At 41.1% G+C, this 576716-nt stretch overlaps 3 protein-coding genes across 8 annotated transcripts in view; 1 reads left to right on the top strand and 2 right to left on the bottom strand.

Annotated features, from left to right (window-relative positions):
* LOC140187344 (uncharacterized) overlaps nucleotides 1-48179 on the bottom strand; it is a 184558-nt gene extending 136379 nt beyond the window's left edge. For 2 of the 4 annotated variants that reach the window (XM_072242551.1, XM_072242550.1), the window contains exons 1-4: nucleotides 47436-48176; nucleotides 41433-45088; nucleotides 6057-6150; nucleotides 3888-3937 (exon numbers count right to left, since the gene is read on the bottom strand). In XM_072242551.1, coding sequence (XP_072098652.1) covers nucleotides 3888-3937; nucleotides 6057-6150; nucleotides 41433-45065 — 3777 coding nt within the window. In that variant the 5' untranslated portion in view covers nucleotides 45066-45088; nucleotides 47436-48176. Of the gene's footprint in view, nucleotides 1-3887; nucleotides 3938-6056; nucleotides 6151-41432; nucleotides 45089-47435 lie in introns of all 4 variants that reach the window. The other 2 variants (XM_072242548.1, XM_072242547.1) reach the window with 2 other exon arrangements.
* A 33184-nt stretch (nucleotides 48180-81363) lies between these two features.
* fdxr (ferredoxin reductase) lies at nucleotides 81364-126551 on the top strand. Of its 2 annotated transcripts, XM_072242724.1 has the most exons (12): nucleotides 81364-81503; nucleotides 84381-84478; nucleotides 86554-86649; nucleotides 88672-88794; nucleotides 89058-89171; nucleotides 91039-91140; nucleotides 91847-91954; nucleotides 96151-96235; nucleotides 102336-102535; nucleotides 109218-109389; nucleotides 117748-117921; nucleotides 125193-126551. In XM_072242724.1, the coding sequence occupies exons 1-12, from the start codon at nucleotides 81437-81439 to the stop codon at nucleotides 125321-125323; spliced, it is 1470 nt and encodes a 489-aa protein (XP_072098825.1). In that variant the 5' UTR covers nucleotides 81364-81436; the 3' UTR covers nucleotides 125324-126551. The 2 variants fall into 2 exon arrangements, with proteins under 2 accessions (XP_072098825.1, XP_072098826.1); XM_072242725.1 differs by lacking the exons at nucleotides 81364-81503; nucleotides 84381-84478 and adding an exon at nucleotides 86109-86166.
* A 52511-nt stretch (nucleotides 126552-179062) lies between these two features.
* On the bottom strand, nucleotides 179063-539263 carry cacna1g (calcium channel, voltage-dependent, T type, alpha 1G subunit). 2 transcript variants are annotated; one of them, XM_072242528.1, is made up of 37 exons: nucleotides 539144-539263; nucleotides 527861-527994; nucleotides 483946-484043; nucleotides 470111-470270; nucleotides 462303-462609; nucleotides 452185-452277; nucleotides 445511-446342; nucleotides 438494-438864; nucleotides 402333-402484; nucleotides 392546-392731; nucleotides 391463-391577; nucleotides 384575-384730; nucleotides 372008-372076; nucleotides 361814-361907; nucleotides 360101-360288; nucleotides 355827-356273; nucleotides 353651-353751; nucleotides 343925-344048; nucleotides 312500-312568; nucleotides 306789-306973; nucleotides 303923-304049; nucleotides 302141-302266; nucleotides 299377-299466; nucleotides 294706-294919; nucleotides 278062-278091; nucleotides 270532-270683; nucleotides 251148-251257; nucleotides 249972-250105; nucleotides 248523-248593; nucleotides 241833-241911; nucleotides 239454-239575; nucleotides 238005-238346; nucleotides 229904-230044; nucleotides 213857-213991; nucleotides 207290-207473; nucleotides 205448-205617; nucleotides 179063-185158 (listed from the first exon to the last, which is right to left on the bottom strand). In XM_072242528.1, exons 1-37 carry the CDS (start codon nucleotides 539234-539236, stop codon nucleotides 184313-184315), a joined length of 7047 nt encoding a protein of 2348 aa, XP_072098629.1. In that variant the 5' UTR covers nucleotides 539237-539263; the 3' UTR covers nucleotides 179063-184312. The 2 variants fall into 2 exon arrangements, with proteins under 2 accessions (XP_072098629.1, XP_072098630.1); XM_072242529.1 differs by lacking the exon at nucleotides 278062-278091 and having other exon boundaries at nucleotides 294727-294919.
* Nucleotides 539264-576716: the final 37453 nt, after the last annotated feature.

The following is a 576716-nucleotide window of genomic DNA, read 5'->3' as shown; positions in this document are numbered from 1 at the left end:
GGAAATCTCTTTATGCCAGGGTCTTTCCCCTGAACATTGGGGACCTGGGGTGGAAGGTGTTGCATAGGACAGTACCGTGCAACAGATTTTTAAGCAGCTTCACTGACACTCCGTCCACCTGTCCATTCTGTAGCCAGGAGCAGTCAGTGTACCACACTTATATGGAGTGTGAGAGGTTGCAGCCCCTGTAGCAGAAGGGGCTGCTGCTCATGTTCTGGTTGCACTTGAGCCCCATGCTCCTTATATACAGGCACCCAGTGTGGAAGTGGGTGCGTCTAGAGCAGAATCTAGTGGTGGGCTTGCTCCAGGGGCTGGCCAAGATGGCTATTCATGGGTCTGGGCCACGAAAAGTCGAGGGCTCTGCCAGGGCTGACTGTCTGCCCTCTTCCGAGGAGATGTTCATGCCCGGCTATCCTTGGACAGGGAGCGTGCGGTCACTATGGGTAGTGGGGGATTTGCGGGAGCAGTGCCCCCCCCCCCCCCGGGGATAGACTGTTTTATAGACAGTAGTAATCATATTTTAATTTGGATTTATTCATTGTCTTGTGAATACTTAATGCTTGTACTTAGTGTATTTGTTGTGTAAATAAACTTATATAGTTTTGCAAAAAAAAGATGTACTTTTGTATCTGTTGTTGCACTAGTTCAGTGCACTAGACTCAGATGATTGTAATTCTTTATCAGAATTATCCGTAGGCCTAGGCCTAGAATCCTCCTCTTCCATCTCACACGTCCTCTTCAAAAATTGTCTTTAGAATGAAAAAAATCCCTCCAATTTTCTACACCACCAGTAGAGTTTGTTCACTCTTGTAAGTCAATCAGGACTTGCTGGGGGAGGTCATTCGGAGGGACAGGCAGAGGTCACAGCCCAAGTTGGGCGAGTCCATTCAATGCTCGGAAAATACACTCCACACTCATCTGCCTACCGTCCTCCCCTCTGTGCTATACTGCCCTCACCAGTTATCAGCCTACCATCTTCCCCACTGTACAATACAGCGCTCATCAATTATCAACGGCCTCCTCTATCTCTTGTGAAAAGCTGAGAATGGAGTCAAGCAAATAAACACAGTCCTACCGTGCACTGCCACACTGAGCTGAGAACCCTCTGACGAGATTGCTACAGGGGTTGCCACTGAGTGCTGGCATCACGTGCTGCGCAAAGTTCAAAAAACTATGTTTTTATTTAATCATGTTCTCTGGCAGAACCCCTAGCAACCTCTCACGGAACCCTGGTTGAGAAACCCTACCCTAGACTATGCTACCTATCCTTAATAAATCCCTGACTTTCCAAATATTTTTTAATCTCATTCCTTAAAATTTTCTGCTGCCAGTGTTGCAAGTCATTAATAGAGACTGAAAATAGCTGAGGGCCAAGCAGCCTCCTCACTAGTCACACTAGCCACCTGAAATGTTTTATTTATCCCTTAATTGTATTCTGCCTGTTAACCAATCCTTTATCTCTACTAATGTGTTTCCCTCAATCCCATAAACCCTTATCTTGGGCAGTAATCTATTAAATTGTATTATATTGAATGCTTATTTGGTATCAATCATTAAGGGTATTAGGGCATTTAGAAAAATCACAGTATGATTCGGCAGAGTTAATATTATTTCCATGAGGGTAATTTATTTGATGATGCAACTAGCAGGGGATAACTAAGGTGGAAGTGATAGATGTAGTATATCCCCATTAAGATACCACACAAGAGATTCTTACATGCATTACATTAAATCTAACATATCAACATAAATAATTGGTTAAAACAGAATGTAGATAGCAGGAATTGATATACCATTTACACATTGACTGTTACTGTAAGGTATCACAGGGGATAGAAGAAGATTGCCAGGCAGATTAAAATTTCTACCACATTGTGACATAATTTTTCCAATGGCAGTTTCTGCAATGCTCTACAATTTCTGCCACGTTCTACCACCAAGCAGATCTTTACTTCTCCTTTGTATTATGTATTTCACAGGGACCAATTCCCTCATGACAACCTGATCACACACTTCCGTTTCAATCTTCCACTCCTCCTTCCCTTGCTACCATTCAGGTACCCAAGCTGTCTTTTCAAATTCACTTCCACTCCTTCCAATCTAGCATGCTACAATGTAGTCTTCTCTACACTGGAAGAATCAAACAGACTGGCTGACCACTTTGCAGAGTCAACAAGATCTGTCTATGGCCTCCTGTACTGTTACACTGGGACCCAATGCAAGCATGAAGAACAGCAACTCAGGTTGCAGCCTTCTGGACTCTATACGGTCAAGCCAAGACCCTTCTTCAGGACTGGAAAGGAAGTGGGGAAGAGGCCAGAATAAAGAGGTGAGGAGAGGATAGCTAGAAGGTGATAGGTGAAGCCAGATCTATAGGAAAGATAAAATGCTGGAAAAGAAAGATCTGATAGGAGAGAAGAGTGAACTATAGGAGAAAGGCAAGAAGCAGGAGACCCAGGGGGAGGTAATAGGCAGCTGAGAAGAGGTAAGAGGACAGAGTGGGGGAACAGAAGAAGAGGAAAGGGGTAGGAAAGTTTTTACCGGAAGGAGAAATCAATATTCAATGCTATCAGGTTGGAGGTTACCCAGACAGAATACAGGATGTTGCTCCTCCATCATCTTGGCACAAGAGGAGGCCATGGCACAAGATGTCGGAACAGGAATAGGAATGGGAATTGGAATTAAAATATTTGGCCACCGGTAAGTTCGGCTTTTGGTGGATTGAATGAAGGTGCTCAACGAAGCAGTCTACCAATTTACAGCGGGCCTCATCAATGTAGAGGAGGCCACATCAGGAGCACCGGACACAATAGATGACCCCAGCAGATTCATAGTTGAGGTGTTGTCTCAACTAGAAGGACTGTTTGGGGCCCTGAATAGAGGTGAGGAGGAGGTGAATGGGAAGGTGCGGCACTTAGGTCGCTTGCAGGGTTAAGTGTCAAAAAGGAGACTAGTGGGGAGGGACAAATGGACAAGGGGATAATGGAGGGAGTGATCCCTGCAGGATGAAGAGGTGGGGTAGTAAGGGTATATTTGGTGGTAGGGTAGCTTATAGCTCATCCTTCTGGTCACCCTAATTTACTCTTTCAGAAACATCCTCACTGCAGCTTTACAAACTTCTCTTGTCTCCTGCCCTGTTCTGACAGAGGGTCTTTGACCTGAAGCATGAACTGTGTTTCTCTTCCCACGAATACAGCCTGACCTGAATATCTTCAGTATTTTCCATTTTTGTTTCTACCGTCTGTAGTTATTTATTTTTCCTTTCAAACTGGTCAGTGTAACACTTTCCCCTATCAGTAATATTTTGGGGAGGGAGGAAGCAGGCAGAGGCACAATATTAATTAGCATACATAAGTTTCAGCTCATGAAATAGCTGATATGTGCACAGTTCAAAAGAAAAGTTATGACCAGCAACAATTAAGCTGCTGATTCCTTAGCAGGATGTATTACATTTTGGCCAGCAAACTAAAAATTTGAATTGTGTCAATCACTCATCAGACGTTCAAATTTCAAAGTAAATTTATTATCAAAGTATGTATATGTATGTTACCATATACATATGAGATTCATTTTCTTGCAGGCATTTACAGGGAAAAATATAGTAGAATTTATGAAAAATAAATGAAGACTGATAAACATTCAATGAACAAAAGACAAATTTGAAATATAAAAAATACTGAGGACATGAGTTGTTAAAAGTCTTTGAACAAATATTAAAAAAATCTTTTGTCACCAGCTAACACAAGAATCATCTTTACCCAACACGGTCTGTCCAGATACATTTGAGAGGAAAAGAAACAAAATATGAGAAGGACTAAGACTTCATTTCCATTAATAAGCAAAATGAATGCATAACATGGTGAGAGAAGTATGAATTCTTGCCATACCTTATGTTTCGCGCATTTCATTGAGAAATTATCTTCATTTAGGGAACATTCTGTAATAGAACAAATGCAGATCAACCAATATCTTTCACATTTGAAGATACACTTAATAGCAGAAATCAAATCAGACACGATTAACAAAAGACTCAAAACACAGACTAATCAGTTTTGGACAAGAATCAATGCCCCATTATTATGTACAATGAAAATTCCAAATGCCTGAACTACAACTACATAATATATATTGTAACTTGTTATTTGCCAGTTTTCCCCACATTAATTAATTAATACTCACAAAAGACCCAAAGCTCTTTCAAAGACCTTCTAAAGACACAACCATCTGAGACATCCTTCTGCACCACAGAAATCTGTGATTCTGATGAAGGGTATTCAACCTGCATATCTTGTTACCTCTCCGTAGATTCTGTCCAATCTGCAGAATATCCCTAGCATTTTATATTTTTATTAACTAACTCTCCAACTTGAATTGACAGAAAAGGATAACTAGCATTGCTTTCAATAACGTTGAGTATTGTGTCAGAATTGCACTTGAAGGAGATGGGAATCCACATAAATTTGAATTGTTTTTTCCAATTTAAATGACCTATCGTTGCTGCTTTTGGTCCTGCCCTTGTTATAGAACATAAAACAGTACAGCACAGTACAGGCCCTTCGGCCCACAATGTTGTGCCAACCCTTAAACCCTGCCTCCCATATAACCCCCCCACCTTAAATTCCTCCATATACCTGCCTAGTAATCTCTTAAATTTCACTAGTGTATCTGCCTCCACCACTGACTTAGGCAGAGCATTCCACGCACCAACCACTCTCTGAGTAAAAAACCTTCCTCTAATCTCCCCCTTGAACTTCCCACACCTTACCTTAAAGCCATGTCCTCTTGTGTTGAGCAGTGGTGCCCTGGGGAAGAGGCGCTGGCTGTCCACTCTATCTATTCCTCTTAATATCTTGTATACCTTATGTGATGCTCATTATGAGAAGCCAATTAAAATACTTTCCTCCATAAAATGCTGGTCATCATCTGCGTCTATCACTCATTATAAAAGATGATTTTAGTGTTTTAATAAGGTATACTGACCTGCTTTGCTTTAGCACCTCTTCTAATGGAATAACAATGGCAAAGGCACCACAGCTTTACTAAACACCGTCAAGGTCAATAGCATGATAATGGATCCATCAATTAATGCATCAAATTCTGTTTTGGCTGACAGCTCCCATTAACTATTCACTGGCCTACTGGGACAAGGTATAGCCTTTTGTAACAGGTCCAAGCTTTCTGACAGTGCTTTAATTACTTTTACCTCTGCCAGAAGAGAATTCCACTCCACACCCTACCTTTGACCTTTGTTTTAATAATAGAAACACCCTCTCAAATAGATTATCTAATTAACCTCATAATTAAAAACATATCTTGTCAGTAATGCGACTCAGATTTTAGCACAGTGCAATGACAGTTTAAAATTTTCATATCTTGCTCACGAAAAAGAGCTGAATAATTGCAAAATCTTGCTCCTCCAAAGCAGGATCGTGACTGGTAAGAAAATTTTGAGCTGTAGAACTCTAGAATGAAGTAATGGCTGTTCGTTACTAAAAGAAACATGAATGGAAGCCAAGGGGTGACGAAGCAGCAGCAGCACTCATTGCAGAGTATAGATTAGTTCAAGTCCAATTTTACCTTTAGGATATTCATTTCAATACGTTAAACAAGACAGCAATGACCTAGTATTCTAACTAATATTGAAGAGCAGAATGGACTTTAGCAAATATTGACTCAGCTAGTGTCACTTTCATGGTTATAAAATTTAAAATTTAACCTGAACATTGTTTAAAATGATGGAATAAATTATACGCTGCCAATTTGTTAATTTAAAATACAGTTTCAATATACATTTAAACTGGATTTCTGGATAATTTAAATTTATGCACAAAAACTTTCAAATTTTCTGAATAATGTCCACTCTAGATTTAATTGGCAATTACTTCTATTGGCACTCATGACTAGTATTCATTATCACTGTCATTTTTACTACAGAACGCATAACCACAGTGATATAACTTATTTGCTGAGAACAAAGTGGTCGTATTCAGATCCTCAAACTTGATTATGCTTCAAAAAAAATCTTTATAATTAAAAATAACTGAAGAGATACTTACTACTATCTACAGCACAGGCATAGTGGTACTTAAGAGGGCAGCCTTTAATGTAGCAGCCTAAAGTGGCACCAGTCTTCTGACACATGGAACAAAACTGCAGAAACCAGATCATAGATCAGAAAAAAAAATACAAAATAGAAACAAAGCAAGTAAATTATTATCCGGCAGCACAAGTAGATGTTACGTTTACAGATGTCTCTCTTTGGGAGAAGTGCAGTAGAGTTTGCATAAATATTTGAATCATTCATTACCAGATCTGATGTTTGTGCCTATTCTCTCAATTATCTTTTTATTTTTAACTATTATTTGAACCGAATGTAAAAGTTTCAGAAAATGATGAGGTGATCAGCGGGCACAACTTTTCCCAAACTGTTCACACATCCCATGACAAAAAGACAGTTATACTGAAACACAGCCAAAAGATAAATAAAATTAAAAGATAATCTCCTTTCCATTTCCCTTAGTTTATCATACACAGATTGGTGTAATTTATGTTTTGCTTGTTTGAGAAGGTTCAGTTCTCCACTTATTAAAGCAGCATGGCTCATGTATTAACATAAATGAATCAAGTTTGCTGTGTGAAAATTATAAGAGGAACCTGTCAAGAATTTAATAACGTATTCTTGAAACAATAGCATCTGCAGTTAAGAATAAAGAAAGCTTCAAGAAGTAAGCAAAAAAGGAACATTCAATAATGTTTGCAGATTTAAAGAAAAATATCCTAATCCCACTCAGTTGCGTATATTGAGCCACCTTTGAAATATTCAGCTCCTTCATCTAAATCATTGATATACATTGGATTGCCTTTTGACAGAATGCTGCTATTAAAGACTACCAAATGTTTTTAAAATGTATCTGATAGTTATATCTTATAAACACTTCAAAAGAGATGGAAATTTTAAAAGGCCATTTAATATACAGGAAATCAGTTAAACATAAATGAAAATAGTGAAAAATGACAAATCTTTCATTTTTTCAATTAATGACTACAACCCCATTCCATATCCATTCCTCAGTGTCACTTTTTGCATGTGCCAAGGAAAACGACACCAGAGCTGGCTGTGTTCCACTTGAATCCTTCATGCTGAATTGGGCGCTGGTCCCCAGAGGAACTTTGTTTCATTCGGCTACATTCATGTGCATGGTTGAATGACAATTAAACTTGAATTTGATAAAGCTGAGCTATAGGTGTACGTTCTCATGCTTTGCTGCTGGATTCATTGGCTGGTTCAGCAGTGGAACTGGAAGACTGGTATCTGAAATCCAGTTTGTCTGTTTGGTGTAATGCGGAAGTGGAAGTCCAATACAATCTGATCCACAAGAATGCGGCTGCTAGCAAGTTTTGAAAGAATCATGAGCAAAAGCCAAATAGATACAAATACATTTAGGTTTTGCTGGAACTGAAAGATTGAGTGTGGAAAAAATAAGCAGTCACTTTCTTTTATTTACTGATGAATGATGACCATTCTGATTTGTTGTACATATAGTTCATTTGGCAAGTTGCTTTAGGGAAAAAAGTCAAGTGGAAAGTTTGTTATCAATGTGAGCCTGTTTTTTCTACTCACATATCTTTTTCATACAGGAAAGGGCAAAAAAAGGAGAGAGACTTCCAATAACACCCCGCCTTCCACTGCTTCAAATAATCCCAAAGCTGTTGACAACAAATGAGAAGTGTGGTCAGTGTTACTAACCACAGTGACCTAGCATCAGTATAATAATAAGATATCTGATTTTATGATATTGACTGAATGGCCAAGATATGGAGTAAATGCCTTAGTTTGAAACTGAATAGATGCCCTGCAGGACTGATTAAGCTGTGGGCACGTCTGCTGTGGCTGAGAACAAAGGGCACCTTGGTTTAATCTGTCACCCAGAAACTGACACCACTGACAGTGCAGCACTCCTTCCCTCCCTCTGGACTGAAATGTCAGTCTAGATACATTGAACTTGTCTCTACAGCACAAAACTCACAACCTTGTGGGAGGCTGACTGACATATAGCCCTTATAATTTACTTTTCACTTCCACTAATCTCTTCAATTTCCTTGTATATTATCCACAAGCCTTTCAGGTCCAGTTTAATCGCAGTGGATAAGCATCCCTTCCAGATACCTAGTGCATTACACGACAGATCTCCCACGGCAATGACATTGTATACTCTGCGGCATTCTAATACAAAAATAGAGCGTAGAACATAGAACAGTACAGCAAAGGGACAGGCCATTCAGCCCACAATATCAGTGTCAAACACCATGCTAAATTAAACTAAATCTCTGCCTGTTCGTTCCATTCCCTGCAAATTAATTTTGTCCAACAACTTGTTACTTACCACTCCTGTGTCTGCAGACTGCAGTTAAGTCCTAAGCAGCTGCAAATACTAAGTGACCACTTTTGGACAGGAGATACCTAGTTTCTTTCCAATGGAACTCAACAAATATTAAACAATAATTTACTTAAACAGTAAAAGAAAATCACAGAATAGCTGGGCCAAAAATTGTGAACTTCACTGAGAAATTCAAGTATTTATATGGGGGATATTGAGAAGAAATGAACAACAAAGTTAAAAAGAAAATCACAGGAAAAAATGAAAAAATATTTAGAGGTGACTAGTGCATTCAATGTCAAGCAACAGTGAAGGCATTGTCAGAGACAAGGCAACATTTATATATTAGACTAATAGTTAGGGCTGGGATATGGATATGGGTTGGAGCCAGTGGGGAAGGAGGAGTCCATGTAACACACACAAAATACCAAAAGAACTCAGCAGGCCAGGCAGCATCTATCAAAAACAGTAAACAGTCAATGTTTCAGCGAGACCCTTCACTAGTCCTGATCAAGGGTCTCAACACGAAATGTCAACTGTTTACTCTTTTCCATAGATGCTACTTGGCCTACTGAGTTCCTCCAGCATTTTGTGTGTGTTGCTTTGGATTACCAGCATCTGCAAAGCTTCTCATGTTTGCAAAGAGTTCACACATTTCCTTTTCTCCAGTGGATGAAAGATATCTTTCACATCCACCCACTGAAGGTTCAAGGTAGAAACGATGAAATATATACTCAAATGAAGTAAGAAATATATATGGACATTCAAAGAATATAGCTACATAGGAACATGGAGAGTCAAGAGATTAAATCAGTGTTCTAATTCATTTCGTTTATCTCAAGCAGATGATTGGCATCCTGAATTAGGATTACTCAAAGAGTGCTGAAAATACACCAAATATATACAGCCATACAGCGCTTAATGGAAATCAAGCACAAAATGACAGATGTTTGACAGATTCCAAGATTAGTGGATAAAATTTATGTCAATCTGAATGGTCCGTGAGTGTCAGGGAGCAGTAGTTAGTGCCACTGCTATTACAAGGGGAAAAGTTCTAGGCAAACTCAAAGTTTGTAAGGTGGATAAATCACCTGGACCAGATGCACTACATCCACAGTCTTCAGAGAGATTACGGCAGAGATAATGGATGCATTGATCATGATCTTTCAAGAATCACTTGATTCTGGGATAGTTCCAGGGGACTGGAAGATTGCAAATGTCACTCCACTCTTCAAGAATGGAGGAAGATAAAAGAAAGGAAATTATAAGTGAGTTAGCCTAACCTCAGTGGTTGGGAAAGTTCTGGGAGTCTATTATTAAGGATGAGATTTCAGGGTACTTGGAGATTAATGATAAGTCAAAGTCAGTATGGTTTCTGTGAAGGGAAATCTTGCCTGACAAATCTGTTATTCGAGGAAGAAACAATCTGGGTGGACAAAGGAGAAGCAGTGCATGTCATTTACTTGGATTTTCAGAAGGCATTTGATAAGGTGCCACACATGAGGATGCTTAACAAGATAAAATACTATGGTGTTACAGGAAAGATACTGGCATGGATAGCAGAATGACTGACAGACAGGAGGTAGCAAGTGGGAATAAAAGGGGCCTTTTCTGGTTGGTTGCCGGTGACTAGTAGCGTTCCTCAGGGGTCACTATGGAATCACTACTTTTCACATTGTTTGTCAATGATTTAGATTATGGAATTGATGGCTTTGTGGCAAAGTTTGCAGATGATACAAAGATAGGTGGAGGGTTAGGTAGTGCTGAAGAAGCAATGCAATTGCAGCAGGACTTACACAAATTGGAAGAACGGGCAAAAAAAAAGTGGCAGATGGAATACAGTGTAGGGAAATATATGATAATGCATTTTGATAATAGGAACAATAGTGCAGACTATTATCTAAATGAGAAGGTTCAAACATCAGAGGTGCAGAGGGACTTGGGAGTTCCTCGTGCAAGACTCCCAGAAGGTTAATTTACAGGATGAGTCTGTGGTAAAAAGGCAAATGCAATGTTGGCATTCGTTTCAAGGGGAATAGAATATAAAAGCAAGGAGATAATACTGAGCCTTTATAAGACACTAGTCAGGCCGCACTTGGAGTATTGTCAACACTTTTGTGCCCCATATCTCAAAAGGATGTGCTGTCCTTGGAGAGAGGCCAGAGGAGGTTCACAAGGATTATTCCAGGAATGAAGGGGTTAACATATGAGGAACATTTGACCTGTACACTCTGGAATTTAGAAGATTATGGGAGGATCTCATTGAAACCTACCGAATGTTGAAAGGACTAGATAAGGTGGACGTGGAGAGGATGTTTCCTCTGGTGGGGGTATCCAGAACTGGAGGGCACAGCCTCAAAATTGACAGGCAACCTTTTAGAACAGAGGTAAGAAGGCATTTTTTTTTTTAAGCCAGAGAGGAGTGAATCTGTGAAATGCTCTGCCTCAGATTGCGGTGGAAGCCTAGTCCATGGGTATATTGAAGGTGGAAGTTGATAATTTCCTGATCAGTCAGGACATCAAAGGATATGGCAAGAAGGCAGTTGTATGGGGTTGAGTGAGATCCAGGATCAGCCATGATGGAATTATGAAGTAGACTCGACGGGCTGAATGGCTTAATTCTGCCCCAGTGTAGCTGAGTACTCGCATACAACCAAGCACTTGGCACGCTTGCTTTTGTTAGTCGAGCGATTGACTTTAAATTATTTTGCAGCTGTGTAAAACTAGTTAAACCACATTTGGAGGTACACATTCAGTTCTGGTGGCTCCTCTACTGGAAGGATGTGGAGGCTTTGGAGACAGTGCAAGACGAGCTTTACCAGAATGCTGCCAAGATTAGAGGAGAGGTTGAACAAATGGTTGTTTTCTTCAGAGAGCAGAGGATAAAAGGAGACTGATAGTTTATAAAATTATAAAAAGCATAGACATCATGTATCCTTTTATCCAAGGTCAAAACGTCTAATACTAGAAAGCATGCATTCAAGGTGAGTGGGGGAAAATTCAAAGAAAATGTGCAGAGCAATTTTATTTAGATAAGGTGGCAAGTCACAAACACAAGAGATTCTGCAGATGCTGGAAACCCAGAGTGACACACACAAAATGCTGGAGTAACTCAGGACGACAGACAGCACCTAGGGAGATGAAGAAACAGTAATCATTTTGGGCTGAGACCTTTCATCATGACTGGAAAGGAAGAGAGAATAAACCAGAAAAAGGCAAAGGGAGGAGTACAAGCTGGCAGGTGATAGGTGAAACCAAGTGAGGGGGAAGTGGGGTTTGGAATAAAAAGCTGGGAGGTGATAGGTGGCAGAGATAAAAGGCTGAAGGAAGAAGAATTGGAGAGTACAGTAGATAATAGGAGAAAGGGAAAGAGGAGTACCGGGGGCATTAAGGGTAAGGTGAGGAAAAGAGAAGGGATTAAGAGTGGAGCCAAAATGGGGAATGGAAGTGAGATGCAGAAAGGGGAAGAAATTACCACAAATTAGAGAGATTGATGCTCATGCTGTTTGATAGGAAGCTAATGGAATAATGATGTGTTGCTCCTCCAAACTGAGTGTGACCTCATACTGGCAGTAGAAGAGACATGTACTGGCATGTCAGAAGGGGAATGGGAAGTAGAATTGAAATGGGTAGCACTGGAAATTCCAGCCTTTTGTGGTGGATAGAGCACTTGATGAATTGCGCCTCCCAACCACCCCCGCCCCCTCAACTCCACAAACTACATCAGGTCTCACTGATTTAGAGGAGGTTACACCAGATACAACTGATGTCCATGAGAGACTTGCAGGTAAAGCGTAGCCTTACCTGGAAGGATTGTTGAGGGAGGAAATGTCGGGGCAGGTGTGGCACTAGTTCTGCTTGCACAGGTAAGTGTCAGATGGGAGATTGGTGGGAAGGGATAAGGAAGTAATGTAGAGAGTGATCTCTGTGAAAAGCAGTGAGTGGGGAGGAGAGGTAAAGACATAGGATACCATTGTAGATGGTGTAAGTTATGGAGAATGATGCGCTGGATGGTAGCAGGTAAGGATAAGGGGAACCTTATTCCTGCTGTGGCAGTTAGAAAATGGGGTGAAGGCAGATTTGTAGGAAATGGAGGAGATGCGGGTGAGGACAGCATCAATTGTAGTGAAAGGGAAACCACATCATTGGAAGGGCATCTCAAATGTTCTGGAATGGAAAGCCTCATCCTGAGAACAGATGTAGTAGAAACAATGGAACCAAGAAAAGGGAATTGTATTTTTACAAGTAACAGGGTAGGAAAAGGTATAGTCAAGATAGCTGTGAGAGTCAGTAGGTCAATAAAAGATATCAGTAGATGGAGGAAGATCAAGCAAGGGAAGAGAGGTATCAGACATGGACTAAGTAAATTTGAGGGCATGGTGGAAATTGGAGGCAAAATTGATAAAATTGACGAGCTCACCATGGGTGCAGGAAGCAGCACCAATGCAATCATCAATGTAGCATAGAAAGAGCTGTGAAGAATCTGTGGATGCTTGGAATGTGCTGTCATGAATCATGCTGGAGGCAAATACAAAAGAGATGTTTTAGTGGCTCTCCACAGCACATGAATATTGAGAGAATGGAGGCATATGGATCATAAGTTTAATTAGGTGATATTTTAGCTTAATTCGTTCAGCACAACTGTTCAGCACAGGCTCTGTTCCTGTGCTGTACAGTTCTATATTCTAAGTTCACATGAACAATCCAGAGAGCAATACCATACTACAATGGTTGGCTTAAGTCCATGTTACTCATACCCTAGTCCTCTTTTCCGTACTCTGCGTTTGTTTGCAGGGCTAGGGAACTGTGGCTTACAAGAGAAGTTAAGAACTGCATAAAAGCTAAGGAAAGGGCATATAAGGTAGCAAAAATCAGTGGGATGTTGGATGATTGGAAAGCTTTTAAAATCCAACATTAACCAACTTTAAAAAGCTATAAAAAAAAAGGAAAAGATGAAATATAACAGCAAACTAGTCAATAGTATAAAGCAGAATACTAGAGGTTTTTTCAGTTATACAACGATTAAAAGCAAGGCAAGAGTTGATATTGGACCACTGGAAAATGATGCTGGTGAGGTTGTAATGGGGAACAAAAGAAGTGGCAGCTGAAAATAATAAGTACTTTAGTTCAATCTTCACTGTGGAAGACCCTAGCCAGAGGTCCGTGAGTGTCACCGAGCAGGAGTAAGTGCCATTGCTACTAGAAAGGAAAAAGTGCTAGGCAAACTCAAAGGTCACCTGGGCCACATGGACTAGATCCCAGAGTCCTAAGACAGGTTGCTGAAGAGATAACTGATGCTTTGTTTTTTTTTTAAATATAATTTTTATTGAGTTTTCAAAGTAATACAAGAGAAAAAAATATCTACCCTCCCCCCAATATATACTACTACCTAAAGAGAAAAGAAAAAAAAAGAAAAAAAAGAACCGACTGAATATTGGAAGGTTTCCACATGCTCCATGGGATTAAAAATAAATTTTATATATATTTGTTACTTTCCCCAAGGAACCAAGATCTTTATCATATCTAGAACATTACTTAGTTTCTCAACTCTCATAGTTCCCTGGGGAATCTCTTTGAACTTCACCATGTTGCTATTTGTTTCCCTCCCAATCATCCAGGCAAAAAGAAAACAAAAGATGAGATACAAAAAAACGAACAAAATACCCCCCCCCCCACTAATGTTGTGAATGAAAAGATACACAACACTATCCCCCCTCCATTGTGCGGGTCGTGGCTATTGCCACGTTGCACACATGAATAAGGTAGCGATTGGTCAGTGTTTCTTCCAGCTTCCCCGTAACAAAAAAATTGTATATATATAAAAAAAATTAATGTCATTATTCCCAACTAGTATTCCTCAAATTTTAACCTTTCTTTCCCTCCCTCATATGATTAATAATATATTTATATATTCATCCGCCAAAAATCCAACAGGCCTATTCCTTGATCCAGTCTTCATCTTCAATCCATCTCGCTCCCCTGGGTTTGTTCTTGTATCTGGTGAATATTCAAAGAATCTCGCACAAACTCCTCCGCTTTCCGGTAATCATCAAAAAATCTTTTTTCTCCAACAGTGAAAAAAATCTTCAAGGTTGTAGGATAACGCAATATAAAATTTCTTCCTTCTCTTCAAAAGTTCATAACTTATGTCAGGGTAGAAAATAATTTTCTCCCCTTCTATCATCAGTGGCCCTTTTCTCTTCTTGGCAGCTTGGACAGCCACCTGTAGAATCCTTTCTTTATCTTCAAATCTTAAGAATTTTATTAAAAGTGATCGTGGATATTGGTCATCTTGTGGTTTTGGTCTTAGGGCTCTATGTATCCGCTCAATTTCAATTGATCGATCTTCCTCTTTCATTTGCAAGGTTTTCGGGATCCACCTTTGAAAAAAATTCTATTGGATTATCTCCCTCTATACCTTCTTTAAGACCAACAATTTTCATGTTATTACGTCTACTAAAATTTTCCAACACGTCCACTTTCTCCAAGAGTCGATTTCTTTCCGTGTTCCAGACGAGCACATCATTTTCCGTTTTTTCGACTATCATTAATATGCTCCATTGTTCTTTCCATCTTCTGAAATTTCTTATCCATTTTATCCTGTCTTTTCATAGCTTTATCATAGCACATCTTCACATCTCTAAGCTCTGTTCTTAATTTTCTTAGTTCAGCCGTTAATTGCAAAAGCCTCTCTTATGTCTCCGTCATCTCCTTTACTTCTGGTTTCTTCCAGTTCTTTCTCCTCCTCTTCATCATCTGTATTCTCTGCAGAACCAATTCTGACTCTGAGTCACTTTCAGCTGCAGTGGCCGTCTGAAAGTCAAAATATACAACACCCACTGCATCCCCTTTATCTATCCTACTTATAATCTCCTCAAAGTATTCCAACAGGCTCATCAGGCAGGATTTTCCATTAAGGAAACCATGGAACACAGTACTATCTTGTCCTGTGTCACCAAGTACTCCAACACCTCATCCTCAACAACCACTGAGGTCAGGCTAACTGGTCTATAATTTCCTTTCTGCTGCCTTCCTCTTTCTTGAAGAGTGGAGTGACACTTGCAATTTTCCAGTCCTCGGCACCATGCCAGAGTCCAATGATTTTTGAAAGATCATTTCTAATGCCACCACAATCTCTAACGCTGCCTCCTTCAGAACCTTAGGGTGTAGTTCCTTTGGGCCAGGTGACTTATGCACCTTTAGGTCTTCCAGCTTTCTTGCAACCTTCTCTCTTGTAACAGTAACTGCACCCACTTTCCTCACACACTACAACATCAGGCATAGAGCTAATGTCTTCCACAGTGAAGACTGACACAAAATACTTATTTAGTTCATCAGCCATCTCCTTGTCCCCCGTTATTTTTTCTCCTGCCTCATTTTCTAGTGGTCCTATATCCGCCCTCATTTCTCTTTTATTTTTAACATACTTGAAAAAACTTTTATTATCCACTTTGATATTATTTGCTACCTTGCCTTTTCCCTTCTAATGATTTTTTTTAGTTGCTCACTGTAGGTTTTTAAAAACTTCCCAATCCTCTGTCTTCCCACTAGTTTTTGCTTTGTTGTATGTCCTTTCTTTTGCTTTTACAATAGTTTTGACATCCCTTGTCAGCCATGGTTGTACTCTTTTACCATTTGAGTATTTCTTAATTTTTGGAATACACATCCTGCAACTTCCTCATTTTTCCCAGAAACGCATGCTATTGCTGCTCTGCTGACATCCCTGCCAGCAGCACCTTCCAATTTACTATGGCCAACTCCTCTCTCATACCACTGTAATTTCCCTTACTACACTGAAATACTGCTACATCAGACTTTACTTTCTCCCTAGCAAATTTCAAGCTGAACACAATCATATTGTGATCACTGGTTCCTAAAAGTTCTTTTACCTTAAGCTCCCTAATCACCTCTGGTTCATTACATAACACCCAATCCAGTAATGCTGATCCCTTAGTAGGCTCAACAACAAAATGCTCTAAAAAGCTATCTCTTAGGCATTCAACAAACTCAACTCTCTTGAGATCCATTACCAGTCTGATTTTCCCAATCAACCTGCAAGGGTGCAGAGGAGATTTACAAGGATATTGCCTGGATTGGAGAGCATGCCTTATGAGAATAGGTTGAGTGAACTCAGCCTTTTCTCCCTGGAGCGACGGAGGATAAGAGGCGATCTGATAGGGGTGTACAAGATAATGAGAGGCATTGGTCGTGTGGATAGTCAGAGGCTTTTCCCCAGGGCTGAAATGGCTAGCACGAGAGGGCATAGTTTTAAGGTGCTTGGAAGTAGGTACACAGGAGATGTCAGGGGTAAGTTGTGTTGTTTTTTTTTAAACACAGAGAGTAGTGAGTGCGTGGAATGGGTTGCCGGCAGCGGTGGTGGAGGCGGAAACAATAAGGTCTTTTAACAGACTCCTGGACAGTTACATGGAGCTTAGAAAAATAGAGGGCTATGGGTAAAGCCTAGGTGGTTCTAAGGTAGGGACAAGTTCGGCACAGCTTTGTGGGCCAAAGGGCCTGTATTGTGCTGTAGGTTTTCTATGTTTCTATGTTAAAATCTCTCATGACTACCATAACGTTACCCTTTTGGATCGCCTTTTCTATTTCCAATTGTAACCTGTGTCCACCTCCCAGCCACGGTAGGGAGGCCTGTATATAATTGCGATCAATGTCCTTTTACCTTTGCAGTTTAACTCAACCCACAAGGATTCAACGTCTTCTGATCCTATGTCACACCTTTCTACTGATTTGATGCCATTCTTTACCAATACAGCCACACCACCTCCTCTGCCTACCTTCCTATCCCTCTGATATAATGTGTAACCCTGGACATTTGGCTCCCAACTACAACCATCCTTCAGCCACGATTCAGTGATGGCAACATCACACCTGGCAATCTGTAATAGTGTAACAAGATCATCCACCTAATCCCTTACACTACACACATTTAGCTATAACACCTTGAGTACTGCATTTGCTATCCTTTCTGATTCTGCATCCCTAATGATTTGATACTCAGCCTGTTGGCTGTAATTAAGCCCTTCCTAACAATCGGACTGCATGCTATCTTTACTTTTTTAACCATCCGTCCTCTCCTGAGCACCTTCACTCTGGTTCCCACCCCCCGCCCCGCCAAGTTAGCTTAAATCCTCCTCAATAGCTCCAACAAACCTGCCCACAAGAATATTGGTTCAGGTGCAATCCGTCACCTTTGAACAGGTCATACCTCCCTCAGAAGAGATCCCAATTATCCAAGAACCTGAAGCCCTGTCCCCTGCACCACCTTCTCAGCCACGCACTTATCTGCCAAATCATCCTGTTTCTACCCTCACTGGCGTGTGGCACAGACAGCAATCCAGAAATTACTACCCAGGAGATCTTGCTTCTCAGCTTTCTACCTAGCTCTCTAAATTCTCTTTTCAGGACCTCATTGCTTTTCCTTCCTATGTCATTGATACCAGTATGTACCAAGACATCTGGCTGCTCCCCCTCCCTCTCCAAAATGTTGTGGACGCGATCTGAGACATCCCTGACCCTGTCCTACTTGGATAGGCAGGAACTAATTAGGGATAGTCAGCTTGACTTTGCGCATGGTAGGTCAATTTTTCAAGTAAGTTACCAGAAAAGTTGATGAAGGCAAGGCAGAGGATATTGTCTGCATGGGCTTTAGCAAAGGTATTTGACAAGGTCCCACATGGGAGGCTGGTCAAGAAGGTTCAATTGTTTGGCATTCAAGATGAAGTAGTAATAGGATTCAACATTGGCTTTTTGGGAGAAGCCAGAGAGTGGTAATAGATGGATGTCTCTCTGACTGGAAGTCCATGACAAGTGGAATGCCACAGGGATCAATGCTAATTCAGTTGTTGTTTGTCATCAGGTGGATAGGGTAGTTAAGAAAGCTTATGGGGTGTTAGCTTTCATAAATCGAGGGATAGAGTTTAAGAGTCGCGATGTAATGATGCAGCTCTATAAAACTCTGGTTAGGCCACACTTGGAGTACTGTGTCCAGTTCTGGTCGCCTCGCTATAGGAAGGATGTGGAAGCATTGGAAAGGGTACAGAGGAGATTTACCAGGATGCTGCCTGGTTTAGAGAGTATGCATTCTGATCAGAGATTAAGGGAGCTAGGGCTTTACTCTTTGGAGAGAAGGAGTGGATAGAGTGGATAGCCAGCTCCTCTTCCCCAGGGCACCACTGCTCAATACAAGATGACATGGCTTTAAGGTAAGGGGTGGAAAGTTCAAGGGGGATATTAGAGGAAGGTTTTTTACTCAGAGAGTGGTTGGTGCGTGGAATGCAATGCCTCAGTCAGTGGTGGAGGCAGATACACTAGTGAAGTTTAAGAGACTACCGGACAGGTATATGGAGGAATTTAAGTTGGGGGCTTATAGGGGAGACAGGGTTTGAGGGTCGGCACAACATTGTGGGCTGAAGGGCCTGTACTGTGCTGTGATAATGTGATTAACTGGAGATTGGGGGTGTAGTAGACAGTGAGGAAGATTATCAGAGCTTGCTGTGGGATCTGAACCAGCTAGAAAAATAGTGTGAAAAATGGCAGAAGGAACTCAATGCAGACAAGTGTGAGGTATTGCACTTTGGTAGGACAGTCCAGGGTAGGTCTTACACAGTGAATAGTAGGGCACTGAGAAGTGTGGTAGAACAAATGAAGCTGGGAATGCAGGCCCATAATTCATCGAAAGTAGTGGCACAGGTAGATCCGATCATAAAGGAAGCTTTTGGCACATTGCCCTTCATAAATCAAAGTACTAAGTACAGGAGATGGATTATTATGTTGAAGTTGTATAAGGCATTGTTAAGGCCTAATTTGGAGTATTGTATGCAGTTTTAGTCATCTACCTACAGGAAAAATGTAAATAAAGTTGAAAGAGTACAGAGAAAACATACAAGATACTGCCAGGTCTAGAGTAGCTGAGTGATAAGGAAAGATTGAATAGGTTAGGACTTTATTGGAACGTAGAAGATAGGAGATTTGATAGAGATAAGCAAATTAAGAGAGGTATAGATGGGATACATGCAAGCAGGCTTGTCTCACTGAGGTTAGGTGGGACTACAACTAGAGGTCATGGGTTAAAGGTGAAATGGTAAAATGAGGGGAAACTTCTTCACTCTGAAGTCTGTGAGAGTGTGGAACCAGCTGCCAGCACAAGTGGTGCATGTCAGCTCAATTTCAGCATTTAAGAGAAGTTTAGACAGATCCATGGATGGTAGCTGTATGGAGGGCTTCAGTCCAGGCGCAGGTCAATGAGACTAAGCAGTTTAAAAGCTGAACATGGACTAGATGGTCAAATGGCCTGTTTCTGTGACGTATTTTTCCATGACTCTTTTAAAAAAAAGCAGAGGGAGTAAGAGTAAGTTAACATAGAAGGGAACCAAAAGACATAAATTAATGATGATTTAGGGAGAAATAGGACTAAATAAATAGATCTATACAGGCAAGTAAAGGTAATAAAATAGGTATCAAAACCAGTAATTTGTACGTCCAAAGAAGAGGACACTACCCAACTCATAGTAAATGATGGTCAGGATACTCTCACAAAAGGCAGGCAGATAGAGACTGATAAATCACAAAATCTAGCTGGAATGAATCTGGCTTAAGGATCAAAACTATTAAGTACTAGGCATAATCATCGACAGAATTGTTGGTGCACAGAACTAATAACTGTGGACAATTATGCCTAGTACTTCCCATTGAAATGACCTTGTTCTGCACTGGGCAGGTGGCTCAGTACTGGAAGATAACAAACTCAACCACAGCACCAGATTAACATTGATGAGGAAGCTACTAGAATATAATCAAGAACAAAATTACCTGCTCATTAGTTAAGTAAGGGAATAAAGAAAAACCAGTACATCTTCTTTAATTAAGAACAATTTGCTTTCAAATAACCTGATGAGTTTTTTTAAATGTAACAGTGGAGACTGATGAGGACAACATGTCCCAGATTTCAAAGGGTTTCTAATAAAGTGCCAGATCGTAAGCCTGTCAGCAAAATTAAAGCTTGTAGATTAAAGAGACAACAGCAACATGGCTGCAAAATTATCTTCAGAAAAGTATAGAGTCATGGTAAATACTTGCTTATTACTTTATTTGACATACATTTGTAACTTGGGATTTATACTCATAAAGAACAACTTTGAAATTTACAGAAGACGAGAAACAATAAATACTGTGAATAGCCTCCAAGAGGATTACAGACAGGCTGATGATTTAAACAGACACACTGCTGATGAAATTTAGAACAATAGAGAGTGGTGTAAATATAATACTACACATCAGCCAGGTAACACCATTCCTACTGTAAAGCACGGTGGAGGTAGCATCATGCTGTAGGGATGCTTTTCAGCAGCAGGGGCTGGAAATCTGGTCAGGATTGATAAAACAAATGAATACTGCTAAATACAGGGAGTTCCCAGAGAAAACCCTCTTAGCCTCTGCCAGAAAGCTTAAAATGTGGAGGAAGTTCATCTTTCAGCAAGACAATGACCCAAAGCACGCTTCAAATGAAGAAAATTGATGTCCTTGAGTAGTCCAAATGATTGACCTTAACCTGATTGAACATCTCCGGCAAGACCTCAAGATTACTGTCCACCATCGCTCCCAAACTAACATGGCACAGCTTGAGCAATTTTGCAAAGAGGAATGGGCAAATTTTGCTCTATCAGGTTTTGCAAAACCAATAGAGACTTATCCAAAAAAACTACTGGTTGTAATAGCTGCGAGAGGAGGTTCAACTAAGTACTGATCAAAAGGGGATGAATACTTTTGAATTACTGACATTTTTACTTTTTATGCTTTACAATTTTTTGGGGCTCTACTGTGAAAAAAGGAGAATGTGGTTCACAAATGAAACTTACCAGTTAAATTGACCAAAATACTGGTGGTAATACTCATTTATGTAAACAAAAGGCTGGGGGCTGAATACTTTTTCAAGGTACTGTATCACATTGTTTTAAGATTCTGCTGTATATAAATTGAATGCAACCATGTCTACACTTCAAAATGTATTTTATTCACTGTAAACCCCTTGGGATGTCTTTAGGTCAAATAAGACATAAATTGCTGAATTTTATTTACACATCATGGGCCTCCCACATGTATAATCAATTATCACATACCAACTCATTTGAGCTACTTTTCTGCAATGGACTCAGTGCATTGAGACCCCATCATGGAACACTGCTGTGTCAAAGACAGAAATTAGAGACAAAATCTTGTGAAAACTATTTGAGTTCCTTTTTTAAAAATTATTTTCAAAAGCCTTATAGTTTTAAAATTAGCACTGTTCAAAATTATTTACATTTACTTTAATGTTTTTGAAATGTTTAAAGTTTTATCACATAACTGACCACCAACAGAGAACATTGTGTCACGGGGCTTCAGAATACACTGCTTAAGACTTATTTGCCACTGAAAACAAATGCAATCCATTGGAGGCTTCAGGTGTAGAGGATCAATTGTCTGGCCATTGACATCCCAAAGAAAATTTACATGAGCTATAAATCTGGCACAATTTAGTGATATAACAGTTATAAGTTCTGATGTTTAGATTAAAATTAAATGAGGGGACATGTGCCATTTGGGAAGTGAGTTGTCTTTACGGCTGCTCAAATTATGACACATATGTCAACTCCAACTCAATATCACCTTCAGTTTCAGCTTACAGAAGAAATTAACTGGATTCCACAGAATAAGACAGATATGAATACATTTGGTACCAACACTGCTAATTTCAGGTAGAACACCATCAACAAGTGATTACCAGTGGAAAACTCAATTCACAAACGATGAGGAATGCGGAGAAAGAGAGCTAATTAAGGGATTTCTAGTCACAGGCTTTAAATGCCTGTAGATATTATATCTATGGAAACCATGGAATACAAGCTCTCTCCTCCTCACAAGAAATTGCCCAAGTAACAAATAGCAGCATCTAATACTCCCAGCACCATCAGATTTTTAAAAAGCTAAACTCCATTTAATAAAAAAATGTGGCCTGGCCATACTGCTCCACTAAATGGATGATTCACATATCTGTTTCAATTAGTATGTGGCTCCTTGCCCATACATTGCAAAACAATGTTAGAATTTGGTTTAATGTGATACTCAAAGCCCTTCGCTGGGGTGCAGGGTTGACGTATGCACTTTAACCCAGAATATTATCCCAGCGCATCTGTAGTTGTGAACTTCCCATGATTCAGAACATTTACAAAGGTGTGAATAAAGGGCCCGAAGGGTCAGTGGGGACTCAAGTCACCCCAACCCCAATTTATTCCAGCTGCTACCACCTGGGAAACAGTACCACAGCATAAAAGCCAGGACCAACAGGCTCCGGTACAGCTTCTTCCACCAGGACATCAGATTGACTAACTCACACTGATGTGAGTGTATTTCTATGTTACATTGACGGTTCTATTTATTATAAGTTATTATAAATTACTATGATTGCATATTTAGACAGAGACGTAATGTAAGGATTTTTACTCATCTATGTGAAGGATGTAAGAAATAAAGTCAATTTATTCATTCATTAAAATGTGCACAATATAAAACAGCCCTACAACAAGAGTTGCTTAATTAAATGTTAAAGAAATAACATCAGTCTCCAGCAAGTGTGAACAATAGACACCATCATATGGAATGTGGTTTGCGTACAACAGCAAATGCCATATTCAGGATAAACATGGCAGGTGAGAAACACAGAAACATAGAAAATAGGTGCAGGAGTAGGCCATTCGGCCCTTCAAGCCTGCACCGCCATTCAGTATGATCATGGCTGATCATCCAACTCAGAACCCTGTACCAGCCTTCCCCCCAATACCCCCGATCCCTTTAGCCACAAGGGCCATATCTAACTCCCTCTTAAATATAGCCAATGAACTGGCCTCAACTGTTTCCTGTGGTAGAAATTCCACAGATTCACCACTCTCTGTGTGAAGAAGTTTTTCCTAATCTCGGTCCTAAAAGGCTTCCCCTTTATCCTCAAACTGTGGCCCCTCGTTCTGGACTTTCCCAACATCGGGAACAATCTTCCTGCATCTAGCCTGTCCAATCTCTTTAGAATTTTATATGTTTCAATAAGATCCCCCCTCAATCTTCTAAATTTCAACGAGTACAAGCCTAGTTCATCCAGTCCTTCATCATATGAAAGTCCTGCCATCCCAGGAATCAATCTGGTGAACCTTCTTTGTACCTCTATGGCAAGGATGTCTTTACTCAGATTAGGGGACCAAAACTGCACACAATACTCCAGGGGTGGTCTCACCAAGGCCTTGTACAACTGCAGTGGAACCTCCCTGCTCCTGTACTCGAATCCTCTTGCTATGAATGCCAGCATACCATTCGCCTTTTTCACCGCCTGCTGTACCTGCATGCCCACTTTCAATGACTGGCGTATAATGACACCCAGGTCTCATTGCACCTCCCCTTTTCCTTAACAGTTTCCTTAAGAGAACTTAAGAGTTCACAAAATAAATGTTCGAACATGGCATGCATGTGTAGAAATGGCAGCATGTCTGATTTAAAAACTCCTGTTCATTAATTTCATTTAGTTCAAAGTAAGACTTATTATCAGAGTACATACACGTCACCACATACTATTCTGAGATTCCTTTTCCTGCGGGATTACTCAGCAAATCTGAAGAACAGTAACTGTAAACAGGATCAATGAACAACAAACCGCGCAAACGCAAATATTTGATGGCTGCAACACACTCAACAAATGTTGGGACAGAGTTAAAATAAGATTGAGAAGTGCACAGAATATTCAAGTAACACCGGTTTGGAAGACACCACATTAAGCAGGCTAATGACTGGGTATAAAAGTAGCATCCATCAAAGGCTCAGTCTTTGCAAGCAAGGATGGGTCGTGGCTCACCCCTTTGTGCCAAAATTCGTGAGAGAATTGTTAGTCAGTTCAAAAGGAACATTTCTCAACACAAGATTGCAGAGAATTTAGGTCTTTCAACATCTATAGTACATAATATTGTGAAAAGATTCAGAGAATTCAGAGACATCTCAGTGCGTAAAGGGCAAGGTCAGAAACCACTGTTGAATGTGCATGATCTTCGAGCCCTCAGGTGGCACTGCCTAAGAAACCGTCATACTACTGTGACAGTTATAGCCACCTGGGCTCGGAAGTACTTCGGAAAACCATTGTCACTCAACACAGTCCGTCGCTGCATCCAGAAATGCAACTTGAAACTGTATTACATAAGGAGGAAGCCATACATCAACTCTATGCAGAAATGCCGGCGAGTTCTCTGGGCCTGAGCCCATCTCAGATGGACCGAAAGACTGTGGAACCCTGTGCTATGGTCAGATAAGTCCATATTTCAGCTAGTTTTCGGAAAAAGCGGGCGTCGAGTTCTCCATGCCAAAGATGAAAATGACCATCCAGATTGTTATCAGCGAAAGGTGCAAAAGCCAGCATCTGTGATGGTATGGGAGTGCAACAGTGCCCACGGCATGGGTGAGTTGCATGTATGTGAAGGTACCGTTGACTCTGAGGCGTATATTAGGATTTTAGAGAGACATATGTTGCCATCAAGGCGACGTCTCTTCCTGGGATGTCCATGCTTATTTCAGCAGGACAACGCCAGACCACATTCTGCACGGGCTACAACAGCATGGCTTTGTAGACACACAGTGCGTGTGCTTGACTGGCCTGCTGCCAGACCAGATCTATTTCCTATTGAAAATGTATGGCGCATCATGAAGAGGAGAATCAGACAACGGAGACCACGGACTGTTGAGCAGCTGAAATCTTGTATCAAGCAAGAATGGACAAAATTTCCAATTGCAAATCTACTACAATTGGTATTCTCAATTCCAAAACGATTAAAAAGTGTTATTAAAAGGAAAGGTGATGTAACACGATGGTAAACATGCCTCTGTCCCAACTTTTGTTGAGTGTGTTGTAGCCATCAAATTCTAAATTTGTGTATGTTTACAAAATACAATTAAGTTGGTCAGTAAAACTATTGAAAATCTTTTCTTTGTACTTTTGTCAGTTAAATAAAGGTTCACGTGAATTAACATATCACAGATTTTTGTTTTTATTGCATTTTGGAAAATATCCCAACTTTTCTGGAAATGGGGTTTGTAAATAAATAGCGATAAATAACGAGTATGAAATAACAAATAAAGAGTCCTTAAAGTGAGACCATAGGTTGTGGGAACACCAGAAACAGAATGAGTGTAGTTACTCCTTCTGCTCAAGAGCCTGATAGTTGAGGAGTAGTAACTGTTCTTGAACCTGGTGGCATGAGTACTGAGGATCTTGCACCTACTACCTGATGGCAGCATGTGAAAACAGCATGACCTGGGTGGTGAGTAGAAACTTTGAAGAGGTAACTAAGCATTTGATGAGGACAGTACAGTTGAAGTTGGACTTCAAGAAGAAAGTCCAAGATAGAAACATAGAAAACCTACAGCACAATACAGGCCCTTCAGCCCACAATGCTGTGCTGAACATGTACTTACTTTAGAAATTACCTAGGGTTACCCATAGCCCTCTATTTTTCTAAGCTCCATGTACCTATCCAGGAGTCTCTTAAAAGACCCCTATCGTATCCGCCTCCACCACCATTGCCGGCAGCCCATTCCATGCACTTACCACTCTCTGCGTAAAAAACTTACTCCTGACATAGAAACATAGAAATATAGAAAATAGGTGCAGGAGTAGGCCATTCGGCCCTCCGAGCCTGCACCACCATTTATTATGATCATGGCTGATCATCCAACTCAGAACCCCGCCCCAGCCTTCCCTCCATACCCCCTGACCCCCGTAGCCAGAAGGGCCATATCTAACTCCCTCTTAAATATAGCCAATGAACTGGCCTCAACTGTTTCCTGTGGCAGAGAATTCCACAGATTCACCACTCTCTGTCTGAAGAAGTTTTTCCTAATCTCAGTCCTAAAAGGCTTCCCCTTTATCCTCAAACTGTGGCCCCTCATTCTGGACTTCCCCAACATCGGGAACAATCTTCCTGCATCTAGCCTGTCCAATCCCTTTAGGATCTTATACGTTTCAATCAGATTCCCCCTCAATCTTCTAAATTCCAACGAGTACAAGCCCAGTTCATCCAGTCTTTCTTCATATGAAAGTCCTGCCATCCCAGGAATCAATCTGGTGAACCTTCTTTGTACTCCCTCTATGGCAAGGATGTCTTTCCTCAGATTAGGGGACCAAAACTGCACACAATACTCCAGGTGTGGTCTCACCAAGGCCTTGTACAACTGCAGTAGTACCTCCCTGCTCCTGTACTCGAATCCTCTCACTATAAATGCCAGCATACCATTCGCCTTTTTCACCGCCTGCTGTACCTGCATGTCCACTTTCAATGACTGGTGTATAATGACACCCAGGTCTCGTTGCACCTCCCCTTTTCCTAATCGGCCACCATTCAGATAATAATCTGTTTTCCTGTTTTTGCCTCCAAAGTGGATAACTTCACATTTATCCACATTAAATTGCATCTGCCATGAATTTGCCCAGTCACCCAACCTATCCAAGTCACCCTGCATCCTCTTAGCATCCTCCTCACAGCTAACACTGCCACCCAGCTTCGTGTCATCCGCAAACTTGGAGATGCTGCATTTAATTCCCTCATCCAAGTCATTAATATATATTGTAAACAACTGGGGTCCCAGCACTGAGCCTTGCGGTACCCCACTAGTCACCGCCTGCCATTCTGAAAAGGTCCCGTTTATTCCCACTCTTTGCTTCCTGTCCACCAATACCTTACCCCCAATACCGTGTGCTTTAAGTTTGCACACTAATCTCCTGTGTGGGACCTTGTCAAAAGCCTTTTGAAAATCCAAATATACCACACCCACTGGTTCTCCCCTATCCACTCTACTAGTTACATCCTCAAAAAATTCTATGAGATTCGTCAGACATGATTTTCCTTTCACAAATCCATGCTGACCTTGTCCGATCGTTTCACCGCTTTCCAAATGTGCTGTTATCACATCCTTGATAACTGACTCCAGCAGTTTCCCCACCACCGACGTTAGGCTAACCGGTCTATAATTCCCCGGTTTCTCTCTCCCTCCTTTTTTAAAAAGTGGAGTTACATTAGCCACCCTCCAATCCTCAGGAACTAGTCCAGAATCTAACGAGTTTTGAAAAATTATCACTAATGCATCCACTATTTCTTGGGCTACTTCCTTAAGCACCCTGGGATGCAGACCATCTGGCCCTGGGGATTTATCTGCCTTCAATCCCTTCAATTTACCTAACACCACTTCCCTACTAACATGTATTTCGCTCAGTTCCTCCATCTCACTGGACCCTCTGTCCCCTACTATTTCTGGAAGATTATTTATGTCCTCCTTAGTGAAGACAGAACCAAAGTAATTATTCAATTGGTCTGCCATGTCCTTGCTCCCCATAATCAATTCACCTGTTTCTGTACATCTCCTCTGTACCTACTTCCAAGCACCTTAAAACTGTGCCCTTTTGTGTTAGTCATTTCAGCCCTGGGAAAAAGCCTCTGACTACCCACACGATCAATGCCTCTCATTATCTTATACACCTCCTTCAGGTCACCTCTCATCCTCCGCCACTCCAAGGAGAAAAGGCTTAGTTCACTCAACCTATTCTTATAAGGCATGCTCCCCAATCCAGCCAACATCCTTGTAAATCTCCTCTGCACCCTTTCTGTGGTTTCCATGTCCTTCCTGTAGTGAAGTGACCAGAACTGAGGACAATACTCCAAGTAGGGTCCGACCAGGGTCCTATATAGCTGTAACATTTCCTTTCGGCTCTTAAACTCCATCCCACGGTTGATGAAGGCCAATGCACTGTCAGTCAACCTGCGCAGCAGCTTTGAGTGCCCTATGGACTCAGACCCCAAGATCCCTCTGATCCTCCACACTGCCAAGAGTCTTACCATTAATGCTATATTCTGCCATCATATTTGACCTACCAAAATGAACCACATCACACTTATCTGGGTAGAACTCCATCTGCCACTTTTCAGCCCAGTTTTGCATCCTACTGATGTCCCGCTGTAACCTCTGAAAGCCTTCCACACTATTCAAAATACCCCCAACCCACTTACTAACCCATCCCTCCACTTTCTCATCCAGGTCATTTATAAAAATCATGAAGAGAAGGGGTCCCAGAACAGATCCCCGAGGCACACCACTGATCACCAACCTCCATGCAGAATATGACTTGTCTACAACAACTCTTTGCCTTCTATAAACAGGCCAATTCTGTACCGACAAAGCAAGGTCCCCTTGGATCTCATGCCTCCTTACTTTCTCAATAAGCCTTGCAAGGGGTACCTTATCAAATGCCTTGCTGAAATCCATATACACTACATCTACTGCTCTTCCTTCATCAACGTGTTTAGTCACATCCTCAAAAAATTCGATCAGGGTCATAAGGCACGATCTGCCTTTGACAAAGCCTTGCTGACTGTTCCTAATCATATTATGCCTCTCCAAATATTCATAAATCCTGCCCGCCTTTCAGGATCTTTTCCATCAACTTACCCACCAACCATGACGGCTAGTGCAAAAGGTTACACATGGGATCCATGCCAAAGGAAAATTAAAATTAGTTTAGTAACAGGAGGCAGATATAGTGGTGGAGGATTATTTTTCTGATTGGAAGACTGACCATTAGTGTACAGAATGGTGCAGCGACTCTTGACGTCGGTGATAAACAATGAATTGGATGGGAACTTATGAAATCTGATTAATAACTCTGTAGGCAACATGAAAAATGGTGGTGCTATGGATTATGAAGAAGGTTCTCTAAAACTACAGCACGGCATACGTCAGTGGAAAGTTAGGCAGAACAGTGGCAAAGGGAAATTATTAATGAAAAACATAAGGTGATGTATTTTGGAAGTGTAAAGATAAAATAGGACACAAAAAGTGCCCGGAACTTAGAACGTGTTGATGAACAGAGAAACTTTTGGGTTCATAAATCCTTGTAATTGGCAGGACAGGTGAAGGGGGTAGTGAAGGAGGCATACTAAATCAGTTGTGGGATGGAACAGAAGAACTCAGATATCATCTTACAACTTTATAAAATTCAAAGCTGAGAGTAAAATTTATCAGAGTACATACATGTCACCACATACAACCCTGAGGTTCTTTTTTTCTTAGAACACTTAGCAAATCTATAGAACATTAATTGTAACAGAATCTGTAAACATCAGGAACTGTAAACTAAGCAAACTGTACAAATGTAGATAATAAATAACAATAAATAGTATGCAGGAAATAACAAGGCAAGTCCTTAAATGAATGTAGCTATCCCCTTTTGTTCAAAAGCCTGATGGTTAAGGGTAGAAACTGTTCTTGAATTGGTGGTATGAGTCCTGAAGCACCTGTGCCTTCTACCTGATGGCAGCAGTGAGAAAAGAGAATGGCCTGGGTGGTGAGGATCTTTGATGACGGATGCTGATTTTCTACAGCAATGTTTCACGTAGGCGTGCTCAATGGTTGGGAGTGTTTTACCCGTGATGCATTGGGCAGAATCTACTACCTTTTGTATGATTTTCTGCTCAAAGGCATTGGTGTTCCCATACAAGGCTGTAATGCAGCCAGTCAGCAAACTTTTCATTATGCAGACACGAGGAAATCTGCAGATGCTGGAAATTCAAGCAACACACACAAAAAATGCTGGTGAACGCAGCAGGCCAGGAAGCATCTATAGGAAGAGGTACAGTCGAGATTTCGGGCCGGGACCCTTCGTCAGGACTAACTGAAAGAAGAGGAAGTAAGAGATTTAAAAGTGGGAGGGGGAGGGGGAGATCTAAAATGATAGGAGAAGACAGGAGGGGAGGGGTGGATCTAAGAGCTGGAAAGTTGATTGGCAAAAGGAATACCAGACTGAAGAAGGGAGAGGATCATGGGACGGGAAACCTGGGGAGAAAGACAAGGGGGGAGGGGAGCCCAGAGGGTGGAGAACAGGCAAGGAGTTATAGTGAGAGGGACAGAGGGAAAAAAAGAGAGAAAAAAAGGGGAAAATTAAAAAATATATTACATAAATAAAAAAGGGATGGGGTATGAAGGGGAAGAGGGGCATTAACAGAAGTTAGAGAAGTCAATATTCATGCCATCAGGTTGGAGGCTTCCCAGACGGAATACAAGGTGTTGTTCCTCCAACTTGAGTGTGGTTTCATCTTGACAGGAGAGGAGGCTGTGGATAGACAGATCAGAATGGCAATGGGACGTGGAATTCAAATGTGTGGCCACTGGGAGATTTTGCTTTCTCTGGTGGACAAAGCGTAGGTGTTCAGCGAAACAGTCTCCCAGCCTGCGTCGGGTCTCGCCAATATATAGAAGGCCGCACCGGGAGCACCGGACGCAGAATATCACCCTAGCCGACTCACAGGTGAAGTGTCGCCTCACTTGGAAGGACTGTCTGAGGCCCTGAATGGTGGTAAGGGAGGAAGTGTAAGGGCATGTGTAGCACTTGTTCCGCTTACAAGGCTAAGTACCGGGAGGAAGATCGGTGGGAAGGGATGGTGGGTGGGGGGAAATGAATGGACAAGGGAGTCGCGTAGGGAGCGATCCCTGCAGAAAGCGGGGGGGGGGGGGGATGTGCTTGGTGGTGGGATCCCATTGGAGGTGGCGGAAGTTACGGAGAATCACATGTTGGACCCAGAGGCTGGTGGGGTGGTAGGTTAGGACAAGGAGAACCCTGTTCCTAGTGGGGTGGTGGGAGGATGGGGTGAGAGAGATGTGTTTGAGAGCAGAGTTGATGGTGGAGGAAGGGAAGCCTCTTTCTTTAAAAAAGGAAGACATCTTCTTCGTCCTGGAATAAAAAGCCTCATCCTGAGAGCAGACGCGGCGGAGAAATTGTGAGAAGGGGATGGCATTTTTGCAAGAGACAGGGTGGCAAGAGGAATAGTCCAGGTAGCTGTGAGAGTCCATAGGCTTATAGTAGACTTCATTACACTTCTATAGAAGTCTGCCAAGGTTTATGATGGCATGCTGAAACTCAGTAGACTCCTGAGGAAGCAGAGGTGCTATCGTACTTTCTTCGCAATTATATTCATATTATGGATCCAGAACAGGTCCTCTGAGATAGTAATACCCAGGAATTTAAAATTACTAACCCACCCCACCCTTGATCCTCCAATGATTAATGATTCATAGACCTCTGGTTTCCCTCCCCTGAAGTCTACTAACTTATTGACATCAAGTGAGAGGTTGCTGTTATTACACCACTCTGCCAAATTTTCAATCTCCCCTCTGTATGCTGATTCATCACCACCTTTGATACAGCCCACAACAGTGGTGTCATTAGCAAACTTGTATGTGTTGTTGGAGTTGTAGCCCTTGCTTTACACCCATGACTGTGTGGCTAAGTACACAACCCTGAAGTGCTCCTAGGCTAATGGAGATTGTGAAGGAGATATTTTTGCCAATCCGAACTGACTGGGGTGTAAAAGATCCAGGATCCAATTGCACATGGGGTTATTGAAGCCTAGGTCATGGAGTTTACTGATTAGTTTAGAAGAGATGATAATGTTAAATGCCAAGCAGTAATTGATTAAAAAAAAACATCCTGATGTATGCATCTTTGCTGTCCAGATGTTCCGGGGTTGTGTGAAGAGCAAATGAGATAGCAACAAGTATACAGTGGATGTTTCAGTCGGCAAATTGGAGCAAATCGAAGTCGTCACTCAGACAGGAGCTGATACGCTTCAATGCCATCCTCTCAAAACACTTCATCTCTGTGAATGTAAGTGCCACTGGGCAATAGCCATTTAGACAGGTTAACACGCTCTCACATCATCTTCAGATGCTGAGACCAAAGGATCATCAGGGAACATGGAGGTATACAGTGGTTCCTCCTTGTTCTGGTGATCACAGCGAGCGTAGAAGGCACTGAGCTCACCTGGAAGCAAAGCTCTGCTGTACCCTACATCACAAGATTTAACTTTGTAGGAGGTTTTGTCATTCAAACCCTGCCACTGCTGTCAAACATCCCTCATTGATTCCAGCTTAGTCTGGAATCTCCACTTCACCCGAGAGATGGCTTTCCGGAGATCATACCTGCACCTCTTATAGCATTCTTGATCTCTGGACTCGAATGCCTCTGATCTGACTCTCAGCAGATTCTGAATTTCATTGTTCAAAGGCTTCTGATTGGGGATAACCCTGAATGATTTTGTGGGGACACACTCATCCACAGCTGTAATAAAATCTCTAACATCCCTAGTGTAGTCATTCAGGTGCTCAGATGAGTTCTTGAACACAGCCTAGTCCACTAACCCAAGGCAATTCTCTGCCTCCCATGACTACCTCTTATAAAAACTTAGTTCGGCTACACTTGAGCTACTGTGTGCTGTTCTTGGAGCCCAAACAAGAGAAAAAGATGCAATTATGCCAGAGAAGGTACAGAGGAGATTCAACAGGATGCTACCTGGATTGCAGCATTACAGTTATAATAAGAGGTTCGATAGACTGGGTTTGTTTCACAAGTGAAGGAAAGTGAGGGCAGTCTGATAAAGATATACAAAATTATGAGTAAATAGTAAGAACCTTTTTTCCATGGTGTTATGTAAAAATAGAAGGGGTAGGGTTAAGATGAGAAGTAGGAGGCTTAGAGGGCATTTGATGATTCCCTCTCACCACATGCACAAACGTGTGCATGCCCACACACATTGTCTGAAAAGTTGGTGGAGGCTGTTACTCTCACTAGTAAGGAAGCATCATGCAAACACTTGAGCATAAAAGAAAAGGAACACAATGTAGATAAATGTGGTTGCTACAGGTGGTGCAACAGTCAGCACGGTTGTGGTGGCCCGAAGGTCCTACTTCTGTGCTATCCAACTTTATGACCCTATAACACTAATTCTGAGTTTTGGTACAGTGCTGTACATTCAGGGAGAGGATAAAGGGGCAGAGGTAAGAGGAGAAACTACATCAGTTTCCACAGAGCTCCACATTAGGCCATATGGCTAAGTAGTTAACTAGATTACTGGTAAAAACCAAGTAATAAAAGAAACAAGAAACACTGAATCTACACCAATATAAAGGTTAAATGTTGACATTGTCTAAAATGCAACATCATGGTTTAGCAAAATTTACAGGAGCAGTTCCAGATCAATGGGCTAGATCAGGGCTCCCCAACCTTTTTTGCACCGTGGACCAGTAGAATATTGACAATATTCTTGCAGACCAGCAGACCGGGGGTGGGGGGGGGGGGGAGAGATGGTGTTCAAGTAGGGATAAACTCACCTCAACATGCCTTCTACAGTTAGGGTTGCCAACTTTCTCACTCCCAAATAAGGGACAAAATTAGCAGTGAAATCCCGGGACACTTCAGTTTACCCCAGGAAAGACTACCATGACCATGAAACCTTGCCCAGGCACCTGTGTGTGCATGTGTGACATGCCCGTACGCGCCGATTTTTTTTTCTACAAATCGGTTTTGGCTTAATCTTCCCGACTATACTGTACCTACATTATTTCTACTTCATACAGGCTTTATACTTTATATTTTATTTTATTCTACTTTATACTTTATATCATTCCTGCTTTTACTATATGTTAGTGTTATTTTCTGTTTTATGTGTTATTTGGTATGATTTGTGAGGTTTTTTTTGGGTCTGGGAATGCTCAAAAATGTTTTCCCATATAAATTAATGGTAATTGCTTCTGCGCTTTATGCCATTTCGGCACAAAGGTTTCATAGGAACGCTCTACCTTAGCGGGGGAAATACGGGACAAGGGCGGTCCATATGGGACAAACCAATTTAGCCCAATATACGGGATGTCCCGGTAAATATGGGACAGTTGGCAACCCTATGTTCAAGTTCAACAGTGTATGACAGGGAATGAGGAAAGGTGCAGCTGACTCATATCGTTTCCTCGGGGCCCGGTAGCACATGCTCTGTGGCCTGCTGGTTGGGGACTCCTGAGCTAGATCATGCTGGATGGACAAAGGTCAAGGCTTCCATGTTATAACCCTTCGATCAGGCAGAGCAGACCACATGTGACAACTGGATCCCAAGCAAGGGAAGCCACACCCTACCCCAGCACCTCTCTGAAGACCTCCCTTAGCCTTATGTGAATCTGGCCTTCTCAAGTTCAGCAACAGAGCTCTGTATTTCCGCACTGCATTGCACAGGCCCCAAAGTGGAATACACGTTGAACAGTGGTTCCCTACAGAACACAATAAAGCACAATCCAGCCCAATATCTTTAAATCAATTGCTTGCTAAATAATTCATGTAGCTTCAGGCTCTGTGTATGTATTATATAAACACACACAATGTTGGGTCGATAAAAGGGAATAATGAAGTGCAGTTACACTGCTGTCAATGCAACTTAATTTTATGTTCAATTCACAATTTTTAAAAAGACTTTCATACAAGTAGCAGTTCAAAAAAACATAGCTTTCATCAAATTTTAAGTAACTGCACCATTTTTCTGCAGCATTCCTCAATGTAAGTACACAACATATTTGTTTTACAACTGTAACTCCAGAAGGTATCAGGAGGCAATAAGTAACTTAAAGCAACACACGCTCAAACTCAGCAGGTCAGGAGGCACCTATGGAAATGAATAAACAGTGGACATTTCGAGCCAACACCCTTCTTCCTTTGTCCTGAAGAAGGGTGCTGGCCTGAAATATCGACTATTTATTCATTTCCATATATGCTGCCTGACCTGCCGAGATCCCCCGGTATTTTATGTGTGTGTGCGCTTTGGGCTTCCAGCATCTGTAGAATTACTCGTGTTTAAGTAGCTAGAAAACTTCAAATATAGGTTGAGTTCACTAACCTAAATACTTGGGGCTGGATTTTAGATTCTTTCAGAGTTTGCAATATATAATAAAATAGCTTGAGATTGCCATAATTTTCGACTCTAAATTAATGCACTACCAGTAGCCAGTCCTGGTCTTACACTTGTGTAGTTAACAGTAAAAATTATTAGATACCATTAATAAAATGAAAGTATGTGTGCAGGGTAACAAAAGCAGCACAGCAGCATCAACAGAATACCTGAATCAGCTATGGAACAACAAACAATGCCAGGCTTTCAGTCTCCATCTATGATGCCGTGTTTTGATTAAAAGGCTGCAGTACACTGTATTTGAATTTTACTTGCTGTTAAGTTTTATGTAAGGTATAAAAAGCAATTAGCATCATAGACTTGTTCTGTTGCTAGATTTTTGTGATCAGTAGACACTTTAAAAATGTAATCCATGCCTTTTCTTAGATTTCTGCAACTAGTCCCCAGAATATTCACAATTACCTTCAATTTTCAGTTCATTATAATAGATCCTTACTTGTTTCACGTTCAGCATACTGCTGTGGCATAAGTTCACTATGACACTGACAATACACCGTTGAGATCTTCATTTTTTGCTTTATGCAGTGTTTTTTTTCTATTTTTCATTACATATATGAGGTTACTTCTCAGAATTATCTGTGATTTGCAGAGACCTGTGCATTTCCTAGGAACCTACCCAGCGTCTTGTGGAATTTTCGATTTGTGACGTCAGGCAAGTGGCACTCAACCTGTATAGTAAGGTTGTTTAGAGCACTGTGTGGAGCAACAATTGTTGGTGGCATATCATCTATATAAAAATTAATTTCATTCTCATTTTCTCTCTCTCTCTCTCTCGTTTTACTGAACAAACCAGGAATTTAATTTTTGTACTCAATATTGTATTAGGTGGAAAGAAAATATTCAGGGACCAAAAATGGATGCGTAAGACAGAAGTCACAAGCAAAATTTAAAATCAAGAATAATTTGTTTCCTCATTGATTCTTGGAATGTAAAAAAGGATCTGTGGATATAGAACCCTAAGATCCCTCTATTCCTCCACTGCTAAGAATCCTGCCATTAACCCTGTACTCTGCCTTCAAATTCAACCTTACAAAGTGAATCTTTTCACACTTTTGCAGAATGAACTACATTTTCCACTTCTCAGCCTAGCTCTGCATCCTATCACTATCCCGTTGTAACCTACAGCAACCTTCTACAGTATCCATTAAACTACAAGCCTTCAGGTCATCTGCAAATTTACTAACCTACCCTTCCCCTTCTTCATCTAAGTCATTTATAAAAATCGCAAACAGCAAGGGTCTCAGAACAGATCCCTGTTGAACACCACTGATCACTAACCTCCAGGCAGAGTTCACTCCATCTACTAACACCTTCTGCCCTCTACGGGCAAGCCAATTGTGAATCCATGCAACCAAGTTTCCCTGGCTCCCATGTCTCCTGACTTTTTAAATTAATCTACCAAGGAGAACCTTGTTGAACTCCTTACTAACATCCATATACACAAAATCCACTGTTCTACCTTCATCAATCTGTTGTGTCACCTTCCTGAAGAATTAAATCAGGCTTGTGAGGCACAAACTGATCCTCACAAAGCCAAGCTGATGATCCCTAATCCGACAATACTTTTCCGAATGCTTGTAAATTCTGTCTCTAAGAATCCTCTCCAATAGCGTGCCTTCCACTAAAGTAAGACACGCTGCTCTATAATTCCCAGGATTATCCCTATTTCCTTTCTTGAACAAAAGAATAACATTTGCTACCCTCCAATCTTCTGGTACTACTCCTCTGACCAGTGAAGGTACAAAGGTCATCAACAAAGGCACAGCAATTTCTTTCCTTGTTGCCCATATTCACCTGGGGTATATCCTGACTGGCCTGGGGGCCTTATCTACCCTATGGTTTTCAAAAGTTCCAGTAAATCCTCTTCCTTAACCTCAACATGTTTCAGCAATATTACCCTGTTCTATGCTGAACTCACATTCGTCAAGGTCCCTCTCACTGATGAATAATGAAGCAAAGTATTCATCAGGGACCGCCCCTACCTCCTCCAACTCCAGGCATGTTTCCTCTTTTATCCCTGACTGGTCCTACTCTCACTCCAGTCATTCTCCTATTCTTCACATAGGTGCCTTACGGTTTCTCTTAATCCTATTTGTCATGTCTCCTGCTGGCTTGCCCAAGTCCCTTTGTAAGCTCCTTCCTGGCTAAATTGTAACTCTCAAGAGCCCTGTCTAATCCTTGCTTCCTAAACCTAAGGTATGTTTCCTTCTTCCTGATTAGGTGCTCCACATCTCTTGTCAACCACGGTTTTTCTACCCTACCATCCTCTCCCTATCTCAATGAGACGAACCTATACAGAACCCTATGTTAGTACTCCCTAAATATTCCCCAAGTACATCTGTTCCCACTTTATGCTCCAAGTTCCTGCTTAGTAGCATAATTCAGCCTCCCCCAATTAAATATTTTTCTATACCCCCCTCCCCATTACTATCCCTGTCCAAGGCTAGGGTAAAAGCCATGGAGTTGTGGTCATTGTCTCCAAAATACTCTAAACCCTCCCCAACAGCTCTAGCAAATCTGCCCACAAGGATATTGTTTCCCTCATGTTCCCCGCACTTTCATACAGATCATACCTTCCCAGAGGAGATTCCAATGATTAACAAATCTGAAACCCTGTCTCCCTGAACCAATTCTTCAGCTATTCTTACCCTACCTCGCACATGGCACAGACGGCAAGCCAGAGATTACCGTAAATTCTGGTGTATAAGCCAAGAATTTGGCTCTAAATTTTGGTCCTAAAATTAGGGGGTCAGCTTATACAGAGGGTGCCAACTTTGGAAAAACGAATACGCGGAAGACAGGTCGTATTTATTGGCTGTTTTCGAGTCAAATTCGTTCCACTGTCGACGCATGAATTCTTTAAATGGTTTGTTTAAACTCACATCCAGTGGCTGGAGCACGGACATCAAACCACCGGGGATAACTGCAATGTCCGTATTTTCAGCTTTGAATGATGCTTTTGTCTCACCTGACAAGTGCACTTTGAATGTGTCCCAAACAAGTAACAACTTTTCTTTCCCGAAACCTTCGGGGCGTCGACGCCACACCTCTTTAACCCACGTCAAGCAATCCGCTTCGTCCATCCAGCAGTGTTTTTGGACATAACCAACACCCTGCGGGAATTTTCTGAGCAATCTTTGTTGTTTGTCTCAACACAAGATCACGTCTATTCATAAATCGGGTGCACCAACTTCGCGTAGGTTTGAAATTTTCGCTGCCCTCACGGTGTTTTTCGTCCCATTTCAACGCTTGAACTCGAATCATTTCTCTGGTAACAATGTATCCAGACGATCGCTGGTGATTCACCACTCTAAAACTTTTTCTTCCAATTCCGGCCACTGGCATGTTTTCCCGCGGTTTGCACATTTCATCTTTGGCATTTCCCTCAGAGTGTCCTCTGTCGTTCTCTACTCTCTCACTTGTTTCTCGTTTACACCAAACTTCTTAGCAGCTGCAGAATTATTCGTTCTTTTAGCAAAATCAACAACCCTCAGCTTGAAGCCAGCGTCATATCACATTCGTTTTAATCTTTTGTACATGGTGGTCGCAAACTCAATACTGAGTACACGTACTAGTCCCGCCACTCTGTGTTATGTTTTAATGAGATTACGATGGGCACTAAATGGTTTCACGGGGGTTACATTTCAGAGGATTCTTTACCATTGGAGACCTAATCCAAAATTTCCCTCCCTGATTTATTTATTAAGAATTTGCTAATAATGCTCTACAATGTGTAGGCCTGTTTTCTTAGCAGGTACTGGTTCACAAAATTTCCAGGTTCCAAATCCAGCAAAGCTGAGTACCGGCATGTGAGATCTTGTGATCTTCTCTGGTTAAATCAAAAACCTCTACAAAAGGTGTCGGCCTATACACAGGTAACATGAAAAAGTCACTTTTTCACCCTTGAAAATGGGGGGGGGGGGGGGGTCAGCTTATACTCTAATACTCTGATCAGTTTATACTCCGGAATATACGGTACTACCCTTGAGGTCCTGCTTTTTAGCTTCCTACCTATCCATTCTTCAGATTCTCATCCCTTTTCCTACCTGTGTTGTTGGTACCAATGTGTACGACAACTTCTGGCTGCTCAACCTCTCCCTTAAGAATGTAGTGGACTCGATTTGAGATGTCCCTGACCTGGCACGTTGGAGACTATATACCACCTGTACATGTCCACAGGATCTCCTGTCTATTCCCCTATCACTACTGCTCTTCTCATCTTTCCCTTTTTTCTTTATTGGGAATATCCCCAGCACGGAATCAAAAGACCCAATCTTAAATCTCTGTTTAAATAGACCCCATGATTGGAGTCTCTGACTCTGAATTATAGTTAAAATCCACCACCAAAATATTTAAACTTCTGCGCTAGTGATTCCCTTTAACTGGTTGGGATTTGGTAGCTCCACAAAATCACTTCCATATACAACCCACTTTATGTGCTGATAGAAGGATACAAGCAGAACAAAAGTTTCTTTATAGTGGACCCTTGCATTTCCAGCTCAAGGTTTTCCATATTTTTCAAAAGAAAAATGTAAAAGCAACTGTACAATGAAAAATAAATACAGGAGCAAATATTGCTGTGTCTCTGGAGAATGAAACAAAGGAATCAAAGACCTTTTAAGAAAGTTAGTTAAAAGCTGGAGGCAAAAATACATTTTGTCACTGGTACAATACTCCAATCAAATGCAACATTTAGGGCATATCCTCTACACTGGACATTACCTTGAGACATCAAACTCAGCTCTCTGCTTGAAACACAAGCCTTCAGAATAATGACTATGAAATTCAGAAATTAAAAAACCAGTATGAATAACATTACTGCTTTTGTTAACTAATCACACTTACTGGAACCTTTATATACAAGTTTGATATTTTAAAATTATCTCTGGACTGATGACAATGGACTTCAATACTGCTATAAATGGAGGCTAATTTGAGCTAGTGGCCTTGTTTCATTACAGTGACATGGACTGAATACAATCAAGTCTCATTACAGCTACCTTGTAGACCAAAGCCTTGTCAACTATCTGATTTATCAGCATGTGACTTCCTGTACTAACTACAATCAAATTTCCACTGGAACCAGAGCAACTGTTTTAACAAATTCTTAGAATAAACTTTAACAGACTTGCATTCTACAAAACTAGCAGTAGCATTGCAAAATTGTACAATACGCTCCAAATCAAGCCTTGTCCAAACATACTGCACCTGCATATGCTGATTGGACATTAATCTGATATTATATCTGTAGTCAATTTGAGTATTTCCAGAATTACAATGCTTTGAGGCTTTCACTAAAATGTTAACTTAAAATGAAAAATTATATAATTCTAACACAATCAGCAGCTGTAAATTGTGACAGGAACTTACAAATTCAGACAATAGTTAAGGATGAGAAAGTGGGAATCATTAAGAAATTCTTCTGGATTCCCTTGTTTCAAGTTATAAATGGGATGGTTGAAAAAATTGGGCACAATTGAATGAGGAGTGGGAAAGGGGAAGAAAAGCAATAGAAGATCATTGCTTAAAAGAGATCATGGAGAAAGGGACAATACAAATGGTCAACATGGGCTTTGACATTTAAAACTAGGAACCACAAGAAAAGGGTTGCTGACCAAACACGCAAAGCTTATCTATCCCTCAACAATGTTCAGAAAAAATCAAGTTTTAAGAAACTGGAAAAAAATAGTTACTGCTCCTTTCATTTCCCCTCTTTAAAAAGCAATAACTTTCTCACACAAAAATTATTTACCTTGAAATAACATTTAAATATCATTGCACTGCGCTACACTGTTATCAAACATGACTAGCCAGTTAAACAAGTGAAACTTTAATCACAACCACAGAATAAGACTTCCTCTTTTTGCCTTTGTAAAGGTTTCAAGCTGGAATTGCAAACCATGCTATGTGCCTCAACGAATTTCTGCTGTAAATTTGCAATGCAAGGTGATTATAAAATCTCACTAAAAGATTCTCTGAACACTTCAACTCAAGTTTAAATTTAAAAACTGATCTCCCTCTACAGAAATGATTCATTACAATGAAAATAAAGGTAGCACAAAAATATTCTTTCTCTGAATATTCTGAATATGATTGTAGAACATTCTACTGTTGATGCAATATCTTTCATTCATTCACAAGGACTTCAGAAACAAAGTGATTAAAATCTGTAGAATACTCCACAATTCATTGCCTTACTTACCGCTTCCTGTGCAACGCTGATAGCTTCCAACAACCCATACAACTTTCCTCTCACAAGAAATACACCAGCACACCAAGTCACACAGTCTTCATGCATCCAATATTCATTAGCATCCATTGGGACCAATGGGGGCTGGTACCACTCTTCCAAAGTTGGCTCATTCTTGCCCTTCTTACTTTCTGAACATTTTGAGCTCTCTTCTGTGCCATCAACACCTCTACGCTTCTGGCCACGAGTTATTGTCCCTTCTCTCGTTCTAGACTCTTGGTTTTGTCCAGTTGTTTTATTTACTACATTCCTAATGGAATTACAGGTAGAGCTGGAGGCAACAGTGCTTGCTTGCTCAGTCTTTACTTCTTTAGATTGGAAAGTCTGATTGTTGGAAGATGTATATCCCCTAGGATAGAAAGGTCCAAAAAGATCACCTTGCTCCATTGCATTTGCAGATAAGCCACAAAGACAGCAGACTAGAAAGTTTTTATGAGTAGCTTCATTTACTACAGGGCCCAGTGTCATGCAAGATGATTTTGGAACTGCACCATGTGACTGCTGCTGGGAATGTTTCTTTTGTTTAAGAATATTATTATCCTCTTCCGAATAGTTCACTACCGTACACACTGAATAACCCTTTGCTTCTACCCTAACATAAGGTGAAAAACTATCATATCTTTCTCGACGATCCTCAGCCTTAAGAGACAAGGCTCTTAGCTTTATCTCAGGCTCTTCAGGAGCAAAGACCATTGAGGGCCGTCCCCGCTGTGACTGCCGCTTTTTACCTGCTGATTTATATACCCTCTTCCTTACTTTGCCCTGCGTTCTTGGCTGGGAAGACTGTGGCCGGGATGACATGCAGGCATTCCTGGAGCTTCCTGAATGCTTTCTCCTGTTCCCATTTACACATTTGAGATCAAGCTTGGCAAACTTATGTTTGCCTCCTGAACTATGACCCTCCCAGTGGGTTTCAGCTGGCTGCTTTGAAGACGAAGATGCATTGCATAAAGATTTGCTGGAAGAAACTGGAGTGCTCAGTTTTGTTGCACGTCCATGGCAAGAACCTGGAATAGAGGTAGATTTATTTCTGTTCAATTTCTCCACAGCTGTTGTACTGGTTTCCTCTTGGTTTGCCTCACATTGTTCTTGCATCTTACATACTGAACTTGTTTTTTGCGAGGAATCCTTGATGCAAGGAAGAGATCCAACATAGCCTTTGGACTTCTGTCCTGCAACGGAACTAGATGACTTATGTCGCGGGGGCTGAAACCTGGTGGGAGTAGGAACTGATCCATCTTTGCTTCTTCTCAGTCTCTCACCAAGGTTATTAGACGTTCTTGCCTTTGGTTGAGTGACAATATTTTGCACAATTTGTTCCAGCCTCATTCCTCTTTGTCTTGGTGGCAGAATTTTTCTTTCAAAATGTTTGGGTTCAGCATTCTGGAGTGGTTGATCTTCAAATGTCTGATTCAAATATTGCTGACATGCCTTTTTCTTCTTATTTTCCCGAACTTGTGGCTGATTCCAGTCCTGTGGTGAATCAGTCTTTGCAACCAAACAATCAACAACTTCATCATCAGAGATGCAAACCAACTCACTGTCCTCATACTTTGTGACAAAGGTCTGTTTTCTCCTGCTTGGGATTTGCTGCTCTGGCTGGACAGACAAGGCTTTGCATATATTATCATGAGTGGGGCTCTGGCCACTTTTACTGTCACAGCTCTCAGCAGATTCTGTCTCCTCTTCACCACTAATACCTTTGCCAGACTTGGATAAAGATAGACTCATAGAAATGCTGCATGACATTGAAGCAACATTATTCCTTTTCAGGTCTAACACATATCCCCGAACATCACACTTCCCCTCAGTTTCAAGAACATTTAGTTTATGCAATTCAAGAGAGCATGGCTTTATCTTAGGATGGTTACTTTCAGAAGCTGGTGACTTCGACAAGGTAGGAAGAATTTGTTTATTGAATGAGGTCGAACTTCTGCTATTCTCACGTACATTGTTATCTATCTGTGACGATTCAGGGATCAAAATTGGTTCAGCCACAAAGAAGTTATCATCTGTATCATTAGCACAAATTTCTTCATTGGATTCCCTACAATTATTTTCATGACTTGGGGTCTGTTCAGTTACTATAATATTTGATGTCTGATCTCCACTGGATGGAGAAGTTGCATTATCTGCTGTGCTGCAAATGGCTTGCAACAAGCTATTATTCTGAGTGGGAGTGGCTACAGCATCCTTTCCAGAACAATGCATTTCTCCATTCTTTAGGTCAAATGATAAAGCTATTTCTTGGTCATGTAAACACTCACCAGCTTTCATACTTTGTTGTGATATATTATCAGTTTGGAGTACTAAACTGTTATCTGAAGTATAGCTGCTACCATTTTCAGAATTCGGCAACATGTCACTGCAGCATTCATTTGGTGCCACTTTGTAACCTGATGATGTGTTGGTCCCAATACTCTCTGTGTCTTCCCAATCATTACTGTCTGCACTTAAACTTTGTGACAAATGTGTGGAAGTGGAAAGTGTTTTACATGGTGAATCACCATGTTCCTCTTCTGTCAAAACATTTGTACATGTTTTGCCAAAGTTATCTCCACTCAGGCTTTCTTCAGAATTAACAGACACTGCTGCCTCTGAAAGTTCATCATTTTCTGTTTTTATTGTCATTGTGGTCTGATCTTTGTAACGTGTGTTTAAGTTGCACATGGACTGAAGGTTCTTCTCTATATGTTGACTGCTGGAAGTTTTAATCCCAGCAAAGACACCAGCACCATTTTGCATTTCAGAGTGGTCCATCCTGCCCAGCAGGTTATTGCTTTCACACTGTTCATTGCTGTTTGGTCTGTTTTCTGACTCAGTCAGTTTCACTGCAAGTGCTTCTGAGTTTTGAACAAGAGTTTCAGCAGAACTGGCAGAGTCACTCCACTTACCTTCCTGACCCATTGCTCTGGAAAACTGACATACAGAGTCCAGTATTTCCACATCAGAAGAACCACTTGATTGTTCATACAAAATGTCCTCTCTCACATTTAATCTCTTTTCAAGTGGACTATTAGATTCACGGACAGTGGTCGCCACTAGAGGTAAATCCAGGTCCAGTGCCTTTAGTCTGTGGGGGTTCACAGTGCTGCAGTCTATTCCATTTTCAAGTCCTCTTCTAATGGATTCCAGATCACCAGGCTGTGCTAAAACAGAGTTCTCAAATGACGAGTCAACAAAATTGGTAGGTGCTGACAACATCTGCTGTGACTGTACACAAACAGATGGAATAAAGAGTGATGGTAATGGTTGCTCATGCAAGGAATGCTGTAGTGTCCGTTGGGAAGAAAACAGGTGGGGCCGATTAACGTAAGAGACAGTAACTGTAGTACTTGAGATTGCATCATCCAGGTGAACCTTGTCAGTCAGAGGTACAGTGTTGGTCTCCAAGTCACCAGGTGTGTTCTTACTACACATGCTGAATTGGGTATCCACGGTCCCACTATCTAAAGGATCATTTGCCTGTAGTCCTTCTCTTTGATTTCTTGTGCAATCGGCAGAATAATCCACAGGGATGCTGAAATTAATTAAGTCATCCTTTCTGCTTTGTAACCTTTCAGCCTGGTCCTGACCTGACTCCATTACAGGAATTTCTCTGCTTCACTCTGTTTTTTTTTTAGGAGAAATAAAATAAAAAAAGGATGTTGTTATTAATTAAAATAATTACAAAAGAACCAATAATACAAATAGATAAAAAAGCTAGAAAATTACACAGTAATCATACAGTAAACAGATGAACCAATAAAACAAATCAGCATTAATGTCACAATGTATCCTGGAAACCCCCTTATACACTTCTTATACACTTATTTACAACTAATCAATTTGGAAAACTAATGACAGCCTTTAAATGCACAGTGAGATCTTCACAGTGATAAGACAAAATGCAATTTATTTTTTATTTTACAGTAAAAATAAAAAGTACAAGAATGCTCCACTCCTTTCAAAAGTTACATCATGGTTCACCATTCATCCAAATTTTGAAACTGCAGAGCTTTTCAAAGACTGAAGAACTTTGACATTGCAGACTGGACTGTCAATTAAATTTGAACACTCAAGTTTTAGAGCAGAGCTATAACTCAGTGCTTTTGTTCAAAGAAAACTGATCCAAGCTATTGTTTTCCTTAAAAGATCTTTTTTTCTATATCTTTGACATCTAGTGTCGAATGTATTGTGAAATGGAGCAGGGCATCTTAAGAAAAGGAAGCAATTTTAAGAGAGCTCTGGATCTAAATGGGGCTGTATTCATTTCTGAAACTGAGTTACATTATTATTGGAAAGCAACTTTTTTTGTTCCCTTCTAATTTCCTTAATATTCACTCCTCTCAAGTCAGATCCACATATTTGAAAGTCAATGGGAATAATTTTAAATTTTGTTTTAAAGACTGAGATCAGTAATTATTAAATGCCCATCATCAACCTCCCTATTCATATATTTTCAGTTACTCCGTCACATTGCCCCTGTATAAATTTCATCAGTTCAATACATACATGAAGAGTGAAATATTCATTGTGGTTCAGATACAGAAGACCCATGAAAATATATTTAATTTATACTGAGACTACTTTGTAATTATGTACGATACAAGAAATTTTAAATTGACTTAATCAATATTATGCAAAATTGCATTTCATCTTGAATTTAACAATTGCTTGGATTCAAATATAATTTAAAACTATGCATAAGAATTGATTCATTTTCACAAATCATGTCCATGTCCAAGTCCAACCAGAAACATCTGCAAAAAGAATACAAGAGGATGAAACATTTCCTACCAAACTCCATGTTCCCAATTAATCCTTACACTAAATTTGATGGAAGCTAACAATCTGTTTTACACATCACATTGTCCACACCAATACTAAAAGCAGAACATAGTAGACAAAGAAGGAACAGACAGTGAGTTGCTCAGTTTGGATTCAGAAGTTTCGCATCCATTTTTGGGAATTATGTGGAGATCACAAACACTTAAACTGGAGGTCTGTGAAACAAAAACACATCGCCAAGGCGTTATCCTTTGTCCTTATGAGCAGCTTCATCAAGACACAAAGCCCATCGCTTCAGTGAGAGCTGCATGCACAGTCTCATTCATTTCTGCTAATTACCATAACACACAGAACAGCCACATCCTAAGTGGATGGAACAAGACAGCACACGTGATCTCATAACAGACACCAAGTGCATGTGCAGTGCTAAGGCAGGAAATGAAAATGCTTCTATAAAGGTTTTGGTTGCAGCGAGGTGCCTGTGAGGTAGAGGGGGATTTCACATGTTTTGATCCGGTGAAATCTTATAAAAAATTGTTTTAATGTAACAAATAATACAGTATCAGATAAAATTATAACTTAATTGCTAATGAAGCAGGAAAATCCTAATGCTTTATCAAAATCTCGCATTTATAAACACATTGATTATTCTGTTACCGTCAGTGAAAGTGAATTTGTTAGTCCGCATCCTAAAGTACATCGTGACAACGGTGAATCAGCAACTTAGTTATAAACTCCGGGGGCCTGAAACCTTCTTGCGCTTATTTTCTTAAATAACGTTTCCACTGGACACTGGGTTTTATTAACATAAGGCAAGATCCTTTAGTCTAACTGAGAAATATCTTCTTCTTATGACTATAGCCATGATTCAGTCAAAGCTAACATGTTTAAAGAGCTGTTTCCGAATTTAAATAGGAAATGTCAGTTACTCAAGAGTTCGGTGAGGAACAAGTAAAATCGCATCGTGAACTAACGGGGGTGGGATTGACACAACCGTAAGATTATGACAAAAGGCACAAGTAGCCACATCTTCACCCACGCACCGTAACTCGTGGCAATTTAGTCCCACATTAGTTTACTAGGAAGTAAACCAGAACAAAGAGTTTGTTATTGCAGTTAGATACAATATTATGTAATGCGTTTGCATACGAATACGGTAACTGCAAAGTGTGATCAAAACATTACCTTCCTCAAGTCTCATCAATGAAGGCTGAAGGGCTAGACTTAGATTAGCAGAGGTTGTCGGTGGGACTGTAACCGACTGCAGAGCGGCCTGAAGCGGAGCAGCGGAGGCTGGCAGAGTTTCACAGAGGATGGGACTCTGCCGGATCCCCTTTGTACGTCTGCCCGGGAGGGTCTGAGATCAACATCACGATAAACGACTTGTCCACATGGGGGGCTGTTCCAAACAAAGGGGAACACCGCCGTCGCCCCTCTCACTCTCTCGCCCCGGGCCTCCTTTCCACCTCAAGCACTGCTCGCCCAACGGCTAACGTAGCCTTCGATTGAAGGACGCCCGACCTGGTTCGCAGAGCTGTTCGGACGCGGGGCTACCCCCCTTCGCCGGTTCGCTGATTCACTCACTCCAGCCCCAGGCTGTGTAGGCCGCTCCCAGGCCTCGCGGTGTTTGGAAACAAAGGACGGGAAGTGAGGAGGCAGAGCCGGCGTCGCCGACGTTTCCTCCCCGTCGTGATTGGAGCGTTTGTTTTCCCTTTACCTGAAACCACTCGCGTTCAGCGCTGGTGCCGGTCCGGCGGTTGAGACTGTCACTCAGCCCACTGTCTCCATGGTGGCAGCGCGGCTGTCCCTCATTCGACGTCTCCACAACAACGCCGGACGGCGGTCACCATAGCAGCGCTCTGCGGCTGTCGCTCAAGCGGCGGTCGCCATGACAGCGGCGCGCTCTGCCTGTTGTGGTTTGAGCTCCCAGGCCTTCCACGCACATGCAGTTAGAAGGCAATGTTGCAAACTTCTAAATAAGCATTCGCACTTGTTTTTGGACTACGGAATCACATCAAAGTATTTGGCGTTCTTTAAGTCAAAACAACTATAAAAATGAGCTCTGAAAAACAAAAAGAGCCTACAATTCTATGATACATAAATCAAAAGTTTCCATAAAGTCGACCACAACACATCACTAAATTTGTAGCAAGGTAGAAGAAAAGCCCGGAGGAAAACAAAAATTAGCATGCATTTATTTGTGTTTTGGCTTACCAATAATTTATCCCACTACATGCTAATGATAAATCCTGAAAATAACTATCTCATATTAAACATATTATATGTTTCTCGGTGACTTGATCAAGTTACCACTGTATTTTAATTTAAAGTGCATATTACATTCAAAGACCAAGGAACACTGCACATCATTGATAATCTGCTAATCTATCTTCACTCTATCATTTAAAAAATGTAGGTGAGGTGTTAAGATCTATGCTGCATTAAGGGGACTGTGGAGCTTCTGTGGCAAACGTATGGAATAAACTTGGAAAAATACAGATAAAATAATTTCCATAAGATTGAAGAGCACCTAACTATGTACCAAGGTCTGAAAATACAGAATTAAGTTTTAATACTTAATAACACAATAATTAAGATCATTAGACAAAGGAGCAGAATTAGGCCATTCAGCCAACATGTCTGCTCCACCACAGCTGATTTATTTTCCCACTCCAACCCATTCTCTTGCCATCTCCCCGTAACCTTTAACATGCTTACCAATCAAGAACACTTCAACCCTCGTTTTAAATATATCCAATAACTTGGCCTCCACAGCTGTTTGTGGCAATGAATTCGGCAGATTCACTTTCCTCTGGTGAAAGGAATTCTTCCTCATCTCTGTTCTAAAGGGAAGTCCTTGTATTCTGAGGCTATTCCTTGACTGTCCTACTATGTCCTCTCCAACATTTGGTAGCCTACCAAATATTTCCTCTAAGCTGCACTGCCGCGCAGCCACTTAAATACTCCCGCACACATAGCCTTTGTTTCTGCTTAGCTGGAATTTTGTTTGAACAACTGTCAACTAAATATAGTTTACCTGAAACTCATTTTTTTTGATACCTACAAATAAGAGATTTCTTACGGTCTCAAATAACCACATTTCCTAAAAGTCCTGATAAGAATCTACTAGATGTAATTTTTAATTTGATACCTTTTTATAGTGGATCTACATCTAATATTTATAATATACTGCTGGGAATGAGGTGTTCCTTTAGATAAAATTAAAAATCTTTGGGAACAAGATTTACAGACTTCAATTTCTGAGGAAACTTGGAATCAAATTTTTAAATTAGTTAACACTTCATCGTTATGTGCCCACCACTCTCCCCTGCAATTTAAAGTGGTCCATAGGGCCCATGTGACCAAGGATAAGTTGTCACGAGGAAATCTACAGATGCTGGAATTTCAAGCAACACACACAAAAAATGCTGGTGAACGCAGCAGGCCAGGCAGCATCTATAGGAAGAGGTACAGTCGACGTTTCTGGCTGAGACCCTTCGTCAGGACTAACTGAAAGATGCAATAGTAAAAGATTTAAAAGTGGGAGGGGAAGGGGGAGATCCAAAATGATAGGAGAAGACAGGAGGGGGAGGGATGAAGCTAAGAGCTGGAAAATTGATTGGCAAAAGGGATACGAGGCTGGAGAAGGGAAAGGATCATGGGACAGGCGGCCTAGGGAGAAAGAAAGGGGGGGGAAACCCAGAGGATGGGCAAGGAGTATAGTGAGAGGGTCAGAGGGAGAGAGAGAGAGAGAGAGAGAGCGCGGGAGAGAAAATAAATAAATAAATAAATAATGCATGGGTTACGAAGAGGAGGTGAGGCATTAACGGAAGTTAGAGAAGTCAATGTTCACGCCATCAGTTTGGAGGCATTAGGATAAGTTGTCTCATTTTTATTCAGATATATCTCCGTATCATGATAAATGTAATAATGGAGAAGCTTCACTCATTCATATGTTTTGGACATGTCCGAGTCTTGGAAAATATTGGAAAGAAGTATTTCAAACTTTCTCGATACTTTTCAAAGTAAACTTTAAGCCGAATCCTTCGACTGCTTTATTTGGTATTGTTGGAGGAAAGGATATTATTTTGGAGTCATCTGACTTGCACATTTTGACTTTTATGTCTCTTATGGCCAGAAGGACGCTCTTGCTTAAATGGAAAGATGCGGCCCCTCCTATTCACGCTCAATGGTTACGTGATGTGATGTGATGTTTAAATTCAGAGAAGATTCGATGTTCAATCTCTGAATCTAGCCAAGACTTTCAAACATTCTGGGGATCTTTTTTGAATTATTTTCAAAACCTTTGATTTGCTGTTAAAGCACAGATGATGACTAATAATTTTTTTCCCCTTTTTTTCTTTACTAATCAGCTTCGGTCTTGGTAGTGGGTTAGATTTTCTTTATATAATAAAATTACTATATTTCAATGTTATGAATTAATCTGTATGAATATAGGGTAAGGAGTCTTTATATACGATTTAGTATAATGTATTGATATTTTTTTCTTGTACTCTGTATTTTTATATGTAAAATTAATAATAAAAATATTGGAAAAGGAGGTTCCTTTTATATCACTTTTTTAAATTTAAGTGCTGTGCAGTTTTCAGGCTGTGTAAAAAAATTCCTGCTCAGAATCAGAATCAGGTATATTATCATGGGCATGTGACATGAGATTTGTTAACTTAGCAGCAGCAGTTCAATGCTATACATAATATAGAAGAGAAAAATAATAATGATGAATAAAATAATAATAATATAAAATAATAATAATAAATAAGTAAATCAATTACAATATACGTATATTGAATAGATTGAAAAAACATGCAAAAAAACAGAAATATTTAAAAAGTGAGGTTGTGTCCAAGAGTTTAGGAATCGGATGGCAGAGGGGAAGAAGCTGTTCCTGAATCAGGCTTCTGTACCTCCTACCTGATGGTAACAGTGAGAAAAGGGGATGCCCTGGGTGTTGGAGGTCCTTAATAATGGATGCTGCGTTTCTGAGACACCACTCCCTGAAGGTATCCTGGGTAATTTGTAGGCTAGTACCTAAGATGGAGCCAACTAGATTTACAACCTTCTGCAGCTTCTTTCAGTCCTGAGCAGTAGCTCTCCCACACCCACCCCCATCCCAGACAGCGATGCAGTCTGTCAGAATGCTCTCCACAGTACAACTATACAAGTTCTGGAGTGTATTTGTTGACATGCCAAATCTCTTCAAACTCCTAATAAAGTATAGCTGCTGTCTTGCCTTCTTTATAACTAAATAGATATGTTCGGGCCAGGTTAGTTCCTCAAAGATCTTGACACCCAGGAACTTGAAGCTGCTCACTCTCTCCATTTCTGGTCCCTCTATGAGGATTGGTATGTGTTCCTTCGTCTTACCCTTCCTGAAGTCCACAATCAGCTCTTGCGTCCTCCTGACATTGAGTGCCAGGTTGTTGCTGCAGCACCACTCCACTAGTTGGTATATCACACTCCTGGACACCCTCTCATCACCACTTGAGATTCTATCAACAGTGGTTGTATCATCAGCAAACTTATAGATGGTATTTGAGCTATGCCTAGCCACACAGTCGTGTGTATATAGAGAGTAGAGCAGTGGGCTAAGCACACACCCCTGAGGTGCGCCAGTGTTGATTGCCAGCGAGAAGGAGATGTTATCACCAATCCACACAGATTGTGGTCTTCCGGTTAGGAAGTTGAGGATCCAATTGCAGAGGGAGGTACAGAGGCCTAGGTTCTGCAAGTTCTCAGTCAGGATTGTGGGAATGATGGTATAAAATGCTGAGCTATAGTCGATAAACAGCATCCTGACATAGGTGTTTGTGTTGTCCAGGTGGCCTAAAGCTGTGTGAAGAGCCATTGAGATTGTGTCTGCTGTTGACCTATTGTGGCAATAGGCAAATTGCAACGGGTCTAGGTCCTTGCTGAGGCAGGAGCTCAGTCTAGTCATGACCTTGATGCACAGAATCTGTATTTCTTGTTTAAGCAGATAGAAGACACTGGTTTATAACAGTGACAACTTGTACTTCATCGTGTTCACAGCAGAATCATTTCCATTTCAAACAAGGTTGTCACATTTGCCTTGTGTTGTGTGAACATAATTGAGTGTAGGCCACTATGTTTGTGTACAAGTTGAAGCCAGGGCATTCCTAAAACATGAGAACTTGCAGATGCTGGAAACTGGAGCAAAAATCAAGCTGTTGGGGGATCCAGTAGATTAAGCAGCACCTGTGGAGGGAAATTCATTTCCAGATGGTTTCTTTTTTGCCCATTACCCCAATGGCAATTAGGGCAGCAATGAAGGTCCTTCACTGTGTCAGAAGCTTCTGCTCGATTTTCACTATTGTTAGTCATTCAAGTTCTGGGTGGAAACTCCGGAATAATGTCGCACTCGGATGTAGGATTCTTCACTGTTGTTTCCGTAACAATTTTTTTTTACCAGTCAGGATTGTTAGTCCTGCGCTGAACCCCCGAACCTGGAGGACCAGTGTATCACTCTTAGTCTGGCCTCTACCCTTTGACCTGTTTGGCATGGGTGGCCCGACCAAAAGCAAAGCATAAGACCCTGACTCCAGCCAACATAGCTTTCCAGGTCATAGAGGCATGCAAGCCTCCAAACCCTGACACTGTTGTGATCCTCCTGGAGGTCCTAGATGTTGCCTTCAGTTAAGTGCTTGTATATGGTGCCGCAGGTCATCCAAATGTCTTGTGAATGTTTATTGATGTTCTTTTGATTTGACTGCAGTCTTCCAGAAAGGTCTGTTGGACTTTGAAAGCTCAGCCGCATCCTTTTGATCCATCCAGCTCTTGCCTTCCTCTTTCAACTTCTTGTAGACCATTTCAGGAAAGAGGAACATGCTAAGTTCACATAACAGCTGCCTTGGCATTCCCACCCTCCCTCCATCCCCATACTGTTTGCTTCAAGTCTCCATTCTCTATTTCTGGACCTCCAACCTGAATACTAATTCTACATGCATCTTAGATCCTAGAGCATGGAAACAGGCTCTTCAGTCCATCCTTGGTGCTGACCAAGCTAGTCCAATTTGCTTGTGCTTGGCCCATATTCCTATAAACTCCTCCTATCCGTGTACTTCTGCAAATGCCTTTTGAGTGTTATTATCATCTTTGCGTCAACCACCTTCTCTGGCAGTGCATTCCATACCTGTGCCATCCTCTTTTGCTCCTCAAGTCTTTTTTAAATCTTTCCCCTTCCACTTCAAATCTATGTCCTTGACCTTTTTAGTTCCCTTTCTGTGTATTTTCACCCTATCTATGTCTCTCATGACTTTACACACCTCTATAAGTTCACAATTCAATGTCCGATGCTCCAAGGAATAAAGACCTCTCCGTTCTTCTTTCCTTTCAGGACCTTCTTTGATACATTTGAAAATAATGAAAGGTGGTGATTAATAATAATAGCTGGTGATTGAACAATGTCAATTATAGCATCGAAAACAGCCTGGGAAAAGGTGATTGGATAAGCATAAGGAGGACTTAGACAAAGCTAAAGATAGTAACACAGAATTTTTTTCCTACCACAATAATCAAAGGAACCACTGAGATTAAAAGACCAAAATAAGACTTGAGACAGAAGAGGAACACAATATAGTAGATATTTTGAACAGCTTTTTCATTCAAATATTCATAATGCAAAATGTGAGTAGACCACAAGACCATAAGATATAGGAGCAGAAGTAGGCCATTCGGCCCATTGAGTCTGCCCCACCATTCAATCATGGGCTGATCCAAATCTTCCAGTCATCCCCTGCTCCCCTGCCTTCTCTCCATACCCTTTGATGCCCTGGCTAATCAAGACCCTTTTAGATTAGATTATGAGGACACTCAGTTCTCATTTATTGTCATTTAGAAATGCATGCATTAAGAAATGATACAATGTTCCTCCAGTATGATATCACAGAAACATAGTACAGACTAAGACTAAAACTGGTGTTCAACTGGTGTTCACAGCCCCAGTAAAAGTATTGTTCGGAGCTGCATTTTATATTTAATCTACAATCCAAATTCCCGTCTGAAGAATGGCTGCTGGTGAAGTTAATATTTACGATGTACCCTCTCTCCAAAATATGCTCTAACAACCCCAACACTGAACTATTCCTACAACCTATGGATTCACTTTCAAGGACTCGTCATTGCATGTTCTCGATATTTATTGTTAATTTTTTCTTTCCTTTTTGTCTTTGCATGGTTTGTAACCTTTTGCACAATGGTTGTTTGTCTATCTTCTGTGTGTTTTTCTCAATGATTCTGTTGTTCTTCTTTGTGCTTACTGTGAGTACCCACAAGAAAATGAATCTCAGTGTTCTATACGGTGACATATAGGTTCTGTACTTCAATAATAAACTTACTTTGAACTTTGGCCCAGAGGTACAATGTTTCCATTTAGCTGTATACATACGTATGGTCAAATGACAATTAAGCTTGAACTTGAGCTCAGCGGGAGGAGAAAATAGCAGTGCGACGCGCACGCGCAGCTCTCTGGTGAAAATGATATCGTATCCATTAAATAGGGGCCGTGGACAATTCTGATTTGATGGAGACCGACATGAAAGCACAGAGGAACATCTGGAGAAATTTCTGAAACGCCGGTTCGCTGCGCTGTTACTGTGCGATCGAGAATCTTCTGGAGGGAAGGCCCCAAAATCCCTGGTTTTGCCTGCTGCTGGTGACCAAGACTGAGGTCGAATTGCTTGGATAGAGATGGTGCTCAGTACTCAGTGTCGGAGTGCTGATCAGAGGCTCAAAGTTTTCGGACGACTCAGAGTCGGACTGTGGTCGGGCATGGCAGGGAGAGTTTCCTTCTTTCTCCCGTCTGCGTGAGACGTGGGACATTCGAGAGACTTTGAACTTTTTTACTGTGCCATGGCCTGTTCTTCATCAAGTTATGGTATTGTTGCACTGTTGTAACTATATGTTATAATTATGTGGTTTTTGTTAGTTTATCAGTCTTGGTCTGTCCTGTGTTTTTGTGATATCACACCGGAGGAATATTGTATCATTTCTTAATGCATGCATTACTAAATGACAATAAAAGAGGACTGCGTGTCCTCATAATCTAAAAAAAAAGTGCTCCCAATTTGTGTATAAACTGTTATCAACAAATTCATACATTACCATTAGTTTTCCAATAATTCTAAGAGTTTACGAATGCACTTAACTTAGTCTCAGCTATGGTAATATTAGAAGCAGATAGTTTGAGGAAATCAATTTGATGTTAGATCCTAAGGGAAGGAATTTGTAGAATGCCTTTGAGATTACTTTTTAGAACGGCTTGTTGTCGAGCCACTAGGGAAAGGACAATTCTGGACTGGGTAATGAACCACACTTGATTAGGGAGCTTAAAGTAAAGGAAAGCTTAGGAAGCAATGATCATAATATAACAGAATTTATCCTGCAGTTTGAGAGAGATAAGCTGTTGTATCATTATTAAAGTGGAGTAAAGGGAATTACAAAGACATGACAGACGAGTTGGTTAAAGTTGATTGGAAGGGGACACTAATAGGGATGATGGTAGAACAGCTATGGCTACAGTTTCTGGGAGCAATTTTGGAAGGCGCAAGGTAGATACAGCATATCCCGAAGATGAAGAAGTACTCTAATGGGAAGATAATCCAAGCGTGGCTCAAAAGGGAAGTCAAAGACAGCATAAAAGCAAAAATAGTGGTAAGTTAGAGGATTGGGATGCTTTTACTAACCAACAGAAGGCAACTAAAAAGGCAGAAGGAGAGAAAAGGTAAAGTATGAAGGTAAGCTATGATGTACAAAGAGTAAAAGAGAGGCGAGAGTGGATATTGGACACTGGAGAGGTAGTAATGAGTGATAAAGAAATGATGGACAAATGTAATAAGTATTTTGCATCAGGCTTCATTCTGGGAGATACTAACGGTATGCCAGAAATTCAAGAGTATTAGGAGGCAGAAGTGAACATAGTTGATATTACTACGAAGAAGCTGCTTTGGGAAGCTGAAAGGCCTAAAGGTAAAGAAGTCACCTGCACCAGATGGACTGCATCCCAGGGTTCTGGTAGAGGTAGCTGAAGAGATTGTGGATGCACTAGTATTGATCTTTCTGGAATCACTGGGTTCTAGAATGATTCCAGAAGAATGGAAATTGCAAATGCCACTCCACTCTTTAAGAAGGGAGGGAGGCAGAAGAAAGCCAGTTAGCCTCACTGCAGTGGTTGGTAAGATATTGGAGTCCATTATTAAGGATGATGTTCTGGGGCACATGATGAAATAGGCCAAAGACAAATGAGGCCAGACTGCTGTTTCTCAACCTCAGTTCAACATTCAACACCATCATATCCCAGAAACTGGTGGAGAAACTGTCCTCATTAGGTCTCAACACCTCCCTCTGCAATTGGATACTGGACTTCTTAACAGTAAGGCCACAGTCAGTCTGTGCGGGCAGCAACATCCCTCGTTCCATTACACTGAGCATTGGTGCTCCCCAAGGCTCTGTGCTCAGCCCAATGCTATTCACACTGTTGATGCCTGACTGTATCGCAGGACCCAGCTCAAACAGTGTCATCAAGTTTGTGGATGACACAACAGTCGTTGGCTTTATCAAGAGTGATGATGAGACGGAGTATAGAGAGGAAGTGGAGTGGCTGGTGGATTGGTGTGAGAAGAACAACCTAAGCCTGAATGTGGACAAGACAAAGGAAATCATTGTGGACTTCAGGAAGATGCAGACAAACCATCCCCCTCTGTAGAGAAGTGCACTAAGTTCCTGGAAGTTCACATCACAGATGACCTCACCTGGTCCCTTAATATCACCCCCTGAACAAGAAGGCACAGCAGCGCCTCCACTTCCTTAGAAGATTGAGGCAAACAAGGTGCCCCCCACCCCACATCTCAACTGCGTTTTACAGGAGTAACACTGAGAGCGTCCTGACAAGTTGCATCTCCATCTGGGATGGGAGCAGTCGAGCATTGGACTAGAAGTCCCTACAAAGGACTGTTAGAACAGCTGAGAGGATCGCAGTGGTCTCCCTACCATCCATCAGGGACATTTATTGGGAATGCTGGATACACAGGGCCCTTGGCATTTCTAAGGATCCCACCCATCCATCCAGCATTCTCTTTGACTTTCTGCCATCAGGCAGGAGGTTACGATGCATAAATACAAGAACAGTCAGGATGGGAAACAGTTTCTTCCCCCAGGTCATTAGGCTTCTGAACTCTCTGCTGCATCATATTTGAAGAGTCACTGGTTAATCTGTTCCATACCTTATAATATTTAATATTAATGCACTTTAGTTTGTTATTTATGTGTGATTCATCTGTAGATTTTATTGTTACCTTTATAAGTTATCATGAGTTGTGTGTGTTTTGAGTGTACCACTGTGCTTTACACCCCGGTTTAAGGAAACATTCTCTCATTTCTATATACATTTTATATATATACACACACACAATCTATATCTATATATATTGTGACGAAAGAGGGTTACAAAAGTACACATAGACTAAGATGTTAACTGTCCTGTGCTAGCACCAGTGGGATCAACAGTTGATCTGCCACCTGTCTTCAGGAGAGAGAGATAAGTAAGACAATGGAGCAGCATTTGGAAATGTTAATGAAGAGACGAGAGAGTTTAACGGAAGGAGACACCGGTCTGAGTATTGTCAAGACCGGCTCCTTTTGAACCCTGAACTGTTTGAAGTGTGATGGACAGGCGATACCCCAGCAGGGGAATAAAAAGGGGCAGGTTCGCTAAGACACCACTCACGACACCACGAGGTAACGAGACCCTGGAAGCGGTGCACCCCCACAGTCAGTGGGAGTTTTGGTGGTCTAGTCGCGGGACCAACCATAGACGCACAGGGTGGAAAGATACGGTCGGCGGGAACCTGGTGTGTGTCCACCCTTGCCTGGGTGCCGGGTTCACCACTGAAGAACGACCGTGTCTGGAACGGAGGGGTCACAGTCGGTGACCTCAGAAGACATTACCAAGGACTCGCCCGAAAGCTAACTGTGAGGAATATCGAAGGTCTGTGTGGAATCCGTTTTGAATATTCATTCGCTTTCTCTCTCTCTCCTTTTCCCCGCCCAACGGCACAAAAGTGATTACTGCGAACTGAACTGAACTCAATTGAACTGAACTTTGCATCACTTGAAACTGGTCATTTACCCCTAGACTGCGATAGAGCTTGATTGATCCTATTAACCTAGTTCTGTGTACATGCGTGTTTATTCATTGCTAGCCTATTGCATTTATATCTTTACTATTAGAGTACTGTGTTGCTTATTTCTTTAATAAAACTTTCTTAGTTCCAGTAATCCAGACTCCAACTGAGTGGTCCACTTCTGCTGGTCTGGCAACCCAGTTACGGGGTACGTAACATAAGTGGGGTTCTCGTCCGCGATTTTGAACGCTAAATTTGGGACGGGGTAAATTGATTGGGTTAAAATTCCCGAAAGAAAGAGAAGGCAAACAGCAGAAATGGAGATTGAGGAATTTCTAAAGGCGCCGACCTTGGAGGCATTAGAGGGTGCCAGGAAAGTGGAATTGGCAACTGTGGCCAAACGGTTGAATCTTGTTAAGGGGAAGTCGACAATGAGGAGAGAGGAGATACACAGAGCTATTGTAGAGCACTATGTATCTAAAGGTGTGTTTCCCCAAGGGGAGTTGGAGGTGATATCTATTGGAAAACCTGGTGGAGACGCAGTACAGGTGCAGCTTGAAAAACTGAGACTCGAGCACGAGTTCCGGGTACGGCAGCTAGAACACGAAGAGAAACAGTTAGAACGGCAAGAGAGAGAGAAACAGAGGGAAAGGGAATTCGAGCTGAAGAGGTTAAAGATGATGGCAGAGCAGGGGCCCATGCCGAACCAAGGTGGAGGGTTCAGGGCGACCCAGGAGGTTAGGCTGGTTCCCCCATTTGACGATACCGATGTGGATCGGTACTTTCTCCATTTCGAAAAAGTTGCTGCAAGTCAGGACTGGCCGAGGGATAAGTAGGCTGTTTTGCTTCAGAGTGTACTTAAAGGAAAAGCCCAACAAGCTTACTCAGCTTTGTCCGCGGAAGATGCCCAGAGGTATGAGGTGGTGAAAGAGGCCATCCTCAGGATTTATGAGTTGGTCCCGGCGGCATACCGGCAGAGGTTCCGGAATACGAGGAACAATGGGACTGCACGTATTTAGAGTTTGCCTGTGAGATGCAGACATATTGTGAGCGTTGGTGCGCCTCGAAGGGGGTAGATGGGGATTATGACAGACCGCTACAGCTGATCCTGATTGAGCAGTTTAAAGGTTGTGTCCCTGATGGTATGAGACCCTACCTAGATGAGAAAGAGGCAGCCACGTTAGCCGCAACTGCTAAGTTAGCGGATGAGTACGCGTTGACGCATAAAATGAAGCTTGCCCCGAGTAAAGGCTACCAGAAGGGTAGTCAGGACGGCGGGGAGAGTCCGCCAGAAAAGTCAGGAAGTAAGCCGGGGACTAGTGAGAAGGATAAGGTAGACCAGGAGTAGTCTGGTAGGAAGTCTCCTGGGGTCGTCTGTTATAATTGTGGGAAAGCCGGACACTTTGCGTCCAGGTACTTTGCCCCAAAGAAGGAGACAGGGAAAGGAAAAACGGCGATTTCAACTGGCTGTATCGAGCTGGTAAACGAACCGCTAGGAGAGGAAACGTCTGCCAAAGTTCAGGAAGGGTGCGAGAGGTTTATCTCGGCCCGATTGGTGTCTGTGAAGGAGGGGTTAAACCCAGTTCCAGTACGGATCTGGAGAGACACGGGAGCGTGTCAGTCATTGATATTAAAGGGTGTGTTAGACTTTAGTTCAGAGACCGAGACTGGGAAAGTCAGGGTCATAAAAGGCATTGGAAAAGGGACTGAGGCAGTCCCTTTGCACCAAATACACCTACAAAGCAACTTGGTCTCTGGACTGGTCACGATCGGGGTGAGGCCCGAATTACCGATGAAAGGCGTGGAAGTCTTGCTCGGTAATGACCTCGCTGGGGGAATTGTGTTCTCAGCAGTGAGATTGACAGGTCAGCCTGCCAGCATTGAGGCCCCGCCCATGGACTCACAGGTTCATCCCGTTTGCGCAGTGACTCGGCGTGTGTCCAGAAAGACTGCCGAAGTAAATTTAGCTGAGACCTTTCTACCAGCCTTGTACCAGGAGGAGGTAGAAAGTGAAAAGAAGGAGTGTAGTGAAACAGGAGGAAGTGAGGGAGCTGAGGCAGACTTAGCATTAGCCAGGAAGAAATTTGTACAGGCGCAGGAGCGAGACGAAGAGCTGATGGTTTCGGCGGAGACAGCTCTCTCTGAAGCAGAATTAAAAAGTGAGCCAGTAGGCTATTGTGTGGAGGAGGGAGTGCTAAGGAAGAAAGGGAGACCAAGTACCGTACTCGCAGATGAGGAATGGGGGATGGTGCCAAAAATTTATGGGGATGAGATTCTTAACCTGGCCCACAAGATACCCCTCGGTGGACATTTTGGGGGGAGGGAAACAGTCGGCGGAATCATGAAAGTGTTTTACTGGCTGCACAGGAGGAAGGATGTTATTGACTATTGCAGATGTGAGTTAACACAGTTAGAGGCTATTAACATGTTAAAAGCCCACCACGATCAGAGAACAGATCCAGCTGGTGATATCATGAAAATTAATGAGGCTAGGGTGCCACCTGATAAGGGGAGGACCCATTTTGAAAAGATAAGTGTGGTGCCGACCAGATGGGAGATGTCTATTGTCTTGACCCGTTTTGCTGATAAGGTCTCTCACCTAACCCCCGAACAAAGCGGGCCATTGATAAAGCTAATTAACTGGCACGCGCACGTAGGTCCAGATGTCCTGAGGCGATGCAAAGAACTGGGACGTTGGGTGCTGTTTGTCACGCTAGGTCAGCCTAGTGAGCAACATCCCTATAGAATGAGTAATTCAGTGACGAAAGGGCTAAGGAACACAGAAGTGTATATTGGCGATGTAATACGGCTGTCTGAAGCCAGCTTGATAGTGAACCTTGAAAAAAATGAGTTCGGCCACGCGAAAGTCACTTATCTAGAAATTGTGGTAACACGGGGCAGCTGGCAGCGATGCAAGCTAAGGTGCGGGCTATCTCTGACATCCCAACCCCGACAGACAAGAGGGCCCTCAGAAGGCTCTTGGAGATGGTGGGGTACTGTAGGAAGTTTTGCAATAACTTTGCGGGTACTACCCCTCCCCCTCCTACTAAGCCCTTGCGAAAGAAAACTAAGTTGAGATGGGACGACCCTTGTTATCGTGGTCCAGGACGAAACCCAATGAGAGGTTACACTGATCACAATTCATCAGTGTTTACGGCCACTATGAAGTTTGCTAAGTTGGAGCCTGGTTTAGAGGATTATTAAAATAACACATATAAAAGGAACGGAAAGTGTGATTGTTGACTGTCTGTCCAGGTGTTGACAACTTAAAATTCTCTGTATTAGCCAAATAGCTGATGAAGATGTATATTTGTGTGTATCTAATAATGTATTCATGCTTATAATTTTTACCCCAGTAAAAATCCTTAAAGGAGAGGGGTGTGACGAAAGAGGGTTACAAAAGTACACATAGACTAAGATGTTAACTGTCCTGTGCTAGCACCAGTGGGATCAACAGTTGATCTGCCACCTGTCTTCAGGAGAGAGAGATAAGTAAGACAATGGAGCAGCATTTGGAAATGTTAATGAAGAGACGAGAGAGTTTAACGGAAGGAGACACCGGTCTGAGTATTGTCAAGACCGGCTCCTTTTGAACCCTGAACTGTTTGAAGTGTGATGGACAGGCGATACCCCAGCAGGGGGATAAAAAGGGGCAGGTTCGCTAAGACAACACACACGACACCACGAGGTAATGAGACCCTGGAAGCGGTGCGCCCCCACAAGTCGGTGGGAGTTTTGGTGGTCTGATCGCGGGACCAGCCATAGACGCACAGGGTGGAAAGATACGGTCGGCGGGAACCTGGTGTGTGTCCGCCCTTGCCTGGGTGCTGGGTTCACCGCTGAAGAACGATCGTGTTTGGAACGGAGGGGTCACAGTCAGTGACCTCAGAAGACATTACCAAGGACTCGCCCGAAAGCTAACTGCGAGAAATATCGAAGGTCTGTGTGGAATCCGTTTTGAATATTCATTCGCTTTCTCCCTCTCTCCTTTTCCCCACCCAACAGCACAATAGTGATCACTGTGAACTGAACTGAACTCAATTGAACTGAACTTTGCGTCACTTGAAACTGGTCATTTACCCCTAGACTGCGATAGAGCTTGATTGATCCTATTAACCTAGTTCTGTGTACATGTGTGTTTATTCATTGCTAGCCTGTTGCAGTTATATCCTTACTATTAGAGTACTGTGTTGCTTATTTCTTTAATAAAACTTTCTTAGTTCCAGTAATCCAGACTCCAACTGAGTGGTCCATTTCTGCTGGTTTGGCAACCCAGTTACGGGGTACGTAACAATATATATGTACGTAGTTAAATGACAGTAAACTTCATTTAACTTGACTTGATGGTTTCCTTAAGGGAAATCTTGCCTGACAAGTCTATTGGAATTCTTTGTGGAAATAAAAAGCAGGATAGACTAAGGAGAGTCACTGGATATTGTATACTTAGATTTTCAGAAGGGCTTTGACAAGGTGCTGCACATGCAGCTGCTTAACAAGATAAGAGCCCATGGTATTACAGGAAAAATACCAGCATGGATAGAATATTGGCTGAATGGTGGGAAGCAAAGCGTGGGAATAAATGATGCTTTTTCTGGTTGTCTGCCAGTGATTTGTGATGTTCCATAGGGATTGATGTTGGGACCATTTCTTTTCACGTTATATATCAATGATTTGGATGATGGAATTGATGGCTTTGTGGCCTAGTTTGTGGATGGTATGAAGGTAGGTGGAGGAGGAGGTCATATTGAGAAAGCAGGGAGTCTGCAGAAGTGTATGGTCACACACTTTGGCAGAAGCAATAAAGGTATAGACTATTTTCTAAACAGGGAGAAAATTCCAAAAGTAGAAGTACAAATAGACTTGAGAGTCTCTGTGCAGCATTCCCTAAAAGTTGTCATGCAAGTTGAGTTGGTGGTAAGGAAGGCAAATACAATGTTAGCATTCATTTCAAGAGGACTAGAATATAAAGCAAGGATGTAATGCTGAGTATTTAGAAAACTTTAGTCTGACAGTACTTAGAGAATTGTGAGCAGTTTTGGGCCCCTTCTCTAAGAAAAGACTGGAAAGGGTCCAGAGAAGGTTCACAAGGATGATTCTGGGAATCAAAGGGTTAATGTATGAGGAGTGTTTGATAGCTCTGGCCTTGTATTCATTGGAATTTAGAAGAGTTAGGAGGGGATCTCATTGAAACTTGTTAAATATTGAAAGGCCTGGATAGAGTGGAGAGAATGATTCCTATAGAAAACATCCATTTAAAATAGAGATTAGGAGTAATTCCATTTGCCAGGGGGTAGTGAATCTGTGGAATTCATTGCCACAGACTGCTGTGCAGGCCAAGTCATTGGGTATACTGTATTTAATGTACAGTTTGTACTTTCTGGATTAGTCCTGGCATCAAAGTTGGTAAAGGTAGGAGAATGGAGTTGAGAGAATAATAAATCAGTCATGACGTATTGGCAGAGCAGACTCAATAACTGAATGACCTAGTTCAGCTCCTGTCCTATTATCTCTTACACCACCACCGTGCCATTCCACACCTACACTTCGATCACCTACTCCCAGCATACAGAGACCGAGGACCACAGCATCGCTATTGCAGACTGCGATGATATGGTCAAGGGAAATGGAAGAGTGCATATGAGACTGCTTTGAATTGGTGGACTATAATGTATTTAGGGAGTCATCTTCAGAGCTAAGGGTCATACTCACTGACTTCATCAAGACCTGTGTGGATGCGTTTTTGCCTTCAAGAACATACCAGAAATAACCAGAAGCTAGATCTGCGGCGTTTAAAGCTGGTATTCCAGAGCCCTACATGAATTCCAGGCATGACCTATGGAAGACCATCGCAAGAATGAAAAGGCAATTCTGTATGAAGTTAGAGACACAGTTGGGTGCACCACAATGTCAGGGTTTGCGGGACATTACTTCCTATGATGTGTAATCTAACAGTATAAATGACTACTGTTTCGCTCCCCGGTGAACTCAATGCCTTCTATGCAGTCTTTGAAAGGGACAATAATAGTGCACGTGTGTGAATCCCCACAGTATCTGGCAACTCTGTGATCTCTGTCTCAGAGGCCGACGTCTGAACATCCTTCAAGAAGGTGAACCCTTGCAAGGCCCCAGTGGTGTACCTGATAGAATACTGAAAACCTGTGCAGGCCAACCTGGCTGGAGTGTTCAACCAACTCTCACTGCTTCAGCTGGAGGTCCTCAACTGCTTCAAAAGGGCATCAATCATAGCAGTGCTTGAGAAGAGCAGGGTAAGCTGTCACAACAAATATCGCCCAGTAGCACGCACATCTACTGTGATGAAGTGTTTTGAGAGGTTGGTCATGGCTAGCCTAACTCTTGCCCAGGCAAGGACCTGATTCTGCTGCATTTTGCCTACCTCCACAATAGTGGACATAATCTCACTAGTTCTCCACTTTGCTTTGGAGCGCGTGGACAACAATAATACATATATCATGTTATGTTTTGTAACTTTAAAACATCAAACTAATTGAAGGAAAAACAAGGAGGCAAGAGATGCGTTTCTTAGCTTCCATTTTACTTTTAGTGAGGAGCGGCACATATGACGTGGTGTGATGATGTATGCCACTTATTTAAATTATGTGAATTATTTAAACAAACAAGAATGCTTAATCAAACACTACCTACAACACCACTCAAGCAGTACTGAAACATCAATTACACAACATTCCTCCGTTTAGCTGTAAACTCCAACTCTATATAGAATACATGATATATAACCTGTCTATAAAAAGTATTCACCTGCCTTGGAAGCTTTCGTGTTTTATTATTTTACAACATTGAATCACAGTGGATATTTAATTTGGCTTTTTTGACACTGATCAACAGAAAAAGGCTCTGTCATGCCAAAGTGACATTTTTCTTTTCCTTTCTCCAAGATGCTCCATCAGCATAGTTGTCTTCTTGAATTTGATCTTGTAATTATGTTCTCCAAGAAACAGAGCCCATATCTGGATTCGTGCTGATACTGTTAGTGAAACACCCTCCTGTGGATTGAAAATGGACATTAGTGTTTGATGATCAGTAATAAGGTAAACTCTCTCCCATACAAGTACTGGTTGAAAAGTTATACACACCAAACCAGACTCAAGGCCTCTCTGTCAATCTGTGTATGATTTTTCTCTGCAGCGATAAGGGAACATGAGATAAAGGCTATGGGACATCTACGTCCATCACTCATAACATGTGACATGACTACAACTATACCATAAGGCAAGGTATCACAGGCAAGTTTCACTGGATGATATAGGTCATAATGTGTGAGTACAGTGTCAGATGTCATCATTTCCTTTACCTTTTTGAAAGCCACATCACATTGCTATTTCTTCCCGATCTGTAGTAATGAGTTCAAGGGGTGTAACATAGTAGCCATGTTTGACAGGAACCTGCGATAGCAATTGACAAATCTTCAAAAGGACTGTAACTGTGACACATCCTTTGGCATTGGAGTATTCATCACTGCTTGAATTTCCTCAGCACACTGTGTAAATCTTGTGCATCAATGGTGTGACTACAGTAAGTGATGCTTGCTTTAAAGAACTCACACTTGTTGCATTGTGCTCTGAGCCCATAATCTTGTAATCTTTTTAACATTGTTCTGAGATTTTGGAAATACTGCTTGTCATCCTTACTGCTAACAATGATGTCTTGCAGGTAACACTGAGTGCCCAGGCAGCCTTGCAGCACCTGGCCCATAGCTTTCTGCCAGAATGCAGGTGCAGATGCTACTCTAAAATAAGCCTATTATGGTGATAAAGCCCTTTGTGAGTGCTTATGGTGAGAAACACTTCGGCTTTTCTTCATCTACTTCTGTAGGTAGACCTCTGCCAAGTCCATTATGCTAAAGTATTTCCCCTCAGAAAGGTTTGCAAAGGTATTCTCTATTCTGGGCAGACAATACTGACCAATTTATTTATTGAGATACAGTATGGAATAGGACCATCCAGCCCTTCAAACCACACCACCCAGTAATCCCCTGATTTAATCCTAGTTTAATCATGGGACTATTTACAATGAGGAATTAACATTCCAATCGGTACACCTTTTGAACTGTGGGAGGAAACTGGAGCACCCAGAGGAAATACACATGGTCACGGGCAGAACATACAAGCTCCTTACGGTCCGGGGCTGGAGATGAAGCCAGGTCACCTGTCCTGTAAAGAGTAATGCTAACCACTACGTTACCATGCCGCTCCAACTTTTAATACCGGGTTGATGCTGACTTTAAAATCACCGCAAATCCTGAAAGACCCATTCTTCTGCGACCACTGGCATTGCCCATGCCCACTGAACCTTAGAAAGAATTCCTTCAACCTCAATGCAACCTACCTCACTGACTACTTTCTCATGGATGGTGAAAGGAACTGAATGGGCTTTGTAAAACTTGGCTGTGGCATTTTCATTAACAGCATGCAAATTGATGTCCATTTTGAAACTGCAACTTGACTTGTTGGCTTTTTTTCTTTCTTTGTAGTCCATTTATTTTTGTTTGCCCAACATGCTCTTTGTATGTGTTCTACTTTTTTTTCTGCAAGTTTCATTTAAATCTGCATTTGTCTGGTGTATGTTAGCCCCTGCCACACAGTAACCCAATTTGTTCGATGGGACTGGTTTCTGTTTAGATGTTGCAATTTTCTTCATGCTCACTTTCACTCCTGACTACAACTTAGTTGTGTCTCTGCTGTTTCCATTGATACAGTAATTTCAACTGCTGTTTTAAATGTAAATTGTGCTTCAGTTAGGAGACATTTTTAGATTAGATTAAGTTAGATTATGAGAACACTCAGTCCTCTTTTAATGTCATTTAGAAATGCATACATACATTAAGAAATGATACGATGTTTCTCCGGAGTGATATCACAGAAAACAGGACAAGCCAAAGGCTAACACTGGCAGAACCACATAATTATAACATATAGTTGCAGCAGTGCAAAGCAATACCATAATTTGATGAAGAACAAACCATGGGCACAGTAAAAATAGTCTCAAAGTCCTCGAGTCCTTGATAGCGGCGGCAAAAGGGAGAAACTCCCTGCCGTAAACCTCCAGGCACCGTCAACTTGCCGATGCCTTGGAATCAGCCGACTACAGCCGACACTGAGTCTGTCCGTCCGAAAACTTCAAGCCTCCGACCAGCCCCTCCGATACAGCCTCCTGAGTACTCTGCCGAGCGCCTTTGACCTAGTCCCGGCTGCTAAATCAAGCAAAGCCAAGGATTCGGGGCCTTCTGCTCTGGAGATTCCGGTTACCAAACAATAGCAGTGGCAGCGAAGCGGGCATTTCAGAAGTTTTCCAGATATTCCTCTGTACTCTCACGTCTGTCTCCATCAAATCAGAATTGTGCACGGTCCCTTACTTGACAGATTACAGATATCAATCACCAGAGAATACTTTCTTGTAAGAGTCTACAAACTGAATGCTCTCTCGCACCATTAACCTCAATACTAAGCTGACAATGCTCAATCATTCAGTCATGTACGCTGAAATGAACTCCCTTTTCTTTTGATTCCACTTATGAAGCCTAAAGCTTTACGCAATCGGCAATGGTTTAGGTTCTATATATTCCTGGATTACTTTTACGATATCAGCAAAGGTCATTTTGGTTGGTTTAGTTGGAGAAGTTAAACTTCTAAAGAAAGTGTATGCCTTAAAACCCAATGTACTCAGCAAAATTGGCACTCACTTCTCATTGCTATTTCATTTGCTTTAAAATACTGCTGAATTTGCTCAGTATACAATATCCAGTTATCCCTTGTGCAATCGAATGCACCTATCTTTCCTATGAGGGGCGATTGATAAGTTCGTGGTCTAAGGTAGAAGGAGTCAGTTTTAGAAAACCTAGCACATTGATTTTTCAACATAGTCCCCTCCTACATTTACACACTTAGACCAGCGGTCATGGAGCACACAGATCTTGGACCTCCAGAAAGTGCCCACAGTAGGGGTGATTGATAAGATTGTGGCCTGAGGTAGAAGGAGATGAGTTATACAGCTCTCATTACATGTACATGCAGTTTAACTCTTTGAGTGATTACGTAGAAAGTTTGAGGTTAATAACTCATCAGTTAATAACTTATCACGGGTGATTGATAAGTTCGTGGCCTAAGGTAGAAGGCGATGAGTTATTAATTTGTATCTATACTCTATTCATCTGAATATCGACTCTGCCTATTTCCCGATTCTGGTTTTTGGATTTCTCTGGATGTTTTGATCTCTGCCTGAACTTTGACACCGACCTTGTTTGCACGTTGGGTTTTGTTACTCAATGAATATCACTGTACTGGGTCTGTGATCGGTTCCCTGCACCCTGACACAGGTATTCACTGTTTATGAACTGGTGAGTTCATCTGTTTTCTGTTTTTTTTAACTTGACCATTTCTGTCCCTTTCTGAAAAATCACATGCCATGCCTCTTTTTTTTCTTGAATGTCTTGGTGCACTTTTTTAACCCGAATGCCTTGCTGTGCTTCAACAGGTAAGTAATCATCTCAGGTTCATTGAAAACGTCCTCACTGTCACTGTTGTGTTTTGCACGGTACTGTATTTGTCAATGTGGAGCAGAAAGAGAGTTTGTAGATCTGATGGGGGTAAAGGATGTTGGGAATAGTGAGGGTGGAGCACAGCAGAAGGGGTATGGGAAAAGGTAGTAGAGAAGGAGTGCAGGGAGTGGGAGGAATGGCACTGGTGCAGACACACCCAGCCCTGAGACATCAGGCAAGGTCATTTGACTCCAAACAATTGGTTTATTGATCATTACAGAATGTCTCTCTGGTGCTTCCTCCTTGCTCCCCTCTACCTTCCCCTCTCCCTGCCCCCTGCCCACTCTCAGTCCACAATAGAGACCCACATCAGAATCAGGCTTATCATCACCCACATATGTCATGAAATTTGTTTTTTCTGTGGCAGCAGTACAGTGCAATACATAAAATTACTGCAGTACTATGCCCTAGTTATGTATATGTGCCTCAGACTTTTGAAAAGTTCTTTAACTCCGAAACATCAAACTACTTGAAAGAAGCTCAAGGAGGTGGGTGATGTGTGTCTTGGTTTCCATTACAATTTTAGCGAGGCGCTTGCATATGCCATGGTGACATGATGATGTATGCCATTCATGTACTTTTACATAACCCATAATGAATTATTTAAACAAACAAGAACACATAATCAAACAATATATTTACAACACCTTTCAAACACTACTGAAACACCAAATACACAACACATCAGGCTTGTTAGGTTGGACTGCATAGTTGTAATTTTCCTTGTGGTTTAACTTCCTTATGCTTATTTGTTTTCTTATAGTTACCTATGTATATGTAAAGTGGTTACAGTTCCTCTGTATCTGTCTGGAAGCTTCTTGGGTTTAGTGGTGGGTATCACATTACTTGAATGGGGACTATCTTATTGGTTGATTCGAGCAGCAGAATTTGAATGGAATTTATTGCTATTTAAAAAATTGATATAAGAAGGTCAGACCACATTGGTTTGGCCTCTTTTCTACCTTCACCTTTTCCTCGTTTTTTCTCTCCTTTCCAAATCCCTTTGTTCTTTCAGCACTAAAAAAATGGCCATAAGCAAAAAAAAAGCTTCATTCTTGACTTCTGGAGAACCTCAGATCAAAAATATCAGAAATCAACAACTGATTGTGAAGATTTAAGGCCTGGGAAGAATCCAAGACAAAGTGTAAACTTATGGTGCACATATTTAAAAAGGAGGTAAGACCTTCCTCCTTATTTTCCAAATAATCTAAAAAATCAATACACCATCTAGTGGAAGTTTAAGACTGAAAAAAAACTGCCATACGATGCTATTCTGGAAAAACCAGATTGGCATTAAAATTAACATTGTACTCAAATTAGACTTGTACTAACTGGTGAAGTACCTATGAAACCTTCCAGTTGTAATCTAATGCTTAAGATTCATTTAGATCGCAAATCACTGAGAAAAGACTTGTTGTTTGAAAACCAATAATATTTCAATCATCATCCTACAATATATTGATTACAATCCTACAAAAATATCAATTGCATTCCTACGAAATTCCATCTTTAAGCCCATAATATTCCAATTGCAATCATAAACTAACTTCTGATTGCAATCCTAAAATGATATTCTGATAATTCTGTTTGCAATCTGACATTATTTTGATTACAATCCAATTATACTTCGACACAACCCAACAATATTCTGATTGCAATCCAAGAGATATAAAAGTAAGTACAAATTAAGTGTTGCACAAAATTGAATTAAGACAGTGGCCAAAGTCATGAAGCTGTATCAGAAAGCCCAACAGAGACCTTACAATGGGTGATCCTGTCCGTAACACTTCTCCTTTGGAAACACCCCCTACATTGGATAGTCTTCTGAGACAGCGCCATTATCTGCACTCCAAGGAATTTTGGCATGGACATGACATGGATTGTCCTGCGACCGCTTGGGACTCAACTGAGGATGACAGTGATGAAAGAATAGGATTGGAAGCTATGTCATGGCTTGTTTCAATAAAGACCAAGAAATGAAGATAAGCAGGACTGAAGATGGAACCTATGGAAGGAGACAGATGGTTTTCCAGCAACCACCTGAATGAAGAATGATCGATAAATAGTACAAAAAATTTCATATCCTAAAAAAAGGAAGTTTAAAGACCTGGGCTGTGCTTCAATGTATTAAGAATATATACAAACTGACCCATATGACGGCATCCAGTTTTTAGCTACTAAGTTGTTTTCTCAGCAAATCAGACAGTGACTTGCAGAGTTTACAATGACATAGGAGATGATAACCAAAATATACAAGGTGGTTAGAATGCTAACTATCTATCTATCATTATTTATTCAGCAATATAACCTGGAGTATACCCTTCTGGCCCTTCAAGCTATGATGTTCCAGCATCTGTACAACCCCATTAACCATAACCTAATCACAGGACAATTTACAATGACCAATTAACCCATGCAGTACATTTTTGGACTGTTTGTTTTACAAAGTAAATAACTTCACTCTCCCCCATCGCTGAACTGTTTTCACAACCTCTGGACTCATCATCAAAGACTCTTCATCTCATGCTCTTGATAATTATTGCTCATTTCTTCTTCTTCTTATTATTATTATTGTTTTCACTTTTTTTGTATATACACAGTTTGTGGTCTTTCATTGATTCTATTGTGTTTCTTGTATTCACTGAGATTGACTACAAGAAAATGAATCTCAGGGTTGTATATGATGACATCTAGGTACTTTGATAATATATGAACTTTGAACTTTAAACTTTATGGGGTGATTGGAAGAACAGGCCCCAATACAGATTGATTGGTATTAAGTGGTTGATTACAACCAAAAGATTTCTGAGGGTGTTTCCTGATATGAGGAACACCTGTAGTTAAGTCACTCAGGAGTTCTCGAAATAAATGAAGATAACATAGAGATAACATACATATGGTCCCTTGAAGTCAGCCTCTGTGGAAGGATTGAAACCAGCTATTCCCAAAATGGTGAAGCTGACAAAACTGAATTGGAGTGATGTTGGTGCTCCACAAAGTGAGCTAGTGCAAGCCACCAAATAATTGGAACGGGCTATTGAAATTCGAATAAGATCATTTCAGGTCGGTCAGTTACCTGTTGAAGACCAAAGACAATAAGTCAACAGTCATTGCTTGTTAGTCAACAGCCAACACCTATTAAACAACAAAGAAAAGTGGGTCTGGAATTCACCGTGTTTACCACAGCAATCACAGTCTGAGCCACACCTCCAAGGCCAATCCCCTAAAGCAAAACCCTTCATCAGGACTGTAGAGGGAAGGGACAGAGGCCCTATAAAGAAGGTGGGGGGAGGGTGGGAAGAAGAAGGCTGGTAGGTTCCAGGTGAAAAACCAGTAAGGGGAAAGATAAAGGGGTGGGGGAGGGGGAAGCAGGGAGGTGATAGGCAGGAAAGGTGAAGAAAGAATAGGGGAAAACACAATGGGTAGTAGAGGGAGGTGATAGGCAGCTGGGGAAGGGGGCAGGTTGGAGGAGCAACACCTCATATACCGTCTAGGTAGTCTCCAGCCCCTTGGTATGAACATAGAATTCTCCATTTCCCGGTAATTCCCTCCCCCTCCCTTCCCCTATTCCTATGTCACCCTGCCCCCTCCCTCAGCTGCCTACCACCTCCCTCTTGGTCCCACCTCCTTCTACTACCCATTGTGTTTTCCCCTATTCCTTCTTCACCTTTCCTGCCTATCACCTCCCTGCCTCCCCTCCCCCACCCCCTTATCTTTCCCCTTACTGGCTTTTCACCTGGAATCTACCAGCCTTCTCCCTCCCACCCTCCCCCCACCTTCTTTATAGGGCCTCTGCCCCTTCCCTCTACAGTCCTGACGAAATTCCGGCCCGAAACCTCGACCGATCTTTTCCACGGATGCTGCCCGACCTGCTGAGTTCCTCCAGAGTGTTGTGAGTGTTGCTTTGACCCCAGCATCTGCAGATTATTTTGTGTTTACCCTAAAGCAAAACATTGGCACAGGAAACAAGGCAGGCAACAGAAAGAAGCTCAACAGCAAGTTCAATCCCCTGCCTCACAAACGTTGGAAGAGTCTAATCTTTAAAACATGGTTTCAACAAACAGTTGCAGATTTTATGGATGTAGTGTTGAATTCAAAAACTAAGCCCTTCAGCACAGATCTTGCTTGCCTTGATAGAGCTAAAACTGGATGACTATATGTTAGTATACTAATTGGAAATGATTGAGCTGAATTTTTATTGGGAGATTACAATGACCATGGGCACCTTCTCTAGGGCAACTAGGGATGAGCAATAAGTGCTGGCTTAGCTGGTGACACCTACATCCGTAAATAAATATTAAAAAAAAAGATTGTGTGAAAATAATAACATGCCATGGAGGTGCAAACTATTACAAGGAAACATCGCTATTGAACCCAAATCTGAATCTGTACACTGATGGATCCACAGTTATTAAGGGAGGAATTGGATGGACCGTTGTTTCTGAAACTTGACTGCTGACATCAGGGAGCATGGATCCTTATACCCTCTGCACAACAAGTAGAACTGAAAACCCTGACTGAAGCCTGTAAGGTGGCAAAAGGAAGATCAGCTAATGTCTACATTGATTCTCGGTGTGCTTTTGGAGTTGTTAATGACTTTGGAAACTTATGGAAGCAAAGGAACTTTCTTACAGCTGTAGGATTTCCAATCAAGAATGGCCAGATGGGACAAGAACTTATGGGTGTTATAAAATCGCCCTTAGAAGAGGCTGTATTAAAATGCAAAAGCCTCTCTGATATGGCTACAATGGTAAGCATTGAAATGCATCTGTGGATGAAATGGCAAAAAATGCAGTATGGGAAAGGGTAATAAAAGAAATAAAGAAAAAGTTTTTAAAAAAGATTATAACAAATTAATAGAAGAACCCAGAACATATGCAGGGAACCCGATGCCTGAAATTATGGAAACAAAGTTGAACTCTTTATCACAGTCAAACATATAAGACACCCGATTAATGCCAGCTCAGTGCTCTAACCAATGAAAAGTTGTTCTGGTTGGAGAATAGCGGGAGATTAAACAGTGATGGAACATGGAGATATGGCATTAGTCATAGACTAATAGGTCTACAATTACATTGCTTTCTGATCTGGCACAGCAGATATACTCTTAGAACACATTGGAGTAGAGAAGATAATTAACAGCATCTCCTATTGGTGGTGGAATCCAAAGTTCAGGGCACAAGTTTGGCAAGCATTTGTTAGATGCATGTCATGCGAGAAAATAATCCTGAAGCAGCGGAAAAGCCACCACAGTTAAGTGCTCCTACCCCACCTGGTCCACTTTTACACTTACAAGTGCACTACTTAACCAAAGTGTCAAGGATACTCAGACATACTGGTAACAGTGGGCAGGTTTTCAAGATGGGTGGAAGCTAATCCAGCAAAGAAAGCCATTGCCACAAGTATAGCAAAAACTCTGATATTTCTAGATGGGATTGCCAAGTCGCATCGACCCTGACCAAGGAACACATTTCACTGGGAGTGTTTGTCAGGAATTACGTTGACTCATGAACATTGAGTGGACTTTTCATTGTTCACATCATCAGGACAAGTTGAACGAATGAATGGAATTACTGAACAATGACTGACTAATGACCCCCGGGATCAATAAAGTATGACTATGACTATGACTAAGACTAAGTATCATGAAGAAGATGTACTATGGCCCACTGTTCTTCTTATGGTCTTATATAGCATCAGAGGAACCCCAAATAAGGAAACTAAACTAAGACCATTCGAGGAACTAACAGAGAGTTCCATGTTACTGTCAGGAGCTCTAAATCTCAGAGAGACATTTTATGGCAGACAGGTTAGTTAACTAATGTGTGAAATTAACCCAACATGCTTCTGTCACTCGGGAGGACAACCCTGATTCCTGGTTTGTGGGTTCTCATTAAGAAGCTGCATAAGGAACCCCATTCTCCCACCACTACAACAGGGACAGAGTTCCCCTTGTCCTCACCTACCACCCCACTAGCCTCCAGATCCAACACATTATCCTCCGCAACTTCCGCCACCTTCAACAGGACCCCACCACTAAGCACTTCTTTCCCTCTCCACCCCTCTCTGCCTTCCGCAGGGATCGGTCCCTCCGCGACTCCCTGGTCCACATGTCCCTCCCCATGGATCTCCCACCTGGCACTTATCCCTGTAAGCGCAAGTGCTACACCTGTCGCTACACCTCCTCTCTTGCCACCATTCAGGGCCCCAAACAGTCCTTCCAAGTGAGGCAACACTTCATTTGTGAATCTGTTGGGGTCATCTATTGCATCCGGTGCTCCCGGTGCGGCCTCCTCTACATCGACGCAGATTGGGGGACCGCTTCGTCGAGCACCTCCGCTCCGTCTGCCAAAACAGACAGGATCTCCCAGTAGCCACCCACTTCAACTCTGCTTCCCATTCCCATTCAGATATGTCCATACATGGCCTCCTCTACTGCCATGATGAGGCTAAACTCGGGTTGGAGGAGCAACACCTCATATACCGTCTGGGTAGTCTCCAGCCCCTTGGTATGAACATAGAATTCTCCATCTTCCGGTAATTCCCTCCCCCTCCTTTCCCCTATCCCTATGTCACCCTGCCCCCTCCCTCAGCTGCCTACCACCTCCCTCTTGGTCCCACCTCCTTCTACTACCCATTGTGTTTTCCCCTATTCCTTCTTCACCTTTCCTGCCTATCACCTCCCTGCTTCCCCTCCCCCACCCCTTTATCTTTCCCCTTACTGGTTTTTCACCTGGAACCTACCAGCCTTCTCCTTCCCACCCTCCCCCCACCTTCCTTATAGGGCCTCTGCCCCTTCCCCCTACAGTCCCGACGAAGGGTTCTGGCCTGAAACGTTGACCAATCTTTTCCACGGATGCGGCCCGACCTGCTGAGTTCCTCCAGCGTGTTGTGAGTGTTACCACTGGGAGTTTGATAGGAAGGTCCTTATCAAGTGCTGTTAATTAGCAACTTGGTAGTGAAAGTGGAAGATAAAAGTAAATAGATACACACCAGCCACTGTAAGCGAATTGAAGTGGTACCTAATGAGGACAAGTCCTGTGGTTAATGTGCTAGTAACCTGACTCATTGATGGGCTACAGTGAGCAACTCATTAACCAGCGAGAAGACTTTCAAAAGAGTTGATAACTATTGGACATCATGAAATTTATTATCATATCATGTGTTATATTTAGGCCAATTTTCTCTCTCATAATGTCCCAAATGAGATGACTCATAATGTGTGCTTGTGAGTATCACATGAATTTGCTGATGTTGTTAATACCCCTAACTGTTGGCTATGCCAATATCTTCCACACACTTCAAAATATTTACCAATACTAGGCATTTCTGCCACTCCAGAAGAAACACGCACCCTCTTCTTTAAGCAAGATTCATTATCATGATGGAACAAGAGCAATATTGACATATGTCCAGGATTCATTATTCTCAGAGACATAAATATGCAATGATTGTGCGTCCCACATACCACCTTGAACTAGAAAATTTTAGTAAATATAATTAGCATGATTCAGGGAAGCATATCGTATCTGACCCTACTCGTATTTTATTCTGAGATACCATGTGTCCACTATAAAAACTACTCAGGTTGGAGGAACAACACCTTAAATTCCGTCTGGGTAACCTCCAACCTGATGGCATGAATATTGACTTCTCTAACTTCCAGTTAATGCCCCACCTCCCCTTCGTACCCCATCCCTTATTTACTTATTATTTTTTTCTCTCTCTTTTTTCTCCCTCTGTCCCTCTTACTATAACTCCTTGCCCATCCTCTGGGTTCCCCTTCCCCTTTCTTTCTCCCTAGGCCTCCTGTCCCATGATCCTCTCATATCCCTTTTGCCAATCAACTGTCCAGCTCTTGGCTCCATCCCTCTCCCTCCTGTCTTCTCCTATCATTTTGGATCTCCCCCTCCCCCTCCCACTTTCAAATCTCTTGCTATCTTTTCTTTCAGTTAGTCCTGACGAAGGGTCTCGGCCTGAAACGTCGACTGTATCTCTTCCTATAGATGCTGCCTGGCCTGCTGCGTTCACCAGCATTTTTTATGTGTGTTGCATAAAAACAACCTTTTGCTTGAGTTCAGAAGGGACCATTCCAGTAGGGCATAGTTTATACAGTTACACTTTACATTGTCCTAAATGGGGTAATGACTCTGGAATTTTCAAAGAGAATATCCGTCAGAAAAATATAGTTCAACAAAGTTCTTGTCAAGCAAAAAAAAAAGGTCTAATTTCATGGAATAATACAAAAGGAGCTTATATATGAAAAGGAGGTTATATCTCCCTGAAATTACTCAATTTTATGAGTCATATTTGTCCTGATTATCATTTACATCTTTTTTACTTTTATAAGGGAGATCATTAATAGAGCATTTCAGAAGCCTGTAAGTATGCTTACTTACAAGGACAACACACCTAACAATGACGTAATCCATATGAATACCCTTTAATATTTCCATAACAGGTGGATTTTTGACTACTTTTATACTTCAGGTAGGTACCACATGCTTTCCTGCCTCTGAATTTTTCTAAATGATTCTAAATATGCGATTTAGAATCAACGGGAGGACTGCTGGATTAGACTGTATAATTGTTACTTTCCTTGTAGTTTAACTTTCTTATGCTTGCTTGTATTTTTATAGGTACTTCTGTATATGTAATTGTTCAGCGTGTATCCTTGTGGTTACAGTTCCTCTCTATCTTTCTGGAAGCTTCTTGGTCTCATTTGCTGGTATCACATTACTTGAATGGGAGCCAACTTATTGGTTGATTCAGTAACGGAACAGAATGGAATTTATTGCTATTTAGCAAATTGGTATAAGAAGGCCAGACCACGTTGAATTGGCCCCTTTTCCTTCTTCGCCGTTTTTTTCACTACTAGGCTCTGCTTTTCACACTCCCTTTTCCTAATTCCTTGAGAACTTAATACAAACAACAGTAAGCAACACTTGCTGACCCAAAGAACCTTGGATCAAAAACATCAGAATCCAACATGCTGCTGTTTATTGATTACAGCTCAGCATTCAACACCATCATCTCATCAGTACCAATCACCAGGCTTCAAAGCCTGGGCCCCTGTATCTCCCTCTGCTACTAGATCCTTGACTTCTTCATTGGCAGATCAGAGTCAGTGTAGATTGGTAATAATCTCTCTTCCTCGCTGACAATTAAAACATGCACATCTGAAAGATACATGCTTGTCTCACTGCTCCACTCTCTACACCACTCATGATTGTGAGGCTAGACACAACTCAAATGCCATCTGTAAATTCACTGATACCACTGTTATTGGCAGAATCTCATTTGGTGGTAAGGAGGCATATTAAAGCAAGATAGATCAGCTGGTTGAGTGGTGTCATAGCAGCTAGTTTCTGCTCAACACCAGCAAGACCAAGGAATTGATTGTGGACCAAGACGGGTAAATTGGGAGAACACACACCAGTCTTCATTGAAGAGTCAGCAAAGGAAATGGTGAGCTGCTTCCACTTCCTGGGCATCAACATCTCAGAGGATCTATCCTTGGCCTAATATATTAATGAAATCATGAAGAAGGCATGTGAGCAGCTACACTTCATTAGGAGTTTGATATTCATTATGTCACCAAAGACTTTTGCAAATGTCTAGATGTATGGTGGAGAGCATTCTGACCGGTTGCATTACAGCCTGGTAAGGAGGCTCCAGCACAGGATCGAAAGAGGCTCCTGAGAGTTGCAGAATCAGCCAGTTCCATCATGGGCACAAGCCTTCCCACCAGTGAGGGCATCTTCAAAAGGTACTGTACTGCCGTAAGGTGGTATCCATCGTTAAGATCTCTCACTACCTGGGACATGTCCACTTCTCAGTTACAGGAGCCTTAAGAGCCACACTCAATATTTAGGAACAGCTTCTTCCCCTTTGCCATCAGATTCCTAAATGGTCCATGAAGGTGTTTTTCATCTTAAATGTGTTTCTGGAACTGTCAGAGCCTGCAGTTTAGAGCTTGGAGATCGTTCGAGTGATCCAGCACTCTTCTGTCTCTGAGAAGATTCCGGGAAGCGAGCACGTACTCGGATGACCTTGATGCAAAGAAAGTTCGAGACAATGTTTGACTCCATTTCACCGATTAAAGCGTCCATTAATCGCTGATTAAAGTGTCGAGGAAGATTGAGACATCCAGGCCAATGCGGAAGGTTCAGCGCCGGCTGACTGCATGCCTTTTGATTGCCGTCAGAGGAGGACTCTGTGAGCGGCCTATCGCTATGGCAGGTGAGTAGACCTCTGCTTTTGTGTGGTGTCTCTCTCGATGATGGAGGAGGATGTTACTGTGGTTCTGCGTTGATAAACTGTGGAGTTCTCCAGACTTGTGTTTTTCGCCGGTTTCTTTCCATTTTGTTGTGCAGGGGAGGGGTTTGGGTGTCAATGTTCTTGTTGTATTCTTAGTTTTTTTGTGTAGGGGAGGAGGGTTTGGGATCAATGCTCTTGTCTCATTTTGTGCAGGGGAGGGTTTTTGGAGTTGATGATCGCTTATCCTTTTTTGTACGGGCGGGGTGGTGGTTTAATATTTCTCTCAGAAATTACTTTTATGTTCTTTGTTTCATGGCTATCTGGAGAAGATGAATCTCTGAGTTGTATATGGATATATTGATAATAAATAATCCTTTGAATCTTTTGAAGACTAGTTTAATAATCCACTTTCTGCACCTTTTATTTACTAATGTAATTATAGTAATGTTTTTGTGTCTTGTACTGTACTGCTGCCAGGAAACTACAAATTTCATGACATTTGTCAGTGATAAGAAATCTGATTCTGATTCTAATCCCTGACACTTCAACTTTAACATCATCTTCTCTCTGTAATCTCTGATCCTAAAATTTGCTTTGCCAGAGTTTCCTGGCCCATTCTCATTGTTGCATTGCTATACAGAGGATCATACAGCAAGAAGGGGCCCTCTCCGCCCACCTCATTATGATGGCTCATTTGTGTGCATTAGGCTGGTTCACCCCTACGCCTTTCCTATCTAAGTATTTCTCCAAATGCCTATTAAATGTTGACTTGTGACTGCCTCAATCATCTCCTCTGACTGTTCATTCCAGCTAAATACCCACCCTCAGATCTAATTTAAATTTCTGCCCGCTCACCTTAAACTGGTGTCCTGTATTTTAGACAATAAACACAAAATGCTGGAGGAACTCTGCAGATCAGGCAGAGTTCATTTCCCTATTGGAGGGAAATGAACATTCAATATTTTGGGCAGAGACCCTTCATCAGGACTCTTTCGATTTCCAGACTTCTTTGTTATTTATGCACCAAATAACTTTATAAACCTCCATAAAATCGGCCACACTTCAGTCTCCAAAGTTTCACTGAGAACACACCCTGCATAATCAGTCTCTCTTTATAACTACAGTTTTTCATTCCAGGCAACATCCTAGTGAATCTCTTCTGTATTTTATATTGTTACCACGTCTTCACTAGTATTGCAAGCAGAACTGTATGCAAGTGCTGTTGAACCAATGTTCTGTACAACTGCAATATAATGTTCAAACTCATTCTGCATGTCTCAGCCTAAGCAGGCAAGCACACTAAGTGCCCTTTTCACTACCTATGCATCTGTGCACCACTTTGAGGAGATGACACATTGCACCCAAGGTCTATCTGTACATTGATGCCCCTAATGTTCCTATCATTTATCTACATGTTCTACAGAATTTGACCTCCGAAAATGCTTTCAAACTTAAAATTCCATCCAGCTCTCCAACTGATCCATATCTTCCAGTATCCTTGGGTAAACAAGAGAAAAATCTGCATATGTTGGAAATCCATTCAACACAGATAAAATGCTGGAGCAACTCGGTATTTTGTGTATCTTTAGACATACTTCTTTGCTATCCACAACTCTAGCTACTTTATGCTGTTGTGAGAGTTTTCAATGTAAACAGCTCGTTTGCCAGATTGATGACTTCACCGATGACTTCGCTTTTTCAGGACAGCAGGGCCCCCCTAAACCGACACTTCCCGGTCAGGAAGACTGAAGTCCACGGCACGGCACAGTGGTCACTGCATTTTTGTGTGCAATTTTTACCCAGCTCAGCTGCAAATCCACGCCTTTTTCCCCACCCGGACGGTTTGCTTTTTTGAGTCTGTAGCAGTGCTGGTGGAAGATAATCAGGTCTCTTCGTAACCGCAACCGAAACCACGCGCCAATACACTACAGAACGTCTCCTTCAGGATGCAACACAAAGGCAACAACTTTGTCAAGCCGGCACCGTCTCCACCAATAGCAGTTCGCCATCCCTTCCCGGTAACCAATAGACGTGAACCATGCGTTGACACGGTCCGGGGGGGCGGATCCGACTCCGAAGCAGCTGATTGTGATTGGGTGGAGACTTCATTTCCCCGGCGACGATGCATTACGCGAGGCTGCCAGGTGAATGAGGCGGAGGAAGAGTAGAGTGCAGGCTGCAGAAGGGGACGTAGAGCCATGTCTGTGGCCGCTCTCCTAACCCGGTCCTGGCGACGGGTGAGCGGCTGCTGGGCCCCTGGAGCCGGTAAGTGGCACAGAGATCGGTGGCGGTGACCGACATCTGACTGTCAGAAGACGGAGCTATATCGGAGTCTCGGCCCGGGTCCTAGTCTTTTAGCCCATGATGTCTGTGGGGTGGCTTTTACTTGCTTACCAAGTTAGTGGTCCTCTTCAGACTCCTGTAAAATATCGTCAGGGCTTTCTTTTCCATCAAACTTTTCAGCATTTATCTCTAGATCCCGATATTGGTTTTGTTTTCATGGTAGTGCCAACCCTTTTAACTAATGAAATTAAATCTATTTCTTAATTTCTTTCCGTTATCACTTTTTGCCCTTCTCAAATGCGGAATCTTGCATTTACTTAGGTTGAATTACATTTGTGCTTATTTAACCAGTCCATTGATATTTTAATGGTGACTAACTGGTAATCTCGCAGCCAGTTTTGATATCATCACATCGTTCTTAAAAGTACTTAAGTTTAGACAATCAGTAACAAGGGATTTGGTATCGGCCACTGTAGAACCCACTGCAGATATCCAACTGATCATCGAAACCCCTCTGGCTAATTATTCCTTATGTTCTCCTCAGTTTTAGTCGCGGATCTCATGGGCTTTTCTATTTCAGGTCTAAGTTTTTTGTGCATGCCACCTTGGCTGAACAGAGGAGCATTTTTAGTAAAAGGCTAGGACAACTGCGCTGCTCCCAAGATTGCTACATGAGGCCATGCTTACCCTCAAATCAGGCTCTATAATGAGTCAACCTGTAACTGGGGAAGTGATGACCCCTCCCTGTTCGACTGTTTGAGGTGATTTTTAAAAAAATTCTTTCTTACTTCTCTTCTAATAGTTGTATATCTGTGCACTGGTAATGCTACTGTGACACTGTAATTTACTTTGGGATCAATAAAGCATTGATATGCAAAATGCAGACAGAGCACATGAAGTCCTGATGAAGGATCTCTGCCCAAAATGTTGACAGTTTGCTATTTTCCACAGCCTACTGAGTTCTCCAGCATTTTGTGTGTGTTGCTTTGGATTTCCAGTATCCACAGATTTTCTCATGTTCGTGACTTACATTACGTGTGTTCAGCTTGTTGATTCTTGATACCTTGTCAGAAAGATTGGGCAGGTGAACTTCCTGAACAAACCCATGCTGTTCCTTTCAAAATGCTGATTTATGCTGTCAGTTATATTTTTTTCAGTAATTTATCTCTCAATAGTGTTGGGTTGATGGGTCTTTAGTTACCTTTTATGAATAATAGTGTCACGTCAACAATCTTTTAGTCTTCCAGTAGAAAGAGCCTGCACGGTTAGCTTTCTTTTTAAGAGCCTTGAAAGTGGTTGTTGTGGCTGTGTAGAGTCTGCTAATTAGATTACCATTGATTGTTTTACAAAGAAGCTTCGTTTTTTTATTTTGGGCAGAAAAAAGCTCCCTGCAGTTTATTCTGACAATTTTACGGGGATAGAATATGTTCATTTAGTTTATGTTTTTTGCCAAGGTCATTAATGCATTTCCAGCATTGTTTTGGATACTGGTGGAACAACTTTCAGTTTTAATCATGATGCTTGATCACTTACAAATTTCACGTCATGTGCTGGTGATAATAAACCTGATTCTGTACGTTAACATATACAAGAAATATTGTTGCTTTTGCCAATGAATCACCAACTCTGAATTGGTTCAGTTATGAAGATGGATGGATGGATAGATAGATAGTTTGGTTGGCAGCTTGTGGGAGAAGAAAAATTCTGATCTGAAACCTTCGCTGCCTTTTGGCTATACGCACTCGTGGAGAAGGCTTCGGGAGTAAACCCTGAGGGGAAAAAATCCAGAGCTGAAGTCCCTACATTCAGTTCGATGCTGACTGGCAACTCCTGCGATGCTGCTGGTACCAAACTGTATCGGTCTCTACCGTTCCTTTGGGTTCATCAGATGCATGGAGAGGGGGACCTTACTATGTGGGCAACAGCTTGCTCTCCCTATCATACTGCCCAGGCTTGTGTATCTAGACAGCTAAGACACAACATCCTTGGTCAGCTCTGACTGACGGAGGCCCTCAGATCGAAACTTTATTGATCCCAAAGTAAATTATGGTGTCACAGTAGAATTATCAGTGCACAGATATACAACTATTAGAAGAGAAGTAAGAAAGAATAAAAAAAAATTACCTCAAACAGGAGAGGTCATCACTTCCCCAGCTATAGGTTGACTCATTATGGAGCCTGATGACTGAGGGTAAGAATGACCTCGTAGCGCTCTTGGGAGCAGCACAGTTGTCGTAGTCTTTTACTAAAAATGCTCCTCTGTTCAGCCAAGGTGGCATGCAGAGGGTGAGAAACATTGCCCAGAATGGCCAGGATTTTCTGTAGGGTGCTATGTTCTACAACAGCTTCCTGTCTGTCCAGTTTGACTCCTATAATGGAGCCAGCCTTTCTAATTAGTTTATTGAGCCTATTGGCATCACTGTTGTTGATGCCATTGCCCCAGCACACCACCGCATAGAAGATTATACTGGTGACAACAAAGTGGTAGAACATGTGTAGGAGAGGCCTGCATACTCCAAAGGACCTCAGTCTTCTCGGTTGTAAGCTTTAATATAATAGGGGTAATGAGTTTGATAAAGTGAAATATTTGTAAATCTTGTGGTGTAAAATTACCTGCCTACTATAATTTTTAGGACTTTACATATACTTCAAATTGATTGCTTTTTGAATAGTTCAGGTTGTGTCATAATTATCACCAGTAAGATTTTGATTCATTTTAACCTGTGGCACAATGCACGGTAGCATAGTGGTTAACACAACGCTTTACAGTGCACACGACCTGGGATCAATTCATGTAGTTGGAGGGCGTACTCTGTGCTGTATCTCAATAAATAAATAATTTTTATCTCTTCTCTTTAGGGATACGAAGACTTTCCTCAATTGCAGATCCAGAGATCAAAGTTTGTGTTCTTGGTAGTGGCCCAGCAGGTTTCTACACTGCACAGCATTTACTGAAGGTAATATAGCAAAGGCAAGTCCATTGTGATAAGTAGATTTGCCACTTTTATGAAAAACATCTTTGCCTGAGGATTTTATACTGCTAACAAGCTTCTTTAATCTCTTGAGCATAATAGTTAAAAGAGAAATTACTACCTTCAAAAACTCCTTGTTTTGCATTTTGCTAATGACTACTATACAACGTATTCACCTTGTGTTATACTAAATACAGAATTGTCCTCTTAACATGTTTCTGAGGCTGGGGATCAGTTGAAAGGTTTTAACCTAATGACTGGATTCTTTTATATTGAAAGAAAAACCTACAGATACTTTATACTTTATTGTCGCCAAACAATTGATACTAGAACGTACAATTGTCATAGCGATATTTGATTCTGCGCTTCCCGCTCCCTGGATTACAAATCGATAGTAAATATTAAAAATTTAAATTATAAATCATAAATAGAAAATAGAAAAATGGAAAGTAAGGTAGTGCAAAGAAAAAACCCAGAGGCAGGTCTGGATATACTGGAAATCTGAAACAAAACCAGAGAACGGTCAAGGAGCATTGGTAAAGGAGGAAATACTTTGATTCAAGTAGCCATCACAACTCAGAAAGAGCAACTGTGGCTTGAGTTTTGTAAGAACGTACATGACAGGTTCAAGCCCAAATTTCATGTTAACAGTAACTTTAAAACTCAACATAAGAGACTAAGGAATAATTAAACAAAGGCACAGCCAAATCCACAGAGGGAGAGAAAGAAATAAAGTTGCTCAAAGTAGTTAAGTTCAGTATTGAAGTCCTGGTAACTGGATACGGGAGATGAGGGGTTGTGGATGAATTTAGGAGGTTGAGAACTTTCATTGGTAACATTTTGTGGGGTAGACACATTATATGAGACTAAAAGACATAGAAGCAGTAGAAGACCATTCAGCCCATCAAATCTGCACTGACATTCAAGCATGGCTGATTCCCCTCAACCTCATTCTCTTGTCTTCTCTCTAACATTTGCCACTCATACTCATCATTAACCTCCATTTAAAATGGTATCAAAATACCTCAGCCTAATGCTCAGGAATACCAGGAAGACTTAGGAATTGACAATCTGGGCAAATTGACATTTAGCACCTTTAAATCTGATAGCGTCTGAAACTTGACTCGTGTTCTGCTTTAATGGTTGAGTGCTGGATGTTTTCTTCTGATGGCCACAGCTAAGCTAAGAGATTTGTTTGTTTTTGATCAAGATGGATATGCAAGCAACTAACACCAGCAACAGGACTACTTTCCTATATGTATATAATGTAGCGTCTCCTTTCAACAATATTTTTAAAAGACCTATGAGGTAACAGTTTGGAGAGATAATTGTGACTTTACATTTAAGCTATTAAAATAATAGCAGGTGAATTATGAATTTAGCTCTCTAACATTGTGTCTAATGATATCAAGGTAGTATCCTAATAACCGCTGGATATGTTTGTGTTACAAATCTGTTCAAAATTCAAGTAATTTATTATCAAAGTACATGTATGTTATCATATACTCCCCAGGGATTCTTTTTCTTGTGGGCATTTACAGAAAAAAATGCAATAACATGTATGACAAACTATACATAAATGGATAAAGACTGATAAACAACCAATCTGCAAAAGAAGACAAACTATACAAATGCAAAAAAAAGAGAATGTGAACTCAAAAGAGTCCTTGAAAGTGAGTCTGAAGGTTTTAGGATCTGTAAACTATTTCATGAAACTTTCAGAGAAGAAATCTTTCTGCTATTTTGAAGTTTTGTTATTTAACAAGGGAGACGGATGGGTGAAAACTGACTCTGAAGTTCAGTGTATTTAAATATTGTACACAATCATTTTGAAATTTCTGTTGCTTTGTTAATTCATGCTGTGGATGTTCTTGAAAGTGAATCCTACATGTTTATTAGAAACATTGTATCAGTGGTAAGATAAACACAATGCCATTTAAAATTACATTAACCCTTCTTTCCTGTTTTCTTTGCAAGTTGTTCTTTCCTACAAACTTAATGTTTGCTGGAGAGGAGCAGAGTATATGTAAATGGTTTCCCCTGTTTTTTTTTCATTCCAGCATCACAAATCCACTGTGGTTGATATCTATGAAAAACTGCCTATTCCATTTGGCCTTGTGAGATTTGGCGTTGCTCCTGACCATCCAGAAGTGAAGGTTAGTTCAGCATTCAGCCGAATCCTTTACTCATCAGTGTGAAGATAGAGGCATTTGTAGAATTTTGCTTGAATTGGTTTGTACTTAAATGTTCCCAACATTTGACAAGGATTCTGCTAAAAGGAGACATTCAAAGGAAAGGTGGACTTCTGAAATGCCTCAAGCATAAATGTTCACGAAATGATGTTTTTCTGCAACTAAACAGAATAAAGTTTGTTCACTGCAATCTTTTTCTCAGCTAAACCTAAAGCAAAATTGTAATTACTGTATAAAGTCCAGATTTTTTTTTCCATATTGACCTTGGTACTGTGGAAATATCCTGATAAAGATATATTTAATATTTCTGAAATGATTCTGCTGTTCTGTTATTGTGTCCTTAACACTCTTGCAAAGAATGCTACCTGCAGTAGATTTTTCAATTTGTCTGTTTTCTCCGTATGTGTGTTTTCCTAGGCACTGATTTTTGGAAATTGTGGAATAAGTTCTTGTGTAAAGTGAAGGCTGTTAAATCACATGCATAATTTTTATTTGGAACTTGTTATACACAATAGTACCAGAGATGTACAATCTAACATATCTTTCATTGACCTTCTGCTGAAAGATTGAAGGTGGTAAAGTAAAGCTGTATGTTGTAATCCACAGACGTCAATATTGACCTATGCTTTGCAAAAGTAATAAATCAAACTTTAATATGAAGGTTTGCAGAATTCACTGTCATACACGGAACAGTTATTTGGCTGTTAATAGACTAGGAAAGAGTGTATGTTTTTTTTTTAAAACAATTTTGATATGGAGACAAACAAAAATTTCTGTATTTGTATAGCCAAAGATGACGTTGCATACATGCAATTGGACCTTGTACTTTCTGACTAACAGACCCCAATCAGTTAAGTTAGACAACCTCTCCTCCTCCACTCTCACCCTGAACACTGGCGTGCTCAAGGCAGCGTGCTGAGCCCTTTTCTGTACTCCCCTTTCATTTATGACTGCGTTCCTGTACATGGTTCTAACTCCATAATCAAGTTCGCAGACGGCACCACGGTGGTTGGCCTGAACAGAGGGGATGACGAGACGTCCTATAGGGATGAGGTCCAGCACCTGGTCACGTGGTGTGCCGACAACAACCTGGCCCTTAAGGCCCAGAAGACCAAGGAAATCATTGTGGACTTCAGGCATGCTAGAAGCCACACTCACATCCCCATCCACATCAATGGAGCTGTAGTGGAGTGTGTATCAAGCTTCAGGTTCCTTGGTGTCCACATTTCTGAGGATCTCACCTGGTCCCTGAACTCCTCCATCCTGATCAAAAAGGCGCAACAGCTCCTTTATTTCCTGCGGAGCATCAAGAAAGCTCACCTCTGTCCCAGGATACTGACAGACTTTTACCACATTGAGAGGATACTCGCCAACTGCATCTCAGTGTGGTATGGCAATTTTGCTGTATCGGACCGCAAAGCACTCCAGCATGTGGTGGCAACTGCCCAGCGGATTATCGGCACCCAATTGCCCACCATTGAGAACATCTACCATAAACGCTGCCTGGGCAGGGCAAAAAGCATTATCAAGATGCATCTCACCCTTACCATGGACTTTTTACTTTCCTCCCATCTGGTAGATGCTACAGGAGCCTCCACTCCTGCACCAGCAGGCACAGGAAGAGCTTCTTCCCTGAGGCTGTGACCCTGCTGAACCTCACATCACAGCGCTAAGCAGTATTGCACCCATATCGTACTGTCTCAGTACTTTTATATTTGTGTGTTGTAGCACTTACTTTTTATTTGCAGTTATTTCGTAAATAACACTATTCTTTGCATTTCTGGTTCGGTGCTAACTGCATTTCATTGGCTTTGTATCTGTACTCGGCACAATGACAATAAAGTCGAATCTAATCTAATGTAGTAGGGAGTCTTTGTGGAAAACAAATTGGCCATCTAACCCAACACCAGCTCTCGATGTATGGAATGTCTTAATCATTATGAAGTCTCTGGATATTATTTTATTCATAATATGTTTGTCCCACAGAATGTTATCAATGTGTTCACCCAGACGGCACACCTTAGTCGCTGCTCATTTTATGGAAATGTTACTGTTGGGAAGGATGTAAGCATTGAGGAACTGAAACAGGCATACCACGTTCTGGTATTGGTAAGAGTCTACTGAAATTGTGAAATGTTTGCTAGTTACTTCATGCTTGAAGTAAAATGTTTTTACTATTCTGATCCTTTACAATCAAGACCATTGAAAGTACTTGATATTTTATTCTCCTACACGTTATGACCCTGTTTTGGTTTGGTTTCTCTAGAAGATTTCATTTATTCTTCACGTTAAGTGTAATGAAATGTTTTTACAATCTGTATTATATAAAATCAGCTTAACTTTATTCTTGTCTTTCAACTTTATAATCTAAGAGCTATGGAGCTGAAACTAATCGGATACTTGGAATTCCTGGAGAGAATCTACCAGGTGTATACTCTGGAAGAGCATTTGTGGGCTGGTATAATGGTTTACCTGAGAACAGAAATGTGAGTTACCTGGCATTCTCTTCCGTATTTGCTTCATGATTTTTGAATGTTTTGAATTTTTTTTCTTTAGTATTAAAAATGGGCGCGTGTACTTGTGGTTAAATGCTCTATTAGCAAAAGTATTGCTTTATCAATTACAGTTATTGATGGAATACTTCATGTGGTTAATCTTAAAAGGTAAGATTGCTCAATGGACTTGATAGATGTTTCCTATAGTTAATATTTACGACAATATTCCATTTGGCTCCTGAAAGTTTATTGTTAGCCAATCAAGGTAGCTGTTTGATTTCACTGGCAAATGAATGTTTAGAAATAAATCATAACAATTTAGTGAATTGCTGAAATTGTAAGCGTTGTATTTTAACTGCTTATCAGAAAAGCAGCAGTTCAACCTGTTTTCATTTGCTTTCTATTGATGATGTCTTCTTTTCATATGTCTTGATGTCTTCTCAGTGTGTGCTCTGATGGAGATAATTGGTAAATCTGATGTCATTTGCTCCTGTTAAGCGGTTAGAATCAATTGTGTGGATATAATTATTATTCAGTAAGTTTACATCAGTTCGTTTTTGGTATTGTGCTAAAAATAAATCATGATTTAATTTTGAATTTTTGAGACCTTTTATAAAATAAAAACCCTGTCCCAGCAGGAATAACCTGGGAATGTATGTTAGAGATACAAAACAAAACTCATAGTTTACCAGGAAGCTGTGACCCCTGCCCTCCTATATGCTCCTGAAACCTTTGCTCCTGCTGAACACCTCCAATACCATCTCTGAGATCCTACAACTGACCGGAAGGCTAAGTGAACCGACATCAGTACACTCTCCCAGGAAAACATGGTGACCCTGCTCTCAGTTGATGAACTGGACAGGCCATGTCATACGTATGCTGAACATTGGTAGTCTGTTTTAAGCTTTCATTGGAAGAGATTACCAGACAGATAGAGAAAAAGGTATAATGTTGTGCTCAAACCATCCTCACTGACTTCTGGAAACTCCTAGGCTGTGACTGTTGAAAGCGGAGAAGGGGAATTTGGAATTGCATTGAGAACCTTGGCCATGTATCAGAATGACGCAGAAGTCCTAAGTAAGCAACGGAAGGACTGTACCACATTGCAAAATACCCATCCATCTATCCTGTTATCTGTGCCCTGCCCCATCTGTGGAGGAATCCTTAATTCCCACACTAACCTCATGAGCCATCTCAGAATCCACAAAATAGAAGCGGGTCAAATTTATCCAAGGTTACTAGGCGACCATATAACAAGCAGAATCAACTGTCATGAGTTGCAAACAAGCAGGGCATTGTTAACTACATATGGGCAAATGTAATGTCCAGGGTTAACAATTATTGCATTCACCCTGTCTTAAAACCCACCTCTCAGTTCAACCCAATTCTTCAATCCATCATTAAGCAAAATATTCTGTGCAAATGCTGATTAAGGAAGCGTTGTTGTTTCTGGTAGCAGAACAAATAATGATCAACTTCCCACAATTATGGAGTCCATCCTCCCTGACCCAATCCCAGTACACCTTTTGACTTGCCGTAAAGTTAGATGTAGATGAGGGTGGATAGTTGTCATCTCTGATTTGAGGGAGGAAATCTTTCAATGTTATGTTGATTGTATTAGTGCATTTAACCAACTTTCCATCAGTTGCTTCCCATATGAGAGGTCATCTGCTGTCTGCTTGAATTCAGAGATTGGGTGGACGTATAAAATTTAAACACATATTTTGATGTAGTTTTCTTTTACCCATATGCATGATATATTCCCATTTGAAGTGTATTTTGAGTGGATATTGTTTAATACTGTAGATACCCTTTTTAACGACATGGGGTTTAAATGTCCTGCTGCTTTCATTTGCAGCTGAACCCAGACTTGAGCAGTGAGACAGCAGTCATTGTGGGACATGGAAACGTGGCGCTTGATTTAGCCAGGATTCTCCTTTCTCCCATTGACCTACTTAAGGTTTGTCTTGAATTTTATCCTGCTTGAGGTAACATTAGGTTCATAATGTCCTTCCCCACTAAATTGTTACTGATCATTGATCTGAATGGTAATATTTAATCTTCATTCCCTAGAATGCACCCTCAAAGATCAGTTTTGTCATGATGCTGTAGATATCAGGACAAAACTAACGTCAGAGTGCAGCTGACAGAGCAGTTGGGAGATAATGAAATTTGTGTAGTTCATTTACATTAAATATGTATGTATGTGAGTGCTAATAATTCTGAATGTGGAAGTAATGATAAGTTGTCTGTTTTCTGCAGACCGACGGAAACATGCTTTCAGTTTCTTTGTGTAGTTTTCCAGTGGGAGAGGGAGATTTATTATTGTTAATAACTTGAGTCTCTTAAAGCTATTCTCCTCTGTTTAACATCAGTGGAGAAAAACTTTCTCACAAGGGTTGTTTAAGCAAATTTGAATTATTTGCAACTTCACTGCCGTGCTGAATGTGACAGTAGAGTTGAAGAAGTTTTGGATGTGACTTCATGCTTGCACACTGAGGAATCCTGAACTTGACAGTCATGCAAGGAATTGCATAATGAACTGTGGTAATTTTCTGATAAAGTATGGGTAGTAGATCATTTGGAAGAAGTTTAAGCATTCACTGATGCTTTCATAAATGAAATACTTGTGGAATGATCTTGTGGTAACTTGGATATATTTGCAGAAAACAGATATCACTGCAAATTCTCTGGAGGCAATAGAAAATAGTAAGGTGAAGCGGGTGATAATTGTTGGGAGAAGAGGACCTCTCCAAGTTGCATTTACCATAAAGGTATGATGATACATAGTTAAAATCGCGCTTTGGCTTTCACTTTGCCCTGTGTTGGTAAACAGCATGTGATGCATGTTTTTTGCATTGCTTCAGTTCACTGGTTGAAGCATCAGAGTATTGCAGTTGAATAGGTTCTTTTTTCTATTGTGTATTATTTGGCATTGAACAATGCTGGTGATAATATCCATTAATGTACGTTAATAAATCAATATGCAACATGGGAGAACATATTTGGCTTTGACGTTGCAAACTCTGCCGTGTAACTTGGGTTTGAAAGCATGGTAAGCAGGTGGGTGAGTGATGCCAGATGAGATTGGCAGGTATTTGTATATGTTCTGTGGTTTGAGTTTCAAAGGTGGCGAAAGTGCTCTATATTGACAAACTGTTCATGTGAAATCTTGATTGTGCTTGATCTAGTATACTGGCTGAAATCTGTGCCTACATTCACCTACTCTTGAGGCAAAGGACTGATCTTGATAACTTTCTGTATCCTGGAGTAATGTGGAAAGATCTTTGTGGACAAGACCTCACACTGGAAGCTGCTGAAACTCCCTGAAACAAAGCTTTGCCTTCTGTCAAAACTATAAAGCTTTTCATCAGTTCTGGTAGTGAGAGACTTAACCTGAATAAAATGTGTATGCATGATTAACTATCTAAGTGTATAATAATCTTATAGAGTGACAGAGCACTGCACACAAAAACAGGCCCTACGGCCCATCTAGTCTATGCCATTCTGCCTGCATCTGGACCATAGGCCTCCATCCCCCTCCCATCCATGTAGGCGGGAGGAGGAGATAGTGGCGTGACGCAGCGCACACAGCTCTCCGGTGAAATGATATCGTATTTGTAAGTAGGATGCCGTGCACAATTCTGATTTGATGGAGATAGACGTGAGAAGCAGAGGAACATCTGGAGAAATTTCTGAAATGCCCGGTTCACTGCCGCTGCTACTGTGCGATTGAGAATCTCTGGAGGGAAGGCCCCAAAATCCCCGGCTTTGCCTGCAGCTGGCGACCGAGGCTGAGGTCGAATTGTTTGGATAGAGATGGTGCTCGGTACTCATTGTCGGAAGGCTGGTCGGAGGCTCGAAGTTTTCGGACAACTCAGAGTTGAACTGTGATCAGGTATGGCAGGGAGAGTTTTCTTCCTTCTCCCGTCTGCGTGAGATGTGGGACTTTCGAGAGGCTTTGAACTTTTTTTTACTGTGCCGTGGCCTGTTCTTCATCAAGTTACGGTATTGTTGCACTGTTGTGACTATATGTTATAATTCTGTTGTTTTTGTTAGTTTTTCAGTCTTGGTCTGTCCTGTGTTTCTGTGATGTCACACCGGAGGAATATTGTATCATTTCTTAATGCATGCATTACTAAATGACAATAAAGGAGGTCAGCGTGTCCTCATAATCTAATCTAAGTTAGGCAAACCTCTCTTAAATGTTGCAATCAAACCAGTCTTTACCATTTCTACAGGTAGCTCATTCCGCCACCATTTGAGTGAAGATGTTCCTCCTCGTGTTCCTCTTAAAAAAATTTTGCCTTTCACCCTTAACCCATGACACTCAGTTTTAGTCGCATGGTGAGCATCAGGTTGATGTTTGTGCATCTTTGATATTGGCTACATCGACGATCAGAATAATTATAAATATGCAGATGAGATAAAAGCTTCTGCAGTGATGACCTTAGAATTATCTTCAAAGAAGATGACTCGTTCAAGGAGCAGTTTGCTTGAAGAAAAATTGAAAATGGACTAAATATATGTGTGGATGACCAACACAATATGACATGCAGCTAAGTCAACTGAAGTCTGCACATCAACAGAGGCTACACAGCTCCCCCACTGCCAGTATCACCAATAATCCAGTTCTGCAGTTTTTTGTATTACCAATGTCCAACAGGGTCTTGCAATCACGACAAAAATGTTTAAGACAAACACCTGCAACATTTGTTAGACCTGGAGAGGCCAATGTGACCAAACGCATGGCTATCTCACTAGAAGGGACAGTGAGACAAACGGTCATTGCCATGGCCTGATATAAACTCAGAAATCACACTTCAATGGAAATTATTTGCCTGTGGATCAGAGAGCAGAGTATAACAGGTTTTGTTATAATTTTCATGCTTTAATATGTTTTTATTTCTATCAGAATAGTAGGAAAGGATAATGGGTTTAGGAAAACTTGGTTTTCAGGGGATAATGATGCCCTGATTAAGAAGAAAGAGATTTCTTCCAGGTTTCTACCAGGTTTAGGGTCCAATATTGACTGGAAAAGAACACTGGCAGAGATGACAACAGAGCAGCAATGGCTAGAATTTCTGGGAGTGATCCGGAAGGTGCAGGTTATATACATCCCAAAGAGGAAGAAATATTCTAAAGGCAGGATGACATAACCATGGCTGACAGGAGAATCAAGGCCAACATAAAAGCCAAAGAGAGGGCACATAACAGAGCAAAAACGAGTGGGAAGTTAAAGGACTGGGACGCTTTTAAAAGCCAACAGAAGACAACTAAAAAAGTCAAAAAGGAAAAAAATGAATAAAAAGGTAAGCTAGCCAATAATATCAAAGAAGATATCAAAAGTTTCCTCAGATGCATAAAGTGTAAAAGAGAGGGGAGCGTATTTATCGGACCGCTGGAAAATGATGCTGGAGAGTTAGTAATGGGGGACAAGGGAATGGCAGATGAACTGAATAAGTATTTTACATCACTGTGGAAAACACTAGCAGTATGGTGTAAGCGTCAGGGCAGAAGTGTGTGAAGATGCCATTGGTTCTTGGGAAACTGTAAGATCTGAAGGTAGATAAGTCACCTGGACCAGATGATGTACAGCCCAGGGTTCTAAAGAGGGGGCTGACGAGATTGTGGAGCATTAATAATGATCTTTCAAGAATCAATTGATTCTGGCATGGTACCAGAGGAATGGAAAATCACAAATATCACTCCACTCTTCAAGAAGGGAGAGGCAGAAGAACCAGTTAGTCTGTGGTTGGAATATGTTGGAGCCAATTATTAAGGATGTGGTTTCGGGGTAATTGGAGGTACATGATAAAACAGGCCATTGTCAACATGGTTTCCTTAACGCAAAATCTTGCCTGACAAATCTGCTGGAATTCTTTGAAGAAATAGCAAGTCGGATAGACAAAGAAAAATTGGTGGATGTTGTGTACTCAGATTTTCAAAAGGCCTTTGACAAGGTGCCACACACAAGGCTGCTTAACAAGTTAAGAGCCCATGATATTACACTCAGACTCCGTTGAACGCTGAGAATGCATTCCTCAGAGGTGGAGTGCGATGTACATCAGTGCGATGTGGGGTCATTATAACGTTACGTAAATGGACATGTGTGCCTGATATAAAAAAAATCAAACCCGAGATATATGATGTATTATCTTATGTACACACAGTAATCCGTGGAGTAACAAACACGCAAATAGGCCTAACCTGTACATCGATGGAGCAGAAACACATCAGAGCAGCAGCAGAGATCGATATTCAGGCCATTGTGCTAATATTATTTTATGACTGCATGTGCTGTCGTAACTATATGTGCTGTGTGTGACTGTAGGTATTGTGTTTTACACCTTGGCCCCAGAGGAATGTTTTTTGTTTAGCTGTATACATGTGTATGGACAATTAAACTTGAATGGAACGAGTTTTCTTGCTGTGCTAGTTGATTCAATAGCTCTAACAAAGTGATTTTTTTTGTTGTTGGCTGGATTGGAGGCTTAATTGGACATGACGGACCAAACTAATTTAATCAGTCTTACTGTTGTTGTAGATCTAGCTGTAATGGATTAGGATTCTTATAGTTTATTGCTAGACATCGTTCAGTAATATTTAGGAACGGGCGAAGGAATGAAAGCTCTCATATATCCGATTAATATGACTCTGTCTTTGTTCTATTAAGGGCACTCTGGCAAAACAATGAGATAGGAAAGGGAAGCATTTTATTGTTCAAAATTCTTGATGTTGAGTACAAGATTACTTAATTCAAAATGAAGATTGCTGAAAATCAGGCAGTAATTAAAGCATATATAAACATTAGACTAGCCTACTGAAAGGGCACAGTTTGTGGAAGATGTTTATATAATGTATTTCTAAAGGTTTCTAATAGAAAAATTGCACGTTATTATTAATAAATATCATTTCTAATATTGAGTGTATACTTTTTTAAACTTCCTAATTTTTTTTCCCCAAATAGGAGCTCCGTGAGATGATTAAGTTGCCAGGTACTCGTTCGTTGCTTGATCCTAATGATTTTGAGGGGCTCAGACATGTTGTTAAAGGTGAGACCAAGTAACATGTTTAGCTGCTTTATTGCAAAACTGAATTTTTAATATGAAAGCCTCTTATTAAATCAATCAGGAGTAAACCCTCAAATAACTGCTCCCCACAGATGTTGTAGTCTGGTGGACTGACCTCTACCTCGCTGAGCCAGACAGCTGCTCTCAGACGTCTCCTCTTACTTACCCCTTGCACAGGACCCCACTAAAGCCACTGTCTCCCATGCAATCATCAACCTCAGCGACTCTGATCTCCCATCCACTGTTCCAAACTCATAGTTCTTGTACCCCACACTGCATGTTTCTGCCTGCTCGTGCCCCACGAAATCATGTCCAACTGCCTCGACTCCATTTTGCCTCCCTTAGTTCGGTCACTTCCTACCTACAGTACATCCATGACACTTCACGTGCTCTCGATCTCTTCAACCACTTTCAGTACCCTGGTCAGAGTTGCCTTATTTTCACCATGAATGTCCAGTCCTGGTACACTTCCATCCCCAATTGGGAAGGCCTTAAAGCTCTCTGCTTCTTTCAATATAACTGACCTACTCAGTTCCCCTCCATCACCTCTCTCTTCCTTCTGGTGGAGATGGTTCAACAGCTCCTCCCACTTTATCTAAACTAAAGGTGTAGCTATGGGCTCCAGTTGTGTCCTTTTTGTGGGCTACATGGTACAGTCCATGTTCCAAGCCTGCACTGAGAATGTTCCCCTCCCCCAAATCTTTCTATGCCACAATAATGACTGCTTTAGTGCTTCTTCCTGTCCTGATGCTCAGTTCATAGATTTCATTAACTTTTCTTCCAAATTCCACCTTGCCCTCAAATTTACTTGTCCATCGCTACCACGCATCTCCCATTTCTCAATCTCACTGTCTTCATTTCTGGAGACAAATCATCTTCTGATATCTTTTGCAAACCTATCGACTCTCTCAGTTACCATGACTGTTTCTTCACACCCTGTCACTAATAAAAATGCTAGCCCCTTCTCGTAGATCCTCTGTCTTTGCCGCATTGGTTCTCAGGGTGAGCTTTCCATTCTAGAGCATCTGAGATGTCCTCTCTTTTTTTGGCAAAATACATGATCTCTCCTCCTTTATCGTTGATGCTGCCCTCACCTCCATTTCCTGCCCATCTACCCTCACTCTTTCCTCCAACCATCATAACAGGATGGGGTTTCCCTTGTCCTTGCCACCTCAAGAGCTTCTGTATCCAGCACATCATTCTCTATAACTTCTGCCATCTCCAAATGGATCCTACCAATAAACACATCATCCCAGCCCCACCACTGCTGTCTGCTTGACTCCCTTGTCCACTCATCCCTCATCACTTATAATCCCTCTGGCAAGTATGATGAGTGCTACACACCTACACCACCTTCTTCACCACCATTCAGAGCCCCAAACAGTGCTTGCAGGTGAGTTGACACTTCACCTGTTCGTCTTTCAGGGTCATCTGTTGTATCCAGAGCTCCCGGTGTGGTCTCCTGTACACCGACTCTGATTGGGGGACCGCTCTTCCCTCTGTCCACTGCAAAATGCAGGATCTCCCAGTGGCTACCAATTCCAATTTGAATTCCCATTCCCATTCTGACATCTTTGTCCATTGCCTCCTCTACTGCCAGGATGAGGCCAAACTCGTACTCCGTCTGGGTAGCTTCCAACCTGATAGCATTAACATCAATTTCTCTAACCTGGTAATTCCCCCCCCCCCCCCCCACTTTTTCCTTTCCCCATTCTGGTTGCCCCCTCACTGCTTCTTTTCTCCTCACCTGCCTGTCACCACTCTCTGGTTCCCCCCCTCCTTCTCTTTCTTCCATGGTCCACTATCCCCTCCTATCATATTCCTTCTTCAGTCCTTTATCTCTTCCAGCCACCCTCCCCCTCACTGGGTCTCGCCTATCACCTTCTAGCTTGTACTGTACTCCTTCCCCTGCCCACCTTCTTATTCTGGTTTCTGCCCCATTCCTTTCCAGTCCTGATGAAGAGTCTCTGTTTGAAATGTCAACTGTTTATTCCCCTCCATAGATGCTGCCTGACCTGCTGAGTTCTTCCTGCCTTTTGTGTGGAGCTCAAGATTTCCAGCATCTGCAGAATTTCTTGTTTACGCAGCTATTTTGGGCTTGTGTCTTTCTTATGTATGAGCTGTTTAATATTAAAACAATGCATGTTGTAACTTCACCAAATTCTCAATTTATCTTAAGAATTGTTACTTTTCTCAATGCTCATTTATAATTTTGACTTAAATATAGGGGGCATGATGAAATTTTCAGATGAAACAAAAATTGGTCATGAAATTGACAGCAAGGAGGAGGGCAATTTAAGGACATTAATCAGCTGGATAAGGTGGGTAGAGTTTTGGCAAGAAGGATTTAATCTAGACGAGTGCAGGGTAGTGCATTTAGCAGATGTAACAAGACAGGTGAATACTGAGATGTGTTGGAAAAGGTTAGGGTTAAAGGACGTAGGACAGGTGGATAAGTTTGCTGAACTGACATATGAGTTACTTTCCTTTATTACTTGAGGCATAGAGTGCAAGAACAAGGAGGCAATGTTAAAGCAGCAGTTTGGCCACAGCTTGAGTAGCTACATGGAGTTGCGTTTGTGGATTTACAAGGTAGATGTGATTAGAACAGGAAGGTTTGCTCCGATGATGTATGAGCATGTGGCCAGAAATGGAAAATTGTAATTGGGGAAGTCTGGATAGGCTCGCCTCTTTTTCAATTAGAGGAGGGTGAGGAGAGGCTTCACCAAGGTTCCACTGGGGCGGCACAGTAGCACAGCGGTTAGTGTAACGCTTTATAGTGCTGGCAACCTGGGTTCAATTCCTGCCGCTTTGTGTGTACTCCTGTGACTGTGTGTTTCCAGTTTTCTCCCACATTGCAAAAGACACAAGGGTAGCAAGTTGTAGGTGTGCTCTATAGGCACTGGAAGCATGGAGACACGAGCTGCCCCAGCACACCCTCAGATACAAATGATATATTTCAATGTTTTGATGTGCACATGACAAATAAAGTTGATCTCTAATCCTTAAAATTACAAAGAGCCTTCATTGGAAGGCTGATTCTGATTTTGGAAGGGTTGTTTCCATTTAGGGGGGTCAAAAATCAAGGGGACAGGGATTTAAAGTAAATTGTAGTATAATTAGAGATGAGTTTAAAAATAACATGTAGGGTACGAAGCTTGCCGAGGCAGAAATTTAAGAAGTACTTGAAGGCCCATGAGCAGCCGAGCTCCAGTTTTGATGTTGGTAGACGATACTAGGCCAAGTAGTTTTGTGGCCAATAACAGAAACAATTGTTTGAATGACAGCCTTCAGTTTTCTGAATGAGTTTGTTGAATAGTGGAACTTGATGGTCCACTATTCAACCATACCGGACCATCAAGCTCCGCTATTCATGGTTCACTATAATTCGGTGGACTGAACCATATTCATGGATTCATCTTCAGATCTGAATGAATATCCCACAGTCATCACCAACTTCACTGAGGCCTGTCTGGATGGGTGTGTACCTTTGAGAACATACTGGACAAATCCAATCCAAAAGCGTAGATGGAAAAGAAGATACTCCATCTGCTCAGGGCTAGATCTGTGTGTTTCAAGACCTGGCTCAACCTATGGAAGCTCATTGTAAGAGCAAAAAAGCAATTCCTTGTGAAGTTGGAGACACAATTGGACAACAGCTGTGACAGGGTTTGCAGGCCAATACTTCCTGTAAGGTGAAACCTAAAAACATTAATAACTGCACTCCCAGATGAGCTCAGTGTCTTCTCTGCATGCTTTGAAAGGGAGAATTAAAGTACACTTGTGCAAATCTCTGCAGCTGCAGGCAGCCCCGTCATCTGTTTCAGAGGTCAATGTCAGAACACACTTCAAGAGGGTGAATCCTCTCAAGGTGTCAGGCCCCAGTGGTGCCCATGGCAGGGTACTGCAAACCTGTGCTAACCAACTGCTTGGAGTGCTCAAGGACATCTTCAACCTCTCAAAAGTTCAAAGTACATCTATTATCAAAGTACTGTACATACACATTATACAACCCTGTGATTAATCTTCCCATAAACAGCCATGAAACAAATAAACATCATGAACTTATTCAAAGGAAACATCAAGCATCCAGCACACAAAAAAAGAACAAATCATGCAAACAGCTGCAGCTGGAGGTTCCCACTTACTTCAAAAGGGCAACAATCATACTAGTACCCAATAAGTGCAGGATGAACTGCCTCAATGAATGTTGCCCGGCAGCTTTCATGCCTACTATGATGAAGTGCTTTGAGAGGTAGTAATCATTAGAATTAACTCCTGCTTTAGCAAGGACCTTTATCTGCTGCAACTTGCCTATCACCATAACAAGTCTACAGAGGATGAAATCTCACCAGCTCTCCATTCGGCCTTGAACTACCTCTACAATAGCAGTACCTATGTCAGGCTGCTGTTTATTGATTACAGCTACGTGTTCAACACCATCATCTTCTCAGTTCTAATCAGTGAGCTTCAAAACTTGGGGTTCTGTGCCCTCGTCTTCAAATGGATCCTTGACTTCCTCATTGGGAGACCACAGACAGTGCAGATCAGTGATAACATCTCCTCCTTGCTGTTGGTCACCACAGGAGCTCCCCAAGGATGCAAGCTTAGCCCACTGCTCCACACATTACAGTGTGGCTAGGTAAATGCCAGGTGTAAATTCTCTGATGACGCCACCGCAGAACCTCAGATGGCAACGAGAAGGCATACGGAAGTGAGATAGATTGGCTTGTTGAGTGGTGTCATAACAACAACCTTGCACTCAACCTCAACAAGAACCAGGAGTTGATTGTGAACTTGAGGAAGAGGAGGCTGGGAGCACACACACCAGTCCTCATTGAGGGGTCAGTAGTGGAAAGTGTAGGCAGTTTCAAATTGCTGTGCTTCAGCATCTCGGAGGATCTTTCCTGAGCCCAAACTACTGATGCAATCACGAAGGTTGCTGCCAGCAGCTATATTTCACTAGGGGTTTGAGGAAATTTGGTATGTCAGCAAAAACTCAAGCTGCTTAATTGGGGCATAAGATTGTTGCTGAACAGTTTCTCACTAGTGTCAGATGTGTGTACTTGTGTGGCTGTTAGACTCTGCACCATGCTTAGAGCGAACAATTTTTAAATAGTATCAGTTGCATGTGCCGATGTTCAAAAACCAGTGATTTTTGTCTCTGATAGTTGGCAAGAAATAAGTAGGAAGACAATTTGGAGCTGTTTGCTCAACACTTGTTTCAAGCATTCAGGCTTGGAGATGCCAGAAACGGCAGGGATTGAAAATGAAATCATTTCACTACTTCAGATTAGGAACTATAGAATTTGAAGGTGTTGACAATCATCTTGAATGTTACATTGAAAATGAAGATTTGGAGGATGCAAGCATTGTATGAAGGCATTTCATTATCTACACTAGATGTCTGCGCTGATTTTTGTTCATTTATAGTTAAACACGATGAATTCCTTTGTCGATAGCCATTAGAAACTAATACAGTTTATAGTTTTGTAGTAGTATTGATTAGTGTTCTAGTTTGTTCTGTATTTCATTTAAATACTTAAGATGTTACTCAGTTAAATGGCATTTTTTTAAAAATCCATTTTTAACTATTTCCATGATGCTTTGGGCAGCTGCTTAATTGGACCAAAATGTACTAGTCCCGATTTTGTCCCAATTTAGCCCAATCCTATTGTACAGTTGCAGAGGAGAACATGTGACTTAGACTTCAGCAATGAACACAATGCAGAGAACTAGATCACTTCTTAAAAAGATCTTTTGGGAGAAGTGGAAGAAACCCTAGAAATTCCTCATGTTTTTCTTTTTATAATGACTGTAGATTTCAGGAATTTTGTATTTGGCATTATGCTCTGAGTAACTGAGTAGTAACCTCTGAGTAAAAATCTCAGTAGTAATTTCTGAGCTGTTCTTCTGTCCAGAAGATTGGAAGTTTAAGGCTCAATTTGTGTAGATCAAAGAGAACTAGTCTGTTACTGACTGCTTTGTTTTGTGGTGAAAGTATTTGTCTTTTTCTTAAAATCATAAAGAAACCATTCAAGCTAAATTTGTTCACAAAGTTGTGCCATCTGTTATATTCCAGACCTGCCAAGGCCAAGGAAACGGCTGATGGAACTGTTGATTAAAACTGCTCTTGAAAGTAATGCTGGGAAAGAAGCTGAGTTCCAAGCAGCAGCTACTAAAGAATGGAGCCTTCGATTCCAGCGAAGCCCCTTGGAGATTATTCCAAGTAATGACGGAGAACGTGTGGGTGGGATTCGGCTGTCTGTCACCAAGCTGAAGGTAGGTGGATTGTTTGGTGCTTTTTAAGGTAGAGTACAAACTCGGAGAGTTGCAAAGTCAGCTAGTGCCAGCATGGGTACTAGCCTTCCCAGCACTGAGGGCATCTTGAAAAGGCAATCCCTCAAAAATGTGGCTTCCTTCATTAAGGACCCCCTCCACCCAGGACATGCTCTCTTCCATAAGAGAAGAGATCCAGGAGCCTGAAGCTGTTCCTGAAATTCAACATTTCAGGAACACCTTCTTCCCCTCTGGCATCAGATTTCTGAATGGACACTGAGCCAATCCATGAACACTGCATGACTATTTTTGCTGTCTTTTTGCATTATTAATTTAATTTAATTTTGTATAATTATTATAGTATGTTTGCAGTGTAATTATCAGAATCAAGTTTAATATCACTGTCATATGTCATGTAATGTGTTGTATTGTGGCAGTAGAATATTGTAATTTATAATTTTTAAAAACTATAAATTGCAATAAGAATAACATAATTAAATGGGGTGGGGGGAATGTCGACTCAGACCATGAGAGGTCTGCGTCAGGCATTTTCATGCCTTACAAGGTGCAGATTGGAAGTCTGTGTGGGGCGCCACTCCTCGCACAGACTAGACCAATGTGTGATTAAGTGCCTTGCTCAAGGGCACAAACACGCTGCCACAACTGAGGCTCGAACTAGCAACCTTGAGGTAACTAGATGAATACCTTATCCACCTGGCCATGTGCCTAACACATAACTAAATAAGCAGTGCAAAAAGGTGAGGAAAAAATAATGAGGTAGTGTACATGAGTCCAATGACCATTCAGAAAGCTGATGGTGGTGGGGAAGAAGCTGCTCCTAAAACATTACGTGTGTTTCTTTAGGATCCTGTACCACCTCCTTAATAGTATCACTGAGAAAGGGGCTCGTCCTGGGAGATGGGAGTCCTTAAAAATGGATGCCACCTTTTTGAAGCATCGTCTTTTGAAGATGGTGCAGACACAAGCACGCATGAAGGAGCTTGCTGAGTTTGCAACTTCCTGCAACTTTTTCTGATCCTGTGCAGTGGCCCTCCATAGCAGACAATAATGCAACTAGTTCAAATGCTTTCCATAGATATTTCAGTCTCTTGTGGCGTACCAAGTCTTCTCAACCTCCTAATAAAATATAGCTGATGTTGTCCCTGCCTTTCTTTGTAATTATATCAATGTGTTGAGCCCAGGATAGACCTTCAGAAGTATTGACACTCAGGAAATTGAAACTCTTCACCCTTTCAGCTGCTGATCTCATGTTGAGGACTAGTCTGTGTCCTCTCAAATTTTCCTTCCTGAAGTCTGCAATCAGTTACTTGGTCTTACTGATATTGAGTGCGAGATTGTTGCTGCAACAGCACTCAAACAACTGATCTGTCTCACTCCTGAACGCTGCTTCATCGCCATCTGAAATTCTGCCGACAATAGTTCTGTCATCAGCAAATTTATAGATGGTGTTTGAGCTGTACCTAGCTGCACAGCGAGAGTAGAGCAATGGGATAACCATACATCCCTGAGGTACACCAATATTGATTGTCAGTGAAGAGAAGATATTATTTCCGATCCGCACTGACTGTGATCTTCTGATGAGGAAGTCGAGGATCCGGTTGCTGAGACATGCACAGAGGCCCAGATTCTGGAACTTGTTTTGTTACTTAGTACTGAGAGTATGAATTTGTTGAATGCTTGTAATCAATAAATGCGGCCTGCCGTAGGTGTTACTATTGTCGAGGTGATCCAGGGCCAAATGGAGAGCTTCTGCAAAACAAAATTCAGGACATACGTCAGTGATTTAAACCTGATCCTGATAACCTTTATGCCGAATTCTAATTGTTGGAGTGATACGGGCATGGACCTCCCACAGATAACAATAAATGTGGGTACCAATGGCCTATAAAGTTCTAAAAAGTACCAAGATGCGTTTATACATTGAAACACTTAAATAGCCAAATGCAAATAGCATTAGCTAACAACTAACTTACACTGAGACTTGGAAGCAGTACAGTTGGCCCTCCTCATCCGCGGGTTCCGCATGCGTGGGTTCAACCAACCGTGGATCGGGAAAACCCAGAAATTCTCTCCAGCACTTGTTGTTCGAGCATGTACAGACATTTTTTTCTTGTCATTATTCCCTGAACAATACAGTATAACAACTATTTACACAGCATTTACATTGTATTAGGTATTATAAGTAATCTAGAGATGATTTAAAGTATACGGGAGAATGTGCGTAGGTTACCGCGGATCGGGATAAAAAAGAATGGAAGTTCTGTTACTAAGTAAGTCGAAACAGGTACATCCGGTATTATTTAGCGTCAGTTAGTCAAACATTTGTGTTAGTATATAGTATATACAGTATAGTACATGTATGCGGGATGGTTTTTTGAACCAACATGTCGAGGAACCAACTTAGAGAGCAGGCTATTCTAGACTGGGTATTGAGCAATGAGGAAGGGTTAATTAGCAATCTTGTCGTGAGAGGCCCCTTGGGTAAGAGTGACCATAATATGGTGGAATTCTTCATTAAGATGGAGAGTGACATAGTTAATTCAGAAACAAAGGTTCTGAACTTAAAGAAGGGTAACTTTGAAGGTATGAGACGTGAATTAACTAAGATAGACTGGTAAATGACACTTAAAGGGTTGACGGTGGATATGCAATGGCAAGCATTTAAAGATCGCACGGATGAACTACAACAATTGTTCATCCCAGTTTGGCAAAAGAATAAATCAAGGAAGGTAGTGCACCCGTGGCTGACAAGGGAAATTAGGGATAGTATCAATTCCAAAGAAGAAGCATACAAATTAGCCAGAAAAAGTGGCTCACCTGAGGACTGGGAGAAATTCAGAGTCCAGCAGAGGAGGACAAAGGGCTTAATTAGGAAAGGGAAAAAAGATTATGAGAGAAAACTGGCAGGGAACATAAAAACTGGCTGTAAAAGCTTTTATAGATATGTGAAAAGAAAAAAGATTGGTTAGGACAAATGTAGGTCCCCTACAGACAGAAACAGGTGAATTGATTATGGGGAGCAAGGACATGGCAGACCAATTGAATAACTACTTTAGGTCTGTCTTCACTAAGGAGGACATAAATAATCTTCCGGAAATAGCAGGGGACAGAGGGTCCAGTGAGATGGAGGAACTGAGGAAAATACATGTTGGTAGGGAAGTGGTGTTAGGTAAATTGAAGGAATTAAAGGCAGATAAATCCCCAGGGCCAGATGGTCTGCATCCCAGAGTGCTTAAGGAAGTAGCCCAAGAAATAGTGGATGCATTAGTGATAATTTTTCAAAACTCGTTAGATTCTGGACTAGTTCCTGAGGATTGGAGTGTGGCTAATGTAACTCCACTTTTTAAAAAAGGAGGGAGAGAGAAACCGGGGAATTATAGACCGTTAGCCTAATATCGGTGGTGGGGAAAATGCTAGAGTCAGTTATCAAAGATGTGATAACAGCACATTTGGAAAGCGGTGAAATCATCGGACAAAGTCAGCATGGATTTGTGAAAGGAAAATCATGTCTGATGAATCTCATAGAATTTTTTGAGGATGTAACTAGTAGAGTGGATAGGGGAGAACCAGTGGATGTGGTATATTTGAATTTTCAGAAGGCTTTTGACGAGGTCCCACACAGGAGATTAGTGTGCAAACTTAAAGCACATGGTATTGGGGGTAAGGTATTGATGTGGATAGAGAATTGGTTGGCAGACAGGAAGCAAAGAGTGGGAATAAATGGGACCTTATCAGAATGGCAGGCGGTGACTAGTGGGGTACTGCAAGGCTCAGTGCTGGGACCCCAGTTGTTTACAATATATATTAATGACTTAGATGAGGGAATTAAATGCAGCATCTCCAAGTTTGCGGATGACACGAAGCTGGGTGGCAGTGTTAGCTGTGAGGAAGATGCTAAGAGGATGCAGGGTGACTTGGATAGGTTAAGTGAGTGGGCAAATTCATGGCAGATGCAATTTAATGTGGATAAATGTGAAGTTATCCACTTTGGAGGCAAAAACAGGAAAACAGATTATTATCTGAATGGTGGCCGATTAGGAAAAGAGGAGGTGCAACGAGACCTGGGTGTCATTATAGACCAGTCATTGAAAGTGGGCATGCAGGTACAGCAGGCGGTGAAAAAGGCGAATGGTATGCTGGCATTCATAGCAAGAGGATTCGAGTACTGGAGCAGGGAGGTACTACTGCAGTTGTACAAGGCCTTGGTGAGACCACACCTGGAGTATTGTGTGCAGTTTTGGTCCCCTGATCTGAGGAAAGACATCCTTGCCATAGAGGGAGTACAAAGAAGGTTCACCAGATTGATTCCTGGGATAGCAGGACTTTCATATGATGAAAGACTGGATCGACTAGGTTTATACTCGTTGGAATTTAGAAGATTGAGGGAGGGATCTTATTGAAATGTATAAAATCCTAAAGGGATTGGACAGGCTAGATGCAGGAAGATTGTTCCCGATGTTGGGGAAGTCCAGAACGAGGGGTCACAGTTTGAGGATAAAGGGGAAGCCTTTTAGGACTGAGATGAGGAAATACTTCTTCACACAGAGAGTGGTGAATCTGTGGAATTCTCTGCCACAGGAAACAGTTGAGGCCAGTTCATTGGCTATATTTAAGAGGGAGTTAGATATGGCCCTTGTGGCTAAAGGGATCGGGGGTATGGAGGGAAGGCTGGTACAGGGTTCTGAGTAGGATGATCAGCCATGATCATACTGAATGGCGGTGCAGGCTTGAAGGGCCAAATGGCCTACTCCTGCACCTATTTTCTGTGATTTCTATGTTTTCTATATCTTTTACCTTTCTATGCATATAAAACACTTTGGAAACGTATGTATTTCTATAATTAAACCACTGCGTTGCTTAGTAACAATTGTAGCATTCATTGGGGCAGGGCCTTTCTCACTTTATCCTTTAAAATTTTTCCGATCGTTGACCGACTGTAGCCTAATGCTTTTCCAATGACAGATGGCATTTCACCTCTTTCCCATCGCTTCATTATTTCTACTTTATTTTCAATCGTGATTATTTTTATGAACAGAAGCACTGGGGATTCAGAGCCCTGCCGGGTCCTAAAGTCCACTGCACTGAGACTGGTTAAATAAGGTCCGGGGATCCGCTGGGTCCTGAAGTCCACCGCAGTGAGACAGGTTTAATAAAGCCCGGGGTCCGCTGGGTCCCAAGGTCCACTGCACTGAGCCAGGTTAAATAAGGGGCTTGAGCATCTGGGTGTTTTGGTGTCCGCGGGGGGTCCGGGAACCAATCCCCCGCAGATAAGGAGGGCCGACTGTGCACACAAAATGCTGGAGGATGTCAGCAGGCCAGGCAGCATCAATGGGGAAAAAAAGCACAGTCGACGTTTCAGGCCGAAACCCTTCAGCAGTTCTGGAGGGAAAAAAAGCTGAGGAGTAGATTTGAAAGGTGGGGGGGTGGAGGGGAGAGAGAAACACCAGGCAACAGGTGAAACTTGGAGGGGAAGGGATGAAGGAAAGAGCTAGAAAGTTGATGGAAGAGACAGAAGGCTATGAAAGAAAGAAAAAGGGGGTGAGCTGGGGGGAGGGAGCACCAGAGGGAGGTGATGGGCGGGCAAGGAGAGTGGGAAAAGGGGATGGGAAATGGGGGTGGGGTTGGGGAGGCCTTACTGGAAGTTTGAGAAGTCGATGCTCATGCTATCAGGTGGGAGGCTACCCAAATGGAATATAAGGTGTTGTTTCGCCAACCTAAATGTGGCCTTATTACAACAGTGGAGGAGGCCATGGATGGACATATCAGAATGGGAATGGGAAGTGGAATTAAAATGGGTGGCCACTGGGAGATACCACTTGTTCTGGCGAACGGAGCGTAGGTACTCGGCGAAACGGTCTCCAAATCTACATTGGGTCTCAACAATATACAGGAGACTACACTGGGAGCACTATACACAGTATATGACCCCAAAAGACTCACAGGTGAAGTGTTGCCTCACCTGGAAGGGCTGTTATGGGATCTGAGTAGTAGTGAGGGAGGAGGTGTAGGGGCAGGTGGTGGGTTTTGAAATTGCAAGGTGTTGCTTGGCAAGCAAAGACCTTTTTTTTATTAGAATGGAGCACAGCAGGAAGACACTTGATAGAAATGGTCTGGAACCTGATCATCCTACTTTTGTAGACAATGATTTAGTTTCTCAGTGTGTATGTGTGAATTTTGAGATAAAAATTGAGATGGGCCTGGGACCAGTCTTGAATTTGTACTCAGTGTATAAGCAGATAACAAGGAATGACTGTTCTAATGTACTCTATATATACAAGCTGCTGCAAAATCAAAACAATTCCTAGTTAATATATCCAGTAACACACACAAAAGTTGCTGGTGAATGCAGCAGGCCAGGCAGCATCTCTAGGAAGAGGTACAGTCGACGGCTAGGCCCGAAACGTCGACTGTACCTCTTCCTAGAGATGCTGCCTGGCCTGCTGCGTTCACCAGCAACTTTTATGTGTGTTGCTTGAAATTCCAGCATCTGCAGATTTCCTCATGTTTGCATTTTTAACATATCCAGTGTTCTTTAAGTGCTGCCTGTTTTGTTGGTAATCAGACAAATGATGTTCCATAGTAAGAGTTGCTTGTATTTCCTTTGTGAATAATGAGATTACAAGTATGTTTAGTTTCACAACTTTTATCTTTTATCTTCCTTGAGGGTTCAGCAGAATCTGCAGTGGCCATTCAGACAGAAGATGTTGAAGATCTGGAGTGTGGATTAGTGCTGAGCAGCATTGGCTACAAAAGCCATCCGATTGACCCCTCTGTTCCATTTGATCAGCAGCAAGGGGTTATCCCAAATAAGTTGGGACGTGTCCTGCATGCACCAGGTTAGTTGGTAGCCAAACTCTTTGAACCAGCGTTGCGTTATATCTGAAAATCGATGCATATCACATACTGTGTGAAGAAGTTCCCCCTCAAGTTTCTATTAAATTATTCCCCTCTTACCTTAAACCAATGACTTCTAGTTTTTGATTTCCCAACCCTGGGGAAAGACTGTGTGCATTCACTGCCTATGCTTCCTATGGTTTTAAACACATTGATAAGGTCTCCAGAGTCTCCTATGCTCCAAGGAATAAAGTCCTAGCTTGTCCAACTTCTCTCTATAACTCGAGGCCTTGGCAGCATTCTTGTAAATCATCTTTGCACTCTTTTTTAATGACATTTTTCCTTAACAGGGTAATCAAAACTACGCTCCAGCTGTGGCCTTGCTAACATCTTGTATAACTTGTATACCTTGTATAATATCATGTCCCAGCTCCTGTTCTTATTGACGTAGCTGATAAAGGCCAAAGGTCATCTTCACTGCGTTGTCTGTGATGCTGTTTTCAGGGAACTGTGTAGTTGTACTCGTAGGGCCCTCTGTTCAGGGACTCTTCAGGGCCCTACCATTCACTGTGCAAGTCCTTCCCTGGTCTGACTTGCCGAAGTGCAACACTTCACTGTAAACTGTTTGGATGTCATTTGCTATTCTTAGCATACTCTCCTACCTGATCAAGATCCCCTTCTAGTTTTGATTACCTCCTTCATTGTATGTGGAGCTGCCTCTCTGCATATTTACTCATTTTCATTTTTCATTTTTAAATCTTTTTTATTAATTATTATTGAAAATCAACAACAAAGAAAAATACATCAAGATAATCAAGACAACATATCCATATGTAAAATAAGAGTTAAACTATCAACCAAACTGAACAATATATCAATAATAATAAAAAAAAATGTTAAGGCTATTTTTTTGGAAAAAAGAAAGAAAAAAGAACCCCTACTAACTAAAACAAAAAAAACCCTGATAACAAGAAAAAAACAGGAAAAAAACACACACTTGGAGCACAAACCCGGAGCTATACGCCATACAAGCTTCCATAAAAAAAGACATTATTCCGCCAATCAATCCATATACCCAAGCAGCAGAAAAGGGCCATCTTAATTTACTCAAATCAAATGATAATAACCGGCAAAAGACCCCCATCTTTTCTCGATGTCAAATCTACGACCAAAAGTTCAACTTCTAATTTTTTCCAAACTAAGACATAATATCACTTGAGAGAACCATTGTATCAAAGTGGGAGCAGAGGCATCTTTCCATTTTAATAAAATAGCCCTTCTAGCCAATAATGTGACAAATACAATTACGTGTTGGTCTGATATAGAAATATCATGAATATATTGAGGAATTATACCAAACAAAACTGTCAATTTATTAGGCTGTAAATTGATTTTTAAAGCTTTAGAAATTGTAGAAAAAATAGATTTCAAAAACTGTTTCAATACAGAACACGACCAAAACATATGTGTCATTGTAGCTATCTCAGTTTTACATCTATCACACTATTTACATTAGGAAATGTTTTAGACAATCTCTCCTTTGTCAAATAATAACGATGTACAATTTTAAATTGAATTAGAGAATGATTGGCACAAATCGAAGCAGAGTTGACCGACTTCAAAATTCACAACCAATCCTCTGTTACCAAGGTCGTATTAAGCTCTCTTTCCCAATCTTGCTTAATCTTAAGTAAAGGATAGTTATCCTGTTGTAATAGTAAATTATAAATTTTCCCAATAAAACCTTTCACTAAAGGATTCATTCTAAAAATAATGTCTTAACAGGTCAGAATCTTGTATATGTGGAAAAATACTTAAATATTCTTGCAGGAAATGTCTGACTTGAAGGTATTGCAAAAAATGTGAATATGAAAGAGAATATTTAGTTACTAATTTCTCAAAGGACATCAATCGACCTTCTTGAAACAAATCCATAAAAGAAAAAATTACTTTATTCCTCCAAAGAGAAAAGATAGGTTCACTAAGTGAAGGTTTAAATAAATAGTTTTGATAAATTAAACTAAACAGGTTAAATTTTTTAAGATTAAAAAACTTACGAAACTGGTACCAGACTCGTAATGACTGCTTAATCATAGGATTTATATTTAAAATAGAAATTTTGGCTAACTGTACAGGTAAAGGAGCTCCTAATAACGAAGTTAAACAAAATTGTTTCACAATTTTCAATTCCAGATTGACCCATGGTGGTTGTTCCTTTTTATCAGTCCAATATAACCAAGAACACGCATAGTGTATATTAACCTCCCATTAATACATTCTTAAATTAGGCAAAGTAAGACCTCCATCCTTTTTTAATTTTTGTAAATGACATTTTCCAATTCTTGGTCTTTTATTATTCCAAACAAAAGATGAAATAATAGAGTCAACCTGATCAAAAAACTTCTTGGTTTAAAAAAAAAAGAATATTTTGAAATACATATAAAAATTTTGGTAAAATCAACATTTTAACTGCATGAATTCGACGAACTAACGAAAGTGTAAGTGGATTCCATCTAGAAGAAAATTGCTTCATAAAATCCACTAAGGGAACTAAATTAGCTCTGGCAACACACATCAAAGTTGCTGGTGAACGCAGCAGGCCAGGCAGCATCTCTAGGAAGAGGTACAGTTGACGTTTCAGGCCAAGACCCTTCGTCAGGACTAACTGAAGGAAGAGTTAGTAAGAGATTGGGGAGGGGGAGATCCAAAATGATAGGAGAAGACAGGAGGGGGAGAACCCAGAGGATGGGCAAGGGGTATAGTCAGAGGGACAGAGGGAGAAAAAGGAGAGTGAGAGAAAGAATGTGTGTATATAAATAAATAACGGAGGGGGTACGAGGGGGAGGTGGGGCATTAGCGGAAGTTAGAGAAGTCGATGTTCATGCCATCAGGTTGGAGGCTACCCAGATGGAATATAAGGTGTTGTTCCTCCAACCTGAGTGTGGCTTCATCTTTACAGTAGAGGAGGCCGTGGATAGACATGTCAGAATGGGAATGGGATGTGGAATTAAAATGTGTGGCCACTGGGAGATCCTGCTTTCTCTGGCGGACAGAGCGTAGGTGTTCAGCAAAGCAGTCTCCCAGTCTGCGTCGGGTCTTGCCAATTTGTAGAAGGCCACATCGGGAGCACCGGACGCAGTATATCACCCCAGCTGACTCACAGGTGAAGTGTTGCCTCACCTGGAAGGACTGTTTGGGGCCCTGAATGGTGGTAAGGGAAGAAGTGTAAGGGCATGTGTAGCACTTGCTCTGCTTACAAGGATAAGTGCCAGGAGGGAGATCAGTAGGGAGGGATGGGGGGGGACGAATGGCTTATCCTTGTAAGCGGAGCAAGTGCTACACGTGCCCTTACACTTCTTTCACTTGCATGCTAGCCTACAACATTTTGTGCTGAAAGACCCCCACCCCCATCTCTATTGTGTTGCAGCCATCTGTAGTTTTTTCCTCAAAAAAACTGTTATTTCCCAAAAAAATAATTTTTTCTCTCACATTATATTCAATTTGCTATCATTTCCACCACTTCTTAAACTATCAAATATTTCAATAAACTGCTTGTATCTTTCTCACAGCTTCCATTTCTACCCACCTTTGTATCTTCTGAAAATTTTGGCAGCAGTGCATCATTTTTTCTGTAGTGTTCTTTTTTCTCAACTGCTAAAGTTTCAGAACTAGTTCCTGTGGCACTCCTCTTGTCACAGGTTGTCAACCCTAAAATGACGCTTGTTTTCCTACTTCCTAATCCTCTGTCCATTGCAATGCATTGCAATCAACACTGTGACTTCTTGTAACCTTACATAAGGCATTTTGTTGTAGGCTTTCTGGAATGCCAAGGATGCCAACTGGTTTCCCTCCATGCACTCTAGTTAAGACTTGCTCTCAAAATAAGTTTGTTGGAGACAGTTCCTCCTTCAGGAAACTATAACTCTGCTTGATTAGATTATAAATTACTAAATATACTGCTCTTGCTTAATTTTTTCAACAATAGATCAACTTTTAGTTTCCCCTGTCTTTGTCTCTCTTCTGCTTTGAATAGGGGTGTGATATTGGCTGTTGTTCCTCTTCTGGTGCTTCTCCGGAAACCAAAGATGTTTGGAATATCAGTACACTCTTTTTGGATACTAGAAAGCAAGTCATTGAGTCGGTGAAGTTTTCAGCTTTTAGCCCATTAATGCCCAAAATGATTCCTGTTGTGATGGCATTGTATGTAGAAAATACTACATACAATTAAGAGGGGTGATTGATAAGTTTGTGGCCTATGGTAGGAGGAGTCAATTATAGAAAACCTAGCACATTTATTTTTCAACATAGTCCCTTCCTACATGTACACACTTAGTCTAGCGGTTGTGGAGCATACGGATCCCTTCTTTGTAGAACTGGTCCACAGCAGGGGTGATTGATAAGTTTGTGGCCTAAGGTAGAACGAGTGGAGTTATTAACTTCAAACTTTCTGCATTATCACTCAAAGAGTTGACCTGCACGTTCATGTAATGAGAGCGTTTTGGACCTCCAGGTGGTCCACAGCAGGGGTGATTGATAAGTTCGTGGCCTTGGGTAGAAGAGGATGACTTATACAGCTCTTGTTACATGGACGTGCAGTTCAACTCTGAGTGAAAATGTAGAAAGTTTGAAATTAATAACTCATTTCCTTCTATCTTAGGCCACGAACTTATCAATCACCCTTGCTCTGGACACTTTCTGGAGGTCCAAGACGCCGACTTCTACAAAGAAGGGATCCGTATGCTCCACGACCGCTGGACTAAGTGTGTAAATGTAGGAAAAATAAATGTGCTAGGTTTTCTAAAATTGACTCCTTCTACGTTAGGCCACGAATTATCAATCACCCCTTGTACATGTCATTGTATGTTCTATTATGAACAGATACTTTGTTTCAGTCTGTAACTACTTTACTGTTCCTTCGTTCCCCATAACATTTTTGTAGCTTTATTTTCTCAAGGTCTTGTGTTTATTTTATTTTTTATTTATTTCTTGAGATACAACTTGGAATAGGTCCTTCCAGGCATTTGAGCTGCGATGCCCGATTTAATCCTAGCCTCTTCATAGAACAGCTTACAATGAACATACTAACCGCTACGTCTTTGCTGTGTGTGAGGAAACTGAAGCACCTGGAGGAAACCCATGTGGTCACAGGGAGAACGTAGAAACACCTTACAGGCAGTGTCGGGAATTGAACCTGGGTTGCTGGTACTGTAAAGCATTGTGCCACCTCTTGGATCGTTCCTTAGTTTTTTATATTTCTTGCTTGTTTGTCCTCGTGGTTTATTTTCCCTCCTTTCTTTGGACTTACTATCTCAATTCTCTTGGTTAATCATGGTTGTTTCATTCCTCCCTTAGAATCAATTGAAACAAATAAAAAAACCATTATGTAATCATTATTTTCTAGAGATTCTGAGACCATTTATTAAACCTATCTTGTAATCTATTACCAGACTCAAGAATGCCTGCTCCCTCATTAGCTCCATTGTGCATTGTTGTATAAAACCATTCCAGATGTACCAACTTTAATCTTATAACTGCCCATTCTAACTTGATTAACTCAATCAGCATGAAGATTAAAATCTCCCATAGTTATTACACTTCTTTCTTGTTTTACTCGCCCCATGGTTTGTAGGTGTATGCCATTTCCTCTACCATAGCTAATGCTTGGAAGTCAAGTTACTCCTGTCAATATTGTCTATTCTTTGGTTTTTTTAAAGCCTCCACACAAATAGATGATATCTTTTGAGCCTACACATTCCTCACTCCTTCTAATTCACTTTTTAATATCAGTGATCCATCTCCACCATTTCCTCGCCCATTCTTTGTAGCGATAAAATATCTCTGAATGTTAAAGTTCCAAGTTTTGATCTCTCCGCAGCCATGTCTCTGGAATGCCTGTCAGATCAAACCTATTCACCTGTTTCTGTGCTGTTAGTTCATGCATGTTAATGCCAGTTTATCATACTCAAAGATACCAAGTTTCTCATCTTGATTTTTTTTTCTCTCTGATTTTGCTCATAACCCTTTTGTACTTTGGCCCAGGTTGCCTGTTTTAATTGATTTCCTTCCCTGCTACTTTTGCTTTCTTCAGTTTTCATTTCTTTATTGTTTTTATTTCTTTTTCATTAGTCACCTTGATTGGGTTTCCATTTGCTTACTGTTCCAGTTTAAACCTTCCCCATAAGCACCAGCAAACACTCTCATGAGGATATGGTCCTAGTGCTGCTTGGATATAAGCCATCCCATCTTCCATAAGCAGTTCTACTCACCCAAGAATCCACAACCCACACTCCTGTACCATCTGTGTCCTGGTTATGAACAGGAGTGTGAACAGAGTGACTACAACACCAACTGGTCTTTTCTCCTGTTTTTATGCTGCCTGGCACATTGTCTTGTAAGCAGAGATTACTTGCATCAAATGTTTCTGTCAAATTTATCTCCTGATTTCATAAATTCATCCTTTTTTTTTTCTTATGTATGCCATTGGTACTGTTAAGTTCAATGACCATTGACTCTTCACACTCCTCTTCAGTATACTGTGTGACATCCTTGACCTCTGACAATATGCCACCTAAGAGTTGCACCTGTCCCTGGAGAAATGCTGTGTCTTCTGTCACCGAAATCCCTTCTCTGAGCCTCCACCACTTTTGCTTCTACTTTGTGCCGAAGAGCCTTCCATGTTACTATGAACCTGGATCTTGCTGCATTCCCCCAACAATATCCAGAACTGTGTATCAGTCGAAGAAGGTGATGCCTTCCTTCCTCCACTCTGCCTGGCCAGCACCCATTCCATTGGGTCCCAATGTGTTCCGATTAACCAGAATCCACCATATTTCCATTTCCATTCCAACTTTCAATTCAGGGAGCACTGAATTAGTAATCTAGAGAAATTTGAGAAACTCAAGTCCCACCAAGGCTGATTTAGGACAACGGTTTAAAAAAAAAAGACATAGTAAAAATGACCAGTGAATTTTAATGGAAAAATCCAACCACCCTATCTAGTTTCAGCAGGAAAGGAAACCATGTTGTTGTTGCCTTATCTGGCTTGCATGTGATCTTGGCCTTTGCTGAATCGCTTTAATTCAACAAGCGGCCTGTGTCAAACAGGTGGTCCAACAGTACCATCACTTTGAAGCAAATATCAATATATTGTGGCATTGACAGTGCTATTTGCATTTTATACAATAAAACTTTGTACAGGTCCAGAATCCCTTATCCGAAATCCTTGGGGCCAGTTGCATTTCGGAATTCAGAATTTTTCGGATTTCAGAAAATTGATAATTATATTAATGATTAAACTGTCTCAGTGAGGGTGGACTTTAGGACCCGGGGGAGCTCTGGATCTATGCACATCCTCCCGTATACTTTAAATCATCTCTAGGTTACTTATAATACCTAATACAATGTAAATACTATGTAAATAGTTGTTATACTGTATTGTTCAGGAAATAATGACAAGAAAAACAAGTCTGTACATGCTCAAACAATGAGTGCTGGAGAGAGAACTTCCTGGTTTTCCCAATCCGCGCTCTTTTACAAATACTGTTACAGTTTATTTATGGAGTAATATACTGATAAATGAAATAGTGGGATAATTATAGACCATAAATACACTAGTACATTTTATTTCCAACAAAAAAATTCAATAAAACATAAAAATACACAGCTTCAAACGAACTGAATCAAACACATGGTAAATGACTTATTGGAATAAATGTAGAACGTAAATACTCTAGGACATATACAGGTTCAAACGAAGCTAAATATGTACAGGTACCTCTCGGTAAGTTGCATTACGTCTGGTAAACAAAGCAAAATACTCTACAGGTACCTGATGAGCCAGGAACAGGATTCTCAAGTTATGAAGCAGCACTATGACAGCTGAGCCACAACTGACGTCTGGCGGCCTCTGCTAGTGCTGCCACGTCACATCTGAGAGATGTCAGCTGTTGGTGCGCCAAACAAGCCTTGTTATGACACGGTCCACACTCCACGAGAAAAACTTCAGTTTTCGGAGCTTTTCGGATTTCAGAATTTCGGATAAGGGATTGTGGACCTGTACTATAGTACATGCTTAAGTATTCGACAAGTGGGTGAGCAGCAAATAATGATGGTTGTACACAGGTCCATGATGGTTCAGTGTCACCAAGTGTACTTAATAGGAGGAGGAAATTAAGAATTCAGTCAAATCCAAGCTTAATGAAGCAGCCAGGCTTTTTTGAGATAGCAGAAAGTCATGGAAATAATATGTGCAATAGAAAATGTGATGACAGGTTTGAAACAATCATCAAAATGGTGGGTATTGCAATGTTTTTCTCTGCATTTCATTAATATCGTGCTTTTTACTTTTCTAATTGTCTCAGGCATGTACTGCAGTGGCTGGGTAAAAAGAGGACCAGCAGGGGTCATCGCAACCACAATGAATGACAGTTTTGAAACAGCCGAATCTGTTCTGGAAGATGTACAATCAGGAATACTGGATGTATCTGCTTTGAAAGGAGGGTATAAAGTAATTGAGGCCTTGCTTAAGCAAAGAGGTGTGTAGTTTAAATCAACTCAGAATCTGGAAATACCAGTGCCAACCTTTAACTCCTACTCCAGCCTGGATTTTGACTGACGGCACATCCAGGCGGAGGCTTTATGCGCTGCTGATAGAACCCCAGTCTCCACCCCGCCCCCCAACACTCTGCAATCCCGGGTCTCTCAGGCCCCACTATCAGCTCTTGGGTCCACAGAACCTCCATCTTCCTCCCACCCCTCCTTCCCTGAACACCACAACCCTTCTGTCTCCTCTAACACCACCAACCCTCTTTCCCCCCCTCTGATCCCAGCTCTCATCTGTGCTGGACTTTACAATTCCCCCGACCCTACCCTCTCTGAGGCAGAATGTTCTGTCGTCAGCAAGGGCCTCACATTTGTTCCCCTGCGCCTACACCTCAGTGTGTTCAACGCACGCCATGACACTGAGTTCTTCCTCTGTTATAGTCATAGTCATACTTTATTGATCCGGGGGGGGGGGGGGGGGATTGGTTTTTGTTACAGTTGCACCATAAATAATAAGTAGTAATAGAACCATAAATAGTTAAATAGTAATATGTAAATTATGCCAGTAAGTTATGAAATAAGTCCAGGACCAGCCTATCGGGTCAGGGTGTCTGACCCTCCAAGGGAGGAGTTGTAAAGTTTGATGGCCACAGGCAGGAATGACTTCCTATGACGCTCAGTGCTGCATCTCAGAGGAATGAGTCTCTGGCTGAATGTACTCCTGTGCCCACCCAGTACATTATGTAGTGGATGGGAGACATTGACCAAGATGGCATGCAACATAGACAGCATCCTCTTTTCAGACACCACTGTGAGAGAGTCCAGTTCCATCCCCACAACATCACTGGCCTTACGAATGAGTTTGTTGATTCTGTTGGTGTCTGCTACCCTCAGCCTGCTGCCCCAGCACACAACAGCAAAATGATAGCACTGGCCACCACAGACTCGTAGAACATCCTCAGCATCGTCTGGCAGATGTTAAAGGACCTCAGTCTCCTCAGGAAATAGAGACGGCTCTGACCCTTCTTGTAGACAGCCTCAGGGTTCTTGACCAGTCCAGTTTATTGTCAATTCGTATCCCCAGGTATTTGTAATCCTCCACCATGTCCGCACTGACCCCCTGGATGGAAACAGGGGTCACCGGTACCTTAGCTCTCCTCAGGTCTACCACCAGCTCCTTAGTCTTTTTCACATTAAGCTGCAGATAATTCTGCTCACACCATGTGACAAAGTTTCCTACCGTAGCCCTGTACTCAACTTCATCTCCCTTGCTGATGCATCCAACTATGGCAGAGTCATCCGAAAACTTCTGAAGATGACAAGACTCTGTGCAGTAGTTGAAGTCCGAGGTGTAAATGGTGAAGAGAAAGGGAGACAAGACAGTCCCCTGTGGAGCCCCAGTGCTGCTGATCACTGTCGGACACACAGTGTTGCAAGCACATGTACTGTGGTCTGCCAGTCAGGTAATCAAGAATCCATAATACCAGGGAAGCATCCACCTGCATCGTTGTCAGCTTCTCTCCCAGCAGAGCAGGGTGGATGGTGTAGAACGCACTGGAGAAGTCAAAAAACATGACCCTCACAGTGCTCGCTGGCTTGTCCAGGTGGGCGTAGACATGGTTCAGCAGGTAGATGATGGCATCCTCAACTCCTAGTCGGGGCTGGTAGGCGAACTGGAGAGGATCTAAGTGTGGCCTGACCATAGGTCGGAGCAGCTCTAGAATAAGTCTCTCCATGGTCTTCATGATGTGGGAGGTCAATGCCACCAGTCTGTGACACAGGGACGAGGCAGGACGTCTTCCACAGTACCGGAACCCTCCGGAGCCTCAGGCTCATGTTGAATACATGGCGAAGTACTCCACATAGCTGAGGGGCACAGGCTTTGAGCACCCTGGTACTGACACCATCCGGTCCTGCAGCCTTGCTTGGGTTGAGATGTTTCAGCTGTCTTCTCACCTGTTCAGCCGTGAAGCCCACCGTGGTGGTTTCGTGTGGGGAAGGGGTATAGTCATGAGAGCAGGGTGGGGGACTGTGAGGAGGGGTAGGAGGGGAGAGTGGAATACGTGTTGGTTGGGGGCCGACAACAGATGACTCATATGGGGGATGGGCAGGGGTCACAATGTCAGATCTGTTAAAGAACAGGTTAAGTTCGTTGGCCCTGTCCACACTGCCTTCAGCTCCTCTGTTGCTAGTTTGCCGAAACCCAGTGATGGACCTCATCCCCCTCCAGACCCCTCTCATGTTGTTCTGCTGGAGTTTCCACTCAAGCTTCCTCCTGTACCTGTCTTTAGCCTCCCTGATCCTGGCTTTCAGGTACCTCTGTATTGCCCTCAGCTCCTCGCTATTTCCATCTCTAAGCACCCTCTTTTTAGCGTTCAGGATGTCCTTAATGTCCTTTGTCACCCATGGCTTGTTATGTCCGTCTCTGAGCCTACTTCTTCATCAAGGACTCTCCAGTCCGCACCAATGACCCCTTCTCCCATCTTTACCCCTCCTCCTCTTCCGGGACACCCCACTCTGGCCTTCTGCCTACTCTGGATCTTTTCATTGCCAACTGCCGACAAGACATCAACCGTCTCGATTTTAATACTTCTCTCTCCAATTCTAACCTCACTTGCTCTGAATGCACTGCTCTCCACTCTCCACACTAAACCTAAATTCATCATCAAACCCACAGATAAGAGGGTTGCTGTTCCTCTACCTTGCTGAGGCCAGGCGATAACTGTCAGACACCACCTCTTGCTTTCCTCTTGAGCAGGGCCCTACTAAGCAGCACCAGGCCATTGTCTCCCACACCATCACTGACCTTATCAACTCTGGGGGTCTCCCATACACTGCCACCAACCTAATAGTTCCCTCACCCTGCACTTCCAGTTTCTACCTCCTACCCAGGATCCTCAAACCTGACTGTCCAGGCAGAGCTTTTGTTTCTGCCTGCTCCTGTCCCACTGAACTTGTGCCTGCATACCTCCACTCTGTTTTATCCCCCTCGCCACCCCTCCCCCAGGTCAGTCCCTTCCTGCCTACATTCGTAACACTTTACATGCTCCTGATCTTTTCAAATACTTCAAGTTCCCTGGCCCTGACTGTTGCATTTTCACTGTGGATGTCCAGTCCCGATACACCTGCATCCCCCATTGGACGGGCCTTAAAAACTCCCTGCTCCTTTCTGGACAACAGATCCAACCAGTTCCCCTACACCAGCACACTCACCTATCTGGCAGAACCAGTCCTCATCCTCAATAATTTCCCCTTCATCTCCTCCCACTTCCTTCAAACTAAAGATGGAGCCATGAGCACTCGCATGTGTCCCAGCCATATCTGCCTTTTCATCAGCTACATAGAACAATCCATGTTCCAAGCCTACACCAGCAACACTCCCCAACTTTTGCTGTACTACATGGATGACTGCATTGGTGCTGCTTCCTGCACCCATGCTGAGCTCATCAACTTCATCAACTTTGCTTCCAACTTCCACCTTACCTTCAAATTTATCTGGTCCATTTCTGATTCCTCTCTACCCTTCCTTGATCTCTGTGTTTCATCTCTGGAGGCAGTCTATCTACTAATATGTTTTATAAATCCACTGACTCTCACAGCTATCTAGACTATACTCTTCCCACTCTGTCATTTGTAAAAAAAAAAAAATTACCATTCCCCTTCCCTCAGTTCCTCCCTCTCCACTGCATCTGCTCTCAGGATGAGGCTTTTCATTCCAGAACAACTGAGATGCCTTCCTTCAAAGAAAGGGCTTCCCTTCCTCCACAATCAATGCTGCCCTCACCGGCATCTCTTCCATTTCACATACATCTGCCTTCACCCCATGTTCCTGCTGCCAGAGCAGGGATAGGGTTCCTCTTGTCCACACCTAGCATCCCACCTGTTTCTGCATTCCGTACATAAAACTTACACCATTTCCAATTGGATCCCACCATCAAGCATATCTTTCCCTTGCTTCCTCCACCCCCCCCCCACTTTCTGCTTTCTGCTGGGATCTCTCCCTTTGTGACTCCCTTATCCATTCATCCCTCCCCACTGATCATCGTAGTACTTACCCTTGCAAGCAGGACAAGCGCCACACCTGCCCCTACCCCTTCACCTCCTCCCTCACTAACATTCGGGGTCCCAAACAGTCCTGCCAGGTGAGGCAACATTCACCTGCGAGTCTGTTGGGGTCATCTACTGCATCTAGAGCTCCTGGTGTGGCCTCCTGTATATAGGTGAGACCTGATGTTGATTGGGATACTGCTTTGCCAAGCACTTTCGCTCCATCTGTCACAAAAAGCAAGATCTCCCGGTGGCCACCCATTTCAATTCTACTTTTCATTCCATCATGTCAGTCCAGGGCCGCCTCTGCTGCCATGATGAGGCCACACTCTGATTGGAGAAGCAACACCTCATATTCCATCTGGGTAGCTTCCAACCTGCTGGTATGAACATCGATTTCTCGAACTTCCAGTAATTGCCACACCCCCCTTCACCATTGCCCATTCTTGTTTCCCTCTCTCACCTTATCACCTTACCTCCCCGTTCCCTTTCTTCCAAGGTCTTCTGTCCTCTCCTATCAGATTCCCCCTTCTCCAGCCCTTTGATCAACTTCCCAGCTCTTTATTTCACTCTCTCCCCCTCTCCCAGTTTCACCTATCACCTTCCTCTTCTCCCCTCACCTTTTTGCTCTGACTTCTCCCCTTCCTTTCCAATCCTGATGAAGGGTCTCGGCTTGAAACATCAACTGTTTACTCTCTTTCCACAGATGCTGCCTCCAGCATTTTGTGTGTGTGGTTGTGGTTTCCAGCATCTGCAGATTTTCTTGAGTTTAAAACAATTCTTCGCTATGAATTGGGTGGTTCCAAAAGACGTTCATAAAACAATACAGCATAAATATAGGCCCTTCGGACCAACGACTCCATGCTGAGACCACCTAGTTCATCCCAATTTCCTTCCTCGGCCTATACCCCTCTGGGTCCCTTCCCTCCATGTGCCCATCCAAATGCTGCTTAGATTGTGTTATTGTACCTGGCTCAACCACTTCCTTCCATATACTCACTACCCACTGCGTTGGAAAAAGGTTCCCCTTTTAAATCCTTCCCTTTTCATCCTAAATCTTTGCCCCCTGGGGAAAAGACATTTATCATTTATGTTCTTTATGCCTCTCATAATTTTACATTTTAAGGTCACCCCTCTTTCATTTGTAGTCCAACGAATAAAGACCTAGCTCGGACAATATCTCCCTATAATCCAGATTCTTGAGTTCCAGCTACATCCTCATGAAGTTCTTCTGCACTCTTTCTAGTTTAGTTATATGTTTTCTACAACAGGGTGACCAAAACTGTACACCGTACTTAAAGTGCAGCCTCACCAATGACTCGTATAGCTGTAGCACAATAGAGTCGTAGATACAGGCCCTTTGGCCCATCTAGTCAGTGCCGAACTGTTATTCTGCTTAGTCCCATCAACTTGCACCTGGGCCATAGTCCTCCATATCTCTCCCATCCACGTACTCATCCAAACTTCAGTTGAAACCATATTCACCACTTATGCTAGCAGCTTGCTCTATATTGTACCACCCTCTGAGTGAAGAAGTTCACCCTCTGGTTCTCCTTAAATATTTCACTTTTCACCCGTAACTTATGACCTATTGTTCTAGTCTCATGGATCCTCAGTTGGGGGTGGGGGGGGGGAACTGCCTGCATTTATCCTATCTAAACTCCTCATAATTTTGTATACTGCTATCATAATTTTGTATTCTCCTGTGTTCCGGCGGTGGGGAGTCTTAACCTATTCAACCTTTCCCTACAATTGTCGTCCTCAAGTATTGGCAACATCCTTGCAAGTTTTCTTTGTACTCTTTCAATATTATTGATATCTTTCCTGTAGGTAGGTGATCAGAGCTGTATACAGTACTCCAAATTTGACCTCACCAAGCTCTTATAAAACCTCAACATAACAGCCAACTCCTCTGATTTATGAAGGCATGTGTGTCAGAGCTCCCTTTGTAATCCTATCTGCCTATCTGTGATGCCATTTTGACAGAATTACTAATCTGTGTAAGAGACTGTTAGATAGGCACGTGGATGAAAGAGAAATGGACGTTGATGTGGGAGGGAAGGGTTAGATTGATGGTAGAGTTGGTTAAAGGGTTGGCATAACATCATGGGCTGAATGGCCTATACTGTTCTATGCATTCCGAGATCCCTTTGTTGTAGCATACTCCTCAGTGCCCACATGTTCACTGTGCAAGTCCTACCCTAGTTTGTCCCAAAGTGCAGCACCTCACTCTTGTCTGCATTAAATTTCATCTGCCATTTTTCAGCCCAATTTTCCAGCTGGGTCAGATCCTTTAATGGTCTTTCTTGCTGTCCACTATGCCCCCAAACTTGGTGTCATCTGAAAATTTGCTGATCCAGTTTACCATATTATCAACCAAATCTTTAATGAACCTGACAAATAACAGACCAATACCCCCCACTATTCACAGACCTCCGGCAACCATCTACTCCTACTCTCTGGCCTCTCCCACTAAAGTTCTAACTCCTGAGTCAACACACTTATTGATGCAGCAAGAAATGTAACAGAGTCCATAGAGGGGAGGCTCATTTCCATATCTACAACTCTTTGCAGTTTCTAGTGGTCACATGCAGAGCCATACCAAGATGTTATGCATCTACGATACCTTCTGTGAGGTAATAATTTAAATATTGGTAAGGAGAAAGCTGTCTGTTGAAGGCACATTTCCCTAGAGTTGATACATCTTGCCTAGTAGAATGGTGTGGTAGAAAGTTGCAGGTATATTCCAGAATTTAGACATTGAAGATGGTATAATGCAGAGTTAAGAATGCTCATTACCTTTTAATGTGAAGTAAGAGCAGGAACTGGCCATAATCATGCCTTGGTCTTGCTGCTCCCCTAGTATGAAGTAAGAGGTGGATTAGATCTTGGCCTTAATTCTTGTGCTTAGTCACCATATAGTCTAAAGTTGAAGGTGAAGTTGAGGTTTCTTGGTTTGCCACTTCAGGGCAATATTGTGCAATATTTTCCCCTCATTAAAGAGCATGTGATCCAAATCTGGTTTACCTGTGTAAGCAACCTGTCCTTTAACATTTATTCTTATTGTTGAGTACTCCATTTTTATGGAGTTTAGGTGTATGAAGCAGTTATTTAGGATTCTGATTGCAGATTTCTCTGGCAATACTCTCATTTTTCAACTGCTTGATAAAGATATATGTGTATTTTATATAAACCACATTTTGATTTTTTTTTTTAGGTATCTGCCCAGTTTCATTTTCTGGATGGGAAAAAATTGACTCTTCTGAAGTGACAAAAGGAGAAAAAGTGGGCAAGCCCAGAGAGAAACTACTAACTGTGAAAGAGATGCTGGAAGTGGCCAATCAGTAACCAAGCTGCCAAATGAAGAGATTCATACTGATATCTACAAAGTACACACTGTCTTGCCTTTGAACACTGTTAGTGGCTGATTTAATGGAGAAATATTTTTTAGTCTTTGTAAAACAGAGACAGGATCATAAGATTCTCTTTTAAAAAAAAGTCTGTGTCTGTGAGAAATGGCTACAAAGGTTTGCTGCTTTGAAATTGAAGTATTATTCCAATTTTTGTTGAGAACATTTTTTCCAGATCTTAAACATTTTCGGCAGAAAGAACATTTGATGATGCTAAACTTGACTTCCTCCAGTGTAGAATAAGACCAGCCTTTTCCTGACTTGAAGGATTGCCCCCTAATTTGCATTTTCTCTTTGCCAATTGACTACTCAGTTTTGAGAGCTGGCATCTTCAATTTTCTTCCTGTGCCAAGGCTACTGATCTATGATATTTCACAAAATAGAAAGCTCTGAGGTGTAGAAATAGCAGCTAATGAAAATTATGTTGATTATTGTTATACTAGAATTTACATTGCCTTAGGACTTACTGTGTTTTATCAAGGAAATATGGACATTGTATGTAAGGTGCATTCTGGTGAAAGTACTTGTTCTGTGCTATTTTTGTTCCATGGTTCTGTGTTCTGTGTTGCTTTAATGTTACGCTACAGTCATTTAAATACTAAACTTATGACTTTGGATCTTTTATGTTAATTATATCTTTTATGAAACAATTGAATAATTTTTTTTGCCTTACTCATTTATCCTTACATATTTTTCCCACTACACTAATTCTTATTGTTCATAGTTATGTAAGTCAGATTTGACTCTTTTACTTTGACCAGTTTTGATTGGCTTGGGGTCCAATTTATTGCCATGAATAAGGAAGTAGGGAGTTACGAAGTTTATTAAGCAAGGTACAAGTCAAAATAGAAATTTAACCTCCTTTAAAATTGTGAACACCTGTTGTGTATGAACTCTAAACAAATAATGAAACATTTACTGCTATCATTTCATTTTATGTTGGGCCAGGTAATGTTGGATCTGGTCAGCCACACCCAGCTTGGCCAATGGTGTCCTGCCGTGAGTAAGTAGTTTTGAAGGCTTATTCCTGATGGACTTTGAAATGGCAAAGCCTCGTGTGAGGTTCTTGTCTTTTGACAGAATTGCCAAGAATTTTAACAGACTTCTAAGATTGAAGTAAGTAATTAAGAACAAACTAATAAAATCATTTGGTGCTTCCTAATGCTTATGCCTGTAATCCCTTTGGATTTTATTGTTGTCTTGGATCATATGTCAAATTTCATGTGCGTTCCATTAAGGAAAGTCTCTGCCATTGAACCAAATTGTGTTCAGTGACAAACCTTAGTTACAACACAAATGCTATGAGGGTTTGAAGGTTTGAAATGGGCTAATTTTAATTCAGTTAAACTATCTCAGACACTGGTTTCTCCTGCAACTCAGTGTTGATTTGAACTTCAGTTGAAATTCAGTGAATTGTCTTTCACTCACCTGAGTGTCCAAGACAATGATGTGGAGTTGTAATATATGCCAACTGGAACTCTTTTAATACTTTGGTCTGTTGAGCACAATCAACCCTACAAACAAAAGCAGTACATATCGGCAGTTCAGAACTGCTGTTTACTTCTACAGAAATGGCTGTATTTCAGTTAACATCTTTACAGAGCAGAAGTACACGTTGCCAGCTGGAAACATCCCTCTCCCAGTGAATTGGACTTCCAGTGATCCTGGAGAGCCATTGAAACTTAGCCCAAACAAATGGTATGGAAGTTACTTTTTACTGCTTAACTGCTGTGTATGGATAGGTGGTTTCATTGTATTTCCAAAAGGTAGAGCCAACTGCACAAGACTGCTCTAAGTTTGTTATTCACACCAGTCTTGCCCAAAACGCCTGATGTGGGAATGAGAAATAACCATGTAATAGCAGATTCCCATAAGATGTAATTACATTATAGTTGGGGGAGTTTTATGAATAATCAACATTTTATCTTGGAACTTTCACAGAGTATGATGGTTGTTTGGAAGTGGTTCATACTGAGCATAATTTATTCACATTACTATCCACTTTTGAAAGTTTTTGACTACAAGCAAATGAATTTCTAAAATGCAAATGTGTGTGCAAGTGGAAAGCCATGCTTCCATACATCTACAAGCAGCTTCTGTTACATTGAAGGTTCGGGGATGGTTGGCTAAGTCTCATCGTGGTTCAGCTTCAGCTAGAGGAACCCTTTATCCTCGAATGGATCAATAAGTTTTATGACATATTGGGAAACCTGAAATTAAATCTGGCATTTTAAGTTAATGGGCTTCTACTGCTGTACATTGATTTGGGCTGGAAGAACTCAGCAGATCCAGCAGCATCTGTGGGAGGCAAGAAATTGTCACTGTTTCTCGTCAAAATCCTGACAGAGCTTTTGACCTGAGACATCACTAATTCCTTTCCTCCTACAGTTGGTTGACCCAGTAAGTTACTACAGCAGATGCTTTGTTGCTCCACATTCCAGCATCTACACCAACTTTGGGTATCCAGTCTAGTTGTGGATTACTGATCTATTTCCTGTAAAGATGAAAACATATTAATATGGGTACCCTGTAAGAAATAATAGGTTAGCACTATTCCCATTTGCACACCCACAGTTGAAGCTGGGGTAAATCCCCTAGTCAATGTGTACAAGAATATTCCCTTCTGTGTTGGCTTGGTTAGTTGGTTCTTAAGATGCAGGTTCAGCAGGCAATTGACAACACTATCTCTGATACTGCAACATATTATTTTTCTGAAAACACTTACATTTTCTGACTTGAAATTTACACTAACATGCAGGTTTGCTTGGTAAGCTCTATTCACACCCAGTTCTTGAAGAAGGGGTCGGGCCTAGAATGAGCTGAGATTTGGAAAACGTGACAGCTTGTAAAACAGAAATTGCTGGAACTGCTCAGCAGCTCAGGCCAGACCTGTGAAGAGAAACGGTCAATGTTTCAGCCTGCAGATGTGTTGTCAGGACTGGGAAGATGACAAAAGAAGCCTGTGAAGTTGCAGGGCGGGTGAAGAAGGGGGGCCGTGACTGTTGGGATAAAACTGAGATGACTATTGAGATAAACTGTAAACAAGGTTATTTTGTTATTGAGTGAATGGGAACCATTAGGGAGTGAGAACAGAGCAGAATATAGGAGCTGTGAAGTGCAGAGCAGGAGGACAAGTGTGGCAGGACAGGCTGGAGAGTTTCTCCACTCCCAGTGTTCCAATGTGGGGGGGAGGGAGAATGAGAAGGGGAATAGAAAGGGAAACTGAACTAATATTACAGAAGGGTGACTGATACAGACCAAGATATCAAGTTACCTGAAGTTGTAAAATTCATTATCATCCAGCAGGCCATAACGTGCCCATATGAAAGATGAGGTGCCGTTCCTAAGCTTGTGTTGCGCCTCATTATATTGGTATGGGAGGCCAGTAGGTCAGTGGGAGTGGGATAAATAATTAAAATGGCGAATGGGTAGCTCTGGACTGAACACAGGTACTCTCAAAGTAAATGCCCAATCTGCATTCAGTACCTCCAGTAAATGCTGAATACAGTACACTAGATTGGAAGAAACGTAAGTGAATCATGGTTGACTTGTAAGAGCTGTTTGGACCACTGGATGGTAGGAAGGGAAGGGGTGAAAATTCAAGTATTGCATTGCCTGTGATTACAGTGGGAGATGCTGCCTCGAAGAAGGGATAGTTAGTGGGAATGGAAGAGTGGACTCGGGAACCACAATGAGAAATGTTCCTGTGAGATGCTGAAAGGGGAGAAAGGATAAGATGTGCCTGGTTGTGGAATTTCTTTGAAGGTGGCGGGAATTATGGAGAAAGATATGTTGAATGCAGAACTAGTGACATGAAAGGTGAGGACCAGGGGAACTCTACTTGTCCTGTCCTGGAGAAGATGGAGTAAGAGCGGAGATGTAGTAAATGGATGAGAAGGAGTCAAGGGCTTTGCTAACAATGGCAGAGGGGAGCCATGGTTTAGAAAGAAACATTTCAGAGGCAACTGTATGGAGAGTCAAAGTCAGAGCAAGTGTGATGGAAGAATGGGGAGAAGGAAAGAGTAGTTGAGGTAGCTTGAAGTCTTGTAACGGACTGTGACTACTTGTTCACCAGTACTTAAAAAGCTGCCAGTCCTGCTGACTGTCCTTTCTAATGCATAAGCAAAATATTGCAAATACTAGAAATCTGACATTAAAAAAAAAATACTGAAAATGTTCAGCAGGTCAGGGGATATTTAGAGAGCAGTATTTAATCTTGATGATCTTTTACCAGGACTCAGTAACGTTTTAGTGCCTTTTTTGGTATACTGTGAGAAACCTACTAACTGAACAATGACAGGTTTTGATCAGACAGGTGATAGTTTCTGCCACATGACAGGTTGGTTCTTGCTAATTCATTTTTGTCCACTTATCCCAATGAAAGTGTGTTCCCGAACCACCTTCCTTCCAGATATTCCAGCAATAAATATGGATAAACTGTAAAGGCAGGAGATTCCGCAGATGCTGGAAATCTTGAGCAACACATGCGAAGTGCTGGAGGAACTCTGCATGTCAGTCAGAAGGGGAATAAACAGTTGATGTTTTGGTCTGAGACTCTTCTTCAGGACTGGAAAGGAAGGAGGAAGAAGCCCGAATAAGAAGGTGGGAAGGAGTACAAGCTGGCAGGTGAGGGGTGAGACCAGATGAGGGGGAAGATGTCTGGATGGGGGAGAAGGTATGAAGTGAGAAGTTGGGAGGTGATCAGGTGGAAGAGGTAAAAGGCTGAAGAAAGAGGAGTCTGATATTGGTCCATGGGAGAAAGGGAAGTGGGGGGATATCAGAGAGGGGATGGTGAGCAGATGAGGTGAAGAGAAGAGGTAGGAGGGTAACCATGAAGGGGAATGGAAACAGGGAGGAGGGGAGAAATTACTGGAGGTTAGAGACCTCTGTCCATGCTATCAGATTGGAGGCTACGCAGAAAGAATATGAGATATTGCTCCTCCAGCTGGAATGTGACCTCGCTGTGGCAGTAGAGGCCATAGATAAACTGGTTATTTTGTTTCTGCTTGTGCGATGAACTTGAAAATGATATCTAATAAAGACTAGCTGGTTCTTCATATAACTTTCAATGTACATTATCAGTAAAATTAAATATTAACATTGTTATTGCTCTTGGCTGCTGATGTTGCAGTACAATTATTGCACTACTCTTACGCAAGTTTGTAAGAGTCTGAAGTTACACAGAGTCTCGTGGGAAGGCCTCAAAGATTAAATGTTACATGTTATTGAGTGGCACGGTAAATTAGCAAATCATAAACACAGGATTCTGCAGATGCTGGAAATTCAGAACAACACACACACAATTCTGGAAGAATTCAACAGGTCAAACAGCATCTATATGGAAATTAATAAATAGTCAATATTTCAGGCTGAGACCCTTCCATCAGGATTGGAAAGGAAGGGGGAAGATGCTAGAATATGAAGGTGGACAAGCTAGGAGGGGCACCGGGGGGAGGTGCCAGGTGAGAAGATGCTGTAAGAGGTCAGAGTGGGGATTTGAAGAAGAGGGCAGGGGGAGTTGATAAAGAAAAATACTGGAAATTGGAGATATCGATGTTCATGCCATCAGGAAGAAGGCTACCTAGATGGAATATGAGTTGTTGCTTCTCCAACCTGAGTGCGGCCTCCTCAAGTGACAAGAGGCTGGGGTCCAACATGCCAGAATGGGAATCAGGATTAAACGGAAATTCTGCTTTTTGTAGATGGAGTGGAGGTGCTCAAAGCATTTCCCCAATTTACATCGGGCCTCACCAATGTAGGAGAGGCCACATATGCAACATCAGATACAATAGACGACTGGAACAGATGTGCAGGTGTTGCCTCACCTGGAAGGACTGTTTGGAGCCCTGCATGGAGGTGAGGCAGGTGTAGCACTTCTGCTGCTTGCCAGGAGGGAGATTGTTGCAGGGGAGGGAATCATGGAGGGAATGATCCCTGTGCGAGGTGGAGAGTATGGGGTGATGGACAGCATAACGTTAGCACATCACTAGTAGTCCAGATTCAATTCCAGTGTTGTCTGCTGTCCGTAAGGAATGTGTACATTCTCCCCACGACTATGTGGGTTTTCTCCAGCTGCTTTGGTTTTGTCCCACAATCCAAAAATGTATGGGTTAGTAGGTTCATTGTTCACCTGAGTGTAATTTAGCAGGGTAGACTCATTGAGATGGAAAGGCATGTTATTATGCTGTATCTCTCAATAAAAAGCTCTGAATTAGTTTCAGAGCGTAGCTAAACATGGTGATGTAAATCAGAGGGGTTCACAACTTTTTTCTGCTCCTAGCCCACTTGTGACTTACATTTATGTCTGTGGCCCCCACCCTCCATAGTCTCCGTTAGCTGCTATTGGATGTTGTAGTGGTAAATAGGGAGGTGTTCTTGCCTCTCTGCAGTTTCGCTGTTTCCGGCAGATGACCGCGCTGCAGTAACTGCAGCCTTCATGTCACATTTTTTTTTAGAAGTATTATAACATGCGGTTAAGCAGAGAGTACTGCAGCACAACTTATCTCATGCCCCATGTTGCACAGACCATCGCATATCATTTGTGAAAGAAGGATCCAAGTCAAGGGTGTACAGCGCAGGCTCACGATCAAGCATACTTTCTTCAGCCAGTGATTGGTGTGTCAAGGCAGACCTGGACGGGAAACACGAGGAATTCTGCAGATGCTGGAAATTCAAGCAACACACATCAAAGTTTCTGGTGAATGCAGCAGGCCAGGCAGCATCTATAGGAAGAGGTACAGTCGACATTTCAGGCCGAGACCCTGCGTCAGGACTGCGGAGGGTCTCAGCCTGAAACGTCGAGACTACCTCTTCCTAGAGATGCTGCCTGGCCTGCTGCATTCACCAGCAACTTTGATGTGTGTTGCCTGGACGGGAAAGGCAGTTTCCCGGAGCAAATAGCTTTCACCACATTGCGTCCAGATATGTATGGTCTGACACCAGTAGAGAAGTGGTTATTGGTGAACTCACAGCCCCTGGGAAGACAACATCGATGAAACCCATGAGCACAAGTTAACCAAATATGCAGAATTAAGATCAGAGTGCAGAGACAGAGGGTGGAAGGTCTCATGCTATCCATTTGAAGTGGGCTGCCGTGGGTTTATTACGTTTACTTTCTAGAAGTGGCTGCGTGACCTTGGCTTCACTAGAAGAGAGATCAAGTCAACCAGCAGGGCTGTAGCTGAGGCAGCAGAGAAAGGATCAGCATGGGTGTGGACCAAGTACGTCCAGAGGGGCAGATAGTCAGACAGTGTACACATATCTTTCAAACCCTTCAGTAGTTGCATAGACACCTGAAGAGCAGACTATCTGTTGGATGGAAGTGACCAACAACTCTGATAGAGGCAGATGCCAAGTTTTTAAACTCACCAGTGGGAGGTGGTGCTTTAGCACTGCTGGCCCACCACCTCAAGGGAGTCTTGATCATAAGCGGGCTGAAACTCCTGAAGACAGGTGGCAGATCAACTGATGATGCCACTGGTGAACATCTTAGTCCACATGTATTTTTAACTCTGTGTGGGTCAGTGGAAGGCAAACAGAACCAGGTTCCTGCTGTGTACTCTCTGACTGGGCTTGCTGTAGGCAGCCCTGCCCAATCTGCAGATTATGATTTGGGGGGTGGGGTGGATGTGGAGCGGGGCACAGCGGGTTGCCCTGCGGGGTGTGAGTGGTGATTTGTGCGTGGTCAAGCAGGGGCGGAGATAATGATTGACATGCCACACTCCCCCACACACATATGCTAAGCTGTTTTGCTACCTCATTTGCATCATCTAACATTCATTTCATTCAGGGTTCCAATTAAATTACATATATTCATTTCTTTGTTACTTATATATTTTAGTAATATTTCATTAAAACAGTAAACTTATCATGGCTGATTGAGAAATCCCTGTGGTCCCCAGTTTCTTGTTTGTCTACTTGTCCCTTTTGAAATTCGCATGGCCCCCACTGAAATCTACATTGTAAAGAAATTCAGTGGCTATTTTCTCTACAGCAAAGTCTCTATAAGCAAAAGATGAGTGAATTACATTATTGATTTTGATCTACTTTCAAATAATGTGTGTACCTTTTTTGTCAGGTATTAGAAACATCAGTAGTGCTGATCTCACGAAACCAATGAGATTGTGCATGTTGATTGGCTCAGGTTCCCTATTCTGTCATACTGGGATGTTTTTTGTTCCGTGTGTAACTCTCACTTCAGTTAATGGCTTAATATTGGGAATGATAACCCCCCCACCCCTGCTCCACTGGCCCAGCCAAGCTTAGGAAACCTGGTTTGGGTGGATGTTGCGTGATGTGTCCCCTGTTACAAATCAGTACCATGAAATAACAAACAGTATACAATATGTGATTAACGATTGATCTTTTTAATTCCTAATTTGACTATATGGTTAGTAAAGAAAATAAAAAAAAGAAAAAGGCTTCAGTCTCATGAAACAGTCTAATGTGCAATGTTGGAGCTCACTGATAAGGCTGTTCGTCCACCATCGACCTCCTCTGACTGTCACTGACCTTCGGACCCTCGCTCCAAGTCCACTCCTTCCAAGGTCTACCAACTCTCTCCAGTTGCGTCTTCTCTCCTCATCTCTCCCTGGCAAAAGACCTGCAAATTCCTGGCTCCCAGATACACAAGAATGAACAACATCCCACTCATTGGGGAGCATACCCCGTTAACTCTAGTCATAATCTAAACATTGCTGCTACAGAGAAACCATTACCTCAGCAGTGGAACATTGCAGAGAAGCCATTACATAGAAAATCATAGTATCTTAGAAAACATACAGCACAATACAGGCCCTTCAGCCCACAAAGCTGTGCCGAACATGTCCCTATCTTAGAACTACCAAGGCTTACCCATAGCCCTCTATTTTGCTAAGCTCCATCTCCCTATCCAGGAGTCTCTTAAAAGACCCTATCATTTCCACCTCCACCACTGCCACCAGCAGCCCATTCCACGCACTCACCACTCTCTGCGTTTAAAAAAAACTTACCCCTGATATCTCCCCTGTACCTACTTCCAAACACCTTAAAACTATGCCATCTCATGCTAGCCAATTTAGTGATCAATGCCTCTCATTATCTTGTACACCTCTGTCAAGTCACCTCTCATCCTCCGTCACTCCATGGAGAAAAGGCCGAGTTCACTCAACCTATTCTCATAAGGCATGCTCCCCAATCCAGGCAACATCCTTGTAAATCTCCTCTGCCCCCTTTCTATGGTTTCCACCGTCCGTCCTATAGTGAGGTGACCAGAACTCCAAGTGGGGTCTGACCAGGGTCCTATATAGCTGCAACGTTATCTCTTGGCTCTTAAACTCAGTCCCACGATTGATGAAAGCCAATTGATGTATGCCTTCAATGGCAGGTGGATGGAGATGGACAGAAAGAAAAAATAATGAGGTAGATGGAGCACAGTGCAGGAGAGGAGTGTGAAGGTTGGAGGCAATTGCTGAAGGCAGATAAGCAGGAACACAGGCCTGCTGGTGTCAGATTGTTAGATAAAAGAGGTGATAAGGGCAGTGGGGGGATGGGAGGGTGAGAGATTGTGTGTGTTGTGGGTGGATGGAAACAGGAAGGGGATGGGTTGAAGATGGGATGGAGAACAAGGGGAGGGGGAGGGTGGTGCTATGGCAAGGGGACACTTAGAGATGATCAGGCTGGTTCCCAGTTGAGGTAGAACATAGAACAGTTACAGCACAGGGTCAAGCAATGTTGTGCTGAATCAACTAAAAAGCAAACCAAAAGATCTCTTAAAAGCCTCTCCCACCATACCACCATATTAAATCTAGGCCTCTTCTGTGCTCTCTGTGGATGTAAAGAAATGAAACAGAAATTGCTGGAAATAATCAGCAGGTCAGGCAGCATTTGTGTGAAGAGACACAGATAATGTTTCAAGTTCCTGGTCAGAACTCAAGCAGATGTGAAAGAGTGGTTTTGACAAACGGTGGTAACATCATAGAATTGTACAGCACTGATAGGCACCTTGCTAACTATGATACCTACCAATGCTAATCTCATTTACCTGCATTAGACCTCTTTACCTATCCTATCCAGGTACCTGGCCAAGCACAGGTAACTGTGCCTGCCTCTACCATCTCTGACAGCTCATTGTCCTGTGGGTTCTTCCTAGCATTTGTGGCTCAAGCATCTGGCTATTTACATTATTCTGGAGGAGCTTTCTGAATCTTTTCTTGTAGGAAACATAGCTATTCTCCATCAGAGCAGATTGATGCCATTCAGTGGGTGGAGTCCATACTAATTCACCATGAGCTCCCAGTGTTCTGCAAATCCTTTCTGATATGGATAAAAATAATCTGAAATCTGCAATTGAACCTACATCTACAGCTGCCCTTGACCCTGACTCTTGCTGTAGGAACGTTGACTTATCTCATATTTTTATTTATGAGCAACACGTCTCACTGACAGCTACAAATAACAAACTTCTCTGCCACAATTTACAATGTGTAAGTTGACTTGCACATTTCAAAGATATCATTTTTAGTTTTTTTTCTCAGTTTCCCACAGAGCCTTCCCATAGAGAGCTTCCACAGAAACCTTCTGGTGCATACAGGGTACCTGGCTAAGTACAAAAGACCTGTGCTCATCAACTGGTTGGAGTGTTCACCGATATCTTTAACCTCTCACTTTGGCAGTCTGAGATTCCCACCTAGTTCAGGCAGAAGACCGTGCTAACCAGCCTCAATGGTGATGAAGTGCTTTGGAGACTGGTGATGAAACATATCAAGTCTTGGCTGAGAAGTGACTTGGATCCACTCCAGTTTGGCTACCATCACAACAGGTTGGCAAAAGATGCCATTTCATTGGCTCTTCATTCAGCCCTGGAACATCTGGACAGTGAAGATGCTTACATCAGGATGCTCTTCATTGAGTACTATTATCCTCTCAAAACTATTCAATTAGCTTCAAGACCTTGGCCACAATACCACCTTGTGCAATTTGGTCCTCGATTTCCTCTCTTGCAGACCCCAGTCAGTTTGGAATGGCAACAACATCTCCTCCACAATCACCATCAGCTCCCTGCTCTGCTTGCTTTGTACTTATGACTATATGGCTAACAACAGCTCCAATGCCGTACTTAAGTTCGCTGACGATACCACTATCGTTGGTCGAATGAAGGGTGGTGACTTATTGCCTGTAGGAGGGAGATTGAAAATCTGGCTGAGTGGTGCCACAACAACTTCTCAGTCAATGTCAGTATTTTCAAGGAGCTGATTATTGTCTTCAAGGTCCATGAGCCAGTCTTCATCAGGGGATTGGAGGTGGAGAGGGTCAACAACTTTAAATTTCTCGAGATCATTTCAGAGAATCTGTCTAGGGCCCAGCATGTAAGTGCCATTATGAAGACAGCATGAAGTTTGTAAAGATCCATCACAGCTAAAGCCCTCCCCACCATTGAGCACATCTACGTGGAGTGCTATTGTAGGAAAGCAACATCCATCATCAGAGACCCCCACCATCTAGCCCTGATGTTCTCTTCTCACTGCTGCTACCAGGAAGGAGGTACAGAAGCCTCAGGTTCCACACCACCAGGTTCAGGAACAGTTATTCACCCTCAACCATCTGGCTTTAGAACCAGAAGAGATACTTCACTTGCCCCATCACTGAACTGTTCCCACAACCTATTGACTCATTTTCAAGGACTCTTCATCTCATGTTCTCTATACATATCGCTTATTTATTTATTATTATTTTATTTTATATTTATTGCATTACAGTACGGAATAGGCCTTTTTGTCCCTTCAAGCTGCACTGCCCAGCAACCCATGTTTTAACCATAGCCTAACAACGGGACAACTTACAACAACCAATTAACCTGATCTGCCTTTGGACTGATTTGCACAGTTGTTGACTTTTGCAAATTTTTTATTTGTCCTGTTGGGTGTGGTCTTTCATTGATTCTAGTGTGTTTCTGTGTTCACTGTGAATGCCCACAAGAAAATGAATCTCAGGTGATCAATAATGGTGACATTGGTTATTTACTTTTCTCCTGCTGCATGTCTTTCAACACGAGGTGGTGCTGTTCACTCACTATTCAGCCAACAGAGGGACTTGGTCCGAATCTGCCAATCATGCTTACTTCTCACAAGTTCCAGTCCTCTCACTTGTGGATCAGGCGGTAACTTGGTTTACAAAGTTAACTTCACCTAGTTGACGCGACTGGCGCTACAGCTCCTATGGGATCACAAAGTTTAAATAGCCTGTCAAGGTTGGTTGTGAATGTCTCTTGTGTGCGTTTAAAAAAATCAATCACACTTATTTTGATTTGTAAGTCCTTGGAGCTTGGTGCTCTGAGTTCCTCGAAGACTCCCAGCACTGGATCTCAGTCAGCAAGGTGCTGCCAAGTAGGACTGAGGAAGCTGGGACCCCTGTGTTTGGATAAGAGTCCCAAAACTTCATTGTTTTACCTGGGACTGTTGACAGGGACATTTGGGCCAATGTGGTTGGAAGAATTTATATTTTTATGTCAAGTGTGCATGATGGGGTATTTATTGCCTGCTGTTAATTGTGGCTTTTGAAGTGGAGGTGAGTTACATCTTTAGAAGCAGAAATGGTGCATGCCCTGGAGGGGAGGATGCTCCCATGCATCTGCTGCATTTATACAGAATGGAGGACAGGAGGCTCTATCAAAGGAAGTTTGGAAAATTATCACAGTTGACCATGTTAATAGTATATACTGCATAATACCAGTGGTCAAAGAAATGGGTGTTAAAAGGAGTGGATGACATCCTGATATACTCGGATTGTTTCTCCTGGAGAGTATTTTTTTGTAACTGCAACCATCTGGGCAAATAAAAATATATAAAAACAAAAACTAAATATATATATAAAGACTACTTAGCACAAAGGGTCAAAGTCAGAGTCACTCATCTGTATCATAGCCAGACTCTGGTTTGCTATTGTAGCTGTGGAGTCAATAGGAACATTGCAGTTAAGCATCTGGTGAGTGGTTACCAGCTGTATTTACTGCAAATTCCTTTAATATCAACAAGAAATGACCAGATTTCACATTCCAAATCAACCAAGGATGTTGCCTGCATGTATGTCTGCACATTATCTGAGGAAACGCAAATGGAATATTAAAATAATGAATCATCTTGTTACTTGGGTGGATCACCAGATATTGATGAAGTCACTGAGAACTTTAAATGAAGATGTTGACCTGACAAAGGTCTTCGGCAGTGGGATTCAAATAATTAGCTGTTAACAAGTGCAGTGGTCCTCTAATATGCCAGATGATTTCAGTCGCAAAGCTTTCTCTCTCATTGACAATGGTTTCAATTTTACCAGGGCTCTTTGAGGTAAACTACACCATTTGAAACATCCTCCTGCACGTGGACCAGATTGATAATGGACCAAGTCTGTGATGTGGTCTTGAATCAGCTGGCTCTGACAGCAAAACTTAGTCTCAGTGGTTGATTCTTAGTAAATGCCATAGTTTAATTTAATAAGTTGTGCAAAGATTGAAATAAAGACCTTTCATTTAAATAATAGTTTTAATATCCTGAGGACACCCCAGAATGAATGTTTCAGTTGATGACCTATAGGCTTTGGTGAAAAAGGGGTATTGGTCATATGGCAAGAACTCCCTGCTTTATTGTCACTTGATGCCCATAAATTTATGCATGGACAGCAAATGTAACGATTTAAATGGCAGCTTTCCTCAAAATGTGACTGGAGTGCTGAACTAGAATGTCAGTCCACTTTCTGCAGCAGGGAAGCAGGAATAGCATCGATACGACAAGCTGAAACTCACGAATAGTACACAGAAAGCCCTCTGTAATGTGCAAAGGAAACAGGAAGTATAGCAGGTTGTTATACATTTTTCCCAAAGTGTCTAGTATGAACACTGGGAGTAACGTACCGAATGACAATTAATTTAAAAATAAAATACCACCCTTTATTCTTTATTCCTATCAAGAATCTGCTTTAAATAGCTTGGTCTTTGTAAGTCAGGTTTTGGCACAGTGTTGTGTGACTAATATTCTAATCATATTGGAGTAATCTTGTACATATAGTTTGATTAAGCATTTTTGTTTGTTTAAATAATTATTTATGGGTTATATGTAAAATCATGTGAATTGCATTCATTGCCACACTACCGCGTGATCTGTCTGCACCATGCTTAAAGTAAACTTGAATTTTGACCCGTATTTTGGACACCCAAGTCTTCCTTTGAATTACTTGAATGTTTTGAAGTTACAAAACATAACACATAGAAGGTACTATACTTTTTTTTTACAGAATCATGATGATAGAGGCACTGACTGAAGGAAGTCTCCAGGTTACAATAAGGTTCTGTTCCTGAGAACTCTTCAAAACCCAGATTGTTGGTACGCAAGTAGGAAATGAAAAGGAATAGTGTGGGAAGAGAATCACAGAAACGGCAGAGCTGGAAGAGCGAGCAGTCCTGGAAAGAGGGGCTGCTGACTCAGTGAGAGAGTCTGTTCGGTACTCTCAGATCAGCTTGTCCACCTAGCCCTTGATTGTGTGGAGAGAAGGCACATGAAAACACTAAAGCCCTTCAGGAGCTCACAAATCCATCCCCAACCACCCCGTCATTCTCCCAAACACTTGTTAGTATGTAAATATGGTGTTCATAACCAAGAGAGGACCAGTATACAGGATTGGAAACTTCTTTCTTAATCCCTTTCAAATGGCTACATATTAAGACATTCGCATTTAAAAATGGGAAGCCTGTTTCTTGGATTAAAATCATAGAACTGTACAGGCCAGAAACAGGCCCTTCAGGCCACCTCGTCCCTGATGACCCATTTACGCTAATTTCACATCGATCTTTTTGTTTGTTCACTCACACTGTCACCAAATCCTGCTTGACTCTATCACTCACCGACACACTTGGGGCAATTGGCAGCCGCCAATTAATCTACCAACATGCACATTTTTGTGACGTAGGAGGAAATTGGGGCACCCGAGGGAAACCCACACTGTCATAAGGGGCGCGTGCAAACTCCACGTAGACAGCAGCTGAGTTCTGAGTTGAACCCTATTGTCCGGAGCTGTGAGGAGGAAGCTGAGTGTGTTGCCGTGCCTCCCATTTAGTGACAATATTCCTGGCTCTCCCATTCCCTCCTTCCATTTTGGAAGATTTGGGATTTGAACCACATCCCCGTTTATCCCTCTGAATAGATTCTGGAGACGCTGCTTTCAATTCTGTGCAGGTTATGTGTATCTGGTTGATGCCCTGCCAGTTTTCATGTAGGACATAGGGTGCTTAAGTGATCCCTCTGTGCTGGGCCAATAACCCAGGCAAATGATATGATATGACCAGGCTGTCAATCAACATGGCACCCTTGCCTCTCAGGTAAAGATCAACACTAGTTTATTTTTTCGTTAAGGACATTTTTGTTGCATCTAGTGTGGATTGTTTTTTTCTCCCTCCATGGTCAGGCCCTGCTCTCACCTAGTTCTAACTACTAATTTAGTCAAAGTGGAGAACTTCTGACAACAGTTTCTTTTGCCTCCCAGACAGGGTAAAACTCTAATATGGCATATTTGGGAAATTGAAGGTCCCACGCTGGCAAACTCTTGAGCTATTGAATAATTTTAACACCCTGGTGACTGAACCCGATGTTTGGACAATGATTTAAATGCTGGGCCAAATTGGAAAGGTCAGGTACAGGCTGAATCGAGGAGGTTGGGTCCAGGCCCCAGAACGTATCGAAGTGACAGAACCCAATGTATAGATGACAATTTAAGTGCTGGGCCAGGTTGAAAGCATCAGGGTGTAGGGGCCCGAGGGGACAGACAGGCTGGTTCTGCTCACAGCTCTGTGATGTTTACTTGGCTCTGCGCTGAATGGGCTCTCTTTGTGGACTACAGTTCTGAACACTATCTGAATTGCTTTTATTGTTTGCATGATTTGTTTTCCCCTACACATTGGGTATTTGGTCTTCTTCTCAATGGGTTCTTTTGGGTTTCTTTGTTTTGTGGCTGCCTGTAAGGAGACGAATGTCAAGGTTCTATAATGTCTATGTACTTCATAGAAACAGAAAAACCTACAGCACAATACAGACCTTTTGGCCCACAATGCTGTGCTGAACATGTACTTACTTTAAAAATTACCTCAGGTTACCTATAGCCCTCTATTTTTCTACGCTCCATGCACCTATCCAAGAATCTCTTAAAAGACCCTATCGTATCCGCCTCTACCACCGTTGCCAGCAGCCCATTCCATGCACCAATCTCAGTGTAAAAAAACTTACCCCTGACATCTCATCTGTACCTACTTCCAAGCTCCTTAAAACCGTGCGCTCTCGTGTTAGCCATTTCAGCCTGGGAAAAAGCCTCTGGCTATCCACACGATCAATGCCTCTCATCATTTTATACACCTCTATCAAGTCACCTCTCATCCTTCGCCGCTTCAAGGAGAAAAGGCCAAGTTCACTCTCATAAGGCATGCTCCCCAATCCAGGAAACATCCTTGTAAAACTCTTTTGCATCTTTTCTATACTTTCCACATCCTTCCTGTAGTGAGTTGACCAGAACTGAGCACAGTACTCCAAGTGGGGTCTGACCAGGGTCCTATATAGCTGCAACATTACCTCACGGCCCTTAAACTCAATCCAATGATTGATGAAGGGCAATGCACCGTATGCCTTCTTAACCACAGAGTCAACCTGCGTAGCAGCTTTGTGTGTCCTATGGACTTGGACCCCAAAATCCCTCTGATCCTCCACACTGCCAAGAGTCTTACCATTAATACTATATTCTACCATCATATTTCACCTAACAAAATGAACCACCTCACACTTATCTGGGTTGAACTCCATCTGCCACTTCTCAGCCCAGTTCTGTATCCTATCGATGTCCTGCTGTAACCTCTGACAGCCCTTCACACTATCCACAACACCCCCAACCTTTGGGTCATCAGCAAATTTTTGAAAATTACTAATATTATGGTAACAGAAACAGAAGGTCTCCTGATATGTGGTGGAGACTTAAATTTACAATTACAACCAAAGTTTCACTCTTCTAATAGAAAAACCTATGAAATAAAATCCTTACATAAGAGAGTTAATACACTTTTTGAGGATGTTGGGTTAATTGATATATGGAGGGACCTTTTCCCCGACAGAAGGGATTACACTCATTATTCTGCCCCCCATTCTGTATATACAAGAATAGACTATTTCATAACATTTGGAAAAGACAAAGACAAAATAAGCACCTGTGGAATTGGGACAATAGATGTAAGTGACCATGCACCTATATATATATATCTGTCGATTTTGACGTACAACCAAAGAATACAATTTGGAAACTAAATTCAAGTCTACTCAATGATCCCTACTTTAAGGAACAAATTAAAAAAGAAATTGGTCTTTACTTAGAATTCAATGATAGTGGAGAGGTTTCACCTCCCATTCTATGGGATACTCTGAAGGCTGTCTTAAAAGGGAAAATTATAGCGATATCTTCATATAAGAAAAAAAAGGAATAAAACATTAGAAGAATTACAAAATAGGCTGAAGGAACTAGAAAAAACACAAATTGAATTTGACACAGCATACATTGGAGGAAATTTTTAAAATTAGGAATGAAATTAATAGCTTGGCTACACAGGAAATCAGGAACAATTTGATGTTTCTGAAATGGAGACATTATGAAAGTGGATCTAAGTCTATGAAAATACTGGTGTGGAAACGGAAGAAAAAGATAGCAAAAAATACAATTGACACACATCAAAGTTGCTGGTGAACGCAGCAGGCCAGGCAGCATCTCTAGGAAGAGGTACAGTCGACGTTTCAGGCCGAGACCCTTTGTCAGGACTAACAAAGAAGAGCTAGTAAGAGATTTGAAAGTGGGAGGGGGAGGGGGAGATCTCTTACTATCTATGCTGCCTGGCCTGCTGCGTTCACCAGCAACTTTTATGTGTGTTGCTTGAAATTCCAGCATCTGCAGATTTCCTCGTGTTTGCAATTCAATTCATAGTATTAGGGATCCAAGAACAAAAATGATAAAAAAAAATAAGCTAAGTGAAATTCAAGAAGCTTTTGAAGTGTTTTACAGAATTCTATATTCCAAAGCTTCAGGGGGAAGCATAATCCAAATTGACACTTTCCTGAATTTAGGCAAAGAACAAAATAGAACGATGACTGCTGACATAACTGAAGTTGAACTAAAAGCTGCAATTAGTAGGCTTAAATTAAACAAGTCACCAGATTCAGATGGGTATACGGCAGAGTGCTACAAAGAATTTAAAAATAAGTTAATTCCTGTCTTACTCCCCACACTGAACTGGGCTCTAAAAAAGGCACAATTGCCACCCAGCTGGAAGGAAGTGATAATCTCAGCTATACCGGAAGAAGGTAAGGATAAAATGGAATGTGGGTCATTTAGACCAATATCTGTTCTTAATGTAGATTATAGATTATTTACCTCCATCATGGCCAAACGATTAGAAGAGTTTCTACCTATACTGATACACAAGGATCAGACAGGTTTTATACAACAACGCCAAACACAAGACAATATACGAAGGACACTTCACATTATGGATCAGATACAAAAAATAAAATTGAAGCAATAGTGATAAGCGTGGACGCTGAAAAGGCATTTGATTTGGTTAATTGGTCTTTTCTTTACAGAGTTTTATATAGATTTGGCTTCCATGACACAATTACTAAAACTATACAGGCGCTATATGACAACCCTACTGCTAGGATTAAAATCAATGGATATTTATCAAATAGATTTACCCTAGAAAGGGGCACGAGACAGGGTTGTGCGTGGTCACCGCTACTCTTCGCATTATATCTGGAACCATTAGCTCAACACATCAGACAAAATGAAGATATCAAGGGAATTACTATTAAAGGGACAGAGCATAAATTGGCCTGTTACGCGGATGACATTTTGATCTATCTAGGGCAACCAACATACTCTATACCTAAATTGATGCAATCCTTTGAACAATATGGTCAATTATCAGGATACAAGATCAACATAGATAAAACCCAAATACTTTCATATAACTATAGCCCACCAAGAGAAATTGAAAGTAGATATCCCTGAGCATAGCAAACAAGAGTCTTTCAAATATTTGGGCATCATTATGCCAAAAGATTTGTCAAATTATCAGAATGCAATTATCAGCCTATATATAAAATAAATAAGGAAGATATAATAAGATGGAACCTAATTCCTTTTTTTAGTCTCAGTTCAAGGATTGGTTCTATTAAAATGAATATATTGCCCAGACTATTATATCTCTTTCAGACTCTACCAATAGAGATTAATCAGAATCAATTCAATGGATGGAATAAAGTGGTATCAAGATATATATAGCAAGGTAAAAGGCCTAGAGTTCGTCTCAAAACTTTGCAATTAGCCAAGGAAAAGGGGGAATGTGGCCTATCTTCTCTTAGAGATTATTATTTTGCAGCACAGTTGAGAGCTGTGATATGTTGGTGCAACCCATCATATGACGCTCAATGGAAAAACATTGAGGAGGGGATACTTCCCATCTCCATACAGGCAATTTTGGCCGATAACAACCTACAAAGGCACATAAATACTATTGATAACCCGTGGGTGAAATGGACTCTTAAAATATGGAAAACTATTATAAAAGAATATAAACTAGAGGGAGATATTGCAATTCTTAAATGGTGTGCATATGACTCGGATTTTATGCCAAATAAACTGGATGCTAGATTTAAGGACTGGGCAGCTAAAGGAATAACAGTTCTTTGCAATATAATGAAAGAAGGAACACTGTTCAGTTTTGAAATGTTTAAAGAGAAACACTTATTAGAAAAACAAGACTTTTATCGGTATCTACAGATGTGACAGTATGATAATAGGAGGGTTAAAAATGTAATCAAGGCAAGTACATGTTTGATAGAGCTACTTAGAAAAGCATATAATTCAGATAATGGCAGTAGAATCATTTCAAGCGTGTATAAGGGTTTGTCAAGTCGAAAAACACATTCGACTTCATACATTAAAACAAATTGGGAGAAGGAAGGAGGGATAATTATATCTGAGGAAGAATGGACAATAATATGGAGGTATCAATGGAAGTGTACCAGTTCACAGAAATGGAAGGAGTTTGGATGGAAAAACTTGATAAGATATTTTATTATACCCTCTCAGAAATCCCATTATGATAGTAACCTCCCTGTTTGCTGGAGAAATTGTGGAAATTAAAATGCAAACCATTATCATATTTTCTGGGATTGCCCCGTTATCAAAGACTATTGGAGTGGGATACACAATGCCCAATAAGACAGTTTTAAATGTGAAATACCCTTAGAGAGTAAGACCATATATTTTGGGTGTGTACCTCAAGAATAATTGAAAAGAGATAAATATTTAATATGTTTGTAAATATACTGCTGGTAAAAAGATTCTTACCAGGAAATGTTTATCACAGGAGAGCCCAACTTTAAATGCATGGATGGAAATTACAATGGACATTTACAAAATGGAGAAGATAACAGCATCTTTAATCATACGCTGGAACAATTTGATTCATACTGGGAAAAATGGTTCAACTACTTAACACCTCACAGGCCTGATTTTATTCTCACAAATCAATGAATATGTTGTAAAAAAAAGATCACTCCCTACTTGTATATAGTTTTCTCCTTTTGCTTGTTCTTTCTTTCCTCTCTTTTCTACAGGTGTATACCTCAGATAAATTTTATGTGGAGATTTGTGGCAAATATGATTATATGATATTTATGTACAATATCTGAAATATACCTTCTGGAAATGTTTGTTTGATGATGAACTTCAATAAAAAATAAATTACAAAAAAAAAATCACAAAGAGAAGGGATCCCAGAACAGATCACTGAGGCACACCACTGGTCACCGACATCCATGCAGAATATGACCCATCTACAATCACTCTTTGCCTTCTGTGGGCAAGCCAATTCTGGATCCACAAAGCAAGGTCCCCATGGATCCCATGCCTCCTTACTTTCTCAATAAGCCTTGCATGGGATACCTTATCAAATGCCTTGCTGAAATCCATATACACTACATCTACTGCTCTACCTTCATCAACGTGTTTAGTCACATCCTCAAAAAATTCTATCAGTTTCCTAAGGCATGACCTGCCTTTGACAAAGCCATGCTGACTATTCCTAATCATATTATGCCTCTCCACATGTTCATAAATCCTGCCTCTCAGGATCTTCTCCATCAACTTGCCAACCTCTGAAGTTAGACTCACTGGTCTGTAATTTCCTGGGCTATCTCTACTTCCTTTCTTGAATAAGGGAACAACATCCGCAACCCTCCAATCCTCCGGAACCTCTCCCATCCCCATTGATGATGTAAAGATCATTGCCAGAAGCTCAGCAATCTCCTCCCTCACCTCCCACAGTAGCCTGGGGTACATCTCATCCGGTCCCGGAGACTTTTCCAACTTGATGCTTTCCAAAAGCTCCGGCACATCCTCTTTCTTAATGTTTATATTCTCAAGCATTTCAATCCGCTGTACATCCCTACAATCACCAAGATCCTTTTCCTAGTGAATACTGAAGCAAAGTATTGATTAAGTACCTCTGCTGTCTTCTTTGGTTTCATACACACTTTTCCACTGGCACACCTGATTGGTCCAGTTCTCACACGTCTTATCCTTTTGCTCTTCACATACTTGTAGAATGCCTTGGGGCTTTTGCTAATCCTGCTCGCCAAGACCTTCTCATGGTCCCTTCTGGCTCTCCTAATTTCATCCTTAAACTCCTTCCTGCTAGCCTTACAATTTTCCAGATCTCTATCATTACCTAGTTTTTTGAACCTTTTTGTAAGCTTTCCTTTTCTTCTTGACTAGATTTTCAACAACCTTTGTACACCACAGTTCCTGTATCCGACCATCCTTTCCCTGTCTCATTGGAACATACCTATGCAGAGCACCACTTAAATATCCCCTGAAGATTTGCCACATTTCTGCCGTACATTTCCCTGAGAACATCTGCTCCCAATTTATGCTTCTAAGTTCCTGCCTCATAGCTTCATATTTCCCCTTACTCCAATTAAACATTTTCCTAACTTGTCTGTTCCTATCCCTCTAAAATGCTATAGTAAAGGAGATAGAATGGTGATCACTATCTCCAAAATGCTCTCCCAGTGAGAGACCTGACACTGACCAGGTTCATTTCCCAAAACCAGATCAAGTACAGCCTCTCCTCTTGTAGGCTTATCTATATATTGTGTCAAGAAACCTTCCTGAACACACCTAACAAACTCCACACCATCTAAACTCCTTGCTCTAGGGAGATGTCTATCAATATTTGGGAAATTAAAATCTCCCACCACGACAACCCTGCTATTATTACAGCTTTCCAGAATCTGTCTCCCTATCTGCTCCTCGATGTCCCTGTTACTATTGGGTGGTCTATAAAAAACACCCAGTAGAGTTATTGACCCCTTCCTGTTTTTAACTTCCACCCACAGAGACTCAGTAGACAATCCCTCCATGACTTCCTCCTTTTCTGCAGCCGTGACACTATCTCTGATCAGTAGTGCCAAGCCCCCACCTCTTTTGCCCCCCTCCCTGTCCTTTCTGAAACATCCAAAGCCTGGCACTTAGTATTCATTCCTGCCTCTGAGCCATCTAAGTCTCTGTAATGGCCACAACATCATAGCTCCAAGTACTGATCCACACTCTAAGCTCATCCACTTTTTTCATGAGGCTTCTGGTGTTAAAATAGACACATCTCAAACCATTGGTCTGAGCGCATCCCTACTCTATCAACTGCCTATCTTCCCTCACACACTGTCTCCAAGCTTTCTCTATTTGTTAGCCAACCGCCCCTTCCTCTGTCTCTTCAGTTCAGTTCCCAACCCCCCACCCCCCCAGCAATTCTAGTTTAAACTCTCCCCAATAACCTTAGCAAACTTCCCTGTCAGGATATTGGTCCCACTCAGATTCAAGTGTAACTCATCCTTTTTGTACAGGTCACACCTGCCCCAAAAGAGGTATCCAATGATCCAGAAATCTGAATCCCTGCCCCCTGCTCCAATCCCTCAGCCACACATTTATCCTCCAGCTCACTCTATTCCTATACTCACTGTCACGCGGCACAGTAATCCTGAGATTACTATCTTTGAGGTCCTGCTTCTCAGTTTCCTTCCTTACTCCCAGTAATCCGTTTTCAGGACCTCCTCCCTTTTCCTACCTATGTTGTTGGTACTAATATGTACCATGACCTCTGGCTGTTCACCTTCCCACTTCAGGATATAGTGGAAGCGATCATAAGGTATTCTGATCTTTGATCATTTTCATTTTTGATGATGTTGCACAGAATTAGAGTCATAGAGGGTAGATCACTACAGCATGGAAAAAGGCCATTCAGCCCATCATCCTTGCCAATTTGATCTTCTGTCTAATCCCATGTACCTGCTCCTGGACTGAATCCCTCCATACCCTTCCCATCTATATACTTATCCAAAGTTTCATCGTTACAGATATTACAAAAACTTCCACTGGCTGTTCATTCTACACTTGCACCAGCTTCTGAGAGAAAAAGTTTCCCTCAAATTTCCCTGAAGCACATAGTATAACGGTTAGTTATAGCCTTATAGTGCCAGCGACCCAAGTTCAGTTCTGCTGTCTGTAAATTTTCTGTGCAGTCTTTCAAGCTAATTTTCTGTGCAGTCTTTCAAGCTGTATGTAGGTAACCAGAACTGCTCACTTTACTCTAAATTTGGCTTCACCAATATTTTGTACAACCTCAGCATAACATCCCAACTCCTGTACCCAGTGCCCTTGCATCTGAAGGCCAAAGTGCCAAAATCTCTCTTTATGACCCTATCTATTTGTAATGACACTTTCAAGGAATAATGCATCTGTATTCCCAGGTCCCTTTGTTCTACCTCACCCTTCAGAGCCATACCGTAAAACTTTACCCTGGTTTGTCCTCCCAAAATGCAACATCTCACACTTATCCCCATTGAATTCCATCTGCTATTCTTAGCTTGTTTTCCAGCTGGTTAAGATCTTGCTGCAAGCTTTGATAGACTCCCTTGCTGTCTACTATACCTTAAAACTTGGCATCATCTGCAAATTTGCTTATCCAGTTTATCATTAATATAGATGATAAATAATAATGGATCCAGCAGTGATCCCTGTAGCATACAACTAGTCACTGGTCTCCAGTTAGAGAGAACCATCTAGGAGCTTTCTCTGGCTTCTCCTTCTAAGCCAGTGTTGGATCCAACTGGTAACTTCATCCTAAATGCCAAATGACTTAACCTTCTGGACCAGCATCCCATGAGGGACTTTGTCAAAGACAAATACTACAATAAGTTTTTTCAAAGTTCAAAATTCAAAGTAAATTTTATAATCAAAGAATTTATTATATCTATTATACAAAGTACATATCTGTCACCATATATAAACGAGAGATTCATTTTCCTGTGGGCAAACTCAGCAAGTCTATAGAATAGTAACTATAACAGGATCAATGAAAGATTATCCAGAGTACAGAAGATGACAAATTGTGCAAAAGCAAATATAAATAATTAAAAGTAAATAATGAGACCATGAGATAAAGTGTCCTTAAAGTGAGAACATTGGTTGTGGGAACATCTCAATGGTTGGCAAGTGAGTCTATTCAAAAGCCTGATGGTTGAGGGGTAGTAACTGTTTTTGAACCTGCTGGTGCGAGTCCTGAGGCTCTTTTAGCTTCTACAAGATGGCAGCAATGAGAAACGAGCATGATCTGGTTGGTGGGGATCTCTGATGATAGATGCTGCTTTCTTTCATGTATGTGCTCAATGGTTGGGAGGGCTTCACCATGATGTACTGGGCTGAATTCACTACCTTTTGTAGGATTTTCCATTCAAAGGCATTGGTGTTTCCATACTTGGCCGAGATGCAGCCAGTCAGTACACTCTCCACTGCACATCTGTAGAAGTTTGTCAAAGTTTTGGAAGTCATGCTGAATCTCCACGGGCCCCTAAGGAAGTAGGGGAACTGTCATGCTTTCTTTGCAGTTACGTTTACTGTATATGATGGGTCCAGGACAGATCCTCTGAAACAGTAACACCCAAGAATTTAAAGTTGCTAACCCTCTCCACTTCTGATTCTCTAATGAAGACTGGCTTATGGACATCTGGTTTCCCTCTCCTGAAATCTACAATCAGTTCCTTGGCAAACAAGAGAAAATCTGCAGATGCTTGAAAACCAAGCAACACACACAATATACTGGAAGAACTCAGCAGGCCAGGCAACATCTAGGGAAAAGGACCCTACTGAAGGGTCTTGGCCCGAAACGTTGACTGTACTCTTTTTTTTTATAGATGCTGCCTGGCCTGCTGAGTTCCTCCAGCACCTTGTATGTGTGTGTGTGTTAATCAGTTCCTTGGTCTTGTTGACATTGACTGAGAGGTTGTTGTTATGACACCAGTCAGACAAATTTTCATTCCGTAACAGTGGTGCCATCAGTAAACTTGAATACAGCATTGGAGCTGTGCTTAGCCACACAGTCATAAGTGTAAAGTGAATAGAGCAGGGGGCTAAGCACACAGCCTTGTGTGATGGAGATCATGGGGGAGATGCTGTTGCCAATCCAAACTGGCTGGGGTCAACAAGTGAGGAAATCCAGGATCCAATTGCACAAGGAGGTACTGAAGCCAAGGTCTTTGAGTTTATTGATTAGTTTTGAGGGGATGATGGTATTGAATGCTGAGCTGTAGTCAATAAGGAACATCCTGATGCATGCATCTTTGCTGTCCAGATGTTCCAGAGTTGAGTGAAAAGCCTGGCATCTACTGTGGACCTGTTGCTCTGCTAGGCAAATTGGAGCTGATCTAAGTCACTTGTCAGACAGGAGCTGATACGTTTCGTCACCAGCCTCTCAAGACACTTCATCACTGTGGATGTAAGTTCAACTGAGCAGTGGTCACTGAGGCAGGTCAGCACACTCTTCTTGGGCACCGATGTAATTGAAGCCTGCTTGAAGCAGGTGTGTACACACTGCCAAAGCAAGAAGTTAAATACCTCAGTGAACCCACAAGCCAGCTGGTCAGCAGAAGGGCTGAGATGACCTGTTTCCGTGCTGTAATTATTATATGGTTATATGGTTACACGCCAGGTACCCTGTCCGGTTTGGATGATTTCCATGGATTCACCCTCCTGAAGGCAGCTGGCATGTCAGCCTCAGATACTGAGATCAAAGGTAAGGGAGCAGAGGAATTGGGGTCTGGTAAATTGAGAGGGAGTATGGGAATCAGGATCCTAGTGAAGTGGAAGGGAGTAAGAGAGCTGGCATCCTGAGGTGTAGAAAGGGAACATTGGAACCTGGGCTCCAGTGAATGGACAGGAAGTACCTAGTATCAGTGTAGTGCCCGGTCAGCCAGCCGCAAATCTGTTTAGCTTTCCAAGTATATGGGCAGTGGATATTGGCATTCTCCTAACAAACTATACTCTTCATCTACATGTTTCCTCTTGGCAATATCAACCAAGGGCTCAGCATCAATTTCCACTTGTTTTTTTCAGGCATTGGCTCAACTGTGGCCTGTGCCGTCACTGCCTACTGATCGTCAGGCTGCTTAGCCATAACTCCCCACAGTTGAGCATAAAGCTTCCCAGTATCACTGGCCCCTACGACAAGCTCTGTTCCCTCACCACTTCCAAGGCTGAAACAAAATGTTCACAAAGCTTGCCTTCTTCCACTTCCAACAATATTGTCTCTGTTCCCGACCTATGTGTTGCTGAGTAGCTTGTCCATGTGGTTTTTTGATCTAGGTGTGACTATACCAGTATTCTGGCAGCCTATATTCCATAGTCAATTAACTAAACAAAAACGCTTCTTCCTGAACTGTAATGTTCTGCCTGATTCACCCACTCACTAACTTACATCAACACTGGGCCAACAAGGCCTTTGTTTCTATTCCTTATGTTAAAGTTCCTCTGTGGCTCTATTTGTTCCAGTGTGTGTTAGCTCTTCCAACTCTGTAATCCTCTGCATCCCTCCAAATGTGTTCCTGGTACTTCTCCAATTTTCCCTGCACCGTCTTTGGTGGCTGAGCTTATAGCTTTCTGAATGTCAAACAGCTCTTTTGTATTCAACTCTTTGACTAAGATTATAGTCACTAACTGTCCTTTGGATAGAGATAATTTCTTTAAATTTGCTTCTTCTCCTATGCGGTGCCTGACAGGGGAAGTTCATGTATGTTAAAAGTATTGTATAGATGCAAGATATTTTTTCCTTTGGTAATATTCAGGTCACTTTGTGGTGTAATCCTCCCTACTCCAATTTATTGCACCTAAAGCTTTCTTCTTAAAATCAAACACAGGGTCATAAATGACTTCTGTCCAAGGTTCAGTGCAACTTAGTCACTCACAGGAAAGTTCCTTTTGAGATAAAGGTCAAGATTCCAATAGACAATTGATCTTCCACCCGTACTCAAATCACAAAAATACCTGATGAACATGGACAGTTGTATCCGCTGTATATCGGAATCATGTTTAATATCACTGGCATATATTGTGAGACTTGGTGACTTTGGGGCAGCAATACAATGCAATACATAATAATAGAGAAAAAATTGTGAATTACAGCAAATGTATAAAAGAGAATTAAATAAGCAGTGCAAAAATAGAAATAAAATAAAAATAGCGAGGTAGTATTCATGGGTTCAATGTCCATTCAGAAATCAGATGGCGTAGGATATGAAGCTATTCCGGAATCGTTGAGTGTGTGCCTTCAGGCGTATGTACCTCCATCCTGATGGTAGCACTGAGAACAATGCATGACCTGGGTGATGGGGGTCCCTTGTGATGGATGTCCCCTTTTTGAGGCTAGCGCCCATGATGGAGCTGACTAAGTTTACAACTCTCTGTAGCTTACTTCAATCTTGTGCAGTAGCTCTCTCCGTACCAGACAGTGAATGCACCCAGGTAGAATGCTCTCCATCGTACATCTGCAGAAATTTTCAAATATTTTGAATTATAGTAATGGTCCCTTATCATTAAGGAATATTCTGGTTTATCTTCCTCTGATAATATATGTGACATCACCCATTGACACATCGCAAAATCTTGCCCACTTAGTCTACTTCTCTACAAAAATTCTGGCTCTCCTTAGAACAACATACTGTGGATTCTGACAGAGGAGGAGAGGCAAAACAAGTTAGTGATTGAGATATGGGCTTTTTATTTGAAAAGGGTTGGATCTACTAGGAACAACATCTCTTTTGGCTACTTGCTTGCTGAATGATCTCCAGCAATTTACCAGCAATTTCTTTCTCATTTCAAAATAACTGTACCAGAAAAGAAAGTCAGAAGGAATGCATAACAAAGAAACATTGACAATATTTACACTTTTCACCCAAACTCTTTTGCATCATGCCCACTAATAATGACAAAGCTACAGGGAGATGGTACGATGTGCAGCCGGACTTGGTTGCTTAGGAATTAGCTTCTTTGCCTTATTCCAGAATGGGTAACCTGCTGTTAAAACTAACACCAGGAGTCAGTAGGACCAAATGCACATGGAATATTGATGGAGTTAATGTAATTAAAAGCAGGACTAACTCTAGAGGGAGCAGAGTCTAAAACTGCAGATGCTGGAAATCTGAATAAACACATTCTACCATCTTGTTTTTATTCTATAATGAGTTATTGATCCAAAGGATCGATTTTTACATTCTGATTGAAAACTATGGTTCATATATATTATGCTTCCTGCAGAAGTTGCTGTAACTTTAAAACTCATTTTGTAAAACTAACTTTCTATCATGCTTGGGTTTCAACATTCAAATAACATATCATTCAATGCCAATTCAGTACCTGGCAGGCTGACTACAGTTCCTTTTGTCCCTATACTATGAATTCATAATATAAAGTAAGATCCCAGGTTATCCTCCATGCTGGATAATCTACTGCCTGGAGCATTAAGATATGCTGGTGACTGTGAGGCAGTACATGGAAAAATATTTGACATAGAATGTGTGAATATGTGGGAGTGTTTACATAAAATTGAATTGAGTATTTATAAAGATTAACGATGCTTAAGTGAAGGTTAACAGTAGGAGGTTCTAGATCTACCTGAATTGTTGTATGGTATTGAGTACAGGAACTGGCATGTAATGTTGAAGTTATTTAAGACGTTGGTAAGGCCAAGTTTAGAGCATTGTGTGCAGCTCTGGTCACCTGCAGGAAAGCTACAGAGTACAGAGAAAAATTACAAGGATGTTGCTGGGACTTGAGGACCTGAGTTATACTGAAAGGTTGACTGGGTTGAGACTTTATTCCCTGGAGTGCAGGTGAAGGAGGAGAGATTTGATAGAGATATACAAAATTATGAGGAGTATAGCAAGCAGGCATTTTCCACTGTGGTTGGGTGAGTCAAGTGTTAAGGGTGAAAGGTGAAATGTTTAAGGGGAACATGAGAGGAACTTCTTCACTCAGAGGGTGATCGGAGTGTGGAATAGGCTGCCAGAAGAAATGATGGTTGTGGGTTTGCTTTCAACATTTAAGAAGAATTTGGGTAACTACATGGATGGGAGGGTATTGACAGTTATAATCAGCGTGTTATGATGAGACTACCAGCAGAATAATAGCTCAGCACAGACTAGATAGGTTGAATGGTCTATATCTGTACTCTAGTGCTCTGTGTGTCCATGATTCTATTCAAATGTCATTTGGAATACAGGTTGAGAAATTCTGTTGTGTAGTACAGTGTTTTACGCACAGCCCAGTGATTCTGATCTCCACCATGGATGGTCCCCAGCCCAGCTGCGAAGGGAGGAGGTTTGGACATGTGGCTAGCAACCTCATCTCATAAAAACTAGGAGCTGCAGAAACGCCATCAGACCACCACCCCGGGAGAGGAAGGATCTTCGCCGAGAAGGAGATGGGCTGCACCTGTGGATAACATGAAGGTTGGCCCAGGACAGAGGACTCTGGCGAGCTGCTGTCAGTGACCTCTGTCCCAGTAGGTGTGAAGGATTTAAACAACAAGCCAATGACTCTTGATTTGAATCCCAGCTGTCACATGTAAATGGGCAGTATGTGTACAAGTAGGGGTACCCCAATAAAGTTTATCCATCTCTCTGCAGATGATGCAACTCACAGAAAACCTGTTAATTGGTTTAGGATGCATGATTGCCATCACTTATTCAATTTTTTTTATTATTGCAGACTTTAGGCAGCAGGAAGGATGACTAGCTTCTAAACTGGATTTGTGGATACTGATGAGGCAATGTGGTGACCACACATGATTGATGATGGGCAGCTTCTAACCAGAGTTAAAGTCTGTCTTGGGTTGATTAAAGTTCTAATCTACCGTGGCAGTTGCAGGGGATTCCAGCAATAAAAGTTTCAGGATGTCAGGCCTGTACAGGTAGACACCTCCAGTTTCCACCCAGCTAATAGGAATCCCCACTATTCGTTTCTAACTCATCACCTGCAGCCTATTTAAACCCAGCTCTCATCCACAACCTTTGTTGACTTATACAAACCAACCAGCCTCAACCAGTTGCTCCTAGCCTTCCACTACCTTGTTGCCTTGTAGTGTTAGGTATCTGTTCTCTCTTGTTTTGTGGCTTCTTGTGGCTTGTTATTTTGCAGTTTATTATTAAAGTTATCATTCTCTGCTAAATCATCGCTGCTGCCCTATACTTGGGTCAAGCTTCCTCTACATTTCCTGACAGGATGAGTGAACCAACAATTGACCCAGCAGAGTTTGCTCACCTGAGGAAATCATCTGTCGACATGAGTACACGGTCAAGAAGTAGCAGGAAACCAATGACCATCTGTTCCCCACTCTCAACCAACTCTCCATCTCGATACAGCAACCCCACACCAATCAACCCTCTTCCTTGGAGCCCTGGGTTTTGGTACTCAAATGTTTTGACAGATCTCCAATCGATGCCAAACTTCCTGTCCCATCACATCTTACATCTTGAGCTTCCGCCATCTCAGTATGTCATGGAACAAGCCAAAATTGCCTTCGTTATTCCTGTCTTGAGCCGGGCTGCCGCTGACTGGGACAATAAAATCCCTGTTTGCAACCAATGTAAAGACTTCATGCATCAGTGCTGAGATGTGCTGGGTTTTGACCATCCTGGAAGCAGAATGGGCCCAGTGGATTGGATACTTTACTGCGCCAAGGCTTCTGCTCAGTGCTGGATTACATCGTGGAAATCAGGAATCAGGACCCTCGTGTTGGTGTGTGGCTGGAATATGGAAGGGCTGCTGGCCCATTCCCATCATGGCCTCTCAGAGTGCTTGAAAGACGAGCTGTCTACCTGGGAGATCTCCACCAACCTTGAAAGACTCATCACTCTAGCTCTCCAAATTGACATGTGTCTTATGGAATGACCCCCTCCCCACCCCCAGATCACAACCCAGGACCCTAGTTCCATTCCCAGAATCATTTCAGGCTGCAGGGCCCTCATCTGCAATGCCTCCAGAACACAGGCAGATAGAGGGTTAACTCCACAATAGTGTGAGCGCTGGTGGAAAAACAACTTGTGTACTTACTGCCAAACTGCAGATCACTCATGCAAAAAGATTCCCACCACGTCTGGGAAAATGGCACCACCAGGTAGCGATGAGGAGCCTTCTATTTTGTAAGCTCCCCTTGGCCCTTTGTTCCAGCACCATTGCCTGACTCACTCTCTCTGATCTCCTCCACACCCCGACAGCTCGAGCACACAGGGGACTCTGGTGGACTCTCACTGAAACCTTTTGAATGTTGAAAGGCCTAAATGTTGTAGATGTGGAACAGATGTTTCCCATGGTGGGTGAGTCTAGGACCAGAGGGCACAACCTCAGGATAGAGGGGCATCCATTTAAAACAGAATATGTAGAGAAATTTCTTCAGCCAGAGGGTGGTGAATTTGTGGAATTTGTTACCATGGGCAGCTGTGGAGGAAAGGTCGTTGGGTGTATTTAAAGTGGAAATTGATAGATTCTTGATTGGCCACAGCTTCAAATGTTACGGGGAGAAAGCAGGGGAGTAGGGCTGAGGAGGGGAAAAAGGATCAGCCTTGATTGAATGGTGGAGCAGACTGGATGGGCCAAATGGCCGAATTCTGCTCCTATGTCTTATGGTCTATGGTTATGGCCTAATGGATTCAGGCGCAGCAGGCAACTTCCTCGACTTGAATGTATGTGTGCAGCTTGAACTCCCTACTGAGTCTATTTTTCACCCCTTCTACATCCCAGCCATTGACAAATGTCCCTTGGGTTTGGAATGGCCAGGGCATGCACAGGGCCTGTGCACATCAGCGTCAGAGAGCACCACAAGTCCATCCAACTTCTCTTTATCAACTCATCCAACACTACTCTCATGGTGGGTTAATCCTGGCTCTCCATTCATGACCCTCACTCTGCCTGGTTATTTGCTTCACCGTTGAGTTTGTGATCCACCTACCTGCAACCCCAGTTGACTCCACCACCATAAACCTGCGGAGATGGAGGAAACCCTCAACCTCACCATTCTCTCACAGGAATACCGCAACAATAGACAATAGACAATAGTTACAGGAGTAGGCCATTTGGCCCTTCGACTCAGCACCGCCATTCACTGTGATCATGGCTGATCATCCACAATCAGTACCCCATTCCTGCCTTCTTTCCATATCCCTTGACTCCATTATCCTTAAGAGCTCTATCTAACTCTTCCTTGAAAGCATCCAGAGAATTGGCCTCCACTGCCTTCTGAGGCAGATCCACAACTCTTTGGGTGAAAAAGTTTTTCCTCAACTCTGTTCTAAATGGCTTACCACTTATTATTAAACTGTGGCCTCTGGTTCTGGACTCCAACATCGGAAACATGTTTCCTGCCTCTAGCATGTCCAATTCCTTAATAATCTTATATGTTTCAATCAGATCCCCTCTCACCCTTCCAAATTCCAGTGTATACAAGCCCAGTCGCTCCAATCTTTCAATATATGACAGTCCTGCCATCTCAGGAATTAACCTCGTGAACCTACGCTGCACTCCCTCAATAGCAAGAATGTCCTTCCTCAAATTTGGAGACCAAAACGGCACACAATACTCCAGGTGTGGTCTCACCAGGGCCCTGTACAACTGCAGAAGGACCTCTTTGCTCCTATACTCAACTCCCCTTGTTATGAAGGCCAACATGCCATTAGCTTTCTTCACTGCCTGCTGTACCTGCATGCTTACTTTCAGTGACTGATGAACAAGGACACTCAGATCTCATTGTACTTTCCCTTTTCCTAACTTGACACCATCCAGATAGTAATCTGCCTTCCTGTTCTTGCCACCAAAGTGGATAACCTCACATTTATCTACATTAAACTGCATCTGCCATGAATCTGCCCACTCATCCAACCTGTCCAAGTCATCCTGCATTCTCATAACATACTCCTCACATTTCACACTGCCACCCAGCTTTGTGTCATCTGCAAATTTGCTAATGTTACTTTTAATCCCTTCATCTAAATCATTAATGTATATTGTACATTTCAAATATTGAAAGGCATGCACAGAGTGGATGTGGCAAAGTTGTTTCCCATGATGGGGGAGTCTAGTACGAGAGGGCATGACTTAAGGATTGAAGGGCGCCCATTCAGAACAGAGATGCGAAGGAATTTTTTTTAGTCAGAGGGTGGTGAATCTATGGAATTTGTTGCCACGGGCAGCAGTGGAGGCCAAGTCATTGGGTATATTTAAGGCAGAGATTAATAGGTATCCGAGTAGCCAGGGCATCAAAGGTTATGGTGAGAAGGCGGGGGAGTAGGACTAAATGAGAGAATGGATCAGCTCATGATAAAATGGTGGAGCAGACTCGATGGGCCGAATGGCCGACTTCTGCTCCTTTATCTTATGGTCTTATGGTAAATAGCTGCGGTCCCAGCACCGAGCCTTGCGGTACTCCATTAGTCGCTGCCTGCCATTCTGAAAAGGACCCATTAATCCTTACTCTTTGTTTCCTGTCTGCCAACCAATTTTCTATCCATGTCAGCACAATACCGTGTGTTCCAATTTTGCCCACTAATCTCCTATGTGGGACCTTATCAAAGGCTTTCTGAAAATCCAGGTACGCTACAACCACTGGCTCTCCCTTGTCCATTTTCATAGTTACATCCTCAAAAAATTCCAGAAGGTTAGTCAAGCATGATTTCCCCTTTGTAAATCCATGCTGACTCGGACCGATCCTGTTACTGCTATCCAAATGTGCCACTATTTCATCCTTTATAATTGACTCCAGCATCTTCCCCACCACTGATGTCAGGCTAACTGGTCTATAATTCCCTGTTTTCTCTCTCCCTCCTTTCTTAAAAAGTGGGATAACATTAGCTACCCTCCAATCCACAGGAACTTATCCTGAATCTATAGAACATTGGAAAATGATTACCAATGTGTCCATGATTTCTAGAGCCACCTCCTTAAGTACCCTGGGATGCAGACCATCAGGCCCTGGGGATTTATCAGCTTTCAGTCCCATCAGTCTATCCAACACCATTTTCTGCCTAATGTGAATTTCCTTCAGTTCCTCTGTTACCCTAGCCATTGCATACAACTTAGCCATTGCTTTCAGTAAATGGAGGCCAGGACCCTGCCACCTCACAGACCAGGTTACTGTGCCATTGACTGCCTCTTGGGCACCACCCCTCCCTGAGGATGCCTGGATCCAGGGACCCAGATCTTCACCAAACTGGATCGATGAAGTGTGTACAACCTGTTCTGCACCTGCCACTGGCCACTACACATACTTGGTATTGCCCTTCAGCCATTCCAATAGTCCAGCTGTTTTCCAAGCCTTCATTCATGAGATCCTCTGATCTACAAAGGTAGATGTTTGCCTAACTTAATAACATCCTCATCTTCTCTATGGATCCCTAAGACCACGTCTGCCACGTCCATTCATTCCTTCAACATCTCTTCAAAAAGCAACTGTATTGTAAGTTTAGAGAAATGCCAGTTCCATACCCCAGTCATTTCTTTGAGTTATATCCTTTCATCTAAAGGCATAACCATAAACCCAGAGAAAGTGCACATTGTCATTAAGTGGCCCTGACTGCACTTCCTCAAACAGCTACAGCACAATTTGGGCTTCTCCGACTTGTAGCACTGTTTCATCAGGAGCTACAGCCAAATTGCTGCTTCTCTCACCTTCCTCACTAAATCACCTACCTCACTGACAACTGGATCTGTTGCTGCAAATTACACTTTTGAGAAGCTCAAGAGATGCTTCACCGTCGTACCAGTTCTCCACCATCTGAACCACGCCAAACCTTTTGAGGTAGAGGAGGATGCATATGATGTCGACCCTGGGTCCATCCCCTCCCAGTGAGGACTGGACGGGAAGACTCACCCTTGTGCTGCCTTCTTGCCAAGTTCAACTCTACACAGTGCCATTATGGAGTAGCAGACAGGGAACTATTAAGTGGGCCCTGGAGGGAGTGGAGACACCAAGCCCTTCCTGATCAGGACTGACCTGCAGCCCCTGCTGGTCCTTCGATGTTCCTGGTCCCACGTCGCCATGGATTTCATCATGGGACTCCCACCTACCAATGGGGCCACGGTAATCCTGACAGTGACGGACTGGTTTTCCAAGGTGGACTGGTTCATTGCTCTCCCCAAGCTTCCACTGAGATAGCTGATCTGGTTCTCCAACATGTAATTCACCTCCACTGCTTCCCTCAGGACAACGTGTTGGACCGGAGCCCACAATTCATCTCCTGCTTCTGGTGAGCATTCTGCTCCCTCCCAGCACTCAGTGAGTTTGTCCTCTGGCTATTGTCCATAGACCAATGGACACTCAGAAAGCACCAGTCAGCAAGTGGAGAAGTTTCTGAAATGCCTTGCTACCTCTAACCCTTCCACATGGAAGAAGTATCTGTTCTGGGCTGAGCCGTCCCACAATCTACACCCATCATGGCCAGCAACCCTTGTTTCCTACAGAGGAGCCAATGGGGAGATACCGTCTGCCAGGACCCCGGTTTTCCGAAGCTGGAATGCTTAGAAGGTGGCACAAAGGGTTACCTTAGCTGCCAGCTGCATCAGGTGCTGTTAGGCTAACCACTATCGGCTCCCAGGCAGATTTCTCTGGCCTGCGGACTGTGTTTGGCTGTCCACCTGAGATCTATATCTGTGCACTGACTCCTGCAAGCTCTCACCTTGGTTTGTCGGTCCCTTTAGGGTTACCCATCACATCAGCACAGTCACTTACCATCTCCAGCTGCCATCAATCCTCAAGATCACAACTATCTTCCGTATGTCCTGCTTCTAGCCCATGGTCAATGGACCAGTCACCCCACCTGAGCCTGCAGGATAGTGGAAGGTGCTCCAGTATACACGGTTTGCTGGTTGACCGATTCATGTCGTCATGGACAGGGTGCGCAGTACCTGGTCGACTCTGAAGCAGTGGTGTGGAGGACAGATATTGCGTACCCTCCAGTTTCATTTTGGATCGAGGAGTTCCACTGGACCCATCCGTATTTTCTGGGCCATCAGGTGCTGGCTTTAGGAAGGGGGAGGGTCCTGTCAGGCTTGCACACTCAGGCATCTCTCTGTCTCCACCCAGCTAAGAAGAATCACCTGCCCCTTGTTTCCAACTCATCACCTGCAACCTATTTAAACCCAGCTCTCATCTACAATCCTTGTTCACTCATACGAACCAGCCAGCCTCAACTAGTTGCTCCTAGCCATCAGTTTCCTTGTTGTCTTGACGTTAAGTGTCCATTCTCTCTTGTTTTGTGGCCCCTTGTTGTTTGTTATTTTGCAGTTTATTATTAAAGTTATCATTCGCCGCTAAATAGTGTCTGCTGCTCTGCTTCTGTATCAAGCCTCCTCTGCAATTCCTGACACTGAGGATAGACATTATGTGAAACTCCTGATAACTTGGTATCAGGATTAGTGGTTCCTCTCTATCCTCCTGTTTCTGCACTACACTCCTACCCCGATTTTACCGATCCCTTGAAGTGCTCACCACACCTTGATCTCTCCCAAATACCGATATTCTCTTCAGATCATTGTCCCAGTGCACCATCTTTAAACTCCATGAACACCTCTCTGGCCTCATAAATTTCTCCCTGCCTCCCAGCCCATTTCCATATCTCTTTATTAAGTCTACCTGCTGGATCTCATATCCACTGATATGGACTCTGATCCCTCACTATTCATCTCCCCTTCCAGAATGTTCTACATCCACTCCTTGTGCTTGTTCCTGGCATTGCTGCTGCTGAGGCCTCCATCGGTCAGAGCTGACCAAGGATGTTGCATATTAGCTGTCTAGATACACAAGCCTGGGCAGTACAATATGGAGAGCAAGTTGTTGCCCACATAGCAAGCTCTCCTTCTCTACACATCTGACAAACCCAAAGGAATGGCAGAGACCGATACAGTTTGGCACCAGCAGCATCGCAGGAGTTCCCAGTCTGCATTGAACTCAATGTAGGACTACCTTAGAGACTCCAGCTCCAGATATTTTCCTTTGAGCTTACTCCTCAGGCTTTCCCCATGAGTGGGTATAACTGCAAGGCAGTAGAGGTTTGAGATCAGAGTTTTCCTTCTCCTACATGAGCTGCCCATTCCAGCTGACGAGCCCTGTCTGCCCGAAGCGACTGGTTTTAAGGCACCAGTAACCCACATTTGCCCCTTCTCCTGTCAGTAGAAACAATTCCACCGGGTTTAGTAGCTACACCGCCTGTGAAGGCCAGGAGCTGGACTTGGTTGTCAGAGGCCCTTTGAAGCGCACGCCATTGGGAACATTTAATAGGTAGTGGGAGCTCGTCCCCATTACCAACCCCAGCTATAACAATCCTGGCACCAGTGAGGCAAATATCATCCTAGATTCACATCTGTGACCCAGAAGTGCTATCCAGGAAACAGCCTCTGGATAGACCTCAGTTGTTCAGATTCTGATCCTGGAAAATACCTCAACTAATAGATTTCTTAATGATTTACTTTAAAAAAAAATTTGATTTATTCAGAGATACAACATGAAACAGGCCCTTCTGCTATGTGACTAACAAATTCCTTCAAAGAGTGGCAGAATGGAACCCCGAAGGCTGGCGCTCTAATAGCGTTATATGAAGCGCTACGCTCCTGTGCCGGCCACTTTTTAAACAAGGCATTTTAAAATTCCCTGGTGCTTTTTAAAAAAGCAGATGCTTGTCTAAGCTCAGGGCTCTTTTTCCTACGCCTCTTTCAAATTTACAAGTGTTTTTTGTCCCTTCATCCTTTTCCCCACCAGAGCTCTGGTTTTCACATTCCATTTCAACTTCAAGAAGTTTAAGTGTGAACAAATCAATGTAAACTAATTCTAAGTGAAGTTATGAAAAGCTTCTCAAACAATCCTGTTTTTGTCAAAGAGCATCTTGTATAACAGCCCATCATCTGACAAGTACTTTCATCATCAGACATCATGTTTTCATTCTGAAATTCATCACAATTAAATGCGTGTAATGTTCAAACTACAGAAAAGATTTATAAACAATTGTGAGTGCTTGTCAAGCAACCTAATTTTTACGAATATTGAACTGGTACGTATTTCTATGGCCAGAATACACTTGCTAGTTCATTCACTCAATCTTGACATTGTAAGCAAGGCCGGTACTTATTGTATGCTGGTTTAGAGGCATCAATAAACAAGGTGGTGCAAAATCCTTTCAATTTACAGAATGAAATGAGATTTTCTTGAGAAAATTGCTCCATTATCACATGGAAAAATGGATGCAAAATTCGTCTTGAAAATTTTTTGATAAATTGATTCATCAAATTAAGGCCATGCTCCTGCCTGGAGTGACTTGGATCTGCTCCAGTTTGCTTACTGTTACATGACAGCAAGAACAGATGTCATTTCATTGACTCTTCACTCAGCTCTGGAACATCTGGACAGGGAAGATGCATGCAGTACATCAGGCTGCTCTTCATTGACTACTATTATCCCCTCAAAACTAATTAATAAGCTCCAAGACCTAGCCCCTACCTCATTGTGCGCTAGATACTCGATTTCCTCACTTGCAGACACCAGGCATTTCGGATTGGCAACAAAATCTCCTCCACAGGCACCATCAGCACAGGTGCCCCACAAGGCTGTGTGCTTAGCCCCCTGCTCTACTCACTTTATACTTATGACTGTGAGACTAAGTATAGCTCCAATGCCTTATTCAGCTTGCTGACAACACCACGACTGCTGACCAAGTCATCTTTGGTGACGAATTGGCATATGAGAGTGAGATTGAAAATTTGGTTCAGTTGCGCCACAACAACAACCTTTCACTCAATGTCAGCAAAAGCAAAGAGATTTTGGGGAGTGAGGCTGAGGAGGGGAGAAAAGGATCAGCCATAACTAAATTGCGGAGCAGACTTGATGGACCAAATGGCCTAATTCTTCCCCTGTCTTATGGTCTTACTGACTCTTGGAGGAAGAAACCAGAGGTCCATGAGCCAGTCCTCATGAGGGGAAATGAGGTGGAGAGGGTCAGTAACTTTGAATTTCTTGGTGTGGTCATTACAGTGGATCTGCCCTGGGACCAGCATGTAAGTGCCATTACAAAGAAGGCACAACAGCACCCTTACTTAGAAGATACGGTATGTCATCTAAAACCATGATAAATTTCTATAGATGCACAGTTGAAAGTATCTTGAGTGGTTGCATCACAGCCTGGTAGGGAAGCACCAATGGCCTTGAATGGAAAATCCTACAGACAGTGGCAGATATGGCCCAGTCTATCACAGGAAAAAGCCCTCCCCACCTTTGAGCACATCTACAAGGAGTTTTGCCACGAGAGAGCAGCATCCATCATCAAGGACCCCATCTTTCAGGTCATGCTATCTTCTCATTGCTGCCATCAGAAAGCAGGTACAGGAGCCTTGGGTCCCACACCACCAGGTTCAAGTACTGTTATTACCCTTCAACAATCAGGCTCCTGAACCAGCGGTGAAAATTTCACTCACCTCAACACCGAACTAATTCCACAACCTATAGACTCACCCTCAAGGTCTCTACAACTCATGCCCTTGGGATTATTTATGTAATTATTTATCTTTCTACTTATTTATTTGTATTTGCAGTTTGTCGTTGTTCGCCATTCTTTGTGTGTAGTTTTTCATTGATTTTGTTATATTCTTTCTACTGTATGAAAATCAATCTCAGGGTAGTATATGTTGACAGATATATACATTGATATTAAATTATTTTGAAATTTGAACTTTGCTTAAGCATTATAACCTAAGTATGTGCATTATCTGGATGTATATTTGATGTTCCCAAATAATGTGTGGTTCAGTATCACCATCAGTGCCATATAATTTTCCTCAGAACTGCTCTATGTTGCCTCACATAAATTGAAAAATAAGAAATGGAAGATGACAGATCATTTATATTCTAATGAACTGAATTAAATATATGATCACATAAAGGGCAAACTATTCTAACTTTACAGTTGTAAGCTGCAGAGTTGTAAATTTAGTCAGCTCCACCATGGGCACTGGCCTCCATAGTATCCGGGACATCTTCAAGGAGCGATGCCTCAAAAAGGTGACGTCCATTATTAAGGACCCCACCACCCAGGTCATGCCCTCTGCTCATTGCTTCCGTCAGGGAGGAGGTACAGACGTGTGAGGGCACACACTCAATGATTCAGGAACAGCTTCTTCCCCTCTGCCATCCAAGTTCTGAATGGACATTGAACCCATGAGCACTATCTCACTACTTTTTTATTTCTATTTTTGATTTACTTATTTTATATATACACACTGTAAATCACAGGTTTTTTTCTATTATTATGTGTTGCATTGAGCTGCTGCCACAAATTTAACAAATTTCATGATGTTTGTCGGTGATATTACACATGATTCTGATTCTTTGATATTACGTATGTAAACCATGTTTCATACTAAAAGTTCACAAGTTCAAAATTAATACTGTATTTTCTCAAAGTATGTGTACCATATACAACCTTGAGATTCATTTTCTGGCATGCAGCCACAAAACAAAGAAACACAAAAACACTGACAGAACAAAGACTGACAAACATCCACTGTGTGGAAATAAAAGTTAAGTAGTGCAAACAGTAAAAAAGTAAATAAATAAAACACAGAAGATGAGCTGCTGAGTCCCTGAAAGAGAAGTTCCTTGTAGGTGAGTCCATAGCCATGGCGAGCTAGTTCAGCACCGAGCCGAGTGAAGCCCATGCAGGAGCGCAATGACTGCAGGGCAGCAACTGCTCCTGAGCCTGGCCATGTGCACTCAACACTCCTGCCCCACTCTCCTGATGGTAGTAGCGAGAAGAGAGTGAGATAGGTCAAACCCAGCTAGATGGGATGGTCTCAGGAGGGGACACAGGCTGACATGGAGAAGTGAGCTGAGCACTGGTTCGCTGTCCACCCTTAGCCTTCACACCTTCATCTTTTTAATTTGGCTTGTTGGTTAAATTGCAAAACTTCCCAGATGCAAACATAGAAGAGTGCAATGAAAGAACAGACCCTTTTGTCCTAACTAACCTCATGATAACTAATCCCTTCTGTCTGCACATGGACATTGTGTGGAACAAAATCTCTACTCTTCTTGTCTGCCAGTCTTATTATCACCTTTTCCTTGAATTACATCCTTCTTCCCCATTCCAGTCCCCAGTTACCTTTCTTGAATCTCACTCTTTCCTCTCCTTGCTGTCATCTCTCTCTCTCTCTCTCTCTCGTCCCTTCCGGAGATTGAAAGCTATGTACATTCACCTTCAGTTCTCTGTGCCTGAGGATTGCTCGGTGCAATGAGGGCAGTTCCCTGACAGGAATACTTCACCGAAGTGATCCAGCTGTTTGGGTTCTCCAAAGCCGCTGAAAGTAAGGGCTGAAGTTGTGCAGTCACTCAGTGTGCTGGTCTTTTCAAGGTAAACACACAATGTCAATAGCCTCAGTTCTCAATAAAACTAAGTGTAGCTGAAACTGCATAATCTAAAATAAGCCAAGTGAGAAGAAGTTCTGAGCTGGTCTTTGGGTTGCCTGTGAGGATTTACAAACTAAAGCACTAAGACCAAAAAATGCAGCATTTGTGGGAGGAAATATTTGGAGGTGAGTTATTTGTCCTCTAGATATCCAAAGTTGCAGCTTGGTTAGGGTAGTCATAGTTTACAGTGTGACGAAAGAGGGTTACAAAAAGTACACATAGACTAAGATGTTAACTGTCCTGTGCTGGCACCAGTGGGATCAACAGTTGATCTGCCACCTGTCTTCAGGAGAAAGAGAGATAAGGAAGACAATGGAGCAGCATTTGGAAATGTTAATGAAGAGACCGGAGAGTTTAACGGAAGGAGACATGGTCTGAGAGCTGTCAAGATCGGCTCCTTTTTGAACCCTGAACTGTTTGAAGTGTGATGGACAGGCGATACCCCAGCAGGGGGATAAAAAGGGACAGGTACGCTAAGGCAGGACACACACATGACACCACGAGGTAACGAGACCCTGGAAGCGGTGCGCCTCCCACAAGTCGGTGGGAGTATTTGAAGGGCTGGTCGCGGGACCAAGCCATAGACACACAGGGTGGAAAGGTACGATCGGCGGGAACCTGGTGTGTGTCCACCCTTGCCTGGGTGCCAGGTTCACTGCAGAGGAACGATCGTATCTGAAACGGAGGGGTCACAGTCGGTGACCTCAGAAGACATTACGAAGGGCTCGCCCGAAAAGCTGACTGCGAGGAATATCGAAGGTCTGTGTGGAAGCTGGTTTGAATATTCATTCGCTTTCTCTCTCTCTCTCTCCCACGGCAGTGATTACTGTGAACTGAACTGAACTTTGCGTCATTTTGAAACTGGTCATTTACCCCTAGACGACGATAGAGCTTGATTGATCCTATTATCCTAGTTCTGTGTACATGTGTGTTTATCATTGCTGAACTGTTGTATTTATTATCCTTTTGATTAGAGTACTGTGTTGCTTATTTCTTTAATAAAACTTTCTTAGTTCCAGTAATCCAGACTCCAACTGAGTGATCCATTTCTGCTGGTTTGGCAACCCAGTTACGGGGTACGTAACAAAAGGAAATGTCAGATTTCAGTAACCCAACTTTTAAATGCTCATAGGGATGTCAGTTTGTTGCCAAGTTTAAGTAAAATACTGGGGAATAATTGAAGAAACTACGTAAAGCACTGATAAAACAGTTGTTACCTGGTGTCTATAGCAGAAACAATCAGAAGCTGGCTTCAGGTTTTAGATCACAGAGCTGTGAAAAAGTGGAGGAGGCTGAATTCATTCCCATTGAGGAGGCAATCTGTTCCAAGTTTCTAAAATGATGGAATCAATAATGTGGGTACTTCTGGCAGAATTAGAAGCAGGATTTAGGGCACTGCAATATTATGATTTATATCTTCAAACATGCAAATGAAGGGGTTTGAGAAAGAAAAGGAAATGCAGGTTTTCGCAAATGGCAGTAAATATGTGGAACAGATTACTGGTATAAGTGATCAAATGAGAAATATAGAAAACCTACGGCCAATACAGACCATTCAGCCCACAATGCTGTGTCAAACATGTACTTACTTTAGAAATTACCTAGGGTTACCCATAGCCCTCTATTTTTCTAAGCTCCATCTCCCTATCCAAGAGTCTCTTAAAAGACCCTATTGTATCTGCCTCCGACACTGTTGCCAGCAGCCTGTTCCACGCACTCACCACCCTCTGTGTAAAAACAATTACCCCTGACATCTCCTCTGTACCTACTTCCAACCAGCTTAAAACTGTGCTGCCTCATGTTAGCGATTTCAGCCCTGGCAAAAAGCCTCTGACTATTCACACGATCAATGCCTCATAAACTCATAATTCCCACACCCCGTACTGCTCGGTTTTACCTCCTCCCCAAGATACACAAGCCTGACTGTCCCGGTAGACCCATAGTTTCTGCCTGCTCCTGTCCCACTGAACTTGTATCTGCCTACCTGGACTCCATTCTGTCACCCATAGGTCAGTCCCTCCCCACCTACATCCGGGATACACCCCATGCCCTCCACCTCTTCAATAACTCCCAGTTCCCCGGTCCCAACTGCTTCATTTTCACTATGGATGTCCAATCCCTTTACACCTCCATTCCCCATCAAGAAGTCCTCAAAGTCCTCCACTACTTTCTGGACAATAGACCTCACCAGTTCCCCACCACCACCACCTTCCTCCGGTTGGCAAAACTGGTTCTCACACTCAATAACTTCTCTTTCAGCTCTTCCTACTTTCTACAGCCTAAGAGTGTAGCTATGGGAACTTGCATGGGTCCTAGCTATGCCTGCCTCTTCGTTGGTTATGTGGAACAGTTTGTGTTCCAAACCTATTCTGGTACTGCTCCCCAACTTTTCCTTTGGTACATTGACGACTACATTGGTGCTGCTTCCTGCACCCATGCTGAGCTCATCAATTTCATCGACTTTACTTCTAACTTCCACCCAACCCTCAAATTCACTTGGTCTATCTCGAACACTTCTCTCCCCTTTCTCGATCTCTCGGTCTCCATCTCTGGAGACAGAATGTCCACTGACATCTTTTACAAGCCCACTGACTCTCATAACTACCTCAACTATACCTCTTCCCACCTCGCCTCATGCAAAAATGCCATTCCCTATTCCCAGTTCCTCCGTCTCCGCCACATCTGCTCCGAGGATGAGGGTTTTCCATTCCAGGACATCGCAAATGTCCTCTTTCTTTAAGGATGGTGGTTTCCCTTCTGCTGTCATTAGTGATGCCCTCACCTGCATCTCCTCCATTTCCCGCACTTTGGCTCTCACCCCATCCTCCCACCACAACAACAGGGATAGAGTTCCCCTTGTCCTCACCTACTACCCCACCAGCCTCCGGATCCAGCACATTATCCTCCGCAACTTCCGCCACCTTCTAAAGGACCCCACCATTAAGCACATCTTTCCCTCTCCAGCCCTCTCCACTTTCCGCAGGGATCGGTCCCTCCGCGACTTCCTGGTCCACATGTCACTCCCCACGGATCTCCCACCTGGCACTTATCACTGTAAGCACAAGTGCTACACCTGTCCCTACACCTCCTCTCTTGCTACCATTCAGGACCCCAAACAGTCCTTCCAAGTGAGGCAACACTTCACTTGTGAGTCTGTTGGAGTCATCTATTGCATCCGGTGCTCCCGGTGCGGCCTCCTCTACATCGGTGAAACCCGACGCAGATTGGGGGACCGCTTTGTCGAGCACCTCCACTCCGTCCGCCAAAACAGACAGGATCTGCCAGTAGCCACCCACTTCAACTCTGCTTCTCACTCCCATTCAGATATGTCCATACATGGCCTCCTCTACTGCCATGATGAGGCTAAACTCAGGTTGGAGGAGCAACACCTCATATACCGTCTAGGTAGTCTCCAGCTCCTTGGTATGAACATAGAATTCTCCAACTTCCGGTAATTCCCTCCCCCTCCCTTCCCCTATCCCTATGTCACTCTGCCCCCTCCCCCAGCTGCCTATCACCTCCCTCATGGTTCCGCCTCCTTCTACTACCCATTGTGTTTTCCCCTATTCTTTCTTCACCTTTCCTGCCTTTCACCTCCCTGCCTCCCCTCCCCCACCCTTTTATCTTTCCCCTTACTGGTTTTTCACCTGGAACTTACCAGCCTTCTCCTTCCCACCCTCCCCCCGCCTTCTTTATAGGGCCTCTGCCCCTTCCCTCTACAGTCCTGACGAAGGGTTCTGGTCCGAAATGTCGACCGATCTTTTCCACGGATGCTGCCCGACCTGCTGAGTTCCTCTAGCGTGTTGTGAGTGTTGATCAATGCCTCTCATTTTCTTAAACACCTCAATCAGGTCACCTCTCATCCTCCGTCGCTCCAAGGAGAAAAGGCCGAGTTCACTCAATCTATTCTCATAAGGCATGCTCCCCAATCCAGGCAACATCCTCGTAAATCTCCTCTGCACCCTTTCTATAGTTTCCACTTCCTTTCTGCAGTGAGGTGACCAGAACTGAGCACAGTACTCCAAGTGGGGTCTGACCAGGGTCCTATATAGCTGCAATATTACCTCTCAGCTCTTAAACTCAATTGCACAGCTGATGAAGGCCAATGCACCGTACGCCTTCTTAACCACAGAGTCAACCTGCACGGCAGCTTTGAGTGTCCTATGGACTCGGACCCCAAGATCCCTCTGATCCTTCACACTGCCAAGAGTCTTACCATTGATACTATATTCTGCCACCATATTTGACCTACTAAAATGAACCACCTCACACTTATCTGGGTTGAACTCCATCTTCCACTTCTCAGTCCAGTTCTGCATCCTATCGATGTCCCGCTGCAACCTCTGACAGCCCTCCACACTATCCACAACACCCCCCAACTTCTGTGTCATCAGCATATTACTAACATATCCCTCCACTTTGCCATCCAGGACATTTATAAAAATTATGAAGAGAAGGGCTCCCAGAACAGATTCCTGAGGCACACCACTGGTCACCGACCTCCATGCAGAATATGACCCATCTACAACCACTCTTTGCCTTCTGTGGACAAGCCAATTCTGGATCCACAAAGCAAAGTCCCCTTGGATCCCATGCCTCCTTACTTTCTCAATAAGCCTTGCATGGGGTACCTTATCAAATGCCTTGCTGTAATCCATGTACACTACATCTACTGCTCTACCTTTATCAATGTGTTTAGTCACATCCTCAAAAAATTCAGTCAGGCTTGTAAGGCACGACCTGGCTTTCACAAAGCCATGCTGGCTATTCCTAATCATATTATGCCTCTCCAGATGTTCATAAGTCCTGCCTCTGAAGATCTTTTCCATCAACTTACCAACCACTGAAGTAAGACTCACCGATCTATAACTTCCTGGGCTATCTCTACTCCCTTTCTTGAACCTCTCCTGTCCCCATTGATGATACAAAGATCATTGCCATAGACTCAGCAATCTGGTCCCTCGCCTCCCACAGTAGCCTGGGGTACATCTCGTCCAGTCCAGGAGACTTATCCAACTTGATGATTTCCAAAAGCTCCAGCACATTCTCTTTCTTAATGTTTATATGCTCAAGCTTTTAATCCGCTGTAAGTCATCCTTACAATTGCCAAGATCCTTTTCCGAAGTGAATACTGAAGCAAAGTATTCATTAAGTACCTCTGCTACCTCCTTTGGTTCCAAACACACTTTTCCACTGTCACACTTGATTGGTCCTATTCTCTCACATCTTATCCTCTTTCTCTTCACATACCTGTAGAATACCTTGGGGTTTTCTTTAGTCCTGCTCGCCAAGGCCTTCTCATGGCCCCTTCTGGTTCTCCTAATTTCATTCTTAAGCTCCTTCTTGCTAGCCTTATAATCTTCTAGATCTCTATCATTACCTAGTTTTTTGAACCTTTCATAAGCTTTTCTTTTCTTTTTGACTAGATTTTCAACAGCCTTTGTACACCACAGCTCCTGCACCCTACCATCCTTTCCCTGTCTCATTGGAATGTACCTATGCAGAACGCCACTAAAATATCCTTTGAATATTTGCTACATTTCTGCCATACATTTCCCTGAGCACATCTGTTCCCAATTTATGCTTCCAAGTTCCTGCCTGATAGCTTCATTACTCCAATTAAACACTTTCCTAACCTGTCTGCTCCTGTCCCTCTCCAATGCTATGGTAAAGGAGATAGAATTGAGATCACTATCTCCAAAATGCTCTCCCACTGAGAGACCTGATACCTGACCAGATTCATTTCCCAATACCAGATCAAGTAGAGCCTCTCCTCTTGTAGAGAAGCTTTACTACATCTTGATGAAAAGGTTCAGCATGAACCATTGGCTGTTTATTCTCTTCCATAGATTCTTCCTTACTTGCTGAGACCCTCCAGCAATTTTTGTGCATTGCTCTGGCTTTCCAGCATCTGCAGAATCTCTTGTCTTTAGACTTTACTATATTTCAAGTTCAAACATGTTTGTTCTTGGAAAAAAGACTTTTATTTATATTGTACATTACATGGCTCCAAGCCACTCAAAGCACTTTACAAGAAATGAAGCCCTTTTCAGAGGGTAGTCAATATGAAAAAAAAATGGTGGCTGAATTGTACACGGCCAGCTTCCACTAACAGTATGTAAATGACGAGCTGAAGGTCTCAGCCCAAAACGTTGGTTGTTAACTCATTTCCATATATGCTACCTCTCCTGCAAAGTTCCTCCAGCATTTTGTGTGTTTCCCTTTGGATTTCCAGCATCTGCAGAATTTCTTATGTGAACTAGATGACGACTACACAGAGCTTTGTTCAGTTGGAGCAATCTACCCACTGGACACATCAGCTGTTAAGCCAATCCCTGTTTGCACACTTAGCTTGATCTAATAGATCCTATTGAACTATTTAAATAAGGGAGAGAATCTCTCCCTGACATTCTTTCCAATATTTATTTCTCAAACAATATAATTAAAAACATTAACTATTTACATGTTGTGGGACCTTTCATGTGCAGATTAGCTTCCTGTTTTCCCTAAATTGCAATGCTGATTAAACCTCAAACCACCTTGTGAGCCATAGTGTGTTTTGAGATATCCTGGACTCCTTAATGGAATTGTTTAAATAAAAGTCTTTGTAACAAGTGGGATTCTCGATAAATTAAGAAGTAAACCAAGAAGTGAACAAGACAGAATAATGATTTTCAGTTGAATGCAGCTATGATGTTGTTGCCTTTACCTGGATGTACACAGAAGAATAGACTGTGACCAAATGTGTTATATTTTGTTATGATGAGGACTAGGGCCGATTGAGTCAATGCTGACTCTCAGAGCATCCCCTTCAATCTTATTCCCACATGTACCTTATTCCTTCCCACATGCCCATCACTTCCATCCCGAATCTCCAACAAACCTTGACTTTGGGGTGACTGACAGTAGCCAGCTACTTTACTAATCAGTGCACCTTTAGGACTAAGAGGAAGCCAGGGCACAAAGTGGAAAGCCACACGATCACAGAGAGAATGTAAAAAAAATCACACAGACTGCGCCAGAAGTCAGAATCCAACTATTCAGGTTGGAGCTGTGAAACTAATTTGAAGTATTAGAAGTGAACTTAGCATTTCGAATTGGTTGAGAGGTTATTCTCTTCTTGTCTTATTCCCAATAAACGTGTGGGTAACAAGAGTTCAGTTTGTTTTATTGTTCTTCTCCATTAACTCACATCCCGGCTTAGAAGTAAACCTGCAACTGGAAGGAGCCTAACTGTGGAGGCATGGTGTCATTGAGTTGTAGCCAGTTGTGATGCCCATCTCTTTGGCCTTTATCCCTCTGTTGCTTTCTGACCCCTTAACCTGTCCAAATGCTTTTAAAACACTTTGATTGTATCTACTTCTACCACTTCTTCTGGCAGTTATTCCATCTACCCATCACCATTTGTGCAGAGAAACCTGCTCCTCAGAATACCTTTAAATATTTTCCCTTTCACTTCAGTTTCCATCTCCCATACCCTTGGACAAATACGGTGACAATACTATGTATGAAACCTCCTGCAGTAAGTGAGGAAAAATCCCAGCCTATCCAGTGTCTTCTTGTAACTAAAACCTTTCATTCTATGCAACAAGCTGGTGAATCTCTTCTGCACTCTTTCAAGCATTTCTACAGAGTGGTGATAAAGAGTGTGCACAATATTCCAAGCATGGCCTAACTAACGGCTTGCACAGCTGCGACATGATGTCCCAATTTCCCTGCCAATGAAGCTAAATGTCTTCTCCACTACCCTACCAACCTTTGTCACCATTTGCAGGGAGCTGTGAACTTGCACTGCATGCTTCAGCTGTTAATTATACAGTGTCTATAAAAAGTATTGAACCCCCCCCCACCCGAAAATTTTTATGTTTTAGTGTTTTATAACATTGAATCACAGTGGATTTAAATTGGTTTTTTTGACACTGATCAACAGAAAAGATTCTTTCATGTCAAAGTGAAAACGATCTATACAAAGTGATCTAAATTAAATACAAATATAAAACACAAGGTAATTGATTGCCTAAGTATCAACCTCCTCCAAGTCAGTATTTAGTAGATATACTGTTGGCAGCAGTTACAGCCTCGAGCCTGTGTGGATAGGTCTCTATCAGCTTTGCACATTTGAACATTGTAATCTTTCCATATTTTTCATTACAAAACTGCTCGAGCTCTGTCAGATTTCATGGGGATCGAGAGTGAACAGCCCTTTTCAAGTCCTACCACAAATTCTCATTTGGGTTGAGGTCTGGACTTTGACTTGGCCACTCCAGGACATTAACTTTGTTATTTTTAAGCCATTCCTGTGTAGCTTTGGCTTTACGGTTGGGTCATTGTCTTGATGGAAGACAAAATCTTCTCTGAAGTCTCCATTCTTTTGCAGACTGCATCAGGTTTACCTTCAGGACTTGCCTGTATTTTAAGCAACGCACATCAAAGTTGCTGGTGAACACAGCAGGCCAGGCAGCATCTCTAGGAAGAGGTGCAGTCGACGTTTCAGGCCGAGACCCTTCGTCAGGACTAACTGAAGGAAGAATGAGGAAGAGATTTGAAAGTTGGAGGGGGAGAGGGAGATCCAAAATGATAGGAGAAGACAGGAGGGGGAAGGATGGAGCCAAGAGCTGGACAGGTGATTGGCAAAAGGGATTTGAGAGGATCATGGGACAGGAGGTCCGGGAAGAAAGACAAGGGCGGGGGGAACCCAGAGGATGGGCAAGGGGTATATTCGGAGGGACAGAGGGAGAAAAAGGATCGCTCCCTATGCGACTCCCTTGTCTATTCGTCTTATATTCCGTCTGGGTAGCCTCCAACCTGATGGCATGAACATCGACTTCTCTAACTTCCGCTAATGCCCCACCTCCCCCTCGTACCCCATCTGTTACTTATTTTTTATACACACATTCTTTCTCTCACTCTCCTTTTTCTCCCTCTGTCCCTCTGAATATACCCCTTGCCCATCCTCTGGGTCCCCCCCCCCCACCGCTTGTCTTTCTTCCCGGACCTCCTGTCCCATGATCCTCTCGTATCCCTTTTGCCAATCACCTGTCCAGCTCTTGGCTCCATCCCTCCCCCTCCTGTCTTCTCCTATCATTTTGGATCTCCCCCTCCCCCTCCAACTTTCAAATCTCTTACTCATTCTTCCTTCAGTTAGTCCTGACGAAGGGTCTCGGCCTGAAACGTCGACTGCACCTCTTCCTAGAGATGCTGCCTGGCCTGCTGCGTTCACCAGCAACTTTGATGTGTGTTGCTTGAATTTCCAGCATCTGCAGAATTCCTGTTATTTGCTTGTATTTTGCTGCATTCATTTTACCCTCTGTCTTCACAAGCCTTCCAAGGCCTGCTGCAGTGAAATATCCCCACAGCATGATGCATCCACCGCCATGCTTCACAGTAGGGGTGGTGTGTTTTTAATGATATGCAGTGTTTGACTTATGCCAAAGATCAGGGTTTGGTCTGATGGCCAAAAAGCTCAATTTTGGTTTCATCAGACCATAGACCCTTCTTCCAGTCGACTTCGGAGTCTCCCACATACCTCCTGGCAAACTCTAGCTGAGATTTCATGTGAGGTTTTTTCAACAGTTTGCCAATCTCCCATAAAGCTGCGACTGATGAAGCATCTGGGCAACAGTTGTTGTATGCACAGTCTCTCCCATCTCAGCCACTGAAACTTGGTGGCGTCCCTCACAAGTCCCCTTCTTGCACGGTCACTCAGTTTTTGAGGGCGGCCTGCTCCAGGCAGATTTACAGCTGTGCCATATTCTTTCCATTTCTTGATGATTGACTTAACTGTGCTCCAAGGGATATTCAGTGACTTGGAAATTTTCTTGTATCCACCTCCTGACTTGTGTTTTTCAATAATCTATTTGTGGAGTTGCTTGGAGCATTCCTTTGTCTTCATGGTATAGTTTTTGCCAGAATATTGACTCACCAGCGGTTGTATCTTCTAGATGCAAGTGTTATTTTTACCACAGACAACTGAAGCACCTTGACTGCACACGGTGATCTCTATTTAACTAATTATGTGACCTCTAAAACGAACTGGCTGCACCAGTGATGGTTTGGTGTGTCATATTAAAGGTGGTGGATACTTATGTAATCAATTATCTTGTGTTTTATATTTGTAATTCATTTAGATCACTTTGTAGAGATTGGTTTTCACTCTGACAAAAAAAGTCTTTTTCTGTTAATCAGTGTCAAAAAAAGCCAAATTAAATCCACAGTGATTCAATGTTGTAAAACAATAAAACAGGAAAATTTCCAAGAAGGGTGAATACTCTTTATAGGCATTGTATTTGCCACCCCCACCCCCCAATTTTAGACGACGCAACATGCATTACTTCACTCATCTCTGGATTTATTCCCATATAACATTTGTTTTGAGGGGACTCGAATATAAAAGGAGGGATGTAATGTTGAGGCTTTATAAAGCACTGGTGAGGCCTCACTTTGAGTATTCTAAGCAGTTTTGGTCCCCTTATTTAAGAAAGAATGTGCTGACATTGGAGAGGGTTCAAAGGAGGTTCATAAAAATGATTCCAGAATTGAAAGGCTTGTCATATAAGGAGCTTTTGATGACTCTGGGCCTCTATTCATTGGAACTCAGAAGAATGAGGGGTGATTTCATTGAAGCCATTCAAATATTGAGAGGCATCAACAGAGCAGACATGGAAAGGATGTTTCCTGTGATGCGAGAGTCTAAGACCAGACGACACAGCCTCAGAATAGAGGGGTGTCCTTTTAGAAAAGAAAGGAGGGGGTATTTCTTTTGCCAGAGAGTGGTGAATTTGTGGAATTCATTACCAGAGGCAGCTTTGGGTATATTTAAGGCAGAGGTTGATCAGGGCATGAAGGGATATGGGGAGAAAGCAGGAGGTGGGTCTGAGAGGGAAAATGGATCAGCCATGATGAAATGGTGGAGCAGACTCAATGGGCCAAATGGCCTAACTCTGCTCCTATATCTTATAGTATTATGGTCTTATACCATGACTCTGCCCAACTTTCCAGCTGATCCATGTCCCTCTACATTCTTAGGCAATGATCCTCACTATTTACAACACTACCAATCTTCTTGTTATTAGCAAACTTAATTAACAGACCACAGACAATCTCATCCAAGCCACTTACCTATGTAAATGACCAACAACAAAGGTCTCAATCCTGATCCCTAATGGTTCACCACTGGTTACAAACTTCCAGTCAAGAAATAAACTTTCCACCATTGCCTTATCTTTCTGGATCAATCTACCTTATGGAACCTTGACAAAACCAGGCTGAAGTCCACGTATATCTACTGCCCTGCCTTAATCAATTTTCTTAGTAACCTCCTTTAAAAACTCAGATTATGTGAGGCACAAAACTGATTGAGTACACAAAACTATGCTAACTCTGGTTAATCAGTCCCTGCCTTTCCGAGTGATTATAAATCTTAACCATTGGAATTTTTTACTTCGGAGTTTCCTTACCACTGATGTAATTCCACAGTTTTACTGGATACCACTATCACCCTTTTTGAATATGGAAATAATATTTGCTACCCTATGGTAATTCACCCTTAGCCAAAGATGGTATTAAAATCTCCGTCAGAGCCCCAGAAATCTCCTCCTGGTTCTCATCACACGCTGGGATAGATTTCATCAGGTTCAGGGGATTTTTCCATCTGACCATTTATGTCTACATACAACAATCAGCATAAACCTCCCTTACTCTCCATCCTCCCCTTCCTTCTCACTGGTGTGTAGTGATGATCAGGTTTACTTCATTATTTATCACAGCAAATGAGGTCAGGAATGACACATTGAGAATCTTCTCTATTTATTTTAAAGCATAATTTTAAATTCAGTTTCAACTACATAAAAGTAGGGCTACTGCATAAACATTTGAGAAAATCAGGACACAGTTTATCTAAAGGAACCAACATTCTGCACAAGGATATGGAGCAAATGTGTTAGTACAAGACATGGTTGCAACTGGATGCACGCACTCTGCTTTGCTTTTTGAGGTTCCCTCGCCTTTTTCAAAACTGCTGTGAAAAACAGTGAAGCCATTGGTTGCCAGTCCATTCGGAGGGAATTTAAACTTTTGCAGACATTATTTTCCAACTGATCTTCAGACACTGAAAAAAGTTGGAGATCTCCCTTGCTTACTGAGCCAGCAGGAACAGGAATATTAGTGCATAATCTTTATACCATTATTCCTTATTGGCTGTCACTCATAAACACCATATCATCTTCTGCATGAATGTGGTCACTGTTTCATGTCAAACATTACACATTGACTTTTTAAGAGGATTCAGTTCATGTTGGTAACAGTAAGGATATAAATATATATTGTTAAATATGTTCAATTTCTCAGTAGGTATTAGACTAAAGAGACATCTATTCCCTCTACCGTAATGGACTTTACATAAGATAAATTCATACAAATTTTAATTGATAAACTTAACCAATTAAAATAATTCCTGTACTTGGGGAGGATGGTGTTAAAACTAAGACGAAGCAGTCTATCATTTACTAAATGATCGTTATCGTTATCAAACTATGAAGAACTCCAGGTAATGTTTGATGAATATAATACTGTCAATTGAAAGACAATACTTCTATTATTGGTTAAAGTTTCACATTTCATTCTTCCCAAAATTAATGGTGACAAGAACATTACTTGGCTTTTCTGCATTGAAAAGATGCTGGATATTCTAAGTCAGACATGTCCCTGCTGGCTAATGAATGAATGCAATTTCATCATGTAGCATTCCTCACTTTTCAGTAAAATAGTATTTTCAGTTGAAACAACAGTACCTACACGACTTGAAATTCCAAGGTCCTAATCAAATTTTTAATAGCTGTTTGGTAATAGATAACTGAAACCAGAATTGTCCCCCTCAATGACATTCTTGTAACCTGTAAGAAATTATCCAATAAATGAAACAACTGTCATGAAGTAACTTTTTCATGTTTTTTTTTTCTTTTTTGTAAAAATAGTCTTTTTGCAATTTTAATAGTCTTACAACAATTTTCAAAAGATTTTTTAAACAGATGTACAAACCTTAAAGTAGAATGTCACCTTCCCCAACATTTAATTCTTTTGCCTGTTCTTTTCTGCACCCCCCAGGTACAAATTAGATGATTAAAAACAAACACCAACACCCTTACTTTCTGTTTTTTTTAAGGTAATGACAAAGAATATTTTTAAAAAGGGACAAATCTGTTTGGAACCGGTTCCCATTTCTGATATGGAACTGTAATAATTTCAAGGGCATGCTTGATTAAAAAAAAAGATAGTGCTTAAAGACATCATTCACACCCTCATTCATAAGTTTGTGATGCAGCTAACAGTACTCCAGCACTAAATGCATTCATATGCAAATCCATCTTTGGAAAATCTATTGATATGTATTTATAAAAAGAATAGTGAGGAGAATCTTCTTACTCCTTAAGTGGGATTCAGTTGAGAATGTAGCATTCTAAAAAACTATTTGCATGAGAATTACACATTATCTGCACCCATTAGTTAGCAATGTTTTAGAAATGAGGAAATAATTTTCTCTTGAATTTTTGACAGGAAATTGTACAAGATTTGTTTTATAATTGTATGAATTTGTTTTTATAATTGTGGAGATATTGAATGGAGCAAATACAGGGACTAGAAATGGAAGGGACACATCTCAATAAGAGTCTTAGTTCTTAAGTGCAAAGCACATTAAAAATGACAACATTGCTTTTAAGATTTCAGAATCATGTTCTATTACTGATGCCACCTGATGCTTTCCAGTAGACAAAAATCTTGGCACGTAAGACAAGGATTATATCTTAAGTTGTTGAATGTCTGGACTGTGTAGACAATACGGCGAACCAAAATGTGGATTGCCATTTACCCCTCTCCGAGTTTCTTAACTTTGATCAGGAACTTGGAAACCAGAGTTAGACACAATGATCCTCGAGACTGCTCAGTCCTACATTTAGGTAGTTTTCTTGTTTCTGTGTAGTTACCCAATTGGCTTCATGTGCATCGATAGCCCTAACAGCAATCTAAAATTTTGAAATTTTTGGTGGAGGAACCTCACAATTCTTTTTGTGAAATAGTGGTACCTACCCTTGAAAACCTAACTTTAAATACAATATTAAATTCACTAGCTCTGGACTAGAGGAAAGTGTTTCTCTCCTGCCCTTTAGCTTAGTTTGTCAAGTGTGTGATGATGTTAGCCTGATGAATCTAATCAAGATTAAAATCCAGCATTCTGTCAGTATATTATTTGAAGTCAATAGACAGAGAATTGTTTCTCAAATCAGTTCTGACAGTGAAAAAGGGACTCTGAGAGTTTGAGCTGAATGACTGTAATGCAATCCTTTCTTTGGAAAACACTTTACAACTATCAATCAATGCATTCAAAAGGATCAATAATGGAATCAACAAAATTGCATAAATCATGATTCAGAGTTTTTGAGGTGATTTCCTAAGTTATTTCATTAGAACCTCTGTCTTAAGAATCTGTTTAGCTTAATTTATTTTCTCATTTTGTTGCCCTGATTGGTTGACCCACTATACGGTCCAAAAATACCTGAATACAGTGTAGAATTTAACAATATTAAATACACAATTTCTCTATAATATATACTACATAAATATTAACATTTCACTCCACTTCACTTGTTTTGATCAGTATTTTCTCTGCAATGTATTCTATATGACAGGAAGAAACAGGTTGCAGCAATGGCCACTATTAGACCTCTTAAGTTTTACAATGTTAATTACTTTTTCCTTGTGCTGGAGTTAATGCTATTCAAGCCCAAGGTACTTGGATTTAAATAAAGATAATTTCTAGCTGGTTAAAGATCGTAATGAAAATGGTCCTATAACATATGTGCAACAGCTGTAGATGCGTAATCTACAGTATACTGACAACTGATTCCACATTTACTCACATACACTCACCCACCTATGCACACATAAACTAGCAATGGTAAAGATCACCGCAATGCTCAGACTGCACACAGTAATCTGCAATGTTAAAGTGCTGGTGTGCTTTGAACTAACTGAATCAATGTGATTGAGCTGTGATGATAAAATGTAAAATGTTCTCAAACAAAGAGCGTGCACACATTTAGCAACGGACACTCCATGGTTGGGCATGTGCCCCAAGAAAATTAGGGATTTAAATACTGTTCCATATATTGGACAACCAAATAATTTATTCTTTGCCATCTGTAGTACCGGAATTCATTAACACTCCTACAAGATGCTTGGTGTCATTTCAATATGGCCTGATGCCTCAGATGGGATGACACAAAACTTAGATCTTGTGTTAAGGGTTTTTGAATGTCCATCATTAGGAAGTTTTGGCTGATATCCACCGGTGACACCACAGTTAAACATTGACCCCCGGATGGCATAAACTGTGGAAAATCGATTTCTTTCAAACACTCAGAGGCCATAAAATGAGTGCTGTATGGCACTCACAGAAAGAATAATAAGTGGTGCTTCTTGAATATGGACAAAAAAAATTGTCATTAAGAAAAGTTTGATACAATTTGCACTATTCATTGCACTCCTACTCCAAATCCAAATTGTGGTGATGAACCATTATTTGATACAAGAATGGTGACGCATCAGGTTCCATCATGAATGGGGACATGTGGACAGAGCTGCTACAAAGGATGTGGTTACCTAGAATCTCAGAAAACTTTACCACACCTAGCAAGTTTTAAAGCAGTGGGTATTTTAAAGGGCAACCAGTCATGATTATTACTAGAAAATGTTAAGTTTTTTGATTCTACCCTGTCCCCTCTTTTATAATGAGTTAGTTTACAATCCTGGACATGGAAAATAGGAAATTGTCATAATGCTTTGGTAAATGGAGATATACAGTATTTTCCATGTGCAGAAAATGCTGGGATAAGTAATTTACTGATTGAGTTGACTAATTAAAATGTTAAAAACATATTTGCATATCAGCATGGATTGTTACATTCTGTAATGCTAAATGAGACAAGGTTTTTTCCAATATATCTAGTACAAGCTCCTCTTATGATTATTCTTTGGCCATTTGATGGCACCATTCCCATACTCCTATTACAAACATATCTGACCGCACAGTAATAACATCTGTATGAACTGAAGTGAACTCTATTCATTTCATAACTGGAGAAACATTAACTCCAGGCACCACTTGCAGATTAATTCCTCAGAACCCAGAGAGTTGCCTGCAGCCAATACTGTTTAAGAAATGACAAGTTCATTTGAATCTTTTAAAATGTAAATGTCATTAATTTAACAAACTAATATGAGTCGTTAAAATTAAACCAATGATGCAAGAAGCCAATCAATTGATAAATAAATAAGTAAAAATGAGAAAAAACTCTGGAAACATAGGACCCCACAACATAAGTATAACCCATAACAACAACTGCATTTTAATATTGTCTCACGGTTATGCCATCTTTCACAAATTTAGATAACCTTAAGAGTCACTGTTACAGTGGAGTGCCATTTTTTGATACCAGCATCCAATAAGTTCACTTAAGCACACAGACAGAGTAAATATTGTTGGTTACTTTATTTATAAATCTCTTTCCTAAATATATTAATGACTGGATCCTTGCTCTGTGCCTTAAAGGGAATAAAGAAAATGTCCTGACCAACTCAACTGGATTTTAAAAAATTAGTTTTAATTAACATTTTAAAACATTCTGGGGATGCTGATGACAGGCCCATTGTTAATTGTCCTGATCTGAGATCCAAAGTAAACTCTGGAATGTACTGATACTTTTTGAGAAAATATTGCCACTTGGCATATTACCTCCAATTTCAAATGAAAATACCATTAGCATCAAACAAAAGTGACGCTCCACTGCACTGGACTACACGTATAGTCACCCATCTGCTTGAATGCAAGGTAAAGCAGCATCGTGAGGGCTCCACACCCTTGGTTACTGTTTGGATAGAGTTAGGGGAGTTGGTGGAGGCTCGACTTCCAGTGCCTGTCAGAATGCAGAGTTCTTGGTTGATGCTAGGAATGGAAAAGAAATAGTCTTTTTGGCAACAAAAACAAATAAACAATCTCATTCAGAGGTCTGCCTCAGTCTGATCCAAGGAAAAGCTGGGAAGAGTCAGCAAATCCCTTGCTGAGGATGGAGAGGTGGGCGTGCTTTCAGGAGGTGCTGGGTCTGCAAGGTCCACAGAATCCTTGTGAGGCGCAGAGTCACAGGATAGAGCACGCCTTCTCAAGCACATGTCACTAGAAGACATTTGTCCGTGCGTACCTTGCAGTGTAGTGTGTCTGCCCTCTGGCGGGTCTATGGAAATGCAGGGAGGGCTCATTTTCTGCTTTTGCCGCACTGCTTGCAGACTACCCAGTTCTGACACTGCTTGGCTGATGGCACAACAGGATGTCGAGGAGAAATGGTGCTGAGGACTTGCTTCGACAGAGGAGCAGATTTCAATTGAATGTCTCCGAGGATCATTTAACCACGATGTGGGCTTGGTCAAGAATCCTTGTGTGTCTACACTGTAGAACTTTTTTATGTCTTTCATCGTGAGGTTTCCTGTACTGCTGCAGACTTTTGTGGGTAGCGGGGGGCACATTGGAGGTTTGGAAGCTCTCTTGTTGCTGCTGTTGATTTGTGAGACTTCCTGGTCTGCAGAATCAGGGCGTTCCCTGAAGGGATTCCGAAAGTGACGTGGTGAAGTCACATAGTTAGTAATGTTGCATTGGTTATGGCTGTGTTGTTGGATGTGGACACTGTGTTTGGTTGGTGTTTTGGGTGAGGCAGGCACTAACACCATAGATGGTTGCACAGCGGACACACAGGGTACAGACACATTTAGGGATGATGGTTCGTTAGACTGTATCTGCAAGTTTTCCTTAGACTCCGTATACAGTGGATCCAGAGAGTCATTTGTTATAGCAACCTAAGTTGGATGTTAAAGTGTAGGGTGTGGGAGGAACAGAACAGGACAATATAGATTAGTATGATTACAACTGTTAAGTTTTTATGGTGCTCTATTAAATAATTTGAATAATAACACGTAAAGTGTTTTGTGCAAATTCTAAAAGGTTTAATGTGCTACATAATTTAATGTGTTTGTCAGTATTGATTAGGACACTAAATGAACCAATTAAATATCAGTACTAAGTGATTCTATAATGGAGTTACTGGATGTAATTAACTGGAAATGAGAAATTTTGAATCTTCTTATATTTGGAAGAAAGAATGGTCTTAAATTGGTACTTATGATGACACAATATATTCCCAAATCCAGAGAGTGTTATGTAAACTTTTGCCTTTTGGAGAACGAATGGTAACCAACATGGTTGTGGGTAAAATGCCAGAGTCGGCAACTATTTCATGTTGTAATTTCCACCATCCTGTTCAAACGGTAGAGTAGTTTTCCTGGCTGTACAGCTCGGTAGGCTTTATCTATAACTGAGTGGGCTTGCCAGAGGTTGAGAGAACAAATACTTTTCCTGCATGAGTGAAACTTCCTCACTACCTTCATCAATGTTGCAAGACCGAGCATAGCAATGCGCTCACACTGGTGGCCTAAAACCTCTTGAGCCCGAGATGATACATCCTACGCAACTGGTAAGGCTGCAAAAGATGCATCAACACTCCCAGCTTCTTTGAGTAGTATTGGGCTTTGGGCATGCCCAGAATGTTCCACTCTCCATTATCCAAGTCTTCTATGTGAATATTTGGTAATTAGACAAAGTTGTAAGAGGGATTGCTGTTCATATTTAGAAGCCTGTAGCTGATATTCAGTAGGTGATAAGGAATCAGCACTTTCAGTGAAGTGTAAAGAAATTAGCCAAATACTTTTGTTATCATTTCAATGTTTCCTGGACACACATTTTTGTGGTATCAATACCTTACAAGACGTCCACTTATAATAATTTTTGCCTTTTACTTGGCAACGCACGTATCTTTACCTTTTTCCAAATACCATGGGTTAACCTGAGGACTTTATGCTCAGATTTGAAATCCAAAAAAAAAAAAGTTGGAAAATGAATTATGGGAGTGTGGTGGAAGTTCTGGTGGCTCTTATGGATGGCTATTCCCGTTCGCCAAACCTGCCTTGGGACACATCTGTCTTGACACTACCAATTTTGATGCAGGATCAAAATTCTGGACTGGTGGGTTCAGGTGCAGGCAAGGAGAGTGGTATCTGGAGGTGCTGAGATGGAAGGGAAGTTCTAAATTCTCTGACTAGTTTCTTATTGTTAAATTCAGATGTTTATAATGTGCCAGTGATGGTATGAGGACTCAACAGATTGCTGGCTTTGGTTTTTTTTTGGTATCAGTTTTCAATTTTATCACTTTTTTTTTCTTTGGTCTCTTCCATAGAAGTGTTCTATGGCTAAGATTCAATTCTTGAGTGACAAGCTGAAGAATTGAATCTTAGCCATAAAACACATCTATGGAAGACTAAAGAAAAAGAGACTGATAAGGATTGAGAAAAGGAGCCAAAACCCCTCAAGTCCATTTCAAAGAAGACACACATTTTATTGTTGGATGAGTAAAGATAGTCAGATGGGGAAAGCAACTCCACTTGATGGCATTCTTTGCACACCTCCCTCATAATATTTGGAGGCAGTGCTGGACTGGAAACATTTCAGGTTACAGGAATGCTGGATGAATGGGACATTACATGATATACAGGACTACGTACTCTATGTACTCCTTTTTCTTATTCAGCTGAAGTTTATTTCTCGAGATACAGCGTGGAATAGGCCCTTCTGGCTCTTTGAGTCACACTGCCCAGAAATCCTCCAGTTTAATCCTAGCCTAATCATGGGACAATTTACAATGACCAATTAATCTACCAACTGGAATGTCTTTGGAATGTGGGAAGAAACCAGAGCAGCCCATGTGGCCATGGGAGAATGAACAAATTCCTTACAGGCAGCTGTGGGAATTGAACCCGGGTTAAAGTACTGTAAAGTGTTATGCTAACCACCACGCGCTGGCTGCTTGACCAGCTCCTTGACTGGCTTTTGGTTGCTCACGATGGAGGCGAGCAGCTCCTGGACATTGATGCATCCTGGAGTTGGAATTTGAGCCTGCACCACACCCATGCTGCCCATGAGGTTGGCCAGCACCAAAGACAGCTTAGAGCTTCCAGAGCCACATAATGCATGTCATGTAATGTCTCATTCATCCAGCCCTCCGGCGACTTAAAATGCAGTCTATGGAAGAGACTAAAGAAAAAGAAAGTGATAAAGACTGAGTATATTCTGTGTAGAGCTGGTGAGGTGAGATTAAATTACAGCCGAATTCATCTTGTTCTCACAGAGTGCCCACACACGGTTTATAGACCATGTCCATAAGACATAGCAGTAGAATTAGACCATTTGTCCCATCGAGTTTGCTCTACCATTCGATCATGACTGATTTATTTTCTCTTTCAACTGCATTCTCCTGCCTTCTCCCATGACCTTTATGTCCTTACTAATCAAGGACCTGGCAACCACCACTTTATATATACCCAATGACTTAGCCTCCACAGCTGTCTGTAGCAATGAATTCCACAGATTTACCACCCTCTAGCTAGAGAAATTCCTCCTCATCTCAGTTCTAGAGGGACTCCTTCTATTCTGAGGCTGTGACTCTGAACTTGGACTCTCCCACTACTGCATTTCAGTATTTGGTAGGTTTCAATGAGATTCCCCTTTTATTCTTCTAAACTCTAGAGAGTACAGAGCCAGAGACATCAAATGCTCCTCACACATTAACCTTTTCATTTCTGGGATCATTCTCGTAAACCTCCTCTGGATCCTTTCCGATTCCAGCACATCCTTAGAAAAGAGGCCCAAAACTGCTCACCAAAGTAAAGATAGCGTGCAGTCAGACTGTCAGGAAGGGCAGGCAGGTTATGGGACTTAGTTGCAGCCAAGAGGCTGAGTATCCAAACCTTAGGGATGCAGAATCAGAAAGGATAGCAAATATGGTACTCAAGGTGTTGTATCTAAATGTGTGTAGTATAAGAAATAAGGTGGATGATCTTGTTGCACTATTACAGATTGCCAGGTATCATGTTGTGGCCATCACTGAATCGTAGGTGAAGGATGGTTGTAGTTCGGAGCTGAATGTCCAAGGTTACATGTTATATTGGAGGGATAGGAAGGTAGGCAGAGGGGATGGTGTGGCTCTACTGGTAATTGAATGGAAAGATGTGACATAGGATGAGAAGATATTGAATCCTTGTGGGTTGAGTTAAGAAACTGCAAGGGTAAAAGGACATTGATGGCAGTTATATATAGGTCACCCAACAGTGTCGGGGAGGTGGACCGCAGATTACAGCAGGAAATAGAAAAGGCAAGTCTGAAGGGCAATGTTATGGTAGTCATGGGAGATTTTAACATGCGGGTCCATTGGGAAAATTACGTTGGTAATGGATCTCAAGACAGTGAGTTTGTTGAATGCCTAAAAGATGGCTTTTTAAAGTAGTTTGTCATTGAGCCTACTAGGGGATCAGCTATACTGGATTGTGTGTTATGCAATGAACCAGTGGCGATTAGGGACCTTAAGGTAAAAGAACCCTTAGGAACCAGTGATCACAATATGATTGAGTTCAATTTGAAATTTGCTAGGGAGAAAGTAAAGTCTGATGTAGCCGTATTTCTGTGGAGTAAGGGAAATTACAGTGGTATGAGATAGGAGTTGGCCAAAGTAAATTGGAAGGAGCTGCTGGCACGGATGTCAGCAGAGCAGCAATGGCATGCGTTTCTGGGAAGAATGAGGAAGGTGCAGGACACATGTATTCCAAAAATCAAGAAATACTCAAATGGTAAAATAGTACAACGGTGGCTGACAAGGGAAGTCAAAGCTATTGTAAAAGCAGAAGAAAGGGCATACAGCAAAGCAAAAATTAATGGGAAGATAGAGGATTGGGATGTTTTAAAAAACTTACAGAGAGCAACTAAAAATATCATTAGAAAGGAAAAGGTGAAATATAAATACAAGCTAGCAAATACTATCAAACTAAAAGTTTTTCAAAGTATGTTAAAATAAAAGAGAAATGAGAGTGGACATAGGATCACTAGAAAATGAGGGGGGAGAAATAATAATGAGAGACCAGGAGAAAGCTGATGAACTAAATGAGTATTTTGCGTCAGTCTTCACTGTGGAGGACACTAGAAGTATGTCGGATGTTGTACTGTGTGACGGAAGAGAAGTGTGTGCTGTTACTGTTACAACAGAGAAGGTGCTCAAAAAGCTAAAAGACCTAAAGGTATATAAATCACCCAGACCAGATGAACTACACAGGACCAGGGTTCTGAAGGAGGCAGCGTTAGAGATTGTGGTGGCATTAGAAATGATCTTTCAAAAATCATTGGACTCTGGCATGGTGCCACAGGACTGGAAAATTGCAAATGTCACTCCACTCTTCAAGAAAGAGGAAGGCAGCAGAAAGGATGTTATAGACTAGTTAGCCTGACCGCCGTGGTTGGTAAGATGTTAGAGTCAGTTGTTAAAGATGAGGTGATGGAGTACTTGGTGACACAGGACAAGATAGTACAAAGTCAGCATGGTTTCCTTCATGGAAAATCCTGCCTGATGAACCTATTGGATTACAAGTAGGATAGATAAAGGGGATGTTGTATAATTGGACTTCCAGAAGGCCTTCGACAAGGTGCCACACATGAGGCTGCTTACCAAGTTAAGAGCCCATGGTATTACAGGAAAGTTACAACACGGTTAGAGCATTGGTTGATTGGAAGAAGGCAGTGAGTGGGAATAAAAGGATCCTTTTCTGGTTGGCTGCCAGTGGTGTTCCGCAGGGGTCGGTGTTGGGACTGATTCTTTTTATGCTGTATATACATGATTTATAAATAGATAGCTTTGTTGCCAAGTTTGCAGATGATGCAAAGGTGGGTGGAGGGGCAGGTAGTGTTGTGGAAAGAGGTAGGATGCAGAAGGACTTAGACAGATTAGGAGAATGGGCAAGAAAGTGGCAAATGCACTTTGGTAGTAGAAATAAATAGAACCATAGAATGTGCAGACTATTTTCTAAACAAGGAGAAAATCCAAAAATCTGAGATGTAATGGGACTTGTGAGTCCTTGTGCAGAACACCCTAAAGGTTAACTTGCAGGTTGACTCGGTGGTGAGGAAGGCAAATGCCATGTTAGTATTTGTTTCAAGAGGTCTAGAATACAAGAGCAAGGATATGATGCTGAGGTTTTATAAGGCACTGGTGAGGCCTCACCTTGAGTACTGTTAACAGTTTTGGGCCCCTCATCTTAGAAAAGATGTGCTGGCACTGGAGAGGCTGCGGAGGAGGTTCACAAGAATGATTCCAGGAGTGAAAGGGTTATCATACGAGGAATGGCAGAAGGGTGAGGGGGGATCTCACTGAAACCTTTCGAATGTTGAAAGACCTAGACAGAGTAGATGTGGAAAGGATATTTCCCTTGGTGGGAGAGTCTAGGACAAGAGGCACAGCCTCAGGATAGAGGGGCACCCTTTCAAAATAGAGATGCGGAGAAATTTCTTTAGCCAAAGGCTGATGAATTTGTGGAATTTGTTGCCACAAGCAGCTGTGGAGGCCAGGTCATTGGGTGTATTTAAGGCAGAGATTGATAGGTTTTTGATTGGACATCAAAGGTTATAGGGAGAAGGCCAGGAACTGGGGTTGATAAGGAGATAAAAAAAAAGGATCAGCTATGATTGAATGGTGGAGTAGACTCGATGGGCCAGATGGCCTAATTCTGCTCCTATGTCTTATGGTCTTAAATGTTGTCTGACTAGAGTATAAAGCAAGCATAACACTCTTGCTCTAATATTATAGTCTTCTTAAAATGACTGTTAGCATAGCATTTGTGTTCCGTACTATTGACTCAATCTGCAAGTTAACCTTGAGGGAATCCTGCATTAGGACTCATAAGTTTTTCTGCATCTTTTTCAATTTTTCAATTAGCTCCCATTTAGAAAATAGTCTACACCTATAATCCTTTTACCAAAGTTTATGACCATACACTTTCCTATTCTGTATTTCATCTGCCACTACTTTGCCCATTCTCCTAATCTGTCCAAGTTCTTCTGCAGGCTCCTTGCTTCCTCAACATCACTTGCCCCCCCCACATAAGTTTGCACAGAAGCAATTATCATGGGCATCTCAAGTAAATTCCTAAACCCAGGAAATTCTGCAGATGCTGGAAACCCAGAACAGATACAAAATGTTTGTGTCTGTTGAGTGAAGAAGTTCCTCCTAAACCTTTGCCCACTCACCCTAAAGCCATGTCCTCTCTCCTAATCTAAGTGGAAAGAGCTTATTCGCTTTTACTCTGTCTATACCCCTCATAATTTTGTAAACCTCTATCAAATCTCCCTTCATTCTTCTACGCTCCAAGGAATGAAATCCTAACCTGTTCAATCTTTCATTGTAACTCAACTCCTGAAGACCCGGCAACATCCTAGTAAATCTTCTCTGCCCTCTTTCAATCTTACTAATATCCTTCCTATAGGTAGGTGACCAGAACTGCACATAATACTCCAAATTTGGCCTCACCAGTGTCTTATACAACCTCACCATAACATCCCAACTCCTATACTCAATACTTTGATTAATGAATGCCAGGATGCCAAAAGCCTTCTTTACAACCCTGTCTACCTGTGATGCCACTTTCAGGGAATTATGTATCTGAACTCCCAGATCCCTTTGTTCCTCCGCGCTCCTCAGTGCCCTACCATTTACTGTGTATGTCCTACCTTGATTTGTCCTTCCAAAATGCAACACCTCACACTTGTCTGCATTAAATTCCATCTGCCACTTTCTGGCCTATTGTTCCAGTTGGTCCAGATCCCTCTGCAAGCTTTGAAAGCCTTCTTCGCAGTCCAAAACGCCTCCAATCTTAGTGTCATCAGCAAACTTGCTGATCCAATTTACCACATTATCATCTAATCATTGATATAGACAACAGACAACAATGGTCCCAGCACAGATCTCTGAGGCACACCACTAGTCACAGGCCTCCAGTCTGATAAGCAATCATCCACTACCACTCTCTGTCTTCTCCCACACAGACAAATTCGAAGCCAGTTTACAACCTCTCCATGGATACCTAGTGTCTGAACCTTCTGAACTAACCTCCCATGTGGGACCCTGTCAAAGCCCTTACTAAAGTACATGTAGACAACATCCACAGCCTTTCTTTCATCTACTTTCTTGGTAACCTCCTCGAAAAACTCTAGAAGGTACATTAAACACGATCTACCACGCACAAAGCCATGCTGACTATCCTTAATCAGCCCTTGGCTGTCCAAATACTTGTATATCCGATCTCTCAGAACACCTTCTAATAATTTACCTACTACTGAAGTCAGGCTCATGGCCTGTAATTACCTGGTTTACTCTTGGAGCCTTTTTTAATCAACGGAACAACATGAGCTACCCTCCAATCCTCCGGCACTGCACCCATGGCTAAGGACATTTTAAATATTTCTGCCAGGACCCCTGCAATTTCTGCACTAGTCTCTCTCAAGGTCTGAGGAAATATCATGTCAGGCCCAGGGGATTTATCTACCTTTATTCACTGTAAGGCAGCAAGCACCTCCTCCTCTTTAATCTCTATATGTTCCATGACACTACTGCTTGTTTCCCTTCCTTTCATATACACTGTGCCAGTTTCCTGAATAAATACTGATGCAAAAAAACTTCTTAAGATCTCCCCCATGCTATATTCTTATTTATGTAGGAGCATGCTTGCCAGCCATATGAGCAATTTTTTGGAGAAACTTTGAAGTAAGGTCCACTGAAGGATACTTGTCACTTTGAACAGTAGTTTAAATGTGCTGATGCATTCACAAGCTCATTATAGATCTGAGGAAGTGAAATTAATGGAAATGAAAATTGAGAAAGAATATATAGTAGCCATGTGAATCAGTCCCACCTTTGTGCGTCACTGCAGAAAGTAAAAGTAATCCTTATTCTTCATATATTTTTAATAGCTCTTCTGTTCTTTAGATTTTGATAGGTGTGTTTCTTTTATTCAGTGGAATTAGTGGACTTACTTGCCAATGTAAGATTTTTTGACAATGATCACACATTTTAAATAAAATTAGTACTATAGCAAACACAAATTTTTGCATGAAATACATGGCATAATAGCCTAAAAAGCTAATAAAAAACTGGTGTTAAGTCTGTCAACTGTCATACCTAGATACATTAATACTGAAGAAATGGAAAGACCCACTGTTAATACAACCTATAGGTAGCACAGCGTGAAAACACAAAGGAGGCAAGCTCTCCATGTTAACAGGGGTGCAGTGGTGGTAGTGACATTGCTATATTAGGGGGAAGGGTAGAAGCTGATATAGATTAGAAATGAGTTAGCAAGAGTTTCGGTGATGGACAGATATATTAGAGAGAGACCCCAGATGGAAAAATGTTGAAGACTGTTGGACACACATAAAAGAAAGAGGAAAGGATGACAGAGAAATGTAGAATGAAATAATAATGCAAATGCAACAAATCATAACACATTTCTTCAAATATACTGAATATTAAAAATGTCTGAAAAGAACAAGTAATCTTTTCTTCCAGATAAAATTAATCCCTAGATCATAAAACAAATCTTCCAGTCTGTTTCTTGTCTGTCATTCTTTATGGCTGAAAACTTAAGTACAGAATGAATAATTGAATTGAAAACTAGTGGAAGTTCACAGCAGATCAGGCAGCAGCTGTGGAGAAAATGTTACATTAATATTTCAGCTCAATGACTTTGTCAGGACCAAGAGGCCATCAATCTGAAACATGCTCTCAGTAAAACATTGGCTTCTGCATCAAATTTCCTTTGTACACTTTAATCAGAAGTGTGAAACCATCCATTAGGCTCCATTCTACTAGTTCCAACTAAGCAATCTAGATTTTTTTTCAATGTCCTTTACCGATAGAATTTGCCAGGATGAAAGGCATTATTTTGGTTCTGCAAAATGAGACCATTTCTACTTTTAGTATTTTGTGTTTTCCTCAATCCCTTGCAGTTTGCCTATCAGGAGCAAACTGGAGTCGGAGATGCAGCCGTCTACCGCTGAACAGAACCTACTCACATTTGGATAAACAGGGCAGCACTGTGATTTCTCATATGCCTTCAATACCATACAGTCCTCATTGCTGGGGGAAAAGCTCCGTTCAGTGCAAGTTGGCACTTCCTTTGTATCCTGGATAATGGACTACCTGATTGGCAGACCCACAGTTTGCGTGGCTTCAGAGCTGTGTGTCAGACATGGCTATAAGCAACACTGGGGCCCCACAGAGAACTGTACTGGCTCCCTTCCCGTTTACCCTGTATACCTCGGACTTTAGATACAACACTGAGTCTTGACATCTGCAAAAATTCCCTGATGACTCAGCAGTAGTTGGGTGTATAAAGGGAGGATGGGAGGATGAACGAAGGGCCCAGGTGCAGGACTTTGTCAAATAGTGCAAGCTGAATCATCTGCAGCTTAACATCAGTAAGACAAAGGAGATGGTGATGGACTTTAGGATGACGAAGCCTGCACTGCTCCCTGTTACTATTGATAGTGAGGATCTACAGGTACCTGGGGGTACACCTGGATGACAGACTTGAGTGCAGCACCAACACAGAGGCTGTGTACAAGAAGGACCAGAGTAGGCTCTACTTCCTGAGGAGACTGAGGTCCTTTGGAGTATGCAGGCCTCTCCTTCACATGTTCTACTAGTCTGTTGTTGCCAGCACAATTTTCTAAGCAGTGGTGTGCTGGGGCAATGGCATCAACATGGGTGATGCCAAGAAGTTCAATAAACTGATAATGAGGCTGGCTCTGTAGACGGAGAAGTGATGACTCTCTCTTGTTAGACTGTTTGTGGTAACTTTTTTTTAGTCTTTCTTACTTCTCTTCCAATATTTGTATATCAGTGCACTTGTAATGCAACTGTGATACTGTAATTTCCTTTGGGATCAATAAAGTATCTATCTATCTATCTATCTATAGGAAAGACATCATTAAGCTGGAAAGACTGCAGAGAAGATTTACAAGGATGCTGCCAGGACTCGAGGGCCCGAGTTTTAGGGAGAGGTTGGACAGGGTAGGAGTTTATTCCTTGGATTGTAGGAGATTGAGAAGCAGCCTCATAGATAGAGGTGTATAAAATTGTGACGGGTATAGGATGAACTCACATAGTCTCTTTTCCAGGGAAGAGGAACTAGAAACCTGATGGTTTAAGATTAGAAGGGCAACTTCTTTATGCATAGTGTGGTGCATCCATGGAATGAGATGCTAGAGAAAGAGGCTGAGGCAGGTACAATAACAACATTTAAAAGACATTTGGATAAGTACGTGAATAGAAAATGTTTAGGGGGATATACACTATAGTAGAGAGATATTGGCAGCACGATGGCATAGTAGTTAGTACAATGCTTTACAGTATCAGTGACCGAGTTTCAACTCCTGCTGCTGTCTGTAAGGAGTTTGTATGTTCTGCCCCTGACCACATGGGTTTTCTCTTGGTGCTCTGGTTTCTTCTCACCATCCAAAGACTTACCGGTTGGTAAATTATCCGGTCATTGTAAATTGCCCAGCGATTAGGCTAGGATTAAATCGGGAGTTGCTGGGGGGGGGGCGCAGCTTGAAGGGGAATATGTGGACAAAAGGGACAAGCTTGGTGGGCACCATGGTTAGCACCGATGAGTCAGGCTGAAAAGCCTGCTTCCCTACTGCAGTACTCAAAGGATCCTATTTAGCTCCCCACATTAGGCAAAGAATCTAAGAAGTCCTACTGCACTGTCCTCGACTGTATCTTAAGTGCAGTAGCACATACTTTTCCTCTATCAATCTCTTTTGTTTTCTACATCTCTTCTCTGAGCAAGGTACCCCTTATGAGCCAAATTATGGACAGCTTGGTATAATCATGGGATATTAAAAGCCTGGCAAATGAGACTTCCCTCTACTTAGATTATAAATACTTAGACTATACAAGAAAATAATACCAATCTTGTGAATAACAATAATACTAAACTAGCTCATGCAGAGATTCTGTTCTTGACCACAAAACAGCCCTCACATGCAAACCATGACAGTGGTTATTTGATCAGTGGGTGAACATAGGAAACAGAAAACTACTGACCATGATGCCAAATGAAACAAGCCACATTTGCCTGCACGTGATCCTTGTCCCTGTATTCCCTTCATCTAAAAGTCTCAGAAACACTACTGCCGTGTCTGCTTCCATTCCTGACAGCTTGTTCCATGCACCTACCACTCTCTGTGTACAAAATGTGCGTCACAAATCTCCCTTAAACTTTCCCCCTTTGAGCTATGCCCTCTAACATTTGACACTTCTCCCCTGGGTAAGAGACTGAATATCTAGCCTCTCTATGTCTCCCATTAATTTTATATATTTCTATCAAGTCACTCTTCAACCTTGGATACTCCAGAGAAAACAGTCAAGTTTGTCCAGCCCTTCCTGATAGCTAATAGTCTCTATCGTGATAACCCTCTTCTGCAATCCCTTCAAAGCCTCCACATCCTTCCTTTAATGGAGCAACCAGAATTGAATGCAATTCTCCAAATGTGGCTAAACTGTGATGGCCTGACCTTGGTCTCAGATGACTTTGACCTTTATAATCTAATGCATTAAATATTTATTAATGTGCAAACTCTAAGTGACTTTAGACACTTTCCCAGCTAAGAGGTACTAAAACCCTCAATGACTTAACTGTTTTCCAATAAGTCGTTGATTCAGTAATGACTCCTGGCATTTTTGTAGGGAAGAAGGATTGAAATTGAGATAGAGATGAAATAGGAATAATATTAGAGTTAACAATTCTTGAAGAGCAGCACTTAGGATTTATAGAACTATGGAGTGGAGATTCAAGTGTGCCTACACCAGATATACTGTAACTCCAACTTCACAAATTTCCATTATCAACCCGAATAAGGATAAGATTAGCTTCATTTGTTACACATACAGTACATAGAGACATACAGTGAAATGCATCATTTTGTGGCAACAACCAACATAGTCTGAGGATTGTGTCACCACACTTCTGATGCCAATATAGCACGCCCACAACTCAATAACGCTAACCGTACATCTTTGGAATGAGGGAGGAAACGGGAACACCTGCAGGAATCCCACATGTTCATGGGGAGAACATACAAATTCTTTACAGACAGTGGCAGGAATTGAACCCTGATCGGTGATTGCTGATGTTGGACTATCATGCCATCCTGGAGAGAATGGAGAGAAAAACACAGGGTGAAATTTTGCACTGAGTTCTCTGCATCTGTGCCTTGAGTAAGGGTAAATTTGATCTTCAATTTTCCTCGAACACTTTAACAATTACTCTTCAACAGTTTGATAGATTTTGAGTTAAAGAGTACTAGTTGCATGATGGGACAGTAACCAGCATATCCTCAGGTAGCGGTGGAGAAGAACTAGAAAAGGAAGGAGACACAAGCGAGTGTAGTGATGGCACCTGGAGCAACAAACAATTTGCTGGAAGAACTCAAAGGGTTGAGTAGGATCTGTGGGAAGAAAGGAACTGTCGATGATTTGGATTGAAACCCTGCACTGGGTTGCAGGGTTTCAACCTGAAATATCAACAATTCCTTTCCTCCCACTACGTCTGCTTGACCCGCAGAGTTCTTGCAGAAGACAGTTAGAAAAGGAAAAAAAGTTGAAACAAAGAAGTAAACTTCAAAAAGCAAAGTAGAAAATGTCAGGTTGCAGTAGCATTTGTAGGAACAATCTGAATATGAATAACTGGATTGTAAGATAAGAAAGTCTGTATCCTATTGATCCATTGGCCAAATAATTGGTAAACTAAGCCTGTCAAGATTGGTGGTGTGAGCAGATGGCTAATAGAAAAAGTATGTAGTGTTAGCATAAAGGCATAAAGCCAATGATTTGTTTCTGGAACAATGGATAGTTATGAGTTTGCTAAACACGTGAGTTTGCTAAATGGATTAGCAGAATCTTTTGGGGTGAACCTTGTGTTTACAGTGAGCCTACAATCAGTCAGGATTTGGGGTGCGGTTAGGATGACTTAGACAAGTTGGCTTGGACTATTTGGCTTAAACAATTCCCTAATGATTTTTTAAGAGGTAGAAGGGCATATCTTTGCTGCATTTGGGTTCTCCCAGGTAGAAAGTGTGCTGACAGAAGAAACAAAAGAGTAAGTTTAGCAACTGTGATATTCTCATGAGCTGGGAGTGGCTATGCTGTAGCATAATACACAAGCATCGAGGCAAGAGAGGAGGATCCATTTTAACAGAGATCTCCATAACTTGTACACCGAACATACATCCTTTGAGCATCAAGACCTAGCAATTAGAATGATTTTTTTTCAGCATTATGCAGTTGAAAATAAATTTTATCATGAGTGAAACATTATAATAACCGTACTCCTATTGTTTCATATCATTCCAGAAAAAATAGACCAGGCAATTCTAGGCAACACTTGCTTGACTCATGTGATTTCCACTGTAAATTTCTGAAACCTACGCTCACTGCAAACATGCCACTGGACCTCTCCCATTCGGCACTGACAGCCAATACTCCACAGCCCATTACCACTCCTCGTTGTGCCTCCCAGCCAGCAAGGACTAGTCACTGGCCTCTTGACTCTCTGGTCCTAATGATTCTGACTCTCCTACCTTCTCAGATTACAGTCAGCTCTCCTACAAACCATCTTCCAGGGACTTCTGACTAGTCCAGGACTTGTCCAATCCAACAAACCCTGAGTTTCCCACCTTCATATAGCAAGGCCTCCAGTCCTCAATCCTCGTTGATTCCCAGAACCGATTGAGACATTGATCCTTCTTGGAAATCTCCCCCTCATCCCTGCAAGCCAGCTGCTTAATATCTTTGGTAAACCAATGCCAGAGCCCAATCTCCTGCACTACATATTTTTCATTACAGAAAAATGCAGTTCTCTTTCAGTGACTAGTGATATTTGTAGCAATAAGGCAGGCACAAGTACCAGCAGCAACACCAACATAGTTCAGTCACTGGGAGCACTAGAGTTTCTGGGCAGGCCCAAATAGTCAATCTAATTTTCTTTTCATCTTTTATAGACAAATGTACAATTTACAATCAGTGCATTCGTCATTGTAAACAAGGCAGCAAATAGTTTCACTGATAAATTATAGGTTGTCACAGCAAAATTTGCTCCATTATGGTGATTGAGCCCACAAGACAAGATAATTGCATGTTGCAGAACAAAAGATGGGATGGATACATGATATCAATACAAATGAAGGGAAAGGCAATGTGAGAACAGGACATGGGATGTGGTCAAATATGTGGGAACTATGCACAAGTTCAAATGTGCACACGATAACACAACACAGAACAGGATGGGATTACACAAAAAGCAATGGACATTTGAAAACTATACACAGGACAGCTAGTACGCAGAACAAGATGAGTACATGACAAAAAACATATACATGATGGAGATTTGATAACAGCATTATGTGTTAGGAAGGGATGTCAGTGGTAAGCTGCGCTGTGCTTACTTGACAGATCAGTAATTACCTACATCTGCCATTGAAAGCTGGTGAAAAACATCCCACCAGCCTTTACATTCGCTATATTATAAGACATAGGAGCAGAAATAGGCCATTCAGTCCTTTGAATCTGCTCCACCTTTCTGATTGACTTATTATCCAACTCAACACATTCTCCTGTTTCTCCCCCTAACCTTTGATGCACAGATTAATTAAAAAGATTATCAATCTCTCCTTTCAATATACTCAATGACCTGGCCTCCACAGCTGTCTGTGGCAATGAATTTCACCCTCTGGTAAAAGAAATTCCTCTGTTCTAAATGGATGTTCCTCTATTCTGAGTCTGTGCCCTCTGGTGCTAGGCTCATCCGCTATAGGAAATATCCTCTCCATATCCACTCTGTCAATATTGCAACTCTGTCACACTGCCAACATTTCAATATTCAATGTTTCAATGAGACCCGCCCTTATTCTTTTAAGCCCCATGGGATATAGGTCCAGAACTATCAAACACTCCTCATATGTTAACCTTTTCAATCCTGGAATCATTCTTGTGAACCTCCTCTGTACCCTCTCCAACGTCAGCACATCCTTTCGTAAATAAGGGCCAAAACTGTTCACAATATGCCAAATGCAGTCTGACCAAGGCCTTATAAAGCCTCAGCATTTCATCCTTGCTCTTATATTCCAGTCCTCTCGAAATGAATGCTAACATTGCATTTGCCTTCCTCATCTCCAATGCAACCTGCATTTGCCTTCCTCACCTCCAATGCAACCTGCATTTGCCTTCCTCACCTCCAATGCAACCTGCAACTTAACCTTCAAGGACTCCCAAGTCCTTCTATACCTCAGATTTCTGAATTTTCTCCCCATTTAGAAAATAGTTTAAGCCTTTATTCTTTTACCAAAGTGCATGACCATATACTTCCCCACACTATATTCCATCTGCCACTTCTTTGCCTATTCTCTTAATTTGTCTAACTCCTTCTGTAGACTTCCTGTTTCCTCAGTCTACCTGCCCCTCCACCTATTTTAGTATCGTCTGCAAACTTGACTACTAAGCCATTAATTCCATCATCCAAGTCATCAACAAATGCATGAAATGAAGCAGTCCTAACACTGAACCCTGTGGAACACCACTGGTCATCAACAGCCAACTAGAATAGGCCCCTTTTATTCCCACTCTTTGCCTCCTGCCAGACAGCCAATCATCTGTCCATGCCGGTATCTTTCCTGTAATACCATGGGCCCTTAGCTTGTTAAGCAGCCTCATGTATAGCACCTTGTCAAAGGCCTTCTGAAAATTCAAGTAAACAACATCCACTGACTCTCCTTTCTCTATGCTGCCTGTTATTTCCTCAAAGAATTCCAACAAATTTGTCAAGTATGTTTTCCCCTTAAGGAAACCAAGCTGACTTTGGCCTATTTTATTGTGTGCCTCCAAATACCCCAAAACATCATCCTTAATAATGGACTCTAATATCCTACTGACCACTGAAGTCAGGCTAACTGGACTATAATTTCCTCTCTTTTGCCTCCCTTCCTTTTTAAAGAGTGGAATGACATTTGCAATTTTCCAGTTTCCCAGAAACATTCCAGAATTTAGTGATTCTTGAAAGATCAATATGAATGACTCCACAATCCCTTCAACTACTTCTTTCAGAACCCTGGGATGTAGTGACCTATCTACCTTCAGATTTTTCAGCATCCTAAGCACCCTCTCCTTAGTAATAGCAACTACAGTTACCTCTGCCCCGTCACTCTCAAATTTCTGGCTTACTACTGGTGTTTTCTACAGTGAGGACTGACGCAAAATACTTATTCAATTCGTCTGCCCTTCCTTTGTCATTCATAACTACCTCGCCAGTCTCATTTTCCGGAGGTCTGATATCCACTCATCTCTCTTTTATATGTCATATATTTGAAAAAAAATCACTTGGTAACCTCTTTTATATTTTTACTGGGTTACCTTCATATTTCATCTTTTCTCACTTTCTGTTGTTTTTTTTAAAGTTCCTAATCTTCTAACTTCCCATTAATTTTTGCTATATTATGTTGTTTTTTTCCAATCTTCCAATCCTCTAATATTTTCACTGTATTATATGCTCTCCCTTTTCCTTTTATGCTGTCTTTGACTTACCTTGTCAGCCACAGTTGCTTCATCCTTCCTTTACAATACTTCTTCATCTTTGGGATGTATCTATCCTGCACCTTCTGAATTGCCTGCAGAAACTCCAGCCATTGCTGTTCTGCCATCATCCCTGTTACTGTCCCCTTTCAATCAACTTAGGCCAGCTCCTCTGTAACACTGATACATCTGACTTTATCTTCTTCCTCCCAAACTGTGGGGTGAATTTTATCATATTATGATCATTGTCTCCTAATGGTTCCTTTACCTTAAGCTCCCTAATCAGATCTGGTTTGATTATTGAGCTTGACAACATGCAATCCAGAATTTCCTTTCCCCTACTGATCTCAACCACAAGCTGCTTTAAAAAGCCATCCAATAGGCATTCTACAAATTCCTTCTCTTGGGACCCAGCACCAACATGATTTCCTCAATTTATCTGCATATTGAAATTCCACATGACTACTGTAACGTTGCCTTTTTTACATACTTTTTCTATCTCCTCTTATAATTTATATCCTACATCCTGGCTACTCTTTGGCAGCCTGTATATAACTCCCATCAGGGTCTTTTTACTCTTACAGTTTCTTAACTCTACCCACAAGGATTCTACATCTTTCGATCCGATATCACTTCTCTCTAAGGATTTTATTTCTCTTTTTATCAAGAGAGCCACATCACCCCCTCTGCCTTCCTGCTGTCTTTTTGATACAATGTGTATCCTTGGATGTTAAGTTTCCAACTATGATCTTCTTTCAGGCATGACTCAATGATGCCTACGACGTCATGCCTGCCAATTTCTAACTTGCTAGAAGATCATCTACTTTATTCTGTATGCTGTGTGCATTGCAGTATAACACCTTCATTCCTGTATTCATCACCCTGTTTGATTTAGCCCCTTGTTACATTTCAATTCATTCCACTGACTGCAATTTTGTCCTATCATCTGCCTATCCTTCCTTATAGTCTCACTACACACTCTATTTACATGTATGCTTACTGTCCCATCCTCAGCCCTATTACTCTGGCTCCCATCTCCATGCCAACTTAGTTTAAGTCCTCCACAAGAGCTCCAGCAAACCTGCACACAAGGATATTGGTCCCCCTCGTGAGCAGGCACTGCCCACTCTTTTTGTACAGGTCATATCTTCCCCAGAAAAGATCCAAGTGATCCAGAATTTAGAAACCATGCCCTCTGCACCAGTTCCTCAGCCACTCATTCATATATACTATCATTCTATCCCTACCCTGACTAGCATGTGGCACTGGAGGTAATCCAGACATTGTTACCTTGGAGGTCCAGCTTTTCAGCCTCTTCTCTAACTCCCTATATTCACTGCGCAGGATCTCTTCCTCCTTTCTACCTCTACCATTTGTGCCAAAATACATCATGACCTCTGGCTGCTCACCTCCCTTCTTGAGAATATTCTGTAGCCATTCTGAGACACCTTGACACTTGGACCTGAGAGACAGCACACCAACCTGGCGTTATACCTGGAAATCTTATAATCATTGAGTCTCCTATCACTATTGTTCTGCCTGACTTTACCCTTCCCTGCTGAGCCTCAGAGGTGGCCACAGTGCCATTAGCCTGGCTGCTGCGGCTGTGCCCTGATAGGTCAGCAGTATCCAAAGGGGATACTGCTGAAGAGAATGGTTACTCGCCTTACTTCTCCTGGTGGTCACCCATCTACTACCTGAAACATTGCTGCACCTATCATCTTCTAGACTTTCCCTTCCTGCCACTTTCTTATTATGGTATCTTCCCCCTTACTTTTCAGTCCTGGTGAAGGGTCTCGCCCTGAAATGTTGACTGTTTATTCATTTCCATAGATGTTGCCTGACATGCTGAGTTCCTCCCGCATTTTGTGTGTTGCCATATGGGCATTAGTTTTACATCTCACTCCTCCCTCCAGCTCTGCTTTGATAACTGTAAACCCTCCCCTCCTCCCCCAGCGCTTCAGTAAAGACATTAAAAGGTTTCTCTTTTGACAGATGCTGCCTGACTGACAGTTCTTCCAATATTTCTGTTTTTTGCTGACTGGGTAAAAAAGGCATCAGGCAAGTCAGTAGGTGAGCAGAGGCAGATATTTAAATAACTTGGTCATAGCGCTCAGCAAGATTTTATCTAATTTAAAAGAGGGGTTCCATGAGAAAGAGGAAACATTTGTGATTAACAAAAGAAGGTCAAGGATAAAGTTAATCTGAAATGTATAAGGTATGGAAATACTAACTGTAGAAAAGAGAATTGGGAATGTTTCAGGAACCAGCAGCAAAATACTTGAAGTTCAATACAAAGGAGAAAATTGAGTTTGAGAGGTATTTTTTCATGCAATATCAAAATGAATAGTGAAAGTTTCTATAGACATACAAGAAGGAATTTCTATGGATATACAAAAAGGAAGATAATCTTCACCATGGAGGACACTGCAAATATTCTGATGATAAGATAGCCTGGATCCAAATAGAATGGAAGAGCTTCATTTTATAAGAATAAGTGGTGATCCTATCAAAATAAATAGTCAAGACAGCATGATAGGGAAGTAGTCAAGATGTGTTCATTAGTTTCAAGATAAAGGGCTGGATATTTAAAATTAAAGTACATAGAAATTTCTTCTACCTGGAATTCTCTAATTCGGAAAATTGGGTAGGATAACTATGTAGAAGTACTTAAAATTTTGGAAGATGTTTTTGAAAGGGATTAAGAGCCATGGATATCTGGCAAATGGAACCAACATGGATCAGCCATTATCACATTGAATAGTGGGACAGCCTAGAGTGGCCAGGTTGCCTACTCTTGCTCCCGTTTTCTTGTGTTCTTGTGCAACCTAATGTCTAGGTGTCTCAAGTCCTTCGTCTCCTTTGAAATTAATATATATGTTGTTTCATCACCAGGTCCAACCAACATAGTTATATTCAGGTGTTTGGAGATAATCACAAATTTCAGATCATATTCAAGAAATTGTCAGTGAAAAGAAGCTATCTCAGCTTTCAGGTCAATATTCATTTTCCAAACTTGTCGGTACTCATGTAGAGAGATGTCAGTAATTCTGCCCTGGTATTTTTCTGCAAGTTCTGATTCAATGAGGCAAGAAGGGCACTCAGTGTACTATGTAATAGAAGGGGTGCATTCTGGCATTGTAGATGACATGACATGGTCGCAACAGACAGCACCAAATAGACACACTGTAATATTATGCAAGAAGGGGACAGCAGGCTGGAATACTAAGGCCTAGTGAGCGCACAACTGCATCCTGGATGGAAACATGGAACAAAATGACAAGAAACAGAATGCATGAATAAAAGTTGTTCAGAAGAGTCCGACGAAGATTCGGGAGATTAACTTTTAACCTCAGGTGGGGATGGAAACCTAGAGTCAAGCATGCCTACTAAGTGTGAGTCCTTCTGTTTTTGTATTAGTCTTGAAAACGAAAGCACTGAAAAATAATTCAAATAAACACAGGTTAAAGGCATCTCCATATTTCCAGCTATACAACACAAGCAGGAAGCAAGTTCTGCAGACAGAAAATATTTCAAATGGAATCAGTCAATTAAAGGATGTGCTGAACTCAGGCTTTCCAACACTGATACCAACCTGTCTATGCAGCATTCTGTGGGCACTCAGAGGTTTCCGAGGGGGAGGAATCTTCGGGATATTTTCAGAATCAAAACTGTTCTGATGGCTGACAGGGAGAAACAACTCCATAGGAACCTGGAGGTAGCCACTGTTACCAATGGGCTGAGATCGAACTGATGTGGTTGAACCTGGGGAAGCAATTTGTAATATAATCATTCACTATGTTTCTAACTAATAGTGTTACGAGATGCACCCAACCTGTCAGCTTTCGGGGCTTAGATGCTCTAGCTCTCCAGAGTATGGATAGCTGGTGTGGTCCCTTTGAAGGTTCAAAAACCGCCCCACTAATTGGCAATCATGTTTTGGAGCCAAGTATTCAACATTTAAAGAGCACCTGAAAGGAACCTGAGTGCTCAATCGCAAACTCAACTAGAGATATCATTTACTGTCTTATTTTGTGCTCAGTTCTCATTCCAGTTTCATATCGTGACTTGATCCTTGCCTCGGATACCCCAACATTTGGGCCTTGACCATCCTTCATCAAGGTCTCTCATCACGAATAGTTCTCAACCAAATTAACTATGTTAGTCAGCTTTCACACCAGGAAACTTATTTCCAAGTCTTTTACCAATGAAAATTTACCAGACTACCCACCGCAAGACAATGTTCAAGCTTTTCCTTCTAAATAAATGTGGGATCCTTGCTACAAATTTCACTGTAAAGAGAAAGATTCCACAATTCGCTGTCTAGTGAATAACCAGTTAATTTTTTTTTTAGTGATGTTGCTATGGAATGAACATTGTTGAATTAGCCAGTAAAACTATTCTTTTCTACTTGGACTGCACTTTCTCTGTAACTCTAAAACTAAATTCTGCATTCTTTTTCTGCTTTTCTTTTGTACTGCCTTGATCTATTTCTATTTTGAAATAATCTGTATAAAAACATGCAAAACAAATTTTTTCACTATATCTTCTTCTATATATAATAATAAACCAATTACCAATATTGTTTGGATACCCACCTGCAAGAATTTAACTCAGTTTAAAAGATTCATTCAAAAAAACAGTATCTACAAGAGAATCTCTGTTCTGCACTGTACTGCAGTGTCTTGTACTGTGTCAGAGCAGCATGCATGCTTGCGCCCATAGGAGGGTCTTACTGATGCAGAGGGAAAGGATTATAGATTGGGTTAATTTAAGACATTTAAAGGATTTGTAAGTAGAATGAGATTAAACTAGAAGTTGAGTTAAATGCTGCAAAATAATTGTAAGATCCAAACAGTTTTTATGTAGGAAAATTCAGCACATGTAAACTATCCAACAGGTTTTTATAGAAAACTGAACCAGGGCAGATTGGAATCTAATCAAATAGTTCAGTTGCCATCACAGTGAGCGCAATATTTATGGTAGGGGCTTAGATGGGCTAAGTTGGCGGCAACTCCCCTGAATTCATTTTTTTTCTCTGACAGATGTTGGGAAACCCTTGGAAGTATTAATATTGTGTTCAGTCAACTATTTCTGTGAGAGGTGCCACAAAGCACGTCAATAGAACCTGTGTTGTAATGCAGAATATTGAGCACTTATTAGCTATGCTGAAATTACAACAGTGAAGATGCCTGAGAAACTATAACTTAGCACACACTATCATTACAGGCTGGAAAACAATGACAAATTTAATATGATTCCCTCCCCTTTCACCAACAGTTGCTATCATAATGGAATTTGACTTTTTGATTGGGTCATATTAACTGGATTAGAATTTTAACTTGGATCCTACTGTGCAGGTTACTATATGAGTTGTCCAAACTACAGTATTGGCTGATCTTTAAAACTTTCATTCAACATCACGGATGAGACATACCTGACTGTGACTTGGGATTGTTCTCTGATCCCTGCAGACCTTCAATTGGAGCAGGGTTGACAGGCTGGAACATGTAGCTATCATTGGGCAGCGAGTGTGTGCGGCCAACAAAAGGTTTCCTCACAGTGAGAAGGTTCTTCTCTTGGATCCCCTTCTTAACCTCATGTTCTTGAACCTGCTCAGCCTGCAGGGGAGAAAAGAAGCTGTCAGATTCATGGGGCACAGGAAACAAAGACATTTGAAGGAAGCTGAGCTGCAGGTAATGTAGAACACAATCATGCATAAGGTCATCAATGCAACAAAACAACCTACAGTAACAGCAACAGAGACACAATGAAAAGACGAAGTTCAAAACATTTGAACAGAAATGTTCAATCATTTAGGCGTAAGACAAATGGATCACACTGAATCGCAACAGACACAGTGTTTTATAATAGTCGGCAATCTGCACAATACACAAACCATGACAATGCCAATTCTATCAGTCATCTGCTTCATGCAACATCACAACTTCTTTGCATATGTCAATATTCCTCATTATGGAATACAACATCTTCAAATAAATCATCAGAAGCCATTTTTCCAGGAATCCATTTAAGTCACTAACAGAAACTAATTAGCTGTTCTACACATTAGGAAATGTAAGCTTGATGTCAAAGGAGAATCAGTTAAAATCACAGATCTAAAAAATATGGGCAAAATTTTATCCTGTTTTTGATACTACACCTAATGTTTAGTTCCACCAAAGCCAAATAAGGTTGCTCTATTATTGTTTAATACTTCCATCCAAGTTGAATCTCTATCCCTGCCTGTGCTGTTTCTTACTTTTTAATTAGGGATATTTTAAGTAAAATCTGAAACTGCACAAGGTAAAGGGGAGATCAAAGACAGAAATAGGCTTAAATCTGGTCTATTAGCTTAGAAGAAATAAAATTTTAACCTCAGTTCAACAACCTCCTACATGTACATAATAGCCCTATCTAGAAATGACTGAGACAGAGTTGGGAGATTCAATAAGTTGGAGGCTCAGAATCATGAGACCAAAGCCATTTTGGAGATGTTCAAGTAAACCATCAGTAGAATGGCTGATTCTGGCATTATCCAGAATGACTGGGTGGGGATAGCTTAAAAACTATTTTTCTATAGATATTCAAAACTTGAAATTCAGCTAGTTAAATTTTTTGTTATTGTTTAGATAATGTTTCCTCATTTGCCTAAAGTATTGGTAGCTGCCAGCTTACCTTATCAGATAAAATAAACTTATTTGCTGTATGTAATAGATATACCGTATTTTTCTATTTGTAAGACCGTAGTACTTTGCTCTCCCTCTCTTTCACCATTATTAAACATTATTATTTCAATCTATGTTTTAGATATCACTACTACCTCTATATTTTGGATATAATCTCTATTCTTTCTTTCTCTCTGTTGGAAAGGTGTATCTTGTGTTAGCGTTAAGGTTCCAAATGACTTCAAAGATGAAGTCACATGCCCTTTCCATGTAGACACTGCTGTCATTAGAGTTACCCATACATCCCCTGGACTGTAAATTTCGGAAGCTGTCCTGCTTCAATCCATAGGAACTTATTCAGGGACATGTTTTGCAACATATTATCTGAATGAACAATTTTGGCATTCTCTGGAGTTAACTCACTTCTGTCCTCAACATAAGCTAAACCTCTGGGGGATAGTTCCACAAACAACATATATTTTTCCCCATTGGATCCACTCAGCTGTCCCTCTTTGAAGGGGGCAGAGATTGGCTACCGGACTGACATCACTCCAGCCTGACCTCATCTTCTACAGACCACTCTAGGTACTCCCTCCCTGTAACAAGACCTCCTGTCACAACACTAAAACTCAGAGAAGAACACACTCGGGAGGATGGCCGAGAATGTCTTAGAGTAAGAGAGAGGGCATTAACCTTGGCAGTCTTTTTAAAAAAATTTTCTTCTCACTTATCAGCCCAGGCTGAGAAGCTCAAACCTCAAATCAAGTCAATAGCAGATATTAAGAACAAAGTGTTCTTTGTCTTGACAACCCAAATTTGGAGTAAACAATGCAAAAATTCTAAATACTTGCAACAATTTCATTGTCCTTTTTGTTGAAATGATCCCACCGTAGTGTATCTGTGCCACAGGATTATCAGGGAGAATTGCATCTACAAATGGGGAATAGTTTTTCATTTTAAACAACCTGTTAGTTCATGAAAATCAGCTTCCGGCATCAACATTGCCCATTAAACACATGCTTTTGCATGAGGCATGATAGGAATAGTATCCATTGTCATTGGTACCAGCTGGAACATAGCACAACTAAATTTCTGTTTCACTCTGCCACAGGAGACAGTCAATGATGAAATGACACCGACAGAAGCACATCCAGCAGGGACAAACAAACGATCCAGAAATGTTGGCTTGAGAAAAAGAATTTATTGCGCAACAGATGAAAGCATTAGTCTACACATTAGCCTGAAAATGTCAAGTGCTTTGGCAAGGAGAGGAGCAGATGGGTTTATATATAAATCAGGGCCAGAAATACTCTTCCTTTGTGCATTTCCCATCAAATGGAATGCATAATATCGCAGAATTCATTTGATATCCACAGATCATTCACTGTGCTGTTTTGACTCCAGTTTGAAAAGTCCAAAGTCAAGTTAAATGTTATAGCATGTAATCCTACCCTCCATTCTGTTCTTGTAGTAATGGAACATTACACAATGTACTTTTGGCACAATTGTATCTATGAGTGCAGGACCTTGCTAGACTGACACGATTTCAGTGTTTGGTACAGGAATCAATTGCTTTAACTTTGTTTATTTTTGTCACCTATCAGATAGACAATTTGGAGCTATAACTTTAGAATATATAAAGATTATTTTTCTAAAATCATATGTTTTTTTTGGAATGAATATTATTTGTCATGTGTAAGGACTTTATCAGCAGGTATTGAACGGCAGGAAAAGAAAATTCTTCACCCAGGACTTGAGTGAGATTAGCTCATCTCAACAAGGGCACTTATGGCTATTGTATCTATACTCTGGCTGCTCAAATACATGGTGTTCAATGAGTATTTCCTGGAGCTTTGAGTGATCATTGAATGAAGATGAGTTGGGCTTGTCATCAGATGTCCTGATGACATCTCCCCAAGACCTGTGGCTGTAGCTCATGCAGTCATTTGAGTGAGTTGAGGAAGAACAAATAGCATGTGAGAGACCAATAAGCACAAAGTCATTGCCTCAACAGAAGAGTAGTATGAAAAACCTGGGATTATTTTTCTTTCATATGGAATCTGAGGCCGTTGTTGGTGGACAATTGTCAGAACAGCTTAAATGTCAGTAAAAGTGTTTTAGAAGAAGTGAGGCCTGACCAGCAACTTCTTGGCAAGAACTGTTCTGTTACACTGTGAAAGAAGAGATGTCTGTCACATCATGTATCTCATACTACCTTACTACATCATGTGTGTAACTATATGCAGTGTGTCCTCAAGGTCTCCTTTCAACCTGTTCACATTTAACCTTTCAGCAACTATACCTGCTCTAACATCACTAAGACTGCTAATAAAATGTTGATTCAAAATGTTCTCAAATCTGATGGGAAAGAGTATCTCTGAGGATTAAAGATATCAATATTTACAATCAGCTTTGAAAAGAAGTCTTCTCATTGTTATGAAACTACTTAAACTGCACAGGCTCCCAAGCAAATCATGGGCCTTATATACCTCTTTATAACCGCTCTATGAATTCCTGTTTGATAAGCCTTCATTTGTTAATTTTTTTTGCACTAAGAATCATTTCTCTTCCTTTTCTACCATTTCCAGAAGAGTGAGCTAATACTTAAGAACAAATCTTTTATTTTTCTCACCCTAGAATCCTTTTACAATCTTTCCAGCACATTAATTCCCCTCCATCCCCTCATGACGGGCAGCTTCTGATTCCCAAATGCAAGATTGTGCAATGACTATCTACAGTAGTTATAGAGAGCAGTCTAAATTTATTTCGAATACTCACTACAAATAGCTTCACTTATTAGTTCTCTACCAATAATGTAGAGACACCTAAGCATTTACTGTTCCCTTCTATTTCTCATTTACATGTTATCATGGTAGTCCCTCTACAAACACATCAGTTTCCACATACACAGAGATGACAACCAGCTGTATTTCACCATGGTCTCTTTTAAAATCTACACTTGGTTAGACCATGAGGTGGCTTAACCAATAGTATTACAGTGCAGAAATTGTCACTAAAATGTCTATTTACTACTGCAACATTCTTTCTTGCAATTACCCGAGCTTGAAACAGTATTTCTATAAAGATGGTCTTAAATGTTACTTGGTGATGACCTTCAGATTATATATAACATTAAGGCCATCTATTTCCATTCCATAACATCACTCAATACAACTCCTACCTCATTTCATCCAATGCTAAATCCAAGATCCATGACTTTATTACCTTGGACACACCTATAACAAAACATTACTGGATAGTTTTCCTTATTTCATTCTTTGTAAACATGAGCTGCATCCATGATTCTGCTACCTGTACCCTAATTTGAAGAGTCCTGTTTCTGCAAAAACATGTGTTGCTTAACATACTAACTATCCTTCCTACTTGCAACCAACTTGAGCCCTACAACTTTCAGAGACATCCCGCCTCTCAAATTCAGTTTTCTTGAGCTGCCAAACTTAAGCTGCCACACTGATTGCAACCTTATTTCAACCTGCAGGACTTACCCTACAGTTTGAGAGGGAGAAGTCACACAGGCATACCAGTATTACAGTGTACATTAAAGGGAATTACAGAAGAATGAAAGAGAAGTTGCCTAAAATTGATTGGAAGGAGACACTAGCTGGGATGATGGCAGAACAGCAATGGTTGGAATTTATGGGGGCAACTTAGTAGGTGCAGAATAGATGCATCCCAAAGATGTAGGTATTAGTAATGATGCTTCAAGAGCCATTAGAATTCAAAATGGTTCCAGAGGAATGGAAAATTTCAGCTGTCACACCATTCTTTAAGAAGGGAGGAAGGCAGAAGAAAGGAAATTATAGGCTAGTTAGCCTGACTTCAGTGGTTGGGAAGATGTTAGAATCCATCATTCAGGCACAGGTTTCAGGGTACTTGGAGGTGCATGATAAAGCAGGGCAAAGTCAGCATGGTTTCCTTAAGGGAAAATCTGGCCTGACAAATCTATTGGAATTCTTTGAAGAAATAACAGGCAAGATAGACAAACGTGAAACAGTGAATGTTGTTGGGATTTTCATGTAACAAGGTACCACATGAGGCTGCTTGCAAGATATGCAAGCCCATGGTATTACAAGATACTAGTATGGAAAGAAGATTGACTGACAGAATAAAGGGTGCCTATTCTGGTTGGCTGACAGTGACTAGAGGCGTTCCACATGGATCAGTATTGGAATCATTTCTTTTTACATTATATATCAACGATCTGGATGACAGAATTGATGGCTTTGTGGCCAATTTTGCAAATGATATAAAGATATGTGGAGGGAAAGGTTGTGTTGAGGAAGCAGGGAGTCTGCAGAAGGACTTAGACAAATTGGGAGAATGGGTAAGGAAGTAGCAGGTGAATACAGTGTTAGGAAATGTGTGGTCTTATGTTTACCAGTGAGTCCTGTAAGGTCTGGAAACCTTTCGCAAAATTGTTATTATTCCTCTCCTTTGAAGTTTCTTAACCTATCTTCAACCAAGTTTTTGATTATCTGTTATCATATCATGACGTGTGTTGGTGGGTGTCAAATTTAATATGTTAACACTTTTATGAGATGTTACACTGTGTTAAAGATCCAAGGTATTGTTGTTCATCCCACATACAGTAAATACTCAGTACAGTTAATCAACCAAATATGAGAGCTCAAATTGTTATACTAGTAGACTGACTTGCACCTGAATATCTAAGCTTGTAGACAGCAGAGATAAAAGATCAGCAATGTCAGCATTCAGGCAGTGCTTGAGGAAGCTCTCAAACTGGCAGGTAAATTAACTAGTGATAATAGATAAACTTTTAACAGTTGCATCTCCATTGCATAACTTAACAGGTGCACTGGATGTCTAGAGTGCTCTATCATGGTCATCTGAAAGCCATTCTAATGAGGAGAGTCTAACAGATAACTATCATCAGAAGTAAGACACCAAAAAAAAATTGAATTGCATTCCTTTCTTGATACAGAGATTGGAGACTGTGTATACTTAGCTTTCTTTGAGCAGTCTTTCCTACTACTAACAGTGATTGCAGAATTTGGAATTAACTTATCAGAACTGCAGCACAATTAGACCTTGATCTGGTGATTTCATGTAGAAATTTACAAAAAAGGTGATGGTGGTTAACCACAAGTTGTGCCCATGTGTTTAAGGAGATGCTTTCAGACCTCCTGGGAATAATGACTCATCACTTCAGTTCCTAGAATCACAAAGAGGTGGAGGCTGTGCAAGTTTTGATGTTGTCCAGTCCTTGGGAATGTTACTTTAACTACACAACATTAATTAAGTGGTAGAGTATTTCGAGCCCTGGTATAAGCAGAATACTGGTGTGGAATATGTACATTGCTTTCCAGTGTATTTAGTAAGAATACGTTTGCATCATCGGGCAAAGAGTCATCTGTCAGTGCTAACGACCACGATTTCTCAGACTGAATATCAGACGTCAGAGAAACAGCCTCCATCTCAGCTAGAGGGATCTAAACAGGGAGAGATGACCAGTTGTGAGAAACTAGGATAACAGTTCACAAATGGACTTTACACCTCAATAGACTGCACACTCACTTACCAGAGGTGAGTACAACCAGCTTGTATGCACTTAGCACTTGCGACCTAAACTGATTTGCTCTCCCTCTTTTATACAGCTCACTACAGCTGCAGTACATTCAGTATCACTTCCCCTCCTCCCAATTTCCTCTCCCTCCACATGCTCTCTTGGGACTGCTGATTCACACTGCAGTAGTTGCACGTATGACAGCAGGTCCAGATTTCTCAGTCTTTATTATTTACTCAGCCCTGTGCAACTCCGTGGGTTCAAGGGCCATTATTACTGATGTGTTCATTAGTACTATCAATGGGACTGTTCTGACTTAGTTGTCTGCAACTCATTTAGGTAATTCATAGGTTTAATTTAATTGTGCGATGAAACCATTTTCTTTTGCTGCTCTCTCAGTGAGGAACTTTACTTTATTTCTCTTTGTTTTCCCGACTTGCAAAATCTAGAGCCAGAGACTTCTACATTTCTTGAGGTGAGTTAGATCACCCCTATCAGTAGGACGACAATAGCCTGGAGTATCATAAACAATTCTCTTGTTATTTGGAAGATAAATGGTTCTGAGGGAGGTTGGTATGGAGGAGGGGTTTGGGAAGGGTTTAGCTGGGGAGAATATAACAGATACAATAGGGAGAAATAAAGGAGCATTTTGGATAACGATAAGGAAAGTGAATTGGTAAAGTCAGAATTTAACAATAGAAGCGATTCAAAAAACAAGGTAAATTCAAGGGGGCGGGGAATGTCGACTCAGACCATGAGAGGCCTGCATCGGGCATTTTCATACCTTACAAGGTGCAGATTGGAAGTCTGTGTGGGGCGCCACTCCTTGCACAGACTAGAGCAATGTGTGATTAAGTGCCTTGCTCAAGGGCACAAACACGCTGCCACAGCTGAGGCTCAAACTAGCAACCTTGAGATAACTAGATGAACACCTTAACCACTTGGCCATGTGCCCAACACTGCAAATTCAAGGAAAAATGGTAAAATGGTAAAAGGGCAAATATATGAGTATTGTGTTTGGAAGTCTGAGACAACTGTAACAAAATAGATTAACTGACAGCTTAAACAACTGATTTTTATGTAATAGCTATTGGAGAGGTTTCTGCCTCCTGACCAAGCTTGTGAATTAAATATTCCAGGGCACGTGATGTTTAGAAAGGGCATACAATATAGAAAAGAAGTAGTTAAACAGCTGTCATCATAAAAGGTGATTGTAGTGGATCCGGAGGAACAGGAAGTGGAATGAATATGTATGGTGATAAGAGATGCCCAAGGGCAAAGAATATTGGTTGGAATAGTTATAAGCCCCCGAAGCAGCAATATAATTGGAAATTGGGCAGAGAATTAATCAAGGAATAAGAAAAGCTTCTTACAAGAGTAATGTAATAATCATGGAGGACTTTAATCTTCATTCAAATTGGGAAAATCAATTTGTAAATAGTAATTTGGAGGAAGGTTATGTAAGATTTATTTTTTTTATAATTCTTTAGAACAATAAGATTTATTTATTACTCAGATAACACAAAACAAGTAATGGAATCAACTAGGGAACACACTAGTAGACCTCATTTGTGACATAAGGCAATGTTAACAAGTTATTTCACAGTAAGAAATCCTCCAAGGAAAATTGACCGCAACATTATCGAATTTTGTCTGCAGTTCAGGAGACACACCATTAGTCAGAAGCTGAAGCTTCAATAAACCAATTATATATATTGTCAAGTTATACTAGTAAATTAAGATTATAAAGTTTGCCACGATAAGCAATTGCAGTTACCGAAATATTTTAAAAATTATCGAAGGTACATTCCATTAAAAAAAATCCAAGAAAGATGTGATTTGTTTGTATCTAACTCAGAGGATAAGAATAGTAATATGATGGAATAGAGGAGCACTTTTAGTAATAGACTAAGACAACCGTGCTGCTCCAAAGCGTGCGATCTGAGGTCATTCTTACCCTCAGCCTAATGGCTCAAAAGTGTATCAATCTATAGCTGGGGAAGTAATGACCCCTCCTGTAAGAATGTTATTGACCTCTGTCTACCAGAGGTCTGTTTACTACACCCTGCTATTGTGGGCACCCTGTGCAATACTACCATCACTTCTTATCTGGATGGTGTGAATGTGCACCCATCATATTATGGTATTTTTACACTACTATCTTATCAGTGTTAACTTGTAAATCTTGTACATCTTATTTTAAAGGTTTTTTTTAATTCTTTCTTACTTCTCTTCTGATGTTTGTATATCTGTGCACTTGTAATGCTACTGTGATACTGTAATTTCCTTTGGGATTAATAAAGTATCTATCTGTCCAATAGTTTAAAGAGACTCATAACATTGCCATAACAGTCAGTGACAGATTAGAGAAAGCTGTAGGAAGCAGCAAAGGAAGATCAAAAATATGTAATCTAAAATATATGAACTTCACAACGATGTAAAAAGGAAGAGAGGAAGAGAGGAAGAGAAATAATTTAGAAAGAGATAAATACACAAATTATGACAAGGAATAAAGAGATGGCTGAAGCCCTTTCCAATAATTTTGTATCAATCTTCACTGCAAAAGAAATAACAAATATAATCACAAGGAAGAATTTTGTGCCCCTTCACTTTTGAGAAATTACTGAAGGGCAGTTAAAAAGCAACAAATGCTCCGGGTCTGATGGGCCTACTTACTTCCATATTACAATACAGAAGTCCTAAGGTTTCATGCTGGCTCCAAATAGAGGAAAGCCATTTCCATTCTCCTTATTTCCCTGTAGGCCTTGAACACATTCTCTCACATTCTAATCAATTCCCCTTTCATTATTTTGCCAATTATCTACACTACTGGGTAGTTTACAGTGGCCAGCAACCTACCAGTACATCTTCAGGCTGTGGGAGGAAATTGGTTCACCCAGAAGAAACCCATGCAGTCACAATGAATCTGCCTCTCAATTCCACAGGAAATGGCCACATAGATGGTATACATCTAATAATGTTGAAAATTTCTCTGATTCTGAGTCATTCACAGAAAATTGTAAAATAGAATATGTAATAATTTGAGGAAGGAGAGGATAGGTTGAAAATCTTTTCTTCAGCATATTCTGGAATGCATCACAAAGGATAAAAGCTACTGTGTGGTAACTGGAATCTCCGGAGCAGAAGGCCCCGAAGTCCTCTGCTTTGCGTGTTTCAGCGGCCGGGGCGAGGTCGAAGGTGCTGGACAGGGGATGGCGCTTGGAAGGCTGTATCGGAGAGGCTGGTCAGAAGCTCGAAGTTTTCGGACGAATGGACTCAGTGTCGGCTGTGGTCGGCTGCTTCCAAGGCATTGGCAAGTTGACGGTGCCTGGAGGTTTATGGCAGGGAGTTTCTCCCTTATGCTGCCTGCTATCGGGGACTTGGGAGTCGATCGACTCGGAGACTTTTGAGACTTTATTTACCGTGCCCACGGTTTGTTCTTCATCAAATTATGGTATTGCTTTGCACTGCTGTAACTATATGTTATAATTATGTGGTTCTGTCAGTGTTAGTCTTTGGTTTGTCCTGTTTCTTGTGATATCACTCCGGAGAAACATTGTATCATTTCTTAATGCATGTATGCATTTCTAAGTGACAATAAAAGAGGACTGAGTGTTCTCATAATCTAATAGAACTGGAAACTCAGAAAAATAGAACATGATAAGGCTGCGTCAACATAGTTCAATGTAGGGAATAGTGTCTGACAAATCTAAACAAAATTTTTGCTGATATAATTGGCAGGGTAAACAAGGAGAGACCAGTGGATGCAATACATCTGGATTTTCAGATGAAATTTGATGAGAAACACATAAGGGCTTACCGGGCAACATATTAGTATGAATAAATCATTAACTAAAGGACAGAAAACGTGGTTACTTTCAGGATAGTAAACTATTATCAATTGGGTGTCAAGGGATCAGTACTGATCCACAACTACTCAGTAATGAAATAGATGAAAAGGAAGAAAACAATATGATGTGAAACAGAGATACAATATATGGAAAGTAGACTGTGAGAATGTGGTGGAGAATATGCAAAATGATAGCAACAGGTTTTGCCAATGGGCAAGAAGGTCATCATATATTTTATAGGATGTGGATGCTACTGGATAGGTGGGCATTCATTATCCATCCCTAATTGTCTGCAACTTGGGAGTCTGATTGGCCATTTCAGAGGACAATCAAGAATCAACCACATCAGTGGCTCTAGAACTATAAATAGATCAGAGTAATTAAGGAGGACAACTTTCCCCTATTGATAGTAACTTTCTATTTCACATTTAATGAGTTACATGTTTGAATTCCTGAAATGCAGAATTTGAACTCATCTACTTTGAACAATGGCTCAAATTTATAGTGGAAATGGGAGAACTATTTCTAAAACTATAGGGTAGAATGAACAGTGAAAGAAATGTGAAGATTCCTGTTGATCTGGTGTTCCCGCCCAAAATTGCTCTCTATGGCCCCTGCTTGCTGAGTTACCCAATTTGGGGCCTGAATTCTCACTGATCCTCCACTAGTGATGTAGCTCGAGGCTTACTGGCCTGAATGGGGAGAATCTGCCTTCAAAGTACCCCGAGGGCTGTCAAAGCTAGGGTCACATTTTGATAGGTATAAGAACAGAGACAGATTTTTAATAGTTCTTTGATGCAATTGATAAAAACTTTTAAAATAAATTAAAATACATGAACAGAAATTGTGAATGAACAAATAAATAAGGGATATACATTAACCTTTGTTGGGGCAGATCTTTTCCTTACAATGCTCAAATGTGGAGCTTACTGTGCTTCAGGCAGCTGAATTTCACCTGTTCCGAATGCAATTGCCTCCAATAGCCAACAAGATCATTTTAAGTGGTGAGAAATTAGTAAATGCTGATGTATATTGGGTTCAATGAGCTTACACTAAGCTGGTGGGGAGATTTGCGAGGGCTACTGAGGTGACTTTAAACTAGAATGGTTGGAGGGTGGGAATCAAATTAAAGAGACCAGGAGAGAGGAGGTTAGTTCACAACGGGGGGATGGGAACAAGTGCAGAGAGACAGAGGGGTGTAAAATGAGGGGAGAAGCAAAAAGTAGTAAGGTGGAAAGTAAAAGTGGCAGGCAGACAAATCCAGGGCAAAAATCAAAAAGGGCCACTTTTCAACATAATTGTATAAGGGCTAAGAGTGTTGCAAAAGCGAGTCTGAAGGCTTTGTGTGTCAATGCAAGGAGCATTCGTACAAGGTGGATGAATTAAAAGTGCAGATTGTTATTAATGAATATGATATAGTTGGGATCACAGAGGCATGGCTCCAGGGTGACCAGGGATGAGAGCTCAACATTCAGGGATATTCAATATTCAGGAGGGATAGACATGAAAGAAAAGGAGGTGGGGTAGCATTGCTGGTTAGAGAGGAGATTAAAGCAATAGAAAGGAAAGATATTAGCCGGGAGGATGTGGAATCGATATGCGTGGAACTGCATAACACTAAGGGGCAGAACACGCTGGTGGGAGTTGTGTACAGGCCACCTAACAGTAGTAGTGAGGTTGGGGATGGTATTAAACAGGAAATTAGAAATGTGTGCAATAAAGGAACAGCAGTTATAATGGGTGACTTCAATCTACATATAGATTGGGTGAACCAAATTGGTAAGGGTGCTGAGGAAGAGGATTTCTTGGAATGTATGCGGGATGGTTTTTTGAACCAACATGTCGAGGAACCAAGTAGACAGCAGGCTATTCTAGACTGGGTATTGAGCAATGAGGAAGGGTTAATTAGCAATCTTGTCATGAGAGGCCCCTTGGGTAAGAGTGACCATAATATGGTGGAATTCTTTATTAAGATGGAGAGTGACACAGTTAATTCAGAAACAAAGGTTCTGAACTTAAAGAAGGGTAACTTTGAAGGTATGAGACGTGAATTAGCTAAGATAGACTGGCAAATGACACTTAAAGGGTTGACGGTGGATATGCATTGGCAAGCATTTAAAGATCATATGGATGAACTACAACAATTGTTCATCCCAGACTGGCAAAGGAATATATCAAGGAAGGTAGTGCATCCATGGCTGACAAGGGAAATGAATTCCAATTGATATCAATTCCAAAGAAGAAGCATACAAATTAGCCAGAAAAAGTGGCTCATCTGAGGACTGGGAGAAATTCAGAATCCAGCAGAGGTGGACAAAGGGTTTAATTAGGAAGGGGAAAAAGGATTATGAGAGAAAACAGGCAGGGAACATAAAAACTGACTGTAAAAGCTTTTATAGATATGTGAAAAGAAAAAGATTGGTTAAGACAAATGTAGGTCCCCTACAGACAGAAACAGGTAAATTGATTATAGGGAGCAAGGACATGGCAGACCAATTGAAAAACTACTTTGGTTCTATCTTCACTAAGGAGGACATAAATAATCGTCTGGAAATAGTAGGGGACAGAGGGTCCAGTGAGATGGAGGAACTGAGGGAAATATGTGTTAGTAGGGAAGTGGTGTTAGGTAAATTGAAGGGATTGAAGGCAGATAAATCCCCAGGGCCAGATGGTCTGCATCCCAGAGTGCTTAAGGAAGTAGCCCAAGAAATAGTGGATGCATTAGTGATAATTTTTCAAAACTCTTTAGATTCTGGACTAGTTCCTGAGGATTGGAGTGTGGCTAATGTAACCCCACTTTTTAAGAAAGGAGGGAGAGAGAAACCGGGGAATTATAGACCGGTTAGCCTGACATCGGTGGTGGGGAAAATGCTAGAGTCAGTTATCAAAGATGTGATAACAGCACATTTGGAAAGCGGTGAAATCATCGGACAAAGTCATCATAGATTTGTGAAAGGAAAATCATGTCTGACGAATCTCATAGAATTTTTTGAGGATGTAACTAGTAGAGTGGATAGGGGAGAACCAGTGGATGTGGTATATTTGGATTTTCAAAAGGCCTTTGACAAGGTCCCACACAGGAGATTAGTGTGCAAACTTAAAGCACACGGTATTGGGGGTAAGGTATTGATGTGGATAGAGAATTGGTTGGCAGACGGGAAGCAAAGAGTGGGAATAAACGGGACCTTTTCAGAATGGCAGGCAGTGACTAGTGGGGTACTGCAAGGCTCAGTGCTGGGACCCCAGTTGTTTACAATATATATTAATGACTTAGATGAGGGAATTAAATGCAGCATCTCCAAGTTTGCGGATGACACGAAGCTGGGCGACAGTGTTAGCTGTGAGGAGGACGCTAAGAGGATGCAGGATGACTTGGATAGGTTAGGTGAGTGGGCAAATTCATGGCAGATGCAATTTAATGTGGATAAATGTGAAGTTATCCACTTTGGTGGCAAAAACAGGAAAACAGATTATTATCTGAATGGTGGCCGATTAGGAAAAGGGGAGGTGCAACGAGACCTGGGTGTCATTATACACCAGTCATTGAAAGTGGGCATGCAGGTACAGCAGGCGGTGAAAAAGGGGAATGGTATGCTGGCATTCATAGCGAGAGGATTCGGGTACAGGAGCAGGGAGGTACTACTGCAGTTGTACAAGGCCTTGGTGAGACCACACCTGGAGTATTGTGTGCAGATTTGTTCCCCTAATCTGAAGAAAGACATCCTTGCCATAGAGGGAGTACAAAGAAGGTTCACCAGATTGATTCTTGGGATGGCAGGACTTTCATATGATGAAAGACTGGATGAACTAGGCTTATACTCGTTGGAATTTAGAAGATTGAGGGGGGATCTTATTGAAACATATAAAATCCTAAAGGGATCGGACAGGCTAGATGCAGGAAAATTATTCCGGATGTTGGGGAAGTCCAGAACGCGGGGTCACAGTTTGAGGATAAAGGGGAAGCCTTTTAGGACCGAGATTAAGAAAAACTTCTTCACACAGGGAGTGGTGAATCTGTGGAATTCTCTGCCACAGGAAACAGTTGAGGCCAGTTCATTGGCTATATTTAAGAGGGAGTTAGATATGGCCCTTGTGGCTATGGGGATCAGGGGGTATGAAGGGAAGGCTGGTGCAGGGCTCTGAGTTGGATGATCAGCCATGATCATAATAAATGGCGGTGCAGGTGTGAAGGGCCGAATGGCCTACTCCTGCACCTATTTTCTATGTTTCACTGGCTGAGGACAGGGATGCTGCAGTCAGAATGAAGAGAGCCAGCACCTGATCTTCTGACTTGGAATATTACATCCTTCTGTGGTCAATGCTGACTGCAAAAATGAAATTTCCAGCATTGTTTGGTTTTGACTTCCAGCAGTCACTGTAAGTTCTTCTAGATCAGGGGTTCTCAACCTTTTTTGGGCAATGACCAATACCATCAAGCAAGGGGTCCATGGACCCCAGGTTGGGAACCCCTGCTCTAGATAGCTCACATATTTGTTGAAGATTTCCTAATGCCACCTTTAGCCTCACAATGTTACATCTGTCATTTAATCCCTCTTGTTTTCCATCCCTTAAGTGTATTGATCTGAGATTTGTTTCTCCAATTAAGCTGCCTAACTTGCTCAGTATTTCCAACATTTTCCACTGTTATTTTGGTTTTATTTCCCTGGGTGAATCTCAATCTACCAACTTGATTGCACTGTCAGGATATTGCATTTTTTTTCCAAAATGGTTGCACTATCCAGAAAATCAATCCTGCAGAGGCTGAAGCCATCTGCAGCATGCTGTGGATTAAAGAGTTGAGGAATGTATTCTAAATCTCTCCTAAATACTTCAGATGTAAGGAGAAATCAGCATTCGGTTGGAACATGGAACCCTGTTAATGCAGGACTGGGGACTAGATTACAGTTCCACTGAGCTTATTGACACCGAAACAAATTTTACGCCATTGATACTGCTTAAAAACAACTGCATTATGCAAAATTAAATGTTCCTTTTAATCAACACCTGTAATTCAAGGTAGAAAATAAAGCAAATGAGATGTATTTCCATTGTGTTTTGTGATGGCTGAAATCAAAGTGGCCAGGATCATTTATCTGTCCCACATTAATGATGGATGTCCCTGCCTGCAGACTTTGGCAATGGTTGAGTAACAGGCAATCCCTTACTTCACTGCCAAAGAGAGAAAGATTTAACCTCCTCCCTCCCTTCCCCAGTGTTTTCATCAAGAACCCATTCTGGAGCAAGCAAGGCTCTTGAAAGTTTTGTAGAACATTGCAAAGGACAAATTTGGATGACATTTAATCCCCATTATCCCAGAAGAGAACACACAAAGCAATGTCCTCAGGTATTAAATAAGACAGTTTTAGCACTAGCACCTCCCATCCATAATCTATAAGCAATTTCTTACCTTTAGTCTTAAAATGTTGGTTTTCATTTAAGTGAAAATTGAACGGTTTATTTCAGAATTATATCTCTTTCGCATTAAAATCAATAACCAGATTAATTTATACACACTATGCACTTTACAAAAGTTGCCCTAAGTTTGTCAGAGATTACTTTGTTTGGACACATCACTTACGTGGTAACATGTCAGTGAAATATCAAACTTAAAGCAGTGTTTCTTACCAGCTGTGGTACTAACAAATTATACCATGTCTACGCCCACCTGGACAAGCCAGCGAGCACTGTGAGGGTCATGTTTTTTGACTTCTCCAGTGCGTTCAACACCATCCACCCTGCTCTGCTGGGGGAGAAGCTGACAGCGATGCAGGTGGATGCTCCCCTGGTGTCATGGATTCTTGATTACCTGACTGGCAGACCACAGTACGTGTGCTTGCAACACTGTGTGTCCGACAGAGTGATCAGCAGCACTGGGGCTCCACAGGGGACTGTCTTGTCTCCCTTTCTCTTCACCATTTACACTTCGGACTTCAACTACTGCACAGAGCCTTGTCATCTTCAGAAGTTTTCTGATGACTCTGCCATAGTTGGATGCATCAGCAAGGGAGATGAGGCTGAGTATAGGGCTATGGTAGGAAACTTTGTCACATGGTGTGAGCAGAATTATCTGCAGCTTAACGTGAAAAAGACTAAGGAGCTGGTGGTAGACCTGAGGAGAGCTAAGGTACCGGTGACCCCTGTTTCCATCCAGGGGGTCAGTGCGGACATGGTGGAGGATTACAAATACCTGGGGATACGAATTGACAATAAACTGGACTGGTCAAGAACCCTGAGGCTGTCTACAAGAAGGGTCAGAGCCGCCTCTATTTCCTGAGGAGACTGAGGTCCTTTAACATCTGCTGGACGATGCTGAGGATGTTCTACGAGTCTGCAGTGGCCAGTGCGATCATGTTTGCTGTTGTGTGCTGGGGCAGCAGGCTGAGGGTAGCAGACACCAACAGAATCAACAAACTCATTCGTAAGGCCAGTGATGTTGTGGGGATGGAACTGGACTCTCTCACGGTGGTGTCTGAAAAGAGGATGCTGTCTAAGTTGCATGACATCTTGGTCAATACCTCCCATCCACTACATAATGTACTGGTTGGGCAGAGGAGTACATTCATCCAGAGACTCATTCCACCGAGATGCAGCACAGAGCGTCATAGGAAGTCATTCCTGCCTGTGGCCATCAAACTTTACAACTCCTCCCTTGGAGGGTCAGACACCCTGAGCCGATAGGCTGATCCTGGACTTATTTCATAATTTACTGGCATAAATTACATATTACTATTTAACTATTTATGGTTCTATTACTATTTATTATTTATGGTGCAACTGTAACGAAAACCAATTTCCGCCTGGGATCAATAAAGTATGACTATGACTATGACTATACCATACGAATCAGATTTGCGATGCAGAGGGAAGAGTAAGTCATTAAAATTGCTGAGCGGAGGATTATGTATATCAGGAACTGTGTACAGGTGTAGAGCCTCATTTCACATAACTGTGATAGTGTCAACTGAAATTAACTGATATCTTTATGTTTATGTATTAAAAGGTTTGGTACTGCATTGCAGTTCAAATGCCATAATTTAGTGGACTAATTTTCACCTTGACTCGGCAGCTGTGCTGTGATTCAGTTTCATAAAATTAGCAGCATTCCATTACCTCAGCTGAGTGATCATTCTTCATATTTGACCCTTTGCTTGTGCTCTTCAGCGGCAGTTTGATTATGGAGGGCATCGTCAATTGTACTTTGATTGGTGATCACACTTTCTGTTGAGCAGATGTCAGTGATCCGATTGGAAAAAAAACAGGCAGATTTTCCACCCTCTAATTTACCACTGCAGGGACCCATTGGACAGTCTCCATAGGAGCAAAAGGTATTGTACAGATTGAAGGTGAAAGCAAAAATCATTCTTGGTACAGCTGTATGGTAGGGGAGCTTGATATACTAAATACCAACTCATTGAACAAAATAGTCAGTGGTACTTGGGTTGCTGAGGCAGTGAATGAACGATCTAAATATTATACACAGTGGAAAAATAAAGCCCAAAGTTGTTATTATCAAAGGCAAGACTGAGCTGGCCATAACAGTTTAGTATGAAACATTGGTTTAAATTAAAATGATGATCAAAGGTCCCATGCAACCTTTAAATAGTTACAATGAGAGAGCAGAACAAGTTATTTCAATCAAATTCTTTTTCATATATAGAAATCAAATTTCTCACTTTAAATAGTAAAGACTGATTTGGGCAGTACCTTATTATGACATTACATTGCTTTGCCCCAATCTCACTTTGTTTCATGCTTGGAAGGTTCATTTTACAGGTCAGATCTTGGACATTACAGTTCTTATTCTTAAATTTCAATGTTACTACTTGGTGAGGGCCATCAATAAATCAAATGCAATGCTTCTTCTTCAGAAAGTGTGATCAAAGTAGAAACACTGGCAACTCTCAGAAGATAACTGGACGTGTGCTAAAAACTAATATAAATTTGTAAGAAAAGGGGGAAACAGCAGGAAAGTAGAACAAACTGAATAATTTTTCAAACAATGAGCCAGAACAACATAGTGGGCTACTGTCACTGTCTGAGTCAATTACATTCCAGGAATTAAATATGTTGTAATGTGAACTAACTGTGGAGGATTCTAATAGATTTAGCATAGTTACTGCAGTAGTACTTAAATCACACAAATCAGGAGGATCTAGACACAGTTGGTGATATTGTTCTTTTGGCTGTGTTACTGGGATACAAGAGTTGGCCTCAGTTAAAGAAAGGAAAACACCAATCCTCACACATAAAAGTTGCTGGTGAACGCAGCAGGCCAGGCAGGATCTATTGGAAGAGGTACGGTTGACGTTTCGGGCCGAGACCCTTCGTCAGGACTAACTGAAAGAAGAGCTAGTAAGAGAACTGGCTCTTCTTTCAGTTAGTCCTGACGCAGGGTCTTGGCCCGAAACGTCAACTGTACCTCTTCCAATAGATGCTGCCTGGCCTGCTGCATTCACCAGCAACTTTTATGTGTGTTGCTTGGAATTCCAGCATCTGCAGATTTCCTTGTGTTTGCGGTTTTAAAATACCAATCCTGATTGGTTTTCAATTTCTATTGAGAGCAGATAGAGGACGCCTACTCCTAATTCACTAATAATCAAACTTCACTGTCTCTCTAAAAAAAAATAGAACCATATTGAAAGCTCTGTGTGCTATTTTAAGTTTCAGATATGGCTTGACGTTCAGGTACTGAAAAACATAATACCCAGCGTTCCTTTTGTCTGTGTTCACTCCAAGGGAATGTTATCAGCAAGGAATGATTGCCAGTGAAGGCATACGGAGAAAGACATGATAGAAGGAGATTGGTCAGAGTATAGTTATAAGGAGACATTTTACTTTCAATACTTTCACTTTTCTTCGACAGAGAACTACTACTTTGCAACTCATTCGAACTGTTGTAGAGGAAACCTGTCAGAGAAGTCTGGAAGCAACCTGGGAGGAAGTTCAATATAGACACTTGGCTACCTTCATTCTGCATACCAGGTAGAATGGGAAGGGTGAGGAGTGAGCATGTGGAAGGGCTGGGTGGGAGCTTAATGTTTCTGCGAGCCCTTAGCACGTTTCCTCCAGGTTAGACTTGGCTGAGAAACAATGATTGTCCAATATTAGTTGTATGATGTGTGAAATACAAAGTATTCAAACTGACCAGGATGCATCATAGCATGGACTCTGAGGATGGAAATATTAAATTAATTGCATTAATTTGCCACAATACATAACCCTGCAAGTGAGCACAGACTCATCCAAAAAGAAAAGGGAATAAAGTTACAACAACACATGATAAAAAAATTGTCCTGTCCAGATCTAGAATCTCAGTCTAACATTGAGACAAGACTTGAAAGGCCTGGAATAAGTAAGGTGCATGAGAGTTTAAAATTGAAATGTGAAATTTATCATCTCTTATAACTTAAAACTAATTGCCTTTCTAACCCAAAATTTTCCTTCGATTATTTCTGCTGTTTATTAATTCCCAAATTAGAAAAGTTAACCATTTCTCTCAATAAAAAAGAGAGGTGACAAAGATATGCCAACATTGAACTAGCCAAAAGTAAAGATATAGATACTGCTGATAATCTTTTAAAATTTTCTGCCTGTCTCTCTCCGGAAGTTGCTGTTATTGTTCAGTTGGTATCTTTATGTGTGAGCCTAACACTGAATGGCAGCTGGGAGTCTTATCATGGGGTAGCAGCAGTACAGTAGAATACAGTCCTATTCTCATTCAACACCTACAACAGTGCAGGATTACCAAACAACAACCAGTGCAGGAATCGTGGGCGAGGTTCCAATTCCCTCACAGACTGAAGCATCTTTATTGATGCCCAGAAAGACCCATTCAGTATGAGGACCAAATCCCAAATCTCAATAATTTGCATATCAGATCAGAGAATGTATCATTCCAACCTTCACTCTTTTCTTTGTGACTATTGAATCAGTAGTAAATGCATGCAACACTCTGAGAATATGAATGGGATGTTATAAATGAGATTTCTTCTTTCATCTCCAGTGGCTCCTAATTAAATTTAGATAAAATACATTTGCAACAAATCTATCTCCTTTATTTCCAGTAGGAATTTTTTGCATAAATATTGCCTCATCTCTCAGAATGAACAAGAGGTGGAAATCCAGAATAGTCTTCAATTCCTCATTTCCAATACCTAATGGGTTAGGAGCTGTCTTAGTGCATTCACAGCACAAGAAGGGAACCTTCCCAGGTATCAACATACAGTAAAATCCAATACATATTAAGAGCCAGCGAGACTCTTGGCTGCCAGTATATATTCAGAAAGTGGGCCTGGAAATCTTCTAATGGCCAGAATTACAAGCTTCCTCGTAATTAGCTTTGAGGGTCATTACACACAATAATATTTCAAGATATCAACCATCTTTCTTGACATTAATTGTTTATGGCTTTAAAATGAGGTGTAACAGTCAAACACCAAACAACAATCGCACAAAATCCCAAAGTTATCCCAGACTTGAATAATGCTCACACAGCTGGGAAGTGGAGTCTGCCCAGGACATGAATATTGCTCATTCATTCTCAAGGGGTCTAATCTATCGCAGCACATAATTTATACACCTGACAAGCTGTCTATGCCCAAGGCTTGACTACTGCTGGTATACTGTATATCAGATACCGTTTTGTACAATTTGATAGCATATACTGTCGGAAGAATTAATACTGGTAAAAGGTAATCCTTCTCTTATTTTCAGCCTCCAGACTTTCTACCTCTGACAAGTGCATGCACCTCTGAACATGTTAGCTATGGTTCCGTGATAGCACTTTTGTCTCTGAGTCAGAAAGTTGAGGAGGGAGGGGTAGTCTAAGAATTACCTGAACCTTAACATTGCACAGTGTAAAATGTCTCAGGGTGTAATGGACCAACAAGTGTGTAATTCACACAAGTATCCTATTTTCCTTTATGTTTGATTCTTCATAGAAACCGAATCACAAAATGGCTGGTGCTAAGCAATTGGATATCTAGGCAAATAGCTGGTTGTTTTTAGATAGTCACTTGTTGTGGTATAACTACACTTCGATTCCTTAAGATTATTATAGTCTGGTGTGGTTGTGGGGATAAGCTCCTACTACCTACTGAAAGCTCCCAATGGCACGCACCTCAAATAGCCTCTGACAACCAAGTCCAGCTTCTGACCTTCACGTGTGACTGAGCTACAAAGCCTGGCAGAACTATTTCTACTAACAGAAGAAGGGACAAAGGTAAGTCTCTTCGGGTAAATGGGCCTCGTCAGCCATCTAGAAGGAAAACTCTGACCTCAAACCTCCACTGCCTTGTGGCTATACCCACTCATGGGGAAGGCTTTGGGAGTAAACCCTGAGGAAGAATCTGGAGATGGAGTCCCTAAAGCAGTCTTATGTTGAGTTCAACACTGACTGGCAACTCCTGTGACACTGCTGGTGCAAAACTCTATCAGTCACTACCATTCCTTTGGATTCATCAACTGCGTGAAGAGAGAGAGCCTCCTACATGAGCAACAGCTTACTCTCCATTTCATACCTGGCCTGGCTTGCTGGGATGTAACATCCATGGTCAACCTCAATTACACTTCAAAAGTACTATGGTTTAGGTGTGTCTAAGGGTTTCCAGCTGTTGTGAGAGCAACAATGTGATTTTCTTTTTACTTTATAAACTATTCTTAAACATGCTGAGTACAAGTCTATATGCTTCTTGGATGGTGCATATTTTCTATTTCCTTTAGAGAGAGAAACACTTACCAAAGAGGTATAAAACTCCATAAATAGAAATAGAAATTAAGTTTCATTGATTTAAGTGCAGTTTACCCTTGTTTGTTCCTTCAGGGAGTGAAAAATAGCCTCTATGCTATACTAGCTAAAATGAGAGTATTGAAAAGTTGCCAGTACATTTCTTGCATTCCTTTGCCTCGGTTAGTCTTGATCTTTTTAGTTAATTCCTAGGTTCTAAATCTGAACGCAGGACTTTGACAAAGAATTTAGAATTATTAACCTGTTTCTCAGTGCAGCATTTGTTTTGCTGTGGGATGGCATAGTTGTGGCAGACAGAACCCGAGAGATTGTCCATGAGGGTTAACTCTCCTTCCAATGAGCCTTGGATCAGCAGGGAGACGTTGTCAAAAAATTGCTTGTCCTGTTTATGCAAAGTAGGCAGGAAGAAACGTTGGAAGGAGAAGGGACGGGGAATAGTGGATAAAGAGGAATTACATGAATGGAGAAAAAGGTGTGGACAGGAGATGGAAAAGAAATGTCATCAAATCCACATCAACAATGAAGGCACTGGTTCCAAAAATTGAAAGGCAAATAGATTAATTTAATTGTATGTTCAAGTTATTCATTGCAACATATTCTTATTTCTCATTTAAGATCCTGATGCAAAATTATTAGATACAGTACATTTTTCCTTTGCATAAAATGTTTCCAGTGTTAAAATATTACATAATTACCTGTCTTACAGCAACCTGTCTGACACAATAAGATTAAAAGTCATTAACCACCCTCATTTCAGTTCTGAAATTTCTCAGTCTATGCATCTATTTTCCTGCATTCAGAAATAACTTATAATCTTCTATATCTCTACAACAGATAAATGAAAGCAAATTGGAAGAAAAGTTATAAAGTTCAATTTCATTCACACACACACTCATTATGGCTTTGGAGAGCTATAAAGTTGACCTAAACATCCCAGGATTGTCCTGCAGTCCTCAGGATTTAAAAAAAATCTCTAACGCATTGTCTTCAATCTTCAGAGAAAAAACACAAGATGTTAATAATGCATGAATGTTTTTAATTTTTTCTAAACACCTTTATTTATTATTTAGCCATATTGGCTTTTTGAAAATAAAGAATCATCTGTTCCAGGGTAGTGCTTGAGAAGATGGATACATAGGTGAGATTGTGAAGTTAGGGCAGTCAAGGTGAGAAACTATTAGGTTTCAGGAATAACTTGAACCAGAGATGGTAATTCTTAACTTGACTGAATGGTATTTGGATAACAAAACAGATGATAGACTGCTGTGGCTGAAACTTCTCATGACTTTTAGCAACACTGAAGGAATGTGGAGAAAAAGCACTGAAATAGGCTAGGATTTGAACATAGTAGGGCTTAGATTTCATGCAGTTTTCCTTTGGCTGTGCAAGGTTTGTCTGCCATCAACCAATAATTATCAGAGACAAAAATAGATGAGGCTACTGTTAGGACCTCTGAATACTGGGAATCACTGGTTTCCTAAATCTTAAATAGACCTTGCTCATTAGTTTGGGGGCTGGAATGCTCACTAAGATAGAAATCTATATGTGTACAAGTGGACTAGATGTAGTCAAGGCATTGAAAAGGCCTGGAGGCCTAAGAATTGTATGTTAGGTAAAAGTTTTGATAAGCCATTTTCAAATCATTGAAATCATAGAAACAGAAATTACTTTCAGCACAGTTTAAGGCTATTTGGCTCATCTTGCTCTTGCTAGTTATAAAAGAGTTTCCCAGCTTAATCCCACCTTCCAGAAATAGCTCTGTAGGCCTGCAGGTTATGGATTTTCAAGTATACATCTAAATTACTTTTTAAATGTAATAGGGATCTGCCCCTACCATCCTTTCAGAAAGAGATCCAGTCCCTTTCTACATTCTAAGTGGAACGCTTATTTCCTCATCCCATCCGGCTTCATTCCCTAAAAATAAATCCTTCATTTGTTCTCATCTGTGCCTGCTAGAAACTGGCTTCAAAAAATGCTTCTTAATGCAATTTATGAATTCTATGCTCTCATACCTTTACTATATTCTACTAAGAATTAGAATGATTGAAATTCCCTGCTAGAACAACTCCAGTTATTTTATACTTGGCACAAGTTTGTAGATTTCCTCTTTTATCTCCTTCAGCCTCTTTAGGGAAACCTTTAGTACATCCCAGTGGTGTGATTGCATCTTTTTTCTTCTTCAGTACAAATCGTATAGCCTAATTTGGTGATCAGCCCAACATATCACCCTTTCCAAGCTGTACTTGTTTTTTTAAACTAATTTGGTCACCCCTTCCTTTCTAATTCTCCTTTAAACTCTGTAACTATGAATGTTAGCCTTCTAGTCTCATCCCTCTTTGAATAATGTTTCAGTAATGCTTCAGTATCAGATCGTTGATAATATTAACTCATGGGGTTGAGCAGCTAGGTGAGTTGTAAGGGTTAACGGGGAACTTCCAGAGATGCTAGAAGTGCCTTGGGTACAGCAATTGAGGCTGGCAGGTGTGACCACACAGTATCTATGTATACCAGTAACCATATGGAAAATACCACATATGTTCTATTGGCATCAGTACTGCAAGCCCAAGTGGATGTGAGCTGGTTGAGTTCCTCCACTATTGATGCTGCCCTCACCCACATCTCATCCATTTCCTAGACATCCATGCTCAACTCATCTACCCGCCACCTTAACAGGGATAGAGTTTCCTTTGTTCTTACCTATCACCACATGAGCCTTCGCATTCAACATATCATACTCCACATCTTCAACAGGATCCTACCACTAAGCACATCTTTACTCCATTTAATTCTTCTCTTTCCACAGCAATCGCTCCCTCTGTGATTCCTTTGTCCATTCTTCCTTCCACACTAATCTCCCTCCTAGCATATATCCCTGCAAGCAACAGAAATGCCCATTCATCTCCTCCCTTACCTCCATTCAGGGTCCCAAACAGTCCTTCCAGGCAAGGTAACACTTCACCTGCAAATCTATTGTATCCGTTACTCCTGATGTGGCCTTCTCTACATTGGTTTACCCGACATAAATTGGGGTACCATTTTGTGAAGCACTTCCACTCCATCTGCCAAAAAGTGGAATTTCCTGGTGGCCAACCATTTTAATTCCTATCTCCATTCCCGTTCTGATCTGTCAGACCTTGGCCCCTCTTTTGCCAGGATGGGGTCACTCTCAGGGTGGAGGAGCAACACCTCCTAACCTCAGGTAGCCTCCAACCTGACAGCATGATTTCTTCTTCCGGTAACTTTTTTCCCTCTGCTTCCCTCTGCTTCTATTCCCCACTCTGTCTTCTTACCCCTTCTCCTCACCTGTCTGTCATCTCCTTCTTCTCTTTTCCCATGGTCCACTCTCCTCTCCTATCAGATTACTTCTCCAGCCCTTTACCTTTCTCACCCACCTGGCTTCACCTATAAACTTCAAGCTGGTCCTCCTTTCCTTCCTCCCACTTTAATATTCTGGTACTTTCCCCCTTCCTTTCCTGGCCTGAAGGACGTTCTGGGCCCGAAACACCAACTATTTATTTATTTATTTCCACAGCTGCTGCCCAGCCTGCTGAGTTCCTCACAATAAGTATGGCCAGCCATAAGCACTGGGACAGCAATACTGGGTCGCTACAACCATCATTTAGTATAAGAGGTTCTAACAAATCTCTACTTTTATTCCTCCAGGATCAGCTGAGGAAACCTGCTTTTGGAGGTTGCTCATCAGAATCCACTGTGGTTCATGGCACTCCAGACATGCTAATCTTTTTTCCTTTCAGCCAATTCAAAACAAGATATTTAATTCTGTAGACAATCATCTTGCCTTATATTGTATATATCAAGATTAATGTTATATTTGCACATCTATCCCTGATATCCCTGAGCTGTTTCCTTATTGAGGTATTTTCACTTATGTACCATTAACCCGATTCACTAAAAGCAATCAAGTACTTGTTCATGCAAAGGGTCATTGAAATTTGGAATTCTCTCCCTTCTGTTGAAGTAGGGAGTCAATTAAAACATTTGGAACGAGACAGATGGATTACTGTTTGACAAGGGTGTTAAACGGCAGTTAGTGTAGCTGCTGTCTTGCAGCCCCAGAGACCCATGTTCAGTCCTGACTGAGGGTGCTGTTAGTAGGGAGCATGATACTGTCTCTGTGACTGCTCTAGTCCCCTCTCACATCCTAAGGACATGCAAGTTGGTAGCTGCTACAAATTGTTTCTAGTCTGGAGGTGAGTTGTAGAATCTGAGAGTTTATGAGTACAGTGTTTGTAATGGAAGAAAAAGATGATAATATTGGACTTCTCAAAATATAGAAGGGTGTCTCCTCAAAGGCAGGACATCAGTATAGCACAGAGGGGTTGAGCAACGTGGTACAGAGGTATATCTGGATACATGCAGAAGCTGATCAGTGAGTGGTATTAGTGAGAAATGTCACAGTGGTGGAGAAATGAAAGTTAGATCTTTGAAGACTCCACAGCTTAAGTGAAGCCACTAGACTGCATTCTTCTGGTTTGCTAAGAATGGGACCAAGAAGAGGCTGGTCCACTGAGATGAAATTTAGTGGAGAGATTGACTTCATTAAAAGCTGTAGGGGATGAAGAAATAAAGAAGACTAGTGGTCCAGGTCACAGTCCATCAGTCACAAAGGACAGAGTTTTCCAAATTATTTTCCAATATGATCCCATCTTGATACCTGAAGCTAAACTGCACAAAACCTACCAGCAATATTACGACATTATAACTCACAGATATTCCACAAAAAACCAGTGTGAGGAATGGCAGATAATTTATAACGGCAATGGTGATAAATAGATAAGAAATAAGCTAGGACACCAAAAGGAAATTGACTATTCCTTAAGTATTGCTTTTGGAATTATTACATTTATCTGAGAGAGGAGAGGAGGCCAGGCCTTGGTGTAAAAATAGCACCTCCAATAATGCAGCACCCCTCGATGCTGGGAGGGAGGGAACGTCGACTCAGACCGTGAGAGGTCTGCATCGGACATTTTCATGCCTTACAAGGCGCAGATTGGAAGTCTATGGGGGGGCACCACTTCTCGCACAGACTAGAGCAATGTGTGATTAAGTGCCTTGCTCAAGAGCACAAACACATTGCCACAGCTGAAGCTCGAACTAGCGACCTTGAGATAAGTAGACGAACACCTTAACCACTTGGCCACATGCCCAACACTAAATGCTGGATTGCAGTTTAAAATGAGATTTTTGTAGTAAAGTCTCTGGAGTGGGATCTGAACCCAGTGTAGTCTGCCTCAAAGTTCAGGTGCAGTCATCAAGGACAATACTCAGCAACATCATAATGTACAAAACTCCACAACTTACTTGGTCAGAGACTCCTAGAGGCTCAAATCAGTCCTAGCAATGGACAAATCAGAAGGGATAGGTAGAGTTTCAGTCCGACATGGACTATTAAGGTCGTGGAAGTTGGAGAGGAGTGGAGGTGGGGTGACAGGTTATCAAAGTTTTTCACTGGGAGGGGATTCTGACATCCAAGGGAAAGTAGCAGGTTGAACGTGGTAACACACACAAGTTGCTGGAGGAATTCAGCAGATCAGGCAGCATCTATGAAAAAGAGTAAACAGTTGACGTTTTGGGCTTTTTGGACATTTGAGATGAAGGGTCGTGGCCTAAAATGTTGACTGTTTACTCTTTTTCCATAGATGCTGCCTGGCCAGCTGAATTCCTCCAGCATTTTGTAGATATTGCTTGGATTTCCAGTATCTGCCTATTTCCTCTTGTTTGAAGGTGAACGTGGTTCTTGGACGCAAACCCATCAGCTGATGCTGTGACCAATTTGGGAACCCTGACAGATAATGTCATCTGTTTGGGCCACTCAGTGCTGTGGCTAAGACAGCTAGCTACAAGGAGACATTTGAGTAGAGTTGACAGAAAGATATGCATAGATTTGTGAGGTGACAACATGCTGAGGTATTTTGTAGAGGATTTATATCATTTATATATTTGTAAAGACAGAGGAACTAATTGAAATATTAAACATTAAGTTATTTTCCATTTGACATAAACCCAAAGTTTACCCAATTGCCTATCATATTTCACTTCTCTTTCTACATATACTTCTTGTGAATTCTTTCTGAATGCCAAGGTAACGCTACCCTTCCTTAAGTGCGACGTTAAAACTGAGCATAATACGCCAATTGTGCTTTATTAGTACTGTGTTAGTACAGCTGTGCTTATACCTCTTCTTGTGAAGGCCATCACACCTCTGCCTTTTTTTAAAATCACCTTCTAACTTTCATGCCTGACCCTCCAAATCAGTCTCAATGATTCTCCACTTAAATTGTAATCCAATCTCTCCTTCTTATATTCAAAGTTTACATCAACTGTACAAATGGCAGATGGGAATATATTGCACTACATCTGTTATCATTCTACCCACACAGTTACGTGTTTGTGTTCAACTATTGTCATATCTAAATCTATCCTCTCTCACTGCACGTAAAATATTTTTTTATTGAAGTTGATACCATCTGAAAGTGTATTTTGTTACATTTTGTCCTGGCACTCATTACAGTTACTTCTCTTCCCTCTGTAAGTCTTGATCTCCTCATTCTACCACTAATTTTTGTCTTCATATAAACTTTTCCATTTTGTTTAATGTTGGTTCTTATCATTCGCATCCAGGGATTAAAAATCTCTTTTCTAGTACATTAATTAACTACTTAAATGAATTTGCTTTGCTTTGTTGACTTAACAATGAATAGATGTTGTGGTTAATCTACTCTCCATTCTGAAAGTTAGCCTTTTTTAAGTTCAAGACTTTAATGCGCCGAACCATGGATCCAATACTTTTATACTTTTCAACAAACTTAATTACCATCTGTTGACTATCTTTGGTTCATTAGTCTCATCAAATAAACTACTGTCTGTTCCAAATTTACTCTGAAGACATAAAAGGATAGTAATTTGTCTTCTGCAACAACACAAAAGCACTGGGGGAACTCAGCGGGTCAGTCAGCATCTATGGAGAGAAACAGACTGTCGATGTTTTGGGTCAAGACCTTTCATCTGGTCTCAACCTGAAATGTCAACTATTTCCCAACTTTGATGTTGCCTGACCTACCAAAATCTTCCAAATGTTTTAGTGTTGCTCCATATTCCAGCATCCACTGCATCCACATTTATTTCCACAGATGCTGCCCAGCCTGCTGAGTTCCTCACAATAAGTATGGCCAACCATAAGCACTGGGACAGCAATATTGGGTTGCTGGAACCATCATTAACTATAAGAGTTTTAGTGTTGCTCCATATTCCAGCATCTGCAGTCTCTTCCCTCTCTTCCTTTCTCTCTCTCTCTGTAACTTGACTTCTGTTCATATGAACTATGTTTCTTAAATGTAGCTCCACTGAAGTCAATGAAGCCGAATTTCAGAAGCAAGTTCATGCACATACATTATTACATTGTTACAGCATTCAAGAGGTATAAGTTGCGACTCAAAGACTTCAGAAGGATTTAGAGGTTTCAGAGAATGATCAGAGAGTAGTGATGTGGGAGGGCACACAGAAGGTGCTGGCTTTTTAGTAAAATCTTAAACTAAAGCCACATCTATTCTCTTAGGTAGATGTGGGTTTTATGGCACCATTGAAGAACATCACAGGAATTCTTTAGGAATTCTTTTATTCTTAAATTATTACCTAAAACAGTTGTCATTTATGGTAACTGGCTATGTCGAAAGAAACAATGATTGCTTTTCACAAACTCTTCAATGCTTTTAAAGCTCTTTCCAAGAAAGCCGTGCAGACATAAAAATATTTAAGTCTTCCTGTTTCCTCCTGCTTAAAATAGAACATTCTTAGAATATCAGTAATAGGAACCAATCCTCTGGAAATAATATAGAGCACAATGACAGAGACTATGGAGAGAACTGACTCACTATAAAAAACCCAGTGGATTGAGTTCTATCTAATATAATATAAAGGCACCTTGAGATATTGGCTACAACTACACCATTCCTCATGTAAAGAGCTCCAACAGCATATGGAGTAAATTAAAAGCAGTCTTCTATTGATCAAGTGTTTTTCTATGCTTGGTACCCATTTCATTTCTTGCATTAGGCTATAATATGTGCGGTTGATATTTATCAACATCAAAGAAAATGAAAATCTACTCATTACATTGCTAATTATGGGAGGTTGCTATGGTCTGCTACACAACAGTGGTTATGTAACAAAATTAGTTTGCTAGTTGTGACGCATTCTGAGATCACTTGAGACCACAAAAGACACTTTAGAAATGCAAGGTCTACCTTTCTGTTTAGAAATAAAATATGGTGTGACGTATTTTCAGTTTGAAATCTATAGATGATCGGTAGTTTTGTTCTTACCAGTGGTGGTTCTAAAGAAAATGGTGAATCCATCTTGATTTGGAGAGACTCAGATGGGCTTCCTGGGCTGTCACCAGCATCTCTGCCTTCACTGCCTCCCCAAGTCATAATGTCCATATTCCCTTGATTGGTATTTAACATTTTTAATTCCAGTTCCAGCTCTGCCTCAAGTTCTGCTTCCTCCTTCGCCTCTTTATTGCTCTCCTCCAAGTGTTTCATCAGTACTGCGATGACCACGTTCACCAGTACAAATTGAGCTGTCAGTACGAACGACACAAAGTAGATTGGGGATACCACTGTGTTGTAACATGTGCCTTCTTGGTTACAGTCTCGTAAAGTATCCTGCCAGTGGGGTAAAAGAAATAGTTGTAAAAGAAGTAAGCCAATTCCAGAATGAATCAAGGCATGACTACAGAATCACAAGGACAAACTAATAAATGCTCCAAGCTTAGATTAATTTTAATGCAATTCTTGTCCTCCCGACAACTGTACCCTACTGTAACAATACATGTTGCTCAATTAAAACATCTACTTCCAGCTTAATATTGAATTTTAAAAATCTTGAAAACTAAAAGTTATTTAGTGCTCCAGTTTAAAATGAATGCACTGGGAACACAGAGCAAGAATTCCACCAAAATAATATTTATAACAATATATTGGCATTATTTCCAGAGGAGAAGATACAGTTTGAGAGATTAATGAAGGATGTTGAAATTATGAAAAGATTTGATTGATTGGATATTGGTACAAAGACTACTAATGGTGAAATGAATTTCTTCCCTTTGTTAATAGTTTTATGCAAATTCTAAATTTAATGAGAGAAGGTTGGTTGGTAATATTACCTAAAATAGTGTTTCAATTTTGGCAAATTAAGAGACTTAAAAGAGAGCACAGGTTACATAGACCTTAGAAAGTATGTTGCAGTGCCCAGTGTCAGAACAATCAGATATTATCAAATGTTAAGGCAGGTGCTTGACAAATAACTGCTAAGTAATTAAGAAATGAACACCAATTAAATAGATAGGAAGGACTTAACAATTGTTCTTCTATGATACAATGACAATGACATGAAATGTTAACTTTGTTTCCCTTTGTAGATTCTGCCTAATCTGAGTGACCCCAACATATTCAAAATAGATGATGTGGATGTCTGTCCCAGCAAGCATTTTTGAGACCGTGATATATACAAACCATTTGCTAGCTTTGCTTAAAATATAACCGTGACTCCACTTGAGCAGCAGTTCATTACTAATAGTTCGGATCCTGGTGACTTTGAAAGTGTCAGATAATTATTATTTTTCTTTTCTTGGTAGATCTTCTAAATAAGAAATCAGCTGCTTATTTGAAGCTTCAATAGTTGAGTTGGACTCTTAAAGTTTCGTTTGGAAACATGTTGGATGACCATTTCCAATGGCAACCGGAATGTTACTAAAAGAGGAAAAACCTTACCTTCATTATTCCATTCCAGTTGTCTCCAGTTGATACACGGAACAAGGTGAGGAAAGCCATCCCAAAGTTTCTGAAAGTGGCATGCCGTCCCAAGCCCTCACAGGGATGATAGACATCACATTCTAAAATTAGGACATCAATAATTATCAATACATTTATATGAAAAACGTTTCTGAGAGAATAGAGGAATTTCTGGATTTTCTGATAGAACTTTTACATATATACTGTGTAGAAGTTCAGGACTCCCTCTTTATTTATTTAGAGATGCAGCGTGGAACAGGCCCTTCTGCCCAATGAGCTACACTGCCCAGCAACCCTAGTCTAATCACAGTGACCAATGAGCCTACTAACTGGTAAATCTTTGCACTGTGGGAGGAAATCCATGCCCTCATGGGAAGGATGTGAAAATTTTCTTTTAGAGAACTCTGGAATTGAACTCTGTACCCAACGCCCCGAGCTGCAATAGCTTCCTGCTAACCACTGTGTTACTGCAGCACTCTCATGTAGCACCAAAGTAGGTCCTTTGGTCCACCAAACCCATAGCAACCATTAAACATCCATTTTTATAGTAATCTTACTCTAACCCATTATAAACGTAAGAAAGTCTGCAGATGCTGGAAATCCAAAGCAACATACACATAATGCTGGAGGAACTCAGCAGGCCAGGCAGCATCTAAGGAAAAGAGAAAACCCTTGACAATTCGGGCCAAAACCTGATTGAATGTTTTGGCCTGAAACCTCGACTGTTTACTCTTTTCTGTAGATGCTGCCTGGCCAGCTGAGTTCCTCTAACCCATTATATCTCCCTCACATTCCCATCAACCCTCCTCAACCTGGATCTTTATGGGACGTGGGAGCAAACTGGAATATCTGGAGAAAACCTGCACAGTTTCAGGGAGAACGGGTGAACTCCACACAGACAGTATCCGAAGTAAGATCAAAGGCATCAGCTCTAATAGGGTACTCTCCTTTAATCACCTTCAGCTTTCAGTTAGTTAACCCTTAAACTATGCTTTAATAAATATACTTAATATTGTATAAATCCAAGGAAAAATGTTTGATTTTGGGCCAGGTTAGGACATTGTAAATGTACTTGAATCCATTTTGATGAGATCATTAAGTCTAGAAGTGTGGATAACAAATATTCTTTGTTAAGAAAGCTTTTACTACCATGTTATTCAAAAATGAAATATGTCACAGTAAATACATATTAATATCATCAAACTTTATATGTATCCTCATGAGCAATTCATCCAAGTGCTGTCTGTTATTGCATCCATATTGCAACTAAGGGGAGGAGGATCACCGGAGTTAGCAACACACCCATAAAATGCTGGAGGAACTTAGCAGGTCAGGCAGCATATATGGAATAAACAGTCAACATTTTGGGCTGAGATCCTTCTTCAGGACTGAGAAGGGGAAAGACGCCAGGATAAAAGGTGGGAGTAGGGGAAGGAGGCTAGCTGGAAGGCGGTAGGTGGGTGGGAAAGGTCAAGGGCTGGAGAAGGAATCTGATAGGAGAGGAGAGTGGACCATAGGATAAAGGGAAGGAGAAGGGAACTCAGAGGGAAGTAATAGGCAGGTAAGAAGAGGTAAAAGGTCAGAGTGGGAAATAAGGAAGGAGAGGTGGGAGGGAGGGAAATTTGTTTACCAGAAGGAGAAATCGATTTTCATGTCATCAGGTTGGAGGGTATCCAGACAGAATATAAGATGTTGCTCCTCCACCTTCTCTTGGCACAAGAGAAGGCTATGACTGACATGCCAGAATGGGAATGGGAATTAAAATGTTTGGCCATCAGGAAGTCCCGCTTGTGGTGAATGGTGCAAAGGTGCTCGAAGAAGCACTGAAGTAAGTGTAAAATTAGTATATGTCTAAGAAATGGCTTATCTTGTTTCATCGCTATACATTTGACAATTGGAGACCTGCTACAAAATGGGCCTACATATAATTAGCTACACACGAAGGCTAATGGGCGTTAGAGACTTCTGTTGTTTGCAGCTATTGGAAACCTTACCTGTTCAAAGAACAACAAAAATTAATATTTTACAGAGTTTGTGATGACTAATCTCCGTCCATGTTATGCATTAGAAGAATAACAGATTGAGATACAGGGTGTGAGTAATTTGAAGCTTTTTACGGCGAATGGTAACATGCAGGGGAGGAATATTCCAAACATCACCACCACTGGGGAATTGCTGTGTTATCTGTTGCTGGCTAACTGATAAAAATGAACTGTCATATTTGGGCAACCATCCATTCTTATGACGTCACATTGCCAAAGGGCAATTAAAATGAAAACAATTGTAGGAACTAGGGATGGCTATCAAACAATGAAACACTTGCTCAAGATAAATATATTTCAGTATGCATTATCTCACCTAGGTCCCCAAAAAGTTCAACTCCAAGAGCTGCAAATATGAAAAACAGCAGCATGAACAAGAGACCAAGATTTCCAACCTGTAAGAAAAGAGAAAGATCATGAAGTATTTCTCCATGGCTGAATGTTTAAGACTTGCACAAAAGATGCCTTAAATAGTTTAACGTCTTTTGTCTAATGAATACTAATCTTGAACCATTCTAAAACTATTCTTTGATTAAATGATACTGGAATATTTTCTGGAAGTTTCTAACCCTTTACCATCCAAATTAATTAATTATAATGGGGATACATGCTGAATATGGTGGATTCAAGGTGAGATAGTGGAATAGAAATTATTGATTGGAATATCAACATACAAATGTTTAAAATGTTAATTTCACATGCACCTTACTTTTAAAGGAGACATTAATAAACTAAGAGTATCCTGTTGATAGTTAATTATTCATAGGCTAATATCCCAATTGCTAACTTCTTGGCTTATACTCATTACAGGATGAAATGTTTTTAACTAAGTGACAAGTAAATGAAAGTGTTAAAAAGCAGATAGCAAACATTAGAACATCACAGAAATAGAAATCACTTGGACCAGAGACAGAAAGATGAACAAAGTTTAGAGATTCCTAGCTCTACTTTCTGGTGGATTTAAAATACCACAAAGCATTATTCAAAGAAGAGCAGGGAAGTTTTCCCCTGTTGATCTGGTCAATATTCATCCATTGATCATTATCATTCAAATAGATTACTTGGTCACCATCTATTGTCATTTTGGAAGCTTGCTGTGCTCTGTTCCCTTCATTAGAGAAGTGTTGATAATACCAATGTACTACAGGGACTGTAAAGTACCTTGGAAAGTCCTAGTGATGAGAGATATTATATCAATACATGATTTTTTTCCATTCTTTCTTAAACACAATACAGAGAACGGACAAAGCCTTTGATCAGAACATTGGAGAAGTAAAGAAATATAGAAGCTGACATAAATCAAAAACTATTACTTAGATTTCAAAAGTCTAATCCTAGAAATTCAATTAAACATTGCAGACTTCTCCAAATTTTCAGACTGGAAGGAAATCATAGCCATTTCTGGGTTATGTTGTGTCACTGTGGAAATTTGAGCATGATCCACCTTGTAATCTTATGGAAATTTCCATGCCAGGGGATCACAGGGAAAAGACATCTCACATCCAAGATGTGCTGCTGGTTCCAATCCTAAATACAGTTCCTACTAATGTCAATTCTCCCCTGATCCCATCCTAGGACACAGCACAAATTCAGTTGAGACAGTGGTCACCAACCTCTTACATATAGGTCTTCCAAAATAATAACACTGAGGAATTTAAAGTTGCTGATGCTCTCCACTTCTGATCCTCTGATGAGATTGGCTCATGGACCTCTGGTTTCCTTCTCCTGAAATCTATAATCAACTCCTTGGTCTTGCTGACATTGAGTAAGAGGTTGTTGTTATGGCACCACTCAGCCAGATTTTCAATCTCCCTCCTACATGCTGATTCATCACCACTTACGATTCAGCCTATGACAGTGGTGTTATCAGCAAACCTGAATATGGCATTAGAGCTGAACAGTCATAAGTATAACCTAAAAGCAGATTTTTGAGTGTTGCACATCTAGAAAGCCAATGACTAAAACCATGGTGGGCGCCTCGCTTAGGATCCCAGAATTCATAGGCTTGTACATTGCAGTCCTGAAGAATCATGAGACAGTGTTTCTGAATGGGAATGGTGCATGAACACTACAAGCAGTTTTGAGGCTGAGGGCAGGGATGACTGGGAGGGCTAGTGATTGGAAGAAAGGCTGAGGCAAAGGAGCAGATGGCTGCAATCACTAATCGAAGGATAAAGTCTGGCTCCATTATCAGTAAGTCAGGGGCATTGATGAATTACCCTGCTACCAAGTAATGAGGAGGGGTTGTGAGTTCGGGACATTGGTGATTTTGAGGAAGAGATTTGATTTAGGCAGTAATCCATGAAGCAGTTGTGAGGAGATAATTAAAGAAGATCCCATGAACCTACCCAACAGGTTTCACATTTTTTGGAAAGGGTTTACTACTCAGAGAGTAGAGCTTTTAAAACTCGGTGAGAGTTGGAGTGACAGGAGTGAATAATTTCTGAAGATATATTGCACAAGGAGTAACAGCACTGTGTGTATGCCTGTGGTGGAAAATACACCCTCCACACAAAAATGATTGCAATTGCAACTGACAAGTCAGATTTTATGTATAGGAAACCCTTTTAGGGGTGGGCCATGTCCATTTTCAGTCACAGTATCGGATAAACACTGTACGGCTGAATTTCTCTCCAGCTAGCAATTCAACTCTGGCAATGAGATTCAGGAGTGAATAAAAAGTACTTCTTTTATAAAGTTCCAGGTTTCACTGTCAGGGCATGAGCTTTGACCCAAGCTCAGACTGAATTAAAGATTTATCGTTCCTTTGACTTTTAAGGGCTTTCAGTAAAATCATGTCAGATCTCAAGCTATCATTCGGTGTACTTGTCATCTGTATGGACATAACAATTTCATGCTCACTAACACTTAAGATGGCTGATTGAGCAATGGCACCATAAAAATTCTCTTCTGAGACAAGAGGATTAAGAATCCAGACAGATTTAGAACGTCTTTACAAGCCAATGACAAGTCTCCTAGGAGTAACTGGCATACATCAGAGAATGGTTTGAAATGTTTCTGTCTTTCAAGGGAAGAGAGATGAAATTTTTCATTGAACCTGAAGCACACATTCTTGTACAGTGGCAAAGGAGCAGATTTTCGTGGGGACAAGAAATATGCAATTGGAAGCAAAAACCTATCTTTTTTCAACTATCACCAATGATTTAAAAATTGCTGATTAGGTCTTGCAAAGATTTTGTTTGCCCAACTCAGTACTTCACATACTACTGGAGGTCCTCTAACTTGCATTGGGCATCAGTTTGTGAATAGAAATGCATTGTAAGGAGTGGAAAGTACTCAATTAATGGCACCCTGCACTCTGAACACAAGTTCTGGTTTGATTGATTTGCTGATCAGCCACTAGTTTCCAATTTCTAAAGTTGTATTTTTCACCTTTAGATACTCTCAGTTGCATCATGTCCTGAGGACACTTAAGCCCTGCATGATGAATTCCCAACCCTTCTCCTTGTCAGTGTGGCAAAGGCTCACCGTGCCTTGATCTTCTGTTGATGGGATCACTCTCTTGCTGGTTTTCTCACCTAGAATGGCTGGTCAACCAATATAATCTAGAAGTAAGCAGGACTTTCATGATCTTGGCATTTTCCAGGATCACCAGCCATCAATAGTCGCCCACTCAACCTCAAATGCAGTCAGCACTCTCCTACATTAAGGGTTCTTATTACTGGACCCTCCTACATTATTGTCAATATCAGTCCACTCGATCTGGAGGTGACAATGACAATGAGTTTTATCATCCAAGAAGCTAAGGTGGGATTGGAGACAGTCACTGCTGTAGCACTGGAAAATAACAGTATGTGTGATGGGGGTTGAAAGGACAAATGTATTTGCAAAAGGATGATGATGAGGTGGGTTCAGCATTTTGCAGATTGAGAACACTGCAGGTTAACACATCATGTTTCCATTGAAGGCTCTCTATTCTCCATCTCCTTTGCAACTGAAACAACTCAAATCATGGACGAAGCAAAGCATGGATCGAGGCAATGTCCCTCTCTGATCTGGTGAACATTAGTGGTGACTTTGGAGTGCCCACTTTGAAGGTTACAGCTTTAACTTGCTTGGTGTTAAACATTAATGGTGGCGCAGAGTGCCGAGGTGATGTATCAGCCTAGAACATCTAAAATGCACACTCGCATTAGGTGTTTGCACTGAAAAAAAATCACTTCAGAAACAGAAACAGGTTTAATATCACTGGCATACGTTATGAAATTTGTTGTGCAGCAACAGTACATTGCAATACATAATAATAAGAACTATAAATTACAATAGGAATTTTATATATAAAGAAAATTAAACTAAATAAGTAGTGCAAAAAGAGATGGAAAAAATAGAGTTCTTGGTTTCACCATCCATTCGGAAATCTGATAGCAGAGGGGAAGAATCTGCTCCTGAAATGTTGAGTGTGTGTCTTCAGACTCCTGTACCTCCTGTTTGACGGTAGCAATGAGAAGAGGACACGTCCTGGCAATAGGGGGGTCCTTAATGATGGATGCTGCCTTTTTGAGACATCGCCTTTTGAAGGTGTCCTGGATGCTGGGAAGGCTATTGCCTATGATGCAAGTAGCTCAGCTTACAACTTTCTGCATCTTTCTCTAATCTAAAACTGGCCCATCCATACCAGACGGTGATGAAACCAGTTAGAATGCTCTTCATTTGTGAGTATCTTTGGTGATATACCAAGTCTCCTTAAACTCACAATGAAATTTAGACAGTATTGTACCTTCTTTGTAATTGTAGCAATATGTTGGGCCCAGGAAATATCCTCAGGGATGTTGATACCCAGGAACTTGAAACTGCTCTCACTGCTGATCGCTCAATGGAGATTGGTGTGTGTTCCCTCACCTTCCCCTTCCTGAAGTCCAATCAATTCCTTGGTCTTACTGACATAGAGTACAAGATTGTTGTTGCAACGCCACTCAACCAGCTGATCTATCTCACTCCAGTACACCTCCTCATCACCATCTGAAATACTGCCAATAATAGTTGTGTCATTGGCAAACTTATAGATGCTGTTTGAGCTGTGCCTACCCACACAACTGTGCGTATAGAGAGAATACATCAGTGGGCTAAGCATACGTCCCTGAGGTGTGCCAGTGTTGATTGTCAGCGAGGAGGAGATGTTATTTCCAATCTGCACAGACTATGATCTGTTGGTGAGAACATCAAGGATCAGCTGCAGGGGGAGGTACAGAGGCCCTAGTTTTGGAGCTTGTTAATTAGAACTGAGGGTATAATTGTGTTGAATGCTGAGCTGTAATCAATAAACAGCAACCTGACATGGATATTACTATTGTCCAGGTCAAGGTTGCTAATGCCCAGTGGAGAGCCAGTGAGATTGCATATGCTGGAGACCCAATGTGGTGGCAGGCAATCTGCAGTGAGTCCAGGTCCTTGCTTAAGTAGGAGTTGATTCTGGTCATGACCAACCTCTCAAAGCACTTCATCACAGTAGATCTGAGTGTCACTGGGTAATAGTCATTGAGGAAGCTCACCCTGCTCTTCTTGACCACTAGCAATACTGTCACCCTTTTGAAGCAGGTAGGAACCTCCAAATGCAGCAGAGAGAGATTTAAGATTTAAGATGTCCTTGAATACTCTTGCCAATTAGCTGGCATAGGTTTTCTGAGCTCTACCACACACACCAATGGGGCCTGGTGCCTTGTGAGGCTTCACCCTCATGAAAGTCAATCTCAGGTTGGGCTCTGAGACAAATCACAGCAGTGACGGACGATGCAGGGATTCATACAGCTATACTTTTATTCTTCTTTTCTAAGCGCGCATAAAAGACGATGATGCTCATCTGGGAGTGAAGCAACACAACTATTCATGGTGTTAGGTTTCACTTTGTAGGAAGTAATAGCCTGTATCCGATTCCGTCTCTACTTCAAACGGAATAGATTTTTTCACTCTTAATGTGCCTTCTGTAGGTTGTACCTGGATTTCTTGAATAGTTTTGGATCACAGCTCTTTAATGCCACAGATCTAGCCCTTGGCAGACTACGAACCTCCTGATTCATCGACGGCTTTTGGTTTGAGTATGTCTGTTACGTTCGTGAAGGCACACACTCACCCACACAGTTCTTGATGAAGTCAGTGAAATATGTGCCGTATTCATTCAGACCCGAAGATGAATCCCTGAACATTCTCTAGTCCACCAACTCAAAACAGTCCTGGAAGTGTTCACCCTCCGCCCTTGACCATATCTTCTTGGTCCTCATCAATGGTGCTGTGGTCTTTAATCTCTGCCAATATGCTGCAAGTAGAAGTACAGCCAGGTGATTAGACTTTCCAAGGTGTGGTCATGAGATAACACGGTAAGTGTTCTTGATGGTGGTATAACTGTTGTCAAGTGTATTGGGTCCTCTGGTTCCACTGGTGATATGTTGGTGGTATTTGTTCAGAGACTTCTTCAAGGTGGTTTGGTTGAAATCTCCTGCAATGATAGCTTTCAAGTTCCAATCTAATTTTCCAAGTTGACATTCATTGTTGATGACCATAGTGCTGAAGTGAGATTTTTTTGTGTCCTTGTTTGTGATCCAACTGACTTAGCAGAACAGGCAAAACATTATTTAAAATCTTTTAGATTTTTACTGCTGACATTGAAGCACTTTGGAAGTATTTATCTAAAGGTCTGACTTCAGCATGTTCCAGATTGCAGTGTGGTGACAGGGAGGCATGGAATTGGAATTGGAATGGATTTATTATTGTCACATGTGCTGAGGTGCAGTGAAAAGCTTGTCTTACATACCTTTCATACAGATCAATCTGGTGCAGCCAAATGTAATGATGGGGTAGGCAGGGATGTTAGATAGCATTGTAAACTACTGTGGAACTGTCTATTTCTTGTGGCAAGAAGACCACAAAACAGAACAGTATCTCCTGATGTAAACATATCGGATTTCAAGACTATAAATAGTTCCAACTTAACATGTCAGGTTCCCTAAGAAGTTCCCTGCTATTTGCAAAAAATTTCAGCAAAGGTGCTCACCTGTGGTAGAGCCTGGATTACTGTGTTTAGCAAGGCTCGCATTCCCACTGCCATCTTCAGGAGCTTGAGGACTTTTTGAGGACATAAGCAAAGATTGTAAATGCCAGTAAAGCCAACACATTTCAGATGTTTTCTGACCACTTGACTTTAGAATGTCTAAGGATGTTCTGTTTTAATAAGTTGATTAATAAGTTTTGTTTGAAAGTGTCAATTTCACTTTTTAAGGTTAATGACATCCTTCTACCTTTTGGTACTTCAAGACTGAATAGTTGCTATTCAGTTCCACTGGAAGTTGGCCTTATAAAGAGAACAAACATCATCTGATCTTTGCTGGGTGTTCATGCAGCTCAGAATTATAAACAGGCGTGTTAAGCCTATAGCTGCACTTTAGAATAGCCATTGAGATTATATGCCATTTTACAAAATGCCATATGGTATTTTGGGACTAAACTGCTCATCAATTAGATCTAAGTTGATCTTTAACTTAATTTCATTTACACAAATCCTTAGCAGCATTACTCAGCAAAAAATATTCCATTTCAGTCTTAAAATCTCCTTTAATTTCTATCTATCTGTGGCCTTTGGGAAAGAGTTCCAGAGCTCTAGGCGAAGACATGCTGCTGAATTTACTCCTCATCCACTCACCTGCCAAGATTAATTTACTCTTTAGGGGAGAAAGCTCAAATTCTAGACAATGTCTCAAAAATCAGCGTAAGTGATTGGCGAGAGATGGGGCTAAGGCATGGGAGGAGAAAGGAGAGGTTTATATTTGGTCTAAATGATCTGGCAGGTTTCTGTTCCTTTTGCTGTCACCAGGAAATTCAAACCCTGGAATTAAGTACTACAAAGGCAACAATTGGTCACTGTGTCAGACTTGCCTCTTTGAGATTCTCCTTGCCCTTTTCTCTGTAGTTCTACTAAATTTATTTATTTATTTATTGAGATAGAGCACAGAATAGGCCCTCCTGCTGCCCAGCAATCCCCTGATTTAATCCTAGCCTAATCACAGAACAATTTACAATGCCCAATTAACCGATCAACCGGTATATCTTTGGACTGTGGGAGGAAACCGGAGCGCCTGAAGGAAACCCACGCAGTCACAGGGAAAATATACAAACGGTGGGAATTGAACTTGTAAAGGGTACTGTAAAGTGTTGTGCTAACCACTATGCTACTGTGCCACCCTTTTCATTCAAAAAATAAATCTAATTCTCTTACAGAAGGTATTATTGAATCCAATTCAATCAAACTTACAGGCATTGCATTCCTGATTGCAACTCACTGTTAAGAAAAACATTCCCCATTTCCCCCTCTGGCTCTCATCTCACCCAATATTAAAAACACATAATTAATTTTAAGGAGCTACTTGAGAGTAACTCTACAAAGGGACATGAATCCACTCTTCAACAGGAATTTTAAAAACACCTTAATGAATAATGTTTTACTGACCTCTAGCAATCCGGAGGACTCTCATGATTCTAATAATAGTGGGATTTATTGGCAAGGAGGCATTCACCTCAATCTCTTCGAGGGTGATTCCCATAATAGATAACAATACAATAGCTAAGTCCAGCTGGTTCCATCTGGAGTTAAATCACAAAAGGGGAATTAAATGCAAAACACAGTAGCAGAGACAAAGTTACATACTGCATGCTCTAAATGCAGAGAAATACACTTAAATAAATGATCACATTGACATACTGCCTTCATTCAACCTTTTTAAATCAGTGAGTCCATACGTTACAGCTCTTTGCTTTTATTTCCGAGTTTGTTGATGCATTATGGTTTTGCATGCCTAGCGATTTAAAAAAATCTTTTTTTACAGGATGCAGATGTCACTGGCAAAGCCAGTACTTTTTGCAAGTAAGAGTCATGGAATTATAGATTTATAAGGCACAGAAACAAGCACTTTATCCTTAAATGTTCATGGTAAATATCAAGATACTTACCCATATTAACCTCATTTAACAAAAGGTGCATAGATTATTAACCATACAACAGTCTTTACATTTTCTTGTACACTGGTACAGAGTATTTGCTTCAATGTATATATTATGACATTTGCTATTCCATATGTTTTGTATGACTTTCATGATTCTAATTTTTCAAGGTGCTGAATAATGACTGGGACTAAGTAAACATAAACAACAATTAATGAGGGAAAGTAGCTGAATTAAGGAGAATAAAATAAGTAAAGTTGACACTAAATGGTGGTTAAAACCAACACCTTTCCATTAGATTCTAGACTTAGTCTGTGCTTTAAATCTTTCTGCATCATGTGCTACATCTAGTATATTAAAGCAGAAATTATTCCTCATAGGAATAATTCCTTGTTTGCCAAATAGGAACATCTGTTTTTGCTAGAAACTCCATGTTTTTCTTGTGAATGCTGCTTTTATGATGCTCTGTACTTGTGATGTAGCTGCAAAATAGTTTCTCATTGCACCTGTGCATGTGTGTACTTGTGCTTATGAGAATAAACGTGAATTTGACGTTGATTTTTGACTTTAAACAAGGCAGGGTAAAGATAAGAAGGACTACCAGCAGAACTTGCGTCTTCTCCATGCTAATAAAGCCAAACAAAATCATGGATGCAATATCATTACTCAGTATCGCAGTGTTTACCTATCCTTGAAGAACCGGCGGAAACCGAAGGCCACTAGTTTGAATACAGATTCCAGGACAAAGATAATCGTGAAAATGTAGTTACAGATCTTAAGCGCCTCGTCAAGGATCTAAGAAATTGCAAACAAAGATTAAAAGAAAGATATTATATCAGAACAATTACAGATTTGTCATTGGGAATATATATATGATACAAAATTATAGCATCATACAGTACAAGAACAATCTTGTGCTAACCTGACTCTGAGAGGGAGATGCATTAGTCTACATCCCTGCTCTTTGTAAATACAAACGTTTGTATTTGAAGGAAAGATATTTATCTTTTTCTCTTCTGAAAATTATTACTGAATCTGTTTCCAACATCCTTTCAAAACTCACTCTGACCAAAAAATAAATTCCTCCAGATGGCTTTAGCTTGTTTCCAAGCACCTTATGTTCATGGATTCTGGCTATTGACCTACTTCCTCCTCCAGCTCCAAAATTATGGATAACCTGCGGACTCCTTGCTCTCAGTCATTGCTCCTCCCCAATTTACAAGGGATGATTGATAACTTTGTGGCCTAAAGTAGAAGGAGTCAATTTTAGAAAACCTAGCACATTTTTTTCAACATAGTCCCCTCCTACATGTACACACTTAGTCCAGCGGTCATGGAGCATACGGATCCCTTCTTTGTAGAAGTGGTCCACAGCTGGGGTGATTGATAAGTTAGTGGCCTATGGTAGAAGGAGATGAGTTATTAACTTCAAACTTTCTGTATTTTCACTCAAGAGTTGCACTGCACGTGCATGTAACGAGAGCGTCTTGGACCTCCAGGTGGTCCACAGCAGGGGTGATTGATAAGTTCGTGGCCTAAGGTAGAAGGAGATGAGTTATACAGCTCTCGTTACATGCACATGCAGTTCAACTTTTTGAGTGAAAATGCAGAAAGCTTGAAGTTAATAACTCATCTCCTTCTACCTTAGGCCACAAACTTATCAATCACTCCTGCTGTGGACACCGACTTCTACAAAGAAGGGATCCGTATGTTCCACGTCGCTGGACTAAGTGTATAAATGTAGGAAAAATAAATGTGCTAGGTTTTCTTTTCTTTATCAATATTTTTGATTTCTTACATAAAGGAATACAGAGTACAGGAGGATATATATTATATACCTCACACTTACAGTCTCATTACCCCATGTGGCCAAGTGGTTAAGGCATTGGACTAGCTACCTGAAGGTCGTGAGTTCGAGCACCAGCCGGGGGAACATGTTGTGTCCTTGAGCGAGGCACTTAATCACACATTGCTCTGCGACGACACTGATGCCAAGCTGTATGGGTCCTAATGCCCTTCCCTTGGACAATATTGGTGTCGTGGAGAGGGGAGACTTGCAGCATGGGCAACTGCTGGTCTTCCATACAACCTTGCTCAGGCCTGCGCCCTGGAGAGTGAAGACTTTCCAGGCGCAGATCCATGGTCTCGCAAGACTAATGGATGCCTTAAAAGTCTCATTACCCCATATTCATGTAAATTAAATTGAATTGTAATATTGAAAAGTACTAATTTTATTATACAAAAAAAATCTGAACCCACTACCAAGAAAAGCTGTTTGGTAAAGAAAGAAAAAAGGAAAAAATCCTTATCATATATAAAACATACTATTAGCCAACATCTGTACATAATAACAAAATAAAAATTTTGAAAATAGTTCATAAATGGTCCCCACAACGTTCGAAAGTCTTGTCTTGATTCAGAAATTGAACAACGAATCTTCTCTAAATTTAAGCATGACATAGCATCGCTTAACCAATGAGCATGAGTAGGCAGAGCAACATCCTTCCACTTAAGCAACAATGCCCTCCTAGCTATAAGAGAAATAAAAGCCAAAATGTGCAAATCAGGTGTCTCCAAGATAATATCTTTTCCTCCAATAATACCGAATAAGGCAGTCAAAGGGTTAGGTTTAAAATTTACTTTGAAAAGTACAGACAGTGTTTGGAATACTTCCTTCCAATATTTTTCAAGACTTGGGCATGACCAGAACATATGAATTAATGAAGCTTCTCCATTGTTACATCTGTCACACTAGGGAGATATATCTGAATAAAAACGAGACAGGTTATCTTTAGTCATGTGGGCACTATGGACCACTTTAAATTGTAGGAGAGAATGATGGGCACATAACGATAAAGTATTAACGAATTTAAAAATTTCATTCCAAGTTTCCTCAGAAACTGAAGTCTGTAAGTCTTGTTCCCAGAGATTTTTAATTTTGTCTAAAGGAGTGTTTCTCATTCCCAACAACGTACCATAAATATCAGATATTGATCCATTATGAAAAGGTTTCAAATTAAAAATTACATCTGATAAACTCTTATTGAGACTTTTAGGAAACGTATGTAATTGAGTCGCAGAAAGTCTCTAATTTGTAAATATCGAAAAAAGTGGGTTTTTAGTAAGCTATATTTAGCTAAAAACTGCTCAAACGTAAAGAGACTTCCTCCAACAAACAAACAAATCCTGGAAGCATTTAATACCGAGTCTATCCCAATCTTTGAAAACTCATAGAAGGTTTAAAAAAAAGTTAGAAAAAATGGGACTTGAAAGAGAAAATCTCAATAAACCAAAATATTTTCTAAATTGTACCCAAATCCTCAAAGTATGTTTAACTATAAAACTATCAATTAGTTTACTTAAAAATAAAGGAATTGAGGATCCGAGAAGAGAGATGATAGAAAATTTATTAATAGAGCTAGCTTCTAAAGAAACCCAAAATGGACAGTCCTCTTGGTTAATGTCAATGGTTGATGTCAATAAAATTGAAAGAGTACAGAGCAGGTTTACCAAAATGTTGCCTGGGTTTCATCTCCTAAGTTACAGAGAAAGGTTGAACAAGTTAGGTCTTTATTCTTTGGAGCGTAGAAGGTTGAGGGGGGACTTGATGGAGGTATTTAAAATTATGAGAAGGATTGATAGAGTTGACACGGATAGGCTTTTTCCATTGAGAATGGGGGAGATTCAAACAAGAGGACATGAGTTGAGAGTTAAAGGGCAAAAGTTTCGGGATAACATAAGGGGGAACTTCTTTACTCAGAGAGTGGTAGCTGTGTGGAATGAGCTTCCAGCGGAAGTGGTTGAGGCAGGTTTGATGTTGTCGTTTAATGTTAAATTGGATAGATATATGGACAGGAAAGGAATGGAGGGTTATGGGCTGAGTGCTGGTCGGTGGGACTAGGTGAGAGTAAGAGTTCGGCACAGACTAGAAGGGCCGAGATGGCCTGTTTCCGTGCTGTAATTGTTATATGGTTAATATGACCAAAACTTGAGGTTCCGTATATTGACTGCCCAATAATGAAACCTAAAATTTGGTAAAGCTAAACCTCCATTCTTTTTAGCTTTTTGAAGATGAACTTTATTTAGTTGAGAAAGTTTATTTTTCCATACATATGAAGATATGATAGAATCAAGAGAATCAAAAAAAGATTTAGGAATAAAAACGGGTAAGGCCTGAAAAAGGTATAAAAATTTAGGCAAGATATTCATTTTAATAGAATTAATTCGGCCAATCAATGATAATGAAAGGGGCGACCATTTTGATAGTGCCCTTTTTACATAATTTAGTAGGGTAAAAAATTTGCTTTAAATAGATATTTATAATTCTTAGTAAATGTTACACCTAAATAAGTAAATTGATTTCTTACAATTTTAAAAGGAAGGTTAGTATTAATTGATACCAAGTTATTCAAAGGAAAAGGTTCACTCTTATGAAAATTTAGTTTATATCCTTAAAACTGACCAAAACAGGAGAGTAAGGAAAGTACACAAGGTAATGAAGTCTCAACATTAGGAAAATAAAGCAATAGGCAATCAGCATAAAGTGACACTTTGTACCTCACCTTAAAATACCAGTGATATCATTAGATTCTTGAAATGCAATAGCCTAGGGTCTAAGGCCAGATCAAAAAGCAAAGCGCTCAAAGAACAACCTTGCCTAGTTCCACGTTGAAGTTTAAATGGTTTGGAATTCTGAGAGTTAGTAAGACCCAGAGCAGAGGGAGATAAATAAAGTAATTTAATCCATTGAATCAAATCGGGCCCAAAATTAAATTTTTCTAAGGTTTTAAATAAATAATTCCATTCAACCTGATCAAAAGCTTTCTCATCATCTAAGGATATCACACATTCCGATATCTCTTTAGAAGGAGAATAAATAACATTTAATAAATGATAAATATTAAAGTGGGAATATCGATTTTTAATAAATCCAGTCTGATCATCAGAAATGATAGATGGTAAAGTATTTTCAATCCTACAAGCCATAACTCTGGATAGGATTTTAGTGTCAACATTAAGTAAGGAGATTGGTCTATATGAAGAGCATCTAGTTGGGTTCTTACTCTTTTTAAGAATAAGTGAAATAGAAGCTTTGTAAAAGATTGTGGCAACCTACCCAACATAAAGGAGTCCAAGAGGACTGAATATAAGTGAGGTATAAGTAATGAGGACAAAGCCTTATAAAATTCTCCAGAAAATCCATCAGGACCCGGAGCCTTCTCCAAGCGCAATGAACATACAGCCTTGGCAATTTCCTCATAAGAAATAGGTTGATCCAACTGTTTTTAGTTATCATCAGAAAGTGTAGGGATATTTAATTGGTCTAAGAAATTATTCATTACAGTATTACCTTTAGGAGTATCAGAACTATAAAGTTTAGAATAAAATTCTCTGAAGGTATCTCTTATTTCTAAATTATCAGTTGTCCTATTGGGAGGGAGGAGAAAATGGCAGCGTGCGCGGCCACTTTGGTGCTGATGTCTGTTATCTGTCAAGTAGGGGACCGTGCACAATTCTGATTTGATGGAGACAGACGTGACAGCACGGAGGAACATCTGGAAAACTTCTGAAATGCCCGCTTCGCTGCCACTGCTACTGTATGGAGCAGAAGGCCCTGAAATCCTCGGCTTCGCGTGTTTCAGCAGCCGGGGCGAGGTCGAAGGCGCTCGGGAGGCTGTATCGGAGAGGCTGGTTGGAAGCTCAAAGGTTTTGGACGGATGGACTCAGTGTCGGCTGTGGTCGGCTACTTCCAAGGCATCGGAAAGTTGATGGTGCCTGGTGGTTTATGGCAGGGAGTTTCTCCCTCTTGCCGCCTGCTATCAGGGACTCGGGAGTTGATCAACTTGGGGACTTTTGTGACTTTAATTACCATGCCCATGGTTTGTTCTTCATCAAGTTATGGTATTGCTTTGGACTGCTGTAACTATATGTTATAATTATGTGGTTCTATCAGTGTTAGTCTTTGGTTTGTCCTGTTTTCTGTGATATCACTCCGGAGAAACATTGTATCATTTCTTAATGCATGTATGCATTTCTAAATGACAATAAAAAGAGGACTGAGTGTTCTCATAATCTAATCTAATCTAATCACCATTAGCTTTACAAATTTCTTTAATTTGCTGTTTAGCTATAAAGATTTTTAATTGGTTAGCCAATAATTTACCTGTTTTGTCTCCACGAATATAAAATTGACTATTATCTTTTAGGAGTTGAGTTTCAATTGGATATGTTAAAAGATCATATTTAGTTTTACTTTCAACATGCCTTTTATATTAAAGCAGATTCTAGAGCCAAGGCATAATTTTGATCTAATTGTTTCAACTGATTAGCTAATTCAATTCTCTCTTTATTAGCATTTTTCTTAACATTTGCAGTATAAGAAATAATTTGTCCTCTAATATAAGCTGAAAAGGCATCCCATATAATAAAATTAGAAATCTCTTCCCGTGTATTCTCTTCAAAAAAAAAGAGTAATTTGTCTCTCCAAAAATTTTTTAAAATCCTCATCTGATAGCAAATATAGATTAAGACACCAAAATCTGTTTATTTGAGGGAGACCAGGGAGATTTAAAGATAAAAACACAGGAGCATGATCTGAGACAGCAAACTCTTTATATTCACAGGATTGAACTAACGGAATCATTTGGCCATCAATAAAAAAAAATCATTCCTGGAATACGTATGATGGACGTGGGGAAAAAACGAGTACTCATTATCTATTGGATGTAAGAAACACCAGACATCAATAATATCACATTTCATTAGAAAGGATTGAATAAACAAGGCTGATTTACTAAGTGTCGCTGGTTTAGAAGATGATCAATCTAAAACTGGGTCTAACCAGCAGTTAAAATCTCCACCCAAGACCAGTGAGTAAAGACTTAAATCTGGCAAAAGTGGGAAAAATAAACACTAAAAAAACCCTGGATCATCTATATTTAGGGCATACGAATGAGCAAATACCATTAATTTATTATCTAATTTTCCCAAAACGCCCGTTGGTATCAGACACTACTTTATGTTGAACAAAAGAAACTGTATTATCTATAAAAATCAAAACTCCCCTGGATTCATACTGAAAAAAGGAATGAAATTGTCGTCCATTCCAATGATTAAAGAGGCGTAAATTGTCACATTTACGAATGTGAGTTTCTTGTTAAAAAAAAATTGGGACCTTAAATTTTTTAATGTAGGTAAATATCTTATTCCGTTTCACGGGGTAGTTTAATCCTTTCATGCTAAAACTAAGTAAATTAATAGTATGATCCATTCTTAATACTACTTAAAAGAAAGGTTAGAATAGTAACCACTGGAATGTATATTAAATCCAAACAGTGAACTTTGAGATAGGTTAACCAGGCGACAAGTGTGGCTAAGAGATCAAAACAGCTTACAAAAAAAGAAAACATCCAATCACCCACCCCCACCCAAAGTCAAAAAGCCGACCAATAGACAGTCGATAGTTAAACCTAATGACATTGCCCTCCGAAAAAGACCTACTGGCCTATCTTCGAATAAATTTCCAAGGTGAACTGCATTCCAACCTAGACAAAACATGAGACCAAGCAAACTAAACCTTATTGAAAGAAAAAAACCTCAAAAAAAATTAAAACATATAACATTAAGAATAACCTATCAAAGTTCAAAACATATTAACATGCAAGGTATTATCTCATTAAAATTTTATTTTCTAAGTAAAGCATTATATTTTTTTAAGTAAAGCATTAAAGAGTTCAAAAAGAGAGTTAGCTGCAAAGGTATACCAAAAGTAAAAGAAGCAATTATTCATGTAGGAAGATATTAAACAGCCAGTCTCCTGATTCTAAAAATTCTTGAGCTTCTTGTGTTGAACGGAGCCATTTCTGAGAACCATTCCTCAAAATAATTCTGAGCCGAGCAGAATAACGGAGAGACAGCTTGAAACCTTTGTTATTCAGTTCCGACATAACCTTTTTAAAACTTGAAGCGCTCATGTATCACCTCAGGTGAAAAATCCACAACAATTCAGATCTTCTGACCGTTGTAATCAATCATACCTCTTCGACGGGATTCACGAGTTAAAAGTTCTTCTGTTCGAAAATCATGTAAACAGGTTATCGGGGTCTCTCTCCCACGGCAGGTTTGGGCACAGGCAATCTATGGGCTTGATCAATCTTAGGCGGAGATTTTAAAATTTTAGGAAATAATTTTGCCAAAAGTTTGCAAAGAATTCCGTAGGGTGATTACCTTCCATTAACTCTTCAAGACCCAGAATTCGTAGATTATTTCTTCTACTTCTGTTTCCTAAGTCGATAATCTTCTATCTTAATTTTTCATTAAACTTTGACTGTTTTTCACAAAGCCGTTGCAGGTCTTCAATTTTTGCATCTAAAATCGCCAGAGTATCTTCATTCTCTTGTAATCATTTATCATGTTCAATTAAGGCTTTTTGAATAGAGATCAATTTTACATCAATTTGTTTAATTTCAGCGCTGAGTTGCTGGAACTTCTGCTGGAACTGCTCAGGAAATTCTTTTTTATGTTTTCGAAGCATCTCCATAATAGATTCCAAAGTTGTAAGAGGGGCCTCTTCTTTTTTACCTTTGGCACCCCTCATAATAAAACAATGTTACGTTTAAAAGTAAAATTTCAAAACAGGTTAGAAACTGCAAAGTAAGTATTATAGGAGCAGCTACAAAAAGCTGTTAGTCCATCAACAACCAGTAGACTTTTAAAGGTTTTCTAAAATTGACTCCTTCTACCTTAGGCCACGATCTTACCAATCACCCCTCGTACAAGTACCCAACTTATGTCCATACGAACAAACATTTGGGAAACCAGTGGAGTGGATTTGCGGCTCCTGTGGAATCACAGACATTTTCTGTCATGTGGGAAATTTGTTCACAGCCATTTCTGCCTTGTGAACTGTTTAGATGAAGACTGCTCTTAGGAACAAAATCCTGCTATAATCTGAGGCGTACTTGTATTTCCTTTTGAAATCTGTTTTTTTTAATAAATTTGTTTGATCATAGAAACATAGAAACATAGAAACGTAGAAAATAGGTGCAGGAGTAGGCCATTCGGCCCTTCGAGCCTGCACTGCCATTTATTATGATCCTTTTTCTCAACTCCCTCTCTAGCTCCCTTTATTCTCCTTTCAGGACCTCTTCCCTTTTCCTACCTATGTCATTGGTACCTATATGTACCACGACCTCTGGCTCCTCACCCTCCCACTTCAGGATACCTTGAACACGATCATAAATATCCTGGACCCTGGCACCAGGGAGGTAAACTACCATCTGGGTCTCTGGACTGCGTCCACAAAATCGCCTATCTGACCCCCTTACTATCGAGTCCCCTATTACAACTGCCCTCCTCTTCCTTTCCCTACCCTTCTGAGCTACAGGGCCGGACTCTGTGCCGGAGGCACGGCCACTGTCACTTCCCGCGGGTAAGCTGTCCCCCCCAACAGTACTCAAACAGGAGTACCTATTGTCAAGGAGCACAGCGACCGGGGTACTCTCTATTACCTGACTCTTCCCCTTCCCCCTCCTAACCGTGACCCACTTGTCTGCCTCCTGTGGCCCTGGTGTGACCACTTGCCTGTAACTCCTCTCTATCAACTCCTCACTCTCCCTGACCAGACGAAGGTCATCGAGCTGCAGCTCCAGTTCCGTAACGTGGTCCCTTAGGAGCTGCATCTCGATGCACTTGGCGCGGATGGAGATGTAGATCATGAAATTTCCTGTTCAGGAATGCACAAATTAAGTAATGTAATCAATATATTAGTGTTAATAATAATATATATTAGTGTTGGTGCGTGGCCAAGTGGTTAAGGCATTCGTCTAGTGATTTGAAGGTCGCTAGTTCGATCCTTGGCTGAGGCAGCATGTGAGTCCTTGAGCAAGGGACTTAACCACACATTGCTCTGCGACAACACCGGTGCCAAGCTGCATGGGTCCTAATGCCCTTCCCTTGGACAACGTCGGTGGCGTGGAGAGGGGAGACTTGCAGCATGGGCAACTGCTAGTCTTCCATACAACCTTGCCCAGGCCTGCGCCCTGGAAACCTTCCAAGGTGCAAATCCATGGTCTCATGAGACTAATGGATGTCCATTAATCAATATATTATAATCATTAATGAGATATATATTAATAATCATGATGTTCCATAGTGCTACGTGTTAAACTGAATGGACTAAAACCGGGAAAATCACCTGGACTTGTTATCCTGAGTCTTAGTAAAACAAAGGCTACAGGGGCAGTGGATAAATTAGTTGTAGACTTCCAAAATATGTTAAATCCTGGAAAGACCACAGCAGATTGGAAAACCCTAAATCTAGATTGCAATTTGAGAAAGAAGGTGAGAAAGAGCAATTAGTTTAACATCAAGAAAATGTTGAGGGCCCTGCTGGCAGCCGATGGAGTAACATCTTTTCTGAACTTGCTCCTATCTTATCTATCTTCTTGTTTCCTACCAGTTTTTTGAAACCTTACTATAAATCTCAAGGTTGCTCTGTTATGTCTATGAAAAAGACTAAAGCCTCTGCAAAAGAAAAAGAAGATTTCTCCAACCACTTTGGAATCAATTGGAGATTTCCTTAAAAAGCGAAGAACAGAACTCTCTGAGGAATTTCAACATCTTAATGTCAAGTTGGACACTATTCAACAAACTCTAATCCAACATGAAAAGTGAATTAAGGAGAATAAAGAAACTTTGTCGATACTGGAAGTGGACTTAGAAGACATGAGTAATCTCTGCAAAAAATTATCATTATCTAATGAAAAATTAACAAAGAAGATTGCCAACCTGGAAAGCAGAAGCAGAAGGAACAATCTATGTATTCTGGGTCTTGAAGAATCAGTTGAAGATGCCCACCCCATGGAGTTCTTTGCAAGCTTTCTGAAGCAGCTATTCCCTGATTTATTGCCATCTGTGCCTAAGTTGGACCGCGCTCACCAGTCGCTGTCCCACAAACCAAAGTCGGGAGAGCGACCTAGGTCGGTTATTTTATGTTTTCATGAATTTCATACTAAGGAGCTTTTAATCCATCATACCCGTCGAGTAGGAATGATCGATTACAATGGGAAGATGATCTGATTCATGGAAGATTATACATCGGAGGTTATGGCTGAACGTGCTAAGTATAAAGGGGTCATGTTGCTGCTTTATAACAAAGGGTTTAAGCCCTCCCTTCGCTCCCCCACACGTTTTAGAGTCGTTCTGAAAAATGGTGTGCAGAAATGGCTAGGATCGGTTGAACATACACAGAAGTTTTTGAAAGCAGAAGATTAATTACATTATATCTCTAACAAGAGCAATTATCTTTTTAACGTTGGAAAGAATAAGGTTTTAATAAACTTACATTTTGACCATTTATATATCTTATTTTTTGATATTTTCTTTGATACTTTTACTACTTTATTTTTTTTGAGGTTTTTCTATATATATGTTTTTTGAAATTGTTAAAATGGATCCTCTTATATTTTGGATTTCTGATCTAAGTTTTTTTTGTCTTTTTGTCTTGGTAGGAACATAATAACCTTGAATGATTGGAGTTTTGCCAGCAGGATTTCTTTGGGAGGGTTGCCTTTGGGGGTTTAGCATGCCGACTGTCCTTTGGCCGGCTTTTTGGCTTTGAGATGGGGAGGGGGTAGGGTCTCTTTTTTCTTTTTTCTCTGGAAACTGGGTTGGGCTGCCATCCAAATTTTCTGTTTGAGTACCTTATTTTATGGTTCGTTCTCTGGTTCTAATATTTTATGGTCAGATCTTTTAACTCTTCTGTTAATTAGTATTTAAAATGGATCAAAATATTAATTTACTTAGTTTTAATGTGAAAGGGTTAAATCATCCTGTGAAATGGAATAAGACTTCTGCTTATATTAAAAAGTTAAAGGCCCCCATTATTTTTCTACAAGAAATGCATGTATATAGATGTGACAACGCACGCCTTTTTAATTGGTGGAGGAGTCTACAATTTCATTCTTCATTCAGAGAAAAATCTCGAGGGGTCACGATTTTTATAGACAATACAATTTATTTTGTTCAACATAAAGTTGTCTCTGACCCTAATGGGTGATTTGTCATAGTGTCAGGGAAACTAGATAATAAATTAATTGTATTTGCTAATGTGGTTGACCCAGGATTTTTTGAGTGTTTCTTTTTATTCCTGCTAGATTTGAGTCTTTACTCTTTGGTGATGGAAGGGGATTTTAATTGTTGTCTAGACCCAGTATTAGATCATTCTTCTCTTAAATCAGCCACACCCAATAAATCAGCTTTATTTATTCAATCCTTTCTAATGAAATGTGATATTGTTGATGTCTGGCGTTTTTTTCACCCAGCAAAAAGGGAATATTCATCCTTCTCTCATGTCCATCATTCCTATACCAGGATTGATTATTTTTTTATTGATAGTCAAATGATTCCATTAGTTCGATCCATTGACTATAAAGAAATAACTGTATCTGACCATTCTTCTGTATTTCTATCTTTAAGTCTTCCTGGTTTCACTCATATGAACAGATCCTGGCATTTTAATTTAACTTTGTTATCTGATAAGGACTTTCTAAAATTTCTGGAGAATCAAATTACTCATTTTTTTTGAAGAAAATGCATTGGAAGAGACTTCTAGTCTTATCATTTGGGACACTTTTAAGGCATATATTAGAGGACAAATTATCTCCTATACTGCATATATTAAGAAAAAGGCAAATAAAGAGAGAACTGATTTAGTTAATCAATTAAAACAATTAGACCAGAAATACGCTTTGGCACCAGACCCTGAACTATACAAAAGATGTATTGAAATTAAAACTAAGTATGATCTTCTTATAACGTATCCAATTGAAAGCCAATTTTTAAAAGATAGAAGCCAATTCTATATACATAGAGAAAAAACTGGTAAACTATTAGCTAATCAATTGAAGACCTTTATAGCTAAACGGCAAATTAAAGAAATTCGCAAAACCAATGGTGATATGACAACTGACCATTTTGAAATAAATAACACTTTTAGATGATTTTATTCTAAACTGTATAGTTCTGATTTTGTTAAAGATAATACTGCAATGAACAATTTTTTAGACCAATTAAACATTCCTGTACTTTCGGTTGATAGGGTAGTTAAGAAAGCTTATGGGGTGTTAGCTTTCATAAGTCGAGAGATAGAGTTTAAGAGTCGTGAGGTAATGATGCAGCTCTATAAAACTCTGGCTAGGCTACACTTGGAGTACTGTGTCCAGTTCTGGTCACCTCACTATAGGAAGGATGTGGAAGCATTGGAAAAGGTGCGGAGGAGATTTACCAGGATGCTGCCTGGTTTAGAGAGTATGCATTATGATCAGAGATTAAGGGAGCTAGGGATTTACTCTTTGGAGAGAAGGAGGATGAGAGAATACATGATAGAGGTATATAAGATATTAAGAGGAATAGATAGAGTGGATAGCCAGCGCCTCTTCCCCAGGGCACCACTGCTCAATACAAGAGGATATGGCTTTAAGGTAAGGGGTGGGAAGTTCAGTGGGGATATTAGAGGAAAGTTTTTTTACTCAGAGAGTGGTTGGTGTGTGGAATGCACTGCCTGAGTTAGTGGTGGAGGCAGATACACTAGTGAAATTTAAGAGACTACTAGACAGGTATATGGAGGAATTTAAGGTGGGGGGTTATATGGGAGGCAGGGTTTGAGGGTTGGCATAACATTGTAGGCTGAAGGGCCTGTACTGTGCTGTACTATTCTATGTTCTATAAACGAAAGCAGTTGGACTAAACTATTTCTCAGGAGGAAATCACTGAGGTTATATGCTCATTGCATTCTGGGAAATCTCCAGGACCTAATGGATTCTCTGGAGAATTTTATAAGGCTTTTTCTTCATTGCTTATACCTTATTTATGTTCCGCCCTTACTGATTCCTTCAAGGTGGGTAGGTTGCCACAGTCTTTTTATGAAGCTTCCATTTTGCTTATTCTTAAAAAGAATAAGAATCCCACTGATTCTCTTCATATAGACCAATCTGTTTACTCAGAGTTGACGCTAAGATCCTATCTAAAGTCTTGGCCCATAGATGCAAAAATATTATACCTTCTATAATATCTGATGATCAGACAGGATTTATTAAAAATCGTTATTCCCATTTTAATATACAATGATTGTTAAATGTTATGTATTCTCCATCCAAGGAAATAGCGGAATGTGTGATTTTTCTGCATGCAGCAAAGGCTTTTGACCGAGTTGAATGGAATTGCCTATTTAAAACATTAGAAAAATTTAATTTACTATTCATAAAGCCTCGCTTTATGCTGATGACCTACTGCTTTTTGTATCTAATGTTACAACTTCTTTACCTTCTATGTTTCTTTTACTAATTTTAGTCAGTTTTCAGGATATAAATTGAATTTACATAAGAGTGAATTGTTTCCTTTAAATAGTTTGATACCAACTGATATTAACCTTCCTTTTAAAATTGTAAGAAAACAATTTACCTATTTGGGTGTAACAATCACTAAGAATTATAAAGATCTATTCAAAGAAAATGTCCAACCTTAATGAATTATGTGAAAAAGACACTTTCTAATTGGTCGCCTCTCTCTTTATTATTGATTGGGTGAATTAATTCTATTAAAATGAGTATTTTACCAAAATTTATATACCTTTTTCAAGCGGTACCTGTTTTTATTCCTAAGTCTTTTTTGATTCTTTAGATTCGATTCTTTCTTCCTATATATGGAAGAACAGAAAACCCCAATTAAATAAAGCCCACCTTCAAAAAATTAAAAAGAATGGAGGCCCTGCTCTACCCAATTTTAGGTTATATTTTTGGGCAATTAACATACAAAATCTTACATTCTGGTTATATTATATTAATCGTGAGGATTGTCCAATATGGGTCTTTTTGGAAGCCAACTCTGTGACGAAATTTTCTATTATTTCTCTTCTTGGATCCTCTCTTCCTTTATCTTTAAATAAATTAACTGACATTTTGGTGCTTAAACACACTTTGAGGATCTGGCTACAGTTTAGAAAAGATTGCGGTTTATTGAGATTTTCCCTTTCTAGTCCTATTTTTTTCTAAATTTTTTTAAAAACATCTACAACCGATCTGTTTTTTAGAGAATGGGATAGATTAGGCGTTAAACGATTTCAGGATCTGTTTGTTGGAGAGAATGTTTCTTCTTTTGAGCAGCTCTCAGTGAAATATAACCTATCAAATACCCACTTTTTTTGATATCTACAGATTAGAGATTTTTTAAGATCTAAACTACATATATTTCCTACCAGCCCAGATAAGAACATAATAGATATAATTTTTAACTTGAAATCTTTTGATATTGGCTCAATATCTTATATTTATGGTCTGTTGTCAGGACTGAAAGTGGCTCCGTTAGACAAAATTATGAAAGATTGGGAAAAGGATTTACAGACCTCATTATCTGATGAGACCTGGAGGGCTATTTTCAAGATGGTTAATTCTTCATCATTATGTGCTCGTCATTCCCTCCTACAATTTAAAGTGGTACCTAGGGCTCATATGTCTAAAGAGAAGCTCTCTCATATATTTGCAGATATATTAGATTAGATTAGATTATGAGGACACTCAGTCCCCGTTTATTGTCATTTAGAAATTTAGGACACTCAGTCCTGGTTTATTGTCATATCTCCTTATTGTGACAGATGTAATAATGGAGAGGCTTCATTAATTCATATGTTTTGGTCATGTTCGAGCCTTGAAAAATATTGGAAAGAAGTATTCCAAACTTTTTCTGTACTTTTTAAAGTTAATTTTAAGCCCAATCCTTTGACAGCCTTATTTGGTATTGTTGATGAAAGAGCTATAATTTTGGAGCCTTCTCATTTGCAGGTATTGGCTTTTATTTCTCTTATGGCTAGGAAGGCGATCTTACTTAAATAGAAGGAGGTTGCCCCCCCCCCCCACATGCTCAATGGTTACGTGATGTTATGTCATGTTTAAATTTAGAGAAGATTCGTTGTTCGATTCCTGATTGTAATCAAAGTTTTCAAATGCTGTGGGGACCCTTTCTGAACTATTTTGAAAATCTTTGAAATGTTACTGTTATTAAAATATAGATCTGGGCTATTATTATAAAACACTATATGGTAAAGCACTCTTTTTTTTCTTTTGTTTTTTTTACCAACCAGCTTTGTCTTGATAGTGGGTGTAGATATTTTTATAGTATAACTAACCATATTATTGTATTTCATAATTCAATTTATTTTATTTGATTGATCATGAATATGGCATACCATGATTGTAACAGTTTGATAGTGCATTTTGTGCTACCTTATTTTGACTTATAATAAGTATCCTTATGAATTCTGTATTTGTGTATATGAAATTTAATAAAAATACTGGAAAAAGAAAGAAAGAAAATGCTAAGAACAATTAAAGACACTAAGAAAATCATGACAAGATTAAGCAGGGGCAATGAGATTTTATGAAAGGGCAATTGTATTTGACAAATATATAGGTTATTTTATAAGATTGTAACTTACTGGGTGAATAGAATGTAAGCAATGAATATATCGCATTTGGATTTCCTGAAGAGTGTTAACAAGATGTTATTAAGTTACCCCACGAGAAATCATTGCTTACAGATCTGAAGGTGATATATTAACATACCGTAGATAGAGAATTTGGTAACTGGGAAGACAATGGCAGGAAAAAATGGGTTATTTTCAGATCAATAAACAGCGACTAGTGGGTTGCCTTAGGGATCTCTACAGTGATCTTAGCTGTTAACAGCTAACATCAATGACTTAGACGAAAGGACTGAGTATAATATATCAACATTAGTGAAGATACAGGTGGGTAAGTTGTGAGGACACAGAGAGTCTGCAAATCGATAGAAACAGGTTTAATGAGAGGAAGAATATGGCAGCAGCAGTATAGTGTACAGAAGTTTAAGGTAATCAACTTCAGTGGTAAGAAAAGAAAGGCAGAATTGATTCAAATGATGTGGGACTATTAAATATTCACAATAGACAATAGACAATAGGTGCAGGAGTAGGCCATTCAGCCCTTCGAGCCAGCACCACCATTCACTGTGATCATGGCTGATCATCCACAATCAGTACCCTTTTCCTGCCTTCTCCCCATATCCCTTCGCTCTGCTATCTTTAAGAGCTCTATCTAACTCTTTTTTTGAAAGAATCCAGAGAATTTGCCTTCACTGCCTTCTCAGGCAGAGCATTCCACAGAACTAGAACCCTCTGTGTGAAAAAGTTTTTCCTCAACTCCGTTCTAAATTGTCTACCCCTTATTCTTAAACTGTGGCCTCTGGTTCTGGACTCCCCCAACATCAGGAACATGTTTCCTGCCTCTAGCATGTCCAATCCCTTAATAATCTTATATGTTTCAATCAGATCCCCTCTCATCCTTCTAAATTCCAGTGTATACAACCCCAGTCGCTCCAATCTTTCAACATATGACAGTCCCGCCATCCCAGGAATTAACCTCATGAACCTACGCTGCACTTCCTCAATAGCTAGAATGTCTTTCCTCAAATTTAGAGACCAAAACTGTACACAATATTCCAGGTGTGGTCTTACCAGGGCCCTTTACAACTGCAGAAGGACCTCTTTGCTCCTATACTCAATTCCCTTGTTATGAAGGCTAGCATGCCATTATCTTTCTTCACTGCCTGCTGTGCCTGCATGCTTACTTTCAGTGACTGATGAACAAGGACACTTAGATCTCGTTGTACTTCCCCTTTTCCTAACTTGACACCATTCAGATAGTAACCCGCCTTCCTGTTCTTGCCACCAAAGTGGATAACCTCACATTTATCCACATTAAACTGCATCTGCCATGCATCTGCCCACTCACCCAACCTGTCCAAGTCACCCTGCATTCTCATAACATCCTCCTCACATTTCACACTGCTACACAGCTTTGTGTCATCTGCAAATTTGCTAATGCTTTTAATCCCTTCATCTAAATCATTAATATATATTGTAAATAGCTGCGGTCCCAGCACCGAGCCTTGCGGTACCCCACTAGTCACTGCCTGCCATTCTGAAAAGGATCCATTAATCCCTACTCTTTCTTTCCTGTCTGCAAACCAATTTTCTATCTATGTCAGTACCCTACCCCCAATACCATTTGCTCTAATTTTGCACACTAACCTCCTATGTGGGACCTTATCAAAGGCTTTCTGAAAGTCCAGGTACACTACAATAGATAGACAGGAGTGGAAGTGAGTCATGTGACTCCCAATAATGCTACCCATTCTATATAATTCTACTCTTTGGTCTCTTTTCAGCTTAATCTCTAGAGCTCTTTATTCCCCATTGCACAAATAATCTACCTCAACATTGAACATATCCAGTGACTCAGCATCCAGCACCCTGCGGTGTACCAAATTCAAAGATTTGCAAGCTTTGGAGTTCAGAACTTTCTCTGAAGTGGCTCATTCTTTATCTTGAGACTATGTCTGTTGGTTCTTGACACTCTTGGCATGGGGGATCTTCACGGCACAATCAGAATCATGTACCTCTTCCTGAGTTCTCCTCTCACTCTTTTATCATTAGCATGGCTCCAGATAGCCTTTTTGATGGATCTCCATTGCTTTAATTGCAATGCAACAACATGAGTCATATCACAGCAAATAAGATTCACCTGAATACAAATAAGCACAATCCACATGTCTGAGCCTCGGGATTAGTAGAAAAAGAGTTAGCATATTTCTCTCTCTTCTCCAATAGGGTAAAATACGTAGGTTGACATCTCCACTAAAACATCTAGTGAGGAATGCTTTAGGAACTGGTTCAGCATCCATCCATACACGAATACCACGAGTATTTCCCTAGTTTTCCAATGCGGAGAGAGATTTTTAATTTTGCTATTGTGCCCAGTGGTGTCAACTCTTGAACTATAAATATATTTTCATCCATTTTGCTTCCCCTTCTATAACCTTTCTTTCACCACCTTGTAAATAACATGGAGGAATGCTGGAGTTACAACGAAGGAGATGTTACAAGACATTGCAATTGTCATTGACAATTATCAGGGGAATTTTTTTCCATTCTGCAATACTGCATTGGGTGAAAAGCATTAATTCAGAAAACAGGAGCTAACGTTCAAGCAGTCCATATCACGTTGGTGGAGAAGTGGAAAAATAGCCAATCATAACCACAAGAAAGTCTGCAGATGCCGAAAATCCAGAGCATCACACACAAAATGCTGGAGTAACTCAGCAGGCCATGCAGCGTCTATGGAGATGAATAGGAAGTCGGCATTTCAGACTGAGACTCTTCTTCAAAATTCATGGTGTTTTCATAGTGCTCTTTCTGTGAGGTGGTACTCCTTCATAGTCTTACTTCTTCAGCAGATTACTAAAGAATATTCATATAGAAAGTGCGTAGATTCCCATGTCAATGGCTGGGAACTGTACTTTTGTTAACTAGTTAACAAGATAGATGCCAGTGTAGATGTTCAACAAAAAAAAAAGCACTCCTCTTTTTTGACTCTCTATTAATGAGCTTTCAACTTTTCAGCATGTTTCTGTAGATGTTAAAGTCTCATATTGGCTATACATACTAATATACTTCCTTATTCTATTTTATTCAGAGATGCAGCATGGTAACAGGCTCTTCTGGACCTATGAGTTTGTACATCCATGTGACCAGTTCATCTACTAACCCATAAACCTTAGGGATGAGGAAGGAAACTGGAGCACCCAGAGGGAACCCACACATTCTTGGGAAGAATGTACAAACTCCTTAAAGGCAGTGGTGTAATTGAACCATTGTTGCTGGTGTGGCAATAGGATTATGCTAACTACTGTGCAAGCATGCTGCCCTTATGTCAGTGGGCAGCTTGCTAGAAGTTATCTTAGCACTGGCACAATCCTATTCTATTGTACTGTTGCATTCCATAAACCTATTTGACAGATTTGGATGGATCATCACAGATGTCTTTAAACATGTAACCATCCATGAGTCTTCAGACCCCTCACTCTGGTTGCATCTGCTGCCAATTCCTACTTTGAAAGAAGTTGTTGTTAAGTGGTTGGATGTGATCAGCTTCAGAACTGTGATATACATCTGATCTGATAAATAAATCAGTTCTTACCTTTGGTTGCTGATAATGTTCCATTGCCATGGTGATAACATTCAGCCCAATCACAACAGTGATGAACAAATCCAAGTAATGACTTGTGCACATTTTGTGGATGAAAAGACGAGCAGGAGAATAGTCAGAGTAATAAGGTTTACACTGTGCTTCTAAATGGAGGCAAGATATTAAAGAAAATATATTTAGGTCAAAGTGACATTTTCTCATGCTGTTATTTTGCCATGCATAATTGAGCTAACATAATGCCAGAGAATTGGTTATTCAGTGTCAAAAGCAACCTGCAAAATCAGAAATAGCACCTGTTCATTGGAAATTCAGATCTGTAGAACACTAGCTTGGCATTACATAAATCCATTAATGCCTATTAATCATTATGTGACAAGAGTTCCATGGAGCTTAGCGCCATGTGGTTGTTAATTGTTATAATTTGCCTAATTCCCTAGCTTCTCCACTTTACATTTCAAAGGCGAGGATCTATTCATAAATTTATGATCTATTATATCAAACAGTTTCTAGCCAACCCACAGCCTTCCTCACTTACTCAAGAAATTCTAGGTCATACTATCAACATTCACGTCACTTGAATATTCTGTGCATTCTTTTTAAATTACAGTCATTAGAGAATGATGCCAGTGACAAATTCTGGTGTGACCAAAGCTTGAAACAGAGTAAAGAACATTATGTTAGTGAATTAAACACTATTAATATTGGGCTGGAAACTGAGTTTTGATATTTTTCTGTTGCTGATACAAAATACGCATTTTAACAAATAAAGCTTCTTGTCAACTTTCTACACACTTTAATTAATTAGCTCCATTCCCACGCTGACTGAAGTATTAAAGTTGGTAGGATTGTTCTTTTGACACTGAATGTCTTAAGTAACAATCATGAGTAACATGCAGATAAAATTAGTCTTCAAAGAGACCCAACTACTACCCAATAATTTTGTGAAGTTCTTAACAATTTAAGCAGCAGTGCTACAATTAAGTTAGCTACATTTTATGTTGGACTGCTCAGCACAATCGCAGGCAAAATGTGCAGAAACAATAATGCAAAACGCAATATCACCATTTAGTCTTCTCTTTTTCTACAACTTCACCTGCAATTCCATTGCATAATTGAGGGTGTGCAATATTTAAATGTAAATTACCTTGTTGTTTTTATTGCTTTTAGTTTTGAACATATACATAAATTAATTCCTTATTTTTTTAAATAACATTGCTTGTGAGCCCAACATCAACACCCAGAATATTCCTTTGAATTAGTCCACTACAGACTTGAATCATTCAAAATCAATTAACAAAATTAGGAAAATAGCCAGATAGATTCATGCATATCTCTTGGAGGTAGAATAACATGAACATGAAAAAGTTTGCAGATGCTGGAATCCAAAGCAACACACACAACATCTGGAGGAACTCAGCAGGTCAGGCAGCGTCTATGGAAATGAATAAACAGTTGGTGTTTCAGGCCAAGACCTTTCAGTCCTGCAGAAGGGTCTCAGCCTGAAACGTTGACTCATTTATTCATTTCTATAGATGCTGCCTGACCTGCTAAGCTCCTCCAGTATTTTGTGTGTGTTGCTTTAGAATACTGTAACACAATCTGAATTATCCTGCGAGACCGTATATTTGCATTAGTAATCACTGCATGTTTACTGTAATACACTTTGCGAAACTAGGGCCTGTAGTCCCTTAATAATCTGTATTTTCACTAAGCTATTGGTTCCAATAAGAAAAAAAAAACATGATATTAAATTATATTGTGAACTTTCCAATTCCACACCTACAACCCTAATCTGTCAAGATGATGAAGAGTGACTGAGACTAAGTAAAGGCAAATAGCAATAAATGCAGGAAACCACCACCTTCCTTTTATATTTTATTATTAGTCTATCCTTTCTGCACAATGTGCATGGATCTAGTGAGCAGCCCGTAATACACCCCCAGTTTTCCAGTCAGCACTTTCAGCAGTTTCTTTTCTGCATAATTCATACAAATTGACTGCTGAACGAGACACAGCCTTGAAATTTCAGTAAACCAATATGATGCCTTGAAGGTCCTACATGCTAATCATGCAGCTGAATACCATCAGCAGTAACTTTTCCTTCAGTCTTTAATGGTAAAAATAATCTGCATGCACTTGGTAAAATTTAGATTATTGTAAAATAATCTTTGATACCCTCTAATAAGGAATCATGGACCGCAACCCAGTTCAGACTAATAGTCTGATCACTTTTCTGAATGCTGTGTGAAAAGAAAACAGTAAGTTTGAGACATTGAAGGAATAAACTTAGAATTGTAATGGTCTTTTTAAACTCTATTTACATTTTCTCTGGAGGTTTATATAAAAAATAAACAGGAATTTGTGCTGTTTTCAGTTTTGCAGAGAATTCTGGGGTCTAATCGTCAGGAAGGATTTTATTACACAAGTTTCCAGGAATAACGTCTACTAGTTATAAAGAGTTTTCACTCTTTCTTTCTGTTCCTGTCCTTCATGTATTTATGTATCCTGGGTTCCTTTAAGTATTCTAGCTTCTTCTCACGGCCCAAGGATATTTGGGTTGGTTACAGTGTGAGTGGTAAAATATGGGGGGAGATTATGGAATATTTGGAAAACAGGAGAAAATGTTTGGGGGTGAGTGAGGGTCAGAGTGAGAGAGAGACAGAGCATGAGAGAGGGAGGGAGAGAGATTGGAGTAAGAGGGAGAAAGAAAGGGAGTGGAGACAAAGCAATGTGCAAGGCGATAAATGGGAGAGAAGGGAGAAAGAGAAAGTGAAGAGGGAAAAAGAAAGAGAAACTAGAGAAGAGAGAGTAGAGAAGTGGTGGGTAAAGAAATCAAGGGGGGTGTGGAGAAGGTGAAGGACATATGAGAGGGAAATGAAGAAATATAAATGGAGGTGCTAGAAAGATGAAAAGAGAATAAGAAGGATAGTGAAAAAATAAAAGAGGGAGCAAAGTTAGACAAAGGAAGAGGTGGATGAGGAGAGGAGGGGGCAAGAGAGAGTTAGAGATGAGAGAGGAGTTGGACAAAGAAAAATGAAAAAAGGGAAGGAAATAGAATGCTATGTGTTTTTAATTCTTTTCTCTTCTCCAACACCCACCATCTCCTCTTCTCACTCTCTTCTCTCCCATTCTCTTTCTCTCTGTCCTTTCATCCATTCTCTCTCCCTAATATTCTTGTTTTCCTTCCTTTCCATACCCAACTCCCTCCTTCTCTTGCTACCTGTTCTCACTCTCTGTTCTTTTTTAACTCGCACCTACATTCTCTCCATCTCGGTCTCTCCATCAGCCCAGTCTTTCCTCCAACCTCTCTACCCCTCCACTATGCTCTTCTGTCATCCTCAACTTTGTCTCTTTATTCCTCTTTCCCTCCTTATCCCCTATATCACTGCCCTGCCCCTGTACCTGCTACCCCTACCTTCTTTTCCATCTACCGGATTCCCCAGGCCTTCTCCTCCATCTTTGTTTCCTCATCATTCCCCTCCCTCTTCCTGACTTTGCCCCATACACTTTTCCCTCTTTCTTTCTCCCTTATCCCCTCTCTCTACTCTATTCTCTCTCCCCTGCTGCCTTTTCCTTTCTTTTTTTCCCCAATCCTGCTCTCCTTTTTGCCCCTTGTCAATATATCGGTTGGTGCTCAGGGTGAGGCCTGACAGTGGGTCAGTGGGTGACAGCTGAGTCAGTGGGTGTTTGGGGTTGGTGGTTCCTGTGTAAGTGGTGCTGGGTGGTGGGGTTGCAACTGTGGTCAGGCAGCTGTGGTTGCTTTAGCTCAGGAAGGGACTGTAGATTTCCATATTTAGCTTTTCATTTAGCTATTAATCAGTTAAGGAATCAGCATGTTAACTTATGATTGTGTTATTTGTGTAACTTCGGGCTGATTAACTGACAACATTACCGAAAATGCTTTTGGGCAGGTATGTGAGAATGAAGATGTTATGTGGAGATATGAGATAAAGCAAGAGATTGTATGATCTCAAAGGTCACATTATCTACTCTGATTTACGTTTCTACTGCATAATGCATACATTGGGGCTCGAAACCAATCTTGCTGGTTCTGGAAAATCTTACAGGTTGTAAAATGCTGACTGGTTTACTGCTACCCCTTAGTTTCATCTATCGTTTTATTAAGTGCCAGTGCCTAACTGCTCTTACTAAGGACCATCTTAGCTTCCCTTCCAACATTCACAGTGAGGGCAATAGCCTGGACATTATAGTGTGCAGTATTGTGATAAGGAAGAAGCATACAATTAAGGTTTGGCAGGTTGCTATACCCCTAAATAGAAGGACACTTCCTCTCATCAATCTATGTTACTTTCAACTGCAGGAAACTCAGTATGCCCAAGCACAGCACCACCTAACCTCAGATTTACTTTGATATTGATTATTTCATTCGGTTTGAAATAGTGAAAACAGGTTTAACAAGACCATTCTCTACTTGCAATCAGCAACATTTTCTCACAGCAATTGAAAATAAAAACTGCAGATGATGAGAATCTGAAATGGAGCAGAAAATATTGGAAGCTCTCAGCAGCAACAATCCATTGTGGAGCCTCAGCGGGTGAAGCAGCATTTTGGGAGGGAGGGAGAAAAACTTAATTCCCACAAAAATGCTGTTTGGCCCACTGAATTCCTCTCATAGATTGCTAGTTGCACAAGATTCCAGCATCTGCAGTCTCGTGTCTCCAAAGCACTCTGCAGGTCAGGCTGTATCTGTGGAAAGAGGAATAGAACCATGAGTCTTCAATCTGTTTCTTTTCCCATAGATTTTGCTGGACCTGCTAAGTGTTTCAAGTATCTTCTGTTTTAACAGTAATTTTTCACAGTGGTCCATGACTCCTTATAATTCATTCAATGATTAAGGGAACAAACTGTTTAGTCTTGGGAAATACAGACAATTCATGTGTTCTTCATCACGCATCAGAATACACACGCTTGCATAACCAACAGAATATATTACAGAGAACAAAGAGTGGCGATCAGATTCTGAGACCACATCCACATCCTCAAATCAATTGGACAGAATCAGACTGACTGAAAACAAACCTAACAGGTAATCAAATGCTAGAGCATGTGGCCTAGTACAACTGGGGAACGAAAAACAAATCAGCAAATGAAAGTCACACAGTTCATCATAACATACAGGTTGGACACAATTAAGCTGTAAACTCAGCCATCAAACAACAAAAATGGGACATTTTGGACATATTCTCAACATAGTTACAAGAAATTTAGCTCAGGATGAATGGTGGAGAGTTCTGTTGCCTGGCCTCCAGAACTATTGGCAAGAGCAGTTGAATTTATAATATAAACAGAAACAAGCTAAAATACTGACATAAACTTCAGGTTAGTTACTGTATCTTACATAGTTAATTGAGAATCAATTACATTGAGAATTTAAAGGATCTTGCCTCCTGAAAGGAGGATGGTGCAGAGACTGAACTCTCTACTATTCTTTTTCCCAATCAAGATCAAATTTCCTCAACATAAAATTTGAACATTTCAACTTTCAAATGTGTTCACATTATTTAATCTGAGCAAGGATTGCCCACTTACTGGCTCATAGTAAGCCACTATCTAGATAGGTTATGAATCAAAAAACAGTATCCTTTAAGATTACGGCTAACTTTACAGCTTTTTACAGCAATACATGAGCAGAATGTCTTTTTCACACAAAAAAATCCTTCAGTAACATTTCATCCTGTGACCTGTCATGATAATGATTCTCACCACAAGAAATCTACCATTCAGCCATGATTTTGAGACTTAGTGATGGATATGTGAGCACTTTGGGAGTTTACTGTGTGAAAAGCACTACATCAATGCAAGTTGAGGTACAGTGAGGGACTTCTTTGCTATATATTTGGAATGGTGCTTATTTGGTTGTAGATCTCTTCCACGAAGGCTGATGATAATCTGAATTCAAAAGTGCTTTGGAATTCAATTCAGGGGAAAAAACTTGTCAAGGAATAATAATTCTAAATATTGGATATTTATTTGTTCTTTTCATCTTACATTGGTTCTCCCAGGTGAAAAAAATCCTTCAAAATAAGATCCAATTTCTTTTCATCACCCCTAACTTGAACATATGACTGCACAAAGTCAAATTGTATCTACAATGTGTGAATATTTTTTACCCCGAGGTGTGAAGGTATAGGAATCATAACATGCAGTATGTACTAAACCTTAACTTGCCAGAATGTAATGCTCTGGAGGATCTGGGGAAAGAGACATTTGCATCAATAAAACATGTTAGTGTCCTTCCTGGCACTCCCTAGTTTCAGAGCTCATTAGTACACATTTGCAAGGGCCACTGAAACACTGCAACACAGTAGACAGTTGCACAAACTATGAAGAGACACTACAAAAACTTATTTCACACAGATAACATTAAATAATAAACAAAATGACAAACACACATGAAGACAAACCACAGCGGTCTTTCTGAGTCTGCCTTTGGGAAGTTCTGCTCATACAGTGTATTTAGTAAGTTTGGGTGAGGGAGGGGAGGGAAGGATGGGATTGAACTTGAATTTGTTTCATACATGGCAGTCCCATTTTGTTTTATTGCCTTTCTGTGAGATGTTTTCCTGCCCAGTTTTACAACCACAAATCTGGTTTAAGTTGACAGCAGACATCCTTTGACATCTATTCCAGATAGCAGCATTTTACTTGGACTCTTTTCAGAATTTTGAACTATTAATTTGGACATTACTGAAGTAATGTTATTTCAAGGTCTGCTCAAATTAAAATTGTGGTTTAAAATTCAGCAGCATTTATAAGAGCTCTCAATAGCTCTACTTGTTCCTTACAGAAAATTTAAAGATACAGCATTAAGTTAAATATGGGTGGGATTAGTTCATTACACTAATTTAAATAAATCATGTTGCATAATTTAGCTTTACCTTGCTGAGTTAGTTATATTAAGTTCAGTGATTCATGGTGAAAGAGGTTAATTATGTTTACTTTAACATCAGTGCTTGGTAATTTGATAGCAACGGGATAATGCTCCATGTATGCTCAATAACACAGGGCTCAGCATTATAGTGTTAGTTAACCTCTTGGTTAAAGAATACAGACAGATTAATAAATTCTTCTCAAATTGCTAGCCGTAAGTGATATCTCCATGGAAATGTCATGAGGTGGGTTCACAATCTTTTACTCCTGAGGAATGAGTTTTGGAATTTCCACTGGAAACTGAATTTCCAGTGGAAATTCCACATCAGCTATCCTGGAAACCTATTTTGTTTGGGCAAAGGAGTAAGGGTGTTGAAGGCCCATGTGTCAATATACCATTACAGAAGGGTGAATACGATGAGATTTGGGTTATCTGCTTATTAATGAGAAAAAGATAGACAAAGAGTTGTTGTGGATTTATAATGTCATTTGGTCTTAAAAAGTTCTAAATTCTCAAGTTATAGTCTAGTGGCTTAGGAGGGGAGAGCACAGAGATGTGATATCACTTTGATAAATATCACCCATAGCAACAGCTCTGTTCTCTTGACATTGAGAATCTGGCTGGCTTACCTGTTGAATGTATTTTGGTTGCATGGGGAGCTGTTGGCAGAAGTACACAATACTTAATATACTGAAGAAAACCCCAAGAATAACATTTCTTTAAAAAAATACTACTTTTGGGCTTGATTGCACCATTACTGCACCTTTTTCAGGTTGAGACTTTTCCAATTAACACTAATTAGCTGAAACAGACAATAATTCAGAAATATTCCAGAGAGAGCTTTCTTGGCTTGAGATGACTATTCTGGAACTGCTCAGTGGTTTTTTGGTGGAGAAAAGCAGGGAGAGACCCATCTGTGAAACTATTACTCCGATTTACAGAAAAATGATCATTTGTTATAGAAGAGATAGTATAAAGCAATAAATGCCCCAGAGCCAAACAGCAGCCATATTAGATTTCTTTGCTGTTTAAAAGTCAGTGCTTACTTAAAAGCTAAAGAGAACTCCTGACTCTACAATTTTATTTTATATGCCTCATAGGTGACTATATCAGATCTTATAGGTCACCTGCACTCTTGATTCACTGAACTTTCAAACGTTTGAAATTGATATTACCCACTTAGTGTCTTGGCTATTTTAGGGATATCTGAAAACATGGTCATGTTATCAAGAGGTAGTGTTTGATAAGGTGCTCTGTATGAAGAAGGACCAACACCTCAGAGCTTGCTACTCTGGGACTGAATACCACTTGACTAAAAGCTCCAATTTGCATTAGAAGAAACATACAGTAGATTAGATTTGAATTTGTTAAGACTCCGTTTTAGAGTGATGTATTTTGCTTGTGTAATGACATTACCCTAAGCATAATCTTAAATATACAAAATCCATTAAGTGTGAGTTGCTTCTTGCTGTTCTAGTATCAACCAAGTAAGCTAATTCATTGACATTGAATTTCAAGGTTGGTTGAGGTTTTTGAGTAGTTTACTATATCATAGTCAATGCAAATAAAGTATTTATTGTATGCTAATGGCCAGGAATAAATCATACAGGAGTGAAAATAAATTATTATTATTGACTTATTCTTAGTCACTTTTGGATATAAAGGATGGAATTATACAAAGTTTCTCACAGAAGACTGAATGGGGAGAGCAAGGTAGAGTGGACTGCAAGCAGACACTGGAATGGAGGCCTCGATGGGACAGATGATCCATTTTAATTTTTTTATGCTCTGAATTGTAAGTTACTCCGTGAAAACTATTTATTAGTATGATCATAGAGAACCTAACTGGAAGAGCAATGGGAGTGAAAACATGTTGTGGTCCTGGTGGCAATGTTTGCATATCCATAGTACAACACCATCCGGTATTGTGGAACACTAGAAGTCTTTTTCTGTAAGGAGCTGAGGCAAATCATCCACAGAATACAACTGGTTTTGGATTGAATAATGAATACTGCATTATTGGATTAATATTCTGTAGATTTTGTTTGATTACCTTGGGGAATTATGAAGAAATATAATTGTCAGGAAGTAAGTAAATTATATGGAGTCTATGACTATGTAAACTGTTGTAAAGAAATTATCTTCTGTTGTTCATCTTTTATAATTTTTTAAATGTTGACATCTGTACTTTAAATCAATTTGCATAGAAGCTGTTTCCTTTCAGTTGGCTAAATTAAAGAGCATTCAAAGATCAATTGAATTATACAACACCAAGAAGCTGAAAAGATACTTAATAAATATTGCATAATGGCTGTCTCATGTCTGACTAGATTTAAAAGGTTGGAAATTCAGATTCAAATCTAGTTCCTCTTATTTCACTGGGCAGGTTCTAATTTTGATAAACTGTGGAATACAATCTAATGGGAGAAACTAAGTGGAGACCAAGACCAAGTGGCAATCGACATCCAAAAGTGACATATTGCATTTTTGGAAATGGGATGTTGGCATTTTTAAGTTGATTTGTTGGGATGACAGTATTGTGGCCAAAGTCAGTCTTTATTACCTGCCTTCTAGCTTGGGCAGGTAATGATGGGCCAAGCTCTCACAAGGGATAAACCACTGCAGATGACGTTTTGATACAATTGAGTTCTGGAATTCAAGAATGCCAGGCTTTTCTGAATAAACTTCATCAATGCAGCATATGATTAATTCACCATTATTGCAATCTGCCCTTAGCATGGGAGGTGCAGATATAAGAGGAGATGAAGGAAAAGAAAATTGTCTTGACTTACTCTATTTATCATTCTAATATGGCAACTGTCTTTTGTCTGTTCAACAGATCTTATAAATTCTTGATAACTAATTACATATTACACCTTTCATTGTGATTTCTTTTGCAGGAAAGGGCAAGTTTTTAACCACTGTGAGAGTTTGTGATCCTGATCCACAGATTTTACAATTGAAGTGATATAAAGTCAGACTTAAGTGGACAAGATTCTTTTCTTCTCTATTTTCTTTAATTTACGTTGAAAGCCCTTTCATAATTTTCATGGTCTGAATTGTCTCATATAGCAGTCCCTGCCCAAGGCCCACCTCACATCTTAACATCCTACCACTCTTGTTGGCATAGAGCTATTCTCAAGCACAAAGGTCTAGATATTCAGAATTCTATCTTTGTTTCTGTTGTTAAGTGTGTTAAGCTTGTCCCCTATGACAGATAATTCCACTCAGATCTCACCTCCAAGTCAGAAGGTTATGTCTCCAACTCCCATACCAAAGACGAACAGAAAATCTAGACTAACAGTCTAATTCAGTAGCGAAAGAATGCGGCACTTGAAAAGGCGCTGTCTCCCAGAAAAGTTGTCAAACTGCTTCCCAGGTAACCAGAATAGATTCCATGGTTTTAGGCTAAAGAAAATTAACCGAGTTTTCTTTGGTATGATTGATATTTGTCCCTCAACAGACAGCACCGAACGAGAGAATTTGTCATGATCATTATGTTTGTGGGGCATTGCTTCAGTGATTCACATTCAAGAAGTTGACAGCTTGCCTACAGTACAGATTAATTTCTCTGTGAAGGGTAGAAATTTGAACTGGAATGTAATCCCAAAGAAATAACCAATAATTGTGTGGGAAATACCCGCAGTTTCTAATCTGTCTATCTCCTGGACATCCAAAACCAAAGCACAAAAATCTTGTTAACTTCTTTTTAATCCAGATTCTGATGTGAGTGCCTCTGGCAAAGAAATTGACTCAATCTTCCAGTGTGCTTAAGAATAGACCAGAACCTTTCTCGTTCAAAGTCATGAATTTACCAGCTCTGGGTAAGTCACAGTTTGAAAGGGCAACATTTTCAAGGAAAAGGAAGATACCAGATCTTACATCCAATTGTAATCCAATAAAGTCCAGCATAAGTCTGACTTTCTTTCCGTAATACCACTTGTCCTGTTAATTCAATAACAAAACACAGAAGAGCTCTCTCTGGAATGTGTTACAAAAGGAAATTTCGGATTGTGATAGGAAAGAAACAGGAGAAGACAGGTTCTGAAAAAGTCACAGGCAACAATAATATAAAGCAATAGAGAAGCAGAGAAGGCTAACTAGAATTAATAAAAGGATTTTAAGCTTTCCTTACATTTTTGAAACTATGATAACCACTGGTTAAATGGTTTCTAAGTATTAGGGTCAATGGCCAATTGTAGTGACTTTGAGCTCCACTGACCAAGAGAACTTAGACTTTGAGATATCCAGCTGTTCAGTCAGTTAAAAACAAATGGAATATTCTATACTGGTGAATGATAACAAATAAAATAATAGGCTGCTCCCAAAATTCATGGCAGAGGGGAGGGGTTGGGGGTTTCACCAAACTTCTACTGAATCGCAAAAGTTTTGCTACTTATTGAGTGCATTACAAAGAAGCCCAGTGGGTCATGAAGGGTAATTAATCAATTGACATGTCGACATTTCAATGACTGTGTTTCTTTAATACTGCAATGAACCTCTGAATAATTAACATATTTAAGGAAGTGTCAAAAAGTAGACATAAAAACTGATAGCTATTCCTCTTAAAAATTTAGTAACCTTAACATTAAGCAGTGATTCAATATGCAGTAGGTGATTTTCCTCTTTTTAAAGCAAGTGTCAACAGTAGAACTTGCAATCTAGGAATGACTTGTCTTCAGCAATTTAACTCAGTTGTCTCCAGCAGTCGATTTATATTTGCGCTGAACAGACAACACTTCAGAATTGCTTAGCAGGTGACAGGATTGAATATGATGATTCACATAAACAAAAATGGAAGAAAAAAGGAAATATGGCCAGACAGTAGACTGGCTGTCATATTTCCATATATGGATTTGGATGATCAAATTCGCCTCCATCTTTAACTCTAGAAGGAACAATCTGGGAAACATTAGTATCCCTTTAGTTAACCTACTGGAGATACAAAGGATGTTAAATGATTCAGAAATAGTGACTATTCCTTTTTATTAGATGTCTTACTTATTTCGCTATTTCAGTAAATGTTTTAATCTTTGTAAATTTAAATCGTGAATTATCACGCTTTCATTTTTCATCTTTAATATTACAGATATTTTCATTAATGAGAAAGAAGTGCTCAAAGACTGCAGATTTCATTTTGAAAGTGAAAGTGTGAAGAAAAGAGAGGAAGATGCAGAAAGTGTGAGAGGATGAAAGAAGACACAGACTGTAGGGAAGCCGAGCTGACACCACTAGAAAGAACTGGCCATAGGTCGATAGGAGGAGGTACATGCAAAGCAAAGTGACAACCTGCAGGCAAATCAAATTACATCACATCCTGCTGAAGCTCTTTGCTCTTTGGAATAGTGAAATAAAGGAACTTGTAAACCCCAGTTCAACAGTGTGAATTATCTTGTGCAAGCATATCTATCTGTAAGATCACAGGGATTTTATAAAACATGGAATATTAATTTAAAAATAATCTCCACATGGTTTGCTGTGCCTGCCTGCAATAAAATTGTAACATAAAATGTCTTTAACTATCAGAAATGTGACAATTTTCATCCTACTTAAATACTCGGAATGTATCTCAAGTTATTACATCTGTAGTATAACCTTTATCTGTATTTCTCAAGGGATATCTGATGGATTTTAATTCTTGGTCCATTGTGTGCTGTTTGAATTATTGGATTTTTGAGTTACAACTTTGACCACGACTGCTTTGGTACTGGAAAGCCAGCTTTGATTCTAAATTCTATAAGCACAGTGCTTTTTTTATGAATAAGAAGAAGAGACAATACAATTTATTTAACTTTTGATCTGTTTGAGGCTGGAGTATAAAGATAGTTAACAATTCAAAATGACATCTTACACAATATCAGCAGGACTATAAGACTGTTGTGTTTGATATTGAGGGAAAGTGCAGAGCAGACATAAGAGCAGAATGAGGCTACATGGTCTATCAAGTCTGCTCCACCATTCTATCATGGCTGATTTTTTTTATCCCTCTTAATCTGAATGAACCTACAGCGAGGCACTGGATAGAATGTGCTGCAGGTACATAATACACATCCATCAATGATGCATATTTTGTTTTTGTGAGGATATAATTAACACTAAACCAGAATGAAACATGATGAGTCAAAATGCCTTGCTGTTACAAAAAGCTTTGGGAGAAAGAAGCGTTGAACTTTTAAACTCACTGTTTAAATGCAGAGATTGTACAAAAAACAATTTAACCTGGAGTAGTGATTATTCATGGGTGAAATTGAATCCATCATGAAAGACCTAATTGAAACCTATCGAATGGTGAAAGGCCTCAATAGAGTGGATGTGGAGAGGATTTTTCTAATGGGGGAATTCGAGGACTAGGGGACTCAAGCTCAGAATAGAGGGGCCTCCTTTTAGAAGGGAGATGAGGAGGAATTTCTTTAGCCAGAGAGTGGTGAATCTGTGGAATTCATTGCTACAGACAGATGTGGAGGTCAAGTCATTATGTATAATTAAGGCCAGAGGTTGATACATTCTTGATTAGTCAGGTCATGAAGGGATATTGGAGAAGGCAGGAGATTAGGGCTGAGAGGGAAATGGATCAGCCATGATGAAATGGTGGAGCAGACTTAATGGGCTAAATAGCCTAATTCTGCTCCTATATTTCATGATCTTATGGTCCAAAGTACAATTTGAAATAAATATATGAACTTTTAATCTGGCTGTTTATATGGACAGATGGTCCAGAAACAAATTTAACCTGGAGTAGAATGCACTGGTGATTATTCACTGGTGAAACTGAATCCATCATGAAAGTGCCTTGCACTGCATATGTTAGACACTAGGCATTTTGCAAGGAACAGACGTATACATAATAACACTATTATTCATGTACCTCTCATTCCTGTCCTTGAAATCAGGGGTGCAACTTATGATCACTCTGGAACATTGGCAGCACAAGTACATTGCTACTGTGTAAATCTAAAACTCTGCAGATGGTGGAAATCAAAACTAAACTGAAAATGTTCGAAACATTCAGTGCCTCATTTATAAAGGAGCACCAGATATAATAGATGACCCTAATAGATTCACAGGTGAAGTGTTGCCTCATCTGGAAGGACTAATTGGGGCCCTGAATGGAGGTGAGGGAGGAAGTGAATTGGCAGGTGTAACATGTCTGTTGTTTGCAGGGATATGCACCAGGAGAGAGGTTAGTGGGGGGAGGGCGCGAGGGAATGAATGGACAAGGGAATCATAGAGGGAGCAATTCTTACAGAAAATGGAGAGTAGGGTGGTGGGGGAGAGGCAGAGATGTGTTTGGTAGTGGGATCCCATTGAAGATAGCAGATGCTGCAGAAAATAATGGGTTCAATGAGGAGGCTCATGGGGTGATAGGTGAGGACACGAGGAACTCTATCCCTGTTAAGGCAGTGGGAAGACGGGGTGAGCATGGATGTCCAGGAAATGTTGGAGATGCGGGTGATGGCTGTATCAACGTTGGAGGAAGGGAAGCCCCATTCTTTGAAGAAGCAGGACATCTCCGATGTCCTAAAAAGAAAAGCCTCATCCTGTGAACAGTTATGGCAGAGAAGAAGGAACCAAGAAAAGGGAATAGCATTTTTACAGGAGACAGGGTGGGAAGAAGTAGAGTCAAGATAACTACGGGAATCCAAAGGTTTATAAAATATGTTAGTAGACAGTTTGTCTCCAGAGATGGAGACAAAGAGATCAAGGGGAGAGAGATGAAATCTGTTAAAGTTCACAGGGAATTGTTTCTTTACAATTTAGCTGTTGAGATAGTCATTCAATACATTCAGTATTGACCATAAGACAATAAGACAAAGGAGCAGAAGTCGTCCATTCGGCCCATCGAGTCTGCTCCGCCATTTTATCATGAGCTGATCCAGTCTTCCATTTAGTCCCACTCCCCCGCCTTCTCACCATAACATAGAAACATAGAAACATAGAAAATAGGTGCAGGAGTAGGCCATTCAGCCCTTCGAGCCTGCACCACCATTTATTATGATCATGGCTGATCATCCAACTCGGAACCCTGCACCAGCCTTCCCTCCATACCCCCTGATCCCCATAGCCACAAGGGCCATATCTAACTCCCTCTTAAATATAGCCAATGAACTGGCCTCAACTGTTTCCTGTGGCAGAGAATTCCACAGATTCACCACTCTCTGTGTGAAGAAGTTTTTCCTAATCTCGGTCCTAAAAGGCTTCCCCTTTATCCTCAAACTGTGACCCCTCGTTCTGGACTTTCCCAACATCGGGAACAATCTTCCTGCATCTAGCCTGTCCAATCCCTTTAGGATTTTATACATTTCAATCAGATCCCCCCTCAATCTTCTAAATTCCAACGAGTACAAGCCCAGTTCATCCAGTCTTTCTTCATATGAAAGTCCTGCCATCCCAGGAATCAATCTGGTGAACTTTCTTTGTACTCCCTCTATGGCAAGGATGTCTTTCCTCAGATTAGGGGACCAAAACTGCACACAATACTCCAGGTGTGGTCTCACCAAGGCCTTGTACAACTGCAGTAGGACCTCCCTGCTCCTGTACTTGAATCCTTTCGCTATAAATGCCAGCATACCATTCGCCTTTTTCACCGCTTGCTGTACCTGCATGCCCACTTTCAATGACTGGTGTATAATGACACCCAGGTCTCGTTGCACCTCCCCTTTTCCTAATCGGCCACCATTCAGATAATAATCTGTTTTCCTATTTTTGCCACCAAAGTGGATAACTTCACATTTATCCACATTAAATTGCATCTGCCATGAATTTGCCCACTCACCCAACCTATCCAAGTCACCCTGCATCCTCTTAGCATCCTCCTCACAGCTAACACTGCCGCCCAGATTCGTGTCATCCACAAACTTAAAGATGCTGCATTTAATTCCCTCATCCAAGTCATTAATATATATTGTAAACAACTGGGGTCCCAGCACTGAGCCTTGCAGTACCCCACTAGTCACTGCCTGCCATTCTGAAAAGGTCCCGTTTATTCCCACTCTTTGCTTCCTGTCTGCTAACCAATTCTCTATCCACATCAATACCTTACCCCCAATACTGTGTGCTTTAAGCTTGCACATTAAACTCTTGTGTGGGACTTTGTCAAAAGCCTTTTGAAAATCCAAATATACCACATCCACTGGTTCTCCCCTATCCACTCTACTAGTTACATCCTCAAAAAATTCTATGAGATTCGTCAGACATGATTTTCCGTTCACAAATCCATGCTGACTTTGTCCGATGATTTCACGATTTTCCAAATGTGCTGTTATCACATCTTTGATAACTGACTCCAGCAGTTTCCCCACCACCGACGTTAGGCTAACCGGTCTATAATTCCCCGGTTTCTCTCTCCCTCCTTTTTTAAAAAGTGGGGTTACATTAGCCACCCTCCAATGCTCAGGAACTAGTCCAGAATCTAACGAGTTTTGAAAAATTATCACTAATGCATCCACTATTTCTTGGGCTACTTCCTTAAGCACTCTGAGATGCAGATCATCTGGCCCTGGGGATTTATCTGCCTTTAATTCCTTCAATTTACCCAACACCACTTCCCTACTAACATGTATTTCGCTCAGTTCCTCCATCTCACTGGACCCTCTGTCCCCTACTATTTCTGGAAGATTATTTATGTCCTCCTTAGTGAAGACAGAACCAAAGTAATTATTCAATTGGTCTGCCATGTCCTTGCTCCCCATAATCAATTCACCTGTTTCTGTCTGTAGGGGACTTACATTTGTCTTTACCAGTCTTTTCCTTTTTACATATCTATAAAAGCTTTTACAGTCAGTTTTTATGTTCCCTGCCAGTTTTCTCTCATAATCTTTTTTCCCCTTCCTAATTAAGCCTTTTGCCCTCCTCCGCTGAACTCTGAATTTCTCCCAGTCCTCAGGTGAGCCACTTTTTCTGACTAATTTGTATGCTTCTTCTTTGGAATTGATACTATCCCTAATTTCTCTTGTCAGCCACGGGGGCACTACCTTCCTTGATTTATTCTTTTGCCAAACTGGGATGAACAATTGTTGTAGTTCATCCATGCAATCCTTAAATGCTTGCCATTGCATATCCACCGTCAATCCTTTAAGTGTCATTTGCCAGTCTATCTTGGCTAATTCACGTCTCATACCTTCAAAGTTACCCCTCTTTAAGTTCAGAACCTTTGTTTCTGAATTAACTATGTCACTCTCCATCTTAATGATGAATTCCACCATATTATGGTCACTCTTACCCAAGGGGCCTCTCACGACAAGATTGCTAATTAACCCTTCCTCATTGCTCAAAACCCAGTCTAGAATAGCCTGCTCTCTAGTTGGTTCCTCGACATGTTGGTTCAAAAAACCATCCCGCATACATTCCAAGAAATCCTCTTCCTCAGCACCTTTATCAATTTAGTTCACCCAATCTACATGTAGATTGAAGTCACCCATTATAACTGCTGTTCCTTTATTGTACACCTTTCTAATTTCCTCTTTAATACCATCCCCAACCTCACTACTACTGTTAGGTGGCCTGTACACAATTCCCACCAGCATTTTCTGCCCCTTAGTGTTACGCAGCTCTACCCATATCGATTCCACATCTTCCCGGCTTATGTTCTTCCTTTCTATTGCGTTAATCTCATCTTTAACCAGCAACACCACCCCACCTCCTTTTCTGTCATGTCTATCCCCCCTGAATATTGAATATCCCTGAACGTTGAGCTCCCATCCTTGGTCACCCTGGAGCCATGTCTCTGTGATCCCAACTATATCATAATCATTAATAACAATCTGCACTTTCAATTCATCCACCTTGTTACAAATGCTCCTTGCATTGACACACAAAGCCTTCAGGCGCTCTTTTACAACTCTCTTAGCCCTTATATAATTATGTTGAAAAGTGGCCCTTTTTGATGCTTGCCCTGGATTTGTCGGCCTGCCACTTTTACTTTTCTCCTTACTACTTTTTGCTTCTACCCTCACTTTACACCCCTCTGTCTCTCTGCACTGGTTCCCATCCCCCTGTAGTGAACTAACCTCCTCACGCCTAGCCTCTTTAATTTGATTCCCACCCCCCAACCATTCTAGTTTAAAGTCACCTCAGTAACCCCCGCTAATCTCCCTGCCAGGATATTGGTCCCCCTAGGATTCAAGTGTAACCCGTCCTTTTTGTACAGGTCACGCCTGTGCCAAAAGAGGTCCCAATGATCCAAAAACTTGAATCCCTGCCCCCTGCTCCAATCCCTCAGCCACACATTTATCCTCCACCTCATCGCATTCCTACTCTCACTGTCATGTGGCACAGGCAGTAATCCCGAGATTACTACCTTTGCTGTCCTTTTTCTCAACTCCCTTCCTAGCTCCCTATATTCTCCTTTCAGGACCTCTTCCCTTTTCCTACCTATGTCATTGGTACCTATATGTACCACGACCTCTGGCTCCTCACCCTCCCACTTCAGGATATCTTGAACACGATCATAAATATCCCGGACACTGGCACCAGGGAGGCAAACTACCATCCGGGTCTCTGGACTGCGTCCACAGAATCGCCTATCTGACCCCCTTACTATCGAGTCTCCTATCACAACTGCCCTCCTCTTCCTTTCCCTATCCTTCTGAGCTACAGGGCCGGACTCTGTGCCGGAGGCACGGCCACTGTCGCTTCCCCCGGGTAAGCTGTCCCTCCCAACAGTACTCAAACAGGAGTACCTATTGTTAAGGGGCACAGCCACCGGGGTACTCTCTATTACCTGACTCTTCCCCTTCCCCCTCCTAACCACTTGTCTGCCTCCCGTGGCCCCGGTGTGACCACCTGCCTATAACTCCTCTCTATCAACTCCTCACTCTCCCTGACCAGACGAAGGTCATCGAGCTGCAGCTCCAGTTCCGTACGCGGTCCTTTAGGAGCTGCATCTCGATGCACTTTGCGCAGATGTAGACGTCCGGGAGGCTTAGAGACTCCAGGGCCTCCCACATCCGACACCGAGAACAACAAACTGCCCTCACACTCATACTGCCCCTCTCCTCAAATAACAACACAAAATGAATACCAAACCTTCCTCGCCTCGCCCGTTTCCGCCTAAGCCTGTTGAGTCGAAGCCCTTGAGCCTTCATTCTGCTCCCGGCTCACTCCGCAGCCCGCAAACTCCGTTGCCCGCTCTATGAGGCTCTGTTCCTTTTAAATCTGCCGCGCTGATGCCTGGCTACTCAGATACCTATCAATCTCTGCCTTAAATACACCCAATGACTTGGCCTCCACTGCTGCCCGTGGCAACAAATTCCATAGATTCACCATCCTCTGACTAAAAAAATTTCTTCGCATTTCTGTTCTGAATGGGCACCCTTCAATCCTTAAGTCATGCCTTCTCGTACTAGACTCTCCCATCATGGGAAACAACTTTGCCACATCCAATCTGTCCATGCCTTTCAACATTGGAAATGTTTCTATGAGGCCTCATTCTTCTAAACTCCAAGGAATACAGTCCAAGAGCGGACAAATGTTCCTCATATGTTAACCCTCTCATTCCCGGAATCATTCCAGTGAATCTTCTCTGTACCCTCTCCAATGTCAGCACATCCTTTCTTAAATAAGGAGACCAAAACTGCCCACAGTACTCCAAGTGAGGTCTCACCAGTGCCTTCTAGAGCCTCAACATCACATCCTTGCTCCTATACTCTATTCCTCTAGAAATGAATGCCAACATTGCATTCACCTTCTTCACCACTGACTCAACCTGGAGGTTAACCTTAAGGGTATCCTCTACAAGGACCCCCAAGTCCCGTTGCATCTCAGAACTTTGAATTCTTTCCCCATTTAAATAATAGTCTGCTGGTTTATTTCTTCTGCCAAAGTGCATAACCATACATTTTCCAACACTGTATTTCATTTGCCACTTCTTTGTCCATTCTTCCAATCTATCCAAGTCTCTCTGCAGACTCCCCGTTTCCTCAGTACTACCGGCCCCTCCACCTATCTTCGTATCGTTAGCAAACTTAGCCACAAAGCCATCTATTTCATAATCCAAATTGTTGATGTACAATGTAAAAAGAAGCGGCCCCAACATGGACCCCTGTGGAACACCACTGGTAACCGGCAGCCATCCAGAATAGGATCCCTTTATTGCCACTCCCTGTTTCCTGCCAATCAGCCAATGCTCTATCCACGTATGTAACTTTCCCATAATTCCATGGGCTCTTATCTTGTTAAGCAGCCTGATGTGTGGCACCTTGTCAAAGGCCTTCTGAAAATCCAAATACACAACATCCACTGCATCTCCCTTGTCTAGCCTACTTGTAATTTTCTCAAAAAATTGTAATAGGTTTGTCAGGCAAAATTTTCCTTTAAGGAATCCATGCTGAGTTCTGCCTATCTTGTCATATGCCTCCAGGTACTCTGTAACCTCATCCTTGACAATCGAATCCAACAACTTCCCAACCAGCGATGTCAAGCTAACAGGTCTATAATTTCCTTTTTGCTTCCTTGTCCCCTTCTTAAATAGTGGAGTGACATTTGCAATCTTCCAGTCCTCCAGAACCATGCCAGAATCTATCGACTTTTGAAAGATCATTGCTAATGCCTCCGCAATCTCCATAGCTACTTCCTTCAGAACAGGAGGGTGCATTCCATCTGGTCCAGGAGATTTATCTACCTTTAGCCTATTCAGCTTCCTGAGTACTTTCTCTGTCGTAATTGTGACTGCGCACACTTCTCTTCCCTGCCACCCTTGAGTGTCCGGTATACTGCTGATGTCTTCCTCAGTGAAGACTGATGCAAAATACTTGTTCAGTTCCTCCGCCATCTCCTTATATCCCATTACAATTTCTCCAGCATCATTTTCTATTGGTCTTATATCTACTCTCACCTGTCTTTTACTCTTTATATACTTGAAAAAACTTTTAGTATCCTCTTTGATATTATTTGCTAGCTTCCTTTCATAGTTAATCTTTTCCCTCTTAATGACCTTCTTAGTTTCCTTTTGTTAACTTTTAAAAACTTCCCAATCCTCAGTCTTCCCACTAATTTTTGCTTCCTTGTATGCCCTCTCCTTTGCTTTAACTTTAGCTTTGACTTCTCTTGTCAACCACGGTTGCATCCTTTTTCCATTCGAAAATTTCTTCTTTTTTGGAATATATCTGTCTTGAACTTTCCTCACTTCTCGTATAATCTCCAGCCACTGCTGCTCTGCCATCCTTCCTGCCAATGTTCCTTTCCAGTCAACTTTGGCCAGTGCCTCTCTCATGCCACTGTAATTTCCTTTACTCCACTGAAATACTGACACATCGGATTTCAGCTTCTCTTTTTCAAATTTCACAGTGAACTCAATCATGTTATGATCACTGCCTCCTAAAGGTTCCTTCACCTCAATCTCTCTAATCACCTCCGGTTCATTACACAATACTCAATCCAGTACAGCCGATCCCCTCGTGGGCTCAACAACAAGCTGTTCTAAAAAGCCATCTCGCAGACATTCTACTAATTCTCTCTCTTGAGATCCATTGCCGACCTGATTTTCCTAATCCACTCGCATGTTAAAATCCCCCACAATTATCATAACACTGCCCTTCTGCCAAGCCTTTTCTATTTCCTGTTGTTATTTGTAGTCCACATCACTGCAGCTGTTTGGAGGCCTATAAGTAACTGCCATCAGGGTCCTTTTACCCCTGCGATTTCTTAGCTCAACCCATAAAGATTCTGCACCTTCTGATCCTATATCACCTCTTTCTAATGATTTAATATCATTTCTTACCAATAAAGCCACGCCTCCCTCTCTGCCTACCTTCCTATCCCTCCGATACACCGCGTATCCTTGGACGTTCAGCTCCCAGAGACGTGTGTCCTTTAGCCATGTCTCAGTGATGGCCACAATATCATTCCTGCCAATCTGTATCTGTAGCTGTACATCATCCATTGAGACTGATAGCAACACTCTATTGGCAACCTTTATGAACGAGGCAGTGAAGGGCTTTCAGTAATAACAGCAGCTGCCACATTGGTGCTACTTATGACAGCTGCGACTTGTCTTTAAAGAGGAGGCACTTGAACAGTTCTGGTGTGTTAAGAATTGTTTGCAATGACAAAAAAATTAAAATAACATAAAATAGATAAATATTAAAGTTGGGCCTAAACTTCAACACTTCCCCTTTCAGGGTCTTATATCTGTCCTAGCATTACAAAACCAGTTTACTTTATGTGACCTTGGTCTGGCTATATGAGTCTCAGATACAAGAAATTCTGCGAGTGCTAGAAATTTTGAGCAATACACACAAAATGCTGCAGGAAGTTAGCAGGCCAAACAGCATCTATGGAGGGAAATGAAGGGTCTCATCTTGAAACGTTGACTGTCTATTTCTCTTCATAGATGCTAACCAACTTACTGTGTTCTTCCAGTTTTTGTGCATGTGTGGCTGCCGGAAGGCTGCTCCCTTTTCTCTTGAGTCTGCAGAATGTCTATGATGACCTACATGAAGCTCATGTCCTAGAATGGTCAGCTTCAGAATGGTCAACTGAAAGAGAAATCTGGGATGGCTGGCTATAGACTATTGCATTATCTAAGGGGCTGTGATAGTTGATGAATTGGTGCCCTCTTGACAAAAGGCCTCAATATCCTGAACCTCTAGACTAGACATCTCTTTGGGGACTGCACGTTCAGTGGTATAACCATCTGCTGGCATTTAGTGTTCCACTACTGCTGCAACCTCCATATGTTGACAGTCCCTAGGGGAGAGATATAAAAAAAAACATCTGCACATGTTGGAAAACTAAACTAAAATTGAGAAGTGTTCATCTGAAGAAGGTTTATCAACCCAAAACATAAATTCTGTTTCCCTCAGCATAGATGCTGCCTGACCTGCTGTTTCCAGCTTTTTCTGCTATCCTTACCGAGTCACAGGGGGCTGGCCCCTCTAGTCTTTGTTCCTCAACTCAGAATTAGCTCTGAGCAACTTGAACATGGACCTGCTCATGCTGAAAAGGGGTGTGAGTACAGGGACATGCCTCTGCTTCGACCACATTTGCCCATTTTGTATCTCAGCTCCTATAGGGAGTGACCAGGTCACAGGTGGCGTCTCTCTGCTCAAGTAGGGCAGCTATCCACATGATCCATCAGCTTATGGATGCCTCCACTCCCTGAGGTAGCTAACAAAATGTGGCATTCCCCTGTTGACCTTTACCAATTTCTATTGATGCACCATAGAAAGCATCCTATCTGGACAAGTAACAAATTGGTATGGCAGCTGCTCTGGCCGTCACCACAGGAAATCGCACAGAGTTGTGGATGGAGCTCAGCACATCGTGAAAGCCAGCCTTCCCTCTGTAGACTCTGTTTATGCTTCTTACTGCCTCAATAAAGCAGCCAGCATAATCAAAAACCCTACCCACCCTGGGCATTCTCTCTCCTCCACTTTCCCATCGGGCAGGAAATTCATAAGTCTGAAAGTACATCACAACTAGAAATAATAGTGAAATGTGATCAACTACAACAGGTTAAATAGACTACTGCTTATCCCTACTTCTTTGTAAAATAACTACCCACTCTTAACTCTCTGATAAATATTCACTTCTAAAATTCTGAGCACAAAAATGCCCACAGTTCACCAAATAAAGTGCAGTGCCTTACGGCTGTCAGTTTTAATCAAGCTATTTTACTGAACATATAGTGAAGGTCAGTTACTTGCAAATACAGCAACTCCATTACCAATGAAATATGTAACACCATTGTTTTCAATAGAAATGTCTTCCTTTCCATTTCTATTTCCCAACAGACTTCAGTTTTAAAAAGACCAGGCTCTGTGCAAAGCACAATTTGAATAATGTACATTATTGCCTGCAGTGAACTTGAGTTCTCAGGCGTATCCTACACTCTACCTTACAGTGAAGGGTTGAAAAGCAGTCTTGGTAAATGTTGCACAACAAAAATCCAATAACACAGACGGTGGGTGCACTAACAGGTCAATAGTGCAAGGTATTGACTCCAATTAGAAGACTATCATGCAAAAGTGATAAGCAACAGATGTAAATTTGAGCCAATAGCTTTGCACTATTGCATGTCACGTTTTCAGGTACTGTATTTGGAATGTTTTGGGTAGAAGAAAGTTTACCCTTTGAAAAGGTTGTTGCCAAAACATGCAAACCAGATATGACATGGCAACTTTTTGCATGAGCTGATGGGACCTTGTTTTTAGCCCAGTTCATTCTACCATGCAGAGGCCTAACTGGCATGCTCTGGGTTATCCCAATTGTCAGGCACTGAGAAGTGGTGTCAAAGGTCAAGCATGACTCAGAAAGATACAAGAAAGACTACCGACCAGCCAGCTGTTTCTCCTTACTCCGTCTCTTTTTCTCCATGCGTCGGAGACGCTTCTCCTCGCGGCGCTTGGCTTCCTCCACCTCCTGGTGCTTCCGGCACTTGTGGAAGTTCTCCACCACCACTCCGACAAACATGTTCAGTACAAAGAAGGCCACGATGAGCAGGAAGGAGATGAAGTAAAGGAGCATCCATGGGTTGTTGTTCATGATCGGCTGAAAACAGGAAAGCAGCAACTTTATAGACATCTGCTCATCAGGTTTTCATTAACTCATTGACAGAGCCATCTTGATCCCATTCAGTTGCACCTTCCCCATGGTGCTTCCACCATGCAGATTATAAAAACCAATGGCATGGTTTGTTTTATGTCAAATCAGGAAATTCCATTGGTGGGAGTTATTATTGCATCATTCTAAATTAGAAGTAGAAAGAATGAAGTCACTCTCCTCACAATACTTCTAATGTATCATGGCAGGAAATTTGAATCACGTTGTCCCCAGGGAATCACCAGTTGCTGGACACAATGGGACAACATGGCTGTGTCAACATGATGTTGGACATGAACTTCCAATAGATGAGACATCTTCTTACCCTTCATCCTTCAAGATACGCTAACCAGCCTACAATGTACCAACCCAATCTCACTTGTGATATCAACCCACAATCGCCTAAGGCCCCAATCTCCAATCTACTGTTCCTGAAGCAGCGGTTACAATCCTACATCTCCAAATAATCCAATGCCATTCACCTCATCCTCAATCTGTCAGCTCTCCTACCCCCTTGTCTAGCTTAAGACATGGGCATCTAGTGCCTAGAGCCCATCTGATTAACCCTAAGCTTCCAGTATCTCCATAGACTTCAACACCATCAGTTACGGTCTGTCACTCTTCCACCAGTGAAAGCACAGGCTCCCAGGTCTTCCTCCTCTGAGTAACCCACCACCCACCACCTACCAACCACATCCCACACTCCACAGTATAGACCTGAATGTATCTCAGGCACTGAACATTCATCAAACCCAGCTTTAAAATCAACAATACATTTTCAAACAATAAAATCTATTTCATTCTTTGAGGGCCAGGTACATGTTACAGGAAATGAGGAAAAATGAATGTTTGGATGCATGCCTCCTTGCAGCATCTGTGAGGAATTGACCCTGGCAGCAGGATTTGGTGGAAGAAGGAAAAACAGAACCGGTCTGATATCAGGTCATGATTGATAGCAAAGGCTATCCTTCATTTTTTTCCCATCTTATACTTTCTGTTACTTATTGTAGTTAATTTCTCCACTAAAGTAGCTGCTTACAAGAACTAGTGGCTATCACTAACATTTTTCTTCCACTTGTTCCTATCACTGTTCTCTAAATTTGGTAAAAAAAAAAGTTATGGCAGCAGTTAGGGAAATTGCTATTGCTTGTCCAACATAGCAAAGTTCTACAGTCTCAGCTTACACATGTTAACATGTGGATAGCAGTAAGGTATGTAATGGTGTAATACACAGAACACTACACTGTAAATGGCACAAGTGACACAAGGACCGTTTTGTTCTCATGTGTGGGAGACATCAGTGCAGACCTGAAGAGTTCTACATTTTGAAGGACGATGAGTTTGAGCATAAGCATTGGCTACCATTGCTGGACAGGATACCTCATATATTTCAGCTGAGCCTACCTGCCAAATTACACTGATAGTCCACAGTAAGTCTGCAAATCAATTAGAAACTCAAGGAAAATGCATAATTCCGCCAACCTGGTTCCAGTTCCTGACAATGAAAAGGATATCAGTATTGACTTCCCCATGTAACCATCTGAAATTACTAGGTGCCGATATAAATTATAAGCAAGTAGGTACATTGCTCAATGTGTAAATGTTGGGCATACTTTCAAACATGGACAGCAGTTTTGATTGTATGCCTAGATTATATCTAAGCATTTTATTTCCTTTACTTTTCAAATCAAATAAACTGACATGGGTTAGTGTAAATGCAGTATCTAAGACATCTTCAAGGAGTGATGCTTCAGAAAAGCCTCGTCCATCATTAAGGACACCCACCACCCAGGACATGCCTTCTTCTCACTGTAACCGTCAGGAAGGAGGAACAGAAGCCTGAAGGCACACACTCAGCTATTCAGAAACAGCTTCTTCCCTTCTGCCATCTGATTTCTAAATGGACATTGAACCCATAAACACTACCTCACTACTTTTTATTTAATTTCTGTTTGTGCACTACTTAACTATTTAATATACATACACATACTTACTGTAAAACTTTTTTCTAAGGTTATCATGTATTTCATTGTACCGCAGCCGCAAATTTAAAAAAATTCATCATATATGCAGATGATATTGAACCTGATTTTGATTCTGTTTTGATACATGACCCTACCACTCTAATATCACTAATTATCCAATCATGATGTTGATTAGTCATTGGCTGGATCACTCCCACTGGAAATATTGGAAACAGATGGTGAAGCCTTTATTGGGAAGTTTAATAGCATGAAAATTATGGATGTATTACATGGAATAGTGATTGCTCAACCATTGTTGAAGACCTCAGCAAATTCCAAAACAGAACAGTACAGCACCCCCCGGTGACCATGCTAGCATCTTTCTCTCAACCAATGTCTAAAATAAATTAGGTATAACCTCATTGTTTGCTGATCATGGCAGCATGCTATATGTTATAAACACACAAGATCCTGAAGTTATGACTGTGAGGCTAAGCTCAGTTCCAATGCCATATTTAAGTTTGCTGTTGTGAGCCGAATCGGCATATAGGAGGGAAATTGAAAGTCTGGTTGAATTATGCCACAACAACAACCTCTCAATGTCAGCAAGACCAAGGAGGTCTTCAGGAGTTCAGGAGAAGGAAACTGGAGGTTCACGACCCGGTCCTCATCAGAGGATCGATCAGAAGTGGGGAGGATCAGCAACTTTAAATTCCTTGGTGTTAACATTTCGGAGAATCTGTCCTGAGCCCAGCATGTTAAGTGCAATTAAAAAGAAAGCAGGCCCTCGACTGCCTTAAAAGTTTATGAACACTTGGCATATCATCTAAAAAACTTTGACAGACTTCTACAGGTGTGCGGTGGAGAATATATTGACTGGTTGTATCACGGCCTGGTATGGTAACACCAGTACCTTTGAATGGAAAATCCTACAAAAAGTAGTGGATATGACCCAGTCCATCAGGGTTAAAGCTCTCCCCACCAAGGAGCACTGTCTCAGAAAAGTAGCATCCATCATCAAAGACCCCCATCAACCAGGCCATGCAGTCTTCTCACTGCTACCATCAGGAAGACAGTACAGGAACCACAGGACCAGCATCACCAGATTCAAGGATGGTTATTAACCCTGAACCATCAGGCTCTTGAACCAGAGGGGATAACTTCACTCAACTTCACTCGCCCCATCACTGAACTGTTCCCGCAAACTATGGACTCACTTTCAAGGACCCTTCACTTCATATTCTTGATATTTATTGTTTATTTACTTATTATTATTATTTTCTTTTGCATTTGCAGTTTGTTGTCTTTTGTACATTGGCTGTTTGTCTGTCACGTAAGGTGTGGTCTTTCATTGATTCTATTATCTTTCTTGGATTTACTAAATATGCCCACAAGGAAATGAATCTCAGGGTTGTATATGGTGACATTTCCGTACTTTGATAATAAATTTACTTTGAACTTTAACAGTTAGTGTTTCAAGCCGAGGCCTTTCATCACAACTGGAAAGGAAGGAGTCAGAAGCCAGAGTAAGAGAGGGGAATAAGTGTGTGTGTGTGTGTGTGTGTGTGTGTGTGTGTGTGTGTGTGTGTGTGTTGCTATATTTTAAATGTCTCTTACATGAGAATGGTGAATGTACTTGAATAGAATAATTTAATTGGCTAATTGTGGTAAGTGTAAATTTTCCTTTCTCTTTTCAGCATTTTGGTGGTCAAGGCTACCAATATTAAATTTATACAGGTTGAAAAATGCTACAAGAGTGCTCAAATAATACAGGCAACATACACAAAATGCTGGAGGAACTCAGCAGGCCAGTCAACATCTATGGAAAAGATTAGAGTCGATGTTTCGAGCCAAGACCACTTGGCAGGACAGGAGAAAAAAAACCGAGGAGATGAAAAAGCTGGGGGGAGAGGAAAGATAAACACAAGGTGATAGGTGAAACCTGATGGAGGAGGGATGAAGTAAAGAGCTGGGAAGTTGATTGGTGAAAGAGATGCAGGGCTAGAGAAGGGGGAGTCTGATAGAAGGCCAAGGAAGAAAGAAAAGAGGGGAGGGCAGATGATGGGTGGGTAAGGAGATAAAGTGAGAGAGGGAAAAGGGGATGGGGAATGGTAAGGGGGGGCATAATAGGAAGTTCGAGAAATCGATGTTCATGCCATCAGCTTTTTTTCTCCAGCCCTGCTGTAGGGTCGTGGCCTGAAACGTCGACTCTATTCTTTTCTATAGATGCTGCCTGGCCTGCTGAGTTCCTCCAGCATTTTGTGTGTGTTGCTTGGATTTCCAGCATCTGTAAATTTTCCCTTGTTTCAAATAATTAGATTGTATATGGGACATTATGGCAATTATGAAGAATAGACATAATAACATCACAATGCAGACTTCCTTTCCATTCAGGGTTTGCAATATCCCCAACAGAAATTGTGATAATTATCTTGAACTTACCTGTTGATCCACTCCCACTGCATCCAAACCATCATACATAATGTCAACCCACCCATCTTTCGATGCAAGAACGAACAAGGACATCAGGGCCTATCAATGGGAGAAGAAGAGATATTAGATCCAGTAACTTGTGATGAATCATTAACTATGTAGGGGTGATCACTAAACTTAGCTTTGGCAATAGAATAAACCATTGTCTTGCGAAGTGATGCAATCAATGCTTATTCCAGCTCTAATCCCATCTAGAAAACACTCAATTCTCTTGCCACCTGAACAGAATACCCACCACTACAGGAGGATAACATTTTCATTTCCAAGATTTAATGCATGCCAAATATTAAAATTAACAAACCAATGATAAATGATTCACAATGTGGGACTGACTACAGAGTTGGTATCCAAAGTTTAAGATTAAGTTGGATCTGGGTAGAGTATCTTAAAGTGGGGAGGGGCAAGGCAGGAGTGTTTCTCAAATTTCTCCCAGCTTATGAAAAATGAAGACAAAGGCAGAATTTTGGGAATCATTGATAGATCTTGAAGGGCCCAGGCTTGCTGAAATTCACGACCCCATTGTATTCCAGAACTCGCTTAGTGAGCCTCTGTAATCCTGTGCCACGAAGGTGGTGGAGGCCAGGTAATTCAATTTATGGGGAGATTGGAGAATATCTGATGGATCAAGCAATTGAGGTTAATGGGGAATTGTCACAGAAGAGGAGTTAGGGCCTACTACTACTACGTCAACTCAGGCCTAGGGGACCGGCATCGGACACAATGATGACGGACTCTCCACTTCTCCCTCTCCCTCATCAGTGTGTCCAGTTCATCTACATTAGCCGTGCCGTTGTCTTCTAGGAGTGTGTTGACCATAGTCTTGGGAGGGCGCCCAGGGTTCATCCTCCTGTGCTTGGTCTCCCATATGATGATGAGGCTGGCAGGTAGCCCGGGGAGGCATAGACAGTGCCCTGCTAGTTGCAGTCTTCTCGCCTCAGTTTTAGTGGTGAGCATTGGTAGGTTGTTACCAATTTAGGAGTTAGGGCCAGCAGAGATCTACCATCATTACAATGAAGGGGAAAGGCCTGGTGGCCTACTCCTGCTATCTTCTTGTGTTTAATGAATTTATAAGAAGAAGGTTTAGGAAGCAAAGGGATAATTTTTTTAAGTAGATTTACTTTAATGTTTTTCATTATTTATGTATTTTGGATGCTTATGATTATATTTCCATTTTAAAAATTATATTAGTTCTAATTGCTCCAATTATTTTTTATATGTCCATGAATCTCAGGTATCTAAAAACTATTAAAAATCAATCGTAGCTTTGATAGAAGCCCAGCCTGTAGCACTTCCAGCCATTAAGATATTTCTAAGTTGGGTATGTCTCACTGCACAGACAAAGTCAGCTGCTGCTGGGGCCTGGAATATAAATGGTGAGTGGAATAGGCTCCCAGCTTTAGGACAGTATGTGGGTAACTATTGGGTGGAATCAGGCCACCAAGAAGTGGCCAAATAACTCCAAACCACAACCAAGAACATTTCACATATTTCTTAGATGTCAGTGTGTGACTCTGCGGGTAGAATTCTCTCTTTTGCATGCAGAATGAGCCATGGTTTGGATGCATTATCACTTGCTCTCACAAAATGAGTCATGAGGCACTGCAAGTTGCTGTAGAAGTTGTCCCTCAATAAGTGGTTAAATAGAAATCTGGTCTACAGCTGCAAAGCTGCTATTAAAGAACATGATTTCTTTTGGTGCCTTGGCAAAAATCACCTTAAGGAAAATTATCTCATGATACACTTGTGGGATGCTGCTTTACAAAGCAAAAGCTGAATACAGTATCCAAAATGGACACTCTCTTTGCCGATCTAACAACTGGAAAACCATGCTAAAATAGATTTGGTTATGCTTTGAACTACTTTATTTTATGGTCTAAAACTAAAAACTGAAAATAACTTCCTGAGATTCAGATCAATAAGCTTGAAATATTTGGACAACTTATTCATTAATTGAGAAAGGGATTCTGGTTCAAGGTGAACCACCCATCTGGAACCTACTTTTCACATAACTGTGTGGTTCGGGGCACCCTCCAGCAGAAAGTAGTGTTAGCTAAGTTTTAAACTGGCCACTACAGCCTTCTGACTCAGAGGAAGGTGGCAAAGTCAACACCTTATTTGGAATGGCAATTAATTGTCAATGTCAAGGATATTCAAAGTTAATTGTTGATGTTTTATTGTCAGTTTATATTGAAGGCGACCAAATCAAACAGCATGCTAAATGTTAAATTTGGATTCTAAGTCAGGTTTATGATGTGTTCTAGTTCTGGCTGGTCCTTTTTTGTTGTACTTTTAGGCAAGTTTTGAATCAGGGCAGCCTGCAGATAATGAACACTGAGCTGAACTGAAATATGCCTTTTGATTTTGTGTCTTATATTCTGTGTTTCTGCTCATTTTAAAAAAATGTTGCCATTTGCACAATTTTTTTGCGCGTGGGGGAGAGGGCGTTTGATGTTTTTCTTTGAATAGGTTGGTTCCATGGTTCTTTGTTTCATGGCTGTCTGTGGACAACATGAATTTCAGGGTTGTATGTTGCATAAATATTTTGATAATAAATATACTTTGAATCTTTGAAAATGAGTTAACTTTTGGGTGTAGAAATGACTAATGAATATTGATCAATTCCGATGTAAAGGTAATTCCTTCAGCTCCAATGTTTCATGGTGCGTTCAGAATGGTGCGCCTACATCAGCATGCTTTCCAAATCCTGTCATACCTGCCCCAAATTGTCAAAGTTGTACTTGTGTCGGATCCACATGTAGTTGGCTTGAATGCAGTCAGATTTGTTGGTGACATTTCTTATGTCTTCCCCAAGGCAGAAGTAAAACTTCCCTTTGAAGAGCTGAAATAAAAATACACATTCATACTTTGGAAAGGTTTTCTTTATGAAAATTGCCACAAATGAGGTACAATTATAGAATGGAACAGCACAGAAAGAAACCTTTCAGCAGATTTTATTCTCTGAATCACTATGTAGTTAAACCCACTTTCCTTCCTTTGCTACACAGTGCTGCAATTTTTCTCTTCTTTAAGTATTAAGCAATTTATTTTTGAAAATTGCTGTTAACTCTATGCCAATCAATTTGTCATGCACTGCATTCTAGATCATAATGTCATAAATGTAAAAAAGTCACTGTGGTATATAGCATAAAAACATGCTTTTTTGCTCTCCACTTCTAAACCAACCTTTTTTTTGCCTATCTGCCCTAATCCCATTTGCTCACATTGTGACCGTATTAAAAATGCACGGAAGAACACAAATACTTCATTGATGAATTGATTGGATAGTATCAGCTGGTCAGGCTTAGGTTTTTTGCAAAAACCTTTCCTAAGTCTGACTCAGTAACAGGGCAAGAGGAGTGATCATCAAGTGCAGGTAGGCATTTTCCAAAGAGTATGAATGGGGGGGGAAAGCTAAAATTAAATGTGGGTAAGCCTTGGGCTTCTAGGCATTTAGTAGCGTCTCCAGTAGACCAAATACTTTAAAAAATCCATAACTTTGCAAAGATAATGGATCAAAATTTAAGGATTGCTCCTTAATGGCAGATGCAGGAGAACTTATAATGGGAAAATATCAGAATAACTGAAATTTTAAATAAATACTTTTCATTTATCCTGACAGTAAAAAACAAATAAACATCCGAGAAATAATGGGCAAACAAGGCTCAATTGTGTATGAGGATGTTTAATCAGTTCATTGTCAAGAAATAAAAACTACCGATGCTGGATAGTTGAATTAAAAATGCTGGAAATATTCAGTAGGCCAACCAGCATCTGCAGAGAGAGAGAGAAACAATGTTTCAACTCTGTTTCCTTCTCCACAGATGCTGCCTGACCTGCTGAGCTTTCTTCCGGCAATATTTTCGTATCAAAATAACGATAATTAGCAAATATAAAATAAGAAAGAATGAGATTAAAAGCTTAATTAATGAACAGAGAGCAAGGCAAATGTAAAGGGAAGCAGAAAAGGTGGTAATAGAACGAGATAATGCTAGCTAAAGGATTGGGAAAAATCAATGACAACTTAGCACCACTGGTGTGTGGTCCTGTGTCTTGTCATGGTGTTCCCACAAACATAAAGAGCCCTGTTCTGGTACTGAGCCTTACCCCAGGATACAGGAGGTGCAGCACTGGACACAAAAGATCCAAATCCAATACACAGAGAGCCCAGACCAAGGATACATAAATGCATCATTTTGAAGACAGAGAAGGACCCAAACTTGGAGCTGAGCTTCTTTCTAAGACACAGAAGAGCCATGTCCCTGGGCAGCCACGAGGTGAGCCACCCTTCCAACAGTAAGAATGTAAACCTCAGTTCAGAATGTTCTGAATCTCTGTCCTCCACCATGAGAGAGAGCACCTCCAGTGAGCCCTCACTATTGTGCAAGGTGGGCTCCACCTAACAGCCCCTTCCCTAGCTGGCTGAGCTGTCACTTCAGTACGGACTGCAACAATGAGTTCCCAACTCAGCATGCTGAGCAGCCTTGTAGAAACATACCTGCACACCCAGTATACCAAAGATGATGAAGAACGCGCAGCAGATGACCACAATGTTTCCGATAGGCTTCAGGGAGGACATCAGTGTTTCAACAACAAGCTTAAGGCCTGGTGCTCGGCTGATCACCCTGTGTGGAGCAAGAGAACTTGAAGAAGGGATGACTGACCATCTGAAGTGGGTGTTTCTGATATCAATGAATAAATGGTACATATTTTACGTCAGTCTAAAGACAAGTACTACTTTAAGATCCTTTTGTAGTTTATTATCTATGTGGCCACTTCATTCTTTTGGCAAGTTTATCATGCTATTGCTTTCTCAGATACCTTTGGAAAGTTCAGATACATATCAAAATGCATTACCGTCGTCAATAATGCACTCCAATTTAAAGAAAGTGATGAAGTTAGTCAATATAATTTTTCTTGAGCAAATTTTTTAACCGAATGTCTTTTTCATCCATGGTTACTGTTCATTAAATAAAACATTACAAAAATTTGAACAGATATCACTGGTAATACTCAGCAAGTCAGAGAGCAGTGGAGAGAGAAACACTTCAGGTCAGTTCTGGATCCATTGATGCTGCCTGACCTGCTGAGGTTTCTAACATTTCTGATTTAATTTCCCTTACAAGGTTCCTATTAGGTTATCAGACCTATATTAGTTTGTTTCTTTTTTCTTTGTTAAATACGTGTCCAATAGTTACAATTCACCACTACTTTAGAAACACTCCCATATTTAAGGGCAGTTTTCATTCTCAGAAATCTGGACCATATCACATTCAGATTGGATGACATTTCTACTTTGATCACTGCTGAATTTTTAAACATGTGCTCTTTAGTATTTCTCCTATTTAATTTGGTAACTTTATTTAATGTTTTGATATAATGAATCATAGGAGCTTGTCAAAAGAAAAATCTTACACAAGTGACTAAAAGCTTCACCAAAGGGTTAGGTTTTAGGAGTATTTTAAAAGAGGGAAGGGAGATGGAGATACTGAGATTCCGAAGTTATTGCCTCAGCTGATAGAGACACAATTATCAACGTTAATCCACAGGAGACATAATTACCAATGTTAATCCACATTCACTGTTTAGGTTTGGAAGACATTTGTTGTGGGAGAGTGAAGGACTGGAGTAAATTACTAGGATAGGAAAGTGAAAGGCTACAATGGTACTCAAAGACAAGGATGCTAAATTTTTCATCCCTACAACTTAGGAGCTACCACAGACCAGAATAAATACTGATGTTACAATTTTGGATAATTTGTGGTAATTCCCTCTGATGAACAAAGTCTTTCAGTTAACCCAAGGCAAGGTGACACATTCATCTGTGAGCCCTATCCTTCACCCTAAACATTTACTCCTTCCACAGTGCACTATGGCATCATCATACACGATGAACTGCAGCACCTACCAACTTTCTTTCAACAGTAACACACACAAAATTCTGAAGGAACTCAGCAGGTCAGGCAGAGTCTATGGAGGATAATACCTGACCTGCTGAGTTCTTCCAGCATTTTGTGTGCATTGCTCAAGATTACCAGCATCTGCAGTATTTCTGTGTCTCCTTCAACAGCACCTTCCAATTTGCAGTCTCTTCCACCTGTAAGCTATATGTAGAATGCTTTAGTGACCACACAAATACGTCATTTTAAAGGATGGTCTTTTGAGAGGTAATAATGGTGGATTTAAGGGCAGGGATACAGTGACTGGAGCCAAGCCATTAACAACACCATTTAGCTTAGAGAGTAAAAAGGGAAGTGGATAGGCGTTGGGTAAGAATTGCTCTGAAAGGCAGAAAAGGGGCCTCAAGGATGAGGTGAACTTAGACAGACTATTTGGGAAGAAAGGAATCTAGAGGAAGTTGAGAGAAAGGAATTCGCAGCACTCTCTGCAAAGTAGTCATTTGGTGTGTTGGCCATACCCTTTTGCCTGTACATGATTCATATCTCTTCAATCCCTGTATATTTATGTGTCTTTCTAACAGACTCTAAATGGCACTAACAATTCTGCTTGCACCACTCCTCCTAGCAGCTCGATCCAGGCACCTACAGATCTCTTTGGGAAAAACTTGCCCCACACATACCCTTTAAACCAGGGGTTCTCTACCTTTTTATGTCATGGACCCCAGTAGTTAACTGAGGGGTCTGTGAACCCCAGGTTTGGAACTCCTGCTTTGAACATTCTCCCTCTCACCTTAAATAGATGCTATCTAGTATTTAACATTTCTACCCTGGGAAAAAGAATATGACTGTCTACCCTATTTATGCCTCACATAATCTTGTAAATGTCTGTCAGGTTTCCTGACAGACTCCGGTGGTCCAAACTAAACAATCTCTCCTTATGGATCATGCCCTCTGATCTAGGCAGGACCCTGGTAAAACTCTTATGCAGCCTTCCTGTAATGGAGTGACCAGAAATGTACACAGTACTTTAACCAAAGTTCTACGTACTACTAAATATTAACAAGTTCCTTGCTTTTCTCTGCAATGTTGTTGGAGGTTCTTTGCTGGCTGCCTGAAAGAGAAAATGGGCATTCGTCCAAAAGGTGACACATTCATGGGTGCAGTATTACATAGGTACTGCTTTGGAGTATTAGTTCTGATTTTTGCTCAAGTCTTTGGAGTGGGCTCATTCAGCTAAACCAGATGACACCAAAGTGAGATCCATATCCCACCAAACTGGGGTAAGCACCTATATCTTCAAAGAACCTAACTAAATGCCTGATGAAAGCTGCTGGCATACATGTCCTGAATGCTGGTGACATGGGGGCTTGCAGGCCAGCAGCTTCCATTCGGGACCCCCTTCAGATCATGAGTTAAAATTGCAGCTAAACTCAGACCACCTCGGGGCACAATGCATTCAATTACCGGAGAGGCCGGAGGGTCCGCAACAGTCGAAGGACCCGCAACATTCCAAGGATCTTTGTTCCGCTGTCTGAGACCATGGAGACCAGAATATCAATGACTGATATCATCACCAGCAGCCCATCCAGAACGTTCCAAGAACTCTTGAGATAAGTCTGTGGACCAAAACAAAGGCCCATAGCCACCAGCTGCAAAGGAGATGAAGAAGGAAATGTTTACTGCTGGAGAAAAGTAACCAGTGGTAATCTCCCTAAACAAGGGATCCAAGGATGTAGAATGCATGTGCACAACTGAATAATTCTTGGCATTGTCACCTACCTGGTAGGAAGACCAAAAGCATAGAATTGTAGAGTTACCTTTGGTCCAACTTGTCCACGCTGACCCTTGGTGTTCAGCTGAGACAGTCCCCTTTTCCTATACTTAACTCATAAAACTCTAAACATTTTTTATCCATGTACCTGTCCAAATGTCTTTTTGAAGATTGTAATAGAACCCACTTCTACTACTTCCTCTGGCAGCCCATTACATATACCGACCTTCCTCTGTGAAAAAGTTGCCCCTCAGCTCTCCTTTACATCTTTCCTATCTAACTTTAGAGGGCTGCAGCAATTAGTATGCTCTGGACTAAGGATGGTGCTGAGGGGTGTTGAAGGCCTTTGTGTGAGTATGTCAGAATGGTTGGCCCCACTGGTCAAGCACTAAATGGAGCGTCTCCTTTCTTAGAGCTCTCCCTGGGAATCCCACAACCCTCACTTCTCCTACTGATTTGGGAGATTATGTTGTGTGCCACATGTTGTGATTGGGTTGCAACATTTACATTAATTGTCTGTGCTGGTAAAAATTTAAATAGATGGGACATGGTTGGGCTGCTTGACCCTGATGTTTCAGCACCTGCATCCCACCTCTGCCTTTGCTGTTGTAGAGGTTTACTTTAGTGGGAGCAAGGGCAGATAAAAATCAAAGATCAAAAATTCTAATCCCACCTCAGCAGTTTGAGGATATGAATTCAGCTTCAAAAATGAATCTGACAACAAAAAGTTAGAATCAATGAAGTTTCATGATGCTGTTGGATTGTTACAAAAATTTGGGTTTTGTCCCATTCTAGTCTAAGTGTGATCCCAAGCAGTGTGGCTTAACCTACCCAAGAACCTCCGTATCCAACACTTCACTCTTCGTAACTTCCACCATCTACAATGGATTCCTACCACTAAGCACATCTTTCCCGTCCTAAGCTACTCCCCATTTTTCTGTAGGAATAACTCTCCATGTGACTTCATTGTCCACTTGTCCCTCTGCACTTATTTCACTACTTGCACCTGTCTTTGAAAGTGGGACAAGTGCTGCACCTGCCTCTACATCACCTCCCTCACCAACATTTAAGACTCCAAACAGTCCTTCCAGGTGAGGAGACACTTCACCTGCGAATCTGTCAGGGTCATCTACTGTAGCTGGTACTCTTGGTGCAGCCGCCTTTACATTGGACTCAACCTAGATTGGGGAACTGCTTTGTTGAGCACCTCTGTTCTGTTTGCCACAAAAGGTGGAATTTCCTGGTGGCCACACCTTTCAATCTGACTTCCATTCTCACTCTGTCATGTCAGTCCATGGCCCCCTCTATTGCCATGAACAAACCACACTCAGGTTGGAGAAGTAGCACCTCATATTCTGTCTGGGTAGCCTCCAACCTGATGGAATGAGTTTCCAGTAATTTCTCACCACTCTCCCCTTTCACTCCTGTTCCATTTCCCATTCTGGTTCTCCTCTCACTCCTTCTCTTCTCATCACCTCCTCTTTCCCTTTCTTCCATGGTCCACTGTCCCCTCTTATCAGATTCCTTCTTCTTCAGCCCTTCACCTCTTCCACCTATCACTGCCCAGCTTCTTAATTCATCGGCCCTTCACCCACCCACCTCCCTGCTCACCTGGTCACACCTATCACCTGCCAGTTTATAATTATAATTCCGCTGTATCCACCTTCATATTTTGGCTTATTTCCCCATCCTTTCCAGTCCCAATGAAGAGTCTTGGCCTGAGATGTCGACTGTCTATTTCCCTCTGTATATGGTGCCTGGTTTGTTGAATCCCTCCAGCATTTTGTATGTGTGGCTTAACTCTCTTCAGAGGTGGCTTTGTGAATAACCCAGTTGTGTAATTTGCTTCTAATTATTCAAAATGAAGACCCACATAAACCTTTAATGAGAACTTTCTGCGTCTGGTTTGCCAGACAGTCTATGGGTTGGGATAAATGACTGTCTACAGCTTATGCAGAATTTGCAAATTGAGGAAAATAATCGATTCCCATTCCCTTTTAATATATGCAAATAGCAGGTATATTTTTAGGTATTCTCTTCATTGTTCATTCAAGATCTTTGGGAAATGGCTTATTCTTATTAGATGAATTTGGCTGGGGGCTGGGAACCGGAGTAATAGGGCTGAGGATGGGAATGTTGGTTTACAAGCAGGGGTAGTGTATAGATAGACTGTCAGGAAGGACAGGCAGATGATAGGGCAAAATTGAAGTCAGTGAGATGGGTTGCAGTATAAAGGGTGGACAGAATTGAAAACTGTGACAAATACAGGACTGAAGGTGTTAATATCTGAATGCACACAGTATCTGAAATAAGGTAGATGATCTTGTAGTGCAGTTAGAGATTGGCAGGTATGACATTATGAGTATCACAGAGCCATGGCTGAAAGATGATTGTAGTTGGGAGCTTAATATCAAAGGATACATAATCTATCGAATGGACAGGCGGATAGGCAGAGGAGGAGGAGGAGGAGGAGGAGGAGGAGTGGATTTGCTGGTAAAAAATGAAATCAAATCTTTAGCAAGAGGTGACATAAGATTGGAATATGTAGAATCCTTGTGGGTAGAGTTAAGAAACTGCAAGGGCAAGAGGACCCCGATAAGAGTTATTCATGGGCCTCCAAACAGTTGCCAGGATGTGGTCTACAAATTACAACGGGAGATAGAAAGAGCATGTCAAGAAGCCAATATTACATTAGCCATGGGAGAGTTCAATATGCAGATAGATTGGGAAAACCAAGTTGTTGCTGGATCCCAAGAGAGAGAAATTGTGAAATGCCTCCAAGATGGTGTTTGGGGCAGCTTGTGGTTGAGCCCACTAGGAGGATCAACAATTCTGGATTGGGTGTTGTGTAATGAACTGGATATGATCAGGGAGTTTAAGGTAAAGAAACCCTTAGGAAACAGTGATTATAATATGATAGAATTCACCCTGAAATTTGAGAGAGAGAAGCTGAACTAAGGTGTATCAGTATTACAGTAGAGTAAAGGGATATACAGAGGCATGAGAGAGGAGCTGGCTAAATTTGATTGAAAGCGAAGACTAGCAGGGATGATGGCAGACCAGCAATGGTTGGAGACTCTGGGTGCAATTTGGAAAGTGCAGAAAAGGTACATCCCAAAGAAGAGGAAGTATTCTAAAGTCAGGATGATGCAATTGTGGCTGACAAGGGAAGTCAAAACTAACATAAAAGGGAAAGACAAGGCATATAATAGAGGAAAAATTAGTGGGAGGTTATTGGATTTGGAAATTTTTAAAAGCCAACAGAAGGCAACTAAAAAACCATGGGAGGGGGAGACAAAATATGAAAGTAAGCTAGCCAATAATATCAAAAATGATACCAAACGATTTTTTCAGATATATGAAGAGTAAAAGAGAGAGATGAGAAAAAATATTGGACCACTGGAAAATGATGTTGGAGAGATAGATGTGGGGACAAGGAAATGGCGGTCGAACTGAATAACTATTTTGCATTAGTCTTCACTGTGGTAGACACAAGTAGTAAGCCGGAATTTCGAGATTGTCAGAGGGCAGAAGGGAGTGCAGTTGCTATTTCTAGGGAGATGGTCCTTGAATATCTGAAATGTCTGAAAATAGTTAAGTCACCTGGATGTGATGGACTACACCCCAGGGTTCTAAATGAGGCAGCTGAAGAGATTATGGATGCATTATTAATGATCTTTTATGAATCAATAGATTCTGGCATGGCTCTGGAGGACTGGAAAATTGCAAAATGTCACTCCACTCTTCAAGAAGGGAGGGAGGCACAAGAAAGGAAATTACAGACCAGTTAGCCTGACCTCAGTGGTTGGGAAGATGTTGGAGTCAATTGTTAAGGATGAGGTTTCGGGGTGCTTGGAGGCACATGACAAAAAAAGGCCAAAGTCAACATTGTTTCCTTAAGGAAAAATCATGCCCGACAAACCTGTTGGAATTCTTTGAAGAAATAACAAGCAGGATAGACAAAGGAAAACCGGTGGATGCTATGTACTTGGATTTTCAGAAGACCTTTGACAAGGTGCCACACAGGAGGCTGCTTATCAAGAATCTAGGGTATTACTAGAAAAATAACAGCGTGGCTAGAGCATTGGCTGATTGGCAGGAGGCAAATCGTGGGAGTAAAGTGATCCTTTTCAGATTGGCTGCCAGTGAGTAGTAGTGTTCCACAGCAGTCTGTATCTGAACTGCTTGTCAACGACTTGGATGGTGAAATTGATGGCTTTGTGGCTAGGTCTGCAGACGATACGAACATAAGTGGTGAGGCAGATATTGTTGGGGAAACTGAGACTGCAGATTTAGACAGATTAGGAGAATGGGCAAAGAGGTGGTAGATCCAATACAATATCGGGAAGTGTATGGTCATGCACTTTGGAAGAAGGAATAAAAGTGTAGACTATTTTCTAAATGGGAAGAAAATTCAAAACTCTGAGGTGCAAAGGGACTTGGGAGTACTCATGTAGGATTCCCTAAAGGTTAACTTACAGTTTCAATCAGTGGTGAGGAAGGCGAATGTAATGTTAGCATTCATTTCGGGAGGACTAGAATATAAAAGTAAGGCTGTAGGGCCATGGCTGTATAAGATGCTGGTGGGGCATCACGGAGTATTGTGAGCAGTCTTGGGCCCTTACTTAAGAAAGGATGTGCTGACATTGGAGAAGGTTCAGAGGAGGTTCACAGAAATGAAACAGGGAATGAAAGAGTTACCATATGAGCAGTGATTGAAGGCTCTGGGCCTGTAATTGCTGGAATTTAGAAGAATGAGGGGGGGATCTCATTGAAACCCATTGAATGATGAAAGGCCTGGATAGAATGGATGTGAAAAGAATGTTTCCATTGGTGGGGTGCTCTAGGTCCAAAGGGCACAGCCTCAAATTTGAGGGACAGCCATTTAGAACAGAGATGAGGAGGAGTTTCTTTCGCCAGAAGGTGGTGAATCTGTGGAAATTGTTGCCACAGGTGGCTGTGGACGCCAGGTCACTAGGTGCATTTAAGGTGGAGGGTGATATGTTCTTGATTAGTCAGGGCTTGAAAGGTTATAGCGAGAAGGCATTGAAAGGGAAATGGATCAGCCATGATGAAATGGCGGAGCAGACTCGATAGGCTGAATGGCCTAATTCTGCTCCTATATCTTATGGTCCTATGGAATTCACTATTGTGAATTAATACTTCAAGGAATTAAGAAATTAATCAAGAAGAAATTAATACTTCAATGGTTGAAAACAGCAGTTGTTATTTATACAACTCCTTGATTAAAAAATAAATGCATCTAAAATGAACAGATTGCATAGTGTATATCCAACTTGCATAGTGATTACATTACTACTGCAAAGCGTGGGGCTCTGTCACATCTAGATAATTATCAAAGGTTGGTTTAACATTTAAAAAAAACCCTAGTGATTGTGGTTACCTTTACTGCCATTTCACTCAAGAAGATCACTGTGAAGATATAGTTCGAGAGTGTCAAGAAGATCCGTTCCTTTAAGGGAAGAAAAGACTCAGTATTAGAACAATGACAAAATATTTTGGAGGTTCAAAATCTGAACTATATGTAGAAAATGTTCATAATTTTGAAGAGTTCACGTAGTATGTGTGGAGAAAAGAAAGAGATACAGGTCTGTGACCTTATGTTTTACTTAAGTATTGAAGAAGGAAAGGGGGAAGGAGGTTAAAGAACAAAAGGGAGGATTTATGATTGCCATCTATGTGCCTATTATTACCATGTATACTGTTTATTCTGAGAGCTTCACGTAAACAAGGAACTTTTTCACACCCTGGTGTATATGATAATGAACTAGTATGTATGCATATCTGAAGATGAAAGAAAGATAAACTGAATGACAAAAGTAAATGAAAGTGTGCAACAAGAAGTTATAATGGCATGAGAAAGGAGAAAGAAAGTGTGTTCATGGGAGTTGTGAATGACAATTGCAGAACTATTATCAGCCATTTCTACCAGAAATATGGTGAAAAGGGTTATAATTGGTAACATTTTAACTCAATACAGTATTTAGTCTGCAACATCATTCTTTATTCACTCATTTTAATTCCAATTCCCATTCCTGTTCCAACATTTCGGACCATGGCCTCCTCTTGTGCCAAGATGAGGCCATCCTCAGGGTGGAGGAGCAACACCTTATATTCTGACTGGGTAGTCTCCAACCTGATGGCATGGATAACAATTTCTCCTTCTGGTAAAAAAAAATCCTTGCCCCTCCCCCCTTCTTCTATTCCTCATTCCGACCCTTTACCATTTCTCAACTACCTATCATCTCCCCCTGGGACTCCTCCTCCTTCCCTTTATCCTACCGTCTACTCTCCTATCCTATCAGATTCCTTCTTCTCCAGCCCTTGACCTTTCCCACTCCCCTGGCTTCACCTATCACTTTCCAGCTAGCCTCCTTCCCGACCCTCCCCACCTTTTTATTCTAGTGTTTCCCCCCTTCCTTTCTAGTCCTGAAGAAGAGTTTGCACCCAAAATGTTGACAATTTATTCATTTCCCTAGATGCTGTTGATTAGCTGAGTTCCTCCAGCATTTTGTGCATGTTGTTTTATTCGCTCTGGCCTTCTACAAGACTTACTCCCACCTGAGAAAGTACCTGCCTGCCCTCTGAGGCAGATGCAAAATATTTCCCACAACAGCTTTCAATTAGATTATGGAATGTTCCTCAGTTAAACTTAAAATTTCAAAAGTAAACAACTGCTAGAGATTAGGCAATCGCTGAGATTATTTAAAATATTGAGCAGGTGAGGCAGCCTCTCTCTCTGTTCTAATGGTAGGTCATCAACCAAGAAGTTAATTGTGCTTTTATCTTGACAAATGCTGCCTAAATAACTAGGTATTTCTAATACATTTACTTTAGTTCTGGGGAAAAAAAATCATGTGATAATTATTTCCAGTGTTGTTCAGAACAGCTTGACTTTACACTCCCTGTTCTAGCTAAAGAAAATAGAGAAGATTTCAAAGACATTTCATTGATTCTAAAGAATTTTGGAACATCCTAATTTGTGAATGAACCTGTAAAAATGTGAGTTTTCTTTCATTCATCCCTCTTTAATCGGTACTGTATTACAAGCAGAATAAGCCCAATTGAACAGTATGAACACTGCCTTGTCTAAATTACAAATTGAAAATCAAATGATAGCAATCATAGCCATTTATCTCTGTTGCAAATGACTGTACAATGCAGGCACTGATAATGAGTTGGACATTTGCTAGAGTTAGATGAGGAATCAGAACAAAATGAAAGATTTTTATAAAGGGACATACATAACTAGCAGTGGGTGTAAGAAGAAATTAAATAGATCAATATTTACATCATGCATTAAAGTTTAAGAACAAAACATTATAAAATATACATGTAAAAGAAACTTGGGATTCACAACACTATGTAACGCAGCATTCCTCTGCAGAGGACTGGAAATATATCAATGTTAAATTAAATCAGCAGGTATTCTGTAATTTCAAAAATCGATATACCTTTTTAGATGTTAATTGCATTATGGCTGCGATATTGATATCATAGGAAAATGCCTAGATTTACAGCAATTCATTTTCCCACTTGAGACAAGAGATCTGGAAAGCTTCAAGGCTCTTTTGTGAAAGCCACAGTTTCTCAAAAAGTTGTTTCGGGATCTGTCCTGGCCTGGTCAATAAACACCAGCTGGATTTCATACTGTTTATCATCTGTTAATTCTTCACAACTGGTCCAGTTGAGGACCTGCTCCCTCTGGAAGAACAGCATTTGCTTCTGTGTTCTACCATATGTTCTTACATCTTTTGCTAGGACAATCCCCATGGCAATATTTCTGAGGCCTTTATTGCACTTAGTTCAGATTGTTCCCCTCTTTGCATTTCCTAATATAATTCTTTCCTCTTTTATCAGTGACCTTCAACAACCTTTTTTTGTTAATAAGAGTTTTGATACCCCATAGAATGCAAGTAAACTGGACACAAAGTATGACAGCAAAGAAAGTGAATACTTGTCCACCAACCACTTTTTTACTTCTGTTTCCAAGGGTAAGCACATTCCCCCACTAATTTATCTGTAACCTATAGTCATTAATATCAATTCCCCCAAATTCTCCCACCCACCTACAGTAGAGGCAATATGCAGTAGTCAACCTACTGACCAGCACATCTTTGGAACGTGGGAAGTAATCAGAACACCCAAGGAAATCAACATGGTCTCAGTGACAGAATGGAAATTCCACACAGGCAGCATTGGGGACCAGGACTAAATGGGTCAGTGGGTTTGTAAGGCAGCAGCTTAACCAGATGCACCACCTTAATGGTCCACTTATTGTCTAGCTGATGAAACTGAAACAACGTTGCATGGTGTTTTATGCAAGAGTTTAACATTTACATAGTCTTCGAATTGGTTAATAAGAATGACATTTTTAATAAATTCCCAGTTTCATTTTCCTATGGCCAGGATCGCTGAAGGCAATTCATCATTTGGGGAAAAAAAACCCTGGATTTATGGTGAGCCTGCAAATTTCAATCCTATCCTCCTCTGCCATCCCCTTTACTGCATGACAGGATTATCATAATGGTCTCAAGAGATGCAACCCCTAGTGACTGGCTGTCAGTTTAATAATAATAGGACACAGCAAAAATGCTCTGAATACATATCTATGACTCAAAAGCTGTCCAATTACATGCCAACTTATTTTAAGGCAAGCTTCATTTTGTGATTACTGTTGCTGTCTTGCCACTGAGGTAATTTGAAAAAAAAAGATTTTTTCCAACTGACTCAATAGGTAGTTTTCTCATGAGCAATGAACATAATGTGGAGGAACAGCTCATGGAAGCATTGAAAGAAGGCAGAAGTGAGTGCGATTCTCATCACTGATTCACTAATGAGAGGAACTTTAGAAGCTGACACTTTGAGTTACAGGACATACTGAAAAAATAAGCTGAACTTAAACCAATGCAGCATACTCATCCTAATGGATTGGACGTATTTTGAGGCCGTCCACTGCAAGTCATGTTCCAATAAAAAGTAGAATGGATAGATATTCATTCATATAGTTTTAAAAAAAGCCTCAGTATTTTGCTTGTGAAAAAAATAGATTAAAGCAAGAGTCAAGTAATTCTGCATATGTTTCTTTCTGTCTTAGCAGATGATACGAAACTCATTGAATCATTTTCTCTCAATATTTTGATCTCCCTGGCACACTTGTCCCTGTGGAAAGCTCACTCAAATGATGTGAATATTCATGCAACATACAAAGATCATCTGAATATTTTAATTTTACAGTTATGAAAAGTGCTGTTTCATACTTATTTATAGACCAGGTTTTACTAAGCCTGTTCTTGAAAATGTTTGAAATTGCATTCTTTATCTGTCCTATGACATCAATCATAATCTTCCATGGAAATAATTCAGAAAATGTGCAGCTCGGGTGGTGGATGGTCAGGTTGAGTTCTCCGATCTTGGCAGACTATTTGGGAACGTTTCATCACCATACGAGGAGACATCATCAGTGGGTTGTTACCTGTGGTGTGTCCTCCGAATGCTTGGCTTATCAGTTAGTTAGTTGATCATCATTACAGAAACTCACTTGTGATATAGGAAGGGGTCTCACTGCTGATTGGTTGCATAGTGTGTGTTGTGTTGTGTGGAATTTTGCCTACATTGGCTAGTGGGATTGAGGTCTACATGTCAGTTTATAGAATTGTCTACGAAAACCATACATCTAGGAATTCTCTTGCATGCTAAGTGCTTGCTTCTACCATGACTTTCACCAATGTCTAGTCGAATTTGTGCCACTTTCAATCTTCATGGGTTGAGACTAGGGAGAGTTGGTCATGCCATTTAACAGCCTCATGGATAGTTTTCTCCCAGTTTGGCCGACGTAATATTTGCTGCAGTCTCCGCATTGGATTTTGTAGACAACATTGGTCTTGTCCAATAGCTTGGTTCAGTCATGTATAAACCAACAGCAACACTGAGGCGAGTACTCTGCAGACCTAAAGAATGTGCGTACAAAATCAAATCTCAGCCAGATTTTCAATTGCTCTCCTATATGCTGATTCATCACCACCTCTGATCTGGCCAATGGCATTGATGCCATCAGCAAACTTAAATATAGCATTGGAGCTGTACTTAGAAAGTGAGTAGCACACAGCCTTGAGGTGCCCTGTACTGATGGAGATTGTGGAGGAGATGTTGTTGCCGATCTGAACTGACTGAGGTCTGCTAGTGAGAAAATCAAAGGTCCAATTGCACCCGGAGGTACTGAGGCCTTTGAAACACATGATTGAACTATTATCTATAAGGATCTGTGCACGCACACTCCAAAGTCCTTGTGTTTCTCCAGTCATCCCAATATCCTCCCAGTTATTGTACACCTCCTTGCTGCACCTCTCGAGGTGCACTACACCTCACACATTCTGTATTGAAATCCGTATGTTGCTTTTCTGTACAACTCACCAGGCCATCTACATCTTTTTATGGTAGAAATCTTTCTTTCTTACTCTCATCCACATGGCTAGTCTTTATATCATGTGTAATCTTGTTTAATGATGTCTCCTACATAAAGTGCTTTGTGGCTCATCAGTCACCAAAGAAAATCTGTGAATCAATACCCTCTGCTACTGTTGAACTAATTTTGGATAACACTTGCCGCACTCCCTTTGAAAAATGACATGGCGGGGTAATTTCTGGTGTCAGCTCAATGTCCTGATGGACCCCACAATGTGGTTGGTGAGAAAAGAGTGAAATTGGCCCTTTGACAGTGTTCTGGCTCCAGCTGCCCTCTCCAGGGGTAGATGAATACATATTTCTCTTTTAATTGTCACCCTGATTTACCCTAGTCTACATTATTGATTGTCCTGAAATGTATGACATCATAAAACACCTTACTGAAATATAGTAAATTGAACCAGGCTGCCCTTATTGATTATAAGACCATAAGACAAAGGAGCAGAAGTCGGCCATTTGGCCCATCGAGTCTGCTTCGCCATTTTATCATGAGCTGATCCATTCTCCCATTTAGTCACACTCCCCTGCCTTCTCACCATAACCTTTGATGCCCCGGCTACTCAGATACCTATCAATCTCTGCCTTAAATACTCCCAATGACTTGGCTTCCACTGCTGCCCATGGCAAGAAATTCCATAGATTCACCACCCCTTGGCTAAAAAAATTTCTTTGCATATCTGTTCTGAATGGACGCCCTTCAATCCTTAAGTCATGCCCTCTCGTACTAGAGTCCCCCATCATGGGAAACAGCTTTGCCACATCCTCTCTGTCCATGCCTTTCAACATTCAAAATGTTTCTATGAGGTCTCCCCTCATTCCTCTAAACTCCAAAGAATACAGTCCAAGAGCAGACAAACGTTCCTCATATGTTAACCCTCTCATTCCCGGAATCATTCTGGTGAATCTTCTCTGTACCCTCTCCAACGCCAGCAAATCCTTTCTTAAATAAGGAGACCAAAACTGCCCACAGTACTCCAAGTGAGGTCTCAGCAGCGCCTTCTAGAGCCTCAACGTCACATCCCTGCTCCTATATGCTATTCCTCTAGAAATGAATGCCAACATTGTATTCACCTTCTTCACCATCGACTCAACCTGTAAGTTAACCTTAAGTGTATCCTGCACGAGGACTCCCAAGTCCCGTTGTGTCTCAGAACTTTGAATTCTCTCCCCATTTAAATATAGTCTGCCCATTTATTTCTCCTGCCAAGGTGCATAACCATACACTTCCCAACATTGTATTTCATTTGCCACTTCTGTGTCCATTCTTCCAATCTATCCAAGTCTCTCTGCAGACTCTCCATTTCCTCAGCACTACTGGCCCCTCCACCTACCTTTGTATCATCAGCAAACTTAGCCACAAAGCCATCTATTCCATAATCCAAATCGTTGATGTACAATGTAAAAAGAAGCAGCCCCAACACGGACCCCTGTGGAACACCACTGGTAACCGGCAGCCAACCAGAATAGGATCCCTTTATTCCCACTCTCTGTTTCCTGCCAATCAGCCAACGCTCTATCCATGTATATAACTTTCCCGTAATTCCATGGGGTCTTATCTTGTTAAGCAGCCTCATGTGTGGCACATTGTCAAAGGTCTTCTGAAAATCCAAATATACAACATCCACTGCATCTCCCTCATCTAGCCTACTTGTAATTTCCTCAAAAAATTGTAATAGATTTGTCAGGTAGGATTTTCCTTTAAGGAAACCATGCTGAGTTCTGCCTATCTTGTCATATGCCTCCAGGTATCCGTAACCTCATCCTTGACAATCAACTCCAACAACTTCCCAACCAGTGATGTCAAGCTAACAGGTCTATAATTTCCTTTTTGCTTCCTTGCCCCCTTCTTAAATAGCGGAGTGACATTTGCAATCTTCCAGTCCTCTGGAACCATGCCAGAATCCATCGATTTTTGAAAGATCATTGCTAATGCCTCCTCAATCTCCACAGCTACTTCCTTCAGAATACGAGGGTGTATTCCATCTGGTCCGGGAGATTTATCTACCTTTAGACTATTCAGCTTCCTGAGTACTTTCTCTGTCGTAATTGTGACTACGCACACTTCTCTTCCCTGCCACCCTTGAGTGTCCGGTATACTGCTGATGTCTTCCTCAGTGAAGACTGATGCAAAATACTTGTTCAGTTCCTCCGCCATCTCCTTATCTCCCATTACAATTTCTCCAGCATCATTTTCTATCGGTCCTATATCTACTGTCACCTGTCTTTTACTCTTTATATACTTGCAAAAGCTTTTAGTATCCTCTTTGACATTATTTGCTAGCTTCCTTTCAAGCTTCATCTTTTCCCTCTTAATGACCTTCTTAGTTTCCTTTTGTAAGCTTTTAAAAACTTCCCAATCCTCTGTCTTCCCACTAATCTTTGCTTCCTTGTATGCCCTCTCCTTTGCTTTAACTTTGGCTTTCACTTCTCTTGTCAGCCACGGTTGCATCCTTTTTCCATTCGAAAATTTCTTCTTTTTTGGAAAATACCTGTCTTGCACCTTCCTCACTTCTCGCATAAACTCCAGCCACTGCTGTTTTGCCATCCTTCCCGCTAGTATCCCTTTCCAGTCAACTTTGGCCAGTTCCTCTCTCATGCCACTGTAATTTCCTTTACTCCACTGAAATACCGACATATCGGATCTCGGCCTCTCTTTTTCAAATTTCACAGTGAATTGAATCATATTATGATCACTGCCTCCTAAGGATCCTTCACCTCAATCTCTCTAATCACCTCTGGTTCATTACACAATACCCAATCCAGTACAGCAGATCCCCTAGTGGGCTCAACAACAAGCTGTTCTAAAAAGCCATCTCGCAGACATTCTACAAATTCTCTCTCTTGAGATCTGAATGCCAACCTAATTTTCCTAATCCACTTGCATGTTAAAATTCCCCACCATTATCATAACACTGTCCTTCTGACAAGCCTTTTCTACTTCCTGTTGTAATTTGTAGTTCACATCACTGCAGCTGTTTGGAGGCCTGTAGATAACTGCCATCAGGGTCCTTTTACCCCTGCGATTTCTTAGCTCAACCCATAAAGATTCTGCAACTTCTGATCCTATGTCACCTCTTTCTAATGACTTGATATCACTTTTTACCAATAAAGCCATGCCACCCCCTCTGCCTACCTGCCTATCCTTCCGATACACCGTGTATCCTTGGACATTCAGCTCCCAGAGACATGTATCCTTTAGCCACGTCTTAGTGATGGCCACAATATCATACCTGCCAATCTGTAGCTGTACGACAAGAACATCCACCTTATTTCTTATGTTGCGTGCATTTAAGTATAACACCTTAAGACCAGTATTTGGTACTTTTTGCTTTGATTGCACTGCAACTCATCCCAATGGCTGCAAATTTGCCCCATCACCTGCCTGTCTTTCCTGACATCTTTACTGCTCACTATCTTAGATTTATTTTTGTTTTCTCCTTCCTCCGCTCTATCATTCTGGTTCCCATCCCCCCGCCAAATTACTTTAAACCCTCCCTAACAGCTCTATTAAACTTTCCCGCCAGGATATCGGTCCCCTTCGGGTTCAGGTGTAACCTGTCCTTTTTGAACAGGTCATACTTCCCCCAGAAGAGATCCCAATGATCCAGGAATCCGAAGCCCTGTCCCCTGCACCAGTCTCTCAGCCATGCATTCATCTGCCTGATCCTACTATTCTTGCCCTCGCTAGCACGTGGCACAGGTATCAATCCCGAGATTACTACCCTGGAGGTCCTGCTTCTCAGCTTCCTTCTTAACTCCCGGAAATCTCTCCTCAGGACCTCCTCCCTTCTCCTATCTATGTTACTGGTACCAGCATGTACCAAGACAACTGGCTGTTCACCCTCTCCCTTCAGAATATTCTGGACCCAATCTGAGACATCCCGTACCCTGGCACCTGGGAGGCAACACACCATGCGGGTATCTCTATCAGGCTCACAGAGTCTCCTGTCTGTTCCCCTGACTATGGAATTCCCTTTGACTACCGCATTCATCTTCTCCCTCCTTCCCTCCTGCACAACAGCGCCAGGCTCAGTGCCAGAGACCCGGTCACCATGGGCGTCCCCTGTCACGTCATCCCTCTCAACAGCATCCAGAACAAGATACTTGTTGCTGAGGGGGACAGCTACAGGGGTGCTCTCCACTATCCGGGTATTTTCCTTCCCTCTCCTGACGGTCACCCAGTTTTCTGATGCCTGTAGCCTAGGGATGACTACCTCCCTGTAGCTCCCGTCTATCACCTCTTCACTTTCCCTAATAAGCAGTAGGTCATTAAGCTGCAGCTCCAGATCCCTAACACGGTCTCTGAAGAGCTGCATCTCGGTGCACTTGGCAGAGATGTGGCCATCATGTTGATAAGTGTGCTACTTTTGAGTTGGTAACATTACTCAGGTCACCAACTCAAAAAATACAATTATATTACTCAGACCAAGATTTCCCTTAACAAATCCATGCTGAAAGTCCCTGAATAATTTGTGTCTTTCTGAATCAAAGTTTGCACTTTCCCTCAGGATTGATTCTAATAATCTGCTCACCACTGAAATTAAACTAAGCCGCTTGTAATTACAATTTATCCTGTACTTCTCTGTTGAGTAACAGTACAATAGCAATTCTCCAATCCTATAGTATCACACCTGTAGACACTGCTGGTTTAAAGTGGAAGTTGGAGCCTTTGCATTTCCTACCTTTCTACTTTGAACAATTTTCATTCAGGTCTTCAAGGTTACTCAACCGCAAAGATGTGAAATCTCTATTACTATGTTCAGCCAATCTAATATTCAAGCACCTCCTACATAAATACAAATTCAGAATCAGCCCATTCCATCATAAATCTGCTCAATCCCAACCACAATCATTCTTACATTTTTGGTCCCTAATTGGTCCCTTGTTATTTTCTTGCTCTTCAGAATATTCATGGATATGCCTTCATTTTGCTTGCTACTACCTCTCCAATATTTGCTTCCAAACCAAGCTGCCTCACAGCATTGATTACTTTTCCAATGCTTACCTCCTTAGCTTTTCCATTTCCTGTTTACTTTACTGTGCTTTCTTCATAACCCACTGTTTAGGCTGCAAGTTTGCAAAAAACTGTTTGGATTGCACTTGGAATATTGTTTCCAGTTGTGGTCACCACATTATCAGAAGGATGTGATGGTTGTGGAGAAAGTACTGAGGAGATTCACCACTACGTTGTCTGGATTGGAGTACCTTAGTTGTTTAGGCTGGGCTTATTTTCCCTGGAGCAGAGAAGACCAAGAGTGACCATATAGAAATATATACGTAAGATTATGAGAGACATTGATAAGATAGATAATCAAAATCTTTTTTCATGGTAAGGTTATTAAAAACAAGAAGGTACACATTTTAAAGAGGATCTGAGTGGTAATTTGTTTTATTCTAGTCACTGATCTTGGGTATGTGCTGCAAAGTAATGCTAGAATCAAATACAATCATTATGCTTCAGATACATTTAGACAGACACTCAAATATGTAAGGCATGAGATAATTTGGTCCAAATGCAGGCAAAAGGGATTGGTGTAAATGGGCAAAAAGGTCAACAAGGACGTGATGGGCCGAAGGGCTAGCTTCTGTTCAACTCTTTGACTTTATGATGAAAATTCAACTACAATAGCCCGCATCTTGTCAAAGAGGCTTAAGGTATACCCAAAATTGGGCTGCGAGTCTCATGAACTTTTCCCCAGGACTTCTCATTTTTGCAGCTGTGCCTGGCGTCCCCAGGTCACCTTTTGGAGGGATGCAGGGAGGGGTCAAAGAACAATTGTAGAGTAGAGAGGAAATGGTGGGAAAAGAAGGATGGTGTGCTTAAGAGAGGATTGCTTGAGTGATCAATTCTTATAGGAATCCAATGTGCTTGGTAGACAAAGAGAGTAATCCCCAACACCAAGGCCATGCTTTCTTCTTGCTGCTGCTATCAGGTAGAAGGTACAAGGGCCTCAGGATTCGCATCACCAAGTTCCAGAACAGTTACTACCCCATAGCCATCAAGCGCTTGAACAAAAGCGGATAACTACACTCACTTGCCCATCCATTGAGTGTGTTATTATGTCTGTACATAATAAAGAACTTCGGTTCCCAGTAGGGAACTGGAAGCGACGTTGGTGGACTGGGAGTGAGCTAGAAGTTATGACTGTCTCATGTTGATAAATGTGCTGCCATTTGAAAACCCATGCAAAGTTTGTCTTTTATCAAGAACATAACATGGTGTCAGAAGTCAGTGTGATTTCTGAAAATGGAGCGTAACTGAATACCGTGAGTGACTAAGAAAGAGGCACTAGGTTCCAACTGAGAGAGCTGCTGGCAAGAGAGCACCCTGTCTTAAAGTTCACCAAGAGATTCAGGTGAAAGAAGCCTGAAAAATTCTGTTATGGATAACCCAAGTCCACCTATACCTATGCAGTTTGCTGGCAACCTAACTGATATAACTGGAAATACTTCAAACAGCGATTCAATATATACTTAGCAGCAAGTAGAGCCAGAGGTGCAGATGAAAAATTGAAAGCCTCTATCCTTCTACATGTAATTGATGAAGATGCTTTGGGCATGTACAACAGCTTTCAAATTCATAAGTCTTTACATTGGACACTGATGACAAAATTTGCTGAGTATTTTGCCCCAAGTAAAAACATCACATTTGAAAGATATAAATTCTTCTCCTGCAAGCAGAAACAAAGTGTTAGCTTTGACCAATATTTAGCTGAGCTTCACACACTGAATAAATCCTATGAATCTGGAGATTTGAGAGACTCACTAGTCAGAGACAAAATAATTTGTGGAATTCCAGATAATGGGCTCAGAGAAAAAAATTTAATGCTAGGAAAGGCTGTGAAAATGTGTAGGGCAGCAAAGGACATATGAGCACAAGCTAAGGAGCTGCATAGAGCAGAAACAACAGTGTATGCTGTGAAAGCAGAAAAGCAGAACACAAGGCATTTCCCAAGTCAACAGAACAGCAAGGAGATAGGTTCAAACAGCAAATGTGGAGGTAGGCATTTCCCAAAGAAGTGTCTTGCTTATGTAAAGTCCTGTAATAATTGTGGGAAGAAGAATCATTTTTCAAGGTGCTGCAAAGCTGGGGCTACCAAAAGAGAGGTGCACACGGTTGATGAGGAAATGGAGGAAGTCTTTGTAGATTCTCTTCAAACTGCTGGTGCTGGTAAAACAGAATGGATTGTTCCAGTGACTGTGAATGAGACAGCAATTTCATCCAAGCTGGGCAATGGAGCCCATGTGAATCTATTGTCCTTGGATGATTACAGGACCCTCAAAGCAAACAGCAAGATTTACTCAGTGAAGTTAAAGGTGGCAGGCTACAGTGGAGAGAGCGTTCCAGCACAAGGGGGCTGTATAGTGACCTTCAAGCACAAGGGACAGCACCTAAAGGCACAGCTACTTGTAGATTGTAGAAAAGTGAGTACAGCCAATTTTAAGTCTAACTGCATATGAAAGGCTCAACCTGGAGAAAAGAGTTTTTGTAGTGGCTTCACAGACCAAATGTGATGAGGTAACACTTAATAAATATGCAGATGTCTTTGAGGGACTCGGATACTTACCTGATTCAACTCAAGAAACTAGTAACAGCATCCCTGAGGGCTCGAGAGGTTATGCAAGAGAAGCACAAGAACTCCACCTTCCATAGACATCCCTACCAGCTACACCAGCATGACAGTCAGGATGCCAGTGCTGAACAGAACGATCATGATGAAGTCTTGCTTCCTCATCATGCAGCTTTGGTTCAAAATCTGTCTCTCATCGATTTCCAGTTAAAGACAGAAAATCAAAAATATTTCCACGATCCTCTTTGAAGTTGAAGAGGAAGAATAAAGAGGAAGGTGGGGAGACCCCAAAGATCAGAACAACAACAACAGTTCAACACAAACCAACAGGAGGAGATGCTATCTATGATACGTGGTTAACAGAAGGAGCTCAATGAATTGAGACAGAATCAGTTGGAACTTGTGCAAAGGTTCGCTGATCACATAGATGTAATTCAGGGCTCCATTGTGAGGCTTGTGGAGCAAATTATGGCCCCACAGCAAGAGACAAACAGATAGAATTTTGGCAGAAGGATGTGAAAGAAATGAACATGTAAATCATTGTTCTCAAAAGGACACTAATATTAATGCAGCAAATAAAAGCAAGACATCCGTAAATACAAATAGCTGACTAAAAAGGATGATTAAACCACCTCGGAGACTGAATGAGAGTAGCTGAGTGAGTAGGGGAATGTATTTGCTCATTACAATTGAAGTTAATTTAAATAGCTATGTTAGAATGCATTATTGTGTCTTGCAGTTTATGGGGACATACTATTGTGTTTGTTTCCTTTAAAGTGGGAAGATCTGTCAGTATGTCTGTACATAATAAAGAATTTCATTTCCCAGTGTGCAATGCAGATGATTCACCCAGAACCTGGAAGTGACATCAGTGAGCAACACACACAATGCTGGAGCAACTCAATCATTGCCCGAAATATCGACTCTACTCTTTTCCATAGATGCTGCCTGGCCTGCTGAGTTCCTCCAGCATTTTGTGTGTGTTGCTTGCATTTCCAGCATCTGCAGATTTTCTTGTTAGTGATGTTGGTGAACTGGGAGCACATGCTAAAGTGTGAAGCTAGAAGCCATGACTATCTCATGTTAATAAATGTGTTACCATTTGAAAACCCATGCAATGTTTGTCTTTTATCAAGAACAAACATAACATTGAGCTGCTTCCACAACCAATGATCTCACTTTAAAAACACTTCATCTTTTTACCTCATGTTCACATTATTTATTGCTATTTATTTATATTTTCATTTGCACAATTTGTTGTCTTCTGCACTCTACATGATCATTCATTGATCCTGTTATAGTTACCATTCTATAGATTTGCTGAGCATACCCACGGGAAAATGATTCTCAGGGTTGTATATGGTGACATATGTGTACTTTGATAATAAAAGTTAGTTTGAACTTTGAGTGGAAACTGCCTCTGACGCTACTCTGGTTGCAACTGCCGATTTCTGGACTGGCTGAATAAGCAATTTAATTTTAAATTGCATCTGTTCTGTTAATAAGCTTTGTTATTGATTGCCCTGTCATTCATTGCATGTGTTATGGCACCTTTTAGTTTTTAAATAACTCAGAATCTAACGTGTGGATGATGTGCTCTCAGTTTTGGCATGCATTCATGGATATTTGGGTATCCTTTGTCAATAATCTCACCTGCTATGCTCAGTTTTGACAGGAAGTTTAGGAAATAACAGGGAAGAACTCATAGTTCATATTGCCCCCATGGAACAGTCTGTCTAAGTATGTACACTGATTAAGTTCACTGGTCAAGAAACCGGATGTTGAATATAGCTATGTACCAAGTAATGCAGTACTTTCAGATGTAAAATCTTGCATTTATATTGTGTCTAAAGTGTAGAAAGTCATCCCAATTATCAGTTGTAATACAGAAGATAACAATCTTACCTAGATATACTGGAAATCTGAATGTAGAATCTAGGCCAAAATTGCTGGAGATACTTTCAAACTGAGCTCCTTTCTGCTCTCTTAGGTGGATATAACAGACCATACCACAACATTTTTAAGAAGATCTTGGAGGTGTTCCTTCTCAGAACCATAGCAAATGTTTATTCCTTAAATTGCTAGCTATTTGTTTAAAATCACATAACTGCTCATGTGTTTTTGCTGTGCACATATTGCCCATGGTGTTTTGTCCATACAATGGTATCTATATTTCCAAGTTAAATAAATCATTGGTGTAAAGCACTTTGGGATGTTGTGAGATGATGTAAGTTGCTACACAAACATAAAGCTTTTTCACTAAACTGCAATCAGGCAAAAATTGCCTTCAGAAAATGATTGAAAAAAGACAGGGACAAGGTGAGGTGGGAGGAAGAAAATGATCCTGTTCAACTGTGATCATCCTTGCATAGGTAGAGCTGGTTAACAGTTTGATTAAAGCTTGGTTTGCATGAGAAAGCCTTCAGCTGCAACCAATTAATACTTGGCTTCCCGATCCAGCGTGTTGTGTGTAGCTATCTCAGGCTTCAGTTCCTTGACCATCTCTCAAAAGCTTGCGTGCAGACCATGGAGAATTCCCTCAAAACACTAAGGGAAGTATTGGAGGAATTTCCAAGGAAATGCTGCTGTCAGACTATAAGTTGGCATGAAGTCAATGAATCCTCAGAACAGTATCTTTTTCTTTCCCTGCTTCTTGATCTCCTTCTGGCCTTTAATATAATGAAGTGATAGCATATTGAGGCAGAGGGAGTGAATAACAGAAAGCTGTCTTTCCAAATAGGCCCCTCCAAATGACTGCTGATGGATTTTTCAGATTATTTGTATTAACAGAAGAGTTTATTTGAGAGAGATGTCCTGTACTTCTCACATTTCCTTACACAGATGGAGATTATTTGGCCAAGCCAGGTTTCATACCACACCCATCAGTCCTATTCCCCTACTTGCCTACCTCCAAGCTATTCCCTATCACAAACCATCTTTAACCTCCTGCCATTCAGCTCTACTAGAAACATTTTGAAGTAGGCCATTTAACCCAGCAGGATGCCTTTGGGCTGACAGAGCAAACCAGAGCATCTGGTGGAAAAAGTTTATGGTGACAGGGAGAGCTCTACGCGGACCTATAAGGTCAGGATAAATTGCGACAGCTGGGCGGAAGCAGTACTACCTTATATATGGCACTAATATGCTGTATAATTTCAATGAATACAGACCTTCCCCAGGTTACAGCATTCAACTTATGGACAGTCCTGTATGCAATGAGTTCCCATATTATTAAATGCAAAAATCTGAAGCACGTAGGGATGTTTGTTCCTGCAAGTGGCAAAACCATGGTAGCTTAGTAGTTAGCACAATATTATTATAGCTAGGGGTGTTCAATTCTGGCACTGATTGTAAGGAATTTATACATCCTCCCCGTTAGTACATGGGTTTCCTCCAGATGCTCTGATTTCCTCCCATAGTCCGAAAATATACTAGCTAGTAGGTTAAATGATCATTGTAAATTAAATTGTGACGAGACTAGTGTTAAATAGATGGGTCACTGTGCAGTGCACTCGTTGAGCTGGAAGGGTCTGTTTCACATTGTATCTCTTAATAAATTGTTTCTCTTATACCCTTAAACTCCCAGTCACTCTGTTACTATGCTATTTTCATTATGAAATTAGCAAATTAAAACTGGGGTTATCAGAACAATAATGAGTTAACTGCCCGACTATTTCTAGTTTACAAGTAGTTAAAAGCTACTTATTTGCCTCATGGTTGCAAAGATCTAAATGTGAAATTAACCACTGTCAGTCTTAATGTATTTTCTGGTAGGCATCAACTCTGAGCACAGTCTGGAATTTGCAGTAAAATTATAGTCCTATTCAATGAAACCACAAGGTTATTTTAAATAGGTTGTTGTGGTGGGGTCCTTATTGGATTTGGGTATGTAGAGGGAAGCTTGTTCTACATATGAACAGCAATGCATTTAAACAAGCTCAAAAATATTCTTATGCACTTATGACTTACACAGATTAAATTTTAGTGATCATTCTAACAAATTAGAACATAGAACAAAACAGCACAGCACTCCGCAGGAACAGACTCTTTGGCCTATAATGTCAATACTGAACATAATGTTAAATTAAACTAAATCTCTCCTGGATTAGCTAAGCAAAATTATAGATCCAAGCATTTTTACTATTAGTGATATTGATATTTAGCTTATTATTTCACAGGTAGCAAAACAGAGTGAAAAGTTTGTCCTGCACACCATTCAAACAGATCAAATCATTATACAGGGCATTAAGGTAGAACAGGGTAAGGCAATAACATTGCAGAGTAAAGTGTAATAGCTACAGAGAAAGAGCAGTGTAGGTAAACAACGTGCTAGATCATAATAAGGTAGATTGTGAGGTCAAGAGTTAATCTTATTTATTGTACTATACATGGTATCTCTTATCGTACAGTGGGTGGTGGGAGAGGATAAGAAAGGAATAACTGCCATTCAACCCATACAATAGCTCTTTGAATGGGCTACCAATTTGTTCCACTCCCTGGGCTTTCCCCATAGCCCTCCAATACTTTTCCTTTTCTAGATGTAATTCCTTTCACTAACATTTCAGACAGTGAACTAAAGATTGTTAGGAAAGCACCCTTAACTCCCTTCTTGCTCTTTCACCAGTTAATTTAAAACTGCATGCAATTTAACTGCCAGGAACCTGATTCAAGTCAAGGAAAGAATTGAAAGCTGTAGGGACAGCCCTTTCAGCATTTTTAGCTTCTTAGCTTTCCTCACCAGTATCCCCCCTGGACAAACTTTTCTCACGTGCTAACACCTAATTTAAAAACCTTCAATTAAACTTCAGCTTTTTCACTTGTTCTTTATTTACACGATGGGTTGGAGATGAGAGAAGATTGGCTGAACAAAAGAAGTGCAATAACAGGATTGTGTAGGTTATAACATCTCCCAGCCCTTTATAAAAGACATACAGTTCTGCTGGAAATGTAATAGCAAGTTTAAAAGGAATGATGTAAGTTTTGTGGAATTCCACAGTCAAAAAGTCAAGATAACTACAATAAGTCATAATCATTGACCGAAACAGAGTTTGAATTTAAACAGATGCTGCATCTGTTAAGTATTTGCAGCTTCTTATGACTTTAATAACATTTTAATAAGCTCTATGACGTTATCACAACAAAGCATTGTGGATTCATGACACTCACAGTTTATTGTTATCATGTGAAGTGGAAACCTATTTAATGAACAGCTGAAGTTGTGGAATGATATTCCAATGTCTTCCACTTCAGCTGAACTGTGGCAATTTTTCCCCCTCCAGGATTGTTTAGTTAGTACTGGAGCTAGGTATTAAGGAGCAATATTATAAGGTTGCTTAGTATCACATTTATGCTGCACAGAAAGAGCCTGATCACTTTAATTCCTCATTTACACTGAAGACTAATAGTGCAGTCTGTTCAAAGCCATTTTACAGGCCCATATAAAATTCCATTAATACCGCAAAATGATGCTACAATGTTCCCTGATATATTTATTATACTTCACTAACATATGATCGGTCTGCTAGAGCTCTGACTGACCCATTTCCATCTGGAATAGATACAGAATGGTGATAATAAAAGTGTTGTCCCTGGTCCATGAGCCCCAGTTATATTCCACACTGGCAGATCTATTAAGGACTGCAGTTCCCAGAGTCCTGTTTAACCACTGGCTCCAGCAGTGCTCACAGATGTTTTTGATCTTTCAGCACTGGCAGTGAATATCAAATATTTCAGCAGGGTATCATGTTGTGTCAGTCTTGCTCTCCACATACTTATCTTTCCATTGGACTGCTATTATTTCTGGCCTCACTTCATTCTGTATATATCAGAAGCCAGCAGGTGATGAGACTATAAGCGCAATTAGGCCATTTTGCCTACTGAGTCTGCTCTGCCATTCAATCATGGTTAATTTATTATCCCTCTCAATCTCATTCGCCCGCCTTGTCCCCGTAATATTTGACACGCTGATTAATCAAGAACCTATCAACCTCACCTTAAATATACCCAATGACTTGGCCTGCGCTGCTGTCTGTGGCAATGAATTCCACAGATTCACCACCCTCTGGCTAAAGTAGTTTTTCCTCATCTTTGTTCTAAATGGATGTCCCTTAATGCTGAGGCTGTGCCATCTGGTCCTAGACTCCCCCACTATAGGATTCCTCCTCCTCATTCTTCTAAACTCCAGTGGGTACAGGCACAGAGCCATCGAATGCTCATTTGTTAACCCTTTCATTCCTTGGATCATTCTTATGAACCTTCTCTGAACCCTCTTCAATGCCAACACATCCTTCCTTAGATAAGGGGCCCAAACTGCTCATAATACTCCAAATGCAAGCTGACCAATGCCTTATAAAACCTCAGCATTGCATCCTTACTTTTGTATTCTAGTCCTCTTTAAATGAATGCTAATATTGTATTTGCCTTCCTCATCACTGACTCAACCTGCAAGTTAACCTTTAGGGAATTCTGCACCTCTAATTTTTTGAATTTCTCCTGGATTTAGAAAATAGTCCAAGCTTTTATTCCTCTTCTCTACACTATATTTCATCTGCCACTTCTTTGCCCATTCCTCCAATCTGTTTGAATCCTTTTTCAGACATCCTAATTCCTCAACACTACCAGCTCCTCCACTTATCTTCGAATCTCTGCAAAATTGGCCACAAAGCCAATAAATCCATCGTCCAAATCATTGACAGATAACGTGAAAAGAACTGATCTTAACACCAACCCCTGTGGCACACACTATTCACCAGCAGCCAACCTAGAAAAGGTCCCCTTTATTCCCACTCTTTCCTCCTGACATTCTGCCAATCGTCTATCCATGCAAGTACCTCTCCTGCAATACCATGGGCTCTTACCTTGTTAAGCAGCCTCGTGTGCGGCACCTTATCTAAGGACTTCTGAAAAACCAAATAAGCAACATCCACTGACTCTCCTTTGTCTATCTTGATTGTTATTTCCTTAAGTAACTCCAACAAGCAAGATTTGTCCTTGAGAAAACCATGATGACTTTGGCCTATTTTATCATGTGCTTCCAAAGACCCTGAAACATTTTTCAAACCATTGAAGTCAGGCTAACTGGCTTATAATTTCCTTCCTTCTGCCTCCCTCTCTTCTTAAAGAGTGGAGTGACATTCACAATTTTCTATTCCTCTGGAACCATTCCAGAATGTAGTGATTCTTGAAAGATCATTACTAATTCCTCCATAATCTCTTCAACTACCTGTTTCAAAATCCTGGAGTGCAGTCCATCTGGTCCAGGTGATTTATCTACCTTCAAACTTTTCGGCTTCTTCCTTAGTAATGGCAACAACACTCACTTCTATCCCCTGACACTCTGGCATTTCTGGTATTCTGCTAGTGTCTTCCACAGTGAAGACTAACCCAAAATACTTATTAAGCATCCTCCATTACTACCTCTCCAGTGTCATTTTCCAGCAGTCTGATACCTAGTCTTGTCTCTCTTTTACTCTTTATATATCTGAAAAAACTTTTGGTATCCTATCTGATATTACTGGCTAGCTTACCTCCATATTTCATCTCATCTCTCTATATAGTATTTTTAGATTGGATTAGATTATGAGAACATTCAGTCCTCTTTTATTGTCATTTAGAAATTCATACATGTACTAAGAAATGATACAATGTTTCTCTGGAGTGATACCACAGAAAACAGGACAAACCAAAGACTAACACTGACAGAACCATATAACTATAACATACAGTTACAGCAGTGCAAAGCAATACCATAATTTGATGAAGAACAAACCATGGGCACTGTAAAAAAGTCTCAAAGTCCCCGAGTCAATCGACTCCCGAGTCTCTGATAGCAGGTGGCAAAAGAGAGAAACTCCCTGCCATAAACCTCCAGGCACCGTCAACTTGCCGATGCCTTGGAAGCAGCCAACCACAGCTGACACTGAGTCTGTCCGTCCGAAAACTTCGAGCTTCTGACCATCCCCTCCGATACAGCCTCCCGAGCGCCATCCTCTGCTGAGCGCCTTCAACCTAGCCCTGGCCGCTGAAACAAGCAAAGCCGAGGATTCGGGGCCTTCTGCTCAGGAGATTCTGGTTACCACACATTGGCAGTGAAGCGGGCATTTCAGAAGTTTTCCAGGTGTTCCTCTGTACCCTTACGTCCGTCTCCATCAAATCAGAATTGTGCACAGTCCCCTACCTGACAGATTACAGATATCATTCACTGGAGAGCGCGCGTGCTCTGCCATCGTGCCGCCATCTTCTCCTTCTCCTTAGTTGCCTTATGTTGTTTTTTTAAAAGCTACCAATCCTGTACCTTCCTATTAATTTTGCAATATTACATGCCTTCTCTTTTGTATTTATGCTGTATTTGATTCAGTCATGGTTGCCTCATGTTCTCTTTAGAATACTTCTTCATTTTTGGATTGTATCTTTCTTTCACCTTCCGAATTGCCGCCATATACTCCAGCCATTGTTGTTCTGTTATCATCCCTGGTAGTGTCCCATTTTTATCAACTTAGGCTCCTCTCTCATGTCTCTGTAATTCCCTTTACTCCACTTTAAACTGATACATATGATTTTAGCTCCTCCTTCTCAAGCTGCATGGTGAATTCTATCATATTTTGATCACTGCCTCCTAAGGGTTCCTTTACTTTAACTTCCTTAATCAAATCTGGTTCATTACATATCATCCACTCCAGAATTGCCAATCCCTAGAGGGATGGTCCACAAGCTGCTCTAAAATGTCATCTCATAGGCATTCTACAAACTGCCTCTCTTGGGATCCAGCACCAACTTGATTTTCCCAATCTAGTTGTACATTGAAATCCTCCATGATTATCTCAACATTGCCCTTTTCACATGCCTTTTCTATTTCCCATTGTAATCTGTAGTCCACATCCTGGATACTGTTCAGAGGCCTGTATATAACTCTCATCGGGGTCTTTTTACCCTTGCATTTTCTTAACTCTACCCACAAGGATTCTACACCGTCCTATCCTATGTCACCTCTTTCAAAGGATTTGATTTCATTTTTACCAATAAAACCACTCAATTCCCTCTGTCTGCCTGCCAATTATTTTGATACAGTGTGTATCATTTGATATTAAGCTCCCAGCTATGATCTTCTTTCAGTCATGACTCAGAGATGCCCACAAGGTCATGCTTGCCAATCTCTAACCGCGCTATAAGATCATCTACCTGATTCCGTATACTGTGTGCATGCATTCAGTCCTGCATTCGTCATCCTTTTATGATTTTGTCCCCCTGTACACTTTAACTCATCTTTCTGACTGCAATTTTGCTCTATCCTTCCTCAGTCTCACTACACACGGCATCTAATTGTATACCACCTGTCCCATCCTTAGCCCTATCACCTTGGTTCCCATCGCCCTGCTATATTAATTTAAACCCTCACCTACAGTTCCAGCAAACCTGCCAGAGAGGATGTAATCCAACCTTTTTGTACAGGTTCCCCAGATCCAGAATGAGAATAAATCCCAATGATCCAGAAATCTGAAACCATGCCCCCCGTGCCATTTTTTCAGTCACACATTCATCTGTCAAATTACCGTGTTCTTACCCTCACTGGCACACAGTGCAGGAAGCAATCCAGAGATTCCTACCCTGGAAGTCATGTTTTTCAGCTTTCCACCAAACTCTCTACATACAGTAGTGTAGTGGTGAACACAGCACTTTACAGTATAGGCAACCCGAATTCAATTCCCACCATTGCCTGTAAGGAGATGTATGTTCTCCCCCTGACCATACGGGATTCCTCCGGGAGCTCCGGTTTCTTCCCACAGTCCAAAAGCATAGGTTAATTGGTCACTGTAAATGTTCCTGTAATTAGGCCACCTCGCCCCTTTCTGTAAATCTGTAAATCAGCCTTGCTATATAGGCCAGAAGGCCGATTCCACACTGTATCTCAATAAAATAAAAAATAAAGTAATAGCCTATTAATAAGATATGCACCATGTGTTTAGCAACACTGAAGTGGTAAAATGTGGTATATATTAAATCAAAGTGATCTTTTATCACACTAATAACTATTCCATAAGCTTCATCAAACCTATAAATAATGGGCTGTAACCTGCTCCTAGGTTTTTGAGAGTTATGGATATTAGGGATCAGTAATCTATTACAATCATTGGACATGGAATTTAAACAAATACATTTGGCTGTCAGATCATAACTCGCCAAGATAAAATTATTTTTAGTCCATTGGCTTTTCTTTTCAGCTGAGTTTTAACCGTGTCCTATTTTACACTGGTACATGCTCAGCCATGTCCATACAGACAGGGAAATGCACACACAGACAAACTTGAACACAGGTAACACACCCAACACATGCTGAGACTAAATAATGCTACTAAATATTAGTACATAATCAATAAATCACTTCAAAAATTAAATGTTTTTGAAGACATTAAACAAATGCTTAGCTGGGAAGTGATGCTATGCAGTGAGTACCCCAGTGAGGAGTTGGACAAGAATGAGTTGCTCTATGTATAGCTCAGAGCTTATTCCTGACCCTTCCAACATTTTTCTCCATCCATATAGGTGTCCAATTCCTGATGTCTCCACTCTCGCCTTTCTGTTTGTTGATGTGCCTTTCCCCGTGGATTTTGTCATGCTGACTGCAAAGCACAACTTTGTACACTTCTAAGACCATTCACTCCCACAGAGCTGTGTACAACTTTACTAATAAAACATCACTTCTGGGAGTTTAATTTGAATCAAGGAAACTGATGGGCCCTGTCAGCTTCCTCAAATTCAGTAGTTGGTCCAGACTCTCCCATATGGTGTCACCCAAGACCCCTGTGGACAAAAAGTTCTGGGAGATTTGCTATCTATGGCGTAGGAGGATCTGTAGATCCTCAGTGTGCCCATCTGTGAATTTCTTAATGCACTGTCTTTTTCCTTAAGGCTATGAATCATAAAGTTGCCCATATGAATCACTTGGAAGAAATATCGTGATCAAGTAACACACATTAAGGTTGCTGGTGAACGCAGCAGGCCAGGCAGCATCTCTAGAAAGAGGTACAGTCGACGTTTCAGGCTGAGACCCTTCGTCAGGACTAACTGAAGGAAGAGTTAGTAAAAGATTTGAAAGTGGGAGGGGGAGGGGGAGATCCAAAATGATAGGAGAAGACAGGAGGGGGAGGAATGGAGCCAAGAGCTGGACAGGTGATTGGCAAAGGGGATATGAGAGGATCATGGGACAGGAGGTCTGGGAAGAAAGACAAGGGGGGGGGGAACCCAGAGAATGGGCAAGGGGTATAGTCAGAGGGAGAAAAAGGAGAGTGAGAGAAAGAATATGTGTATAAAAATAAATAACGGATGGGGTACGAGGGGGAGGCGGGGCATTAGAGAAGTCAATGTTCATGCCATCAGGTTGTAGGCTACCCAACCTCCAATTGAATTTCCAGCATCTGCAGAATTCCTGTTATCATGATCAAGTGTTATCCTCAGTCACTGAGAGGATTCTGGATCAGATGGTGACCTTGGAGATCTGTGAAGCTTGTTGGGTCTTCATCTCTCAGAGGTCCTTCCTCACATGTACCCCTCAAGTGCGGAAGGAGAAGTTGCTGCAGATCCATTGTAGTCCTTCATCATATGGTGCATAAGGATTACAATCTAGAGATTAATGTTCCTGGGTGTCAATATCCTGGACCCAACATATTTATGCAGTTACAAAGAAGGCACAACAGTGGCTACATTTCAATTGGAGCTTGAGGAGATTTGGTATTTCTACAGCTGTACTGTGGAGAGCATTCTAACTGGCTGCATCACCATCTGCTATGGGGTGCAGGGGGGAATACTGCACGGGATGGAAACAATCTGCAGAGAATTGTAATCTTCGTCAGCTCCATTATGGGCAATAGCCTCTGTAATATCCAGGATATCTTCAAGGAGAGATGCCTCAAGAAGGTAGCATCCATCATTAAGGATTCCCATAACTCAGGTCATGCCATGCTCTCATTGCTGCCATCAGGAAGGAGGTACAGAAGCCTAAAGGCACACACTCACTGATTCATGAACAGCTTTGTCCCCTCCGTCATCTGATTTCCGAATGGACATTGAACCCAGGAACACTAGCTAACTATCTTTTTATTTGAATTTTTGCACTACTTATGTAATTCAACTATTTACTATATATACATATATATTTACTGCAGTTCACGTTTTTTCTACTATTATGCATTGCGTTGTACTGCTGCTGTAAAATCAACAGATTTCACAACATATGGCTGTGATAGTAAGACCATAAGACCTTAAGATATAGGAGCAGAATTAGGCCATATGGGCCATTGAGTCTGCTCCACTATTTCATCATTGCTGACCCATTTTTTCTCTTAGCCCCAATCTCTTGCCTTCTCCCTGTATCCCTTTGGACACCCCTCGATTTTGAGGCTGTGTCCTCTGTTCCTAGAATCTCTCACCATAAGAAACATCCTCTCTATATCCACTCTAAATCAAACCTGACTCCAATCAATGCTACTAATATTACTGGATGAATGATCTCAGCTTGCTCTGTTACTGTAATGCTCAGTGCTAAATAATGAATAGAAAAAACACCAGGCATGTATTTATTCATTCATATCAACAGTAACAATTTAGCACCTGAATGTTTCAATATAAAACTACACAATGACATGAATTCATGGAAGATATTAGCTTGGCCGTGGAAGAAATGATATCTAAATATATCGGAAAATAGCAGGTGTGAATAGTTAGCTGGGTGGGGGCAAGAAATGATCAGAACTAGAGTAAATCAATGTAAACTCGGTATCTTGGGAAGCAAAAGATGTAAGCAGAGATATTGCCAGTCAGGTGACAAAAAAAAGAGACTCACATCATTATTTTTAGAAGGACCTCAAACAATCTGGAGTTGCTAATACTCAATGATATTTCACTAACGTACCACAATACAGTCGGCCCTCCGTATCCGGGGGGGGGGGGGTTTGGTTCTGGGATCCCCCGCGGATACCAAGTTCCGCGGATGCTCAAGTCCCGTATATAAAATAGATAGATAGATAGACAGACATACTTTATTGTTCCCGAGGGAAATTGGGTTTCGTTACAGTTGCACCAACCAAGAATAGAGTATAAATATAGCAATATAAAACCATAAATAATTAAATAATAATATATAAATTATGCCAGATGGAAATGAAATGCCGTAGTACTTGCATATAACCTACGCACATCCTCCTGTATACTTTAAATCATCTCTAGATTACTTATAATACCTAATACAATGTAAATGATATGTAAATAGTTGTTATACTGTATTGCTTAGGGAATAATGACAAGAGAAAAGTCTGTACATGTTCAGTACAGGCACAACCATCGTAGCTCTTCTGGGAACACTGATGCTGCCTCGGCATCAGCCGATGCCAATTCTCCCGTGATCTTTAAGTTCTTGAGGCTGTAGCGCTTTACGTAGCTAGCCAGTCATCCCTTATTAGCCTTAAACTCCTTCCTCTCGCGCACAACACAAGTAGCGAACGAACACGACTCGAGGCGAACAATGCCCAAACAACGAGTAATACTTTTAATCATCTCTAGATTACAGTACTTATAATACCTAATACAATGGAAATGCTATGTAAATAGTAGTTACACTGTATTGTTTAGGGAATAAGGATGCTTTGGAGGAGGCTCAATAATACTAATGCCAGGATCTGTGCTCAAACAATAAGTGCTGGAGAGAGAACACGTTTTTTTTCGATCCCGATCTGCGGTTGGTTGAATCTGCGGATACAGAGGGCCGACTGTACATTAGTTTCTGTCTTTGCTTACATTTCAATCCCACAAGCTGTAGGATGCTGTAACAACACATATCATATACAGGACAAGGAAAGATTGTGCATAGAGGTGGGGTGAGGGAATGATGGACTTGGGGTAGGGCGAGAAGTGGTTAATATGGTACTGGCAAAAGAAGAATTTGGTTTTATTATTATGATCTAATGTGATTCTGAAGTTTCCGAATTTCCCTTTAAAGTGAACACTATCCAGATTTGGTGTGAACAATCAAGGGAGCATTGTGACAAGTCTGGTCAAGTCTGTGGTCTTTAAACCAGAAGTAAGCAGAAGAGAAAATTCTAAAGGGACGATGTGCTAGAAGTAGAGGTAGCTAGGTTACTGGGAGTGCCAGTAAAGCAGTTTTTGATCTCAAAGACAGTGCAGTGCATTTTTGGAGATGCGGGAAAACAGTGGATTTGAAAAGGGTCATTCTTTTCGGAGGTTGCAAAGGGAAATTATAGGGTTGGAGTTGGACTGAGGATCATATTTTCCCATTATAGAAGTATGTTTCCTGGGCTGTTCTAAGAATCAATATGTACTATACACAGTAAAAATTACAACCCGTTCAACCTGAACCCAGTGGTTCAGCATCTGATTTATTGTGTCTCTGTGTCCCTTACTTCCTCTATATTCATAAGGGCCCCAATTCCCGTGGTCCTTTGAAACTCAACTTTTAAACTTCTATTTGAGTAAACTCAGTGGGGCCATGCTTCTCACGCTGTCTTTAAAATCATCGGATTCCGATTCCCTTGCTTCCTTTAAACTCACTAGGGTTATGTTTCCCATGTTGCCTTTAAACCTACTGCTTCCTCTGGTAAAGCTATCGTATCACTGTACTGTATCAGATTGATTGCAAGAATGTGGTGAATTCAAGAATTTTGCCTTGGCGACCCTAGCTTGTCGCTCCCACACTGTAAGTTGCCTAGGATGTACCATTACTAGCATGACTCAGTAAATATGTCTTATCATTTTGCTCTGTTGTTGTTCTTGTCCCGTGGATCCATAGCATTTTGGTGGCAAAGATCAAAACAAGAATTGTTGCTCTACTTCAAACACCTAATTCATTTTGGCCGCATCTATGGCAAAATTGACATCTGGTACCTGGCTGCAATGGAAGACAGTCTTACCGGACTATATTGAACTCCGACCAATTTTAACACCAGTAATAAAGCTGGAGGAAGCAATGAAACTCAAGCTGCTTCTTATGCACTTGGGAGAATTCGGACAGAAATACTTCAATGTTCTGTACCTACAGAGTGAATCTGAACTAACAGTGGTATTCGATGTTTTGGACAATGATTGGGGGATGCTAGACAATGTCCTTACAGCACACTTCAGGTTCTTACAACCGTGACAGACTCCTGATGAGAATATAAATGATTTTATCACAATACTGACCCAGGGCATAGGAGTGCAAGAACAAAGATATTCCCCTGAGCAAATTTGTGTTGATAGTTGGATGGAAGGACACAGGAGAGCCTCCAGTCTGATAAGCACGATTAGTCCTGGGACGAAGTGTGCTCAATAGCTCACCACCGGGAGGTAGTCAAGAGTGGCCTGACACAGATTTAGCCATCCTATCACCACAGGATTGGAGCAAGAGCCCCTATTTTCCAAACCCGTGACATGGGGCACCGAAACCAGTCCCCAGCTTGGTTACACTCACCGACAATGACTAGCCCGTGAAATCTGAGCTGAATACTGGGTCATTCATCACCTTTGTAAGCGAATTATCCTTACGCCAGATTCCAAAATTACAATTGCCAAACTTGGCCTTCCACAGCTACACTAGAGATAATGTGGATATGCATGATGTCTTTACGGCAGAAGTGGTTCATCAGAGCGACCTGTTTCACTTACCTGTGCATGTGGTCAGAGGTGGCCAACAGCCTAATTTGCTGGGCAGAAGTTGGATTAAAAAGATGCCATCGGTGCTGTCCTGTCCTACATCGACTGTATTGCGGGGAGGTGGGGCGGGGTCCTGAACTCAATTCTCTATAGCAAAAGCACCAGTGAGTTTTCCAAACTGACACCTCAGGTCAATACTGTGCCTAGCCTTCACAAGTGTGGAAGTTAAGGAGTTTGTCAAGAAGAATAGTATTAGGCACCTATCAACAGGTCCATATCGTGCAGCATCAGCGAAGTGAGCAGTGCAAACAGTTAGAAGAGGCCTTTCCAAATACAGGGTAACTTGATGGCAAAATGAAGCCGTCTCCTTTTCCATCACTGAGTTGTCCCAAAAAAAAGTTTATAGGTGCATCATCTGCTGAATTAATATTAAGCACTATTTATGCCCAAACTAAATCTCCTACAGCCAGCTGCCAAAGAGTGAATTTGGGGGAACAGAAAATACGATATGCATACTAGGCTGAATATGTTTGGTGCTATAAACAGTGTTCAGGAGCGCATCTCATGGGAAGAAAATGGGCTACTGGCTGTCACTGGTATTGTCTAAAACAGAACTTGAACTGACAGACTGATTGTTGGGTGGCATTTGAATCATATATGCCAGCAAACTAATGGGGGGGCTCTCAGAAGCTACTGAAGTATCCTCTGCTGATGAGCCAATGGATGCTTCATCAAGAGAACTGGAGATTTACAGCCCATTGCCCTCGACAACAGTTGACCAGGACAGCACAGAGAGGGAAGCTGCTTCCCTACGGTGGTCCACAAGGGTGCACTGGCCTGATGACCGGGACCAAACAGGATAGGCATTTCATCATTTTTCTTAGTTTACCTCACTTATTCTCTTCCTTTGCAGCTCCCATCTAAAGGTGGGGGGAGGATGTACTCTATCAGATTGAGTGCGAGAATATGGCAAGTGCACATGCGGTTAATCCATCATGTGGGGAAACTGACTGAGCCTCCTGCGGCGGAAGGCACTTTTTTTGGGGCGTGGGCTTTCGAGTACGCATGCCTTTTTGTGTTGGCCGGCCCAGTTCATGGTTCCTACACTGTAAACTGCCCAGCGTATACCAATATTAACATCACTCAGTAAAAACGTCTAACCATTCTACTCCATTGTGGTCCTTGCATTGCAAATATGTAACAACCATATCTTAAAAAATTAAAAATTATGTTGGAATATTAATAGGAATGATGTCCAACCGTCCAAACAATCTGCCAGCCTGGCTCCACCAGCATTGAACTTCTGTCTCTGGATCAATAATCCAACCCTCATGATACTAATCAATTGACATAATCCTTTTGTTATCATATTCCTAATCATACATGGCTAATAAAGTGAAGGCAGTCACCGAAAGCACAAATGAAAAGATAGATTTCAAGATTTTCTTAAGGGTTTAATGAGGAATTCCTGCTGTTGGACTGTGATGATGATTTATTCCTTCCTTCAAGGGTTGCCTAAGAAGGAGGACAAAAAGTTGAAAAGCTGTATCAAAAATGAGGGTCAGGTGACACACAAAAATGGACAAAATAGTGGGTTGCTGAATGGTGTTTACCAGGGTCTTTTGGTTACTCTTCAGAATGGTCACTGCTATTTTTGTATCCTGGACTGAGTCTTGCCAGGTTGGTGGATTATGGTTGCAACAAAGCCAAGAGAGACATAATTCTTGGTGCAGTTCCAACATTCCAGTGATTTCCAACATGATTCTTGAATCACAATGAGTAACACGAACTCAACTGATCTTGTAAATACAACTCAGTCACATGCTAAGGTATTGGCTGTTTAATTCTTAGATTAGATGGTTTAATTGTCAAATTAATTTCCTTTGTAGTTTAACAATTAATAACTGCTTATATTTTATATAATTACTTATATACAAGTAACTGCTCACTATGCTTCCTCGGGGTCACAGTAAGTATATGTAGTAGTTCAATGTCTCCTCTAGTGGCTATATAGGTATGATACCGGTATAATTCTGGAACGCTCTGGAAGCTTTTGTGGTCTGCATTATTTGAATCAGAGCTATCCCATTGTTTAACTCTTATCTATAAATTTGAAGGGAATTTTCTTTATCTCTGTAGTATAAAAGAGCTGTACCACAAAGTGTCATCTTAGCTTCTTAGAACTTAGTTCTTCATCTAAGCCTTCCTTCTCTTAGTAGGCCTCTATCACTGTCTTTTTCAATTTCTCTTTGTTCTATCAGTGCTTAATAAAACAATCGTGAAGTAACAAGTTTTGTGGGACAGCGGGTGGTGTGCACTGCTGATGGAAGAAGGCCCCTGTGCTCCAGCCACCCCCTTCTCACTCTCTCTTCCCCTCTCTTTCTCTTGATGGCGTATGAGAGTGTGTCGGTCCCCGAGTCAGGGGGCTTGGAGAAGTGATGTAGAAGATTGTAACAGGGAACAGTGAGCTGTAGGTCTCCCGCTCCCTGTCTTGCAGAAGTGATCACTCTCTCCCTCACTGGTGAGAGTGAGCTTGTCTGAGATGCCAAAGTGCTGGGGTATGGTCTGTAGTTTTTGACGGACTTGAGACCAAGGTCTCTTTGGGGGCTCTTGCTATCGCTTGCATGGTGGGGGAAAGAATCGATGCCTCTGCTGCTGATTATGTGTGAGAGCAGAAGACGGCTTTCAGGTTCTGAAGTTACCATCATTCATTCTTTGGGGTTTCTTGTTTCGTGGATGTCTCTGTGAACAGTAAGATTTTCAGGTTTTATACTGTATACGTTCCCTGATATTAAATCAACCATTTGAGTAATAAAATGGACTCCTGACTCACAATCGAACTCATCATGGACATGCGACGTCTTGCTACCTGCACTGCACTGTCTCTGTAAATCTAACTCTGATTCCCTTATTGCTTTTCCCCTGTACTATCTGAATGTACAAATATGATGAAATGATCTGTAGGGATGGGATGCAAAACAAAGTTTTCACTGTACCATGGTATATGTGACAATAATAAACCAACTAAGAAATTAATTAAGCGTTCTTTTAACTGACCACTGTTCATTCCATGGCTTTCACAGTAACAATAGAGAATAAAGAAGCTATAAAGAATTAAGTGGATAAATAAAACCTACTGCACTCTTAGGATCAATCTTTGGTCTCTCCATGGCAATAGTGATGCAGTTCAGGAAGATAATAACCAGAACAATGTGGTCGAACATCTTGTGTGAAATAATTCTGCTGCAGACATGTCGAAACCTAGAAAAGAAATATATGCATTTCATGTCAGCATAAAGCAAATACTGTTGTTATCATCCTAAACCAGTGACCAAACTCAGTGACAACACTATTGTTAAAATTAAAAATTATTAAGGGATATAATACCACAAGTAAGGGGAATCTAATTTCAATGGTATAAAAGTCAACAAGTAACAGAGGTGAAAGAAATACTGGATATTCTTTACCAACTGCCGATATTACTCAGAAAATCAAGGTCATTAGTTTCTACAGCTTACACCCAGAGTTCATCAGTGACAACCAGGAAAGACTGGGTGACCACGGTGACAACTGGAGAGTCAGTGACAGCCCGGAGAGACGGCAACCAGGGCAGAACGGGCTGGCAACCCAATCTGTGTCCTCTGAGAGGAGGACCCCCACAAAAGCTACAATGAATCTAAGGGAAAGATACCCCCAGGGGTACCCGAGAGGTGGGGAGGAAGAACACCCCAGTCGGATGGACATAATGGCATCAGACCCAGGCAGCGAACAAACGACGATGAGGAAGCAATGTGCATGTGGCAAAATCTGCAAGAACGATCGCGGTTTGAAGATCACCAAGTGAGGATGAAGTGTTTGGCAGGAGCAGGAGCAGCCTGGTGAGACGAAGGAGGGGCCAGGCCCAGAGTCACCCCATAGTGCCCGGACCCTCCAAGTGTTGCAAACTAATCCCTCTAACATGAAGTCTAACAGGAGGCAGATCAAATGGCCTGCAGCTAACATGACTTCACTGTGGAAGCAGTTCAGAGAGGGCCTCAAGATGGCTGTGGCTCAAAAGAGGGCAGCCATGGAGTCATAAGTAGCTAGCCATCTTGGACACAAGCTGGGGTCTGATCAGCCCTGGCTGGGTCACCTGGAGGAGGTTGTATGATGTTGAAAGACCCGAAACACCCCATGATTCCAGGAACATCACTGAAGATGTGTCCAGAAACATCAATAGATGTATGTACACAGCAGTAAGAGGTAAATTTTGCTGAAATGGATGAAATAAGACCATAAGATTTATGAGCAGAAGTAGGTCATTTGGCCCATCAAGTCTGCTCCGCCATTCAATCATTGGCTGATCCACTTTATCCAGTCATACCCTTTGATGCCCTGGCTAATCAAGAACTTATCTACCTCTGCCTTAAACACACCCAATGACTTGGCCTCCACAGCCGCTTGTGGCAACAAATTCCACAGATTTACCACCCTCTGTCTAAAGTAATTTCTCTACATCTCAGTTCTCAGAGGACATTCTTCAATCCTGAAGCCGTGTCCTCTTGTCCTAGAATCCCCTACCATGGGAAATAACTTTTCCATATCTAATCTGTTCAGCCCTTTTAACATTTGGAATGTTTCTATGAGATTCCCCCTCATTCTCCTGAACTCTAGGGAATACAGCCCAAAAGCTGCCAGACGTTCCTCATACAGTAACCCTCTCATTCCTGGAAATATTCTCATGAATCTTCTCTGAACCCTCTCCAATGTCAGTATATCCTTTCTAAAATAAGCAGCCCAAAACTGCACACAATACTCCAAGTGTGGTCTCATGAATGCCTTATAGAGCCTCAACATCACGTCCCTGCTCTTATATTCGATACCTCTAGAAATGAACGCTGACATTGCATTCACTTTCTTCACAACTGACTCAACCTGCAGGTTAACTTTTAGGGTATCCTGCACAAGGACTCCCAAGTCCCTTTGCATCTCTGTATTTTGATTCTCTCCCCATCTAAATAATAGTCTGCCTGTTTATTTCTTCCACAAAAGTGCATGACCATACACTTTCCAACATTGTATTTCACTTGCTACTTCTTTGCCCATTCCCCTAAACTACCTAAGTCTCTCTGTAGGCTCTCTGTTTCCTCAACACTACCTGCTCCTCCACCTATCTTTGTATCATCGGCAAATTTAGCCACAAATCCCTTAATACCGTAGTTCAAATCATTGACATACATCGTAAGAAGCAGTGGTCCCAACACCGACCCCTGTGGAACTCCACTGGTAACCGGCAGCCAGCCAGAATAGGATTCCTTTATTCCCACACTCTGTTTTTTGCTGATCAGCCAATGCTGTACCCAAGCTAGTAACTTCCCTGTAATTCCATGGGCTCTTATCTTGTTAAGCAGCCTCATGTGTGGCACCTTGTCAAAGGCCTTCTGAAAATCCAAGTACACCACATCTACTGCATCTCCTTTGTCTACCCTGCTTGTAACTTCCTCAAAGAATTGCAGTAGGTTTGTCAGGCAGGATCTTCCTTTCAGGAAACCATGCTGGCTTTGGCCTATCTTGTCATATGCCTCCAGGTATGCCATAATCTCATCCCTAACAATCGATTCCAATAACTTTCCAACCACTGATGTCAGGCTAACAGGTCTATAGTTTCCTTTTTGCTGCCTCTCACCCTTCTTAAATAGCGGAGTAACATTTTCAATTTTCCAGTCATCTGGTACAATGCCAGAATCTATCGATTCTTGAAAGATCATCGTTAATGCCTCCGCAATCTCTCCAGCTACTTCCTTCAGAACCTGAGGGTGCATTCCATCAGGTCCAGGAGATTTATCCAACCTCAGACCAATAAGCTTCCTGAGCACCTTCTCAGTCATATTTTTCACTGCATAAACTTCACTTCCCTGACACTCTTGAATGTCTGGTATACTGCAGACATCTTCCACTGTGAAGACTGATGTGAATACGCATTCAGTTCCTCTGCCATCTCTGCATCTTTCATCACAATATCTCCAGTGTCATTTAGTATTGGTCCTATATCCACCCTCGACTCTCTTTTACCCTTTATATACTTAAAAAAGCTTTTACTATCTTCTTTGATGTTAGTCACCAGCTTCCTCTCATAATTCATCTTTTCCTTCCAAATGACCTTCTTAGTTTCCTTCTGCAAGTTTTTAAAAGCTCCCCAATCCTCTAACTTCCCACTACCTCTACCTCTTCCTTGTATGCCCTCTCCTTTGTTTTTACTTTGGCTCTGATTTCACATGGTAGTGTCCTTCTTCCCTTTGAAAATTTCTTCTTATTTGGACTATATCTGTCTTGCACTGCGCTCATTTTTCACAAAAACTCCAGCCATTGCTGCTCTGCTGTCCTTCCTGCAAATGTTCCTTTCCAGTCAACTTCGGCCAGTTTCCCTCTCATGCCATTGTAACTTCCTTTATTCCACTGAAATACTGACACATTAGATTTTATTTTTTCCCTCTCAAATTTCAAAGTGAACTCGATCATATTGTGATCACTGTTCCCTAAGGGTTCCTTAACCTTAAGCTCTCTTATCACCCCCGGATCATTGCACAACACCCAATCCAGCACAGCCGATCCCCTAGTGGGCTCAACAACAAGCTGTTCTAAAAAGCCATCCCTTAGACATTCTACAAATTCTCTCTCCTGAGGTCCAGTACTGGCCTGGTTTACCCCAATCCACTTTCATGTTAAAATCCCCAACGATTATCATGACATTGCCCTTCTGATGTGCCTTTTCTATCTCCTGCTGTAATTTATAATCCACATTCCGGCTGCTGTTTGGAGGCCTGTATACAACTGCCATTAGGATGTTTTTACCCTTGCCATTTCTTAACTCAGCCCATAGAGATTCTACACCTTCTAATCCTATGTCATCTCTTTTCAATGATTTAATATTATTTCTTATACACAGAGCCACACCACCCCCTCTGCCAACTAACCTATCTTTCTGATACACCATATATCCTTGGACATTCAGCTCCCAAAGGCAGTCATCATTTAGCCAAGTTTCAGAGATGGCTACAACGTCATACTTGCCAATCTGTAGCTGAATTTCAAGATCGTCCATTTTATTTCTTATGCTATGTGCATTCAAATACAACACTCTCAGTCCAGTATTTGTTGCTTTCTATTTTAGCTGCAGCACATCTCTATTGCCCTGTAACTCATGCTTTGATTAAGCCCCATCTCCTGCCTGATCTTTCTACAATCTCTGCTGTATGCTATCATTGCCCCAAACTCCTGCTGCATCTGTAGAAGATCCTGAGAACCTTCTGGAGAAGGGGGAAAATCCCAGAACAGTGGAGAGTGGCTGAAGGGGTGTGGATCCCGAAGGAGGAAAATGCCACCCAGATCGATCAGTTCTGCATCATCTCCCTGTTGTGTGTCGAGGTGAAGATCTTCTTCAGTGCAGTTTCCAACCAGCTGTGCACCTACCTAGCAGAGAACACCTATATTGATACATCAGTCCAGAAGGGTGGCATTTCAGGGATGCTGGGCTGTCTGGAGCACATCGATGTGGTGACATAGCTCATCAGGGAGGCCAGAGAGAACAAGGGCAACCTGTCAGTGTTGTGGCTCGACCTGGCAAATGCATATGGCTCCATTCTGCACAAGCTGGTGCAGCTCACACTGACCAAATATCACGTCCCCAGCAGAATCAGAGAACTTATCGCTGATTATTACAGCAACTTTAGGATGAGGGTCTCTTCAGGAGCAATTACATCAACCTGGCACAAGGTGGAGATTGGCATCATCACAGGGTGCACTATCTCAGTGACACTGTTCTCCCTAGCCATGAACATGCTCACTAAGTCTGCTGAACCAGAGTCCAGAGGGCCCAGAATGAATTCTGCTTAACGGCAACCACCTATCAGGGCATTCATGGATGACCTCACAGTCACCACAGAATCAGTCCCAGGCTGCTGGAGGATTCTGCAAGGGCTCGAAAAGCTGGTGGAGTGGGCCCAAATGCGTTTCAAACCTGCCAAATCAAGATCGATGGTGGAGAACAAGTTCCGGTTCAGCATCGCAGGCACAGCCATCCCAACCATCACAGAAAAGCCAGTCAAGAGCTTAGGCAAAGTTTTTGACAGCTCTTTAAGGGACACAACATCCGTTCAGGCAACCTGCACCGAGTTGGATGACTGGCTGAAATCTGTGGACAAGTCTGGCCTACCTGGGAAGTTTAAAACCTGGGTGTATCAGCATGGCATTCTTCCCAGAATCCTGTGGCCCCTCCTCGTCTATGCAGTTCCGATCTCGACAGTTGAAACCTTAGAGAGGAGGGTTAGCAACGACCTCAGGAGATGGCTGGGACTGCCAAAGAGCCTGAGCAGCACTCTATGGACACCACAACAAACTGCAACTGCCCTTCAAATCCTTGGAAGAAGAATTCAAGGTAACAAGAGCCAGAGAAGTGCTACAGTATGGGGACTCAAGTGACCCGAAGGTGGCTAAAGCAGGGATCCAAGTAAGTACTGGCAGGAAGTGGAGGGCAGAGGAAGCTGTTCAGGAGGCAGAGGTGAGGCTGCGTCACAGGAGGCTGGTGGGAATGGTCACACGAGGCCGAGCTGGGCTAGGATCCTTTCCAACTCCCCAAATGGACACCAGAGGGAAGGGAAGGCATTGTCTAGTTCAGGAGGAGGTGAGAGCAGTAGTGGAGGAGATGAGAGCCTGCAAGGCGGTGGGAATGAAGCAACAGGGAGCTTGGACAAGATGGGAGAATGCAGTTGAGAGGAAAGTGACCTGGGCTGATCTTTGGAAAGCCTAACCACATCGCATCCAATTTCTCATCCAGGCAGTGTACGATATACTTCCAAGCCCATCAAACCTGCACACATGGGGCAAGGCAGAGTCATCTGCATGCCCACTGTGCTCCAAGCGAGGAACTCTGGAGCACATCCTCAGCGGCTGTGCAAGGGCACTTGGTGAGGGACGGTACAGGTGGAGGAATGATCAGGTCCTGAAGACCATCGCTGAAGCCGTCAGCGCAGGAGTTGAGTGGGCGAAGCAGTCCCGACCCTCCAAGCAGACCATTGCCTTTGTCAGAGCTGGGGAGCAGCCAATACCTGCCAAAAGAACATCTGCAGGCACTCTGACCTCTGCAAGGGACTGGCAGCTGTTGGTGGACCTCGAAGGGCAGCTGAAGTTCCCCAACCATATCGCAGCCACCACCCTGCGACCAGACATTGTCCTGGTGTCTGAGTCTACTAAGCAAGTGGTGCTGCTGGAGCTGACAGTCCCATGGGAAGATAGCTTGGAAGAGGCCTTTGAAAGGAAACTCTCCAAGTACGCAGGACTGGTCAGCAACTGTCAGCAGGCTGGATGGAGAGCGAGGTGTCTCCCAGTGGAGGCTGGTTGTAAGGGATTCATAGCCCGTTCTTTAGTTAGAGCCTTCAGCATTTTGGGCATCGAGGGAGAGAGGAAGAGGAGAGCCATCCGCATTACCACCGATGTGGCAGAGAAGGCCTCAAGACGGCTGTGGCTCAAAAGAGGGGAGCCATGGAGTCATAAGTAGCTAGCCATCTGGACACAAGCTGGGGTCTGATCAGCCCCGGCTGGGTCACCTGGAGGAGGTTGTATGATGTTGAAAGACCCGAAACACCCGATGATTCCAGGAACATCACTGAAGGTGTGTCCAGAAGCATCAATAGATGTATGTACACAATGACTTATTTCTGTTTTCCCCTTCCTCAGCCCTATCACTCCGGGTCCCATCCCCCTGCCTATTCAGTTTAAACCCTCCCTAACAGCTCTTGGGCACGTGGCCAAGTGGTTAAGGCATTGGACTAGCGACCTGAAGGTCGTGAGTTCGAGCCCCAGCCGAGGGAACGTATTGTGTCCTTGAGCGAGGCACTTAATCACACATTGCTCTGCGACGACACTGGTGCCAAGCTGTATGGGTCCTAATGCCCTTCCCTTGGACAACATTGGTGTCATGGAGAGGGGAGACTTGTAGCATGGGCAGCTGCTGGTCTTCCATACAACCTTGCCCAGGCCTGAGCCCTGGAGAGTGAAGACTTTCCAGGCGCAGATCCATGGTCTCGCAAGACTAACGGATGCCTTTATTAACAGCTCTATTAAATGTGCCCACTAGGATATTGGATCCCTTTGGGTTCAGGTGTAATCCGTCCTTTTAGTGCAGGTTGTACCCCACCCCGGAAGAGGTTCATGATCCAGGAATCTGAAGCCCTGCCCCCTACACCGGTTTCTCAGCCACATATTAATAAGCCTGATCATGCTATGCTAGCACATGACACAGGCAGCAATCCTGAGGTTACTGCCGTCATTGGGGTATTTTTTGTACTACCTATCCTAAAGTTAGCAAAATGTAAATTCTGAGAGTTATTGGTCACCAGTCTACAGTTGTTCATTTATCACAGCACCAACATTCCAGAGTTTTAAGTGAGAAACGAATTTTAATAATAGTCTAAGCACCTGGATTTTAGCTTCAGACTGGTCAACCTCCTCACCACCGAGGGTTTAACAGGGATGTCATGGTCAGAAAATTCAGCCACTCCAAGCTACGTAGGTCCAAAAATTAACATAGACATATAGGTGTGGAACATTAGGAGTATTAACTGCAGTGTGGCGTGGGAGGGCTGGGATTCTCTCACATTCCACCGAGGAATATGCCTCTCCCATTCTACGTATTTTAACAACCTCAATAAACCTTGACCAGTGCTTTTTTATATATTTATGATTTACGTAATGTCAAACTATAATTATCATTCCAACTAATTAGAACATAGTACACAGAACAGTGCTACACAGCAACAGGCCCTTTGGTCCACAATGTCTGCGTCAAACACAGTATCAAATTAAACTAAATCTCGTCTGAATTCACTGAACAAACTTATGGATCCAATCAGCTTCACTAGAAGTGTTAGGAGATCACAACAAGAAAGTAACACAAGAGGTGAAGAGCCATTCCTCCTAAACATTATTGCAGACTATAATTGGGCTACCCATTTGTTCCACTCCCTGGTCTTTATCCATAGCTCTCCATTAGTTTTTCTTTTCTAGATTATTTCCTTCCACCAACATTTCAGATGGAAAAGTACTCCTAAATTCCCTTCTTGTTCTTTCATCAGTTATTTTAAATCTCCATCCAATTTACCTGTCAGGAATTTGATTCAAGTCGAAGAAAGAATAGAAAGCTATAGGGACAGCCCTTTCAGCAGCTGCAGCTTCTCAGCTTTCCTCACCAGCATACACACCACAAACTGCTTTCATGTGCAAACATGTGATTTAAAAACCATCAGTTAAACTTCAGCTTGTTCACTTGTTCTGCAGGTCAAGAAGATTGACTGCACATATTGAAAGTGATAACAGCAGATAACTCTCGCATTCTACACTTTGGAGGGGCGACTACATTTGATTTAAATGGAGATTCTCAGCACTATAATTAGAGGAGAAAAGCTTTTTTTTACTTATTTTGCTTTGGGTTTGATGTTTTATATTATTTCTTGTTGTAACAATTTGTTTTAATTTCACTTTGAATGCTTTTTTAATTATTTAAATCAAACCTAAGTGATATTTAACAGCTGTTACAAGGCCGTAGCAGCTTTGATTTGAAGTGAGGCTCCACTCCCAGCCTTGCTTCCTGTCCAAGGTTGTCAGTGCTTTCTAAAATGCACTTTGAGTTCTCCTCAACATTAGGACCCTATTATACTTCGCTGAATTCATTTGATTCTCTCCATCACATCTACAATAAATATACACTGTGGTGATCATAAATGATGACTCCAGCCAGCAGACTAATCCAATATGACTCTGCCCTGCAAACTCTACTGCTGTTTTCAGTAATACTGTTGTCTTACAACATAGAGCATTAAACATAGAACAGTACACCACAGGACAAACCCTTCAGCCCACAATGTTGACCTGATCTAATTAAATAAATAATCAAATGGCCAGCTAATCTAATCTCTCCTGTCTACACAATATCCATATCCTTCCATTTCTCTCACATTTATGTGCCTACGTCCCTTAAAAGTTCCTAATGTTTCTGTCTCTACCACTTCAGGCAACACATTCCATACACCCACCACTCTCTGTGTTAAAAAAAACTAGTCCCTCACACCTTAAGTACATGCCCTCTGGTATTAGACATTACAACGATGGGAAAAAAATAATGTCTGTCTACTCTATCTATACTTCTCATAATCTTATAAACTATTATCAGATCTCCCCTCAGCCGCTCCAGAGGAAACAACTCAAGTTTGTCCAACTTCCTGTTATAGCACATGTCCTCTAATCCAGGCAGCATCCTGGTAAACTTCTTCAGCATCTTCAACCTCAACATCCCTCCTATAATGGGGCAACCAATACACCAGAAGCGACTTAACTCGAGTTTTATAAACCTGCAACATTATTTCCTGACTTTTCAACTTATTTCCCTGACTAATAGAGGCAAGCATGCCATGTGTCTTCTTAACCACCCTATCTGTGTTGAGAGGCCCAGTGAGGATGGAAAGGACCCAAATACTGTAGTATCCAAGACTAGAATCGAAAATGATTTTGAGACTGAGGCGAGAACAAGGTTCTTGACTAGATGAGAATCTGAATGAGACAAAAGTCCTAAATACAATCACAGACTGAAACAAAGCTGAGCTGACGATCGAGCACCGAACCTGAGTTCAGGTGCTCTTTAAACATCCAAATCTTGGTGCAAAAACATAGCCACCAATTAGCGGAATGGACCAGAATCTTTAAAGGGATCACGCCAGCTATCCAGAGAATCAGAGCTCTAAATCTAAACTCCGGAGGCTGGCGTGGTTGAGTGCACTTTCTGGCAATGAATTCCTTTAATTAACAGCAAAGGCTCATAGTTTTTAATTTCTTACTTGGACTGTGGTGCGAAGAGGAAGAGTGACCAGCCCTCCCGCTCCTTGAAACAGGGTGGCAGCTTGCTTTGAATCCATGCTAGCAACCGTGCTCCTTTGGTCTGCAGAAACAAGGTAGCACATGTCAGTTCTGGTGTCCGGATTTTGTGTTTCCAGTTACTGAACATAGGAAGATTCTATTTGAAGATCAATACAGGAAGCGATTTCTTTCATAGCAATAGAGGTAGCTATCGTAAAATACTCTTTCATTTGACCAGACAAACAGTGCAAGTAATGCAAAAGACACGAGTGACACTGGTATCTCCCCCTTTGTTCAGGTTTCCTGTCACATCACAATGATATGATGAAAGGTTAATTAGTTACTATAAATTACCCGGTAGTGTGAAGTAAGTGGCAAAAGAATGAAACGGAAATTGATGGGAAGGTGAGAGAAAATAAGTTGCAAGGGTTCAGGAAATGGAAGGAGGAGGAATGGGATGACTGGAGTAGCTTCGCTGGGGGCCAGCATGGATCCAGAAGGCTGAGTCACCTCCTTCTGTGTTATTAATAGAGTCGGAGAGTGATAGAGCATGGAGAAGGTCCATTGGCCCAACTGGTCCATGCTGACTGAGATGCTCATCTAAGCCAGTCCTGTTTGCCAGCACTTAGCCCACATCCTTCTAAACCTCTCCTCTATGTACACCTACATCCCTGTCCATATATCTTTCAAATTGATGTTATTAAATAAGTATTGAACAGATAATACAGATAAGATATAATACAGATTCCAAGTTCCTGAATAAGCAACATCTATAAAGTAGAGCAAAATGATTCCAGGTTTGATAAAACTGATGCAGCTGTTGGTGAAGTACAGACAACTTGAAATATTGATATGAACACAACAAATTTACTTTAAGTTTAATATGATGTTCAAGCAATATTCATCTGCTACATTTCAGATAAATGTTTACTGTGGTCTACCCTTGATGGCATCACAAGGAGCAAGCACAATATCTGAGACCACAAAGAAACTAACAGATGGCAAATTATTGCTGCTGTGTGAAGCAAACTGTCAAGAGGTATATATATGAGTCTGATATTCAGAATCATTCAAAAACTATTAAATTATATTATAACACTATTTTGTGTGATAATATTAAAACCAAATCAAAAATAGTTAAACTTAAGCAATTAAAATTATCTCTTTCTTGTCCCTTATGTTGGAAACAGAAGGAAATCTTTTGCCATTTTTAACCATTACAATGTAGTGCTAAGTGACAAATGACTATGTGCTAAGTGGGGAGTGAATTCAGAAATGGGAAGTGCAAAGTCTTAGGGTCTTGGAAGTGTTTGATGGCTCTGGGCCGGTACTCACCGGAGTTTAGAAGAATGGGGGAGGGGGGAGAGAGTGAATCCTGCATTTAAACCTACTGAACATCAGTAGGTTAGTGAACCAGCTTCAGAACAGAAGGACATCCCTTTAGAACAGAGATGAGGAAGAATTTTTTAGCCAGGGGTTGTGAATCTGTGGAATTCATTGCCACAGATGGCTGTGGAAGCCAAATCACTGGGTATATTTAAAAAGGAGGTTGATATATACTTAATTAGTAAGGACCTCAAAGATTATGGAGAGAAGGCTGGATAATGGGATTGAGAAGAAAAATAAATCAGCCATAGTCAAATGACAGAGCAGATTTAATGGGCTGAATGGCCTATTCTGCTCTTCTGTCTTATGGTCTTAAGAGGAATTGAACTGCTGTCAGCAAATTCATTTGCAGAAACCTCAAACGTAGTGACTCCCAGCTATCCATAATACACAGAACTGCTGACAATTCCCCTTCAAAATGTGGGTTGTTTTATTTAGTTAGGCTATGGGTCAATGTGAACCATTATGAGGATGGGAGTGGGAGTGATACACAACGAGAGGGTGAGGAAGATGAACACAGAAAAAAAGGAGGAAAAAAAAACTGAAAGAGACACAGGAAGATATAAAGAAATCCTGGTAGAAGGAGGTTACTTGGTTCTCAGGATCTGATCTGTCTTCTCCTGAAGAAAGGGGATTTGTTGATGACATCTCTAGAGAGGTCAGTGTAATAAGATTTCCATTCCCTCCATTTGCACCAAGTGCAGCTCATCCCTGTGAAAAATATTCAAATATGTATCACTGTTGTACAGTTAAGTCACTGGCATCACTCACCAGATCAATATCATCTTCAGTATTCTCAAACTCAGCTCTCTGCTCATCCACGTGGAACTGGCGTACCATGGAGGCTGGGGACATCTTACCATTACAGTCCTGGCAGTCCAGTGGTGGGGCCCTGCTGCTGTGGATGGTGGAGGACCTGTGAAGACTGGGTACCTGCAGGGTTTCAGGGATATCGAAAGAACCCTTTATCTCCAGAGAGTCCACGCGCTGAGGGGCTGGCCCCCTCCCACTACCTGCTCGACTGGCTCTCTCATCCTCCGATCCATCGCCTTCTTCCGAACTCTCTTTGCCGTCACCTGAGAGGAGGGACTTTCGCTCACCAGACTGGTGCTTACGCTTCAGGCTTTGAGCTCGGCCGAGGCTGTTCCAGCTCGAGCGGCGGCTGTTCCAGCTGCTGGCCGTGCTCCAAGGAGCGTAGGGAGAGCTACGCGCACTTGTCTGAAGGTGAAGAAACACAGGATCAGAAAACCCATGACCCTTACCCACATTCAGAACCAAAACAGAAAGATACTGAGAACCTTGTGGTCAGCAAGGGACTTGTATCAAGGCAAAGATAAGCACTTTCAATGAATAGAGTATTTCATGACATTAATCAATTGAGGTGAAAATTCTTCAGTTGAAGGATTGCGAACTTTGGGGCTATGTATCTTGAGGGCCTGTGGAAATTTAGTCAAAACTGAGATTGATTGATTTCTGCATATTAGAGGATTAAAAGGAGATAGAAGTAGGGTAAAAAAAATTGTGTCAAAATACTGTACAAGATCAGTCATGATCTTGTTCAATAACAGAGCATATTAGAGGGTCTAAATGGCATATCCTTGTTCTTCACTCACACTCATACAGAAATGTTTCATTTATTGCATTTTTTCCCTGTGCCTGGAAGGCCTGAGGGAAAAATGTGTTCAGAACCTTGCATTTATATCATACTTCTCACAACTTCAGGAAATTCCAAAGCCCTTTTTGCATAATGAAGTACTCTTTTTAAGTGTAATTACTGTAGAACACACAAGGGAATACAGCACCTTATTTGCATATGGCAATTGCTCTGTAATATGCTGTGGAGATAAATTTTGGACAGGATGGTGGAGAGAGCCACCCTTGCTTTCCTTCTACATACTGCCAACGAATCTACTTCAGTGCTGAGATGAAACATCTGCTTTATCACTGGATCCAAAAGATGGCTCTTTCAACAGTGCAGCAAATTAGAATTTGTACTCAGGTCTCTGAGGTGCGACTTGAAACCTTGTCCACCTTACCCTGAAGTAAAAATAATACCCCCCCCCGGCAAAATAAGCTGTAAACACGAGAAATTCTGTAGATGGTGGAAATCCAAAGCAACACACACAAAACGCTGGTGGAATTCAGCAGGTCAGGCAGCATCTGTGGAAACGAACAAACAGTCCGACGTTTTGGGCTCAGACCCTTCTTTAGGGCTGAGAAAAAAGGAGGAAGATGACAGAATAATAAGACGGGGAAGGGGAAGGAGCCTAATGTAGGGTAATGTAATTGGAAGAAATGTACATAATTCACAACCACTGACATTGAGTTGCGGTTTCACTTTAAGAGGGCGGTCTGACGTGATGGCGTAAAGTTTTTTTAGCGCGCTTTTGTGTGGAGATTTTAGAGTTCATTAAAAAGTGTTGCGGATTTCATTAAACATAAAATATCCCACTTAATTTTATTTCGGTAAACATATATTGGTGACCCCGATGCTCTAGGACGATTCCCTAATTATTGAACATGTTGGCCAACGCAGTTGCTTTGAAACTCTTGCGCTTCTTACCCGGCTTCGTCGATGCTAATGGACGACAAGCTGTCTCCTGGGAAATCACCATCCTTGTTTTATTTTTAAAGAGCTCTTCTTGCAGCAAATTCCTGATCCAGTTCGTTTAGCCTTTGCTAATGCGCCCATGATGGACTATATGGAGCTTGCTAAAATGGCTGATAGTCCACGCTCAGCTCGGCAGCGGTGCATCGTTCCTCCTCCTTTCTCTACCTCAATAACCCCAGTCAACAAGGCCCCCAACATAAGGATGCCTGTGGCTGCAAAACAGACGACGCCGGGCCTGTGTTTTTACCACGCTCACTTTGATCGAACGCTAGGAAGTGCCAACGGCCTTGCAGCTTCGACAGTGCCAACGCATTGGGATATCAGAATTCTGCGAACAGTGTGGGTTCCAGCTGCCAGGGTCGTCTCCTGTTCATTATGGACACCGTTTCAGGGCGACACTTCCTGTGTGACACGGTGCTCAAGCGAGTGTTACCAATATCGTCTATTGATGAGAGGGCAAAGAGCGAAGAAAGCCTCACTGGAGGCTGCCAACGGCAACTGGATCCAGACTTATGGGACACTCTTGGGTTCCTGTTGACTTCCACTCCGTCTTGTTTGTTTTCGTCCACCGTGATGCACACCAACAACCCCTTAGACCCCCTTATGATGGACTGTTCTGCGTTTTGGATCGGGGAGAAAAGACTTTTATCAAAGATAAGGGGGGTAAGTCTGAATGTATTTTGGTCGATCGCCTTATACCGGCCTATCAAGATTTGGAGTATTCCACTGCCTTGCCCTGGCACCACAACATGAGATGATAATGGACGTGCTAGAGGCACCAGCTGATCCTCCAACCAAGGGACATTGGACCCGAGCTGGGCAGCTCGTCCAAGCTCCAGACAGGCTCACAATGCCGGTTTATGAAATCCTGGGTGGGCCTATGTAGGGTAATGTAACTGGGAGAAATCGACATAATTCACAACCACCGACAATGAGTTGGGGTTTCACTTGAAGGGGCTGGTCTGATGTGATGTTATTACATAAAGATTTTTTTAGCGCGCTTTTGTGTGTAGGTTTTAGAGTTCAAGAAAATGTGTTACAGGTCGTATTAAACAAAACACCTCGCTCATTTTATTTGCAAAAACACACGTTAGCTGGAAGATGATATGTGAAGCCAGATGGGTGGGAATGGTCAAGGGTTGGAGAAGAAGGAAAATAAACATCATTTAGACTGCTTTGTGGGAAATGAAGTTCAATTCTGTGTACAGTATGTCCTCAAATCCTTAAGTTAAGCAGTTAAGTCAAGAGGTTGGTTAAAAGGCATAAAAATTTGAAATTGCCGTAATAAATTGAAACATAGAGTAGGCATTTTGGCCCTTCAAACTTGTCCCACCTTTAGACAAGATAATTGGTGATCTTCTGTTTTTACACCCAATCTTCAAATCTCTTAGTTCCAAAGCCTTAGAATCATAGTACTCCTTATTTTGAGGTATGTTTTCCTTTACTGGCCATGCATAAACTAAAACGAGACTTAATTCCCATAGCAGATAGTTCAAAAACCAAGAGGAATGGAGTGAAAGTAATTGTAGAAGGATTAGATGAGGAACTTTTATTTTCACAGGATTGTAGGAACCTGGAGTTCATTGTGGAAAAAATAAAAACCCTCATCATATTTAAAATAAGTGCTGGGATGGGAATTTGAAGTGCTATAACTTGCAAAACTAAGCATCAAGAATTGGGAAATGGGATTGAGCACCATTTAGTTGGAACTGTACAGTCAGCTGGAAGTGTATAGTCTGCTATACATTTCTACTGAATTCTAAATAACTTGGAAGCATGATGCCCCCACTAGGGAGAAAAGGAAGATAAAAATTATCCTTTATGCTGCAACTGAAAATATGCCAGTTGCAATATGTTAGCATAGACAATCAAAATATCCCCACTTTGATTACCAGAATAGCTTGTTCATAAAATAATGAGAGATTAACTAGACTGAGCTCTCTTAAGTAGAGCAAAGTGAGAGATAATTGTGTTGAAACATTCAAGATTTTAACTTGACAGGGTAGATTGCAGGGTTGATGATTCTTCTGGGTAGAACCAGGAGTCACAGACTGAAATATTCCAGACGGAGATGAAGGGAAACTCTTTAACATAGAATGAATTCTTGACCCAGTGGATTGTTGAGGCTCTGATTATATTCAAAACCGAGACAGATTGACTTTTACATATTAAGAACTAAAGTGATGTAGAAATAAGGCAGAAAAATTGTACTTGAGTATATTCAACACAAAGACCAATAATTTAAGCATATAATGGGAATCAAGGAATATGGGGTTAATGCAGGAAAGTGGCACTGAAGTAAAAGAATAGCAGAGCAGGGGTTGAAATGCCTATACTTGTTTCTATTAATTATATTCCACATTTTTATGCAGTGCTTCTAATGTGATGAAAAGGAAAAGCCATACTTGTTCTGAAGAAATACAGTTGATCTTACCGGTGATTTTTGGTCGTAATAATTAGGATCGACTGACACATTGCTCCCTCTGCGGGAATCAGTGTACATATGTACAGAATCACTGCATTGCATCCCCTTTGGTGTTGGCATTGGTGTTGCATTGGTGTGGATGATGAGTGGTGGGGTCAGACTGGTTTTGACATCCAAATGACCATTTGCTGCCATCACTGTTGTAAAGAGAAAAAATAATATTCAAGGCATCCAGTCCTAATTTTATGATTCCATGAAAACTACCTTATTATTCTTCTTTAGCACCATATATTTTATTTCGCAATTTTAGTAACTACAGGTATCTCTTCGCACGGTACGGCTCCTTGCAAAACAATAAATTTCACTTCGTGTAAGTCAGTGATAACAAATCTAATTCTGATTCCTATCATTTCACTCACCCAGTTATAGTCCTTTCAAACATATTTGGTCACAAGCAAAGAGTTGTGATTATTATTTCACCAGGTTTTAAGGGATACCTTTCCAGCACATTTCACTCATACTGCCAACTCACTGACATTCTAATATCCAAGACACAGCGATGAGCAGACTCCATGTGAAAAATCAAAACACCAGGCTTTTCTGAGGTGCTATTAGATATAAAACTACAGTGAAAAAATTGCTTGACTGAGAGGCAAGAATTATCCACTTAAATAATGAAGAGGCTGTTTGCATTCTGATTGGTTATGGGAAGGACGAATAAATGGGGCAGCCAATAGTGGTAAAGTGGTGTGAGGCAGGTCTTTCCAACCAAATTGGCATCTTCATGCTACCTGTGACAAGATGCCGTGTGCAATAATATCAAGAGAGTATGAGTACTTTGTGATTTTTCGAATATCCACTATTAATGGGATGAGTATTGCTACCAAAGCACCCACGATTTTCTTTATTGTCTCTATCCTACCTAACCAAACCAGCACTAGATGCTGAGACTTACCATATGAAAACGTAACTAGTCAGCAGTTGGTGAAGGGGGAAATGTTCCTATATTGAATTACTGAGATTTTGACCTTATCCAACATGAAATTGGATAATGGCTTGTACTTCTCTGTCAGCTGTTTTTGTGTCAATTTCCTCTGCTGCCTAGGGGTTTCCCAGAAATCATCCTAGGCAGTGATCCATTAGAGTGGTGAAAAAACATATTTTATAATCTGTTAATGCTATTTTATGTGCTGTATGTGATATGTGTGTTATGTTTTGCACCTTGGTCCCAGAGAAACGTTTTGCTTAGCTGTAGACATGCGTATAGTTGAATGCCAGTAAACTTGAACTCGATGTTGCATTGGCCTGGCTGTCAGAAAACTTTGGAGTGTAGGACTGGGCATGTCAGAGGGGCTAAAATGGCATTGCTTTCCGTAGGACAATAAGTATAGGAAAAAAAGGAAATTTGAGCAGGCAAGAACGTAAGCAAATCAAAGGAATTTGTATTCATTATCGGAATTATAAGCACGATCATAAAATATTTTTACTGGAAATATCAAAATGAAAGCCTCATCCAAAATTTCTGAGATCAAGGGACCTAAGTTTCTGGGATTGAAAACTTATGGTCCTTACAAATAAAATATATCAACGTAGATGTTTCAAAGGTTTTAAAATGGCTGTGCTATCAATAACGTTAATTTGCATAGAAGATGCATGGTCTACTCTAAAGGATACACAAAATTTTCTACTGTGAACTATAATTTATTCAGCAGCTGAACTTACATGCAGTAGTTGGAATATCCTTCTTGCTTCCACTTTCATCATCCAAGCTCTGACAATAAAAGTCAGCTTCTGAGTCTGACTTTGAGACATCTCCCTTGAGTGAGAGTGAAGCAGAGATTTAAGTTACGAATGCAAAGTTTTGCAAGATTTAGGTACACTCCCATCACTGTCAGTGAACCACAGACAAAGAATTGCAGAAAGAAATTGTAATAAATAAATAAAAGATTATGATCCTTACCTCAATTACAGGGAATTTTCTTTTAAAAAGGTAAATAGTCATTTGATTGTAATTTTTGAAATTGATTTTTAATTTCAGCCGTGCAACAATTATTACAGCATGGTTATAGTGAGGAGCTCATGCAGCATAAGCAAAATGTCAGAACCCCACGCTGGACGCGGTGCTACCTACTGTGCTAAGGCAAATGGCTTAGTTGTCACTTCGGTAAGATTCCAGGTGATAAAAAAGAACATCTTGTGAGAAAGTGAGATAGATCATTTTATTTTATTGAGATACGCCATGGAATAGACCATTCTGGCCCTTCAAGCTGCGTTGCCCAGCAATCCGTTAATTTAATTCTAGTCAAATCACAGGACAATTTACAATGACCAATTAACCTACCAACCATAGGTTTTTGGACTGTGGGAGGAAACCGGACCACCCAGAGGAAACCTGCATGGTTTTGGGGAGAATGTACAAACTCCTCCAGGTAGCAGCGGAAATTGAACCCGGTTTGCCTGTACTGTGAAGCATTCTGATAAACATTGCATTACTATCATTTCACAGTTGCTTTCTTCATCATAAATGGTTCTTGCTGACTTTTGTAATCTGTCATATACTTCTAGATATGTGCTAGAAACATTGTGTATCAGAGTTTTAGTATTATCTTCTCAGAGCAAAACTGTGACTGAACGAAAAGTATCCAGTTATAATATTTATTTATTTATAGGCATCCGCTGGACTCGTGAGACCATGGATTTGCACCTTGGAATGTTTCCAGGGCACAGGCCTGGGCAAGGTTGTATGGAAGACCTGCAGTTGCCCATGCTGCAAGTCTCCCCTCACCATGCCACCGATGTCGTCCAAGGAAAGGGCACTAGGGCCGATACAGCTTGGTACCGGTGTCGTCACAGAACAATGTGTGGTTAAGTGCCTTGCTCAAGGACACAACACACTGCCTCAGCTGAGGCTCGAACCAGTGACCTTCAGATCACTAGACCGATGCCTTAACCACTTGGCCATGTGCCAATATTAATGACAAGATATTAATGCATTATTATATCCATTCCCAACTCGTTTAAAAGTTCTTGATCCCAGAATGATGACTCCAGTTGTACGACCTTCTAATAGTGGTGGTTTGTGATCACCCATGAGGACAACTCACGGCCTTCCTTCTATCTCAGCACCCTGTACAGTAGTTCTTATGCAATACCTCCATCTTTTCACTTTAGTTAACCTTCATATTCCCACCACCTGAGTCTTCCAGATATCTAACAAATGAAAGAAATGATGGCATCTTCCACTTAATATACTATGTTAGCCTCCTAGTTTAAAACCATTTCCATTCCATGCAGGGCTTATTCAAGTTGGAGACCCGACCACTTAGCAGCAATGCTAAGAAGCTCTGCAAATGCCGCAGCAATTGCTTTCTATATTTACATAAACTTCTCTTGCCTCAGAACCTGAAACAGCACAAGAACTTGGCAGAAGATTGAGTTCATGGTGGCAAGTGTTTCCCAGCTCATTAGCCAGTTAATATGAAGTGAGAAAAGAAAGAAGAACTTGCATTTATAACACACCTTTCATAACTTTTCCTAAACCATTTTATGGTACTCTAGAAGTATGGGTGCTATTGTCATGGAAGAAACAAGGCAACAATTTAGACACAGTGTGATCACACAGAAAAACCATAGTAATGATCTTGGTCTGTTTTAGAGATGTTGACTGAGTGATAAATATTGGGAGGACATGTTCTTTTTCGAACCGTGCCATGATTCTTTATTTATAGTTGAGAGTGGCAGACGACTTCAATACCGTATGTAAAGGGTACAGCTGCCATTTAGTGCATCACTTTGTAATATGATAATTGTAGTTCAAATCTGGTTAGAGGCTTCAAACTGCAAATTTACAACTCTGTTGTGAAGGCTATGAGTTGAGTAAAAGCAGATGAGATACAATCAAAATGATACTGGTAGCTGCTACTGAGGTAATGGATAATGGTTTTAAATTATGGTTAGATTTAGTCATATATCTAAGTATATAATAAAGTGTAAAGTCTTGTAAGTAGATTAAGCTCCACTAATTAGAAAATGAAAGCTTGGATATGTATTAACTGTTTCTGCATTCGTTAGATACCAAAGGTGAATTGTTTTTTCATGTACTCACACTTGCCAAGACCATAAATGCTGTTTGGAAGATAGTAGATAAATACCTAGAGTATCTTTGCATCCTATGATCCTGTATGAAATCTTTTACACCAAATAAATAAATATTTACAACATTCTCCTTTGAAGTTTTTAAATTATTCACAAATGTATTAAGTTGCAGGGGTTAGTGGCAGAAAGTTACACTTAAAATTGCACTGAACTCTCCAATCACTGCATCCCCTATATTCCCAATCTCAGTCAATGGAAATCTTCTTTGGAATACTTGATAACCAACTCATTACCCTGTTGACTAAATCATGAGAAAAGCATGTGTAAGGAAATTTATTTTATATCTGAACATCTACCTTTGATTTTAGAGCTCAACAACTCAAAAATAATTAGCATGGCAGGATGCAAACAGTGCTATTGAACACGCACGCGATGTTTGCCCATCTGTTCAAGCACCGTATCTGCAAAAGGTTGGTACTACAGAATCCAAAACATAAATGAATTTGGGCCAAAATAGCCAAGTTCAATCATTTTGGGTACTCAGTTTACAATATCTTGTGGTATAACTAAGAAACACTGTATCCAATTAATAATTAGTAATAATAAATAATGCTTTGGCTGGGTTTACTTATGTATGATACATCGGTTTAGTTTATTTTGCAAAATCATCATATGCCACTGTATTTTCTCTATATTGCATAGGACTGGATCTAAGCAAGAATTTTGAAATCACACAAGTGCTTCATTGGCTATCACTCAGCTGTTGGCCAACTGAAATTTAAGTTTCAATAAGCAATAAAATAACATAGGCTGCTAACCACTTGTTGTAATAATTGTTGCATCACTGATTTAAGTTTTTAGATCTTTGAGGACATTGTGATCCAAATGTGACAGCAAGCAAGGAGGTAAAGGACTTTAGAGTCTCACACATAGAAGAAGCAGCAACAGAAGAAAGTAGCAAAACAAACTATGATAGCCACCTTCATCAAAGAGTGCAATGTCTCTCTATAACCAATGTAGCAACATGCCGATGTCCCACTAGCCCTTGAAATATTTAATAAAAACTATCACCTAATTTTAGTTGGTAAACAGGCAAGGAATGTACCAGGTCTACATTATTTACCTGAGGTTCTTGTCCCACTTTGACTTTCTGAGCAAAAAAAAGGATTCAATGAAAGAGAATTTTAGTTAATGCTGGGTAAACTATCTTATACAACGGTTTCTTTTCCTTTATTTTCTGAAGGTTTGGAGGATACACAGGAAACATGAGAAGACTGACAGAAGCGTACTGTGAGTCAAGTGGAAAAGGAATGGAACAAAGGCACAACAGATAGAAGCCACAAGCTTTATTTGACTAGAAACAGGAAGGAAGAGTATCAGCATTCCCTACACACCAGAGGAGACTTACATTTTCCTAAAACACATTCATTGACCTAGAAACCCTTCATCATCTGCTAGGGCCCAAATATCAGACACTACTAATTAGCTTTAAACAACAGACAGAATTCTTCTTTGTAGTTTGCCAGTGTGGGAAGAGAAACAAGAAAGTCCATAGCAATGTCTGACAGGGTTCATGGCAAAAGAAACTGAGGGCAAGAATTCCAAGGACTGGTATCAGAGATATATGATTGCTCTCAGCAGCTCATTATTGACACTCGGGGAGTGGGGATCTGTAATTGGTAGTCAGCTGGTGGATTTTTAGGGCTGGTTGGGGTGACTGGGGCTTGGGATCTGGGGGAATTGGTTGGTGAGGTGGATGGGGTTGGAGAAGGGTTGTGAGCTTTGGGAGACGGGGAATCAGTGAAGCAAAGGGGTGGGGCCATGATTTTGGACTAAATGAATATAGGAAAGAAATTAACTAAAAGATCTACCTGTGGGTTTTCCAGAACCAAGTTCAGTCCTGCTCAGGGAGACTCCTTTAAATTACACTACCGCATCTCAGGCAATGCATTAAAACAACCTAATGGCTGAGTTCCCAACAATTGGTGGTCTTTAGATCCATGTACATTAATTACATTAACAATACTCCATAGGCATATTGCACAAGAAACAACACCACTTATTATTCACCTGACACTGAACATGGTTTATGAGCAGAAGAAAAGATTTGTGATTGCAAGTGCCTGACCCATTTCTGAATCAGGCAACTGTATTCCATTCAGTTAAAGATATATTTTCATCTGTATAGTGTGAGATAAAACTGTAATGCATTTGAATCTTTAACCCTTCATGTTTTTTAAATTTTCACTTAGCTCTAGTGGATTGATGCCTGTTGCACTAAGATGTATAAAACAGTATTTTTCAACTTTGATGATTGAGGTAAGCTTGCTTCTGATTACTTTGAGGTGGTGCTCTTTATTTTATAATTTGTTTCTATCTCTTTTTGCGCTCCTATAATCCATAGAGGTCCTCAAGCCACATGTCGTGACACATGTGTGTGTGCACATATGTCCTGACTGTGATTAACAGACAAATTTGTAACGTGTATCTATGTTCTTTCTGAGAAGTAGACTTACTTAATTCATAAAGAACAGAAGGAAATATATCTAGCTGACAGAGCCTCATTCTATTTGCCATAATGAGTTTACTCATTGGTGTGGCAAGAATACTACACAGCAAGTGGCCTGTAAAGATAGGTCCAGACAAACGTTTGGTACAATCCCAAATCCTTTCTTCATTCCATTTCTCCCCAAGCACTATATTTCAAATTGTAATTACCTGTAGCACCTTCTGACTTGCTCTACACACATCTGCTTTTAAAAATCAGTTTGTTTCTTAGCTAGTTGTGCAATGGCATGGGCAGATCATTGCAGCACACTCAAAATAAACCTTTCCCTGATCTCTTTGTATCTGTCAGATGAATCAGCAGGAGTGGAGAGCACACTGTGCATCTGAAATGTATCTATTAGCACATTGAAATAAATCACAAATGTTTATCAGCATTAATGTTGATCACAACTGTGATGACTGTCTTCACAGTACCATCTTGAAAGTGATGCCAACTGCAAAGTCTGGTTGCATGAATGGGTCAAAAGAAGATGTCTTTGCTATGGCTCCCATCTATTAGTGAAGAGAAGTAATTCTGGACTAACACTACTTAAGTGATGACATTGTTTCATGCAGTATTTATCAACAATTATCCTAAATAAAAGGCAAGTACAGCCGAGCCCATCTCTGACAGTCTGCTAGTTGGGGGAGGGGGGAGTTCAATCATTAGAGGTACAAGTTTAAAATTAGTTTTTCAATTTAAATGTGTGCTCTGTGGACATTTTAAGCATTTAGAGTATAAGGCTCCTATCCAGAACTGTAACTTGGACATGAAGTCTCATAATATAGAGGTTGTGGAGGGGGCAAGATATCAGGAGGGGTTAAGGAAATGGGACTTTAGCTTCAAAGCATTGGAAAAAGAAAACTGAAATTCAAAACAAGACCACTGTTCCCATTAACTACTCTTACAGACCTTCCGATTACAACTACTGTATAATGTTTGTTTGCCAATACAAACTGCTTTAAAAAAATACTTTTTCCTTTCATCTTATACTTATTTCAGAGTATTCTGCTTTCTGATATCAAGTCAATCTCCTTCTGTCTTATAAACTTGAACTCCTCAATGAAAACAAACAAAAAAAATACTCTGACAGAGTCCTTTCATTGTAGAAAATTTGCACCAGGCCACTTCTCAGAAGACCAATCCAATAAAACCTCGAGACTGAGTCAAAGACGGATATAACAGAATGAGGATAAAAATTTGGTCAAATTATCGAGGTTCATGTAGGACCTTAAGTGAGTAGATGAAGAGGCAGAAAGTATGAGAGGGAAAGCAAAGATCAGGAACTTTAGTTGTCAACTGCATCATAACCAAAGGTGTAAAAATGGAAATGGTAATCCATATCAAATTCAGGTGTATTAAGTCTATTTGGGGCTTAACGAACTGGAGGAGATACAGCGAGAATGAGGGACAAATGACAAAACAAATTGAAATACATTTTAATTCAATATGGTACTGAAATTGCATGTAGCTTTGGTGAGACTGGGTTAAATCGAGCTGGCTGACTGCTGGTAATTTGGTGGGGGTAATTATTAGTTGTCAGCCATTCAGGTTTCAACAGATGTGTGACTGCAATACACACTTAGTCAAAGATGAAGCCTCAGCAGGATTGGAACTCCATCTCCAGAGGGTCCAACCTGGCCCTCTGCTCTTGGACCTACCACTGGTGTGCTGAAGAGAAGGTGTAGCATCAGCTTTATATCAGGGAAGTCAGCTGTAAAAGTAGTGATCACATTCATTCGAGTGCAACAGCCCCTCTGTGTAAAAGGTCAGCACAAGAAAAGGCTTGTGGATTTTGCTTAATTTTAATCTTTTTGATGAGTCATTATTTAATAATTGAATGGTTTTTATTTTAATTGTTTTATGTTTTTCTACGTTACATTAACACAAATAGTTTCAATGACTTTTATTAGGCCATGACGTTTCAAAGGCCGTCACTGCATTCTGTGAATGATTGTTCAGTGGTACAAGGCCTGAGGCTCTCTTTTCACTCAGAACCTGTTCCACCTTGGGGATTCCTGTTGGCTGTGGAAGATCAGCTCACATGGTCCTTCAAATAAGGAAACTCTTAAGGCCATTGAGGTGGGTGGGCACTGTGGTGCTGAGTCCAGTATCATTACTGGGTATAGTTGGAGTAATTGAAGAAATTGCTGAAATTGTGTTTATGATAAAATGCTTTTAGTGTTCCATATGTTACTGGATACTGGACACATTGCCCAATAACATAGGGAGGTCAAGTGAGATAGCGCATAGTGTTACCAGCATAGATTACAGAAGAAAGATCTCTGCTTGCTTTTCCTAGGAGAAAAGATAGGACCGAACATAATTTTTTGGAAATTCCAGAGACTTTCCAAGCTTATTTATTGAGATGTACATATCAAGTAGCACTGTTCCACCTAAAGTCATCTAATGACACACTCTTTGCAACAGACAGAGTGAAAATCAAAGCATTGATAAACATAGACGTCTCCACTACTGATTTTTCCAACGTTCATGTAGACCGTGCCATGATGCTAACTGTTGTAACCTTTCAATCACAACCAGTAGCTCCTGGACACATACCCATGGCCTTATTAAATTGGTTGATACTTTTAATCCAGTAGATGAGAATATATTCTTTCACAAAGTTCAAAATTGTAGCCTTGAACTTTCGTAGAACCTTTGTTAATACATGATATTCTTACTGTCAGTGAAAAAACTTCCAGTTTCTATGATGTGTTTCATGAACTGCTGATTGGATGCATAATCTTCTCATAGGAAGCATTTGTGGACATGATCAGATGTTCACAAAGGTATTTTTTAATTTTTAATCATATATTGATATAATCACAAAGAAGGCACACCAGCAGCTATACTTCTTTGGAGTTTGAGGTGATTTGGTATGTCCCCAAAGACTCTGGAAAATGTCTACATTCTTCCTGGTTGCATCACCATCTGGTATGGAGGTGCCAATGCATGGGATCAAAAAAAGCTGCAGAGGGTTGTACATTCAGCCAGCTCCATCATGGGCACAAGCCTCCCCGCCATCAAGGACATCTTCAAAAGGTTGTGCCTTAAGAAGGTAGCATCCATATTGAAGGACCTCACCATCTAGGACATGGTCTCTTCTCATTACTTCCATCAGGGAATGGGTTCAGGAGCCTGAACCCATTTCACTTTCACATTTTAGAAACAACTTCTTCTCCTCTGCCATCAGATTTCTGAACAGTCCACGAATCTATGAACACGTTTTTCACTATTTTGCTCTCTTTTTGCTCTATTTTTTATATTTTTAGTGTAACATAGTAATTTTTATGTATTGCACTGTACTGCTGCTGTAAATCAATAAATTTCATGACAGATGACAGTGATAATAAACATGATTCTGATTTTGATAAATTGCATCCAATCAAGTTGCCGTTGCTATCACTAACATGATAGCTTCCATTAAAGTGGGGCTACATCTTCTGATAAAATTGCCCTTTACAGAGATACAAAGAGGTGACAAAGGGTAGGAAAAAAAACAAATTTTTGACAATGCCTTGAGAAAGATTGGTCAGCTTTATCTCACATAGATTTTCAGCTTACTAGTAAAACATTCGGCCAAACAGTCTTTGCAGTTCTGATGAAAGGTCATTAACTTTAAAGTTATCTTGGGTTCTCTCTCCATCGAAGCTGCCCGACATACTGAACAACTCCAAGATTCTGTGTGTTTATTTTGGTATTTGAAGGTAGTTATGCTCCAAGTGAACAACCCCTCACCTACTACTTCTAACATTATTTTCTCTTAAATAACTTCCTTTTAAAAGCATTTGCTCCATTCATCTCTACTCAATAAGTTCCACATTTCCTCCAGTCTCAGGATAAGGAGGTCTTTCCTAAATTCCTTTGTGAATTTATTGCATTGTGACCTCTTGCTCTATATTACCCCAACATCAAAATATCTTCCTATTCTTCTCAAACTCCGTTATAATACTCATACTTATGAACTGCAACTTATTTTCTGTTTCTTCTTTCAACACCCCTGCTTGATTATTATGTCCCTTTACCCAAATTATCAAAGCACAAATGTCTGGATAATCTGGAATAAGAGTAGAAATATGACTTAGCATATTCAACAGTGAATTCAGCTCTTGCCAAGTGAAATATTTTACTGATTATCTGAAATTCTGCAAGGGAATTGAGATTGAATATAATCCAAAGCCACATACTGTGCTCACTGAGAATGATTTAACCCATTCCAGATTCCATTCTGTCCAAACAGTGGCTAGGTAACTAGTTCTGAACTGGGCTACATGAAGAATATTTTAGATTGTGGGGAAAATTGTGACTCATCTCTTGATCCCCCGGTGTAACGTGCTTTCCATACCCTTTCTGACATACTGTGCCTATTCAACCATGTATTCTGTCATCAAATATACTGCCAGGGGAAAACTCCTTTACACCAACAAGAAGAACCACTTCAGTTTCCAGAACTCCTTTGGCATTCAATTAGATCATGGTTGATTTGTCATTTCTGTTCCATTTAGCCCTATATAACTTCCTTGATACTCTGACCTACTAACTTCTGCTGGTCTCATTCCTGAATGGCCCCACTGTCTCAAATATTTGGTGTCTTGGTGTGAGACAATTCTGAATATTTACTATCCAGTCTGAAACACTCATTGCCTCCATTTTCTGTCTGAATGGCCTAGCTATTAAAATGTGGTTCTACACGCCTGTCCCACCACAAAACAAAATCCCTCCATCCATCCTGTTCATGACTTGAACATTTTAGTAGTTTCATTTGGATTAAATTCAAATTTCTGTACTCAAGGAAATTGAAATTAATATAATATGTCTTCAAATCTGGCTTAATCTACTAAATTATTTCTGATGGTCATTTATCCTTAAGGTGGCCATCACAGTGAGGATTGAAACACCACTATAAAAACATAACATTGCATTTTTGTGTCATTGTTAATAAGCATATTTTTAAATCAAACTTAAGACACAGGAAATTCAACTAGATAAAAAAAACTTGTTTGGAACTTCGATTTGTCCAAATGAAATAAATGCAAAGGGACCAGTTTTCAATCTATCATGAAATTCAATCCTTGTCTGATTCCAGAGTCAGATGAAATGAAAAAAAAATTCTATCAAATCAATTTAGGGATCATATACAGAAAAAAATTGAGAAAGCAGGCAAACATAACTAAAAACACTCCGAGGCTGCCAATGATTTTTTTTCTCCCTCTCTGCTGTTTTATTTTAGAAGTGTCTGAACTGTGAATTCATGGTGAACAGTTACGTACCCCGGACGAGTCGACAGGCAGCTGAATACAGCTTAACTGCCCACTCGCATCCTCCCGCTTCGGGACTTCCTGAAGTGAAACAAACACGGTGTCGATATTGAGGTGACTGAAATACATTCAACTTAAATATTTCAGACACTTTGGAAACAAAGAGCACAGTTAATTGAAGAAGAAAAAGTTTAAGAAGTTATCATTGTTTAAGAATATTTGCACTGAGGTTAGGAGCAGTTCACATTAAATCACAACACAGACAAAGCATTGCTTATTAATATCAGGGTAGGCAGTATCCATGTTACAGATTATTCCTTGAAAAACCCAGATAGGTTTTAAATCTTATTACTGCTACCTATTTAAACTAGTATACTTCGATATGTATATTGGTTCTTTTCAAGAACAAAATGATTATGATCTATTTTATAAGCTTCTTTTTCCAACGTTCAAATGAAATCAAAGCCAATATAAAATGTGTGCCAAAATAAAATCTCCCCTTCTAAATCTTTTTTAACTCAGAAACGTACTGCCAGCAATGATGTTTTATTTGCATAAGTGGTAGTCTGGTTAGCTATTTCTCAAATTTACAGTGTCTCGTAGAAGTATTCAGCCCTCAACCCTTTGTTCACATAAATGAGTGGTAGGGATTCAGAGCAATTTAATTGAGAATTTTTATTTGTGAATCACATGCTCCTTTTTTCACAGTAGAGCCCAAAAAAACAGGGAAAATTGTAAAGCATGTATCTCCCTATCTATTCATCTTCCCATCAATCTTGACCAGATTTCCAGTCTCTGCTGCTGAAAAGCATCCCCTTTGCATGACCCTGCGTCTAACACATAGGGAATCACATAGGGAATAGTGCTGGGACCAAGGAGTAAGTGTCTCGCTCTCTACCTAACTGTAGATATCTGGTGACTGGAATGTAAAGTGGTCTCAAGGACAGCTATCATCAAGTGAGGTCAAGTGTGGGGAGTTTAAAGGAAATTTCAGGTTTCAGGAAAAAATAAATAAGTTAGTTTCTGAAATTTTCAGAAGACACCTAATTATGTTGTAAAGAGCGTTTCTGATTTAAAAAGCTACTGGTTAATTTCAAACATTTCTCTATATTGCAATACTTTAAAGTGCTAGAGAATATATCACATGGCCCTATGAGAATTTATTCTATGAATATAACTTGAGGAAATTGATTATGCATAATAAAATAGAAGAAATTTGTGTATCTAATGAATCCTAATAACACATTACTTGGCATAAAATGCATCCATATATTTCTGAAGGCTATGCCATTAATACAATGGTACAGCTTCTTAAGGAAGTGTATTGGCTGTCCAGAGATAAATTAAAATGACTAACAAAAAGAGAAAAGAACTAACACAGTGAGGTGCAGTCAGCAATAACAACAACCTGCACTTGTACAGCACCTTGAAGGTAATAAGAATCAACACTAGAAAATGCAGGGGACAAATGATAAGGTGAAAAATATGGGTTTGAGGACAGAGTGACAATATAGAAAATATATTTTGAAAAGAGATGAAGACTATATAGGCAGGAAGTACTGCATAAGTGATATGAAAAAGCAAATGTCTTATTTCCAGATGTGATCAGACAAGATGGGTAATTTCTGAGAAGATGGCACTTATGCCCAGGGGTAGCAACGTCAACAGTGAATAATTATCTTTCTAAGAGAATCAAAAGAATTTAAATCCTTATATTAGTCAAGTCATTCGTAGCTTACTTTGTGAACATGCAAACAGCCAGCAACTTCATGTATTCACATAACATCTTTTGCTAAAGCAGCCAAGCTACCATTAAACTCTAGCCACTGGATTCCATAAAAGGCCTCTGCATCCATCATGCAAAAAGATAACCCAAACATCAGTTACCAGCCAACATGTTTTATAAAATTATCTCATATCCAAACTTATTGCTGATACCCCATTGTCAGCAAAGGCATGCACAGAAAATATCAGAATGTGTTTCTGTATTGTAAATCACTGGTAAATCGGAGGAATAAACACAGATGCGAGCCAATTTGCTCATGTGAAGAACTCATAATGGAGAATTTTGACCAATTGAATAGCTATCTAAGTTAGTGCTCAGTAACTCTGATGATTCAAATGTAAAGATATCATCACTAGTCAGTAAAAGAATGTTAAAAATCTTGCTACTTTACTGGTCGCAGTCCTAACTAAATAGTGATCACTGTTGGATTGTTTTCAATAAGGCAAATTTAATCAGTTAAATCCTATTTTACTATCAACAACCTTCTGACATTTGACAAATTAATGTTGGTCAGCAGCTCCCAACAACGGACTCCTTCCATTATCCGAGGGGACCCTGATGTAGGTTGGTGGTCTTTATTAACAGTAGTAAGTACAGTGGCAGGAAAACGTGTTAGAGAAGAAATACAACAATGAAAATTGCAATTATCATATGTAATATCAATGAGTTAAAGGCTTCAGATGTACACCAAATTGGGTTTTGCCAACAGAAGGCACAATTACACTTTGAAAACTAGATGTTAGAAATGCTAACAAGATCAGATAACATCAAGTGAACCTACAGCTTTGGTTTTAGAAACCACTGATTCATGGATACGTGCTATGAGTATGAGTCATTGTTGGCTACCATCAAGTTAACACAGATAAAATGAGACTAGTTCTGGGTGATCTAAACAACATGCGTGTTCTGAAATGCAGCAACCGATATTGGAGACTAACTTCGAAACCATTTATCATCTGGGCATGTTGTTCTGAATCATAGGGCTCTATTTATTTTATACCATTCCTTGAATGAATTATCTCCTGGATCCATGATCACCCTTGTATTTGTTACATTCACTGCTATGACCCTGCACAGTCATTGCCTTTTTGATCACATCAATTTCATCATTCCCTTGCCTGCTTTCGAATAGGAGATGTATAGAAATCACATCATATTGAAGAGATAAGAGATGAAGAGTTGGTTAGTTCTATAGGCTAGGAAATCACAAGCATGTTTAATTATACTTCTAAAATTTAATACTTTTCTTCTTATTATTGGGTCCCTAGGATGGGAGTCACCCTTTTGCATTTTAGTGCTTTGCTCAGCTCCTACTGATTTCCCCGTTGGAAAGATGGAGTACTCTACATCATATAAAAGAGAAGATTTTCAACTTTTTCTCTCTCCTTAGGAATGATTCCACAGAAGTAGTCTAGAGAACTGACATCTATTGCTCCTGTTTGAAAACTAGCTGAGACGAGTGGAATAAGTCAAAGGCAGGCAAACAAAGTTGGGCTTTCCCTCAAGCAAAGAAACTGAGGGTCAACAACATTAATAATACAGGATCTTCAGTCTCTTCTTGACTCAGAATTGGGCTTTGTCTACGGACAGTGAGAATTTAACATGTATCTTTGGGCAATGTACCCACTCCTCTCATCTATCGTCTCAAAATAGATAACTGATACCCTCAGACACTGTGCCATTAGTGGCTCAGGAAAAGGTTGGGATTCTGTGATAACATTTTTCTTTCAATGGAAAGTAATTATCTTTTTCAACTGACAGCAGTGGCAACTATAAAATAAACCTGGTACTCAGATAATACTTTAACAATGACCACTTACACAGCCTGAGACAAAAAGGGATGACACTTGCTTGTTGGAATGCTGCATTGGGGCTAATATACTGAAAGATTAGGTCTTTCTGTCTGACTGCAGAAGAATAATGAGTAAAAATGTCTTGCATGATTGTGGTGCATATTAAGCCACTTAGAACTTAAAAGTACACAACAAACAAGGAGGCCAATAAACATACTGTAACTATGCATTACTGAAAGAGCTCTCTCCAAAAAACCCTCTGCTCTCTCCATAGTCACATGTATTTCCTCACTTAAGTTGATATCTAGTTGCTGAACTTGCTTTGATCATTCTCCAGACAGTTAGTGAAAACATGAAACGTGAGGAAAACTCTTTTTGACTAGACTGGGATTATTTTGACAATTATTTTAAATCTATGTCCTTTAGAAAAGATTCAGTTTCTGGCTGCTAAGAATTTTACAATTGCATACAGTTTGGAACAAAGCAATGAAGTATCTCTATAGCCTTCTGCCCACAAAGGGTGCCAACGTCAGCTTGTCAGGACGGTCCCAAAAACGGTACTGAAACTTCTCTTTCCTGGTAGCACTCCAATGATCACAATTTTACAAAAGGCCTCAATATCACTTTAATATACAATTCCTAGAATTGGGCATTATATAGCAGCTGATGTCTAAACAAGGGTTCTGAAAGGTTGAATTTAAACTATTTGCTGTTGTGCTCTTTTTTTTTAATTAAATGTGTTCTTAAAAAAATCTTAATCAACTTGTCCAGCCAATTTCAAACATTCATGCCTTTGAAATCCCGAGGATCTCTGTTCTTGCACCCCCTTGTAAAACTGTGCCATTAAGTTTATATTTTTCGAACTAATTTTCCACTTAAGATGCCTCTCGTCTTCCTAGTATTGTCACTGACCATGGTAGGGTTAACAGAATTTATAACTAATGTCACACGCACACAAAATGCTGGAGGAGCTCAGCAGGCCAGGCAGCATCTATAGAAAAGAATACAGTTGACTTTTCGAGCCAAGACCCTTCAGCAGGACAGGAGAAAAAAAAATGAGGAATAGAGTTAAAAGATGGGAGTGAAACAGGAGGTGATAGGTGAAACTGGTTGGGAGAGGGGTGAAGTAAAGAGTTGGGAAGTTGACTGGTGAAAGAGACACAGGGCTGGAGAAGGGGGAATCTAATAGGAGTGGACAAGACCCTGGAAGAAAGAAAAAGGGAGAGGAGATGGACAGGCAAGGAGATAAGGTGTGAGGGGTAAAAGGGGATGGGGAATGATAAGGGAGGGAGGCATTACTGGAATTTTGAGCTATCGATGCTCATGCCATCAGGTTGGAGGCTACCCAGACGGAATGTAAGGTGGTGTTCCTGCAGCCTGAGTGTGGATTCATCGCAACAGTTGAGGAGGCCATGGATAGGTATATGGGAATGGGAAGTGGAATTAAAATATGTGGAAATCCTGCCTTTCTTGGCAGACGGAGCGTGGTTGCTCAGTGAAGCAGTCTCCCAATCTATGTCGGGTCTCACCAATATACGAGAGGCTACACTGGGAGCACTGGACACAGTGGATAACCCCAACAGACTCACAGGTGAAGTGTTGCCTCATCTGGAAGGACAGTTTGGGGCCCTGAATGGTAGTGAGGGAGGAGGTGTAGTGTTAGGTGTAGCACTTGTTCTGCTTGCAAGGATAAGTGCCAGGAGGGAGATCAGTGGGGAGGGATGAATGGACAAATGAGTCACGTAGGGAGCGATCCCTGCAGAAAGCAGAAAGTGGGGGGGGGGGGGCAGGGAGGAGATATGCTTGGTGGTAGGATCCCACTGGAGATGGCAGAAGTTTCGGAGAATTATACGCTGGATGCGGAGGCTGCTGGGGTGGTAGGTAAGGACAAGAGGAACCCTATCCCTGGTAGGGTGGCATGAGAATGGGGTGAGAGCAGATGTGTGTGAAATGGAAGAGATGCGGTTGAGGGCGGCGTTGATGGTGGAGGAAGAAAAGCCCCTTTCTTTGAAGAAAGAGGACATCTCCTTTGTTCTGGAATGGAAAGCCTCATCCTGAGAACAGATGCGGTGCATTCAGAAGAATTGAGAGAAGCATTTTTGCAAGTAACAGGGTGGGAAGAGGTATAATCCAGGTAGCTGTGAGAGTTCGTGGGTTTATAATAGACATCAGAAGATAAGCTGTTTCCAGAGATAGAGACCGAGGGATTGAGAGAAGGGAGGGAGGTGTCAGAATGGACCAGGTAAATTTGAGGGCAGGGTGGAAGTTGGGGGCAAAGTTGAACTTGACGAGCTCCGCGTGGGAGCAGGAAACAGCACCAATGCAGTTGTTGATGTAGCATAGGAAAAATGGGGGATGGCCACCAGTGTAGGCTTGCTGACAAACAAGCAGGGTATAGCTGGGACTCATGTCAGGGTTCATGGCTACACCTTTTGTCTGAAGGAAGTGAGAGGTGCAAAAGGAGAAATTATTAAGAATGAGGACAAGTTCCACTATGGAAGGGAGCTGGTTGGGTCTGGTGCTCAGAGAAAAATGGAGAGGTTTGAGGTCTTCCTGGTGGGAGATGGAGGTGTATAGGGACTGGACATCCATACTAAAAATAAAATGATGGAGGCCAGGGAACTTGAAATCATTGAAAAGATCCGGAGCATGCGAAGTGTCGCGGATGTAGGTAGGAAGGGACTGAACCGGGTTGAAGGGGGATAAAACATAGTCTAGGTATGCAGGTATGAGTTCAGTTGGGCACAAACAAGCTGAAACAATGAGTCTACCTGGACATGCAGGTTTGTGGATCTTGGGCAGGAGGTAGAAATGGGAGGTGCGATGTGTGGGAAGTATGAGGTTGGTGATGGTGTGGGAGACAATGGCCTGGTGCTCCTTAGTGGAGTTTTGTTCAAAGGGTGAGGAGGTGTCTGAGAGTTGAAACTGGGCCTCAGCAAGGTAGAGGCCAGTACGCCAGATTACTTCAATACCCCCCTTATCTGCGAGTTTGATGGTGAGGTTAGGGTGTGTGGAGGGAGTGGAGAGCTGAGTGTTTGGAAGGAGTGAGATTGGAATAGGAGAGAGGAGTGTTAAGGTCTAGATGGTTAATGCCCTGTCGGCAGTTGGCAATGAAAAGGTCCAGAGCAGACAGAAGACCAGGAAGAGGAGGAGGGTTGGAGATGGGAGAAGGGATTGTCAGTGCAGGGTGGAGAGCCCTTGCCAAAAAACTAGGCTCGGAGACTGAGGCGCAGAAAAAGAGCTCAGTGCCTTGGTGGGCGCGGAACTCATGAGGTGTAGGTGCAGGGGGACAAAGGTGAGGCCCTTACTGAGGATAGAATGTTCTGTTTCAGAGAGGGGAATGTTGGAGGGGCTGGTTAACAAAGATGAGGCCCTTACTGAGGACATAATGTTGTCTCAGAGGGAATGTTGGAAGGAATTGTTGACAAAGGTGAGGCCCTCACTGAGGACAAAATGTTCTGTTTCAGAAAGGGGAAGGTCAGAAGGAATGGTTGACAAAGGTGAGTCCCTTACTGATTTCAGAATGTTCTGTCTCAGAGGGAATGTTGGAGGGAATGGTTGACAAAGGTGAGGCCCTTACTGAGGACAGAATGTTCTGTCTCAGAGAGGGGAAGGTTGGAGGGGGGAATGGTGAAAACCCGGCATGGATGAGAGGTGGGATCAGAGGGGAGAAAGGGGTTGGAGGTGTCTGAGGGGAAGCGAGGTTTGGGTTGTTCAGGGATGGAGGAGTGAGAAGAAGATGGAGTCTCTGAGAGCCCAAGAGCTGGAGATACAGGATTGTGGAGTGGCAGTGGGGAAAGGGAAGCCAGGGGTTCCAGCGGCAGCGCGTGAAGACCCGACCTGCTGGTCAAGGCTGGAGTTGGAGTTGGAGGCTGCGCAATCAGCACTTTGGAACCTGCATTGATGGCGGTCGAGTCCAGATTCGGAATCTGCAGAACCGTTGAGATCGGCAGCAGGGACTGAAGCCTGGAGATGTCCGTGTTGGAGACAGCAAGTTCTGTGGTATGTAGGCGGGTGATCTTCCAATCCTTGTAGGTTGTGGGAAAATCAAAGAACGGGCTATTGAAAGTGTGGATCCGGCGGAGGATAAAGTAGCGGACAAGTCCATTATAGGCGGTAGATCATCCTCTTGGCACTTTTCCTTGCAAATGGAACAAGTGCTACACCTCCTCCCTCACTACTATTCAGGCCCCAAACGGTCCATCCAGATGAGGCGACTCGTCATTTGTGAGTCTGTTGGGGTCATTACTGTATCCGGTGCTCCCGGTATGGTCTCCTGTATATCGGTGAGACCCGACATAGATTCGACGACTGCATTGCTGAGCACCTATGCTCCGTCCGCCAGAAAAAGCAGAATCTCTGCATATTTTAATTCCACTTCCCATTCCGATATGTCTATCCATGGTCTCTACTGTTGCAATGAGGCCACACTCTGACTGGAGGAACAACACCTTATATTCAGTCTGGGTAGCCTCCAACCTGATGGTATGAACATTGATTTCATGAAGTTCCGGTAATGCACCCCAAACTTATCTCCTTTCTTGCTGAATCTGGTGCTCCTTCCCCTTTTTCTTTCTTACAGGGCCTTCTGTACTCCCCTATTAGATTTCCCCTTCCACAGCCCTGTATCTCTTTCACCAATCAACTTCCCAGCTCTTTACTTCACCCCATCCCCTCCTGGTTTCACCTATCACTTTGTGTTTCTTCCTTCCCTCCCCCCACCTTTTAACTCTACTCCTCAACTTTTTTCCTACAGTCCTGCTGAAGGGTCTCGGCCCGAAATGTTGACTGTACTCTTTCCCGCAGATGCTGCCTGGCCTGCTGATTTCCTCCAGCATTTTGTATGCGTTGCTTGGATTTCCAGCATCTGTAGATTTCCTCTTGTTTGTTACTGCAACTGCTGGAGATTTGATACAATCCTCAAACTACTGTAATTATTCAGCATTTATAGTAAAAGACAAAGAGTTAATGTTTTAGGTAAGTGAAACATTAACTCTGCTTCTCTTTCTCTCTCTCTCTGGACGCTTCCTAATCTGCTGATTATATTCAGATTCTTCTATTTTAATTTTAAGAAACTGACCTACTGAATGTTCACCACAGACTGATTTTAAAACTATTCTCATCCGATGCTAACATTTCTATCCTTACTCTTCAGTTAAACACTTAAAAGAAGTAGACCAGTCAAAACAAGAAGGCTGCCAATTAATGCAAAGTTTTTGGATATCGATGTGATCAAATGCAGCAGACTGCAAACATGACCAAAGAGACTGTCAGGTTGGTCTCCATTATAATCCTACCAAGTCAGCAAAATTTAGGTTTGCCTTGTCACAGCCAAAACAGATTGTAAAATGATTAGAAGCACCAACAATGATCACCTCATGTTAAAAGCACTGTAAACACCCAAATTGTTATATACTTGAAAGGATAACATGATTTGATACTTTTATGCTGGGAATTATTGGCAAGTGAGGTTAGCCTTTCAATTATAGTCAATATCAGAATCAAAGACAACTAATCTAACGCCCAGCATTGTTGGACCATTCTTTTAGATTAATGCAGTTACATATTGACAGTAAAGTGTTGACTTGAGCATGTTCTCCCCTCCGATAGCTGAATTTCTGCAGCTTCCCAGATCTTAGACAAAAATCTGCGTTTTAATGTTTGTCTATATTGTCCTGTGGCTATGCATGCCAGTGTTTCTATGGGTTGCAGATAGTGATATACAAGTCCTGCTTGAAATTGAGATGAATGGGTTAATTCTTTCACTGATCATGCCTGGTGATTGCCCTTATACAAGTGGCTGGTGTTTATTTCATGTATATAAATTTTAATATTTTAAGATTCCTCAACTCAATACTTTTTTTCTGGAGAAGTCACCTTTTATATTTAAGAGGAATTTTGAACAATTTTCTGCAGCCCACAGAAAGTCAGCGAAGATCACCGGCACTATCTTGTCATGGGAAAGCAGCATGCATCATCAGAGATCCCACCACCCAGTTCGTGCTCCCTCCTCACTGCTCAGGAGGAAGAGTCAAGAGTCTCAGGACTTGCATCAAGTTCAAGAACAGTTACTATTCTTCGAACATCAAGCTCTTGGAAAGAAGGGGATAACTACACTCACTTTTCCCATCATTGAAATGTTCCTACAACCAAGGATCTCACTTTATTTCATTATCATTATTTATTGCTACTTATTTATATTTGCATCTATACAGTTTGTTGGCCTCTGCACTCTAGTTGATCTTTCATTGATCCTGCTATAGTTATTATTCTAGAGATTTGTTCAGTATGCCCACAGGAAAATCAGTCTTGGGGTTGTATATGGTGACATATATATACTCTGAAAATAAATTTACTTTGAACTTTATATATTGGGAGACACTGTCACAGTTTTGGAAACTGCATTTAAGCAGACTGCTCGGTCAACTGCCTGCTTGGTGTGTTGTAAGACGTGCCCCACCCTTAACTTTCTAAGGCACAATTCTATCGGTATCTACTCCAAATCTAAAATGACATTCAAGCATGTGTCTAGCTGGGTCCTGTGGACAATGAGGGAAGATCAGATATCCTGGTTGATTCCCTAATCCTACCCAAGGGGTACTGATAACTGAGTCTAAAGAAGATCAACTGACTCTTCAGATCAGACTGGATGTTTCTTAATTTTTTTAAAATGATTTTGCTGTTTTGGCACAACTGAAGATTTCCAAATGAAGGGATTACAGGAGCCAAAGCACTCGACCATTTGACATAATATAGTGCATCTGGATCTTGGTCATAGTAATGAAGACTAACCAGCAACAAGTGACAAAAGGAACAGCAATTTAGAAATGGATTTTGCAATTGATTTACATCAGACAATAATAATTGGATAAAATACTTAAAAATTTTTGTATCAAGATGTCAAAAACTGTAATATTTGGAGACCATATAGGGACCGGAGGAAAAGGACAACACACTAAGTTGCAAAAACATAAACATGTTAATTTTGGCTTGTGGTCCAGACTATCACCAGATGTCCTTAAAGGGAGAATGTATTCATCCGAATTGTCCCACAACCTGGAAAAGGAAGATTAGACAATGCACCAACTGATGTCAAAACCTTCCCTTGCTAAAAGCTTGAAAACTGTCATTCAGACCTTCCTCCACATGTTTCATGAGACATTGACAGGGGCATCCTATGTAAACATTTGGCTCCAGACACCCTCCAATGAGAAATTTTGAAGCACAATTAACAATATTGATAGGAATGACAAATCACACAATTATCTTTTCATGGCATCTGGAATGATGCAACAAATCCAGTATTTAGTTCCACTTTAACAATTGTTGTAAATATTCAATGCCAGAATAACCAACTCACTTCATATTACATTGTCAAATCGTTAATTTTACTGCAAAATTTACCTAATAAGGATGGAATGCGGCAGGCTTGTTAACCACTCTGCTGTCAGACAGAAGTATTTTTACTGACATATAACAAGGAGTCCAACAGCTCAAAGTTGGACAGAAGTATATGAAACATCACTGTGTATCAGGGGGCCTATTTTAACTTTACTGGATATTACTGTGGCGTTTCACTGAATATCACATCCTGACATTTCACTGTACATGACAGATTCTGCTGAGAGGGGATCGCTTCCTGCACTTGCCACTTGGATTTTGCAACTGTCCACATTCATCTACTTCAAAACCAAAGGGTGAGCATATCCTGGAAGGTCCTGGAGATTTTTAGAAAGTTCACTTGCCCCTCTGTACTCTGCTGGCTCGAAAGTCCCATCAAATCTGAGACTTCTGTGTTTGGGTATTCATGCCACAAAGTCGCAAGAGTCATGGAACAAGGATCTCTGGCCAATTTCCATTAATTGTATTTTATTCTCCTTACATACCCCATGAAATACCACAAGTTTTTACCACTCAATTACACATTAGAAGCAAGGTATTGTGGCCAATTAACTTAACAACCTGCATGCCTAGGATGAGGACGGATAATGGAAACCCAACCCAGAGAGAACATGAGAAGTTAGGGTTGAACCTGGGGCTGTGAGGCAGCAACTCTACAAACTACACCACTATGCTTCCCAAATCCTGATACTTAACAGATTCCAGCACTGGTAGCCTTTGTGTTCTCATTTATCCCCCTCCTATCTGCCTCGACCTTCACCCACCCCTTCCCACATCTAGCTCCATCTGCAATTTCTTTGTTTGCTGCTGTCTTCCAGCTTTGCCTCTCCTCACCACCACACTTGGCTCAATCTGCTTGTTCATTAATCATCTATTGGCTGCCGTTTCACCCCTCCTCACTCTCCTCTTTATATCAGCTATCTTTTCTCTCTATTCTCAGTCCTGATGCATGCTGCAACCCAAAATATTGACAATTCCTGTGTCAACAGATGCCACCTGACCTGCTGAGTTCTCTAGCAGATTGCTCACTGCTCCTGATACTTGCACTTAAGCAAGTTAATGCAGGCAGTTTGCAATGGAACCACCAGCATTTTCCAGCAAGATCTGGCCCAATATGTAATAAAATATCACAGTGTAAAGTGGAAATAACTTTAAATCTATTATTTATGCATCTATATAGCCCCATCAAAACAAATATCAAGTAAATAATAAATTTGGCAATAGTTACTTTAAAATTTATTTTATGCAGTGGAACATGTTAGAAAACAATTGAACATTTTAATATATTTGCCAAAAATTATTTTTAATTTATTTTAAATTGAATAGCAGTAAATTCAATTGTGACTGTCAAAGACTGCCTTATTTTAACAGGTAAGAGATCCTTAAATTCAATGGCTTGCTTTGATTCCTGTGTTATTGTTTGAGGTGACAAAGGACCCAGATATCTTTTTCTTATGTTCTGTATATTTATCAGGAAGCTGGGAATCGCAGTGGACATTAGTAAACGCTATCAGCAATCACATACAGCAACAGGCTACATAGCACAATCCAATACTGACTGTCATGCATCATTCAGAGAGTTATTACATGTTATTTTACCTCAGTTTGAAATCCTTCCACCAATATGGCAACTAACAAGTTAAAGAGAACATAGTTTCCAAACGTCATGAGGGCAATGAAGTATAAAGCAGCCCATGGAGAAGTGGAAGCCATCCCATTATAGAGGACCTTGTTCCAATCCTCTTGAGTCAATATCTGTGGAAGACATTTAAAAAATTCATTATGAATAAACATAGATCTAATTTTCAACCACAGTACATAAATGACCTTTATAATGTTATAGCTTTCTGATGTCTTAATTTATAAGAATCACAGTTTCTGCTTATGTGACGTAATTCGGTATCTATTAGAATGGAACAAACAGACTGTGAACTGAGGCGGACAGAGGAGGGATTTAGTTTCTTGAATTTACTTTGCCATTAAATAGAGAATGAACTCTAGCTTTATATCTCTTATGGCCTTAAATAGTTTTCTGTGGGATTCTGTCTTCATACTTTCCTAAATTCTGAAGACACTTCTATCTCCTCAGGCTTTCTAATGTTCCATTATGTGAAGAAATATTCTTCAGAACATTAGACTATTTTTTCATCTTACTTCCAGTATTATTCTTTGTTTCCCTTGTCATAAATATACTGTATGTTCAAAATAGTTTTGGAACTGTCAATATTTACAAGCGCTTAGAAAAATTCTCCTCTAATCTTTGATAACTTTCTATATTGGGGAGCTACTTTGATGGAATTAAACAGCCTGATTTAACTATCTCTAGTCAATTATATTGACAAGGGTGGAAATCAAAACTGACAGGGATAGACCTTGACATTATGTTACACCTCTACAATTTTTATTTCCATGCAGATTTAAAATGGTTAACTAAAACATTTGTTATTACCCATTTTACACTAGGGGCAGGCAAGCACAACATCCACAGCATTGACCCTACACCTAATGAAGTGACTGTTTTTATCGTATTCATTATACCCACTTTACCAAGGAAGCAATCTAATTTGAAATGTAAAAAATTAATAGTACTCTGTTGCTGCATGTAAATTGGGAACATAACACCAATATCAAGTTATTTCTGCAAATGCCAAACAAAATACGAAATCAATCCTCAAAATTAAAACTGAATGAGCAAGATCTTGCGTGCATGGTTGTGTAAAATAAATGACAGAGAGTTGGCAGCCAATATTACACAAAATCAAGATCGAACGTAAAGTTTTCAACAGATTTGATCCTGTTCCATTGGTAATGCATCTCAGACTCTTGCAGTTTTGCATATGTCTTTGATCTGTATTTCTGATGAACAGATGACACAGAAAATTTCTGCAATGAAGCCCTTTAGAGAAATGCTTCCTGATCACTATAAGGGATTCCACTTTCATGGCCAATGCTGCAGCACGCCTTTCATTAAACCATGGCTATGTGAAGCCAGTGCCTGGTTCCATGGGGAGCATTTGGTGCCGAATGTGCCAATATTGTCTGTAGTTAAAGGATATTTTTACCTTTTGACCAAACAAGTGGGATGTGCTTACATGGCAGAACTTGCCTGAAGAGGAGAACGTAGGCAAGGTATTACTTTTACCAAACACACATGTAAATGCAGATTAGATGACTTTAGGGAAAGCCAATGCCTCTTCTTTTACCATGATGCGGTCATTCTCAGTTTGGAGGAGCAACTCTTCACATTCTGTCTGGGTAAGCCTGATGGCATGAACATTGATTTCTCCTTCCATTTTTTTTCCATCCTCATTCTCTTCTTCTATTCCCCATTCTGGCCTCTTACCTCTTCTCACCTGCCTATCACCTCCCCCGGTGCCCCTCCTTCTTCCCTTTCTCTCATGGTCCACTCTCCTCTCCTATCAGATTCCTTCTTCTCCAGCCATTCACTTTTTCCAGTCACCTGGCTTCACCTATCACCTTCTAGCTAGTCCTCTTCCTTCTGCCCCCACCTTTGTGTTCTGACATCTTCTCACCTCCTTTCCAATCCTGAGGAAGGGTCTCAGCCCAAAATGCCGACTGTTTATTCATTTCCATAGATGCTGCCTGACCTGATGAGTTCAACCAGCATTTTGTGTGTGTTGCTCTGGATTTCCAGCATCTGCAGATTCTTTTGTGTTTATGCCAATTTTTTGCTGTTGCTTTCAAGTGATTGTGAGAGTGAGTGTTAGTTCCAAGTAGTTATTACAGCTGGACGAGGGCCATCATCAATTGTATAGAAAAGCACGAACATCTCCTGATTTGCTTCCTGTCAGTCTTTATAGCATAAATTCACTGCTATAGAAAATGGTGTATCCAGACTATTATTGTAGGAGGCTTAATTGGAACAGTGATATTTTCAAAATGAGTGAAAAAAATAATTATGAACATATGGCTGTTAGAGATCTGCTGCCAAAATAATATTCTCTCCTTGAGAAATGATTTTAAAATGATGATTCTAGATGTGGGAGAGTGGCAGCCCCTCAGAGTAATACTGTCACCATCTGTGCATCAGTTTTACCAAAACAAGTGTTAGCTCCTGTGAAGAGCCTTAAGGTGTTCAACGTGTTAAGGGAGCAATACAAATTTAAGTTAATGCTTTAAAATCAAGCATTGATATAGTTGCTCTAATTGTGTACTCTCAGAAAGTTCAAAGGTAGTAAAATGTTCCTTACATCCAAAGCAAGTTTGTGACTGAAGTGTACCAACATCTTGTGCATAGCCAAAAATCATTGCCAATTGGGTCTTAGGTCAAGCTCTTGAATGAACACAAAGGAGGATACTTTCCATTGCTTAAAAATGCATGAAATTAAAACATAGTTACATCGAGTTGAGGTGTATGTTAACTACATATGCAGCATGCCCACTCACCATTAGCTAAAACTACCTATTGTATGATTCTTGTAATTAAATTCCAAGAGGGAAAAAGACTTAGCAAACACGTGGAATTATGTGCATATAATTAACGGCTATACTTGGAAAGACTTATTATTCAATTAGCAAGGTGTCTTCTGTCTCATTTCCCTAAATTCTGGCCAGTTCTTTTGGAGAAGTGTTAGGAAGTGTATTTGCCTCAAAATCAGTTTCTATATCACCAAATATAAAATCGATGAGCAGGATAGTGACATACGATCTCTTGACCCATCTCTATCATTTAGCAAGACCATGATAATCTGATCTTGTCTTCAACTTCACTTTTGTCCTGATTTCCTATAACCCTTGTCTCCCTGACAGGCCAAAATCTGTCAATTGAACCTTGAATGTATTCAAAGATTTGACCTCCAAAGATCTCTAGGGTGGAGAATTCCAAGAGAATTCTCTAAGACCCTCTAACAGAAGAAATTCCTCTTCATTTTCTTTGAAATGGTTAACTTTTTACTGTGTAAGTACGTATGTCCCCTATATATGGATTCTCCCGAGTGGAGCCATCTGCACAATTTCTACCCAGCCAAGTACATTTAGATTTTATGTTTCTATAATATCAGCTCATTGAACTGCTGCAAAGCAAATATATTCCTCCTTAAATCAGACCAAAATTGCATTCAGTATTCTAGATGCCATTACACCAGAGCCTTGTACTTTTAAACTGACTGAATGAATTAGCGACTTTATGATAATCTGATGGACTTTGTGGGCTCAACCCTCAGGAATACAGGTACAACACCTTTAAGTGGACATGGCCAGAAGAGAGGAAGGAGGGGAGGAGTCTAAGCCAGACTAAAACGGTGGGGTGTAAAACCATCTACCTAGCCAATGTATAGTCAGGGGAGAACAAGATAGAGGACCCAAGGGCAAGATTACTGTATCAGAAGGAAGTGAGCTCTCAGTTTCACTGAGACTTAGCTTTCTCAAGACATACTGGACCACACCTTTCATTAAACCACGGCTATGTGAAGACAGCGCCTGGTTCCATGGGGAGCATTTGGTGCCAAATGTGTCAATATTGTCTGTAGTTAAAGGACATTTCTACCTTTTGACCAAACAAATGGGATGTGCTTTCATGGCAGAACTTGATCACAGTTTACATATCACCTCATGTATTGAGTGCAGCGATTAGACTATCCTGACACCTTTCAAATCATTGCTGAGTACTTCAATCAGGCTTGTTTGAAGAAATCTCTGCCCAATTATCAGCAGCCTATCATCTGCAGCACCAGGGTCCCAACACACTCAACCACTGTTATAGTACCATTCGATCCCTAGACTGCATTTTGGGACATCTGATCATCTGGCTGTCCTCGTCCTACCTGCATATTGGTGGAGTCTAAAGAGGCTGGAGGTCGTGTATCTCCACATTTTGTCTAGAAATCTTTTTGCTGTGGCTGGCCACAGCAGCCAAGAGACTCTGATACCCTGCTGGGTCCATGTTGGCTCAATTGTACTGTGATGAGAGACTTTGCCGAGGATGGTTAGGACCCAAATGCTGGAGTATCCTAGGCAAGAATCGAGACATGGTACAAAACTCGAACAAGAACTGAGCACTAAATTAGATGCTAGTTGATATCGCTAGTTGTGCTTACGACTGAGCACCTCCGTTCAGGTGCTCCTTAAATATTCAAATCCTGGCGCCAAAACATGGCAGCCAATTAGAGGGATAGTGCTGCATCTTTAAAGAGGCCGCGTCAGCTATCCAAACTCTGGAGAGTTAGAGCATTGGAATTCAGGAAGCTGGTGTGGTTGGGTACTCATTGTTACAGGGAATCCTTGCACTGGTTGGAAAGAATGTATAAATGTACTTGCTTTTTTCACTTAAGTTCTGTTAATGTGAATTGTATTTCATATCTCAAATTTGTGATTTGTGAATTCTGTAAGGGTGAATTTCCATTTCCCGAGTGGTCATCAGCATGTTGCGTGACAGCATTCTGTAGTCTCGCTTCACTTAAACAGTATTCTTCCTTCCAAAATGGGCAGAGTCACAATTCTCCACATTATACACAATCTACCAAAGTTTTATCCATTCATTCAAACTATATTTACATCTTTGCAGACCATTGTGGAATTGAAGCTTTGGACACTACCTCACTTTTTTGAATATATAGTATTTCTGTTTTTTTCATATTTTTAAAAATCTAGTGAATATACGTAATTGATTTACTTGTTTATTTATTATTTTGTTTTATTTTTTTCTCTCGCTGCCAGATTATGTATTGCATTGAACTGCTGCTGCTAAGTTAACAAATTTCACGTCACATGCTGGTAAAAATAAACCTGATTCTGATTCTGAACTTGTTTTTCCATCTGACAAAGGGCCTCGGCCCGAAACATCGACTGTACCTCTTCCTATAGATGCTGCCTGGTCTGCTGCGTTCACCAGCAACTTTTATGTGTGTTGCTTGAAATTCCAGCATCTGCAGATTTCCTCGTGTTTGCTTTTCCATCTATCTTCAAGCTGTCAGGAGATCAGGCAGCAATACACCCGTCATAATCCAGGTTATTAATATAGACTGTAGTTAGCCGAAGCCTCACCTTTGATGTTTGTGGCAACAAAATGGATTCACCTTTGCTATCCTGCAATAGCCCTATTGTAGCAGTTTAAATGTCCACTGGCCTCAACACCATGCATTTCCCTTTATCTGTGCTGTTCATCGCTCCTTCAAAGATTTTGTCTAGTTGTATTTTAATTTCTTATTTATTCTGTTACAGTTTTAATGATCGATTGCAGCACTTTCTGCAACTGGGAACAGACGTTGGGTGCTCTTTGCCTCCCTCCTTTTTCTTCCATCTCTGGTTTTCCAGTCTGTAAAAATCTTTTGGAAAATCATAAACAATACAGGCATTATCTCTGCAGCCATTTCTTTGATGAGTCAGGATGTAACGTGTCAGATACAAAGGACTTATTTATCTTTAGGCCTATTAATTTTCCTGGTAGATTTTCTCAAGTGATGGTGACAGTTTTAAGTACTTCTCTCCTGTTGACCTTGTAGTTTCTGCTATTAATGGGATGCTTTTAGCGCTTCTACCACAAAAAGAGAGGAAATATATTTGTTCAGATTTTTTGTCATTTCCTTACTTCCTGTTACTAATTCCCTCGCCTCATGTTCTACAGGACCACCACATATGTTAAAAGCTATTATCTGTGTGTATATTTCATTCAGGCTCACTCTCATACTCCATTTTTTTTTTGCTTTTTTAAGCCATTCTTAGGTGGTTTCTATGATTTTCTCCATTTTCTGACCTATCACTAACCTTTTCAACATTATTTCTCTTTTAGTTCAATCTGATACCATCCTTCACATCCTTACTTGCCCTTAGATGGAGTATCTTCTAGAAAAAGTCTTCAACTGAAATAAAGTTCAGTGTACCTTTGTTACATTTATTTTGAAAATAAGGGTTAGGACTTTGGTGATCTGTGAAGAACGTAATGTTCATTCTGGATCCTCTGTGACCTGTTATGCTAACCATAAGAGGTTCCCAGAATTGAACAGCAACATTCAGTGACATGCCACTTCTAGAGCTCTCTTGAGTGCAGATGACTATCACGGTGTAGCCAATATTCATAGCATCCATGAAGCCTGATTCTGCTCAGCTTTAAGGGGCTCTCTCCAGCACTAGGAACCCAGCTCAGGTAGATCCCTTTAATGTAATTTACTTACTCAGCTGTCTTCCTCTGGCTCTCCGTCCTAATGTTAGCAAACACAATCATGTAAACTTCTCTGCTACAAAGGAAACAATCTCACTTTCTCCAGCAACACATACAAAATGCTGGAGGAACTCAGCAGATCAGGCAGCATCTACGGAAATGAATAAACAGTCAACATTTCTGACATTTCGGTTTCTCCAGTCTCCTCATAGAACTGGAATTTCTTCCTATTGGGAGCATTCTTGCAAATTTCATCTCCATCCATTCTAAGAATTTAACATTTTTCCTAAAATGTAGTGTCCAAAATTATACAAGTCTACTTATTCAGCCCTAACTTGTACTTTAAAAAGACAGAGCAGAATTTTCCATACCTGGAAGACAGTTACGATAGCCCAGAGGAGCGAGTCAAAATTCTTTCTGTCAGGAAGAGTGTCTCCTTCCTTTTCTGAAGCAAACTTGCATCCAAAAAGATGCATTCCCAGAATACTGTAAAAGAACAACAAAATATAATGTAACTACATGAATATTTCCAATATACCCTGTATATCTGGCAGAAGAAATCACATATTACTATTGGTGAAATTTAGAAAGCTGTCAGAGTCAGCTACCATATGATTATCATATGCAATGATGGCACATTTATCAAATTACTGGGCTCAGACTAAGAATAGAAATTTGAGTTCAAATTTCACCATGTTGTGGGATTTATTGTCTGGAATTTAAAAATAAGTAAAAAGCACCAACAATGACCATGGTCACGAAATTATTGACTTGTTAAAATTAACTTTCTAGTTCATTAATGTTCTTAAGGGATAGCAATCTACCAATCAGAACAAAATCCAAATTTCACCACACCTAACAAATTGTTTTCTGAAATATTTTACAATTTATTTTGGAACTGGGATTGGAAAATGATATTTAAGGGACTGAGATGGGTCGTTAGAAATATGGTACTAATTAGTCCTTAGCTGTTAGAATGGCTGAGCATGCTTAAGGTGCTGAATATTTTTCACAATGTCAATATGAACCATCCAACATGACATCGTTCTCATCTGTGGACCTGCCCTCACCTTGTTTTCTCAATTCAAGGGAATAGGCTTGCACTTTAATCATTGACTTAGTTGTTCCTCATTGAGAAAAGATCCTGATAATAATAAAAATAACTTGAAACATTCAGTATCAATTATTGGTCAGTTTCTTATTTAATTGTCAACTAATTTTCCTTTGTAAAATATCAAAAGAAGTAAATACTGCATCGCAAGGATGAAAGGTCAGTGCATCATCAAGATGGAGCTCAGAGAAGACAATGTAATCCACCCAATTTTGTTGGTTCATGCTGAAGGAGCTGCAGATAGGGTCTGTTTGTGACAGATACTATACCCTGCTTGACTTTCCTTCCACTATCATGAAATACTTACGGATACCTGAGGTATGGAAACATCCACCACACTCACCTAAAGATGAAGATGAAGAGCATCAGCAGCATACAAAAGGTGGCAACGTTGTCCATTGTTTTCATCAGGACCACGAGCTGGCGCTGCAGGGCTGGCATAAACCGCACCAATTTCAGAACTCGCATCAACCGGAAGGTACGCAGCACTGAGAGGCCCCCGTCCTGCTGGCCTACAATCTCCCACACACTGGAGATCAATAAAGTAAATATTGAAACATTAGAATGATAACTTATCATGCAAATCGTAGTTCTCAGTAACTAGATTTCAACAAGTAGGTGGAACTAATCCTGTTTTTGAAAGTCACAGTCTTAAATACAGAGCTGTGGACTGACAGGAAGAGCAGAGTGACTCCTGACAAACTATGGCCTCAGGATTCAAACCACCAGGGAATAACTTCATTCAGCTTCCTTTGCTCCATCATTGAAATGTTACCACAACCACTTTCAAGGACTTTTCATTTCTTTTTCTCAATATTTATTGCTTCTTTCTCTTTCTCGATCTCTCTCTTTCTCTTCCTTTCTTTCTTTTTTTCTTCTTATTCTATTTGCACTTTCTTGTCTTCTGCTCTCTGGTTGAATGCTGAAATTGGGTGTTTTTTCATTGATTCTGCTATGGTTATTATTCTATAAATTTATTGAATATGCCCACAAGAAAATGAATCTCAGGTCACGTATATGTACTTTGATGATAAAATTTACTTTGAATGTTGGCTAATTGGGAAATAATTTTCAACGTAACAGAAACAGCAGTGACCTACGCCATAAGTGAACATAGTTGTCCAAAGCAATGACATGTTGTCAGAATCAGAATCAGGTTTATTATCACTCGCATGTGTAGTGAAATTTGTTAATTTAGCAGCAGCAATACATAATATAGAAGAATAAGAAAATGAATCAATCAATTACAGTATACTTATATTGATTAGATTAAAATTGTGCAAAAAAACAAATAATACATACTTAAAAAGTGAGGTAGTGTCCAAGGGTTCAATGTCCATTTAGGAATTGGATGGCAAAGGGGAAGAAGCTGTCCCTGAATCGCTGAGTTTGTGCCTTCAGGCTCCTGATGGTAACAGTGAGAAAAGGACATGCTCCGGGTGCTGGCGGACCTTAATAATGGACGCTGCCTTTCTGAGACACCACTCCTTGAAGAAGTCCTGGGTACTTTGTAGGCTAGTACCTCAAGATTGAACCAACTAAATTTGCAACCCTCTGCAGCTTCTTTCAGTCCTGTGCAGTAGCCCCTCCATACCAGACAGTGATGCAACCTGTCAGAATGCTCTCCACAGTACATCTATTTTTGAGTGTATTTGTTGACATGCCAAATCTCTTCAAACTCCTAATGAAGTATAGCCGCTGTCCTGCCTTTATAATTGCATCGATATTTTGGGACCAGGATAGGTCCTCAGAGATCTGACACTGAGGAATTTAAAACTGCTCACTCTCTCCATTTCTGATTCCCCCATGAGGATTGGTATGTGTTCCTTCATCTTACCCTTCCTGAAATCCACAATCAGCTCTTCCCTTACATTGTTGTAAGGTTGTTGCTGTGACACCACTCCACTAGTTGGTATATCTCGCATCTGTATGCCCTCTCATCTCCATCTGAGATTCTACCAACAATGGTTGGATCATCAGCAGTTCTCCCAATGTATTTAGACAATAGACAATAGGTACAGGAGTAGGCCATTCGGCCCTTCGAGCCAGCACCGCCATTCACTGTGATCATGGCTTATCATCTACAATCAGTACCCCATTCCTGCCTTATTCCCATAACCTTTGATTCCGCTATCTTTAAGAGCTCTATCCATCTCTTTCTTGAAAGCATCCAGAGACTTGGCCTCCACAGCCTTCTGGGGCAGAGCATTTCACATGTCCATCATTCTCTGGGTGAAAAAGTTTTTCCTCAACTCCGTTCTAAATGGCCTACCCCTTATTCTTAAACTGTGGCCTCTGGTTCTGGACTCACCCATCAGCGGGAACATGCTTCCTGCCTCCAGCGTGTCCAATCCCTTAATAATCTTATATGTTTCAATAAGATCCCCTCTCAGCTTTCTAAATTCCAGAGTATACAAGCCCAGTCACTCCAATCTTTCAACATATGACAGTCCCGCCATCCCGGGAATTAACCTTGTGAACCTACACTGCACTCCCTCAATAGCAAGAATGTCCTTCCTCAAATTTGGAGACCAAAACTGCACACAATACTCGAGGTGTGGTCTTACCAGGGCCCTGTACAGCTGAAGAAGCACCTCTTTGCTCCCTTGTTATGAAGGCCAGCATGCCATTAGCTTTCTTCACTGCCTGCTGTACCTGAATGCTTTCTTTCAGTGACTGATGTACAAGAACACCTAGATCTCGTTGTACTTCCCCTTTTCCTAATTTGACTCCATTTAGATAATAATCTGCCTTCCTGTTCTTACCACCAAAGTGGATAATCTCACATTTATCCACATTAAACTGCATCTGCCGTGCATCTGCCCACTCACCCAGCATGTCCAAGTTACCCTGCATTCTCATAACATCCTCCTCACATTTCACACTGCCACCCAGCTTTGTGTCATCTACAAATTTGCTAATGTTACTTTTAATCCCTTCATCTAAATCATTAATATATAGTGTAAACAGCTGCGGTCCCAGCACTGAACCCTACGGTACCCCACTGGTCACCGCCTGCCATTCCGAAAGGGACCTGTTAATCACTACTCTTTGTTTCCTGTCAGCCAGCCAATTTTCAAGCCATGTCAGTACTCTGCCCCCAATACTATGTGCCCTAATTTTGCCCACTAATCTCTTATGTGGGACTTTATCAAAGGCTTTCTAAAAGTCCAGGTACACTACATCCACTGGCTCTCCCTTGTCCATTTTCATAGTTACATCCTCAAAAAATTCCAGAAGATTAGTCAAGCACGATTTCCCCTTCATAAATCCATGCTGACTTGGACCGATCCTGTCACTGCTATCCAGATGTGTCATAATTTCATCTTTTATAATTGACTCCAGTATCTTTCCCATCACCTACGTCAGGCTAACTGGTCTATAATTCCCTGTTTTCTCTCTCCCCCCTTTCTTAGCCACCCTCCAATCCACAGGAACTGATCTTGAATCTATAGAACATTGGAAAATGATTACCAATGCGTCCACGATTTCTAAAGCCACTTTCTTAAGTACCCTGGGATGCAGACCATCAGGTCCTGGGGACTTATCAGCCTTCAGACCCAACAGTCTATCCAACACCTTTTCCTGCCTTATATAAATTTCCTTCTGTTCATCCATTACCCTAGGTCCTTTGGCTACTATTATATCTGGGAAATTGTTTGTGTCTTCCCGAGTGAAGACAGATCCAAAGTACCTGTTCAACTCGTCTGCCATTTCCTTGTTCCCCATAATAAATTCACCCGTTTCTGTCTTCAAGGGCCCAATTTTTGTCTTAACTATTTTTTTCCTTTTCACATACCTAAAGAAGCTTTTACTATCCTCCTTTATATTCTTGGCTAGTTTACCTTCGTACCTCATTTTTTCTCCATGTATGTCCTTTTTAGTTACCTTCTGTTGCTCTTTAAAAGTTTCCCACTCCTCCGGCTTCCCACTCGTCTTTGCTATGTTATACTTCTTCTCTTTTATTTTTATAATGTCCTTTACTTCCCTTGTCAGCCACAGCCTCCCCGGATCTTTCTTCCTCTTTGGAATGAACTGATCCTGAACCTTCTGCATTATTCCCAGAAATACCTGCCATTGTTGTTCCACTGTCATCGCTGCTAGGGTATTGTTCCATTGAACTTTGGCCAGCTACTCCCTCATGGCTCCATAGTTCCCTTTGTTCAACTGTAATACCGACACTTCCGATTTTCCCTTCTCCCTCTCAATTTATAGATTAAAACTTATCATATTATGGTCACTACCTCCTAATGACTCCTTTACCTCAAGATCAAATCTGGTTCATTGCACAACACTAAATCTAGAATTGCCTTCTCTCTGGTAGGCTCCAGTACAAGCTGTTCTAAGAATCCATCTCAGAGGGACTCTACAAACTCTCTTTCTTGGGGTCCAGTACCAACCTGATTCTTCCAGTCTACCTGCATGTTGAAATCCCCCATAACAACTGTAGCATTATCTTTGCGACATGCCAATTTTAACTCTTGATTCAACTTACACCCTACATCCAGACTACTGTTTGGGGGCCTGTGGATAACTCCCATTAGGGCCTTTTATAGAACAGTCCCATGGGTTTCTCCAACCAACAGGGTAAATCAGTGCTCCTTTATCTCTCCAGTATTTTATAAAATGGAATTTACAAATCAGCATCTCACTAACACGGGAGGAGATTCAATAGGCTGAAGCTCACACTGAAAGAGAACTGCTGGCTGTTAATCTCATAATGAACAACTTTTTCTCTTACTCATTTTACCTGGAGAGTTAGCATTACTTGTATTTCATAAAGCAGGGTTGGAAGAAAGTGTGTGAGATGGGGAAAGGAATGAGGAGCACACAGAAGTAGAGATGTGGAGATGGACGCTGACCTTGGTCACTGGAAGGGAGGGTGGAAGCTGTTGTGTCTGTGCACAATTACATACCAATTGAATAGAAACATGCACACGGGAGATGGCTTTAACTGGCGTATTCACATTGCTGCGAGAGAGAAAGAATGCGCATGAACAGACCTCAGATCAATACGGAGTACGAGGGCAGCGGGGGGAGGTTCATTACTCTAAAGTAAATAGATCCATATATTACCGAAGCAGCAGGACGTCACAGGTAGTAATTAATGCCATATGATGTGGTGGTGACTACAGAAGTAAGAATATAATGTACATATAGCCTAACAAAAAAAAGTACAAGGGAAGGGGAGAGGCAGGGGGTGGTGTTCAAATTCTTGAAATATTATGACTGGTTTTAGGAAAAGGAAATTTGTGCGAGCCAGACAGGTAGCCATTCAACAATAATATTCTTCTTATTATCCGGGAGTAATTTCTTTTGAAGATGAAACTAACTCTGGGGAAAAGTTTTTTTAACAAGGGCTTAGTTATTTATATGAGTTAAAGAAACAAATTTTTGTGCGTATGGTCAGTGTAACAAATTAACTCACTTTCAAGGATCACTCACAAGAACTACATTTCATTTTGCCTAATCCATTCAGAGAAATCTAAATAGTTAACTATCAGCCAAAAGCTGGCATTCATATCCGTTTCTCAGAGGGTGAAGGTTTGCCTCCATTGCAAGCTTCTTTAAATCAGGAAGCTGAATACAAAATCTCTCCATCCATCCTTAAAAACCAATGACCTTTGCAGCATCAGCATTATCTAGGAATCCCTCCAATTCATGGAACTGTGGATATCTTCAACAAGAGCAAAATGTGGTGGAGAGGCTAGGGCAGGGACAGTATTTTGAAGAATCTGCCTTTAACGGTTTTTAAAAATAGCTCTATGACATTACAGTTGATCCACAACAAACATGCTTACCAGTATTGCATCTAAATGTTATATGATGACAGAACGCTAGTACTGCATTCTGACACATGGGTGTAGTATTGGTGGGCACATTTCTATCATATTATATACAGAAAGGAACTGAGTAATATAATGACAGACCATAGCCACTCGTATAGTTCGCTTGCATTTAGAGCTGGACATGATCTGCATTTGAACTCAAGGACTCTGACTATCAGACAGGACCTGACCCTATCCTCAGGCCTTAGAATTACATCCCTGTTTAATGTTGGAGTCTAATATGGAACAAGAGAGGCACTGAATCCTACCTCAGGCCTTCATGCACAACTTCTGTGTTTCTATGAATAACATTAAGAATTGCTCCTTTTAAAGAGTCGGGGCTGCCTTAGGGATACCCAGGAACTGTAGGCAAATCTGTGGCAGAGGCAGCAAGTGTGGTGAAGAGCCAGGTAGGACAGGAGGAAACCTACGGAACTGCAGGTAGATAAATTCACCCAGCTATCTACATGTGGCCATCAGGCTGTGTGTCGTGCACCAAGCAATCTGCTGAAGGAACAGTCTTGTGCCTCCACTGTATATTTGCACCATAGTTTTATACTTTAATTCAGAGCCCAGGGAATCACATTGGTAGGTGTGCACCACAGGTTCTCCAACAGTGAGAAGAACAAATATTTCAGCAAACTTCTGAGATGTAACTATTAAAAAGGTAGTAATAATTGGATACTTTAACTGCCCTAACATTAACCGGGGCAGGACTAAATCAAGGAGAGCAGGCCAGCAGAATTCTTGAAATCCAATCAAGAGAGCTTCTTCGATTTGTATATAGCAAACCTAACAGGAGAGGTGATGGCACTGGACATAGCTTCAGGGAATGAACAGTGGGAAATACAGCAGTGGAGTGCTCTTGGGGACAGTAAACATAACTCAATAAAATTTAGCGTAATTATAGGACAGTGACGGAGTAAATGTTCCCAGATAATGCAGTTGTTAATTGGAGGCAGCTAGCTGAGTATTAATCAGCATACGAGCAGTAGGAGATGTTCAATTAAGACACAGTGAGGATTCAGGACAAAAACGTCCCCATTAAAAGAGGCATGTCTAGACTTCCGAATGGTATGCTGACATTTATAGCGAGAGGATTCGAGTACAGGAGCAGGGAGGTACTACTGCAGTTGTACAAGGCCTTGGTGAGACCACACCTGGAGTATTGTGTGCAGTTTTGGTCCCCTAATCTGAGGAAAGACATCCTTGCCATAGAGGGAGTACAAAGAAGGTTCACCAGATTGATTCCTGGGATGGCAGGACTTTCATATGAAGAGAGACTGGATGAACTGGGCTTGTACTCGTTGGAATTTAGAAGATTGAGGGGGGATCTGATTGAAACCTATAAGATCCTAAAGGGATTGGACAGGCTAGATGCAGGAAGATTATTCCCGATGTTGGGGAAGTCCAGAACGAGGGGCCACAGTTTGCGGATAGAGGGGAAGCCTTTTAGGACCGAGATTAGGAAAAACTTCTTCACACAGAGAGTGGTGAATCTGTGGAATTCTCTGCCACAGGAAACAGTTGAGGCCAGTTCATTGGCTATATTTAAGAGGGAGTTAGATATGGTCCTTGTGGCTACGGGGGTCAGGGGGTATGCAGGGAAGGCTGGGGCGGGGTTCTGAGTTGGATGATCAGCCATAATCATAATGAATGGTGGTGCAGGCTCGAAGGGCCGAATGGCCTACTCCTGCACCTATTTTCTATGTTTCTATGTTTCCATGTCTGGAGGATATTGAGGAAAATGCAGAGCAGAATAAAGCAAAATAAAAGGAAGCTTGTAGCAATCAGAAATCTTGTAGAAAGTATACAGATGAAATCAGAAAAGTAAGATGAAAAAGGGGGTGAAGGGAAAGCTGTTGGAAGCATTCTGAGCGGCAGCATAAACAGTGGTTTAACAAAACACAGGTTAATCAAGGACAGTAAGTGTGGATTTATTAAGTGAAGCCTATATATACAAAATAGATTTTTTCAAAATTAACAAAGAGAGTCAATATGGAATTTTAGCAAGGCTTTTGACAAAATTCCAAATAGGGTATCGACCAAGAAAGTAAAAGTCTATAGGATCCAGGAAATGTAAATTAATGCATTTGGGGAGGGCAAACATGGCGATTCCTTTAATAGACGTGATTGTATTATTATTAACTCCCCATCTGATAATGGAAACTAAAATAGCTTCTTGCTCATAAGCTCATTAGAAAGCCCATCTATGAATCTCTGTTTTACATTATGTTTATGCTGTTAGGATAACTGACAGAAAGCTTGAAAGAAGACAGAACTGGATGGTTACTGGAGTAAATTTGTGTTTTTCTCCCGGGAGTACAGTTCACTTACGCAGTACTCAGTGTTTCAGCATTGCAGTACAGTACAAGTCAGGTTGACCACTACTGAATTTCAGGTTCCTTCAATTGAACAAATGAATCAGGGATTAAACATGTGAAAAGCAAAGTAAGAAAATGGGATAGGTGTAAGTCACTTGGCTCCTCAGGACTGCAGATGTAATGTATTCCTGATGTTCATGATATTTGCATCTGTAGTTGCAAAGACAAAACAATTTGAAAGAAAATAAAGTGCTTTTGGCTTCAGGAGATAAGACTGAATGCACAGCATGAGTGCCCCACTGCCATTTATTACTTTCAATGGTACGGGTTTGTCCTCTGGAATGAATGGAATGGAATGGGATCAACATCATAAATGCCCAGAATCACTGACTTTCACAGAGGAATGGAGTCAAACCTACTTGTTAGGTTCCATGCCACTTCTACAGTTTGGTTAGGAGAAAGGGTAGTTCAGACTGAGAAAGATGGACTGAAATCAAAACAAAAGTTTCACCTTACATATTTCATACCAGGATGGCTACAGTCAGTAGAGATTACTGACAAGCCATTGTGTCACAGTGGATTTTGGGTTTGTGAACCCAGAGTTTAATGCCATTGTGTGTTCCAAGCAAGCAAAGTAAGATGAACACGTTAATTCAAGAGAAATTGATCGCTGTTTTGAAATTGATGAACCTGTACGTGCACAAGATAGCAAATGGGGGAGCTGGTATCAAGATGCATCATTGATTGCACAGCTTCATTGCTGATTCATTGGGTGAAGGCACTGTCATTAAATCTCCAAAAACCTTTAAATATGGCAATGTTACTTGTATGGTTCTGTTGTAACATTGTACATTTTATAAGTATTTTATTTGTTTATGTTTTAAGGGTGATCCTCTAAGAAACAGCAAGCACAAGATGCAGGAGGAACTCAATGAGTCAGGCAGCATCTATGAAGAGAAATAAAAAGCCGATGTTTTGGGCCATGACCCTTCATCAGGTCACGTTGCCTAAGAATTCCAGCATCTGCGGATCACTCGTCTTTAGAGTAAAGGTTCCTTTAGGTGTGATGGTATTGTTATAAATTTCCACTCATAATCTGATGTCAAAGGAAAATAAAATAGCTTCACACAGAAACTGCTAATCTGTAAAATCTGATTTTGTTTGATGTTTGCATAGAGCTGTTACAATAGGTAATCCATGATAAATGGCAGGATACTTAGAGGAACAGAGAGTTCTTGGTGTGCAGGTCACAAATCCATGAAGGATAGATAGGTTGTGTCATAAGAAGACAAATGGCCTACTTGCCTTTACTGGCTGAGGCATTCAACACAAGTGCAGGGAGGTCATGCTAGAAATATAGAAAACATTAGTCAGATCACAGCTCAAGTAATATGTACAGTTCTGGTGAAAAGACTGCTGGGAGTACATGATAGCATGAGGGAGATTTAAGAGGATGTTTCCAAGAATGGAAAATTGTGGTTATAAGGATTGTCTAGGATGGAATTAATTTAATGGAACAAAGGAAACAAAGAGATGAAAAAAAGTCCTTAGCAGAGAGGTCGGCAATTAAAGAGATTTAAAAGATTAAGTCAACAGTCGAATATTATGGGGGTTTGAGGAAAAAGAAATGGAGGTGGAGGTCTGGAATCACTGTGTGAAAGAGTAATGGAGACAGGGGCCTTTATCATATTTAATGTACCTGAATCTGCACTTGAGTTCTCTGGACCAATATCTGAAACTTGGGATTTATCTTAAATTTCTCTCTGATTGGGTTGAAAGATGCCTTGTATGCCATGAAATTCTATGCTTTGACAACAGCTTGAAGTGGAAGTTGGCAAATTAGATTATGTCCAGTTTGAATTTCCTAATATTTGTACTTCTAATGGCCTCTAAAGTTAATGGTTTGGTACTTCCAATTTATACTGTAAGAAGTTTAGTCTGAGGCTGCAATACTATATATTTACATATGGTACTTTACCTAATAACAACAATGATACCATCAAAGATGTTGTAAGGATTCTTGATGTAGCCAATAGGCCCATACACCAGGATCTTCAAAAGCATTTCCAATGCAAACAGGCTGGTGAAGACAATATTGCTGATCTCCAATGCATTAGTCAGTTCCTCAGGCTGGGGGAATAAATGAAAACATATTAGAATGAGCATACCAGATTTCAAGGCCATTGTTCTTTCTGCATATTATTGTAAGGGATGCTAGTATCAGTATGTATTATTTACTGTTATTTCCCACTTATAAATGCCTTGGATTGATGCATAGTAAAGCTTTTCTGATCTACCTTCTGATAGAGAGGTAATGTTGCAGCTATATAGGATCCTGGTCAGACTCCACTTGGAGTACTGTGCTCAGTTCTGGTCACCTCACTACAGGAAGGATGTGGAAGCCATAGAAAGGGTGCAGAGGAGATTTACAAGGATGTTGCCTAGATTGGGGTGCATGCCTTATGAAAACAGGTTGAGTGAACTCGGCCTTTTCTCCTTGGAGCGATGGAGGATGAGAGGTGACCTGATAGAGGTGTATAAGATTATGAGAGGCATTGATCGTGTGGATAGTCAGAGGCTTTTTCCCAGGGCTGAAATGGTTGCCACAAGAGAACACAGGTTTAAGGTGCTAGGGAGTAGGTACAGAGGAGATGTCAGGGGTAAGTTTTTTACTCAGAGAGTGGTGAGTGCGTGGGATGGGCTGCCGGCAATGGTGGTGGAGGCGGATACGATACGATACGATACGATACGATACGAAAGTCTCTTTTAAGAGACTTTTGAATAGGTACATGGAGCTTAGAAAAATAGAGGGCCAGGGTAAGTCTAGTAATTGCTAAGGTAGGGACATGTTCGGCATAACTTTGTGGACCGAAGGGCCTGTATTGTGCTATAGGTTTTCCATGTTTCTATATTTCTACACCAATAACATACTTCAACCTAAATCCAGAAGAATGCCTTTGAATGTAATGGTGTGAACTTTTCCATTAAACATTCACTTACCTTTCCAAAGTCCATGCTCCATTAAAGGTCACTGATCCCTATTGTGAACTCAATTAACACAGACTAGGAGAAGCATTTTAATTAAGTTCTTTTGCAGTCAGCAAAGGGTCAGCACTTTCATCCCATTGGTTTGGCTGGATCTTAAACTAGAATCTCTCTGATAATCCGCTGAACTATTCAACCACAGTTAAGAGGCTATTATTATGTTATCTTCCTACAACGTCATTTACAGTAATTACAAAAGAGAGATGAATGTTTGAGTTGGACATCAGAGAACAAATTGAATTGTGTAAATTTTTTTCTTGTTAGTTCATTGGTTGGAGATACTCTTGTCTTCTTTAATGTAGAATGAAAGAGGCAATTAACCAGTTTGTTGCCTTTGTGAAAGCAGACTGTGAATTTCATACTATGTCCCAAGACCACACGCACATTGCACTGGAGATCACAGATGATTGTCAGAGTGCAAGCATCAGCTGATTCCATTCCCCCTCCTGGGAGCCAATAAACTCAGCTGAAGTACAGCTGGAAGCCAAAGTCCTGGCAGGAGCACGAGACTGCAAAGTGTTTTGATCAGATCTTTCCTTCATACCAAAGCATGATTTAATACAATTTGTATGTGGGTTTCAGCAGGCTTTGGGGTGAAACTGAACTAGAATCATGGTCTAGAATTTGCTTAATGCCGGTGATTGTAAAAGGAATAAGGTGCAGTGTGAAAACAGGCCCATGAACTTGCTACATGTTCATTTAGCATTGCCCTTTGAGTAAGATTGCATCCCATAACTCCTGTGTCTCCAGACTTTAGAGTACTATGATGCTACACCTATAAGGAGTTTGGTGCTGAAGTCATCAGAACTCAAAAGAGGATGCCAAAAGTGTTAACAGATCAAGTTTTGAATAAAAGGTAGAAAGAACAGCAAAAATTATACATTATAGGCATAGTGTTGTTAAGAGCTAAGTACAAAATTAAACATAATCCCCTGATGTATTAATATTAAACATTTCACTGAGTCTATTTGAAACATCTTCACTTTAGATCTGAAGGTTCATTTTGAAAGTTAACATTCATGCTTAACATTGTCAAAACTGGATTCACTAAAGCAAGCCCAAATACTTGAAATGTGCTCCAAGTTTCCTGGCAAATTATCTGGCATTTGGAAAAGCATGTCTCAAATATTAAAACAAATACATATCTCACAAATTCTTTAATAAACACAGTACTCCTCTGTATGAGACAGCCAGCCAAATAATCTTTTAAAAAAAAAGCTTAATCAAAATAAATGTTCATGTGGTTGTGCTATTTCTGTGAAGATTGTGAAATGATAAGTCACACTATTACTAATTACTTGATTAATAATTCACTCAGATGGATTTGACACATTGCTCATTACAAAAATAAACCATGGTAAGCTTTCATAAAATGAGGGCAATAAGAGGATTGATGCTACAAGGAAAGGTGTGGCTGGTCATGTTCAGAGGCTGTGGATGAGTCATTGACAAAATGTGGCAGTTTGGGTCTGAATGGCTGATATGGCAGGCTAAGTTAATGTTGTTGGATCCTCCTCAATTACTTAGAGGAGATAGAGATAGTTAGAGCTTTATCATCCCATGGAATTTATCTGTGATGTTTAGATCCTGTGGAAACAAAGATGAAGTCTGCTCATTCCTCTGAAAAACAATATCCCTTATGCTTTTCTAACCTACCTGACCAAATATTTACACACAATTTTAGTGCCCTTAATTATCTTTGATGTCTACCTTAACTAACTGTTTCAAACATTTGAGAAACAAATATATTTGAAATAAGTTTTTTTAATATGTATGTAATTAGTTTATGTACTCGGCTTCAATAAACTTGACCATTTGAAATAACATCAGGTTTGACCAACATTAAAACTCTACAGGAGATAATCAATAAAACTCTACTCTGAGTAACTTGAGTTTAGGTGTATTTTGGGTGATAGAATAACTAGCAGCTTTGACGATTCTCACAGGTATGTCGAAAGATCACATGGACTTACACAAAAGAAGAGTATAATTCGTATTGTTCATTAACCCAATGGCCTCACTTTAAGGACTCTTTATCTCAATATCCCATGCTCTTGTTATTTAATGCTATTTATTCATATTTGCATTTGCACAGTTTGTTGTCTTCTGCACTCTGCTTGATCTTTCATTCACCCTGTTGTAGTTACTTTTCTGTAGATTTGCTGAGTATGCCCACAGGAAAACAAATCTCAGGGTTGTTTATGGTGATAAACATAATAATAAAATTCACTTGAGTTTGAGGAAGTGCAAGTGAATCACTGCTTCACCTAGACTGACTGTTTTAATAGATGGAAGGAAGAGGTAAAAGGACAGGTTTGCATTGGGTCATCACTTCACGGAGTATCTGTGTACTGGCCACAAGGTTGACTCTGAAATCCATTTGCTTGCCACCACAATTCTCCGTTCCACTCTAACCAATCTGTCTGCGGCTTTGTTACAACAGTATCAGCTTGAGCAATATGGCTCCTCGTCTTTTTCTAGGTGCATTTTGGGCTTTGCATTTGATATAAAATTCTACAACTTCAGGCAACACTTTTCTTCTATCTATATCAGAATGGCCCATTTCAGCCGTGATGTTTGTGCAGTTTCTCTTTCTTCATTCACAATCTGACGTTCTAGATATGCACTGCAGTTTTGCATTTTATACATTTTACATTTCTTTCTTTGTGTTCTCACTCTCTTTCATAGCGTTTGTGCTCTTTTGTTCTTGTTCTCTCTAAAACTGCTTCTTCCTCTACCTTATCTGCAACAGAGCACCAATTTGATTACACTCATTCTTTTGATCTGGCCAGGAGAGTGCTTCTAGCATTTTATGCTTTTATGTCAGATTTCCAACATCTTTGGTTATCAAAGGGGGATCTAAATCAGCTGAGGAATGGCAAATGGAGTTTAAACCAGATAATGTGTGATGTTGCATTTTGAAAGTCACAAAGGTAGGGATTTCACAGTGAACAGTGGTGCCCGAGGAGCGTTGTAGAAGAGAGGTCATTGAAGTTCAGGTGCATAGTTCTCTGAAAGTGGAAATGCAGGTTAACTGGGTAGTGAAGGTGGCATCACTAAGTTGGGAGGTTAAATTTGAAGTCATACAAGACACTTGTGTTCAAAGTTCGAAGTCCATAGGTTGTAGAATTAGTTCAGAGTTGTGGTAATTGAAGTAATGCACACTGGTTCAGGAGCTTGATGGTTCTAGAGTAACAACTGTTCTGGAACCTGGCGGTATGGGACCCATTGGTAGTAGTGAGTAATAGCCTGGATGGTGTGGGTCATTGATGATGGATGATGTATTCGTGTAGTAGCACTCCATGTAATTATACTGAGTAGTGGGGAGGGATTAGCTTGTGATATTCTGGGCGGTATACATCACATTTGATTCTTGGGTAGTGGTGTTTCCAGACCAGACCATGATGCAATGTTTAAGATACACTCAACTGTGCACCAATAGAAACTTGTCAAAAATTTTGGTGACATGCCAAATCTAAGCAAGATTTTAAAAAAGTAGAGGCTCTCTTGTGCCTTCTTTCTGATGGACCTTTCTGGATCTCTGGTGTCTTTCTCCTGTAGTTGATAACTAGCTCTGGTTTCGTTGACTTTGAGTGAGAAGTTGTTGTTGAGTCACCTCTCAACTAGATTTTCAATCTCCCTCCTATATACTAATTGGAGATCACCTTTGATTCAGTCAACAATAAACACGAGCTTCTTCAGGTCCTGGAAATCCAGATGCATGCATATAAAATGCTGGAGGAACTCAGCAGGTCAGGCAGCATCTATGGAGAGGAATGAACAGTGGATGTTTTGGGCCAAGACTATCAGGATTGGAAAGAAGGGGAAGAAGCCAGAATAAGAAGGTGGAGGGAAGGGAAGGAGTACAAACTGGCAAGGTGAAACCAGGTGAGGTGGATATAGGTGGGTGGTGGAGTGGAGTTGAAGTGAGAAGCTGGGAAGTGGTAGAAATCTGATAGGAGAGGAGAGTAGACCATCGGAGAAAGGAGCGGAGGAAGGGCACCAGAAGGGGGTGATGGGCAGCTGAGGAGAACAGAAGGGGTAAGAGGGAATCAAAATGGAAAAAGAGATAAGGGGTGAGGGGGGAGAAATTACTGGAAGTTACAGAAATCAACATTCATGCTGTCAGGCTACTCAAATGGAATATGAGATGTTGCTCCTCCAACCTGAGAGTGGCCTCATTGTAGCAGAAGTGGAGGCCATGAACCAACATGTCAGAAAGGGAGTGGGAACTGGAATTAAACTGGATGGCCAAAGGAAAAGTCCTCGGTCAACAATGATGGTGACATCAGCAAACTGAAATATGATATTGGAGGTGTACTTAGCCCCTCAATTATATAAAGTGAGTATTGTAAGGGAGCAAGCACAGAGCCTTCTGGTGCACCTGGTGAGTGTGGAGTAGATGTTGTTGCCAATCTGAACTAACTAGTGAGGAAATAATGGATCCAGTTGCAAAGGGAGATACCGAGGCCCAGTTCTTGTAACGTGGTGATGTGTTTAGGAGGGATAATCATTTTTAATGTTGAGTGCAGTCAGTGAAGATCATTCTGATATTTATATCTTCATTGTCCAAGTGTTTCAGAGCTGAGTGAAGAGCCAATCTATTTTTGACCTGTTGTGATGGAAGACAAATTGGAGTGGATCCAGGTCACTCCTTAGGCTTGTGAGAGGGTATTGTGTTCTGTTCTAGTCATCCATTATATGAAAAATGTAATTTAACTGAAAAGAATGCAGCAAAAAAATACAAGGATATAGCCAGGACTTGAAGAATTGAATTATAGAGAGAGGCTGAGCAGGTTAGGACTTTATTCCTGGAGGATAGGAGAATGAGGGGTGATTTTATAGAGGTGTTTAGACAAATAGGGTGAATGCATTCAATTATTTTTCCAGGGTTGGGGAAATCAAGAACTAGAGGACATAGGTTTAAGGTGAGAGGGAAAAGATTTAATAGGACCCAGAGAGACAACTTTGTCATCCAGAGGCTGGCCAGTATATGGAATGACCAGCCAAGGGAAGTAGTTGAGGCAGGTATGTTAACAACATTTAGGCTGGACTTGGACAGATACATGATTGGAAAGGTTTAGGAAGATATTGGCCAAAAGTAGGCAAATGTGACTGGCTTAGGCAGAGTCTTGGTTGACATGGACCAGTTGGGCCAAAGAGTCTTCACCTGTGTTTTAAGACTTGGAATGTAACTCAGAAATTATAACACTGTAGAAAATAGCCTGACTTTGATACTAGCAGGAGAGAGGAAAGAGCTGTACCCATTCAATCAGACCAGGTAGGAAGCTGGTGGTGTGAAACTTAGTTTAAAGAGGAGTCTGCATTTCCAGTAGTCTAAGGCTAGTAGGATTTTAACTAAAAATTAAGATCTTTCAACCACCAGTGGTACTGCAGACAGGAAGAGTGACACAATCAGTCACCAGCAGATATCGGCAGGTAGTAGACCACTGAAATAGGAACTGCTGTCAGGGAGGTGACCTGATCAATCACTATAAACTGTGCTAGGGTGCATCATCAGCAGATTGATACCTAAGAAAGTCAAGAACTGAAGGTTTGGTAAATAGTATTGAGGTATATCGAGAAGAGAACGCCATGTTCAGTTATTATGTCAAGATTACAGGAATCTGTCATCCTCAAGAGTGAGGAATTCCTTTTATTTGCAATGTACTAAACATAGTTAATCATAAGTTCCACCCAGTTGCTAGTGGCCCACTGCGAATGTACTGGTTGAGGTAGGTATCAGTCTTTCATTGTAAACAGCAATAGCTTGGTCGGGTTTTGAGTCTTGCATTCAGTTCTGTTCACTGCATTATGGAACTGATATACTTTCATTGGAGAAGGCACAGGGATTTAGAAAGATGCTGCTGAATGGAAAACTGTAGCAGTGAGGAAAGACCAGATAATTTAAGATGGATTTACACTTGAACAACACCTGTTCTTGGTATTCATACACACTGAGAAGTTTGAGAAACCAATTAAGGCAAACAAAATAATGAAGGGTTTACCTGTATAAAATAGGAAGGGCTCATTTTTCTGACAGAGGGGGTCAAAGCTAGGAGCCATAAATTGAAAGCAATTGGTAGAAGGATTAGGTAGAGATGAAAAAAATCACCTAGTGAATGGGAGTTTGGATGGGGGGAGGGGAGAGGATGTCTGGCACCCACTGTCTGAGAGGGTAGTGGAGGTAGATTCCTTAAAGGAACTGGTTATAATAAGGAATAGGTTGGGTAGCTCCTTTTCAACTGGCTGATTTGCTTCTCTTGCAATTTCTCTTATTGCATTTCCTTGCAATACCTGCTATTGAACTACTGATGTGGTTGTAATGCTAAATTAATAATGGCTCTAGACAACACTCCAAGTGATTGGAATGCGTTGCATTTGTATAGTGGTACAACATTTCACGAAGATATAACTACAAAATATTGACATCAGAGATGAAAGAATTGACATTACCAATGCAAGTTGACCAGCCCAATAAATAATTATTTTATTTCAAAAGTTTCTTCGAATGCATATCATTAAAATTTAAATGTTTTTTAAATTTTTTTGTAAATTAATGCATGAAAAGTTGAAACATTTTAAAAACACAAAAAATCCAAAGCAACACAAAGGAAGTGCTGGAGGAACTCAGCAGGTCAGGCAGCATCTATGGAAAAATGTTTTGGGCCGAGACCCGCCTTCAGGACCTGCCGAAAAGTTTGGGCCCCAAGAGTCGGCTATACTCTTATCCTGGATGCTGCCTGGCCTGCTGGGTTCCTCCAGCATTTTGTGTTTGTTGCTCCAATTTCCAGCATCTGCAGGTTTTCTCTTGTTTAGGACTGGAAAAGGAAGGGGATTAAAATGTAGGGGAGGAGAAAGCGGTTATCTGAAAGGCGGCAGGTGAAGCCAGCTGGATGGGAAAGGTCAGGGGCAGGAGGAGGATGAATTTAATAGGAGAGGGGAGTTGGGCAATAGGAGAAAGGGAAGGAGGAGGGGACCCGGGGGGGGGGGGGCGGGGGGGAGGAAGTGAAAAGCAGGTGAGAAGAATTGAAAGGTGAGAGGGGGGAATAGAGGAAGGAGGTTCTGACCTTTCACCTATTCTCACCTGCTTCTTACTTCCCACCGGGTTCCCTCCTCCTCTTTTCCCTATTGTCCACTCTCCTCTTCTATCAGATTATTTCTTTTTCGGCCCTTGACCTTTCCCACCCACCTGGCTTCACCTATCACTTTCCAGCTAGCCGCTCCCCCCCCCCGACCAAACCTCCTTGATTCAGGCATCTTCCCTTCCTTTCCAGATGTTGGCCCGAAACATCGACAGTGTACGCTTTTCCATTGATGCAGTCTGACTTGCTGAGTTCTTCCAGCATCTACAGTGTGTTGCTGTGGTGAAAAAAATTAGATATTCAAGGACTTCTGTGGTTGATGGTCAGGAATGTTTTGTTAATTAATCTTTTCCGGTCCAGAAGAAGCAAAAGGGAAGCGCTATATAAACTTGCGCTGCACCAGTTACTTTGAAAATGCGACCCTCGCCAGCTCTTTCTGCAAACTTTCGCAGTATCAGCATCCGTGTTTAGCATGGTAAGTATTGGCTGCCTTATTTTTGTCTTAAAGGTCACTTAATTGCCAAACATAAATGAATAGTGCAAGAAGCCAACCTGCTAGCTGCATCACATCTTGCTTATTTCCATAGTTACTCTTCCATATTCAAAGAATCTTTTCAGGCAACATTTTGGGTTGAAATGAATTGTCTTAAATTGCAGGGACGTTAAAGAAATTGAGGTAGCTGATCATTTCTGCTTCTGGTGGTCCATGTTGACTGAAAGGAGATGTGCTTGGCTATAAAGAGTTCCAGAGGTGATCATACCATCAAATAAATACAAATAATTAAATGTGAAATCACTAGAAATTATCTGATGGAACTAGAAATCCTTTGCATCTTCCACTCACACACAATTTTTAGAAGCCAGGGATTATTTTCGTTTGGCTTTAGTCAATGGGCTGCTCATTCTTCATCAGGCTGCTTCCTGAGTTGGCAGGTGGATATGCTGAGTAGAATGGGCATCTATTCTCTAGCATTTAGAAGAATGAGAAATGACTTTATTGAAACAAGCAAAATTGTTGGAAGGGTTGGCATGGTAGATACAAGAAGAAAGTTTCCATTGCCTGAGGAATCTAGAAATAGGGGTTACAATCTCAAAACAAGGGCTGAAATGAAGAAAAATCTCTTTACTCAGAGAGTAGTGAATCATTGGACTTCTCCACTCCAGAGTGTTGCAGATTCTTGTGATTGCATTCATATTGATAAATAGATTTTAAAGGAATCAAGGGATATGGGAATGGGCAGAAAAATGAATTTTTTTTAGAATTTTAGAATTAGAATTTTATTTCTTACATCCTTCTCACACATGGAATAAAAATGTTTACGCTGCGCCTCTGTCGCTGTGTACAAGCAATGAGGAAGGGAAATGTGGGCGGATATTGCCCAAACACTGATTGTATACATAATTGTCTTGTATACACGTATGTACAGTCAGATATGCAATCAGATCAATGCGTATTGATCGATCTGGTGACTGGTGAAAGAAGCTGTCCTGGAGACTGTTGGTACGGTTAATGCTGCGGCACTGTTTGTTGGACAGAAGCAGCTGAAACAGTTTGTGGTTGGGGTAATCTTTTTTACACACCTGCTGCTGTAAATGTCATGAATAGAGGACAGTTCACATTCACAGATGTGCTGGGCTGTCCGCACCACTCTCTGCAGTGCCCTGCGATGGAGGGTGGTACATTTCCCGTACCAGGTGAAGACACAGCCAGTCAGGATGCTCTCAATGGTGCCCTGATAGAAAGCCCTGAGAATTTGGGAAGTCATGCCAAACTTTTTCAGCTGTTTTAGGTGATAGAGGAGCTGTTGTGCTTTATTCACCACACAGCCGGTATGTACAGTCCAAGTAAGATCCTCGGTGACATGTACACCGAGGAACTTGAAACTACTTAGCCTCTCAGTTACAGTCCTGTTGATGTCAATAGGGTCTAGCCTGTCTCTGTTCCTCCTGTAATCTGTGATCAGCTCCTTCATGTTTTCGACATTGAGGCAGAGGTTGTTTTCTTGGCACCATTGTGTCAGGGTATTGACCTGTCCTCTGTAGGCTGTCTCATCATTGTTGGAAATAAGGCCTATCAATGTCGTGTTCATCTGAAAATTTGATCAGATTGGAGCAGTGCATGGCAACACAGTTGTGGGTGTATAGGGAGTAAAGGAGGAGGCTCAGGACACAGCCCTGGGGGGGGAAGGGGGGTGGGTTGCGGCTCTTGTGCTGAGGGTCAGAGGGGAAGAAGAGAGGGAGCTCATCCTTACCACCTGCTGGCAAGCTGATAGGAAGTCCAGGATCCAACTGCGCAAGGTCGGGTGCAGGCCAAGGTCTCTGAGCTTCTCAGAGGTGCAAGTTCATGTTAAGTTGCGGAACAGACCTGAAGGACGGAAGGGTGTACTCCTGATCTTATTTCTAATGTTCTTCTGTTCTCCAAATTTCTGTTTGGCTGAAATGTAGGCATACTCTTACCCCATAGCCCTGTACTGTGCCTGCTGTACATTAGCTTAAAGGCACCTTACAAATGTATATTGCATTAAAGGTGGAGTTGCCTGAGTTGAAAGTCAAGTCATTGCTCGCTGTTGCTCTGTTACCCTATCAGTCAGCTATTCACCCTTTCAGGTTCTGACTTTGATCCAGACTGTCCTATTGCCGGTTTGCAATGCAAATATTCCTAATATTGTCAAATATTTTCAGGGTCACTTAGTCTATGGAGAATTTATCTCAAAATGCATCGGATGAAAGAGTTAAACTGCATACTGATGCTGAGAATTCTGTATATCACAATGACTGGTGTTATGATTACAGACGGGTTGATGTTCCACAGGGACAAAGAACAGGTTTGGTTCACATTGATCTTAAAATTCCTGCCGGGAAAATGAAAGGCAGTACCCTAAACGATGATATGTACTATTTATTATTAATTTGATTATTATAGGTACCTATTTATTAAACCACAGATGATCTTGAGAAATTTATAAAAGGAAAGTTGGGTTGCAGCAGAGGAGAAAAGCTGAAGACTAGAGTGAGCTGATGCAATATTGGAATTGTCTTGGTATCTTCATTCATCCATTCATTCACTTCTGACCCATTTGAGGATTATCCTGCTCATTGATTTTAAGGCTTTGGAAGCTTGTGGAAAGATGCCGACAAGCTGCTTCCAGAATTAGCACAACACTGGAAACCGCAACAGTTAATTACAAGCTGTGGTTTCTATGATGTTCAAATAGAAGTCAATTATAAGGTGTTAAGCAGTTTAAAAAAAAAGCAAGAAAAAAAATCCAAATAGCATTTTTGAAGACTTCAAAATTTTAATTTTGAGTGAGTTTAAAAAAGTGGTCACTCCTGCTACAAAAGTAACCGTGCTGGCCTGTTTTATAGAATCATAGAATGGTTACAGCAGAGGCCATTCAGCCCATTGTGCCTAAACTGGATTTATCAGCATAGTTCACTAGTTCTATCCTTCAGCTCCCTTCCCTCATTTACTAATATTCTCTTCTAATATTTGTATATCCATCACTTGTAATGCTACAGTGACACTATAATTTCCTTTGGGATCAATAAAGTATCTATCTACCAGTTCTTCTGAAGGCTATAAGAGAATCAGCATCCAGCATACCCGCAGACAATTAACTTTAGATTATAATTCCAATTTGCATTTAAAAAAAAGTTTTGCTCATTTCACCCTTAATTTTCTTCCTCTTCATATTGTACCTGTAGCCTTAGCCTCTAGTACTTGACTGATAACCTGCCCCCACATCCCCTCCCACCAAAGTTGTCAGCCTTTTACGACCCACTCTTTCCAAACCCTCATCGTTTTGTATACTTTTATCAAATCTCCCCTTATCCTTCTTTCAAAAGAAAACTGTATCAGCCTCTCCATTCCATTCTTGTAACTATTGTCCTTCACTGGTCTTGTGCTCTGTGCCCCATTAATTAAGCTCAGAATAGTGTGTGCCTTATTAGCCATTTTCAGCAAATTAAACAGCCACCTCCCCAGATCCCACTGCTTTGGCACTCTTTTTAGAGTGATAGCCTCTATTTTATGACCACTCCTTATTCTACCTGCCAAAACGCATCTCTCACTTTACTCTGTACTAGATCTCATGCACATTCTACCGATGTGCAGTTTATTAAGCCTCTGCCCATTTGACCCGCTTGATTAAATCTTGCTAAAACTTATCATTATTCTCCTTGTAGCTCGCAATACTGCCAGGTTTTGTGCCACCCACAAACTTAGGAAGAGCAGCTTGCACCCCCCCCCACACCAAGTCTAGGTACTTAGTATACGTAATGAACGCCCTGGTAAAGGTTTCACTGCTAAAGTAATGGTTTTCCTGTAGAAGCAGTGTCTGGGTTATGGTTAGAGATAACGGGTGTTTGGACTGTGAGCCATCCAATCAGGGGAGTGGGGTTTTTTTTTGTGTGCTGAAGAGAACTGGTGGTAGGTTTCGACCCAATGGGGGACTGTGATTCGACGGAGCGAGGTGCAGAGGTCTACTGAGGATCGGTGCATATGACTTTTGGAAGAGTTGAGCTGCAACTTGTGCATATTTGACTGTCTAATTATAATAGGCCTCTTGTGTTTTTTTTCTTTCCTTTCTTTACTAACCCTTTAGTTAAATTAACATTCATAAGCATAATTCCTTTAATCACATGCAGTGTGCTGTCTGTTATTTCTTGGCACCGAGTTGTAACAGGGTGGCAGATTACACAAACCGGGGTTTGGGGTGGGAGAGCTGCCCCGATCTTATGGATTTGGCAGGACTGGCGTGTGTATTCCCTAGACCTGCGCAGCCCAAGGAAACCAGGGGTTTCACACAGATCAAAAGACGGTCAATAGCTGTTATACCATTTCTTGGAAAAGCCACTATTTATTTTCCTCCAGTCCAAAAGTGTAATCATTCATCATGACTTTCTGTTGCCTATTTATGTGCAACAAAGTCCCCTCAAGAGCAAAGGAAACTAGTAAGTTAAATTATCTTAGGTGGTCAAGGGGCGGCAAGGTAGCATAACACTAAACCAACGAGCTGGGTTTAATTTTCACCGCTGCCTGTAAGGAGTTCATATGTTCTCTCTGTGACCACATGGGTTTTCTTCAGGTGCACTGGTTTCATCCCACAGTCCAAAGATGTCCCGGTTGGTAGATTAGTTGGTCATTGTAAATCATCTCTTGATTAGTCTAGGGTTAAATTGGGGGATTGAAGGACTGGAAGGGCATACTCTGCACTGTATGTCAATAAATAATTGTGGTACAGTTGCCTTCAGGTACTTTAGCAGAGCTTCCTCATATATTGACCTGAGTTGGGTACACTTAAGTTCATCTAAACAAATAGAGGCAGCTTAATGAATGATGGCATCTTTGATAATGCAAGGCTCATAATATTTCTCTAAAAAGTTGGACTAGATCATGATCTAAGTTGCATATATATGTAAAAAAGTTGCTAAGCTGACAAGACTTGAGAATCAGCTGAAGATGGTACTTTGCAAGTTTTCTGATGAGGGCAAGAGGAAAATATGCTGGAATGGGCAGTATTTGACAGCAATAGTGGAATAAAATATAGGGTATGTCATTGCAGTTGGATAGTAGATGGGGTGATGCGAGATGGTGAATGAAGAAGTTAGCTCTGAATAGTTTGGAGGAACAGAGGCCCTAAACTATTAAAATTGGTGATGTTTATAATTCTTCCTTGATAATTCTGCATGCTGTTAATGTTGTTATTTTCCTATTAATTTTGTTATCTATGAAAAAAATATCAGTAGTTAACATCATTTCGAGTTAGTCAATATCTCTGTATTAACGCTGTTCACTTTATTGATCTGTCAAAACCACAAGTGAAAGGTCTTCAGAGTAATGTATGTCTAAACATAAACCTTGCCCTGTTTCACGGAAGATAGAGTTGCAATAATTGTGAATGCATGGAATTACAGCACCATGAGAATATTCAATCACACTCAAATGTAGCGATTAATGTAAATGAAGCTCAAGTAATACAACTATCTTTGTTGGCTATGTAGTATTGTGTCTGTTCCAAGCCCACACTCAGACTCATTGATAACGGCATCAATGTTGTTTCCTGCACTTGTGTAGAACTCTACAAATTCATTACCTTTGTCTCAGAATTCTATCCTGCCTCATTCACCTGGACCAACTCTGACACTTCTCTTTCTTGAATCTCATCTCCATTGCAGAAGATGGATTTGTCACTGGCATCTTTTATAAAGCCACTAACTCTCACATGTACCTCGGTTACACCTCCTCCCACCCTGCCTCCTGTCAGAGTGCTGTCCCTTTTTCTCAATTTCTCAGACTCTCCTGCATCAGTTTTCAATCCAGATCTACTTTCTACTCATACACAAGAAAATATTTTTTTCTCTCTTTCCCTCTCATAATAACCCCTTACCTGTTCCCCATCTTCCTCTGGTGCTCCCCTCCCCCTTTCTTTCTTCCAAGGTCTTCTGTCCTATGATACTCCCCCTTCTCCAGCCTTGTATCCCTTTTGCCAATCAACTTCCCGGCTCTTAGCTTCATCCCTCCCCCTCCTGTCTTCTCCTATCATTTTGGGTCTCCCCCTCCCCCTCCCACTTTCAAATCTCTTACTATCTCACAAGATCACAAGACAAAGGAGCAGAAGTAGGCCATTCAGCCCATCGAGTCTGCTCCGCCACTCCACCATGAGCTAAACTATTCTCCCATCTAGTTCCAATTTCCGGCTTTTTCCCCATATCCCTTGATACCCTGACTAATTAGATACCTATCAATCTCCTCCTTAAACACCCTCAATGAGCGGGCCTCCAAAGCTGTATGTGGCAATGAGTTCCATAAATCCACGACCCTCTGGCTAAAAAATTTCTCCTCATCTCTGGTTTAAATAGGTATCCTCTAATTCTAAGACTGTGGCCTCTTGTCCTGGACTCACCCACCAAGGGAAACAGCCTTTCCACATCTAATCTGTCCAACCCTTTCAACATTCGAAATGTTTCTATGAGATCCCCTCTCATTTTTCTGTACTCTAACGAATACAGTCCAAGAGCTGACAAACGCTCCTCATATGTTAGCCCCTGCATTCCAGGAATCATCCTCATAAATCTTCTCTGAACTCTCTCCAACATCAGAACATCCCTTCTAAGATAGGGGACCCAAAACTGCACACAGTATTCCAAATGAGGTCTCACCAGTGCCCCATAGAGCCTCATCAACACCTCCTTACACTATTCCTCTTGAAATGAATGCCAACATAGCATTCGCTTTCCTTACTGCCGATCCAACCTTGTGGTTAACCTTTAGGGTATCCTGCACGAGGACCCCCAAGTCCCTTTGCACTTCCGATTTTTGAATTTTCTCCCCATCTAAATAATAATCTGCCCGATTATTTCTTCTTCCAAAATGTACAACCGTACATTTCTCAACATTGTATCTCATCTGCCATTTCTTTGCCCGCTCTCCTAAACTGACCAAGTTTCTCTGCAACCTTTCCTTTTCTTCAACGCTTCCTGCTCCTCCACCTATCTTGGTGTCACCCGCAAACTTAGCCACTTGACCATTTAATCCATAATCTAAATCATCGATATACATTGTAAAAAAGAAGCAGCCCCAACACCGACCCCTGCAGAACACCACTAGTAACCGGCAACCAATCAGAATAGGATCCCTTTATACCAACCCTTTGCTTTCTGCCTATCAGCCAATGCTCCACCCATTCCAATATCTTTCCTGTAATTCTGTGGGCTCTCATCATATTAAGCAGCCTCTTATGCGGCACCTTATTAAAGGCCTTTTGAAAATCCAAATACACAACATCCACAGCCTCTCCCTTGTCAACCTTATTTGAGATTACCTCAAAATATTCCAATAGGTTGGTGAGGCAGGATCTTCCCTTCATGAAACCATGCTGGCTTGGGCCCATCTTGTCATGCACCTCAAGGTATTTCATAACCTCGTCTTTGAGGATCAACTCTAATAACTTTCCAACTCCTTTTTTCCGTTAGTCCTGACGAAGGGTCTTGACCTAAAACGTCGACTGTACTTCTTCCTATAGATGCTGCCTGGCCTGCTGTGTTCTGCCAGCATTGTATGTGCTCTACTTTCTACTCCAGGGTTCCTAAATGTCCATAAATGTGGTTGTCCCTCTGCATAGTTGATGGACCTCCAACATGCATTTCTGTGCATTTACACACTGGCAATCTTCCATTGTCCATCAGACTTGATGGCGGGCCTTGACCTGAAATGTCAACTTACACCTTCTGCCCTCACAAATGCTGCTCAACTCAATGAGCTCTTCTAGCATTCTGTTTCATGTTGCAGAGTCCAACATTTGCAGTCTCCTTTGTTTTGAAATACTGACTAACTTGTGTATGGACTACATCATCTTCAAGCAAACATGACTCGTCTGTAAATCTAATCTGTCGTATGCATGTTTTGGCAAGAAATATAATCATGTGGATTTGACCCAGTCCAAGTTTAGTCCAAGTGTGGATGAGTTTTGATGTCTTGGATTGCAATGCAGCACTGGAGTTTGTAACCATAATCATATTTATATTGAAACATAAAATAACAAGTTTAAATTATATTCGTCCAGGATTAATTCAGCTGTGAGCAAGTATAAAAATATCTTCAAACAGAGTTTAAAAAATTTTTAAAAAAAATTCTATGATGAATATACTAGCTCGTACCTAGAAGTTGGAGTTCACTCTTACTTATTGCAGTAAACCCATGAACTTTTGGGTTTAGAGTTATGCCCATTCAAGAGACCCTCGAAAGACTGCAGAAGTGGGAGAATTCAAACTATCACGCAGCAGTTTTTACGCAGGAACTTGACTTCGTTCCTGGAGCACTACATTATAGATTCAGAGTCAAAGAGTATCAAAGCAAACCTTTTGTTCTGGTTCAGCAGAGGAACTAGTAGAGGTGATTTTGAATGACCCAGTTGCTTTTGGAGGCAAAAGTAAATGAGAATGATGCACACACTTGATCATTATTCCAAGAGCTTTGCATGCTGATGTAGGATTCTTGAGGTAAGTAGCTAGCCTATAATCACAAAGAGGAGCAGCCACATTGTGGGAATTTATAAAGAGATGTTGCTTCATTGAAGCATTTAGGAAAGGGTGGAAGGAGATGGAAGAAGAGGAGTTTGTGCTAGAGATGCATGAAGAAACTTAACATGACTAAGCTCATGCTGTCAGTGCAATGGGAGTCTTGACAACTCAGTAGCATCATCACTGATCAGCAGATTACATACAGAAGTGTGAATGCGACAAGCTGTGATACAGATTGTAAAAGGCAGATTTGAAATTTCTAATTGTACCTGAACTTGTAACAGAAATGGATTAGAAGATCCAGGTTTAGTGGTTGAGCTGATAAAAGGAATGTGGTGAGAGGAATGTGGAATGAGCTGGAACACACTGAAGACTTGCTTTAAGCTTTCAGAGAAAATCACTGGCTCATTGCTGTGTGCTTATCATCATGCTCTGAATTTCTTACTTTATGCTTCTCAGTGTAAAATTACTGAAAGTACTGAAGGTCAAATGTGGAACTTTTGGTCTCTCGTCTCCCCTGGATCCACTCAGCTCAGGTGTGAGAGGTACCCCTGAATATCCAGATGAAACATTTAAATTCAATGAACTTGATCTGTCTAAGGCCATCCACATAGTGCTGAGGCAAAATCTGGAAAACCAGCTGTCCATGAACTGGTTGCCAAACTTTGATCTCAAAAGTCATTAGGAACCAATTGCTACATGTTCTGACATACTTTAAGCTATATGACAAAGAGAAACCAATGACTTCTTATAACTCACGTATGCCATGTGGTCATTGTTTGTAAGGCCAGTGTTTATTGCACTTACTGTCCTTGAGAAGGTGGTGAGCTGCTTTCTTAAGTTGCTGAAGTGATATTGCCACAGTGCAACTGAGTAGGATTTAGACACAGAATGATGGAAGAATGGTACAGGTTTCCCTTGCCATCGGAAGGTAGAGCGTTCCTATGAAATGGTTCGTAAGCCGAAATGTCGTAAAGCGAAGAAGCAATTACCATTTATTTATATGGGAAAATTTTGTGAGCGTTTGCAGACCCAAAAATAACCTGCCAAAACATGCCAAATAACACGTAAAACCCAAAATAACAGTAACATATAGTAAAAGCAGGAATGATATGATAAATATACAGCCGATATAAAGTAGAAATACTTCTCCACAATCATTATTGCACTGTTCTACTTAGTGAAAATCTCACGCAAACGCTGTCGGCAGAAAATCTCACGGGAGCGCTGTGGCAAAAACACGGCGCAAGTGCTCTCCAGTAACCTTTAAGCTATGAAGCTGCCAAATCATACCAAATAACACGTAAAAATACACAGCCTATATAAAGTAGAAATAATGTATGTACAGTGTAGTATCACTTATCGGAATTGGTTCAGCACCGAGCACACTGATGATGGTTTGTTAGACTGAGTCATCGCAGGTTGGGTGGTGCAGTAGCCACCACCCTCCAGGCTGTCCACCTAGCACGCAATTATCAGCCCAGATCAGTGCCGATTTCCGATTGCATTGTCTCTGATCTGGGCCGACAATTACGTGCCGGCGGCACCTAATTAATTAGCATGTTTATTTCGGCTTCTTTCTTAAAGATGTGCTGTGTGCCTCCCGGCTACTGCTGCATTCTCCGCGAATCGGTACAGTATCTGTCCGTGGCCTGGGGGTTGGGGTGGTGGGACACTGGGGTGCCATCTCGTCATCTGTTTCCATTAGAGCAGGAAGCTCATCTTCTCCTATGACTGCTCATCTCAATGTCGAACGTCGAGGTTCGTCGTCTGCTGTGGCTGATGTGGAAGGCTTGCTTGACTGCTGAGCCTCGCACATTTTTCTATCACACAGTTCTTTAATAAGGACTCAAACCATCCTGCAAATATCTCCTAAACTGATGTAGCCTTTCAAAATTAAAGTCGTACTTTATCATTACTCATTCGGTTTCGATTGTTATCCTTTTTTCTTCCAATTGCATCAGCTCTTCATCTGTCAGTTCTTGGCAATGGGATGCCAAAACCTCTTCCATCATGTTCGTCAGCTTCCACAAGCCAAATTCACTTTGTCTTTACTTCGTTCATCACGAATGAAACGCTTAATTATGTCTAATTTTACCGTATGTGTAACACCCTTATGAGCTCTTTCAGGCTTTTCCGATACCTTAGAACTCACCTTGCAAATGGCTGCTCACAGGCACGTGTTTAAGCAATGCCAGCGAGAATGCCGTTCCGAATCCGGGGCAGAGCGGCTGCTCAGGGCGCGCACTGTCTTATCGCGTGCTGAATTTTTTTTCGTTACAGTGAAAACACCTTCTGAAAGTGAAAATAGGGTACTAATGTAGGTCTTTTGTAACAGTGAGGTTTCGTAAAGCAAACGTTCGAAAAGCGGGGGACGCCTGTAATGTACTTCCGAGTTAGGATGGGAGGTGGCTAGGAAGGCAAAGGAGTGATGTTTTGACATACCAGATGCTGTTGACTTCATGGAACTACTGGATGCAAATCTGGGAGGTGTGGTTGGAATAGATTTGCTGAATAAGTACAGAATATTTTACAGATTGAAAACACCATATCCACTGTTCACTGATGTCGTGAGTAAGAGTTGATGGAAGAGTTTCTGATCAAATGTGCTATTTTGCCCTTGGAAGAACCAGAGCTTCTACTCTTGTTGAGGCTACAATTATAAAGGCAAGTGCAGGTTATTCAACACTTGTTCCTTATAGACGTAGATAAGTTCAGGCAAAAAAGGCAACCAATTAAAATGTCTGTTGTGCTCTATAATGACTCTTTCATTGAATAGCAATGGGAGACAGACTTTTATTATTGGGGATGATAATTGCCTGACAGTAGGTGATGTAATGTTACTCACTACTATCAGCCCTTTCCTGAGCATTGCCTTCATGCTTCTGCACTGACTGCTTCATTGAGTGAGAAGCTGAGAATCATCAGTGTTCTTCTTACTTTATGTTGAGCCTTGGACACTGTCCTGAAAAACTTTTGTAAAGAACCCCAGGCTTGGATGACTAACATCCAATGACCATAAACATCACCTTTATGCAATGTTTTCCTTTGATATCCATTAACTTCTGCTTTACTAAGATTCCTCAATGCTAAACTTAATCAAATACCCCCTGCAGTTAAAGGTAGTCCCATCTGAAATTTATTTCAGGAGTCTTTATTGAGAAATAGTTTGATAGCATCATTTTGCTGATGACTGAGAGTAGACTGACAGGGAAGTAATTAGCTAGATTGGATTTGTCCTGGCCAATTTTCTACATTGTCAGTTAGATGCCAGGATTGTAATTATACTGAAGTAGGCTGGTTGTTTCTGGAATGAAGGTCTTCTGTATCACAGCTGAGATGTTGTCTAGCCCAGAGCTAATATTATATCCAATGTTCTGAAGCATTTAATATTATGTTTGGGGAGTCATTCACTTGGCACATGGCACATCTGGCTAAATATGACTGTAAACACCATAGCCTGGTGTCTGACACTGCCATCATTGAGGATTCCCTTCTTGAATCCTTACTGCACCAGTATTGGTCCTCTGGTTCATAATATTAGTAAAGTAAGGGATATTGCAGGACGTGAGGTTACGGATTGCGAGGAATGTAATTCCACAACTGCTGGTTGCTCACAATGCCTTAATGCCTTACCTATGCCCAGTATTGAGCTGCCAGATCTGTTTTCATATTTAACATGACAGTAGAGCTATCTAACAGGATGAAAACTGTCCTTGGGTTGTGGGTCTTTGTCTTCACAGGAAAGGTAGGATGGTTGGTTTTACCAATGTTGTTAATGACTTGCATATCTATAACAGATATGCTGGTGAACATGAGGTCGAGTTATTTTTCCCTCGTGTACCTATAACATAGAACAGTAGAGCATGTCCAGAGACCACCCTGATCACCTTATCAAAAAAACTCAAATCAAGTTAGTAAGTACAATGCCATGCTGGCTCTCCTCAATTAGGCCATTTTTTTCCAATTTCTCATAAATCCTAGAATTCTCTCCAGTAACTTTCCTACCACTGACGTGAGAATAGTTTCCAGGATTATCCCTGGTCCCTTTCCTGAACAATGGAACAAGATTAGCTGCTCACCAGTCCTCCATGACCTCACCTGTGGCTAGAGAGGACATGGAGATGTTCGTGAAGGCTCCAGCAATGTCTTCACTTCTCTTTCTCAATAATCTGGGGTCTATCCCATTAGGTCTTAGGGACTTATCCACCTTAATGCTCTTTAAGAGACGGTACATTACCTGCTTTTCTTCAAAATGCCCCAGTGTGTTAATACTCTCGTCACTGATCTCCCCATCAACCATGTTCTTCTCCTTGGTAAATACTGATGTAAAGTACTCATTAAGGACCCCACCTATATAGTCTGCATACAAGCAAGCATTCCCCCCTTTATCTTTGAGTGGTCCCATCTTCTCTCTAGTTATCCTCTTGCTCTTGATGTACGTACAGAATGCTTTGGGATTTACCTTAATCCTACTTGCCAAGGACATTTCATGGCCACGCCTGGCTTTCCTAATTCCCTTCTTGAGTTCTTTTCTGGCTTCTTTACATTCCTATGAGAAGAGGTTCCAATAATCCAAGAACCTGAAGCCCTGCCATCTGTACCACCTCCTCATATGTATGATCATCCTGTTCCTACCCTGAGTGGTATGTGGCACCAGGAGTAATCCAGAGGTTACTACCTTGGAGATACTGCTCTTCAGCCTCTTTCCTAACACCCTCTTCCTCCTTTCTACCTATGTGTTAATGCGTATGACGACCTCTGACCTCTGACTGCTCACACCTCCCCCCCTCCCCCCCACCTAGAGAATATTCTGCAACTTCTCTGAGACATCCTGGATCCTGGGAGACAACACGCCATGCTGGCATCTCTTCCTCTGCCACAGAACCTTCTGACTGTCCCCTGAACTAACAAATCTTCTATTACTATCACTCTGCCTGACTTTACCCTTCCCCGCTGAGCCTCAGAGCTGGCCACAAGGCCACTGCCCTGGCTGCTGGTGTTGTGCCCTGATAGGTCATCCCCCATCCCTCCAGCAGTATTCAAAGGGGTACACTAGTTGCTGAGGGGAATGGCCACAGGGGAGCCCTGTGCTGACTGCTTACTCCCCTTACTACTGGTGGTCACCCATCTACTATCTGAAACCTGCCTGGACTCTGGGTGTGACCACTTGAGTAAAAGTTTCATCTATGAGGTTTTCATCCTCCTGGATGGTCCTGAGTACATCCAGCTGCAGCTCCAGTTACTAGATGTTGTCAGTCAGGGGCTAAAGCTGGGTGCACTTCCTGCAGATGTAGTCATCAGGGAGACTGTCAGGTACTCTGAAATCCCACTTCTCACAAGAGGAGCATTCCACTAATTTAACCATTGTGCCTTCACTGAACTAAGGAGGAAGGATTTACAGACAATATATTAAAAAAAAGTGTGGGAGCTCTGGGAGAGCTCCAGTCTCCCTGATAACCATAACTGCATGAAGTGCATTGAGCTGCAGCTCCTTAGTGACCACATTAAGGAAATGGAGCTGCAGCTGGATGACCTTCGGCTCACACAGGAGAATGAAGAGGTGATAGATAGGAGCTCCAGGGAAGTAAGTATGTGGGTGATTGTCAGGAGAGGGAAAAGGAATAGGCAACCAGTACAGAGTACTCATGTGGCCATCTCCTCAGTAGTACGTTTACCGCTTTGGATACTGTTCCAGACGATGACTTAGCAGGGGGAAGCCACGGTGACTGGGTGCCTGTCTGCCTCTATGGCTCAGAAGAGGAGAGTAGTAGTGATAGGAGAGCAGACAGAAGAATTTATGGATGTGAAAGAAACACCTGAATGGTGCCAGGGTCAGGGATGTCTCGGATCAGGTCCACAGCATTCTAAAGAGGGAAGGTGAACAGCAGGAAGTTGTGGTACAATTTGATACCAATGTCATTGGTAGGAAAAGGGAGGAGGTCCTGAAGAGAGATTATAGTTAGTTATGTAGAAAGCTGAAAAACAAAAGTTCAAGGGTAGTAATCTCTGAATTGCTGCTTTTGCCACTTTCCAGTGAGGGTAGAAATAGGGTGATGTGGAAGATGAATATGTGGATGAGGAATTGGTGCAGGGGATAGGATTTAAGATTTCTGGATCATTTGGATCACTTCTGGGTAAGGTACCTTATGACCTGTACAAAATAAGCTGTTGGGGAGGATTTAAACTAATTTGGCAGGGAATTTGGAACCAGAGAGATAGGGATGGGGCAGATGGTATACAAGTAAATGTATTGGTTAATGAGACTATGAGGAAGGACAGGCAGATGAGAGGGCAAAATTGCAGTCAGTGGGGTAAGTTGAAGTGTAACATGGGGACAAAATCAAAAAAAGGTGATAAACAGCACTGAATGTGTTATAAAGGGTATACAAGAATGAGGTAGATGATCTTGTAGTGCAGCTACAGATTGGTTGGTATAACGTGGGTATCACTGAGTCATGGCTGAAAGAAGATCATAATGGGAGCTTAACATCTGAGGATACACATCTGAGGAAAGAGCAGGCAGGTAAGCAATGGAGGTGAGTGGCTCTGTTTTAAAAAAAATAAAATCAAATCCTTAGGAAGAGGTGACACAGGATCAGAAAATGTAGAATCTTTATCAGTAGAGTTATGGAACGGCAAGAGTAAAAAGATCCTGATGGGAGTTATGTACAGCCTCCAAACAGTAGCCAGGATGAGGGCTACAAACTACAACAAGGTATAGAAAAGACACGTAAAAAGGGAAGTATTATGATTGTTATGGGGGATTTCAATATGCAGGTAACTGGGGAAAATTAGGTTGGTGGTGGATCCCAAGAGTGGAAACTTGTAGAATGCCTATGAGGCGGCTTTTTAGAATAGCTTGTAGTTGAGCCCACTATGTAAAAGGCAATTCTGGATGCTGTGTAATGAACAGATTTGATTATGAAAATTAAGGTAAAGAAACCCTTTGGAGGCAGTGATCATGATTATGATAAAATTCTCTTTCTCAAAATGCAGAATGAAGTTGAATCAGCTTTACAGTGGAGTAAAGTGAGTTACAGAAACATGAGAGAGGAGCTGGCCAAAGTTGATTGGAAGGGGAGACTAGCAGGGATGATGGCAGAACAGCAGTGGCTGGAGTTACCTGGAGCAATTTCGAAGACACAGGATAGATACATCCCAAAGTAGTATTCTAAAGGGAGAACGACACAACCGTGGCTGATAAGGGAAGTCAAGGCCAACGTAAAAACAAAAGAGAGGGTATATAATAGAGAAAAAATTAGTGGTATTTAGAGGATTGGGAAACTTTTAAAAATCAGCAGAAGACAACTAAAAATGCCATAAGGAGAGAAAAGATGAAATATGAAGATGTTAGCCAATAATATCAATGTTTTTTTCAGATATATAAAGAGTAAAAGAGGCAAAAATGGATATTGGACGACTGGAAAATTATGCTGGAAAGGTAGTAATGGGGGACAAAGAAATAGCAGACAAACGTAAGTATTTTGCATCAGTCTTCACTGTGGAAGACACTAACATCATGCCAGAAATTCGAGAATGTCAGTGGGCAGAAGTGAATGTCGTTGCTATTACTAAGGAGAAAGTGCTTGGGAAGCTGAAAGGTCTGAAGATGATAAGTCACCTGGAACAGATGGACCACATCCCAGGGTTCTGAAAGAGGTGGCTGAAGAGATTGTGGAGATATTAGTAGTGGTCTTTCAAGAATCACAAGATTCTGGAGTGGTTCCAGAAGGGTGGAAAATTGCAAATGTCACTCCCACTCTTTAAGAAGGTAGGGAGGCAGATGAAAGGAAATTATAGCCAGTTGGTCTAACTTCAGAGATTGGGAAGATTAGGTTAGAATTCATTTCCTTAAGGGGAAACCTTGCCTGACAAATTTGCTGGAATTCTGAGGAAACAACAGGGAGCACAGACAAACATAGTCAGTGGGCATTGTTTACTTAGATTTTCAGAAAGCCTTTGTCAAGGTGCCACACATGAGGCTGCTTAACAAGTTAAGAGCCCATGCTACTACTGGCAAAATAGTAGCATGGATAGAAGATTGACTGACATGAGGTAAAGAGTAGGAATTAATGGGGCCTTTTCTGGTTGGGTGCATTGGGTGTTCTACAGGATTTTGTTTTGGGACTGCTCCATTTCGTGTTATATGTCAATGCTTTGGATTATGGAATTGTTGGTTTTGTGGCCAAATTAATGGATGATAAGAAAGTAAGTGGAGGGGCAGGTAGTGCTGAGGAAGTAGGAAGTCTGCAGAAGAATTTAGACAAATTAGGAGAATGGGCAAACAAGTGGCATATGTAATACAGTGTCGGGATGTATATGGTCATGCACTTTGGTAGAAGGAAAAAAAGCATAGACTATTTTCTAAATGAGCAAAAAAATTCAAATATCTGAGGTGCAAAGGAACTTGGGAGTCCTAGTGCAGGATTTCCTAAAGTTTAACTTATAAGTTGAGCCAGTGGTAAGGAAGGCAAATGCAATGTTCGCATTCATTTTGAGATGACTAGAATACAAAAGCAAGGATGTAATGCTGAGGCTTTATAAGGCATTGGTCAAACTATATGGGGTGTTATGAGCAGTTTTGGGCTCCTTTAAGGATGTGCAGGCATTGGAGAGAGTCCAGAGGAGGTTCATGTGAATGATTCCAGTACAGTAATGAAAGGGTTAACATATGAGGAGCGTTTGATAGCTCTAGGCCTATACTGGCTGGCTTTTAGTGGAATGAGGGGTGATTTCATTGAAACCTATTGAATATTCAAATACGTGGACAGAGTGGATATGGAGAGGATGTTTCCTATAGTCGGGGAGTCTAGGACTAGAGGGCACAGCCTCAGAATAGAAGGATTCCCATTTAGAACAGAGATGAGTAGGAATTTCTTTAGCCAGAGGATGGTGAATTTATGAAATTCATTGCCACAGATGGCTGTGCAGGCCAAGTCACTGGATATGATTAAAACAGAGCTTGATAAGTTCTTAATTAGTTAGGTGTCAAAGCTTACAGGGAGAAGGCAGGGGAACGTGTTTGAGAGGGATAATGGAGTGGTGGATCAGACTTGATGGGCAGAATGACCTAATTCTGTCAGCATACCTTATCTTATTGTCTTTTGGAATGTTGTGTTCAGTTCTGGTTGCCTCATATAAGAAGTGTGTGGAAATTCAGAGAGGGTGCAGAGGAGATTCACCAGGGTGCTGCCCGGACTAGAGAGTATGTCTTATGAAGATAAGATGAGCGAGTTGGGGCTTTTTTTTTCGAGGATGAGAGGTGACTTGATAGAGGAGTACAAGATAATGAGAGGCATAGATAGAATGGGCAGTCAGTGAAGTTCCCCCAGGGTGGAAATGACTAATAGAAGGTGGCATCATTTTATGGTCAGTAGAAGAAAATACAGGAGCTATGTGAGAACTATGTTCTTTACACAGAGTGGTGAGTGTGTAGTCAGCCCTGCCAGGAGTGGTGGTAGGGGCAGATACATTAGAGACATTTAAAAAGCTCTTAGATAGACACATGGATGATAGATAAATGGAGGATTATGTAGGAGGGAATGGTTACGGTAGTCTCAGAGCAAGTTAAAAGGTTGGCACAGTATCACTGGCCGAAGGGGTTGTTCTGCGTTGTAAAGTTGTATGTTCTAGAACTAATTAAACTAGTTATTAAACACCTTACTAAACTAATTCCTTCTGTGTGCACGATGTCCACAACCTTCCATTCTCTGCACATTCATGTACCTATTTAAAAGATTTTTAAATGTCTCTATTGTATTTACCTCTACCACCATTCTTCACCATCATTCCAGGGACCTACCACTCACTGCAGTGAACTTACTCCACATATTTCCTTTTTATTCTTTTATAAAGTAGAGTAAACTTGCCCCATCACTTTAAAGGTGTATCTTCTAGTATTAAACATTTCAACCCCGTGGAAAGATACCAGCTGTTGATCAATACCTCTCGCGATAGCATGAAGTTCTATCAAGACTCCCTTCAGCCTTCACCACTCCAGAGAAAACAACCCAATTTGTCCAACCTCTCCTTATACGACATGTCCTCTAATCAAGGCGACATCCTGGTAAACCTCTTTGTGCTCCCTCCAAAACCTTCACATCCTCCTAACATGAGGTGATTAGAATTCATTGCAATAGAACCTGGAAGCAGGTTTACTGACCACCTGCTACAGACCCAGTGTGGCGATTATGCCCTTGAGGAGTAATCCATTTTGGTCTTTGCTGGTGCTTTTGAGTCATCTTGGTGATAGACATTGATTTCCTCCTACACAGAGTATATTCTGTGTTCTTGTTACTTTCAAAGGTCCTTACAAAAGTTCTTCCTTTTCTTAGGCAGGATGATGACTTGTGTTTGGTCCAAGTTTGTGATCCATGTCTGAACCTATGACTCTGGACTGTCAGTCAATACCTCAGAGGCATTATGCCACCATTGTAAATCTACATGTATGTACATTTAGTAGTTATTAGGTCTTAGCAATAAAAAAAATTACTGTTTTGCTCATATCTCAAATTATTGTGGTTTAACGACAAGATTATTTACTCAGAGTTCATCCTTCTGGAGAGGTACTACACCCTCATTCCTTCTAACCCACATCCTTATTCCATTTCCAATTGTAGGAATCAATTAGCTAAAATCTTGTCTTTTAGTGTTTTATGTCCTTTATGTCCTTTTCATGTCCTTTACTGATAAAAATTAGTGTACAATTATTTTCTGAAGGTACCTATTATCTTATGTACTCCTCCACAAAAATGCATTCCAGATGACCTCCCAAAGGTAAAAATAAACAATTTGGATCTATAGAGCACCTTTCATAATTTCAGGATGTTTCAAAATGCAAAGAAATTAAATGCTTTGGTAATCTGGACACTTTGAGTGGGATTTGCACACTATAAATTCTCAAAGATCAGGTAAGTGCCAACTGAGTTTTTCTTTGGAAACTGATTCTAGGAAACAAGCTAGTGGCTCAGATTGGTCTTGTTCTCTTGTGTACCAATGGTCAGAGTGGATACAATGCAATGGGTACATCCTGACCTGAGCTTCATTATTTTGATCATATTCTTTACTGGAAGCTGCAGGACAGTTTTGTTCTCAATATTTTAGAAAAAGTGGCCGAAAGTGTATAGATTAGATTCTTGTGGAAGCCTCTTTTTCTAGGTTAATGGTTTGAAACTAGAGGCGTATTTCAGAGATTTCCAGATGCTGTTCTATTCTCCAAGTTAACAATTCAATTAGCTTTTGGAATTGATGCAAGGTCACGGTTCACTGCTACAAGTAGGAATGATGGACACTACTCAAAAACAACTGATTTCAAGCATACACTTATGTTGGAAAAGGCAACCCAGTGGGTGGATAGGATCCCATATCAAAGCAGAGAAAATCTGTGCACTGATGATGTCTCCTCGTATGGTGACGAAACGTTTGCAAATGGATTTCCAAGATTGGAGAGCAACTCAACCCAACAATCAAACACTCAAGCTACACATTTTCCAAGTTATTTTCAATATTGAGACCTCTTTGACAAACTGTATAGGAAGCCATCTGACAGAATCCATATACTGCAGGATGTCAAGAACATTCAGTGTTAACTATTTCCAGATTAACTCACGGTCAAAGGTGTTCTTCTGCACAAAAAAAACTTTCTATAAGGGACAGATTACATGACATGGACCAGTTGAAAGCAATGTTCCTTGGCAATTTGGCAATGCCCTCTTTTGGAACACCTTACTATATAGTGACACCTGGTGCTTGCATACCCAGGTTCTAAGCACATCTTTGTCTAGTACAGTACAGATTTGCAGCTCTAGCCCAAGACCTCTGACCACAAATATCTTGCACCTCCTGTTCTGTGACTCATAATGCACCTAATTGCTACCTCTTTTGTTCAGGTTTTCTGGCTGCAGCTTCAGTTAGCTGTGATAAAATACATTTGTACTCACTGTCTGTGTACACATTCTCAAACTTGAACAAAGGGTTATAAATGCTTCTTTACCATCATATTTCATGGAAACCCAATTTCCTTTGAAGTCATATGTTCTGGCTGCCGGTTATAAACATCCACTAACGTATACAAGTGATATAATAGGACATCTGTGGGTCCCTTTCAATTTGTTTTTCACTCAAGATTTTGTTTCTATGGGTGTGATTTGACATGAAGTAGGAAGTGCACTTCAAACAGTTACTTTCAAATCAATTTTCAGAGCAATTTCATAGTCCCTCACTTTCAGTAGGAAGTGCATTTACTGAGATGGATGATTCAGTGATCCCATGATCAAACTAGATGGAAGTGGGGCTTACTTTCCCTTGCTTGGAGTTCAGTACCAGCTTATTTCTGAGATGAATGGTGAGTCAGCAATGCTCACCACAGACAGCACAATGTTGGCCAACATCTCAGTTGGGTGACTGGATCAAATCCCCGGTATGCTACTTGTAGTAAAGGCCTGTTACTGTATAACATTGGAATCCAGGTACATAGAGGTTTGTCCATGGTATAATACTAGATTAAAGGTGGGATAGGTGTTTGATACTATATAACAATGCTGGTTGGTAGGGTGTCTCTCTTTATATAAAACTGAATGAAGTATGGGGTGGTAGAGATCCATCACTGTTTAATAATAGAGTGCAGGTAAGTAGAGGACGGGCAAACTACTAACAACACTTATGGGTAGAAAGGTCTGGCAAAATGAAAAGACACACTGCTGTTGTGATGACTGCAATTGTGAAGGGCTAATGAGCGAAGCAGCATGCCAATGACAAGACCACTGAGGGAGCGGTCAAGGAACATTATGGGTCAGAAGTGCAGTGAAGGAACAGTGAACGAGGTGTGGGGAGAGGGAGTGCAGGAGTGAGGAGGTATTGAGATCAGCAGCGAGGGGGCAGTTAGTGGAGGGATGAGAGGATGGAGTGCAGTGCAGGACAAGGACTACTGTATGTAGGTAGCTGTGAATGGGGCAGTGAGTCTGCAAACAGTGGACACCAAATGAAGATGTAAGGGGATCAGCAAAGAAGAAGTGAGTAAGAACTGTGACATTTGTGCCTTTAAACATGAATAAGTATCAGCATCTGGTTATGTGTGGGTAAAGCACAGCCTGTTTTTTTGTTAATGGCTTGGATTGTAAACTTGGCCATTCCCGCCAGGAAGCTGTGCACCACAGTGTCAGAGCAATTCTTGTAAAGTAGGAAAGCCAGCAGCCAGTTTGCAAGGTTCTGAAGAGAGCTTTGTTAAAAATTATCCAGAATAACAGTCTGATGAAGCTAAGGCTTAAAATGTTGTCTAAAATTCAGATGCTGGGGAAAAAGAAAATTAAAGGACACAAAAATGTTCAATTACATTGAAGTTTGTGAGACAACTTGGCAGAATATTCTTCTCTTTTATTGTTAGGGTTCCAGCTGGTATTCTGTTAAACCATTTTATTCTTTTTCCTGATTTAGCTCCATTTGCTCCTACTGTCATTGAATGAAACCCTCACTGCACCTTGGCTAAGTATTACATTCACATAATTATTTATACATAACTGTAAGAGTTACTTGTTGGTCTCTTTCTCAAGGGCTAATAACATGAATGACATGTCAAACAGAGTTTCAGTACATCCTCATTAGAAGTGGGGTCTTGTAGCGATCTGGCATTCATCAAGACTAACTTTCTCCCCTCCAAAGAGAGAAAGAATAAACCTTCAAGAGGACCACAATCCAGTTGTGATTTGGAGGCTTGTGTGCCTCAGTGACCCAGAGAGCTATGTTGGCTGGAGTTAGGGCTTTATGCTTTGGCTGTCAGTAGGGTCACCCATTCCATACAGGTCAAAGGGTAAAGGCCAGAATAAGATTGTTTCACTGGTCCTCCAGGTTCAGGGTTCAACTCAAAGCTAACATCCCTGACTCGTATTCCTGAGTCTCCACCCAAGACTTGCAGGACTGACGGTAGTGAAAACCGTGATGAAGCTATTGACACGATGAAGGAAGCCCTGAACATCACCAGAGATAGAGAACCTTAATTTCTACCCTAAATGCCAGCATCATAACAGGCAGTAAGCAAAAAAAATGGGGGCGAAGATCCCTGGTGGGATTGCATCAAATCCACGGAGTACCTTGGAAGCATTTTTATGCTGCATGTAACGTTCTGCTGCTGAGAAGTACGATCCAATTTTAAAGCATTTCTGTAATTTTCTGTTACATTTGATGGTCACAATGTTCACTGTGGAGATGCCAACACAGCCGAATCATATGGGATATCTTGTACTTAATATCAATCAGTATGGTATTCTTGCTCATCTGCTGGTTCTGAGCTGAATGTCTCTGGGACCATATTTGTTTTGGAGTTTCCTGCAAGACCATCGATTTATAGTTAAGAGTTTGTGTGACTAGCTTGTTCTTGATCAATGCAATAAATTGAAAACCTGTCTCCCATTGGAGAACTGCTGGGAGGAATCCTTTAAGTGAGGAATAAGTCCTACTGTGGAGAAAGCTCTGACAACTGCCCTGAGCCTCTCTGCTTGACTTGGGTTATCAATGACAGGGTGCCCATTACTTCCATCTCACCAACATCAGTGCAGGAATTGAGCTTGCCAACACCCCACAAAAAACAGCAATTTGGCAGTTACTTGAAAATAGAAACCATGTTGCAATAAGCCCTATGGATCACGTGGTACTGATGCAAAAGATAGGACAAAAATAGGGAAAAAACATGAAGACTTGCTTGGGCACTAGCCTCCCCAGCATCCAGGACATCTTCAAGAGCGATGCCTGAAAAAGGCAGCATCCATCATGAAGGACCCCCATCACCCAGAACATGTCCTCTTCTCATTGCTACCATCAGGAAGGAGGTACATGAGTCTGATGGTGCACACTCAACAATTTAGGAATAGCTTCTTCCCTTCTGCCATCAGATGTCTAAATAGACATTGAATTCATGAACATTACCTCACCTCATTTTTTACTTTTTGCACCACTTGTTTAATTTAACTTTTTAAAATGAGTAAATATATATACATATTTCTTACCATAATTTACTTTTTATTATGTATTGCAATGTACTGCTACCGCATAATAACAAATTTCATGACGTACGCCAGTGATAGATCCTCAGAGAGGCTGACATCCAAGAACTTGAAACTGCTCACCTTTTCCACTTCTTATCCCTCCATGAGGACTGGTATGTGTTCCCTTGACTTCACTTTCCCAAAGTTCACAATCAATTCCCTGGTCTTACTGACATTGAATGCAAGGTTGTTGCTGAGACAACTCTTAACCAGCTGATCTATCTCATTCCTTTACACCTCCATGGCACCATCTGAAGTTCTGACAACAGTAGTTGTGTCATCGGCAAATTTATAGATGGTGTTTGAGCTGTGCCTAGCAACACAGTCCTGGGTGTAGGGAGAGTAGAGCAATGTGCTAAGCATGCATAATTGAGGTGCACGTGTTGATTTTTTGTGATGAGATGTTACTTCCAATCTACACAGACTGTGGCCTGCAGTTTGGAAGTCAAGGATCCAGTTGCAGAGGGAGATACAGAGGCCAAGTTTTCAAGCTTTTTGATTAGAACTAAGGGTATGATTGTGTTGAATACTAATTGTCCAGGTGATCCAAAGACAAGTGGAGACCCAGTGAGTTTGCATCTGCTGTAGACATACTGTGGTGATGGGCAAATTCCAACAAGTCCGGGTTCTTGCTTAGGCAGGAGTTGATTCTAACCATGACCAGCCTGTCAACGCACCTCATCACAGTAGATGTGAGTGCCACTGGGCACTGGTCGCTAAGGAAGCTTTCGCTGCTCTTCTTGGACACAAGTATGATTGTTGCCCTTTCAAAGCAGATGGGAGCTTCTAACTGAGGCGGTGAGAGACTGAAGATGTCCTTGAACATTTCTGCAAGTTGGTTGGCACAGGCTTTCAGAGACCAACCAGGTATACCATCAGGGCCTAACACCTTGCGAGGATTCACCCTCTTGAAAGATGTTCTGACGTTGACCTCTGAGACAGAGATCACAGGGTCACCAGATGCTACAGGGATTTGTATTGATACAGCTTTGTTCACCCTTTCAAAGCGTACATAAAAGGCATTGAGATCATCTGGGAGTGAAGTATCCCTGCTATTCATGATGTTAGGTTTAGCTTTGTAGGAAGTAATGGCATGGAAATTCTGCTGATGGTTGCGATTTAGTCTACATCAGAATTGTTTTGTTTGCTCTTAAGATAGCTTTCTGTAGTTCGTACCTGTACTTCTTAGATAGTTCTGGATCACCAGTCTTGAATATCATTGGTCTAGCCCTCAGGAGACTTTGAATCTTGATTTGGGAACAGCTTCTTTCCAACTGTGATAAGACTGTTGAACGGATCCTGACCCGAATATGGGCCATACCCTCCAAATATCCGGACCTGCTTCTTGGTTTTTTGCACTACCTTACTTTCCATTTTCTATTTTCTATTTATGATTTATAATTCAAATTTTTAACATTTACAATCAATTTGTACTCCAGAGAGCAGGAAGCACAGAATCAAGTATCGCTGTGATGATTGTACGTTCTAGTATCAATTGTTTGGCGACAATAAAGTATAAAGTATAAAGTATCTCCTGGGTTGAGGTCCCTGTAACAAGTTTTTTAATCCATCATCCCTACTTCTCTGTATATTCTAGAACCTTGCATTCCCTTGGTTCACAAGCAATGTAAAACAAAACTACTGATTATTCATGCTGTTATAATTTGATATGAAGTCCATTTATTTTAGTGAAATACAATGGATTCAGGTTAATTGGGACACATTGAGACCAGTACATTTTGGCCCAATTAAGCAGTTGCCGCAGTTAGTCAAAGTTTCATGGAAATAGTTAAAAGGTATTAAAAAAAGACAAACTGCCATTTAACTGAATAACGTATTATGTATTTAAATGAAATGCAAAACAAATTAGAATACTATCAATACTACTAAAGTACTATAAAACTGTGTATTAGTTCCTAACTGTTAGTAATGGAGGGATTCATCCTGTGTACCTGTATGCTGCCACAGTCTTTTGATTGTAAATGAACAAAATCAGCTTAGACATTTAGTGTAGAAAATGGACTGCCTTCATCAAATCAGAATCAGGTTTATTATCACTGGCATGTGACATGAAATTTGTTAACTTAGCAGCAGCAGTTCAATGCAATACATAATCTAGCAGAGAGAAACAAAAATAATAATAAATAAAATAAAACATGATAATAAATAAGTAAATCAATTACATATATTAAATAGATTTTAAAAAGTGCAAAAACAGAAATACTGCATATTTTTAAAAAAGTAAGGTAGTGTTCAAAGCTTCAATGTTCATTTAGGAATCAGATGACACAGGGGAAGAAGCTGTTCCTGAATCACTGAGTGTGTGCCTTCAGGCTTCTGTACCTCTTGTCTGATGGTAACAGTGAGAAAAGGGCATGCCCTGGGTGCTGGAAGTCCTTAATAATGGACGCTGCCTTTCTGAGACACCACTCCCTAAAGATGTCCTGGGTACTTTGTAGGCTAGTGCCCAAAATGGAGCTGACTAGATTTACAACCCTCTGCAGCTCCTTTCGGTCCTGTGCAGTAGCCCCTCCATACCAGACACTGATGCAGCCTGTCAGAATGACCTCCACGGTACAACTATTGAAGCTATACAATGCTATTGACAATTGCATCCTCCAAATCTTCATTTTTATTGTAATATTCAAGATGATTGTCAATAACTTTACGTTTTTCATAGTTCCTAACTTTTTAAAGTAATGAAAATGTTTCATTTTTACTCCCAGCTGTTTCTGGCATCTCCGAGCTTGAATGCTTCAAACTGCAGTGAGCAAAATAGTTTGGAAACGTCTTGCTGCTTATTTCTTGTCAACTATCAGTGACAGGAATCGCTGCCTTTTGAACACAAGTACTTGCAACGAACACTATTTAAAGACTGTTCGCTCCAAGCACAGTGTCTAATGGCCACACAAGTGCATGCATCTGTCTCTAGTTAGAAACTGCTCGGCAACAGTCTCCTGTCCCAATTAAGTGGCATAGTGTCCCAAATAAACAAAGAGAATCCTGGCTATTTTCTCGATGAGTTTTTGTTAAGAATAGTCCCAAATTACTGGCTGCCCTGATTAACCAATGGCACGTTAACCAGAATCCACTGTACCTCTAGATCCTTCACATGACAACAGTCAAAATTTTGATACTAAGCTGAAGGAGACAGCTGAAAAAAATACTTGATCAAAGTGGTGGCCTTGAAGTTGCTTCTTAAGACAGGACAGATTTGGAACCACAGGATTTTACATGATAATTCCACTAAGTGTGAGTCCTGCTGAACAGTAGCCAGAAGCATTCCTGTTTGATTCCTAACTCAGATGGAATGTTCACAGCCATCCTTGGATGCGATCTATGTATTCAAAAAGGGAAGCAGAGATTTGATCCTAAAAGGAAGTTGAGTGATCTCAGTGCCTGGCACTGAGAAGGTTTGATTACCTTCTTTCAACTATAAATTTAACCTCCGTTCCTTTATTCCTTTGCATACTTCCTAATTTGCTATCATCTGCCATCTGAATCACTGCATTCTGAAATGCAATTATGGAAAAAAAGATTGTTACAGTCCTAAAATATTCAGATAAAATTAGACATGGTTCTAGTATCATGTGAGAACATCTATATACCTTGATTGAAATCACCATTACAATTGAAACAAAAAAGGTTGTGTCTGGTATGCTTTCCAACCTAATCAACTTTACACTCTAAATTTCCAAACTTAAAGGTAGGAACCTAAAGAGGGTTTTTAATTTGCCGAGAGTTGGATCTTTTCTAGTCTCCTGCTTCACAGGCAATTACTTTGAGCCTTTTACTCAGAGAGACTTGCTTGACATAGTATTTGATAACACTGTGGTCAATCTATTATCGAATTTCCAGACTGAAATGACATTAAATGTACTCTTGAATACTTCATATACATTGGAAATAAAAAAGCTTTACAGATGTGAGAATACTTTGTGTTGCCTTACCTGTTCATGGTATTCTATCCCCATACTAAGTGTATTGATGAGAATAGCAATCATAATTCCTCGCCCAAAATATTTGCTGTCAACAATTTTGCGGCAGGTGTTACAGACTATGTTCCAAAATTCCCAGCATTTCTTTGCTCTTGGTTGGTTACATTGAGGATCTCGTTGATCATTGTAGTGAACATCCTGGGTGAACTCATACACGCCATCACTCTCTGAATCCAGTGTCTCATTGTCCGTCACCTCAGATTCATTGCTCCTGATACAGATGGGACAGCTTTGCGGATCACAGTTCAGAATGTCAGTCGTTCCACTGGGAGAGCTGTAGGGTAAGCAGTGACCAGACAACTTGCAGGAACCTTTGCAAGGGCCTATGGTTTGGGAGCAAAAAAAAATCACATTTGGTCTTTTAAACTTTCAAAAAGAGAACAAATGGTGCAAAATAGAATCTGAAAACTCCGGAAGCATTCAGAACAATTTAACTTTTTCAGTTGTTGCCATTTCATTATCTGAAGAGATGCTGCATCAACTGTAATATTAATTCTCATTCTTTTCCAAACGCACACCATGTTTGTCTTGTTTTGAATTTCCACCTCCTTTTCCTTCTTAAATGACATTTCAACAAACACAGTTGAAGAGAATTCCTTTTTGCTTGGTACTACATATTGTACCTTTCATCAAAGTATAATACACAAAGGTCCAATTGAAAGCATAAAATAGATGAGTAATGTGTAAACCCTCCTCCTTTCACGCTGAATAATTTGTTGCCAAAATATACTAAATGAAGCAGCATTGTTATTGAGTAAAAGACACTTTCTCAATATAGAACATAGAACATAGAATAGCACAGCACAGTACAGACCCTTCGGCCCACAATGTTGTGCCGACCCTCAAACCCTGCCTCCCATATAAGCCCCCACCTCAAATTCCTCCATATACCTGTCTAGTAGTCTCTTAAACTTCACTAGTGTATCTATCTCCACCACTGACTCAGGCAGTGCATTCCACGCACCAACGACTCTGAGTAAAAAACCTTCCTCTAATATCCCCCTTGAACTTCCCACCCCTTACCTTAAAGCCATGTCCTCTTGTATTGAGCAGTGGTGCCCTGGGGAAGAGGTGCTGGTTATCCACTCTATCTATTCCTCTTATTATCTTGTACACCTCTCCTCTCATCCTCCTTCTCTCCAAAGAGTAAAGTCCTAGCTCCCTTAATCTCTAATCATAATGCATACTCTCTAAACCAGGCAGCATCCTGGTAAATCTCCTCTGTACCCTTTCCAATGCTTCCACATCCTTCCTATAGTGAGGCGACCAGAACTGGACACAGTAACCAGAGTTTTATAGAGCTGCATCATTACATCGCGACTCTTAAACTCTATCCCTCGACTTATGAAAGCTAACACCCCATAAGCTTTCTTAACTACCCTATCCACCTGTGAGGCAACTTTCAGGGATCTGTGGACATGTACCCCCAGATCCCTCTGCTCCTCCACACCGCCAAGTATCCTGCCATTTACTTTGTACTCTGACTGGGAGTTTGTCCTTCCAAAGTGTACCACCTCACACTTCTCTGGTTGAACTCCATCTGCCACTTCTCAGCCCATTTCTGCATCCTATCAATGTCTCTCTGCAATCTTCGACAATCCTCTACACTATCTACAACACCACCAACCTTTGTGTCATCTGCAAACTTGCCAACCCACCCTTCTACTCCCACATCCAGGTCGTTAATAAAAATCACAAAAAGTAGAGGTCCCAGAACGGATCCTTGTGGGACACCACTAGTCACAATCCTCCAATCTGAATGTACTCCCTCCACCACCACCCTCTGCCTTCTGCAGGCAAGCCAATTCTGAATCCACCTGGCCAAACTTCCCTGGATCCCATGCCTTCTGACTTTCTGAATGAGATACTTCGCGAATGCAATGATTGATTGTGTTACTGTTCTAACTTATTTATTTATTAGCGTGTCGCACCAGTCAGTCAGCCATTCTTGTCTGGTGCGTGGTATCAGGATTGGTCTCCTTTTGGATTAAGCGGTCACGCTATGAATGTTCCTGACTCGAACCTTTTTTTTTTAACGAGGCCAAGTGATTAGCTTAACGCTCAACCCAGCACGGATGGAAGGCGTGCTCGGGGGGTGGCCCGACTTGGATTCGTCGCGCTGATTGCATTGCACCACCAGCCAGCCAAATTTATCTAACTGAGTCAACATAATGCCAAAATTCCTCCAAGAGGAGTACAAACTTGTTGTGGCCTGGAGAGCTATGTTGGCTGGAGTTAGGGCTTTATGCTTTGGCTCTTGGTAGGGTCACCCATAATAAACAGTCAAAGGGTAGAGGACAGACTAAGGGTGGTTCACCAGTCCTCCAGGTTTAGGGGTTCAGCTTGGGGCTAACAACCCTGACTGGTAAAACAAAATTGTTACGGAAGTGGCAGTGAAGAATCCTTCTTCATCTAAGTGTGACGGTATTCATGAGTCTCCACCCAAGACTTGCATGGCTGACAGTAGTGAAAATCAAGAGGAAGCTACGGACACAATGAAGGAAGCTGTGAGTGCCGCCAGAGATGGAGGACCTTCGTTGCTGCCCTAAATGTCAGAGGCATAACAGGCAGTAAGTAATCCCAAGATCACTGTGCTAAAGACTATTCCTGGTTTAGGCTATTTTAGACCTAAATTTAATTCTTAGGAAAGTGGTGGTGAGATTATCTGGATCCAGTTCAGTCATTTGTTGACACAAGAGACGGCAGATACTGGTATCTGGAGCAATAAACAACCTGTGGGAGGAACCTAGCAGGTGAAACAGTATCTCCATATGCAGAATTTCCACACAAAACATCGATAGTTCCTTCCCGAACAGATGCTGTTCAACTTGTTGAGTTACACCAATAGATTGTTTGTTGCTTCAGATTTGGCAAGACATCTAAAACTTCAACAAACTTCTTGTAATGGAGTGTATATTGACTGGCTGCATCATGACCGGGTATGGAAACACCAAAGCCCTTGAATGGAAAATCCTACAATGAGCAATGAATACAGCCCAGTCCATCATGGGTAAAGTCTTCCCAACCATTGAGCATACCTACACGAAGCGCTGTAGCAAGAAAGCAGCATCCATCATTAGGGGGAACCTCACCACCCAGGACATGCTCTCTTCTCACTGCTGCCAGCAGGAAGTAGGTACAAGAGCTTTAGGACTCACACCACCAGGTTCAGGAACAGTTATTGAAATGTTCCCACAACCAATGGACTCAATTTTCAATTTTCAAGGAATCTTTATCTCATGTTCTTGATATTTATTTATTATTAAAATTTCTTGCTTTTTGTATTTGCACAGCTTGCTGTCTTCTGCACACTGGTTGAACACCCTAGTTGGGTGGTCTTTCATTATTCTGTTATGGTTATTATTAAGTATGCTCACAAGAAAATGAGTCTCATATATGAATACTTTGACCATATTTACAGGTAAGGAATATGAACAGCTGCTGCAACCTGGAGTCAATTTCAGCTCAACCATCGTGCATTTATCTCATGACTTTTAAATCAATTGTTTCAAACAAAGCACTTTTCACTTTGAAATCGTAAGGTTTAAAGATCTCCATTGTGTTTTTTCTTTCTTTGTTGATTATACAGGTATCATAATGATCAGTGCTTGGGTCATGGCTACTAATTGTCTATATCAATGACTTAGATGACAGGATGGAGAAAAGTAAATCTGAGTATTTTACAAGGTATTTAATAATAGGGGTCTCAACAAAAACTCCAACAGAAGGACAAGGATATTTGAGTTTTTGTGTGCAACTTGCGGGAGAAAGTTGAGTAGAACAATCTTTGAAGGCTAACAAAGTTTAAATGACAAATCTGGTAGTGAGACAAAGTTGTGTGGAAATATAAGCTGCAAAGAAACAGCCAATGAATGCTGGGATGTTAAGCAAATGGGCAACAATGTACATGATGGACACATTCCTAGAGAAAAGTTACTTAATAGTAAACAAATGATTTTTAAATGCTGAGTTACTGGAAATATTGGGACACAGGGAGCCTCTGGTATCATATATAAATCACAGAAAGACAACATACTATAATAGCAGGTAATACAGGAAGAAAATAATACATTAGTCCCTATTACAAGAATAGATCTCTCTGATTATATTGGGTCCTAGTAATAGTACAGCTTTGATCTTCATATCCAAGGAAGGATATAATACAAAAAACATTATTGGACCGATTCTTGAGAAGAGACATCAAGTAGACTGGCCTATATTTCCCATTATTTGCTAGAATAAATTAAGAAAAAATAATGAATACCTGAATAAACTTTCTAAATGCAGCATATTGATGTGTGTATACACCTATTTAATTCACTTCTAGATATACAGTACATTAGTTGTAGAATCATATGGCACAGAAACTGGCGCTTTGGCCACCATGCACATTGTGATGCTTATCTGATGACATTTGTTTGTAGTGGGTCCATATCTTTCCATGGGAAAAGGGATACAGTATATTGATGCAGATTATGAAATAAGTATTGGGAGGAGACTCATTTGGAGCAGAAATTCAGATTAGATCAGTTGTGCCAAATGGCTTATTTCCTTTCTGTAAATATTATGTAGGAACACAGAACAAGGTTTATGTGGGTGATATTTTGTCTAAATCCTTTGCTGTGAAAAATCTAGGAGACCGAATGTGTGTTTCTGATATAATTTTGGTGCCTGATTTAACAGTTGCAGTCAGCAAACTGATATTTCCATTTCTCTTGACAAGTTAATTGAAAATTTGGGTAAAAAAAAACCCACGCATTTCTGTCCCTTATTTCTGATTCCATAAATACAGTGCTGACTAAGAAGTGGAAAGAAAGTATCATACAAAACATGAGTATATAACTGTCAGTAAAATTCTCTCCTTCACTAATCTTCTCATAACGTGTCCATTGTCTTCACTCATTCTGATGTAAAGTGCTCTTAACTTCATTTTCAGACCAACATAATGGAAGAACAAGGACAAGTGGTGAGTAGCCCTGCCATTCCACACAACATAAATGCATCAGCAGTACATTGCTCAGCAGGGAGTCAGACAATTTCCTCACCAAACCAAGTTACAGATTGTACAATCTCAAAATTCAACTCATTCAATTATTCGTAGCTCTGCTTAAATTGCCATTCACCACACAATTCAAGTATTAGTCAACAATATACTCTTAGAACATAGAAATTTAAAGCACATTACAGACCTTTTGGCCTACAATTTTGTGCCGACCATGTAACCTACTCTAGAAACTGCCTAGAATTTACTTACCACGTTGCCCTTTATTTTTCTAAGTTCCATGTACCTATCTGAGAGTCTCTTAAAAGACCCCATTGTATCTGTCTCCACCACCTTTGCTGGCAGTGCATTCCACATACCCACCACTCTCTGTGTGGAAAAACTTACCCCTGACACCCCCCTTGTACCTACTTCCTAGCAACTTAAAACTATGCCCCCTCGTGTTAGCCATTTTAGCCTTGGGGAAAATCCTCTGGCTATCCACACGATCAATGCCTCTAACCATCTTATACACCTCTATCCGGTCACTTCTTATCCTCCATCGCTCCAAGGAGAAAAGGCCAAGTTCACGCAACCTATTCTCTTAAAGCATACTCTCCAGTCCAGGCAACATCCTTGTAAGTCTCCTCTGTGCTCTCTCTATAGTATACATATTCAATTGTGACCCCAAAATTAATGACAATGTGACTGGTGCGAATTAGTAACAGACACATGGCATTTCCGAGCAATGACAATAAAATGTGTGCCAAATTTCTAGAATTCTATTGTACAGGTCAACATTTCTATTTGCATGCTGATGAAGAATGATAGGTTGCCAATCAACAATTTGATCTATCAACATTCAATCAGCATTAGGTTTCCTCACAGAATTTAGAATTTAGATTGTCAGAAATGGTGAATAGGTTTACCTGGTTCCCAAATGGGAGAGCCAATCACAAGAACATTAATTGCAAATATGATTGCCTGTGAATTGGACTATTTGCTTGCAAACAAATAGAGTCATGTTAGCTCAGGTAGTCAACTTGGTCAGCATAGACAAGTTGGGCTGAAAGACCTGTTTCTCTGCTGATTCTTATATAAGTTCCATAAGAATTCAAGCCTTCTAGCTCCTGAATTTCACAGACCTTTAAGTATCATGCCACGTATAGGGCCTACTGTGTGGGCACGTGGCCAAGTAGTTAAGGCATTGGACTAGCGACCTGAAGGTCGTGAGTTCGAGCCCCAGCCGAGGGAATGTGTGTCCTTGCTCTGCGACGACACTAGTGCCAAGCTGTATGGGTCCTAATGCCCTTCCCTTGGACAACGTTGGTGTTGTGGAGAGGGGAGACTTGCAGCATAGGCAACTGCTGGTCTTCCAAACAACCTTCCCCAGGCCTACGCCCTGGACAGTGAAGACTTTCCAGGTGCAGATCCATGGTCTTGCAAGACTAACGGATGTCTTTATGGGACCTACAGAACCAACTTCAATTTGAGGTCAGTTCCAAAGCACAGCAGAATTATCACACTTACACTGGATATACAGGATTGTATATACTAACACATACCATCACTGAGTAGCACATGCAAGCTAACAACACTGGTGAAATGACTTAGAATACTTTCGAGGGACTAAATAAAAGCGATTTCAACAAAAATCCAAAACAAAGGGCAAGGATATTTGAGATCTTGTTAACATGTTGAAGGCAAATGAATTTAGCAGTGGAGCTAGCAAGCTTGAAAGGATGTGAAAGCTCAGCAAAGCAAAATCAGTGAGAGATGGCAATCATTCTGAAGGTGACGGAAAAATAAGCTTCATCTCAGTAAAAAAGACAGAGAAAGTTGTCAGTGCTCATCTAGTCAGCCAGCATCTACACAGAAAGTGTTGACTAACTTCCCCATTTCCCCTCTTTGTTGCTCTTTGTGCTCTCTCTCTGCCTTCAATCAATCTCCACCATCCTCTGACATTCACTCTCAGTTGGCTCACTCACCAGCACTCTGTGTTTCCAGTAGTCGATGCATCTTCCGGTATGGTCCAGCTGGGATGTTGAGATTTGTCTTTGTGCTGTCGGGATTCATTGTTGCATCTTTAAGTGTCTTCTCACCTTTGGTGTTCAGGTTGATCACCTGATGTGGGGAGCTAGGGTGCACGGTTGGGTAGCTTTTGATATCCGAATTCTTCTGGAGTCCATCTGGGGGGATCAGGCCTATGCCTTGCCTGAGGGAAGCTTTACATTGGATTGGCTCAATGTGGCAGTTGGCATGATAGATGCTATGGACAGATTCGGTATTGCTAGGTGTGGCAGTGGTGGGAGATGGAGGAGGTGGGGGAGAGTGCAAACTTGACAGTGGTGAGGGCAACACGATTAGTCTGTTACCACCATTGTGTGCAGAGTTGGTTTCCACATCACTGATTTCTGGGCTGGCCTGTGGTGCTCGCATTGTTCCATTGCTCACGTGGTAATGGTGGTGATGATGGTGGTGGTGAATGAGATGATGGACCGAGGCTGCCCGCTTCCGTTTCCGCCGTCTGCGGGGCTGTGCGCGTGGCCCGCTCCTGTTGGCAGGATGCACCCCTCTTCTGGCCACCACTACATAGCAAACACGAACAGCTTCACGCTTGGCCTTCCTCAGCACGTGGCCAATATACTTCAAGAGCTCATCGTAGCAGCTCCCTGGTTCAGAAAAACTTGCCAGCGTGCTTGCGTTAGACATGAAGCGAATTCGTTGCTCCTTCATCAATTGACTTTCACGCTGCTTAGTTTCAGAAAACTGGGTTGCTATGACAACTAAGCATAAATTGATCATAAAAAATGACCCAACCTAAAAATTAAAAAAAGGAAAAGAAATAGTTAAAAGAAACATTCATATTCAACATTCCAGTTTGCTAAGTTTTGAGAAAAAATCTCTCCTGTTGTAATTTAAAAATTGCAGAGCTGAAACTGTGTGGGCTATAGAAGGGTGAGGCTTGAGAGTCGTTAAAAAAAAAACACTTAGATCTGCTCAGGGTGAGAATACACGAAGAAAAATGTAGGACAGTTGATTGCTTTAAGTCTTGTCGAGTATGGCATGCTTTTTCCCACCATTTAAAGTTGGCATCAGTCATAACTTTCTTTGGCAGTTGAACGGGGTACGACTGCGCAAGCGCTTATAAGTCGGACAGTGAGGCAGCGGGAGTATTTAAAAGAGAGCAGATTAACGGAGCGGGCGATGTTGTAGCGGGAGACAGAGTAGGAAGGCTTTGGCTCCCGAGGCTTCGGCGAGCAGAGGCTGAGGAAGAGCGTCACTCCAGGTGAGGTAAGGCCAGGTAAGTTCCTTTAATAAATCTAATTACTTCAAGGTGTAGTAACTCTTATGGGGGTGTATTATAGACCACCAAATGGGGAGCAAGAATTGGAGGAGCAAATTTGTAAGGAGATAGCAGATATTTGTAGTAAGCACAAGGCTGTGATTGTGGGAGATTTTAATTTTCCACACATAGACTGGGAAGCCCATATTGTAAAAGGGCTGGATGATTTAGAGTTTGTAAAATGTGTGCAGGATAGTTTTTTTGCAGCAATAGATAGAGGTACCAATGAGAGAAGGGGCAGTGTTGGATCTCCTGTTAGGGAATGATATAGATCAAGTGACAGAGGTTTGTATTAGGGAGCACTTCAGGTCCAGTGATCACAATGCTATTAGTTTCAATTTAATTATGGAGAAGGATAGGTCTGGACCCAAGGTTGAGATTTTTCATTGGAGAAAGGCTAACTTTGAGGAGATGCGAAAGGATTTAGAAGGAGCGGATTGGGACAATTTGTTTTATGGGAAGAATGTAATAGAGAAATGGAAGTCATTTAAAGGTGAAATTTTGAGGGTTCAGAATCTTTATGTTCCTGTTAGGTTGAAAGGAAAGGTTAAAAGTTTGAGAGAGCCGTGGTTTTCAAGGGATATTGGAAACTTGGTTCAGAAAAAGAGAGATATCTACAATAAGTATAGGCAGCATGGAGTAAATGAGGTGCTTGTGGAATATAAAGAATGTAAAAAGAATCTTAAGAAAGAAATTAGAAAAGCTAAAAGAAGATACGAGGTTGCTTTGGCAAGCAAGGTGAAAATAAATCCCAAGGGTTTCTACCGTTATATTAATAGCAAAAGGATAGTGAGGGATAAAATTGGTCCCATAGAGAATCAGAATGGACAGCTATGTGTGGAGCCAAAAGAGATGGGGGAGATTCTGAACAATTTCTTTTCTTCGGTATTCACTAAGGAGAAGGATATTGAATTGTGTAAGATAAGGGAAAAAAGTAGGGAAGTTATGGAAAGTATGATGATTAAAGAAGAGGAAGTACTAGAGCTTTTAAGGAATATAAAAGTAGATAAGTCTCCGGGTCCTGACAGGATATTCCCTAGGATCTTGAGGGAAGTTAGTGTGGAAATAGCAGGGCCTCTGACAGAAATATTTCAAATGTCATTAGAAACGGGGATGTTGCCGGAGGATTGGCGTATTGCTTATGTTGTTCCATTGTTTAAAAAGAGTTCTAAGAGTAAACCTAGCAATTATCAGCCTGTGAGTTTGACGTCAGTGGTGGGTAAATTGATGGAAAGTATTCTTAGAGATGGTCTATATAATTATCTGGATAGACAAGGTCTGATTAGGAACAGTCAACATGGATTTGTGCGGGGAAGGTCATGTTTGACAAATCTTATTGAATTTTTTGAAGAGGTTACCAGAAATGTTGACGAGGGTAAAGCGGTGGATGTTGTCTATATGGGCTTCAGTTAGGCCTTTGACAAGGTCCCACACGGAAGGTTGGTTAGGAATGTTCAATCGTTAGGTATTAATATTGAAGTAGTAAAATGGATTCAGCAGCGGCTGGATGGGAGATGCCAGAGAGTAGTGGTGGATAACTGTGTGTCAGATTGGAGGTCGGTGATTAGTGGTGTGCCTCTGGAATCTGTACTGTGTCCAATGTTGTTTGTCATATACATTAATGATCTGGATGATGGGGTGGTAAATTAGATGAGTAAGTATGCAGATGGTACTAAGATAGGTGGAGTTGTGGATAATGAAGGTAGGTTTTCAAAGCTTGCAGAGAGATTTAGGCCAGTTAGAAGAGTGGTCTGAAAGATGGCAGATGGAGTTTAATGCTGATAAATGTGAGGTGCTACATTTTGGTAGGACTAATCAAAATAGGACATACATAGTGAATGGTAGGGCATTGAAGAATGCTTTAGAACAGAGGGATCTAGGAATAATGGTGCATAGTTCCCTGAAGGTGGAATCTCATGTGGATAGGGTGGTGAAGAAAGCTTTTGGTATGCTGGCCTTTATAAATCAGAGCATTGAGCATAGGAGTTGGGATGTAATGTTGAAATTGTACAAGGCATTGGTGAGGCCAAATTTGGAGAATTGTGTACAGTTCTCCGAATTATAGGAAAGATGCCAACAAAATAGAGAGAGTACAGAGAAGATTTACTAGAATATTACCTGTGTTTCATCACCTAAGTTACAGAGAAAGGTTGAACAAGTTGGGTCTTTATTCTTTGGAACATAGAAGGTTGAGGGGGGACTAGATAGAATTGATGTGGATAGGCTTTTTCCATTGAGAGTGGGGGAGATTCAAACAAGAGGACACGAGTTGAGAGTTAAAGGGCAAAAGTTTAGGGGTAATATGAGGGGGAACTTCTTTACTCAGAGCGTGATAGCTGTGTGGAACGAGCTTCCAGCAGAAGTGGTTGAGGCAGGTTCGATCTTGTCGTTTAAAGTTAAATTGGACAGCTATATGGACAGGAAGGGAATGGAGGGTTATGGGCTGAGTGCAGATCGGTGGGACTAGGTGAGAGTAAGAGTTCGGCATGGACTAGAAGGGCCAAGATGGCCTGTTTCCATGCTGTAATTGTTATATGGTTATATGGTTTATATGGTTATAAAAGTGTAAAATAATGGGGATTGCTTTGACATTAATGAAGCAAGTATTGCAGATTCATGAAATAAAAACAGAATTGTTAATGTTCTGTAAATAAAGAAATAGGTTTTGGATCAATAATCTTTTATCGGAACCACTGCTTTTTTAAAATTTATGTTGGAATTGAAACAAGTTTCAAGATGCAGGTTCGAGAGAAAGGGGAGGAGAGACAAAAGGGAAGCTTTGTGATTTGATGAGGAGGAAGTGAATGAATGACAAAAAGGTTGGTACAAGGTGAAATAGGGTGGTAGAAGGTTTCGCAAGGTCAGTTTGGAAAAGGTGCATGCAGGAGAAACACACATTATTTGAATTTATCAGATGAAACAAACAGTGAGAGTTGACAGTATGAACTACAACTTGTAAAGACACAAAGCTATGGACCTATTGCAGGTAAATGGGATGTTGTACGCTTCAATTGTTTGCATGATTTTTTTCTTTCTCTTGCACATCGAGTGCTGGGCTTCTATTTTCATTTTCAATCTAGTTTTTCTTTAATTGAGTTCTTTTGGGTTTCTTGCTTTGGGGCTATCTGTGAGCAAGCAAATCTCAAGGTTGTATAATTTATACATTCTTGATAACGTACTAGAATACTGTAGGTATCATGGACTGGATAATGGACTGATAGCTCTGTTTCCATGCTTTACAACTCTATGACCCTATGCCAAATTCTGGAAAAACAGGTTGTCTGAAATTGTTAAGATTAACTGAGATACTGGATGACTGGAGCCAGTGTTACACCCATGTTGAAGAGTGTCTACAAGAGCTAGATGGTGAGCTTTACATCTGTAGTGGAGAAATTACTGGAAGGGATTTTGAGGGACAGGACTTATTTACATTTGGAAAGGCAGGGACTGATAGTCAGCATGGCTTTGTTCATGTCTCAAAAATTTAACTGTTCATTTGGAAGATGAAATTCTCATCTTTGAGCTGTGTTGAAATTATCCTTGGTAATGACATTTTTCTAAGATTAGTGATGGACTCCTGTCAATCTTTCTCCAGGAAAATAGGAATACATTAGTTAACAGGTATCTTAATATAGAAGGTATTTTATAGTATTAACAGTTCAGTAGTGTTCACTGGATAATCCAGTGAAAATAAGTCGGTTAACAATTTTACACTTAGTGTTAAAATGTATGGAAATAAAAAAAAGCCAATGCTGAAAAGGTGACATCAGTTTTAAGGGAAGGAGAAGATGTGCACCTGATCGATCCAGTGCCAATACATAACTTTGCCCTCTGAAAAATCCCAGCAAGCTGTTTAGTTGCACAAACTCATTTTCTATGATTGAGGTTCTGGAAAACTGGGGAATGGCCAATGTTACAAGCAAATTGAAGAATGTCTGCAAGAACTGGCTGGTGATCCTTACATTAGTGGCAGGGAAATTACTGACATCATTTTAAGGGACAGGATTTATTTACATTTGGAAAGGCAAGGACTGATTAGAGACCTTTGTTCATAATTTTGTTCATGGCAGATTGCTCTAATAAATTTTTCTGGATATGACCAAGGGGATTAATGAGAGCAGTGAGGGTGGAGGTTGCCTGCATGGACTATAACAAGGCCCTTGACAAGATACTGCATGGTAGACTGGTCCAAATGGTTAGAATAATGGAGATCTAGGGTGAGATAGCAAATTGGTTACGAAATTGTCTTTGTGGTAGGAGGCAGTGGGTGGAAGTGGAACGTTGCTTTTCAGATAGGAGCATTTGTAGCCAGTGAAGTTCTGCAAGGACCGGTGCTGGATCTTTCATTGTTATATGCAGTATATGAATGATTTGGAAGCAAGTGTACGTGGCATGGATAGTAAGTTGCAGAAGACATCAAATTTGGTGCTATACTGGACAATACAGAAGGTTTTCTAAGGCTATAATCAGATCTAGATGAACAGAGAAAGTGGGTGAGGGAATGGCTGACGGAATTTAACTCAGACAAGTACATAGTCATATTTTGAGAAGTTAAACCAGGCAAGGGCATTCACAGTGAATGGCAGGACCTTGAGGTACAAGTTCATAGATGGCGTCATGAAAGTGGCTACATCGGCTGATAGACTGGTGTATGGTATGTTTACATTTATCAGCCTAGTCATTGAGTATAAGAGGTGGGTTGTCGTTGCAGTTGTACAAATCACTGGTTAGAATATTGTGTGGAGTTCTGCTTCCATGCTATAGGAAGGATGTGATTAAGTTGGAAAGAGTGCAGAAAAAGATTCACAAGAATGGTGCCTCTGTCAAGAGGCTTCAGTTATAGGGAGAGACTAGATAAACTGGGAATATTTTCCTGTTGAGATGATGGTTCAGAAGTGACCTTATGGTAATTTACAAAATTATGAGGAACCTAACTTTTTCCCAAGATTCGTGATTCTAAAACTAGATGGCATAGGTTTCAGGTGAGGGAGGAAATTTTTCAAGGGTATACAAGAGACGGGCTTTTCACACAGAGGGTGGCAGGTATGTGCCAGGGGAGGTGGTAGAGGAGGGCACTATTATAATGTTTAAAAGAAATTTGGATAGGTTCATGGATAGAACATGTTTTGAGGGATATGGGCCAAAGATAGGCAAATGAGATTAGCTTAGATAGGCAGATTGGATGGAATGGCACCCTATGGGCTGAAGAGTCTGTATTCCTGCTGTATAACTCTGAGCCAATGAATTTCTTTAAAGGAAAGGCAGTACATATCAGCCACCAATGATGCCCACATCACCAGAGTATTGAATACTTACTATGATCAATAGGATGAAGTAGATGAAATTATAAAAGGAGTGAGCATCCATAACAAAATACATGATATCAACCCAACCCTCAAGGGTTATAACCTGAGAAAACAAAAGAAATGCCACTCAGTCAAATAATATGAAATAAAACCAGATTTACCATCACAACTTATTCTTCACTTTAACGGCAATTGAATCAAGACTATTGCTCATTAGCAGATGTTTAACCATCTTAGATGTTAGGTGATTTGTTTATCAAAACTTGTATATCCGAACGGAAATAACAGAAAATGTACAAAAACATTAACTACATTACTATGGAATAGGGCTACAGATATTCTGTCATCAGCCATATCAGGAATTTGTATACTCATAACTGTTAATATTTGTTTGAACATTGCTTTATATTTTGAAACATGCACTTCCAAAGTTACTGCCTGATCAGTGTTTTCTGGTAAAGACAAATGCTGGATATGGTTAGTCTTTATGTACAACTTTTCCTTAGCTGTTTAATTCATGGATGTAGCAGTTCCTAAAATAATAATCTTTGGACGACTTCTTGCAGTTCTGTGCAACTCTGAATCTGACATCATGATTCACCCTCTTTGACACCTATTCCACCAAAAAATGTGTGAGCCAGAGATGAGGATCTGGTAAAGATTGAACATCAGGGAAAAACAGTGGATGCTGCAAATCAGAGACAGAAAACCAGAAAATGCTGGAAATGCTCAACAAGTTCAGCTTAAGGGGTACAGGAATGAAAACTTTAATAGCTATTGAGGGAGTGCAGCAGAGGTTCACGAGGTTAATTCCCGGAATGGCGGGATTGTCATATGTTGAAAGATTAGAGTGATTGGGCTTGTATACACTGGAATTTAGAAGGATGAGAGGGGATCTGATTGAAACATACAAGATTATTAAGGGATTGGACACGCTAGAGGCAGGAAACATGTTCCCAGTGTTGGGGGAGTCCAGAACCAGAGGCCACAGTTTAAGAATAAGGGGTAGGCCATTTAGAACAGAGTTGAGGAAAAACTTTTTCACACAGAGAGTTGCAGTTCTGTGGAATGCTCTGCCTCAGAAGGCAGTGGAGGCCAATTCTCTGGATTCTTTCAAGAAAGAGTTAGATAGAGCTCTTAAAGATAGCGGAGTCAAGGGATATAGGGAGAAGGCAGGAAAAGGGTACTGATTGTGGATGATCAGCCATGATTACAGCGAATGGTGGTGCTGGCTCAAAGGGCTGAATGGCCTACTCCTGCACCTATTGTCTATTGCTTAATCCATAGATGCTAATTGACCTGCAAGGTTAAAGTTGGTTATAGTAAGTATCTACATGGATTTAGATGGTAAAATTTAGTGGTCCTGCGAAACTCCCACCAGCCTGCTAATGTGATGTATGACAGTAGAATGATTAAGTGTGTCAAAGAGAAAAAGTGGTCAGACATAACTGCCAAAATCCAGCAGATGCTAATGATCCTGAAACACTGAACAAAACTACCAGAAACCTGTAGCAGACCAGAAAGTGGCATACTATAGGTATTTTGAAACGTTCTGTTTTCCACTCAGCAACACAGTCAGATTAACTAGTTGCTGATTGAAGTACACGGTTTGCTGGTGCTTCTTCAAGAGATCTGTCATCTGTGTGCATGACAAAGATGGTTTGCAGTGCACACTGATGAGATATGCCCTCAGCAGATCCTTGCCAACCACAATAATCATTAAACTCTGGGGCTCAGCAAGTAAAAGGGAGAAAAACACTACCGCCAAAATTTATTAGTGGGAATATATAATAAAATAGATCCAGCTCAATGTCTTCAGTTCATCTACCTGTCTTGTATGGACTCTGTGGACCAGTAGTGGACTCTGCTCAATACGTCACAGTTACACCTCACTTCACCTGTGGTACCTACTGGAGGTGCTGCCTCAAAAAGGCAACATCTACCATCAAAGATCTCCACTGCCTATGCCATGGCATCTGTTCACAAAAACCAGGGGGTAGGAGTTACAGAAGCTGGAAGTACAACACCACCAGGTTCAGGAGCAGTTACTTCTCTTCATCCATTCAGTTCCTGAAAGAACCAGAAAAATTCATATCTCTATACCTGTGACAAGAGACCTAAGCAGGGATGGTTAGGACCCAAGCGCTAGAGTATCCGAGACTACAATCAAGACATGATTCGAGACTGAAACGAGGAAAGGGTTCTAAACTAGATGCTAGACGAGAATCCAAGTTGAGCTGATGGTTGAGCACGGAACTTCAGTTCAGTTGCTCTTTAAATATTAAAATCTTGGCAACAAAACATAGCTGTCAATTAGTGGAATGGGCCTGAGTCCTTAAAGGGGGCGGCTATCGATATTCTGGAGAGTCAGATCGTCTAAACCCCAGAAACTGGCATGGTTGGGTGCATATCGTAACAATACTACGGACACTTTGATCACTTTGCACTAAATTGGACCCCTTTTTTTGTTCTAATCATGTTTATTTGTAAAATGTGCATAATTTATGTTTAATTTATGTTTTACTTTGAATGCTGCTTACATGATGCTTGTGATGTGGCTACAAGTAAGTTTTTCATTGCATATGACAATAAACTCAGCTTTGACTTTGATTCTGTAAATCAATTCCTGTTTAGACATTTTCTCTCCTACCTCATCGTTAATACCTTAATGAGAAAGAGTTCTGGATTTTGACTACCCATTATGTGAATGGTTTTCTGATGTTACCACAGAATTGCATAGCTCCAATTTCAATGTTATGTCCAGTTGTTCTGGACTCTACCCAGATGGGAAGGAGAAACGAACGACCATTCAGTGCAAAGTGCAATGATACCAACTGGCTGATGTTTACATTTGTGTTTGTAATAGAATAAAGTCTTTGTCTATCCTGTCTTTCTTTTAAAACTCTTAGAACAAAAATCGGAACACCTACACACTTCAAATTGTTTGTGTAAGTCTGAGGTGAGTCTGCAAGCACTCATAATTTGGGAAATGAAGTTATTTCATTTTAAAACAAACAGCTTGCAAGCAGATTTCAATTGAATTAAACTGGATAGTTCACTTCTCATGGTGGCCTATCAAGGATATCTGCTTTGGGATCATATGGGTTCCTTTAATTCAAAAGGTGACAACAGAGGTTGTGACTTGAAGAGAAGGAGGGCATGGGGTAAACTTATAAACAGGTGTATCTCTCTAATAGGCCTTACTCATTTGATGAGCCTACACTAGTATAAACAAGAATTATTGCTCTAAAAGTGGTCCAATGCCAGCTTTGGCAGGACTAATGGCTGGTAGTTCTAGTTTCAATACCAACCTGTTTCTGATGGCCTTTGTGAAAAGTATATGAGATTGAGTGTAATGTTTGAATTGGACAAGTCAGGCTGGTTCTATCAAACATTTCTGTAGGAACTTAAGATGGATGAGAAAGTCAAGGTCCATGAGGAGCCTGCTCCTCCATCAGTAAAGTCATGTTGAATACTGCTTCACCTTCCAACCTGCTGTTGCTTCTCTTAGATCTCAAAGGTACGTTAGTCTTAAAGTTGAAGATATTCAACAACTGAAGGTCTAGAACCGCACCCCTCAACCCACGCCACAGAAGATTTATAATGACTCATAAACCTCTGAGAGTACATTTCTTCTTGTTTCAGTTTTAAATGGCCAAATTTTTATCCCTAGGCTATCTCCCCTCATTCCGGACCCTGCGCCCAGAGGAAGCATCTTCTCAAGAGAGCTTCAACATGAGCATCACTCTAAGAATTTTGCTGTTCAATGAAAATATTGCTCTCTCTTATAAACAGAGTATAGGCTCACTGTACTGAATCCTACTTGAAGGTAAGTTGAAGAAGTACATTTTTTATCAACTGAATGAGATAAGAGGAACGAGGTTGGTCTTTGAACTTCACCAAACTAAATGTGGGCCAATGATTTCCTTGTTTACCCTTTCACAATCGGTCATAATGTAGATAAACGATAGAACATTTCTTTCTCAAGACAAATTAGATTGCTTCTAATCCTAAAGTTCCCAAGTCAGAATGATTGGCAGAATAGTAACCTGCAAGTTGACATGAAAGGATTAAAAACATTAGAACAAGGAAAATGAATGGGAAGAACATCCATCAAGATCTGAAAATGAGGTGCTGAACAAGGACAGATGTGTGTGGTGCAAAGCCAGCTAGAGGAGGGAACAGATGCAACAACTGTCAGTCAAAATGCCAACAGGGGGCGTGGAGAAGTGATGAGGGCTGTAGAGGTAGTCAAGTGGGATAGGTTGCCTAAGAGCTTTGTAAAAGCATGCAGCAGTGGCATGTGAACTCCACAGCCCAATACCTGGACTACCACAGTATGCTTCACATGTCTAGTACAAAATACTTCTGTTGCATGAATTGGGTAATTCATCATTCCTGAAATAGCATATGGCCCTATTTGGGGATAGGACGGAGAGGGATTTGTGGGCGAGGTGGAATAAATGAGTCTCATCACATCTGGAAATAATTTGTTGGCACACAGTAACGCATCAGTGATTATTTCATATGATTTGTAGATTCTTGAATACAGAAGAAAGGGTACGGATAAGAAAACTATTGCCAAGAAATTTGATTGCACTTATTTTTGGTGTTGCTAAGGTACTGTTGCATTGAACTCGAGTGCCAAACAGGGTATCCTGCAAAACAAGAAGATGGCCAAATCGATATTAATGTGATTTACACCCAGAAATGTGCCAAACCAAGCTCAACAGATTTCAAATATTTGCTGTGCAGCCTTCAGAGAAAGATGCCAGCACATTACAGACACACTCCCAATGACAGTACCCAGCTTGCACACACAACTGCTGCCATGGAACAGGCAAAGACAGAGAGGAAGCAGACATACCCCCATTTTCATTCAAAGAAACAAACAAGTCCCTTGTCAACAATATATATGTCAGGAAGAACGTCCAGTGTCTGAGACAGGGCATCACCATAAGAGCAGGACAGGAGGTGGCTGTAGTCATCTCGTACTAAGGATCCCCACACAATGGGGCAACTTGAAAAGATGTTTAATGTTCTCAAAGAGTATGTCAGGCACACTGCTGTTTACCCCTGTTGAGAGGGGGTTGTCACAGGGAAGTATGTTTTATGTAGAGGTCTCAGTTCTTTTGTGTGGTGTCACTCCTCAGGAAATACAAGCATACTGTAGCTAGCTAATAAAGTAATTAGTGGGAGAGATTTGTTCCTTTATGTATAATATTCAGCACAGGTGGACAGAAAAGTAGAACGTGAGGGATTTCTAGCCAGTGCTTGGGTTCTCTTCTGTGCACTATATTAATGATAACAGTCTCATGAGAATTACTTGGCTGTTCTGGTGAAATACCTCTCCAGTCAAGATTGCTGATAACCTGTCTTGCTAATGCTCCCTCCACCTTTTCCAGCAGAATCAAACCCCCTTTAGTAGTCTCTTTCTTCCTCCTGTTCCTCTTACTATAGATGTTCTCTGGGCCCTGTCTAAGTCCCTTCAAGTTTTTGTTTTTTTGTAGCTCTTGCTCCGACACCAGCTGATCCTCATAAAATAATTCAGCAGACATCCCATAACAAACAAGTCACCTCACCTGTTTGATGTGTACCACACTGTGCTCCAGGTAACAACACTTGCCAGGTGGGAGATCCGTGGGAAGGGACGTGTGGACCAGGTGCTTCACCCTGCTTTAGTCCTGACCTCCAGTGCAGTCCATGTGAGGTTTGTATGTTTCCCTGTGACTGTGTGAGTTTAATCTCAATGCCTTGGTTTCCATAAGATCATAAGATATAGGAACAAAATTAGGCCATTTGGCCCATGAAGGCTGCTCCACCATTTCATCATGGTTGATCCATTTTCCCTTTCAGCCCCAATCTCCTGCCCTTTCCCCCATATCCCTTCATGACTAATCAAGAAACTATCAGTCTTCACCTTAAATATACCTAATGACTTCATTACTCTCCACTCCTCTCCGCTTTCCACAGGGATTGGTCTGTCCGCGACTCCCTGGTCCACACGTCCCTCCCCACGGATGTCCCACCTGGCACTTATCACTGTAAGCGCAAGTGCTACACCTGTCCCTACACCTCCTCTCTTGCCACTATTCAGGGCCCCAAACAGTCCTTCCAAGTGAGGCAACACTTCACTTGAGAGTCTGTTGGGGTCACCTATTGCATCCGGTGCTCCTGGTGCGGCCTCCTCTACATCGGCGAAACCCGACGCAGATTAGGGGGCCGCTTCATCGAGCACCTCCACTCCGTCCGCCAAAACAGACAGGATCTCCCAGTAGCCACCCACTTCAACTCTGCTTCCCACTCCCATTCAGATATGTCCATACATGGCCTCCTCTACTGCCATGATGAGGCTAAACTCAGGTTGGAGGAGCAACACCTCAAATACTGTCTAGGTAGTCTCCAGCCCCTTGGTATGAACATAGAATTCTCCAACTTCCAGTAATTCCCTCCCCCTCCCTTCCCCTATCCCTATGTCACTCTGCCCCCTCCCCCAGCTGCCTATCACCTCCCTCATGGTTCCGCCTCCTTCTACTACCCATTGTGTCTTCCCCTATTCTTTCTTCACCTTTCCTGCCTATCACCTCTCTGCCTCCCTTCCTCCATCCTTTTTCGTTCCCCTTACTGGTTTTTCACCTGGAACCTACCAGCCTTCTCCTTCCCACCCTCCCCCCACCTTATAGGGCCTCTGCCCCTCCCCTCTACAGTCCTGACGAAGGGTTCCGGCCCGAAACGTCGACTGATCTTTTCCACGGATGCTGCCCGACCTACTGAGTTCCTCCAGTGTGTTGTGAGAGTTACCTAATGACTTTGCTTTTACAGCAACAAATTCTACAGATTCACCAGTCTCTGGCTAAAGAAATTCCTCCTCATCTCTGTTTTAAGTGGATGTCCCTCTATTCTGAGTACGTGTTTTCAGGTCCTAGATTTACCACCATAGGAACCATCCTCCTTATTATGGAATTTCAACATTAGATAGGTTTCAAAGAGATTCCCCCCTCACTATTCTAAATTCCAGTGAGTACTGACCCAAAGCCATCAAATGCACCTCATATGATAAGCCTTTCAATTCCAGAAGCATTTTCGTGAACATGCTTTGAACCTCTCCAATGTCAGTACATCCTTTCTCAGATAAGGGACCCAAAACTGCTCACAGTCCTCCAAGTGAGGCCTCACCAGTGCATTATAAAGACATGCATGTGTTCACATTGCAAAATTATTCAAAGATAGATGCACTCCACAAGATTAGCAAAGCATAAATCTTCCCTCACAGATGGATTAATTCGCCATCCAAGCTCTTTATATTAGGAATTAATTTTAAGGCATGCAATTTAATTTTAATTAATCCAGTTTGAAAAGAGGACAATATAAATTGGATCAGTACAGAACTAAAGCAAAGATCATACTGGTCTGAAATAGAATTATGACAATGAGACTGGAGCAAGATCCTCCCCATCGAAGGCATGAAAATAATTCTTTTTAAGGTGACACACTCAAAAAGCTGGAGGAACTTAGCAGGTCAGGCAGCATTTATGGAAATGAATAAACAGTTAATGTTTTGGGCAGTCGACATTTTCCGGCTGAGACCCTGCTTCAGGACTCAAAAGGAAGGGGGAATGAGCCAGACTAACAAAGTGGGGTGAGAGGAAGGAGGACAGGCTAGAAGGTGATAGATGAAGCCAGGTGAGTGGGGGAGGGGTTTGAAGCAAGAAACTGGGAGGTGATAGGTAGAAAAGGAGGAGATGAGAGTGCGTCATGGGAGTAAATAATGAAGCAGGACAGGAGCTAGAATGGGCAATTGAAGAGGGGAAGGGGAAAAATTACTAGAAATTGGAGAAATCACATTCACAAGTGGAACCAGCATTAAGGTGGGACTGTACAAAGATTGTTTTTTTGTCATAATTAAACTCTTCTGAAGGTGAGGCATGTCAGACTAAATGGAGCTTTTCCTTTTACCCTATTGTGATGAGTAACATGGATGTAAACATCAGAACTGATTTCAATGCTGAGCAGTTTTTGATGAACCTGGATCAGGGAATTCTGGTTTCCATTTTACAAGCACTTATTCCCTGCTTTCTTAATCCACATCCTAAGACCTCATTGATATTCATTCCACCAAATCAAGTTGCGGTGGATAACAGATAAATTGAGCGAAAAGGATCTAGTGCTTTCCTGGTGGGTATGGTGTATAAACTCTTCTCAGGCTTCCAGCCAGGTACGGGTATTAATTTTAACCGCTGCTTCATTGATAAGCTCTGCCATTTTCATCAGGGAGATGCCACGGCCTTTCCATTCCAGTGGTATATATACTCAACTTCCGTCTGTTCCTCCTGATTGGTTAGTCTTCAACTGATCAGGTTTCCGCTGTCCCACCTTGTTTAAAAAGTTATTCTAGTTCTTAGAGCAAGACATTCGTCTTTGTTAAAATTCTTATTCTCTAGACCTGCTTCAGTGGCTTTCTTCAACAGGTAGTCCCAAAAGCCACTGGCATGGCACAGTAGCTTGTGCTGTCAAAGTCAATCCTATGGTCATTGCATCCATTTCTCTGGGTAACCCAAATGGATACACCTCCTATGCTCTGATAAATGCAAGCTCTAAAATTTCCACAAGAACAGTGGTACTTCACTCAGGAATATCAGTTCAAAGTTGAGAATAATATGATTTGGATAATAAATTAGAATGCAGTAAAGCAAATGTGTTAAATGCATCATTGAATCATGGCTTAATGATAGCATTCTTGCCTCTAAGTCAAGCAGCCTGAGCAATCACATTGTCAAGTTCACTGATGGCACAACAGTGGTGGGGCTCATCCCTAACAATGATGAGACAGCCTACAGAAATGAGGTGAAAGAGCTTGAGGCAAATAACTTCTTGCCTAATGTCAACAAGACAAAAAGGAGATGGTCGTTGACTTTAGGAGGACTCCTCCCCCCCTTTACGTTGGTGGCACAATAGTGGAATGGCAAATAGTTTCAAACTCCTGGGTATGCACATCATACACAACCTCCAATGGTCCCAGAACACATCCTACACAGTCAAGAAAGCTCACCAACACCTCTGCTTTCTGAGGAGGCTAAAGGGAGCTGAACTTTGCACATCAATACCTACGTAATTCTACAGATGTGCAGTAGAGAGCATCCTAACAAGCTGTATCACTGCTTGGTAGGGAAACTGCACTGCGGCAGACAGGAAGCATCTACAACAGGTAGTCAAAACTGCCCAACGCATCACTGGCATCGGCCTATGTGCCATCAAAGACATGTATACAGAAAGGTGATGCAAAAGGACCAGTAACATGATGAAGAATCTCACCCACCATGCTCATGGATTGTCCCATTCACATCAGGGAAGAGGCTATATAGCATCTATGTCAGGACCATGAGACTCAAAACAGTTACTTTTTAGTAAGGCCAATCAACACCTCCACCACTATATTTTCTGTCAATCACATTATGTCGCCTAGTAACATTTTATGGACAATCAATCAATCAATTTATACAAGTTATTTATGTATTTGTATTTACTCTGTGGTTTTTATTATTATTATTATTATTACTATTATTATGTTCTTTATTTTTTGTGGCTTTTTTTATGTTGCATCAGATCTGGAGTAACAATTATTTCATCCTCCTTACACCTGGGTACAGGAAATGACATAAAACAATCTAGAATCTTGAAGAAATTGATTCAAATCACATTCCACAGCTTTCAGTACAAAGGTATTATATCTGACTGGTATAATAATAAAATATTATAATATTTCTAATAATAAAATATTAAATTTGCCATGTGAGATTCAATTACACTTTTCAAAGAAGACTATAGCCTAATATTTATCTTAAAGCACCACTAAAGAAACAGATTATCTGACTATCTATTTCACTGCTGTTTTTCACGCCTCTTCTAAACAGTATTATACAACAGCAGATATGCCTTTAAATTTATTTAATTAGTTATAATACACTTTAAATGTTGAGATCAAGAAAGGCACTATGTAATTATGATTCTTAAAAAATATGTGCTATAGGTGAACTTAATGACAGCTGCTGAAAGCTGTTATGAGTTAACAAATAGTTTCTCATAGTCTTCTTCACTATAGAAGTCTGAAAGGAGAAATACTCAAGGTACCTGGAATATTGCTATCCATGCATATCCGATGTTATCAAAATTGATAGCTCCTTTGAATGGGTTGTGATCAGCAGGCTGGCACTGGGTGTAATACTGATTCCAGTTTACACAGCTGACATTGTTTGTCATGTTACTCTGTAACAGGTTGTAACTTGTACCATCCAAGGTACAATCAATGTTGTTCACTCGTCTTTGGGGTACATTGCGGCAGTACCGCATTCCATTATCCTTCAGGAGGGAGCAAATGAAGGGATTTTCATCATCATTTTCTGTGTGATAATATTGATCCAACTCTTGGGAGGCAGGTCTGTGAACAAAAAGCAACAGAATTTAAGAATCAATTAGGAAATTAGCCTCAGAAAATTCCACAATATCTGCTAAAACAGTGTGCTATTCAGTGGGATGACTAGTACTTTCTATTTCCCATCACCTAATGAGTTGTGGTTGAGATATTCAATTGAGGATGAGAACAGACTCATCAATCATATGTTCGTTATGTGCCGTGTTGTATCACATAAGTCTTCATGGTCTTTACATGACCAAGATTGTTCTTGGTAAATTTTTCTACAGAAATGGTTTTCTATTGTCTTCTTCTGGAGAGTGTCTTTACCGGACAGGTGACCCCAGCCATTATCAATACTCTAAAGAGATTGTCTGCCTGGTGTCATTAGTCGCACAACCAGGTCTTGTAAGAGACACCAGCTGCTCATATGACCATCCACCATTTGCTCCCATGGCTTCATGTGGCCATGAACAGGGGGACAAGCAGGTGCTACACCTTGCCCAAGATTGACCTGCAGGCTGGTGGACAGAAAAAAAGTTGGTCCCCCTTTTTTTCCTCCCTCTTTTTTCTCTCCCTTTCCCTTTCACAATCAGTCCTTGTCTGCTCCCCTCCCCCTTTTTTCTCCCTAGGCCTCCCATCCCATGATCCTCCCTCTTCTCCAGCTTGTATCCCTTTTGCCAATCTACTTTCCAGCTCTTAGCTTCATCCCTCCCCCTCCTGTCTTCTCCTATCATTTCAGATCTGCCCCTCCCCCTCCCCCTTTCAAATCTCTTACTATGTCTTCTTTCTGTTAGTCCTAACGAAAGGTCTCGGCCCAAAACGTCGACTGTACTTCTTCCTATAGATGCTGCCTGGCCTGCAGCGTTCCACCAGCATTTTGTGTGTGTTGTTGTATTCCTCATGTTATTGCATGTCTGCATGTAAGTGACTCACAGGACCCAGTAGGAATATTGTGGCTTTACAATCCTAAATTGCACCTTACTTTTCTTAAAAATTTAACTGCATTGCACATTACTCTATGACATCATGTGAACCATTTCTTGGCATATATAACTTTGTGATATACAGTTCTGCACAACAAGCTGCAATGGGCCTGTTCTTTTGAAAGCACCACATGATTTCTATTATCATCTTCCTGGACCCATGGACGTAACTGCTGTCACTTATGAGCTTTTGTATCGGAAGATAGCCAAATGGGTGAGATTCACTGTTCCAGTGGAGCTAGCATCATTGGATTGCTGAATGACAGGAAACAAGTTCATGCCTCGGCCATTAGCTCGGGGTGTTCAGACGTCAGATTTGGGCTTACTTCTGAGTGTCCTGTGATTGGCAGCAATCCTGAAACTTAACTGGGCCAGTGATCCTCTCCGATACTTTGGGAGAAGAAACTTTGACTGTGGATGCATACTACCAGCAGTTTTGAAGCTTTATCTTTCCCAAATGCACCCAATTTATGCTGATGTAAATGATGCTGATCGTTAATGTTTAAATGGTCTGATTAGCTTGGATGGTGGGGTGGAATTATGTCTCTACCAAAGTAAGTGTAAGGCACCTCTTCCCTCCGCTGGCCTACAGGTCATCCTTGGACAAGGTGTAGCACCTGCTTAATCCCCCGATCAGGGTCACCTGAAGCCATGGGAGCAGGTAGTGGATGGTCATATGAGCAGCTGGTGAGTGTCGCAAGTACTGGTTAGGCAAGCACTTATGCCAGGCAGACAGTCTCTGAAGAATATGGATGATGGCTGGGGTCACCCAGAAGACACTGCCCAAAAGAAGGCACTCTGTAGAAACATTTGCCAAGAACAATCATGGTCAAGACTACGATCGCCCATGTCATACAACATGGCACATAATGAATGAATGAATAGTCTGGTGAGCAAGTTTACAAAGAAGAAAATTGGTGCCACTGTGGTTTGTGAGGAGAGTTGAAGGATCTAGCAGGGTATAGATCAGCTAAAAAGTTGTGTGAGGAACAGATGGATGGAGTAAGTATGAGGTGGTGATTTTGGGAGGTCAAATGCAAGAAGAAAGTGTACATTGGGCATGCAGGTATGGCGGGCAGTGAAAAAGGCGAATGGTATGCTGGCATTTATAGCGAGAGGATTCGAGTACAGGAGCAGGGAGGTACTACTGCAGTTGTACAAGGCCTTGGTGAGACCACACCTGGAGTATTGTGTGCAGTTTTGGTCCCCTAATCTGAGGAAAGACATCCTTGCCATAGAGGGAGTACAAAGAAGGTTCAACAGATTGATTCCTGGGATGGCAGGACTTTCATATGAAGAAAGACTGGATGAACTGGGCTTGTACTCGTTGGAATTTAGAAGATTGAGGGGGGATCTGATTGAAACCTATAAGATCCTAAAGGGATTGGACAGGCTAGATGCAGGAAGATTGTTCCCGATGTTGGGGAAGTTCAGAACTAGGGGTCACAGTTTGAGGATAGAGGGGAAGCCTTTTAGGACCGAGATTAGGAAAAACTTCTTCACACAGAGAGTGGTGAATCTGTGGAATACTCTGCCACAGGAAGCAGTTGAGGCCAGTTCATTGGCTATATTTAAGAGGGAGTTAGATATGGCCCTTGTGGCTACGGGGGTCAGGGGGTATGGAGGGAAGGCTGGGGCGGGGTTCTGAGTTGGATGATCAGCCATGATCATAACAAATGGCGGTGCAGGCTCGAAGGGCCAAATGGCCTACTCCTGCACCTATTTTCTATGTTTCTATTGTTTGGCAGGACTCAGGAGCTTTGACATACAAAGGAATCTTGGGATGCAGATCCCTAGCTTCCTGAAAGTGGCAATGCAAGTGGATAGGGTGGTAAAGAGAGTGTATAACTTACTTGTCTTTACCAGTCAGACCACTGAATATAAAAGTTGTTGTCATGGTGCAGCTGTATAAAACTTTGGTTACAGCGCATCTGGAGTATTGTTTGCATTGCTGGTTGTCACACTATGAAGAGGGTGCAGAGGGGTTGCTGGAGATGTTCACCAAGTTGTTGCCTAGATTGCAGCAAGTATAAGGAGAGGTTGGACAAATCTGTCTTGATGAAGGGCAAACATGAGGAAATCTACAGATGCTGGAAATTCAAGCAACACACACAAAATGCTGGTGGAACGCAGCAGGCCAGACAGCATCCATAGGAAGAAGCACAGTTTATGTTTCGGGCCGAGACCCTTCGTCAGGCTGAAAGGGCCTCAGGCTGAAATGTCGACTGTTTATTGCCCTCCATAAATGCTGTCTGACTTGCTGAGTTCCTCCAGCATTTTGTGTGTGTGTGTGTGTGTGTTGCTCAAGATTTCTGCAGAAACTCTTACGTTCGTGTGTGTGTTGGACAAACTTGGATTGCTTTCTCTGGAGCATCAGAGGCCAAGGAGCGATCTGATAGAAGTTTATAAAATTATGAGAAGTACAGATAGTCTTTTTCACAGGGTACAAGTGTGAAGTACTAAAGAGCATAAATATAAGAAAAGAGAGGGATGGTTTAAAAGGGATGTGTAAGTTTGTTTTTAATATACAGAGAATGGTAGGTTCCTGGATTGTGTTGCCAATTGGTAGAATCAGATACAATAGTAACATTGAACAGAATTCAGACAGACACGGTCCAGGAATGACTGGATATGGATAGTTGGGATTACTTGGATTGGCATCATAGTTGGTGCAGGCTGAAAGGACTGTTCTTCTGCTGTACTGTTCTGTGAAGCAAGGTAAGCAATACTTGTTATGATTCCCATGGCATCTTGTACCAGGTTAAGAATTCTTTACACTTAACCTCTAACCTCTGGGCCTCATCATCTAACAAAGTCTTGAGCTATCTACTCTCAGTCTTTACCCACAGCCTAAAAGAAGTGCTGTCCCAAATAGTCCCTAATTTTCAGTGGCAGTTCCCATTGAGGATAACAGCCATGATAAGATATGGTGGAGCAGAGTTTGCACTTCTACCACGTACCTCCTGCATATCATCCAAGGCCTGGGATTATAAGCAGTATAAAAATAACATTTTCTGTGAGTCTACATAGAATTGGCACTGGTCTCCCACACAGAATTGTTTTAACAGAAATTTATAAATAAACATAGATCTCTAGCTATTGTGTTGTGATTTCAGTAAAACATCACTGGAGAAACCATTAGCTATGAATCTCTATTGACTTGTTTGATTTGGCACAAATGGATCTTGGTATATGGCATTTTTTTTTATTTCTGTGTACCTTAGGCTTCCTGGTATTCCTGCTTGCTCTTGTAACCATCCACAAGCTGACTGACCATCAGGCCTTAGGACTGAGGAATACATTTTAACTTGGTGAAGGATGTTGAACTTACTACAATATATGCTCTTTTTGGCTGCAAGATTCTCTGGAAGATGAAGCCTAGGGGTAAGTGTTCCATCTGAACTATAACTTCTGGCTAGAATGCAGTTAGTCAATCTGGGACATCTGTGAAAGATTCTGAAGAAACAACTTTGAGGTTCAGGACTGAGAGTGTTACCAATGAGGCACAGCTGAGCAGATAACAAAGTGGGCATTTTTAAAACTTTTCCCCACTAAAGGTAATATCTTCACTCCCACTACAAGCTAATAGATTCAGTTTCACAAGGAGTGCTATATGTGAACTGCTTTACTCTATTAAGTGGGAGACTCGGATGGCATCCTCTGCTCCACGGCACGGCAAAAGAACATTCCTCCAACTATGGGAACACACTCAAAATGCTGGAGGAACACAGTAGGCCTGGTAGCATCTGTGAAAAAGAGTAAACACTTAACCTTTTCAGGCCGAGACCCTTCATCACTCCTGATGAAGGGTCTCAGCCTGATGTGTCGACTGTTTACTCTTTTCCATAGATGCTGCCTGGCCTCCTGAGTTCCTCCAGCATTTTGTGTATGTTGCTTTGATTTCCAGCACCTGCAAATTTTCTCGTCTTTGTGTTCCAAGGTTTTTTTGGGGAGTTGAGCTGCTCTATTGTAAGTGATAAATCAGACCTATGGCTTTAAAATTTGTTTAAATGTACCGAACTTAATTTTAATTTCTAAAGCTCTGTTTTACTTCAGCAGTTCCACGCCTCCAATTATCCACCTTAAAGTTCTAATTACTTTCTGTTTTCACCTATTCAGCAGATGTATAATCTTGATCCAGACTGGGCTGTTTACCGTACAAGATTTATTTATGAAATTGGTGGGTTCTCGTGCCTGAGGAGTTCAAAATGGATTCAGGGAACCCAAGGCGTTCTCTGCTATCAGCAGGGTACCACAAAAGTTGACGCAGATCCAAAGGTATTCCTGTTGGTAGTGCTGGAAGGGGTTCTGAGGTGTCTCAGCACAAAATGGCGAAAAGAAAATCTATCTTTCATGGCCAGTGTTGGTAGGTTATAAGCACTCTCAGTTTTGAATCCAAAGGTTGTGTGCCGACTTAAAGCTACATTATCACAGGTGAAGCACAATGCCCCCAGCTTCTCAGATGGATGTAAATTATTTTGAGATACCGTTTCAAAAATCACCCCAGTGTCCTTACTAATACGTCTCTCTTCCCAATTCATTAAGTAGACTGTGTTTTTATTGTCATAATACCATGTTTCCGCGCCCCCCCCCCACTTAATAATGCACAAATTAACTGCCGGAATTCCCACGTACCTAATGAATGCATGTTAATAACTTGATTCAGTGGAAAATGCTTTTGAAGTAATTCAAGCAGGTTGCATAAATGAAAGCTTTTTAAAATTTTAACTCAGCACTACTGAGACTGAGCAAGCAGATCTGAGAGTTAATATAATAAAGAAGTCACTTAATTCACATATGGGACAGAGGTATCAATACAGATCTTGCAGAAATTCAAATATTATTGCATTGTAGAGTGAAAATCCAGCCTACTGACTCCAGGGTTGAAACCACATTTAATCTTCATGTCATCTGCAGCCATCTTTCCACTTCTAAGTTAATCAATTATGTTACAACAATTTTAATGCATATATTATATTTCATAAAAAGTCAGAGGCAGCAGAAATGGGAAAATTAACTCTGCTACTGCTGTCTGAGACTGAAGTACTTCAGACAGAAGAAGAAAAAGTCCTCAACCATCAATCTTCCTTTCTAGATGTTCAAACAGTTTTCAGGATTTGTTGGCATTAGAATATATTAACTCCCTCAGTGGCTTCAACTGTAGCATGTTATGTCAGAGACTTGGGCATTGACAATAGACCATACCGCTGAGGGAGTGCTACACAATTGAATGAAGTGCTGAGGCTCATGTAACTTCTTGAAAGTCAAGCCTCACAAAATTCATAAAGGGCTACTGACAAAATTATTTATGAAAAACTTGATAGCATAGGTGCTGGGTAGATGTTTCTGCTGACTAGTACCAGCTGTAGAGAGGAATTGAAGTGTTCTAGTGCATTAATCATAAATAGCTAGGAAGCAGGGCTAACAAATAATTAAGAAGACAAGCTGCATTTTGGAGTACGTTGCAAAGGGCTGGGTTGAAAAGTAGAGAGCATTTGTTTCAATTTTTCAGGGGTTTTGGCGAGATCTCAGATGTAATGCAGTTTTGATCAACTTACAAAAACTGATATAGCAAGATTGGAGTCTGTATGAAGATGATCTACCGGGCTAATTCCTGGGATTAGAGACTTGTCCTACAAAGAAAGATGAAATAATTTGGGCCCACATTCTTGGCATTCAGAAGAATTAGGGGTGACTTTATTTAAACATATAATATTCCAAGAAGTCCTGACTAGACAGGCGTTGGGATGCTTTCACTTGCGGGAGAGTGTTGAAAAAGGGAATATCACTACACCTTAGGGGTCATAATTTAAAACTGCTGTATGTAGAAATTTCTACTCCAAGAGGTGAATCTCTGGCATCCTCTGCCCCAGTCAGTGGTGGAAGCTGAATCACTGAAAGTATTTAAAATGAAGGTGGGTAAATATGAAGAAATGGCACAGAAAGGAAGCAGAGTTGAAACCCAGAGCACAGCAGGCATGATCACATTAAAAGCTGGGGGAGGCTTGAAGGGCCTGGTGCCTACTTCTGCTCCCCTTTCCTTGTGTTGTTCTGTTGCACTGAAAGCATGCTGTGGGATGAGGATGGTGTTGAAGGCACTCATGTTGCAGGCTTAAAAATTCATCTGATTCGTTTTTACAGTAAAGCTATCCTTTCCCATATAACACACTGTACTAGATTCAGATTTAAGATTATTTGTATCATATTCACATTTGCATGTATTATTTTATTTATTACTCAATGTGGAACAGGCTCTTCCAACCCTTCGAGCCACGCTGCCCAGCAATTCCCTGATTTAAACTGAGCCTAATTACAGGACAATTCACAATGACCAATTAACCTATCAACTGGTAGGTCTTTGGACTATGGAAGGAAAGCGGAGCAGCCAGAAGAAACCAGGGCAGTCACCAGCAGAATGTACAAACTCCTTATAGACAGCGGTGGGAAAAGTGTTGTGCTAACCACTATGCTACCATGCCATCCTGGGCATTCCTCCTTTTATTGTGCAAATAATCAATCCAACCAGATTCAGACATACTTACATTGTAAAGTTTTCTTCAAGAAAGCACCTGTTTCGTAGTAGTCCTGCCCACAGCTGGACCCCGACAATGCCAAAAATAAAGAAGACAAAGAAACAGAGGAGAAGTACGTTGCCTAACATAGGCAAAGTGTCCAGCAGCAGGGTCACCAGTATCCGCATACCTATGAGATAAGGACAGAGAACAGCTATTTCTTGTTCATATCTCTAGATCCAGTGACTGCAGTGAATTAACAACATGTATCAGTTCTTCATCAGTTTATTGATGCTCAGCAAAACAAATTGTTTCATTGATTAATACATTTACATCCATTAGGTCGATCCATCATCTGCCAACATCAGTATGCTTCAAAGAGGATTAATGTACCGCTCTCCGTACAGGTAAGATATCCTCAGTTATTCATGCACATTTATCTAATTAATCTGTCTCCTATCTATTAAGGATTGCTCTGCTATCTTTTAACAGCATGCACCATTAAAATTGGTGATGAATACTTTGATCACTAGTAATTAATACAAAGTATTGATGCATTTTAATCAGCATTGCTATCTTTGTTCGGTCTACACCACCTTCTACATTTTCTGGATATTACAGGACACATTGGGGCCCCTTCCAGGACAGCACCTCCGGTGAAGAGATTTTTCGTTTGGTCCCCACTGGATGCTCAGCTCTCACCTGTGGCTCCAAGTAGCTGTCTGCATGCGATGGTGGCCACACCCTGGTACACCGCCTTGACAAGTGGGCTAAATCAGGTGAGGGTAGCTGATGGCCTCACACCCTGGTGAAATAGGGGCATGCCTGTCCCAGTATGTGGTCAGCTCTGGCGCACTGTGCGGGTGAGACCTACCGTGATGTCTAACGGCCAGGAACGTGCTACTGCAATGCTCTGTGGAGAGTGAAGGGCATGACAAAGCACAGAAGATGCCATGGTCATCCACTGCAACCAAGGAAGTTTGTACCACTGGGCTTAGACTTCTGAGGTCAACTGCCCTAGTGCATTGGCTCTTCCTCTTTAAAAACCCTCCCGCACAGGTTTCCCGTCATCGTTGGATATGACGGATAACCACCAAAGGACACATTGATCTTTTGCTATTACTGAAATACATACAGGTTTGAAGCTTCAATGGATTGTCAAGATCAAAGTATACACAAAAGATTGTGGACATGCTTAGGACATCACAAATCAAAAGAATGGAGAGAAGCAAAGCACATTTAATGCATTTAGTACACTCCTGGGACAAATGGGCTTATCACTTGTCAAAACAATTACTTCAGGTATGTGCTTAGTTGTATCATAAACAGTATACTAATAAACTTTAAACTTATAAACTTTAACTTCATTAGTCAGCTATAAACCAGAATGATTCATATTTGTGGCAGTAGTTTTTTGATCCATATTTTCTACTCTGTTTAAGACTTTAGAGTAAATGTACCAGAGGTTTGAGAAAAATGGCATTTTACATGTGCAGAAAGAAGAAATTGGGGTTGTTTTCTTTACGGGAGGCAAAATTAAGATGAGATTTAATAGTGTTAGTAATTATGAGGGTTTTGAAAACAGTAACCTACTCATTCTACAAGGAGGGAAGTCCCACAGAGAATGAAGTTTCAAGAGAACTGGCAAAAGAAGCGGAAGAAAAAAATTGGATTTTTTTTTTAGCAATTAGATGTAATATTCTGTCATGCACAGCCTGCTAGAATGTTGGATGCAGATTCAATAGTAATTTTCAAGTATGATATGCTTGGTAAGTGACCAGGATTTTGATATTCTTGGCAACCTTTCTCAAAGATCCACTAAAGGCACAATAGACTGAACCACCTCATTTTCCACACATGCTTCATTATGTCTTATATCTAGCTCAGTAACCTCTTAAAAGTGGACTATATGGCGATGAATAGACCTGGTATAACCAGCAGCATTCTGGCCTCATTATATTGTTAAATCCTCTTAATAAATATTAGGATAAATAGCTTAGGTATGGTACCAAAAGTTAACTATTTGATATGGAATTCAACCCAACAAAAGATAACGCCTTTAAGAAATGAACACAAAGTGGCAAAGAGAGAGGTGAAGAGCCTGGTGTGCGGTGATTAACTTAGCTTACCAAGTTCCTAAGCTTTATTCAGTACCAGAACTCCAGACCTTTCCAAAGAGACTGGATCCACATCTTTATTCAATGCCCATGCAGTATCAATGTGCTTTTGACATTGGTGGATAATGAAATATCAGGTTGAAAAGAAAAATAGGTTGGAAAATGTCACAGAGAGAAGGATTTATAAATATGTAACATCTGAAGAATTTGCATGAAATCATTGAAATCATTGCTCAGAAATTCTCCATATTTTGAAGACTGGAAAGAGCACTCAATACTCAAAGGGTTCACCTTGAGATATATTATGAATAATAAAATAGAGTGAGGGGTAATTTTACATTACATTGTTGGAGTATTGGCTTCAGTACATCAATCAAGTATATGCTCCCTAAAACTACATAATCACAAGATAACACCCTTTCCATCAACAGTAAGAAGTCTTAAGTCAGTGGACCAAGCAGGAGGAGAAAAATAACGCTGGACAACAAAGACTTGGCTTCTTGAATACTTTTGGGTGTATCTTATGGATTTTGGGCTGCTGATCATGAAAATCACCATGAAATTTCCCAGTCATGCAATATTTTTTGAAATAATCTATATTTGTTGTTTCAATTCATAATTCAAATCCGAATAACTGATGCCAAGATTAAAGAAGGCATTTTTGTTGGTCCACAAGTGAAACACGTCATCAATAACAAGCAATTCCAAGAACCTCTAGTGGGACCGGAGAAAATCGCATGGAAGGCATTCAAGGATGTTGTTGAAAATTTTTTTGGCAACTACAGAGCACCGAACTATGTGCAGCTGGTTGACAACATGCTTCAAGCATACAAAACCATGAAGTGCAACATGCCACTGAAGATTCATTTTCTGCATTCCCATTTATACTTCTTTCCTGCAAATCTTGCCATTGTCAGTGGCAAGCATGGTGAAAGGCTTCACCAGATCATTGAGGTCATGGAGGAATGGTATCGGGGCATCTGGAATTCATCAATGCTAGCTGATTATTGTTGGACACACGTGTGAAGCTTCAGACACTGAGTACAAATGAAAATCACCAACAAAACATTTTTATCTCAGTTGAACTATTTGCCAAGAATCGGTACCGTTATGCAATTAAACACATTATATTCAATAAAAGTTAATTTCTTGTTTCTCCAAATTCCTACATGATACAAGTAGTCTGAAATTATATTTGTGTTCAACTTCAAGCAGTCTATCATAAACAGCATTTTTGAGGAATGCTTTCAAAAAAAATTGTTGTCAGTATAATGTGCAAATTGACCAGCTGATGAAAAGATGCTCTGGGTGTTTGTGTTAGCAATTGTGTTCAAGAAACTCTGGGCCTCTCAATGTTTGCTTTGAACTTTTGTATTCAGAACTTTGAATACAAGACTAGAAGGTGTTATGGATGTGTACAAAATGCTGATGGGGTTGCACCTGGAGTACTGTGCACAGAGATAGTTACCCTGTTATAGGAAAGATGTAAATAAGATGGAAAGAGTGTAAAAAAAGATTAATGAGGATGTTGCCTGGATTGTAGGAGAGACTGAATAGGTTAGGATTTTGATCCTTGGAGCATCAGACACTGAAGAGTAAACTCGCAGTGGTGTGTAAAATCTCAAGGAGCATAGATAGGGTGAATACACTCAGCCCTTTTTCCATGGAAGGGAAACTAAGAACTTGAGGACATAGGCTTAACATGACTTAAAGGGTGCGAGGGGGCAAATCTTTCATGCAGAAGGTGCTGTGAACAATCTGCCAGAGGAAATGGCTGAGGCAGATACAACAACAATATTTAAGAGACATGTAGACAAGTACTGGAATAGGAAAAATTAGAAGGATACAGGCCAAACTCAGCAAATGGAACAAACTTGGACGGCCATCTTGATTGGTATAGACCAGTTGCACTGAAGAACCTGTTCCCTTGCTGATTCTATGACTTGAATAGCCAAGGCTTGTTCCAGGAGCAGCTAAAACATTCCCTGTCTCAGCGTACTAAAAGCAACTTGCAGAATGCATGCAGAAGAGAAAAGACTTGTTTTTAGTTACTTCAGTGCATGTCAATGTTTCAGACAAAATTCCCAGTTGTTCTAAGTGGTTTGAAAAGTTACCATCAATTGTTCACTTTTCGTTTAGGTTACCATAGATTAGTTTAACTACATGTAGGAGTATTTCTGGGCTAGCATTTACATCCTAACCTCTTCCGAGCAGGATCAACATGAGCCAGTGGTTAGCTCTGCCCAGATTCAGTGCACTTTAGAACAGCTACAACTGTAGCCAATGTTCCGAACATTCCAAATCCACTTACACTGAAAAGCCATACACCAAGTAAATAGTGCCAGAGTTTCGGGTGTAAAATGTTCTAAGGAAGAATAAAGCATGTCTATAATTGTAACAAGCTAAATATCACTGAAAATGCCTTGATCTCACATTTGTATTAGTTTCCCTCTTTCAAAATTGCCTCATTTAAACCAATTTTAAATTAGTTCACTGATAGGTATTAACGGTCAGAGACAAAATCACTCCTGACAACTCTTAATATTGATGAAAGTGATGGATGCAATTTTTATATATTTTGTCCTATCCGTATGTTTCATTTCCAGAAAAAATATATTTTTGCAATATGAATGATAGCCAGCCAGTTTGAAAATTAATTTGCCTAATTATAACATCAATTAAACAACATAGACTTGGTTCTTATCATATATCAGATTGTCACTAAATTGGAAAAGATGATGATTTTCGGCCTTAGAAAAGCTGGCAGTAGTCCAATTTCACTGATAAAATAATCGTTATTAATGACAATGGTCAAATGACATGCTTTAATCTGACAATTTAAAGCATGGCTAATATGGGCCATTTATCTTCAGGGATGTCTGATTGGTAATGAAGTTTTAGAGTGGGTGCTATTTACACAAAGTAATTGGAGAAAGTTAAGTGCCAGAGCCATTCTACAGAATAGAATTAAAGATTAAACATTGTACAAATACGTAATGTCTCCTGTAAAAATATATCCCCATCTCCCAGTTTCTTTGTCTCTGCTGTGACTGCTCTCATGATGTGGTCTTCCAATCTAGGACATCAGAGGGGTCCATGGCACTACGAACAGTTGGGAACCCCACCCTGAGCTCCGTTTATACCTTTTATCCCTAACCCCTCCCCCAAGTTGTCCATTGTACGTCTCTTCTGCACACTATGCATGTGCAGTTTCTCATGCAGGATACCGGCCCAGAAGCAGCGCCTTGGTTTTCCTGTGATGTATTTGGAACAGACAAACCACATACAAGTGAACAGACAACCAGACCAATGGAGTGCTCAACAAACAGCAAACATAAAGCATTTATGTATTAACAGACGTAACTGTAATTCCCTCTGTGTTTGTGTTACTTCAAGGCTGCCAAATTATTGCAGTGGGACAGTGCTAAGGCTAGAGACAGTGCTCTCTGTCGCAGTCTTATGAAGTTGATTAAGGTGAACCCCATAGCCCCATACTCAATAGAAAATAAGAGGATGAGATGCCTTCTTGTTTGAACATACAAAATTAAAAGGAGAGTAGATGCTGAGAGGTTACCACTCACGGTGAGATACTACATTTATGGAGAATAATATCGGTAACAAAGTCAACCATTTACCAAAGATGAGTAGACTGGTGAATCTAGGAAATCTGCTAATCAAGGCTTAAATTGCTGAATAGATTTAAGACTGAAATTGACAGGTTTTGGTCCACACTGGAGTCAAAGATTATGGGGAACAGACAGGAAGGTGGAGCTTACTGAATGGTGGAGCAGGCTTGACAGAATGTCCTTATTTCTTGGTTCTTATATTCCACCTCTGTCCTTGGCCTGTGCAGAGAATTACGGCCTGTTAACAGGTGTCAGGGAACTGAGTCAATGAGTGAAAAGTCGAAATGCAACATTGGACAGGACACCAGTGTTGATCAGAGTTTACGGAAGGGAATTTTGTGTGGAAGGAGGCAACATATTTGAGGCAGAGGCAAGTTAGGGGTTGGGAACTGGGAAAAGGGAATAGGGTGTAACCAATGTTTACTGGACAGCTGGGAGCAGCAGAAACAACATGACTGTATGGCTAGTAAGTCAAGAGAAAAGCTAATGAAAAAGCAAGTAAAATCTGAAGACTGCTATGAGGAAATAACAGTTAACAGTTTCCACTGTGGGAACATTCAAAGAAAAGTCCTAAGTAAATTTTATTATTAAGGTAGATATACGTCACGATGTACAGCCCAGAGATTCATTTTCCTGTGGGCATACTCAACAAATATATTGAATAGTGACTATAACAGGATCAATGAAAGATCAACCAGAGTGCAGAAGTCAACAACTGTGAAAATGCAATTATAAATAAATAGCAATAAATAATGAGAACATGAGATAATTAGATAAAGAGTCCATAAAGTGAGATCATTGGTTGTGGGAACATTTCAGTGGGTGGCCAAGAGAGTGTAGTTATTCTCTTTTGTTCAAAAGCCTGATGGTTGAGTAGTAGACTGTTCTTGAACCTGGTGGTGCGTGTCCTGGGGCTCTTGCACACCCCTCAGCTTTTCACCTTTGATTTGTTTGATTTGGATGGATGAGAAAAGAAGTGAATTACTAAGGTAAATCTATCAGGTCAATAAAATAATATAGAACTGGTAGTCTGATAACTATTCTTGATGAAGCAGAACATAGACCCTGCAAGTAACTAGTATTTAGAACACTAGTGGTGAACACCATAGTTTGAAATTGTTTATATATTAGAGATTTTTTAAATAAAAAGAACTTGGCTGTGATAAGTAGTATTACAAAGAAGAAGTTAGATGGCATGGAAAAGGAAACAAACCGGGTGGCTTGAATTTTTATAGAAATCTCAGAGAGACAAATACTTTCATCTCTGTTTAATTTGCTACTAATATATCCCACAATTTCATGTTTAACTAAAAAAGTTGGTCTTTCCTTAGCTCAAATCATGAGCTTCAAGATGTTATCTATTATAAAACATACTTTTTTTTAGAACAAAAACATCTTTAACAAAAGCTCTGGGAATTGTTGTTGCTGTAACTTCTGTACTGCTTTGCAAAACTGCATAGTCTAACACGGGTCATGCCCTGTACAAATTAGGTAAATTACTAGAAAGTTCACACAAGTCAAATTATTTCCATATTTTGTTACTGTAAAGAATGGAAAGCCCAAATTCAAGATATGTAATTAACTACAGAGCTGAAATAACATAAACTGCAAAGACAATGAAGCAAGTCGTGGCTAATAATTTGCAAGCATGCATTTTAAGATCCAAAAAAAAATTTTTTTAATCTGGAGATTTCATTCTCTGCTTATTTTGTACTCGTAACTCTCACAGTCATCCACTAGATTATTAACTGAGCTGTTTTTGACAAGTCACAAAGTGCCATGTTCTGCACTAACCTTTATGTCAAAGTTCTCCTACTATCTGATACAAACACACCAAGGGCCTATGCCTGGCGTATCTTCCATTAGCTCTGATTTTCTCTGCACTTCCTCATTAATCCAACGACCGGCTTGCTGGCTATTTACTATCATCACTAAATTTTTAGGGGCAGAACTAAAATTCAAAGTTGCTGGACCTTTATCTTTAGATGCAGTACGTTGTCCCCATGACTCATTTCAAAGCCTGACAAATTACAGCTAGCAGCTACACAGTGTAACTGCAGCCAAGTAGCGACCCCTGTACTTATTGGTGTCTTTGGAGAGGCGGCAACTAGGTGTGTGTTGACGGTGATCTGGTGGAGACAGAGGGAAGCAACACACAGGGGAGATCAGATCTGCTTGATGGAAAGACCCTGTAGAGGCAGCCTCAGAAGGAAGTGGTGATGTTGCTGTAGTAAATGGGGAGTGGGAGAAGAGCTACTGGTACATGAAACCCCTTTAAATCAGCAAAAAAAAAACTGGGTGTTTGGTGAAGAATAGACAAGAATTGAGTAAAACAACTAAAGGATGTCACAAAATTAGTTTAACATGGTTTCAGCACCTGCAGAGATCAGATAATCTCATTCTGTAAGTAATTATTAAAATATTTTGTTGAATATGAATGCCAGTTTAGATAATTTATCATGGAATTCGTGAATTTTAGATAAAAAGATATTTTTTCAAACCCTCTCTGAAAAGTAAACACTTGCAAATATATGAAAGAGTTATCAGTAATGAACAAATTCTAGATGATGGAGTCAAGGTTGTGAATTGTGTACCAAAGGCAATGGTCAAATGTGATAGGGTTAAAGTGGGTTTCAGAGGAGATTGACTTCGCTAGAAGCATCCAGCAGACACGCATTTGCTATTTTGCCACATTGTTATCTTTCTGCCTTCTCAGACAATCTAGCCAGCCCTGGAAGGGTTTAACATTACACTGAGACCTCAGTGGTATTTAGATGTCCCTTTACTCCTACCATTTTTGGGCTGAGGGCTGAAACGAACTGAAACTACAACTATCAGTCTTAAACTTTTTGCAGTTTGCAATTACAGATCTCACTACCACTAAACTTATGTCATTAAAAGACAAGAAATAACCCCATTTAGCCTTTCAGATCTGCTCAACCAGGGTTAGGGTTAGGGTCCATCATGCCACTTTTGAACTTTGAGCATCTCTTATTCTTATAAACACTAGAAAATGCAAACTCAATCTACACAATCTCCTAATACCTCTGCCTTATTAATGCTTAATACGTCTACATTTTGGCATTAAGTGATTTGTTGCAAGCATACACGAGTCCTATTGAGCATCAGCATTACCCAATCTCTCCAGCATTTAACAAATCCTCTGCTTTTCTGTATTGTTCACTGAAGTAGATGATGTCACAATTTTTCAGATTCTATTCCATTTGCCATGTTCACAACCACTCACCCAACTTGCTCCTAAGTTATCACTCTAATTTTCAATTAGAGGTGTCCGAGGGACTGTCTTGTCTCCCTTTCTCTTCACCATTTATACCTCGGACTTCAACTACTGCACAGAGTCTTGTCATCTTCAGAAGTTTTCTGATGACTCTGCCATAGTTGGATGCATCAGCAAGGGAGATGAGGCTGAGTACAGGGCTACGGTAGGAAACTTTGTCACATGGTGTGAGCAGAATTATCTGCCGCTTAATGTGAAAAAGAATAAGGAGCTGGTGGTAGACCTGAGGAGAGCTAAGGTACCAGTGACCCCTGTTTCCATCCAGGTGGTCAGTGTGGACATGGTGGAGGATTACAAATACCTGGGGATACGAATTGACAATAAACTGGCCTGGTCAGAGAACACTGAAGCTGTCTACAAGAAGGGTCAGAGCCGTCTCTATTTCCTGAGGAGACTGAGGTCCTTTAACATCTGCTGGACGATGCTGAGGATGTTCTATAAGTCTGTGGTGGCCAGTGCTATCATGTTTGCTGTTGTGTGCTGGGGAAGCAGGCTGTGGGTAGCAGACACCAACAGAATCAACAAACTCATTCGTAAGGCCAGTGATGTTGTGGGGATGGAACTGGACTCTCTGACGGTGGTGTCTGAAAAGGGGATGTTGTCGAAGTTGCATGCCATCTTGGACAATGTCTCCCATCCACTACATAATGTACTAGGTGGGCACAGGAGTACATTCAGCCAGAGACTCATTCCACCGAGATGCAACACAGAGCGTCATAGGAAGTCATTCCTGCTTGTGGCCATCAAAATTTACAACTCCTCCCTTGGAGGGTCAGACACCCTGAGCCAATAGGCTGGTCCTGGACTTATTTCCAGGCATTTTACATATTACTATTTAACTATTTATGGTTTTATTACTATTTATTATTTATGGTGCAACTGTAACGAAAACCAATTTCCCCTGAGATCAATAAAGTATGACTATGACTATGACTATGACTATGAATAAATCCTTCAATTCTATGTGTTCTCACGTTGCTGACCAGTTTCTTGCGTGGGACCTTGTTAAAAGCTTTTAAAAATTTAGATATTTCATTTCCACAGTTTTGGCCTTATCACTTCTAGCAATGTGCTCAAAGAACTCCAGCAGATTAGTGAGACGTGGTGTTCCTTTCATAAATCAATGTTGACACTGCTCAGTTTTATTTTGCAACCTATGTGCTTATTGCATGTTTCATTATACAGTCTTGCATTTTTTTCTCCAACTGACATTAGGCTATTAGTTCTCCATTGCTCACTCCCTCATTTCATAAATAGCATGGTCACGTCTGATACATTGGAATCTACAGACATAATTCAGAATCCAGAACTTTGGGTGATGACGAAGAGAATTCTGGAATATAGATTATTAACCCCTGAAATTGATCAGCTTTCAAGCTTGCCAACTTTTCTAGTACTTTTAAACTTCTATTTAGATCCTTATTCTTGCTAGATGTTTGATTCTCTAAAATGTATCTGGCAGTTCCACCAGGCGGATACAACATAATTGTTCATTTACCACTGCCTTATTCCATATTATAAATTCTCCTCCCCTCGTCTTCTATTCCCCACTCTGGCCCTTTACCTCTTCTCACTGGCCTGTCATTTCCACTGGGTCCCTTCCTCCTTCCCTTTCTCCTATGATCCACTCTCTTCTCCTATCAGATTCATTCTTCTCTTGCCCTTTATATTTCCCATCCACCTGGCTTCACAATCAAGAGAAAATCTGCAGATACAGAGTTCAAGCAACACACAATGTGTGTGCTGCTCACATGTGAAGTGGCAATTTCTGACCAAACTTCAATCACACTGGTTGATGCTCAACAGCTGTGTTAGGACTTGAATGCTATCATCTCCCACGAAGTGAAACCAAGAGGCATACTAAGAAACAAGGTTTCACTTAGTGCCTTTTAATGCTCGCTTTGACCAATAAAATATGGAGACACCTTTACAAATTCTCACAGCCTGTAACAACATCGTGATTTCAGTCTCCGACTTGAGAGCAGCATTTTGGAGGGTGAACCCATGGAAAGCATCTGGCGCAGATGGGGTACTGGGTCAAGTACTGAAGACCTGTGCTGATCAGCTGGCTGGAGTGTTCCCTGATATCTTTAATCTCTTGCTTTGGCAGGCTTCAATTATACCGGTCGCTAAGAAAGATGAGGTAGAGTGCCTCAATGACTATTGTCCGTAGCACTTACATCAGCGACTTGCAACCTGTGGGCCATGAACTCCTTGCTTAAAGGTATTGGTCCATGGTGTAAAAAAGGTTGGGAGCTCCTGACTTACATTCACTGTGCTGAAGTGTTTTGAAAAGTTGGTGACGAAGCATATCATCTCCTGCCTGAGGAGTGACTTGGATCAATTCTATTTCATTGGCTCTTCACTCAACCCTGGAACATCTGGATAGTGAAGGTGCATACACAATGATGCTCTTCATTGACTGCAGCTCAGCATTCAATACTAAACTTCTCTCCAAACTAATCAATATGCTTCAAGACCTTGGCCTCAATGCATCCTAGTACAATTGGGCCTTTAGATTTTCTCATTTGCAGACCCCAGTCGGCTCAGATAGGCAACAACATCCTGTCCACAGTCACCATCAGCAGAGATGCATGACAATACTCTGTGCTTAGCCCCCCCGCCCCACCATTCTACTCGTTTTATACTTATGACTGTGTGGCAAAGTACAGCTCCAATGCCATATTTACATTTGCTGATGACACCACTGTCATTGGCTGAATCAGAGGTGATAATGAATCCATATACAGGAGATTAAAAATGTGACTGAGTGGGGCCACAACAAAACCTCTTACCCAATGTCAGCATGACCAAGGAGCTGATGATTGACTTCAGGAGGAAGAAACCAAAGGTTGATGTGTCAGTCCTTATTAGGGGATCAGAGGATCAGCAATTTAAAATTCCTCAGTGTTATCATCTGTCCACGGTCAGGCACATAAATACCATTAAAAAGAAAACACAGCAGCACCTCTACTTTCTTAGAAGTTTGTGAAGATTTGGCATGCCATCTAAAACTCTGACAAACTCATACAGATGTGGGGTGGAGAGTATTTTGGCTGGTCGAATCATGGCCTGGTTTGGAAACACCAATGCTCTTGAACAGAAAAAGTAATGGATACAATTCAGTCCATCATGGGTAACGCCCTCCCCACCATTAAGCACATCTTCATGGAGCACTATCGCAAGAAAGCAGTATCCATCATTAGAGACCCCCATCATCCAAGCCATGCTCTCTTCTCGCTGTTGCCTTCGGGAAGGATGTCTGAAAGCCTCAGGACACACACCATTAGGCCTTGAGGGGATAACTTTATTCAATTTATTATTGTCACTTAGCTTGTTTTATTTTGTTTCTTTATATTAATTGTGAAAGTGAGTGAATCTTAGAGTGTATATGGGTAACATATATTTACTTTCATAATAAATTTACCTTGAATTTTTTGGACCTTCCTTCGATTTATTGCTATCATTAATTTCTTTTGTCACCTATCAATGAATCACTTTACATTTGAGTTCTGGTGTTTATTTTTTGCAATTTATGCACTTTTAAATGCCAACTATTGCCTATTTACTATCATACCTCTCAATGTATTCTCCCAATGAACTACAGCTTTCATAATCCTTTCATAATCACATTTGTTCAGATTTATCAGAGCTACAGACACAAAATGTTGGAGGATCTCAGCAGGTCAGGCAGCATTTATGGAGAGGAATAAACAAACAGCATTTCAGGCTGAAACGCTTTGTCTGGACTGGAAAGAGATGGAAGAAGCCAGAATAAGAAGATGGGGTAGGGTAGGAGGGTAAAGAGTACAAGCTGGCAGGTAATAGGTAAAACCAGGTAAGGGGGAAGGTGGATGGATGGGGAGGGGTGATAAAGTAAGAAACTAGGAAGTTGCAGGTGGAAGAGCTAAAAGGCTGAATGAAATGGAATCTGATAGGAGACGAGAGTTGACCATGGGAGAAAGGGAAGGAAGAGAGGCACCAGAGGGAGATGATGAGCAGGGGAAGGAAACAGAATGGGTAAGAGGGAAAAAAGAAAGTGGGAGGAGAGAGAAAATAATCAAAATTAGAGAAATTGATATTCATGCCATCAGGTTGGAGTCTACCCAGATGGAACATGAGGTGCTGCTCCAAATGAGAGTGGCCTCATCCTGACTAGAGGTGGCCATGGTAGCCATTCTGATACTGATGTATCAGAATGGGAATAGGAATAGGAAATGGTTAGCCACTATGAAATCACACTTTTTTGGCGGATGGAGCAAAGGTCAAGTGGTCTTCCAATCTATGTTGGCTCTCACCGATGTAGAGGGAACTGCACCGGGAGCAACGAATACAGTAGATGATCCTGACAGACTCATGTGTGAGATGTTGCCTCAGCTGAAAAAAACTGATTGTGGCCCTGAGGGTGGGGGTGTAGGGGTAGGTGCAACACTTGTCTTGTTTGCAGGAGTAAGGGTCAGGAGAAAGATCAGTGGAGAGGGATGAATGGACAAGTGTGTCACAGAAAGCAATCCCTGAGGAAAGTAGAGACAGGGTGGGGGGGGGGGAAGGTTTGCTTAGTGGTAGGATCCATTGAAGATGGCAGAAGTTACAGAATATGAGGGCTTATGGGGTGGTAAATCTCACCACCCGTTTTCCCCCTTAAAGATATGGTCTTTTCTTTAATATAGAGATTTACCACATATTCCTTCATTTAAAACATTCAGATTATTGGTCGGTGGTAATTAGAATCTTCACATTTAGCTGTCTACACATCAGCAAATCAAATAGATTAAATATTGAGTGAAAAACTTATAAGTCTTACTGAGGAAGAATTATACTTACTAGGAACTCGGTTAATGGCTCGTAGTGGTCTCAGGACCCTCACAGTACGGACTGCTGATAGACTGACATTCTGGAGGTCCAGTGAATACTCTAACATACTGAAAAGCAAATGAAATGAAATCATTATCCAAACTGTACCTTGAATATCGAAAAGATAACTGTTGTAGGACTTAATTCAAGTTCTTCCCATCAGAATCAAGTTTATTATCACTGACGTGTGGATCATGCAATTTGTTATTTTGTGACAGTACTACAGTGCAATACATATAAAGATTTACTATAAGTTGCAATAAGAAATACAAAACTATAAATCAGTGGTTGCAAAAATAGAGCAAAATAGTGAGGTCGTGTTCATGGACCATGGTGGGAAAGCTGGTGCCTATGATGGATTTGGCTGAATTTTCAACCCTCTGCAGGTTTTCCGATCCTGTGCATTGGAAACACCGTAATAGACGACGATGCAACCAGTCAGAATGCTCTCCATTTTGAGAAAAGCAACATCATTTAGGCTACCTTAAACAAAGAGTCCTGTAAATGGAAATTATGCAGGAAATTCAGAAGCTTAGTGAATGGGAAAGAAAATGAAAGTCATTGTACGAGGTGTCACATTTCAACAAACATGATACAGATTTGGAGACATCTTTTTTATTTTCAGGTGCCAAGTTTTATTGGATGATCACCTGGAGGTTTCATCAAAAGAGCTTCAACCTAAATCTGCCCCTCTCCATACATTTATCATTGATCTATCCTCCCACAGTTCTCATCAGGTAGGAAACCTCACCCACCCGCTTTCCTCCTTAAAGATATGGTCTTTGTTTTTTTTTTGCATTGTGATTTACCACATATTCTTTCATTTAGAATATCCAGATTATTTATTTGTTGTAAATAGAATCTTCACATTTAGCTGTGTACACATCAGCAACTCAAATAAATTAAATATTGAGTGAAAAGCTTATAAGTATTATAAATGATCAGTAAATTGTGTTGTTATCATTCAGGGTGATCTATTAATGGTCAGATTATCTGGTTAAATAACATTGGTTAAGAGACAGATGTTGTCTAGGACAGTGCAGAAAACTCCATTGCTCTTTTAAATAATACTGTGTTATCTTAGACTGATTCTAACACTTAACCACATCCAATGGATGGTGTCAAGATCCTTCATTTATTGAGTCCTGAAGCCTTTTGGATTATAAGCATAGGACTGATAAGCAAGTCATCCCAGACTGATTTTTTTCTGTTTATTTCTTTGGAATAGAACTGGAACCCAGAGTCTTGGGTACAGAAAGAGAACTTCTACCCACTAAACCACACAGTGAAGGGATTAGGACCAAGTCAAACAGATGGGCTTTTAGGGAAACTGTTATTGACAGAGGAGGAGGAGGAAGACAAAATGGTTCTAGATGAATAATTAAAGAGGCCAGTTGCAGTTGTTGAAAGAAATAGCCTCTGATAGAATAAAAAAGAGTGGGGAATGCTACTGACTATAGTGAGTGGAAAAATTGGGAACAAAGAAGGATGGGGTGAGCTATTTAGGGGAGATAATTAAGATGTAGAGTTTCATACATTAGCGGCAGGCAGAGGGGCCAGGTATTTTGTATGCATATGAAACTAAGCAGCTCTGACGTGAGCAAGGTTTATAGGACAAAGATCGGACCACACAGAGCTGAATGCAGTTTTGGAGTGGAAGTAGCTGGCAAGCATTTTAAAGTCATTGAAGATGTAAAAAGACCATATCAAAAATGCAGAAACAGCAAGCAAATGGTTCACAGTGGGAAGAAGGAAGGCTTCACAGGGGCTGGGTGTATGGTCAAAAGTCAATAAAATACTGATAATACACTGATACAACTCAGGTTTAATTCAGTTAGAGAGCTAAATGAGACTAAAAGAAGCTACAGAAGGTTGAAAATCTAGTCAGTTCCATCTTGGTCACTAGCCTACAAAGTACTCAGGACACCTTTAGGGAGCAGTGTCTCAGAAAGGCAGCGTCCGTTATTAAGGACCCCCAGCACCCAGGGCATGTCCTTTGCTCACTGCTACCATCAAGTAGGAGGTACAGAAGCCTGAAGGAGGCAAACACTCAGTGATTCAGGAACAGCTTCTTCCCCTCTGCCATCCGATTCCTAAATGGACATTGAAGCTTTGGACACAACCTCACTTTTTTAAATATACAGTATTTCTGTTTTTGCACATTTTTTAATAATCTATTCAATATACATAATTGATTTACTTGTTTATTTTTCTCTCTCTGCTAGATTATGTATTGCTGCTGCTAAGTTAACAAATTTCACGTCACCTGCCGATAATAATAAATTGATCCTGATTCTATTTCTGATGTACTGATGTCAAACTGCAATAAATAATAATGCAGGAATATTGTGTGAAACACTGTGTATCCAGTCTCTGATGAAAAGAATATTCTCTTTAAGTCTATGTAATGATATATTAAGATCTCATTGAGTTGGACTCAAAAGAGAATGTTTCTTCAATTTCAGTTTAATTGATATTTTTTCAGAAACTTGGAAATGTCCAGTGATGCAGTCAACAACTCTGAAATTGGATCCCATGGATTTTCTTCACATTTCGACATGTTTGATGTTCTGTTAGTGATAGCATCTCAATAATATTTGCTACCATATGATGTTTACAGTTTACAGATCCTGTTTACAGTTACTGTTCTATATATTTGCTAAGTATGCCCACAGTAAAAGGGCTGTGTGTGGTGACATGTATGTACTCTGATAATAAATTTTACTTTGAATTTTACTGGTTGCTGTCATGATCATGCAGGAAGATGTAAATTCAGCACTTGAACAACTCTACTTGTTTACATTTGCACTATATTTAGTGTAAATTGTCAAAATGTTCCTGGCTAGTCATGTTTGAGAAGAGTTCCTGAGACTTGCTTTCAAGCACGGACTATTTTGCTTCCATGGTAACCATTGGTACTTAACCATGAAATAACACTTAACATTATTTTTAATTTCTATTCCAATGAAAATACCCGAATTGCTCCAATTATTTGCAAACTTTAATTGCAAATACAACCAGCACCTTTGCAGTTAATGAATTCCATGATTATTACATGATGTAGCAGCAGTTGCAACATAGGCAAAGAAAGTTGTGGGTCTTGGAAGTAAAATCTAGGTTTGTGCACTGACTGCAGTACTGAGGGAGTGTAGTCAGTGCACGAGTCAATGAAGTTTCTCAAGCAAGATGCTTAACTTGTAGCTTGCCTGTCCTCTCTGGTAGATTCGAAAGAACTTGTATTGTTTTGAACAAAGGCAGTTTGCCTCTACCTAATATTCTCCTCGGGGGAGGAGAAGATGGCGGCGTGAAGCAGCTCGCGCGACCACTCCGAAATGATATCATATTTGTTAATTAGGAGACCGTGCACAATCCTGATTTGATGGAGATAGACGTGAGAAGCACGGAGGAACATCTGGAGAAACTACTGAAATGCCTGCTTCACTGCCACTGCTACTGTGCGATCCAGAATCTCCGGAGGGGAAGGCCCCAAATCCTCAGCTTTGCCTATTGCCTGTTGCAGGAGCCAGGGTTGAAGTGCTCGGCAGAGATGGTGCTTGGTGCTCGATGTCGGAGAGCTGGTCGGAGGCTTGAAGTTTTCGGATAGACGTAGAGTTGGACTGTGGTCAGGTGCTTCCAGGGTGCTGCATTGGTAAGTTTGCGGCACTGGAAGCTCACGGCAGGGAGTGTTTCTCCCTTCAACCATCTGCATGAGATGATGGGACTTTCGAGAGACTTTGACAATTTTTACCGTGTCCATGGTCTGTTCTTCTATCAAATTACGGTATTGCTTTGCACTGTTGTAACTATATGTTATAATTATGTGGTTTTTGTCAGTTTTTTTAGTCTTGGTTTGTCTTGTGTTTCTGTGATATCACACTGGAGGAACAAATTATATCATTTCTTAATGCATGCATTACTAAATGACAATAAAAGAGGACTGCGTGTCCGCATAATCTAATCTAATATTTCTCCCTCGGTTAACATCACCTGAGTGTGATTAATTGGTCTTTGGTCATTCTGGTTATTATTCTTATGTGGCTACTGTAAATTAAAGTGTAAAGAATTAAATGTAACCACCTGCCTTCATGAACCACTTATATTTTCCTCATTTGTGCACAAAAAACCCTAAAATCAGCATATAAGGGAAGAATACAGAGAAGGAAACAGAATGGAGGGGGCAGAGTGAGGGAGGGAGGGGAAAGAGAACAAATGGGGCAGAGAACAATCAAGAGAGAGTGGGAACAGGAAAGTGAAGAGATAAGAGAGCTAAAGGTCAGGGGATTGGGAGAGAAAGGAGGAGGGAACTGAGAGTAGCATGAGTGTGAGAAGCCATCATTACTCATGAACACTTTAAGCCTTTTAACAGAGGTGGACCAGCACAGGAAGGTATGGTTCGAGGTTGAATCTAGTAACCTGGCACATCGGCCATTCACCTCTTACAGGACACTTCAGCGCATGCTGGGACAAAAACAGTTCTAGTATTTAAACCAGTCTAGGATTCAATCATTGTAGCTTGGATGGCTGGGTTTAGAAAATCTAAATTAAAAACAAAGGGAAGAGGTGAGGGGCAGGATAGAAAGAAGGTGAGTGAGAAACAGAAAAGGAGAGAAAGGAAAAGTTATATGAGGGCGGGTAGTGAGGAATTCGGAAAGAGTGTGAGAGACTAGAAATGGGGAAAGGGGAGTTGATAAGGATAAAAAGATAAAGGGGAATTGAGAAAAAGGAGTGAAAGAGGAAGATAATGAGAGGGTTAAGAAAGATACAGAGCTGGAGAGATATGGGAACGAGGGAGCAAAAACCACCTACACATTATTTCTGGAATGCAATGTTGGCAAGCAGAGCAACAGCTCAAAAAACACGACAGATTTCTTGATAGAAACAGCAAGAATATTTTAAGAAAAACAGAAGCTGATTTTGAAAGGCAATTGAAAAGAACAGAACCACAGATGCTAAAAATTTGAAAAGAAAACAAAATGCTAGGGTCACTCAGAACAGGAAGCATCTGTGGAGTGAGAAATATTTCAGGCTGCATCATCACACTTCGGGCTACCAACAATCAGAAATCAGTTTCAGCATTTTTACCAAATCCCAGAGTATTACTGTGTGTAAATATATGAATTAGGATCAGGAGTATGCTTTTGGCCCCTCAAGTCTCTACCATTTGATAAGGTCACAGCTGATGTGTTTGTAGCTGGTCATTCCGTTATGTTTGAATGGAGCCAATGAGTTTCAGTGTAGTACCTGATTACAGAGATTATCACAGCTAACTGCATTCCTGAAATGGAATGAAACTATCTGCTGGTCCAAAGATCCAGCACACGTATGGATTACCCACAGAAGCAAATGGCAGCCTCAATCCCTTAACAGAACATTCATGTTCAACTTTCTAATTGATGCCAGGGGAGAAAAATGATCAAAAATGTCAATTTAGTTACATCGTATTTTGCTCCATGATGTTACTGTGATATATTTTTACATATTTTAATATATTGAATGTGTGACATTAATACAGGTTTCTACTTCTGTATCTGGATTCTTCATATGGCGCATCTACCCATCTCAGACCATCTTGACCAGAATCAGAATCAGGTTTATTATCACCAGCATGTCACTTGAAATTTGTTAACTTAGCAGCAGCAGTTCAATGCAATACATAATCTAGCAGAGAGAGAGAGAAAAAAAAATAATAAAGTAAAACATAATAAATAAACAAGTAAATCAATTACGTATATTGAATAGATTTTTTAAAAAATGTGCAAAAACAGAAATACTGTATATTAAAAAAGTGAGGTGGTGTCCAAAGCTTCAATGTCCATTTAGGAATCGGATGGCTGAGGGGAAGAAGCTGTTCCTGAATCGCTGAGCATGTGCCTTCAGGCTTCTGTATCTCCTACCTGATGGTAACAGTGAGAAAAGGGCTGAACTAGCACTGCCTCTCATTGAGATCAGTAAATTTCAAGCCAAGTGTGTTGTACAGCTCAGTTCTAAACAGAACAGTGCTGAGTTGCTGCTGGAGTGCTCATATAATTATTTTGATTGAGGGTCAAATTTGATCATGCTATCTTTATAACTGCTTGGGTTTTATCATCTTTCTTACCTACCTGGCTAAGAAATTTCCAGAGCAACATACACAAAATGCTAGGGAAACTCAGCAAGTCAGGCAGCATCTATGAAAGTAAACAGTTGACATCTTGGACCGAGACTTCATCAGGGCTGGAAAGGAAAGAGGAGGATCCCAGAATGAAATGATGGAGGGTGGGGGGGGGGGCGTAGTTTTCAACCTGACAGCGAATGTTTACATGGGCAAACTAACAATGGATTCCTTATGAACAATGTAGTCACAGTATAACCCAAACAGATAAGCTGCCTGAGTTCTCAATGGGCTACTTGATGAATGAAGTCACAGGTTGATTCCCAGCCATGTTTGTTCAGGCTGTGACATCACTCTCTGGAAAAGTTTGCACAATCTTTTTATATATAAAAGCAAAGTGCAGATTGAGGCAATGAAGTACAAAGTGCCAAATCAGAATTTTGAACTTGGATTTCATGGAACTCTTGAGAGTTGAAGTAGACATTCTTTTGCAAAGCATAATGTTTCACACACTCTGAGAATGAATTAAATCCAAATTCTACACACCATCAGACACTGCGTATTAATCTAGAAATTCATTCTGATTCTTTTGGGCATGTGCTTACATATATACTAAGGTCAACAGTAAGGGCTATTCAGTACAAAGCAGACCTTAATTAGAGACTTGAAGCCTGAATTGGAAGCAGTTAAAAAGGACAAGCTCAAATGGTCAGCTGCAATGAAGTTTGAGATCTTGTTCTTCAGATCTTCTTGCAGTAAAACAAGCTTTGGCATTTGCTCCCCTGACCCCAATCTCCTTAAATCACAAAGTGGAATAACTACATTCACTTGCTCATCCACTTAGATGTTCCTGCAACCAATAATCTCATTTTAAGACACTTTATCTTGCTATTTCACAGTTTGTTGTCTTCTTGCACTCTACTTAATCCTTCATTGATTCTGTAATAGTTACTATTCTGTAGATTTGCTGAGTATGACCACAGGAAAATGAATCTCAGGGTTGTGCGTGGTGATATTAGCTGGCCGGTGGTGTAGTGGCATCTGCAACGGACTTCGAGACGAGTGTTCCCAGTTTTGAACCTGGCCGGCTCCGTGCACGCGCGCTTTCCATTCATGCTGGGTTGAGAGTTGAGCTAGCAACTCAGCCTGGTAAAAAACAGGCAATTGGTAAAGAAATGGCAAGGTTGCCACTCGATGTGCCGCAGGCCGCGGAGAGGAACAACAATGTGGTGACATATATGTACTCTGATCGTAGATTTACTTTGAACTTTATGCCATATAGCCAGGGCTTTTCTGATGCACAACAGTGTACTTAGCTTCTCCTTGCTTACTGGACCCATGTTTCAATCATTTGTTCCATTGCATCATTACCTACAAATCTCCTCCACCCAATTATGTACCAGCCTCTGAATGATACATTTAAACATTGCTTTGTCCATTGTTATGCCAGCCACTGATGAACTGAAACCTATCTTCTAAGTGTTCCCTATTCTTCAGCAATCAATTGACAAGCGGTCATTTTTAGATAAGATCTCTGGAAAATAGTTTTCATCCAGTTATCTTTTGCTATTTATTTCTCAGATAGAAACTAATTCTGAGATCTGAATGCACATGTGATAGATACTGATAAGTCAAAGAAATGCCTTCTCTTTGCAGCAAGCTTGATTCAGAACTATTTTAGGGTTTGAGCCTGTACTCTTAAGCCTACACTTGAATGCATTTCTGAGAGGGAGCTGCGATGTTAGAGAACTTACTGTTTCAGGAGAGATAATAAATTTTCAGATGGATGCCAAGAATCCTGTGCACACTTCCAAGACAAAAAGCTAGTCTCCTAGGGACCTATCCATTATTAATCACCTGACAAATAACAGCAATAAACACATCTGATCATTATAACATTATGGCTAGTAAGAATCTGCTGTGCATTAATAACTGTCCTGTTTTCTGCATTATGTTAAAGACTACACTGTAAAAACCTAATCTAGAGTATGTTGAGGGGTACATCCATGCCACACAGTCTGATTTCCACAGTCATCTTCTGGCCCAAGGCCTCAAAACCAAGCTGAATCTATATGAAATACTATTGCAGGAAAGCAACATCCATCAACATCAGAGATCCCCATCACCTTCTCACTGCTGCCAGCTGAGAGAAGGTACAAGAGCCTTAGGACTTGCACAACGGGGTTCAAGAACAGTGGCTACCCATTAACTATCAGGCTCTTGAATAAAAGGGAATAACTACAGTCACTTGCCCCATCATTGAGATGTTCCTACAACCAATGATCTCACTTTACGGGCTCTTTATCTTATTATCTCATGTTCTTATTATTTTTTGCTATTTATTTATATTTACATTTGCACAGTTTGTTGTCCTCTGCACATTGGTTGAACTTTCATTGACCCTGTTATAGTTAATTGATAATTGATAGATTTGCTGAGTATGCCTGCAGGAGAGCGAATCTTAGGGGTCTATAAGGTGACATTGATAATAAAATTTACTTTGAACTTTGAAAGGCAGCTGGTATGCAACTTCTACTTCATGTTAAAATAAATCATGCACAGGCAACTTCTATACCAAAACTTGGATGGGAAGCAAGCCAGAATCTCAAGCAATCACCTAAGCATTAAGTTACTAAATTTGGGGAGGGAAACTATAACAGTATAAGACAGGAGCTAAAGGGCGTTGATTGTCTGCAGCTGCTATCAGACAACTACTATATATCATGTTTGATATATAGTAGTTGTTTAAAAACTAGCTGATCGGAGTTCAGCACCAGCATTTTCTGGCGAACAGTAAGGAACATAGAACATAGAAATCTACAGCGCATTACAGGCCCTTTGGCCCACAATGTTGTGCTGACCATGTACCTACTCTAGAAACTGCCTAGAATTTCTCTAGCACATAGTCCTCTATATTTCTAAGGACAACGATGGCCTGAGAGATTCTAGTCAAGGAGAAACAGGAAGTGAGTGTAAAGTTTAGAGAACTTTAATCAGATTGGACCCTTGTGGAATATAAAGGCAGCAGGAAACTGGTGAAGCAAGTGATTAGCAAGGCCTTGGTGCGCAGGATGAAGGAGAATTCCAAGGTATTATATACTTGTCTTACGAAAAAGTGGATAACTAAGGAGTTGAAAAAATTGTGTGCTTTTGTTCAAGGGAGGAAGTGGGGATAATCCAGGTGATTATAAACTAGTGAACCTCACATCAGTGGAAGGAAAAGGTACTGAAGGATAGGATTTATGCACATTTGGAAATGCCTTGCCTGCTTAGCGAAAGTTAACAAGGTTTTGAGGAGCAAGCCATGCCTTACAAAAGTTGATGGATTTTTTTGAGGAGGTGACAAAGGAGTTCGATGAGAGTAAAGCAGTGGATGTTATCTACATAGACTATATTAAGGCATGGTAGGTTGACTCAGAATATAAAGGTGCATGAGATGCAGGGTGAATTGTTGTTTGGAGTTTGAACTGGCTTACCCATAGAAGACAAAGTTTGAGAGTTCCACAGGGATTGGTTCTGGGATCTTTGTTTGTGATTTGAATGAAAATGTAGATGGGTGGATTCACGCAAAACATGCTGGAGGAACTCAGTAGGTCAGGCAGCATCCGTGGAAACGAACAGTCAATGTTTCGGGCCGAGACCCTTCATCAGGACTGAAGAGGTGGGGGGAGGGTGGGAAGGAGAAGGCTGGTAGGTTCGAGGTGAGAAACTAGTAATGGGAAAGATCAAGGGGTAAGGGTGGAGGTGGGGAAGCAGGGAGGGGATAGGCAGGAAAGGTAAAGAAGGAGGCGGAACCATGAGGAAGTTGATAGGTAGCTGGAGGAGCAGGCAGAGTGAAACTGGGATGGGGGAAGGGAGGGGGAGGGAATTACCGGAATTACCGGAAGTTGGAGAATTCAATGTTCATGCCAAGGAGCTGGAGAATACCCAGACAGTATATGAGATGTTGCTCCTCCAACCTGAGTTTGGACTCATCATGGCAGTACAAGAAGCCATGTATGGACATATCTGAATGGGAATGTGAAGCAGAGTTGAAGTGGGTCGCAACCAGGAGATCCTGTCTGTTGTGGCGGTTGGAGCGGAGGTGCTCGACGAAGTGGTTCCCCAATCTGCGTCGGGTTTCACCGATGTAGAGGAGGCCGCACCGGGATCACCGGATACAATAGATGACCCCAACAGACTCACAAGTGAAGTGTTGCCTCACCTGGGTGGATTAGCAGGATTGTGGACAACACCAAGATTGGTGAAGTTGTGGAAAGACTATGAAAGAACACAGTAGAATATACTTCAGTTACAGATATAGACAGGGAACTGGCAGGTGGAGTTTAATTTGGGCAAGTGTGAGATGTTGCACTTTGGGAGGAGAAAGTATACAGTTAGTGACAGACTCCTTAATAGCATTGAGGTGCAGAGGGATCTTTGGGTCCAGGACAATAGTTTACTGAAAGTGGTTCAGCTGGATAAAGGAGGTGTAAGATATGGTTGCCTTCACTGGTAAAGGTGTTGAATATAAGAGTAACAAAGCCATGTTGTATAAAACTTGAGGCAGACAGCACTTGGTGTATTCAGTGCCATTCTGGTTGCCCCATTATAGGAAAGGAATAGAGGCTTTGGAGAGGGTGTTTAAGAGGTTTACCAGTATGCTGCCTGGTGTCGAAGCTATAAGCAAAGGTTGGACAAACATGGTTTGTACTTCCTAAAGCAGCAGAGGCTAAGTGGAGACCAGATAAAGTTTTTTTCTTTCAATTGCGGGAGGCGTGGATAAGGTAGACAATCAGAACTTTTTCCTCAGGGTAGAAATGTCAAATGAGAGCATATATTTCTAAGCTTGGAGAATGAGGGCCGTTTAAAGTTGACATAAGTGGTAATTTTTTACACAGAGTGATCAGAGAGAACGGTAGTGGAATAAGGCGGCCTGGTGGAGTTTCAGGGTTTTAGATAGACACATCATTATGAAGGGCAACACACAGAAAATGCTGGAGGAACCCAGCAGGCCAGGCAGCATTTATGGAAGAAAGTACAGTACAGTCAACGTTTCGGGCTGAAACCCTTCCGCAGCACTGGAGAAATCAGGTCAAGCGTACCTGTGAGTCATCGGTGGAGTTACTTTTGACATTAAACAAGAAAGCTGTGCAGTTGCCAGTATTATAATGCTTGGATTGGATACCTACTGTATACTATAATTAGAAAAAAAAGTAGGACATTTTATACAGCACTCAATTGCCTAAGAGTTTGCTTTCTTTGAGGATGATGAGCAACTGCCAGAGAGTTTAAAGGATACGTCAAAAAGAAAATACAAAGCCACAGTAACTGGATATTGCCATAAATTCATTGTTTGACACATTTGTTATTCATCCTCTGTGGTTTTGATTAATTGTATTTGGTTCATATCTTTTTTTTCACTATTACACAACCTAATGGAGGTATCTTGATATTAGAAGGCCTTGCATTCTTATGGCATCTTTTAAAGCATTCTAAGATTTTTTGCAACTAACAAAAATATTGATCCTTAATCAACTGTAATGTTCCATCACATAGCATCTTTCATACAGCAGTTTGTTAAAAAAAACCTCTTCATCTTTCATGAACAAGGCATCATTGGTAAGACCAGCAGTTACTGCTCTTTCCTTACTTGAACTGAGTAGGTTGCAAGGCTATTTTAGAGGACAGTTAAGAGTAAACCATGTTGGTGGGTTTGGAGTCACATATGCGATAACAAACTTTCTCACTTGAAAGGAACTGTGGAGCCAAATAACTTTGTACAAGGATCTGGCAATTTGGCTGTATTGTACTCAATAGTAATACTAAGTATTTTTAAAATTTGCTGCCATCAAGGAGAAGGTACAGGAGCCTCAGGACCCACACCCCCAGGTTCAGGAACAGTTATTACCCCTCAACAATCTGGCTTTTGAACTAGAGGGGATAACTTCACTCAACTTTATTCATCCTAACACTGAACTGTTCCCACAACCTATGCATTCACTTTCAAGGACTCTTCATCTCATGTTCTCAGTATTTATTGCTTATATATTTATTGAGATACAGCACAGAATAGGCCCTTTGACCCTTCAAGCCACGTCACCCAGCAGCCCATGATTTAACCCTAACCTAAACATGGGACAATTTACGATGACCTATTAACCTACCAAGTGGTATGTCTTTGGACTGTGGGAGGAAACCAGAGAAGCTGGAGGAAACCCATGCAGTCATGGGGACAATATACAAACTCCTTACAGAGAGTGGCAGGAATTTTATTCTTACTTCTTTTTATTTACAGCGAATGTCCACAAGAAAATTAATCTCGGGGGTGTATATGGTGACATGTAATAAATTTACTTTGATCTCGGCCAGCGGATTTAATCCGGTCCTGCAGATTGTTAGTCCAATAACTTTAGCAATCTTGATGATGGTTTAAATAGAGCACAACATAATAGAGCATATTCTGACTCACTGTATGAAAGCAATGCCACTGGTGTCAGCTTGCTAACAGGCTGCGTTTCACAAAAGAGATCACATCTGCTTTGAATCAACCACTTACATCATGCTATTTATTTTAAAAAGCTTTATTCCTGAAGGGGATTTTGAAGTATTGGACTGGGCAGTTTTCAGACAAATAGAATACCCTTCTGAAAAGGAGCATGAGACCGCAGTAGCACTGGCCCCTTCAATTCATGGAATCTACTCTACCAATAAAGTCACACATGATTTCATCTCCCTGCAGCTCTGGATCTGTGATTGATGCTCTCTCCTCTTCTCATGTTGTCAGGGCTTTAGGTGTACCACACACAGTTATGAACCTGTCCTATTCCTCTGAATCATGCTTGTCTCTCTCTTCTTGAGCAGTCTCTCCCAGTGACCTTGACAGTGGGTCTGCAATGATCTCAACTCCTTCAATTCCAGCTAAAGCATTTGCTATCTCATGCTGGTACTGCTCACTGGCTGACGACACACCAAATATCAGTCCCTCGTACCTATACACCCCATTATGCACAGTAAATGTGGTTACCTCTCTAGATTCTGGAGTTAGTTCTAGCTGGTGATAGCCCCATTTCAAGTCTAGTTTGCCAAGCACCGCAGCTCTATTCATACCCTGTAGTATCTCATCCACAGTTGGAATGGGATATCTCTCACAATTACTTCATTTGCCGTTCTCACATCTAGGCACATTCTGATGTCCTTGTTGGGTTTTGGTAAAATTACTACCGGGTTAATCACGGGAATCGGGCCTTAACTTTCTCTATAATGTCCATTTTCATTAGCTGTTCTTTTTTTTCTCAACAGCCTCCCTGAAGTTGTAAGGTATGTGTTTGAGTGACTGGGCCACAGGCTTTGCCTTTGGATCAATGTACAGACTGATCCGCTTGTTGTTCAGCTTTCCTGCCCTTCAAACACTTTTGGTACTGCAGCTTAAGTGACTTTTTAAGTGATTGACATTTTCTTCACCCAGTTTTGTAGCTGTTTCTCTACCTAGGAGTGGTTCAACATTGCCTTTTATCACGATAAGGTCTGCCTAGTCTGTTCTGTTTCCAATACGTAGTTTGCATTCAAACACCCCCTCAACCTCCAGTGATGTGCTAGATGAACATGGGACAGCTTTCTCTTCTGCTTAGGAGTATATGAATGGTACTTTATCTTGTCTGACAAGCTTTTCCCCCACACATTTTCACCCAACATATTACTTTTGGCTCCTGAATCTACTAACATCGCACAGATTTACACCCCTTACACAAAAAGTACTTTTATCAGATGACTCTGTCTCATTAACAAGGAATGCAAATTCCTTCTGTCCATCCTCAGTATTGTTCACTTCTTGTGTCCTAAATCCTTTTGTCCGGCATAGTTTTGCTAAGTGGTCTATTCCACTGCATTTTCTGCACGTCTGTCCATGAGCTGGGCACTTTGGGTCTCTACCCAGGTGATCTGCATTTCCACATCTGTAGCATTTCCTTTCATTTGTATTAGTAGACTATCTTCACTCCTGTCTATTTGCCATGTGTTGTGTCCTCATGGTGTGAAACATGGCACACAGTCTCCGGTTGAGTCCTTTGGGGTGACATGGCTGACAATTGTTCCTCTATCTTTTCACATTGTGCTGCTACTTCCAGTGTGCGGGCAAGTGTTTGACCCTGCATATTCTCCAGTAGCTTTCTCTGCATATAAACTGAGTTACATTTTCCCACTATGGCATCCCTGATTTAGTTGTCTGTGTCAATTAGAAAATTACAGACTTCTGCTGCCTGCTGAAGGTGAGTAGAGAACTGTTGAACTATCTCACCTTGTTTTGGGGCAAGCCGATGAAAATGTTGCCGGGCAAACGTAGTGTTGATCTGGGGAACGAAGTAAGCATTCAGCGCATCCACCGCTGCCGCAGAGTCTATGATTTGTCCCGTGTCTGGTAGTGTTGAGAACATATCCTGCAAACCTGGTCCTGCAAGCTGCAAAAGTAGTGCTCTCCTTTGTTGTCTTGTATAATCAATTGCGTTATTGTCCACTATCAGTCCATTACTGTCAGCATAAAATTCAAATGAGTTGAGCCACCATGTCCATCTTGGAACTGGTGTGCTGGCTCTAAAAAACATCAGAAGTGTTGAATCCCAGATTTCTCCATTCTCGTAACTAACGTTAAACTTACTTTCGAAGCCTATACCCTCGTTGCCACTGTTATGTATTTGCAACATATCTTGGTGCTTAATTAGATAGTGCATATATCATGACTCGACACTTCATGCTCTGAAAGTGTCTTTATTTCTCATTCTCGCTTCCCTGCTCCCTCATGACATGTGTTGTTCTGTCCCATCATCATTGTACCTGACAGGTGTCAAACCACATTAACTGACCTTACCATTTCAAAACAAGTTCCCCCAGTGGAAACATACTTTCCACGTCCACTCTATCAAGGCCTTTCACTATTCAATAGGTTTCAATGAGATAACCCCTCATTCTTCTGAATTCTAGTGAATATAGGCCCAGAGAAAGGCTTGTCACCTTCTTCACATGACAAGCCATTCAATCCTGGAATCATTTTTGTGAGCCTTCATTAAACCCTCTTCGGTTTCAGCACATCCTTTCTAAGACAAGCGGCCCAAACCGGTTCACAACACTCTAAGTGAGGCCTCACCAGTGTTTTATAAAGTCTCAACATTACACCCTTGTTTTTACAGTATATTCTAGTCCTCTTGAAATGAATGTTAACATCACATTTGCCTTCCTCACCACAGACTCAAACTGCAAATTAACCTTTAGGGAATCCTGCTCAAGGACTCCCAAGCCCCTTTGTGCCTTAGAGTTTCATATTTTCTCTCCATTTAGAAAATAGTCAACCCTTTCAGTTTTTCTACTCATTCTTACACTCATTTTAACCACTTTAATTACTTTACCTTAACTTCAGAATTATGAGCTCAGTTTATGCATTCTGTCCTTGTGAACTTTTTCTATTGTCCTTGAATGTACTGTGCCTCACGTCATTAGATTAAAAGCTGACACCAGAAACATTGCTCTCACATAATAAGTCAAAATATACCCTATTATGTTGTGCTTCATTTAATCTATGATTAGGGAGATAGTGATGAATAATTCTGGCTTCAAATTACATGATTTTTCCCCCATGTTGTTACTGTTAATTTGGTTTACCCAGTCTATAAATAAAATTGAGTTTCCCATAATAATGTACTTTACCCTCATCACATGCCTCTGCAATTTCTGATTATACCATGACTTATATTACCTCTTTTGGGATCCTGTCAGCAACACCAACCCATGTTTTCTGTCTATTTTCTTACGGTAAAAATAATTTTTATTCATAAAAAGTATATATAAGAAGTAGAAAATCAATGCCTGGCTTTCTTCATAATTATGATGTCATTCAGACTATATACTTATAGTGTTATTAGGTTTCTCCATTTTAGATTTTAAAGGCAGCGTTGCCACTCCTAGCCTCTTTGGGTGATATGAACTTCAGGTGTTTTGAGAGGTTTATACAAAAGGCTTAGCTCTTTAGTATCCAGTGAAAGCAAGTCCTCAGACTATAATCATTCCCCATAAATCTTTTCACTGGGTGCACCAAGTTCCAGTGTGTCCCTTAGCACATGCTCCTTCAGCCAGGAATCAGGCTGCTCTAAGAGACCAATACACACAAGCTGCTGGAGGAACTGGATCTTGCTCTGGATTTCCAGCAACTGCTGCAGAATCTCTGGTGTTTGTGTGTGGATAGGTGGTGTCTTCCACCGAGTTAGTGATCTTTGAGCAGCGCTTGATGTTTGTGTTGCTATTCGAACCTGAAAACGACCCATGAATGAGAATGTCCTCTGTTACACAGTGCCCAGGGTGAACTGTGACTAGACCCTTGCATTATTTCCAAGGGTTTCTTTGCAAATACACAGTCCACAGAGAGGTGGTTGGTTGGCTCTTCCTCGTCATAAGAATCAGAAGCACAGCATGTGCTGTGGATTAGATGCTGGCCATTTAGGAAGGATGTAATGTGGAGGGGTGCTCTCGCTATCAACAGAGTAAGGCCTTGGTGCTTGTTGGTGAGTTCTGGCATTGAGGCACTCCGCCAAATGATTCTGGCAGTCTGTATGTCCTTCTGCAAAGTCTGCAAGATGTTTTATGCTGAGCAGTGGCTAATGGACTTGTGATCAAAGGTGTTTTCTCAAAATAACTTTTTCATAAAGTACAGATGATGCAGCAAGGTTTATTTGAATGGAGTTTGGCAATTAGTTCAGACCCTTAGTCCTTAGTACATTTGGAAATCACTTACCATGCTCAGCTTGATAAGCAACACACAAAGGTGGCCATCATGGCAATGTTTATTATGCTTATCCATCCACTCCTACCCTGGTGCATTGTGGTCTATTGGACACACTCCATCTTGGATTCCCAGATGAAATGGAAAATAGCTGAAGTGACTACCACTGTGGAGCACGCCACATCTATGCTGAATATGATAACTCACCATAAGACCAGATTCTTGCCAGTCATCAAGAGGGAGTGTTTTTTAATTTAATTTAAACTCTGCTAAATGAAAATTGGGATGGTGGGAGCAATGTTCCCTCTCAATTCGAATCAAACCTCTCACAATGGAGTAATTCCCTCTTTCTTCAGAACTGGTACCTGTGCCCGGTGAAGTGAAACCTATTTTCACACCACCAGCTTTTGAGCCATGTGTTCAACTCTCCAATCTATTAATCATATTCTAAATTACATGCCACTGAGGTAGTAATCCAGAGGTTATTTATTTTGCAATTTTTCTAATTAATTTGGTACATAGCTCCTGATAATTCTCCAGGAAAACCTCCTCCTTTGTCTATTGGCATGGCTGGTTCTCATATGAAACACAACTGGATCCTTAACTTCTTATTGCAAGTTCCTATCCAGTCTTGGCCTAGCCACTGGGTGGGCAACAAAACTTTTCTGATACATTCACATACCAAAAATAGTATCAATCTTCCTAATGATACAATCTCCATCACTATTACCATGCTTTTCACTTCCCAACCTTGAATGGCAATTCTACCACGGTGTAACACTCCTTCCTCTCATCTACCTCAGATATACAGGGGTGCTAGAAAATTAGTAAACCCTGTAGAATTTTCTCTAATTCTGCATACGTATGTCCTAAAGTATGATCAGATCTTTATGTAAGTCCTAAAACTACATAAAAAGAACCCAATTAAATAAATAACACAAAAACATTAGACTTATGCATTTATTTATTGAGAAAAATGATCCAATATTACATGTATTTGTTGGAAAATGTATGTGAACCTTTGGGGTAATGCTTTCTACCAAAAGCTATTTGAAATCAGGTGTTCCAATCAATGAGACGAGATTGGAGGTGTGGGTCATAGAGGTGCCCTGACCTTAAAAAAGTCACACAAAGTCAGGTTACTGACAGAGCCTGCTCTTCTCAAGAAAGATCTGTTTATGTGCATTATGCCTTGATCAAAACAACTTTCAGAGGACCCTAGAGGAAGAATTGTAGAGATACATTAGGCTGGAAAAGTCTACAAAAGCATTTCTAAAGACCTGAGAGTTCATCAATCCATAGTAAGAGAAATTGTCTACAAATGGAAGGAACACGCTACTGTTGCTACTTTCCCTAGGACTGAGCATCCTGCGAAGACCACGCCAAGAGCACACTGTGCAGTACTGAAGGAGGTGAAAAAGAACCGAAGGGTAACAACAAAAGACCCGCAGAAATCTCTAGAACTTGATAAAGTCTCTGTTCATGTCTCCACAATAAGAAAAACACTGAAGGAGAATGATGTTCTTGGAAGCAGACCATGGAGGAAACCACTGCTCTCCAAAAAAACATTGCTGTATATCTCAAGTTTGCAAAGGACCACCTGGATGTTCTACAACGCCTCTGGGACAATGTTCTGTGGACAGATGAGACAAAAGTTGAACATTTTGGCAGAAATGCACGTTGCCATGTTTGGAGGAAAAAGGGCACTGCAGAGCAACACCAAAACCTCATTCCAACTCTGAAGCATAGGGGAGGGAGTATCATGGTTTGGAGCTGCTTTGCTGCCTCAGGGCCTGGACAGCTGCAATTGTTGAGGGAACAATGAATTCAAAATTGTATCAAGACATGTTACAGGAGAATGTCAGGGTAACAACTCATCACCTGAAGCTTAATAAAAGATGGATAATGCAACAAGAAAATGATCCAAAAGACAAGAACAGGTCAACACAGAATGGCTTAAAAGGAAGAAAATTCATGTTTTGGAAAGGCCGAGTCAAAGTCCTGACCTTAATCCTGTAGAAATGTTGAGGAAGGACCTGAAGCCAGCAGCTTATGCAAGGAAGCCCACCAACATCCCAGAGTTGAAGCAGTTTTATAAGGAGGAATGGCCTAAAATACTTCCAAGCTGGTGTGCAGGGCTAATCACCAGTTACCAGAAATGCTTGGTTGAAGTTATTGCTGTACAAGGTGGTTACACCAGTTACTGAAAGCAAAGGTTCACATAGTTTTTCCAACAAACACATGTAAAATTACATCATTTCCCCCAATAAATATATGAGTAAGTATGCTGTTTTTTGTGTTTTTTATTTAATTGGGTTCTTGTTTATCTAGTTTTAGGACTTGCGTGAAGATCTGAACATATTTTAGGTCATATTTAATGAGAATTGGAGAAATTTCTACAGGGTTTGCAAACTTCCTTGCACTACTGTATGGATGAGCGAAGGCTTAGGGGCTCCCCGAATGCTACCTGCATGATCCCAAATCTGCCTCACTTGTAGTCGGATTCTCACTCCCATCTTGATTGACCTATTCTGAATCCGAGGAGTGTAATTGTATCTTGGAATTCATGAATGTTTCCTCATTTCATTGTAAATCTTCAGGAGACATTAACAGTTAAAAACAATGCTTATGATTAAGGTGGGAATCATCACATGCCATCAGAAATTGGAGTTAATAAGAACTGATGGTATTAATGAGAAGTTCACAGTGTGCTGACAATTTCAAACAATAGTAAAATACATCTGAATTAATTTTTCAATCATTCATAGGTGGAATGACAAAATGTAGTTTCTAAACTCATTTATTCAACATTTCAGATGGTTCTCAATGACATCATTAAATAAACGTTGTCAATAAACAACATTAAAAAAATCATCAAACAGATGATTTAGTGTTTGATCAGAGGGGCAAGTTCAAGGCACGTCTGAAGAATAATGTAAGTAGAGACAGAAAAAGGTTTAACAAAGGTCTTCCAGAGCCAATGGCTCAGGCAATTGAAAGAATGACTACCAACGGTGGAGCCACTAAGAGTCTATCAGAGAATTGGAGGTGCAGAGGGTTCATGGAAAGTTATAGGAACGGAGATTACTGAGTTCATAGGGGGTGAAAACATGGGGAGATCTGAAAACATAATTGAGAATTTTAAAACTGAGCTGTTTCATAACGAAGCAAATGTGAAATCAGCATGCAGAGAGATTCTGAATGGACAGGCCCTGCTGTAAATCAGATTATGAGAGAAGAATCTAGGATAACCTAGAGTGCATTGGAATAGTTGAGAAGTAACTAAGGGAGGGTGGAGTTGGATTACGTTATGTAGGTTGGAAATTATTAAGCTTAGTGTTGGGCCTCATTTTTATGGATCATTGCTCGTTATGGATCAAGATTGCAAAGATTCAGTCCACATTTTCTATGGTGATGGGGCCAGTGATAAGGGAGCAAGCACATAATAGTGCAGAGCCACGTTGACTACAAACAGAAGATGTTTCTCTCATTCAATACTGGATGATAGGCAGATAGTCAAGTATTTATGAGTGGTGAAAGAATTAGGTGTCTGCACACACGTAGAAGGTTGAGCTGTGTTTTCAGGTACTATTGCCAAGGGGTAACATTTATTGAGATACAGGAGGGTGCCAGAGAAAAGGAGCTTTTGGCAGATCAGCAATAATGCCACTGCAGCTGACTCTTCATTATAATTGAAAAGATAAGAGTGAATGTTGTGGTTAAAGCATTTTCTGTCTTTAAATCAAAATTGGTGAATAGCTTGTTATCGTTTATACAAGTTATTGATGATTAAGAATGGCTTTCCACTGATATCCATTCCAAGCCAGCTAACTATCTAAAGTACATTGCTTGTCATTCTGAACTTTGTAATAACCTTATTCTTTTTAGAAAGGCACTAATAAGATTGTGCAACACACATTAAAGTTGCTGGTGAACGCAGCAGGCCAGGCAGCATCTCTAGGAAGAGGTACAGTCGACGTTTCAGGCTGAGACCCTTCGTCAGGACTAACTGAAGGAAGAGTGAGTAAGGGATTTGAAAGTTGGAGGGGGAGGGGGAGATCCAAAATGATAGGAGAAGACAGGAGGGGGAGGGATGGAGCAAAGAGCTGGACAGGTGATTGGCAAAGGGGATATGAGAGGATCATGGGACAGGAGGTCTGGGGAGAAAGACGGGGGGGGGAACCCAGAGGATGGGCAAGGGGTATATTCAGAGGGACAGAGGGAGAAAAAGGAGAGTGAGAGGAAGAATGTGTGTGTAAAAATAAATAACAGATGGGCTACGAGGGTGAGGTGGGGCATTAGCGGAAGTTAGAGAAGTCGATGTTCATGCCATTAAGATTGTGCTGTAGGTTTACAGGTGAACATCTGGACAAAAGAAACCAAATTGGTGAGGGTGGGGTGGGGAAGCCCTTCAAATCCGCTTTAGCTATTCAATAATGTTTCAGTTAATTCAATCTAGGCCTCAGTGCAATTTTCCCACTATCTCTCCGAGTCCCTTCATTCCCTTGAGAATCTCTTGTTTTCAATATATTCAATGAAATCACCACCATGACAACCTGGGGTAGAAAAATCCAAAGATTCATTCAGAATCGGGTTTAATATAACTGGCATATGCCATGAAATTTGTTGTTTTGCAGCAGCAGTACATTGCAATACATAATAAAGACCTATAGATTACAATAAGAAATATATATTAACACTAAATTAAATAAGTAGAGCAAAGAGAGAGCATGAAGGAAAACAGAAGTATTGAAGTAGTGTTCATTATCCATTCAGATGGTGGAGGGGAAGAATCTATCTCGTTACACCTGTGCCATCTAGTTAAGTGATAATTCTAAATTAATAACCCCTTACAAAGCTAATCAAAGAGGATGACGTTTTCTCTCTATTTGCATCCTTCAGTTCACAAAATTTGAGAGTATATGCTACAGTGACCAGTTAGATAGTAAATTCAGTTGTATCTCATTTTTCAAGATTTCTGTAATTTATTGATTCTTTTACGTATCATTAAATGACAACACTTGTATATATTTACACAGAACTTGTTTCAGGATGATTGAATCTCATCAACTCCAACACAACAGCCAAAGAAGGCAGGTGCTTTGAGAAATTTAAGTGAAAATCAAACAGTGATACCTTGGCTCTGCCAGGAAAGCACAAAAGAATTTAATTAAGTTAGAACCTTCCCTTGTCAAATTCCAAGTGCAAAGCAGAACATTGTGAACAGCAGGAATTGTATTTAATATAAAGCAGCTGACTTGAAGACTTTGAAAATGGGAATCACTCACGAAATACAAACATTCAGTCTCCTATTTAGATGATGTCAATTCTGGCTACTGCCAGAACACATGGTATTTTGCATGACCAGGTAGACATTCTGCTATTGAAGGTGGTGAACAGTCACTTCATGAGAAAAACAAGCTGACTATTTTTTTCCCGTACTTCTACAGAGTGATTTTGAAACTATTAAAACCAAAGGGCAAGGCAAATACAGCAATTTTTGTTCAATTTAATATCTTCAGCTTTCACTTGATACTGTAATTAACAATTAAGGAGCTAAAGCATAGATTTTTTTTTCTGGGCATTGACGGAACTCAGAAACCCGGCAATATACAACTCATTTTAAAGATAAGACAGAAAAGTCCTTCAGCTCATTACATACAAATATTTTAAATGCTCCATTTCATCTGTTTTACAATGATAGCCCTAGCAAATGTATCTATCCACACTATTTTCCTCCTCTCTCTGTTCCTCAAACCTTCACTGTAGTTAGGAAGGCAAAGGGAATGATGTAGATTCAAGTTCCATTTTGAGCCTTTGGGGGAATGCTAATGGAAACTCATGCTTCTACACAGAAAGGTACAGGAAATGAAATAATGAATATTTTCCCAGAGGGTGCTAAGTGTCTGGAGTGATTTGCCAGCTTGAGGATTGTATTGCCTCTCAGCGCTATATCAAGAGAGTACTGGGACATTTTATGTCTGGACCAGAGATCACGTTACATGATGCAATCTCATTTGCAGGACCCTTGTGATTCCTCTCACTGGGTTTGATTGCATGAGCAGATGATGGGATGGGTATTAGGGTGGGAGTTTTGGAGCTATTTGAGGCATCAGAGCAAATAGAATAGAAGAAATATCTTAGAGGCATAATAAAGTGTGGGGGGTGCTGGAGCATGAATGCAGGTGTAAGTCAAAGAGTCAAGTGACAATTTATGACAATTTGCTTCTGTATTCCCCCTACTTGTAATAGTGAGTGAGCATAGGAGGCAATGAGGAAATAGATTGCTCAACTCCTTCAGAACAAGACTGCCATTGTGGAAATCAAGAAACATATGGAAAGCTGTGTTGTAGGTTGCAGGAAAAACTCACTGAAATGAATACTGTATATTTTTTCAGTGCTAATACACAATTAGGCAACAACATCTGTTCCTATTAGAATATAGAAAGGCTGGGACATGATCCAAGTTTCTGGCAAACTGGTTGATATTAATAAGTGGATTTACAGAACCACTCTAATACCAGAAAAGAGGAGAAGGATGATTTTCTAAAATTAGGGAGCCACTAGCTAAATGCTACCTAAAAAGTTAACTTCAGTTAGTTACTTGTGGAACACGTTGAGTCCAGGTAGACATGCAGTAGCCTGACCTCAGTGGTTGAGACGATGCTGGAGTCAATTGTTAAGTATGAGATTATTGAGTACTTGGTGACCACAAGACATAGGAGCAGAATTGGGCAATTTAGCCTATCAAGTCTGCTCTTCCATTACGTCTTGGCTGATCCCGGATCCCACTCAAACCCATCCACCTGCCTTTTCGACATATCCTTTGATGCCCTAACTGATCAAGAAACAGGGCACCAGACAACTTAGGACAAAGTCAGCATGTTTCCTTAAGGGAAAATCTTGCCTGACAAACCTGTTGGAATTCTTTGAAGAGACTACAGTAGGATGGATAAAGGAGATGCAGTGGGTGTTGTATATTTAGACTACCAGAAGGCCTTTGACAAGGGACCACACATGAGGCTATTTACCAAGTTAAGAGCCCATGGTATTACAGGGAAGTTACTAACAGGTTAGAATATTGACTGATTGGTAGGAGGCAGGGAGTGGGAATAAAAGCATCCTTTTCTGGTTATCCGCCAGTTACTAGTGGTATTCTGCAGGGTTGATGTTGGGACTGCTTCTTTTTATACTGTATATAAATGTATTTAGATGATTGAATAGACAGCTTTGTTGCCAAATTTTCAGATGATACAAAGATTGGTGGAGCGGCAGATAGTGTTGTGGAAAGAGGTAGCTGCAGAAGGACTTAGACAGATTAAGAGAGTGGGCAAGAAAGTGACAAATGAAATACAATGTTGGAAAACGCATAGTCAAGCACTTTGGTAGTAGAAATAAATGTGTGGACTATCTTCTAAACAGGGAGAAAATCCAAAAATCTGAGATGCAGAAGGACTTGGGAGTCCTTGTGCAGAATAAGGTTCACTTGCAGATTGAGTTGGTGGTGAGGAAGGCAAATGCATTCATTTCAAGAGGTCTAGAATACAAGAGCAGGGATGTAATGCTGAGGCTTTATAAGGCACTGGTGAGGCGTCACCTTGAGTATTGTGAACAGTTTTGGGCTCCTCATCTAAGAAAAGATACGATGGGATTGGAGAGGGTTCAGAGGAGATTCACAAGGATAATTCTGGGAATGAAAGTGTTATCATATGATGACTGTTTGATGGCTCTGGGTCTGTATTTGCTGGAATTTAGAAGGATGAGAGAGGATCTCATTGAAACCTTTTGAATGTTGAAAGGCCTAGACAGAGTAGATGTGGAGAGGATGTTTCCCAAGGTGGAGGAGTCTTAGGACAAGAGGAAACAGCGTCAGAATAGAGGGACATTCATTTGAAACAGGGATGTGGGGAATTTTGTTTTTTAGTCAGAGGGCGGTGAATTTGTGGAATTTGTTGCCACATGCAGCAGTGGAGGCCAGGTCATTGGGTGTATTTAAGGCAGAGAGTGATAGGCTCTTGATTGGCCACGACATCAAAGGTTATGGGGAGAAGGCCAGGGAGTGGGGCTGAAGTGGGGGAAAAAGGATTAGCCATGACTGAATGGCAGAGCAGACTCAATGGGCCAAGTAGCCTAATTCTGCTCTTAGTCTTATGGTCTTATTATCTCTATCACTATACACAACCAGGATGCAGTTCAGCATGAAACAGACAAGGCTATATATTTCACAAACAAGACAAAATCTGCAGATGCTGGAAATCTGAACAACACACACAAAAAGCTGGAGGAACTCAGCAGGCCAGGCAGCATCGATGGAAAAAAGTAAGTACAGTCGGCCCAAAACTTCGAACGGTACTTTTTTCTATAGATGCTGCCTGGCCTGCTGAGTTCCTCCTGCATTTTGTGTGTGTTGCCATGACTATATTTTGAAGGTATGGGGACAAATGTATGGGTGATGGTTTCAGGATGAATCAAGGATGGTATTAGTAATAAAAAGTGGCAGTTTTGTTTGGAATAGTTGTTCGAGGGTCACTAATAGCGTAGGTGGCAAAAAACCTTCTCCCCATAATAGATTGGAGGTTTTTTAGTAGAGCATCAACATTGTGATTTCCTTCTATTTTCTTTGGTTTAACTATATAGCCTCATTTGTCGATCCTTCCAATGTAGTAGCTGTATTCAGAGGTGTGGTTGTTTCTTTAAAATATATTACCAATCACCCCTAACCCCTAACAACCTATTTGTGTGCCCGTCTCCAACCCTATAACAATGTATCTTATATTTCCAGCTCTGCTTCTCTTTAAACTGTATTTTAGAAATAATTGTAATGGCATATTTCCACGAGCCCATTAATGCTTTCAACTAAGCTATATTCCTTGCATTGAAATGTACCCCACAGTCAGACCATTTCTTTCTGTTCTCTAATGTTTATTTTTAATTCCTTTCAAATTCTCTTACTAAATTTCACCTTTCCTTTTCCAGTTCTGAAACTGTCTCTTCTGAATCTAAGCTTGAGCCCCCTTTACCATGGTCACTAGATTGAGCCCTATCACACCAACAAACCTACCCATGAAGATGTTGGTCTTGACCCTGTTGAGATACATTGCACTTGGCCTGTACAGGTCCCACAATCTTCAAAACTAGCCTAACGCCCCAGGAAACTAAAACCCTCTCTTCTCCACTACCTCTGGTAGTCATGCATTCATTTGTACTCATCTCCAATACCACTAAACACGATAGAAAAAGTTTGATAGATCTTCAGTTACATGAAATGGAAGAATGTGAACATGGGTCCTTTGATGTCAAAAGAGACCTTATAATATGTAAATAGTAAGCTAGGCACATAGAGTACCAAAGATAGTGTGAAGCCAAGAATTGAATAAAAGTACAGAACATAATGTAATTAATATTTGTAAAGAATTAGTTGGGTGTGTAGAGATTAGGATGAAGAAATCCCCTTGACTTAATTGCTTAAATGCTTAGTTACTAGAAGAGGTGGCTACAAAGATACAAACTGCTGCATTTGTTGTGATTTTCCAAATTTCTACAGATTCTGGATGGCTTTGAAGGTAACATATGTAATGTCACCATTCGGGAATGGAAGGTGACAGAAAGAAAGGAGTTTAGGCCGGTTAGTTTAAAGCCAGAAAACTGTTGGAAACCCTTCTAGAAATGGTAACAGGTAATTTAAAACACCACAAAATGGTAGAAACAATAAACATGGATTTACGAAAAGGAAATCTCAAGATAGAACAAGCATAGTTGATAAGGTGCCACATAAAGAGGTTGTTATGCAGCATTCTGTTGTCTCAACATTTAAAAGAAATCACTTTTCTATTCTTCCTGCTAAAGAGATAATGTCACGCCTCCTCACATTATATTCTATCTGCCAAATTCCTGCCCACACACTTAACCTATTAATTCCATCAGTTATTGGTGTGCTGAAACATCGTTCTATTTAAGGGCAGAATAAACGAAAAGGTATAATTGGCTAACACGGGTGAAACAGCATTAAGGTGAGTTACACCAAAGATGTTAAGTTGTTCCAGGCAGCTTAACTGGTTGGATAGGGCAGCACAAAGTCTCAGCACCTGGTCATTGTGGACTTCAGGATCACTTCAGCCAATGCAGATAACAACATTTCTTCTTCAGGAGACCTATGGCATCTTCTACCATGGTTCTGCATTTGCCTGGTTCTTGTTATGTCTATGCTCAGCTGCAGAGGCTGGAATGTGAACTGGTGTGAGGAGCCAAGGAACCATTCTTCAGTGCCATCTATTGAAAGTGTCAGACAATGCTTAGAATGATAGAATCATTGGCACTGTGCTGGTCATCGAGATAATTTTTCATCGTAAATGATCAGCTATATATTTGAGTAGCTGGAAACCTCTGTCAATGAAAGGTTTTGGATTGTTAAAGGGAGCTCTTGAGGGCACAAAAGTATAGTCAATGGCTGCCTTCACTCATAGAAAGTCAGCAATACTGGCAAATGTGGTACCCAAGATGCCAGCTGCTCCTCACTGATGTCCAAATAAATGAAATTATTCCTCCAGAAATGGAGAGCCTGGGCAATGCAGTGGTGAGCAGAAAATGTTTGATATGGCAAAGATCATCTGCTACTGCCTAGGATGATCCAGTGGCAAGAAAGTTGAGAGTTGTTGTGAGCCTGAAGCAATGGCAATTTAGTTTGACTGGGAATAATGATTAACAAGCTCCTATGAAAAGAAAGCGAGTCCATTATACCCAAGGGACAATTCCTCCCTTGTCTTTCAGTTGGGAGACCCATTGTTGATGTTCATTTGAGTGGCTTCCTTATCCTCCTGTTCCTGGTATTCAAGCTGGGCTCCATATCACTCAGGCCACAGGTCTTCTTGTTGTCTTCCTCTCGTACTAGTTGCTGTGTTAGGTTAGCTAGAACGTAATGTGCGGAATGCCTTGGGCAATGCAAATAATAGAATCTGAACATTAAAGACCACAACACTTTGCAGTGTAATTAAGATATTTGAATGACTTTCATTGTATCAGTTGTGTTGGAATCTGAGGTGGTGAAATCATTGATGAAATGTGAAGGGCTTGTGCAATGACCTTATTTAGTACTTATCAAACATTATTGCAAGACCAATACACTACCTCTACTATTACCCCTTTATCCATCCTGCTTGTTCTACAGTATTCGCAAAGAACTTTAAAAAAGTTATTAAGCATGCTCTCCCTTTCATTAAAATATATTGATTGTATTATGAGTTTCACAATGTTCCTTAATAGTAAATTCCAGCATTTTTGTAATTTATTTATTGAGTTACAGTGCAGAATAGGCCCTTCTGGCCCTTTGAGCTGCATCACCCAGCAATCCCCCAATTTAATCCTAACCTAATCGTGAGACAATTTACAATGTCCAATTAACCTACCAACTGGTACACCTTTGGAATGTGGGAGGAAACCGGAGCACCCAGAGGAAACTCGTGTGGTCACGGGGAGAACGTACAAACTCTTTACAGACAGTGGTGGAAATGGCAAGTCCGGTTACCTGTTCTGTAGTTTCTTGTTTCTGCCTCCTTTTGAATACCATCATTAGCTTCCTAGCCTTCCAAGTCACTATTATTGTCAGTGGTGCTGCTGGTAGAACTACTGCCTCATGAATCCAACCATCTGGGTTCAACACTCCCCCCTGGCACTGGCTGTAGTTTTCATGTGCTCCCTAACACCGTGTGGGCTTTCTCTGGGTGCTCCAGTTTCTTAGCACATCCCGAAGATGTGCAGGATAACTTGCCATTATATATTGCCCTTGGAGTGCAGGTGAGTGGTGGAACCTGGGGGAATCTGATGGGAAGGTGTTTGAGGATAAAATGGGATTAATGAAGGATTAGTGTAAATAGGTGGATGTGGTTTTGTAAGGCCAAAGATACTGCCTTTTTGCTGTATAGCTCCAGGGCTCTATGACTTAGCTGAATAAACAGAGATCAGTGTATCTTAAAGTAAAAATGCAGACGCTGAAAATCTGAAATAAAAACAATGATAGAGGCACTTCACAAGTCAAATAGCCCATGTGAGTCTGAAACAGAGTTCACCTTTTGAGTCGATTACCTTTCATCTACTTAGAAGTTATCAGCCTGAAGCGTTACTCTTCTTCTCTTTGCATCCACTCAACATTTCAAATGACTGTTTGCAGCATTATCTGTTTTTAGCTGCAATCCGTGTTTGCTGATGATAGGTAGGTAGTGAAATGAAGAGGAAGCAGGTGTCTGCAAAAGGAAATTGATGGGTTGATAAGCAGGATGGAAGGTGAACAGGATACTGTTTATTGACTTCAGCTCAGTGTTTAAATTGATCATTCCTCAGAACGGTCCTCATTGGATCTCAACACCTCTCTCTGTAATTGGATCCTGGATGTCATGACAGAAAGGCTGCAGTAATTCTATGTTGGCAGAAACATCTCTGGCTCCATCATGCTCACAGCGGTGCTCCCCAGGTTTGCGTGCTCAGTCCACTGTAGTTTGCACGACTGATGCATGATTGAAATGCTAGATCCAGTTCATCAAGTTCCACTGATGACACAGCAGTAGTTGGCCTCATCAGCAATGATGAGAAGATAGTGTACAAAGAGGAAGTAGAGCAACTGGTAGAATGGTGAGAGCACAGTAACTTGAGTCCCAACGTAGACAAGACCAAAGAGCTGATAGTCACTGCTCACTGCATGGCTACTCTGTGGAGTTAGGAGCACCAAGTTTCTGGGAGTGCACACAATGGATAATATCACCTGGTTCTTCAACACCACCTTTCTGGTCAAGGAAGCACTGCAGCATTCCCACCTCCTGAGGAGATTGAGGCAACGAGGCCCCCACTCTCTACCCCATTTTAACCAACTTTTACAGAAGCACTATCGAGAATGTCCTGACCATCTGGAACAGGAATTGCAAGACATCAGACTGCAAGTTGCTTCAAAGGATTGCAAGGACTGCTGAGAAAATCATCAGGGTTTCTTCCATCCATTTAGAAACATAGTAACATAGAAAACCTACTGCACAATACAGGCCCTTCGGCTCACAATGCTGTGCCAAACATGTCCTTACCTTAGAGGGTATTTGTGGTAATATTACATTGTGTTATGGGTGTGAGTTACTGTGTTGTGCACTTTGGTCTGGAGGAACGTTGTTTCATTTGGCAGTATACATGTGTACAGTTGTATGACAACAAACTGAACTTGAAGTTTAAAGTGGAGAGAATAAAAAATTGGGATAATGTAGGATTACTATAGATGAGTGGTTGATGGTTGATCTGGACTTGATGAGCTATAGAGCCAATTTCTGTCTACATCTCTGTATGATCCAATACATAATGAAGATAAATGTGAAGTTTTCACCTTAGCAGGTAACAAAATATTCCAAAACATAGAAATGAAAGTGCAGTGAGTACTTGAAAATGCAAATTGGATGTTGAGTTTTATTACAAGGGAAGTTAGAGCATAAGAGTACAGTATGTTTGCTACACATCCTGAACTTTGATGAGACACACACAAAATGCTGGAGAAACTCAGCAGGCCAGGCAGCAACAATGAAAAAAAAGCGTAGAGTAATGTGTGACATTTTGTAAGGGATTTGCCTTATAGTTGGTGCATTGAAGATTAATGGAAAGATTCTTGGGGTAGTTGAGTCATACTATGAAGAGATATCAAGCAGTATTAGCAACCATCCTCTAGTGAATGTGAGATTCTATATTTAACCACTAATAATTCTAAGTAGGCTTGACAAGCTAAATGTTTTAGAGATCAATTTTAATGACAGAGATTCCAGAACTTCTGTTGGGCCTTAGAATAAGAGCCAGACTTTCTGAAGTTCTTCCATTCTCACCTTCGCTCTGTTTTCCAGAGACCTAATCCTCTATGAATTGCTAGGACAGCATGGTAACGTAATAGTTAGCACAACACTTCACAGTACAGGCAATCCCGCTGCTGCCTGTAGGGAGGTTGTACATCCTCCCCATGACAGCCGTGTGTGTTTCCTTCAGATGTTCCAATTTCCTCCCATTGTCCAAAGATGTGCACCGGTTGAAGGGTTAATTGGGCATTGTAAATTGTCCCATGATTAGACTAGCATTAAATTGGGGGATTGCTGGGTGGTGTGGCTCAAAGGGTCAGAAGGGTCTTTTCTGCATGGAATTCAATAAATAAATAAACTTCAACATCTCCTTTTCCTACCGGCAGCTTCCGGTATACATGCAGAATATGCTACACTAATTGTTCACCTCCTTTGACAAAGTTATTCAGGGCACAAATACCGTTATACTGCCTGCTTAGGCATCTTCTACAACAGGAAAATCCATGGAAAATTGAGTGCTTTGTCACATACCCTCATTCTCTTTACCAGTGTGATTCTGAACTGCATGAAGCCTATCTTTCTATTTCCCTTCTATTCATCATCATCATCAGGTGCCATGCCCAGTTTGAGCTTTGACTGCCATGGCCCACGCCCTCCTGTTTCGGGTCAAGTGGATCAATTCTATTACGTTACTTATTACCAGTTAAGCTCTAGGCAGGTTTCAGGCCTGCATTTTCTCTCTTAATTACCTTGCAATCCTCTGATCTGAGTAGGACTTGAATAACCTCCTACTTGATCTAAAAGCTCTTGAAGGATCTTTGAAGAGAAACGTTTACTCTGTTTTTCTTCCAACAGATGTGGCTTGAAACGCTGAGTACTTCCAGCATTTATCTGCTTTTATTTTGTTAGGGGTTTTGAGATTGAAGTGTTCAAAATGTGATCTCAAAGTTGAGATCATGAACCATGTGGGCATGAATCTGTGTATGGGAAGAAGCATTGTGCGAAAATTGCTGCATTCATTTAAAACTCACATATACGATTTATCTTTCCTTCACCAGCTCTACCAATAAGGAAGGCTGCAATAGTTGAGAGAGTCCCATGTAATAAAGAACAGGTGAGTAGTGGGGTGTGTTTTGAGTTCAAGAGGTGGAGAATTAGCAGGATGGTTTCCATTTGCAATTAGGACAAGGAGATGGTCAGATCTACAACCATTTGGGGGACCCATACCCAAATGGGAGGTTGCTTCGTTGAGCACCTCCACACCATCCACCACAACCGTCTGAATTTCCCAGTGGACAAACATTTTAATTCCCATTCCCATTCTTATTCTCATTCCCACTTTGATGTATCAGTCCATGGCTTTGTCTTGTGCCAAGATGAGGCCACCCTCAGAGTGGAGGAGCAACACCTCATTTTCTGTCTGGGTAGCCTCCAACTTGATGGCATGAATATCAATTTCTCCTAATGGTAAAAAAAATTTCCCTCCCCTCTCCGCTTCCTCTGTTCCCCATTCTAGCCTTTTACTTCTTTTCATCTGCCTGTCACTTCCCCCTGGTTCCCCTCCTCCTTCCCTTTCTCCTTTGGTCCCCTCTTCTCTCCTCAGATTCCTTCTTCTGCAGCCCTAGACCTCTTCCACCTACGTGGCTTCACCTATCACCTCCAGTTAGCCTCCTTCCCCTCCCCTTACCTTTTTTCCTGGCATCTTCCCTCTTCCCTCTCAGCCCAGAAGAAGGGTCTCAGCCTGAAATATTGACTGTTTATTCATTTCCATAGATGCTGCCTGACCTGCTGAGCTTCTCCAGTATTTTATGTGTGTTGTTCTGAATCTCCAGCATCTGCAGACTTTCTTGAGTTTAAGATCTATGAACTGCAGCCCTGAAGATTTTGTTTTTGAGGGGTTAGGGAGAAGAGTGCACTACAAGCAACTACCCATGAGGTGATTAATACTGCAGACATAGATATTAGTCCAGGTAAGCATGTTTCTTGCAAGTAATATCAAACTTGGTATGGACTCTTAATTCATGCTATGCTTTGATATGACATTGCATTTGTTATGAGCCTCAAACATGCAAATAAGTTCTACAAAAGAAAAATCTGCTATACGATCTTGGTAACTACATAACATTGAATATCATGCACAGGGGAGAATTGGGTTGAATTTTCAGGTGTGCACAATCCATTGGGTTTTTGTTCTGTTTCGTTGTTTTAGTAAGTAGCCATCGCCGGCAAGGTCAGCATTTGTATCCCATCTCTAATTGCCCTTCAAAAGGTGGTGCTGAGCTCTCTTAAGACCATAAGAGATAGGAGCAGAATTAGGCCATGGCTCTCTCAGCTCCAATTTCCTGCCGTCTCCTTGTATTGATTCATGCCCTGACTAATCAAAAATCTATCAAAAGCTCTGTCTTCAATATACCCAGTGACTTGCCTTCCACAGCCACCTGTGGGAATGATTTCCACAGATTCACCACTCTCTGGCTAAAGAAATTCCTCCTCATCTCTGTTCAAAAAGGATGCCCCTCTATTTTGAAGCTGTGTCCTCTGCTCTTAGACTCCCCCACCAAGGGAAACATTCTCCCCACATCCACTCTATTGAGGCCTGTCAACATTCGATAGGTTTCAATAAGGCCACCACTCATTCTTCTGAATTCCAGTGAGTAGAGGCCCAAAGCCATCAAACACTATTCATATGAGAAACCTTTCAATCCTGGAATCATTTTCGTGAACCTCCTTTGAACCCTTTCCAGTGTCAGCACATCCTTTCTTAGACAAGGGGCCCAAAACTGCTCACAATACTCTTTTTGAACTGTTGCAGTTTTTGCACTGAATGTTCTTCCACAGTTTTGCTTAAGAGGGAGTTCCATTGTTTGGACTATATTGATGGAAGACCAACATAGAACTTTAAAAACATACTGCATAAAAGCATTCCTTCCATATGTGAAAAAAAAATCAAGCCTCAAGTAGATTGCCATCTATTATGGATTGATTATGCCTTTAACATAGTAACAAAGAACAGATCCTCCCATTCAGATACTTGATCTTGTTCCTGCAATCTATTAAATCATTGCTGATAGGTACTTCAAATGCAATTCATATGCAAACTCAATGACAGCCCTTCAGTGAGTAGAAATTTGCCGCAGTGAATGACATTAAACCAGGTACTTTATATCATGTCCGGATGATCAGAGGTGTGCAAAACAATGAAGGGTTTTAACATTGTAAAGTCAAGCTGCATTCTTTTATTTTTTTGGGAGGAGTGGTTATTTAAGAGATACATCTTTGGTAGATAACCTTAAGTAAACAAAGCCAAGAGTAGAGGAGAATAGCGTTGGGCACATGGCCAAGTGGTTAAGGCGTTCGTCTAGTTATCTCAAGGTTGCTAGTTCGAGCCTCAGCTGTGGCAGCGTGTTTGTGCCCTTGAGCAAGGCACTTAATCACACATTGCTCTAGCGTCTGTGCGAGGAGTGGCGCCCCACACAGACTTCCAATCTGCGCCTTGTAAGGCATGAAAATGCCCGACGCAGGCCTCTCACGGTCTGAGTTGACATTCCCTCCCCAGAGGAGAATGAGTGAAGAGGAGGTGGGTGGTTGGAGACCACTTTTCTGAAATCTATCTGACTAAGCCTCCAGAGCCCAAAGCTTCCCCACTCCCTGAGCGGAAAAAAATGCACTAAGAAGGAATCACACACACTGTTGATAGAAACAACAGAATGAGTCAATAGAGGGGTTGAGTATGTGAGGTAGATCTTAGAAGGTGGCTTTGCAAAATCCTCACTCCTTGCAATTGTTCAAGAAATATGCAATTCTGCAGTCTATGTGGGAGGATTAGCAAACTGACTTCTGCACCAGGGTGCCATGGCCCACTCAAGTTGGGAAAATGATAGTAAAGTTGGAAGATAGGGACAGTATAGTTAGGGGAATAGTAATCATGAGTGTCAGTCAGAAAGGTTGTGTGGCCTGTGTGACCAGATGTAAGTAATCTCCTCAGGGATGGTGAAGAATCGAGTGGGAGAAAATAGACTAGAATGTCACGGTCAAGGCAGACAAACTAGAAGTTTCTGCTGAAGGAGTACAAATACCTGGGAAGCTAATTATAATGAAGAATCACAAGGATTATAACCTCTGTGTATCTGCTTGAGCCACATGCAAATCAGCATAGGGTCAGTATGATCAAAGGGTTGAATGACAAGAAATTGTTTCAGTTCAAGGCCCATCGGCACCAGTACAGGGGAGAGAGGAGCCAAACACACAAAATGCTGGAGGAACTCAGCAGGCCATGCAGCATCTATGGAAAAGAGTCCACAGTCGACATTTCAGGCCAAGGCCCTTCTTCAGGACTGGAAAAAACTGTGAGGTCAGAGTAAGAAGGTGGGAAAGGGAAGGAAGAAGTACAAGGTAGTAGGTGATCTGTGAAACTAGGAGGGGTGGACGGATGAAGTAAAGAGCTGGGAAGTTGATTGGTGAAAGAGATAAAGGGCTGGTGAAGGGGGAACTTGAGAGGATAGGGCAGAGACCGTGGAAGGGGAGAAGCACCAGAGTGAGATGATGGACAGGTAAGGAGATAAGATGAGAGAGTGAAATGGAAAATGGGGAATGGTGAAGGAAAGGTGAATGGGGATGCAATTACTGGAAGTTCGAGAAGTCAATATTCATGACATCAGGGTGGAGGCTACCCAGATGGAATACAAGGTGTTGCTTCTCCAACATAAGTGTGGCCTCATCGCGGCAGTAGAAGAGGCCATGGACTGACATGTTGGAACGGGAGTGGGAAGTAGGGGAAAGAGGAATCCACTGTTAAGATGACCATAACTTGAATCGAGTTAGAACTAATGTCCTGATATTCTGACTAAGTTTCTGTAACCAGGGGTAAAGATAAAGCTTTAAACTAAATAGATGAGGTGGTGGGAATGGATGGGGAGAGTCCAGATGAAAGTAAGTGAAAGGAAAATTTAAAGAGAAAGGACCGTGGAATAGCAAAGGGAAAAGAAATGGTTACTGTGTCAGAAAGGGCCCAAGTATAACAGTATTCTCCCATTACAGTCAAATAGAAGAATATGGTAAAATGACAAAAGGCTCTTGAGCTAATGCCTGCAAAAGTAGAAACAAGTTGGATGAGCTGATGGCTCAAAGAAAAAGACAAGTAGTATTAATAGACCCACTGAAGTATGATTGCTAAGTGACTAAGGTTTTGGACCTAAATAATTTGGGATAACTGTATAGAGATTAAAATGCAAAAAAAGATGGGGGTAACCTTGATAATTAAGATTGGGTTAAAAGCAGTAAAGAGAAATTGAAGAAGTAACACACACAAAATGCTGGAGGAACTCAGCAGGTCAGGCAGCAGCTATGGAAATGAATAGATAGTCAACATTTTAACTCTCCTTCAGGACTGAGAAGGAAGGGGGAAGATGCTGGGATTAAAAAGTGGGGGTAGGGGAAGGAGGCAGGCTAGAAGGTGATAGGTGAAGCCGGGTGAGTGGGAAAGGTTAACGGCTGGAGAAAAAGGAATCTGATAGGAGAGGGGAGTGGACTACAGGAGAAAGGGAAGGAGGGGGGTACCCAGGGGAAAGTAAAAGTCAGGTGAGAAGAGGGTCAGAGTGGGGAGTAGAAGAAGAGTGTGAGCGGGGGGGGGAATTTGTTCACCAGAAGGAGAAATCGAAATTCATGCCATCAGGTTGGAGGCTACCCACATGGCATATAAGGTGTTGCTCCTCCACCCCAGGGGTAGCCTCATCTTGGAACATGAGGAGACCATGGAATAACAAGTCAGAACCGAAATGGGAATGGGAATGGAATTAAAATAATTGCCCACCGGGAAGACCCACTTGTGGCAGATGCTCCAGAGGTGCTTGACGAAGTGGTCCCCCAACTTACAATGGATTTCACCAATATAGAGGAGGCCGCATCTGGAGCACCAGACACAATAGCAGATTTGCGTGTGAAATGTAGTCCTCATCTGGAAGGACTGCCTGGTCCTGAAAGGAGGCAAGGGAGGAGGTGTATGGGCAGGGGTAGCATTCAGGCCACTTGCGAGGATAAGTGCTGTGAGGGAAATTGGTGGAGATGGACTAATGGACCAGGAAATTGTGGAGGGAGCAATCCCTGCAGGAAGTGGAGGGGAGGAGGAGGTAAAGATTTGTTTAGTGGTAGGACACCTTTGGAGTAGCGGAAATTGCGGAGGATAGCGTGTTAGAGGTCGATGGGATGGTAGGTAAGGACAAGAGAAATGCCATCACTATTAAGGCGGCAGGAAGACGGGATGAGCTAAAAATAGGGGAAAAGGAGAAGATGCAGGTGAAAGCAGCATCGAGAGTGGGGGAGGGAAGAATAGCAAAGAAGTAGAATTGGGTTCGTTGGAGAACAGAAATAACAAGAGCCAGAATATATTTTTTGGGAGTTTTCTACAGGTTCTAAGCAGTGGTAGTACTATTATAAATATGGAAACTTATGGTACATATAACAAAGAAATGCCAAAATCGTTGGACAAAACAATTAGAGATAATAATGTGGAGGATGAATTTCTGGAGTAGAAGAGAGAGAGCTTTTTATTAGTATATTGGAAAACCAATAAGAAAACCATTATAAATTTAATATGAAAACATGTTAAATAAAAATCTCAAAGTTAAAAGATTTAATGGGAAGAGTGGTTTTAACGTATTAGCATTTTATTTTGGATTCAAAGTGGTTTATTTCAGCCCAAAACCATGGTTCCAAATCAAAACAAACAGTGAAGTAATGAGCCGTAACTTAGCATGGTAGATTGGGAAACCACATTCGAAGAGATGAGAGTGAACAAACAATGCCTAACATTAATAGAACTAATGAAAGTATTGTACCATTAAAACATGAAAGCTCAAAAGGAAATGTGGTCTAGCTGAGGTCAATAAGAGAAATTTTAAAAATGTATCAGAAACGGTCTTAAGACATAGGCAAAATGAGCAGTAGCATTGGTGATCTGGGAAATAAAGTAGGATTCAAGAAAGAAACAGAAAATGACTGGGAATTTTGAATGTAAGAGTTGGCTGGGGAAAATAGACAGCAAGAACTTCCATAGATATATAAAAATTAGCAGAAATGTACATTCCTAACAATGATACAGGAGAAATTCTAATGGGGGAGAAAGGAAATGATGTAAAATGCAAATAAATATTTGTATCAATGAGACTTAAACACAATAATTCCCTGAGATCTGTTCACCTGTACCCTGAGGAATTTGGAGGAGGTGGCTCAGTAGATAGTGGATGCACTGGTTGCCATCTACCAAAAATCACAAAGATTCAAGAACATCTTCCACAGATTTGAAGGTAATAAATGTGACTTTACTATCTAAGAATGGCTTAGCCTATTATCAACAGTAGAGAAAATGCTAGGATCTATTAAGGAAGTGGTAGCAGGACTCTTGTAAAATAATAATAGCTGTGGCGGCCAATTCTAACTAAAACAATGGCTGGTACTGGCAACCCCGTGGATTTGTTATACTTGCATGATGTGGCCTCAGCTCCAATAATGATTATTTCAAAGTTGAAGATGGGTATTTGATCATTTATTAGCAATTAGCAAACATACAATCTTGAAGCGATGAAACTTATGTTACATACTTCATGGATATCTTGTGACTGTCTTATGAGGATGATGTAATGGTTTTGTGGAGGTCACATGATGTAATTTTCCCGCCGATGTGAGGTCATGTGATGACCTTTTCTTACCAGGTGTATAAGTGTAGACCCCCGGTGACGCAGTTGGTTTTCAGTTAGATTGTCACTCAGATACTCCGCTACACTGCTTGTTAATCTCATGATGCAGTATAGTTTTAAAATGGAGTTTTACTGTCTATTGTAAGGTACAGAAGTGTTGAGCCGGTAGTTTCATCAATAGCTGCCAGATTTGTTGACGTACCTTTTCAGTAATATCGGAGAGTGAAGACGGGAACCTGAAGGAGTCGTTTGGTGATTTTGGTGAGGGTCGACCATTATTGAATTTGTTTGAGTAGGAGTGATCTGCATGAGATAACCTCTGCTAAAAGGAGCAGAAAAGGTTTGCAGTATCTAGTCTATTCTACGGAGGAAATAGGTCAGTGCCTTTAAACCGGGTTATTTCCATCATTGTGAATCCTGCAGATAAGGCAGGTTCTGGCTGGGATCGACAGTAACATCGTGTCTTCGAGGAATTCTTTACTTCAGGAAAGTCTCTCCTAATTGACTGTATAAATCTCTTGGAATTTCAAATTTACCATTCGAAGAACTGTGTTTGAATTTACCACTTTAAGACTGTTTTCACATTTGCCACTTTAAGAACTAGTACTGAATGGCGGTTTGTTAAATGGCCGCATAGCAGTTTACTTCCAGTTGAGGTTTTCGTTTGTTTAATTTTTTAATATTGAACAGGGTTTAATAAATGTTTGTTTGTTTATAAAACCTGTCTCAATTCTATATTAATTGTTGCTGGTCACGTGACATAAATATACCCAAGTGCAAGTTAAGCGTAATTGACTGATCAGCAAAAGATACAACATCCGTCGGTCCCCAGCTCCAAACTGCCATGAACAAAGCATGAAGACGGGACTTATTCCCTTCACTTTTACCACACCTCCACTCATGTGACTAGTTACTATAATAAACACAATAATCACGCAGCAAAAATGCAATGCAGATAGAGAACAAATGCATGGCTCCTACAGTAGCATTGGATGAATCAACATAAATTTATGAAAAAGCAATATATTTGACAAATATGTTCGAATTTCTGATGTTGTAATCACTATAACAGAAATAGGCAAACATGTGGACATGATAAATTGAACTATTAGACATTCCAAAAGGAGCCACACCTAACCGTATAAGATTCGGGTAATATACTAATGAGATCTGAAGATTGATTCATGGACAGTAACTACTGAGTAGGAATAGTTGGATGATTTTCAGGACTCAAGACTGGGAGCTGTTCATAACATACATCAGAGATTCTGATGAGGGAAGCAAGTATATTATATCCAAGTTTATGAAACAAAGCTAGGCAGCAGTGTGATTTATGAGGAGGGTGCAGGAAGATTTCAAAGATGTACAGGAAGAGTAAGTGAATGGGAAAGAGTTTGGCAGAAGTAATACAATATGGAAAATTGTGAGGACTTCCACTTTGGAGCAAAAAGCAGTGAGAAATTATAAAAGTGTTGGTCTTTAGAAGGACCAGGGCGTTTGTGTATATGAATCACTGAAAGTTAACTTAAAGATAGAGCAAGCAGTTAAGCAAAAGCATCTTGACTTTTCTTTGTAGGAAGAGTTAATTACAAAAAAAACAGTCTTTTGTAATTATATATGGCCCTGGTGAGAAAGCAGCTGGAATACTGTGTACAGATCTGGTCTCACTACAGATGGAAAGACATACGTATAATAGAGAGAATGTAACAAAAACTCTCTAGCTTGGTTTCTTTGAAGAGAAATGTTGCAGATAGCCTATATTCTCTGGAGCTTAGAAGAATAAGAGGTTATCTCATTGAAACATACAGACTTATAGGCTCGGATGTACGGATGCTGCCTGGCCTGCTGAGTTCCTCCAGCATTTTGTGTGTGCTGTTAGGGTGCATGGTTGCTATTTCCCCTGACTGATGTGACTAGAACCAAATGTTGTAAGTCAAAGAGAGATACAACATGAAATCAAGCCTTCAATTCAACATCAGCCACTAACCACTCATTTCACAGTGAATGCACATTAACCTGTTTTTTAAATACCCCCGTATTCTCTTCAACTTTCCCACCCTAGGATTCTACCACTTACCTACATACTAGGGGCAATTTACAGTGGCCAATTAACCTACTTTGTGACATGGGTGAAAACCAGAGCACTCAGAGGAAACCAGAGCACATAGTCACAGGGAGAATGTACAAACTCCACACAAACAACACTCAAGGTCAGGATCGAAACCACATCGCTGGCACAGAAGAAACTGCTCTTCTAGCTGTGCAATCTTGTCATACTAATGGTTTGAAAGAAGAATCAGTCATTTAGGATTGAGATGAGAAGAAATGTCTTTATCTGGAAGATTTTGAATCCCCGGAATTTTCCGCTTGGGAGCTGTGAATGCTCAGTCAGTAAATATTTTTAAGAAAGAGACCGATGTATTTTTAGATAGTAAAGGGATCAAGGTGTATGTTGTTAGTGCAGAAAAGTGATGCTGAGGTAGAAACATAGAAATGTTGATATTTACAACATATTACAGGCCCTTCGGCCCACAATGTTGTGCCAACCATGTAACCTACTCTAGAAGCTGCCTAGAATTTCCTTCTACATAGTTCTCTATTTTTCTAAGCTCCTTATACCTACCTAAGAGTCTCTTAAAAGATTCTATTGTATCCGCCTCTACTACTGTAACTGGCAGTGTATTCCACATACCCACCACTCCCTGTGTGGAAGAACTTACCTCTGACATCCCCCTTGTTCCTAAATCCAAGCACCTTAAGACTATTCCCCCCTCACTGATGGTTTTATTGAATATGGGAGCTGGTATGTGGGAGTCAAAGCCCTATTCCTCCTTCTGTTTTGTTTGCTCTTAAATAATGCCAAATTTGGAAAGCAGAAGAAGAACTTTTGTGACATAGGTCAGTGATAATAAACCTGATTCAGAATCCTCAGTTCACCATCGGAGACTTAATTGTCTCCACTTCCTCTCAACTGACAGATGATGTTGAAACATAAGAAAGAAAAATGAGAGCAGAAAAGTAACAAGGAAAATGAAAGGGTGCATCTAAAAAAGGATAACATGAAATAAGGGAAAGAATTATTAGTCCAATTGAATTAACCAGCCGTAGCGCTTCATCTTGAGAAGTCCATAAACAAGTGTATTTTAGATATGAAACTAATAGATCTTGAAGAATAGTTTAATTTTACAGAGAAGTAACCTCTTCACTTTAACATAATGAACATTTAAAATTAGCAGTACGTTGGCATTGTCATTCATTCCTTAAACAATTGTCTTCATGTTCATCTATCTATTAATTCTGATTGGTGCAAAAGCAGGGATTGCCAGAGCAGAATTTGGCATTGAAATTTACCACAAGTATTTTGGTACCTCAGTATGTGCAGTGTATTTCCAGCAAACAAATCTGATGAATGTGTGTTTAAAAAAATGACACATTTTGATTTTATTACAGTAACGAATTGAATAAATATGAAAGTACACTTAGGTAAGTACTAGACAGTGGAATTTAGATCACAAACAAGAGAAAATCTGCAGATGCTGGAAATCCAAGCAACATACACACACACAAAATGCTGGAAAGCAGGCCAAAGGAATTTAGATTCTGTAAAATAGACTATATCTCACCACTGTGGATGACTTTATATTGGGGAGGGTGATCCTAGGTGTCCAATTCGAGAGACTGCAAAAATCTCATGAGGGCAGTATGGTTGATTTAATCTACATGGACTTCAGAAAGGCATTAAACAATGTCTCACATACGAAATTGGTCCAAAGAATTCATGAGGTACAAGGCAGGTTGTCAAATTGGTTCCATACTTGGCTTGTGATAGGATAACTGTTGGAAACGGTGATAGTTTTGTTTTACCTGGAAGCCATTACCAGTGATATACCATAGTTACTGGTGCTGGGATCCTACAGTTTGTTATAACTATATAACAATTACAGCACAGAAACAGGCCATCTCGGCCCTTCTAGTCCATGCCGAACTCTTACTCTCACCTAGTCCCACCGACCTGCACTCAGCCCATAACCCTCCATTCCTTTCCTGTCCATATATCTATCCAATTTAACTTTAAACGACAACATCAAACTTGCCTCTACCACTTCTGCTGGAAGCTCGTTCCACACAGCTACCACTCTCTGAGTAAAGAAGTTCCCCTCAAGTTACCCCTAAACTTTTGCCCTTTAACTCTCAATTCATGTCCTCTTGTTTGAATCTCCCCCATTCTCAATGGAAAAAGCCTATCCACGTCAACTCTATCAATCCCCCTCATAATTTTAAACACCTCTGTCAAGTACCCCCCTCAACCTTCTACGCTCCAAAGAATAAAGACCTAACTTGTTCAACCTTTCTCTGTAACTTAGGAGATGAAACCCAGGCAACATTTTAGTAAATTTCCTCTGTACTCTCTCAATTTTATTGACATCTTTCCTATAATTCGGTGACCAGAACTGCACACAATACTCCAAATTTGGAGTTATATGCTTTAATGATTTTGATTTGGATTAGTCATAGTGTCATAGAAAAGTACAGCACAGCAACAAGCCCTTCAGCCCATCTACTCTGTGCAAAATCATTTAAACTGTCTACTCCCATCGATCTGCACTGGGACCATAGCCCTCCATACCACTACCATCCATGTTCCTATCCAAACTTCTCTTAATCGTTGAAATTGAGCTTGCAGGCACCATTTCTGTTGGCATCTTGTTCCACAATCTTAAGACCCTCCGAGTGAAAAACTTTTACCTCATGTTCTCCTTAAACTTTTCACCTTTCACCCTTAATCCATAACCTTTGTTTGTAGTCCCTCCCAACTTCTGTGGAAAATGCCTGCTTGTATTTACTATTTCCATACCCCTCATAATTTTGTACACCTCGATCAAATCTCCTCTCAATCTTCTACGTTCCAAGGGATAAAATCCTAATCTATTAAATTTTTCCTTATAATTCATGTCTGTGTCCTCTAGACTCAGCAACATCCTTGTAGAAGGTAAGTTTGCAAGTGCCATGAACATTGGTGGTGATGTTGATAGTGAGGAGAGGTACAGGGCTCAGGATGCTGTTGATCGGTTGGGGAGATTAATCCTGATCAATCTTTGGAGCTCCAGAAATGGCAGGACATACGTAATCTGAGGAGTTTTTTTTTTCACCCAGAGTGTGCTTGAGATATGGAACCTACTGTGGATGATGGAGGCAGGAAATATCATGATATCTAAGAAGTATTTGGACTTTAATTACCAAGGTATTGAAAGCTATAGACCAACGGAATTAGTGTAAATAGTTACTTGGTGGTTGGTGTGGACAGAATGGATCGGAGAGCTCTATGACTTCAGGACAGGTTGGGTTGAGTGGACTGCTTCCACTTTGCATGATTTCATGATTCTCTGTATGGAAAGGTATCCACTGGTCAGTGTGCATGAGTTGCACAAAATGGGCTGTTTCCCTGCTGTATAATTTCATGACTTTGTACTTCAATAGCTTCCACTATGTAAACAATTCTCATATAAAGCAAACAAAAGGCACCAAGACAAATAAAGAACTGAGAACTTACCCAGCAACAACAATGAAAAAATCAAGACGGTTCCAAGTGTCACCAAGGTAGCACTTTGGGCCAAAGATGCCCAGCGCAATCATCTTGGCAATCATCTCCACAGCAAAGAATGCAAAGATGAAGTCATCAAATCCCTGAAAGACAGAATAACCAGTCAGAATGTCATACTTCAATGGAGCCTAAGCAGGAGCTTCAGGATGCTTCTGCCGACTGCTTTAAAAGATCTGACATTTATAAGATAGGATCTCAAACAACCTGTCAGAGGGCAACCAGAAAAAAAATCCACACAGTGGAAAGTTATTTATGCTGTAATGGTAATGGCGCCACTGTCGTCTCTTCAACTTGGAAATCAAACTCTCCTTCAATTAATTCTTCTCCTTCACTGTGAGTGTGGAATTAAACTTTAAAGATGCAGTCAAATATTGTTTACTGAACGAGGCTGCCTGTCACAAGCTGTGACTTGTGTTTTCAATTCCTTGAAAAATTGGAATATCTGAGTAGTATTGTTGGAACATAAAAACACAGTCGGCCATTCTGCCCATCTAACCTTTTTTTATTCTTAGTTTGGACCTTATTTCCATTTATGCACTTCAGTTCCATAATCCTTAACACCCCCTTGAGAAAAAAATATATGAAAAGCAATTTTGCATTTCCTTTCAACACTCAGCCTTGATAGCTTTCTGGGATATTGTTTTTGGTGAGTGTCACTCAAGTGGAATGCCAATTAGGGAAGATGAATTTTGGGATACATTCAAATTAGGGAGGAGATAATGGTTGGGAATATTGGAGAAGGTGCAGTGTTGGATAGGGTGTAGATTTTGTTGAGAACAGGGAGGTCAATTAGTCTTATTCAACTGTGGGAAATAAAATTATAACCTAGGAGGTATTTGACAGTTGCTAAGGTGACAACACTTATCACATCCTCTTAGTGACATCCACCAACAGGGCACTTACACAGTGCCAATCTTTACACCCCTCCCCCCATCGTGCATTTTTAGGTGTTTTAGTTGTTAATACAAACAACGCATTTCACTGTATGTTTTGATGTGAACATGGTAAAAATATCTGAATCTGAATCTCAGCAGGTCAATGGAAAGGAATAAACAGTCAATGCTTCGGGCAGAGATCCTTCATCAGGACTGGAAGGGAAGGGGGAAGAAGGCAGAAAAAGATGGTGAGGAAGGGGAGGGGGGAAGAAGGAGAAGTATAAGCTAGAAGATGATAGGTGAAGTAAGGTGGGTTGGGGAGGTGGGGTGAAGTAAAAAGCTGGGAGGTGCTATATGGAAAAAGGGCTGAAGAAAGAGGAACATCATAGGAGAGGAGAGTGGATCAGGGGAGAAAGGTTTGGAAGTGGGGCACCGGGAGAGGTGATAGGTAGGTGAAGAGAAGAGGTAAGGGGGAAGCAAATCTGAATCTTTAGCTAATCATAAGCTGCCCAATTTATACAGCTGAAATTTGTTCATCACACCAATTGGAATAACAAACTGTATGAGCTTCAATCTGCAGTTCAGGCAAAACCAGATGCCAACAGCAATTACTGCAACTAATGGAGATCAACCTGTACTAAATCTCATCATAAAGAATTAGATTTAATATGAATGATGCTCATCTCCTGACATTTTCTGCAATGTGGTGGCTGACGGGGTGAAACATGGAGAATTGAATTCGATTCAGCAACTTTCACACTTTAATATAGTAATGCTGTACAAGATAAATTCATCTTCAGAAAAGTATAATAATTTGCAGAAGCTTAGTTTTTCCAAGGCTTTCACTGATGTCAGCCTTCCATTAAAAATTACTTCAAATCTGCCTTCTCTGCTGAGGAAATTGAGAAGAAAAAGTCCCTTTGCATTAAAGAATGAGTGAAGTTTGAGAGTCATGAACTTGACTTTGCTATGCCAACATTCTCGAAGTCTAAGGCTTTCTGGAATCATTGCTTAACCTTCCTGACCCTATTGTGGACAATATATTAGAGGACAACCATGGAGATTTTTAAAGTATGTTTTTTAATTATAAAAATATTGAGTAACAGTGAGGTACTGTTGTTTAATTGAGGGAATTGGATGGAGGTGGGAGTCTGTGTGTTTAAACCCTTTAGGAATGCATCCAAGTGAAGTCAGGTTCCCTAACCAATGCCTGAGATACATCCTAGGATGCACTGGGACACATCGTCAGTGATGTAACCTGGGGTCATCGGGTGTTTTGGGTCTTTCAACATCAGACACTCTCGCCTGGGTGTCCCAGACTGGGTTGATCAGGCTCTGGTTTTTGTCCCAGCAGCATCGGTCCACGGATCAGACCTCTTGATCCATAGACATCTGGAGGCTCGCTCAACAGCCTCTGTGATGGTCCTGATGGCTCTTTTATAAACATGAGAAGACTTGAAAGATCGGGAGATTGGGAGCTGTTGGTATCTGGCAGAGAGAGAGGAGGTGAGGCTGGAGGTAGCTCATCCATGGTCATATGAATGCATGGCAGGCTTAAGGGAAAGAGCGGCCTACTCCTGCTCCTGTTTTCTTGTGTTCCTGAGGTAAGTAGTTTTTGTTTTTTACTTGTTATTCTTGTATTTTTGTATTGAATTCCCCAGATCCCTCTGACCTCTGGAATGTGACCTTGATAATCATTTATACTGTATAAATTTAAAACAAAGAATTCTGATCCTATCCTTAAGCAACTTGTATGTGGATGACCAGATATAATTGTAACACCCTGACAGTCGCAGGGACAGAGATCGTAGGGAACCAGAACCCAGATATGATATCTATCATCTCTCATTGATTGAACAGACTCTCGTTGGTTGCTTCTGCAGTTACTTAGCCTTTGGTGCATAATCAGAATTCCCAAATCTGCTATTTGTTATGTAATTATTGAGGAATATCCATGTATCCTGAATGTTAACAGTGACATTTGTCCATAGTGACCCTTGCAAGTTACATTACCCTGTAAATCTTATTATATTTGCTGAAATGTAAAGAACGAACATTTGGGTGCAGTTTCTGCCTCTGTTATCAATCCCATCTTATCTTGAAAGCCATGGAGGGACACCAGTTCATGAGAAGTATAAGGGGAGTCCATTTGGGGTTTGAAGCAAAGATAAAACAAATGTGGCAAGCATGTCAAGTTTGACACGGAGGCTGGTTGTTTGCAATTAATAAACTGATAATAAACTACCCCATAACTAGCGCATGACCTACAATCACAGAGGTTTTTGATAAGGTAAAATGATGGGAAACTATTACAGGGGCTCCCTAGATGACAGAAAGACCTGACTTTGAAAATCTGACTTTACGCAAATTCTTTCATAAATGCTTTATTAGGTTAACAAATAATGTTAAAATATTTCTCAGAATTCATAAACAACTAAATAATATATATAGGATGTTCAATTCATGTTTGGGTGAACGTGGAAGAAATTCAGTGAAATAGAATATTATAGGAAATGTATGCAGAGTGTACAACATAGGCACCTATAGGAAAAGAATGGCAGTATAATGCAGTACTGAGGGAAAGCAGAGCAGTACACCAAGGAGGGGATTTTGGGCTATGGGTTCTTATTTTGGTTTTTGGGGATATTCGATGGACTAACGGAAAAATTGGTTTATAGCTGGTTCTCGCCTTTTGTAACCTAAGATACAACAGGGCACAGAAGCTCTGCTGCTGCCTCACGACTCTAATGAATCAGGCTCGATCTTACCCTTGGGTGCTGTCTCTGTGGAGCCTACACAGTCTCTCTGTGACATAATGGGTTCCCTCGATTGCAATGATTCCCTCCTGCATCCTAAAGATGTACCGATTAATTGGTCACTGTAGATTTCCTCTAGTGTTCTGGTGAGTAGTAGAACCTGGGGGAATTTGATGGAAGTTTGGGGAGATAAACCAGTATGGTTAATATAGAGTTAGTGTTAATGTGTACATGATGGTCATTCTGGGGCTGGAGAGCTGAAGGGCCTGTTCCCACACTCCTTGATTTCATCTACGACGAGAGACTACACAAAATGGGAGGATACTGAGAAGGTGTACAGAAATTTAGAGGTATTATACTTTCTTAAGTTTTTCATGATGCATCTCAAGTTTGTGCCTGCTCTCGAAGCAATCTGAACATTCCTATTCTCCAACAATTTTCTTTCTTCTATTCATATGGACTTCAACTTACCATCCTCATACACTAGGGGTAATCTACGGTAGCCAATCAATCCAATAACATTTCATTTGAGTCTAAATCTGAATGAATATGCCACAGTTGTCACTGACTTCATCAAGACCTGTCTGAATATGTGTGTGCCTTTGAGACTGTACCAGACACACCCAAACCAAAAGCCATGGAAAAACCAGAAGATTTGAATCTGATAAGGGCTATATCTGTGGCATTCAAGACCGGTGCTCCAGAACTATACAAGAAGTCCAAGGTACAACCAATGGAGGGATGTTATAAGAACGTAAAAACATTCTGATTGAAGTTAGAGGTGGAACCAGACACACACTAGCTCTGGCCAGGTTTGCAGGCCTTTATTTTCTACAAGGTGAAACCTGACACCATGAATGGCTGTGCTGCTTCACTCACAGATGAGCCCAATGCCTTTCATGCACGCTTTGAAAGTGAGAATAAAACTACAACTGTGCGAATCCATACAGCATCTGGTGACCCTGTGATCTCTGTTTTGGAGGCTGATGTCATGTGTTCATTCAAAAGGTTGAACCCTTGCAAGGCACCAGGTCCAAATGGTAGGGTTCTGAAGACCTGTGCCTACCAACTAGCAGGAGTGCTCAACACAGAAACATAGAGTGTTCAAGGACACCTTCAATCTCCACTGTTGCAGATGGAAGTTACCACCTGCTCCAAAAGGGTGTCAGCAATACCAATGACCAAGAAGAGCAGAGTGAATTGCCTCAATGACTATTGCCCAGTTGCACTCACATCTACTGTGATAAAATGCTTTGAGAGGTTGGTCATGGCTAGAATGGTCCAGGTCCTAAGCAAGGACCTGGACCTGTTGCCATATGCTTATCACTATAATAGGTCTATAGTGGATGAAATCTTACTGGTTTTCCACTGGGCCTTGGATCACCTGGACAATAGCAAAACCTACATTCAACTGCTGTTTATTAATTACAGCTCAGCAGCGTTCAATGCCATCATACACTCAGTACTAACCAACAAGCATCAAAACCTGGGCCTCTGTATCTCCCTCTGCACCAGGATCCTTGACTTCCTCAGCGGGAGACTACAGACTGTGTGGAGTCTCCTCCTTGCTCACAATCAACACTGGCACACTTCAAGGATGTGTGCTTAGCCCAACATCTTTGACGATCTATCCTGGGCCCAAAGTATTGAGGCAATTACAAAGAAGTTCATTAAGAGTTTGAGGAGACTTGTTATGTCATCAAAGCATCTTGCAAATTTCTACCAATGTACTGCGGAGGGCATTCTAACTGATTGCAGTATGGAGGGGCACTGCCCAGGAAAAAGCTGTAGAAATTTGCAGACTCAGCCAGTTCCATCATGGGCACTAGCCTCTCCAGCATCAAGGACTTCTTCAAAACACAACACCTCAAAAAGCTGGCAATCATCATTAAGGACTCCCATCACCCAGGACATGCCCTCTTCCTATTGCTATCATCAAGAAGGAGGTACAGGAGCCTGAAAACACACACTTAGTGCTTTAGGAACAGCTTTGTCCATGCCACCATCATATTTCTGAATAGATAATAAGCTCATATGAACTATCTCACTACTTTTTGCTCTCTTTTTGCACTGCCTATTTAATTAAATTATATGTATATTGTTATTGTAATGTATTGTTTTTTGAATTATTATGTATTGCATTGTATTGCATTATATCCTATCTTGAATTCTGGTCCTTAATCTCGTGTATGTAATAAAAAAAATTGTGGAAAATTTGTGATAAGCAAATACCTTGAATAATAAGGTCTTTGTTATTGCCTAGTAACCTATTAGCTTTAATATGTATGAGAAGAAATATTTAATGAAGACCTGACCTTGTTCTATTAATGTATGGACACTAACAGACAATCTGAATGTTAATGTGTACAAAATGAAAGCATAATTGCTTTCAAACGCATCATGGCTACTTAACCTTCCAAGGCTTTCAAAAGAGCTTTTCCCAATTTATGTCAAAACTGATGCTGATGAGCAAATTCCACTGACACTAATCTCTGTAGTATATAATGTATCTCTGAGCTTTTGAAACACCACTGCCCATATATTGCAGCTTTCAAAGAAAAATGTTTTCTTCAATTTCCAAACTCTGTCACATACTCCAACCCCAATGTTTCCTGTGTGTTAATGATAAAATGGCAAAAGCCGCTCAATTGTTTTTCTAGCATAAATTCATTAGAAATTATTTTTGTTGTTTTGATGTGCACTGTGGTTGGTTTTGTTATTATTCACAGATGCACTCCACCTCACCAACATTTTCATTTTTTCCCAAACTTCCTGTGCCTTGGCTCAGTACTTTCTTAAATTCTGCTCATTTCAACAGCTTCTGGTTCTGACAAAAGTTCATTGACTTGAAATGTTCAGAATCAGAATCAGGTTTATTATCACTGAACTGTGTCATGAAATTTGTTGTTTTGTACCAACAGTGCAGTGCAAACATAAAAAATAATGACTTGTGACAATGAGAAATATAAAGGAAACAATAAGTAATGCAAAAAGAGTGCAAAAAGTGAGGTAGTGTTTATGGTCTGTTGGGGGTGGGGGAGGGAGGTGTCATCAGGACTCTTTTATTCGGTGAATGTGTTCTTGTGTGTAACTGTTGGTTATATGTTTTATCACCTTGACCACGTGGCTCATTTGGCTGTATTCATGAGTACTCATGCATGGTTAAATGACAATTAAACTCAAAACTTGAACTTGAAACTTGAAGTGTGTCTTGGTTGATTGTCAGTGAGAAGGAGATGTTATTTCCAATCTGCACTGACCGGTCTTCTGATGAGGAAGTCAAGGATGTAGTTGCAGACGGAGGTATAGAAGTTTGTTTGTACACTGGGGACGATGGTGTTGAACGCCGAGGTACAATTGTTAAACAGCAGCCTGGCATGTTGTGCAGGTGATCCAAGGCTAAGTGGTGAGTTTGCATCCACTGTAGACCTATTGTGGTGGTAGGCTATTTGCAGCGGGTCCAGGCCCTTGCTCAGTCAGAAGTTATTTCTAGCCATAAGCCACCTCTCAAAGCACTTCATCACAATAGATGTGAGTGCTGCCTGGTGGTAGTCATTGAGGAAGCTCATCCTGCTCTTCTTGGGCACTGTTTTGATAGGTGCCCTTTTGAAACAGGTGATAACTTCCAAATGCAGCAGTCAGAGATTGAAGATGTCCTTGAACACTCTAGCCAGTTGGTTGGCACAGGTTTTCCATGCCCTGCCAGGTTGACCATCAGGTCCTGATGCCTTGCAAGTGTTCACCATCTGGAAAGATATTCTGCTGTCAACCTCTGAGGTAAATATTACAAGGTCATCATAAGCTGCAGAGATTTGTATAGGTATTGTTTTATTCTCTCTTTCAAAGCATGCAAAATGTAACACCTCACGTTTATCAGCATTAAACTCCATCTGAAAGATGGCAGATGGAGTTTAATGCTGATAAATGTGAGGTGTTACATTTTGGTAGGACTAATCAAAATAGGACATACACGGTAAATGGTAGGGCATTGAAGAATGCAGTAGAACAGAGGGATCTAGGAATACTGGTGCATAGTTCCCTGAAGGTGGAATCTCATGTGGATAGGGTGGTGAAGAAAGCTTTTGGTATGCTGGCCTTTATAAATCAGAGCATTGAGTATAGGAGTTGGCATGTAATGTTGAAATTGTACAAGGCATTGGTGAGGCCAAATTTGGAGTATTGTGTACAGTTTTGGTCACCGAATTATAGGAAAGATGTCAACAAAATAGAAAGAGTACAGAGAAGATTTACTAGCATGTTACCTGGGTTTCATCACCTAAGTTATAGAGAAAGGTTGAACAAGTTGGGTCTTTATTCTTTGGAACGTAGAAGGTTGAAGGGGTCTTGATAGAGGTATTTAAAATTATAAGGGGGATAGATAGAGTTGACATGGATAGGCTTTTTCCATTGAGAGTGGGGGAGATTCAAACAAGAGGACATGAGTTGAGAGTTAAAGAGCAAAGTTTAGGGGTAACATGAGGGGGAACTTCTTTACTCAGAGAGTGGTAGCTGTGTGGAACGAGCTTCCAGCAGAAGTGGTTGAGGCAGGTTTGATGTTGTCGTTTAAAGTTAAACTGGATAGCTATAAGGACAGGAAAGGAATGGAGGGTTATGAGTGCAGGTTGGTGGGACTAGGTGAGAGTAAGAGTTTGGCATGGACTAGAAGGGCCGAGATGGCCCGTTTCCGTGCTGTAATTGTTATATGGTTATACATGGTTATAAAGGGCATTGAATTCATTGGGGAATGAAGCATCACAGCCATTGATGATGTTAGGTTTCACCCTGTAGGACACAATGGTCTACAAACCCTACCATAGCTGACATATATCCAATTCTGTCTCTAACTTCACCCGGAACTGGTTTTTTTTGCTCTTAAGATAGCCCTCCGTAGGTCACATCTGGAGTTTTGTGGAGTTCTAGATGACTGGTCTTGAACGCCATCGATCTAGCCCTCAGTAGACCCCAAATCTCTTGATTCATCCGCAGCTTGTGGTTTGGGTATTTGCAGTTTGAAGGCACACACACATCCATGCAGCTCTTGACAAATCTGGTGACAAGCAAGGCATATTCATTCAGATCTAAAGATTATACGGTCCAGTCCACCAATTCAAAGTCGTCCTGTAAGCATTCCTCTGCCTCCTTTAACCATACCTTCACAGTCCTCAGCACTGGTGCTGCGGACTTCAGTCTCTGCCTTAATGCTAAGAGTAAAAGTACAGCCAGGTGATCGGACTTGCCAAGGTGTGGGCTTCAGTTGGCATGGTAAGTGTTCTTGATGGTGGTGGAACACTGGTCAAATGTGTTGGCTCCTCTGGTTTGACAGGTGACATGTTAGTGGTAGTTGGTCAGAGACTTCCTTATGCTTACCTGCTTGAAGTCTCATATGGTGACTGGAAAGGCATCAGGTATACTGTCTTGTGACTGCTGATCATGCTGCTCAGCTCTTCCAGTGCCAGCCTGACGTTGACCAGGCTGGAAAATACACTGCAACCTGGATGAGAGCAGAAAACTCTCTTGGCAGATAAAATGGATGACACTTGTCTGCCAGATGTTCCAGGTCCAGGGAGTAGGATTGGGATAAAACTGCCACATCTGTGCACCATCTTTATTATTCACTGTTCTTCTCTCCCTACAAGTGCTGAGTATTTCCAGCACTTTTTGTTTTAATTTCATTTTGTCAGCATCGACAATATGTTGCTTTTCATTTAATAAATTCATCAGTGCTTACAGGCAAACACCAGCCAGTCAGGACTAGAGCCCTCTGCTCTACTTGCTTTATATGACTGTGTGGTTAAGCACAGCTCCAATGCCATATTGAAATTTGCTGATGACACCACTGTAGTTGGCTGAATCAAAGGTGGTGGCGAATCAGCATATAGGAGGGAGATTGAAAACCTGGCTGAATGGTGCCACAACAACAATCTCTCACTCAATGACGGCAAGGCCAAGGAGATGATTGTTAATTTCAGGAGGGGGAAAATGGAGGTCCATGAGCCAGTCAGAGGTCAGGGAGATCAGAGGTCAGGGAGAGGGTCAGTAACTTTTAATTCGATGGTGTTATCATTTCAGAGGATCTGTCCTGGGTCCAGCATGCAAGTGCAATTACAAAGAAAGTACAGCTGCAGCTCTACTTAGAAGTTTATGAAGATCTGTCACATCATCCAAAACTTTGACAAAATTCTATAGATATGTGGTGGAGAGTATATTGACTGGTTGCATCAAAGCCTGATGTGGAAGAACCAATGTCCTTGTACAGAAAAGCCTGCAAAAAGTAGTGGACAGAGTCCGATCTATCATTGGTAAAGCCCTCCCTCCATTGAGCACATCTGCATGGAGTGCTGTCGCAGGAAAGTAGCGTCCATCATCAAGGGCCCATACCATCCAGGCCATGTTCTCTTCTCGCTGCTGCCGTCAGGAAGAAGGTACATGAGCCTCAGGACCAACTCCACCAGTTGTTACCCCTCAACCATCAGACTCTGGAACCAGAGGGGTAACTTTACTCAATTTCACTCGCCCTATCACAGTCACAACCTATGGACTCACTTTCAAGGACCCTTCATCTCATGCTCTCGATATTTATTGCTTATTTACTTATTAATATGTTTTTCCCTTTCTTCTGTCTTTGTACAGGTAGTTGATTTTTTTTGCATATTGTTTGTTGTCCATCCTGTAGGGTGTGGTCTTTTATTGATTCTATTGTGTTTCTTGTACTTACAGTGGTTGCCCACAAGAAAATGAATCTCAGGATTGTATATAGTGACATGTATGTATTTTAATAATAAATGTACTTTGAACATATGACTGTGACTCCACTATTCAAACTGTTTAACTGTTAATACCAGCCCGCCCTTACCTAACCTGCCTACCTACTCCAGAATTAAGGTAGTTCAGCTGTACAGTGGCAAAGCTCATAGTTAGAGTGCCAGAATGCTATAGTGGGACAGAGTAGGTATGGAAATGAACAAACTACACTTCAGTGGCAACCTGGTTTTTATTTTCTGCTCCCACTATGAAGGTGTAAATAAAATGCTGCCTTTCACGTCTAGCCTATGCATGCCAATGATGTTAAACAAGTACAGTTGTCTCACATTTTTAGGATATAAACAGAGTTGGAATAATATTGTTTGAAACTCTGATTCTTTGACCTGTTCAGATCTGGTGAATTGAATTAGTTCTATACTCCAAATTATGTTTCTTTGGGAAGGAGGAAGAAATAAAGGGCAGTTCTTTAGCGGATGGCAGGGGCTACATAGATAGTGGGGAAGATTTAAAACTTTAAAAGCTCCTTCCCCTCCTCCATCAGTTTTCTGAATAGACATTGAACTAACCCTTGAACACTACCTCACTATTGTTGCACCACTTATTTAATTTAATTTTTAATATATTATGTTTCTCATTGTAACTTATGATATTTTTTATGTATTGCACTGTACTGCTGCTGCAAAACAGCAAATTGCACGACATATATCAGTGATACTAAGCCTGATTCTGATTCTGAAATCCATTAATGTAAGCTAGGTTTGACGTGAAATTTCATATTTTGGCTGACCCAACTCTCCCATCCACTGTTTGTACTTAAGAGATAAATAACATGAGCCTACCTTTAGAATTTTGCAACGTTCTGACTCACAGGTGCTGTCTTCACAGGGCTGGAACATCCCAAGGGTGACACAGTTCAGCATGATGACCAGCATACTCACCCGCTCAAACCATGTAAAAGAGAGCAGTTAAGGAAACATCCAAAAATGGACACAATAGCAAGTTAACTTACAAACAAACTGCAACAAAATGGACAGGAAATGCAGAAATTATTGAGCTAAAGGAAATGATTCACTGAAAGGCTGAACCCAGAGTTGATGGGACTGGATCGGTTGCCTGGGTAACACCTCTGTATGAAACTGTATGGTCCTTTGGACACTGATTGAAACCCACTGGCTTCTCCCAGGGAGATCAGGTAAAGGACCGAAATGGATTAGTGAAGCACTCTGCTGTTTATTTATTTACTGAGATACAGCGTGGAATAAGCCCTTTGAGCCATGCCGTCCAGCAGCTCCAATTTAACCCTAGCCTAATCACGGGACAATTTACCATGACCAATTAATCTAGCAACTGGTACATCTTTGGACTGTGGGAGGAAACCGGAGCACCCGGAGGAAACTCATGTGTCACAGGGAGACCTGTGCAGGCAGTACCCGGGGTCGCTGGAACTGTAAAGTGCTGTGCTAGCCACTAAGTGACTGTGCTGCCCCAAGCATGTTTTGTAGAAAACATGTACATTCAAGCATTTGGTTTCTATGGATCATTGTGAATGAATGCTTCAACATTAAAAGAAAACAAAAAAAGTTAAACTTATAACCGCACAAAGAGGACAATCCTTTGTACTTTTCTGAGATTAGCTCCCTTTGGCTTGAGTACTCTTTTCCCTTTATCAGAGGTGAATAAAACTAAAGGGCATAGATTTAGAGTAAGAGGTAAGTGACTTAGAAGGGATCTGAGGAAGACTCTTTTCACCCAAACAGCACTAAGTAATTCTGTTATAAGATGATAGTTCTGTTCCTAAGAAAACTTGTTCTATAGAATATTATATTATATAAACAAAACGGTCAATGGGAAAAAGCAGGTGAGGGGCAAGAGAGTTTCATGCTTATAATAAGAATTATTTTTCCCACTGGATTTTCAGAAATAAAGGTTTTTAATAGATACACAATAAATTTATTTTTTTACTAAAAGTACAAAAGGCTGTGTGTAACATAGAACATCATTGCACAAGTATTAATGAAAGCCATTGCTTGTCGATTTCCAAAGTAATTCTCTTAAATGGCCTCCCACAGTAAAACTTGCAGCCTGTGTTCTTATGAGACAATTGTATCCGATTACTGCAGGGAGTTTACATGTAAGCAGTTTTTCCTCCCCTAAGACAGCTTTTACTGCTTGTCATTTTCCAAAGTGATTCTCTTAAATGGCCTCCCGTGGTGAAACTAACAGCCTGTGTCCTCAAGAGGCGATGATGTCTGATTACCTTGGGGATAATTCCTGATCAAAATTGCATTATATCCAGTTCAGCTCACATAACAGAAACAGTGTTCCCTAATTCATCAATTGTGTTATATCCAATTTGTATTCGAACATAGAACAATGCAGTCCGTGACCTTCTGCCCACAATGAGCTGACCGATATAAACATACTCCTTGATCAATCTAGCCCTTCCCTCTACTCAACCCATAACCCTCCATACTTCTTACATCCATGTGCCTATCTAAGAGTTTCTTAAATGTCCCTATTGTATCAGCCTCTACTGTCACCCTCAGCAGTGTGTCCCAGGGACCTATGATTCTATGTAAAATATCTCTTCTGACCTAAACTTCCCTCCATTCACCTTCAATAGGTTCAACAGGTACATTTAATGTCAGAGAGATGTATACAATATACATCCTGAAATACTTTTTCTTCCCAAACATCCATAAAAACAGAGGAGTGGCCAAAAGAATGAATGACTGTTAAACATTAGAACGCCAAAGCTCCCTCCCACACACATGCAGCAGCAAGCAATGACCCCCCTCTCCAAGCAAAATAGCTTCGGTGCCCTCCACCAAGCACTCAAGCGTACAGCAAAGCATCAATAAAGACACAGACTTGCAGTTCCCCAAAGCCTACACGTTCACCTGGTAATTCGACATACCACGGGCTCTCTCTCTCTCTTTCTCTCTCCCTAATAAGGGAAAAAGAGCTATTATATCCAATTTGTGTTAGAATATTGTGTTAGACTACATATCTTCTGGTATTGGCCATTGTTGCACTGGGGAAAGGATGCTGCTGTCCACTCAATCTATGCTTCCCATAATTGATACACCACTATCAATTCACCTCTCATGCTCCATTGATCCAAATGAAAAGTCCTAGTTCGCACAAAATGTTTTCTTAAGCTATGCCTTCTAACCCAGGCAGCCTCCAGGTAAATCTCCTCTGAGCCCTCTCTAAAGCTTCCGTGTTCTGGAGATCTGCTTACAGAGGAACAGATGTACCTGGAAAGCAATGCCAGAGAGTGTTGTGGAAGCAGAGTCAATAACAATGTTTCAAACTGCCGAGGATTGAAGGCTACAGGCCAAATGCTTGAAGTAAGATTGAGATGGATAGCTACCTACTGGTCAGCACGGATCCGGTGGGTCGAATGGCCTGATTCTATGATGTGTGACTCTTGTCTTCCGAAGGTACTGCCTCTACTTGGAATAGCAGCCGGAGCATATGCGACATGAACCTAGACCATGGATGCATCGGAGACATTGTCAGCAGCAGCATCCTTACCTACTCATGATGAAGTAATGTTGATAATTGTCCAAGTTAAAGAAGGGTCTCGGCCCAAAACGTCGACTGTACCTCTTCCTATAGATGCTGCCTGGCCTGCTGCGTTCCACCAGCATTTTGTGTGTGTTGCTTAAAGCTCCTTTGATAGTTTTGGGTAGTGCTTTCACAGCAGGGTACAATGTTGTCTGTTGTGGGTTCACGGTGTGAAAGGTGCTTACCAAGAACATAAAAGCACTGGAGTAGAGTTTGGCCATTCAGCGATGCCAATCTGAACCCACTCTCTCCATACCCCTTGACTTTGTTTTGCACACATAACGCAGCAGCTTCCCAAGAGGTGAAAATCCCCAGATCATTGAAAGGATCAGTGGATATCGCTACAGAGACTGTTTTGGGACCACTCAGGATGGATGAACTAGGATCTTACCAAGGTCTAAATTAAGACTGAAAATTTCCTTAATTTGTGCCACAGTGAAGGAGTTAAACAGTTTCACGGTGTCATTCAAAATGTGGCCTGTCTTCCACGCAAACACCACAATTGATTTTATCCAAAGTGCTGATCAGAAGCTGATTTTTGATACATAGCAGTAGCATGTTACATCTGTAAATCAGCTCTGCCAAGATTAATGCTTTCTGATTCCTCTCAGCCTTCTGCTCTGACCTGGCGTTTTGCAATCCACAGCCAATTCAGAGCAGCACACCAAGGAATGTGTGATCTAAATAATGGCTTCTGTTCAACACTGCTCACCGTGAGCATGTACAAATGAGCCGCACAATGGCCTGGAGAAGTGGCACTTATGCTACAAGTGGCAACAAAGCCACAAACGGAATGAATGAAAAGGTTAGGGTCAGATGAGCAAAATGAGTGAGAAGAGACACTTGAGGACTTGAAACACTGACACTCACTCTGATTACCGTGTGGGGTTATGAGTGGAAATTCTGTCATGTGTACAATGCCCACTCAGTTGCTCCAGAGAAGAGGCCTCTCTTAGCTTAACCAATGAATGCTTCAGGGATTTATTCAGGATCTGAAGAAGCCACTCTTGGCCAATCCCCATCCTAATTGGTATCTGCCCTATGCCACACTCCTCCCCACCACCCACCTGTGGACTACTGCCATTGGAAATGAGGCCTGGGTTATGAATTGACCCAAACAAAAATACGCAGATACTAGAAATCTGAAATATACACAAAATGCTGCGCAGGCTAGGCAGCATCTTTAGAGGGAGAAAACAGCACTTGAATCAAAGACTTTTCTTCATAACTGGATGAAGTTTCTGAATCATTTCTGTTGAAGGGCCTTCTCCCTCCTCAGATACGGTCTGACCTGCTGGGTATCCCAGTATTTTCTGTTTTTATTTCATGATATAATGTTTTAATTTTATAATATAAATGTTTCAAGCCTTCTTTGACTGATATTTCTATGCCGGTGGTTGTATTACAAGTGGCATTGTTTCAGCTGTTCTATTACTCTTGTGTGGTGCCTTGTTCCTATGGATGCCAAGTTTCTGCCCAAGATGCCTTATCCTGAGGCCCGATCCTAAACGATCAGTGCAGACAGATGATTCTCAGGTGAAATAACTGTCCTCAGATGTCTGCTCACATATACACCTTGTAATACAGACTATGTTCATTTTCCCATATCCCCCGCTTGTCAAGTAAAACAGGTACCCTATGCAGCACATCGCTTTCTTAATATGGTTCCAGAGTGTAGGAAGGACAGGCATGTGAAGAATACTCCCCAGAATATTCTTCAGGAAAAGGACTAGAAGTATATATACTGTAAGCCACACACAGCTTTGATTTAAAGCAAAACTGGAGCATTAACCAAAGAGCTTTAGAGCAACAGGTGCCCAATTATTAATCTTTTCGTTACTTTCAGAGTCTAATGAATGACAGCTTGTGTCTCTGCACTGAGAAATTTCCATCCTTAATACAGGAAATAGATAAAGGAAATCCTTCTGACAGATTAGCTGATAAATAAATTCATAGCAGTTGCAATCATATCCTTCCAATTGCCAGGCAGCCTTCTGTCACCGTGACTTCTCCTAACAGAAGCAGATAGAAAAGTGGTGATGATTCATCCTGATAGCTTTGCAGTTTGCCGTAGAGTGAAGGCTAGACTGCATGAACCAGTATGTTGAACTTTCTCCAGGCAAGAATGGCAGCACAAACTGGCTGCAGGATTACTGTCACTGTGCTGTTGCTTTGCCTTTGCCATTGCTAAAGTATGATAAGGGATTTATATGGCACTTTACCACACCTCGGGATACAGTACCTCAAAGTACTTCATGGGTGACTAATATGGTCACTGTTCCAAACCCCCTTCATCTGTGGTATCAAGTTTATTCTCTTTTCTCCTCAATTCCATCAGGTAGAAGACACAAATACTACCAAGACACCACCAAGCTCAAGGAAAACTTTTATGCCATGATTATAACATTCTTGAACAGACCTCGTATAAAAAAGAGAAAATCTTGATCTCACAAGCTGTTTTGTCATTTCTCTTATACCTCATTATCTCCCTTCACTGTATTTTTAAAATGTAACACCATATACACAATCACACCATAGTAAAAGTGCCTTATTAAATTAATAAAATAAAAACCTAGTTGTTACTGACCAAAATTTGTCTGAACAAATAACAATTCAGGAGCAGGAAGTTGTAATATGGATGAGCCCATGTCATGTGGAGGCACTGAGTTTTCAATCTCACAGACCCACACAAGAGACCGGCAGTCAATCTAGTCGGGTAGTGACTGCACTGCTAACACACAGCTGGTAAATAAGCAGCAGTCTGGCAGTTTTATTACCTGGGATTATTTTTAGGGTTACTCGTGTACATGTATCTGCATTCTTGTATTGTTTTCACTTTGTCCTACCTTGATATACTTCTGCTTTGAAATGATTTTTACAGATGGCATGCAAGACAAAATGACTATAATAAACTGAAGACCAGTTGCCAAACATGGTGCCCTGTTTTGTACATGGCAAATCCCACAAACAAATGAAACAAGAGAGCAATTAATTAGTTTTGGTGAAGGGATAAATGCTGCCAGAACACTCAGAACAAACTCTCCTTCTGCTTGTCAGAAGAAAGGCAACTGTAGTTGTGCAGCAGTCCCTTGAAATAGCAAACCGCAATTGGACAGTAAATGTCCTTGAATAAAATTTGAACCCTTAGACTTTCTGATCCAGAGGCAAGAGTGGTATGAAATGGAATACAGTTCTTAATAGGGTATAGATTCCTGTCTGTGACATGGTGGAGCTTGAATTTCAACATCTTCTGCATTCATACAGAACAAAAGTCTCCCTCCCTGTGAGGGTGGACAGCTCCAAGTTTTAATACAGGGGCTAGATAGCTCAATATTCAGCACGTGGTTTGTAAAACAAGCTCAGTCTCACTCAGAGTACCTTGTTGAGTCATTTGAGCTTGCATTTCTGATTTCTGTGCCATTTTAATTCCAGTTCTGGCCTTTAAATTCTTCACGTTACCAATTCATAGAGGGGCCTTATGATGCGGGCTTCAACTGCCCTCATGTCATGCTGGTTCTGCATCAAATTAGCCTGCAACTTTACATAGCCCTTAGCTTCATGTTCTATTTATATCAATGGGGTATGATTAGAAATTGCTGGAAACATACAGCAGCTTTGGGGGTATCTGTGAAGAGAGAAAGTGAGTTAAAATTTTAGGTGCAAGACCTTTCTTGCTGACCCATTAATTGTTTCTCACTCCACAGATGCTTCCTGAGCTACTGATTACTTCCAGCATTTTCTGTTTTTATTTCATATGTCCAGCATCTGCAGTATTATTTTATCTTCAGAGACAGTATAATTAGAAAGTGTAAGTGGCCATCACACAAAGCCTCTTTTGTAAGGTTGATCAGTAACCAAAAGTCTAACATGACCATAGATTTATGGTCATGGGTCAAAATCCTGCCACAGCAATTTATGAACAGAGTTCAATAAATCTAGCACAGTAATAGTAAATTATTTCCATGAAAGTTGTTGGGTTATCATAACACTCCAATGACTCACTGTGGTACTTCAGGGAGAAAAAAGCTTCCAGTTCCCTTCATAACAACTTTACTGTGACTCCATTATCCCTTCCCAGGTTGTATTAATCAGCCAGTAGACTTAAGTTGGTAAAAATGTCACGACCTCTTGAAAGGGCTAGTGTCACACTTCATCCCCAGCAGATACATAACAGAGGACTCTCTGCTCTACGGGCTGTTCCCGGGGATGCACACGGAGACCAACATCCAGTGCTGCTGGCAGATCATCAACTTGGTGAAAGACGCTCTTTGGTCAGCCCGAAACTTGATGGTCTATCAGCACATGGAGATGTCCGTGGGAGAATGCTTCCGAATGGCACATTCTCGGCTGCAGGAGTACGTGCTGAGGGACGCACTGAAACTTGATGCAGCCGCCGCAAGAGCCTGGTGGGGAAAGACCACAGTTTAGGGTTCTTCTCCTGCGGGAGTGGGAGGGGTCGGGTGGCAGGGAGTATACCCCTCAACAATGATGTGGAAAGTTGAAACAACAGAGTGCCATATTGGTGGCTAAAAGTGTGGAAATGTATAGACTGTAATGGAAACATCTGTAAAGGATTGACAGTCATTGAATGGTTTATTGTACATAATTTTATTTTTGAATAAAGTATATTTTGTTTAAAAAAAAGCACTGTGGAGAAACCTTTAACACAGGCCTGATGTAGATCAAGCAGGGCCAAAGCTTACTAATGGCCAAGGGACTGACAAAAACTGCTGGCTTTGCAAGTCTAGTCCACAGTCTAAAGAAGGTCAAGAACAGATATAAACAGTCCTATTTTTAACATAGATAGCAGTTTCTCTACTTGTATCATTTTTGAACTGCAGCTCTTCATCTGTATAAGCATTTTACAGGGGATTTTTCTTTAAGTGGCTATTAATTACTGGCTTATAGGAGGATGTTGCATTTCAGAGAGATAGTGTTTACATGGGGTTAAGAGATGTACCTTGGCTTTAAATCTCTTTGTTGTCATATTCCAGTCAACACTTGATAGTTCTTTAGTCTTCCCATTTCTTTGTAACTATTAAACGCTGAATCAACTTGAAATCGCTCCCAGCTCAGTGAAAACACAGCAGACATACCATTAATCACTCTCCACCTTCTTTCAAACAAGCCATTCCATGTCATAAAGGCTTGTAAGATTAACAACAAAAGAGTTTAATACTGTGGATGTGAAGATGGTCACAAATTACTTGAGCCAGATGGTATAAATCCTAGGGTTCAGGAGCAAACTAGTTAGGTGGAGGGGGGTGGGTGGCACTGTTGGTAAAAATGAAATCAAATTCTTAGAAAAAGGTGACATAGGATTGGAAGATGTAGAATCCTTGTAGGTAGAGTTAAGACACTGCAAGGGTAAAAATACCCTAATGGGAGTTGTATACAGGTTTCTGAACTGCAGCCAGGATGTGGGCTACAAATTACCACAGGAGATAGAAAACACATGTCAAAAGAGCAATGTTATGATAGTTAAGTGGGATTTCAATATGCAGATAGATTGGGAAAATCAGTTGGTGCTGGATCCAAAAGAGAGAATTTATGGAATGTCTACAAGATGGCTTTTTCGGGCAGCTTGTGGTTGAGCCCACTAGGGGAAAGACTATTTTAGATTGTGTGTTGTGCAATGAACTGGATTTGATCAGGGAGCGTATGGTAAAGGGGTTGCTAGGAGACAGTGACCATAATCACTTTACCCTGCAATTTGAGAAGGAACAGCTAAAGTCAGATTATCAGTATTACAGTGGAGCAAAGGAAATTATAGAGCCATGGCACAGGAGCTGACCAAAGTTTATTGGAAGAGGACACTAGCAGGGATGACGGCAGAATAGCAATGCTGGAGTTCCTGGGAGCAATTCCGAAAGTGCAAGATAGATACATCCCAAAGAAGAAGTATTCGAAAGGGAGAATAACACAATTGTGGCTGATAAGGGAAGTCAAAAACAACATAAAAGCAAAAGAGAGGACATTTAATAGAGCAAAAATTAGTGGGAAGTTGGAGGATTAGAAAACTTCTAAAAATCAACAGAAAGCAAATAAAAAAGCCATAAGGAGGGAAAAGATGAAATATGAAGGTAAGCTAGCTAATAATATAAAGGAAGATACCAAAAGATTTTTCAGATCTATAAGGAGTAAAAGAGAGGTAAGATTAGACATCGGACTGCTGGAAGATGACACTGGAAGAGGAGTAATGGGGGACAGGAAAATGGCATATGAACGAACTAAACATTTTGCATCTGTCTTCACTGTGGAAGACTCTAGCAGTACACTGGAAGCTCAAAAGTATGGGGGGCGGAAGTGAGTACAATTGCTATTATTGATCAGAAAAGTAAGCAGACTCAGTAAAACTAAACTTTAAGGTGACAACTCTTTACCTTGTGCAACTAAAAGCCACTGGTGACATATTGGGAATCACCTGAAAGTCTAGGCAGGAGAAGTGAGTATGCTCTGATAGCTTAACAAGAAACAGCAAGCCTCACTAACAAAGTGGATCAGTGACAGTGAGGATAATTGGAAGAGCTCAGATCCACAGCTTTAAAATGAGAGTGGTTGACTTCATTCATTTAAAAAAAATTATTTAGTTATTTATTGAGATACAGAGTAGAAATGACCTTTCCAGCCCTTCAAGCTGCACTGTCCAGCAACCCCCGATTTAACCCTAGCTTAATCGCAGGACAATTTGCAATGACCAATAACTCCTTTACAGGAAAGTGAAGATGTCATCATTAAAGCAACATTTAATAATTAGCCAGATGATGCAGAGCTGAGTAAATGGGGCATTAAGGTTTAATGGGCTCAGTGGTTCTTCTCCATTTGTAACTTTCATGATGACCTTGCAGTGAAAAGTGACCAAACACATCAAGCCTGTGACACTACAAACATACTCTTGTCTGAGCAGGGATTTGTCTGAGAATGAATTGGCCTTCTGCTTTTCAAAAGTATCCATGAAAGAAATAAATGCTACACATGCCAACCACATTAAAATTCAGTGCTTAGCTTACATTTTCCATTCTTTGTATTGATATTTTTGATCCATAAGACCATAAGACATCGGAACAGAAATAGGCCATCTGGCCCATCGAGTCTGCTCTGCCATTCAATCATGATTGATCCTTTTTTTCTCTTCTCTTCAACCCATTCCCAGCCTTCTCTCCATAGCCTTTGATGCCATGTCCAATCAAGAACCTATCAACCTCTGCCTTAAATACACCCAATGACCTGGCCTCCACAGCTGCATGTATAAGACCTCCAAGTCAAGTCAAGTTTATTGCCATTTCGACCATAAGCTGCTGGTACAGTACACAGTAAAGACGAAACAACGTTCCTCCAGGACCATGGTGCTACATGAAACAACACAAAACTAAACTAGGCTATGTGAGACAGCACAAGGCTACATTAGACTACGTAAAATAACACAAAAACTGCACTAGACTATAGACCTGCACAGGACTGCATAAAGTGCACAAAACAGTGCAGGGCAGTACAATAATTAATAAACCAGACAATAGGCACAGTAGAGGACAAATTACAATATAATAATAAATGATGTAGATGTCAGTTTAGACTCTGAGTATTGAGCAGTCTGGTGGCTTGGGGGAAGAAACTGTTGCACAGTCTGGTCGTGAGATGCCAAATGCTTCAGTACCTTTTGCCAGATGGCAGGAGGGAGAAGGGTTTGTGTGAGGGGTGCGTGGGGTCCTTCACAATACTGTTAGCTTTGCAGGTGCAGCGTGTGGTGTAAATGTCTGTAATAGCGGGAAGAGACACCCTGATTATCTTCTCAGCTGACCTCACTATCCGCTGCAGGGTCTTGTGATCCAAGACGGTGCAATTTCCGAACCAGGCAGTGATGCAGCTGCTCAGGATGCTTTCAATACAACCTCTGTAGAATGCGGTGAGGATGCGGGGTGGGAGATGGACTTTTCTCGGCCTTTGCAGAAAGTAGAGATGCTGCCTGGCTTTCTTGGCTATGGAGTTGGTGCTGAGAGACCAGATGAGATTCTCCGCCAGGTGAACACCAAGAAATTTGATGCTCTTGACGATCAGCAGAGTGATCAGCAGTGGACTGAGCACACAGCCCTGGGGGGCCCCCATGCTCAGTGTGATGGTGTTGGAGATGCTGCTCCCGATCTGGACTGACTGAGGTCACCCAGTCAGGAAGTCTAGGATCCAGTTGCAGAGGGAGATGTTCAGGCCCAGCAGTTTCAGCTTTCTAATCAGGTGCTGAGGAACGATTGTGTTGAACGCTGAACTGAAGTCTATGAACAGCATTCTAACATATGTTCGTATGTTCATATTCAAAGTCTATGAACAGCATTTGCTCCTGATGGTCTTTTGAAGTTAATGCAGTCCTCTTTTGATAATGGTCCAAAGTAGCAGACTTGACTTGCATGGTGAATATATCCCTTGCCTCAATTCCTCCACTCTACCACCCTCCCTGCAAAGCTGAACGAGCACTGAGCTAGCCCACTGGAAACATAGGAAGTCTGCTCAGTTCAGGTTATATGGCATGAAATGTTTCTATGTCTGCATCTATGTTTCATTTCGGATCTCCCCCTCCCCCTCCCACTTTCAAATCTCTTACTAGCTCTTCTTTCAGTTAGTCCTGATGAAGGGTCTCGGCCCAAAATGTCGACTGTACCTCCTCCTAGAGATGCTGCCTGGCCTGCTGAGTTCACCAGAAACTTTCATGTGTGTTGCTTGAAATTCCAGCATCTGCAGATTTCCTCGTGTCTGCATCAATGTTGTCTGGGCAAATATTAAACAATGATAATAGAATTTCCCATACAGACCATAATTCACACAAAATAATTATTAAAATGTGGATGAAATCATATTTGTTTGTCAATTCTAATTGTTGTGAAAAGATGGAGGGAATTGTCTCTTACTTCAGAGCTGTAAAGGGAATCAGAGCTGAAGACTATGGAGACAGGATTAGACATTTTTGTCCTTAAAAATTACCCTGGGATTTCCTCTGTGTGTTTTTTTTTTGCTTCTTGTAGGGAATTAGCTGGTTATGAGTGCAAAAGGAGAAGGGAAAGTCTTGCCTCAGAATTGAAAGAGCAGTTGATCTTTCCCTGTCTGCCATTTTACATGTTCTTATAATTATCTGTCCAAACAGATTCCAGGGTATGTCAAAACATATAAAGACCAAAGTCCTCACATTACTTGGACACTACATTGGCAATCCAGCAGTGTCTGACTGCATTTTATCTAAGAGTTTGGACAATTTATACACTCATTGGCCATTTTATTATGCACGCCTGTAGTCCTGCTTGTTAATGCAAATATCTAATCAGCCAATCAATGCATAAAAGCACGCAGACATGGTCAAGAGGTTTATTTATTGTTCAGACCAAACATTAGAATGGAGGAGAAATGTGATCTTAGTGCCGTTGTCTGTGGAATGATTATTGGTGTTAGAAATGTTGGTTTGTGTATCTCAGAAACCGCTGATCTCCCAGGATTTTCACGCATGACAGTCTCTAGAATTTCCAGAGAAGGGTGTAAAAAACCAAAAAAAAAACTCTAATAAGTGGCAGTTCTGTAGATAGAAGCATCTTGTTAGAGAGGTCAGAGGAAAATGGCCAGACTGGTTCAAGCTGACAGGAAGGCACACGTAACTCAAATAACCTCACGTTACAACAATGGTGCGCAGAAGAGCATCTCTGAATGCATAACACGTCAAACCTTGAGTGGATGGGCTACGGCTGCAGAAGACCATACCGTGTACATAATAAGGTGGCTGTGGAGTGTATATGAAATAATAGAGAGTAATGGCTTGGAATTAATTGGTGTACATATTAAACAACTTTGAGTAGCCAGGAATTAGTTATATGAATAGTCCAGCTGAATGATTCCTGTGCTTCTTATGCAGAAGAGTATTGTGTACCCACCCACGATAGAGTGGAGAACTGGTTGATGAATGTAAAGAATGTTCTTCTTATTAGAAACTTTATAACAAACAGATTAACCCCCCTTAGATCTCTCCCAGGGACTGTGATGATTACGTGATTTTCTAACAGTCAGATTCTTAGATACATAGAACAGTACAGCACAGGAATAGGCCCTTTAGCCGAACCAGCTAAAAAGTAAATTAAAAACCCTCAAAAACTAATCCACCCTACATACACAATGTCCGTATCCCTCTATCCTCTATTCATGTGCCTATCTAAACGTCTCGTCTCTTAAAAGCCTCTAATGTATTCGCCTCTGCCACCATGCCAGGCAGCGCATTCCAGGCATCCATCACTCGCTGAGTAAAAGACTTACCCTTCACATCCCCTTTGAACTCACTCTCATATTCAGTGCATGCCCTCTGGTATTAGACATTTCTACCCTGGGAAAAAGATACTCCCTGCTTACTTCATCTACATTTCTCAATCTATAAACCTCTTTCAAGATCTCCTTTTAGCCACTGCCGCTCCAGGGAAGGCAACCCATGTTTGTCCAGCCTCTTATGATATCATGGACCCTCTAAACCACCAGTATCCCAGTAAGCCTGTTCTGCACCCTCTCCAAAGCCTCAACATCCTTCCTACAGTGGGACAACCAGAAATGAACACAATACTCCAGATGTGGCCTAACCGGGCTTTTATAAAGTTGGAACATAACCACTTGACTTTTGAACTCAATGCCGCAACTAATAAAAACAAGCATTCCGTAAGCCTTAACCACCTTATCGATCTGTGTAGCCACTTCCAGGGAGCTATGAACTTGGATCCCATGATCTTTCTGCTGAGCAACAATGTTGAGCATCTTGCCCATAAAAGTGTACTGTCTCCTTGCACTTGCCCTACCAAGGTGCAACACCTCACATTTATCTGGGTTAAACTCCATCTTCCAGTTCTCTGCCCATATCTGCAACTGGTCTATAACGTGCTGTATTCTTTATCAGTCTTTTACACTATTACAGCTCCACCAATCTTGGTATCATCGCAAACTTACTAACCCACCCCCATCTACACTTTCATCCAAGTCATTTATATACATTACAAACAGCAGAGGGCGACCAGAACAATAACCACTTTTAAAAGACAGTTGGAAAGGGACATGAATAGGAGGGATATGAGCCAAACACAGGTAAATGGGACAAGCTTAGATGGGCAGCTTAATCAGCAAGGACCAGCTGGACTTTTCTGAGATCTATGATACAATAATCCTAATGATATAGCCTGTGAGGTTATGCGACAGGAGAATGGGAACAGGGACTCAAGGGATATGGGGTTAGTGCAGGAAAGCCATGCTGAGGTAAACAGTCAGCCATGATTTTATTGAAAGGCAGAACAATCCCAAGGGGCTGAATGGCCTGCTGTTGCTTCAACCTCAGGACATTTCGGTCATTGGAACACATATCTTGAGGGCTCATAAATACAACACAACAGTTCATCTCGAAAGACAGTTGTACTTTTCTAAAATTATTAATGACAGCACAGGTAATCTAACTATTGATTGTCTATTGATAAATGGTTGCTGAAAGCATCTGAGGCTAAGAGCGAGAGTTTTGTCTCATTTTTAATAGGAAAAAATAAATAAGTTGTAATATAAAACAGACCTCAAGAATAAACCTTGTCGAATCTCAACAAGCTCAACACTGTGAACTAAACTCCTTTACTAAAATAAGTTTATCTAAACTTTGAGAAATAACTACTCAGCTAAAACTGTCCACTTGTGTTCTTGATCCTATTCCCACAGGCATTTTTTAAAGAAGTTTCTGACGCACTAATCGACAGTGTACTCGACATAGTTAATTGCTCACTGGTTTCTTGTCATCTTTCCAGAATTCCTTAAAAACTGCAGCAGTTAAACCCCTGCTTTAGAAAAATAATCTAGACTGCTCTGTTCTGGACAATTTTAGACATTTCCAACCTGCCTTTTCTCAGTAAAATTTTAGAAAAAGTTGTTTTTTGACAATTAAGCGATTGCTTGAATCAAATTTTTATTCTTGACAAGTATCGATCAGGTTCAGATCAAACCATAGTACAGAAACTGCACTGCTTAAAGTAGTTGATGGTGTACAGCTTAATGCTGATATAGGGAGAGGCTGAGAGGATAAGTGGATGAGCCATGATGAAATGTCAGAGCAGACTCAATGGGCCAAATGTCCTAATCCTGCTTCTATATCTTATGGTTTCAAGGCTTTATATCAGTTCTTGTTCTCTTAGATTTGAGTGCAGCATTTGATACCATAGATCAGAGCATTTCCCTAAATCACCTGAGTCAATGGGTAAGTATTGCCTTAAGCTAGTTTCAAACTTATATAACAGGAAGGAAGTCCTTTGTTAGCTGTGGTGATTGTGCATCCCAAATCCATGATATTGTGTTTTTTGTGCTTCAAGGATCAATTCTTGGCCCGTTGTTGTTTTCACTGAACACGCTCCCATTATGCCAGTTTATTTGAAAACACAAGGTGAATTACCACAACTATGTAGGCGACACTCAACTGTATTTGTGTGTTACACCAGATGACCCTGAGACTTAAAAACCCTCTGGTCCGGTGTCTTACTAGCATTACAGAATGGATGAGTTTGAATTTCCTTAAACTAAATAAGGAAAAAACCCCAGAAATGTTGGTTATTGGTAGCAATAAAAAGTGTGAATCTTAGAAATAAACTTGATCATCTGGTCTTACTAATCAAGCCAGAAGCAAAGAATTTAGGCATTATTATTGACTCTGAACTAAATTTCAAATCAAATATTAACCAGATTACTAAGACTGCATTCTTTCATTTAAGGAACATTGCAAGAGTTTGATTTCTTATAACTTCTCAAGATGGGTAAAAATTGATACACGCTTCTGTTTTTAGTTGATTAGACAACTGTAATGCACTCTTTTAAGAAATTTTCTCCACCCTTTGCTCCAGCAGGTTGGAGGAAGTTACCTCAGGATCTGTAAGATTGGTGGATTTAGTTTGTTAAAATTGCTTTTCTATATTATGGCACAGTTCCTCAAACATGGATATAGTTAATGATATTTCCACGATTGATCCCACAGTGAGACAAACAGATGATATTAATATATTAGCAAGTTTGTAAAGCAAGAATGTTCAAATTTAGCAACTTTTTTGGTCACCTGAAATAATGTTACAACAAAACATACCAAATGTGAATGAAATCCATTTTCTAGGCCTAAATCTTACTTAAGGTGGAGAGAAGTTTCACAAGATAATGCAAAAGTTCAGATGGGTGTCATAGTTCACAAGGACTTTGCACATTGTGACTGTCGATTCTAAGAGCGGACAAAAACATTTCTTTGTTTGGACCACAGCCATTTACTTATTAATATCCTTGTGTGGTGTGTGTGTGTCTCTCACACATGCTGTTCTGTCCTTGTGTTTGTTTGCATCTATTCCACAATATGTATTACTTGGGAATGTTGATGCAGGTGTGTGATTATGCATGTCTATGTTTGAATGGACGTATATGTACATACATTTTGTGCACTAATGTTTGAGCCCATACATGTATGACTGGAAGGAAAGTTCAATAGAGTAACTTAAAGAAATGTTAGTGCCCAGAACAAAACACTTTAATTTTTGTTGAATAGATTTTAAGTGGACATCCAATTTATTCACAATGGAAAATGTCTGTAAGTAATTAATATGCAGACATCCCACCCCGCAAAAACTCATTTCAGGGAGGTAGCACCATCAGTTTGCGGGAGACTTCCGGGAGAGGTGGGATGTTTTCAATAGAGTGGCTCCTTAGCAGCTAGCCAACTAGTTTAAATAACGTTAGCTATGCTAATGAACGAATGACATCTGTTAAACTTACCTCAACATGTCTTTTACAGTCTTAACCCACCATGGGCAATAGAAAAGTCACTGTTGCAAAGAGTGCAGCAACCAACACTGTCATTATTTTGACCCCTGTTAGACCGGGGTACACTTTAGTGTACTCTGGGGTGATGTACATTTTTATATTTTTTTGGAACACTCTGCCATGGCGCGCTCTCGCTTGCTTTCTCTCTCGCGCTCTCTCTCTCTCTTGCTTCCTCTCTCGTGCTCTCGCTCGCTTTCTCTCTCGCTCTATCTCTCCTTTGCTTTCGCTCTCGCACTCTCTCTCTCTTGTGCTCTCCCTTGCTTTCTCTCACTTGCTTACTCTCAAAAAAATTGATTTCCGTGATATTGTATATAATTTGCGGGCATCAGGGAGCCACTATTCATATGCGGGAGACTCCCGGAACTTCCAGGAGAGGGAGGATGTCTGAATATGTTTTTGCATATAGGTGCTACACAATGGAACAATAATGGGGTGTAATCCCAATGGGATTCTAAAATCAAAGACAATTTAATTCAGTTCTCCTCCAAGAGGACCACAACCTTGTCATAATGTTTGGAGGCTTGCATGCCTCAATGCCCCAGAGAGCTATGCTGGCTGGAGTCAGAGCCTTGTGCTTTGGCTCTTGGTAGGGTCACCCATGCCAAACAGGTCAAAGGGTAGAGACCCCCAGACTAAGAGTGGTCCACTGGTCCTCCGGATTTGGAGGTTCGGCTCAGGGCTAACAACTCTGACTGGTAAAAAATCAATTGTTATGGAAACAGCAATGAAAAATCTGTCTATACAGAGATGTAGGAACCTCATCGCTGCCCTAAACACCAGTGGCGTAATGAGCAGTAAGTCAGAAAGTTAGCTCAGTTCTTAATTGATTGAAGAAGCTTTACTCCAGCTCAAGATGACATGAATACATCAGAAGTTTAATCTCCACCCCAATGGTAGCTGTAGAACCATATAATCCAAATTTAATATCAGATATCTCCAGATTCAATAAAGCAATGGAAGCATTTCCATTATTATTAGTGTTGTTTCTAAATAGTCAATTTTGCAGAACATCCCACATCGTGGTTTACACAGCACAAGGCTCATAATTATATTTACTTTGTGTGCCTTACAACATTAGCTTATTTTGTAACAGCAGATGATTAGTGGTGGGTATTTATTGATGTAATTTTTTCCCATATATTTGTTTCATGTAGCTGGGTGAAAAGGCTAATGAAGCAGTCTTTCTTCAACCTACTGCAAGTTTGATTTAGATACTGATGTGATGTGTCTCTTCCTGCGTTTGAATATTGTGTTCACCATGAAAAATCAATTTCAAGCAGCAAAATAAACTTTGCATGATTCACAGTCCTATCTGAGATTGTATGTGAATGAGACTGCATAATTATCTCCAGGATCACGGCAGATGGAAAGGACACTGAGCAAATACACTCAGTGGCCACTTTTGTTAGGTACTTTCTGTAGCTAATAAAGAGGCCACTGAGTGTATGTTCAGAGTTTTCTGCTGTTTTAGCCAATCCACTTCGAGGTTCAATGTGTTAAGCATTCAGAGCTGCTCTTCTGTTGTAAAGCAGCATCCGTCATCAGAGTTCCCCACCACTCAGGCCACGCTCTCCTCTCACTGCTGCCATCAGGTAGAAGGTACAAGAGCCTCAGGACTTACACCACCAGGTTAAAGAACAGTTACTACCCCTCAACCATCGGGCTCGTGAATAAAAGGAATGACTATATTCACTTGCCCCATTGTTGAAACGTTCCCACAACCAATGATCTCACTTTAAGGACTCCTATATCTCATGTTCTTGTTATTTATTGCTATTTATTTATGTTTTCATTTGCACAGTTTGTTGTCTTCTGCACTCTGGTTGATCTTTCATTGATGTAAACATGAGGAATTCTGCAGATGCTGGAAATTCAAGCAACACACATCAAAGTTGCTGGTGAATGTAGCAGGCCAGGCAGCATCTCTAGGAAGAGGTACAGTCAACATTTCGGGCAGAGACCCTTCGTCAGGACTAACGTTATTCCTGACGAAGGGTCTCCGCCCGAAAAGTCGGCTGTACCTCTTCCTAGAGATGCTGCCTGGCCTGCTGCATTCACCAGCAACTTTGAAGTGTGTTGCTTGATCTTTCATTGATCCTGTTATAGTTACTATTCTATAGATTTGCTGAGTCTGCCCACAGGAAAATGAACCTCGGGGTTATTTATGTACTTTGATAATAAAATTTACTTTGAACTTTGAACACATGGTTATATAAATTACAGTCACCTTACTGTTAGCTTGAAGCAGTCTTTCCATTCTCCTCTGACCTCACTCATTAACATGACTTTTTCACTCACAGAACTACTGCTCACTGGATGTTTTTTTTTTGCTTTTTGTAACATTCTCTGTAAGCTCAAGAGACTGTTGTGTGTGAAAATCCCTGGAGATCATCAGTTTCTGAGACACTCAAACCATCCTGTCTGGCACCAACAATCATTCCATGGACAAAGTCACTTAGATCACATTTCTTCCCCATTCTGATGCTTGGTCTGAACAACAACTGAATCTCTTAACTATGTATGTGTGCATTTATGCATTGAGTTACTTCCACATTACTGGCTGATTATATATTTGTATTGGTGTACAGGTGTAGCTAATAAAGTGGCTAGTGAGAGCAGATAGAAGGGATAGTAGATAGACATGAAAAGGTTTGTTGGTCCATTCATTCCTACCCCACCTTTTCAGAAATACATAAAAAGTCTTGACCCAAAGCATTGGCTGTCCATTTCCTTCCACAGATGCTGCCTGACCCACTGAGACCCTCTAGCAATTTGTTTATTGCTCCATGAATACACCAGATAGGCCCAAAAATTATCAGATCGAGGAATATAAAAAACTAAAAAGATTTTTATAAAAGCAAGCAAGCACCATAGTATCAAATCAATGCAGAGATGCCTAAAACTAGCTGTCAGATTGATTTTCAGGCTGCATGTTTCTACGAAAGCAGGGACCCACCAGAACAGGGACATTCTGATCACTGCTGGACGGCTTCAGAGACTGGATATACTTGATCTGCCTGTCCATGACACAGCCAATTATATCAGGCCCACCTGAATAATGTTACATTGCAAGAACAAATAGGACTGTTGGCCTGAATTTGCGCAAGATTTGCCCTATCATTAACCTTATTTTCAGTTACTTCTGGGAAAGTGTACATGCCGTCCTTAACCCTTTCAACTAATGAGAGAAAAATCCACACATTCACTTTTATTTCCTGTCATTGTATATCTAATGATGTACATTTATCTAGCAAGCACAATCAGCATGCACGACTACCTGAGCTGCTCCTTGCTCAAACATTTTAGTAACTCAAGCACTCAATATGCATCAATGTAGAATCTTTATGACGGTAAATTGTTCCAAAGTGCATCACAGAAATTATACCCAGTGAAAAATCACTTAAAGGAAGTTTTACTTAAAATGCTGAGAGAGTTGTGAGTCAGAGGAATTTCAGTCTACTTGGAGAAACTTTTCACTGTTACCACAGGACGCACTACTAGGAGAGGACAGTCTCATATCAGTAAGTTCAAGAGTGTCATAAAATGAGGAAAGATTAAGGACAGTTCTTGGGACAGATGAGCATTAGAGTATCCAATATCTGCTAAACAGAGAGTTTTACAGGAAGCTATGAGGCTGAGGCCAGAAAATTTAGAGTTTAGTGCAAAGCACCTGAAGGGATACCTGCCAAAGGCAGAGCTAAAGAAGGGAGAAAGAGGAAGAGGATAGAGGTAGCAGTAGTTTTGTCTGCTGGAAATGTTATTTGTGACAAATGCAACCCTGCTCATTATCAATGCTAAGATTAAGTACTGCCAGAAACAGAAATGCTGAAGGAACTCAGTCAGTCGCACAGTATCTGTGGAAAGAGAAACCAGTTAATGTTTCGGAGCAGTGACCCTTTGGGGGGCGGGGGGGTGTTGGCAGGGTGAAGAGTTGACTACTTTTCAAAGCAGATCTGGGGAAAGGTGTGAAGTGTAAGACAAAAGATTATATGCAGAGAGGTTAAAACCAATCGGGTGACAAGCAGCATGAGTGGTGAACATTAGCAAATGCCCCACGATCCCTGCCACAAGATTTATTTTAACCCATCTCCATGTATTCTTTTGTCTTGAACTTCACTTCTCTTCCTCCAGCCCTTGTTTAGAAACAGTAACTCTACCACTCTTACCCCGTTCTGAGGAAGGCTTGCTGACCCGAAATGTTCCGTCATAATCTTTCCACTTCCTTTCCAGTCCTGATGAAGGGTCTTGGCTCGAAACGTTGATTGTTTATCCATTTCCATAGATACTTCCTGACCTGATGAGCTTTTCCAGCACTTTGTATCTGTTAACTCGAAATATTGACTGGCTTCTCTCTCCACAGATACTGTTTGACTGATTCAGTTCTTCTAGCATTCTCTGTTTGTTGCTTCAGCTTCTAGCATCTGCAATTTTATTTGTTTTCTAAGCACTGACAGGTTAAGTATTCCATAGATAGAATCAAAATAAAAGCCTCCAGTTTAAGATTTGGATAGTGCAGCACTGGTTTATCAGTATTATGGATCCAAAATCAACTTTACCAGAATAAATCATATTGGTGATCATTTCTGTTGAAACTGGGCTAATCGTGTGATTAGACCAAGCATTTTTGGTTGTGATCCATGTCAGAGCATCCAACATTGTTCAAGCATTGGGCATACACCTAAATACATCAGAGTCTGTACAATGCAAGCACCAGGCCAAATGCCAAGTGCCTGTTTACATGCATCCCACTATTTGTGCACTACCAAGTGCAAGTCAGTATAACAGATGTGTGGAAATGAGGGAGCACAGCAAGAATTTGAGAGGGAGGTTGATTCCAGCTTCTTGCACTGAGCTGCATAGCGGGGTGGTGCCGTGATCTTTGCCACTGCTGTCTGCTGACTGAAGAGAAGCACCGGAAAGTGAATGAGGAGCAGGTAGTGATCATAAAATCAATGACCCACTATGGGGTCTTTCAAACTGAGTCCAGTTCCTGATTTGGTGAATTGTTTGCTTCTTGTTCAACAGAAGCCAAGCTGATGATCCAAATCCTGCCAGGAAAATTAGTGAAAATGGAAAATAGGATCATTTTCTGCACGAATGACAGTGGTGAAAAGATATTTTTGCTAATATAAACTGTGACTGGAAGTCCTCCATACGATTTCAGAATGGATGGGACTTCTACCAAACATGGTGTAATAATTTCAAACATTGCAAAATCAACACTGGTGCGTGAGTTAGATGCGTAAGATTACACAATTGTATTTGTAGGCAAGGCTATATTGAATATATTATATCTTTTAAAAATAAATGTAAATAGAGGTTTATTTAGAAAGGATGAGCACTCAAACTATGTACACGTGGAATCTTCACACTACTGAGAGAGACAACTCGATTTATTTCAGTACAGTTCACTTGACCATCATCCAAATACAGTATGGTCATAAATGGAAATCAAAAAATTGTTTTTGGTCAGAAGTTTCTACACAGGCCACTTATAACCCTGGGTCACATTTCACAGCACCTCATAAGCTAAGCCAGGGAAACAAAAATGTTGTAATGTTATTTCTGTTATTTCTGAAAAATTTTATTTCTGAAACCAGGTTGTCTGATTTGAAAGCAACACACATGAAAGTTGCTGGTGAACGCAGCAGGCCAGGCAGCATCTCTAGAAAGAGGTGCAGTCGACGTTTCAGGCCGAGACCTTTCGTCAGGACTAGACCCTCCTGACGAAGGGTCTCGGCCTGAAACGTCGACTGCACCTCTTCCTAGAGATGCTGCCTGGCCTGCTGCGTTCACCAGCAACTTTTATGTGTGTTGCTTGAATTTCCAGCATCTGCAGAATTCCTGTTGTCTGATTTGAAATGCAGTCCAAGCAGCAAACATTGAAGATTCAAGATTCAAGATTCAAAAAACTTTATTGCCATTCTAACCGTACATCAGCTCTGCAGGGCAGAATGAGACAGCGTTTCTCAGGAAAGAAATAGATCACATACTTAAGCATAAACATGAGAAAATCTACAGATGCTGGAAATCCAAAGTAATACACACAAAATACTGAAGCAACTCAGCATCTATGGAAATGAATAAACAGTTGACATTTCCTGCCACGATCCTGAAGAATGGATGGATCTCAGTTGTGGAAAGAGCACTTGCTCCCTGTAGGTGAAGTTTGCAAGAAGTAAGTGCTAGTGAAAGTCTCCTAACGTGTTTTAGCAGGGCAGTTCACAGCCCCCTCAGCATTATAGATTTCACTTCATAGTTTGTCACAGCAGACAGCCAGCCACTCCAGTGTTGTTTGGTTGATGTTGATCAGGTCAGTGTCGGTTAAATCAGGTGAGAGTGGGCAGTTGTGCAGAACGTGTTCTTTAGACCCCACTTCACCATATTGTCTCCCGTCCCACAAACTCTTGCTCTCGCTCTGTTGAGAGTGAACCACTTCTGTCTGGTAACATTTCTGTGGGGCCTTGCACTGTATTGTATGGTGGGGTTCTGGCTTCTGTTTGTTGCCAGAGGTCAATCCTGTATGTTTAGGGGGGTGTTTCGTGTGGTAGTTCCTCCACTGTAGCAAAGCTTTTCCTCGATTTGAGGCGGTTGGAAACTGGCAAATGATGATGTAGTGGGTGCCGTGGATCCGAGTTCTGTTTACCTTTTTCAATTTTTGTTGTAGTGTGTCTTTGGATCTCTGGGGGAGCAATGCCTGTAAGTCTGTAGATGATGTTAGTGGGTGTGGGGTGCAGTGTACCTGTGATTACTCAGCAGGCTTCATTAAGCAACGGGTCTATTTTCTTCGCATGGGCTGATAGTGTGAATCCCTGCAGGTGTTACTTCAAGTTGACGTAAACATTACATTCACTTCCAAATGCCTGACTGCTTTTTGAAGAATTGTAGAACCTATTGCATCTACACACAGGAGGGGAAGAGTACATTGTTCATCAAAGTGGCGAGGGACAACATACTCCTTATTGAAGCTCCCGTGGCATCTCTAGTGTGATAACTTTCTATACCAAGATGACGTCTTATGCTAAATGCCAGCTAGGCCCCTATTTCAACCACTCCCAAGGGTCATTTGAGGGCTACGGTAGCATAGTGGCTAGCACAATACTTTACAGTACAGGTGACCTGGATTAAATTTCTGTCGCTGCCTGTAAGGAGGTTGTACGTTCTCCCTGTAACGGCATGGGTTTTCTCTGCATGCTCCAGTTTCCTCCCACAGTCGAAAGACATGCCAGATGGAAGGTCAATCAATCAATAAATTAATGGATAGATAGATAGAGAGGTAGATAGATTGTTCCTGTAAACTCACCTCACTGACTCTAAAGGTAGCACAATTTTCTTCTTAACCTATTATGTGTTCTTAGCACAGCTTGTTCAGCACAGATGGACTGAGAGACCCAGGACCTTAATCTGTATGGTTTACTGCCAAACCAAATGGTGTCTGTGTAGTCTGCGGTACAGTGCTGATTCAAGCCTGTGGGCAATTTGCAGATTGTCATTCCTGATTTACTTTCACTGTTAATCAAAGCTCACCAGGGACTTGCAGTTAAACATTGAGTTTCAACGCAGAATTTTACCTCTCTGTTCGTTATACATTAGACAGTAATCTAGAAATGGATATACCTTATAGCTGGATTTATTTTCCATGGTACATCCCCATTATGGTTTCATAGCACACTATTTATTGATTGTGCTTTTCAATTTAGAGAAATCTCTCAAGCCTCTCAAACTTAAAAGCAGGAGACTGGCCACTTTATAAGCTTCGCCTGATGAATTGGATTCCTTGAAAGAATTGTATGTTGCTGAAAAAGAAAATAATTACTTAAAATAATTTCCCTTGTTTTATTCTGATATTTGCCTACGAGGTAATGCTGAGCCAAGGAATCTATCAATACATCCTCCTTAATTAATGCCTAAGGTTGGGCAATGGGCATTTCAATATACTGCTCTCTCTAAGAGGACACTTTGTAGGCTATTCATCACATTAATCTTCCACCATAATAATTAAATTATGCATGTAATTTTACACATTTCATTCCACATTCACTGATTTATTTCATTTCATAGATACAGTACACTCTGCCGGATGTTTCATGGAGTCATAGGCAGATATAATGTGATGGTTGACCATTTAGTCCAGAAAGTCTGTGCCGACAATCCTGCACCCATTTTTACATTTTTTACGTTTTCTACCAATATTAGCTGCAAAGTGTACCATCTATAAAATGCATCACATCCACCTTTCCCATTGTATCTACAATCTTTGGGAACAACATTATAAGACAGAATTTTATAATTAGCAACTTAATTCTTACAGTCCCTATCTTTAAATAATTGGGGGTAGGAATTATTAGGAGACTGCATTGAAAAATAAATCCAGGAGATTTCATAGAGACATTGCGAATTCTCAAGGCTTGGAAAGAGTTAGATAGGACAGAACTGTTTCCACTGGTGCTGAGTTGATGGCTAGAGGACACAGATTTACAATAATTTGCAAAATACTCAGGGAAAGATGAGGCTTTTTCTTGTAAAAATGCACAGCAGCTGTTATGATCTAGGACACAATGCCTTAAAGGGTAATAGAAGCCTATTTAATGATAATTTCTAAAAGGGAATCAAATGCATATTCAGAATTATGAGTTCATCGGTGGACTCTGTTCATTCAAATCTATCTCAATTTTTTTTTAACTTATCATCCAATGCAGAAAACTTGTGGTAGTTGGTATCTGGGTTCTGTTTAAAATCAAAGCCAGGAGAACTGAGAAATCAATTTGAAACAAGTTCAGTAAGGACGCGTGATTTGTGGAGCTCTGTTTCCAGTCTAGACATTCTAAGGACATACAGTGGCATGCAAAAGTTTGTACACCCCGGTCAAAATTTCTATTACTGTGAATAGCTAAGTGAGTAAAAGATGAACTGATTTCCAAAAGGCATAAAGTTAAAGATGACACATTTCTTTAATATTGTAAGCAAGAAAACTTTTTTATTTCCATCTTTTACAGTTTCAAAATAACAAAAAAAAGATAAGGGCCTGAAGCAAAAGTTTGGGCACCCTTCGCAGCAGTACTTAGTAACACCCCCTTTGGCAAGTATCACAGCTTGTAATCACTTTTTGTAGCCAGATAAGAGTCTTTCAATTCTTGGGGGATTTTCGCCCATTCTTCCTTGCAAAAGTCTTCTAATTCTGTGAGATTCTTGGGCCATCTTGCATGCACTGCTCATTGCAGCCAAAAAGTTCTATTTTAACTTCAGCAGTCCACAGGACTTGTTTCCAAAATGCATCAGACTTGTTTAAATGTTCCTTTGAACCTTTTGAATAGAACTTTTTGGCCGCAATGAGCAAAGGTATGTTTGGAGAAAAAAGGGTGCAGAATTTCATTGAAAGAACCCCTCTCCAACTGTTAAGCACGGGGGTGGATTGATTATGCTTTGGGCTTATATTGCAGCCAGTGGCACGGGAAACATTTACTGGTAGAGGGAAGAATGAATTCAATTAAATACCAGCTAATTCTGGAAGCAAACATCACACCGTCTGTAAGAAAGCCGAAGGTGAAAAGAGGATGGCTTCTACAACAGGATAATGAACCTAAACACACCTCAAAATCCACAATGGACTACCTCAAGAGGCGCGAGCTGAAGGTTTTGCCATGGCCTTCACAGTCCCCTGACCTAAACATAATCGAGAATCTGTGGATAGACCTCAAAAGAGCAATGCATGCAAGACGGCCCAATAATCTCACAGAACTAGAAGCCTTTTGCAAGGAGGAATGAGTGAAGATCTCCCAAACAAGAATTGAAAGACTCTTAGCTAGCTACAAAAAGCGCTTACAAGCTGTGATACTTGCCAAAGTGGGTGTGACTAAGCACTGCCATGCAGGGTGCCCAAACTTTTGTTTCAGGCCTTTTTCCTTTTTTGTTATTTTGAAACTGTAAAAGATGGAAATAAAAAAGTCCTCTTGCTTAAAATATCAAAGAAATGTGTCATCTTTAACTTTATGCCTTTTGGAAATCAGTTCATCTTTTAATAACTTAGCTATTCACAGTAACAGAAATTTTGACCGGGGTGCCCAAACTTTTGCATGCCACTGTATCTTCATGGACTACACTGGTCATAATATACATAATGAGAATGTATCGTTTATCTTTTGTCTTTCTGTTAAGTAATCTGCACTTCAACCTGCAATAGTAAATGATATTGCTGTTTTGATTTTGTTTTCCTGAGGCAATGATTCTCCAAAGAGCCACTTCCAAACCCTTGTGCTCATTAAATACAAATAAGGTAGTAAGGTACAAGAACTATTAATACATCTAATAGTGAATTGTGTGTGCCAAAGGTCAAAGACTGCATGTGATCCATTCGCTACAGACTTTGCCTGGCTGTTAATTGGTTTTGCTATTAATTGGGAAAGGAGAATGGTGGGAATTGAATGTAAGAATTCTATTTCTGTGTTTTTGAGGCTAGTTTGAATACAATGGGAACGATAAATGTATTAGGTTTTGAATTAAACTTTTAAATCGGGGTTATTTTTATTTCAGAAAACACATCATGAGAGACAGAACGATAAATGTCTTTTCTGATTTTAATTACAGTTTTTTGTTTTGCAATATCTTCCAAAATAAGCAAATTGATTTGAATTTGGAAAGCTTCTCAAATAGAAACATTCTGATTGATGTCACTTTTGCACTCTTGATAGTTTAAAAATGCAAATATTCTAATTAGTGAATATTTAGTTGTGAGATGATTAAAGGAGAGGATAATGACTCACTGAGTGCAAGAGGAAAAAGAAGAGCTAATTACTGAAGTAACTATTTGCAAGTAGTTGCTAGGAACTCTACAAGTTGCTGGACTCCCATCGCAGTCACATGCTGGCAATATCTCAGTTTTCCATATCTACAGATCACATGGAGCTTACTACCTGGTTTCCTTCGGTCTTAGGCTCAGGCTCAGAATCAGGTTTAATATCACCAGCATATGTCATGAAATTTGTTAACTTTGTGGCAGAAGTACAATGCAATACATGATCACAGAGAGAAAGAAAACTGAATTACAGTAAGTATATATATATATATATATATATATAGAATAGTTAAATAATTGGCGCAAAAAAATAGGAAATAAAAAAGAGGTGAGATTCAACGTTTATTTAGGAATCTGATGGCAGAGGGGAAGAAGCCGTTCCTGAATCACTGAATGTGTGCCTTCAGGATTTTATACTTCTTTCCTGATGGTAATATTGAGAAGAGGGTATGTCCTGAGTGGTGGAGAAGCTGCTTTTCTGAGTCACCACTCTTTCAGGATATCCTGGATACTACAGAGCTAGTGCACACGATGGAGCTGACTAATTTTACAACTCTCGATCCTATACAGTAACGCCATACCAGATGGAGATGCAACTAGTCAGAATACTGTCCAGAGTACATCTGTAGAGGTTTACAATTATTTTTGGTGACCTACCAAATCACTTCAAACTCCTAATGAAATGTAGCTGCTGTCTTCCCTTCTTTGTAGCTGCATCAATATGTTGGGTGCAGGTTAGGTCCTCCAATGTATTGATACCCAGGAACCATGAAACCACTTTTACCCCATCACTCTCATTTCCCCACTTTCAAGTTCACCAGATGCGTAATTGGATGTACATTCTTGAGTTCAAAAAGAGTAAAAGGATAAAAAGAAATGTAACTAGGAATTGTTTGCAGAAGAAAAAGCAGTGATTTATTGCTTTCACAGAATGACAGTCAATTATGGAATTCAGTGCTCAAAACAGACTTTCTGTCATAAAATGGTACCTGATTTATTCAGCTACTGTAACTCAGTGGCCCGTAATGATATGCCCCAATGACATAACTACTCAGTACATTATACAGCAGAGAATTCTCTGATTCATGGTGAGTGGCTATAGGGGATCGCTACAAGATGTATATTTTTATATAATGGTGCATCTTATAAATGGCTGGGGATGGTCAGGTAGGGACAAGTGACAGAACAAATAGAATATTGAAATATTTGTCCAAAGAAGCACGATAAAGCTCTGTCTATTGGAGGAGAAGGGGAAAAAGGACAATTGTTTGGTAGGTCCCATCAATGGGACAAACTGCTGCCAAGTATACTTTTCAGGCTGCACTGTACTTAATTGTGTATTATCTGCAAAATGCATTGCATTCATTTGCCCAGGCTATTCCAACAGCATCTGCCAAAGCCTTGTCCACTGCACCAAGAATGGCACGGTCAGAAGGTGCATGGGAGCACCATCACCTGCAGGTTCCCTCCAAGACACACATAATCCTGATGTGGAAACATATCACTGTTGCATCATTTTATTTATTATTTATTTTTATTTTGAGATACAGCACAACAACAGGACCCCCTGGCCCAATTATACCCATGTGACCTATTAACCTACTCACCCGTACTCCTTTGAAATGTGGGAGAAAACCCGGAGGCAGCCCATGTGGTCACAGGGAGGATGTACAAAAAATGGCAGGAATTGAACCTGGGTCACCGGCACGGTAATTCACTGATCAAAACCCTGGGAGTTCCCCCACCCCGGCTGATAACCCCCAAACAGCACCATAGGAACACTTTAACCAGGTGGAATGCAGCATTTCAAGAAGGGCATTAAATGCTGGCTTTGTCAGCCGTGCCCATATCTTAAACAACTACATTTATATAAGAACAGGATTGACTTTCTACAGCAGCTCTGTGCTTTCGGGTACCATACTCTGCCAATACTTTGGAACCCACAGCATTGTAAACTCCACAATCTATAGGACTCTGGCTGGCGACATGAAATCCATTCTGGCCAGCTGAGTTCACTTTTCATGGTTTTGATGGTTTGGTGTGAAGTATCTTGGCCCCCTTCCATACAGGCAAATAAACAACTGGCCTGTAGAAAATCTCATTCTACAGACCATTAAGGGACTGGAACATTAGCACTGGTTATTTGCTCTTAAATAACATAAACAGCAGATACCAGAGAGTTGAATACGTGTGTAAAATGCTGGAAATGCTCAGGTAAAGAGTTAATGCTTCAGGTCAGTGATTCTTCATCAGGACTGTAGATGTGAGAAGAGAAGTACTTGTATTGAGAGTGTTATGTGTAAGTGAGAGACATGGGTGAAATAAAGAGCTCCATTTAAGTAGCCCCAGTCATAACCAGTTCAAAAGCACTCCGGTACATGTGAAGTAATTCTTCAGAGTAGTAGAAAGGAAAACATAGTTGCTATTTTGTGCATAGTAAGATCTCACAGATTGATGGTTGAGGGGTACAGGATGGAATTTCTCTCTTCCATGCAGTGCAATGGGATCATTTACTCTCCATGAACCTCAGCAGTTACATTCACTTAGAATTCAGCTTTACAGACACAGGCGTAATACTGACGTGGAAACATTACCTTGATAAGTTTATCAACTACATATTTATTGAAAAACGTGAGTGGGACTGATGGAGATTCAGTTAGCAGACCACTCAGAGAAGGTAACAACAATCTCCCTCATTCATTCCCCATGTGCCATAACCCAAAGTGTGACCTCTACATCACTTGACTTAACATTTAAAAATCCTGATGTTATTACCAACATACAGAAATGCCCAGATACCCAGCCTCTTCACCCTGCTCCAACAACGCCGTCTCCGTTGGCTGGGCCATGTACACCGCATGTCAGACAGGAGGATCCCGAAAGACCTGCTGTACGGGGAACTGGCCTCTGCCAAGAGAGCACAGGGGTGGCCCCATCTTCGTTTCAAAGACGTTTGCAAGAGAGACATGAAGTCACTGAAAATGAACATCAAGAGGTGGGAGGACATTGCAAGAGATCGCTCTCACTGAAGGCTGGAACTACGCAGACGACTAAAAAGAGGAGAAGGAAGCTGAGGCTTGCTGCTGAAGAAAAGCACACTCATCGGAAAAACAGCACCAAGATAACATTGGAGGACAGCGTCTTCAAGAGCAGTCGATGCAGTCGAGACTGTCACTCCCGTGTGGACCTCTATGGCCACAACACATGCTGCTCTGCCAACATAGACTGAAGCAAGACTTTCCAGGCGCAGACCATGCTCTGGTGAGACTAACGGATGCCACTACCACCACAGAAATGAGTTCGGTACTCCTTCAGAACTGCTCCTTCGACAGAGTGAAACTCCCTCAGGACTGCTCCTCTGACAGAGTGAAACTCCCTCAGGACTGCTCCTCTGACAGTGTGAAACTCTCTCAGAACTGCTCCTCTGACAGTGTGAAACTCCTTCAGAACTGCTCTACTGACACTGTGACACTCCCTCAGAACTGCTCCTCTGACACTGTGACACTCCCTCAGAACTGCTCCACTGACAGTGTGAAACTCCCTCAGAACTGCTCCACTGACACTGTGACACTCCCTCAGAACTGCTCCTCTGCCAGCGCAGCACTCCCTCAGAACTACTCCTCTGACAGTGTGAAACTCTCTCAGAACTGCTCCTCTGACAGTGTGAAACTCCCTCAGAACTGCTCCTTCGACAGAGTGAAACTCCCTCAGGACTGCTCCTCTGACAGTGCAGCACTCCCTCAGAACTACTCCTCTGACAGTGTGAAACTCTCTCAGAACTGCTCCTCTGACAGTGTGAAACTCTCTCAGAACTGCTCCTCTGACAGTGTGACACTCCCTCAGAACTGCTCTACTGACACTGTGACACTCCCTCAGAACTGCTCCACTGACACTGTGACACTCCCTCAGAACTGCTCCACTGACAGTGTGAAACTCCCTCAGAACTGCTCCACTGACACTGTGACACTCCCTCAGAACTGCTCCTCTGACACTGTGACACTCCCTCAGAACTACTCCTCTGACAGTGTGAAACTCTCTCAGAACTGCTCCTCTGACAGAGCGACACTCCCTCAGAACTGCTCCTCTGACAGTGTGAAACTCTCTCAGAACTGCTCCTCTGACAGTGTGACACTCCCTCAGAACTGCTCCTTCGACAGAGTGAAACTCCCTCAGAACTACTCCTCTGACAGTGTGAAACTCTCTCAGAACTGCTCCTCTGACAGTGTGAACTCTCTCAGAACTGCTCCTCTGACAGTGTGAAACTCTCTCAGAACTGCTCCTTCGACAGAGTGAAACTCCCTCAGAACTGCTCCACTGACACTGTGACACTCCCTCAGGACTGCTCCTCTGACAGTGCAGCACTCCCTCAGAACTACTCCTCTGACAGTGTGAAACTCTCTCAGAACTGCTCCTCTGACAGTGTGAAACTCTCTCAGAACTGCTCCTCTGACAGTGTGACACTCCCTCAGAACTGCTCTACTGACACTGTGACACTCCCTCAGAACTGCTCCACTGACACTGTGACACTCCCTCAGAACTGCTCCACTGACAGTGTGAAACTCCCTCAGAACTGCTCCACTGACACTGTGACACTCCCTCAGAACTGCTCCTCTGACACTGTGACACTCCCTCAGAACTACTCCTCTGACAGTGTGAAACTCTCTCAGAACTGCTCCTCTGACAGTGTGACACTCCCTCAGAACTGCTCCTTCGACAGAGTGAAACTCCCTCAGAACTACTCCTCTGACAGTGTGAAACTCTCTCAGAACTGCTCCTCTGACAGTGTGAAACTCTCTCAGAACTGCTCCTCTGACAGTGTGACACTCCCTCAGAACTGCTCCTTTGACAGTGTGAAACTCTCTCAGAACTGCTCCTCTGACGGTTGAAACTCTCTCAGAACTGCTCCTCTGACACTGCGACACTCCCTCAGAATTGCTCTACTGACACTGTGACACTCCCTCAGAACTGCTCCTCTGACAGTGCAGCACTCCCTCAGAACTACTCCTCTGACAGTGTGAAACTCTCTCAGAACTGCTCCTTCGACAGAGTGAAACTCCCTCAGAACTGCTCCACTGACACTGTGACACTCCCTCAGAACTGCTCCACTGACAGTGTGACACTCCCTCAGAACTGCTCCTCTGACACTGTGACACTCCCTCAGAACTGCTCCTCTGACAGTGCAGCACTCCCTCAGAACAGCTCCTCTGACAGTGTGAAACTCCCTCAGAACTATTCCTCTGACGGTGTGAAACTCTCTCAGAACTGCTTCTCTGACGGTGTGACATTCCCTCAGAACTGCTCCACTGACAGTGTGAAACTCCCTCAGAACTGCTCCTCTGACACTGTGACACCCCCTCAGAACTGCTCCACTGACACTGTGACACTCCCTCAGAACTGCTCCACTGACAGTGTGAAACTCCCTCAGAACTGCTCCTCTGACACTGTGAAACTCCCTCAGAACTGCTCCTCTGACACTGTGACACTCCCTCAGAACTGCTCCACTGACACTGTGACAGTCCCTCAGAACTGCTCCACTGACAGTGTGAAACTCCCTCAGAACTGCTTCTCTGACGGTGTGACACTCCCTCAGAACTGCTCCACTGACAGTGTGAAACTCCCTCAGAACTGCTCCTCTGACACTGTGAAACTCCCTCAGAACTGCTCCTCTGACACTGTGACACTCCCTCAGAACTACTCCTGACAGTGTGAAACTCTCTCAGAACTGCTCCTCTGACAGTGTGACACTCCCTCAGAACTGCTCCTCTGACAGTGTGAAACTCTCTCAGAACTGCTCCTCTGACAGTGTGACACTCCCTCAGAACTGCTCCTTCGACAGAGTGAAACTCCCTCAGAACTACTCCTCTGACAGTGTGAAACTCTCTCAGAACTGCTCCTCTGACAGTGTGAAGCTCTCTCAGAACTGCTCCTCTGACAGTGTGACACTCCCTCAGAACTGCTCCTTTGACAGTGTGAAACTCTCTCAGAACTGCTCCTCTGACGGTTGAAACTCTCTCAGGACTGCTCCTCTGACACTGTGACACTCCCTCAGAACTGCTCTACTGACACTGTGACACTCCCTCAGAACTGCTCCTCTGACAGTGCAGCACTCCCTCAGAACTACTCCTCTGACAGTGTGAAACTCTCTCAGAACTGCTCCTTCGACAGAGTGAAACTCCCTCAGAACTGCTCCACTGACACTGTGACACTCCCTCAGAACTGCTCCTCTGACAGTGTGACACTCCCTCAGAACTGCTCCACTGACAGTGTGACACTCCCTCAGAACTGCTCCTCTGACACTGTGACAGTCCCTCAGAACTGCTCCACTGACAGAGTGAAACTCTCTCAGAACTGCTCCTCTGACAGTGCAGCACACCCTCAGAACTGCTCCTCTGACAGTGTGAAACTCTCAGAACTGCTTCTCTGACAGTGTGAAACTCCCTCAGAACTATTCCTCTGACAGTGTGAAACTCTCTCAGAACTGCTTCTCTGACGGTGTGACATTCCCTCAGAACTGCTCCACTGACACTGTGACACTCCCTCAGAACTGCTCCACTGACAGTGTGAAACTCCCTCAGAACTGCTCCTCTGACACTGTGAAACTCCCTCAGAACTGCTCCTCTGACACTGTGACACTCCCACAGAACTGCTCCTCTGACACTGTGACACTCCCTCAGAACTGCTCCACTGATGGTGTGACACTCCCTCAGAACTGCTCCACTGACAGTGTGAAACTCCCTCAGAACTGCTTCTCTGACGGTGTGACACTCCCTCAGAACTGCTCCACTGACAGTGTGAAACTCCCTCAGAACTGCTCCTCTGACACTGTGAAACTCCCTCGGAACTGCTCCTCTGACACTGTGACACTCCCTCAGAACTGCTCCTCTGACACTGTGACACTCCCTCAGAACTGCTCCACTGACGGTGTGATACTCCCTCAGAACTGCTCCACTGACAGTGTGAAACTCCCTCAGAACTGCTCCTCTGACAGTTCAGCACTCCCTCAGAACTGCTCCACTGACAGTGTGAAACTCCCTCAGAACTGCTTCTCTGATGGTGTGACACTCCCTCAGAACTGCTCCACTGACAGTGTGAAACTCCCTCAGAACTGCTCCACTGACACTGTGAAACTCCCTCAGAACTGCTCCTCTGACACTGTGACACTCCCTCAGAACTGCTCCTCTGACACTGTGACACTCCCTCAGAACTGCTCCACTGACGGTGTGACACTCCCTCAGAACTGCTCCACTGACAGTGTGAAACTCCCTCAGAACTGCTCCTCTGACAGTGCAGTACTCCCTCAAAACTGCTCCACCGACAGTGTGAAACTCCCTCAAAACTGCTCCACCGACAGTGTGAAACTCTCTCAGAACTGCTCCTTTGGCAATGTGACACTCCCTCAAAACTGCTCCTCTGACAGTGTGAAACTCCCTCAGAACTGCTCCTTTGACAGTGTGAAACTCCCTCAGAACTGCTCCTTTGACAGTGCAGCACTCCCTCAAAACTGCACTGGAATCAGCCTACGTTTTTCTGACTGGAATGAGGATTCTCTTTCCTGATCCAGTCGCCTTGTATGGTTGCAAGTCTTTCTTGCTTTTTTCTATCATTACTCTCGTGATGCTTTCCATGGTTGGTTTCTGAGTCCATAAAACTCTCAGTAAAATGCTGTGCTTAAAACTGTAACTCACGAAGATCTCTCTACAGTGTTTCAGGAACAACTAACCATGCAATCACTGTTCCACTGCCTCCCAGCATAATGACAAGACAGAAAATCAAACCAATTTAGAATGTCTTTATGATGGCAAACCTTTCCAGCAAGACTTGCACATCCTATAATCTGGGCAAGAATTGGGGATACAAATTGCTAACTTGTATACAAATATGAAAATATGAATAGTTGATCTGGTGCCTTGGTCTTATAAGTTCTTAATTTAAATGGTTGTACAATTGAAAAAACAAAGTTTATCCTTGCACTGTGGTATATCACTGACTTCAGCATCAATCAGTCATTATCTACAGGGGTCAGATGAAATGCTAATAATGTTTAGGTACCGTCAGCCATTTTGGGGCCTAGCTAAATTAAACAAAATCTCATTTTCCTTAGTTGGCAGGTGGAAGCCTCTGTAACAGCAGGAAAGCTCATATAACTTGTCACATACTATTACAACTGGTCTTCATTGAACCAAAGCAAGCAAAAATGTTTAGCTTTCTTGGATCTGTTAAACATAGGAAAGATATTTTGGATTAAATAGCCAGTCAATCAAAGAATGGAAAAAGGACACATTTATTCCATGTCTGACTTAGCCTTTGTGATGATCCTTTGCATTCAAGAACAATAGAAGGAAAATTTATTTCTGGTTTCCAGAATAGTTCAGTTGGAATTTCTTTTCTATGGCAGGATGCAGCTTGGTCAAGCTAGCTTTTCACCTGCTGGAGGGAAGATGCTTGTGAGCTAGGTGCACGGTCAAGGATGAGAGTGTGTTTCAGCCCACTACCGTGAGACTCCCTCTGCTACTTGGGCCTTGTAATCATTTGATAGGCAGGTGGGATAATCCAGCCAAGGGGCAGTGTCATGATGTAGAAATTAGTGTTGCTGTACTGCCTCAGCGTCACAAGCTTGAACCAGTGTGGTCCGGGTGGAATTTGTCTGGTAAACATTACTGTACTCCAGTTTCCTCCCACATCTCAAAGATGGAGTAGGTTAATTGGCTACTGTAAATTCCATCAAATGTAGATTAAGTGGGCAATCAAAAAATAATGGGCATGAGAGAGAGAAAAAAATGCAGGATTACTGTGATACAGGGAGGGGAATGGGACTGATGGCATTGCTTTGCTGGTAGCTGGCAGAAACCTGATGAACCCAATGGCTTCCTCTCTGCTTTACTAAGTTAGGCCTGTTCAGTTTTCAGACCAGGTTGTGGACAGGTGGAAAGCACAGGAGAGTTGTGACACCAGCAGCAACTTACTGGGCAGGCTGCACCAAGGAGAATTCAAATGTTGCTGCGGCTGACAATAATTGAAGTAAACAGCGACAGCTTAGAAGTACACCAACTCCTTAGAGATGCAACATTCAAGATTCAAGATTGTTTACTCTCATTTCCTGTACACAAGTGTAAGGAGAATGAAATAATTGTTACTCCAGATCCAATGCAGCATAAAAAACCCACAAAAGATAAAGAGCACAATAATAAACAGACAGTAAATATAAATACATCAGATAGCTTTTATACATGGATTGATTGTCTGTCTGTAAAGTGATACTAGGCTGTACACAAGGTGACTGACAAGAAATAATAAAGTAGTGGTGGAGTTGATGGGTGGAGGTGTTGATCAGCCTTATAGCTTGGAGAAAATAACTGTTTTTAAGTTTGGTGGTCCTGTTGTGGATGCTACATAGCCTCCTCCCTGATGGGAGTGGGACAAACAGTCCATGAGCAGGGCGTGTGTGATCGTTAATGAAACTACTGGCCTTTTTCCAGCACCTTTCTGTATATATGACGGCAGGTAGGCTGGAGCTGGTGATGCATTGGGCACTCTTGACTACCCGTTGTAGAGCCTTCCTGTCTGCCACCGTGTAGTTTCCATACCAAGCAGTGATACAGCTTGTTAGAATGTTCTCTACTGCACATCTGTAGAATGACATAAATATTTATGCACAAAGTTCAGCTCCCTTCAGTCTCCTCAGAAAGTAGAGGTATTGGTGAGCTTCCTTGACTGTGTAGGATGTGTTCTGGGACTATGAGAGGTTGTGTGCAATGTGTACTCCCAGGAGTTTGAAACTGTAGTTTCCACTGCTGTATGGATGACATAAAGCGGGGTGTGAGTTTTCCTGAGGTCGATAACCATTTCCTTTGTCCTGTTGATATCAAGGAAGAGGTTATTCGCCTGTCCCCAGGCCTCGAGCTCTTCCATCTCCTCCCTATAAGCTGTCTCTTTGTTGCTGGTGCTGAGCCCCATGACTGTTGTGTCACCAGGCAAACTTGACAATGTGATTGCTTGAGTGTTTGGCAGTGCAGTCATGTGTGAACAGTGCATCCAGCAAGGAGGTCACCACACAGCACCCATGTTCAGGATAATTTGGAGGAAGAAGCAGTCGTAATCCTGACTATTTGAGGTCTGTTGGTTACAGTCCAACACCCAGTTGCACAGTGATGTATTTAGACTGAGGAATAAGTGTTTGTTCACCAAGCTCTATGGGACAACAGTGTCGAATACTCCAG

This window comes from Mobula birostris, chromosome 24, assembly GCF_030028105.1.
Source record: "Mobula birostris isolate sMobBir1 chromosome 24, sMobBir1.hap1, whole genome shotgun sequence".
Lineage (NCBI taxonomy): Eukaryota > Metazoa > Chordata > Chondrichthyes > Myliobatiformes > Myliobatidae > Mobula > Mobula birostris.
This window is presented reverse-complemented; position numbering and strand designations above follow the sequence as displayed.

What these genes read in the sequence shown, in the direction of transcription:
- cacna1g (XM_072242528.1), bottom strand. Translation starts at nt 539,236, where the DNA reads ATGCTGGTCATCATGCTGAACTGTGTCACCCTTGGGATGTTCCAGCCC. An exon ending in CTTGAAGAAAACTTTACAAT is followed by an intron (nt 462,610 to 470,110) that starts GTAAGTATGTCT and finishes TTTTGTTCACAG; the next exon opens with ACCTGCCTCCCAAGAGTTGG. An exon ending in CAATCCCAAGTCACAGTCAG is followed by an intron (nt 205,618 to 207,289) that starts GTATGTCTCATC and finishes TTGCTTCCCCAG; the next exon opens with GTTCAACCACATCAGTTCGA.
- fdxr (XM_072242724.1), top strand. Translation starts at nt 81,437, where the DNA reads ATGTCTGTGGCCGCTCTCCTAACCCGGTCCTGGCGACGGGTGAGCGGC. An exon ending in CATACCACGTTCTGGTATTG is followed by an intron (nt 88,795 to 89,057) that starts GTAAGAGTCTAC and finishes TTATAATCTAAG; the next exon opens with AGCTATGGAGCTGAAACTAA. An exon ending in AAGTTGCATTTACCATAAAG is followed by an intron (nt 91,955 to 96,150) that starts GTATGATGATAC and finishes TTCCCCAAATAG; the next exon opens with GAGCTCCGTGAGATGATTAA.